The sequence below is a fragment of the Rhopalosiphum padi genome, chromosome 2, assembly GCF_020882245.1.
Source record: "Rhopalosiphum padi isolate XX-2018 chromosome 2, ASM2088224v1, whole genome shotgun sequence".
NCBI lineage: Eukaryota > Metazoa > Arthropoda > Insecta > Hemiptera > Aphididae > Rhopalosiphum > Rhopalosiphum padi.
Window position 1 is genome coordinate 91,792,968 of NC_083598.1, and position 421,806 is coordinate 92,214,773.

A 421,806-nucleotide genomic window follows, 5' to 3' on the forward strand; every position below is an offset into this window, starting at 1 on the left:
TATGATTGTCGATTGATCTGGGTATTGATAATCAATATTCAACATTAGTTAATACCTGTCGACAATAAATATTAACAAAATCAAGTTAGTATCTCAGTTAATTCTATTTGACTACTTGACATTATTTAGCTTTGGTCTATAGGTGATTCCCCAAATATGTTCATAGATCCCAAAATATATTTATTATATTATATAACTAATAATCACAAAAATTATATTTTATTCAATGAGGCATGACAATTGGCTGATAGCGATTATTTATTTATTTATACAACAAAACTGTTACTTAATACCTATTAAAAGAAATTTATTCAATTTATTAAAGTAATAACTAATAAAACAGACATTATAATAATAAATGGCATGAGCTCATAATGATCTATAATCTATATTTTAAAATCATATAAACATTAAATGTTAAATGATGCATTAGTGCTATAATATTTATTTATTGTTGTTACCGATCTGTCATAGATAATCTCATCAGCAATCAATTACATTATAATTATTAAAAATTATACTACCTATTACCTTACATACACTCTGTATACTATATAATCTATATATTATTTTATATTATACAAGTTATAATTTATAATTTATTACAAGAAATATGAAATTTTTGAAAGACTTGCCTCGAATATAAGTATAAAACTGAAAATTGCACTTGATTTCCATTTTTAACTAATTATACTTACCTAGTACCTATTTCTGTGATATCACATCAAACTAATATAGGTGCGAATTATTAGTTATTTTCTTCCTCTGTTTAATTATTTATTTTACAATAATAACAGATTAAGTAGGCATCTACAAACCAGTGTTGTATCCAGGGGGGGGGGTGGCTTTTAGGCTTAAGCCTACCACAAAATCTTTTATTTTAAATAGTATGTGTGTATATATGTTTTTAAATTATTTCCTATTTTCCTATAAAGTTGAGTATGAATGTTTAAGCCCCCTCCCCTCCTGAAAATAAATCCTAGGTACGGCACTGCTACAGAGTACAATATATGTGGAAACTTTTAAATATTGTACATTTCCAATAAGTAATGTTGTAATGAGTAATGACTAATATACTGCAGAACTAACACTAATATATGACTATATAAGCATCATGTGAATTGCTATGTAAATCAAATTTGTTGTATTGTTTATCACTAGGGCTTGGATTACAATGCAAAGTAATTTTTTTGTACTCAATGCATTCTCTGAACATAATTTGTTTTATGTAACAGAAAATATTTTAAAGGGGAAATTTTTATTTTGCTTATTTTAGTTTTAGAGTTTTTTTTAATACTTTTGGGTAATTATATAAATTTTTAATGCAAAAATTAAGATATTATATAAATTAGGATATTCAAAATATTTTACCAAGAAATATACTCCAATATCTACATTGATCACAATATTTACATCTCCAGCGATTATTGAATTCGAATGTGAAGGAACTGTTTAGAGCATTTTTTGATAGTTTTTAGTGCATATTAATCCGTTTTTTATTTATTACAGAATATTACTTAGTATAGATATAATGCCAATTAATACGTTTTTATTATGTTATTGTTTTTTTTTTTTTTTACTTATCTACGTTTTTTGTACGATTTTATTCTTTGTAAATGTTATTAATTATGGTTCTTTATTATTAATTGTAAATCACTTTAAACGAAACTTTAACTGAGTTTTTTATAGTCAATTATCAGACATTATACTTGATTTGTATGCATTGTTCAACTATAATTAAAATTATATTATTAAATATTTGTTTAATATATTAATGATTTAATTATCAAAGTTGGATGTAGGCATTACCTATATGGCAATGGACGATTTACCATACATCATGTACGTAAACAAATAACAATGAAGCTTAAATAAAAATAGTTTCATATGGATCATATGTTAGTCAATGCTGGTCAAAATGTTGTTGATGTTTATTATAATTCTGAATTCATAAATATATTTCATAGTTAATACTAAATCCATTTACATTTGACTATTTATTTAAACAAATATTGAAATATATCAATAATAATTAATATTTAATAGGAAATTAGGAACTAGGTAGGCAGTATTATTTTAATCAAAATTTGATATTAAATCTTATATTAAAATAAATTTTGAGCAGAACAAGTATAAACTTGTTCAGATACTTAATTCTTAAGAAAAAATCAAGAATAAAAAAATTATTGAGTCAAAAATATATAGGCCATTAAAATTTTTAAAATTTATTAAGTTTAGAAAATAAAATATTTATAATATATTATGGGTTAATTATTTTAAAAAAATAATTAAAAACAGTTTCTTAGCTCGCACGCTGTTTTCAAAAATACTATTTTTTTGAAGCAGTACACTACATATTAAGTTAGTAGGTATACTTACTATATACAATCTAGTTTACAAACTATCTAATATACAAATTACCGTTATTAATAGTTCGTAGTTCGTTGTATACAATATTAATAAGCTATCTATATATTATATTTTATTTATTATTATACAAAACCAAAATTTAGAGTATATTAATGTATACCTACGTAATTTAAATTCTATTATTTTATTCATTATAATAATATATAATAATTATATATAACTATATAATAGTCAGTATTTTCAAACAGGACACATTGTGCTCTTCGCAAAAACGTCTCACCTATATAGTTGTAAAAGTAAAACTATTGGTCTAGGTGAGTGCCTATTCCGCGATCAAAGGATGCCCTTAAAGTCGGGGCTCAACGCTTAAAAGCAAAAAATTTAAATACCTTAACCCTTAAGAAATGTTGTTACAATTTACAAACATAGTACATACAAGTTACAACAGTATTACAGGAAAAGAAATCTATGTTTAGCAAACCAATTGTTTGTTACCTAGTTACTTGTAGGTAGCTTAAATATTAGTACTGACCAGTGAGCATATCATATTATGGTCCATATGACTTATTCGCTTATTTATGAAAAATAAATAATTTTTATATTTGGAGATAACAGCAGTATGCCTATTACACGAAAAGTGTTTTGGGGTATATACTAAAGGGTGACACGGTCGTGCGGGTTCACATTACATCGTGCAATTATTATTAATTTATCACGGCATGCTTATCGGTGACAACACATTGTTTGGGCGACACTCGATGCTTATTCGACTCAATTACGAAAATTCTTGTTTTACAACTTATGTTACAATGTAAAATTGAAAGTTTAATTTTGTTTTTATTTTATGTACAGGTTTTTTTAAACTAGGTAGGTATACACATTTTATTATAATTTAGAGATTACGATATTAAAACGAGACAAAAAGTGTCCTGTTCAATTGTTCAAAGTTGGTCGGAATGACATAATATGCTCTTCAAAAATGTTACTAATATTAAAAAAAAAATCTCATAATCTCATAATTAAAATGTCAATAAAAACCTATGAAGTGTCAAGTGTGGATGCTTGCACTAGATAATAATATAATATTCTACCATTTAAATTTGACAAACGTTTGTATTGCGGATACCGGGATACAACACGCGTGACTATACGTGAGAACTGAGTTCTAATATATTCTGTACTAATAGTGATTTTTTAAATCCTTTTTTTTATTGAGAAATGTATTATATTATTAAGACTAAATGTTTGAAAAATAAGTATCAAATCTAGTATGTAATTATTTATTTATTTAGAACCCTTTTACATTATCCGTTGACCGTTTGCAATATATTTGTAAGAATAATGATGTATTGAAAAAATGAAAACAAAGATCATTCTTTTTTATATTGTTTTTGTCTACGTCTGGATACCTGTAAAGCGGAATTCACTAAAAATGAATAATGTGACCGTCACATTAAACAAAACTATGTTGCGATAATGCAATGTAGAAACCGGTGTCCGGTATCTGTTTTCGTTTTTCAACACGTTATGTTTGTGAATTGGGATCTGGTTTAGTGGTTTACAGACAACGGAATTTTGCGCACTGAACAGTATGGTCACCTATTTTATATTTGGCTATTTATATCAATGTGTTTCATTTTTATCAGTCACCGACAGACCGATGAAAACAAATGATGCTGATGCAAAAGGGTATTACCTCACTTCGTTCATTAACGAACCATTTAGTCGAAAAATTCATCAAATAAAATTTTTAAAAATATTATGTCTTATGGCAGAACATAAAGCATAATACTAATCTTATATGTCCTAACCTTAGGATTTATTTATTTATATCGAAAAGTAATTTTAGTAATTGTAAGTAATGGACAATGGTATGATAATAATAGAAAAGTATGAAATTATGAAATACAATTTTGTGTTTGTAAATGTTCAACATGGAAATATTCAATTATGTACTTATTGGGTCTTGAACATGTTACTCCGTTAGTTTTCACCTTGCTAAGTATTTAATACGTATACGTTGATAGCGAAACTAAAAATCATTGCATTTTTTCGTTACATACATTTCTTTTTGATATTTCTTTAAATAAGATATATTAATCTAAAAAAACTAGGTAAATTTGTACCATCGTGGTTAGGTGCATAAAGATAATACATTTACATTTGAAACACAATTTTGACGAAAGTACAATAGTTGGGAGTTATTTTATAATGTTAAGCATTTATTTGTATTTTGTATATTTGTTTTTCTCTAGTACAGTTGTGGACTTACTACTTACTCTAGAGGCCTTAAAAACTTATTATTTCTATCAATGATTGGTATAATTATATTATTTGTATATACTATATTTTATTTTGTATTGTTTATACAATTATACCCGTACAATGTACATATTATGCGACTTGCTGGCTGCTGATAATATAATTTCTTTTCTAATCACCAGACCATATACCATTATTCGAAAAATATATTTCTCTTCGATATATATTTTATTTTAAATTATAGAATTTTTTTGTAATTTTTATGATATTTTTATTTTTTTAGACATTTGGTCATTAATTCTAAGCCGGAGATATGATATTTTCATTATTCACTATTCAAGAGAAATTCAAGGAGATAGGAGAATTAAACTTAAATCGTGGTAATGATGTATTAAGTATTTTGTATCTATAAAAATCCAAAATATTATCATTGCCCATTAAAAATTATTATCGTGCGGTACTGTGGTGTGCTTAAATACCAAATCATGATACAGATTGACTGTATTTCAGTATTTCGTAATGTATGATTCTCGTAATTCGTTAATTGGTATATGTTTGTTGTTTATTTATTTAGTTATTTACAAACATAGAATTAACTAATTTTTAAATTAAAACTAGGTTATTATTTATGAATAATGAGTAATGTCTTGACTTATTATATTTGCTTGAATTGAAAATAAAATACCTACGTCTATAATTTTGTTGTTCCATTATTCACATATTCATAAAATTTATATTAGGTTTATTTATTATAAGCGTGAATATATTTTTACAGATTAATCGTAGGTAGTGTTCATCTTAGTATATTTATTCGTTTCATGTTTTTTAAATGTAATATTATACGTGTACCTCATTCGTTTTATCAGTCATTGTTAAATACATTTAGTACCCTCGGTCTATCAAATAGAAAAAAAATCTATGATCTAATATTTTTGTTCAAATTTTTAAATTGATTTATTTTCTGTCCTAGGTGGGTGAGTTATTAAGCTTTTTTAATTTTTCTGTTTCTCAATTTAGAAGTATGACATCAATCATAACTACATTCTATCTAAACAAACACAAAGTATATTATACATTGTCAACTTCTATAAATATAATGATGTACATCGCTAAATATGAACAAATTGATTTTTTTAATTTTAATTTTAATTTTTTTTATTAAACGTCTTATAATCTTTGATTTTTATATTTTATTTTAATAATAATTTATGTGAGTAGTTATTTTCTTTTTTCAATTGTTATTGTTATCTTATATCTACTATATTATATTTCTATGTACTAAATTATGTACCTATCTTATGTAATTGGGTTCATACCCGTAAATAAATTCAAATAATTAATATATATTTTTTTAATTCCGAATAGGTGGCTCCATCTGCCAGCCGTTTCTTATAACTATCAATTACATTTTTATAGAAGTTAATTTTTTTTAGTGGACACTGTACAGTACTACAAAGTAAACGGGTAAGCGGAAAATGTCCACGGTACACTTTAAATGTGTTCTAACTTGTAATAAAAATACTGTAATTACTAATTACCAATACTAATATGTACCTATGTTTTGAATTTCGTGAATTATAATAATTTATTTATAAACAATTATTAATAATAATATAATACTATTGTTTCATTATATGTTATAAATTGTTTATCATTGTTTTCAAATATTTCAAATTGAATACAAAGAATCGTGATTCAAATAAATAATAATAGTACTTAAGTTTTGAGTATTAAATTACAAAATTATACTTTAATTTTGTAGGGTAATAAATTATTGGCAATTGCTTAATTTCCCAAAAAAAAAAATAATTTGAAAAAAAGATTGTTGTTTATATCGGAAAATTAATCAAAATATTCAAAATAGAACATATTAAGATAAATTTATACTAATTAGTAATTACAATAAATAAATAAATACTTATTATAATTTTATAATATTGGTAGAATTAATATGCACTATGAAAAATATATCATTTTAAAAAAAGCATAACCTCGAGACAACAAAAAATAACTAATCTATTTAGTAGTTTACAAAAATGTATCTTATTTTAATGGTTCTAACTATCTGTCTAGATTCCAGGAATGGGTTATCTAATTTAGATTAGGTATCGCGTGTTTACGAAATTATTGTTGTTTGACATTGGAATAGTTTACTAAGTTTACTATCGATTAAATAATTTCTGACGTTATATTATTTTACTAATGTTCTATCGATTATTATTTTATTAATCACAATTAATTCAGTATCTTGTGTGACCAATAAATTAATATTTTCAATATTTTCATGGTCGGACTTATTGAATATTATTTATTGTTGACGATCGACGGACTATATTATCTAGGGTATAATATTATATGGAGAATCGTTCAATCGTGTAAGCATCGAGTACACACTACTCTGAACGACTGAACGAATTATGTATTTCAATTTTAAGCTTATGTAGTACGTACGCTCGCGTGCGATCTTCGCCGATGTGCACGATAATCACTTCGCACTTGAGTATTGACCGTTATAAAATGTGACGATTATATTACTTTTCCAATTTTTTTTTTTGCAAAAATGTATAAGTTGTGACGATTGACAAACCTTTCGCCTAAGTGAATTTAGGTGACGAGTAAAATATAGTATACATAAATATATTAAATAATTCATTGCTACTATTTGTTTTGCTCATACATTGAAATTTACCTAGAGTGTGGTATTAACCCAAATTAATCCAAACTATTGGCCTTAATATTTTCGTGAAAACCGTCGCGTTCAGAGCACCATCTTTTTTTACTTGATGTAAGTATATCGTGTATTGAGCGACTATAGCCAGTGAACGGGTCTTATTTACATATTTTTTCACACTTGTTTGTTTTACAGTCGACGCACTCGTAATATAATACATTTATTATCTTATCTTTCTGTTGTATATTTTAACGTCTATGCATTATACTCTCTTCATAGAATGTAACGGAATTCTTTGTACAGTTTTTGATTATCAAAACAACTCGTCTGTTTTTGGACAACTAAAGATAACATGTACAAGTAAATTGAAACTGAGCTAAAAAAAAAAATGGATTAGTGGTATGCGTCTGGTGCATCATTTTGAAGCAGCAACTACGTTCACTTATGGCTCACTGTCGAAATAAAATTACAAAACTTTACATTAGGTTTCAGACATTTTGTTATGTACATTAAGCATAATTTCTTATTGTATTGCATCGTGTCGATCTCAAAATATTTTTATGTATGCATTTTTTTTAATCTTTAGTATTCACATTTTACCTATAAACTGGTAAAATTAATTTAGTTATGAATCGAATGTATTATTTTAATATCAAAGATATCGAATTTGTGATGTTATGAATTAACTTTTGATAAAAATATTATTAAAATTTTGGTTTAGAAAGCGGTTACGAATGCGTTAACCATAAAATACGAAATTAACAATTATCTACAACTTATTAGTGCATACCTATTATATTAATTTATTGCAGTCCAGTGAAATTATTTACAATATATTATATATTATCTTGTTAAAATGACAAACACAAAAATTTAAAATAGTGTAAACGTTAATAACTAATAATTAATAAGGCCGGGTGTACGCAACAACAAATATTGTGCGTTACAATTTTTAGTAGTATGGAAAAATGTGTTTTTATTGTGCTTAGGTCTATATACTCCATATTTCTATGTTTTCAACAAGCATATGTCTATAAATAGTAGCATGAGTAATGTGTATCCGTAATATTATATTCGTGTACGATACTACAAACTATTTAAAGTATTAGACGAATTGATCGAACCAAAGATGCTAATTAAACTTAATAATACCCTTAAAATGACCCATGTTATATTTTTGATATACATGCAAGCGAGAGAAAAATGAAAATAAAACATAACATTTTTAACATTTCTGTATCTCAACTAAATTAACAATAATATTATATCTAAATACTAAACTTGGGTACCCACAATATTTTAATGTAACGGTGATCTGCCTGGCTGCTTCACTCATTATTGCCTTAATTTACACGCAATTTCTCAGCATTTTTTTAAAATACAATTAATTTTATTTGTTTCATTTCAAGGGAAATATTTACTAATATTACTGTCAGAACATTTTACAGTGTTTATTAGGATTAATAATTCTACAACTAATTTTCTTTTTGTTTTCAGAGGGGCATGAAAGACTTGAATGGCCCACGACTTACACAGTTATATCAAGCGTTAACCCCCGAATGATAGAAATTATTAAAATCAAAATTTAAAGAGTGGGGCTACGGTGGTGGTATTATGAAAACGTCGGTGATCACAGTGGATGCAAAAATAGAATTCACGCAAACACATTAATCATCCAAGTATGAGACGCGGACATTGAGCGGTGAGCCGTAAACACAACCCGACGGCACCAATATCATTAAAGTCATGACAGAATTGATCTGTTCATTTACGATTTATTAATATTGTATAATATTCTGAGTACGTGTCAAGCGTGCCACTACCGTTATCGGTACTATTGCGGTTCACGATAAAAACTGTTCTCAAAATAAATTCTCCGCGTTGGCGGCGGCGCCGCCGTAAGAACAATTTTTCGTTTCTTTTCCGTCCCGTTGCCAGACGATGATATTCATCGATTTTCGGTGTACCGCCGCCATGGTATATCGTCCACTCCACGACGCGTACACGCACACACCAACACAAACGGACAGACCCGTTGCCCATACAATATTGTACATCAAGAGAAGAGAGGAGAGAAGTAGTGTGCGGCCCACAGCACAGCTCATCGACTCGTTTTCGGCGGTTCGGCCGAACAACATTCGTCAGCCCGCAAACCGTAGTTCCCCTAACTCGTTGCCACCGACGTCGTTCCAGCGAATTCTCTCCGCCACACACACACACACACACACTAAATACGGCGCGTCGGCTATATAGTGCTGTCGTCGCCTCGCTCTCTCTTCTCACCGTCATTCTTGGTCGCCGCCGCCGCCCGTCCATCTATCCACGGCGGTCGGTCGTTACTCGTTCTACACGCGTCCGGTGGGTTTCGGCGGGTGGTGGGTGGTGACGGCGATCCGCACGGGGTTGCCGGGGCAACCGGTACGTCGGCGGCCGGCGAGCGCATCGTACAACACCACGGCGACGACGCGAACGCGGGCGCACAATGGAACGAACGAGGTCGACAACGAAATGTAGGCTTATCATCAGTTCCCGCTTTGTGCCGGCCGTTCAAATTGTCCGTTCCTCCTTGTTTGGAAACTCCGTGTAAGTATGTAAAAATCGCGTCCGCCGCCGTCGCCGCCGTTTGCGTTGTACAAACATTCTTTCCTCTCCATTTTATTTTTATTTCTATTTTTTTTCTCCCCCCCTCCCCTCAAAAAAATGCCGGTTATTTATTTTTCGTTTTATTTTTTTCTCACGTCCGTGCGCATTACTTCTCTGCCACCCACCGTCACCAGCACCCTCTAGTCTCTACCCTTACGCCCACGCCACATTTGCCCACTCACATATCACACTGCCGTCTCGCCTCATGTGTACGCCTTGCTCGACGTAGGCGATTTTCACGCTGTGCGGTCGAGGGGCGGTTGTCGTAATAATAATAATATAATATTATTTTCTAATAATATTACGTATCGCGATGTTCATACCGCTTAATAATATTGATATAATATGATTATTATGCTGTACCGGCAAGTCGTCTGGCTTGTGCTTGCGACACACGAGCGTCCATCGCAAAGGTTTTTTTTATTCGCGCCTCTACGACCTAGTGGGTGGGTAGGGGGTGTGAAATGTATAGAAAGCGTCGAGCAATAAACGCTTTTTCACTGTCGTCACCGCTCTGTTTCTCGCCACTTGTGCTTTTCACTTGCTTTTCTCAGCAGGTCCTAACTATAACCATAACGATAATATGTAATATTATTACTTTCGTTACCTACGAGTTTTCGAAGATTTTGTGGGTCTTTTCCGACCCGGTGACGCATTGTCATCGTTTTCTTTTCTCCAAAACTCGTCGGTCGTGGGTATGATTGGGTGGTGGTCCACGGGTTTTAGGATGTCGCCCCCCCCCCCCGTTCGGTGTTCGTTCGGCTGGCCAGCTTCCGCTAAATCGATCGAGACGTTTCGCCTGGGTTCGTGTGACGTCCCATGGGAAATTTTATTTTTTCGTTTTTCTCGTTTTCCTGAGTTAAGCACTTCAAAACGACATTTTTATTTCAATCGGCATTTTGAATTCCGAGTCCCTCGACGAAACATAACAAAGATTTGAATTGGAAACGGTTTCGAAAAAAAAAATTAAAAATAATACTACATCTTAATGTTGTAGGAACGCGTAATTTTAAGCAACTTTGTACCTGTCTTAGCACTACAATTTTATGACCGCTTTTCTTTTTTTTTTTTGTTATAATGCCACTTCGATGGTTTATCATTGTACATAGTTCGTGAATCCCAGCTACAGTCTTAGCTTAAAACTTTTAACACTTCAATACTTTAAAGTCATTAGAGACTAAAATCCTGGTCATATTATCTATTATAGAAGTTAAGTACTGCTATTCCAACAAACATTCGACCTTGACGACCTTTAAAATGTCGTCGTTCACTCGTCCCATCAGTTGTTTTAGTTATTCAATAAATATTAGAATATGGATTGTTTTACACAATATTATATTCCAACATAGGATTATTCCATGTTAAATTAACGTTTTTAATGTTAAAATCGTTTTTTTACGTTGCTTTTGACATTCACACGTTTTGTTCTTTATTGATTCGAATTTCAATTAAACAAATTTCGAATATTCGAATCTTGATAATGTAATATGGTGTAAAATTTATTTCATTATTTATAGGTGCTGTATTAACAATATATGTGCGTTGGTGCATGCATATACCTAGTACCGACGCAATAACCTATTTTTGGAATTAATTTTATTGTACAAAAATACATTTATAAAAACCTTAACAGTAATTCCTAATTTACTAAAAACGTTTATAGTATTACGATATTCTGGTTTAATTATAATACTTTCAATTAATATAAAATTTTTAAATAATCGATTTTGAAGTATTTTTGAATTAATTTAAAGTAATATGATGAAACATGCCCTACAAAATGTTAAGTGTTTATCCGTTCTTATTTCTTTGAGTTGAATTTTTTGGTAGGAACTTATTATTAATTTTTTTTTTAAATAAAATATCTATCTGTACTTAACAATTCACGAGTGTTTAAATTATGTTTTCTAAATGATAAAAATTTGCGATTTAATTTTCAAACTACAAATATTTCTTTTATTAAGCTTTGTAATAATGAATAATTATTTTTACAACTAATCTATTTATAATTAAAATTACATTTTTTTAAAACTATTTCATTTCATTCATACAATTGTTTCACAATTTTAAAAAAAATATTACAATATGTATAGTTTTGTCTTAAAAAAAATTTGAACAAAACATAGAACTATGTATATTTCTTATTTCATTCTAACTTAAATGATTTAATTTTAAATTAAATAATAAAGTAAATTATTATTTTATTATGGATACGAGAAAATATTTAAACTCGCCCAAAACCACAAAATACTACGGATATAAAGTGTTAATAGGTTATTATTTTTATATTTAATTTTATCTATTCATGTCTGTTATGACTAATGTTATTGTAAATATAAACAATGTAGGCTATAATGTATTGTCAGTTTAAAAATTTAGTTTTAAATATTTCAGAAGTACAATGACAGTTAATGGCCAGCACTACTGTCTGCGATGGAACAATTACCAATCAAATATGACCTCTGTGTTTCACCAGCTTCTTCGAAATGAATCGTTTGTTGATGTTACTCTTGCCTGCAATGAGAGCACACTCAAAGCACATAAAGTAAATGATTAAATAATCAAAATGTTTTTATTTATCTTTGTTTTATGAATTTGTTATAAACATTGACTTTACATAATAGGTGGTCTTATCGGCTTGTTCGTCTTACTTCCAAAAATTATTGATGGATAACCCATGTAAACATCCAACCATTATATTGCCTTATGATGTTTGTTTTAACGATCTCAAGTTTATCATAGAGTTTGTATATAGGGGCGAGATAGATGTGTCTCAAGCTGAATTGCAAGTAAGTATAAAAGCTTTTTGTAAAAGCAGAAAGTTCATCAAACAATTAATTGTATTTTCAGTCTCTTCTGAAGACAGCAGACCAGTTAAAGATTAAAGGACTATGTGAAGTGCCTGAAGATGAACGTGATACATCTATTGTGGCCGAAGTAACTCCTTTGGGGCCTTTAAAAAGTGGTGGAAGAGTGTTCACAAAATTACAGCGCAGAACTTCTCCTTATTCAAAAAAATTGAGTCCGAATCAAATTCAGCAAGATCAGTTTAATCGAAGTTATTATCGAATTGAACAATCAGGTTTTGCACCTATTAATGTTGATCAAGAAAACAAATCTATAAATGTAAATATTAAACGTTGAATAAGAAACGAATAATAATTTATTAATATTATTGTTGAGTCTAACTTAGTTGTTTTCTTTCTAGACTATCCATTGCATGACTGTAGCAACATCAACTGAAGATGATGAGAAAGAAATTAAATCAACACTAACAGATTTACCAGTGGTCATACTAGAACCACATCCTTCATTAAATTTACAAGCCCAACAACAGCCTCAGATAGTACACATACCAATACCACCATCACAGCAGCAGCAACAACAACAATTGAGTCATGTAACACAACATACAAATCAACCACAGTTGCAACAAGCATCAGTTCAAACTCATTCACAAGTAAAATATTAATTTATTTTTTATTTTATAAATTTTATTTATTTTATGATGTTTTCAGATGATTATCACAACAGGTCCAGTTATGACAGTGAATGAAGCTGATATTTCACCTGATATACAGCCTGTTGGGCCAAGGGCAACACCAGTACCAGTTAAAAATAATACAAGTCCCTCATCAACACCTACACATAGAGATATGGCTGGTAATAGGTTTAAAAAATAATTAAGATAATTATGAGTTTTTGAATAAATAAAATATTTATTAAAATGATAAAAATAACTCAATATTTCAGTTAGGATATAAAAAATAGTTCCATTATTGTTTAAATATTTTAGTATTAATTAAAATAATAAATACAAGTTATAATAATACTAAAATATATGAGCTCCAATAAGTGTTGTATTTGGCATTTTTAAATCTGGAAGGATATCACTTTCAACATACTCCAGGTATTCATCGTAAATTAATTAAATCCCAAATGAGTAAAATTGATTTATAGCATTAACTATGGTAGTTAATGTTCAACTGATGAAAATGTTTCTAATTTCTACAGGGATTATAGGAAGGGTAAAAACTGTGCCCTATTGTCTAATTATAATTTAATTTACTAAATATATTTAATTTTTATTCAGATAAAGTAAAAACTAGAAGTGCAACATTAAATACCTTTCCTTGGCTCTATTATGTTAATGTGAATTGTTATTAAGTTTATCATAGTTTCAAAATATAAACTTAGAATGAGTTTGTACAAAACTAAGGTTTTCTCTTTTTACATTTACACTCAATGTTACAATTAAAGTTGTGTATTAAGAGGACGTCACACCCGTGTGTCGTCTTCATCTTACAAGTACATAATATAGCAAATACGCTCAGTAATCGTTAAGCTTTGTGAGTTTAAAAATTAGAGTGAATCAACTCATTATGAAATTTGATGGTAAGAAAATTATTTGTGTTCGTATGTTGGTTTTTACAATGGTTTAATTTTTTAGCATGTTATGCGTATAGGGCTAGCGCTAGTAAATATTGATGGGGGAGAAGGGGTATAAATATATGAATTTGCCGACTACATTCTAAAATCTAAAAAAAATTCGCTGATTATACCACCCACAAGTTACATGAGAAATTTTGCGTTCAGAATAATCCATTTATTTATGTTAATTTAAAACTAGAGTAAATTTATATATTCTAAAATATAAGTGTATCAAAAATTGGTTATGAACCAGTATGCTATAAGACCGTTTCACAAATTTGGCAGTTCTGAATATCGAAAGAGATGTTGTTAACTGTTAAATAATGAAGACGTTTTAGAAGTGTACTGTACTAAAGACAGAAAATTTGTATTAAAATTATAGAGTTGAATTTGTATGTATGTATTATTAATGTAAATTATGGTGGATATGGGGTGTTGATGTAGGTATGCGGGTCTGTGTTGTCTTGGTACTTTTAGCCCCCCCCCCCAAAAAAAAAAAAAAAAAATATAAGCTCTAGTTGCACCTATGAGTCTAACATATTTTATAGTTTAATTTTAGGGTTGAATTTGAAAATTAAATTTAAAAATGTAACCTTATATTATATTTTACTCATTGTTACTATTCTTAATGATAAGTAATATTAATCTGGTATTTAATACATAATTAAATAAATGAATATATTTTATATTATTTCAAATGCCAGTGTTATATTTTTATTTTAGTTGGTACAACATGTTCAAATGATATGATGAGAAATGATGGAAGTGAGAGAAAATTTGAAAGTGCTAAATTTGAAACACTTCGTACTATTGATCAGTCATCAGATGCAATTGGAATAGAAAGACAACATTCTAATGATCGTGTAATAATAATTTATTATATAATAAAATGTTATAGTACATCAATTATTAAATTTATTATATTAACTATATTTGGTCTTGTAGAATATAAATGATGAAGACAATTCAATGCATACAATGATGATAACACCCGAACTTTTGGGATTATTACCAAATTCTTCTAATGCAGGAGGTACTAACATTTATATATAATATTTTATACTGTGTTTTATTTTTTGTTGATCAATAATACTTATATACAATTATTAAATTACAGATGTCAGTGAAGATAGTTCTAGTAACAATATTAACAAACAGTATGGTACAAATGGTGGAAAAGGATGGACAGCTGATGACATGGAAAACGCCTTAGAAGCATTACGTTCACATAATATGTCTTTAACCAAAGCATCTATAACATTTGGAATTCCTTCTACAACATTATGGCAGCGGGCTCATCGAGCTGGTATAGATACTCCTAAAAAAGATGGACCTGCTAAATCTTGGAACGATGAAGCTTTAAACATTGCATTAGATGCTCTGCGGACTGGCACTATTTCAGCAAATAAAGCTAGTAAAGCATATGGTATACCTAGTAGTACATTATATAAGATTGCGCGGCGAGAAGGAATTAGATTAGCTGCTCCATTCAATGCAGCACCAACTTCTTGGGGTCAGGAACAATTAGACCAAGCATTGCATGCCATACGAACTGGGCAAACAACTGTACAACGAGCTGCAGCCGACTATGGTATACCTTCTGGAACACTATATGGCCGGTGTAAACGTGAGAAAATTGAATTGTCCCGCAGCAATCCAACCCCATGGTCTGAGGACGCTATGATGGAAGCTCTGGAGTCTGTACGATTAGGTCATATGAGTATTAATCAGGCAGCTATACATTATAATCTACCATATTCTTCATTATATGGACGTTTCAAAAGGGTGAAATACGGAGCTGGACATCCCGATGATGATTGTGATGATATGATCGATTCAGATACACAAAGTGAACAACAGCACATTCAACAACAACAACAACAACAGCAGCAGGCAAATCAGCAAGTACAGGCTACTCCAGTGTCTCAAATAATGTTGGTTCAATATCCAGCACCACAAATTCAAATGTACCAACAACATCCAACTCATTCAACCACTAGTTGAGATGAAGTAAAATACTTGCAGCCATTGTGATGTGTTAGAACTGCAAGTATTCTCTGTAACAATTTATAAGTCTGACGGTTGTACTTTTTTTTTTTTTATTTATCTGTGATATTTAAACAGCGAAAACATTATTGTTATTCAATGTTTTTATTTGATCTCTTATAATACCTGTTGTAAGTTTTAATGTAAATATTCATATTAAATTGACAAATATGATAATACTATTTCAGTACATTATAGTTTATATATTGTGTGTAATTTGCATTACAATATACTTTATAGTGAACAATGAACATAGTATACAAAATAATAATAAATAATAATCCAAAATGTTAAGACTATGTGAAATGAATTGTTTTTAATACTTTGTTCAGAGAAACAAAAATTCTTTTTAATATTGTCAAACTAGATGAATTAGTTATTAAAGAATACCTACATACTATTCTAATTATAGGTGTGCACATAATTTGATTTTAATAATAAACATATGATAAAAAACAATTCTGTTAACTATTGTTATCAAACAATTATTAATTATTTATTAAATTAACTATTACTAAATATTAATTAAATCTAAATTATTACCAGAAATCTCTGTAATTTGATAATACGATCATTTTTTTTTTTATTAGAAAAAGTGTTCAGATATAATTGTGAAAAATAACTTGTAAAACCAATATTCTCTCCGCACAAAATCTAAAATATTAAACATACAATTTTTGTATAAATTGTAAACTATAAAAAAAATTGAGGAGGAGATTCTTACTGGAATTATTCTGCACATCTGTATTTCTAACAGCTTTCACTAAAACAAGCATTTACAAAGAATTTAATATTTCTAATTCATAATAAAATAAACTGTTATTTTTCATAACATTTTACATATTAAGTACTGTTGTCTATAAAATTGGTTTTTATTTTACTCAGTATTTGTATAGGTCCTAGAAATTGTATAAAAATACCTAATGGAAGAATAATTTTGAATTAAGAATTATTGAATATTAAAATAATGGTAAGTATTAATTAAATATTCTTTTAGTATGTATTTCTATTAGTGTATTGTAATTTACAGATGATATATAAATAAAAAATAGTAATAATGATAAAGATAAATATCAATATTTTCAGTAGGTATTACAATTTTAATATACATAGATGCAACTGAAATCATGAATAATATATTATTATTTATTATAATTTATGAAATTAAATTTCAGTGTTAATTAAAAGCTTAAAATATTGAGAAAAAGACAAATTAGATACTTTAAAATATAAAGTGATTTGTTTTTTTTTATTATGTACCTATACAAGATTTGATAAAATGTAATCCAAAATAATTGATAAGTTATTATTTATTGTTAGAGATTTTAATAGAACAAATTTAATCTTAATTAGTTTTGAGAATATGATATTATTTTATTAATTAATAATTTATAAACTTAACTTACTTTTTTTTTTTTAATGAAAGGTCATAGGATTGAACAGTGATCGTCTTACTTCTCTAATTTTTTTCTTAGAAAACATTTATAAATACCTTTTGAAATATTTTGCAATTTTAATACTGTGTAAAAAGTATTTTAACATTGGTCTTTATTGAAAATTTGAAAATAACAACAATACAAAAATATCTAAATATTCTTCGGAACCTCCTTATAAGTGTTATTATTTTGTATGTACTTTTGTGGAGTTGATACTTGCTTACTAGTCTATTCAAAAATAGAATTGTAGATTCTGATTTATTTATTTTGTATAAAATAATTTATAAATAAATTCATATCAAGTTTGTTAAACTTTGTTACTATAATATGCACTGGACTGCAGAGACCAAGTAAGGTGTATACTTTATTTACTGATGATTAAAGTACATAACTTATTTGGCTTATACTCAAATTATAATTAAATTTGATTTTATAAGTTTACAGTTATGAGGTGTAATACAGGAAAAAAAAAATCAAAATTAATACTTTTTTTAAAAATTATACCTAGCTCTAATTTCTCTAATAGTTCAATGTTAGGTTTAGAATACAAGTTGATAGATCAAAATTACTTGAAAAACATTGATTTATTCGAAAATGATATTTAAAATAGGAGTTGCCAATTGCCATTAAAAAAAATGAAGTTGTGTAGCGCATGCACAAAATGCATGAGTTAAAAAATTGTAAGTTATAGGATTTTATGATCCATTGGTCTAGTTAACGTCCCACAAACAGAATTGAAAAATATTTACAGGGTACTGAGTGAAGTGTACCCTGTTTCCGCTGACATACAGTTCATCGATATTGGCACCATCAACTTTATTGTATTTTGTTTATTATGTACCTTGATTTTAGTTCTTAATTCCTAATTATGTGTCAATATAGAATTGATCAAATATATATATTTGTCAATATAGACAAATATGCTATGTTATACTGTTTGTACCTATATTTATTATTTTGTTAAAATTCATAATATATTCTAAATTCTAATGAATTATGATATTCCAAGAAATGAAGCTTATTATTTATAATGTACTTGAAAATTTGATTAATATCAGTTGTTAAATTTAATTTTTCATTCATCCCCAATAGTTAAAGTTCATTACCCACTTATATTATAACTAATTTATGTAATACATTCAATATGAAAAAACGGGTTTTTTAAATTTTTATTTTAAACTAAAAAAATTAACTTCTAACTTCTATTCTAACTTAACTCTTAAGTTAGTATTTTCACCAAACTAACTTCTAACTAACTAAGTTAGAAATTTTGTAAATCTCTGATGATATATGCTATATTAATATATTATAACAATTGTCTATGTTGAATTAAAACTATTTCATTTGTAAATACTTGTGAAATAGCATCAGTTATCATTTATCTTTTTACTTAAATTCTTAAAAACGTACAAAACCAATATTGTTATATATTAATTCATATTTTTGTTATAATTTTGTTTATGCTTTTCGCATATTATGTATTTGTATACATTATTATTGTAAATCTAATTAGATAATCTAATATTGTTATGAACTCTCACTTCCGCTTTCCGCACAGCCATTGGCTTGGAAGTGACCAATTACTAGCTGTCATTTAAATTTTGTTTTACTCTTATAAATTGTTAAACTATAGTTGGAAAATAAATAAAATTATTATTATTATTAAATAATAATCTGCAGACTACATATTATATAAGAATCAATTTGTTTTGAAAAAATTAAAATTTAATAAAAAAGTATGAGTTTTAAATTTAAATTTGGGCCCTTCTATGATTAGATCCGGTAGGAGGGCTTTAAGTATACTTGGATATTTACTATTTAGTACTTAATTATTCAAGTCATGCGATTGTCTAAAAATTAGTAGGTATCTTAAACCTCATAGGTTCGATTTGAATCGAAGATTTACTTTAGATTAAGCCATTAAGGTCTAGACTCCTAGAGTATAGAAGGTATTAGAACTTTTTTTTTCAGGTTTGAATCGACGACGCCGCGGTAACTGCTTTCACATTGCCTCCGCGACGCCGCCATCCTTTATGGAAAAAATAGTTATACAGAGTTGTTTCAAAGGTGAAGACGGGGACAATCCCCCCCGACTTGCCCCAGTTCCACTACAGTAAAAAAGTATATGTTACATAATAAAGTACAATTACAAAGTACATAATAAGTTGATCGTCGTCTTGGTAGACCGACCGGAGTCTGCGCCTTGGATCTTCGTTCTTAATCTGCCACGATCGTCGTTCTTCCCGTGGTGCCAAGGGAGTGGAATAATATGAATTACGGACGAAAAGTCCGTAGGACTAAAATAATATAGTAGGACAAAAGTCCGAAAATACAAAATATTTATGTACTAATTTATGTTAATATTTTTAAATACATGTATCTACTATCTACGTACCTATTAAAATTAATAATAAATTATGTAATTATAAAAAATAAATGAAAATAAGAATCAATATAGAAAAAAAAATCGAGCTGTCGCGGGACGCCTGGCAGATGTAAAACATCAACAATTTTCATTTTGTAATAATGTTAAAAATAGATGGTGAATAAGATGACTATGAAATAACTTCTAAATTAATGTCATAAGACTATTTTGTTTTTTATTTCCATATGAAGTACTTAAAAGATTTACAAAGACATATAAAAATGTAATAATGCAACAACTCCAATGAATATTATCTATTGCTATTTTGTGTTATTTCCAAATGTCGTGTGGTGCCTTGATGCAGATCGCTGATTAAATTTTGTTGTACATTATCTGAATTCGAATTACTTGCAATGGACTGTACGTCTGTACATATTGCTGACTTCATTCTTTCTGCTTCCTCTAAATCATATTCTCTCTGCTGAACGTTTTTTTGATATTTCTTCTTTCCGCTTCACGTATTGTTTAAGTTGTTCTCTGTGCAATTCCCTATATTTTCGTTGACGCTCTTTTTTACGAGCACTCTTCATGTCTACACTGAAAATTTGATAATTGAAACGAAAAGTTGAATAAAAATCAGTATATTATCAGAGCAATGAAGATAGTTATAAAATATTACTTTTCACTGAAATGTTCGTTATGCGGTGCTTGTTCTGTACTATTAAAATCTGAACAGCTTGTCGTAGGTTGGAAAAGTACATTTTGTTTACTTTTCCTTCTTTCTGCTTCACGTTATTTTAGTTCTTCTCGGTGCTATCCCCTGTATCGTTGTTGCCGATCTTTTTTACTAAGAGCACTGTTATATATATATATTTATAATTTATATATAATATAATATATTTAATATATCGATATAGAATTATTAAACAAAAGTATTTTTTCAACACACAGACGCACATCGCGTTTTATTTTACTTAGATTTTTCTAACAATATATTAATTTATATAATTCCATTTTTTCACAAATTACATTTATAACATTTTAAACTGGCCTTAATAATGTCTACTAATAATTGTTATTATAACTACTTCAGTCTTCAACAATAACAAGCGTCCATTTAGATCATTGAGTTAGGTTACTATCTATAGCACCACCATAATACGCACCATAAGCACCTGTCGAATACCACTTATCACATTTCGTTGACAAACGCCGGTATTTCAGCGTATTTCCAATGACGTCAGAGAAGCACCGCTATACTTCGCCTCTGATTTTGTACTTGTTTACAAAAATTACACACACATGCGCATAATTAACTAACTTAGTTAATCATGCACATGCGTATGTACGCGACTGGTTAATTTAGTAGAGTTACGCATGTGCAATAATCATCGTGAGGCTCGTTTTTCATCGCCTCTACGTACTGAAAATAGATCTACTATTATAGACTATAGTCAGCCCGTAGGCACGTTCAACAAAAAAATAAACAATCAATTGTTATTTTAGTAATACATATGTATATGTTACTACTCACTATAAATATATAATTAAAATTATATTATGAATATTTTTAAATTCCATTCGTACTGTTTGATTTTTGTTACGATAGGGGGAGGGGTATACATAATTCGCCACACTATAAAAAAACTAACCTTTGGCTCGAATCAGTAAATTGCGCATCGGGATATACATCAAAAGCACATGACGGAGACATTTTCACTCTGACCTGCATTTTGGTTATCTTGAAATAGGTACAAAGCACCTATAAAAAACGATTTTGATTGACTCGATTTACAAAAATCAACAGTTATTTTATACAATCATTAATTTTTATGATGATGAAAAATAATTTAACTGCTATCCAAATTTATTATTATTTTTAATTTTACATCACCTGCAATATTCATATATTTTTACTAATTTACCGTGTCATAAAGAATAAAGTACCTATTTTAATAGTTTGTTACCATAATACTAGGTTGAGTCATAGAGTAATTACTCTGAGCCTGGGGTTGAGCAACATTAATCTAGATAGCCTAGGACCTAGGTCATAGGCCCTACGAACCTAATAAAAGATACTTAAGCGACTTACTCAATGCTCATATTATTTATTAATAAGGAAAATAATTACGATAGTAACAAATAATATTAAATAATAAAATTAAAAATAGGTATTCAATAGTTTTACATTTTAATGTTCTAAACATAAGCGGAAATTTAGTGAAATTACTGTAGGGGGGGCTGAGCAATGTATGCTCATTACACCTATATAATGCTAAGACCTGTACTTTAAACTTCTGAGGGGGCTTAGTCCCCGCAAGCTCCCCCTCGATTTCCTCCTATGGTTCTAAAAGTAATTCCATTAAAAAGTATTCTTGTGACAATGTGACTTGTTGAATAATACATAAGTATTTAGTACTCATAAGTCATGTTAATATGTTATGAAAAATATGGGTCTTAGAAAATATCATTCTTGGGTATTAATTTCCCAATTTTTACGACTTCGATTTTCTGTAGATATAAATGTGATAAGTGATAACTAACATTTTTGTGTGATAACATTTCTTGCGGTGTTCGATTTTGTCAATAGATAATATTAGACTTATTAGTAGAATAGAATAGTATACATTCACCCGATAATCAAGTATCAAGATGACGTGTTACGTGCTTAGTGAGAGTTCATATTAGGTAGTCGTTGAATATTTGCAATTTTGTTCATCTTTACGTACACATAATGGATGTGATCCGTCGTGAAGTAGTCATTTGTAAAGACGTATTGCAGGTAATGTTTACTTTTTTAATTTTATACACCAAGTATTAATTTGAAAATTGTGATTTTTAACATTATAATAACATTTTAAATTTTATGTAGGGCCTAGAGAAAAATGGTTTATCAAAAATCAACGCATTTGTTCTACTAGGGGTTAACATTAATGTGGAAAATGTGTTGAAAACCTATATAATTGGTTTTGTGGATTCATCTTTCAATGTAGACGATAATTGTCCTTACAATTTGAATACCTGTGGTTTGGCTGGAAATGCTGATCTAATTGAAAATGTCCAGGAGTATTTGGATAATGTACATACATATATCTTTAATTAATACCTATTATAAGCTATTGTTAATGATTAAGTATTTCATCTCATTTTAGGATCAATTTAATGAAAATTATTCACTTTATTTGAAAATAGTTGGTTCACAAATAAATCTTTGGGAATTGAAAAAAATTGATGATGCTATCCAATCTGAAAAACTTGAGTTTCAAGTTCAAACAAAGGAGGAATTAAGCAATAATTTGTTATATTTTAGAACTTGTATGAAATTGGAACTTGATAGAAAAATTAACGATTGTGACTCTTTATATACTGCAAGTTTATTAGAGAAAAAGGTATGTTTATAAATACTAAGATTACTTTAATAATAAATTAACTGAACAATCAATAATAAAACAAAATATCTAATACCTATCATTTTAATAAGTGATAACATTAAGTGGTAATAGAATGTGTTTTGAGAAATTGATTTAAATTACAATTAATATAACTAATAAAATTAGTTTTTAAATTATTATATTTAGATCAGGAAGAGTAACTATAATAGTCAAAATAGTGTAAGATACAACCGGTGTTTTTTTGATATTTTATTAATTTTGAATTTAAAATTAAATTCTTAGTACCTAACTAATTTTAATGTACATTATAATTATAACTTTATAATTTTAAAATGTTGTATTTGTTTTAGATTGGTTTAAAACCTCTTTTCTATATCAAAGAAAATAAACAGTATTTTGGAAAATTAGAAGAAAACAAAACTATTGATGGAATAAAAGTAAAAACAAATAAATTGGATTATGAAGTTTTAAATATATCTGTGTATCAAAATTTATCAAATGCATCAACCGAAAACACAGATATATCTGATTTCCCTATAATTCATCAAACAAATGGTAAAGTTTAAATTAAACATATTTAAAATCAATGGAAAATTGTGGGTTAAATATGAGTTGTTGTTTTTTAGAACCTTTTGATGAAGAACTTGTTTGTTGCCAGCTAGACGTTTTATGTGTGGTTCCTAAAAAAGCCACATATACACAGGCATACAATTTGATTTATGGTAGTATAGTTAAGAATGTACAATCAATTCAATCATTTTTGGTTTCAAATCCCAAAGATTTGCCTGCTGTTCATCATTTCTTGCCTGATAAATTATGCCATTTTGTAACAATTGTTTGTTCACACAATCAGATAGATTCGTATAGTATGTATCTTAATAATACATTTAAATCACTAAGATCATATGTTATTATGAGTAATTCATTATTATTTTGTTATTAATGATATTTTATACAATAGTTTATTGTACAAAATATAAAGGAATATGAAAAGAGTGCATTTTTGCATTAACCAATTTTTGTCTGACCACAAATTTACTATTATTATGTGCTTTTATTTAAAATTTTAGAATTCGACTACAGTAAACTTAAGTACTGTTAGTCTCAATATATTTTTAAATAAATTAACTTCAGTTTTATTGTGATTTATTATGGTCATTGGTTGCTTAGATAAAATGATTTTAAAATGTACTTGATGTTGTATGAATTTAAGACTTAAAAAAGATTAGTAGATAACACATGATACTAATGCTTTTATGAATTACCTTGTAATATATTATGGTGTAAAGCCATTTTTATGTTCTTAAATTAACTATGGTTAATTGTTTTTGTTTTGATAGGTAATTTAAGAAAAAAATTACATAATGCTTTTCATTTGTCCATGGATAGACCATTGTTTCGTATATCAAATGCTTATCAATTTGATGCTAAGCCAGCTTTAAATGACGATGGACTTTTGACAAATGTACACGAAGGTCTGTCTCCTTCAGGAAGTAAGTAATAGAATAAAAATATATTATTATCAGATGGTTTAAGGTGTTAGGTACCTATCTATTATTTGCAAACTATGTACGTTTAGGCAGCAGCATGGCATTAAGCTTGGGAAGAGAGGAAGAGTTACAAGAACTGCTCAGAAGAATGGATAATGTTTTATTGAGGGAATGTGACATGAATATGAATAGAAATAAATAAAAGGTAAAATAAATATGAAATTGAAGCAACAATAACTGAAGAAATAACAAAAAAAAAAAAAAATTAAAATGTAATCTAATATCATTGATGTTTCATAAAATATAAATGAGTATAATGTGAGAATAGATATTGAAATATGTGTTTGAGATTTTAAGGGCAATTTAAAACAAAAACATAATTTTATTAGTGAAATCTACTAAAAAATTGATTAGTTTTATTAAAAAATATGATTTTAAATATTGTGGTTATCTTGTTAAATTATTATTTTTTTACTAAAGTTAAATAAATCCATTTTATAATATTAAATTGTTTTCTGTCATCTTCACTGTCATTATGTTTATTGGTTAATACATTTTATTTTTTTAGTAAAAAATGGAAAAATATCATTAGTTCAGGGTACATATACATTTTACCACTATGGTCAAGGTGGTTTTAATGATCATCAGTGGGGTTGTGCATACAGATCTTTACAGACATTATATTCTTGGTTTAAGTATGTATTTTAAATCCATATACATTATAGTTAATATCATATAGGTATTAAAATTACCTTATTAAATCTATCAAATAGAATATTTAAAACTAGGTTAAATGTGTGACAGGTATTATTTATCTAATTTTAATGCTATATAAGAATATTATATATTTATATTTATATTTAATATCAGTGATCAAAGTTTTATCTATAATAATACATCATTTTTAAAATGTCTTTCCTATTCTATAAAAGAGTTTTTTAAATGTAATGTTTGCCAAACTAAATTCAACTATTATTATTTCTCATGTTATAATAGGTGGCAAGGATGGACTAATAAACCAGTGCCTTCCATACGTGACATACAGCAAATTTTAGTTGATATGGGTGACAAAAGTAAATCATTTGTTGGTTCTAGTGATTGGATTGGTTCAATGGAAGTTTCTTTTGTATTAAACGCACATTTAGATGTTACATGTCGAATAATGTCTTTGCGACAAGGAGATACATTAAATTCAGTGTGTCTTGAACTGTCTGAACATTTTGATAGACATGGCACTCCTGTGATGATAGGTAATAGAAGCAATAGTGGTATAATTTCAGAATATTATTTTGATTAATGTTTTAGGCGGTGGAGTACTTGCTCACACTATTTTAGGAGTAGACATCAATGAAGAACTGGGTGCAGTTAAATTTTTGGTTTTAGATCCTCACTATACAGGCTCTGACAGTATCAAGAGTATTCAAGGTAAAGGAGTATGTTGGAAGGAAGCATCATTTTGGAAAAAAGATACATTTTATAATCTTTGTTTACCATTGAGTTTTAATGGCATATAATATAAAACCATTTTATAGTTTTTATTTTATTTTGTACTGTTATTAATTATAACTATTCATTATATTATATTATCATTTATAGAATGCACTTATATGTGTCAAACTCAACTAAATCATAATTACTAAAATAAAAAAGTTTATAAAAATAAAAAAATAATATTGGTAATACATTTAATTAAAATATAAATTTCAGTGTTTCTAAAAATTATTCCAATTATTAAACGACTGTGATTTTAGGAATTTTTTTTGTTGTTTTATAGTTAAATATATATTTAAAAAACAAGTCAATTAAATATATAGTTTTGATTTTTGTGTTCTTAATTCAGTAAACCATAGTCCACTAACTAAAGTCTAAAATATATTCTTGAGCAGAACATTTCTAAATTTTTAGATAATTTATTATGGATGGTACAGTTCTATATATATAAGCTGTTAAACTGGTTTTTGATATAATTCATCATGGACTAAACTTTGGGAAATTTTTTTCTCTATAAAAACACACGATGAATCGACAAGTTGGCCATTTAACATACAATTTCTCATATAATTTTTTAATCTTCTCAATCAAAAAAAAAAATGTTTTTTTAATGCTGGTAACAAGCACTAGATAAAAATATCGAGCATTTAACATCACAATATTTTTTTATAATTACTTAGTTAGAACTTTGAAAAAATCTCAAAATTTCATAAATTATTTTGTAGTTAGAAATTCATTTATTGAAGATTATGTTTTTTACATCTGAAATTTGAAAATTTAATTAAAGGTTCTATAAGTTTTTCAACCTAACTATAAAAAAAAAAAAATTACCACAGTCAAATTAATTTTTATAAGCATTTGAAGTTCAGATTGTTACAAAATTCATCAAAATCATGAAGAATTACAGACTATAAGTGTTTTGTGGTAAGAAATGTATAAAATCTTTAATGTGTATGCTAAGGTATGTTCATTTAACACAATGTTCAAAAAATAGTTGATACTGGAACTAAAAAATATACAATCCGTCTTCACTTTGAATTATTTTTGTGTATAATGATCTAGAATTCAAATTAAATTTAGTGACCCACTCAGCACCTAATGTACAGCAGAACGGTATCTATCTACTTGCAAATATTTTTTTTATTTAATCGATGTAAAATTACAGAAACTGTGATATTTTAAACATAAAACATATCAAGTACCTACCTAAGTAGGTATGCGGGTAAAACATTCTATATTAAAAAATATGCTATTTAGTATCTACCTACTTTTATTTAACCTCTCACGATTGTATTTAGGTATACGCCGTATATACATATACCGTATTCATAGGCGCAAATAGAGCGGGGGTGGGTGTGGGGCTTAGCCCCTCTACAATTGCTAGAGCCCCCCAAAAACTAATGATTTAACTACCTACATAATACATTGGAGAGAATAATCATTTTTCGTGCAATTGAACACGAATGATTCGATTAGTCGATAACCACGTAATCAAGCTAATTACGGGTAGTTGGTGGGAAATTTGCAGTACTGACGACAAATGACAATCGATCGGTAAATTTCAGTAGAAATCGTGGAATAGACCACACGTCCAACCGGCATCACAATGTCACATAATACTATTTATGACTCGTAGTTCGTACAATATTCTTCCATGCATTTTGACGTTCAATCCAACTCTGGAGAATATATTTTTATGCTGAGTCAGTTTCAATGCACAAAGCACAATTTGAGTTATATAATATAATTTATATATTTAATATTTATCTAAACCTTGTGTCCGTGTTTAAATGTTATTTTGTTTAATTATAAAGTTCGTTATTTTCTGTGAACTGTGATCGATTTTTATAATAAATTCATTGTAGATTCTCCACATTGACCACATTAATTGTTGTCTGTTGATAATATACAATGAACGATTCAAAAGTGTACTCAATTTTTAATATGAAAAGATCTACTATGGCTCAAAACTGATTTAGGATTTAGTAATTTGGGTATACTTAATATAGAAAAAGATAGGTATATATATTTATCTAAATTCTTTTAGTAAAACTGAGAGAAGAATAAAATTATTATAATTACCTAGGTTTAAAAATAATAGTGTACTAAAATTAAAAATAATATATTATGTGAATTTGATGTTTAACGGTATAAATATATGTACGTATATGTTTATGTATTTTTTTAATGGTTTTTTGATAATTTAAAAGCATCATAAAAGTATCCAGTACGGACCTGAGTTACAGCGCTCCCTCCCAAATTCCAAACACTATTTGCGCCTATGTATGTATTTATTTACTTAATAGAAAATTTTCATGAGAAGTACTGAAGTTTGATAGTTAGATATTAAAACTGTTAGGATAATGATAAAATAGTTGTTTGACGGGAAGAGGGATGTGCATTTTGAAGTTTCTCTAATTTATTATTGTTTTTTAAATCTATCCAGAGCGATTAGCTAGACAATGATAATGTGTATTGTGTATAACCTTAGAGTTAGTGTTTGGCAAGTTCTTTATAAAAAGGAATTCGTTCCATTCCTTGTTCCTTAAAAGGAATTCGTTCCTTTGATAAATGAACGAGTTTCTTTTTTTAGTTCTAAATAAAATAAAAATTCTTATTTAATCATCAATGTTTTTTTGTACATATATACATTTATATATTATAGAAATAGCAATACTGGTTAAATGAAAAAAAAAATGCATGTATAATCATTAATTAATTAGCGACATAAGCGTTGTAAATTATTTATTTTTGAGTTCACTTTTTAATTATACATACCTATATAGGCTATAGGTACATTATTTTATTATTTACTATTTAGTTATTTTAGTTAAAGGATATATAATATTGATTATTGACTATAGTTTTTTTCATTTATTCATTATTTTTAAACAATATAAATTAATATTATATTATAATAGACTATAAAGTAATTTTGTCCTATTTTAGAAGATCTAATTTCTCAAATAGTTTATCACATAGTCGGTAACGTTTAACGGTCATTACATAATTGGAATTATTGGATCCAGTACAAAAAAATCTCTCGACAGGAGCACTTGAGGGCATTAGTGAATTGTATACTAAAATACTTTCATAACTTCTAAATGAACTTTTAAAAATATATTTTAATTTTAGTTATTTAAATATCTCAATATCTGTGTAAATTGAAACTCGAAAGGTACAAAAATGTTCGATCTTTTTCTTAAAAAAAAAAATTCGTTCATTTCCTTGTTCTTTTTTTTATAAAAAGGAATTCGTTCCTTTTAGAACTCGTTCTTCTAAAAACTGCTTAGACTGGTTAGAATATATATTATACTATATTACCATATACTTATGTTAGGTTATAGTTTGAAATATTATATTTACAATTATATTTTTGTGTAACCACTGGGCATTAGTCATTATTTTTGTAAAATATATTTTGTGAGTTATTGCAACAGCAGATATATATTAGATTTATGAGTATTTAATATATTAGATAATGTATAGTCAGTTGATCATAATTACCAAACTACTGAACATAAATTATTCTATTTTACCCATATATTTAAAACATAAACTAATGTATCCAGTGACGCTTCTCAATAGTGGACCACTCCCTATAGTAGACACTTTTAAATTCCCCGGGAAAAACGTATGTATATAATAGGAGTTATAACCTCTTAATGGTGCCATAGTGGATACTCCTAATAGTGGACATGGAGTTATGGACACTAAAAACATGGTACCAAAATTAGATTATGAACCTAAAATTTATTCAATTGTGATGGAACATGTTTATTTTTTCAAGCACTTATTGATAAAATATTGTGTTTAAAAATCGACATTTGTCGTAGAGGGAAAAATAACTAAAGATCGTTCTACTGTTTTATTATGTGTAAATATGATCGGGGAATTTGAAACAACGTTAATAATTGGAAAAATCACTAAAATCACACTGTTTCAAAGGCGTAAATGTATCAACGTTAAGTGTTCATTGGAAAGCTAATTGTAAAGGGTGGATGAATCGAGATTGAATGACAGACTGGTTAATGTCGCTTAACATAAAAATGGAATGGAAAAATAGAAAAAATAATTTTATTTCTAGATAGTGCTAGCTCACATCCTGATACATTAAATTTAAAAAATATAAAACTAATATTCCTACCTACAAATACAACTTCAATTTGCTAACTACTAGAACAAGGAATAATTTAAAATTTTAAAGTTTATTATCGCTAACGATTATTACTTCGTCATATTTTATCCATAGATGATCAAGGTGTAGAGAAAAAATAGCTTAACGTTCTAAATACGACTTTTTGGATAAAATCCGCATTAAAAAATATTAAACTAAAGATGGTCAAAAACTGTTTTAAAAAATGGGATTTTTTTCATCCGATACTACAGAATACGTAACGGAACACGAAAATAATACAAATTTGAACATATTCTTAGAACTTGTACTGTGTACTGTTAAAATTGAAGACTATATTTCTATAGTTGAAAATATCCTTACAGAAGAAAATACATTACCTAATAATATCAGATATAGTCAATTGTACTTTAGACAATTTGAGCAAAGAAAAAACTGAACTCGAAACAGAAGATGAATAATATGAGTTTATAATTTATATACAACCTAACTTTTGAAGAAGTTTGGAAAACAATAAATAGTTTAAAAATAAAGAAGATAAGATCGAATTATAAATGGTAGCCAATTTGCAAGTCCATTGCGAAGAACAGAAACAAATTACAGAAAAAAAAAAAATAACAGTTTTTGTTAATTGTATACATAAATATTTAACATTTATAAACCAATGTTTTAATACATAAATACACACACATATATACACAATAATAAATAATAAATTAAAATTAAAATCAATCATATTTTAATAAACGTCCCTATAATATGGATATTTTGTAATTCTTCATAAAATGTCCACTATATAGAGGTTTCACTGTTTATATAACTGAATTCTGAAAAGTTTATAACATTTATAGTTTCATCAATAAATATAATATTTTTTTAAGAGAATATACATTACATTTAATTTTGTTAGATATACGGATTATAAGATTAATTAACATCCAACTATTTATTTTATAAATAATTTTTAATTAAATTGATTTATTGACATTTACGATTATTATTAATTTTGTATTGTCATTACAAAACTTGTACTATATTTACCACGTTAAACTGACAAAATCTGTTAAGCCAATCATTATAATATTGTCATTGACACGGTTGATGGAGGATCATCTATAGATTGCAACAATACATTGCCCATATAGAGATTATGTACAAAGCAAAAAAAAAAAACATCCTTCGTGATTAAACCTTTATGAAATCGAGTGTCCAAAGAACGGTGAAATTCAATTGTCACTGTTTTGGAAAAATCATCTATGTAACTTGGAACCATAATTTCAGTCCAACAATGAATGACGGGTATTTAGATTGAACACAACAATACAAAATATATAGGTCAAACCCATAAAATTGACACTACTAAAGTAAAATTACTTGAAAATACTGAAAATCATGTTTTCGCATCATCAATGGAACTTCTGGTAAATTGATATTTACTTTCTTACATAAATCGATTTCTAGCTCTCTTTTTTTTTTCTGTAAATAGTTTATATATATAATGTAGAATTAATTATTTATTATCTATTAATATAGATTGATTATCTACTTATCGGTTTATCACGCATTATTAAATAAAAATTATAAAGAATTTTATTTTCTGGTGTACCTATTTCTATTATAACAATAATGTTTATAATGTTTGTTATGTTAGACGCATATTGGATTTTATTTTTTAACTGAAATTGGATTATTATAGTTCAAAAGTCAACAGTATCACTTACTGTTGACTATCGGATATCTAGTCATTTCTCTGTATTTATTCCTTTGCCTTGGTTCTGTTAATTGTTATAAGATATTTGGGGTCTAGTTGATTTTTTTCTTCATTGATTTAATTCTGTCCTGTTTTTATTTTTCAAAATTCCAAAAAAGTATAGGTTTAAACTTTAAACCAATTTAAATGATAATTTTTCAGATGATATATGAGTAGTTCATGATAAAATAATCACTCTGTATATATGTTTTAATTTTATTAAGAACAAACAAGAATATGTCCAATCTGTATTAATTTATACAATAAGTAATATAGATATTTGTAAAGGATGGACCGCTTGATTGAAGGGAGTGCCCCAACAACACTACTTCACAATTCTACTTTTTATTTTTTTTTAATTTAATTAATATTTTGTACCTAAATAATTAATCCTGTTTACCTGTTAAAATATTATTGATTCAACAAAAATATTCATTGTAGATCTTCTAGACCTCAAGTAGATATTCAAATGCCTTGAAAATAAGTTTATACATAAATCTTGAAATAATCTTATTATAATTTATAACATATAGAGTAAAACTTACTACAATATTTTTAATTATCAACAAAAGTTTTTAAAATTAAAAATGATATTACAACCTCCTGTAGATAACCCGACTACATTGTCCTACTTGGTTTGAAAATTTAATCCATTCTTACTATTTAAGATTCCTGCAAGTAAAGCAAAAAATAAGATGTATTTAGGTATGTCTTATGTACAATATATTCTTATTAATTTTATTAATTATATACATTGTAATATAGCTTTTTTGAGCTTACTTTTTAAATTTAATGGCAACTTTTATAATAACTTATTTAAAAAAAATAAGAAAATTTTTATTGGCGTATATAATTTAAAAGCTTTATTTAGTAAAAGTTATATTTTTGAACGAAAAGTAGGATTAATATGTTACAAAATGTATTGTAAAGTTACTTATAGTGTAAATGTGTAATACCGTAATGTGTAGCCGCATTATATTACCTATCTTGTTACAACTAACCGGATAAAACTTATCGATTTTTTGGATTTGTACGTTTCGAGTAGGTACGTATCTAGAACCTCATCTTGGGAGGGGCGATTAATTTTTTTAGGAATAGTCCAAATCCTCCATAATACATTTATTTAATTTGATCTAGTTGGTACTTTTTGTGGTCAAAAACTGTGTATTAGTTCTTTTTTGGAATAATAAAAATAATTAATAAAAATTATAATTTATAAAGTGGGAAAATGGGAATATTTACGTAATACTAGTTTTCAAAAAAATCGATTTTGTTTTTTTGTTGTATTTCAGAAATACATTATATCATGTATTATTTTCATTTCAAATATTTTGTATCTTATAAAAGTATTTGAGTTATTAATTAACATTTGGTATTTCCGAGATTTTATAATTAATATCAATTAACCGATTTTTGAAAATATTAATAATAATATAAGTATAATATCTTACATAAAAATTATTCTTAGATATAGACAATGATCGCCTGTCTCTAGTAGAAAATAATTTTTTATTGGTTCATCTACAATGATTTATCATCGCATTCAAATCTAACATATTTTATTATAGTGCCACAGAAAGTTATAAGTATAAGTTATAACTAATAACGAGTCATAGTCGAAACTTACTGGAATATTATAGTCATAGAGTTGAGATTCCCTGTTTTTAAATTATAACGGTCTATCCTTTCACTGCGGGTGTATCCTACATTGTTCAATTATTATTAACGAAGGGCTTCTATTTACGAAGACAAGAAATATTTGTGTAGTTGCCGATTAGTCAAAAATTTTAAATATCGTTATGGTGGTTGTTAGTTTGTTACCGAGTTGTAATTGTCGTCGGGATCAAAACAAAAAAAAAATTCTATAGTTGTGGTTCATATATTTATGATAATTACTACGGATACATATTTTATGAATATCAGCAAATCAATGTGTTTTTTTAAATATTGTTTTTATTTCATTGTTTATATACATTTCTGACTAAGATTGTCGGATTTTATTTTAGTTTTTAAGTCTACTGAATTTATTTTTGCATGTGTATTAATTTGAATAGGCACTTTTTATACACTTTAAGAATTAATTATGTAAATAATATTATCTAAAGCTAACCAGACTGTGGTTGGAAAAATAATATCATTGTGGATATAATTGATGATTAAATAGTCGCTAAATGCGCACTGCAATTTGGACGGTAATTAAACATTCAATTTTATTCGCGACCGCAAATTGGACCCAATGGTTATAGACTTTATGCATATAGGTATAATATGAACTTACTATACTTTTAAGTTACTATGAAAACTACTATAATATACATATATTGTTTATTTTTTACCTATATAGATAAATAACAATACCTATAATATAATAGATAAAATCTTAAAAATAAATCAAAAATGTCGTTACGTATAGTAAAATTCATAATAATATAATATACGTAAAAGTTTTAAGTCCCTATGAATAATGTTTTGATTTGTAACAAAATAGTTAGCATTGTTATTCATCGTTAAAATGTCTATAACAAATAATTGTGTATATATACATTATCGTGATTATTATTTTCAATATTTTTTAATTTAGAAACTTATTAGAAACCTTATATTAATTTTTCAAGTATTTTACTCATTCATACATTTTTTTTTATCGAAAATTATAAAATAAAACAATAAATTAAATCGAAATTTCTCATGCTTAAAAGTTATAAATAGCTAAAAAATAGTTGAAACATTATGAAAATGTTATCGTACATAGAAAATGATAAAACATTTATTGAAAATGTCAAGTATCAACGTTTATTTTTCCTTGAGTTACACCAAAATAATACAAAATCAAGTTTGTCAAAAACTGTATTAGTGTACAAATTCCAGTTATACCTACTTTAATTTTTTGTTTGTTCTTCCCGATTACTTTGAAAAATGTTGATAATTTAAAAAAATTAATTAATTTTTTATTTTGTCTTGTTCAAAGTACAAACTAGAACCAATTTGCTATCCGAAATCACCCTTAAAGTCGAAAATTAAATCATTTTTTCAATACTTATCGTGTAATACGAATATATGACGTGTATATACTGTATACAGAAATACGAAAAAAACATATATCATTGTAGAATTAATGAATTTATCGCTATGCTCAGAATTTTAAGTGTATAAAGTGAATAAATAATAATGTGATAAATAATATAGAAAATTAATATTTATAGTCCCAGACGCGGATCCGGAAAATATTCGGGGCAGGGGCATCTTGGGTAAAATGTTAGTAAAAGTCTGATAAAATATAAATATATTTACATTATTATAAATATTATTATTCAAATTTCAATTTTTCAGCACAATTAACAGTAATCCTAGAATTCTCCAGTCTATGGGGAGGGGGACTATTGCCTCTTACCCTTCCACCTTGGATTTGCGATTGTATAGTCCTCGAGTATCGAATATATTATTAGATAGTTAGATATTGTTTGTAATATCAAACGATTGTCACATGTTTTTTTTGATAACCACATTATATTTAATTTGATAACTACCTACCTGAAGTAGCTACATTTTATACAAATTTCAGAGAAATTTTATTTTATCAGTGTTTTTTGAAATAAGGATAAAAATAAACTCATTATAAATCCAATAGTTTTTGCTTCTTATATTTCCTCTATTGGAATTTTATAAAAAATAAACATATTTTTGTTAAATCTAATTACAGTAATCAGTGTATATATTATAATATAATTTTAAACGTGTTTGTTTAGTTTATGGTACAGTATATACAATACATACACATTTAATATACATATTCATTGTTATGGAGTATGAATTATTTTTTCTATGTTTATAATGGCTGTATAGTGTATATATTTTAATGAAATTATATCAAATAATCGTAATATGGTTTAACTAAAAAAAAAAAGTATTTTAATTTTTAATTACCCATGATTGTATTTAATTAAAATACATTATCTTATTCGTGTAATACAAACATAAAAAATCATCTATAAACCAAAACAGTTACCTAAGGGTTATAACTTATAATATCCTAATGTTATTATATTTATTTAAAAATGTATAATTTTTTTATATTTGTGCATTGTTGTAACATACTTATTAATTGTTTTTGCAATGTTAAAATATATAATTAAATATAAACATACATACAATAACAACCATGCATAATTATAAATTATACAATTCAAAGTAAACATTTAATATCAAAACTAAAATTGTTATATTTTGTAAAATAAAATGTTAGTTTTACAATCAACGAGTTGTTATTTAACACTGAAATAAATAAAAATAAGACATTTGTTTTATTACTACATTTACAGCACATTAAAATTTTAAAACCTATTTTTTTTTTAAATTGTATTTTGTAATTTTTATGTATAAAATCTTATTTAAAAATTCTTAACAATATATTAAAAAAAATAAAAAAATAATAATAATTAAAACGAAGAGGACTGGAAATGAGGCTAGTTTAGTTTTATTGTTTTATAAATATTCAAATATCTTTTTATAAAGTCAAACGTATCAATTAATTAAAACGGCTGTATGTGGTTATTGAAAATTATTATTCTTGGCGCCGACGCTGAAGATCAGCATCTCTATGGCCCAGCATTGTGGGCCTGACCGCTGTTGCTGTGCAACGGGCGCTCAGTAAATAACATTCCATTTCGTCTAGGGAATAACGTGCGTACTTCGTGCAAATCATTTGATGAGGTAAGTCTAGCGTTTAATAATTTATAAAAAAAAATTGTATTATTTTCTTATTTTATCCAATAAAAAAAAAAAAAAAATAATTTTTATCAGTATAATATTAATTTCTAAATATTGTAGTTTATCTGTAATCCTTATTTAATATTCATTAATATTTAGAAATTAATTTATTCACATAGTAAATTATAGTGTATATTATATATTTATCTCTAATTGTAAACAAACCATAGATATGAAAATATATTCGTAAGATAATTGGTTAGGGTTTAATTTAAACTTATTAATTATTTTCAACTTCATATAAAATTATATTAATAGTAAAAGTATATTTTAGCTTAAATTATATAATACTTTATGATGAGAGAAATATAAAAATAATTATTTTCTTAAAAATATAACTTAAATATATTGAAATTATAAACAATATAAAATAATGGCTATATATTTTAGAAAAATATCAAAATAATAGTTTTATTTTATTTTTGTGTTTATTATTTTTTTACATAATATTATGGCTTATTATCATTTTGCTAAATGACATACAAATATTGATCAAATTAACAAATATTTAAAAAAATTATAAATAAATAAATTAGTTTTAAACATAAATTAAGATTTATTGTTTTATACGATCTCATTAATTATTTGTATTTATGTATTTTTTTAAAAGATAAATTATATATTCCTTTTTTTTTATAGCTATTAATACCAAAATTAAATATTAAATACTTTTTTTTTATAAAATAACGTAGCTACGAATGTTATTAATTCAGATTTAAAAATGTTGATGTAATTTTCGTATTAAATATAAATTAATTAGTAAATTATCGTATCTTAACTTATTTTTATGACAGAAATAATTATAATCAATATGTTGTATCTTAAATTATACATACCTAACTGAATATTTTACAATTATTTTTAAGTGAAACATGTATTATTTGTTTAATTTTTAAATTAAGTAAATTGTTTGATTAGTCAGATAATTATGATATAATATATAAATTTACTAAATGTATTTAATATATATATATCATACATAATACACGCATGTCCTATTTCCTATTTAGAATATACATTTTACATAATGTACATAGTATTATACACATTTTACATAAAATGTAAATTCATTATTCAGATAAATTATAAATTGTTTATTAGGTACCAAAGGTAAATAATATAATATATAATATAATGTGTAATTATTGTATCAATATTTAAAAAAAGACTAAAGTATAAATTAATGATAAAATATTTAAGAAACGAAATAATAATAGTGCAGGTATATAGTTAGTTATTTTATTAGGTGTGATTTTTAATTTTTATTAATGTTGAAAAGCTGTTTATAATTAAAATAAATGTATATATAATTAAACGTAATAATTATAGAAGTCGATAGTTTTACTGATAAAAGTATTTATATTAATTTTTAATAAATATTAAAATAAGTTTATATTTTAAAAAGAAAACATACTATGATTGCTGATTATTGAATATTGATTAGTTACAATATCTGATAAATTAAAAGTTCTGTGTTCTAGATAGGTACTGTGTTATGATATCTATTTTTTATGTTTTTATATTGATGAAATAAAAATAATAAATAAGTAGATTTACTTTTATTTAATAGAAATATAGTGAGTTCTAAATATTCTGTATTGGTTTTGTAATAATGAGTAGCTGCATTTTATTAGTAATATTATTTGGTGGACTGTTTTACGGTATTAAACATTTTTAAAATTTAAGCTGTACCAAAAACATTTATTGCTAAGATGGTTTTTTTTATTTCAGGCATAACACGTTTCCACTTATTGTGCTTAACCATTAAATATATATTTAATCAATGACTTAACTTTGTAAATATAAATATAAATTTTTATACCATTAATACATGTACCATTTTTTTTTTAGTTTTTCTGTAATATTTATCTTAGATTTTTAAAACATTTTTCCCAAAATTTAAAAATCTTTTAACACGTCCCTATGTGCAATAACGCGAGGTTCACATCCATGCGAAGTCACCAAGTGATATAAAATGTCAGTGCACATTTGAACTTCTATGTACCGTTAAATAGACTACAGATGATTATAAATAATTTTTGAAGTCCCAAAGAACTCGCGATAAAAAATCTGAGATAATATTTGTGTGACTTTATATAGAAGTTACATGGTTTAATATTAATTATTATATCTCTCCGAGAAGTCGCATATACGTCACATAAAACCGAAAGGAAAAATGAATTATAAGTATATAAATAGGTAACTAAAGTAAATCAGGTTGTAACTAACGTTTTCGAACAAAATTTAATTATATATTTATTTACCTACCTACCTACCTATTTCTTCTATTTATTATTTTTATAAAATGTATGGTTTCAAAAACTTTATAGATAGTCTGTCTAACTTTAAAAAAATATACAAATATGAAAAATATATTAGAAAAAAGTATTTGAAAACAGAATATATTTAGAACCTACCTATATACCTACTGTGTCAAAATACTTTTTTCAAATGTATTTAGAATGCGTATTACAGTACCTAGGTACTTAAAAAGTATTTGAAAATACTTTACTAGACTGCAGAGAACAACAAAGTCCACAAATTGATTGAGAATAAAGCTACAGTTGTCAATAAAGGTCAATTTAAAAGGTTACCTTTCAACCATTCTACAAAATGCAGTGTGACTTTAAGTGTTTAAAATGAGGGCCTTTCAAACTAAAATGAACGGTAGATCTTTTTGAGGCAGTCCGATACTGATAATATTACACGAGTTTAAACATTCTAAATACTCTACAATACCATCACAAATGTATCTCAGTAGCATATCCCAGTAGGTTAGGCGTAGGTATAACCTGACGTCAGGTTATTTAAAATATAATAAAATGTTTAAAAATAGTTGAGTTGAGTCAATAATAAATAATTAAAACAATATATTATACATTTTACTAAATACAATATAATATACCTAGGTAAATAAATTAAAATTAAAATAGTTTAATATTGTAGTAATAATTTTGTACTGGCATTTTTCAATGGTTTTTAGTGTTTTTACTAAATATATATATAAAATATATTGTGATTAATTCAAATCGTAATATTTTGGGTATAAACTTAACTTAAAAAGGACAACCAACGCACGCTAGTCGTTTCATTAAATATTTAACCAAAACTTTTATAAATTAAGTCCTTAAATTTATTATGAAATAACTTACAGTGTTAATAACAATTGTAATAGATATAGAAATTGTTTTGGTGAAAATTGGAAATGGTAACCTATCATATTTTGTCACCCATTATTACCTACTTACAAATTTATAATGGTATGTGTAAAGTGATATGAGTATTTAGTGTTTTTAGTATTTACCCATCAACTGGTCTTTTTATTCTGTCTGATTATTATTTTTATTTTTAATAATATTAACAATAATAAAAGAAAATTCTATAAATATTAAATATTTTACGACTAATAAAATATAAATTTATTTTCGTTTAATTTGAATCTTATACAAGCTGAATAAATAGATATTTGTCACTAATAGCGAAATTGGTTTTTTTTAAGTTAGTAATGATGATATCATTATGTTATTATGTTCTTATAATTTGTAAATTTATAGCAATTATACTTATGAATCAATAAAGTAAAATTTACATAGTAATAATTTCATCTATTTTTCTTATTTAGATGTAAAACTTCTTTCTATAGACGCTTATTGGTTCGATACATTGGAGAGGACTCTGTGTTGAAAAGGGGATATATGTATTTATCCAAAAATTTCTAATCGCTTCGAGTTACCTTAAAATGTTGATCACTTCATAATAAAATACATTGACAAAATTAAATACTCGTACATAACCCATTTATCCGAGACCGAGAGGTTAAATGTATTTTACCACCTAATATTACACATTGTTATGATATTAAATTTTAACTATTATGATAATAAAATGCTATTTAAAAAAATAATTTAAACATATTCCATTTTTAACAATTGTATTTTATACAAAATTATTAATCAAACATTTCTACGACCGCGACAAAAAATATGTTAAATATTTTTCGTGTGTTAATTTATTAGTTAAATTTCTTTTGATGTTTCTAATTTATGATATTTCAGTTGATGAAATGTTGTCGCACTATACTTTTTCTTAACCAAATTTTTGTTTTGAATCGATGAAAAACTACGCCAAATTATTGCTGAACTCCCAAGGTTTGGTAATGCAGTTTAATACAGTACTATATAATATAATTGATTTCAAGATAAGAACCAAAAATGTGAACTGATAATAAATTCTTAGCTATTAAAATTGCATTTGTTAAACTAGATATTTGAATTTAAAAAGACAAGGAATTTGGTGTACTTAATTTAAAGTTGGGAATGAATCAAAACACCTTAGTACTCCTGTGGTTGTGCCATTGCTAATAGATACACATTCTTGTAGTCTATTCTTACCTGCAGTGTGAAAATGTCCGGATAGATATTAGATAAGCTATAGCGCTATGCCTATTTTAAATAATAATATTATTTATTTAATTAAAACATTTTTCTAGTGTTGAAAAAATTCAAAAATAAATAAATATAGTGACTCATAATAGTACTAGTAGTATAGTTATTTGGCTTGCTGAGTAGCCAACTATATAGAAAATATAAAATACATTTGTTTGGGAGAATGAAGCAGAATATATGCTGTTTTTTCTTTGTCTTCATAAATTTGAATATTACCCACCATCGTCCATCATTGAACAACTAATGTTGTCAAAGATTGCCAATAAAACTTTTAAAAATAATGGTTAGTAGTTATCACATACATATATCGAAGCTCTTTTCAACATTTGCAAATGGAGCGAGATAATTTAGAAAAGTTTACCCCGATGAAAATTCAACACGTGCACGCAAAGAAAATTATACACCACCAAATTGAAAAAAAGAATCATTACGAGTTGTTTAAGGTTTAAAAAAAATTAAAATAAATGAATGTTAATGATTTATATATAAAAAAACAATAATTTGTTGAATATATTTTTAAATTAAAAGAATATTTTACAATTATTTTCATAAATATTTTTGTGGTTCATATTGTATAGCAAATATAGATATTTTTAGATTATTATGTATATTTAATTATTAAAAATTAGTTAATTTAACTGTTTAATTCTACATTATTCTTAAAACTTTACTTAGATAAACTTTTGAAATTTATTTTTCTATAATACAAAATAATATATATTTATTTTTTAAGTTTAACTATTTAAAATATAATTGAAATATTATTATCACATGAGTTAACTTTTATATAAATTATCATAAGTTTTTAAATTAATAAAGTAATTTTACTTAGATTAATATGGAATATATTAGATTATTCCGGGCTTTAGAAGTGCCTAATATAATTTAATAGATTATTAACTATTAAGGGGCCTCGCGGCTATCATGGTTAAAACTTATTACTCTAATTTAAACAGTACGTTATAAATTTGCAACGTCTATCATAATAATTTTCGTTTTGAAGAAGTATTCACTTCCCATAAAATGCATGAGGGAAAGGCTAAGTCACATTTTTTTAATTTCGTTGTTTGTATTGTAATAAATATAGCTTTGAAATTCAAAAATTTCAAAAATCTCAAGCTAAAATGTTCGACGAACCAACGATAATTTTAAAAATAAGCTTTGAAATTCTTTTTATAGTTAAGACGTATTATTGAAATTAGAATCGTCGGTTTAACTGAAAAACAAAACATTTTTTATTATTACAATATTACAGAATGCAATTATATCATATCCGCGCGAATGTATACAACAATCATCTTTGGCTCTGTACGTTTAGGTGCTATATTCATATATTCATTAGTCACTTATGATCATTTACGAGTTACGGCCAACATAATATGTTATAGCTAATGGCCGAATGCACACGAAGTTGCCTATACAATATTCTTTGAGATTTTAATATGATCTATAGTAGTCGTGAGTCGCATTCAATATTGTATGCACACATTTCAATAATATCATAACAAACGTCAGACAACATTGCATACGTAATATTAATAATATAGTTATTATAGTTTAGTTTATGCATAAACTAAAGTTTAGTACTTGCATCTTATATGCTCACTATACTCGTCTGCCGACTGCCGCTCTTATAAAGACATTGTTATCACGCGCGAGCGTTCTCAATTCGAGTGTAAAAATTATTATTATGTGAATTAACAGCATTTGGTAAATATTTACAATAGAATGACGATATTAGAAGATAAGTTAATCGTTTTTATTTTTCCACAAAGTATTATACAGATTTTAAATAACTAAACATACAATTATGTATACAAAAAATAAATTATGTTTAATTTAATATTGTTATAATTATTTGGTTAAAAATTTGTTAAAATTGCATTTAACAACCCTTTACTAATTCGTTTATATAACATCGTATATTTATCAAACATTGTACTTATTCAATATTATTATTCAATTCTTAATCATTTATTGGTCCATTTAATTTGAATAATTCCTCAAATTTAATACATTTCTGTATATTTGATATGGTACATTTCATTTGTTTAAAAGAAACAATAAAATTCGTATTGAATTAAAACAGACAAATGCAAACTCGTGGTAAATTTTTTATGCATACTGTTTTTAGTTTTAGAAATATTTTCAACGGAATGTGTGACATGTGACAGCTATTAGTATGATAGTGGTTTAGGTGTTTTTTTAGATATTGTGTAGCAATAGCAATTTAATTTTTCTTCTTTTTGAGTTGTAATCAACGAAATACTTATATATTTGTAACATAAACCGAAATAACAAATATAAACTGTGAGTTTGAATTTGTTTATGCGAATCGCGGATGGATTAATATAGTTGACTTTGAGACACATAATTTGTGTTCTATGTGTGTTATTATTATTTTGGCGAATTGTATATAAATAATAATATTGCTGTAGTACCTACAGGTAATATTATTTTTTTAATTGCAGTTTTAAGTGTTTTAACAGTTGCATGTTTAAATTTCTAATGATTTCTGTGATCTAACATCTAAATTAACTTAATAGTTCATTAACATTTTTTATTATTAAATATTAACATTCATTTTATTATTATAAATTATTCGTGGCATTTACCCAGCTGGTTGATAAGGATTAGGGACTATTATATGTGTTTCAGTTAGTGAGTTATCTTAAAATTGAATTAGGACTGAGAACATTTTGGAATTTATCGCGATTTGCTCATATTTATATAGGATAGTCGGAGAATTTGTGGAACTCTATAAATAAATGATTATTAGTAGATAAAATAATGATCTATTTAACATAAGACACTTATTATTTCGAAAGTTATTAGAGTTAAAATATTTAAATATTTTTTACATCATTTTATGTTGTTAAAAATACATTTAAAATAAAATATATTTTTCATTATTTTTTAAAATAATTTAATTTTTTACTTTTGCTAATTATGATATGCATTTTTAATTATTTAATCCAAAGCAGAATATTTTTTTAAGTATTTCGATACAAATCGAATTTTGGACGAGTAGTTTATGATATTTAAGTATTTAAGATTTATATGAAGAACGGAGTGGTAGTATTGGAGTATTCAACTAAATGTTGGTCTGTTACTCTGCTCATCTAAACTTTAAATAATTATTGTATTTATAACTAATAAGTATTTAACTATAATTATATAAAATTTGATTTTTATGGAGAGAAATACTTCAAATAATATTCAACTTATGCATATGAAATTAAAAATGCATGGTGTTGTCACCCAAAAAAGTAAATAGCTTAAAAATTATAATGATAAAAAATAGTAAAAACTATAATTTTTTCCTCAAAATCGTTGATTTTTAACAATTTAAAATGTAAAAAAAAAAATGTTATTATGTTTTGAAATAGATGTATACTTAAACGTCTAAATGGCTTATTAAACAGTTTATAGACCTTTATGAAAAATTATAAAAATTACGTGAAAAATAATTTGTAAGTATGGTAACTAGTTTATATGAATATTAAATATTGAACAGTGTTGTTTAGCTCAGAATTATTTTTTAATACTATCGCTAATCAATGTTTTCAATCATGAACGACATGAACCCATTTTTTTAAATTGTATTCCCATATTGATTGAATTGTAATGTAAGTTCGTGTATAACACAAATTTTACTAAACAAAGTATAAAATTATACTATGAAAAAAAAAAATATTTTTATTTTTTATACCTACTGACTAGTGGCTACTATTACCAAAATATTCTCATTGGACACGTTTCTTTCTTTTATCAAATATAGCTGTATTACCTCCAAGTTAAAATTAATCTAATTTTTTTTATGTTTATACATAAATAATATTCGAGAATTAAGAAAGCAAATAATGATTTCATAAAATTAATTATTGTGATTATTGTGTTCATAAGTATTTTATTTTAAGATTTGTGTTTTCAAAAATATATATTTGTAGAAATTTAATATACTACATACTATACTATATATAATATATACTACTATGTTTTTATTTATTTTAATAGTATGTAATATAATCTGTAACTTATAGAAACCATTTAAATAAAAAACAGATATTCGATTTTCATGAGTTAAATTTAAATTTATGTGTAAGCCACTGTAAAGCAACCTATATTAGGCGTTAAAAAATAAGCTATTAAGGTAGGTTATCCTTAGATTCCTCTGAGGTTATATTATTTGGTATAACCTCAGAGTTTCAAGGGATCTATTTATATAATTTTTATTGAAACAGTTCTGTAATTTTTGATTTTATAGAGAACAAACAAAGAAACATTAATTTATATATACATAGATACACATAAGAGATTTCTTACATACCGAAATCAACAAAGGACTAATGAGTACAAAAGTTGCCCTTGGTAACATACAATTATTTTTTTAAAAGTCACTAAAATAACTTTATAAGGTAGGTATTTTGAAGAATGCATCTGTACAAAATATCACAATTTTCAAATAATTTACATTAAATTAATTTTGTTTTAATATTATACCTTAGCAATTTTCTTTCAAACTAGTAAATACATACTTTGTATGTAAAAAACACATGTTTATATACACACGATACCAGTGAGATTCACTAATTATGAGTCAGAGATTGTCGTGAAATATTTTTCACTTTCTCTGTATAATCACTTATATGTCAAAAGGTATCGAAAATTGTCTATTTGATTATCCAAATAGTAAATAATTTTATGTAATTACACTTATTTCATGATTTTTTTGTATAACTAAAACTAAACATTAGAAATCTTATTGTTTTAATTTGACATAAAACAATCGAGCAGTTTAAAAAAATAGTCAAGTTAACTTAAACATATTTATACATATAGCTCAACATTCATTTTCTTAGTAGGTACTTATAATTTATACCAGGGGTTGGCAATTAAATTTTATAGCGGTCCAGATAATTTGAAAAAAAATTTTCGAGGGCTATAAAAATTTTTAATATTAATTAATAATTGTTGTGTTATCGTGTAAACAGCTATAAATGATAGATGCTATCGTGATCTCCAAATACATAATAAAAATAGATCAATTATATATTATGTGAGGAAAACTAGCATTAAAAAAAATAATTTTTGGCGGTTCAGTTATGTCATATCCACGGGTCGCCATGGGGTCCATTGCTGACCCCGGGTTTACTTATACAAAATTAAAATCTAATATTGTAAGAAGGTTGATTCAAATTATTATAGGCACTTACATATTTTTTCATAATATCCGTATAAAATATTGTAAAACTACTAAATTTGGTTAAACAGTTTTATTTATTATTTTTTAATTTCCTATTCCCTTTTTTAACATTAATTTGTTATTTTTAATATCGTAAGGATTGGTGTACACTTTATACGAGTACAAATATATAATATAATGTAACTAAATTATACATTAATTTTGAATACCTACTATGTTTTTTTTCAGAAACTGTATGCAGCTGATAATGAGAACATAAGTAAAAAAGGAAAAACCATGTCATGTTTCAACTTTTCTTTGCTAATATTGCTTTTGTTAATTAAAATTGATGTTGGTGATGCGCAAACTGATATGAAAAATAATTCGATAACAGCACCTACTTTATGTAAGTTTATTTATGATATTAATCTTCCAGTGAGTCCTACCCTAATGCACTTGTCAAAAATCGTAGAATCTCCAAAATTATTTGTAATTCTCCAAGACATATTAAGCATAAATAGGGTTGTGATTTGTTAAGTGCATTAAACTAATACTGATTTAAAATTAAATATTCTCAAAATAATAATAAAAATAAAAGAAACCGTTATGTGTCATTAATGAGCTTTCTCAACGTTCATTCATTTATTTATATATGTTTAATTATGTTTGATGTACCTAACCGATATCCACGTAATTACTGTATAGATTTTTTTTTTAAGAAAAAAATTAAATATATGATATCATATTATTATCGTTGTATTTCAAATTTGTTTAGGTATTATATAATTTAATTACAATATACTTATTTAATACGTGCAAAATGAAATAAAATAATTTTTAGTTCTTACTCTATGGGTAATGGGTATTTTGGATATACACTATACATATGTTCACTGTGCCTGTTCGTCACAAATTATTGATTCTATAAAAATGTCTTATGTTTATTTATATTTTCTATAATAAACTCGGAATTTATCACTATTCTTAAAACATATAGATATTGTTTTATTGATATTAAATTAATTGAAATTTATACTATTTTTGATAAATGTATTACCAATATTTAATATTATAGATATCGTATTATACTAGGTGCCTTTAGCAGTTTATATTTATCTATTGTTTGCTATTTTAGTGGTGTAATTTGATCGTATTAAATAAAGCAGTATTAAAATATTTAGCTGAATACATATGCTTCTAATGTGTTTTTTTTATTAATATTTTTAATATGTTGATCTTTTTATAAGCTTATCAGTTATTTTTAAACTAGCGTTATATTATATAAATGTGGGCTACCATGATTTTTTCTGCTATTGTTTAATATACATTATATATTCAAATATACGAAGAAAGAATACTTAATTATATTCGCATTTAGGTATTTTATAATACAATATAATTACTATATGATACCATTTGAGTAGGTAATATGTATGTAACTCTCTATATGTATGCGTATCAAATACATACAGATAAAATAAAATTGGATTAATAAAATTCAAAATTCAAAAAATGATATACAGAAAAATTAAAAATGTTTAAGAAAGTCTGTCAATAAAAATAAAAAATAAATGACTTATGTTTTTCTAATATAAGTAGGTACCTAAAATTTTTCTACCGTGTAGAACTGTAGACTATGTAGAGTTATTTTATATCCATATTTCTTAAATGCTTGTGAAACGATAATAAGTTTAAAAATATTACGGCATGTCATAGCGCTGTGATGCATATGTATTGTTGAGATCACAGGGAATATGATGAAATGTGAGATGACAGTTGGACGGATTTGAGTGGTAAGGCACCTGAGAGTACAATAGGACTATGCTGATATTGTAATGATATAAAATTTCCATTTTGGCATTTTAGAAAAATGTTTGATAATTTATTAAGGGTACAACATAAATGATTAGACCAATAAAACATTTCACAATGTTATATCATTTTTAGTTTTCATATAGGGATCAATAATGTTCTTTGCTTATATTGTAAAATTATTTTTTTCTAAAATACATTTGATATAATTTTGAAGTAAATATGTACAATACTGGTGAATCATAATCATTTTAAGGATGCAGTAACGTAGTTCTTAAAAACAAATTAACAGAAATTAATTTTATTTTTGAAAACTGAAATTGCTTTAAAAATAAAATAATATTACAATAGAATCTTGTTCCAGGAGGGTAGTTTATGTACGAGTACCAAAATACTGAGCATACTCAAAACTCAGACTCTGTAAGTAAGGTACCCAATCTAAAATTGAAATACTTTTTATTTTAATTCAAAAAAAATAAAAAAATAAAAAGTAGGTAACCGACTGCCGTATAGTTAAAAAACTAAAAACAATAGAAAATGTCATTTGTCTATATATATATATATATATATAATTTACGTATAGTTCAAAAACAGTCAAAATATATAAAAAATTGAATTATGTATCTATAGGAAATGCTATTATTAACTTCAATAGAAATATCAAGTACCTATAGTTATTCGTTCAAGTAACACTAAAAAACAAAATCGATTTTGTTGAAAATGTATTTGACGTAAAAATTATAGTTTTCCTAAAAATTTTTTTGAAAAATACACCGAATTTTTTACTTTTTATCACCACAAAGTACTAGCTAGATCCAATTCGTTATACCAGAAACTATACCTGACGTTGGAAATCTGAGTAATTTTTCTACGAGAAAAACTGTCTCCATACACAAAAATACATACATATTACTTATTATTATTATAAAATCAATATTATATATACATATTAATATATTATACATCGATTCGCTCAGAAGCTAAAACATTTATTAACAGAAAACATTTATATAATTTGTAATAAATTATGTGTAATATACTATTGCAGTTAAAAATTAACTTTTATATCGGGTTCTAGTTCTTACAAGAGAATGTGTCGTAAAAAGATAATTAAAAAAAGGATAAGATACACAGACTAGATATTATAAAAACACAAATGCATATTCGTTGATTTATATCTGTTAACGATATAGTGGAGGATAAGTTATTTTATAGAAATATTTTATTTTGTTAAAAGGCTATGTGTTAAGGTGTTTCATCGAATTCACAGTTGTTTTGAAATTTGTTAGTAGATTTTTCTTGTATTTAGGATTTTTTTTTGTGAATTGTATAAATGATTTACTTAGAAGTAAAGTTAAATAATGAAATTAAGTATTTTCTACTATATATTTAATTGGATTGCATCAGCTATTTTATGTGTTAGTTTAATTTAATGATTTGTCAATTAACTATTAATATTATTAAATGTAGTAAATATTAATCTAAAAAGAAACTGTTAAAAATTACTTAATATTTTTGTATATTTAAATGGAGTTTCTGTCATTTTGTTTTTAGTATGTATTCAGAAAAACACCTTTTTAGATCTAACACTTCTGTATAATGCCTGAGAAGTGAGTTTATGAGACTCTTGAGAATATTCAAGGCATTTGCCATTGATATTGTGTAAAGGTTGTCCAAACGACACAAGGTTTTTCCAAAACGGTTTTTCATCTCATTTCACTGGATTTTGGTGCATTAGCATTGTAGTTGCTTTTATTACTGTACTAGTGAAATCATCCAAATGTTGTGAGTGTATTCTCTACATAGTATGTATATATAGGTAGTGTTCGTGCAAGATAGAGTCTTAAAATTTACGTTTGTCAGTAATGGAGTTGACTATAAAAAAACAAACAAAATGTACAATCATTATGTGACATTAGAATTTACAAACATATTTCGAAACAAATGTATTACACTATTAAATTATATAGGTAACAACATAACATTAAATAATATTATATATAAGTATAAAAATGATTTAATATGTCGAATTGATTTATAGCTTGTAACTTTAACTTAACAATATATACAAATGTATATTAATTTAAGTCACATGTACATATTTTTATACTCCGAGTGAGTCAAGGAGTGTAGTGTATAATGTACATTGGTTGTTAAATTATATGTATGTGTGTTATTTATTTTATAAGTAGGTAAAGGTAATGATTGGTAATTAGTATGTGTTTCCTAAAAATTAGGAAAAACTATTTAGTAATTTTTATTTTGCCGTTATTTTAATATCAAAGCTTTAGGATTCAATGTAAGATTCCATACCTTATAGTTGAATTAAAATTAATCACATGCATTATAATGACCTTGACAATAAGAAGTTCATGCAACGCGCTGACTTCCCTCTTTTTTAAAGAAAATATATTATTATTGTTACTCAATAAACCTTACGTTTAGATTTTAATTGTATAAAAAATATAAAATATAATTTATAAATTATTCTTAATTATAACTCAAATATCTATGTAAAACTAATATATTTTTTGACTAAGTATTATTTAAATGTATGGATGTATACAATATACATGTTATTATAAGCTGTTAATTCTATTAGAAACTAGAATTATATTTTGAGATTAAACCAAGAGTTCCCAATATAAAATTAATAAGTCTAGTACTCTAGTAGTATCTATGATGAACGTTCTTCGAGGAATTTAGAAATTATATTTTTTAGTTGAACTGATGGTGAAGTATTGGCTAAAAATTCAACAAAAAATATTTAACTTAGAAACTTGAAACTTTGAGCAATGTTTTAAACTTTGACAAATTTATTTATAATCAATCGACGTAAAAAGTATTTAAAATAAAGAAGTATTAATATGTTTAATGTTTATGTGAAAACTAATTAACCTATAAAAATACATTATGCTTACGCTTATAGGTAAGTTGTTTTTAGTAAAATTTTATTTTCTAATTATTTTTCACGTAATATAATTAAATATTTACTTTTTTTTTTTACTCGATATAATTACAACTTATAATAAACCATCTATTCAATTTTAAAAAAATTTTGGAATGCCAATTTTTTTTTATCGGCATTTCAAAAAAAAAAACAGAAAAATCGAAAATTTCAATTGTCTATAAATAGCTTAAAAAAGTAAACATATTTTGAAAATATAATCGTAAATAGATAATGCTAATATAAACATTTGGTGAAAATTCCAAGTATTTACAATGATTCGTTTTCGAGGCAAAGCATAATCAAAAAATCAATTTTGTCGAAAACTGATTATGCATAAAATTCTCGTTTTTCAGTTACTTGTTTAGGGTTTTTCCTGACGCTTTTGAAAACTACTGGAAATTTTTGCTTTTGACCCCTAAAATACCAACTAGATTCACTTTTATTTTTTATTTTTGTTTGTTATGTTATCACTTAAGCTTATTGTTCTATATTGTAACAGATGGCTAAATATAACATTTTGTTGAAAAAAGAAATAAAAGATTAATTTTCCTTTTCAAAGAAGGGTTAAAGTCAAAAATCAAAGCACCATTAAACTACTAAAAAACATGATGACAGACACAAAACAAAAAAAAATAAAAAAAGATATACATCATTGTAAAATCAATATATTCATCACTCCGTTCAGAATCTAAAATGTATAATACTTATATAATGACGAAGAGGCTTCTCACGGCAACGGCCCCGGTGGATTTCTCGCACTCTCCACCCGGGCCAGTCCGCCACTGAATGTATGCAGAATTGTTAATACTCATTACTCAATGATGAGGTACATCGCACCTGTTATATAGCTGTATGCTATAGACCAGTGGTCTTCAACCTGTGGGTCGCGTAAGTTTTAGAATTGGGTCGCAATAAGTCTTCTTTTTAGCAATTTTAGCTTTTTTACAAAACTTATGTGGGCCGCGAGTCCAGGAATATTGAAAACCACTGCTATAGACTCCCTCTAAAAATTATTATCATTTATCATAGGTACAAAGGTTATAATGAAGAAATATTTGAAATTATAAATGAAATTCATTTAAATATTGGACACGGAGGCCGTAATCGAATGATATACGACATAAATTTGATGTATAAAAATATTACTAGGAAAACTATAATGTTATATCTAAATTTGTGTATAACATGTCAAAAAAAAGGTTAGGTGTACGACCAATCCTCTCCTCAGAAATGAATTCACGTTGCTAGGTCGACTTGATCGACATGTAAGCTCAGCCCGTTAAAATGTTTAGTTAAAAACCTAACCTTAGCAAAAGCGTCAAACAAAAAAGTATGTAAAGCAGCAGGTAAAATGTGTAACTCTAAGTGCCACAGTAGCAATCCGTGCTCAAATAATACATATATTTAGCTATTTTTTAGTGTTACCTATTAAACTAAAAAAATAAATTACCATTACTATGTATATTAACATGTATCTTGTATCTAATTAATATAATAATAAATAAATAAATATAATATTTATTTTACAATAGGTATAGTTTTATACATGGTATAGCATACATTCACGCATTCGGTCATTGTACACAATGTCCGAGCAATGTGTTTTATTTTCACTTTAACCAGTAAAAGAGGGCATTGTGCACAATGCCCGGATACTGTGCACAATGCCCGAATACCCCACTTTGCCCGTAACATATATATATATAAACTAAAAAATACAAAAATATTTTATGTATTAATACGAGTATAAATTCAAATAAATATGATACAGTATTTCCTGTGTAATTATATTGTAGTTTGCATTTAGTTTTATTATTTATTATTGTCTGCGACGATTACAAGTGTAGGAACCAGAGAAGTGTGATCACGACGCTGTTAGACTATAGAAGTAGGTAAATATCGTAAATACAGCAGTCAACAATAAAAATGTTCATTACTATTTAGTATTCTGTGGGTCTCTAAAATTTGAACATTTTCCAAAATGTGTCATACTTTGGAAAGTTTGGGAACCTTTACTCTGTATAAACATTATGGAATACTATTTCTATTAGAACGAGTTTTAACTGAAAACACACAGAAGAAAAATTCCTGTAATGGTTGTAAAGTTATATAATGTTTTTATGTATGGTTGTTAATAATATCTTAAATATTTTTCATGGAGATTTGTATAAATAATATGATCTGTTTTGTTTTTTTATTACTGTTCAATATACTACTAGTAGTTCACACTAAATCAATTGACTAATGTAAACATTAGTATTAAAGTTTATTAGTTTGTATTTTTTTATGATTAAAATCAATTAAAATCTTTAATTATAATTGTTATTTTGACATTTTGGCATATGCAATATCCATATATTAGTATCGTACTGGCGTACCTATAGAAGCTATGTTTATACATAAATGACGTATATGTATTTATAATATACACTCCGGGTGTTGAAAAGTCATGCAGTGTTTTTCTTTCACTAGCGTTTTGGGATGCCGCTGCTGCGAATATTCGTAAAATAAGATTCGTTGCAAATAAGCATTCAGTGAAGGTAAGGGTAATGTAGGCGTAACTACTGTCATCGTCAACTAACGCAATGGTGCGTATAGAAGATTTATTTTGGCGTGCCCAGACATTTTATATACTTACCCCCTCCACTCTTATGATCAAATCAGTACTTTTTTAGTTAAGTTTATTTTTTTACTTATTCTAACTGAAATAAATATTCAATTATAATATACAAGTAACTGAATATATTTAAATAGGTTCATGGTCCACTTTCTTGTAGTTTAAAACGATAATAACACTAATTATTTTTCATTATTTTTTTTAATACTACATTGCATTCAATTATTACTTTCATTCAGACTGCAGAAATTGTAAAGAACCTAAACATACTCAATAAAAATGTTAACGTTATTATGTTTCCAAAAATGTTAAGTTGTAGAATGCGCAGAATGTGGACTAAATATATTATATGTAATGACTAATGGTAGACACTAAATGCAAGCAGTTAAATCAATAGACGCTAAAACTTAGAAGTATATAATTTAATTCACAGCTTGCTTAATTACATCATTGGCCAAGGATAGAGATATATAACAGTGTCTATTAGTACATTATAATGTACATTTTTATACCAGTAGAATATAGATTATACTTATACAGTAAGGTAAATGTAATATATTGTTATTACTTATTAGTTATTAGCTTAAACTCACTGATCTGTAGTCCTACGACTCCTACGCATCTAACCACTTCGGACCCGCTTACTGATTTTGATTTTTGGTAGATGAACTGACCTCAAAAAAAGCCGTCGCTACGTCACGAATTATATTAGATAACAAATTAGAATGTTTCTTGTTTATGTTAACTCACTATAACATAATATATAATAAGTAAATACATTTATCACTTCGTTTAGAATTTAAAATACATATTATTAGTGAGATAGCACTAATGACTGTAGATATAATTTTATTTATTTTATGTAAGATTCATTATAGGTTATTTAAAGTTCAAAATATTTAAAAAATTTTCGAGTTATTTATTGGCATGAGAAATTTTCAATTTTTTATTAGTTTTAGTTTTATTTAGTTTAGTTTTTTTTTTATTTATTTATAGCTATTAGTATAAACTATAAAATCTAAAAAATATAAAAACAATTATATTTTGTTATAATTTAAAAACTTTATTCGTGGGAACTTAAACTTTTATGTATTTTATATTATTAAGAATTATACTATACGTAAATACGCAATAACATTTTTGATTTATTTCAAGATATTATATATTTATATTATGAACCTATTTTTACTGTTTTACGTTAAAATAAAAGTCTTTATTAGTTACATGAAAAAAAAAATTATGAAATAAACTTAGTGAAATAGGCTGATTCTCTGACAGACTGCTCAAAATCGTTTTTCGTATACACTAAATATTCATTATACCTACAATAATATATTATTAAATTAATTCGACACACCAATCTTTTTTTTATGTATATTATAATTTTGCAAGCAAGTATTCATGATCAATTTTCGGTGGAGAGGGGGGTGTTAAAATATTTTGAATTCATGAACTAAAAATACATAATTAATAATTATAATTTCGGGGAGGGTTTGAATCCCCCCTTCCCCTGTATACAGGTTTGTATTTTTGTAACGTTGTTGTGGTTATTGCTTCTTACCGAATCATAATAACATTTCATGTCAGATGAATCATGTTTTGATATATTATAATAATATTTAACTTTGCTTTATTATTGTCTTTAGGTTATGTTTGTATAATTATATGTAGGGCTCCCACATACAATCTCGGGCTCTTGTACTAAATGTTTGTCCGGGCTCTTTATAAAAGTCTACAAATTAATTTCAACGGGCCCATGTACTCAAAGCCCATCAGCTCCCGCATGTGGGGCCTTGATTATATGCAATAATGTCCTTTTAAACTTTTATTAGAATATATGTAAAACAAAATAATTTATAAAAATTTTATTACAGTAAATTACATAATTTACCTATTCAATAAACAGAACATAAAAATTTTTCATAAAAATTCTAAAATTAGTTAAGTAATTAAATTTTTTGTAGTATCCTATTAAATTAATGTTAATAATTTATTTTTTAAAAATGTATTATTTTCATTATTTGCTTTTTGCTCCATTCAGACGTCTTAGATAAATATTAAATATACAAATAAGAAATAAACTTGAAAACGTTTTATTAATATAAGTCATAATTGTGTATTTATTGTCGTAATTCATAAGTTGTAACCAATAACCATTATTTGAATAAACATTTTTTTAATGAGTTCAACCAAACAACAATTTACAGCAAATATTTATTTATTTTTATAAATGTCAACATGTTATTTTTTATAAAATATTGTAATAATTTTATTCTAATAATTTCTATAGCTTTATATTCAAATGTGTATTATAATTTAGGCCAATATTTTTAAATATAGATTTGAATTTTATAATGAAATTAGGTTATTTTTATTTTTCGAATCAAATACCTATGTAAGATTATATAACCTATTCCTATATAGGTACCAATGAATAATCATATGGTTGAAACTGAAGAATTTGCGAAAACTTATTTGTTGATTAATATAGTACAAGTAACGTTGGAAAAACCATTGGTAGTTTTGAACTAACTATATGAATAATTTGGGAAATTACATAATATAAAAGTTTTATCTGATACAGATTTGATGCAAGTCATAAACTAATCATAAAAATACCTAGTAGATATATATTTGTAGAATTAAATAGAGCTTTTATTAGAATTTTTTTATTTAAAAAATTGATTTTATCATATTTACACTGTTTTAAATTATGAAAATCTATAAAAATGGAAATACAATTATTATCATGGTGTATTATGCATGTTTAATTTAATGTGATGTCGTAGCTGTTGTAGCTGGTTTAATAAATACACATTTTACGAAATATCGTGTTAAAATTGTATTAATAATACAATTTATTTTTATTTTTAAATAATTTGTGTAAGCCATTGTACGTTATAGTTATAATAGTTTATGAATTAGGTGTTAAGAATAAAACAATATTATGTTATTATGATATTGTAAATTAGTATAATATATACCTACTGAGTATTCATTCGAATGGCGTATTATTATGTATTAAATTTTTATTTTTATTATTTTTTTGATATAATAGGTAATCAGTGCTTGGAGTCGGATTCGTGTCAATCCAATTCGACTTTAGACATTTATCATTGTGATGAAACTTACTGTATACCAAAATCATTGGTTTGCAACGGCATACCTGACTGTCTTCGAGCTCAAGATGAAGCTGTATCTGAATGTGGTAATATATTAAATCTTATTTTATTTTTAAAATACACTATTTGTGTTTTTTTATAAGATATAAAGTTTATAAGGATAATTTACTTCAAATAGATCGTTTTAAATTATAAATTATAAACAACTTTATTTTATACATCTTGAAGTATAGAAATACATGATATCTACTTTTAATTTAAATATTAAAAGTTTTCAATTTGATATATACTTTTTAACAGAGATGTACGATTTATACAACATATATAGACATATAATCTAGGTAAGTTGCCATCCGACTATTCCGACTATTTGTCCACCCAATGGTTTTTAGAAACATCGAATAAGCCACTTGTATGTGGACAAATCCCACAAATAATTTAATATTATGGTTATCATATGACTTTAATTAAACTTTTTATTTAATTTTAGTAACATCAAAAAATTTAAAAGGAGTATTTATTAATTTTTTAAACTTAAGTTATTAATATCAAACATTTTATGGATCATGATAAGGTCAAATGATTAACGTCTTAATATGTTTTTTTAGATTTAACAAACAACTTATTCGATATTTTATTTATCAGTAAAAACATAACTAGTTGTTGAATAAACAAAAAAATGATATAACTTGTTTACATTTTTAAAGTTAAATTTTGACAAGTGAATGTTTAAATTTGTTTAAAAGTTGTTGTTAGGATCTAAATAATATAATATAAAACAATGAGGAATTTAAAGTTTTTTTTAAAATCCACATTGTGTAATTCGATCGTTCACTATAATATACTTTTGTATCTAATTGCATTGGAATAAAAATAGTTTTAGAATAAAAAAAAGTCCGGTTCGAATCATTTTTAGCGTGTTACTTAAATTTTAAATGTCCTTTTATGGGGAGTAAAATATCCTATTTCCGGGTAGAAATTTACCTATTATCATGTACGATGTCTTTATCGATAATTTTATAGAAAATCCAATTTAGGAATCTATGTGCAATATGAATTACTATTGACGATTTCGCGTTACCTCGTTGCTCATGATGCGAAATCGCTAATAGTTACATGTCATTTAAAACATTTAAAGGAAATTAATTCGTTTAAATAATTTTAATATAAAATATTTTATGCGCTATTTTTGAGAATTATTTTATCGTATTACATTAATATATTATAGTATTATGGACTCTAATATTTACTAAGTAAAACTATTTAATAATAAATTCTAGTTTTAGTTGATAAACTTAAATTTAACTTAAAGTTTATATGAGCTATGCCTACTGGCTACTTAATAATGATTGAATATAGTATTCTTACGTATGAACTATGGTGAATTGTATTAATAATAACGAAACCTGACTCATCCGTCTTAAAACAGCACACAGTAAGCGGTGATCCATCAATCGACCCTATGGAACTCAATTTAAGTAGTCAAGCGAGACCTTTTATAGACTTCTGTAATCTTCTTAATTTTCTTAGCCCTTATTTTAAATAACTTAGAAAAGGGGTATGTAAAATCAAATATTTCTAAATACCAACATCGAGATAATCAAGTTTTTTCTAAGTTCTATATTTAACTAAATCCTCAGTTATACTACAATGTTATTAATTTGTCTTTGTTAATTACCAACTTGTTTTATACTAAAATGTATTATTATTTTTTTGATTACATTTTTCTTCTCTAAATAATTGTTTTGCTGAATGACTGATTTATAACATTTATAAGAATTACGAAAATTACAGACATTAACATAGCCATTTATTTCACTGTAACGTAAATCTAACGTTGCTCGAATCATTATAATATTTTTAAAATAACATTACATAGATAATATACATAAATACATAATTATTATAAACTATTGCATTGTGGGGTAATTTTCAAAAACTAAGCATATTTGTATTGCTATTATAATTTATGTAACACATTTAAATACAAATGTGTGATATATGCCAATGATTGTCTGATTGTCAATTATTAAAAATGTTTATAAATTATAGGTTAATCGAGAATTAATAATCTCTAAATATTATTAGCAAGATTGGAGCTATTGAATGGGCTCCCAAACTTAAGTAATTGATAATTTTACGTATTGAATTGGTTCCTTCAACATTTATTTTATAAATCAATTGGTTACCAAAGTTGTTTGAAGATAAATTTAACTACATATAAAAATAATATAATAAGTATTTCATTTTATAGTCATTTTCGTTGTTAAAAATTCTCAAATAAGCTTTGCATCCTCGTTTAGTAAATTTTAATCGTTTAAATGCATTTTAGATAAACTTATGATAGTTAAATTTAAACTTATTTACTATTAAAATTAATTTACCCTTTTCACTACTTATTTTTCGACCGCATTAATTTTATATTTAAAATGTATGTACAAATTGCAATAAATTGCGGAAAATTTCGTCAACTGCGAGTAAGTACTGCGTTTAATAATATCATCAGTGAAATCTCTTGTATTGAATATTTAAATTGTATAAATACGACGATGGTTGGAACCGTTTAATGTGTTATCGGATTAACGATTAAATAATTTCAAGCAGTTATTTGGCACTGTGTTGCTAAAAATATTAAAGTTGCATAATTTTTCAACTTTTATATTTTGATAACCACTTGTTGAAAATTATATTGGAAGCCATTTCAATATTGGCGCTCTTGGGAGCCAATTCAATGATCGCCAGGAAGATAACTTAATACCATATATTCGCTATGGGTATAAATGTATAATATAGAACATTTTAATGGAATTTTTAGAAGAATTAAAATATTTTATTTATTTTATATTTAAACACAAAATTACTGAACCTATTTTAAAAGTGATCACATCATGTTTGTAGCAACAATATTAATGTTGTATTATAATGATATTATGTAAAAGTGGTTTCGCTTTTCGCGTAGGACAAACATATGCGAGTATACTATTTATAATCAATTTATTAATTTTCATACTCCGTAGAAGTGAACTGTGTTTTAGCGTTTTTATTTTTTTTTGTTATAAATACTCAATAATTATTAATAGATCAATAAAAAAGATAGGTGGTACCGCTCTGCTGTACATTAGGTTTCGAATAAGTCACTAGCTATTATGAGTGTGTTATTTTGAATTTAATGATATAATAAAATCATTATTAACGAACAACAATTCTAGGCGGAGATGGCCTGTTATTCTACTTGTATATATCATAAAGTATATTTCATGATATGTTATTTGATATAGCTGTTAAAGTTAGTCATTTGTTATTCTTTTAGTATAATAGTAAGCTAGTATAATTTTCCCCTAAAATATTGCATTTATTATGTTATTAGTATTAATTTTATTATAATAATATATATTTATACCATGTTATAACAACTTATGTAACTGAAAATTGTATAACATTTTACTGTAAATACCATCAAACAGTAAAAATATATTCATAGAACCTACAAATAGATAATATTTTAAAATAAATCAAAAATGTTATAGCGTATAATAAAATTCTAAATAATATAAAATACATAAAAATTTAAGTTCCTACCAATAAAGTTCTTAAATCAAAATAAAATATAATTGTCTTTATATATTTTTTAGATTTTATAGTTTTACAATAAATTGCTTATAAAGAATCTTGTATCACATTTTCAAAAATTAGATACAAATCTAAGTTTTTATGAATTTTCAAGTATAAAATAGTTTCAATTTTTTGAAATTTTGTTTTTAAATACATATGAAATACAATCGGATCTATATAGTTTTAATGTTTTACACAGATATAGGAATATCTTTGTGAGATCATGTATTCAATTTTTAAGAATTTCGACCCAGCGAAAATTTTTTATCAACATAAATAAAAAAAAATCTGATAAAAATTTAAAATTTGTTTTGTCTATAATAAATAAATAAAAAAAAAGTAAAATATTTTGAAAATTTTATCGTATAATTAAAAATGATAATTTAAGCATTTGGTGATTATTTTTAGTATTTTTTGTTATTTTTTTTAATACAATGAAATATCGAAAATTGTTGAGGAAAAATAATTATTTTACGAGTGAATATTAAAAAATGTACATTGATAAATTATAGTGAGGTTTATTCTTGATGACGTTTATATGGTGTTGATTCGATGTAATAAATCAATAATTTTTTTTTAATAATAATTTTAAAATCATAAATAGAGCCTAATCAAATAGTAATTATATTCTTTGTATTTCAACAATAATATTGACATTAACCATACCTATGTTATTTATATTACATTTTTTTTGAAATATTATTAATATTACATTTTTTTTTTTAATAAAATTTCAAGTGTACAAAATTTATTTTTAGATTTATATGATTAGATTCGCAATCCATTTAGGCTTTTTTATTCATTTATAATACTATGACAAAATTTGAGCTTAAGCGTCTTAGAAGATTATCTGGAATGGGTAAGGACGATCAATGTTTAATAATTGGAGTGGAATAGTTAAGTAGTATGTTGTGGAATTTCTTAAAAAAGTATTTAGCTTCTTCGCGTACTGAAATTTATTATAGAGGAAATAGGTAGGTGAATACTTTTCAATTTTTAAAAAGGCCTTCGTGGCCCACGACATACTTTTTAAAAGTTTATGTGATGTCCAGAAAACCACAAACATAAAAAGACTTAAAACGTTTTGAAATACACACATTCTTTTTTATCCAGTTTTACTGTCAATAGTTAATAAAAGTACCTATAATTTTATTAATGATTGTACAGAAGAATAATATTTCAATAAATAAGAGATTTAAGAATTATGCCGAATTAATTTTTTCAATTATACTATTATAGTATAAATAGAACCCTAAAATTCAAAATAAAAATTTTAATAAAACAACTTAATGTTCAAACTACACGCCATTGAAAAGAACAATTGATAAATCAAAAAGTTCAAACCATTTATAATTTGTTTTAAACTTAATAAAATAATACCTAATTATTTTAAATTTAAATTTTGGATTTTAAGTTATAAGATATTAGTCTTACTATATATATATATGTAAAATGTAAAATACAATTTGAGACCAACAATACTTAATTTTTTACTTTAAATTTAAAGATACTAATAAATCCAATAAAGTCTTTTTTATGTGGTGACATCATTGAGGCGGAAATCACTAATATTATTTTCAAATATTTATAACTTAACAACTTAACTCGTTAAAGCCTTAAAAAAGGCCATAGTTATAACTTATTGACGAGCGTTACAAATTTGTGAACGCAACAGATAAAATTATGTTATTTAATAAATTTAAAAAACTTATATTTACATATTTTTTTTAGATTATTATGTTTTTATAAAATAGTTATTACATTTTAGCATTTAAGTACTTTCAGATAAAATATTCATGTTTACAAGTCATAATATATTAAGTTACATAAAAAATGTATACATTTAATGGTTCACTAAAATTTAATGGACTAAGGCTGCTAAATCATGTTTAAGAGACCATTAGCTTACTATTGGTTCATTAAATGTTCAGTGATTGTTTCTCTAACCCGGCATTAATATTATAATCTAAATTGATTAATCAGGCGAAAGATTTTGTTGTTAATAATTCCATTATACCTTTTTTCTGCATTGGAACTTTATCTTTCAGGATATGTTTAATTGCTTGATTTTTAATACCACATAAGGAATAATTTTTCCTTTTTAATTTAGATAGGTATTAGCCAATAAGTATATAGATCTTCCATACTCTGCGATTAAGTTGTGATATCATTTCAATACTTTAACTATAAATTTATTAGTACTACAAATTGGACTTAATAATTTAAACTATTAATAATTAATATTAATATATATTTTTAGCTGATTTTGCACGGCATTGTCCGTGACATTATGACTTTTTAAACTTCGTTTAATGTAAATAGTATAGATTTTCAATACAGTTATTTGGGTGTTTAAAAATATTTATATTATATTCATTATCCAATCATAATAATAATTTTATTTTTTGCAATCGATGGAAATCCTATACATACAAAAGGTATTCGTTTTTCACGAGTCAACAAATCCTTGCCTAAGCCTCTTTTTAAAATGCAAATTTTAAAAAAATTGGCTTTTGAGAGGCATATTCTCAGTTATTACCTACTTGTATACCAAATTTTAAAACCATTAGTGAGATAGACTAGCTGTGGATCACTTAAACACGCACATACACACATATAAAGATTAATTATTTAAAAAATAAAGTTGGAAATTAATTAATAAACGTGAGAGTAAACAGTTTAACAGTAACACATTTAAACGCTAAAATAACAAAATAGTTTTTATCTTTAAAATTATTTGTTTTTTTTTTATCGATTTTATAAAAATTATTATAGTATAATAAATATTATTATTATTTTATATTTTGTTGTTTTTTAAAAAAGCGAATATTGAAAATATATAAGCAATATAATGTCAGTTAAAAAATAATCATTATATTATGTAGATTAGATATAACGTCGTATAGGGCATAACGTGATTAGAATTTCATTTTATAAAAGTAATAGTAGAGAATACATAATATATTGATAAAATTTCTATTATTTTTAAAACAAGGAATTCCAATTACTCTGTGTATATATTTTTTTAATATACATCTTAACTGATTAATGTTCTTTGCAATAAAATATATATAGAATAATTATTTTTTTTTTTTAATGTATTTATTAAAAATTTTAAATTAGTTAAAAAAACTCAATGTGTAATGTGTTTTCTCTCATTTATTCGTGAAACTATTAAACCTTATAACTTAATATTTAATCACAACAATATTAACATTTCTATTAAACTTAGCTCTACCTGTTCTTTTAAATAAATTACCGTAGAAATTTGTTTTTTCTTATTAAAAAATAATATTAGTTATATATGAGTGACATATATTTCTGTGACATAAGAATTAAATTGTATTTTTTTTCAAATTTAATTTTTAAAGTGCTTTAATGTATGATATTATAAGTTAAATAATATATAAATTTATAAATTTATTTTATCTAATCTTTTAATACGTAATAAAATAGGTATTTGAATACCACAAAGAAATTTCAACTATAGCCAATAAAATAAAATATCTTTTGTTCATTTTTTTTCTGATAAATATAAAACAGTAAAAATAAATTTTATTAAATATTGACGATTTTGCGTTATGAGCAACGAGGTAACTGTCCGCGGTCGGCAAGAGTAGTCAGCCACTCTGACTACCGTGGACGGTTATTACCTCGTTGCTTATAACGTGAAATCGCCAATAGCTTAGATCCTGTAAGGTATGTCACATATGTCTGTTTTATATTATATTGAATTATTAAAGTTAAATAGGTATGTAATAAATTATTTTAAAATTTAAAAAAGTTCTTTTTTTTTAAAATTGTGTGAATAATTTCTTTTAAAATTATATTTACGGTTTAAGGTGATACGTTTAATAAAGATTTATGCTTATTTAATTCAATAAAGTATTATTTTTTTAAAATCTCTACAAGAAATTAAATTTTTTATTGTTATTGTTGGCTATATCCTGATACTCTGTACTATATTTTAAATATTTAGCCAACTGATATTATATTTTTATTTATGTTCAGATTTTACAGTGTTTTTGTTTTGTTGTTAAATACATTATGTGTATTAAAAAAAGCTCATGGTTTGTTTTATTCAAGTTTATAAATAGCAAAAAAATTTTTTATTATTTCATCATACTTATTTTAAAAGGATCGATAAGTTTCAATAGATAACTGACATCAGCTGTTTAATACTGCTAATTAATTGCGTTTCAATTCATCATTATATTTTGTAATTTGTGTGAAAATAAAATTATAATTTGATAAATAATTAAGGGAAAATATATCAATTCATAACTGCAAGATTATTTTCTGTATTATTGCGAAATGATTCATTATATGTTATTATTACATTTAAATAATGTTGTTGTTTTAAATTTTAATCAAAGTAATTATTCAAAACAATATTTTTATCGATTACATTTTCGAAATATATCTAGGTAGGTAGGTATTTATAAAAAAACCAAATAAGTGTATTTATTTGTACACTACCTATAATTTAAAAACACTATGTATATATATATATACATATAGAGGGAATATTATTCATTGTTATAATTCCAATAGGTCGGATTAGGTTAAAATAATTTTCAATTATACAAAAATAATATTTATTTTAGCTAGTAAATATAGTGTCCGGTCGAAATGTAATGTTTAAAATAAATTTGATAGTATAAGTATTATGTTGTAGCTTGTAGCCTGTAGGGTTAAACATAATGGACACTTTATATGTGGTTTTTGATATTAAATATCAGTAGGGATATGCATTTAATGTTATAAAGTTCTTATTTAATAAGAATAATATACTATATTCAGTATGTTCACTGTTCAGTAATCAGTATATTATGTATTATACATATACAAATTACTTATTATAAGGACATTGAAATACTAATGAATTTTATACATAAATATGGGGGTTAGTTTAAGAATAGTAATTCACATAATATTATATTTAATTAAATGGATTTAATCAATGAATATTGATCTAAACAAAAATAAATAACATGTATGTAGTAGGTACTATAAATTGTATTTGTATTGTAATTATATGCTTGAAAAAAATATGCTTATAGTTCAGTTGAGTAGGCTACTGCTTCGGATGTGTTATATTTGTGTTGTGATATTAAACTTAAAAGTAGGTTTCAATCATTGCATTTTTAAAACTATTCTAAGTGGAATTTAAATTTCTTCTCTGCGTCAAAACGTGTTGGTAGTTTTTTCTCACGCATAGAAAACTAGTAGTTATATTGAAAATCGAAAAACGATTCCATTTAAGTACCATTTGGGTTAGATTTACAATTGATTGATAGGGCTTTTTGAAATTTTTGGAGCACTTCTTCTTTCTAAAATGTATAGTGTCTGCAGATAAATATGGAAAAAATATATTACTGTATAATAAATACGATATTTGTTTCGTTCAGATTTTAAAAGTTGTAACTTAAATTGGATTTGTATTTTATTCACTACATATTAGTTCTCAAGGACATTTTTAATTTTTTTAATGGATTTGTGTAAGAATTGTAAATGAAAAATTATAATTTAATGTTCCAGATAATTACATTTAAATTAATATAAATGTAGCTGGAACGAATTGAATGTAAAGCTGTTATCGTAGTATTTTATAATTTTATATTTAAACGGATAAAAAGCAGCTTTTATATTTTCCTTTCTTTTACATTTTTTTCTGCTCTGGTTCTTATTAATATGTTACTATGGGAATAACTAAAAAAATCTTATTGTAAATAAAAATTTATACACCTGCACAACAATATTATAATTTTAAACTTTTTTTTTTCTACGATTCCTTTGTAATAAACATTTTATATCAAACAATTATTATTCTTTATACATCATTTAAATAATACAAAATAGAGAATATGGTTAGAGTCAGGTATAATTATTGGTAAAAATTAGTATGAGATATAGATAATTGATACACTTAATAAAAACAAATAAATTAAAAAATTGAAAGCCGTGAAAAGAGTCGAGACGTCAATCCAAATTGCAATTCGTTTTTGCAAAAAAATAAAAATAGTTTTTATATTGTAAGATAAAATAAAATTTATTTATAATTTGTTGACATAAAATGTTTCTAGTAGAAAATATTATTTAATTGGATAAAAGTATTCCGGTATATATTTTTTTTTAAATGGGAAAAATTAAAAAAAATAGCGGAAAATCGGGAATATTTAAGAAATTACATAACATTAGTTATTCACCAAATCAATTTTGTTTTTCTATTGTTATTAAACTAAAATATTGAATATAACTACAATTTAAAATTAATGTCAACAATTTAAGTTTTTTTTTTATTAGAATTCGGGTAATGGTAATTCTTACTTACACTTACCTATAGTACCTTATAAGTACCTGAATGCTGTAATCCTTTATAAGTAACAGTATATGCTATAATATAATTTATAGCTTTACTCCTTTACATTATTTACTTTTTATTTAGTTATGTATAAATTATAATCATGAGTCACACGAGTGTTACTTTTGCTGTACCTTCTTTAATAATAACAGGAGCTTTAATAAATGTATTATACTAATCATTACCATAAATAATTAAAAATACCATTTATTAATATTATACAGTCCACATTTAGTTATATTTCCTAACATATTTTTATTACACGATGATAGCTATAGGATTGTTAGGTTAAAAAAGTTTTTTTTAAAGTATTTATATGAACATTAATTATTCACAAAGTGTACCATTGATAGATATAAGATAAAGATATAAGATATAAGATATAAGAGATAAGATATATTATATCTAGATTAGAATAATTTTATTTTATACTAGATGATTTTGTGTGGTGTTGTCCGGGACAAATTAAATAATGCCAGTTGATTATCCTGTCTTAAACTACTTAAAATGGAAACTACACTTATTTTGGTATAGTCAATTCATTAAGGGTGATTTCGACCAAATATAAAATATATTTTATTTTAGTGGCTATCCATTGTGTAATGATAGGTGGCGATTATTAAAAATTAATTTATATTGATACTCCGATATTTAGAGGTTAGATCGTTAGAAGCTTAATAATAGGTATAATTTCTGTATCTTCAATATAACCATAGTAACCATATAATAGTAGTCATTATAAGTTATTTTTTGTGGACGTATGGATTAGATTTATTTATTGCTTTGGAGTCAAAACATAATTTTAATATTATATTCAAATTTAAGTATTATATTATTAAAATTTCTAAATATTGACTAATTTTGGATTTAACTTATACCCAATTTCGATAATTTAAAAAGTTTATTGTTTGTAAATTGACGGCAAATACTTTGAATTTCTTTATTATTTTTTAAATTTTAGTGAATCAAGTTTTATTATTTGTACAATAATATTTTGTTTTATTATTATTTGGAAACTATTTGGTACTAGAACTGTCATATTTGTATGTACCTTATCTATTGAATTAAAATCAAGCTATATTGGAATTTTTTTGTTTTCTTAATTTTTTCCTTAAGTGTATAGAAATTACCAATCATAATTAAACTATTGTTGAAATCTAAGCAATGTATCGGGTTTTAACTTTTATTTGAATTCATTTCTGATTGATTTTGTTAACTATTGATATAATGATATCACAGTTTGTCGTTTTTAAATACCAGATTCAATAAATGTTTAAAATATTATACTTTTAAGCTCTTATAATATTAAATACTTCGTATAAAAGTACCTAAAAGTATAGAATAACGTCTATTTATACTTTATATTTAAGCTCTATTAAAAAATATTTTTTGAATTCGATATCATTGTTTTAAAATGTATAATAATAATACAATATTAGTTTGTCTGTTTTACCAAGGTGAGCGAAGCGTGTCATAACCATAATCATACTTTTATATTTTTTATTTGTGCGAGATCCTTTTTATTATAATTTTTATTGTAAACGCTTTCTTTGTAATATTCATTTTTTTAAAAGAAATTTCAATGTACTTTTTAAATCTTTACGATTTTTTTTTTTTGGTTTTATTTAAAGAAAAAAATAACTTAAATACAATTATTGCAAACCATATTTGATGTGTTTTTTTATGAAATTAATGAAAGATATTTTTGAATAATGAGGGAATTGAATAAATAAATAAATAATGGTTATAAGTTATAATACTATTAGTATAATATAATATATTAGTATTTTATTGAATATCTGAAATGCAACTATGCAAGTTGTTTTACAAAGAATACTATATTATGTCGAATGTCGATAGTCTGTTAAAAAAGAGAGGTTATCAATTATTAATGATTTCATAGTTTTTCTCTCCTAATAACCGGCTATCAGAATATTTTAGTAAGTCTTAAAAGTTGAAGCACTTAGTACGCGTGCTTATAGCAATGACATACTGTTTTTAATTATATGGTGTTAATCAATATAAGTTTTTAAGTACTACATTTAAAGATAAAGTGTAAAATCATGACATTTTAGTTTCGTAAAAGTTAACGAAGTTTACAAGATTAACTTTCTAACTGTTGATCTATCTTTATATAAAACGACTTTTTATAAAGTTACTTAAGTACACAACCAATTAATTATTTTATTTTTTATGTACTAAACTTAAACAATTATGATGAATAATAATAAAAATATTTATTTTGCAACAACAACAACAATAAAAACAACAATACATAAATAGTATCATAAAAATAGATAAGTTGCAAGCTCGACCAATAAGCAAAGAATGCTCGTGGTGGTTAAGCTGAGTTCTTGAAAATGAGATTATAAGAAAAACAAAACTGAAAAAATAATAAAAGACTACAATGTTAAATATAATATTAAGACTTAAATATAAAATAAGTATAAATTAAAAATAAGTAAAAATATTGCTAATATGATATTTGTATTTGTTAAAACTATCAAAATTATTTAATTTAATATTATATTTTCGAAGTAAAGAAATTCTTTAATTACCTATAGGACTAAGCGTCCCGAAATTAAATTTATTAAACGGTACAATTAAATTACAATTATTTTTAATTCTTGTATTATAATAATGAGAAGGCTGAAATTTACTAATATTCTTTTTTATACTTATAAAATAAAACAAGTAGTTCATAAGTTTGAGTAAATGTAGAAACCTTAAACTCAGAACAAATAAAGTTAAAAGAATATAATTAAGGTTTATTAAGAATAATTTTAATTAAAAAATGTAGAGTTTTAGACAGAACATCGATGTGGAAGGAGTATGTAATAATAACTTTGGAATGGTTGAATAAGTAATACATATTTTCAAACAGTTTTGCAAATATAATGCTATTTATGTAAATATTATCTTAAAAATTTAAATTAGCAATAACCCACGTTTATTATTTATAAATATAGACTGTCAATTATAATTCTGAATATGTATCATATGTTTTAGTATATATTTTGCTTTTTGTACTAAAAAAAATTATACCTAATATATTAATGTAGGCAATAATACCTACTTATAAATCGTATGAAAAAATTAAAAACAGGATCATTTTCATGTTTAATTATGTGTTTTTATGTTTTTGTTTTAAATTATTACGTAAATTCATTATTTGCAGGTTGTCTACAAAACGAGTACCGATGTATGAACAAATGTATTGAACTGGTGAAACGATGTGATAAAATTACTGATTGTGACGAGGGAGAAGACGAAATCGATTGTAGTAAGTTAATTTTTATTTAATGTTTATTAAATGTGTGTATACATTTAGTGATAGACGGAACATTTTCTGTAAATAATTGTAAAAATATTTCAAGGTTTATTTTAAGTAAATCTAATTAATTATATATTTTTTTAATAATTGCTTGTAAAGTTCTAAAAATGTACTGTATTAATAATAATAATTATAATTGTGATATGATTAATTAATTCACTGAGTAAAATAAAACTATATACTCGTAGAATCTTATTTTGAAAAAAAAAATGTTTTTCAAATAAATTAATCCTATTATTGAAATATCTTGTACCTATCTCTTTTAATCTGGTTTAGTTTAATTATATGGAATTTTATACCACATTAAATTTAGTGTAAATTCAAAAACTTACAAGAACTTATCCAATCAAACTCGATTTATATAAAATAATTAAAATATGGTCAATTCCTGAAAAAGTATTTGTGCGTCGTTATTTGTATTCCTGTGAATTTGAAAGTCTTACCAGCTTTCATATAAGTTACATTAGAATTGCATGGATTTTTATACTTAAAAAAATAACTACCAATGTAATATAAACTAAGTATCAAGACGATACTATAAAATACTATAAAAGTTGCCTCTATTTTATACCCGTTTCAAGTATATATAGAGTATAGACAATAGACATATAATCATTATAATCTGTAGTTAATTTTACTTTTAAATTTTTGATGTTTTTAAAGATATTATTATTAAATTATTTTTTATTTGAAGTTGATGCACATATTTGGTCATAGATTCTTGTTGAAGATAGGGATTTGTTGTCATTTATATGATTTGTTTGATTTTATTGATAAATGATATTTATGGTCTAATAATTAGACTCTAATTTACTGTTATTACCATGTAATTGGGTTAATTGGTTGATTTTAGATTTTAAAAAATGTTCTTTCAAAAGTTGTTTTTATAGCTTTAATTCATATTTTGTCATTTTATTTATGCTTGTTATAATCTTACATATATATTATACAATACTAGGCTAGGTATCAAATTAAAATCGAAAAATGATAGATATATATTTAAGCTTCATGAATATTATTCGTAAATAGAACACAGAATAATAAAAACAATACATTTTTTTTAATTGCAGTAAGTACATTTTAATATAATTTTACAACATAGTGAAATATATGCTGTATGAACATTTTGTATCACTATTTCTTTTAAATAAGTTAAAAGTATTTTTAAACTTGAAACTATTCACTGAATAAGTTGTGACAAATGTTGTAGTTTTTTTTTATCAAATTACTGGGAATTAAAAAAAAATAACCTATATATTATGTAAAACCATTAGAGATGTGTACGTAACTTTTAAAGTATTTTTACTAACCCAAATAAATGTTTAACGTAATTATCTCAAAAAATATGTTTCTCTCCTGCGAAATAATTTGTGAAAAAAATCTTTTACCTAGAATATAAAATAAGGTGTGTTATCCTTTTGTATTTTTATTATCATAATTTCCATATGGTATAACGGTAAATGAAAAATATTTTAAAAATTGAATTAATTTTAATAATTTTGTAAGATGATTTAATTCAGTATTTCAGTAATCTATCCCGTAGTACACTCACTACAAATCTAGAATTTTTTTTTCAGATAAAAAAGTTCGAAAAATCAATCGAGTATAATATGCGGCTCTTATTTATCCATGCGTACTATGTATCATTATTTTAATTATTATTACGATGTTAAAGTTGGTCTACCGAATTACCCCGTTAATCTCCAAGACAGTGACTTGCACAATGCTATGAATACTAATATTGTTTATGATTATGTTGTCGAAGTATTTATGTACATAATATAAAAATATAAAACAAATTGTTTAGGTTTCATCTACCTATTAACTCATCAAAACTGTAAAACAGGTGAATTTGTGCAATAACTGCAAAAAATAAAAATAATAAACCTAAACTAAGTAGAAATTTACAAAATATTGCTGTTGATAAAATGATAACACATAGGAAGATATAATAGCTATATAGTAGATTTTTAGTAGTTATTAGTTTTGTCAGCTATTGTTATAGCTACAAACAGTTCAAATTTTCATAAAAGTTGTTAGTAACTTGTCACAAAATGTTTGGAAGTCTACGTAAAAATAAAAAGCTATAAAAAGAATATTGCGTAATATTTAAAAGTTGTAATTATTATAAGAACCATAGAAACCTTAAAGTTTGTTTGATCTAATTATTGTTTATAGTTATAATTTATATAAAATCGAACTTTTTAATTGCATGGTATATTGGACCTAATTTTGATGAAAATTTACGTAATGTATTTACGTGTTTTGTTTGATTAGTAGTCGTAGTTTAAATTAGGTTGTGCTATTATAGAGAATTACTGATGAACTGATTTGGTTTTAGGATATACATTTATTCTTGAATTCCCAATATTTTTAAAATTTTACGTTATTATAGAGTGGAATAAAGTGGTTTTACATTAGATATTACACGATTAAATCTAACAATAAAACATATATTATTCACGTGGAGTGGATAATACTGCTAAGCATATTTTAACAGAATGCTAAAAATATGAAGACACGAGAAATTAACACCACATATCATAAATTCACGGTAGATAGGAAAGACATTCGATAATAAATTATGAAAAAATTTGGCCCGAGAAAACTATTTGACCGATTCTCAAATTTGTTTCATCCTGTGTATATTTAGTGTTTGTTTTAAAGTGTAATACATGCTTACTCTAAAGTTGTATAGAACATATAAATAAAATAACTAAAATGACTAATATTTTTTATTTTATAAAAACAGAATATGATATTAAAATAAAATAAAAATATCTACTTAATTGTTTTTAAAAAGTTTTTTATTTAATAAATCGTTTTTATTTTGGAAAATGTCTTTGACGTAAATATTATTCGATATTTTTCTCTATAGCCATTATCAGAAATGCTTCTCTTATTCAGTGGCCAATCAGGGGGGGGGTGAGGAGAATAGATCCCCCATTATTTTTTTCTTTAATATTTATAACAATCAAATTTATGTATATAGTACTATAATGTATCGTATTAAATTTTGTTTTAATTTTTACGCCACATCCCCCCCCCCTTGACTCAAATCATTATCAAATCTGCTCTTATTTGTATGAAAAGTTCGCTATACACTACCAGAGGCGGCGGTGGCGACGGGAAAAGTCCCGATATCCCGGTGGCATTGTCAGCCACGGGTAGCATTACAAATGAACACATCAAATATAAATATTATTAACTTAATTAATATTAACTAAAGTAATCTAAATTATAACAAAACTTACTCATATTATTATTTTAAACTTATTAAGTTTACAAACTATACTATCTCCATAAATCATCTATATTATACTGAAGCCTTCCTTAAGTTTACGTAAACGATATTGGTGTTGCATCTGCAATGATTGACATTCAAATATAACATCCAAATACCTATAAGTTTCCATTGACAAAATAGAAAAGTTAATAATAATTTAACTTATTTAATGTATTGTCAAATTTATTAAAAATATAATTAATATTCAAATGAAAATATAATATAGAATTAGATACTGTATATATTTTTAATTTAAATGATGGATTAATTGGGTTTTGATAAAAATTAAAAATGTACTAAAAAATTTAACTATAAAAATGTATATAATTCAAATAAATATTATTTTTATTTATTTATAGAAACACACGTTTGTCCAACTACTCACTTTAAGTGCGCAAATTATTTTTGTATACCCACTGATAAAACATGTGATTTCAAAGACGATTGTGGTGATGGATCGGATGAACTTCAATGTAGTGAGTTTTAAATAAAACTTATTAATTCTTTAAAAATTGTATTGTTTTTTAAAGAATTAATACTATGATAATATTTTTTTTAGAGCACAGAGAATGCTGGCATGGGGAATTTAAGTGTAAAAATTCGGAATGTATTCGTCCTGGATATTTATGCGACGGTGAAGTTAATTGTGTAGATGGTTCTGATGAAGAAAACTGTGAAACAAGTAAGTTGAAAATTATGGATTAAAAAAATTATGGTTTGTACTATAGATGATTGTATTAGATTAAAATATTTTGTCATTTTATTATCGTATGTTTGATATGAAATCAGTAATAAAGAGTTTATAAAGAGATAGTAATTAACGAATAGTATCATGTGTATGCTTATTACTTATTAATAATATAATTTGAAGTATTATGCGTGTTAAACTAACAAATTATTTTTATTTTTGTGTCTATCATCATAATTTTTTTTAACTTCAAAAATAGTTACCGGTAGTAAGTAACTAGTTGATACTTGAGAAGAAGGAATTAAATAAAAACAATCTTACCACACTTTATTGAATAATCGGAGAAAACGAAAAATTGGAATATTTCAATCTAATTTTTAACAAAATAGATTTTGTTATTGTGTGTACTAAATCGAAAACAATTAACCGGAAATACTTAAAATTTCCAAAAAATTAAACTGTAATGTATGAAATGCTATAATTTTTTTTTTTATTTATTAGCTATTTATAAACATTAGATTTTTCACTTTTTTTATATAAATATTGATATAAGTTATGTTTGGTCAGAAAGCTTAAAAATTTAATATACAAGGCTCCTGTAAGTTGTACTTAGTCTCTAAGTTTTAGAGCAATTTAAATATATATATATATAAAAAAAATAAGCACAATTTTTTTTATAGATATTTGAAGTTTAAATTTTTACATAATTTGATATATGAATAAAAAAATAATAATCTTAGTTATTTTATTTTAATTCATAAAATATTATTTTTTATTAGACATTGAATTTTTTTCAAAATGTATATTATTATTAACTAGGTGGTTATAAACAATGATGTTTAAAAAATATTAGTGTAACTTATACTATATTATCGATTAAAAAAATATGAAACACAAAATATTTTTAGTAATTTTTTCTGTGGTATCTGCTCAAAATCATTTTTTGTATAAAATTATAAATTATTGAATTTAATTTTATACATTCAATATTTTCACTCATTCTTTCCAATTACATTTTTTATGAAAATGTTTTCTAATATACAGTATACACTACACTTATTTAATGTTCTTGATATTTTTTTTTTATTATTATTTATTTGTTTTTACTGAAAACAGAAATAATTTATTTTTTTGAATTATTAATTAATATCCGAAGGTTACATCGTAAAATGTATTTATACGATTTTCCATACTTTATACTCGGAAATCGGAATCGTTATTTATAAGATCATTGTTTCATCGATTATAAATTTAATTATTAAACAACTACGTTAAAATAAATCTATTTGTGGTCAGACAGTGTACTAGTAGACTATCCATTACAGTATTGTTAACAGAAGTACATCCTTGTCCCTTTTACAAAATCATCATCACGCATGAAATGTAGCAGGATTATTTCTTTTGTTTGTATACAATAAATTATGGTTTCCTATTCAATTATTATTTTACGTGATTATCTAAGTATTTAAATAAAATATTAATTTGTATGTAAATAATTATGTATTTAACTATAATAAGTAATAACATTGAATAGTTAAATTTATTTTTATTTTACAATACTTTAGATATTTTTACGAAATTGCTTATTTTTTAAAAATTTTTGTTCCAAATTAAAATAGAACGTTTTTCTTATAAAACAAATAACAAATAATAATTATTGATAACAAGCATGTTTTTAATTATAAATCATTTAAATTAACAGAAGTTTAGCGAAAATTGTTGCTCATAATTTAATATTAACATTAATTGTGAACCAATTTTATGACATTCAGTTATAAATTTGTATGAACATTTTTATGAATATTTATAAGGTACATAAACCATAAGACTTCTAAAACTGTTAATAATGCATTTGTTGAAATCACACTAAAGTATTACAAAAGTAATTGGTACATTTAGTAAATTTAATACATAATTGATGATTTTAATTAGAAAATTATGTATATTTAAGAAAGATACATGTATATTAATTATAACCATAATGTTGCAATACTTAAAATCAACAATTTTTTTTTTTCAAGTATTTTAAGTCATGGTTTTAATGTATCAATATTTGAATTTTTTTTATAAAAGTTAAACATTTTTAACATAAAAAAATAACCAATTCATTTTTAGTCATACAAATAGGGAGTGTTGTTGCTATACCTAAAATGTATTACTTCTGATAAAATATCTATAGTGAATAGTTATCCCTAAGTGAAATTTCACTAGAAAATAATATTTAACCCTAATAAAATTAAAAACAATATATGCAGTAATATTTTATTTTACTATATTTTTTTTCATTTTTGATAAAACTATATTTTTACAAATAATATATTTTACACTACAGTATAGAGTAATTCGTAGTTTCAATAACATGAAAATACTTAATGAATTAATTTCTTCTATTCTACATTTTGTTTAATTATTTTATTACATAGTTATTAATTTTGTTATTATTTATAAAAATACTACATACTTATAATATACAATATTTTAAAATAATAATATTAATAAATTTGTATTACTACATTTTATTACAAAATAAATTATTTAATGTTAATTGGTTTTCTAATAGACTATTTGAGAAAATGCTTCAAATTTTGTAATTTTCGATGGTTTTTTTTATTACCAATCCGTAATTTTGTACAGTCGTGTGACTTGATGGAAAGTGAAATCCACGGAAATAGTTTATTGTACTTCTGTAAATGTTATTCGTAACGCTTTCCGTGTTAGGATTAAACATATTAAATTTACCTTAAAAACGTATTTCTCTGAACTTACTTTTAAACTACGCTTATAGACCTGGTCACGTAAAATCGCCAATTCGAACCAGGGGCGGACTGGCTCCTTCAGAGCGGCCCGGGAATTTTTTTTCAAGCGGCCCATCGCCCATAAACCATTGTCTAAGGTCTTTTCGACGGCGTTGCCGGAACTACTTAATCATTATATTGACATATTGTCTAAGGCCTAATCTAATACACTATTACAGCACTTACGTTTGAAATACCAGACATTTTCTCAGTTGAATATTTAAATTATAATTAATACTAACAGAAGATAAATAAAACATTTTAGAAATACATGGTAATGATTATTTATTAGCTCAAGGAATTAATAATTTATGGAGTGTTTTGCTTTTTTGGGCTAAACGGTCTATAACAATTTGGTATGGTATATCACTTAAAATACTTTTTTCTGTAGCCATTAAAACAAAAGCTTCTAGGTTGTCCTGTGTCATACTGTTCCTATAATATATTCAATATATAATATAACTCAATAGTAATTTATCATGTAAATAAAATTATATTTTATATTATAGTTATAATTAAGATACATAAATTATAATTGAATAACAATATAACATAAATAACAAAAGGTAGAGTTAAATTATTATTTATTAATAATAATCTAAAAATATTACGTTTGGATGCAGAGCCTTGGTTTTTATCAGCATTTTTATTCAAATACTATAGAAAAGTATAAAATATGTGGTCTTAGGGAACCGTAACAATATGAATTAAGAAGAATTCAATTTAAAAACGACAAAACAACAACACTCGTTGGGGTACAAAATTCAAATAGCTAATAGGGGATAGCAGGATAGGCCTCTAAAACTAATAATTCTATTATATTTTAAACCATTTAACCAATTTTTAATAATGATTGAATATAGATTAAAATGTATAGGCCTTATAACAATAACTTTATTTTTTTTACAATAAATTATAATAATATATTATTTAAAAATTGATTTGACTTACCTTTAAAAAGCTGAAGTTATAGTACAAAATACAAATGAACTAGGTAATAAGTAATATTTATATTTTATATAATATCACAGACGACAGTGTTGTTAGTCGCGGACGAAAACAGTATATTTTTAAATTATATAACAACTAAAAACAATAATACATCGAATTAATAATATATCGTTATCGTATATTATAAACAACACGGCGACGGCGGCCGGCAGGCGGCAGCGTAATTTATATTTATATAAATACCTTATGTTTCGTATGTTTCTTAGAAAAGCAAATTTATATTTAAGGTACGATTATTATCGTATTGACGTATTATTTATGTTATATTCTATAGATTTTAAATTTACCAAAAACTGATAAACTCTTATTATAATCTAAAAATTGTAATTAGTTACTTGTACAACCAAATTGTCCGGCCCCATAATTCGATTATTTGACCGGCCCATCGGGAAATTTCCCGATCTCCCGATCTGCCAGTCCGCCACTGATTCGAACAGAGTAAAACAATATTCTAACTCGCACCACTTATAGTATCGGCCCTGGGCTTAGTTTATTATCCTACTGGATGTAACACATTTTAACCGGAAAACTTGTGATGGTTGAATTCTGTGAAATAATTAGATGTTATCAGTGAGATTTGAGAGAAAACCGTCACCTTTAGGCGTTAGCACTGCTGGAAATGATTTCAGCTTCAATTATAATTGAATTAAAATTTTTTTTCTTATCGTTCTTAACAAAATATGGGAGCCAATATTTGGTAGTCAAATAATACGGTAACAATGTTATAATAATATAGTTGTAGTATCAAATAAGTAATAAATAATGATTAATATTTAATAGTAATGTTGAACTAACAGAAAGAAAGGAAAAGTGAGTTGTTTAATAATTCAGTTCGTTGAACGAATAGTTTGTTATGAATCAATAAAACATAAATGGAATATTAAGTTTTTCATGGAAATTAATTTTGTCTCAAATTGTTTCATTCATTTTCAGAATCTTTATTTTTAGAACCTAGTTTATATTATACATATATCTCATACCTTGTCGTGGTACTATAGAATCACAATTTTCACGAAGAAAATTATTTATATCGATCTCTTCACAACCTCCCTTCACTAACGAGTCACATAACATAACATTAAGATACCCTTGCTGGTAGCAACTGGTGTTTTTTACATTAATAAGTTATTGATGTTTTTATAAATTTAAAATCTCTTAAGGAATGAATGTCGAAAAAAATATAAATAATATAACTTATTAGCCAATATGCCAATATTGATATGTAATTTAATATTAAATTTAATTTGTTCTAAATAATTTTTAAGGAGTGTTCCTATATATACCTATATTGATTTCATTACCATATTCTTGGTTTGTTTAAAATCACTTTTAGTTGTTTATTTTCAGTTATAAGATGTTAAAATTTGTACTTGTATTCTATTTTCTAACAACACGTCATTTTTGCTCTGATGTACAGTGTACACATTATAAATATAAAATAATATGACATATTTTATATTACAATGTTTTTGAAGCTTTGAGTAAATAATGTAGTATACGTGATTTATCTATAAAAAAAAATTTTACGAACTTAAACAAACTTAAAAACTCAAAAGAAGAAATGATTTTTTTCTCTTTATTAAATTGGTATTACAAATGCAATTGGTTAATGGTCGGAGTGTGTGATGGGTGAAGCTATGCGTGGGCTTGATGTGTGACAATTAATCTTACAATCCAACTCAGGAAGTCTGGATACGACTATGGATATAGCTCGTTGTTGGAAGCAAGAAATAAATATCTTACCAAATTAGAAACACTAAACATTACGAAGAAAAGCAAGGTAGAATTTTAAACATCTTTATTTTACAAAAGTAAATATTCGATGTTATTTTATCTACTAACAATTAACAATATTATTTTAAATTATTTGTAGTACGATAAATTTAGATTTGACGAACATAACCTAACTTATATATTTTTTTTAATATTTTGATTTTTTGTGCTTTTTATTATTGTAATTTGAAAATACGAACATTAATTTCGATTTATGTTGATAAATTTTGTTTTAAGTTTAAAAAGCTTAATCCACATTCACAAGTTTGGGGAAATTGAATATTTAATTAAAATTAATATTTAAATTAATTGTAAACTATTTATACTATAAACCTATTCACACTGCTCTTTAGCATAGGCGGATAACGGAGGGACTTAGAACCAGAATAATGTAGTCAAACTACACCAGACGTCAAAATACAAAATTGTGTATTTCAATATTTTATATTTGATATTTATAATTTTTATTTTATTTTGTTGGGATACAAGAACGGTTTGGAATATTCACGGTTTATCGTTATTGGAGAAAACCATATTTTGTAGGTATATATTGATAACCGCAAATATTCTAGAACTTGTTTACGGTACCCATAAAGTATAAATAAGCAAGCTGCAGACCGCCGCAGCAGTTTACGTCACTGGAGTGTGTAGCGTGTTTGTCTTTAAGTTTTTTTCTGTATATCTACGTGTTATCCTTTATCTATGCGTGGTTTACCGTATTGGCAAAGAATTGTATATTTCAGTCTACTTATGAAAAGTATATAACTTTAAATGACGTGAAAAAAGGTTTTATCAAAACAGAATTTCCCTAATTTATATAAACTATTTTAAGTTGCTTTAAAAATACCTATAAGTTCCTCCATTTATGAAAGGAGTTTTTCGGCCATAAAAACGTAAAATAAAAACTTGGCTTCGAACTTCTATGATGCAAGAAATGTTCAACAACACCTCAAATTTGTATATTGATAAATAATTATAAAAATCTATTGATATCGATACGATTATTAATATATTAGCTCAAAGCAATAGATTTTTTTTTTTATTATTTTTAAGCTAGAAAATTGTACAATCTGTAAAATAATTATTTACAATAAGCACAAGTGATTAAAGAGTTAACATAGAAAAGACAAAATAACATAATATAAAGTAACAAAGTTACAAATCGTAATAAGTTAAGTTAAATTACGGCTATTTACATCAATTCAGACCGGGGGCTTGAGTGAAGAGGCCAACCATTGATGGTACTTCATGTAAAGCAATAGATTTAAAATAAAAAAAAATTAGTAGCTATTCAATATTTTATTTTTTATGTTCCTATTACCTAATATATATATATAGGTAATATATACTTGTTGCCTCAGCTAGAATAAAGTAGGAGTAACCACTTTAGTTAGTAGGCTGAAGCGTCTAAAAATGACTGTTTACGCTAATGGATAAGACAAAAATATTTAGCCTCTCCCCACGGATGTGAACAAATATCCGCCTATGCAGTCTTTAGTTAAACTTGTAGCTTAATAACCGATTATTAATATTAAATATTTATATAAAACATAATAATTATAATAATCATTATTATTATTATTTTATTATATTGTTTTGTAAATTATTATTACTTGTAATTGTGATATGAATTTCTTTATTTAGTAGGTACTATTAAATTAATACTCTCATATTACTCTTATGATTTATTATTTTGAAATTTTATATTCACTGTAATTTTAACATTGCATAATGAATACAATTCATGATAAAATCAATTTGATTGTTTATTGTTTTTCTTGAATTTTGTGGTTTAAAGGTTCTATCGAAAGCCAACAAATTTATATTTGTGATTGTATGTAATAGAAAATAATGGTTTCTTGTGATTAGATCATATAATAAAAAAATATTTAGTGTATATAAAAATCTTTTATTGATTTAATGCTTTAACTATAATAATGTGGGAGAGTGACTATAAAATGTGACATATATAAATGTATTTTCTAAGATTTTGATATTACTTACGTAACCGTGCGACTTTATGTCTTATAATATTCCACGACGCACGACAACAGTAAAATATTATATTTTTATGAGAAATTGTTGTCTTTTACATTTGACAAATAGTGGGGATTACAAATCGCTGTTGATATTCGTGGTTGTCATTAACGGATTTTTGTGAATTTCAGGTGATTTTATTAAGTGCGGTGGGAGTCATTTGGTACACTCAACATTTTGGTGTGACGGATGGCCAGAATGTATTGATAATCACGCTGACGAATTATTGTGTAATTATTCAAATTCATCTGATATATATTTGGACGTATTGATGTATTGGTCTGTCTAAATAGGTAACATAACGTGTTCAGAGAATAAGTTTCAATGTCCAAACGGAAGATGTATAAACGACGCAAATGTTTGTGATGGACATTGCGATTGCTTACAAAGTATCGATGGAAACTGTGCCGACGAGATAAATTGCACGGCGTTTTATAATAAAACTGACGGTATGTGTATTACTTATTTTTTTAAATGTAATGCTCGTTAATTTCAACTTGAGTATGGTTATTGATTAATCAAATGCTTCATTAAATCTCAGTGTGATGTATAATATAGTACTGACGCGAGTGGGAGACAGTTTAAGTAATATATGATAAATTTAATTTGCAAGGGTTAAATTGGCTAGGTACTATAGGAAAAACATGTTGGAATTTGTGGGTATATTGTAAATTTATTATTCAGGTAGTGTACACAGTTACGAAATTTTGTGTGCAACGGATATTGGTGTTGTTCAGTAAATTCGATCGAAGATTACCTATACTTCATTGTTTGTATTGACTGTGTTTTAATTTTAGATAATTTACACAAGTGGTTGAAAATAAGTACAAAACGTCATTCTAACGCGTATAAATATTATAGAAATGTTTTATCAGTAATCAGTATATTTTGTGTATTTATACTTATACGTATACTATTACTTAGATTTATTTTAAAGATTAAATTCTCAAATCTCAGTAAAAAAAAATGTCGGTTTGAAGGAAAAAAATTAGAGGTAAATTTATTATATGAATTCGAAATAGTGAACACGTGTATGCCATAAGTTCAAAGTTTCGAGCTTAATCTAATAATTTTTCTTTTTCTAAAAAATTATCAAAATATACGTACAGCTTATACTTTATTCCATTTTAATTTAAAAAAAGCTGCAGGCCAGGCGTAATTTCTGATGGTGTTAACAGTTGAATTATGGTTGAGAGTGAGTTCTTCGTAAAGCCATCACTATACTAGTTCTAATTTTAGAATGGTATAACGAAATCTAATTTAACGAAACAGGGTACGTCTACCCAGTAAACTTGTAAAATATAGTGCGTTAGATTGTCTTTATTATTTACTGTAGTTTTGATAATAATTTTTAAAACAAGTTATAAGTTTGAATTATTGTATTTGATTTTCAGATGTGATTGTGTGCATAACAGGATCAACGCTCAGTTGTTGGGTGCCTGAGGGAAATCCTTCCCGTTGCATACGCCAAAAATATATTTGTGACGGTCAAAATGACTGCTTTAATGGACTTTCCATTTCAGATGAATTTGGCTGTGGTGAGTGATGATATTTAGTTTAAAGGAGCTTCTACTGAAATAATTACAGTAATGAATAATTTTTTGGCAATCATTTTCTTGAGTCCGGAAGTGTCATGCAATACATCAATATTTACGATTTTTATCTTGGATTAGTTATTAACATGGTTACTAATTATTGCGAATTGACTTATTTAATTGATGCATAATTTTAAATATATATATACTTTTTGAATAAAAATTTAAAATAATTTAAGTGCACGAAGTAATATAATGAACTAATGATAAATTACATTTTTTTTTTTTAATAAAACACTATATTTCAAGAATTTATATTTGAACTCTTTGAAGTTTTAATTATAATAATATAATATTAAATTTGATATTTTATTATTCTCATGAATCTTATATGATTTTTAATTATTTTATTTAATATACATTTTTATATTTAATGAAATATTGATTGTAGTAGGTATTATGTGTTTGTACTGAATTATAAAATATTATCATAAATGATATTAGTTCTAATGTTGATTAGATGAACTCTAAATACTTTTAATTTTAATTGAAAACGAAAGTTAGTGAAGCAATTAACTTAAAATTCGTTGACAACTTTATCTATGTGTTATTATATTAGAATATTTTTTTTATTTCATTATTTGCTAAAAAGTTTAAGAAATCTCATAAAAATATAGGTACTGTATGACTGTTGTAGTAAGTATAGTATTCTACAAGTGACCGTTTTTTTAAATATATAATTTCGTAATTGCAGTGCAATTTCTAAATACCAATAATGGTAGGTATACCGAAATGAGAGCAATTGTACATTTTTTCGAAAAGAAATTTAAATTATTTTTCATTTTTCATTAAAAATACCTATAAAAAGCATTTTTTTTTAAATGGCCATGTATAACTTCCTTTTAATAATACCACAATAATCATTAAATTATTAATACACTTGTTTCACATTTCAAGTCACAAAGATTATTAAAAATTTGTTAAATAAAAATGTTATTTTTTTAAAACCACTTAAGGAGAAAGTTAAGAATGTTGATTTGAAAAAATCTGTCTCGTTTCAAAGTAAGTATATTTATGCTTTACACAGAATCCGAAATTATGATTATCCCGTAAAAAATGTGTATTTCTAGTTTTAGATGTTTAAAATAATTTTTTATTACGAATATCACCTGATTATCTTTTATTTTTCGAGTAAATTACATTATGTCGAATATTTTAGACGATAACTATTTCGAAAGCAATTTTGATTTTACATTGTATTTTACTGTTCTACATTGTTGTTAGATCAATGAAGTGATTTAAATATTCAGCGTATTATAGCATGATAAATAAAGTCAAGATGTATACACTATACACTAATGTATTATTGTTAGATATAATACATTATATCCAGCGCCACGGTCGTGGCGCGAGCTAAGTAAAAAAAATATAGCGGCGGCACGACATATATTATATAGGTAGATAGGATGATGATAATAATAATAATAAAAAAAGGTATTAAATGAAAATAAAGACCAATTGAATAAAGTGGCTGTAAATGTTTACTCTGAATAATTTTAAATTTCATTATTATCGCGAATTCATTTATAAGTTTCGCGCAAATTTATTTAAAGCGATATTAAGAACAATGTATTTTCAGTTTTAGTATTCATCATTCAGTATGCCGACTTGGTATAAGAAAATATTTTTAAATAAGAATTTTTAATAGAATTTACATTTAAAACTTAAGATGAAATATTTCTATATCTTGTCTGGTATATGATTAATATCATACTTATAGGTATGGCAAATATGTTGATTGAGCCGATTTTTGCCTGGGTCTCTTATCGAAATAGATAAATAAGGTATTTGGTTAGTTTCACAGCGTCAAATTCAGCGAGCGGACGAGTCTGGGGTTGGTTTTTTTTTATTCATTGACCATTAAGTCGGCGGTTACGACATTTTCGTTGGGATGGATTTTAGCAAATCTCAGTTCTATTATTATAGAAACTATAATAGTGATGTATTAGTTATTAGTTATGACCTGTCACTTGTAATGGATATTTCCGGTCATTAGATAGCCATAGTAAATATAGCCCTGATGTGGCTAAACGACGCGTTATAATACCGTTTAGAGCGAGGAGTGGTTCTTATTAGTTGGGAAACAAACAATTGTACAAAAAAATGTATACATAATGTATATTTTAATTCTTTACATTAAGTAAGTAGTAGCACATTTTCCTTCTAAAATATTTAAAATTGTTAACTATTTTATATTAGTCATAGAAATCTATAGGTTCGTGATGAAAATCAAACATACTAATACGTTTATAATAATTTATATGATAAAATGATATAAAACTTATATAATAACATGATATATATCACTAACATACATCAGTTTATTTTATATATTTATTTATCAAAAGTAAAAATTTAAGTTACGTGCTTATATAATATACGTTATTAAAGCTCTGAAATTAAATACGCTATTAAAATAAATATTACTATTGCTGCGGATTACTGATGGATATGATGAATAAATAATGCAAATTAAATATTGTCACCATAATACATCTATTACTTATTTAAGTTACATAATATTCAGGTTAGGTTTAAAATGCAATACCCTTAGGAATTATATATTTTTTTAAAGTAAATACAAACATTTTAAAACACACAACTACATCTAAAAATATATATGTTGAAGTTAAGAAGTCGAGTGACTATTGCCTTGATTAAATTCATACTTTGCTTTTACAAATTTCAATATTGAATTATTTTTCGGGGGATGGAAGAATCAAAAATTTGTATATAAATAAAATGTATTACTATAAAATGGATTAATAATAAACGGTTCGCGTTGAATTTAAATCATTTTCTCGTTGCTATTGCACTATTGAAACTGGCATTAATCGGTGGCATGTTTACTAAACTTCCCGGCTCAATAAAATAGAACACTGAATTTCGTGTATGTCTTTAATACTGTCGTGAATTCAAGATAATCCTTGTTTGGCTTAGTTTTAATGCAAAAATGTTTTTAATTTAACGAAACAGCCTAAATTAATGAATACATTTTCTCATAAAAAAAAAAAAAATAAATAAATAAATAGAATGAAAAAAATATATTTAGTATAGATTAATATTAAATAAAAGTTTGTATTATCAAGCCACCGCACATGACTGATGATCTTTTCGAAGAAAAAACGGTATTGTATAACCCCCAAAAATTGTATCATAATCATAAAGCGCCGACAAAATGATTTATTGTAAATTATAAGTTAGCAAAACATAAAAAAATGTGCCACTATAACCGCATTGTTGTTTCTAACGAGGGTAAATAAATCAATTATTACACGATTTATAGTATTTATGTATAAATTTCATACGACGTTTGTAAGTAGAAAGTAATAATTTCCAATAATTATCCAAGTTTTTATCGTGAATATAAGGAATTTTAATTTTAGAGTAGTAGTTAAAATGAAATACGCCATGCACAAGTAGACTAATAGCTACTTAGTTCTTAATCATTGAGGACTTCAACAAATTTTTATTAGAGCATATTGTGCATTATTTTTATAATTTATAATTATACATATATTACAATAAATAAATTCAGACGACGTAGGTAACGTATATGTACATTGTTTAGTAAGATAGATATATACATTTACTTTTACTGAGTATTATTAATATTAATAATACTCGGTAAATGTACATCCAATGTACAATACTTATTGAAAAATATATATTTATAAATTAAAAACATACTCGGTGAATGTGTTAATATAAATGGCTAATATTATAATCTGATCTATCGATTATTATTATATTTTGATATTGTCGTGACCTATATTAAGCATAATACATAACATATTGAACCGTTGAATACTTGTACATGTTTTTTGTATTTAGGTACCTTTAAGTACTTTGAAAAGAAATCTAGAGAGATTGATTTTATTTTGATTTACCTACTTGCTACCTACTGCTATCGACACAATACATTATTTAACACGATTTATCAATGTGGTTTTGGGGGTTGGTTTGTAAACAATAAATTAAACAGATTGACAATTAATCTATATTAGCGTTATACGTTGAACAAGAGATAGAATAAAAATAAAATATTATTACATATATCGTATGTGGAATTGATAGTTTTTTTCATGCTTTTTTTCCATTTTGATTTACTAAAGATGAGTCGTTTAATCATTTAATCTACACATCAGCTATTTATCACTCCTCTGTTTATTGACCACCGTAATGATTTATCGAAAAAACCTATAGATTGAATGTATTTCGCTTTTTTAATAGTTGTATACCTAGCTACGTTTATTTTTTGGTATGAAAAATTTGTTTATTTTTTAAGGTCTATCGAATTTACATATTTTATGAGCTAATTGTATTATTTAAAGTATTTAAGTCACTATTGAGTGTAGCGTGATCATAATAAAATTGATAAAAAATTAAAATAAGGTATCAATTTTTTACAGATAAGCCAAATTCGCATTTAAATGATGAATTTTTCAAGTGTAAGGATGGCAGATGGTTGCCGCTTAAACATCGCTGTAACTTTAAAGCAGAATGTTTAGATGGTGAAGATGAAACGAATTGCGAAGTTTCGTTGCCGTGTGATGAAGACCAGTTCCGGTGTGCTAGTGGCGAATGTGTGAAATCTGAGAACCGCTGTGACGGCCATACTGACTGTTGGGATAAGAGTGATGAAATTGGATGCGGTAAGTAATGCTGGGTGCAAAATTATAAATTATAAATACATAAAATACTTAGTGTTCACTACCACATTACATAGTTGAATAATGAGTATATATCCTATAGAGGTTTAAATATATTTCTAGGATATATTTTAGATTTTAAAGTTAATAACATATTATTAATTATTGCTTGCAATTCAAAGCTGGGAAAGTTTAAAGTTAGACATTTTTTAACTAGTTTAAGTTAAATTACTTAAACATGAAAACTAATTAAGTTTAAATATAAGTTAGCTACTGAAATTTCCCAAATTTTTTTAGTTAAAAGTTAATTAGTGAAATTAGTTTTTTTTATAGTTTAAAATACAAATTTAAAAACCTATTTGTTCAAATGTAAAATATTTTATTAAATTCATTATTAGGTTCTAAGAATTTATTTCGATACCCGTGGTTTAAACTGTGTAATACGAAATAATACAAGGGATTGATAAGAAATAATTTAATAAGTAGTTAACTTATCTATATTATCATAAAATATTAATTATTTTAGATTACTTTAGTTTTACGTTTTAAATACTTTTACGGGATATTGAGATTTTCGAAGTAAAAGAAAAAAACTACAAAAATAACTAGTTACTTTTTGTTTTTATCTAAATTAATTAGGTTGTTTTACGCATTTAATCAAATTAAATTGAATTAAATTTAACTCTTATAGTTAGAAAGTTTATTTAAAAGTAACTAGTTAGCGCTTAGCTTTGTTGTAATTATATATTAACCGAGTGTCTTTTGTAATAATGCATTGACCATCAGGTAAATAGTAAATGTATACATAGTTTGCGTAATTATCATGTATTAATCATTAATTATTGTAGCGACCGTACCATGTCCTAGCGAAAATTGGCTGAGGTGCGAGATCGGCAAACAGTGTGTGCCAATGGAAAAATGGTGTGATTATAGAGTTGACTGTATGGACGGTTCTGACGAGAAAAACTGCGGTGAGTAAAGATTTCATACGAAAATGTACACAGAAAATATTGAAAAAATTAGTAGACCCAAAATTATGTACCTATACTGTGTAATTACTAATCGAAAAATTCCTAGTTAGTTAAATTATAGTGTTTTATATTTATCAAAGTTTGATTTTCATTAAATTATTAGGAAAAAAAAATATTACAGTGAAAACTTTAGTACAATTTAATTCATATATAATGAATTAGTTGTTTACTTTCGCACTCAAAATTGTATATATTTTTGTTATATTTACTCATTATTATTTATTGTTCTTGGTAGTATGATGTTTTTTAGTCGATTAAAATTGATATTTAATTTTTATGATTAAATTATACACATATTATACAATTTCAACAATTTTATTAAAAATCGAAAAACTGTTTGGGCAGATTCCATTAAAGAGTATTGTTACTTCTTACTTCTTAGTAGATATTTTATAATATATTTATTTTATACAAAAAAATCCTTTTTTAAAACAGATTATAGATTATGCAAAGCTGACGAGTTTCAATGTGATAGCGGTCAATGTATTCCATTAGAGTATAAATGTAAAAAATATCGAGAAGAACTAATGGGTTGTGTAGACAAATCACACCTAAGGAATTGCGGTATGTTAAATGTAAACATTTGTATTTTTTGTCATGTGTATCACGTATGTTTCAAAATTACGGAAACAGTTATTATGTTTTGGACTAGAATTTATATTTTTTTAATAAGTAAATTATACTGTGAGGCAAACATTTATTTGAGTTGAAGTATAAAATTATTTTTGTTATTGTTGGTTTTTTTTTTATTGATCTTATATAAATTCGGTTTTGACTACGAAGCCATTAACAGTTAACACTACATGATGTGTAAATATTTTCCTAAACAATTAGATTTAAGTAGCTTTTTGCCATTAAAAATGTATATGTATGTATGTACTCGTTAATTCTGGTCCCATTAAGTTTTTTTTTTTGTTTAACTGTTATCCGCAGTTTATTTTATTCTTCAATAAAGAATATTGAAAAAAAGACTAGGAGTCTTTATTAAATGTATAACACATATTATAAACTAATCGCATGTTTGGAATATTATTATGAATATTTTACTCAAATTTTTATTTTGTAATTAAGTGAGTTTGATTACCTAAGTATTTCTAATGACAGGAAATATTAATTTATTTTGACAGAATAATCAATAATCTCGATAACTTGAAGTCAGTAAAGACAAATATTCAAATTACACCTAATACATTTTGATTTATTGAGTTTCAAGTTGTTTAAATGTTTAAATAGTATATAGGCATCATTGTTTTGTAAACAAAGGTTAATTTTGGTTTCTACTGTTTCTTAGTCAATTCTAAATGCGATGAAAATGAATTTAAATGTCATCGAGGGCCTTGTATACATCAGTCTATGGTGTGTGATGGGCTATTGGACTGTGATTTGACTTGGGATGATGAAGACAATAATTGTTGTAAGATTTTGATACAATTTTGCAATATGTATTGAATAGTAAATACACTGGATTCCTTATAACAATGCATTTTAGATTTCATGTGTTCGGATATAGCATCTGACTGCCAGTGCCAAGATGTCCATATAAATTGTACTGGTCATGGTCTTGTCCAATTTCCGTACGACGTCGAAAAAGAAATCACCTTTTTGTAAGTACATAATAGATAAAATATTAAAAAGAAACAAGGTAGTGAAAAATAAAACAATATAATCTTGTTCAATATTTATATAGCCATTTGGGTGGTAATAATTTTTCCGAGGGCCTTCATGAAAATACTTTTCAACATTTGGATCGCTTGGTTTATTTGTAAGTGAACATAGATTTGACGTATAGGAATATTCTAACATAACGCAATCATATATTTTAATTTTACAGAGACCTGATGAATAACTCAATAAAACATTTGGAGCCATTTCTGTTTTCTACGCTTTGGCGTTTGAAAACATTAAACTTACAAAATAACAAAATAACGAATTTACGAAATTGTTCGTTTATGGGACTCGGTCAGCTAACAGGATTGTGAGATTAATTAATTATTTATTAGAGAATTTTGATAAAACATTGTTGGATTAGTCCAGCCTTGCTAACCCAGAGAATAAACGAAAACTAATCTTTGCTTTACCCGTTCTATATAGTTATAATAATTACCAAACTTGAAATGAATTATATTACACATAACTTTATATTAAGTTTAATGTTCTAACTATCATTAAAATAATTAAAATTAAGCACTCAAAGTTTATTTTAAACAAAATAAAACTGTTCAAGTTCTATTTATTAATTATTGTTTATGTGTTTAGTGAATTGTGTAATAATCGTATTACACATATTAAGTAATATATTACTTAAAATTATTTTTAAAACACTAAAAGTTGAATAATCTGAAAATAGTAATGACCCAACTTTAATAATACAGAGATACCCAAGGGAAATAAAAGTGTCATTAAGAATGTGATTATCATTAATAATTGAGGGATGTTTTATAAACAGCTAGAGGTTTTACTGGTTTTAATATAAAGTATCTCGGTACCATATGTTTTTAGACATTTACAAGGAAACAATATTTACAAGTTGAGCTCAATGGCATTTCAGGGGTTGTCTTCTTTGATTACACTGTAAGTATCTACTACCTATCGGAAGTCAATTTTAGAGCTAATGCAGTTTTTGATTTAATATAGTGACTTAAGCAATCAGAACATAACAGATATAGAATCGGAAGCTTTTGTGGGTCTTAGATCGTTAAAAAGTTTGTTAGTATCAAAATGCATTGTTTTTATTCAGTAGATTTACCAGCAATTCGTTATTTATAGAGACCTATCAGATAACTCGCTCACTCACATACGGGATGGCACGTTTCGTGGGATGCCCCAAGTTGTATTTCTGTGAGTATAATATGATTTACTGCCAAACTTTATATTTTCAACGTGAAACTTAATTCTTAACAAAAATCTTTTATATTTGTTGTACAGAAACCTTAAGAATAATCAATTGAAAGTCATAGACAAGAACGTTTTTTTCACTATGCCGTTACTCGAAACACTGTGAGTCATTAAAGCTGCAGTCCTGTATAATGTTGATGTTTAATAATTAAAATAAACTGATGAAAATACTAATAATAACAATAGTAATAAAATAACAATTATTTATTTCATATAAAGACCACAAAATGAACAGCTTATTAAATTAAACAAAATAAATAAATAAATAAATAAAAAAAATGTATGATAAAATAGAAAAATCATAATATTAGTATTATTTTACGAAATTAGAAGCGTACGTTACTGACACATTATTACTGCCTATTGGTATTACTCAGTGATTCATTAAAAAAATGTGATAATGTAAAAGTGAAACAATTTTTGGGAAACATTATTCTCTTCAAGTCTTAGTACTTTACAAATATGTAAAATAATGAGCTTATAGGTAAATTAAATTAAAACTCAGGATAAAAAAATGTATATCCTCCTTATTAAAACTTTGAAGATCTCAAAAAATTATATGAGTAATTTCATACGAATTTCATGTATATCGCACTACCGGTGCTAAAGGGTCATAATAATTTAAATTTTAAAGTATAAGTGTCTCTAAATTTCTTTTTTTTCTTTATTTTATAATGATACTATTTAGTGATAACTTTTTTTTTATAATAACCTATAAAAGTATAAAATTAATTTCAAAATTGTATACCAAGACTAAAATTGAAGAGTATTTGCGAGAATATATCAATAACTTGAAATAAAGTCGTTATCGCGTATTATTAATTTAATACGGCCTTGTTATAAATAATAAATGCTGAGTTTTTCTGATTAGGTAAACATGATATCACAATGCGTGCTAAATTATGGTGTTTAATAATGATTAAATGAATAATAATTATAATGAATTTACATGATATAGCATTAAATTGAGTATCGATAAATATACAATATGTATATGCAATATCTTTAAATATTCTTGAAAATGTGAAATATACATTAATTTATAAAAGATACTTTTTTAAGAATTCATTGGAGAGTGAAAAATGGTTTTAGAAGCACAATGATTTTTAAAAAGATTTTCATACACAATATTTTGATTAAAGTATAAATATAGAAGTATAGTATGTATATACATATATATATATGTTTTTAGTTTATTCAGTACATCAGTCAATGGAAATAATACCGAACTTAAAAAAACCACCCTCATGAATAATTTACATATTTTAACTTTTTGAGTTACGCCCCTTTAGTAACACTGGCAGCATATATAAACATACCTATAGCTTATTACGGCACGTGTGTAGGTTTACTGACGAGTTTCGTTTCTGCTGCTTGGCCCGGTACGTGAAGCAATGCGAACCGTTGCCAGACGAATTTAGCTCGTGCGAGGACCTGATGTCCAACATTGTGTTGCGGGTGTGCATTTGGATACTGGCCGTGGTTGCGATCACCGCTAATTTATTAGTGATTGTGTTCCGGGCCAAATACAAGCATACCAATCAGGTGCACTCGTTCCTCATCGTAAACTTGGCGTTAGGTGACTTCCTGATGGGTTCGTATCTACTGGTGATAGCCGTGGTCGACTGGTACTACCGTGGCGTATACTTCATCCATGACTCGGACTGGCGACGGAGTTCAATGTGCAATGTGGCTGGTTTTATAAGCACATTTTCTAGCGAGCTGTCTGTATTCACGCTGACCGGTAAACGCACAATTTTACATGTACTAATTATCTATACTAATATTATAAAGCTGAAAAGTTCGTTTGTTTGAGCGCGCTAATCTTAACTGGTCTGAGCTAACTCGATCGATTTTAATAAAAGTTATATTAATAGATTCCTCGAGACCCGCAGGGTGGTTTAGCTTATTTCCAAACCCTATAGATTGCAAAAGAGTAGCTTAATATAGTCATGAAATCGAGTAATTTTTTTATTGAAATATAGAGTTAAAGAAAATAAATTTGAAAAAGTAAACTTACTATTAGATTTTGTTAAAAATACATAATGAAATAAAAATTAGTTTATTTTTTGTTATTCAAACATAGAAAAAAATACAATGTCCTTATGTTTATAGCTAATAAAACCAAAAATTACTTGACTGATTTTAACTAAAATTCAGAGATTATTTTAAGCTATATATTATCATAAAAGTTTAGATAGTAGTTTAAATTACTTTTTAAAATATACAAAGAGCTATATATATCCAATTCATAATAAGTGGATTATACATCTCAGTCAAATTAGTTAGATACACCGATATCATTTTGGGAAAATCGGATTATACAGGTAGTATATAATATTATAATATATTACATGCACCGCTTTATCGTATAGGCGTAAATTTCAGTATTGTTTTATATAGTCATTCATTGTTTTGAACATGTAGTTGAATCTATGGTTGGGCGCCAATAAAGTATTAGACCTACTCGAGTGGGTCAAGTTAATCTTTAAAAATGGATTTATTGGTAAGTAATTTAGAGATGTAGTGATATATTTTTAAAAAGGTTACAATTTAAATAAAAATTGTATGGATAATAACAACGATCTATAATAGCAACGTAAAAATAAAAATAAATGATTTGTACATTGTGCAACCATCGCATAAAAATTAAATACAACAACCATTATTGCTAAAAATAATCTTATTTATGGTTTTTAATTTCATATTTCATATCTGAATAGTTTTTAAAAGATAGAAAATAATAAATAACTTTTTTATTGGTAGAAGTTTAAACCTACATTTTGTTTAATGTTTAAGCATCCTGAGTATTAACAGAGAATTTGAACCTATGCACTGCAACTCCATTTTTTTTTTCAAACAATAGTGTACATTTTGCACAATAAGAAATACGAAAATACATTGTTCAGTTTTTGTTTTCCTGCATTTAACAATTTAAAAGACAGCTTAGAATTAAAATATGCTCTAATAATCCATTTTTATTTGTATTACAATTTGTATTCTAGTGAACTTAAAAATATTATGCTCAGTTATGGTGTTATTCAGACCTGCTGTACATAAAAGGTTTTGCAAATGTAATATTAAATATAAAAATAATATTCTTGTAAAGCCTTTATAATATTAGGGTAGGGATGTGTTATAATAATTATTTAAGATAAATATTACACTGGTTACCGTAACTGCAATAACTATAACAACTCCTCTACAATTTAATATGGTTAAAAAATTCAATTTACACTTCTTTTGTGTCAGACGGTAGGTACTATTTGTTTTCCAACAAAATAATTAACGTACTTTTCGTACCTAACTATATGTAATTATCTGTATAACTATACCTCACTGTCCTTGTTATTTACCTCTACCGTTAAATTCAATATTAATGTAAACAATTACATTTTATATTTATATTCTTGGTACATTCTAATACATTTTATCTACAACATATTTAAGAAAAAATTATTTATTGATTACATTTTGTTTAAAGTTTAATATAACAATATAGATTTTAGTGATTTTAAGTTAATATTAAACAATAAAAATAATTAAATTAAATTAAATCATAATTATATAGATTTACAGTAAGATCTAAAATCTATAGTGAAATAAATAAACATACATTGTATTGAACTGTTTAAGATAAATGTTATTAATAATTAATATAATTAGTATATTATAATTATTATAGCACAGGCAAAGTATCGGGTTGTATCAAAATATGTATATAATATACTCTTTAATGATGATATAATTTGAACCATTTCACATTGAAATGCTTTAAGCTCGATGTTTAAAGAGTATATATTTGTTAATTTTTAATTAAAAGTGGTTCACGTGTACTTAATTATCTGAAAAATATTAAAATAAGAATTCATTGCACTTAAAATTTTAAAATTACTTGTAAAAGTAGTTAGGTATAATACTCGTAAGCCCATGCATTTTTAATTGCATGAAAATTATAACAAAAACATGATAGTTACAACAAATATTAGTCAAAGTTTAAATAAATAAACACATTTTTAATTGTCTGGAGAAATAAAAAAAAATTAATACATACTTATAAATTATAATATATAACAAATAAAGTTATAAGCTAAATAAAATGAATAAATAATGATTGAATCGGCGAAGAAGTATAAACAATGTTTCATAAAATATTTTCTGATAGATTGAGATGTGAAGAAAAATGACATAATTTTTATCGTGTTTGAACTTCGCAGGTATTTTATTGTTACAGCTTTCGTTATCCGCATGAAATGAAAAATAGGCAAGAAAAACTTTAAACAACTGCATTATATAATATTATTGAAAACATAAAAAAATAATTTATACAATAGATATACATAATTTTATTTGTTTATAATACATTCAAAATATATAGTGATCACTCTGGAAAGGTTATTGGTAATCATATTTCCGTTCAAAGTCCGACGCTTGGAAATGGATTTTACACGTATACTAATGGCCGTGTGTTGGTTACTAGCAATAATAATATCTGCTATTCCACTATTCAACATTCATTACTTCAGGTAAACACACTGAGAAACTCATGGTAATTTTTCTTTCATACCGGAACAAATTACAATGAGTATACTATTATTTGTATGTACAGTAGAATATACCTATATAGTTTATCTATTAATTTTTCAGAAATTTTTACGGACGGTCTGGCGTATGTTTAGCCTTACACATTACTCCAGACAAACCCAACGGTTGGGAGTATTCCGTCTTCATATTTCTATGTAAGCATTACATTTATTTATTTAATTATTTTTTAAACATTTTTACTACTGCAATACGTCTGTACATAATGATTTGTATAACCGTTTTCATTTACGAATTTAATGATTATGTTTAAGTTGTTAATCTGGGTTCGCTGTTATTGATATCTGGAAGCTACCTTTGGATGTTTTTCGTTGCCAAGATGACTCATCGCGCCACAGAAACCCTAATCCGACACCGATCTCTCAGTGAGTCTGCAATGGCCTGGCGGATGAGTCTGTTGGTGGCTACGGACGCCGCGTGCTGGGTGCCCATTATAGGATTAGGATTATGGTCTTTGGCTGGATTTACCGTACACCCACAAGTAAAAATATACAACACGATTAACTTAATTAAATTCAATAATTGTATTAAAATATGACTGTACTATATACATCTTATCTATATATAAGCTTCACAATAATGCAACGTTACGGATTTCGATATATTAGGATTAACTGTTTCCAATCATCCAGATTCTGAATTTATCTTCTAATTCGTCACTTATAATGATTCCAGATCTTTCTTTGCCTAATCTATCCATCATTTGGTTCTCCTCTGGATATTTATCTTGTCAGTTTCCATTCAACTGGTGATTTTACTCAAATAGTTTTTGCCTACAATCTACATCGTGGTAGACTTAACTACTGAAGATATGCAACTTTTAATATATTTTAATATAGTATACCACTACGTATAACATGACTAGTTGACTATTTAAAAATGCAAGAAGACATTTAATATAGAAAATAACAAATTTAAAATTTGCTTACATTTTTTTGGGAAAATTAAAAAAAAACCAATTTGGTAATCTAATTAAAAAAAAAATGGTACAAATGACTATTTAAATCAAGTAGTATATTTTTTTACATTTTTTTAAAGTATTTATATTTTTTCAGAATATATTAATTTGAAACGTATAATAACTATTTTTTAAATATTATTTTTGGACATGAGTAAATCTTTAATTATTTATTATCCATATAATTTTCATAATACGTTTAACTTGTATTCATTTTTAATTTGTCAGGGTTACCTACTGTTATACTTAGTATTTATCAAGTTGAAAGTATCTACACGACGTGACTACATGAACAATCTTTAGTCCAGATTTTGTTGTTATTATGCAGTCAATTATATTGTTTTCGTCTCATCTTGACCACATAAAAGTTAAAACATTAAAATCCCTGGGGTTTATTATACGTGAAACTCAGTAATTCAATAATGCACTTTGTCTAAAAACATTATTATATTATACCTTGGTTAGACCTACTTTAGAATAGGGTTGCCTTCTTTGGAATGCTTCACAGATTGGCTTAGTTAGACCTCTAGAACGATTAGGTATAAAAAAAGGTTCACGCATTATTTATTTTATAAAATAACAACCTCAGAAAATACTACTCAATCGCAGGCCAGCTCTTATTATTTTAATTTTAATTTCGATATCTTAGTGGCAAGAATGCAAGATATCACTTGTTTGATGTATAAATTGATGAACGGGACTTTTTCTTGTCCGGAATTATGTCTCATTTCCAACGTTTTCCATATCTTATTGAACCTCGAATGCTTTGAACCCCATTAAATAGAATTTTCATGGAACGTAATAAATTAATCACTTGATTTTTTGTCAAATCAGATAATCCATTTGTCTTAAGATTAAGCATACTAAGTAATTTATTACTGATAATAGTTTTTTTTAAACACTATAATTAATTTTATATTTTTATATAAGCTTTTTTGTTGTTATTAATTAATGTATACTAATACCAATGTACTTTAGTCTTCTGGTGTTAATAATAAAAATTATAACCACACAGTTTATAATCTAAAAATTAATTTAAATATTAATTTTTATTTTTATCTAAATATTTAAGACGCAAAATCCGCATTAATCCGTATAATCGGTTAAAATAATATATTTTGAATTTTTAGGTGTTTGCTTGGGTAGCTGTTTTTGTGTTGCCTTTGAACGCGGCGGTAAACCCTGTGCTTTACACACTTTCTGCGGTTCCGATAATCCGTCGTACTGTAGTGTCAAACAGAAGGGCGGTGTCGCTCAGACGGTCTGTGACCAACGACCCAAATCGCACAATGTCTACGACCATGGTGCCTCCTTCAGTCCAATGTACGGTAAACTGTTTACACGTAATAAATACTCAATTTATTTTATATTGCGTTATGGATTCAATTGTATTATTATGTTAAAATAGGGTGTATCTGGAGACTGGAGGATTTAACTTTTTTACACTTAAGAATACATGTCTTCCAGATACACTCTGTATTAGTATGGGCAAAGGATGATTTCAGTTGTCAAAGTAGAATAAGGCATGTTTTGGGTTGTGTTATGTTTTTCTGATACGTATTGTTAACTATCACTTATCAAAAATTTCAATAATTTTTTTGAAATAAATTCTCTCGTCAATTTATTAATCAACTTATTTGTATTACTTTTATCAGTATTTGTGTCACTAGTCACAAGTCACAACCACTATTTTATATTAGATACGAAATTATCTACAACCCATTTGATCATTTGGGTTAAATCAATAAAATCTATAGTTTATTAGAAATTTAATTTGAGTAATATTTTAAAACTAATTTGATAAAGTTTTTAGTTTTTTTGGTATATAAAATAATAAAATTATATGACGCTGAAAATGTATTTGGTGATGATACATTTAACTAAGTTACCAAGTAATTTGTTAAATTGTATACTTTAAACTATATGAAAAATATGTTCTGAAATAACAAAAAAAAAAAAATTGAATTTAAAAATATTTAATTTAGATTTTAAACTAGACTCCTTACCACCAAAAAAATTGAATGCTTATAAAATTCGTTTTTATTTTTATTTAAAATAAAGTTAAATTACTTGAAAATAAAATAAAATTAACCAAAGAATATTCAAATCTAGATTCAAAATAATTTTTATGGATATAGAGCTTTTTTAGATTACCCTTTATACTTGAAAGTCAAGGATTATTCGTTTTTATTGTTCATTTCAACGTCACTCGTTTAAAACTGATTCATAAGCTGAGCATTATAATTGTTTACCTAATTATACATACGTACTATACTATTTTGTTTTAAGTTATTCAAAAACGGTCACGGAATTTTACCTATACGTACTATAAGATTTGACTTATCTCATAACCTAAACAGTATTCACATTTAGTAACACATCTATACATTACATAACTCCACTACGTACACAAAATATTAGTTAGTACGGACAAAATTCTGATTTAGATAAAATCCAATAAAAATACAGTTTATAAAGTTTCGGTTAAATAAAACGTAAAACCTAAAATATTTTTTATAAGGTGACGTTTTAATGTATAATATAGCCTATATATTTTGATATGTGATAGAGTATTCGGCAAAATAAAGCGATTAAGTAATTAAAAAGTTTACTGGAAAAAAATGTATTAAATAAATTTAATTTGAATAAAAGTTGAAACAAAAATGTTTTAAATAACTTTATTGAACACTGTAAATAGGTATTATTTATTTGAAATTCAGATTTAAATATTAAATAATCATGAAAATTTCTTTTTAGAAAAAAATTTAAATTTTCGTAAATACAAATATAGGTTAACTTATCAATAAATCTAATAGTTTCTTTTTATATATATTAATATATTACATATTAATTTTATAATTAGTAAATACTTTTCAAAAAATCATTAGGTATATTATATAGTGTAGGTTAATGGGAAAGAAAAATCATATTTTCCTTGTATAAATAAAATAATTCATAAATATTAAGTATTTGTGTTTATAATTATTATAATGATGTTTAAATAGGTACTCGTCTATCTCAAAGCCGAATTAATTGTACTTATGAGTGTGGCTACCAAAACAATAATATTATAATGAATTGTTAAGCACTTGACGCATCTATCTATAATAATGATGTATCACTTGAGTTTATCCTACTTACTGTAAACTTGGAAATCGTTAATAATTATTAAGGTGTACTTAACTCGGTTAACGGTCTTATGAAAATCAATCATCCTACAGATCCACCAGTGATGTAGTATCTATTACGAATAATATACTTATAGAGAATAACGTCTAGCTCAAAGCCAGTTTAGCAGTCTATCATTAGTTACGTGAACAACAACCTTCTAAACTTTTGGTTTGGATTTAGACGAAAACACGCCATTAAATCATAGGCGTGACTAGACCTAAGGGAGAGAGATAAGGGATGTTAAACACTCCCAGTTTATTAGCACTACCAAATGTTCCGTAATGTATTTTAATTGGATTTTCTAACTAGCACAAAGCAAGTTAAAACAATTAGATTAATAATAATAATTTCTAATAAAGTAAATTGTTTATTACTGTTGTATAACATATAACCGTTTAATGCACTACTTATTTTAAAATTGAACAATATTAATTTTTTTGAAAAAATATTTGACTAGTTAATTTATAACATTATATAGATAAATCTACTGGAACTTAATTGTTTAAAGAATGTTTTAAATTACTATAAGTATTGTTTTATATTATTGAATTTATATTAATTTAAGTGTATCATATACTATGAATATCTGAAATACTGTAAACGGCAACTTTACGTATAAATAGTAACTACATAAAAGTAATTACAATAGTTGAAAATCAATTCATACTTTAAAATATATTCTGTATTATGAGCTCTAAATAATATAGATATTATTTACTTGTCATAAAAACCATTTTGCTTCTATTCTTACTTTTCTTATTCATTTTTTAGTACCTACTCACCGATCTAAATTCTCATATTTTTCAAAACCTATTAAAAATTAAATTTTTATTCTCAAAAGAATATTATTTATAGTAGTGGTTATAAAATACTACATGGTTTAATTTTATATTAAAGATTTTTTTCTCTAGAGCAAATGTTTATGAATAAATTAATAGTTTCCAAAACTGGGAATTGCTGATTTCATAAAAATATAATTAAACGTATCAATTCTTAGATGTATTATTATCTTCAATAAATTTAATAATATGTTTTATTACTAAGTATAAACAGTATAAACGATTAATTTAATTAATTAATATTATTTTTCATTATCCGTAGTATATTTTATAACGTGTGTTTAGACGTGTTTACAATTTGATGAATGTTAATTTCAACCTATACTCGATTTGATAATATTAATTACTGTTTACATTTTTAGACTCGTAAATTATGTTTAGAAACCACGATTAAGCCTGTAGAGTGTGCGTTTCCTTATTAATTTATTTTTATGTACTTTAAAGTTTAAAGTACCTACTCGCTTAAGTCACTAATGTATTGTACTTTACATATATGGTTTAGAATTTACCCTTTAATAATTTCTATGTGTACAAACTTCGTCTTACATGATAATAAATTATAGCTAAACCATTTGAAATATCTAAAATACATTTTGTCAATTTGTTTGTTTATAGATAATGGCGATAAAGTGACTTTTTCATTAATAACAAAAATCCCACACAGGTAAAAAAAAAATGTTTATTGTTTTCTAAGATTACATTAAGTGTTATTAATATTTAATTACAGAGGTCCGGAAATTGTCGAGACAGAAATGACTACAAATGGCCGATCGATCACATTTGGAAAAATGATATGAATAATTATAAATTAAGTGGTATCTTTAAAGTAATTTTAGAGGAATCGATGCCCGTGTATCTACGTATAGTTTATCCATATAGGTTCTATATTACATTTACACATAATTATACAGTGTTAAATATTTGAAATAATTATACTCAATACACATCCCTTTGCTCAAATGTTGGTAATACACTAGAGACATTGTTACGCACAAAGTAAACGTATGCACTGCGTAATTGTTATTTAGCTTCTATATGCTCTATTCGAGATAAGTTTACTCATTTTCACGTATATCTCTGACCCTATTACACATATATATAAAAATACCAGAGAGCCAACTCCCTATTCCTTCAATGTAAAAAGCCAAAAATTACGAAGCCTACAAAATGGCAAACATTTTCTTATTTAAGAGATAAATGTTTTAAGATATAAGATGATAATTTTTGAATTAAAAAAAAAATCATTCTTATAGTTTTTTATCAGTGTAATGTAAATTGATAGATATAGATGTATAATATATTTGTAAATAAATGTAAATATTCATCTTTTAGGTGATAGAATTTTGGACATTTTGTCGAATTCATAATTATTTCTAAGTCGGCTGTTTAGTATTTCTATATATTAACCACTATCATGAAAACGATGCTATAATACAGCTCAGTGTTTACTACGCGTACACCTTTTACGGTCCCGACGTCGACACCAGCGCTCGTATAGTCAATAACATTTATGGTGGGGTTGTTTGGCGACCAGTTTTTCGCCAGTCAAGTGGGTATTGAGTATTGACTTGTACAGAATATAATAGTAGAATTATGTACTAAATTCTATAGGTTTAACATTTAACGAATTTTTATTTGCTTTATGTATATTTTTGTTTAATATCTGTGGCTTATTTATTTATATTTGAACCGATTAGTGATTATTTATTAAGATTTTAAATATTTTATTGTTATTTTACATAATACCATATTATTATTGTCCACATACACATTTCCCACCATAGATTACAATTATGAATAAATACGATATTGCGAATTTAATGCATTTTCCTTAAGGTCTTATTGTAATAGATACATTTTTTTAAAAGTATTATAAATCATTAAGAAATGTATTAAATGTTTGTGAAAAATCATAGATTTGAGACAAAAATTATTTTTGTTATTATTATACTTTTATAATTATAAGCGATTACCAGTTATTATATTCATTTGAGTTTCGATACTATTATATTCGCACAATTACTAAAGTATCGGTACTTAAAAATAACAGAAACGAGATTGTAAAAACACGAAAATAATATAAAATACAAAATGATAAAGAAAACAGCAACATGGCAAATTAGCAAAAAATAAGTGAAATGTTAGTAGGTATACGTTTTGTAATATTAATTGAACAAAATAAATGTATATTTTTTAAATTTAGTGACGGAGAATTACTTGTTGGATATTTTTTGAGAAATATATAGATTAAACTTTAAGAACATAAAATAATGATACTATTCAAATTTTATAAACAAAATATATTGAAAACAATTGTCTTAATTTTTTGCAGACTGAATAAATAAAAATCCTATAATATAATATGATGTCATTAGATGGGTAAAATATCTGATTTGATCCAAAACATATAACCTGTTATTTTAATACACAAGAAGAAAATTAAAATCACGTGGTGGTTAGTTTTAATTGTCTTCGTTAGAATATCGTTAAACATAACTCAGCATCTAACTGTAATTTTTCTAATTTATAAAAGTAATTAAAAAATATTTTTATTGTATTAACTTTTTCTTAGCATGTATATATTAAAGTGCATATACTTAAATGTATTGTCAAAATGTTTTAAAATTAAAAAAAAAAATACAATAAAGATACTTACTTTGACGGCTCTGCTGGGACAAAAATCTTGGTGCAGTCAAATATTAAAAAGTAAGTATTTAAATATAAAGTTTAAACCAGGATTAAAGTTATTTTAGTTTGATGATAATGTTTTTAGTTAGTAGAAATATGTTTTTGGATGTTTTAATTTTTAAGAGTATCATTTATAACTTAAAATTACGACGAAATATTATGGAATAGAGTAAATTAAAAATTCCTATATATTTATAATATATAATATGTATTTGTATATATTATACGTAAGTGTAATTTAAATAACATAAAGAATACTTAATAAAAATAAATAAATAGCGAGTCATAAAAAATAGTTGATGTAACAGATACAATAGAAATATAAAATAACGTCGAAAAAACAATCAAAAAGGAACATTATCCTATTCATTAATAATTATTTATACATATATATACATAAGATATGTTTATAGTTTCACAACTCGATAGTTTTCTAATGCATTAACAAAACATAATGTTTAACGAGACATTAGATTATAAGATTATATTAATGTATATACAAATATATATTTGTTTTTATGTATATCATTTATTTTATGATTCGGTTAACCAATTCCATGATTGCGCAGAACAACTGTGTTTAGAACAATAAAATAAATAATACGAGTTATATTTAATAATTTATAATAATATATTAAGTTAAAATATAAATCGTCATATAATTGGTAACGACTGTCGATTTCTATTTGTATTTTTGGTAATACTACTACTACTACTACTACTACTACTGTTACTTCTACTATAATAATAATATTTATGTAGATAATCGTAGAAAGACAACGTCGAATAAGCGCAATGAGCGCGTCGGCGGTCGGGTGACTATGTACAGTTTCTGTTGATCATGATGTTTGCTAGGGCATTTCGTCTTTTCCTCCAGCATCCTAGTGTTTGACAGTGATATTGCAACTGTTTGTACCACATTTTCGTCTGTTCACCATCCTGGCCCTAAAAAAAATTATTATTTTTTGGTTTAATACGAGCTACCTAGTTCAGGTTGGTTTTATTTGCCAAACGATAAAAATATAATCAGCGCGGTTCCGCGTTAATTTCACGCTGAAGTTATTTTGCTATTCAAGGATCGATAATGAAACGCGTCGATTTAATGTTACGAATAGTTTAAACAAACAAAAAAAAAGAAGAGTAATAATAATAATAAATTCATTAAAAATAAATAATGATATTTTTTTAACAGTGTGACACACACACTCTATTTTCTATCGCTTCGAAACTGACCGGATACTTATTGAAAGGAATATATTATCACATTCGAGTTAAGGAAATTTTGATAATTTATTATGCATAGATATTGACACGTAAGAATCCGCGCAGGACGTTTTAGGAAATTATGTGTAATGAAAACTTACTTTCAGTATGTACGTGTCCTTGGTAGTGATTTCGTGCAGTTCAAAGTAATCGTCCCAGTCACTTTCACAGCACAATACGCACCGGTCCAAGTACATGGGTTCCTAAATTAAATATAATAATTATCGTTTGAAATACACAAATATTATATATACTAAATTTATTAATTAAATTATTATTATACGTAGGTATAGAACGTATTAGAAATGTAAATCGGGATTTTCGAGATTTTTTTTTTAAATGCTATCAAAATTCACAAGGAACGCCATGACACTACAATAAACGTGTATAACATTTATACAATATACACACGTGAATTGGGTCTGCAAAACTCTTGAAAGAAACTTCTCCCTCTCTCTATTTCTCCTTCTTGAGGACATATATAGGAGATGCGCGTTACTAGACATGTATATCACCTACATTACTGCATCACCATAATGCCAAACTGAAATCGGAAAGTTTTCCCTTTTTTTCTTAACTTACCCGGAGCAAACTTATCCTGCCGCTTTTCTCCTTTAGCAACACCAGCGAAGCGTCTCTGATGCCGTTCTGTCTGGGAAACGCGATGTCGTCCGCGTCCGGGTTGTAATTGTCGTTAGGCTGAACACAATAAAGAAACGTAACCACATATTATTTATGTATATTGTATAACTCATATTTTATACCAAATGCATGCGTACGTATTATACGAGAAGCGGACAATACGATTATAATTGTTTGTATAATTTATTGTTATTACGGACTCACCTTTCCCAACGTCACGATGATCGCATTTATCGGCATTAGTTTGATAGTCCTGCCGCCTCGCCGCCAATTGTGATCCGACGGTTGCGTGTATAGCAGCCGACCCTCCATGGCGAACCGGATCTCTTCGCCGAGTCCCGACCATTCGAGCACATCCACGGCCACCTGTCCGATCAACAGAAATTTATATTAAACACCTCTATACGCGTGTTCGTTTGGTGTGACAAACTTGACGACTTGGAGGCAACCACTAATTGTTAAATATTTAAGTATACTACCCTTATTAATTACTAGGTACTCCAAACTTGCCACTCTTAGGAAATTGTTTAAAGTTGAATTTTTTTAAACTAAAAACCTGCCTACAAGCCCGCCGAATACTACTCAAACACCGCAACACCGCATAATACTTCGTCATGTTACTGTTTAAAATATACACGTGTACGCAACACTAAATCACTAAAATATCACACTGGAATTAGGGCGATGATACCTCGACTGCGTTTCCCGTAAACGCATTTACATTTCTGAAGGTACCTTCATTCTAAATACTTACCGAAATAAAAATGTCCGAACGCTTATATACGAGTATAATATAATGACAATATAATTATTACGCCGTCGTCAATAAGTGCAATATACTACATAATCAAACCACGTCGTCTCCGTCAATATACATTATACTGTTGGAATATTTATTACTTTTTTTAGTTATATATAATGTAATGTCGTGATAAAAAATAATAATTGAAAACCCAAAATACGACACGTCTATACAACGTTGACCTAACCTAACACTTTTCAGTATTCGATTTGTGCCATCACTCCCTCCACATTTCGCCACTTGGTACAGATGTGTCTCCATTAAGTTTCGTCCTTGGTCTATGTGGGGAGACTCGATTTTACTGGACCTACGTGGCTGTCGCTTTCTTACCTACGGCTTGATAAAAATACTGTTTTGATCTGAAATCTGCTCTTTCCACTAATCACTTAGAGTTACTACACTTTTCAAGACAGCGAAATTAAAAGATAAATTTGCAACGTTACATCCGACGAGAGCATATGACTCTTTCAGTGCTTTCACGCGAATACGCTTTAAATTGTCTTTTTCCTCGCTTCTTTCATTTTCTTCATACTTGAAAATTGGAAAATATTTTCTTATTACTTACCTGACGTGATATTTTTTAACGTAATTTAAAACTAGATTTTCTATTTGATTTCTTATTTTCATAGACAACTAGGATCGAAATAAAAATAATGAAAATATTCATTCGCTTTCGGCATAATTTATATAACAAAATTAATAAAAAAAAAAAGATAGTGATATTTGTTTTCATTTACGATTAACATGCACTATACTGTTAAAGTGTAAATTGCTTTATTACTTTTATATTGAGGGTTTTATTTTATAAAGAATATAAAATTATAATTATAAATTTACCAAGTGATATTAATGATATTAATTAATATCTGCAATGTATTTTTTTTTCTAAACCATTAATACCTACCTATCTATTTATTATACATAATAATAGACAGAAGAGAATATTACCTTGCGAAATTTTATGTCGGCCAAGTCCTCATTATCAGGTCTCTTGCCATTGATCGCGTAAATTTTTCGCCACAGTTTCGTGGAACTGATGTCTTTCGCCAGCTACAAATAAACGGGAATTTTAAACGTATAATGGTTGTGGAAAGAAAAATTAGTAAAAAAATTCGTGTTTAAGACACTCACGGAGTTTATGTGTTCCAGGTGCAATTGTATCTTGTGCCTCGCTTCGTTGAGTGTCTGCCGAGCTTCCAGATGGTGTTCGGGCGTGACTTTGTATAAGCGAGCCAACAGCAGCGGATACTTGGTCACGCGTTGGACGGGCACCTGTTGTGTGACAGACGAAAATCAAAAACTATTACAACCGTATTAAGATTTTACGATAAATAATATATAAGGCGCGACGAAACATCGTTCTCGCTCAGCCCCGTCAACGCACGACTCCCCTTCGTTTGCAAGCGACACGGTCGCTTGAATGCGTGTGCGCGCGCGTATAAATCGTCACTGATGCTCGCAGCCGTATCGAAACAATAATTACAAGCTTACCATCAGGAAACTGTTGAGGTTCATTCGGCGAAGCACGGCGTTTTCCATTTGCGACACTCTCAAAAATATGCGCAGCAACTCTTTTTCCTTCTCCAGGTTGGCGAGTAACAAGGCAGCGTTACCCTGTGAAACGAAAACGCTGTTAGATATACGCATAAACCTTATATCTTATGAATATATGTGAACATAAAACTCGTGACTCTATCATCAATCTGTTACGATAGAACTTTCACACTATATAATATATGGTAGTGGTGGTACACGCATCATTGACCGCAGAGTTGAGGGCTATTGGTAGGTGCTATCACGATGGTAATGTAGTAAACGTACGCGTATAACTTTATCGTACTTTTCAGCTATTACGATACTAGAATTATTTTATTTTATTCACACTGCAAACAAGCTCTTAGTGGAAGCAATGTTTGAAAATTTAGGTTAAATTACTATAATTGTACCTGATTCAAAATTAAAACAAGAAGTTTCTCATTTATAATGATTATAATATAGGGGGAATAGTCAATAGAAGGGTTATACAAAAATATAAATTATGTATAATATCGGATCTAGTATTTTTAATTATACTTGTAACATTTTTACAAACTACAAATTATTGCTAATAGATTAATATTAATTACTAATGTTTTCAAATCATCATAGCCCTAATATAATTTAAGCTCATTATTAAGGATGTATTATCCTTATTATTAGTATATAAAGTTAAATACCTCAAAAACAATTCGTTTGGATTTTGATAAGGATTCTCTACATTATTAAAGATGAAAAAGGGAGTGTGGACGCTTGATTTATCATTTTGTATAACAACAGTTCCCAACCTTTTTAGTTGTTCGAATCATCAATTTCGTAAAAAAATCTTTATGACCCACTAATGACTAATAGCACACCTACATACGTTATTATTTTAAATATATACGTTAGTAATGTCAATATTATATGGTCCACGGCCCAGTTCAACGCTGCCCGCGGCCCATGGATTGGGAACCGCTGTTGTATAATATGCTGACTTGATGACAACGAAGAAGACGACGTCAACAGAGTATAAATTGATTTTCGATACGATACCACACATATGGTAAGTAGGTTATGCTAGGTGTGTTAGGTGTACAAGTAGGTGTATGTAAGGAGGACTTACCTGGCGAGTGCAGTACGACTGGAACGCATGTAGCATGGATGGCGACGCTTCCAAGAACAGTCTGCCGATGTTTACAGTGAGTAAGTCGTCGTCACCCTGTTCGACGGCTATCTCGTACGCGTCACGCAATTTTTGTGACAGAGCGGCGCTGTGTTCTTTCAACTCGGACACGTTGAGGAACACGGTGGTCAGCTGGTCGGCGTTCAGCAGACCGGCCACCATCATGGGCCGGTAAAACTCCTCGGTGATGATGTCCAGGTCTCGGCCGTATTTTTCTTCAGTCTCAACGATTTCGGCTATGATTTCTCGCCGCTCGGCCCTACGCTTATGACACTTGCGGCACACCAGCGGCGCGAACATTATACCACTGTGAACGGTTAAAAACAACAGTCGATATTATAATTTAATTGAATATTTATTCGTTATTGCTTTGATTATCCCCGCTCACTTGTTATGTGTGCTGGATTAACATTTAGATACTATAAATGAGCTATAGGGTGGTGTATTTATTTTGGTATTCAACTATTTAACATTATATATCTTTAATTGAGTAGTATGAGTTAAATTATTGAAAAATTTCGTCTTTTAAAGAAACAAATATCTATTGTCAATAATATACATATTTGTTTATATAAATAAAATTATAAAGCATACTGAAAATTATTAGAATTGACCCACATATATTTTCTCTGCCTTTTATCTTACCTAACCTAACCTGTGGTTATAGAGCATTGGTTACAGTTTATGAAGAATTGTCAATGTTATTTTATAGTTTTGTGTACAGTACATCAGAAGTCAGTACAGTCGGAAAAATTTAAACCTCAATTTTCATACTCTAAGTGATCATTTTTTATTAACTGGAGCTACAAATAGGATACCATATATTTTTATTAAATTATTTCACATATTCTTGAAATATATATGGTTTTAATAACTCCTTGATAAGGTTTACCGAATATATATTGCTCCGGGAGGATCTAATCCTTAATCCGGCTCTATAGGTTAAGTTATATTGAATTTAAAAACATAATTCCACATTAAAAAATATTTCTGTTTACTTTTCTAGATAAATGATAATCAAATACTATAGAATTGAATTTCTAGCATAGCTACAGTATTTACACGACTACAGGTACTTGTTTTTATCAATAAAATCTAATAGGTATGTCAATATTCATAATCAATATCTCTACATTTCTATACTATTTTACATGACGTAGTATACATGTAAATATATGATGTAGTTTATCATCTATTTAAGGAAAAAGTGTAAATAAATCTTATGATACTTGAAATTATATTTTATTATGTTAATCGTGATAGTATATTAGTATGATTTTGGCTTGTCATTATATTACATTTATTTGTAATTTAAAGTTCATACCTATCTTACAAAAATTATTAGCGTATTATAAAATATTGTTGAAAATTAATTTTATTGAGTTATTTCCAGCAATGCATAATAGTGGCAACCAAGTTTTACAATAAATAATATTATTTTATATTATTATTTGAAAGTTTTGTAACGCTATATAAAAAATATCTTAAAATAACGGACGATCACCTGGTGGCAAATGATAGATTTTATATGGGTTGGTGGCGAGGCAATAACAAACAAGTACCGGCCTATATATAAAATATACATGTATATTCTATACATATAAATATATTCTACGTTATTATCATCACTGTAGTTGCTGACGATAGTCCCAAGCGCTATTATAATACATTTTTATAACGAATAAAAACAAACGATACACAGGGGTAAGGTCGAAACACACTTCTTTTGGTTGAATTGCACTAGGGACATAAGGTTAATGTTCATGTTCAAATTACTTTCAGGTTCAAATAAGATAATGTTTGAATTGTAGATAGGTACACGTTCTGACCATTACATACTCGTAAAAGCTACTTATTAACGTCCGTCGACGGTCAGGAAAATTATTTGTATTTTTAATATTTAAAGTTTATTGTTTCGATTATAATAATTAAATACAATATCTACAATTTAAAAATATGTATATACGTTTACATTAAAATTAATAACGGTGTTTTTATACTTAATTGATTGATACACACACGCAATTATCTATTTTAATGAATATTTATTCTAAGTTGTATAGAACTATCGAACCTAACCTAACCGAGTGCAATTTGAACATTAGGGTTTAGATGGTTAGTTAGAGCATCCTCATACATCGCAATACGCCAAATTTTAATAGTTCAAAATCAAAATAGGATAAAAATAAAAATCTCCAAAAACTATCTGCAAATTACACATACATATAATATGGTTTTGTTTAACAATAAGACATGACGTGGAGACTGAAAACGACATGATGCCTAATGCCTATGCCTATTTCTATTCCTATTCCAATGGTTTTCGTGGTGTAATGGGAGGGAGGTCGCGGCGGTTGAAATTAACTATACGTGAGTTGAGCGCATAAATGTTTTCCATCGAAAATAACGATGAAACGTACCTACAATAATCCATTTTCAGCCGGACGGATATTAAACGCGGCACGTGACTGTTCGGTAATATAATAATAATAATAATACAAATCACAATGACGACGTACGGGTAGACCAACAAAGAAACGATACGAAATGTTTATTGCAGGCGCGATACGAAGGCTCACAGCCAAGCTGAGTGTGCGTTTTTAACTTCAAATCAACTACTTAATATACACGTGAATAATAGAAGTAATGACTATATCTATTTAGTTGAGTACTGCACGTGAATTACTTTCTTTTCGGCTATTGCGTATAGACGAAATATAATATTATAACACCAAAAACGTGACTCGGCAAGAAATGTCTTCCCCACATTGCTCTAGTAAGTAAGTACGATCACCGTACCTATAAATTAACCATCGTTAGTGGTATATTAATACGACAAGTATTTTATATAAATTATGCAGTTTTGTTTGGGATATATTTCTGGGCACCAGCTCATTGTTTTTAAGCCACCTTCTCGAGATATTAGACATTTACAACTTATAGATATGTATTATTATTTATTAGTAATTATACATAACAATAAAGATCAATAACTTTAAAATATTCAGAATTAATCGACCTAATATTTTCATACATAAAACCGAACAGACCGCCCATCCAATTAATTGCCTCAACAACACCCAACCCATTATGGAGTGGTTGTAGTTGTATACAATGATCGCGGTTATTTTTTATTAGTTAACTATGGTTCAGTGATAGCTATGAATGTAATGTATCATATACGTATATGTAATTTTTTTGCGGATATTTCTGGGCAGCTATCAACTATCACTTAACTGTCTTAACCCATGGAATATAGCCATTGATCAATATCATTGTATTTTATACGCGCACAGCGCACGACTTATATAAAAATAAATCCGCGTACGTCTCCATTACGATGATTTTTCACCGAAATCCCATCAAAATCGTTTTATGAAAATCAAACTCACCCGTCTGTCGTCTGTATTTCGACGGGCTGGTCACAGTCTTCGCAACTGTGCTGGGTCTCGTGCTGCTGCTGCTGTTGCTGTTGCTGTTGCCACTTGCTCCGCGAGCTTTGACTGGTCTCCGAGCCTACGCCCGAATCGTTGCGCTCGATGTCTACCGCGGTTCTCTTAGCCGCGTCGGCCGACTGCAGCATCGCGGGTACCGCCGGGCCACAGCCGCTGTATGATGACGACTCCTCGCCCGAGTCGTTGAACGCGCCGCCACTGCAGGCATCCGACTCGCCGGCAGCCTGTTCGTCGGTGACCACTACAAACTTTGGGTGACAGGCGGACGTGTCATGCAGTGAGCCGCACCGGCGCTTCGCGTCTACCAGATAGTTGATGATGTCGTACTTGGTGGCGCCCTCGAATATCGACCGACACGGTAAAGCGGTGGCAGGTTCGTGGTCGGCGCGGTCGGGCGGTGGGCACGTAGGCAGTGGCGGCGGCGTAGGCGATTCCGATATCTCTTCGTAGATAGGTTCGGCGTCAGCCGCCATCGCTGCAGCAATAGCCGACGATGATGTGGACGAGAATGACGACGTGGACGCTGACGACGCCGACGAGTAGGACGCGTCCTCTTTGGCCGAGGCGTAACACGATTCGGAACTGGACTCGGTGTCGGACATCGGGTGGACGGCTGTGTGGTGTTTTTCGATTTCTGAGACGCGGTACGGGCTTACCAGTGGCGTGTTGCCACTGCCGCTGGACCTGCGACCACACACGTGCGGCGTTACGTCTAGGCGGGCTGCCTGCACAGGGTCGTAGTTCATTCTGATGAAGTCGGACATCCTGTTTCCCGTCCTGTCCACCACCGTCACGTTGCTCTTATAGTTTCCGCATCTGCTCCCCCGGCCCGTGCTTCCGGTCGGCCCTATGCTGATGGTGACCTTGTTGTCAGATGACGCCGCGTACGCCGCTCCGCCCTCGCCGATGATCACCGACGTCTTCAGTCCCGGGCTCGAGTTGATCAGTATGGACGTTTTCTGTTCCGGTTCGACCGGATATTCCGGGCATATTCTGAGCTCGTCGGACGGTGAAACTTGCACCACCGTCCTGTTGTCGTTATTGTTATCGTCGTTATCCACACCGGAGCCGGGTCTACTTCCGCACAGGAACAGTTCGGTGATTGTTGGAGTAGACGTTGACGGATGCGGCGGAGGTGGTGGTGGAGGTGGAGGTGGAGGTGGTTCAGCTGGCCTGTCGAACATCACCCGACTGTCTGGTCTGCTTTTGTGCCTCACGTGAATTCGCATCGTGTCGTTGAATACTGTCACATCATCCGAACCTGTTGCGTGGCCGGAGTTCTGTCTGTCGCTTAGGCTCCTTTTCAGTTTTCGTTCAACGGCTGCCACAATCGCATCTGGACCTAAAAACCACAATTTTCATTAGTATCGTGTGATGAGTAATTGCGTATAGCTTGTTATCAGTAAATATAGGTCAATTTATGTGGAAGGAGGAAGGTTGCTTATGAAGGGACTTACGCGACCTATAAAGTCTAGTCATTTGCACTTAAATTAGTAAATTAAAACATTCACTAGCTGATGAAAAGACTCGAATCATAAGTTTTCAATTCCGCACAACCATTATATCGTCATCAGACCAAGTTTCCACACTATAGTCGTATAATAATAATTGTTTGCTGGTATTGTGCAATATTTTATTTTTAAGCATATTATATTTTTTATACACATTATATTAAACTCGTGTATAATGATCACAATAACCGTACATGAGCCTAAATCACCGCGCGTTGTTTCTGTTTATTATTATTGTTATTATTTTTTTTTTACTAATTTAAATCTCGTGATTTGCGTGAATTGCCAAAGCATTCACCACGCCTGTGATAATATATATTGTTGAGCTCCCTCCAGCCTACCATCACCATATGACATAATGTATACCATCGTCGAAGGAAAACCAGTTACTCGTATTTTGAAACGTTATCATAATACAACCGTGTCCCAATGACATATTATAAGCGTCTCCTTCTCATTTCCACTCCTACCTATGTACCAGTGTAGATCCTTTTCACCGCAGTCTAAAACTGGCACCGCCGCGGCCGGAAAAGCGCCCACGCGATCCGACTTGTGTGAGACAACAGAAATAATTTTTATCGTTGAAAACCGAGGTAAACTATTTATCCGTCCATTCATGTGAAAACGTGTTTATAAACGATATAATATCTACAGCAGGTATGCAACCAATATTTCGTATTTTTGAATTCGTAATAATAATTTTGAAAATATTCGAAATAATTTAGTAAATGGACTTTCGACAAAAAATATAAAACTTGCACGGCCTTCCTCAACAGGCCGTTTAAAATCTGTAACCTACATTGTAGTTTGTATCAGAGATCTATTAAAAGATTTTAGAATTTGGTACTTATTTAGTATAGTCGAAAATAATTTTTCGATTGGCAACTAATCGTGGTCCGTGTTTAAATTTATGAGAAAAGATAGATGGAACAGATTGGGAAACACTTAGAAAAACTTACCACTGCACAATGGGTTTTGATCTTTCTGCAGACGATGCGCAGTTGACGGCGTTGATGGTGTAGGAGTCGTCGGTGGCGTGTGTTCGACACGATTTTCGTTTACCGTTAAAGCTGCAGTCTCCGAGTGGCGACTGTCGTCTTCACTCGATTTTTCGACGGCTACCGAAACGATATCAAATTGCACTTGTTTTTTCGTCTTCTTTTGCAGTCCATTACACGGGCTGGCACCAACGACGACGACAGTCGACGCGGTGACCGGCGTTCGCGGTCTGACCGGACTTAAGTCATCCGTGGTTAGCGACGCTGGCTTTTTCAGTATGGACTTGATCTCAGCCGATATGGTGGTCATACCGCATGTTGTCAACGAGTGTGACCGCTTAGCTGGACCCGTGGATAAGTGAACACCGGCAGCCTGCTTGCACCGGCGGCGCGGAGGCCTTACCGGTGACTGGTCTGTTTCGACGGCCACTGTGGTGGCCACGTCCGAAGTGGACCCATCATCGTACCACACCGAAGACGCGTTCTCGTGACTGGCAGGAGACTTGTTGCCGTTGAACAGTCGAACCTGCAAAATTGTAAATAAATCTTTATATTATAAAGCCACGAAACTAAATCTCTGATGAACAGGAGCATCTATAAACTATTTATAAGGGGAGAATGGTTAAAACTAAAGACACAAACTCAGTCTTTGCATATTATACTTTTAAACCACTTAGTATAAAATATATATTTATTTTTATTTATGTTTTAAGAAAACACTTTAACTATAGGTACATGTGAGGGACATGAATTGGCTTCATAATCATAATAAATTAATAACAGATAACATGGTAAATTTTACATTTAGAGTTATTCAGTTTCCTCTTTTATTTTTAATATTTTAATTAATTAATTTATCATACAATTTTAAGGTAAGAATACTATTTTGATCCCCAGAGTGGGCTTTTTTATATTTTAACTTTAAAACAAGTTATGAGTATTTTAAAACTTTAAAATGAAAACATCAAAAATATCTTGTGTATTCTGAACGAAAAAATTGCTATTGTGGGTCTTTTTAAGGTGCTATGAATAGACAATTTCAAACACATATCAAAATATACCGCGAATTTATTAAAATATAACCATTTAAATTTTTATTACTAATAAACTATATGCAGTAATTGTTCATTTATAATATCTCATTAGTATTATAATAATTTATAATATAATCAGAAATAGTTCAGTTACAGAAATATTAACTAAAAAAAAACCAAGAAAACTTTCGTAAAAAGTTACATGGTATTGACGGAGGGGGGGGGGGTGGCATTAAAGATGTCTTTGCAGAGGAGAGGCCAATGATTATGATTAAATTTCAATTCAGCAGTTACACTTACCGTGTGTCCGGCGATGTTGACGCCACCGCTTGTGTTCCCGTCCAACACAGTTTTTTTGGACAAACCATTAGACGAAAATGATCCAAAACCACTTATGCTCGATTTGTTCTTGTTGAACACCGTGTCTTGTATGCGGTTCATGAACTTATCTTTTAGTGACATTCTTTTGGGACTGTCTCCGTCGGCATCGTCGTCGTCGTTGTCGGAGGTCTGCTGCAACAGATCGTATGGGTTGACGTTGCACTCGAGTATCGACCGACGCGAGGACGAGACGACGCGACCGCCTGAACCCGTGTCGTCGTAATCGGGAGACGGCGTCCTCGGCGAACCACTGCGATTCCGTTTCCGGTCAAGTTTTCCGACCGTGGTGGCTGTGTTGGCCATGCGGTTCTTGCGGACGCGTTCGTATGGGTCTTCGGACGATGGCGCAACCGCGGTGGCTGCTGCGGCGGCTACGGCCACGGCGGCGGCCGCTACTGTGCCGAAGTGATCGCGGTCCAAGAAAGTGCTGCGCGGCTTGTTCCGGCCACTCGCAGTGGCGTGACGGCCCACCGTTCCCCCGCCGCCGCCGCCGCCGGCATTCCGTTCGTACAGCCAACCATCTGCGTACCGCATGGACTTGGAAAGCGCACTGCCGGCAGACACGCTGTTGTACTTGGCGTGATGTGGCCGGTAACCGTTTTGATAATGACGGCAGTGCTGCGAGCGGTCACCGTTGGTCGCCTTTGCCGTCGCCTGATGATGGGCGGCGGCCGGTACCGTGGCCGTCGGCTGTCGATACCTTTCGGGCAACGCTACGGATGCGGCCATCGCAGCGTTTGATAACTCGTTATCAGCGTTGATTACGCTGTCGCGGAATACCGACCGGCCGCCGTCAGTGTGTAGACGTACGGTGTCGCCGCATCCGATTCCGATTCCGAAATCAGTGCGGCGGCATTGCGACAACAATGTGGTCGTAGCCGTCGCTACTGGTAGTCTGTCCCGCACCGTTGCGATCGAGTGCTGTTCGCGCAGTCGGTTGCTGTTCATCTGCACCTGCTGTCTGTCGGAACGTTGTGGTTATCATCTTATGTGGTACTGACCTAAGACATGGAATACCATAATGGCCACTATTAGTACAATAATAATAATAACATAAGCGCAACGTATTTATAAGATATAATAATAAGCAATGTGGGAATTGGGAAAAACCAATACAGAAACTCTCAATCCAATACGATTTCAAACTGTGTTCCGAGTGAAAAATTATTTAATACTCCCAGATAACATTACATTTTGTAATATTGTTACTACAAACATATAAATTAAAAATTAAATTCATGATAATAAAAATAAATTTATGAATTTATGTTCACTGTTCATAAAGTTAGTTGTCACTTAAAAACGGATAAATTTAAAAACAACGGTCAGTGTTATTTAAAACTCATAACTTAAGCGATATAAATTATGATAGATTCGTTATTTTTTTAGTGATATAACAGTTAGACGTTATATTGGTCGTTAGATCGATAGAGTTCGGTAACCAACGTGATTGTATTGCTATGGCCCATATAAACGGTAAAAGGCGTACCAAGTGGGTTACCAAATAAATTAGTAATAGTCGAAAATATTAAAAGTTATAAAATTCATTGCATTTTTTCGATTAATTTTTCAGCAGTAACAACTAACAATGCAGGGTTCTAAAGCTACGTCTTTGTTATATTCTTATGTTAAGCTCGATCCAACCTTGAGAATTTCCGTCAGATCATGGTTTTTAATGTTTTTATGAATTATAGTATATGTTACCATTGTACGCATACAAATGACAATAAGAATATGATAAAAAGCACACGACTACGTGATAGACGACGTAGATGTGTGCACTGCTTTAAATCTTTTACACAATCAAAACAATTTTTTTATAGTTTTATAATAAGTTAAATGATTTTTAATAGATAATAAGGTGTAATTAATGTTTAAATATGAGGAGATTACATAAAAATATATTCTGCAAACATAAATAAGATAAGTGTCATTCGTGTGTGGAGAAAATCAGTTAAACTACATATTCATGTTGTCATATCCTTTTGGTCTGATGTCATTAAATATATTTGGTCAGCTTGATATTTTGTAGTGCAATAAGTCTGTAACTAGTTTATTAATATAATAATAATTTATTTTCACAACCATTTTTTATATTCAAATCTATTTTACTATTTTACTTTTGTTGTTTTCAACATACAAACAGTATACATAGAATTTCATAAAATTTATCTTTACATATTGTCTACATTACAGAATCGTGATTTTATAGTGTACGAAAAGTATGTACAATCAACTATTGGTATCTTTACACATTTATCACTGATTATTGATTTGTATCTTAAAAAAGTGTCGTAACAAACTTAACGCGTTTACGAGTGACAAGATCGATAGGACCGTTATAATAAATTATAACCATTACTTTTACGTAGTAGTTAATGAGAGTTTGAAAACCCTATAAATTGGCTAAATTTTTGTTCGGGTTTCACACGATATTCGACGACAAAACTCTCGACGATTAAAGACTAATAGAATTAAATTAACGAATATATCTAACCTAACTGTTAATAATACGTGTTATCGATGATCGTAATAATCTTAGTATTAGTTCCGAGTATGGGTACTTGCACTGATGTATATATAATAATAATCATCGTGTATGCCACTAACACGAAAAGTGATTCAAAACTTTCTACAAAACACTGTATCTATACATATGTTATGACGAAAAAAAATTACATTAAATTTCCAGTCGTTTGGAAATAATATATCATAATGCCGTTTGAGATAATTTCTTGTACGGTAATTAAACGGATATGTCGAAGTTTTTTAAACATATGTTCCGCCGGTCGTTTGCAAATTCGATTCTATATGATCGTGATATTTATTGTAGCTACTTATGAGTCCATATGCACATTTTAAATTAACGTATTGGAAATTTTACGAATATTAAAACAATTTAACGAAAACGATCTGCCTTCATAGGTAACCTCTAACCCACGCAAGTATAGATACTTATACATGTAATATTACATTAAGTATAGTTTCTAATCGTGGTTATTTAAAATATGTGATCATTTTTAAAGGAATAAACGAATTTAAAATTTGGCATACCTAAATTTTACGCGTATGTCTACCACGAGTTTAATATTATATTATTATATGCGTCAGAATATGCGATACACATCTCTACGTAACACTCATGATTAATAACTTTTATTTATCGAAACGAATTTATTTGTAGGTGCGCGTGAAAAAAGTAAAGAAAAAATAGAAAGCCAAATGGCATTGTTCCAATCTACATTATTATATTATTATACGTTGCGGCGTTGCGCTGATCGGCTGAAGTGGCCCATCATCATATTGTTATATAGTACGAAATCGAGATTATACATTGACGACAATGTTGTTATAGTCATCTGTTGTTGTATCTAGTAGGTAGACTTGTGTGTAGCGTTTGCGGACGATGATATTCTCGAAAAACGTCTTCAAGGTTGTAATAGATATAGGCAACGTTAGTATTATACAGAATGATTCACAAAGCACACACGCATCTATTTTTTCTTTAAATTTGATTTTTGAAATTTTTAAGTATTCTTAAGGAATATAATTTAAATTTATTTTAGAGTGATACATCTTTTTTATACTTCTAAAGAAGTGTCATGTACTCGTGTGGCTATATAATTTCTTTTTTCGAATGAAAACTGTCCGTAAATGTCAATATTTTATAATTTTTAAAAATTTTCCGAATACTAGATCTAATATATTTGATATTTTTGTTAACCCATTTAAGGAGAATATCCTTAATCCGTACATTTTAATAACTCCGAAACTATTCATTCAAATTTGAATTAGAATCTAAGTATTTAAAAATATAAGTCCTATAAGTCTTAAAGAATATACCTAGTGGAAATTCCAAAAATCAGTATTTAATTAAATTAATTATTAAAGGAAAAGGTGATGCTGAGCGTGCTTGCTGAATCACACTGTATCACACTTACTTTTAATTGACTTGTTATCATAATTAATTATACTCCCAGAGTTTCGACTGCGTACATAATAATTATAATTACAATATTCTCATAATGTCGTAATATCCGTTAACCATCATCGATTTTCGCACACAATGACATTCTTGTACCACAGTAGGTATGCTTATTAGTTATTATAATAATAATATAATAATGTTATTACCCCTATATAGGAATCGTAATACGTATAAAAATAATATAACAATAAAATATATACATTACTCCTGACGGCTGACTTATATGTAGGTATAACAATAAATTGTCGATGGGACGGTTTTTTACGAAAATAAACGGTGTCCGTAAGGTACAACTAGTTATACACAATATTTAGAGAATATAGATATAGATTATAGGTTAAAGTTATTATGTAAATAAACACCTATATAATAATTTGTCAGGTTTCTGTACAATGATGTAGGTTATCCTGTTTGACAATAACTTTAATCAATCTATGCACTTTTAATGTTTTTTTTTTTAGGTACTCAATACATAGATGACAGATGTATATTATTATATTAAAAACAGTAAATTTTAATTGTAGCTTTAATTATATACTAAGACTAAATAGCTTCGGGACTTGACACAGCAAAAATAAATCATTTAAAAAAACAAATGGAAAAATAACAAGTCATAATAAGTCAATATAATTTTAGTTAATATTACTGTACCTCCCCATTTAGAAATATTGAAATTAATTATAAAATCTATTAATTAGTGATACACTACTCTAATTGTCTTAATTTCTAACAGGCGTCGACTAGTCTTTTGAAAATATACATACGTTGTTGTTCTTATAGTTTATTTGATACAAATTTCATACAGTAGCCGTAATATTATAGACGTTCACGCGAACGGTTACAACAATCGATTATTTTAGCTGAGCTCATAATACAATAGTAACAGGTCCTCTCTTCGACACAGGATTTCGAAAACTTCGAGTTATCGATGTATTGTTGGATTCAGATCGCCGAACGTTAGAATATATATGATAATATTATAACAAAGTATATATCGTTACGAACTGTACATGGGTAAATGGGTATAATTTATAACATATGATACGTAATAAGACAACGAGAATATTGAATCCGTCAAATACGTTTCGATTTATGCGTGTTGTCATATTCTCGTATATTATGTGTGCGTGATTTAGTGTTTCTTTTTTCATATAAATATGGCAAAATAAAAAAACAATTTTATCTCCGTCGGTACAGCAACCAACCTCTACACCTCAACCTCAAGGTTTAAGCGCCACCGCCGCCAGCTTTTATTATCGAAAAGGTACGTGTACTTATTATGTAACGTCGTTTATAACGGTTTATCTAATAAATCGCTTATATTGTGCGCCTTAGATTTTACAATCGAAGGCGTGCGACGTTAATACAATATTATTATATTATATATACCATTGAGAAATATCGACATATTTGTTTCCTGAAATTTAAAAACAAAAACGTATTTTTTTTAAATGTTATTAAAAACAACATAACATTGTATACGATGAATGAATATGAGTAGGTAATATGACTGAAACGTGTTATAAGCTATGCTATAATTGCTATACTAATGCGGACGGATTTTGGAAAGCAACAAATTAAGTTTTTAATTTAGATTCTGTTACGAATTTAGTTTATGTATGGAACTCAACATCTTCTATATATGGTAGTAATTTTCTCGGATGATAAGAAATTTTGGCGGGATCGCTGGCTAAAAAAACGCTCGATTTTCAGGTTATTTTCGAATATTGTATTATATTGAGGAGACAAATCGGCAGTGATCCTAATAAATTATTACGACCGCAGTCTAGTTTTGCAATAGTGGTTTAAGATTTCACGATACCTATAACTAGATATTTTCTGTTTTCCGCCGAGTGCTTTACCCGTTTACCGCATATCGTACGATTTATTACACATGTCGGCTAATAGTGCTAATACTATATATTATAACATAGTTACGATATTTAATTTTATTATTGTATACCTACGTTTCGATTAACAAATACCATTTTTTTTCCTGTCGAATTTATTTTTAATATTATTATTATCATTAGGCCAGCGAATCGAAACATGTCATATTATTACACCACTGCGACGTAATCCTGTTTTGTATTGCAATGATTTGCCCACAATATAGATTTACGTGATAATTCATCTGTAAACTTATATTTAAATGTATTATATTGTTACGTTATGAATGTTATGATATAGCTGTTCAAAACCTTCCCGGCGGAATCGAATTCGTATTTTTGGCTAAAATTAGTATACCTACGCGTAAAATCTTCGTGATATATCGTAAATACCGAGTATGTAATACATTTTTATTTCAAAAACGAATTTCGATTTCTAACGCGGTCTTTATAATATTATATTATAGCCGACGGACATTTGCTTTACATAACGCGCAAGCACCGCACATCTGCATAGTAGTTTATAAACGCATAATGTTAATTAACTCGATCAAGAGAGATAGAGAGTAAAATTAAGAGCATTATATTGTAACGGAATATAAAAATGTAGGACTCCCGTAAATGAATAGTTTTTATAGTTTATTTTTGTTTTGATATTTTTTAATCTTAAATCTGTTCGTTATACATTTATACAAACAGTCTGTTAATCAGGTTTATATCTCTCAGTGTGCATTATAACATGCACGTGATAGTGTTTAGAAATTCTGCTAACGTACAATCGTATGCAATAGATATGTATACAGTTAAAATTTATTATATGATGCTTAGTCCGAATACTATATATATTACGGGTACGCTTTTTGTGCAAAACGAATTAAAATATTATAGTTATTGGTCGAAATAAACATGATGATCGGTTCAGGTTAAGTATACACGTGACGACGAAATATTCCAGTTGAAACTCAAAAAAGAAGATTATAATTTATTTATAGACTGTCGCAGAATCGTTTAAGTGCCCGCATAGTATTCACCACAGTAAATATTCTGAATTTGTGTTGTAGTTATATATTATACACATTTTATTTTAAGTAAAATATCACTTCTTACCAGACGTATATGTGAATAAAAATTCTGTTTACATATAATGTATATTTTAGGTATATGCTAAAACCTATATTATTATAACATATTATTTATATCATTTAAAAAACTGATGTTTTATTTTTCAACAATTTTATTATACATGTATTTTAATGAATAATAAATTAAATTTGTGGATGATTTTTATTTGCAACATAAATTTGTTTTGCAAACGTCATTTCCAGTTTCGTCTCGTCGTTAAAACTCGCTTTAATAATACTGTTTTTTGAGTATATTATATCAAACCGATAAATAGAACGCGTGCGCGAATTTATGATGGTGTTGGGTTTTAGGAGAAAAAAAGGAACCACGCAAATTTCGGTGTCATAAACCGGTGTACACAAAAACCTTTATATTATAAGGTTGACACTATCGACTATATATTAGTATTTTATGAACCTAACGAAATCATTTATGAAATACTTCGATTTTTTATTTTTTATAATTATTATTATTTAGGTACAAGAAAATGTATAAATTATTATGCTAATTTTTATTTTCCCGCTTATTAACGATGTCCGTTTATTTTTTCAACGATATAATCTGTTAGTATATTATATTATTGATATTTATAGCTTTATAAGGAAACTCGAAACAGAAAGAGAATAAAAATTTTATCATTATGTTATATAAATATATAATATATACTAAAATTTATGTTTATTTTCAAACTATCTTTAAAAATCAAAAATCAATCAATTTAAAAAAGGTAAATATTTTATTTCATACCTATTAAATCCTGTGTATTATATTTATGCTCGACACCAAAAACCAAATCGGATAACGTCATTTATTTAAATTTTCTCTGACAATATTATGTGAATTTATGGTGTTTGATATTTTACACGCGCCGCTCCCGGCGGGATTTTCGTAGTATTTATTCGTTTACCAATTTTCTGATGAACCGCAGAAACGATATTATTATAATATGTTACGGGAGTTGTTGGTTCGGAAACTTATCGATCTCATTTAGGTTTAATTTCACGGTTGCGTTAAGGGTAATCAATACTTGACTTTTTTTTTTATCTGTAACAAACGACAAAAACTTTATATTACAGGTTCTTAGGGTTCTCATGCCTCATGGTTTTATCTGGATGTGGACAGGGCCGATCTGTTTCCTCCGAGATGACCGGTTAGCTGGAAAACTCTTAAGCTAAGTTTCCACTACACACCTTCACGCGTATGTGTCATGTGTGTATTAAAAGTATACGTTCGTTTTAAATACACTTTTTATACTGATTGGTAGACATTGATAATAAGGATTCGAGATTTAATGTTTTTTAATTATAAATAATAATCTATATCATTCCATATAGGTATAATATCTTTCTTTATCAATATTATATGATCGCGGTGTACACACAATTGGTGAACTAAATCCAACAACATGGTTACGTGGTTTAACGTTTAGTAACTAGTAAGAACGTGTAAACACTCTGGTATACAAAATACATGACTTATTATGGATATCAACCAATCAATGTAAAGGACTTTAATGCATAAATTTTGAACTGTAAAGGCGTGAACGCATATGTTTAGTGGAAAGTGATACATTGGAAACAGTGGAAACCCACTTTAAGTCACGCTGCTATCGGTTTGGAATTTCACGGAAATTACTATAATATATTCGTATTAGTATTACTAATGTTATTAGGCACTCAAGTCATAGGCACTTCGGAGGCGTCGGCTTGCAGCTAAATACTTCGAGATTCGATTAATTCGTAGTTTTTCTCTAAGATTCTTTGTGTTTTTAGATTTTTACTGTAATATTTAACATAGAAACATACTTAGTGGATCAATTATAATTTATTAACGCAAAGTAGTCGGTGGTTAAAACAATGGTAGTTAATCGTTTCTCGATAATCACTCATTAAGCCGACCATACATACATTTTCAAGCTAAACCATAGCCCATTAAATCACCTGTTTATTATTTCGCTATACATTTACAAAATGCCAAACACTAAAATCACATAAAAATGCGAGATAATTATGGAAAAACCGTTTTAATCGTACTAAAAATCTGCAAGCTAATATTGTGTTCATGTGGCAAAACAATTCTGCTGTTATATATGCCGAGAGAAGCATATGAATCAATTCAAAATTTGAACGAAAACAATTTTGCATAATAATATTATTCAATATAACATCATTATAATTTATAAATTATAAATCATAAATTTCAATCGAACTGTATTATATTTTTCGATCAGGTTTCTTAAGTGAATTTCATTTCTACATAATACTATACTTATCGGGAAAATTAGAACGTTATACAAAATGTACTAAAATTCTGCTGCACCTGCGGCAATAATATTTTATCACCGCCAATAATTCATAGAAACCGTTTGAAACAAATAAAATAAATAATAATATGTGATATCGGTGCGTGACCTTATAAACGACGTTCATATTACTTATATATTGTTACCCATTAACCATACATATTAGGTACTATTATTAAAGCAACAATTTATTTGGCTCAAAATTTAAGTGTAATAAAAATCCTACAAATGTAATTTGAAATCCAATTCGTGTAGTATTATTATTTATTATAATATAATATTATTCATTCAATTAAACAGGGCCACATTATATTATGCGTAGCCACGTAGGTAGGTACATTGTGTATACGGATGAAAGATTGATAAAATACAACCGCAACTTTCGAACGAATTTAATGTGACGTGCGGTAAGGCGAACGTGTTAAAGACCGCACGCGTATAATCCATAATGCAAACTGACTTATCTAGCTGCATATATAATATTCGTTTTGAGTTTTTTTTAACGTTTATTGAGCGCGTGTTGTAAAAATAAAACTCATAGTCATAGATACACATGGATACCATAGTATCATACTTAATATATGTATACGGTATACTGCGTCTACTGTTTATAGTATAGAATTCTATACTATAGTTACTATTGGGGACCACGATAATATGCGGTTGAGGGTACGGTTAATATAATAAAGAAAAAATTGTTATCGACCCGCTGTCTACCAAATTTTCAATTCAACTAATTTGTATTCAATTAATTCTTTCAGTAATAATTCAACGATAAAAAAAACTATATTCCGTTAAGAAATAAATTCAATTAGTTCATTCATTTTCGGTCAAGTAAGGTTTTTATAATTTAAATTTTTCTTATGCGACAACGACAATAATACAAATACATACTGTAACATTTCAAATAATTATTAAGAGTTAATAATAATTTAAAATGATAATTTATTATTACATATAATACCGAACAGGGTTTTTAGATAGCTAATTATATCAAAACCAAAGTCTTAAAACCAATGATAATGTATCTTGGTACTTAACTTTCTATGGTTAATAATTCCCAACCGCCTCTCCCTACTAGGACTAAAATATATTCTATTTTAATATTTGTTGGGGACGAATAATTTATAAACTCAGTATTTTTACAGAAACAAACCATTTACTGATGTACATATTATTACAATCATATAATACGTATACATTTAGTAACTATCGAGTATGCGCTTCGATCACAATTGAATACAATGCATGCGTACATATGAGTATAACTAATTTTTTTATCAAGTTATGGTGACACATTTAATACTTTAATACCCACACAAAAAAGATGCATAGGTACATATATAATAAATATTATAGGTGTATTGTTGTGTACTGGGTAAATCTTTAGAAAATAAAATATAATATTACCAAATACAACTAAAGCAATACACAGTTTGTTTATAACGTACACAGAGGATGATCAATGATCATATTATAGCTCGCACATGATGAAACTGTCAAACGGACAAGATAATCCGGCGCAACAGCAAGCGATTTTCACAGGCTTTTCGATAGTATACATTATAATAGTACCTACGTGAATTATAATATCGGTACGGACCTTGTCGGCATTACGACAATCGCGTTTTTCATCCAATTCCCTGTCATTGTAATATAATATTTTTATATTTTGAAACGATAATCGAATATTTTCAATTACTTATTCAATACCTGTTATTCCAACCGATGCCATATATTTCGGCCGAAATTTCGCGCGTATGTCATACAGGTATGTGGCACAGCTGATATTATCAACGGACCGCGGAAATAACGTCAATCGACGCGCGCAGGTCAGGTTTAGGTGTAAACGATATGTGTGGGAACGAAGGAAATAAAAAAACTCGCCGTATTCCAAAATGTGTCCGACCTATATAAATAATATATAGGCGCAGAAACCACCGCATTTAGGTCGGTCGTCATTTTCGCCGACGTCAATTATGATGAAATAATATGCGCGGGGGCGGGATGTAGGTATATACCAAATAGTAACAAATTTATAATTCTCAATGGACAGGTATAATTGAACATAACATGCAATATTTATACAACTTTAATACTTGGAATCTTTTTAGTGCATCCCAAAATAATATCTGAATAATGTTCTGAGGGTGTCCATTAAAAAGGTATGACCTGTATATACGTCCCAAACTAGAAATCATACTATTTTATTGCATATATACGACGTGTATTCTCCAAGGGACATACGAGCCACGAGAAGTGAAATGTATAATCCATTGCACTCCGTTGAATATTTAATTTTACAATTTTATGATATTATTTTCAATAATTTTGTGAACTTAAAATGTTAATATATTTTTTTTTTTATTATTGATAATTATATCATAAATTAATTTTTGGTTGATTTTTATATGCTATTATTTTCACAAAATAAAATCTATCGTCGTGTTTTTAATAATTTAATACTCGTATTGCAGTTCTCAAGTAAATTTTTCTGCTTGACCAATCTAATTTTTTAGATATTAAATAAGAAGATGATTAGAAATGTTTGTATTAGTTTGAATTTGTTTTTAATATTTCTAAAAATGAATTTATGACAAATTAAAATAAACGATACAATTACGGATGCTGTCAGTCTCTACCAGATATATCAACAATGTCATTACGGACGTTTTTGGGCAATTAAAAATGTATAATTTCGAAAACTGTACGCGCTCACGACGCTCTTGGGACTTAGGGTGTTCAACGTACTATATTTTAATATGTAACGAATAATCATTTAAATATATCGTTATTTAGTTTTCAATACTCGTTAGCCGTTTCAATTAATATATGTATATATATACTTAACGAGTGTTTAAATGCCTGAGCACGTAATAATCTAAACTAATGAAATTTTTTCAATCCAAATAAATGACAATTTCACAATATGCTGATAAGTCATCCGTTTCAAACAAATAAAAACAAACTCAAATACCAGATATTAATACATATGATATAACAACATAATGATGGACTATAGGTATAGTGATGAAAGAAATAATTCATGAAATTATAAAAAAAAAACTAAAATTAATTAAAATTATATATTTAATATTTTAGTTTGATTATAAAGTTAATATATATATTTTTTGTTTTAGTGTTGGAGTTTGTGGAAAAACGAAGGAGAGGGGTGGAGGGACAAAGATTGTCTCAATGCTATAAAAATCGTTAATTTTTTTTAAAATTAGAATCAACATAAACACTTTTATCGTTGCATCAATGGTCCGTGTACTAAACACACAAAATATACATTTTAATATTATATTATTATTGTATACAATCTGTCGGTCGGCGCCGCATCAAGACCATCATCGTAGTCCCACAGCACACAATCGGAAATCGATGTATTATTTCCGGTCGCAACAAGAATAATAAGTGACGACGAAATGAAAATGGGTCGCAAAAACAATCGTTGAACAAACAGAACACGACCGTATTTTTTTTTCATTCGTTTAATAAACGGTTAAAATTTATTGTTGACAATAATACGACAATAATAGTCGTCTCTTCTCGTCGTGGGTCGCCGAGGACCGTCACGCACTTCTACTACACGTTACTGGTATATATACACTTCTTTAGGTAAACATTTAATAGGTACAGGTCATAATTGGGGTATATAAATGCCTAGTCAAAGTTATAATAGTTTTGCGCAGTCATTGATGTTAATTATCATCTTGTAAACAATTGTACAGTTATATTTTTCGCAGCAATTCACCCGATTTTTCATCTTAAACACCTGCACTTCTGGCCGCCGTCGCTCTCTTTTTTATCTGTCGAATTTTATTTTCCTATTCGTAAAGGTTATACCTATTTATTATTATATTTACGAATTTATTTTTATTTTTTATTCCATTATTACATCATTGCGTCGCGTCGACCGGGGTCGTTTATTATTATTCTATCATTAAATTGCTCACGCGAACGTCCGAGCTCCCACGGTTCCCATTTACCTAAATAACAACAATTTTCGCGTATATATATATAGTTCGTGTCGTCGTCGTCGTTGTTTTTCGTCCGAAACGGGTATTTCTTTCCGTAATAATTATAATCTTGTGTTTTTTATTTTTATTATTCTACGATGTATACCTAATCCTAGAAAATACATTATTATTGCATTTACCTACCTGCCTGTTTAACCGTTAAAATAACTGAACCACAGTACTCCGACCTACGTGGTCGACAATCGCACAGTTGGTTGGGTCCGCGGTCGTATTATCGCGTTGGTGGTATACAATATTAATTTACATAATCGATCGGTTTTTATCGTAGCGCGTTTTTCCGCAGTTTCGAAACAATACTGCAAAATAAAATGAAAACCGATCGCTTTAAAACGAGCGCTTGTAGACGAGAAATCGTTCGCGATGTCTTATCGTATTCGCTGGATTCGTAATAATATTATGTATATATCTTCGCGCGATCATTACAGAACCTTGCGATGTATGTATATATTATATATACTTCGATGTGCGTGCACTTATTCAAGCCGAACCTACGGCGATTTTGATTTTCGATCGTTGTCGTAATAGTATAGGTATAATATATACAATAATAAAACTGACCGACCGAATAGAAGCACTATAAATAATTGAACCACCCCGCACCGTTTCCCAATCATTCTCGTTTCTGGGAGACTTTAATACTCGAATGGTTTTTATTTTCAATTCTGTGGTAAAGACTGTCATAATATGCTTAGGTGTTACCTTATTACCTATGGAAACAAATCATTTTTCAATTAATATATTGTATCAGACTTTCATACAAAGATATAAACGGTGGTTAGGTTTTAGATGTAGTAATAAAAATATAAGAAATACTTAAACGATTGCATAATCATAATATTTAGTAGAAAACTCAGTGAATTCGTAATAGTTTTTCTACTCTGCGTTTTGTACTAGATAAAAAATATTTTAAATCATAAATATGTTCAACTTTCTAAAGTATCATGATGTATAAAAGAATCAATTAAAATAGATTTTCGTGGTTCCACAGATTTTTTTTTATTCTACGCTTATACATAGTTATACATATCAATACTGAATTAACATAATATATATCTACGTATGATTCACAAATCTATATTTAACACTACCTGCTGTTGAAATATTATAATAATTAAAAATAATTACATTTTAAAAAGAAAAATGTTATTAAGCATATAATATTATAACGTTTTGTTTTAAAATAATTAATACTGTCTATGTAAACATGTTCTCTACTCCAAAATATGTTTTCCTGGTATAATAATATCTCATTATAATTTTTTTTTTCATATACATTTTGTATTGTACTGTACGCCCACGTATGAATTGAACATTTTTAAAGCTTTGAATTAAGTGTTGCATAAATTTATAAATCCGTAACGTAACGTATCAAATTGTATTTTATGAATATTTTAATAATACAACTTTTTATAAAAGTATACACGCAACGATCAAGGTCAAAAAAAATTGTCTTGCACGTGCATAACGATATTATATTACAATATAGTTTACCGATGTATAAACCTAAGTAATATCTACCTATAGGCTTTTAATCGTATATTATGCACTTCAATAAAGGACTGTGAACACACTGAACACTGAATACGCGAATATAATCTCGAAGACGCCTTGTAATATCACAAGTATAATTATGACTTATCAGTATTACATTTAAATTACGATTCACGTCAAGTTTTAACCATATAATACAAAAGGTACACATTCCTAAAGATTTTAAAATTTAATATATTATCATAATATATGTATCAGCCGTAGTAAAATGCGTAATTTGCTGACATGTTGTTTCTTGCATTATATAGTGATAAATACAATTGATACATAGTTATAGTTATTCGTCAAAACTTAAAAATGATTTTAATAATTTGATTTAAATATTTTTTTTAAATTATTGTTTAAATGTTATACTTAAATAAGTAATAACACAATAAATTTTAAATTAAATTAAATGTTTTACTTATTATAAGCATATTATGTATAAAGTATTAATTCAATAATCATAGTTAAAAATAACTAAAATACTGTAATATTTTTTTTTAATTTAAAACTATTAAAAAATAAAACCATTAAAATTCTCTGGTTTGTTTGCAGAATCTTAAGGACTCATCCGAAACACACACAATAGAAAAAAGTGAAAATATAATATAGATTAAGTTATAAAAGCCAAATATAACTGTTAAAAATCAATGTACACGATTGGTATATAATAATTTATCCATAACTTGAAAGTGGGTACTGTAGTCTATAATGTATTGTGTAAGAATTCAATACTAAGAAATATAAAAATAACTAATAGATAAAAATGCGTTTTTCGGAATATTACAAAACTAGTAAAATAATAACGCGCAAATGAGATGATTTTATAATGTTTTTTCAAAAATAAAAATTAGAAATTTAATTTGGAGGACGATTGCTGGATTGGATTAGCAATTCAATTTCGATCGAATCGTATTACGCCTCATCCAGCAATCGGGTCGAACGTTATACATTAGACGTCTGAATAACGATCGTGCAATGTATCAATGCGTATGATTACAACCTTGAAGTACAAAACATTTTTATTTTTATAAAAATATGTAAGAATTTACATCGACCGGGTAAGTTTTTATGGTATACGAGTAGACTAGAATAACGTCGCAAGCAAAATAAACGTGCATCCACCGCATGTATACGCTTTATAATACATAATAATTTATTATTTTATATATTAACTTAACTCAGTTATATTCAATATGCGGTTAACTGTATGATACGCAGTATAGTGAGTTCTATACTCATTATTTATATACGAATTAGTTCACCTCTGTTCGTATAGTAATCATTAATAATAATAATATTTCTCTTTATTGTTCTCTGATGTTTGTCACTCGCGCGCGCGCGCTTTTACAAGTACGGAGATGGGTGTTGTCGCTGTTTCACGACTCGATGGTAAAAAAAAAACATGAAAAAAATCATAGTAATATATTGTTCACGGTATGTAGGTCCGCCTGCACCGCAGCCGCTTAATGTCTGATGATTTAAAAACGCATTATATTCCCAAAGAATGTTAAACGGTTCAGCGCGATAGTAATATATTCGAAAGAAAGGTTTAGGGCATAATCGTATAATAATAATAGAGGTACTTTTTTGTGTTTACGGAATTCTTAATATTCCGTACATATTTATTTACGTTTATTATTCGATAGTACACACGTCAGTATGACCCCGATGTATATATTGTGCGACAATGTGTCGCCATGACTTTGGTCCACATCGAACAACGTGACCTGCGTTGTCGATATATTTACTGTATCTGATTCGAAGGCTAAGTAGTAAGTAAAGTATAGAACGTGTCGTCCCCTCTACTTTTGTCAGGTTTGAGGATTTAAAAATTTTATTTTTTTATAAAATATTTTTAGGCTCTATACAATATTAATAATATACTGCAGGGTAGTGGTGATTTTTATTGTTAAAAGAAAAATCATAAGAACTATAAAAGTTTTTGAAAATATGATTTACATAATTTTAAATAAATATAAAAAACGTTTTTCGATAAATAATCATCCTGTAGATGCAATTTTAGAATTAATATATTTTCACTTGCTTTTTTTATCCTGTTTAAATAAAATTTATAAAATTTATAAAATTATAACTTGTTATAATAATATACTAGTTTCTAGTTGGGTCTTACGCAAATTAAAAAATTAACATCGAGTTAAAGTTAATGTATATTATGCTAATCCAATTAACGTGCCTACACATACATAATACGACACGTATAACTACAAAGTAAAAAAGCGAATTTTACAGAGAAAGTCCTTTCGTAATTCGTATCCCCAAGGGACCTGAAGGTTGACTTTTTAGGGTATTGCCGTATATTTTTACAGTTTTACCCGTAGCAATAATGTTTCAAGCAAGCCAAAACGTTTTTCCCTGTTTTTTCAAAAAGCAAGTTAGTATAACTCTCGTTATTAAATATATACATCAAAATGTTCCGATTTTATTAATAATGTTAGAGCTATAAATTTAATACATTTAAAAACTTTGAACATAACAGGCAAACGTTAAAAATCAGAAATATATGTACACGCAAAACAATTTTTTTTAATAATATAATAATGATTTAAAAATAACATTGTTAATAAGAGTTTGGTAAGATTATATTTGTCGTTATTTGTACTTATTTATACTATTGTATTTTTTTTTAATATTGTTCGGTGTATAAAGGTGAAAATCAATGAATGAGTTGCGTAATATTTTTTTTCGTAGACGAATGTTATTGGCTACAACAATCTAAAATTGTTAAAAATTACTTTCAATTGCAAAAATCAATTTTCCTGACAGCACTGCGCTTATTGCAAAATATCATAAGGCATGAAGGCAGTGTAGAATATAAACTTAACTAATACTTTTCGAAATTAGACTAAATTAAATATGTAGTTATTATTAGAGTGATTTGTAATTTCAACGATTTTAGCTTAAGATTTATAATAGTTATAGCATAAAAATTGTTTAAAAATTTAAAATACACCAATTATAGCTACTTTTAATAAGGCTACCTCCCAACTTTTAACTGTCTTTTTGAAATTTTCTGATTATCTAGACGGCATTATCTAGCCAGCTGATAAATGTCATATCTCAAAACAAATGAAAGCTTTAATTTTAGTTTGTCTTGTTGGATTTCAAGATGAGTTTATTGAAAGAAATATAGTCAAGAACGTGGAAAAGTTGTGCTTTGTTTTAATAACTAAAGTTTTGAAAATAAACGACTTAATACCCGGATTTGTAAGATACGAAAATGATTGAGAAGACTACACAACAACAATTATTATTTTATATCTTTATTATGTCTGATGTCAGTGATTAGGATAACATACAATAGAATACAACAGCTGTCCTTTTTTATTTTTTGAAAAAAAACATCATTTAAGCAACATTTTATACATTTGTGTATTTATTAGTAGTGTCATCTATACTCATTTAATGGATATCGCAAGTTAAAATCAGCTGCATACATGTACAATTGCATATAAAGGTAGTATGCAAAATTAAATCACGAAGACGCAATGTATAATTAGTTTAAAATTACATTATAGAATATCATGCTTTTCGATTACTAATCAATTAAAAGAATCGTATTAAAAAACGATATACTTTACAAATTACATTACGCTATTGTTTAAATGAAACACATTAGGTAATTGCACCATTTCGAGCAGTAATTAATTTTGCCCGTTGTACCGTTTAATAATGTAGGAAAAGGTAAAATGTAGTCAATGTATCTCACGCGGGTCAATAGTAATTATAACTTACCATTGACTAAAATGTCTGAACAATTAATTTTATATTCTCACGATATTCCTATTTCGCAATATGAAAGTAGAGAATTTACTATAAATTATAATATTATAAATATTAATTTTTCAATGTTATAGATATCGAAGTTTTTAAACACATATGGCTTAGTAAGCAAATTTACAATATTGTTGTAAGATTACATTGATTACAGCATAATATAATATACTGAGGTATTAGCTTTGATATACCTTTGAATATCATTTACAAAATGTGTGTTATTTAAGAACTACTATGCAATCTATACTATTTTAATTGGTTATAACTTATCATATTTGTTTTAATAAGTCTTTAAAAACGCCAAAAATAAAATTTAATAACTAAATAATAGATATAACAATAAAAACGAACAATTCTAATATTCTATTGAAATCTAATAACCAATCATCGTTTTTAAGATGCCCTTTCACGAGGTATTATCTATTTCGTAGTTGATGAAATAATTTTTTATGCACACACACATATATGATATTATGTCTATAGCTTTGAGTTTTAAATTACCTATAGGTGATTGTAATATACTGTGAAATTTTTTGATTTTTTTTAATCAATGTTATTTTGTCAATCGAATATTGTTCGTGAGCTATAAAATGATTTCTATGTACGTTTTTATTAAAAAATATTACGTCGTAGCGGTATCAATTATATTAGGTATATATCTAAGTTATTAAAAATGTGATTATTTTATTACCTCGAGTAATATTTAGAAATAAAACGTTATTGTTTTATTATTGTTTTCTCGATATAGTGTCGTATAATAAAATATTAGCTAAGATCACACGCTGAAACGAACAATTATAATATATTATAAGCATATAATATGCATATAAATCAATACACGTAACATCTGTAGTGCCTACAAATTATGCGGATGACTGAGCGTGTAAGCTTAAACTTCTTAACGTCAGATGTTAAAAAAAATAGTTCGGTGAATTACAAACAAATATATTATTACATTATTATGTAAATATATATATATTATTCGGATAAAATCTCACATAGTTTAAACTATGATGTAAGAGTATACTCATATATGTATATATATTTCCTATTAAAAGAAAAAAATCCTATTACTTTATATTTTATAATATATAGTATAGTATTTCTGCAGCGTTTACTGTAATTCAAATTAAATAACGTTCAATTACTTTAATAGTTTTTCTTCTTTAATAAGGTATCGTTTCCGGAAAAAAAACTGTTTCTTTATTATCATTTTTACAGTGCGTCGCATAATAGATTAACCTACCTCCAGTGGTATTTTATTATCGCCATTAAAATATATTATATCGGATATTCATATTCTGTAATACTATTTAATAAGCAATTTTACCTATATGCATTATTATATATTATTATGGTTACGTGTATTGATATAAGAGGATCGGGTTTTAGAATGCTGCGGTGAACTGTCGACATCACGAATATTACAAGAAACAGAGTTCAACGACAGTCTGCATACTTTTTCAGTAATCTAATATTATAGGTATCGTCGGAATGTATGTACGTTTCATTACCTCGACAATATTAATATATTATGTGGGTAGAAGGTAGGTATTTTATGTTGTTTTAGGAATTAAAAATGTAAATTCTTAGTTAAAAATCTAATTAAGCTATTTCACGAAAACTTTATCGACTTTGCGTATTAATTGACAAAAAATAAATGTTCACATTATTTTTTTCAAATTTTAGATAGGTACATAAAACATAATATCATATAGGTACACCAAATTTAAATATTGTATTTTGTGAAAACAATCCATTTTATTATATTGATAACAAATTTAACGTTTGATTTCGTCCCCACTACTTGCCGACTTGTAACTATCGTAATACAGTCATCTACTGACACATACCTAGTAGGTACTTGGTTCATCTCATATATATTTTATCATTGAATACGGTTTGAAAAATCTCATAAGCAAGCGCGCGTGGTCTTATATCGGTCTTGAACCCTTTCTAATTTGAGTATACAGTATTATAAATTACGATTACCTATGTATTTTCTCAGTTCTCGACAACAAATATACTCATTACGCCCATGTATATATTTTAATCCATGGGGGTCAAGGAATCTTCATCTACTTGTGGTTGGAATGTACGTTACCGCGGTTAGTAGGTCCTCTAGCTGAATCGACAAATGTATATGTACATTATATATGTATATTAATATTAAATATGAGTGTGTGTGCATATGGTTGAATTCAATGGCTGAAAATCTGTTTTTATATTTTTAAGTGGTTCGGCACCAACAATGAACCACTCAACAGTTGGAGGACGGCACGCCTGCTGCAAGTAGTCATATACAACAGTTGTTCACCTGCTGCAGGATGATAGACTTTCGCCCAAAATATGTTAACCATAAAATTGAAACAATAAGAATAATGCAATAATGAAAAAAACTAAAAGACACTTCAATAACTATATATGTGTGTGTGTGTGTGTGTGTGTGTGTGTGTGTGTGTGCCACTAACCCACAGTATAAGCCTATCACATTTTATTTTTGATAATTTTATGTAAGTATATCGCGCATATATAGTGTTTATTATAATAATTATGATATACTATATACTCTATTCGAATTTCGATTCATATTTTGTCTTGAACGTTCCCAGGGTAAGTCTTTACCTATTTAAAGTCACGAAATTATTATGCACAAATATTAATCTTTCAACGTTCATTATTTTATAAGCATATTATACATTTTAAATAGTGTTTTAATCGTGGGACTATTTTTTTTATTATTAACGGTAATAATAACACCAACAACTAGATAAAACAAATCAAATCCTCAAGCCTTACTTATCTACTGATGTATAGTACAAAGTAAAATAGGCTGGTCGATTTTCAAAATATATAACGGTGCAGTACCGCGGCGACATACCTATACAGTATATTTAGTACACATGTACACTTAACGTGAGAAACGTCGTCTCCTTTTTTGTAATACACATTTATTTTTATTTTCGTCGCGTTTGCATTTTTTTAGCATATGAAAAAATTCCACTTTATAATGTACCCATGCGGCCATGCTGCCACATTATTTCTGCGTACATTTTATATGCAGTACTTCGAATCGTATACGAGACAAACACGTATGATAATGCGCGCTTTTGTGTCTTACGATTTATGCGTTTTGTTAATTTTGTTTTCCCTCCTTTATACGGAAATACAATAGGTACTATACGACATATTAGATGCGTCATGCTATAATAAATAGACGTTCGTCGCGTGCGGTGTGCTCAATATCGACGGATCATCGTCGGCGGCGTTTACTGCTGCAGCATCTACTGTTTATACGCGTAGTAAATGGGCTGGACACTTGGGCACACATATACACGCGAGAGAAATCCCATTTAAAAATCCAAAACACAATTTCGTAAGACTCTGGTGAGCCGTTTTTTATTGGCTTTCTACGATGTATGTATAATGTACTCGCGGTCGTATATTTTAACCGCCGTTTATACGCTGTACATCGTCTGCAACAGTAAATACAACGCTTTCGTCAGCGACTCGACAATAGTCATTGACGTTTGCAATATTGTACTTGAATAACACACGTATAGGTACTGACAACCTACGCATACTTCAAGTGTAAACCAATGAAACGAACTAGATGAAATTTAAATAAAATCGTCCACTAAAGCACAATAATAATATATGTATTCAATTATCGTAACTGGGCGCTTTAGTCAACATCGCGATGAGCACCTTCGTACATAATAAGTATATTTATATACTTCATACTATAGCATACTACATATATATATATATATATATATATATATATGTATACTAGCTTAACCCCGAGCACTTCGTTGCCCGTACAAAATGTATATCCGTGTTAAATCTGGTTGCTTAATCCTAACATTTGGCGTGAGGATTAATAATATTTTTGGTTTTCTGATTTGGTGTATATAGATGGTATTTCCGACATATCTACTTAACATAACTGTCTCGTCCAGCGTGCATTTTATCTATCGATCAACTGATTATGTATTACTCGTTAAAAATAATCAATTTATTTGACGTCATTAATCGGGATAAAAACTATCCCATCTTATGATGGAGACCAAAATGATTTGGTTAACATTAACATTAATCATTAATCATAATTTCATCAAAATCGGTTAAATAGTTTCGGAGTGCATGACGAACATACCCGTCGTACACCAAATTTTTATGTATAAGGATATATTTTTTCGCTGGATAATAATGTGCGATTGGCTCACATATATATTGTATTTTATTTAAACCTATAATATTATCCTGTCTATCCTACAAAGGTTAAACTTATTTTTTCTCTGTAATATATTATAATATTAATGGTGCAGTGGTCCTCGCGCGGACATCATATTTTCTGCGAACATAATATCATATATGATGTACATTACCTATATGAATTATCGATTACACGTTCGCCATATATACGATATCATTATTCATTATTGTACATCGAATAATATTATATATGGGAGTTCCCCGAGTGCGCCCTGAAATTACATTTTTTTTAATGTTCCTAGTGCGTCCGAAATAACCCGAGTGCGTCCCGAAAAAAGGTTATATTTTTGAGTATATTTAGAGTTACCTAGCATGGGTGCACCACGAAGAGGTGAACTGGCTTACACCCCAAAAATATTTTATGATTCTTATTCATGACCCACCGTTTCCAGTGCTTCACAATCATAGCTGTAAAAAATAATTACCTATAAAGTATTATAGTTGTAGATTTGAACCACAATATTTGATCGTCAAATCTGTATCTGAAATAAATACCTATAGCTGTGGACCGAGGACACACTTGGGCTATAGAAAAGATAAATATTAAAAACGGAGCGCACTCAGGATATAACATAATGTCTACTTCTAAATTATATTTGGTATGAACTATGCCACTGTGGGCATTATTCCAACAGGTAGTTAGTCCTCAATTGGGCAGTATATGGTATATGGTATACTAAAAGTGCAGTTGACTTAATTAATAGTTAGAATAAAATAAACATATATAATTTCAATCACATCATCTCTATATATTATATTATTATACTGTAAAATATATTAAATGGTATTTGTTAATTTTCAAAATAATAACCCTATACACCCCTTTACTAAAGTAAACCTTAATATATAAGATCAGATAATATAGAATTTATTACATACGCCTACGCATAATTTTACTGTTCGATTCTAAGTATTCTTGTATGTTGGCCCATAAGTAAAAATTATTTAAATTTTAAAAAACTTTGTTTTGACCTGGTTAAAATTATTTTTAGTTTACATATTTTCAATTTTGTGCGTATATTTATAGTTTTGTTATCAGGTTTTATACAGTAATCTGTATATTCTACATATTTTAATAAATTCCATCATAAAAAGTGAAATATTTTTATAAACATTTTGGCGTACAAATATTTAATATTGAACAAAAAGTTTTTAATTTTAAATAATAGATGCAAAGTGAAAAAGTCACATTTTTAGTATAAGATTTTTATGAGAATATGTTGCTTCTGTTAAGCTATATCCCATTTTACGAGCAGTCATCACGTGTCAGTCCAAACACATTTATCCAAAGGTCAGAATTAATAATAGACCATTATATATTACTATGTATTATATTCTGTTCTAAACGATGAAAACAATTTTTTTAAATCGATCGCATACATAATATACTTATATGGTGAACCTTGACCCGTCTGAATGGTTTGCTGTATAATCGATTGGTTTTAAAAGTCTGCGCCATTCGATCACTGATTATACAAATTTTGAACAACATACTTATGAACACACTATGCGCACACACCCACACACACATATATATATATATACAATATATGTATCAACTCGCAAGCTAATTTAAATAGCATTACACAGCCAGAGGGTAATATAATAACTAATAATATAGATATGTACCTAATGTAATATGTTCATATTATTGTCGTTTGCACATCGTATATATATATATTTTAATGCACATGCTGCCGTCCACGTACATATTATAATATGTTTATATTTAATGTAATATAATATTATAAAAATATATAATAGGTACTATAGGTAGTAATATATACGTTGTTTATTCCGTGTAGACTTTAGAGCAACCGAAAATTGATGTATTACATATATATGAGAGTCAACAGCCGTACGCTGTGGTTTATTTTATAAGTGCTCATGCCCCGCGTGATTTGGATCGTGGACATGGATACAAACATTCACCACCTCGAGTATTGAATTTTCCGATTTATATACACACTCCTATACCGTACATTTTTCGCAATCGGTTTTCAGTGCCAAATGGTGGTCAGGGGGGTGATCAAGGTGTGTACTTGCATCCTCTTGCAATTTTCATCCATAATTACCTATAATAGAGGTTAAAACCTCCATTAATACTTACCACTTGTAAGTTACCAGTATATATTATTTCCTACCTAATCTTTATAGTATATACTTTTTTTCATTGATCATTACGCTTCAACATCATGTTATAATAATATAATGTATCAAGTTAAAAATTTGTTTTCAATTTATTTTATTTATAATGTCTGTATAAACTTGTATAAACCTTTGTATTTTAAAAATGTTTATATTTTGTTACATTGGCGTAGCGAGGGTGGGGAAAGGGGGCAAATGCCCTCCCCTTGCATTTCAAACTAAATTATATTTCTTACACTTTATAAATTGAGTTTTAATGATTTAAAATTGGCTATGCCACTGCCCCCAACCTGATTGAAATTCTAGCTACGCCCATGTTTTGTTAGTTGCTTCAGAGTTTTGTGAAGATTATCTGATAAATTATTTGCTTATCGTATTTCGATTTCGTGTCGGCGTCTTTCTGTTAAAATTTATTTTATTTTATAGTAAGTTGAATTACACAATATATATTGGAAGATCTTCTTTAGTCATTAAAAGACCTAGAGTTAATTTTGTATTGCCGATTCTTAATCTGTTTAATATACTGACTCGTATTTTCTACAGTTGTTATTTGTGAGTCATTTGTCTGTTGTTTTTCATTTCTCTTAGTTTTTGATTCTGCTTTGTCACTATTTTCATTTTTTTTATTCCTATCGATAGGTATATGTAGGTATTTGTAATTTTTTCTAGTTCATTTATGCAAATTCTTTAGATTCTTTGTCATGTATATTGTAAACAGTAAACATGGTTTGAATTTATTCCAGTTTTACTTGTGTATATATAATATAACTATGTTTAATTTCAAAAATAAAATGCTTTAATAAAAATATGGGAATTTTTTTTTAACAATAATTAAACTGGACGATTGATAGTGGCCTAGTAAGATGTTTGCACCCTCTCGTATTAAACTGAAATGGTGCCCCTCTTAGATTAGTTCTACAAGTAATCTACACGGCCGCGGACCAGCGAGTTTATCGATCATCGTTTGTGTTGCCGCGTCTGAGCAATAATAATTATCGAAATGCTGCCGTCGAAATAAAATAATTCTATATTAGAAATCACATACGCTATCGTTTTGCTTTCCGTTTACGTTATTATAATAATTTACGGCATACGCCTGTACATGCATATAGGTGTTCCTATACATACGTTTATAATAATAATATATTATATTATATAGTGGCGCTCAGTACATTATAATTATTGTATCGAATACGAACCGAACGATTGCGGGTTAATTTTACACACACACACACACACGCGCGAAAATTTTCTTAAACGATGAGTCGAAGACTTTGTAGTATATTACACAGATAAATGCCGATATTAAACGCGCGTAAATTGCGGTTCGTGTGAAATTTCGCGTGATAGAACTAAGCCACGGAAACCATGTGGCTACACGAATATTATTGCTCAATACCACCCATGGTACAAGTTTAAACGCTTTTTCTCTGACCAATCACGGATTTGTGGGTTCTAGGATATAAGTATTATAATATTATACAGAAACTCAATGGTTGTGCAGTGAAACAAGAGATCGATGGTAAACGATATTTTCTGGCGCGAAATATAAGTATAGATATATCTACTCTATAATGTTCACGCACATGCGTTATATGTCACGTAAGAGTGTTTAAGACGTCAAAATAAAGATGTTAAAACAAATTTTACTTCAACATTATAAATAGGTAGTAGACATTTTTAATAAGGTGTTTAATTTTCGTTCCTAAGAACGGTTGAGGAAATCATCGCGCACTGCAGCTATATTAAAAATTAAATTTATGAAATATTATTATAAAATATTATTATAAATGCTGCTAATACGGACCTTTACTACACTTATTACTGGATTATATTTTAACGTAATACGTAAAAAACTCGTTATTTTAAATACTATTAACATTTTTGAAAATGTTTTAATTTTTGTTTTACAAAATGTTAGTCTTTAAATAATTATAATATTAATAAAATACTTGTTCGAAATTTGATTTTTTATAAATCGAAAAACTTTGAATAATATTAATCTTCGAAATATGAAATTAAAAATATATGTTTTGATTTGAAATAGCAACTAACTTAAAAAAAAAATAAATTATTTTCAAAAAATGTTATTTTGTTATAGCTTGAAATTATATGGAGAAAATATTTTTACAAAGCTAATGTTTTCTGAAATAATGAGTGTCTTATTACGTTAAATAGATTATCCCGTTTAGGTAGGCGTACAATTCTGTTGACTTGCATTTTTAATAGCTTAAAGACCTTTGATTTTCACATCATTAAACTCTTATACGATGAATTTTATATTTCTTCACATACACCTTTATGTGTGTGTATTGTGCATTTGTACGGTTGCAAGACTTTGATGGCGCGTATACCATGAACCGCGGTTGTTAATTATATCACGGTACCATTTGTCAGGAAACGCGGACAATATAACCAGTAAGGTTAGAGTGGCTGGCGATGGCGGACACATATACCTAATATAATTATTATTGTATGCGTATTGAGAGAGTGTATCATTAGTCGCCTCGGATGAATCAAAGCATATACGCACGCAATTACGCATATGTAATCGATACACAATAGAATAACGATTCTTTCAATAAAACTTTCTTCGTACATAATATATATGTTGTATGCATTTCCCAGAGATTATTTCATAGTCAAGTTTATTTTATTATATGAATACGCGTACTGTAGTTGTAGTGTATAGGTACAAAACGGTAGTCATTATTAATAAACGAGAGTCGAATCAAACAAACTCTCGACTAATGGACTTTTATCATGATCATTATTTATAATAATAATATTATGTACGTTTTATATAGAGCACACAATGCGTGTTTCATGACTCATGAATAATCGTGCCATAACCAATTGATTTCAAAACACTTTTCCGACGCGATATAATATCGATATGTTTACTACGAACCAGTAAGACGTTTTCCTAATAAGAGGAATAATAATTATAAGCTTTTTCTAGAATGCAACGGTTAATTTATTTTATGTTTCACCTGCATTATACGCGCTTAACACTGCAAATATTATGTATTTTGTCTATCAAATGCAAATCATTAACTATCTATTATGAAAAACCAATGGTATTGTCTATATAGACAAAACAAAATGTTTATTTTATATTTTTATCGTTAAACATTATTGTAGCTTGTACCTTTTATAATACTTTATAGCGTATAAATTAAAGTATACAAAAAAAATGTAACGCGAGCATCCATCTACCACTCACATCCGCTTTTTTTTATTTTAGGACCATTTAGACCATAATGTTGCATGCTGTGCCATTATGAACAATTGTCATTTATATCAATAAACGATTATTGTTGAAAATATTTATTGATCTAATTTCTTTCAAATTTAACATTTTATTATCTGAGGATTAATTTATGTCTATAATCTCATCAGTGCCACTATCAACTAAATTCAATTCAATATATTATATTTATTATCATAAATCGCCATTGTGAATGACGCTCTATAATGTTTACTGGGCGATTTCTAATCGGACGATGCGTGTCATAAACTAATCATTTTTTTTTTTATGTTTGGTCGTATATACACGTGTTTAATTTACTTGTAAATAACAATCTATACCTGTGGTTTGAGAAATAGACGAAATCGATTATGTTATGTTTAAGAATTGGGTACCAGGTGTAGCATTTACAATCATTTAGGTTTTCTGAATAGAAATTTGAGTGTAACAAATGAAAAAATACACCACCTATACATTCATAAGAATTTCATCATTTCGTCAAATGTTAAAAATTGTGTGCATTTATATTATAGATAATAATGTATTATATTTTATGCTTAATCCAACAAAAATTGGTTTCGGTTGGTGGAAATGAAAAATATGTAATTGTATGTGAAACAAACAGCCACAGCTGACAAGGATTTGATTTAAAACAAAGTAATTATATATCTCTTAATAATAAGAAATTCTTCATCAATAAATACCTATATAATTATATTATTTATTGTTGAAGCTCAAGTCTGTATCTAAGTAATAATTCTAAAATAATGACGTTTTTCAAAATTGTTTTATAGAAAATAAACGTGTACCTACTTCACCGGACTTGTGAACAGTTCGAACAATCATGACTTTCTATGTATAACATTCATTTGTTATGAATAATTTCTATTAGTGTTTACACCAGTCTTTGCGTTTTAACTTTGTTAAAACAATTTCGCTTTTGTTTTTAATTGTAACCGTTTTATTTTAATACTGTTTTCACAAAAATAATAATTACAACTTATCATTATATGCATTTTAAATATTTTACGTTGTGTAATATTATTGTTTTGTTGTTAATCGTTTTAAGGTGTGAAAAAGTCCAAGGTTTTGTTTTTTGCTTCATTTTCTATTAAATTCATAGTCAAAAAATTACTTAACTATTTTGTATGTACTCGTATAAAGAATAAGTATTATTTACTTGTATATTTTATAATTTTCAATGATTATAATAATTAATAATTGTTTTAATTGTTTTCACTACAGTACTTGCAATTGTATATCACACAAAAGCGTATTTATATACTATAGTTAATATATTATAGAGGTATCATACTATAAATCAGTATATTATGTATAGTTGAAATTGATGTTACTGAAAAAACAAATCAATCTTCGCAGTCGTGTATTGCTATAACTTATAATACACACTCTATAGCAGTATATTTCAATAAATAATGGAACATTGCGTTATCGAATTTACGTGTGATTAATTGGTCATAATAATTATTGTTCGTTAAAAGTGTAATATAGGTGCATATCACTTCACACAGGTGACTGAATTAAATTATGCTTAGCCGAGTCTGCGCATTTTATTTTTTTTTCATCTTTACGTGCGACGGCGTGTATATATATCGAAAAGATAATCGTTCGAAGTGTATGTTAAGATAAACCGTTAATCTGTCTTAATTTTCGGCCATTAAAATCTTCACATGTATCGGTAAATTCACATAATAGCCCGCTGTAAACAAAGCGACGTGAACGGTTAATATAATTATTATAAATCTCTCTGATTATACGTACGCATGCACCTACGGTGCCAAAACCGATAGAAAGCGAAAGGTCCACAACCGCGGGGCCTACGGGCTACCATACATCAATAAAGTATACCTATATACCATAATGCCCGCGGTTCAGCTCATGCTGTAGATGTGTTAAAACGTTCAAAACCCGTTCTTTCCGTTATATCAAGAAATTTCAAAAACTTTTAATCTGCAGTCGCTCCCGCTATATTATTGTACACACTGCACATATAGGTATAATACCATACATATAATATGTGATGGTCATGAACATTCAAGTGAAATTTTTATTTTATTTAGCTTTTTTTCATTTATTAAATACTACAAAAAATTAAACAATAAATCAACCACACAATATGGAGTAAGTATTCAAAAATAAAGATAATAATAATCAATACTTATTTCAATGGACCATTTTATAAAACTATGTCACTGTGTATTATACTCTAAGCCATCAATATACAATCGTCTGTAAATTAATAAAGTTTTGAGGTTGTAGGCGTTTATTTTTTTTATAAAATATACATTATATATTTTGTATGGTGGTCTAGATTGATTTTATTGTTTGGAAACTAGGAAACATCGAAAAAAATTAATCAATGTATGTATACTGGATATCGCTATTAAAAAAACATTAATTTTACAAAAGTAATTTTGTGTAGAAATATCTAGAGATTTAAATAAAAATATCAACATTATTTTAGTTTGAAATGTATACGATAAGTCATATATAGCTCAAAAAATCAAATCTTAAAATATTTATTTAATTTATTTTTACACTGTGTGTACTTGTTATTACGTATTATATAATTTAAAATCTAATAGTCAGTAGGTAAAATAACTTTAAGTATATTTTCAGTTTTTATAATACGATATCGATATACCTTCAACATCCGAACCGTAATTTATATCTATAATAATAAGTAATAACTAATAAGCATTGCACGCGGATCGTTGGCGGGATCATTATTTATTTACCGTATAGCAAATAGTGAAAATCAGTATACTTGAAATATTATACACAAGTCATATAATTAATGCGTGTGCGATATGCAGTACATACGCGTTTAAAATATTAATGTATAAAAATGTAAGTGCACCACTGTGGTAACGGTAGATACCTACGTGGCGGACAGTCGAACCGAAGTGAAATACCCAAAATGCCTTTGGGCGCCGCGGCAGCAACGCTCACCTCTGGGGCGCGATCTATCTACACGCACTTTCTTTTTCAAGTTCATGATTACCGGGTGAAAGAGAGAGTGGTCTTTTTTGGGTAGTTATACCGGCTGTACAGCGTTCTATCGACTACTGCAATGAATGGATAATTTTTTTTAGTTTCATCTTTATCGACCTCCTCGTCGCGGTCGTCATATTATTATTACCATAATTATCCTGACATTGGCGGCCCCTCAGTGTTATAGTATTACAGATATAAATAGTAAAAGAAAAATGCATAAACGGTTCACGGCGGACGATGGCGATGGCGCAATAACACACACGCCTCTCAAGCGTACACACACGCCTGCTGCTGCTATATATATTATTATATTATCGATTGTTATTCTCACCCGGTCACAAGTTAAATGATAATCAAATTATTATTAATTATTATTACATTGCGATACTATTGAAACGTACAAACACAAATGTAAATCGTAAGAGAATAGTCACCAGTCATCGTGGATATTCTGCAGCAAAAAATACAATATACATCATCTATTAATATTATTATATTTATTAATTAATTTTTTAAAATACGGGATGCTGCCAAAAATTATAAACATTACATTACAAATATAACTTATAATTATATAATATATTATATACAATAATTCAATAACGCATACAAGTAAACAATATAAGTGTAACAAATTAATAATTTATGATCACATACTGCAGTATAAACAGGTAGATTAATTCATACAAAACGATGGATCTTCGATGGAAATCTACATTATTCTAACAAGAGGCAAGAGGGGTCTTAAAAGACCTAATCGGGACTTCTTAGCTTCAACCCTTCTATTAGCCAGAGAAAATCCAAGGGACTGAAGAACTTGAAGATACTGTCGTGAGGCGAATCGTCAATCTTAAGTGCAAAAACCGGGAAAATTTAAGAACTATTGCTGCACACGCTCTATTTGTTTACTCGAAAATTTTTTATTATTGTACTCGGTGAAATTTTCATCGAAACTCAATCCCCCCCTCTAATCGGTTCACAACTTGGCTGTGTAGATTTTACTTTTATTGCATTTGAACACTCGTCGTATATAACATATATGCAAACACGTTCCAATTATATACACAGTTGCATTTATATAATATTATATGTCTATGTCGATAATATGGTATATAATATAATATTATTATATTGTGTGATTCCGGAGAAAAATATACGTTATGTTATTAATGATCCAAAAGTTTCTCTCAGATGTGGCGATGTTATCGTGATATAATATCATAGTGTACCAAACAAAAACTTCTCGTGACTATATCGCGCGTATTATCCATATACAAATCTATATGAATGTAATATGTACAATATATTATGCTGTACGAGTGCGAGTAACAGTGAAAATTATATACAAGGAGCTTGTCGAAGAATCGGTCAAATGAGAGGTGCTTTCGACACAGACTTCCGCGTTTTAAAAAAAAAAAAATATGTTTTGTTAGTTTACCACTATAGTATACAAAAGGCATGTCATTAGGAATACTTATCACACGTAACTTATTAAGTTGTATAGGTCAACTATTCAGGATGTATCAAAAGTCTACATCCGATTACATATTTATATAGCTCGGCAAATGTTAAGATAACTAAGTTTATTTTAAGTTATCTTTCTATTAGTATACCGGTAATTTACCTGCGGCTAACGATTGCCGAGCTATATACATTTGTAATCGGATGAAGACTTTTGAAACACCCTGTACATTATACTTAAACGTAAATATTATATAGGTATAATTATTGAATATTCGAGTTTATTATTTTTCCGTGTACGAATTAACATAAGTTGATTATCTTGTAATTTTTTGCTCGGTTCTAAAATATCACTAACTTTGATATTTAACATCTTAAAAATTGATTTTCCACCTACAGATTAAATGTAATTACTACCTAATTTATAATCGAGGAAAGCAAGTTTTTATACCACGAATTTCTATTTTATTTATTTTTATATTTATACAGTTTTTGACAAAAAGTCTGAGTGATAATATAATTAATAATGTACGTGAAATATATACATATATATTATATATGTAATTAGATAAAAAATATAAAGTTATAAATGCTTAAGTCGGTATAGTAATTAAATATATCTTTACATTTATTATTCCATTAAATAAGTTGATATCGTACTTTCGTACTTCACTTTAATCAACCAATCTTATTTAAGTACTATAAATTAATAATATTTTTAATTTTTTATCATCTATTTTAGAATCTGATAAAAGAAAGTAGCAATACAAATTGAGTAAAACCAGCACCTTATCGCTGGTTAATAATCAACAGTCGTCTAATGAATTTTTAGATAATTTTATTTAAGTTTTTTTTTCAGTGAATTTCCGTAAAAACATGTTCAATAACATAGTTATACACCATTGCCACATACCTATAAATAGTTGGAAATTTTTGCAAAATATAATATATTATTAAGACACTCTCACTCGTGGATTTGTAAAAAATTCTACGTATTTTACAAAAATCAAACGTGATTTGGTTTGATAACAAATGAAAAAAAGTAATCGTGCCAATAACACGACTTGTAATTTTATTATCGTTCTCGAAATCTATTTCTTTTATTTAGTCGTGAATATAATATTATAGCGTACGGCATTAAACCTTTACAATAAGATTTTATAAATCATTTTCTTTTTTACGGATAATATACATATTATTATAGCGGTGTGCTGCATGGTAGGTAAGTACAATATAAAATTACAGCATAACAACAATGGTTACCGATAAGATTAAAAAAAAAAAAACCAATTCTAACAACAACAAATATAATGATAATATATTATAATGTACCGAAAAAACTGTGAAGACCATTGAACAAATATTATAATATGAACATAATGCCGAACACGCGTATTGTATTATACTGCACCGTATTAAAATAATTTACAAATAAGCGCCCATGAGGTAATTTTGTTGTTTTTTTTTTTTTTGCAGCCTCGACAGTAAGGTACGTACGGTAAATTTTTTCTGTATTCATAGCATAGGTAAACGTCAGCTTCTACCTTCCTAATAGGTACGTACCGCGTCTAATATTTGCGACGGAGCCGAGTGGAAATAACGAACCAATTCGTTTTCAGTCATGCTTCTGTGACACGTCAATATTATTTCATCCCGAATACGACAAATCGTACAAATCGCGTAGATTTGTCGATCTGGCGGTGAAACACGTGCGCAGCACTAGAAAAAGTAAATTTCGAAACCGGTCATCCATATTGGGCCTAACTAGTGGTACCTACCTACAATTTTTTTGCGCAATTCGTTTTCTCTGAAAAATAATAATTATCACTAATAGTTATTATAATGAACAGTACTATTATTTATATTATTATATACGTACTACGGTCAACATCAGTTTTTTTAAACACGTCTGTTTTTCCCATAAAAGGGTGCCCTTCAATCATATTATACAGTTGTGTTCTAATTTTTTTTTCTGCTCCTACTCGCGTTCGTAAACGGGTGCACTAGTCCTTCAAGTCGTACGCCAATTTCGCGTTCTATTGTTTAATTTATAGTTTCTTGCATACGCTTAGTGATGGTCTAAACAATGTTACATATCATATACAACATATACTTATATAGGTACATGGGATATGCCGCTCTCTATTTACCATGGTCCGAATGATATATAAGTATGGACTATGAACACAAAATAAGAGTATTTCTCCTTGACATCGGACACGAACAAATAAGAATTTCAACATTTCGTTTGTAATATTTTTTTATTATATTTGGTCGAAAACATAATAAATTCGAACAATATAATATTCGTTGTCAATCAATATGTTATGTATATATGTATATTCAATGGGTAGCATTATTTTGTTCTTATCTCATTATTTAATGCAGCAGCAGTAGTATAGGATAACTATAAAGGAAACCTCCTAATAGTAGTTTAATCATGGTTATTAATCATCTCTTAAATTAAAATAGAGAATGTATTTAATAACTATTGGTATAATTCAGTTTCTTATAACTATGTACTCTTTTTTTTAAACCCCATCTACACGACTAAATACGTTTTAAATTTCAATTACTGCAGCTCTTTATTATACCAACTGCGTGCTTTCAAATTATATGTTTTTAAGTGTCTATTTTAAAATCAGTGCGTATATTATTAATTAATAGTTATATATAATATTATGAATAAAATTTTTGATTTACTGTTATTATTGATTAATAGTATAAAACGAATTTCTTTTAATATACAATTGTCTTTATTGTTTATTTCAGGTATAAGGAATTGTTTTATCAATTATTGTAATATGAATGATATATACATAATACAATATTATAATATACAATAAGTGACCAATGCTTTTACACTTTCGTATATTTTATTATATACACTTAACAGTGTAACACGCCTATGAACAAACAATGAAACCTCTAGCTCCAAATAACGTAAAACTCTTGATAATGGACATTCTTTTTGAGCTGGTCGATGTTCGCCATAATATTACGGAGGTTTCACTATACAAAAATATACACATACGCATTATAAGCACGAAATCGTAATAGAAATATTCGTGACCACTATTTACTGCAGTATAATATATATATATATATATATATATATACGCCTACACCGTGCCTATTTCTTTTTTATTTACCATTAAAGTAAATCTAGTTTTAACAATGCGATGTCATTATAATGTCTGAGTTTTTATTTTTTTATTTTATCTTATATCCAACGGTTTTAAGGTTTTTTTATCTTGTCAAATATGCCGAACGGGACAACGGTATATTTTTCTCGATTCTCACTAATTAAGTATACCTAACCTAATACAGGTTAGTCCTCCTCTATAATATAGTTTAAGAAGATGTGAACGCATTATTTGTTTACTCTCTCTAACCTACGTGCAACATAGCAAATTCTCGTTCTGCGGATCCGACTTTGTGTTGTTAGCTTTATGACCTATTATCAAATTTAAATATGAGACTATTATCTGTGTTTGTATACGTCAGCATATTTATCTACGAATTACGATATTATAATTTTTCTATAATATATAATAAATATTTTAAATTGCAATAATTGTACAGGTATCAACTCATTGCTTACATAAAAATTAGCTAATATATAAACGCGAATCATCTTTTCAGCTTTGAGTTTGACAATTTTAAATACCTAAGATTGGTTCTATTGAATGCGAATTTACTGTGTCGGGCGTCAGAGAAAGAAAACAAATAATGCACTGACATCCTCTTAACACTGCAGAAACTATACGCGTAAATATAAGCTGTAAACATTTTAATACAATAGCTGTTTATTTAATGTAGCCAAATATCACTGTTGCAACAATAAAAAAATTGTCATTATTATATCAAAATATTATATACGTGAACAACACGTATTCAGTAAAACCGCTTACGGATAAAACGTCAATAGGTATAATCTATAATCTTCGTCAAACGATAATTTCACTATTCTTCGTTAAATTGACGTGCGCGGGACTATAATATAATAAAACGTATATGGAGACAATATTTTAGCGAAATAAATTAATTACAAAAAAAAAAAAAATGCTGGCTTAGGAAAAATTGGAGAAATTTAGAAAATAATGAAGATCACATTTTTTTTCCATTCCGATTAGCAATGCGATTTTTTCTATTTTTAATTATCATTTCAAACCGGTTGTCGGCACACAGAGACGTCACATTAAAAACTAGTTCAAATCATTACCTATTCTTTATTATTTATAGAAAAAAAGAGTAATAAAAATATATAGTTGAATCACATTTCCTTAAGGTCAATTGTAATTGCAAATAGCAACATTTCGTCAGTGTATGAGTTTCCTGATGTTTATATTATGAGTATTTTATATGTGTTAGTATGTATTTCGTTGATAATCAAATGACAGACCATACCGCATTGATAAAGTAATAAACAGGAATTAATATAATGAAAATGTTGGCTTGCTTTATTAACAGTTATATGTACAAATTATATTAAATTTATAACGTCACATAATATATATATATATATATATAATATATTATATACGTAATTTAAATATAATACAGTAGTGTAATAAAAAAATATTGACTGACCTCTAAAGTACAATTGTAACCATTGGAAACTAGATAGTTTGAAACTGGATACATAAATACGCACAAGAGAAATTAGACTTCATCACCTGAAACAAATAAAGAAATACTTAATAAAAATATATTACTGTGTCAATGTTTATATCAATCGGTCAAATAAACTAATACATAAACGTTTTATTATTATAATCTGTGTATTATAATAGTTTAAACTGTTTTATTAATCGCGTACATATGCATGTATAATATTATGTTTATTGAACTCGGTAATAAAATTATACCTGTGATGGTTAGAATTTTATCTAAAATATTTGATTTTTTTTCTGTTAAAGTACCAGTTCGTCATTTAACATTTTGAATAAATATTCTGTGGATTTCAGTTGTTGTTAAATACGATAACTTCTACATCAAACAAACCTAATTTTATGACGTGTCAACCTATTGTATAATAGTTGTTTAAATTTGTAAATAATTCCTGATGTTAAAATAACACACAAAACGAATGTCATTTGACCAATGCATAATACCACAGTACATTCTAAGTTTTATAACATAAAATACATTCTACGTTTTTGCTTAATAAATTCATTCGTATACGACGTTCGGACTTTGAAGTAATAGGTTTATCGAGGAATAATAATTTAAATTAAGTGCCACCGTAGTGCTATTCCTGGAACGTCCTTGAATATTAAATCGTGCCGATGGTCGTCCGCCATAATATTCTGACAGAATGTAAAGCTCTTTCTTTTTCTGTCGCAATCACGTATTAAACGCAACTCCCTAGTACATATTATACATAATACACATTGGTACAATAACAATACACTTCTGCATGAGGGAATTAAGATTGATAACGAGTGGTATCATGTGTTGTAATTTAAATGGTTTGTCCAAACGTATAATGTACAAAATATATAGTGATCTACCAAATGTGTATTTACACATACGCGTATTTTAATTTATATGCATTTATTCAAATGCCAAACTTTATAATTCGAACACAATATGAAAACAATAAAATGGAGATTAACATGCTCGGTGAATCACCCTGTAGATACCCACCTGTTTGCCCACCTATTTTACTAGCTATATACTTATACATTATCATAATGGTCAACAGGGAAACATCAAATAAACACATACCTTTATAAGTTCCGTACAAAACCACATATTATCTACACATAGTATGTCAGTGGAGACCCGTCGTGTAGACAAGTTTAATATACTAATTAAGTAGAATTATATATTTTAATATTATGGTTTGGTTTTAGACTTTTAAAATAGATGATTTGTATCAACTGAGAGAACACCCAACATCAAGTTGAGTGAATATTGTAAGTACATTCTGCATATATGCAGTAGACATTTCTGTTAAGAGGACGTTGTACCATGTGTGCTAATCCTGTAATGGGAATTTTAAAATTTATATTTTGTTTGAAATTTTAAAATTATCATTAAATTACTTCAAAATTAATATACCACTTGCAAAAATCCATGGTAATATTATTACCTACTATAATAGGTAAATTCACTCCAACATCAAAATAATAATAGAGTAAAATAATCTCTTCAATATTTAATATGTTATACGTTAAGAGTTTAAGACGGAGACAAAATATGACGAGTACGACTACGCGTCCTCTTAATATCTCATTAATTCTACTATGAATATATTATTTATCAGATTTTATGTAAAGGGAACCGAATAATAATAAATTGTTCTCACAAATAAATTATAAAATTACATTATTACAAGTATAACATGTTTTAAAATGAACACTTATACAAAAATAAATTGATTTAATTTGAAATTATTGTGTAAAATACAAATTACTATTCAATACAAATCAAGTACATATTAAAAACTATTTTAAGTAATATGTAAAATTATGTAAAACGAAAATAAAATTGTTTTATTCAGAAACTCTTAAAAAGTATATAAATTATTATTCACGGGTACGTTTCACATGCTAGTTAAAAGTTTGTGGTAGGTACAAGTATATACAGAAGGTTTATATTGATAACCATTTAATTGTCTAAAAATGTGTGTTGTACCAAACTTAATGTTAGGTATGCGGTTTACGTGCATTTGTGTTATAATATTATAATTCAGTTGAATCACATTTTAATTTAAACTTATATATAATAATATATATTTTATATTAAATAATACATATTTATTATTTTTATAACCATATATGGTTAATAACGTCACTGTATACCATATGGGCTGAAACGTACGTGTTTTAAACTGTTGAACTATGTAACGCGTGAATATAATGTTATGTTGTTGCAGATTTGCCCCCAATGAAGGTGCATCGAAGGACAAAATTTAATATTTTGGCGCTATGTGAAACAAAATGTTATGCCTTCCCAAAAAAAAAGATCAATCATTACACATTTTATTTTTATAATATAATATTTATAACTATTTAAAAAGATGATATCTATGATGAATTATATATATCGTAATTAATTCTACGATGATGTGTGCGTGTTGTTGTTTTTCGTCTATCATAATCTTTTGGAGCACTAAAATTGATTCAATTTTCAACTTTGTGAATGGTTTTAGTTAGAGATGGTCATCTAGTTTTAGAGGGAAGGTCCCAATAAAATCAAGTTAATTGGAAAAACCAAAAATAAAATAGGGATCAACATCAATTTCCAATCAAAGTTTTATTTTTTATCATAATTTGAAAACAAATAACTGTAAAAGCTTAAATTTTTCAACAAATACAAATATGTATTTATATAATAATTTTAAAAATATTTTGACCCTTTTTGTACTATTTTTAGGCATTGAAATTGTTTGCATTTTTAGTTATTTTAAATTTATGAAAAATAAAATTTTTTTTTAAATGTATTATTACTTATAAAACATATCAATTGATAACAGTAGTATTATAATATGTAATTTTTTTTGGAAAAAACCTTAATTATAAGATTATAACTAATAAAAAAATAAATTACCTACTTTAGTAGCAATATACAAATAGGTATATGATTATAATATATTTATATTATAATAAATTACATGCTTAGAAATATAGACTAGCACTTTGCAGACCCAGCTCAGCATCTTTTTTCGTATACAATATTGAATTCAAATTTATTTAGGACACCTTCCATATATTTTTATTCATATGATGGCAACCTTCTATATATCAGAGCAACTTATACATTTTTTTTTTTTTTATATAACATTATTCATAGGATTTATTTTTAAACGGTAAAAACAGCATTATATTTTAAATAAAAAAATAGTTTGCAACCCTCTAAAATCTGCCAATTGTAAATCGTAATTTTTTTTTTCAAAATAATCCACAGTTTTAATTTTTATTGCACGTGCCTACACGTAACATAGCTGAATGGTATTATTTTAGACTATATAGTATAATACAAGCAAAACTTTCACGTTTTGATTTCATATCGTTAATATATAATTATATATTATATAGCAGAAGAAGATTAATAAACAATTGAACTATTTAAAAATAGAATACATAAATCATGCGTCGCATAGTTTCTTCAACAATAATTATTAATATTGACATGGAAATAACTACATTATAGCTGTACTCGGTATCATATAATTATATTATGCGATATTTTGAATAAAACCATATCATTCGTGCGTTACTAAAATCATAATATATTATGTATTATAATTTATAACTTATAAAGTTATTTGTTTTCAGATAGTTGCACACACACATGAATTTGATTTTAGGTTGCCAGGAGTTTAATTTTTTTTCAACTAATATATTATAGATATATATATAACTATATATATATTTGACATTTAAGGTTTATATTTTTTTTATCGTCAACATAAATAATGAACATGTTTTTATGCAAAACATAATGAATACGTTACGTATTAAAATTTAATAACAAGTTATTTTTTTTATGAAATAGACAAAAAACTTATATAAACCTTATTGTAACGCACACTCATATATATATTTTTACATAGTATATATTGTATACGGTAGGTTATATTTTTTGGTAAAAATCGCACTAGTCACGAGCCACTACAAATGACGATAAAAAATAAACAACAAAACAACAGTTACCTATTTTATCAACGGAAGAGTGACATGTTAGCAACAATACTCAATTTAATCGAAATAATTTCAAATACGATTTTTTTCTTCTATGGTTATTTAAACAGTTACATCTGTCAAATGCGTATTTTTTGTATGGTTTTGTTTAGTAAAAAAAATAAAAAAATAGATTAAATTATTTTATTCCTCAAACTATAACTGCGTGTTACCTAAAAATTATAACTCGTTAATCATAATAGAATAAATTTACATTATTAGAATATCATATCACAGATAGTTTAAATTCTGTTATTAAATTATATAGATTATGGAAGTTCACACACGAAGCGACGCTTAAAACGGTTTGAAGACAATTCGGTTTACAGTACATACTACTTCCAAAGGTAATTGTTGCTAAAATATTTATCAACTACATTATATATATTATAATGTGTTTAGTATAAATTATGCTAAACATTGAGGTGAAATTTACAAACAAAGTAACCGGCGTATCAACGAAATTAATGTCGTAAGTCTATCGTAAAATCGAAACAAACGTTTTTAAAACGTACAATTTGTAAATAATAGTTCTGAAATTAATCATATAGGTAATAAGTAGTCCATTTGTAATTGCTTATAGTCTGTTTATTTAATTGTTTTTATAAAAAGGTCATACAATTAGTTCTGGGGATACCTTATACGTAGTATAAAATATAAAATTTATGTCGTATCATATTTGATTAGATCTAACGCCGTATTCCGTAGATTCCTAATTATGTAGGTGACTAAATTTTAGATTATTTGATATTACTATTTCGTCTGTATATAGTATACGAGTACAAATGTATAAATTAATAGAATATAATTAAATTACACTGTATATTATATTATGTATGATTATTGATAATAGTATGTCAACGTGTATAATCTAATATTACCAATAATATATACGGTAAGTGGAGAGGAGGGCTAAACGATGATAAAAAAAAAAATAATTGTACATCTCGCGGACCTAAAGTACGTGAAAAATTCCACGGCCATACGCTTCATACGTAATATATTATAATAATAAGTGCACAAAAGGATTCCGACGTTGCACTAACAGTTTATATCTATAATGTGCGTTGCGTTGACGATGCGATATCCAACGTATAATAAGAACATATAGGCGTGAGCCAAACGAAGAGAAAGTCAAACAATCGACGTTGTACGGACGGAATAAGGTAAACCGTAAACCGAAATAAGTGATTCCTCGTGCCTATTCCATATAGTGTATAATAATATATCATATTATTATACTGTCCGTTAACTGTGTATACTATGTACTATTATAATATCCTAGCATTTTATTCCGCGCGTTTTATGGGTATATAATGTGTTGAATTTTGATCCCGTTTACTTCGGAAGGTGAAAAATAAAAACTAGAGATCGTTCTATAAAATACGTACTACGCCGAAATTCGCACGTTTATGTATTTATTTTATCTACGTATTGAGTATAACCGTGGCAACACGTAATTGCATTACGATCTCTGAGGAGCCTAGTCGGCTCTCGTTAACGTTTAGAAACGTCACGAAATCGACTTTCGTCAACGGGTCAAATTATTATTATTATCGTCATGACACGCGCGTATAGTCAGCAAATAGTTGTTTTAGGAATTTTGAGGCCCGGGGGTTGTGATACGTTCAAAATATCTGTCGCAAACTGCGAAAAACACACTTTTTTATTCATCTATTTTTATCGCTTTTTAAATTAAATATATTTTTTTTCTTGACTATTTAATATCATCATAATTGTATAATATATCGAGTCATTAAGGTTTTACTATCAATCTATCATTGTATAATAATATTAATAAAGCAAACATTTAAAAGTTTGATTTCCCTTTAACGCTTGCTTCAATAAAATTCAGATTTATTCAGTTTAGTTAATATTTTCGCGGGTAATAAAACATTTTAAAGAAGAAATTAAAATTAAAAATCATTTTATTGTATCACTCAAAAATAAAACATTGAAATAACATAAGCATTAATAATAGAATCATACATATGGTGCATTATTATTACAAATTTGAAATGATACAGAAAATGTATTTAAAAACGATAAATACTATCGCAAAAACAAAATGAATAAATACAAATAAAATTAAAATACCACAATTAATAATTGGTTTCATCTTCTCTGCGTTTTTGTATTAACATAGTGTTTACATATACAACAATAAATATCAATTTCTAACGCATCGACCATCACGTTGTATTGGAAAATACGACGTAAAAATGTCAGTTTATTAATTATCACTTTTGTCTAACAGCTTTACGTTATTGCGATAACACTTATGATACGATCACTTATCAATCGTGTACTAAAACTCGTAGACAACCGAATTCACGTAATGGTCGTAGTATACCCTTAAATCATTTATTTAATTACAAATATGAGTGAGTAGGTACCCTTAACCCTGGCCAGTTTTTCGAAAAAATCTGCACTCAGTCTTCCTCGTTCTAACTGGCAAGAACTTAAATTATTATATATTGTAACGAATAAACTATACTTATAACTTATCAACGTTTTCATGATTGTCAGTATAGCAACATCGTGAGGAAACCAGTTAAACCATAGAATGAAAAATAAAAAAGATTAATACATTTATTCTGTGGTTAAACGCGCAAATCCAGTTGAAAATTTTGGCGTCGCCTATACATTTCAATAGGAATAAAACCATTCATAAATAAAAACATATCATTTAAGAGGTACGTTTTTACGGGCGATTGTGAATTGCGCCCATAGTGAGCGAGTAGTAAAAATAGTATAGTAAATTGCACCCGTTATTTTTCAGTTTCTTAAATGGATATAATAAATTGTGCTCGTAGTATCTAAGTGACCTATTAATTATTACATCTATTTTAAATAGGTACTGTTGTTCATTTTTTGGTATAAAAGCCGAACGTCGATTACTGTAATGGTTATAAATTCATGATATTAACGATATCAATGACTTTATACGTAGGTAATATTTTAGTAAGTTGTTTGTAGTGCGCCACAATACAACATGGATATAGGTATTGGATTTAATCAGAAAGAAAATATGGTTATAATCTACGAAAATTATAAATGTTCAAAATTAAAATATGAATTGTATTCAGATGAAACAAAGTGGCGATGTAGTATAAAAACGAGTAAAGCATTTTTGAAAACAATGGGACAAAACAATTATATTACTAAAAAAAATGTAAATCACAATCATTTAACTGATTCTCAAAAATTATAATAAATTATGTCCGTAATATTATAAAATAATAGAGTTACAATCTAAAATTTACATTATTAAGTATGAACATGCCTTAACAATTTTAAAACCCAAAATAAAAATTTCATTCTATTTTTTATTTATTTTATCTAAACCAAAAAATTATTTTTGGAAAACAGAGTGATAATCGCTTTCTTGTGATGTCCTCTAACCACTGAGTAATACTAAATGGCTTCCATAAAAATAATATCTCAGCTGAGTGCAATTTACAACACACAAATTTATAAATAAAATGTATTGGGCGAAATTTACAATTCTTTTCTTCGTTATGCCATTATGCGCAATTTACGTTTGTATGTTTTAGTAAAAGCGAATGTACATTAAGAGTATTGTTAAATAACTGCATCCAAATTGCATGTCAAAACTCAAATTTGAGTAAAATTACGTAAAATTATTTTATTGAATGCCTGTCTGAATTTTGTTTTATTCAATACAATTGTAAAATTTCCCTTTCTACTTTTCCAGATTTAGGATTGTTATTTAACAATATATTTAATGTAATATGTGGTTAAAAATCGGATGCTTCTTTATATCGTATAGATATATAAAAAAAATATTATAAATGTATAATAATAATATTAATACCTATCTATTTTCAAAAATTAATTTTTATTAAAATATTATAGCTAATTTGTCAGCAAATTCAAACCTAATTACTTGGTTATTTTCATATATTTTATCTATTAACGTATTTTTATATGAAATTTTCTTTGTCTATTTTTTTTTACATAATGATACATATGATAATTTATTTGTATTATAATTATTATTTAAGCCACAAACAACTCGAACATCAATAATTCTTACATACATTTCGGTTGTTATGATTTTTAACTTAGCCTAAGCAATTTGTTTCAAATTATAATAATAAAAAGTTGTACCACATACATATATGATATATAATGAAATACGGATGTCTTGATGTCTACTGTAATCCGCATATTATTATCATTATTTTATCATTGTGATGTGAAGACGGTTGCGTTGTCTAAAACTGCACACTTTCAGGTATATTATTATTGTAAAATAATTTTCCTTTTTCTGCTATCACGTGCCCTTTTTTACCCGATTGCCTTTCCTTATAGACGTCACGTTTAAATTTTATTATTGATATTTTTTTCCACTTTTATAATAATACATTAATGCATAGTCGCGTCGACTGAATTTATTGCATAATATTTGTGTATAGTTTTTTTCTTCAGAATAGTTCATAATCGATCGTCTATTATAATAGTTGTTTTTCCTGACGTAATAGAATTTCATCGACAACGCGAGTTCATCAAAACATTAATTATTTACTGCAGTGGTTTGGAATATTTAATGATTCTTTTTATTATTATTATATAAATATACACATTTATATTCATACGCCCTATTAAATATAAAGCATTTGCGATGTTTTTTTTATGTAAATTTATGTTTTATTTACTACTTTAAAAATGTCCGTTTTTTTTATACCAACGGACGAGTACCTATATTATATACATAATATAGTTGTAAACCTATATAAAACGCATAAAATGCATCATCTGTGGCTGATACATAAACAGTAACACATAATAATATACACACACGTATTTATAATGTCGAAACGCGCGTATAAATTGCATAACAAAAAATCATAAATTATTAATAGTGTATACAAACTGAATTAAATATAGACATGTTGTTGGTACCGCCTTACATATTCATTTCGACTCCGCTGCAAACGACTTGGATCGAATTTCGTTTTTTTCCAACAATTGTACTATAATCTGCAGTTAGATCCAGCAGTGTATAGAGTTACGTAATATCGTACATTATACTATGTCGTATTATAATATACAATAATATAATATCTGATGATGCCGCGGTCGTTAATTATTGGATAACCGCGGTGCAATTAACGTGCAGTACAACGTAATACTGTGATGATGGCTGTTTGAGAACAGGACACCCATCATATTATACATAAACGGATAAACGTATACCTATCTACAAATTAAATTTGGTCGAAAACCATATCAACGTTCATTATTCTATATATTTTTTTACATCAAACAGTAATGACCAGACATGTAGTATTACATTATGTACAGAGTTACACAAGATGATTATAAAAAAACTGCAGCACGCGTATAAAACATATTTTATCATATTATACAACACGTGTATTCAGTACTAAACCAACTACCACCAATATACCTTCAGTAATTAACGCCATTGTTCTTCTGGTGCGTTACTCGTCCCGAGTGTACACTATATAATAATAATATAATATATCTATTATTCTACGTATAATATTCCTAAGTATTCATAAGATCCTATACGTTATGGGTACATAACTTTCTTACATTATACAATAATATAATGTATATGCTATTCGATTTTTTGATTTTTACACGGAAAAGCTCATAATATCATAATATTGTTATATTATGTGATTGTACATAACGCGCGTTACATAAATCCTTAATGAATACAATTTATATTACAATAATAATCGTTTGGCCGTAAAACAATTAAGTATAGGTAATATAGGTTGCGGTAACAGGTCACCGTTTCGCTTTGACGAACGCGCGTGTTATAATATAATTTTATACTTAGGCCTTGGCGAATTTTCCATCATAAGTAAAATGTGTATAGTCTATTATATACCGTCCGTCAAAGATTTTAAGCTAATAAGAATTATATAGTTATATATTCGCGTAGACGGTTCGGTTTTTAACAACGCTATAATATATTCATGTCGAAAACAATTTTAAAAATCTTCACTTGAGTCAGTAACTAGTAGAATTTACATATATATAATATAATATTTGATATGGACAAAATCATACAAAAAATAATTCAAATAAAATTACAACATTTTAGGACTTTTACATTTTTATGGTATTTTTGTAATTTTAATAATTTTATTTTACTATTTATTGCTAATCCATGCGTTGTTCACATCTAAGTAAAAATTAAGATAAATATATTGATGGTGAATGTGTATGCATTTATTGAGCCTGATGATGTTAATACTATTTTTAAATGAGAACAGTTAATGTAAAGCTGTGTATTTTACAATAACAAATCGATTATTCAAATGTAATAGAAATTCATTCAAATTTGAACAAACAAAAAAAAAAAAATTCAACAAAAATTCACAAACATATAAGTTAGGTTGGGATTTATATTGACTAATATAATATATAATTATTATCTTGAAAAAAAAATATAACATAGATCATTTGTATTGATTATATTTTACAAAATGAAAAATGTTAAATGACATCGAAATCATCGGATAGCAAAAATATTTTATTAAATTTAAAAATGAAGTTTATTTCAGTTACTTTAGCTTAAAAACTGTTTTTATTTGTAATCCTCATTTTCAAAGCACATTATTGTACAAATGTCATTGTTTTCTAGTTCTACAAGTTTCGAGCTCTGATCGTCACGTTTTGCTGGGCCGAACACACACGTAGTATACTAGTATCTTTTGAGATGCTTTAAAGCAGGGGTTGCCAACCAGTCGATCTCTAAATGAATTTGAGTCGATCGCGAAACCCTTTCGAATTTTTGGTTTTTTTCAGAAAACAATTAAAATATTTTTTTTTTTGTAAATTTGTAAATTTGTATAACTTTGTATATCCCACGAATATAAAAATTATATTTAGAAAAAAGCAATAAATAACTATGAAAAACGAAATTATACACAGATATTAAATAAAAAGTGTAACATGCATACACATATTATATAATATATTTTTTGTTTATTGACAACTTTTTTTTTTTTTTGGTCGATCGCGACAACCTTGAAAATCTCGGAGATCGATCGCAAGTCTATTAAAGTTGGCCACCCTTCCTTAAAGGACTTTAGATTAGTTTACACTGAACTATTAAGCCGGATTCACAGTGACGTCGTCTGTCGTGTTGTGTGACTCTTATCGTATTCTGATTGGTCATTGTGATTATGTTATCAATTGCTAAATAGTTTCTACCAGGAAATTTTAGAATTGAGCTGAGCTCAACTTTTTGACACGAAACAGCTGACGACGTCACCATGAACCCGGCTTTGTATGTACCTATTGTATTAAAGTATAATCTAAGGGCATACTAGTTATACATGAAATTAAGGTCGTGATATCCTCGCCACAGATACAGTAAAAGCTCAGTATCTCAAAGTCCCAAGAGACCAAAAAAAATTCGAAATATCGAAACTTCGAGTTACCGAGATAATTTAAAAGTCTAATGTCAAATAATCAGGACTGAAAAAATAAATACGACGTACAAAAACTTTGAGAGATCGGAGTTTGAGATAACGAGGTTCCACTGTAATAGATACTAAATTACAATAGGTAAAATAGAATAATAACTTTAAAACACAACATGACAAATATTACTATAAATATACTGATAATAATAAAAAAAAAAGAAATATAGGTAGTATTGAAATTAATTTAATTTAAATTTATTGAATTCAAAATTCAAAAAGATAGTGTATCGACAAAATTGTTTTCTTTATCTACGAGTTCTCACTACACCGAGTATCTGAGTCGTAAAGTTAAATAAATTCAACATTTAGATAAAGTTTTACCAATATTTTGTTAAATGCGTATATTAATATACGGAACATGACATTGCACAGTGTAGTGTGAACCTGCAGGCTTTAAACCATACCCACAACTGTATATAACCATTATGATACAACAAGTAGACTCTTCGATCACAGTATATCGCGTATACTCGTATTATTAAAAATTATTACTTTTAGAGTAATGATATCTATGTATACAAGTACATTATCTATTTCTATAACGATAAAATATCATCGTAACTATCATTAATAATTTGTCGGTTGAAGTCGAAAGTTTTCGTGATCACGACGGCTGAGAAGCATACGTTTCCGGCGACCGAGAAAGTTTACAGCAGCTAACGTAGGTATAAACATAACTTCGTATGTCCCTACTGCATATACGTATATAGATTATTCTGTTGACAGTTATTGCTGCATTTTAACCGGTTCGAAACAGCGAAAATCCATCAAATCTTGCCGCAGCAGCTTGACTACTGGGAACGATAAATAATGATGATTTGGTTTTCGCGTCGATTATCGGCCATGCATTTATTATTTATTTTCGTTCGTTTGATCTGTCAGATGCGTGGCATCCGCTGTATAAATTACATAGCAGAATGGTAAAAAAAAAATCAATTATTCTTTCTTTTTCTTCTCCACAAAAACCTCCTATATGTTGTTTGAACCGTAACTGTCTATAGTAACGCTATTATTTTTAATATTCAATGCAAACGCATAAATGATATTAAAATTATATAGTGCCACCACGTCACTCTCACTATTTTTATCAAGTGGACCTAATATACTACTACCACTGTGACCGCTATTTAATCTAATATGTTATTATAAAATTGTTATTATTATCTTATATTATAAACAGTTGTGGTTCCCATACATTTCACCGGGCGTTACAACTTTTTCAAACTGTAACAACTATAACACCAACAACAACAACTACAACAATTATGACGGCGGCGGTGCAGCCGGTAATCGCATCCGTTTATCACATTGGGACCGCGGTTATGTTACGTTTTGTCGTTTTCGTTTTCTATACTATTATCGTTGAAACCATATGTTTATACGGGGTGGTCCAATCATGTAATTTGTTTTAACTATGTATTCTATGTTGTAGGTTTTTTGTTTTTAAAATTTTGAAATTCTTTTAACGACAAACATATTATTTTAAATTTTTTAATCGGAAGCAAAATATTTTTATAGAAAATTTCTAATACTGCAAAATAATCAGTTATTTTTAATTTTTTAAACATCTAAGTTAAAAAAAACACTACGGAAATAGTGACCAATACCATTTGCCAGTTAATCAAACACCCACAGTAGGTAACTTTACACAATATTTCGTTTAATACGCCTGTCTAATCACACATGTAAATCATTATATTAGCTATATTTGTTGACCGTTGTCGTTGATTTTAATATTCGTAAACGACCGCAAAATAAAATCACATATTTACTAAATCTAATTACAGTAAATTTCTAAGATAAAACAAATGTATAGTAGGTAATACCTATATTATGCTATAATACTGTGAAACATAAATATAAAAACATTTTTATCAAGAAAACTTGAGAAATCGACTTAGAAAATGAATGTAGCTGTTCGGATAGAACATTCTGTATATACTTACATTCCAGTTGCTACAGACGGCGAGGCGGCGGTGGCCTCGTGTGAGAAACGAAACGGTACTCATCGAGAACCGTAGTTTCCCCGAAGACAATGGAGACAGTGCCCTACACTATTTTGCCAGCTCATTACATACCGCAGAGCCCATACTTGTATACAATATTATGTATAATACGAACGTTTAATTACGTATGTAGGTATATTGTTATATTATACTAACCATCGTCATCGTCGTCGTTGATTTTAATTCACGAACAGTAAAATCACATAATTATTGTACTAATTATAATAGTATTATGACGAGCGTATATGAATAACGTTTATTTTCTACGTACACGACGGGAAAGAAGACTTTCGCGGGAGAATGCAAAAGCATATTATTATATTACCGTAATATATTATAAACTCTTTTATGATTGTCTACCCCATACATAATATTATAATAAACGAGAGACGCAACAGGTATTAAAATTATCGTAATATTATAACGCACCGCGTAGCGAAAATGATAGTAATAATATTATAATCTTTAAATGAAATACATAATTTTCTGCCCCGGTAAAGCGATTTAGTCGTATTAATGTATTGCTACACATATGTATCTTTGCATTACTCATAATCATAAACAATAACGAGATTAGCCTTTATCAGTGTATTAAATTAATCTCAATATTCAAATCATCAGAACAATACCGGAAAATTGATTAAGTGCCTGATGTGTAGTAAATAGTAACATACATAATTACGAACCTAATTTATAAGTAATGAATTTAAAAATTGACTGATATGTTAACGTGAATAAATGAGAATGATTAAATGAGAATTAAACAAAATACAAATTAATAAAGATGAGTCTTGGAATCAAATTAAAGTATTATATTATTATCCGGTATTCTGTTATACATAGCATTCTATGAATGAGATGATTGTATTCATGGCCAGTAGTATCGGTAAACGTGGTGAATAAATAGCTGGTGATTTGTAACTTTGTATAAAGGAACACGGGAGGAAATCAAGGAAACAAAAATTCGTGTTTTTCAATTAATGTAAATACTAAATTAAAATGATCTAGATAACATCTTTCGTGATTTATACCTACTGTTTTCGTTAGTCTTAAAATTAAAACATTTTAATAATATTAATAAATAATTATAAATTTGTACAATGAATTATAAAATAAGTACCTATCTAACTATATTTGTACAACGTAATACTTTAACGTATAAGTTATAACGAAATTGTACTTGGAAAACTTCAAAAACTAACCAAAATTCGTATAAGACCTGAATATACTTTTTATCTTTTTTTTATTCAAATCAAAACATATAAATAATATTTGTATATTAAGTGGTCATATTATGTATTATTGTAAGTATCTTGCAATAATGTGTTATTTCACAATATTTTTTTGAAAATATTTTTTTAAACCAATAAAAAACTCAGTAAGTTAAATATAACATCTTTTATAATAGATAAATATAGTAGATTAATGAACTAACTCTGCAAATGACACTATTTAAACAATATAAAATAAAAGTATAGTCAAGAAAATAATATATGATAATTTAAATCAAGTACAGTTTTAATTAAATCGTGACATTTGTTTTTTGATAAACGAGCTTAACTCAATATCGTATATTGAATAAAGCAATTTATCATTTCATCAAAATACTAAGACAGACATTAAGTAAAGAGCAACTCATAGTTATATCTATTTTTATAAAAAAAAGTAATCTAGTATAGTACTATAAAAAAAACATAAAAGGTTTCAAAACCAATTACAAAATTCGGAAATTTAACGAGAATATCCATTCATTACACGTTTTGATAGGTTTTTACATCAAGCTGTAGTATTGACCATAACAAATAATAATTAAGATCAAACTTATCAAACAATATATGCTTTAAAGTGGCGTAGACGTGGAAGTAGATATGTAAACAAAGAAATGTTCAGTCTTTAAACACGACTTTTTGGCTCATAAATCGTATAATATATTATATTATTATGCAAAAACAATAATGTTTCTATTTCGCTTTCGAGGGGGCGCTTGAGTAGGTGTCTGGCACATACAGTTATCTGGTGGTGGCGTGAACCTATACGTTCACTTGCCATGTGTGTATTTATATTTTTAGTATTTTTTACCACCTACTATATTATGTTGCTATATTATCCTCGCTTTTTTCGAGCATAAATATACTAGTACATTCAAAACACATGTCAAAAAAAAAAAGAAAAATATGTCCAAATGTCTTCCGATATCTTTATTATTAAGAGGATTTGTCCACATTTTACGTCATAGGCTATATTAAATCGCACATCACCTAAACTTAAAATTAAAAAACTTGAGTTGCCACTATCAATAATAATAAATTATTTAAAATATTATTACTTTTTATTAAATTAAATAATTTTCATTTAGGGAATCTTATTTTTTTATTGCACTTGAACTCAATAATTCTTATAATGGTAAATTAAAAAATAAATAAACCAAAGTCTTAATTAAAATACTATATATATATTCAGTTTAAAAAAAAAAAGTTTAACACATTTTTAATTTTTAATTTTAAGTGTACAAATAAATAGAAGATGATGTAAGTACGATACCCATTTAAGCAGATAATGTAACTTTAACAGAGTTTTCCAAGAAATGTTATGTTATTCCATTCCATTTGGACTGACCCTTTATGAAAGATAGTTTACAATTTGATATTATCTATTTTTTTCTTTTTGGCATGTGAATTGCACGCCAAAATTACATGTTGTATTTATATATACTGTTACTATTTAAGCAAAAATGTAATAGTCGAGTTGGCCATTACGAGCCTGCAATCTCAAAAATATACTTTTCTGGCAGACGCCATTACAGCAGCAGTATAGTTTGTTGTTACGCGTTTCATTTCGACATTCCGCTATAAATGTATTCATAATCCATAAGAGTGCGGCAATACGTGCTAATTTTTTCTTGTCTTAGAAACAATAGAATACGATTTCGCTAGTTCGATACATTTAATAGAATTTCATAGTCGCTTACACCACGTTTTAATGAAAACGCTAAAGCAATTAAAGCATTATTAATACTTACGTTATTGCATTACGGCCACAAACTCACTCTGCGGTCCACCCGAATATATCTGCCTTAATACAGGGTTTGACGGTGTAATAAGATGATTTCGATATTCAATTATTATTATTTAAAGAATAAATTTATTTTTATTCTAAGAAATATAAATATACAAAAGTTATCATTTACTGTTCAATAAAAAATAAGCTATTTTTGAAGTTTCGTACGACCCCCGAAGCATATTAATGTGCATTGTTCAATATCGTCCCAAATGCGTTGTTTCATTACTTGGATATTTCTCGATGAATAATTGTCCTCAAAGCTTGGTTTAAGATACCCCGTAAAAAAAATCGCAAGAATTTATATATTTCAATAAAAATCATTAGGCAAGCATAATTTATATAAAATAGTTTTTTTCTTTATTGAACACCAAATGGTAATTTTGTACTGAATATTGAAATCATCCAGTGTCACTATAGCCGGCCCTGTATTATATCAATGGAGTTGCTTAAATGCGGTTATTACAAATTTACAAACCACATTATTTTTTATTTCATGTTTGTTTTTGAATATTACGATGATGTGCTTGCAGTTTAAACAATGGTCCTACTGGAGTCTCGTATTGTAGCAATACAATATTACAATGGATTTATGCTCTAAATAGCTTTCCATATGGGTATATATTATAAATGGCTAATGTTCTGCAACGTTAAAAATGGTCCGTCAACGGTGCAACGGATAACGATAACACTAAGCGACGCGAAGACGACCGTCCACCATAATAGTGTAATAATACACATAATATACCTACGCAATACACGAGTGCAGTGCAGTTTGTGTGTGAATGTGTTACGGATTATGCACCGTTATAATACAGGTACACTCTGAGCAAACTTGTCTACGCCATATAATAATAATAATAATAATAATAATAGTACGACAACGACGACGATGACGATCATAATACACGCGGCAGACGGATAAGAGCGAGAGAATAACGTAAAAAAAAAATGCTCAACGTTGATAATTTCCGCGCGTTAAATATGATCAAATATTACGAAGAAAAAAAATAATGTCAACCAGTTTGGCCGAAAGCTTTCAATTTCTTCACTGTTAATAATATTAAAACATGAGTGATATGCAGAAATGTATTATCATAATATCTTCGTAACTCGTAAGTGTATATAGAAATATTAATATTACATATTATTATTATGTTATGCACGTACGCGTGTTATACCGACGTTTTTCTTCTTCTTCTTCGCCTTCTTTTCTATACACGCAACGCGTTGTTTGTCGGTTAACCTAGACGGGATAATGCGCATTGAGCGGCCAAAACAATCTTGACCGAATGCGTATAGATATAAATACCGGTTATATGGTCACTCTGACCTTTTGACTTGACCGGCTACACGTCCGACGCAAAACTCGTAAATATACGCTCAGCTACTTTATAATATGGTATAACAACTGTAGCGGTGGGTTTAATTTTTTTTATCGTAAACCGATTATTGCGACATACGATCGCGCGCGCTTGCAAACGCGTGTGGGGACGAAAATCAGATAACCGCAAAAGGTCGTCATTTATTTAGCGATCAACAGCGATCATTTATCAATAATTATCCTATTACCTTGTCGAAATCAAAGTATTTATAAGTATTTATTTTAATATATTATGTATAAAATATGTATAATAAATGCATAATGTATAGAAATACCGCGAGTTCGGCGAGAGATTGCGTAATAGTATTTAACCAGATTTAATTAGTATATACCTAACGATTTCGTGATATCGCGCCCCACGCGCGAACGTCCTTCGAGTTGAATTAATATTTGAATGTTAATAAATGAGTAACTCATGAGTTATCGTAAATTTGAACGATTTCTATAGGACTTAAATGAACGTTAACAACAAAATAATATTTTTTCCAAATTTCTTATACTCTTCTTTTTCGTGTAAAAATAAGCAAATTTTCTAAAAACTAATTAATAATATGCAGTCCCGCACTGATAATGTATATAATAATAAATCTAGTAGTAAAATCCGCGTAAACGAAATTATTTATAAGTATTGCGTTTGACACGTATATCTATCTAAAACGTTCATGTGCGAGTATATAATTATTATAGTTAATAATTTAATGATGCATTTTCGTGGTAAATCATTTTTAATTTCAGCAACGAAAGAAAAACTTTTCATTTAATTTTAATTACGCATCACGTATCTAATTCCACGTGATGGACACTTCTTTGAGTATTAAAAATATTCCATTTACAGTAGATTAGTATCCATCGTCCATGTTATGAATATTTCGTAAAAAATTATTAATACGCGCAACAAATATAAAATATAATATATGATTATATTTTGCTAAATAACTACGTTGACGACTTATCGTTTCTGCGTGCGATACCATACGCCAAGACTATAACATATAAAGCCTTATAATGATGTGATTGCGGGAGAGGAAAATATCACTGCGTCCCGCGACGGTCCCACGATGGCCGCGAAATAGGTATTATTTCAGGTAAATTACACTTTTAGACAGCTGTTAATTAACGAAACACTACTTTAACAACTACCTATATATTAATATATTATCATTATTATTATATATATACCTTAACGCGGTATCCAAGGACCTCTGTCAAAAAAATCCAAACGACCGTCTGCCGTCCGCCCGTACGGTCGGCCGCGTCCGACGCGCATCATCGAGCGAAGACGACGACGTATATAGAATACACGCAAAGGTAATTCTAAACTTCCAAATCACCTATGTACCTATGTATTATATTATCATTATACCGCTCGCCAGGTGGGTCCCATCCGGTAATTCTATACGTACTTGGTGTGCGTGCGAGATTACACACATACACGACGAGACACAAGCACGTCGCGTCGTAAGGAAATACACGTCGTCGTTCGGCATAATTTAATATTATATTATGTACCTTTATGTATTATATACGCATATTATTGTAGTTATCGAAACGTATAATATGATTATGTTTTAAGGATTCGTGTCCTACTGCAGAGAATGGAAGGATTCGCTGTTGTGGTTGTGATAACCCATATGATACTCAATACTATAGTATAATATATTATAGTTTTAAAACTTATTATTATATTATTATTAAAAATATTCTTCTTCCATCAATATGATAAACCTATACCCTGGATATAGCTTATAGCCTATGGATTTAATACCTAAACCCGTTAAAATATTAACCGATTTTTATGAGAAAACAAAGTTTTTTCGCAAATAAAACTTATTTCCAATTCGTTTTTAAACAAACCAGGCGGTACAGACTATAATAATATGTAAGTAAAAAAACTACTTTAAAAATAATTTTTTTATAAGAATCTTTATTATCCACAAATAATTATTAAACACAGAATTGTATTACTAAATACCAGTATATTATGTCCATGTTATAATTCTAAGCTAATATAAATCAAAATCTTTAAAAGAAAACGAATTTTTTTTCGCAAATAAATCGGAGTAATAAATTAAACATTTCACAGTATAGGATAGGTTAATTTTTTTCATGCTGTCAATAATTATAGTGGAATGAATAGAGGTACCTCTATTTTTTTCTTTGTGATAATAAAATATCGCGAATGACTCGGCCACGCCACTACTTTTACGCCGTCAGATATATGTATAGATTTATGACTATAGTACCACGATGAGTACAACGCTAGGTAATAGGTATATAATCATTTCTACGACCGAAAATCGGATGTCGTTTGGACTGCAACGACGGAAGTATACATGTTATTATTGTTGTTATGATGACGACCTCTTCCTCTCTTCCGCTGGTCCACGGTAGTAATGACTGACTGCTGAGCTGCTGCTGCCGCATATATAGGTATAATAACCGTCAGGTGGTATTAACCGTGACCCGGTTGGCGATTTGTTACATCCGTATTTTCTACCTACTATATAATAATATCAGGTACAACATAAAGCGTGCCGTCTACCTAACCATGCGTATATTATTATTAATAATTATAATATCATATATTTAGGTATACTATTAATATTTGTAATAATTATCATTATTCGCGTTTTGCAGGAATTGTCACATCCTGCAATAATGCATATCTTGCTACAAATAATATAACAACAATATCGATATTACTCCAAATACTCACTCGATCAATCCGAGGAACGATAGCTAATTTTTTTTGTGCACGAAAAATAAAATTATATCACACACATACACACACACACACACACACATATAGATCATACATACCACATACCAAATAGACAATAATAATATATGACACGTCTATGTAATGCGACACACACACATCACGTACCTGCGGATATATATGGAAGACAGTGTCCGTTGACCCGGTTCGAGAAATATTGTTATTGACAAACGGCGCCGTCGAGATCGACAATAGACCGAATAACCCTATACCATATGTATGTATATCGTCTATATCTATGAACAGTATGAAGTATATACGCGCGTACTTATACGACCTAATAGTCATCAGCTTCAATAAATAATAATAATAATACGATACAAATGTGTCGATATTCGCTACCTGTTCACTATGAGCAGTTGTCCTCATTCGTTGCACATGCCGCTGCCGTCTAGTGTCTACCTACAGAGAATATTATTATTATCGTCGATGGCACCGTTATTGGCGCGCGTCGGTGAAATTAATCGCGGTAGCCGTTAAGCTAACCTAACCAAGTGGATACGACTGCCATCATCGCCGCATCGATCACTTCATCGTTTTCATTTACACTTACGAAACCCTGTGTCCAAATTTACGAAAAAAACACTGCCGCAGATCATATTATATTATAAAAAAAAATTCAAATTATAATACGAGTTTATTCGGAAATTTGCATGCAAACGCCTTCCATCCTGCTCTACACCATTATTACGTATGTAGTTAACGTATTGTCAAACTCGTTTCCCACTCACGCCTCCACGGAGCCCATAATGTCCACCTCCGGAAAATCTTAAAAATGTTCCTCGATCCCGCAATGTTGTCGATTCAACAACAAATATATTTTATTGGCGCGTCTGTACGGGTTGATATTTTCGGTAGTGTTTGAAAACCCTTATTTGCGATCTCTACACATTCATCGGACCTATCGCAATCAAAATTATGCGTTCGTTATTTATTGATTATTAAATACAGATAAGGCCCAATGTACTATATTCTATAGGTAATTAGAAATGAATACAATGCAAATTGACATAAATACCCTATAATTCAGTTAAGTTGATTCTGGCTTACATGAGCTCCATAATTATTTTTAACTTGAACAGAAGGGTAGAGTGATGATTTGCTTAGCATCATTTGGTCAAAAACTACTTGTTTTAATTTTCAATTAAATCTATAATTTTTCAAAAAAAACCACCCGTTATAAAATTCAACGATTTACTGTAATAGAGGTATTTCTCTTTGAAAAAAAATTAATTCACATCGTTAAAAGATGCATATCTCATAAATGAAATAAAAAAATTAAAATATTTAAAAATTATATAACTTTTTTACAAACCTATAAAAATAAAAATCACAAAATCTAAATTACAATAAGAGTTTTCAATTTTTCATAATTAAACGATAAAAAGGTGGTTGACCCTGCACATATATTTATTTCAATGCAGTAATATTATATTTTAACATTCTATAGCAAAACTATCTACTGTATAACCGCGAATAAAATAACAAATTGCTTACTCATATCAATAATAACCGTTCGGCGCTATTCACACAAACACGTTTTAACCTTCAATTATAAATTAATATATTATATTATTATAATATTTGAAGTGTGTACGATTCGACGACGGCTACTGCACAAAGTAACAGCAACAGCCGGTGGACCGACGACTATATAGGTACCTAATACCTATAGTACCTATTATATTACAGTGGCGTAAGAAAATTCACCAACGCATCTGGCAAACGTAGAAAAAACGCCTTTTTACCAATTAAAAAATTGAAGTGTTGATATTTTTTTTAATCTTTGATTTTACTCATTTTATTAAGAATACAATTTATATTTATTAGTTATTATTTCAGTGTAAAATTCAAACCAAAAAATTTGCTTTTGTTGCTTTAGAGCGGACGATTTCATCAATAATAAATTTCGTTTTGAAGGTAGAATAAAAATACCACTTTTGAATCACAATTTTCATCCCTTTACAATTTGCGCCTCTGGCGTAAGCACAGTTTACCATATCCTTGCTACACTACTGCGTACGTATATATTATTAGATATTATATTACACGACCGTGTATTTAATTTTCTCCTAAATCAATAAATCTAAACGCATATATTAAATGACGGATCAATAATTCACTGACTGGATTACGTTTTATATATCACGATTACTATACTAGCATATTAGATAATATAATATATTTATATATAATATATAATATGGCAAAAATACTAAAAACATGATGAACTTTAAAGTATGGTTTTTAAATATAATATTTAAAAATTTCAAAAATCAGAATTTAAATTAATTAATTATTAAAATAAAGATTGGTGATAAACACGCTTAGTGAATTACGCTGTATATATATTTACTTATTTTTGACGCAGTAATGGAAACGCGTGTTTAGTAGCTCCTATTATGTATATTGTGTATGTGTTATAAATAATGATAATATTATAATAGGCACCTATAAGCGCGCGCTTACCTAAATACATTCTGCAGCAGTTAAGCCGAACGGGCCGGTTTCGATCATATATATTACTACACATTTAGCAGACGAACGATGAGGTAGCCGCGGTAATAACCTACATATTATAATGTATACATGTGTACACGTTAAGTATAAACTACCTACCTATTTGTTTTCACGTATACTTATATATCTTTGTATCTATATATATATATATATATATATATATATATATATATATATATATATACAATACATCATTATTGTTTTTATCTGGTGTTAGAAGGTGTGCAAGTATATAATATATAATACATAGTATAATACGACCACACGTCATTTTGTACTCAACTAATCCACACACGGCTACAATTAAAATAATAACTTGCGCGCGCAAACAGAAATATAATAAAATCGTGAAAGTCAACCGCGACACGCGTATATTATGATATTAATATACAATATACTTATGTATGTGACCATTAACCAACGACGTATGTAATATATTGGGCGCTGAAGTGCGATATAATAAGGAAAATGGTAAACGCATATGACCGTAATATTATATTATATCGTTCACCTACATGCGCAATGTACAGTGTACCTGCGATATATATATATATATATTATACTCGTACTCGAGGGCGCCTCAAACTCATAAATAATAACGACACGCGTCACGACAGATCCGCGAACCTGCAAGGTCGCGTCCTCCAAACGGTCAGAACGGACGTCGGTGATTAGTTTTTGTCCATTTTTCTTTTTTGTTCTTTTGTTCCAATCTCTTTATTGACCTTTCGCTTACCAAACCGAAGTCTCCAAATAATAATAATATATTAGTACGGTAGCCAGAATTTTGCTTAAGCGAGGCGGATTATTTATTATGTAGGGGTGTGTTTTTATTCATAAATTTGGTATGCAATTATGCCGTGGGCACAAATCATTTTGGATCTAAATTTTAATAAACTAAAGTTTCAAAATATAAATATAAATGTATGTGTGCCTCCAGGTTTTTAGAAAATACTTTAAGGTGTCGTAAATCAAAAAAAGGTTGGAACTCTGTACAAAGTAAAATAAAATGTTACATACAAAAACTCAAATAATTGTCTATTCCTGATAAATAAATCTTACTTTTTTAGGACCAGAGGGTGATTTTACACCCTGAACTCCGCGTATATAATAATTATAGACAATGGTATAAGTGTGTCCGTAACGGCACATTATTATTATTTGTTATTCGTCGTCCGCAGAATGAAAACAAAACATTCGAATAACAATCGCCTAATTTCGGGCCGAACGTGTTTACAATAATTACGTCGGTCACGACGACAGTTCTATCAAAATACAGTATTCAAATTTCTCATCTATACGGACGGTCCTGGCATGTATAATGTGTATATTGTATGTGCACACGATATACAGTCCAGCGTAACAATGCACACAACTCTAAATGTATAGTATAAGCCAACTTAGAGAGCCTCTCTAGGTCAGCTGTTGTACCTACGAATCTATTTTGAAATTATATCGAAACGTATTTTATTCACGCGCACTGCTGCCTGCAGTGTTCTGAAATTCCAAAACCTGTGAAAATGTATTCATTCTATACTTCTATAATATTCCATAGAAAAATAATGCGTAATAATAGTAGGTACCTATATAATAACGGTACCGATACGCATGTCTTGACGGTGGAGCTGAATATTGTCAACGGCGCAGAAAACAAAACAAACAGAAGAAAACTCAATAATATATTTTAAAGTTTATTTCTAAATTATTTGCATGCTCCGCGTGATTTCGTTATTAATCGAATCCAAACGATCCGAACATTATCTGTTTTAAACTTAAATGCTATTCTGACATTTTAGTTTAGGTAAGGAGTGCAGTTCGACAATTTATTCCCAGACGGAGGACTTACGTTGAACAAGTACCAATTATTTTTCTACAAACAAATAGAGCTTTACCTACAGCTGATATCGGCTGCTATAGCGAGATACTGCAGGCCGTTACCGGCAATATGTCAACAGCTGAGCGGCACAGTACGTTGAAGAGAATGTTCTCATCTTTGACAAGATTAAAACCGTATAAGTTTTTACCTAACCCAAGGAATTCGACCAGTCAAACCCGCCTCGACGTGGATTATCTTCGACGAGAGGTTTGCGATTGCGAGAAAGTAATAGTGGCAATCCTGGATAGAAAAATCAAATTAAACTTTTGACAGGTATCTGTGGAATTTTCAAGAAAATTTCCACTGTATTAAAATTAAATCAATTTTTGCTAAATAATAAAGAACAAATCTAGTTAAAGTTTAGACTAAATATTATAAAACTGTATTTGAAAACTGATAATAATAATAATTTTATTTCCAATGTTTTCAAACTTTATTAGCACACGTACCTTTGTGTATATTGTACCATTTCATTTTTAAAAACTTTTATACTTTTATGATCATCAAAATTGTCATTCACACAAATGTATTGTCCTCCCTACACTCTACCACCAGAATCGTCAAGAACCCACAACAGTAATATATAAACTGTTAAAACAAACCATCTGAACAACTATATAATAAATTATATTACTCGATAAATAGAGAGACCTATATAAGTATATAACATATTAACTACTTACTACACATTTATATATATCTTATATAGATAAACATTTCTGTGGTAAAATTATTTTAATTTATTTCTTATCATTTTTCAATTTAATCTCGAACGAATTATATTATTTTACATAAAATTCATTTAAACATAAACGTATTTTCATAATACTCCTTATTTTTTAAAAATACCCAAAGTAATTATTAGTTTGTTATTATAATAATTACAGTAATTATTTATATACACAATATTTTTAGTATTCATTGAAATTAACAATTAAATTAATTCTTTTTGTTTAAAAAATGTTTGGGTTAAGGTTGAATTATTATCATATGTGTTCAGGTTGAAAAACCAGGTTAAACCATTGAGCTTACATATGTGTATTTCATGAATTAAAAATTACAAAAATAAAAATTAGATGATAAAATATGGATTTAGTGCACTCGATTTTATTATAAATTAAAATTATCTAAAGAAAATCTCTCAAAATATGCGTATTACATTCACGGCTGAGATTGTTTTTGGAAATATCATAGAACAATAATGTTATTTGTATTAATAAAACAATATCTAAAACGCGAAACCGAAAAAAAATCGTAATGACAGCGCGTATATAATACGAGTAATATATATAGGTAGATAAGTCGTACTAGAAGGCAAGCCCTCCGGTCTAGCAATAATGGATCACACGAATAAAAGCGCTTGTTATATTCTCTCCCACGATTACTTTCATATCTGTCCTTTCCGATCTCAGGGTTTTACTTTCTTCTTCTGTAATTCTTACATTTCGGTTCGTGATTAACTGTGTACATCGGTGTCCACGATCCCCAAGTTGAGATTGATCGATAAGCGATTTACAGGTGCCTTAGTATAATATAATATACCCAACTTCCTAACCTTAAGTATACGCTGTCTTTCTTTTAAGCCATTCGTTATTTTATTTCTTACAGTTTTCTAACAAAAATGTCAACTTCCTATAGTTTCCATCTTGAGAAGCTGTCCAACACGCCGAACTTAACTAAAAATTAAACACTAATATTTGTTTCATCGTTTCAGTAATAAATACAAGGAATAGATATAAATTATAATAATAATAGATTATTTTTTAATTCAATTTTGAAAATTAGTTTTTCATTTTACTCGATACACGAGTGTATTTAAATGATATAAACTGTTGGTAAAGGTACACCATAAAGTTTAAAAAAAAAGTTGTAATCATTTTTAATCTTTTTAATCGATTTTTATAAATATCAATACATTTTGCTTTAATGGGTGTATCTAAGAAAACTAATTGATAGATATGATCTCGAATGTGGGAGGTACAATCATTAGAAACTTCGTTAATATATATTTTATATTCCGTAGATGTAAACTCGATTATTTCTCATTTTAAGCGTCGTGCGAATGACACGTGAAACGATAAATCATTAAAATCGATCGTGCACATTTATGAAAACTGCTGTCGCTCAACGCATGTGCATTGAACATATTTTGAAATCACGCGCGTGTTCAACAATTATTCAAATCAACAATAATAATATATTATATCATTATACATAATTATTATTTTATACTTTGATATAACTTCAATTTTTCACATAACTTGGATTGGCTATAGGTACTATTTTTTCTTTTTCGTTCGATTAACTCGACAAACAAAATTATCACAAAAATGCAATAATTTATGTGCAGTGGACAGTGCATTAGTTTAGTTCATTTTATATTTATATAATATAATAAAGATTAACAGTTACCTTTTCCCACTGCACACTGTAGTATGAAATTAGTCGTGTATTAAACCAGTAAATAAAAAATTTAATAGTATATGTGCTTAATACATTTATATTTGTATTTTATATTAGCAGCAGAACGAATATTGGTCGAATTAACGTTCTGATAGAAATCCAACGGTATTACTTTACCGTCGTTATTCAGACCTTAATTGTATAAACGATTTTTATTGGCATTTGACAATGAGGAAAAAACTATTAAAAATAACAGTGTTCTTTTTGGAAGTAAAGTGTAAAATAATTTAAATTTATACATTTTATTTATGTAGGTACACGCGGTGTATTCGGCAACAAAGAGTAAGACGAAAAATATTTCTTTGACAAATTAACTTGTCATTATTATTTGTTTGATGGACTTGAATTTTCTCACATACAACAATATAATATCAAACAAGCACGTAAGACACGTACCTATATCATAATTCGCGTATTATTATATTACTTTCCGACTATTGTATTTATATATGTGTGTGTGTGTGTGTGTGTGTGTGTGTGTATGTGTAGCGTACTGCACGCAGGACTATTATAGTTCTGTCTTTAATTTTGGCATTTTTTCAACAAAACATAGGAGCGGTGTTTCGAACAACGTTTATTTCCTTTTTCACTGCGGTGGCGTTTTATTCCGTATCAACACGAAAAATACGAATACCTACTATACGTTATACAGCGGTGGCGATAACTCCGCACAGAAGATAACAATGACCTATTTTTTAATAATTGATACTAGATTACGTTAAATACGATCTGAATTTCGCGACACGAATCACTTAACATTTGCTTCATAAGTATATTGTGTATATCTATTTTCTTCCCGGAAGGAAATTCTTACATCGTAACTACACCCGTTGAGATACGCGTGCTCTTGTATTGTATTATTATGTGTGCAAAGGTCCTGCGGGTCATTTAATAACTGAGAACCTGAACATAGTCGTGTGAGTATAATGGCTATGTATGTGCTGTATGTTGTTTAGTTATGCGGTAGGTACGCATACCTATATGGAATGTATGCGTAAAATCTCAACAGACCTTGGAAAGCTGCCTCCGTACTTGGCAGATCAATCTATTTATCTCGACTGAATATCGACGACAAATGTCTGGACGAATAATCGTGTGTTGTTCTCTCCTCTTTCCTCAAATACCATTAATAACCGTGCTGGAACTTGTGTTACACTACACCTATACGCGTAGTTATGTGATTGTTCCGCGGCCAATGTATAGACTATAAAAAAATAGTAAATTATACTGTAAACATTAAATCGAGACGAAAGTGAAAAAAATAAACAGTAATCGTGAACAGATCTCAATTATAAAGTTGAGCTGTTGCGACCTATGTACACGTACAATAAATATGAAAAATATAAAACTTCGAAAATATATATAATATCTATACCATTGGTTTTTTAACTTTTTTTTTTTAATGCATTAATACGATAATAGTAAAATTATTCTAAGGAGAGAAATCGGGCATGTCAATTGAATAAATCTGGCGATTATATATATTATTAATGCACTCACGTTGTGGTTGTAGTATTTATTTGCCAAAAATGTTTATAGTTGGGAACCTACTTTCGTTTTAATTCGGTAAGTGGCATTGTATTATATACAACCGCCGCCACTCCGTCTTTACGTTACATCTATTACAGTTAATAATACATGCGTATATTATAATATAATGATATTTTACTACACAACAATGAAATTAAGTAATGAAATGTATTCGATTGTTTTATGCTGTCGGGTGTGTCAACTGTTTTATAAAACAAATTCATTTTTACGTTTTTATTTGTATATCTATACCTTGTTTATACTCCGCGATTTGAAACTACGTCGGACCTCGGACCTGCATTATTGTACTTGTATATTAAACATTTTAAATTTTTGGCATGACACGATTTGTAAGATATAAATAAGTACGTGGTTGTATACTATATAGACCAAACGGTATTAGTTGGTTGGAATAACAAAATCAAATTTTACAACTTAATTTAATAGTTAATGTATATTTAATGATTTATATCATCGAAAGTTTGGCCCGCTGAAGGAATCGGATTTAAACACAGATGTCAATTACAATTTGAGTAAAAAAAAAATGGAAATAATTACACGCGTACTTGTATTAATTTATGTCAACGCGTGTTGGTTTGAAATCAAATCGACACTACTGCACTTTATCACTTTTAGATTTCGTGCTCGAGATTATAGTTTATACCTGATGTGCAGTGTGTACGTCGATCATAAACACAATCAACCTGAATTTCACGGCAGTTCGCAATCTTTTAAATAAAATCTGCGACAACCGTCTATTAAATACGTTTTCGCGTAAATGTACATATTTGATATTTATATAGTGTACCTACCTGAATATACCTGCCGTCATTATACGTATTGGGTAAAAAAAAATATAATCGGAACAATCATAAAAACGCTCTTTGAATTATAATTCCTAACTTATTATACATTTGTAGTGATGATTGCAATAGTTCACCCACAAACTTCTGACCCACTCCGCGAATCGAAACACAAAAGTTCGATCTAATACAAAGGTTCCCAAGCTTTTTTTCTCCGTAAACCATGTGCCAAGTTTTTCAATATTCGTAGACCCCTAAAATTGAATTTTTACAAATTCATCTAGGCGTTTTTTATAGGTTACACGGAACGGCTAACTTAAATAGGGTTTACTATGGAGTGCAATTTTTTAAAAATAATAACGTGTTAAGTTTGTTTTTATTCATACCTTTATTTCTTTAGTAATGATAATATTTATTAATTTTTTTTAATAACTAAAACGACAAAAAATGCAAATTAAATTAAACTACGATACACGCATTTTTGACTTAATAACTCTCATGGTTCATTATTTAAACCTCAAGCACCCCCGAAATTTTCTTTTTCGTTGACATAGACCCATTGACTGTTAAAATCAACCTCAGGGGGTCAATAAAGACCACTTTGGGAACTTCTGATCTAATATAATGGCCTATAAATAATTATATGATGTTGTACACACGAGTCATTATGGACTGAGAAAGCATATATGACATATTTTGTAGGTGTTGTATATTGACTCACAGAAAAAAATGTATTAAGAATCAAACAGATCATATTATATTCTTTTTACTTCTATCTGTTAAACAATTGTAGAGTACTGCATATACATATATATTATATTTCGTATTCTTTCTCTCATTTCGGGTAACATTATAAAGGTTCTCTCTTAACGAATTATCGCGAGAATCTCAAAAACGCCAACTACTCGCACACATGTACAGTGATTTTTCACACAACCAATCCGCGTCCACGAATACCGCAGTATAGGTATTTAAAGTCCCGTTCCTAAATATAAAATTGAAATCCCACGTAACCTAAAGTCACACGCGCATATTATGCTTCTTATCATATAGTGTTTCTAATACTATATTATACATATATTGTTTTATATTCCGTCAAGATGAATGCTTAAATTTTACGCACAATTTCGTGGTTTTATGATGGTTTTCCGTCTAAATAAAACTGCCAGATTTTTATACCACTACGTCTACACCTCCATACAAAGTTATGAAAAATACCGATATAATATTATATACTATTATCATACCATTTTTTTTTATACATAACACCTCTTTTTTTTATTTCGTTATTCATGTTCGTGATCCGACCGAAGAGGAAACGCCTACAGGTATTACGGCATTATGATAAACACATGGATATACGAATATTAAACATAACTCGCGGACAGATACCAACGGATACTTGGGGACGAAGAGAATGGATCGAGCTTCTTGCAATATAATAGTGGGCGAACGTGCTAAAAACTGGTTCCAGATCGCCTTGTATAGACAACAATTCACTCTGTCTCCGTCCCGCTGAATTCCAAAAAATATTAAGTTTAAAAAACACTAAGCAATTACTTGTTAATAAAAAATAAACAATAATAACGAACAAACAGAGGCTATAGTATATAACAATCCTCCAATGATAGGTTCAGTTTAAATTTCACTAATCATATTCGACGTATGTGTATCTGGTATAATAACGCTGTATACGACTTTTAACACTCGTCGTCGACTGTCGATATGACTTAGGTACTGCAAATTACTCAATTTACTCTAGTTGTAACTTATACAATATACACTTATCATTTATCACTTTATTATTATGACTTACCAACTACATAATCTCTTATTTTAAAACGAGTTTTGTTTTTAACTCGGTCAAATAATCTTATAATATAATATTGTGTACCAATTTTTTTTTCATTATTTTAATTGTCGTGCTGTTTACATGAATATAAAACATTTTTGACAGTTTCAATAAACATTAATAGGTGCCTACTACAGGTATACTTATAGTTTTCATCTTTGTACATCAAATTGGAATGTAATACCTCGTCCTACGTAGTGTATTAATATAATTTATTTATATATACATTCAACATATAAAAACACTTTTATACTATTGACGCTAAATACGTAATCAATATCAAAATTTTAAATATTCCAGCTTTATTTTTCACACATTTGTATGCAAAAATTGTACTAATTTGTAATATACCACTTTTTAAATTTCTCATACATTATCATCATACAATTATTTATAAACGATTATACGTTGTATACACGCTATTTAAAAATATTTAACCTTTTCACTACTATTATTGCTTAAAATATTTAATGTATTACCTTAGTCAGTGTATGCATAATTATGAATTATGATGTACCCAATCATATTTAATACTTTGGATATAATAAGGCAGCGGTTTCCAAACTTTTACGACCACTAAGTACGACACCTTTGAGAAATAATTTATGTTTCGTGGAACCCCCCTTTTTTAAAATAATTTAAGATAATAATTTTTAATAATAATATAAATAATTTAAATATAATATAATCCCGCGTTTAATATCTTGATATTTTTTTTCTTATTTATACTTGATACACGCAGATATACCTAATACAATACTACGTACAGTAATTACTAATTAGTAATCATTTAATAAATATAAACATTTTAAAACAATGCAAAATTATTCGGCCGCTTGTCTCTGTCTTTGTGCCTGTCTTTGTCTCTCCCTCACTCACTCTCTCTCTCTCTCTCTCTCTCTCTCTCTCTCTCTCTCTCTCTCTTTCTCTTCCTCTCTCTAAACGCCTACGTGAAAACCAACTATAGTTTAATAAATAAATTATTCTCGTATGGTGGGTTGACGACAGTATTTTGTCGAAACGATTAAGGTTCCTATTTCCTATATGTATAAATATTTTATGTACATATAAAATATTGAAATGTATAAAGGCGAAACGCGTATTTATAATTTTGAGTGCATTGACTCATCGCGGCGTATATACATAAAATACATATACGGTCATCGATGGCCGTGATTTATGTCACCTTTATTTTTAATCACAAATTTATTGTTTTCGGGATAAAATAATTACCACGGTAGATGTTCGGAAAACCTTTGTCAACATAATATGTAATATTATTCTAAATTAATTGGAGTAAATAATATTTAAACTATTCCGACTCTATACAATTGAGTATTCGAGAGATCTGGATTCTTCGCGCCCGTACACTTGGGCCACAAGTTTTGCGGTGTACAGTTTATGATATTATATAATACATATTTAAATGGTGAATAGGAATTTATTACTTTTATCAATACTTTTTATATACCTGTACTATATAACAGGTGCATACTATAATATGTGGTTCGACCTTGAACTCGATGCGGTTTGCACCTCCTACTTCAAGGCAATTTATACTTGGGGATAAACAGTTCAGGGATCTCCCCGTCTCCGTACAAAATATAAATCAAAATACGGCCACAAACAATAATAATATTATTTAAACATATAGGTATAAATACATCCATAAGATATCATTCAACGTATGGGGGGTATTATTATAATTTCACAGTTTTGTTTATGATTATTACCCTTTGCCTGACAAATAACACACCTTGGGCGGAACCCATTTCTCGCAGTGTTTGAAGATAGTCATAAATACAACAGTCCTGGGTTGACGCTATACGTAGCCGTTATAACGAACAGTAGCTTTGTCCGACATATTTCCAACTCAAACCTCTGCTGTAGGTATCAAAATAAAATATTATGAAGACGAACCAATTTATTTGATTCTACGAAAAGACATTCACACAAAAAACATATCATTACCCGTTATTATACCTATACGTATCTACATATGCATTGTATACCTACATTAGTCAAAAAAAAAAAATACTATTACAATTTGAACCAAACATATCCGTTACAAAATTATTATTTTATCACGTATTTTTAATTACCTTAATTCAAGTGTTTTACGTTTTCGTGTAAATACAATATAATATAATATCTTACCTTGCTTTATTGTGGTCGATTCACCGCGCGTAACCGTCAATAAATAATATCTTTATTTTTCGTTTCTTGATATAAACTATATGTATATTATTTATCCATATCACACGCACGCACAAACACACCGCGTATTGTTATATACTCGCAAAAACGCTTTATATTATTATTATTATACACAGACACCTCCTGGACTCTCTGGCAGGTGGTCGTTAATAAACAAAAAAACGGTCATAGAATAACGAACTTAATGAGAGAGACCTGGAAGGAACGAACAAAAAAACCGGTAAATCGTAAACAGACGTGAACTTTTCTTATCTTCTGTTAGGTGTAAACAATACGGTATACGTGGGTAAATATTAAACAGTTTTTTCGCGACAAGTACTCACTAATAACCACGTATTACAGGTATAGGACGGACGTGTGCGCGCACGCGGACGGACGAACGGACGGACACGAATATGTCTGCGGTACTGACTGCAGTCGGTGACGGAGAGAGCTCGGCGCGCCACTCACCTTACCTCTCCTCTCGTTCTGTGTTCACCTGTCCGGTTTTCTACGCCAATGAACTAGACACGTAATAATATTAAGCAGATACGCGACGGCCGTCGTATACCAGTAATGTTGGCGGTAGAATATAATAATAATAATAATAGTAGTAGTAGTAGTAGTAGTAATAGTAATAGTAGTAGTAAGAAGAAGAAGAAGAAGAAGTAATAATTACCTATACATGTGCCCAGAGTTTGCAGTTGGGGTTCAACGGTTCGTAAATCGTAGGTAATGCCATCGACATAATATATTATATATTTTTTATGTATTAGTTTAATGCAGACGCAGTCATACAATAGGATGAAATATCATTATTAATTGTTATTTTGCTATTATAATTATTATTACTATATACCAAAGCGTTTTACTTATTTGTTTTTAATTATGTTTCATGTGCAAATTTAACTTGGCGAACAAACGCATTCATTGGCGACGCGTCAATGAATTTTCGTACGCACATGGGTTTCAAATGGTTTTCCAGACGACCCGACACGAAATATTGATATAATATTGTCTAAAAAATAAAACCTACTCTGGATCAACCAATAATATAATTAAATATGTATCACACTGCGATATAATGATCGATCAAAAAATAAGTGATATCTATTTTAAATCTGTAAAATATAGTTTTACTAAAGTGTATTTAATATTATAAAATACTTTTAAATCAATGGTATTAGGTAACGAATTAAAGTATAATAGGCGTCGAATTTACCTCATCATTGAGTAGGTCAGTATACTGATTAAATTTGAATGCAAAAAAAAATCATTATAACCAAGGTATACGATGAAAAATGATCCTGAGCGTGAACGGTCGAAACGGTTAGCAAATCTTACCAAGGATATTTTATTTTATATTTTAAGTATATCAACATTAAAAACAAATTGCACATTATATAATAATGATTATAATATTATTTCATACAATATTACTAACTATATATATATATTATAATTTTTACATTAATAGATTTTTATATATTTTATTGGAAATTATGGTTATCAATTCGTAATTGTTATTTTTTTTTTTTTTACTTTTTTCGGTTATTTTAAAAAGTACTATGAAATTTGTACTTTGGCCTCCCCCCCATACTACAAACTAGATCCGATTGGCTACCTGAAATCCCTATATATTAATAATTGAAACATTTTTTCTAATAGAAAAAGTCACAAAAAAAACCACATTCATCATTGTAAAACCAATGCATTCATCGCTTCACTCAGAAGCTAAAATTATACTTTCATATAATTTCATCAAGAGATAATTTTCATTTTTTTTATAACTACGTGTCTACAAATTATGTATACATGCAATTACTAAAACCACAGTAGATTGATTTATATATTATACACTGTTTAATAGCTGTTGTACCAATATGTATCATTAAAATCTTTAATAAATAAAAAACCATTTTTTATAACAGATACACTCTAAAGATCGTTCAAATCGATTCGAACGACATACTTTTTAATATTCCTCAAATTAAATAATTCAAAAATTTAATGGTTGATAAATTAAATAGTTTAATTTTTGAAAATTAAAAAAATACATTAACCTTAATCAACACGATTATAAAAAATACATTTTTCAATAAAAATAATTCAATTATAATAATTAATATGAATAAAATGATAAATACTTGAATTCAATTTTAAGGAACCGTATATAATATATATATATAGGTATATATATATATATATATATATATATATATATATAGGTATATATATATATATATATATATATATATATTTAACTTAAAACATAAAATTTAGTGTATAAGACATATAGAACTCGATTTCGTTAAACACAATAAACTTGATATTTTCTCCGTTACATGGAAAAACATTGAATCCTATACATATACGTTTTTAGCAGTCGCTGTTAATTTCTACCCATTCATATGATCCAATGTTTTTCCGTGCATGTAAGTAAGAGAGGTTTTAATTTGAATAACCAATCATTTAAATCTCCATAGGATACTCTTAAAGTTGTAAAAATACCTCAAGAATTTGAAAATATAGTCTTAAGGTATATTTTAAAATTCCAATAGAAAGATTTCGAATAACTCAATTGGTGTGCTTAATGGATTGCCTTTTATATGTTAAAAAAATAAATAACCCAATCTTAAAAATATAAAGTTGGTAATTATATCTGTATTTTATATTCTTATTAAATATTATATTGGGCAAGTTCAATTGATAATAATTAAAAACTGAAATTTACAAACGTTCGGCTATGTGAAAAATAACTATGGTATGTATACCAGATACCTATAATATACCTATTATATTATACTCAACTATAGGTCTAGTCGACCAGGTTTTAAAATTCTATAATATATAAAAAAAAATAAGTCTCCACAGGGAACAAATTACAACGAACACGACAATAATCATTTTTACGGTCATAATATATAATATATAAGCCATAATATATTTCTACGCATATAAAATATAATTGTTTCGATAATTAACGCAGTCGGGCTTAATTAAATTTATATAATTTATATAATTTTAAATCCACTTCAAAGTCTCGTATGATTGTATATTATATTGTTTAGACATCAAGTTTTCTTCTTTTCCATTAATAGAAAACTAAAATATTATATAAATCATTTGAGTGCGCGTCATTGGTGGCAAACTTTTTCTCTTGTTTAAGTATTAAGAACAAAATACAATAATTTATCAATTAAAATAAAATAATATTATGTATCTACAGAGACTTCATTTATTATAATTACCACTTCTTACACTGCTTTTTAAACATAAATATTATCTACACTTGAGCCTAATAGCGTTAAAATGTATGCAGAAGTAACAAATATTAAATAGTTTAGATAGATTAAACGATATTCTACTATAGTTTTGAAGTTATCGTGAACGCAAATTTAAATAATATAATGTAACCTTTTTGATCAACGATTTACAAACTTTTGTCACACAAGAACCTCTTTAAAAATAATCTTTGGAATCCCCGAGTTTATGAGCGAAAAAATGATATTTATAAACTAATTTATACTCCGAAAAATTCCTTCCATATTTATTCATTTATTTTAATAACTCAATTTTTCGCATGTTCTATAACAGTAGCATATTTTATTTACATAAAAGTTTTTTTATTATATATTGGTATACAAAAATATTTATAATAATACAAATTACATAATTCAGTTATTCAGATAATGAATATCGAGCATATAACGTGTATTTATAGACCCTTATAAAAATAATTTTATAGCTATCGTGGCATCGTAATGATTATGCTTCCATACAAAATGTGTGCGTACACACTGCACAACCCTAGACGAGACCATCGCTAACCCTTGACACAAGTATTATAGACCTCCAGGCTATCACTAGACATTATGGGTCATTAATTATAGACCTGTCATTTTGGATAGTTTTCGAGCAATGGATCACAAATACACATATAGTATATTATATAAATTTAATTTAAACTATACCACGCAATAATTATTAAAATAATAAGTATACATGTTAAGTATAAATTCTAAAATCTACAGTTATTACTATTGTTCTTTGTCTTTTAATAAATGTAAGTATTACATTTTTTCCAACTAAAGTTGTTCGATTTTAAATAATCCTTTGTATTATCAATAACATTTATTTTCATAAATCAATAATATTGATCATATTTAGAAACAAAAAGTCAGAATGGTGTATTAAAATATTATATTTATTTACTATAAATACTTCCTATACTTCCTAACTTGTATGATAGTAAAAATATAAATTCAGTTAAAACAAAGTTTAAGTTGGTCATAACTGTAAAATATTCAATTTAAAACGCTTTCAGTAAGTACAGTAAGTACAACTCTTAGATTTTAAAATATAAAACAGCCTACAGATTATTGTGTGATAAAATATTTTCTCTTATACGTTTAGCCTAAAGCAGTTAAATTGATGACGATCATACAACACATTCGAAAATTGTTTACGCATTCTCTCCCACGATGCTAAACAGGAGTATATCAAGTATGGATATTAACCTATAATATTTATCGAAACATAAAAATTAAAAAGGATTGTTCTTTTTAAGACATTGAATAATTATGTACGCTTAATTAATATTCAAATGCATCCCGAAAAGGACTTTCACTTCACTTGAATGTATATGTATAGTGCTTACGGATAATGGCAGGAAGTTGTTAAAAGTAGAAAACCTTGTTTCCCTATGTCAATATCTTAAAACTATTGTATACAAAACACATCACAGTCGATACAAACAAAAGAATATTTATTTGCAATGGAATGATAAATATTATTAAAAATATGTTCCACAGTGAACCACAGTTACGACTACTATGGTAAAAATTATTTTGTTTCGTTGATTTTATTCTTACGAACATTGATCAATCATCATTATAATATAACAGATCTATAGATCGATAGTTCTTAGAAAATCAAAGTACTGTGAAAAACTGTAATAAATGTGTTCATATAGGGTTTGTTTCTATACGGCATCTGAGCCGTGAAAAGCTTTACTTCCTATATCCTTCTTTATTAGCGAGACGTATTAGTTCCACATGTCTTGTTACAATAAACTTAAGTGTATCAACATTAAATTTATTTATTGTAATAAAAACATTATCGCTTAAAAAGCTTATATTGTGCAATTATAGCTACTATAATCACAATAAATATAAATAATGCTCAACAAAATTTGTTATACTTAATAACATTGAAGTACGAAATTATTGAATGTAAATATTTACCACCTATTATAAATGAACGTAAAATAGAACGTTGTATTCAATTATCTGAGTATTTTAGTAGATGGTGTAGGATTATACCAGTGCATACTAGTTGACTTCCAAAACAAACAAATTGCCTCTCATTCAAATCGTAAATAAAAAAGTTAATATACTAGTTGTGTCCGATTATCACATATATTATAATTTATAATTATATACAAATTTCCTCCCAAAAAATGTTCACACTTGTTGCATTCATATACAATAAAATAAACTACGTATATAAATAAAATATATTATATTTAAGTGTTATGTTATAATTATAAATTTATAAAAAATTAGTTTACAGTATGGTCAGTATGCCAGTGTATATGTTAGCGGCAATGTGTATAATATATTTAATATATAAAATGCCTAGAAATTCTATATAATACCTGGTGATTTTTAAAAAAGTGAGTAATATATTTTTTTACGTACATTTCCTAAATAATTAGTATAATAACTAGGCGTTTCATAGAATGACAAACAAAAAATTGACAATCTGTAGCAAAAGGAATTCGCTAGGAAAAATCCAAAAAAATCAATTTCCTTTTATCATAATAAAGACAATTCACTTTATTACCACACAAACAAAAATAATTTGTAAATTGTATGGAGAGTACACAGTTATTAATTATTATTACTATAATATTATTCTAGAAAATACAAAAATCTATGTAGAACGTATAAGGAAAAATTACAACTCTTCACAACTCGCAATCGACTCTCCACGCACGACATTTTGTCTAAGACTGAAATGTGTCATGTGAAAAAAAAACATATGACTACGTTGACGAAATATTTATCGAAGTATCTTTCGGCAGTCGAAACTATACTTCATCAAACTTGTTGATATTACAGATTACTAATGGATTTATATTAGATGAAGGTGCATTGTCAAATATTAATACTAATAACATGGATTTAATACATTACCTATATGTTGTTTGGCATTTCATATAATGCTTAGGTAATTTAAACAATTTTATACATTGCTGGCTGTAGTCGATATTATTTAGAGCTCCTAGATATTTTATAAAAGACCAATATTATACACATTACCCCTAACATATACATATACAAATATTTAATTTAAATTACTAACTTATCTTTCCAATAATGCATTTTATTTTTCGTTTGATCTTAAAGTATAGCCAAGGTCCAATATTTATAGTATTATATCATAATATTATTCTCGTCCCATGCCACATGCCTTCATAGTTAGTTTAATATTTATATAATTTTTTTTATTAATTACTTAAAACGCCATTACTATACATATGTATAAACAAAAACAAATTCTATAAAATGACTACACTATTAAAAATTAATAATAAAATAAAACTATATGATTTATGTCTTGAAATACGGCGATCAATTTAAATAAAAGCTAGTTATTCACCGTTAATAATAAATGGTAATAAATTTATTTGTTAATTCAAATTATTATAATAATATGTCTACTTATGAAATTTAAAACGCGCTATGTAGGTATTATAAATCGTTGAATAAAAAAAAAACCCTGACCTTATTTAGAAGCAACTTCATCGACGTCAATGTAAGTAAAATCACATACTAGTATTTATTAATGTGCACTTACTTCAACGCCTTCAACCAAATAGTGTACATATTTTCATCGTTACTATATTTAAACTATACAATCCAAAATTATCTATAACAATAATATAAATTTAGTTGTACAGCTAGGCGAAAAAAACTAAGTAGTAAAAATATTACATTTAAAAAAAAACGGAATATTCTTATATTGCGCAAGTATTCATGTAAGTACCTTTCGGTAATCATAATAATTATTGAAGTTTAATAAAGACTTTAATTGTTTATTATGAAATACTTCAAATACTCAAATATATAATATTTTTCTAAATATCCATCAAAAAATAAAAAGAAACTGCAGGTTATCGAATTATGATTAAGCCAACATAAAGGTCACCTGTTCCAAACGTTTGACCATTGGTGTGGTTAAAAAATCAAAGTCTCTTACAAAAATAAGACCATTGGATATTATGGAGTTTCAGCCTCATTTTTCTGCGATTCATTTAGAACACGTGCAAAAACATCTACAGTATCTGTATAGTCGTATAATGTGGCTTGAATAATATAACGGATCATATAATATACTCGTACAATTATATTTATTCTATAGCATTATCATTATCTTATCTGCTATACTAAACCAAGTATACGGCTAACTTATAAACTAACTTATGCTTCGAAGGATAAAAGAAAATTAGAATTTTCTCTTTGCAAATATTGTATTTTATATACTTCTTCTTTTTTGAAGTATTATAGTTTTTTATTAATATTGTTTTATAATTTTATCTAAGTTTCAAAAGTTAATTTGATTTTAATTTTTTTTTTTTTTTTGTTATAAAATAAATAGAAAGTTTATTTAAGTTTAAAATAGAAGGAAAGTAGATAACTGCTATACTATATAATATTTGTTGATTACATCTCATTATTAGGCAAGTCACTGTAATGTATGTGTTAAATCTGAATTAAATAATAAATTATTGCATACAATAAAACGATTCTGAGCTAAGATAGTCTGTCAGCCTATATAGCCCAAGTATATTTTATGATATAATTATAAATATTAAAGTAATTTATTATACTATTAATAAGTACAGTAAGTTAAATTAATTTTCGAAAACCTTATAATTACATTTAAATATGTCACATGTATATGTGTGTATAAAATATCATACTATACCAATATACGTTAAAATTTCAAGTGCTCGCAAAGAATATTTTTAAATTAGATACAACAAAATAACTAAAATAGTCATTTTTATTGTGTATTTAATTTTTTCCAAATCTTTAAAAAATCTATGTTTTTGAATCACAAAAAAATAAGAATAAATGTTATTTTACTTATGAGTAAAAACTTTAAACTTTAAACACTCATAAAAAAATATTTGCTGAATTACGCTCAATTTATTTTTTTAATTTTAATAATAACAATAGAAAAAATTCGCCATTGAATCCTCTTCTCTTACGCATTTAGATAAGTTTCCTAATCATAAATTGTAACAACATATAACTACGTCAGGATTGGGCAAGATGCTAAAAAAAAATATCATGATACATGGTACATGCATTTAGTGTATCTAGATACAAGATACAAGATACATTGTGAATGTAGAAAAGATACAAGATTCATGTATCTTTATGCTTTGATACATGATACTTTTATATTTCCAATTGAATTTTATTAACTATTAAACGTAAAAGGTCTATACAAACATACAGTATACATAATACACTATACAGTCCATACTCTATACTCTATAATAGTTTAGTATTATAGTCTATAGCATATAGATTATAGGTAAAATAAAATCATAAATATTAAATAATACAATAAGTCAATACACATTATAAAATGATTACTAATAAATCATTATATGTATTATGTATATAAATACACCAAAATTAATAAATTACATAAAAATTACAACTTTAATTTTACTTCTATATAATTATTAATTATACATGTGTTTAATTGGTTATGGACTAATCGTTAAAAACGGACATATAAATTTAATTGGTTATAGTCTTATGGTTAGTTTTAAAATTAAATGTTGTTTTTATAAATAAAATCTTGATTTCCTTTTTAAAAAAAATTAATAAATAATAAAAATTATATTATTGTTTCATTTATCTAAGTTTTGAAGGTTCTGCAAATCGAATTCAAATTTCTTGGTACTATTACAATAATAGTATCTTTGATACTGCCCAACCCTGAACTATGAATAATAGTGATGTCGCTAATATTAATAGGGAATATTTTTATAATATAATAGAGATTATAAGGTACTGAAAAGTATATTTTTATAATCTTAAAAGTAAACTAATTGTTTTATTTTGTTTATAGAATATTATAAATATATATTCATAATTTATACATAAATTATACGAAAATATTATATATTAAGTCGGAAATTTATTAAATTACAAGTATAAACCAAACTTTAATAAAAGAAAACTTAAGTCTTATTATGATTTTTAATGTCCAATATTCCCACTTATCCCACATATTATGAAATAAACAATAATATAAGTAAAAAATAAGTTTAATTATTATTTTATAAGTTTATAGAAAACGCACGTGAAATGATGATATAAATGACGAAAAATGTATAATATAATCATGTATAACTTATACATTTGTAATTTCAATACTGACATATTTTTTCTGATTGTTTTTTAAAAATAATTATAATCAAAAATAGAAATATGATTTATGAGTAATAAAAAAACATAGAGATCTCATATTATTGTAAAATCAAAAAAAACAATTTTTACTCTTGATAAATAATATGATTACAGTTTATAATTTCATCAACTTTAAACCTTTTTTTTTTCTTATTATTATAAAACGTATTTTAATGTTGTACGCCAAACTTAGAAGATACTGGAAACATAAAATCATGACAGAGGTATAGCTAAATTGCCTATCCTGAACGCCGTGTAATCATTACATCAATAATTATAGAAATAAAATAAAAATAAATTGAATATTTCTAATGTCTATAAATATTAAATAACTCTAAAAGAGTCAAAATATTTTGTTAATATTATAATATCTAAAAAATTACAATATAAACATTTGATAAAAATTTTAAGTATTTATACTGTTCTTTGTTTTAAAATTACAACAACAACAAAAATAGATTTTTCAAATACTGCAGGTTTTCTATAATAATTCCTGTTTTCTCGTTTATTTTTTATAGGTAATACTATGAATCGTGAACATAAGCGTAATTTGAGGGGGCTCGGTGGGCTATTCCCCTTCAAAATAAATTATAGTCCCCCTAAAATGGTTTGTATATTATATCCCCTTCCACTTTTATATATCTCAGGGAGCATACACATAATAATACAGTACATACATGGTACATGCAAATTAAAATAGCCCCCCTCCCCAAATTTAAAACTCAAATTGCGCCTATGTCGTTAACGTTTCACTTTTGACCCTCCAAGTATCAAGGTTGAAAATAAATGCATTTTTATTGCTCTAAAAGATGAAGACACTTTGACAGACAGCAAAAAAACATTATTGTAAAATTAATACATCCAAAACGTAAAATATAAAATTACAAATAATTTAGATATTATACATCAATTAAGTTTACAGTGTATATAAGATAAAAAACTTTCTAATTTGTTCAATATTTTAATATTAAGCTACATTTGAATAATTTTCTACATAAATAATAATATTCTGCAGTACATAATACATTTTTCATTTATTATCTATATCTAATTCATATTAGTTATTCTTATTATATTAGTTAAGTTTATATTACTATATTTTAAAAAGCTTTTCTAAAAATTAATTTTATATTCTTTAAATAGCGTGACCAATGACCATACGTCACGTATTATATGGAACTGCCCCGTATTTCAACTTTGTATCCCGGTTAAAAAACAAGATAAGGGTCCTACAATTTAAAAATATTATTTTAATGATATTATGTCCAAAGTATAGTTACATTTTTCGCAAATCCAATTAAAAGTTGTCTGTGATAATATAGCAAAAAATAGAAGGAGATAAAATATCAACATGTAAAATTGCAAAGAAATTAGAGATTTTAATTGGAAAAATAAAGTGTACAAAAAACCTACATTTTCTTACATAAAATATTTTATCACATTTAAATGGTATAAAAAAACAAGAATATGTATGATGAAAACTCATTCAAAAAAATTACACCTATTTTATAATACATTTTTTATTTGTATATAAAATCCATTTATTTTATCCCCAGCACATTTATTTTTTTTATATTATATTTTTTTAGGTAGAATTTCATGCATATATTAATATTTAATATGTACATAATTTTAATTAACAAACTACCAGTATAAAATAAAATTGTTTTTATGTGTCTATACCTAGGTTAGGTTAAAAAAAATATTCTATTTTCTATGTCGTTAATAGGTTTTCAAATAATAATAAGTGTTGTTTGATACGTTCAATACAAGAATCACACATAATATAGTGTACTACAAAATTACAAATATGATAATGAATCGTGTTTGATGCATCCTTGCACATTGCATAATAAAATATGCATACAAATAATAAATAATAATATAGGTAATATTCACAGCAAATTATCTACTCATTCGACATAATCTATATTCTAAAATGTAATACTTTTTATCATGCACTATCGATATAATATAATTATTAATTATTATTTATTACGCATCGCCAAGCTTTAAACGGCATGACGTAATCATATGATTTACAAAAAACTAATAATAATATATATTATACTAATCAATGATTGATATTTTGCTATTGTAGTCGTATTAGCAGCAAATAATGCAATACTGAGTAAAATAATTTTCTGTCGACGTGCGTCTTGTTTACAAATAACCATTTTTTAAACTCGTTTAACAATATACAATTATTTCATTATAAGTAATAACTATAAAGCGTTTCTATGTTAATTTAAATCGACCACAGCTAAACTCTAAACATATACGTGGCAGTGTAAGTATCTATAATCATTATGTATATTGTATATGCATTAAACACATACACATCGCCCATACGTTACAATACTCTTTATTAACATTATCTATTATTATCAACATGATTTTAATTATTTGTTTATATTGTAATTAAAGTTAAATATAATAGATATTCGTAATTATTTACCGACGAACAGCCAAGAGTTCTAATTCCGAACTTCACAGCTTACAGTAATATTATATAAACATCGTGGAAGTAGAGTAATTACTAATTAGTCAATAACAGAATACCGTGGATACATTTGTACTTTATTATAATATATTATGTTAAAAATCTGTGTGCAGCTTGTCAATAGCTATAATCTCTCTTTGTGGACATGCTCGAACTGGCTTTATAATTAAAATTGTATGGCCTCTTAATTTCTATTCCTAGGTATACGTAATAGAATTGCGAGACAGTGCGATAACTTCTAAAAACATTTTTCGTTGCATAATAGTTACTGTATCAATTTGAATGATCGACTGATAAAAATGCGAATTACAACAATACATCATGTTGGTAAATATCTATTTAGTGGCTACTTCAAACAAGTCTTAGAACACTGCAGGTACAACATTAGATAATATGTTTTGGCTTTTGTACTGGCTTAGAATTTAGGATTACCTATATTAACAACTGCTGATTAATTTATTACAAACGTTTGATCATGAATCGTGATATATTAATTATGAACGAAGGTACTATATTCTATTTGGCATTTCAAATCAAAACCACTGATGCAATAATTGTAAATCAAACGTTTTCTAAACAATAAATTAATTAATTTTAAATTATAATCTACATAATTAAATATCCATATACTTACTCGTTACACAATACAATTTCATATTAATAATTTAAATCGTAATTAATTATCCCATGTATCATGGCTATTGCCTACTAGTTAAAATTTATATTTTTATATTACCAAAAGTATATAGAATAATTCGTCAGAAACATACTCACTCATTTTTCCATTATTAATAAATATTTAATCCAAATTTAAATTTAGATAAATACTTCCTTAAAGACCGTAATATTTTCAAAAATATTTATACAATATACATCTTGATCTCTAAGTATCTATAAAATATATTAGGTAAGGAAAATGGAAAATGGAAAATATTAAATTTATTAAACACTGAAATAAATGCTAATATATTTTTAGAAAAAAAAACACATAATTCTGTTAAAATAAACTATGGTCTATGAAATATGCATGATACATCATACATGAGTACATGTGCAACATCACTATAATATATGTTTTTTTTATTCTTATGACGTAGTAAAAAAATGATTCAATGAATACAATATATAATAGGCGAGTGTATATATTGCTATATGTTCTATAATCCCTCTCGTCTACAACAACTACAACTGATTTGAGCATATTAAAAATATGCTAGAATACTATAGAATTATAAAATTAACTGCTCCGCTCGTTTGGAAAATAATATAGATACATTGCGTTCTTCCTTAAAGTATACAAAATATTATTTTCCTATTACCGGAATTATTTAACTGTATTTATCATTTGGTAGTACAAAATTAATTTGCCTGCTAATTATATATATTTTTTTAAAAAAAGATAAACTTTGGCGTGTATAACTATGAGGAAAATATGATCCAAAATGTATAAACTCACATTCTTATAATCGGTGACTTGTTATAAAATAAATCCATATTAGCTTTAAAAATATTCTCATTTTCAATTTCCAATTTAAAGGTCATTGTATTTGTATGTTGTACATTTTTTTTTTAACTAGGTTTGGTCGAATACAAATTAGTAGTTTATAATATTATTACATGAGTATAAAAATAGGCTTAAAGCTTAAACACTTTTTTTAATTTGATGTACATTTTTCACCAGAATAAAAAGAGATACTGTATTTTCCAAATTTAATAGCTAAAATTGATGATCCAACTGAAGTAATACATGACTTCTATGATTATGTTTTTTCAACATATATTTTACATTTTCACCTAATTCAAACTTCAACCCATCCCTATGAACTAGAAAAGCAATGATAAACAATCAAATACAGTGAATGGAGCTGAAACTTTTCATAACCATTTTAATATGGAGAATGTATTTTGTGTATAATGTGTACCTAACGAGTAGTTGTTCGAGTTGTGATATAGTTTAATTTTATTAAAATTGAGCAAACTAGCCCCTACCCCCCGAAAAAGAAATTAAATAAATAAAATATACTTATATATAGATACATACGCATCCATGTGGACATGTGAAAATTCTACGATAAATACACATTGTCGCCAATCCAAAAATTTAATAACTATAATCTATAACTATACGCATACAGCCATAATCAAGTTGTATGAAAATGTATTTAAAACACTACATGACTAAAAATAAATAATTTATTACCATTCCATTCATTATTTCATTAATTTTTCCAACGCCAAATATCGGAACATTCGGAACGACGGAACTTCAATAGAACCAAATAAATATATTATAATTTATAATAATAAATAATATGTTACCTACTATTTATACGTAGTATATAATGTAGGTGGTTTTCAGCTCAACCGCTGCCCGCTAACGAAGATTACTTTTGTCTTTATAATGCCATATCCATTTCAACAGAGCAAAATATGTTACAACTGCGAACTGCCCATGTGTAGCCGTGTATTGTGTAGGTATATTTTATACCTAATAATATTACTCCAGATGAGAGGCGTACACACTACAGCTCTCATATACGCTACAAATGTGTGTGTATGTTTAATGATAAATATATGATGGCTGTTATGTATATAGCTATAACATTATAATACGTCATATATTGTGTATAATATTATTCGACTTCAAAGAAAACAGTTAAATTTGTGGCAACGTGTATAATATGGTAAGCTTAGTATATAATATTATGAATGCGTATGAGTTGCAACGCATGTGTTGAGTCCTACACGAATTGTTGTAAACAAGCCAATTACATTGAGTTTACACTCGTGTATGAGTATGATATAATAATAACAATAGAACGCGAAAGTGTTTTCGTGCCAAAAAGTAAAACCATTTTCTCATGGCTTAGCCCGCATAGGTATAATAATAATGTGTGATACAATATCGCGAAATGGCGATTAAAAAAAAAGACGTGTTCCAAAACCGTGGATATAGGTATAATAGTTCTTTTTTACATACAAATAAAGTATATTTTACATACAAATGAAGTATATTTTACAAATTAAAAATACCTATATTAATCAATTAAAAAATATTTTTTAACCATTAACACAATGTGCAAACATCAAATAGACAATTATTGCACATAGACTTTTCTGATATTTGTAGGTAACCATAAATAATTAATTAATACTCTGATAAGATACGTTTTAGATTTTAATAATCAAAACAATGAATGATGAAATATTCAGGTGTTCCAAACAGCACATATTTTTTCTTATGTTAAAAGAGGAAATTTGAAAGGTTCATAATTCAAAACTGGACACGTTTGATCGAGAATTAAAAATTATACATGTATTTTTATTAAAATAATTCAACAAATGAAATCTTAAAATTGTAATATTAATTAAAAATAATTTTATACATAATAGTATAAAATAAAATATCTAAAATAGAGTACACTTAGATTGGAATACATCTACATTCTACATCCTATAGTTGTATTTTCAAATAAGTATTCTATTAAATGGATTTCATTACTTATGACTTTCTAATTTTGTTTAAAGATAGTTAACTAGTGTGCAATTCTAAACGATAATGTGATTTTGAGATAACCGTGCGAAATTGAGTTATAAAAGTGTGCAGTTTTTAATGACGACCATTTTTCTAAATTGTGAGATTACAACGACCGCCGGAATTTACAATAAAATGTTTTATGTTTGTGTATTTGTCTATAGGTACCTACACGATAAATAGTAGAAAAAATACTTCTAACTTCAATTTTGAAGGTAGTTTTTTATAGAAAATTTGATCTAGTTAATAATTTTGAAAGGTCAAAATTTAAAATTAGGTAACAGTATTCAAGGTTAGATTTTAGGTTTGTTGATAAACCTAAAAATAGTAAAAATAATAAATATTAATCATATTATATTTAAATTTTAATATATAGAAGTCAATGCACTACTTAAATGGATAGATCATATAATACGTCGTAATATACAATTTCAATTAGTACCTATGGCTGTATTAATATAAAATCATTTATAGGTACATATTTATATCTACTAAATTTAAAAAGTCCAAATTAATTTTAAGAGACACCACATCGTTTTATTATGTCTGATAATTTCTCTAATCACCCATACAACAATTAAAAACACTCTTACCACCTACCAAGACATATTAAAGAAAATAAATACTTGCACATAACCAAAACATAGCTAAAAACTCGGGAAGCATTGCACATTACAAACAAAGTGAAAAAAGTATTAGTAAATGGTAACTCCCATTTACCTATCCCGCCGAAAAGACATCATAACCACCAGGGCAAGCCATACCTCACCCACGTGCAACGTTTACCTAATCAAATACGAAGAAATACCCATATACAACCAATGCAACAAACAACTTACAATCAAACATATTACATTTTACATTACACTGTCCGAAATTCTCACAGTCAAGATCGATACTAAACCATCCAACCACAATAAAAGCAGCACTCGGAGAACATACCATGTACATGTAGGTAATTACCTAATCTCTTCAGTCTTTTTCGAAACTATCGGAATCGTCTGTAAAATGTAACATTTCAACTAAAATAATCTAAATACCCAGTTTTATTATACAAATTATTTATACTGTTCTAATTTTAGCTATTACACATTTACACGTCACATGTATCACTACTCTAACTACCTACTGGCTACTGCATATATAGGTACCACTAAATTGCAAACACAGGCTAATTACCAAGGAGTTGAAGCCTTTATTCCTTAATAAAAAAAAAAATCCCTAAAAAGTATTGGTACCCATGTTGGCATGTTCGCATACCCGCATAAATTTAGAATCTTCGGAGTGCATCCCAAAATTTACATTTATAATAACCCCAACAAAAATTGTATCTTATTTATTTTGGTTAATATTTTATTATACAATAACGTGTATACGTCTGTTGATTTAGAATTACCTATAGTGCAACACTATATTAACTGCGAATTATACCTCCAAAGTTTATCATTTCGACATTTTCCGGTTCTCCTATATTTTCTCTTTACCAAGTGCCTTATATTAGGTAGTTTTTATATTGATTATTTTTTTTAAATGTCGATATGAAAAAACTTTTCCATTGATTTACCATAGACACTTAATGCTAGACAAGTGACCTATAATCTATATGGTGCAAAATATTATTAAGTTTACTGTCAAGACGAATAATCAGAATCTATAGAAATTCGTCCACTATCTAGTTTTTTAGTTTTTACACCAATACAAAGTAAAATTATGAACTCACTAAAAAAATATCAGCAATACCACTACGAACACTATACTATCATAATTATTTAAAAGATGCAATTTTGTTAACCAAACTCACTCAAGCTATATTCCATGTACACTATACGCAGTAGCATGCTATTTGAAGAAAAAATTTTAGTCCGTAAACCTAATAGTTTTTTAATAAGTATTTTCAATTAAATATTATGTTATTTGTAATTACTATAATTGAACTATACAATATTTAACTAAGAGATAGGAATTAATTAAGCACATGTCTAAAATATACAATATCAAAAATGTATAAGTAGACATCTTATTATTTTTAAGTGAAATATTACTCATACTAATATTGGAAAAAAAACTTATAGAAAACAATATTATGCAAATTAATAAAAACATAAATAAATATCAAAATAGGTACCTACTATTTAATTGTAAACTTCTCATCAACTTCAGTTCTTGCTGTAAATTATCTATCATTTATAATAATATGTATAAAAAAATAAAAACTTATACATGCATATTATAAATTGTCAATATGCGAATGCGAATACGCGTTTGACATGCAATTATTAAACAGGTTAAACAATTGCACTTACGACTTCACAATTTCTAGAATTATTATTTATTAGATCAAATAAAAATCCATCGTTTTTAAGTTAAAACAAATTTCAATGGCAAAATATAGGCTCAGTCCACGAATTTTCACATTTGCTAGGTACATTAAATTTGCCACCAATCTCCCACATAATTTAGCAACACTTTTCAAATCAAATGAATTTTTTTTTTAATACGTGTGGGTAATTGTATTTATTTAGGTAATCCGTTTAAATCATATATAAGGGATAGATATGTTATATGTACACTTGACCTCGACAGTTAAAAAAATCAGTTTACCTAATATAGTAATACGTGTACGTCTTTATAACTGCCGCATGGTCACACATTTAACCCGGAAATAATAGCCTATCATTTATTTTAATAATGATAATAAGACAATAAGTAGATGTTCGATGTTCTAATTTATTAAGTTATTATATTTCTCTACCGCTATTGTTGTATGGTAATTTTTCTTCAATTACACTCCAGATAGCTACTACGGTCGATGTAGAACTCACGTCTCGTGTGGGTAGACTGTACGCAGCAACACACCAACTTCGACTTGAACCTGTATTATTATACCGAGATGCAGTGGCCCAGTGGCGTTTAAATACCGCGGAAAATGGGACAGCGTAACTGTGCCAATTCTAACCACCAAACATAATATAATATGTTATGTGTTAAAATACAATAATTCGAAAGCCACCGAGAAATTCGGAACTGGACGTATGCAACGCAACGTTAAAAAATAAAAAACGCTTTCACTTCTAATCCCCCACCCCCTTGCACAACCGACTCAAAAAACGACGGCCGTCCGAAATCGCCATACTATGAGTCAAAAATTCAAAAACGCAATTTTATAATTTTAAGTATGAATTTAATGTTTATCTAGAATAGAAATAAAGAAAGACCATATTATTATGTACATGGACGCTTACGTACATATACACATAATTACATGCACACACACACACACACACACACATATATTTACAGAATTTAATATATTGACATAATTTGACATAGTTGACATCTCTGCGGAACAAATATAAATTGGTAAATCACATAATAATGATTGGGTTATCGATCAATTAGGTCAAATCATCTTTTAAAGAACGTTTTATTTTACACTTAAGAATAAAAAATATTAGTAAAATATGCAACATAATACAAAATATTTGTAAATAGAAATTTTAAACGAATTGTCACTTAAGCCAAGTAACTATACGAATCTTTCTGTCCCTCGGTTCTTTCTAGGTACTCTTTTTCGATCAGGATGTCTATACACTTTTTGATAACATTGACTCTAGGCTTAAATCTTGATGACAGTTGTGTTAAGACTTCAGCCGTCAGCTGTTGGTGTTTCATGACTTTGCGCATTTTCATAATTCTTACAATAGCAGCTTGTATTAGCATTTTCCTGTCTTCCTCGATATGCTTGTGTGTACTCTCTTGTTCTAATTTTATTTCTTGTTTCATTGGAACATTGATGTTTACGCGCAACTTCTTGTTCTTATACCCGAGAAAAAGCTTTACATGGGAATTACCTTCCACATTCGCCTCGTCTTCATTACATGTTAGGAGTTTTGCTTTCAACAATATCTGTACAACTTGTATCAAATAATCAGTTTTTAACTGTGTTGATTCTGATAGCTGATTAACTGTCCACGACTCTTGTAGGTTGAATTGCAATAAAACGGCCATTTGGAAAGTGGAGGCTTGTAATGTATACCGATTTTTAAAACAGTTAGTAACCAATTCACCTTTGGACATATTATACAGCCAGTTAAGTTTACGCCCTGAATGCTGGGCGCTATAAAATTGGGTAAACCTTTGAACGGAACGTTCCAATTCGGACGGCAGTGAAAATGTAAGAAGATACTGGAAGGGCCATGAACCCGATGATAAAACTTGTATGCTAAAGTCGATATCATGAGGCATGTTTGAGTTCGATACGTGCTTTCTAAAAGCCTCATTAAGATCTTTAGACACACCAATATCTTGAAACATACGTTGAAGTTTTGAAGTGTACTCAAACCCACAGGCTTGTTTCAGCTTAGATATCATTGAGGCTTCAGCATCGTCGCTGGCAGACATGTGTTGAACGAGTCGTTTGGCAAGCATTTTGCTATAGAACTTTTGGAACACATCTTTATCCTCAATGTATTTAAACATAATCATTACCTATATTAACAAATGGATAAATTAAAACAATTTAAATCAACAATTGTTATAATAGTCATCCCCCTTTCATGTGTTGTATCAATACCATACGCAAAATAACAAATCTAACAACAGAATTCTTATTATAGATTATTTACAGTTAATGTTAAAACAAATTTACATATTATCAAAATTGTAGAGAATACAAACTTTGATTGAATGAAGTTTTTCATAAATTTATTTTAAAACAAAATATGAATTAGAAAATTTCAATTTTTTAGGTACAAATAAGTTATATCCAATTAATTTTAAAATAAAAATGTAATAAAAAATCTTTGCTTTAGCACAATTACAAACTGTATAGTAAATTAATTTTCTCTAACATTAACTATAAATATTTTAAAAAAACTGTTGTAACTTGTAAGAATCTCATACTTATGTATGATTAGAAGATACCTAAAGGTATTTGTTATGTCTTGCTATGTAAGTCAGAAACAACACATACCAATCAACATCCTCTAAAAAAACTATTATTACTCACTTGATTTAATGTATCTTCAAGTTCGGCTTCTTCTGGGTTCTTGCTAGATTTTTTCAACAACAGATCACAAAATTTGGCTAACATTTCCGGACTTTTAGAACTTGAGTTGTATTGTCTTGTGACTAAGTTGTTATTGATAAATCCTCCACAAGCTTTATCCAAAGCAGCAACAAATCCCGAATCATTATTAAACGATATGGCAACCAGTGCATTGTATTTTTTGTGTACATTTAGGATAACACTGACATAGGTTTTTGGATCATTAAAAGCCATTTCTCCACATTTTTCGATAGCAGTTTGACCCTGTGCCAATATATGACATTCGAGTATATTTTTCAACTCGCCAAGACCATCTTGTATACGTGAAACTAACTGGTACATTCGACCAAGATCATCGTTCTTTTCGAAATTTAATAAATTTTGAAATTCTGCATGGAAAATTTCCATGTGTTTTCTAATTAACACTCTTTCACAAGTATCTGCAAGACCAACTAATGTGGTTTCATGAAGATAATCTCGCACTCGCTTTTGTTCTTCTTGTAAACGTTGTTCTGCCTTTTTCATGTACTCTGTTACTGTATTATTAGACAAAAATTGATCACTTTCTTTAATATAAAAACATTTAGTTTCTTCTAAAAATGTTTTTTCAAAAGATTCTTTATAAATTGTCAAACTTTGACCTTTTAGAGTTGGCTCTTCTTCATTTAAGCCAAGCTCAACATAACAGTTAATTACACCACTAACCAGACGTGTGTTGATTGATTCACCATTTCGTTCACGTTCAATCAGCTTTAGGACGGCATTAGTAACACGTTTATGTAATTGCTGGAATAGGCAGTCTCGCCATGCCACTAATGCCAATTGATAAATTTCATAAATACCTTTACGGCCTTCCTCGCATTCTCTGCGTACCCAATGTCGATTAAGATACGAACATACACCATTCAACACTTTTGAACTGAAACGATAGTCTTCCCATTCACGAGTATAGAAAGACAGTACATCTTCGTCCATGAAATTAGCACCACGGCTGATCAAGTCCACCAGGTAGTGCCTCAAGAACTCTTTAATCCTACGGTATAACTCTAGACCCACCAACTGAGCACCGCCAACTTGTGCAGTGGACGTTGACGATGCCTTTTTGGAACGACTACTCGTTACGGATGCGTTTTTATTGGGGTTTAAATGCACACTGGTACAGTAATTGTAAACATGAGTATAGAGCTCCATGTAACGGGGCTTAGGCATCGACTGGCGATTGTACACATGCTCAATTCCGTTCTTCAAATCTCCCCATATGGTGTCGAGATCATAGATTTGTTTCGACGACATACCGTCGCGCCGATTTGACATAATCGTTACCACAAATTCTTGTTTTTAACACTACTGTACGTTACTAAAAATAACAAATAAAACTTTTTATAATTTCGTCACTAACGAACACAACATACAAAGATTTTTAATTTACACAAAGAGGAATTAAATATTTAAATAAAAAATATAACAAAATATTACCTAATTTTTAGTTAAGTTACTTCCCGAACAATGGATTCGCGGATAATGTATTAATGTGATAGGAAAAAGTTTTTTTTTGGAGAAACTGATGTAGTCATTTACAAGGAAACTGTAAATCATATATTCCCAAAGAGGTCTGAGAACCAATCCACTTCACCGTGATTGTTGACTGAGAGGACAAGCAATTATTATTTTTTTTTCTCAAAAAAAGACTCTCGTTAGTCATTATGAGATTTTAGAACCAGGAAATCGGTCCAGTACGGTTGTTTTGAGATTTCATAAAAAACAATGTCATCTGAAAAACTGTTCGACTTATTCGAATACTTTTCAACCTGCACCAAAAGTGAACCTGTTCAACTGTACAACTCTAAACTGATAACAAAATTACCAAATACAATCATTTTAATAATGATAAGAAATTTGAATGTTATTATTATTATTTATGTCCAACGAACGATGTCAACAAGAACGACTAGAACGAGCTAAGTTACATGCCTACAAAGTACAAAACTCCATATTAAAATGATTAAGATTATTGTGTCTTCGACTACGACAGACTTTGCTGTGTGAATATAAACTATTGTCTATTATCGTTTACATCGTATCGTTTTTTTCAAACGGTAATGTTGACAGAAGGTTGAGATGAAAGGGCAGATGTATTCTAAGCTGAAAAACGTTTATGTAAAAGATACATGGCATAACGAAAAGGTTCCTCTAGACATCGTCATTACGGTGGAACAAACTTTTCGTGACAATGAAAAAGTAAGGAAGTAAGGCACTTTGTGATCTAGTCACAAATAGTTTCATTTTTTGTAATATTCTCATATCAAGTTTACTTTTAAATGCTTGTACTATGTACTGTTTATAGTTGTATATAAAATATTATTCAACAATAATGAATAATATTACCAGCAATCTGTATAATATATATATATATATATATATATTATTTATAATAAATATAAGTACCTAATTGACAATTAAAATATTATACTTACTATTCCATTAATACTAATTATATATGTTTTAATTTTAAATTTAAATCTAGGAAATGCTGGAAAGGTAAACCTTTTCTTCTAATCCTATGATTAAGATTTTTTTTTTAATTCTGATGAACAGTTTTGAATGATTACATAAATGTTTTAACTATGGTTAAACAAATATAATTATGTTAATCCAATAGTTAAATACTAAACCTATATTTTAAATACTTTTCAGACTATATTTATCTCCGCTTCTGATGAAAATGACCCACTTTTCTACATCACGGCAAATGTTACTGAAGAGAGCTTTAGAACTATCAAAGAGTCTCAAGACTTGGTTGTCTGCTTTGATGGTTTTCCAAATCAAATAATTCAACTTTTAAATAATTCAGACGCAACTGGTGATGATGGACCTAAGTAAGAAGTTTTTAAAATTTTAATTCTTATGTACAATGTTGTTCAGATATTTTATACTATCCTAGACAATATTATCCTCTGAGGTACATATTTGTTTAGTTGTAAAAATAAGCTATCAATATTTTTCTTTCTTTAGATTTAAACTGTTAATTCAAGATGAATATATGGGTAATAAAATATATAAAGGACCAAAATATGTATTAAAAATAATTGAACTAAATGAATTTAAAAACCTTTGTCATTTGGCCATTGAAATGTCTAAAGCATCCGATTCTGATGTAGCAAAAAACATATGCAAAAAAATGACATCAATCAAAGTAAATTTACTTTTTATTTAATAATAGTAAGAAAATAATTTATTTTTATTTTAGAATATAATTGAATTAAAAGATAAAGAAACTGATAGCTTGAAACGAGAACTCTTAAAACTCCATAATGAATTGGCAAACAAAAACGTTGAGTTAGAAAAATGTCAATCATCTATGAACCATGAAAAAATTAACTTAACTACCAAACAAGAACAAATTATAGACCAATGGAAAGAAAAATATGAAAAAGTAATTTCATAATTTATTACTTGTTCAAATATAGTATTTGTAGATTAAGTTTTTTTTAAATATTTTGTATTTATTTAGTTAATTGTATGTTGTTCACTAACTTAGTTAGATGCTGAACGAATGAAACAACTGCGTGAAATGCATGAAGAAATGATTGCACAACAGGAAAGATTAAGTACTTCTCTACAAGCCACTATTAAATCGCAAAATAAAGAAATTCAAAGTTTATTAACTCAATCAGAAAATAGATCTGAACAAATTAGGTAAATATATATTTAAAACTTTATACTATACCTAGTGTTTGCCCTGATAACTTTCCATTTTATAATTAACATCTCTGATATCTGTGCTATCTTGAAAAATTAAAAATTTTAGATCTGCCGATCCTGACAGAATATAAAATGTTAGGGTTCTTAAACGTATATCTTCTACCTAAGACTCTTCTTCTGTTGAAGCTATGTTCTGTTCATTTGTTTGACTCGTGATCGAGTATAGTATCATTCTTTAGAACCCTTTTACTACTACTGATTTTTATTTTATAGAAAGAATTCAAAAACATGTCTTCCTTCAATAGTCATTAGTATTGTACTAAATATTCTTCATCCCATTATTTTTAAGTTCGGTTTGTCAAACCTAGCTAATAGATAAATTTATGCTAACTTATGATTTTTACATAAACTTGTAAGTGATTCATCTAAAGCTGCCTTGCTCCTTATGTGTACCCAAACATAGTAAGGTTTATTACTCAATCATTCAGTTGATTGTGTCTAGCCAATTCATTTTCTAATCAGTATTCTGCCTAATTCACAATCACTGCTACCTAAGTAACCATTCATTATCTCTAAACATTCTATATTGTTGTTCTCTACCTATTATTAATTATCAAATAAATAAATAAATAAATATAATCATTTATTTTAGTGAAATGTCAATACGCATAAAAACATTGGAATCCAAGAACAAAACTTTGATTGAGGAAACTACATCCTTAATTAATACTAATGAAAACTTAATATCAGACAGAGATATTAAGAAAAAAATTATTGAAAGAATGCAAAATCATATCTTATCTTTAGAAAATGTTAGTATTTAGTCTAAATAGCATTATAAATTTAAACTAATTTTGAATTATTTTCCAGGAAATTAAACAAAATACTAAGTTGCTTCAGAAACAAAATAATTATTATGACATATCTAATAAACTTCAAGTATGTAACATATTTATTTTATTTTATATGATACATACATATATATATATATATATATAAATTAATGTATTAAGATAACTTTAAATCAGTGACTGCTCGTGATAAGGGCACATAAACACTTGCTCCACCTAAAACATTGAATAAAAAAAATTATTTATGAAAAACTCAATTTAAATAAAATCATAATATTTTATCAGTCATATAATTGATTAAATAATAATTATATAATGATCTAATGTAGAGCATAAACAAATTATGAAATTATGCCCAAATTCAATTTTTTTGTGTTTTTAATTTTTTATCTTTGTTTTTGTCTGTAATAATCACCAACTAGGATATATCGGGTAATGTACATACAAAAAAAAATTGGAAAACATGAAAACCAATGTATTAACATGGACAATTGTTTGTCTTCAAATTTTGATAATTGGTCAATTCACTCTAATCTTTAATATTGGCAATATAATAGTTGATTTTACTGAAAGTAAATTTGCTATATAATGCATTTGAAGATGTGATGTCCTTTTAATATTCAAAACATGTTAGTAATTTGTTGATTCCATTAAATTACCACAAAAAAATCACAATATTTTTTGTTACCAGTTTTGTGATATAATTAATTTAATTTTTTTCTTTATTACCCTATATTGTTTTTAATTTTATTGATTATTAAGTACAGATTTTTAAAAATATTTATCAAATACATACAAATAAATATCTACCAATTATTACACTGTATTTTTATAATCTTTGACCTAAATATATATTTATATATTTTTGGAAATGTGTTATGATAATTTTGTTTATCTATAATATTATATATTAATAAATATTATGCATCATTTTTTAGGAGCAGTTATCAATTGTTGTAAAAGAAAACGAAGAACTAAAGAAACATAATGAAGACAATTTAAAATCAATGTGTGATGAATTGAAACAAGCAAATAAAATAATTAAAAAATTACATGATTCCAATCAGGAGCAAACACAGAAGGTTTTTAAAATTCCCATCAATGCGATTATTTTATAATTTTGATATTTTATACATACTATATTATGATTTTAGCTTATGTTAAGCAAAGACATTGCGTTGAAACAAAAAGAAGACATTCTTAGATATCAAAGTGAAAACACAAAGTTGTCAAAATATCTCGAAGAAAAAACTTCCAGTATTGAAAATCTAAATATTCAATTGTTGGAAACTAAAAATAGGCTCACAGTTGTAGAACAGAACTTAAAAGAAAAAGAAGAGCGTTTGGCCAGCAACGACAAGGGTAATTTTGCTTTTTATAATATAAATTATTAAGTATTTATTTTTAAGGAAAATAAAATCCATTACAATATTATTATTGTTAGTGATTCATTGGTTAAACAGCAAGTTAAACAACTGTGAGATTGTAGCAAAGTCATCTAGTAATTGTGGTGTGTTATCAGAAACAACTGATGTAACGAAAAATGCTAATGTCAAAAGTGTGGAAAAATTTTCAACATCGACTCCAGCCACTGCCGAAACAGTATGGCTTAAATGGTGTGTTATGTGGAAAAATCCTAATCTATACGTTCATTATTTTTCTAGGACAATATTAACCCTAAATCCTCCAATGGCCGGAAACTGAACTCAAAAACCTTGAGCTCTAACATCAGGTTATTATTCCATTTCAATAATATTCATCGATTGAAATTGCTAATTTATTGATTTTTATTATTTTTAGTGAAACATTGACTAATAACACAAAGAGAAGTGCTCCAATTCGGCGTGTCATGTATGGACCACTCAGTTCTGCTCCTTATTTTGCAGCCTGAATATAATTTTTAAGATTTTAATGTTGAATTATTTTTATAAATGTATACTTTTTTATCACAATTTATGTAACTATATAATTTTATGATACTCTATACCAAACATTCGATCGTAAATATATTTGATACTATTTATTTACTATAATTTTATGTCATTTGTGTATAAGAACTGTTGACTTAAAATTATAATAATTGTCATAGTTGAAATATTATGGTGATCAGTTAACAAGCAAACTCATTTCCTGAACTGAGAAAAAATACAAACATTATTGTGAAAAGATATGTTAAAAAACAAAATGATGCTCATTAAAAAAGCCACATTTCACGACATTTATTAATCCTTTATGGCTTTACAATTGATGTGTGGATAAATTTAAATTTATATCAAATCATCAATCTCTGCAATTTTATAACATTTTTACATAACTGATTGACTAGATAATAAACATGATAACATTTTTATTTTATTTTCTAAAGATTAAAATTTAAAGTAATTAGTATTGAAAAATTTAAGTATGATTTTTTTTATTTGATATTCACAATGTATTTTGTTCTAATAACAAAATATTAAGCTACTGGTGAAAGTTTTTTTAATTTCTATAGTCATGAAAAATTATTACAAAAATGATCTGTGAAAATTACAATACAATAACAGTTTTTGTAATAATGAAGAAACATCTGACACAAAAATTAATTATTTTTCATGGATTTATCATTGCTGTTGATGTATGATGTGGATTTGAAAAATTTGCTAAGTATTGTGTTGATATGGCTATCGTGGAAATTAACTCTATTGAAAATAGCCATGGTAAGGTGTGGGGATATAGAAAATATAAGGAGACATACTCAAATTTTTAGTTTAATTATTTATTTGTTAATTTTTATAGTGAAAAAAGAGTTAAGTTACAATGTCATTCTATCGGGTGCTATGGAAGATATCAAAATGTGCCAAGTCATAACTTGGATATAGGTATCTACTATTGAGATACTCCACACTTCTGGGCTTTAATGGTACGCTGACTGAAAAATTAAAGTTAACTTTGAGGATTGTCTGGTGAAACATTGTGAGATACGCAGTTTTTATCATCAGTGACGCCACTTGAGGATTAGTTTTTAACAATATACCCATATGATATATAAGTATTAAACTCAAAAACCTAGATATGCGCTGATTTAGATTGAGATATTAAATCTTTGTAAAATAAATACAGTCGTTGGCGTATATAGGTTTTATTTCGGAGGGGGTCGATTATATATTTGGATTTATTTCGGGAAAGGAGGGAGGAGACACACTGTTGTGTCTATGGCTCGGCCTCCCCTCCCCCCACCCAATAAATACGCCACTGAATACAATTTAATTGATTATTATTAATTGATGATATTAATCATAGACTTAACAAATTTCTATAAGTCTATGATATTATAATCCATAGAGTAATAGATATTACCTACTAGGTATCTACCTTAAAGTAAACATTTATGATTTATCTGTATGACAATTTAACACAAGATTAAATGATGATTGGTTAAGACGAAAATCCATTAATTAAAAAAAAAAAATGTTTTTTCTGCTAGAAATTATATTAAATACATAAATTAAAGTGAAAATTGCACAGTAGTTAAATTTATAAAAACAATTAAATATTATGTTAATAAATAGAGATGAAAATTTCAAGCCTAAACAATCTTAGAATAATTATTTTCAGTTACAGTAAAAAAACTAAAAACCACGTCCATTCCATTTTCCATTTTTTTTTTTTTTTTTTTGTTGAATTGCAGTAACGCCAGTAACTTGGTCAATTTTGGACTTAGAAAAGTTGATTAAACTACCAAAATTCATTACAAAATATCGGTAAAAATAAGAAGTGGTTAAAATAGGTGGTTGCTATTTGAAAAAAAAAATTGTATTGCGCATAATATGTAATTAAATTTAAAAAAAATGAATAGGCTATACAAACGTGTATGTTTATGTAATAAGAACTAACCAAAAAGCAGAATTCAAATTGCAAGACTATGCAAAGATATTAAGTGTACCTTCAATTAGCGTTTACACATTGTATAACAAAATATTCAATAGGTAAGTATTTGTATTTATGAAAAAAAATTCATTGCTAAATACAAGTATAGATTACACTTGAATTTAAAAATAACAATTTTTTTATGAATCATTATGTATTAGTGTATGTATAGGTGATTTTAACTCCTACGTTCATAAACTTGGAACGGATCTGACGTGAACGGAAATATCACTCTGGTTTCAACAAAACAGTAAATATCTTCTTTAAATAGGATTTTTGTTAATATTCAAATGTTTCACATTTGAACTCTGTTAATAATCAAAAATTAGGTTTCATATTAGAATATATAATTTTTTTTAATATTTGGCCATGGTCTAGACAGTCAAATCAAATTACACTTCTAAGTTTAAACCTCTTATAAAATTTATTTTAGAACATAAACGTCATAAACATATCAAAACATTTTAAAATTAATATATTTTGTCTTGTAGGAACTTAAGCCTAGACTACTCTTATTCTAAGAATGGTTAAGAAACTGCTCTTTCTTTTGATAATAATTTCAAAAATATAAATTATTTAATACTTGTTATTAATAATTTATGATAGTTAACTATTCAGAAAAACATTGAAAAACAACACAAAGATAAGTATTCTGACTAAGCATCAAGCATATTTAATGTAGAACCTCATTCGGTTCTGGTTCTGGGTTTTGTAATAAATTGAATTTTTTAAATTTCACTGTTGAATTATTTTTATAAATTTATATATTTTTTACAGTAACAAATACAAAAAAAGGGGCATATGTAAGTTCTTACACAGGCACACAGCGGAAGACAGGTACATATGTAAAAAAAATATACTTATATACTATAATAATACAAAAAAAATTTATGTTAATTCACTATAGTTATCCACAAAAATTTTAATTTTTAAGCTTAACATAAATTTCTAGGGCTAAGCAATTACATTAGACAAACGTCGTTCACCACGCCACTGAATGACTGAACATATGCTTTCAAAAAATAGGTTTATTTCGAAATAATTAGACTATAAAAATAGACGTTACACAACCAGTGGCGTATCCCGAAGAAGGGTCATGGCCCCCAATCCCCATAGACATAATAGATATTATGTCTATGATGGCCCCCCATCGTTGGCCGTATTTACTATTATTATTTTACATGTCCATTTGATTTTTTATTAGTTTTTAACATTTTAATATTATGTTTATGGTTTTTAACTAAAAAGTAAAATCGATATTTTTAAATTTGTGATTAACATTTATTCTGTGGTTTAAATCTAGTTTAGCGTGATTAGATAACATTATCACTCATCAGTCGTCACTGATTGGTTAAGAGCATGGTCTTAGAATGACAATAACCATTAGATAATATACATACACACTTAACTATATAACTGATAAGATTAAAATTTAAATGGTTTTTTTTAATGATCTTAAACTAAATAATTTAATTGTAATACTATAAGTATTATAAGTGTTAATTCGTCGTTCGTGATTGTATACTGAAGTGTTTCATTCGTGAGTTTATAGATCCTAAGTTCCTAAGAGAAACACATTTTGTTTTTATTACGAAATATTGGGCAATCGTTTTCCAGTTTCTACAGTCATGGACAACCATAACATCAAAGTGGATCTATTGAAACTGTTGGACGAAAACCGTTTGACAGTAGCGCAAGGGACATCTGACCGCAAACAAGTATTATTCGTTGTTAGAAAATCGTCGGCCATTGAGAAATTAGAAGAATTCGCTAGTTGTTATGCAGACAGGAATAACGTGAAAATTGAAATAGTTGAAGACTTGAACCTCGGTAAAGAATTAAACTCGTATTGTTGGTTTGACTATTTATTTTAATATGTTTATTTTAGTAGTGTCCGAAGGGTCATTGTACAATGCCATTGTGTCAGGCTTTGGTGTGGATGACAATATTCCATCTGATCTGAGCTTAATACCGACATACACCTCATTGCTGGTTGCTGGCGGCACGCTGATGGCAAAAACCACAGTTGGCACCGAAGAAACGCTGGTGAAACATATGAAATTATGTGGTTTTCTTAACATTTTCGTGAGCAAATCCATTCCAGGAATGGTCATTGGAAATATGCCCACATACAAAGTAGATGCACATGACTAAATAGATAATAATATTCAATTAAAGTCTAGCAAATGCTTTACCTGACTATATGTGCTCATTCTGTTGTTTCTAGGTTGGTACCAGCGATAAAGTCACTTTGATTCCAGGGACAAAAGAAAATGTAATTTCAGCATGGAAGTTGGACGATAATAATTCGGAAACAATATCTGAAGACGATTTATTAGAAGCTGACGACTTAAAAAAACCAGATACTTCCTCACTCAGAGGTATGCATTTATATGACATAAAAATAACAAATTATCATTATTTTAATTTTTGTTATTTAAACATTCAGTGTGCGCTACTACCAAAAAGGCTAAGGCATGCAAAGACTGTACTTGTGGTTTGGCAGAAGAACTCGAAACAAATCGTCTCAAGGACACACCCAAACCAGACACTTCTAACGCCAAATCATCTTGTGGAAGTGTAAGTGAAATTGTCATGTTCATTATTTTATGTCATTTAAATATTAGCATTGCATGACTCAATTAAAATTCAAATTTGACTGATTGCAATATGTTTTTCAGTGTTATTTAGGCGATGCATTCCGCTGTGCTAGTTGTCCATACCTGGGTATGCCAGCTTTTAGACCGGGTGAGAAAGTTCAACTCTCTGGAAACTTGTTACAGGATGATTTATAATTGGCACATTCTGTTAACAGCACTCATAGAACTAGAATATTTATTTAATGGTATTTTAATTATGTTATGTATAAATATCAAAAAATACGGCGATTGAAATAAATAAACATGATTTTTTTTTTATTATTATTATTCCAATGTATTTTTTCCCCTCAAACCAAAAACATGTTAAGGGCATTACAAATATTATGGTTACAAATGAAAAAAAAAGATTTTAACATTGAAAAATGTATAAACTAAATTAATTAATATAACTCAGCAGTTTAATCCACTAAGCTATTGGCAGTCTGTCAAATGTTTATACAATAAGTAACATAAACACTGAAGCCGTGCGTACAAGATATATTATTATAACATAATATTGTATATACACATGTAGGTATAGTTTTATAAATTATTATTCAGTTCAGTGATTTTTTTAATTATGTTTGTTTTTTAAGCATTACAAATTCTGCATTATCAAAAAAAAAAATCTTCCCTTATATCTAAAAGTAAATGAACTTAATTTGATATTAAACATAAAATTTAATTCATTAACTAAAAATAGACTAAAATCTATTAGCAAATTGATATTACTTTAATCTAAACAGGGAGTATTTTTTTTCCATTTGGAGCAAATAATTTATTTAAAGGATGACTTTTTCAGATGTTTGCTTTTTGTTTATTGAGAGCAAAACTTTCCAGGTACGTGTGTTGAGTGGGTTTGTGTAGACGTAACATATTCAGTGCATCTTCCAATTTAAACCATTTGCGTTTACGACCTAAACAAATTAATAATGTTAATTTTATTTTTATAAACAAATTTTATTTTATTTGCTTATTACTAATACTATAAGAAAATTTTTGTTATGAATTAAGGTACAAATAAATCAATATACAAATAACTAAAATGAGTTATACAACAAAATACAACTCATTGTCATCACATTAATGACACTAAAATTAAAATATAATTAAATAAATGATAATCCACAGCTGTCTCTTGGCATTTAAACTTTTAAATGTATTTATTTTTTTTTGTGTTAATTTTTTTTTCATTATTATTTATTACCAACACAATAAGTATGTTTAATGTTTGTAATAACAATTTGTGTAAAAAAAAATGTTCCCTATAGCATTAGCTGTTTTAAAAGAAGTTTCCATACTGTTATGCTAAACAGCAAAGTATTAAATTTCAGAACATTGTAAACATCATTTTTTTTAAGTCCACAATAACAAAAACAACACAATATCAATGTATACATTTCTCCAGCTTATAGTTCAATAATTTATTAAACTCGCAAGGTCACTTCCCCATGAGATTATAATTCTATTATGGATATCTATAACCTATTACTCACTTGTTATTGTGTTTACAATATGTTCTACCACCATACAAATAAACAGATATCAATAACAAAAATGATAGGAACATATTTTAATGTGCTTGTATGTACATGGTAAACCGGACATACACTACTTTTGTATTGAGATATTTTTTCTCTTGCTATCAACATAATGTATCAAACATAATTAATATTTAATAATAGTAAATATTATTTACAGACAAAGCATATTTTTGTTAACTTGAAGTTTGAACTGTTTATGTGCATAATATAGAGTTTGCCCCATTAATAATTTTTGAATTGTATGAAATTCAAAATAAAAATCTTAGTACACTTGATTTCATGTTACACTGTTACTTAAAAATGTATGATAGTCAATCTAAATAAGCTCACAAGTTAAATTATTAATATTGATTGAATAATAACTGTATAGTATAATATAGTAATGTACGTTTTTTAAGTCGAGGTAAGATACTATAATACATGGACAAACTAGGAAAAATTATATTTTAACATTTTTAAGTAATATTGATAAAATTTATAATCATACAAAAAGATATAGAATAGTTGAATCTAATCAATTTATGTATAAACATAAATAAAAAGCGTTGAAAGAAAAATGCTTCAACAAAATTATCATAAATAATAATTTTTATTAAACAAAAACTTGAGTGGAATACAATACTTCAGATAAAAATGTACTTATGTAAAATTTATCTAATAAGATATGTCATTTACAGTTTTTGGTTTTGTTAATGGAACCTCATATCATAAAAAATGTATATTGAGTACAATTATGCTGCCTACTTTTACAATAATTAATATAATACCTACTTAACTTTGTTTTATAAATGTAGTTTTTTGTAGGAATAGGTAACCTAAATTAGGAACCAATTGACTATGAAAATACTGTTAATAATAATTAAGTTTTAATCTTTAACTGAAATGAAAATAAAATATTGAGCAATTTACTTTGTAAATTATGATTTGTTAATGTTTTATTATTATTATATTTATAACTGCCTTATTTTATATGTATATTATCTTAGTATTATGTCTGCTTACGTTAATTTCATGTTAAAAATTCTAGACTATTTGGTTATAATATTCTATAAGTTCCAAAAATAAAAGCTTATAAATTAACAATTATGTATAGTATAATTTTTATTGAACTCAAAATATTAAACCAAACAGTAAATAATTTATAGTTCAAAAGTACTCAATGGAATTTATATGATGAGCAATATTTACAAATGTTATAATATGATATATATATATATATCTTAATAAATTATTGAATAAGTAAAAATGTCAAAATTGCATGCAGCTCAACTTAATTTAATGTTTTAAGAAAACTCACCTATGCCCAAAGAGTCTTCCCACTCAGCTAATTCTTCTGTTACAATCATAACAAACACATCTGTTCTATGCCGTCTGATATGAGTCTAAAACAATTAATTAAAAATTAGACACAAACCAACAAGCAGTTTATTATAAAAAAAGTAATAATACTAACCCTATCTTCAAATGTACCAAGTCTTCTATGTAATCTGCCCACAACACCAGCTTCTTCAACTACTTCCCTTAAAGCAGTGGCACTTGGTTCTTCTTCAGGTTCAATACCACCTCCCGGTACAATCCATTGTTCAGGTCTACTAGATGAAGTCACCAACAACACCTTCAACAAGTATCATATACCTATATAATGTGCATAATAGTCTGTTATCATTATTCATAATATACATTTGTGGAGATATGAAAAAAGAGCACATTTTAATGTAGCATTACTTAAGTTTACCTTGAACTAGATATTTTTATCGTATAACATACTAGATGTAGTAGCAATGTAAATTTCATACCTAACTAATATACAACATAAGTTTACACAGGTTATTCAATTTTTAGTTCTTTTTTGGCACAATGTCCATGACCTAATAAAAAAAAAAAAAAATAACTACCCACCTGTCATACTGTCATAGTAACAAAGTGTACCCATATTTCAATAAGCTATAGTCTCACAAACAACTAAATTATTAATACCAATATTAAATATTTATTGTTAATTATTGATTATTATGTTCTACTTCATGTTTGGTACTATTTATAAGTATATGATACTTGAAAACCATAATATGAATCTAATGTATTTTAAGGAAATGGATAAAGTTGTAGTAAAACAAGTGTTGTTATAAAATTGTAATATACTCACAAGTCATAATTAATAAAACCAACCAATCAATTATCCCAAGTTACACCACTACAATACAATCACTTATAGTTTAATAGAAAGGCAAAATTTGTATATCACAACAAGTCATAGGTATAAAAATTGTTTCGCTTCTATGTTGATGCATAATAAAAACATTGTATATGTTATTAAGGGTAATAAGTAGTGTTGAGCAATTGTATGATTAACTAATGATTAAAGTTTATAAATATTATACAAATAGTTACTGATAAATTTCTATTAATATATATTGGATATTTTAAAATAAATGCAACTTAACTATAAAATACTAGTTAGTGATAATAGTCATATTAGATTAAAAACACAATCATAGTTCATGATAATTAATATTGTTCTGTTTTTTTTTTATGTATAACAAATGGGCTTTGCCCATTGCTAGATCTGCAAACCAACCAACCTCTACTTTTAATTGTAATTTTAAATAAAAAATAATGCATTATTTTGTTTTTTGTTGTCTTAGCAATTATATTTATTGAAATTTAAATACCACAATACTTTTTAAATAATAAAGAGAAATATATAGATTTTAAATTATATCCAGAAATAATACGTACAAAACTTTAATTATCAGTAAATTATTATGATTTATGAGTATATATTTTTTTTTTTTGCACAACTGGTTTTAAAAATATATATCTTTTATTAATTCTTTTTAAATATACAAATTAAAGTTAATAAAAATTAATATGAACTCTTCAGTCACATTTTTGGTAACTTAAAAAAATAAAAACAAATAATTTAATTTTGTTACTTATAGTTGATATAACAAGTAATGCAGTCATCTGTTTTCGTTACAAATTAATTACCAATGCACTAGGATATAGAAAGAAAATATTTCACTAACATTTAGTAATTAGTAATTTACAAGAATATTAGTATACAGTATAATACTCCATAATAATTACTATTTATATAATGCATTGAGGCTACTAAATATCTGTTTAACATTTATATACCTTATCATTAAAAAAAAAAATTATGAACCTATTATGGATATACCAATATTGTAATTATTATTTTTTTTTTTTTAATTAACAAATTATTTAATAGTTTTATTCACAAATATATATGTATATTGTATAAATATATTATATATTTAAATAAAAGTATAAGTACTTGAATTTAAAAATAACCATTGTTTTCTAAATTATGTTTAAGTTATGTAGGTAATTTTAACTCCTACATTCATAACCTTGGAATAGATCCAACACGAACAAAAATTATCACTCAGGTTTCGACAGAATACCTACTTTAAATATGACTTTTGTCAATAATCAAAGGTTTCATTTTTGAATATGTAATGTATTTTAATATTTGGCTGGGGCCTATTCAAATTACACTTCGAAGTTTAAACATCTTAAATTATTGATTTTATAGCAAGCACATATACTCTATTATAAAATTAATGCTAAATCATTACCAATTTTTTTTTTATATAGGTATATATATAACTTATTAGGTAGATAGTTATTACTTTGAGACTAAGCAAAAATCAAGATAATTTATCCTACTAAATTACTAAAATAAATACATCTGTATAGAATAAACTCTTAAAACAGATAAAAGGTTGAACACTAAAGTTAAAACTGATAAAAGGTTATTTAAGGTCAATAATAAACATCTAATTGAAATATTACATACATAATAATTTGTCACTAGGCAATATTATTTATAGGTTTAATACAATTTCAACTAATTATTTAATAGTGTTATATTTTGGCATATCATAAAACATGAATACAATATTAACATTTTAGTTAGGTAATACCAAAAACACAGTATGTTAAATATGTTACCTACTTATTCTAACTTGGCTTCAGAGTTTACTTTGACCCAAATGAAAATATAGATTACAAAATTCATATTACAAATATCAAGGACATTGTATATTGTACAATTAATAACTTATGTCAGTTATAACTAGTATTTAACATTTAGTTACTTTTTAGTTAAAGGGACAAAATGTTTTTAATTCCTTTTACATTAATATCTGTGCATTTTTAATGCTTATTTTTATGATTTTAGGCGCTTAGTAGCTTAGTTGCCAAATCTTGGTTATAACTGTGGCATAAAAATATATTGTAATAGGACAAAGGTTCAGAATAAATTCTCTATTTGTACTCGATAATATGATTCCTGTAAAATATTTTAGATCAATGGCAGCTCTAGGTTAAAAATATTGAATAACTCTGTGTTTTTACTTATCTTTTTTGTTTTTTGGTATGAAACTTCAAAGATTAGTCTAAATTTTACTTTTTTATACTCATGAATATATAAAAATTCAATATTAATCTACTTACAATATAGATAGAATATGACTATTTGTGTATCTTACAAACCAAAAATTTACTTCATACTATATACTGTGTAAAAGAATAATAATGTATGACATTTTTAATAATTTGATAAAAGATACTTACATAGTTAGAATTAAAAGTGAAATTAAAAAAATATATATTTAATATCAGTTTATCCCAATCAAAATCATTTTACAATGTTATACAATTTTACAGCAATTAAGGCTTAATTACAATAATAATTTAATCCAATTAATCTACATATTAGATAATGTAAATTAATATTAGAACTACATAGTAAGAGCCAAAGTATTTAGAATTATCTTAAATAAAAAGATAATTTATTTATTACACAATATAATACAGGTTCCATTATATATCATATTACTTAATAATAGTATTAGATAAATATAGGTAATGAGGGAAATTTGTGTAAAATTTAAAGCAAGTTTGAGAACTAACAATATATTAATTCTTTCTTTTTAACTTAATGTTTAAAAAAAATGTAATTTGTTACTTTTCAGTTAGTATTTAATATTTTTAAGCATATATTAAGTATATATATTCTGTTTATGTCTATGACTTGTGTGTCAATTTAACACCAAAATTAGAATTTAGTTTGCAACATAAATATTAAATAATTACAAAAACTGCAATCAATTATTGGATTTCATTACCAAAGATAAGCACTTTATAATAGCTAAAATTGTAAACTTTAAGTATGTAATTAAACAAAAACCATTTTCAGAATTAGATACATTAGAGTAATATAATTAATAACTAAAATCAATTCTAAAATATATTTTTTTTCTAATTAAATTTTATTAAGTCTAGTTTCATGTGTATTTATTAAATTAAGACATTCAAAGATTTACCATGTTGAATATGTTAAGAATGATTTTTTATTAGGTAAACTATATATTTATTTTGTTATATAAAATTATTAGTTTGTTAGAATAAATGTTAGGTAGGTAAAAGTAAATAATACATAGGTATAAAATAATTAACTAGATACCTATGTTAGCAATTATAACATACCTAGTAAATATAGCAATTTTAATATCAGTAATTTTACAAAAGCTTTAAAAACAAATATAATTGAGAACTTTAAACTTCAAACAAAACATACAATTAGGAACCATACACAACTCTATAAATTTAATTTTAAATATTTTATCATTTTTTATTAAGAATATATGGATATACTTACATATGAACTATACTACTAAAAATAAACTTCAGATAAAAAGTTACATAAAGGTACTTAAAAATATGTCAAGTCTGTTAGAACTATTTATCTTGGTATTTATAAGAATCATTTTTATGAGAATATTTAAATTTTATGCTAGTATTTAGTTACATTACTTACATTACAACATTTCTATAATAGGTAAACTATAAAGATAATGTATGTATACCTTGATTTAAAGACAATTAGTTTATCTGCCCAACTTATTCAAATACCTTAAAAATATTATTATTAGTTAAAACTTCTAAGAACTAAAAATAACCTGTATGATAATCAAATATGTAATACCCAGAGTAGTACCTATCTAATCTAAAATCTAAATGACCAGTAAGGCTAATCAAATGTTGGGTAAAAATAAAATGAAACTAAATTTACAGAGTAAAAATAAGAATTTCTGTAAGTAAATCTTATGAAATATATATATACCAGTTAAAAAAATAACTCAATAATTATAAATATTGACTGATTTTACAACCCAGCCTAATGTTATGGTTTGTTTTAGCATATATTAACCCTTATGTATAAATCACTTAATCTATCAAAATATTTTAATTTAAACAGTTCTTTTAAAGATAAATTGTAGTGTAGATACAGAATACTATGCATATTATGTAAGTAGGTAAGTATTTCATATACAATTTCCTAAGTACAAATATAATACATCAATACTATTTAGAAAAATTAATAGTGATGATTTAACATCGTAAAAAATACATTAAACTGATAGCTATGCAGTAGTATAGTTTTTATACATCTGTATAAAAAAATATTGAATTCTATGAATCAAATTAACTTTGATTGACTTATTAGAATAAAACAGTGTAAAAACTAGAAACATACGTATTATAATTTTATAAAAACGTGACGTAATATCAGAATGATAGTGCAAGTGGTGTACCAAGCACAGTACATTATTGACAACTCAAAAACCCAAATTATAGTATAAAATATATAACAAAATTATAATTACCTCATCGGAATCATTGCGCACACATATACAAGCAGCTCGCCTGCGAAATCCATCCTCGTCATAAATACGAGTTGAATTCGGTTTATCTTTCATATTTACTAATGAATTGATATCCTCGTAACTAGGAAAAATTCTAACGACGAATTTTTAGTATAGTTAGATTGTTTGGGAAAAAAATTTAGGTACAACTATGAGACGTATCATCGACGATTGACATTTTTCTTCTGAATTTGGAAATTATGTTTTTGGAATACGAACGAGCAATTGTGACTTTTTCTTTTACTTCACGACGAATCGAAATCCACCCGCGTGTATAAGAGACGTATATAATATTATAATAATATATAAACGTAAGACGACAGAGATGGTAGATTTTATGAGTTATATTAAATATACGAGCTAAAGCGGATTTAGAATACTAAGTACGAGTATAAATTTTTTAATAAAAGTAGTTTAATTTAAAATTAAATTAAAATAAAGAAAATTAATATGTAGGTAATGTATATAAAAAAAAAACGTAAAAAAATTATAATAAAACAAAAAAAAAAATAGAAAAAAACGGGGAAAAAACGGGTATTAAGAATTAAACAATAAGAGATACATTAGACAAATGTCAGTTAGAGACATTGTAATCGAAACATCGTACCGCCGTTAGACGATTGCATATCGTTTCGTTCGCTGTTCGTCCGGACAACCATAATCGTGACGACGACGACGGCGGCGACGACGGGAATGGGTGTCAAAGTCCAAAAAAAAATTGATGAGGCCTGAACGCGCACGGGCGGCCAACGACGCGAAAAACTAGCCAATACAAATGTACGATTGTGTTGGTGGTGGTGTTGTAGTGGTAGTGGTGTAGGCCGTGGTGGGGATGGTAGTGGCGATGGTAGTGGCGATGGTGGTGAAGGGTGAACTGTGCTACCTTTATGGCTGTATATTGTGCGCGCGCGCACGCGGGTTTGTATCTAGAATCCGGTGCACACGCGTGCGCGCAGCCCGAATGCACCCGCCGCCACCACCGTACATATCATCATCATCCATCATTATTATTATTATTATTATGTATCGTGGCATCGTGCGCGCCGTGGAGACGACCGCTCGAGCGCATAGATATTGTGTGCTGGCGGGCGGCGATCGAAGCGATTACGGAGCGAGAGACGGTTACTGGCGGGCGATGTTGCCGCGTTCGCGCCTGTACCGCGGTCGCCCCGCAACCTTCGTATTAATATTATGTCTACTATGGCGCGACGGCCGACTGCTCTATGGGCCGCGTGGTGTGTGCAACCGCATGTGAACAACTACCACGCTCGTCGCTCGACGTCATAACAAAAACGCGGTGGGACGAAAGTACGAGAAAACGAGACACGCCACCGGGAGTATGCGAGCATAACGAACGCGTCAACACGATCGGTGTGATGGCCACGTTGCGGGCTGCGGGTCAAAACCTCGCTGTTAAAGAAAAATGTCATTATATTTTTTTTTTGCTACCCCCTCCCCGGTTCTGAATTTCTGATCAACACCGAATGCACCCACGTGGCTATCGAGAAAAAGTGGTTTTTTTCAAGTCTTTTGTTATACAACAATTATCATAAATCATAAACTCATAGCAAAATTTAAAGAAAACATTATACTGATATATGATATTAAAAAATGCTGAATAATTTGTTATTTAAAATATTTAAACTTTCTTGATATTATTTTGAGTGTATAATACACATAACACACAAGAGTTTTATAGTACGTATGCGATGTATCATTTTACATTTCTCTTTCCTAACCTTACCATCGTAGTCCGTAGATCGATTGTAAATATTGTTTTGGGTCAAACGACAAACACACATGCGATATCTATAAATTACTATATTGCACTTATATATTTTCCTGTAATGCAGTAGGTATTTTAAACCTTACATCCACGAATTCAAATTATCATAATAATTTTGATTTTGGATACTTGGTTACAAAAATATGTGCAATTTGAGATGGCGACGACGAACAACAGATGATTAATAAATGCATGCGTGCTGTGCTTGTTAAATTGCCAACGGGCAACGAGTTCGCCGCCTTGGTCCAGTTCTATTACACTTACAGGCTACAGCTAGCCTATACTAGCCTAGTGATATTCATTAGAATAAAATAATATCTAAACATCGTATTTTATTATTGCGTATTTAAGTGGCTGACGATTAATAGGTAGTTTATATAACTATAATTTACAATGAATAAATTTAATTTTTGTATTTGCATTCGCTTTATCAACTGTAATCGATCCACACGATTAATGCCGATAAACACAATCCCTATCTATCTATAAAATATATAATATTAAAAAAAATGTTTTTCAAGGCCTAGATTCTTCATTTACTCCGAATCGAAACTCAACAAAACTTTTGACAAAATTGATCATTATATAATATCGGATATCCTATTATAATCAAATTAATAATTGTATATTATATAATATGGACAATGAAAAATATATATTTTTAACTAAAAAAATTCAACTGCTCTTGCAGTCTTGAGTTATTTAAATGTTAATCGTTTAGTGATCTATTAAATGTCTTCATCTATTCAATCCTCTTGACTTTCACTTATATTAGGACTGGTCGTGTATAATATTATAGATATTATTATAAGCGTTAGTGTGTAAAAAATATTATTACTATATAAAAATAGAAATTATTTATTGCGTTTTGTTGAATTCTAATTACCATTTACCTTTATTAATTATTCTAAAACTAAATACATAAAACGTATCAACTATCAACTTATTAAAAGTTGTAAAATTGTATAAGTTAACTATTTATGCAGATTGTTGCAGTTTATCCAATATTTTCAACATAATAATTATTATTGCCTAAATTTCCTTACAATACAGAATACAGATAAATACCTATATACATTTTTTTCGTGAAATTAATTAAATAATAATTAATAGACAATTTATTGGTATAAATGGTAATTTAAACGATGTAATATGCACTTATTTTGAAGCATTTAAGTTAACATATCTGTAAAACGTAAATAAACAGAGCTCGAAAGGTATAGGTCAAAAATGTTTAGAATAAAATACCGCACAGCAAATTATAGTATATAGATGTCATTATGTTAATTGCACTTCGTCATTCATTAGGTTACGCTGTAAAGGACGTGTAAAATTTGAATTCAATAGTAAATCATTGTACACACAAAATAATTATGAGAAGACGGTGTGTTAGCTGTTAGCCTTTATTTCTAAAGATATTTTAAAAATGTACATTGTACATAATTCAATATTAAAAAATAGTAATAATATAATAAATATAATTAATTCGTTGGTATTTTTCGTGGGCTTTTAAAACTAAAATACTAAATCATTAAGGCCTTTTTGAACCAGACGAATATCGGTTCTTCTAAGCATACTCACACGCAACAGGCTGCTATTATGGAACTTGTCTTGGTGGCAGGGAATAGGTAGGGATATAATGAGTGAGCAGAATACAGAGTATAAAGTAGAAGACGTATCGACAATGTAATATCCACACTTCCACAGTTAGAATACAGACGAAATATTAATAACATATATTATTATATTATACTTATACGTTATGGCGAATAGTTTCAATAACTGCAGTCTGCATGACTGTGTGTAATAAAGCTATTTTTTGAATTACCTATAACATAATAAATAAAATTGTTGAAGAAAAATCGTTATTTTTCATTTTTATCAAAATGTAAACATCAAATGCTTACTTATAACTTAAAAGAACACGCTCTATTTGTGATATTTTTACATTTCTGAAGGAATTACTTTAAAAAGGGATTTTAACTTTGTATTACACTATTACCTATATTAGGTACGTTATCAAGATTTTTGACATATCAAAAAAAGTTACCAAGTAGTACCGCTCTGCTGTATATTGTAAGTACGTGTTGACTGTTGAGTGGATCGTGGATTATTGTTAAAGGTGTGTTAAACTTTATTTCAAGATATAGCATTGTATAAGAATGGAGACGGTCTGCTTGCTGTCATCCTATATCACTATAATACTTATAAGTATATTTTATGGTATGTTTTTTTGATATAGCTATTAAAGTAATTTATTTTACTTGTATAGTATTAGAATAGGTTGATAAACATTTTTCCAAAAACAATAAATCATTTATCATACCTATTGTCTATTGGCATTTGGCTATTATTACTTATTACTTAATTATTATAATAACATATTAATATGTATCTATTTTATACTATATTGTATATCAACTTAATATATAACTTCAAATTTAATATCATATTCCTGTAATTCTTTAAATACCATAAAATTATGAAAATATAATAGGTTCGTATTATAAATAGATAATATCTTAAAATAAATCAAGTGTCATTACGTATAATAAAATGTATAATAATATAATAAACGTCCCCACAAATGTTTTTGATTTATTATAAAATAATAAACATCTTCATTTAAGTACACAACTTTATCATGTATCTTTCAAAAATAACAGTATTTGTATACATTTTTTAGTTCCAGAATCCAGTATTAAATACTTATGATTTTAACATAGTATCAAATTTCCATACCTTAGTAATAAAATTTTTTAAAGATTTTGCACATTTTTCACTATACAAAACACTGTAGTTTATAAAATTTTGTAAATTGTATCAAAATCTATAGAAAATAAACTATGTACCTATATAGTATATACAAACTTATAGTACAGATAAAACAACTATATAATATATTATGTTTTGGCGTGAAAGTCATTAACAGAGGTAGGTACTGACTATTGAAAGCAAATTGTGCTGAAACAACATAAACATTATGTTATTTCTGTGGTACTCGCGCGCGGGTAATCGGGTTAAATTTTAACGCCGCCACTGCCATGCGTGACAACTCATTGGTCATAATAAAGTTCGTCAAAAATGTGTGTGTGCGCGCGCGTGTGTGTGTGTGTGTGTGACAGTCGTACGTCGACCTTAGTAAAGTATTTTATGTTTGCTTTAATGTAACAAGGGTGTTCCCGAGTTTCCGATATAATGACCATAACGATAACACTACTGTATTATATATTTCTATGCAATCGTTTTACCTTCAACCTTAAACACTGATCCAGGCTAGGCAGAACCGTATTAACCTTTAGGCACCGAGAGTCTAAGCCGTCTAGGGCCTACGAAAAGATGGCTAAAAATATACAAAAAATAGTATTCAAATGTGCCTATATGCTACATAGGCGCAAATAAGGTGGGGCTTGAGGGGATTAGCCCCCCTATAATTGCTATAACCCCCCTCCAAAAAAACCTAATGATTTAATTAAATAATATACATTCTAAATCCAATACAGAACTGAGATACAGCCAACCCCCCCCCCAAATTTCAAACACTATTTGCACCTATGCTATGTTATGAAATTAAATTTTCCCAGTGCCTAGAGCATACGGATGGCTTAATCCGGCCCCCTGAGGCTAGGGTATAAAATTATATTCGTTATAATGACGTATTTTCTAAAAAAACTAAATTAAATCTTAAGGTATACAAATTACATTATAAGTAGGTAATTGAAGTCTTTAAAGGAATGACTTAAGGAAATAAATATGTATATGCCATCGTACTACACATTTCAAGTTAACAGTATCGGCCTAATTGATTTTTGGATATTGTTCGTATTAACTTGGAGTGTACGAGGACAAGATATTATAGAATTTAGAGTGACACATCATATTATAAAATAATGCACAGTTTAAAACGTATTTATCACAGAATAAGTTAATATTAATATATTATTTTTGTATTCACAGGTTCGAAAATAAAAAAAAACACCCGTTTCATAGTGAAATGCGTCATTAATAGGATTGGGCGAGAGGATAAAAATACCTATTGTTAATACTTAATTCAATGTAGATAAACACATTCATCGTTCCGCTCAGGATAATCTACGCACTAAGCAGGCATCATTTTTGTCAAATTTTTAATTTAAAAACAAAGTATAGGAAGCAGTACTGTATTACTGATGCATACAACATTTTGAGCCCATGACTGATTTATTTACTGCAACGAAAAGGGAAAAAGCGTTTTGAAAAAATAAAATTTAAAATGAAAATAAAAATAAAAACTTTAAAATTGTATTGCTCTATTTTAAATGCTTAAAAAAATGTTATTAATTTATTAGCAAACAATAAATATATGAGAAACAAATTACTTGCAAAAGCTAAATAGATAAAACCCTATAGGTATATATATGTATATTGTATGGTCGTATACGGTATACTCGTATGGAAATATTAGATATTATGTAACAAGTTTACTATGTTTTGATAGTAATAATTGTCATAATCGATAGACGGTAATCATAATTTGAATTACATTAGTATGTTGGTAATGCATATTATATGCCTTATAGGTAATATGTACTAACTTGAATCTAGGTAAAAATATCCGAGGAAAAAATGTAAACGGTAAAAATTTCCGTTGTAAAATTGTCCAAAATCAAAAATGTCCATGGTAAAATTTTCAAAATAAACTAAGTCAAACAACTTGTTAAAAAATATTTATAACAATATTTAAAAAAAAAAATAAACAATTCTTTCGTTATTGCTGTAGTCAGATATGAAAAGTGTATTTACAACATTGATTATAAATTATAATATTAAAAAAAAATAATTAATAATTCTTTTGTTATTGCTGTATATTTAAAAATGTCACATATATGTGTGTAAATTAACTGGTTTTTTTTTTTGGACATTTTTAAATATCAATTATATACATTTTAAAAAGTTTTCAATACTTCTTTTGTTATTGTTATACTCCTCACATATTTTTTTTAAATTTTCCTTGCATATTAACATACCTACATTTTTTTCCTGAGGTTGTCCGATATCTCTGCCCAATTTTAGTAATTTTACAGAGTATTTTTTTGATGTGGATAACTAATGTGTTACAGAGTGTTCCCATTTTATTATATTACGATCATTCAATTTTTCGATTTTGGAGAATTATACCATGGACATTCTTGGTTTCGGAAATTTTTATATAATATCACCTAACTTACTTAATAGAAAATATAGTAATTTTTTCATATTTATACTAATATACTTAATAGTATATAATATTATATATTTAAAAAAAATTTAAAACATTAAATAAAAATATTAAGTATAATACTATTTATTTATTTTTATTAACTATTACTGTTATATATATATACATATATACCTATAGAATATAGATAGGTATGTACCACTTGTTATATACATGCAAATCGATATAGAGCTATAGAGCGGAAAATGGCTATATAGTATATATGCATATGTATAATTATATAAAGATTATATAATATAATATACCTACTGCGTATACTGTATACAACAAGGGTAATAATGTTGATATATTTGCTGCGTAAAAACTTAAAACAATTGAGACTGTAGTTAATGATGGTGAGTACCTTCAACCGTAGGTACTACGTTTTAAAATTACGCATTTAAGAATATGGCGTCAAGAGTAGGTTATATAGTATACCATTAATCATCTCCCCAGGACGTATAAACATAGTTGTTTTTTTTATATTTCGTGTTTCGTTCCTATTAGATTAGGTACTTACTATTATAATAATAATAACTACCTACCTACCAAGTACCTATGATTCGTCAATATTTATAACTATTATAACTGCAATTATTCAAATTTATATTATATAGTTGCCAGTAGGTACAGAACCGGTCAACCGGATACGTTTATCATGTTTAAATTTGGCTAACAGAACTGTCAGGATTTGTAAACACTGGTATTAAAGGTATATTAAAAAATAATATAAGTAGGTAGAATATGAATATATACATGACATCATATTGACCATTTATTCTACCATATATAAAATAATAATAAGTCATAAGATTATTATTTTCGTAGGTACTATTCCTAGGTATCTACTATTTTTATTTATTAACGTTGTATCTTGTATGTATAATTTAAAATATTGATTTATATATCAATAATAATACGTAGTAAATATTAAAGCTATTTTATATTTTATTATCTCGTTTTGTTTTTATCGCCAAAGCCATCAAAAGATTAACTAATATGATGAAAATTAGGGTCAATAAATAATATTACAAACGGAAACCTTTGTTTTTTGTGGAAATTGTGAAATACTGAACTGGTCTCTATGTATTGTCAATAATATACTGGTATTATTATTTATTACTAAACAAAATGTATTTTTAGAATGTATTTATTTAATAAAAAATGGTTGTGCAATTCTTAGTAACCATGAATAAAAATGATTAGATATATTTAAATTAAATATAAACAACAAAATAACATGCTAGGTAAGAAATTCGAACAAGTTAAATAAGTACTTATAGGTAACTATTATTTATCTAATATATTGCAATTCGCAGTAGATACTAGATACTTTATAGGCATAAATGAATAATCTGGAATAGTACTGTTGTAATAGAAAACAACATAATATGAAATATATAAAAATATACTTTGTTGGATCTTAATTGCATATTTAAATTGCAACTGGATTATTAATTATATTTAATTTTTATATGTTACAAGTAACATAAAATATTCACAGGTAGACCTTGGTATTTCAAATTACAAATTATTGACATTTAGTTTTAAAATTAAGTATGACCTTTTCATTAGCAGGTAGTAGAAACACAGTTTTATTTTAAAAGAATTATATAATATATATAGCCGTAAAAGTATAATAATTAAAGTGTTAGATATGCATAATACATGTACATTTTATTCTATTAATATACTATAGCCATCAGTTCTTATTATATTGCTATCATAAATAATTGAATATATTATCAGCATGTTATTATAGGTATATGTATATACTTAGGGCAGCCAGATTAAATTAAAAGAAATCCGGGACAATAAATTCTAACTTGACCTAATCGTCAATTTAGGATTTGTGTCTTGAGAAAGAAAGTATGACTTTGAACCACTATAAACATTAAAATAATTCAAGCGATATAGCAGGTGATAATGTTAGCCATCTTGTCTTAGTATGTGCTAAAATATCCCGATACTGAACATCTATATTATGCGTATTTGTGTGTGATTATTTATTATTATCAACAATTATTTTAAAAAAATTCGTTAAAGAAGAAGTTAAATTCCGGGACATTATTATATTGACAACTAATTCTGGGGCAACGACCGGGGTTTAACAACACCCTATCCAGGACATGAATTCCTAAACCAGTATAACGTATTAAATATATTTCAATATTTGCTTTTGATTGGAAATGCATCCCTATTATACTTTGTTTTAAATATTTTTTTTTTTTTAAAAACTAAAATATTCTACAATTATGCCAATTAAGGTATCCAGTGCTAATGTAATTTTGTTCACAAAAATACACTACAACAATAGTGATCCTGTCCTGAAGAATTAACCAAGTTTGATTAACTATTTTTTTTTTATTAATACAAGTTAATACTCTATATTTACCATTAGAATTGAATTTTGTTTTTTATATTTTAATCTCAAACTTTACAATATATCTAAAAAAAAGACAATTCTGAATTTTAACCTTTTTTAGAGTTTATTTTAAAACAAATTTAAATAAAATTAAACATCGAAATTTAATAAAAGTTATAGTAAATTCTTCTTTCAAAAAAATAGTTAACAATATTCGTCCCACGGGAAATGAAATTTTTCCAGAGAATTCATTTTCGTTATTTTGTTAATATATTACATCATATCGTGAACCCGCTTCCCACAATATCAAGAAGTAGATTATAGAAAAATTATTATAATATTGAAATGACTACTAAAATACAAAATATAATTTTCAAAATTGATAAGTAAAATATTAGAATCTCAGAATAGATTACATCAAGAGCGACTCCAAGGGGAGGGGCTTAGGGCCTTGCTCTCCAAGACCGTATTTCTAAAAAAATGTATATTGTTAAAATCATATTACAAACAAAAAAACATATTATACTATTAACTATCATAGAAACGTACAAGTATATAGATAAATCATATATAGACACATTTCTGTATGGATTACAAAAATATGCCAAGAGCCCAAGAGCCCCAAGAATAATAAGAAAAATTAAACAAGGGCCTCCCCGACCAAGTTTCTGGAGCCACCCTGGATTACATTTTATCCAGTCTGTGTTAAAATTATTTATAGCAGATAGAAATAAATAATAATATTGGTTAATGGTTATTACTTATTAGTGTTATTACTCACATAAAATTTTACACAAAACTGTATCCCGTGGTAAACTTAATCCAAAATTAATTGACATTTTATCACCGAAATTTGAAATATTTATAGACTATAGTTAATAATAATAGTTATCGATGGAACAATTAAATTTTATTAGAATGAATGAGTAGGATACAAAATATAAAAAATACAATTGTTCATTTAGCAAACTTTTATACAATTATAAGTATATATAGTACTTAGTGTTGTATCCATCGGTCACACCATGTGGGATTCTGTTTTGGATATTAAGCTTTTCAACTAGGTCAAGTGTCAAAATTTAAACATTCACAATTAAATACCTACTCACTGCGTTATAATAAAAATAATGATATGATACCTACAAGAAGCCCTTAAGTGGAAATAATTGATGTTTCTTCATTTAAAATATTCAAATGTTATTGCAATTAAGTGGATTTCTGGACTTAAACAATATCAAATTTTAATTGACATACTCGACATAAATCCTTAAATACATTGTATAGATAAAGATAACTGATATAAATATTATGTATCTGTATATTGTATAACTATATAATAAGGAAAGGTAAAATAATAACAAAAGATAACACAAGATTATAATAATATATACATTATACATAAACGTATTATATATATTTGTATGTTTAATTATTATTTATTAAAGCTATAGCTCGATGGTTTAGTTATCAAAATCTAAAAATCACTGATAATAGTGATAACTATATGTCTATGCTATTAACTATGTTCTCATTAATTTAAACATAAATTTTATTGTGTTACTATAAAAGTATAAAGTTCCAGGATAATTATCTATGTGACTATGAGTGCAAGTTTAAATAATAATAAAATCATTAATAATTCATGAACTTAAAACTGCCACAAGAGTTAAATTTAAACCTTAGTTATTTGTAAATGTATCAGTATAATACAATTTTATTGTAAACCTAATGTGGCGTATTTATTATGATATGTTATAAGGAGAAAATATTAAAATACCTATTACAATTATTATTAAAAATCTACAAGTTAATACAAAAGTATAATACAGTTATTAATAGGTATCAGTGGCATCATTGTGAAGCAAAATCTAAAATTTTTGTCCAGCCCATCTAATTTATATGTCAAAGTCAAACCCATTTGAGAAGTGAAGTGATGACTTCAAATGACAAATCAGTTTGGTGTCACTGTTAAACAAAACAGTATAACACATACAAAAAAGTACCACTGAAGTAGACATACCTGTGTCATCTGCCTCTAAATCTTAGATCATATAGTATATGAGTCAGAGACGGCCTTAGGGTGGAGCAAGGCCTGGAGAAAATCGTATTTATTTTTTTTTGCCATTATAGTATAATATAATAATGTCTAATTTCATTAATGCGAGGCCTAAAATATCATTCCAAAGCACGAGACCCTGGGCATGGGCCCCTCTGCCCCTATCTAAAACTGGCACTGATATGAGTATATGGTCTAAACTCTAAATATACCAGTATGCCACTGGCAATTCTATAACTCAATATCTGAAGGGATCTGGGATAAAACAATAAAAGCAAAATAAACAATATTATAATAAAATAAAAAATAAAAATAACCACGATCATTAAATATCAATTTGTGTCTATAAGTTATAATTCATTATATTAGTTTAACATTTTTTATTAAGTACAAAAAATGTATTTACTTATCCCCGATAACTGAAGCAATGCGAGTATAATAATAGGGATTTAATAAAACAAATTCATTAGCTGATAAATTATTTACCAAGATAAACCATTAAAAAATTAACATTTATTTATTATGCTTAGTTTTACTTTTGATAGATTTTACAAGATTAGATAGTTCTGGATTAATAATTGATTGTTTGGATTTCTTTTTTGGAGGAACATCAACCTATAAATAAATAAAATGATTATAATAATAATATATTAATATATTTTATTCCATTTAGTTCCAATATTTTACTTTTAGTGCTTGTATACTTTTATTTTGTACATTAAGTAAATTATATTGTTTGTAAAATTATATATATATATATTATATATTATATATCAATAATATTTTACAATACCATCTTGCCCCAATGACACTGGTCACTGAGAACACTGAAGTAAAATAATACTCAATACTCATTCTCAGTGTCATATTTATATTTTTATATTAATTGTTAACAAAATTGTAAATAATATTTAAAATCTTACTAACTTTTTCCGTATCATACTGTTGTCTCCTTGATGCCTTTTCAGAAATAAATTCTTCCATGCCTTTAGTTCTTTTGAATTTTGGATCAGCAGGGTCAATATTAAATAAATGCGATGTGTATAATGCCGAAAATCGATCATCTTTTACATCCACCTAAACAGCATGAAGATTTATGAAAAACAAGAAATCAAATTTTGTTTAATAATTTGATAACTTACAGAGAAACCATCACTAACAGATTTCTCATTTGAAATCTTCTTTTTATTCTTTTTTTTTAGGCTTTTAATTTCTTCTTCTTGTATTTTTTTCATATTAAAATGTTGTTTTTCACTAGGTTCTTCATCCATCAATAACAATTCTAGTTCTGCTTGTTGTTTGATTTGTGTATTTTCATTCTCTGAATCATTTTCATTATCTTTAGTTTTATTTGTTTCTTTTCTAAGTTTTTGCTTTTCTCTCATTCTTTCTTTCTTTTTTTCCATCATTTTCTGGAATGGTGTCAAATTTTTCTTTGATTTTTCATCAACTGATTTTTGTACCTTTTCTTGCAAACCAATACCCCACGAAATTTCTAATTCTGAATCTTTACTCGCCTTTTTATCTTCTTCATCTTGTATGTTTTGTAATAGTTCTTTATATTTATCTAACGGAGTTTTTTTAGGACCACCATCTTCATTATTTTCCTCAACAGATTTATTACTTTCGTCATCACTATTTTCATCTTCTGAACTAAAAGCTACATACTTCTGTAAATCGCTATCATTAATTTCACTTTTAGGATTTGTCTTCAGTTTATTTACTAATTCACTACGTCTTGGATCTGTTTCATCCCATGTAAGATTCACTTTCGCTTGTTGTAAAGCAGTAGTAGTGAATAAATGAGGTTTGTACTTAGTTAAATCTGGTAATTTATCACAAATTTCTTTTGGTTCCTATAAAATGATATAAATATATTTACATAATAATTTTATTATGCATATTCATTATATCTAGACATAATACATATGCTGGGTTGCATGAAAAATGTATTAATTAAATCATTTAATACAATTTAATGGACCAACTAAATCATGTTTAATGAACCATTAGCTCACTATTAATTAATTTAATGTTTAATAATTGTTCACAAAAACCCAGCAATAATCTTTAAAATGAAATACATCTAGACTAAAATATATACATATATTGGTATTTTAACAATTGTTAGTACAATTAAGAGGACGTTTCACTCTCATGTGTTGTATTCATCTTACATATGTACAATATAGTAAAAACCGTTTCACATGGATAAGAACCACTATGGTTTTAGTCTAAGTTAAACAACTCAATTTTCATACTTTAAAAAGGAAAACATTTGGTTATGCAACATCATTTTTAATTTTTGATGTCATCAATATAAAAAAAGTTCTAATCATTTCAAAATCTATTATTTTGTTGTTTTTCAAACTTAAATAAGTTTTTTTTTTAGTTCTAATATCGAAAAAATAAAAACAATATTGCAAAGTCCAAAATGTCCTCTTTCTAGTATGTAAATTTTGTTGCTTAACTTGGGTTACAGCCCGAGTGATCCTTGCCAGCATGAAACTATTTTTACTATGTTGTACATTTGTAAGATGGAGACAACACATAAGGGTGAAGCGTCTTCTTAAGATTATGTAATAATATAATATTATGTTTAAATTATTTATTAATTTAATAACTATTAGATAAATAAAAAAATTTGAATAAAAATGCAATTGAAATAATTGAATACTATCAATTAAGTCAAAAATTTAAAATACATTAATTTAAGTTAAATTAAAAAATTATAAATTATATTTAATTTAATCATTAATTGTTGTAGATGAAATACAATTCATGAGTTATTTCAATTTTAAATAAATATTTATAAATATTTAAACTTATAATCCATCTATAGTTTAAACAGTAATTTATTAGTGTTTCAACATTCTCCTGAATAAGTTCTGACATTAATGATAACAATTTCACTTCTTTTAATTTTAATTAAATTACTTTCTATACTAGTTTAGACTCCTTTCTCCATTTAATATTATTTATTTATTCTACTTTTATTATTCATAGTTATTTAAAAACAATTAAATAATACTAAAAATGTTAAAGATCAAGCATGGATTTTTTAATATGTAACATCAAATGCTATCAGCTTTAGATACATAGTAAAAAATAAATACTTATTGGACCTATATTATACTTGTCAATTAAAATAATTAGATAGTTACTTGATCAAATTCTGTATCATCTGGTACAAATCGTAAATCTAAACGTGTGGCACTACTTTCATATTCTATACCATCACAATCGGTATATATTTTACCAGCAGTTCCAGGAGAGTCGCATACAATAATAGCATAATAATATTTAAGTCTTGCTAGTTGATATTTACGTAGTTTTTCCATGTGAAATTTACTTCCATCTTCTTCTTCCTAATAAAAAATAAAAAATATAACTTTTAATATGTATATTTTAGAAATTTTCAACAGTACTTGATCACTATCATCAGATGAACCAATTTCCTTGGGGTTACTAGAAATTAGTTCAGGAGGCCCTTTAACTTCCTCTTCTTGCATTCGTTTCATACCAAACTCAGATGGATAAATCTAAATAGACATAATATATTTATGTAATTTTAGTAAAAATATTTGTTTATAAACTTACAGTTACAGATTTTATGTAACCATCACTAGGTAAAAATGAATTAAAAAGAATCATCAAATCAGCAGCTTGAATTCTATCCCAATCCATATTACACAAGGCTAACCTAGACGTGGCCTCTTCAACATTATCAGCATCCTTGTCTAATTCTCCCCAACAATGTTCCACGTTTTCTGCATATAAGTAATATTAATAAAGTATATTTTTTAAATATAAAATTACAAAACAATATTAAAAACTTTTATAGATAATATATTTACCTTCATTTTCTTCATCAGAAGATGTATCATCATCTGATGAGCTGTCAGATAATAATTCACCATCTCCTCTAGCATAATCTACTGTTTTATCTTTTAAGCGGTCTTTGATACTTTTACTGGTTATGCTACTGTCTACATTATCATCATCATCTTCAATTAATGTTTGTTCTTCTGACTCGGATTCTTGAGTAACATCATCAGTAGAATTTTGCTCAGAATCTGTGTCATCTTTTTCATCATCAGACATATGGTAAAACTTTTTGAAGTCATCAGTAGTAGAACCCCTTAGGGGTTTTCCTCTTTTATCAATAGTATATTTAACTTTAAATCGTTTGTCATTAAATATTGACTGAAACCGTTTATCAATTTTAACTTTGCGATCAGCTTTAGGTATACGCCTAAACTTTGGATCATCACCAATTTTTGAAAATCGTTTATCCATGATGAATATAAAATCTAAAATCAATAAAATTATGAGAAACAATGTTCTCAAAAGCTAATATTTTTTACCTAATTAACTGAATAATAAATAATTAATGAAATTTTGCGGTAATCATCATATTGGTTAAAGCACTTACCAATTAATATATATATATATATATTTCTTTAAGCACAATTTTTGTATTTTGTGTGAACTTTTGTTTTTAGATTAATACATATATTATTACTTAATTTTTAAGCAGTAACCACATAATTGTTATCATTTTTTTTTATATATAATCAGACATGCACGTGTTATTTATCAACAATTCGATTTTATTCCACGGTTTAAGATACTGTCTAGATCATACTATTCTATGGTTTAAGATATATCTTATCATGATCTATTCTATGGTATAATCAATAATTATTGAATAATTAATATTTAATTGCAAAGTAAACATAAATTATTATTATGTTTACAATTAATATTTATTGGTTAGGTATTAGGTTTGCAACATAATATTAATTAATAAAATCATGGATTGTAGATTAAAAAATTGTTCTAGGTAAAACACAGTTTTGTTGAAACATGAAATATTTATTAAAATATATGATTATAATGAGATACAAATACATAAAATAAATAAATCATAATAAATATCTTGGCTATCTAGTGAAATACCAAGTCATTATTAATTATTATATTACCAACTGAATTTAAGTAATTTAGTTGTATAATGTAGGTAATCATACTTATATTATGTTGTTTGACATCAAAAAGTATTAAACATTCAATTGTGTTTTTAATTGTTCAAGATTTTTTGTAACTTGAATAATATTGTAGAATGTAGATTAAAAATACATTTTTTATCATAACATTTTAAATCATGCCAAATAAACCCAAAGTAATTTATTAATTAGTCTGAAATATTTTATGTACTTATCTGATACAATTAATAGAATGGATAATAATTGATTCAAAATAAATTAAAAATATTTCTAGGCTTCCTTAGAAAATTTATAAAATATTGGTTTATTACTTTAAAAAATGTATACATTTGTAACAATTTACAAGTTATGGACATTATGTTGTGTTCAGAAAATTTTTTCAGGTGAACACAACATAGAATTTACAATACCGATCTTGGAGTATATTATATTATAAATATAAGACGCCATATTTGTTCCCAGTCTCCCAGAAAGGTATAGACAAGCAACAGCAAACTCTATATTTTACTAGTTGATTTAATATTGGTAAAAGAATCCACCAAAGATTTATTTACATCATAATTAGATCTTAAACTTTTAGTATGCTACATCTTTTATCTTCAAACACTACCTCACTACTTTAAGAAGTGTACCCGATAAATAATGTAAATACTGAATTATTTTATTACTATTTCATACAAAGTAAATGTGTATTTATACATTTTACTAATTTGTGTTAAGATTTGAATAAATGTCATAAGTTTATAAAACTTATGGAATACAACTTAAAAACATTTATTTTAATTAATTCAATAATTCGGTTTGGTTGTTTTCAAGACCAGTTAGTGTAGTAAGAATTGGCTAATAGCCTATCGATAATATTAGTGACGTAATACATTTGAATAAATATTATATATTTTTGAACTTATGAAATAATAATAGTGAACAACTTTTATAGTATAAAATAAAATTGTAATTATTATTAAGTAAATAACACAAAATTGCTTTTTAATTTGAAATCATTATACAGCAGGATTGGTTTTTTACATAGGATGTTTTAATGTTTTTTTCTTAATTACATAGTTCATACATTATTTTTTGCCAGATTTCTTTATACCGCCACTGACCATTGGTCCTTTTTGGGCAGCTTTTGTTTTAAGATCATTCAATGCTTTTTGTTGTTCTTTTAATTTTTGTTTCATTTTTAAATCATCTTCATCTATTTCTTTAGATTCTTTCTTAGGGTTTTTTAAAGGCTTCTTTTTTCCTCCTTCGCGTCCAGACATATTGCTGTTAGAAAATAAAAATAAGAAATCAGATAAAAATTATCTATATATCATGAGATACAATGAACAACTACTTGTATTTGATGTTCTTTTAAAGTGTCCATATTAAGATGAGTATTATTTTATTAAACAAAAAACAAAAACAAATTCAATATTGAAAAATGAAAACGAAAACTACATTCAAGTGCAATGAGTTGTTATTATAAATACAATTTGAAAAAAAAAATCCCTGTGATCTACAATGGTTTAATGGTAAATTATATACAAATTAATAAATTTATATCAATACTTACAGATAGTTTTAAAGTTGTGGTTACTAAATTAAATTGTAATGAGTTATTTAAAAAATTGTAAGGACACAAACTAACAAATTAATATTTAAGATTTAAAAGGACCTATACGGTCTATGTCCTATGAGTGTAATGAGTGTATCACAAAATAAATATATTATAGTGTGCTGTGTGCGCTATGTGCAGATATTTTAACCCAATGCTCAATGCAGTATTCATTATACAATACCAAAATTGGTAACCAGATAGTAAAAATCAGTTACCACCAGTTTGTGGTTAGAACCATTTTTCAATTCAAAGATAACAATTCAAGGATGTTAAATACTTTGAAAGCCCGGAAATAACGGATTTAAAATTATTTATCTACATTATTATCAACACAGAACGATAGCTATTATAACTTTGTTTTTATTGAAATATATAAAATATAATATTGCTATTTGTTAATCACTTTATTCCAATGCAATAAATGAGTGAGTTGCAAAAGAGTTTTTTTCGAATATGTATGATGTATTTACAATCAGTTCAATAGATTTAATAAGTATTAAGTACAACACTTAAATGTGATAGATGTTATGTTGAAATAATCAAGATCAGGAGAGAATTTACCATATTGGCACCCTCAAGTGAATACTACTGAAGAATATTTTTGTCACTGTACTCGTAGTCAGTGGTGCAATTATCGGGAGTGTACAATTCACAGGGGCCCCAGGTCTTGAGGGGCCTCTAGATTAAAAAACTCAATCTGTACGATATTCTTTTACTATAATCTGTAATATGCACATATTATAATATTTGTCTTAATATAATAAATAATGATGTCTTTACTCTTTTGAATTAGAGAATAATTCAAATTACGAGTACCTATGTGAGAAAACAGTTAAGTGTATCGTAATGCAGTATATAGGTCCGAAATGGGGATAAAGAGTTAGAGTATACTCTATAATTGAAAATTTGAAACTTCTTTTATTATTATACATAATTATGTTGGTGTGTGTACTGTGTAGGTAGTGTGTAAGTTATGACTTGTGACAATATTACCTGTATGTCTAACGATAATAAGACAAAAAAAGTGGGCAAGTGGGTATCGCTCTGCTGTATAGTAGTGATGGAGAGTAGGTCACTATAATGGATGTGTTAAACTTGAATACAACGACTGTATCATTGTATACGAAAAACGATTCTGAACGGAGATGATTTTTCAGTAAATGGTAATTATCAGGATATATCATATTATTACCTATATTTAAATTGTAATATATCGTTATATTACGCGATTTCGTAAAAAATTAAATTTCTTAAGCTCATAAAATTTTTTCTTTATCGACGCTAGAATTTTTTTTTACAATTACCTAAAGGATTAAAGGAAAACTTATGGATAACCTTGTATTGGATTTTTGAACCTTAAGTATAAATCACAAAAATTTTATGAATTTTCAACTTCAAAATTCCTTGCAAATTTTCGCGATTTTGATATATTTCGTAAATATTTGAACTTTAAATGCTTATAAACAAAAATTGTGTTCAACGATTTTTGATTTTTTTTTACTACGATAAGTTCAACTTATAATAAACCTTGTATTAAATTTTAAAGATTTTTGGATAGCCAAAAATATAAACATTTGGTGAAAATTTCAAGTATTTACAATGATTCGTTTTCGAGTTAGAGCAAAATCAAAAAATCGATTTTGTCAAAAAGTGGTTATACGTAAAAATTTCCGTTTTTCCGTAATTTTTTCAGGGTTTTTCTCGACGCTTTTGAACATTTTTTACTTTTGACCCCCCAAAGTACCAACTAGATGAATTTTCCTTTTCAAACAGGGGCTGAAGTCAAAAATCGAAGCATTATTACTACTCCAAAAAGTGATGACAGACACAAAAATAAAAAAAAATAAAAAACACACATCATTGTAAAATCAATACATTCATCACTCCGTTCAGAATCTAATATTATCTATCTATAGAATTTTTGTATTACTAGGTATCTAATAATAATGAATTGGATATAAACAAAATCATTAATGATTTTGCTGCCGTAAAAACAAGAGTTAATTTTTATGTTTAATTTTAAATAAAAAAAAAATTTAACTAATAAAAATTATAATTATATTAATTAATACTATGACATATGAGAAAACAATATTTTTAAAAGTTATTATAAGGTATGACTGTTTTATATTTTTATTATTCGGTAAGGGCTCCGGTCTAGAAATTTTCACATAGGCCCCTTATTATCAAGTTGCTCCACTGCTCGTAGTAAGCCGTTTTTCTGTTTTCAGACGCTTTATGACACATATTAATTATAATTAAGGCTTGTACAGTTGTGCTGCAAATTGATGTAATAATTTAATTTAAAAAATCTTATCGAATGAATAAATATCTACGTCAAAAATTATTTCAATGATGTCATAAGATTGTCATTTTTTATTTTTTCAACGTCCCAGTCTCTTTTCAATAAAATAACATATTGGTTATCCTTAATTCTATTATTTGTAAGTTATAAACTTGTAACTCGAAAGTATGTTTTTTTAATTATTTTTTGATTTTAATGAACACCTTTGATTTTTGAGTAGTGAAAAAGTATTAAACGATTTGAGTAACACATAAATAAATGTTACAAAGTATCTTTTAACAATTTACTGCTAGCTGCTATATAGAGTATAGTGTATACGATGTCAAATAAGCATTCATTTTTTCTTTAGTACAGCGGTTATATTCATATTTCAGTCTTATGGACATGACTATGTTTGCTGTGTCTTGTGTGTTGTGTGTGTTTCCAAGTAGGTACATAAGTATATGCTGTATATTTACCATATTATGTCCATACATCTTAGAACGTTATGTAAATATTGTAAATGTAAAGATGAAAAACGATGATAAGCTCAAAATATGATCAAAAATTAAAGATTATGAAAAACAAAATAAAATAAATTATATAAGATTTAATAAATAATAATCATAAATAGGTACCGAAGAAAATCCCAAGAATCGAAAATGAGAGTAATTCTAGCTAATAATTATCTATCTACATCTACGGATATATACATTTTTAACTAATTAAACATGATAATAATATTGGAGATTAGTATAATAGTATGAAGAAATGTTACATATATTTTAATAATATATTATAACATATAGTATACATAACAATATGTTAAGGTTGGTTTGAGAATTATTAATAACATAATCTACAACGAGGGTGTTTGTAAATTCCACCAATTTACAGCCTTACAGGTAATCAATTTTGAATTTTATGGTTGAATTTAAAACATGTAAATTCCACCGATATTTTTATTTTGACCTGTAAAAAACATAAACTCTACCGATGGTAAAATCCACAGATTACAACTATTTTTTTTGTTAAATCTGCATCAAATCATTATCAATCCAAATTTTATTTAAGTTATTTAATTTTTTTACTATTAACTAATTGTTTGTTATTGATAATTAATAATTATTTATATATATATATATATTAATTGTATTTTTATCTTTTTTTTTCAACTAACTAATAATTATAGTGATCATTATTGATTATTATATATATTTTTTTATTTTTGTATAAAAATGTAGAATTACAATTTTCCGGTGGAATTTACACGAAAAAAGTTTAAAAAGGTTCTAATTAGTGGAATTTACATGCACCCTACAACGATGTAGTCATAATAGAAAAATATTCATAGTTATAACTTATAAATTATAATAATAATATAGGTTTTATGAATGTTGAAGCACTTGAAGTTGAAGCTTAAAATAATTAATTCATGAAGACATCTTCATTTTAGATGGCGTTGGAATGGTTGCTTTATATTTCATGAAATCAATATGGCATTGTATTGATTATTGTATATTGAACCTGTTGACTTTTAAATGGACTTATAGAAACTTATTTCAGTGCATTTTTTATGTGGTTTTGAAATGTTGAGATGTTATTACTAAAACATGATAATTACCGTAAATATAGGTACTTGAAATTTGCATCAAATATTTATAATATAATTTCATAAAATAATAATATTTTTTAATTATTTTGCATTTTTTGACCTATATATTTATGGTCGATTCAGACCACAGTTCCACTCGGTTTGGCGTTCTTCTGTCTATGTATTTTCCATGAGCAAATCAAAGCTGCCTTAAAATCTGCCCTAATGCCTTATGTATATACGTATTAAGAGAACTCTATTAAGTAAACACGGAAATGAAACCGATAGAACGAGCTATTAAGTATTTTAAATATACACAATCTTAGACAAATTTTAGCCTTTTTTTAAATTTGTTTTTTAAAGTTTTCTTGACAATTTTTATACAACTATTTATCATTAGAAACAATATATGTCAAATTATGTATGGTAATAGATACAATATTACTACGAAATATACAAGAGTATCCGTGGATAACCTGTCACGACAGGTTTAATGCTATAACTTTGGACTGTACGTATATTATATCAAATAACATACAGTGATCTAAGTGATCTAACAGATATAAAATATTAATAGTATACTTTATAATCAGATGTTATAATTAATAATTATTAAATTAAATTAGAAGGTCGTGTACACATGTAGTTCCGAATAGTTTATAATGACTCTTATACATTGATTTTGTTACATTTTCGTACTACTGGTTTTCTACACTAAAATGTTTAGATTATTTTGTCTAATATCTATGTGTAAAATTATTGTAATTTGGCGTAATGTCATTTATTAATTCTTATATTATTCACTCCAACTCGCTAGATGACATTTTTGAAAAATAAAAATGTCAGATGTTATAGCGGTAATGTGGAAAATAAACATTTTATCATACAAAATCTGATTTATAATGATTAAAAAAAATTATCATACTAATATTGAATCTCTATTAATTTCTAACGTTTCTGTAATCCTGAATCATGTTTGTTGTATTTTAAACACTAATTACTTTTATACCTAATGCATAATTATATTAACGACATTTTTTTTACAACGTGATCTGCAATGTTTTGTTTTTTTTCAATGTGTAAATGTGTTTGTGCACTTTGAGCTGAGGAACTATAATAATTCTGATGGGTATTTTTTAATTTTCGAAGATATAACATATTGTTACCCGGCGTATTAAGTATGCAATATTACTACACATGCACATGTAAAAAGTATGTATAGTAATGTAGCTAATAAGCCATAGAAGATAGAACTCTGAACAATGTAGCCGGTATTCTGTTCTTCGGTTTTTATTAATATGTGTATAATTTTTTTTATAAAACATTTAAACAAAATATTTTGGGTCAATAAGTAAAAATCTTTATCAGTCTTTAAATAGGTATTTTTCTAATGTACATTTCCTATTAAAAATAAGATCCCTCCTAAAAATTAAAATTATCACCGATGATTATTATTAAATTACAGTTTAATGTTTATTATAGTATATTTTCAATTACTCAAAATATCCAGTTCAATGATATCAAATATGAACACACACATCACGCTCACACACATGGGCGCGCTCGTATAAATGAGAACGTTTATAATTAACGGATAAAATAAAAATAATGAGTATAAAAAAAATAAAATATAAAAATGTAACATACAGATTGTAACTTAAATTATAATTGCAATATTAACGAATACTTATTAAATAGTTATAAAGGTTATATAATATTAGTTTTTACTTGTTATCTATGTAATGCGTAGTACGTTTTACAAAGAAAAATAATACATTTTACATAAATCAAACATATAGAACGTAAGGAGTTTTCAGCCCTAAAATGAAAGGAATCAACTTTGTAAGAAACGTATACAGTGCAGTATAATACAAGAGTAAATTTAATACGTGATTGTCAATTTTCTAAGGAAATTGAATTCTCTGCATGTTGTTCCGTCTTTCCACAGTCAGTGTGATTTTGTCTCCGGCAGACGCCACCAATGGTACGGTCAGACAGCAATCGGAATCGTCTGTCCTGGTATTATTGACCTGTAGACAATTACAGATAAATTAATATTCATATGTATCAATGTATCATATTATCATGTTCCTGAAAATGTCGATAAATCGTTTATGAATAATAACGTGTATTGTTTAGTAATAATATATTACATGTATAAGTGTATAGTATTTATATTGACATTGTAGGTACTTAAATAGAACACAGCGCGCTTTCACATTTTTATGTATAAATAATTAATTATAAGTTTTTTTTTTATAAAACAATTTTTTAAATCATACTTTAAATATAAAAAAATAATCATTTTACGTTTTCTTTAAAAAATGTTATATTTATTTATTAATGTGTTTAAAAAAAATTATCGTATTAAAGCGTTTTTTAAAATTTTAAAGCATAAAATATCGCATATTTTGAAAATTGTATGCCTAACATGAGTTGCATGTGTAATATTTAAGTCTTTTTTATTGAATTGAAAAATATCAATTCAATGATATGTTATTGTGTATAAAAATGATTCTGAGCGGAAACGGCCCATCAGCATATATTATCAAGTAATATATTTATTAAATAAAGCTATCAAAGTAATTTATTCTACTTTTAGTATTAAAATAGGTTAGGTGGTACTATTGACTACCTTTCCACCCTGTATTTTTTTGCTATTTAGTTTAATATAAAAATTACTTATTGCACAAATAAATGTATAATTTTGCTTTTTAATAAAAGAAAAAATGTATTTTAATATAATTTTATTCGAAGATATTGCATTTATTTTATTACATTAGTTTTTAATTATCATAATAATATATATTTATATAAACTTATAACTCATAGTATCTATAAATAGATAATATTTTAAAATAAATCAAAAGTTTTATTGCGTATAGTAAAATTTACAATAATATAAAATACATAAAACTTGAAGTTCTCCCGAATGATGTTTTTAAATTATAACAAAATAATTAATATATTGTTATTTATCGTTTAAGTAAGTAATTTCGCCAAAATTGAAACTTAAAATGTTTGTGAAAAATAATTGTTTTTATACATTTTTTAGATTTTATCGTTTCAGAATGAACTAAATACATATGAAGAATTCCGTATTAAATTTTCAAAACTGATAAAAAAAAAAATTTTGTGCATTTTTAACTATACCTACAATAGTTTTTAATTTTAGCAATTTTGAAGAATTTCGATAAAATTCTAACTTCAGATGCATATAAAATCAAATTATACAGATTTGTACAGATTTAAGAATAACTATTAAGTAGGATCTTGTATTATATTTTCAAGAATTTTGGTCCAGTAAATATATTTTTAACAACATTTATAGAAAAAAAAAACAAAAAATTGTTTTTCTTATATGTATATAGGTTGAAAAACAGGTCCGTCTTTCCAGCACCCCTTTATTGGCCGTATTTACTATTTTTTGTTTTAAATATTTATATTTACAAAATAGCATAGTGAATAAACCTCAAACCGCTATTGAGACTTTACCTTATTGTACAGATGTTGTGCCTAATATTAAATTTCTTTTACAAATATTCACAACTCTTCCTGTTACAACAATTACGTCAAAACGTAATTTTTCTACCTTAAAATGACTGAAAACATACTTAGGGTCAACAATGACTGAAAATAGACTAAATGGATTAGGTTTAGTAAACATAAATAAAAAAGAGATCATTTCAGAAACTGAAATCATTGAGGATTTTGCAAAAAAAGCACCAAGAAAATTGGATTTCGCAGATTGGTCAAAATAATTTTATACAATTTTTACTGTTGTTTTTATACACCTATAATTTTGTTTGGACTAAAACACCCGTTTTTATTATTAAATTACTATTTATTATTATGTACATATATATTAACTTAATGACTGACTGAAAATATAAATAAACTATTGCATTAAAAACATTAAATATTTGGTTTATTTTCATTTTTCTTTTTGGTAGTAGGTAATGTATATGGTAAAATTTTAGACAGCGGGTGCCCCTCCCCCTAAAAAATTCTGGATACGTCACTGATAAAAGATTGGAGAAGACAATTTTTTCAATTTTATTATTAATTTAATATGATCTGTATTGTCGAAAATTTTTTCAAAGTCTATAAAAATTATATCGGTAAAGTACAAGTAAAATTGTATTGGTGGTATCACTTAGCGTGAACACATTTTATGTAACATTGTATAGTAAATAAGTGTATTAAAAAAATATTGAATGAACACCTACTTGAATTATACGGTCGTATCGTTTCAGCATGCCACTCAAGTCAGCCGGACCGCCTTTTCTGATATTATTAACAAATACTCCTCGCTCGTACAAACCATCTGATATACTAAATCCGAAATCTTCGTACACTGCGTCTTTGAACAAAGTAACCTTTACAAAAGAAGGTGGTGTTATTTTATACCCGTAGTTCAATTTATATATATATATATACATATAGGCTAAAACTCCATCTCCATTTATGTTACATTTAAGTCTAACAACAAATGTCTTTTGCGATTTCGATACAATTTTAAAATAAAACGAATTCCTAAAGTTATATAGATTCACTAAAATGAGTAAATTAAAAAAATACTGTATGTAAATACTATTGAATTGTAGAACATATTTTACTGACAATTTAAAAAAAAAATGTTCAACAAATAATATTGGTAGAGTTAATTGTATAGGTCAATAATTAGACCAGTGGAATTGACCTACAAAATTATATTACAAATATAATAATTATAATCAGTGGAATTTATAACCGCCTAGTGAAACAGGGTGAAATCCTAAATCTGTGGAACTTAATATCGAGATTGTTTATACACAGTGATTTAATAAACATGTTAAGGTTAACTCCAATTATTTTCTTCAATAATGCAGTTATTCAAAATCTGATACTTGGAATTTTTAAAATATTAAAATATTTTAAAATTCTTGAGACATCGAAAAATTCGAATTTTTATACACTAAATAATTTACAATAAAAATAAGAAATTCTCAGTATTTACTTTGTATCACTACTAGACATTCCTAAAGTAGTAGGAAATGTCTCAAGAATTTGAAAATCGGTCTTTAAACTATATTTAAAAATGTCAAAATCAGAATTTGAATTTATTAAATGAAAAGATGGGATTATTATGTTTGGTGAATAACCTTGCAGTATAATATCAAACGATTAGTAAAATATTAATATAATATACGATTCTAATTCTAAATCATAATGGCCGTCGACTTACCTGGAACAGGTCGAAATCGAGCAACCCGTCCCGGTCCTGGTTCTCGGCAATCTTGAATATGCTGTCAATGTCGTAGTCGGCGTGCTCGCGTATGTAGTATGGGCGGAGTGTGCCGCCAAAATAGTCACTGTCGAACTCCGGCACCTTCCTCTGGGCGCTCTTGGACCTGTGCCTGAACACGATGCGGTCGGGTGTTGGCTCATGCAAGTTGGGCGCCGACCGGGTACAGGTGTCCGACTCGATGGCCGAGTCCTCCGCGGCGGCGGCGGAACTGGACAGCATACCAGCGCTGGTGTACAACGATCGTTGTTGCGGCCGTGAAACGGTGATCACTACCCTGTCATCGGTGTTCTGCAGCTGCGCTATGGCAGTGGACAATGGCGCCTCAGATAGGTCTGCGCCGTTAATCGCCAGCAAACGGTCACCCACATGTATGGCGCCCGTTCGGTCGGCCAATCCACCTGCATAACAGCACGTTACAGTGATCATATTACGACCAACTATTGATGCGCGCAAATTTTAACACGATGCGAAATGACTGACGCGAATATATTTAAAAATTCCGAAAAATCAGATTTTGAATTACTGCATTATGTATTATGAAGAATAAAATAAGATGAGCGCACTTTGTGAACCACCTTGTATATTTAAATAAAAATAAAATATAATATTTTCTATACTATCTATGATTCCATGTTAGGTATTATTTTGTTTAAAAAACGGAAATCATATACTTGCGATAAAATCAAAAAATAATACTATTATTTAGGTACTGTGATATTTATGTTGCTATTATAATTAGATTTTATAGTTTGCGTGTATAGCGTATTTATGTATAATGTAATAACCGTAACTTACATTAACGATTCCCGTTATTATAGTGATTTTTATCTGTTGAATTGTACGCCATTATTTTTCTACGCAATAACACGCAAGCTATAGATATACGTCATACATATTTTATTTGATCCAACGAAATAACGTAGGTACTACAATGTTGTGTACTTGTGTATTTTCAAGTTTATACGACATTTTAAAATTAAACAGCTCAATTAATTAAAACTATAAGGAATACTTTATGAACGTAACTAAATTAATAGTCAATCAAACATTAGACCTAAACATTAGATTTTATATTTTAAAACCTGCAAAATTGTAATTTAACTTTAATTTGATTATTTTTTGGAAATTCGGAAAAATTAAAAATTAAATTAAGTATATAATTTAAAAAATATCTAATCATAATGTTTATTACAATTATTTTCAATACCTGGTGATAATTCTTGTATAGAAATTGGTAATCGAGAATCTTCCGAACCTGTAATGGTAATACCCAAAGGTTCACCTTTTTTGTATAGTTCTACTGTGTATTGAACCAAATCATCTTCATTTTCATAATCATCTATAATAAACCAAATCAAATAATCATATTTAATCCATGCAATTATAATTTATTATTCTACATTTATAATGAATCATAATTATTAAATACCCACTAATTATGAATATACCGTAGGTACTATTTATTAATAAATAATTTGATATTTTAATACAAATAAATTGGGCATTATAACCTATCTACCTACCACATAAAGAATCTAATAAATTGTTAAATAAAATGAAATAAGTAAATCATGTTTTTTAATTTGAAAAGTCATTACTCATCACCTACCTTAAGATTATATTAAAAGATTGTTAAGAGTAAAAATAATTTAAACCTATATAGTTTATACGTACAATTTTGCTAGGTACCTGTACAAAACGACTCTCAAATAGTTACATAGTTTTAAAACATTCTGCATCATTGGTTCAACACACGTATCACTTATTCACTTAGTATAATAATAAAATTAATCAAATATATATTCGAATAAAACAATAATTATTAGTTATTGTTTAAAGAATAATTTTAAAATATGTACTACTAAAAGTTAATACACAATATTATTTTGACTATTTTTAATATTAAGTATATTTTTCCTATATCTGAAGGTATAAAAATTTATTTTATTTATGGTGTTTGGTATTTATGTATTCTATCCATAGTAAATGTCTTTTAATTTTAGTCAAATAAATAAAATAATAGCAAAACAATGATTTAGAAACATAATAAATACAAAATAAATTTGTTTTCTCAAATACAACTTTTAATTTTTTCAGTAATAAAATATAATTAGTGTAGATTAAAAATGTTAATTGAAAACGTATTAGAATTATGAAAAGTCGTAATTGTTAAATTAAGAGAAATACTTTTATGTTATAAATATATAATATACATTGTTTAAAAAACATCAATTAAATGATAAACATCAAACTCCAGATAATCAATATAAAATAACGCGCTTAATTTAGAGTAATATGTTCTTAGTCTAGCAGTGCCAAAACGTATTATACATATTATCCTGTACAATTAATAAAATAAAAAATAAATACTAAACGGTTACTTTAATTATTTTTTATTTTTATTAGAGTTTAAGTACAACTGTTCAACATTAAGTAATTTGGTGATTTGGTCTTTATTATAGTTACCCGTAATAACATAAATGTATATAATTGTTTAAAAAAATAAAATATTCATTCTATTAAGGGGATATTTAAATGTTTTACTAAAATTAGGTAAAAGTAAATAAAAAATAAATAAATCCAAACAATTTTAAATAAGAAGACAGTAATTTTATAATAACTTTTTTAGCTAAAACCTGATGTATATGCAAAAATTAAATTTTTTTTAAAGTTTTTTTTCATATAACTTAATTTTGTTTGAAAATATTTATATAATTATTATGATATATAATATTTTTTTCTAAACATAATATTTTACAATCAAAATCAAATTGGTCCTATTTAAAACAATGATTATGTATTATTGCATATATTATTGGTGTGTTAAGGCTATAAGTATATTACCTATAGCCGTATTGGAAGTCCGTACTCGCAGCGTCACTACGTCTCCAGCCTCTTGGAGTATACTACTTGCTTCTTGTCTAGTGCAATCACTTAACGATTTATTATTCACAGCCAACAATGTGTCACCAACTTTTAATGTACCCGACCGATGAGCTATAGAACCAGGTACGATTTCCGAAATGCTCACTTGTCCATTGCCATCGTCTATACATATAAGCACCGATCAATGTGATATAATTACTAATTAGTTATAATTTATATAAATATTCTTTATCCACGTATAACAAAGGTTAAAACAAAATATTTATTAAATAATATATACATTATATTAATGTACTCGTACATATTATTATTTATTATTCATAATAGACGATTACGATTTACCTGTTATCGTAATTCCGAGACTTCTGTAGTCATTTTTCAGTAGTTTTACCGTAAATTCTCCTGATGTAGGTACCACAAAATCTGTTATATCAAACTCCACCTTGATGCAGGCATTTTTTACTTCGGGTCCTAAAAAGTCGTGCAGTGGTTGTTGGAATAAAGGCACAAAACTGGTGCTCTTGCACCCATTCACAGATAATATGCGATCACCTACTTGCACGCAACCGGTTCTAACAAAAAATAAAAATGTGTATCATATTATTATATATAATTAAACGGGAAAGTCGCTAGAAAAAAAGGAAATTTCATATGAAAGCTACCTGTCAGTGGGTCCTCCTGGTTCAATATAACAAACGACAAGTGCTAAGTTATTGGATCGGATATCCATTCCAAACCGACCATTTTCGTCGGCCACCAAAGTCAATATAGTGTAATCTACTCTTACTACGTTATCTATGAACAAACCAATATTGTTAAAATTTAAAATATTTTATAATCATCAGATGATAAAATCCTCGTAAATATTGTATTATAATGAATCTTACGTGTTTCCGTTGGTTCCCAAACTATCGGATCTATTGGATCTTCGTATACGGAGTACAAATGTTGACGCGAATCGTACGACGAACAGTCTATACATTTGGAGGCAATACAAATTTATAATATTATATAAATATAGCCTATAGGTAAATACCTATAGTCAATTGTATATTTTAAGAGCATTTTTAGGGCAATCCCACCTCTTGATATTTTTATCGTACTTATTTTCGTTGATAATTTTTATATAACTTAATTTCTAATTCGAAAATAAATGAATTGTGCAATTTTTATTTGGCGAGCATGATTTCATAATCTACAATCATAATTCATGGTTACAAGCCTCAATAGATTATTTGATGATGGTTATACAAAAAAAAGGAGTATAAATATTATCTTGTAAACATGGATTTTTTCCATCGTATTTTACATATTATATCATTTGTATCTTTATTTTGTTGCTTTTTTGTTTGATAAATGAACATTCAAATACGCATATTGTTGTCACCCAAATTGTAAATTAGAATAGATCTATGTGAAAAAAATATCGTTTTAGAACAAGTTAGTACTACTATAGACAGTGTCCCGTGAGGATTTACCCATTGCAATATCTCCTACAATAATGAAGATATCATAATTATGATTTTTTTAAAAGACTCAAAGGGACAAGGACTACAAGTATTCATATTTTTATTTAATTAAATGTTTTGATAAAAAAGTTAAAAAAATAATTTTTGATTTAATTATTTAAAAAAAAATCGAAGATAATCATTTAGTTTATTTAGACATTATATAGACTTTTCAACATTTTATTTTCATTAGCATCATGATTTTTAATATTTTTTTAGTTTTGAGAATATTTTTGTATTATTAAACGGGTACGAGCCCACGGGACACATATTTTTTGACACTGGCACTTATATGATATTAAATAATTCACAATTTTTCTCGAACTGGAAAAAATATTATAAATCATGAGATTAATGAAAATAAAATGTTGAAACGTAAACATTTTCAGAAAAATAAACTACAACATTTATTTTTTTTCCTTTTTTACCAAAACATTAAATTAAGTTAAAATATGAAATATTTGTAGCTCTTGTCCCTGTGAGTCTCATATAAAAAACTATAATATCTCCATTATTTCAAGAGATATAGCAATGAATAAATCCTAACGGGACACCTTATTGTACAGCGTGTTTGGTACTATACTCAATTGTGAAATATAACCATACATTCGCACTTACATTCGGCGTGTATTAAGTCTGCGGTAAATGCCGGTATTATTTCTAATCTGAGAGTGGACTGAGCACCTCCACATGTTCGTAGAAGTTTGTACACGTCACTAGCAGCTGTCCTTAGCCCGGCCACCCTCGTATCATTGACTGCCACTATCTGGTCACCCGGATATATAGCACCGCACCTTTAGTAAAATATTATTTCATATTCTCATTTGGTAATATGCATTGTTAAAAGTATATGTTAATACGAATAACGGAATACAAATGTAATTAGGGTATAAGAGTGTCTGAGTGTACTTAGTATTCCATTTGTAGTTAATTAGTTCATATTTTGTTTGTAATACTATTTTCTATTTATCTATTAAAACCATTTTTAACGCAAGAACTAAGATAATATTCCTGATAATGAAATATCGCTCTTCAACACAAATTTGCTGTTGTTTGTGTGTGGATTAGTAAGAGAAGACACTTATCATCTTAACAATATTTATTTATAGACAGACAATAATTTTAGTAAAATAAAGAAATATATTTAAATTGTATATGTATTTAAAAGTGAAATGTTTCACCTACAAATTACTAAATTTCGTAAGCTTATATTCGAAATTTGTTTCAATTGATATTAACATTGTAATATAACGAATAACGATATTTGGGTTATAAGACTTACCGTTCGGCAATGCTACCAGGTTTTACATGATCGACTACAACCGCGCTATTATTGATTGTGTTTGTCAAACTTAGACCTAATTGATGGGGTCTCGGACTTTCGACTTCAACCAGCAGTGGACAAGTGGCGTTACCAACTCTTTCCGCCGCCGATACTTGGTATCGCACGGTCAATCGGCATGCTCCGTCCGACTGCCTAAGTACTGCATCAGCGTCAGCCAATATCAAGCCATTCAATGAAACACCATCGACGGCTAATAAATGATCACCGACCTTAATTGTGCCTTCTCTAAAAATAAATCAATTTATAATTAATTTATATCAATCAATGTTCGCATATTTAATAACCTAATTTGTTATCATAAAACCCGTTTATAACTATATAAATAGTTTTAAGTAAAAACATTTTAGTCCAGCAAGGTTAGGTATATAGGTATGTATAGAAATTTATAATATATTTGTACATATACTTATTACTTATTAAGTTATTATTATACCAATTAAATATATTAGCATTTAAATTGCATCGCACGGGGTGATTTATATACAATACGTAGTATATATAAAGATACTTCGGGTTGATAGGTCGCAGACTAATCGCAGGAGACCTATTAACAATTTCCCGAACAGAGTCTCTCATTAATTTATAGGCTCCATGGCTAATTGAAAAAAAATTATTATTAAGCTGGTTGACGTCTGACGGTTTGTTTTCGTCTAATAAGATTTTAACAGAAATGATTGAATCTCAATTATTATTTGAAATTAAATGCTAAAAAGACGAACAGATCACGTGTAATATGTGTAAAACTCATACAGTTAATTTTTTAAACCAATTTGAAAAATAAAATTAAGAATGGCTTTTATTACCATGACATCATTGGAGGAAAGAGCTTTAACATAGGAAAAGTTGAAATCAAAAGAGGGAGAAAGTAATTTAAATATATTCTAGAACAGTGATGCTCGACCTTTTTTTTTTTTGGCGGCCCACTTTAGTAAATAATTATCTTCGAGCAAACTACTAAATATAAAAGTACGAATAATCGCAATCTTAATCTTTTGTTGTACATAGTAGATTATACAAAATACAATATATACATGTAGGTAAAATTATAAGTAGATATTGGATTATGAGGATTGGAACAAAGATTTTTTACTATTATATAGTAAACGAAACATGCACTCAAAATTTATATTAAAACTAAGTGTAAAACATTTTTAGTTTTATTATTATTACTATTATTATTGCATTTTTAGAATACTTAAAAGAATAAATTAATTTATGAAAAATCGTATTTTACAATAATTGTATTAAATATTTTGTTTTATTTAAAAAAAATTGTTACGCGGGCCACATAGAATACCTTCACAGGATGGACACCACTGTTCTAGACTTCTAGAGTATAAGAGAAAAAGAAAAATAGTAAATAGATATTAAAACATGAGTCACAGGTGACTCCATCATAGTTAAATAGGGAGTAGTATGGATTATTATTAAGACTAACTAATTTGTTTATTAAACATTTTGGAGTTAATTATTAGTACCTAATTAATTTGTGTGTTATTATTTTTTTTTAGGAGATTTAAACAAAACATATAAATTTAAAAATGTTCTTTACTAAATGTGTCAATGAATCTAATTAAATGATAATACATCTAAAAACAGATTTTGTAAATTTTTAACTACAAAATATTTTTCTAATTTTTTCGATTTTAACGAATTTCAAATGCATATACCCAAATATGCGTCTTGCTATGATATCTGTTTTTTAATATTTTTATATAGACATAAGAATAACTTTTATAGGATCTTGTATTATATTTTCAAGAATTTTTCCACCAAATAATTTTTATTCGGCGTTAATAGAAAAAAAAACAAAAAAAAAATTAAAAATTTCTCTTGCCTATAAATAACTCAAAAAGAAATAAATAATTTTGAAATTTTTATATAATGAAAATGATAATATACACATTTGGCGTAGAGTATCTATTGTTATATTTTATTTTTGCAATATAATAATATATTAAAAATTGTTTAAGAAGAAACAATTATTTTACGAGTGAATATCGAACATTTGAACTTGAAATGCTCATAAAAAATTAATTTGGCTTTCTGCTAGAATTTTTTTCATATGTATGTTGAAAAACTAATAAATAACCATGCATTCAATTAAAATTTATATGAATTTTATCAAAATTCTAACTTTTAAACGTTTATAAATAAATATTGTGACTATATAGATTTTCAATATTTTTATTTGAGAAATTAACTAATTATGAGGATGTTTATATTAAATTTTCAAGCATTTCTACTCAGCAAATAATTTTTAATCAACATTCATAAAAAAAAATATTTTAAAGAAAATGTCATATACCTATAAATAGCTCAAAAATCGTTTAAATATTTTGAACATTTTATCGTAAATGGATAATGATAATATAATTGTCTGGTAAAGAATTTAAGTACCTATTTATCCGTTTTTGAGTTATATCAAAAAAATAAAATAAATTATATTTAAAATTGGATTTGTGTAAAATTTCCAGTTTTACTTAAATTATTTGTTTGTTTTTCTTGATATTAAAAATAAGTGCTGGGTTTGATCTATCTAAAGTACAAACTAAATCCGACTTTATATCCAAAATCACCCTCATTTTTAAAATAATATGATACTCATCCAAAAAAACAAAATAAGTACACCATTGTAAGATTAATACTTTCATTATTAAGTTCAAAATCTAAAATTGTCATTTTTCAATTTTTAAAGAAGTTATACCCTTATAAGTTATCAAAAAATAAAAAAATGTGAAAAAATCTATCTCAAATGTCGTGTAGACTTAACAACAAATTAAAATCTGTTTTCAAATTTCTTATCGCTTCACTAGATCAATTGGTATTATAATATTATAATCCGGCTGAACATTGTTATACTTATTATTATTATTATTATTATTATATGGATTATTTTATTTTTATTTTTATTCCACGTTACAACTTTTCATGTATATTATGTGTCAAAATGTGCCAAACAATAAATAAATAAATTGGTATGTTTGGCAAAAACACGTCTAAATTTATATGTTTTACGTCTATTAGACAAAGATAGAAATGGTCGGTATATCGAATCCCTTTATAATTACAATATTAATTTCGTTATACAAAAACAAAATGTATATTGGTTAATAATTGGTAATAGAACAAATCGTTGTCATATATTCAATCTGTCATCCAGATGCAATGATAAAATCAAAGTGTCATTAAAGCCTCAAAGCCTAAATAACATGTCACAAGAATAGGACTACCAAAAACATTTTGCATATAGCCACGATATTCTCCAAGCCAGTCCTAATTATACAATACAATTATTTAATCATAATTATTATGATCTATTAAACTTATCATCAATTTAAAAAAATTTAAATTTTTGAACAAAAATCTGAACTTGATTTAAGTATTACTAACCTATCTGCAGGCCCGTCAGGTCTAACATGCGTCACGGTCAACGGCTTGCACATGTCAGGATCCGGATGTGCACCACCACGCAGCACTATCCCGAGACTACCGTCTTCTCGTTCAATGAACACGTCGATGATTTTGTGCTTCACATACTGATCTGAAAATAAAGAATAAAGGCATATACACTATAATACCAATTTGAGTACCTTCAAAAATATATGTTTTGAAATTATAAGAAACTTGAGTTTTATAAAAATTAAGTTGTAGATATTTTCTTTGCCTGTTTAAATATTCAGTATACTAAATTGGTTAAATACTATTAGTTTTTAATATGATTATACGCATTCCTCAATTACAAATTACCTTTTCATTGAGATCTATTTCACTTTTCATTTATTGTTGATTATGTTTAATCTTTATGTTTGCCATAATTAAGTATCTATCTGACCATATATGCCTAAAACTACTATTTTTCTATAATCGTAAAATTTTCATATTTATGTATATATAATATATATAAAAGCATCTAATATTTGTTCTATATAGCTATATCATTTTCCTAAAGCTCCATTAATAACTAAATTGTTACTGATTATAATAACAGCTACATTATACTAAATAATTTGAACAATGGGCTTATACAATGATAATGCAGAGTGCTGAGTGAATATATTACTATATTATATACTTTCTAGTTAATTTTCTGTTGCAAGTATATTATATATTATCTATATTTAGTTCTACTTTACAGCCATATCAATATTATTATATAAATATACCCGTACATTGATCCGTGTAGTTACTGGACTCATAAATTGTGTGCTTGGACACCATTCGCTTGTCTTCACTCTTCTGGGTCGAACACACCTTCTCCAGCAGCCCTAAAACAAATTATGACAACACGATTGTGATTTGGCTGTCGACTGTTTATAATACTTGAACATACAATGTTGCTCACGTGTAGGCTCCTTACATTTGCTCGTAGACTTCCGGTTCTGCACGTTTTGTTTCGGAGACGTGTGTTTCTTCGACCGTAGCGTAGAAAACTTTAACGATGAAAACATTGCGCCACCGTCATGCTGATTTGCGGTATAGCGCAGTTAAAAGAGCGACGCGACGAGATGACGGCGCGGTGTACACTAAACTTGTACACTAGACACAACCGTGTCGGTGATCCATTTGGCTGAAGTTTAATTTTGGAACACACGACTCATTACTGTATACTACACCCGTGTCCCTTCCACCGATACCGAAAACGATGAAAAGAAATACAATTTGGAAAAAATATCTTCGTATTTATTATGCAGTACTCACTTACGCCTCCGTCGTTAAAGTCGCCTTTTGCCAAACTACACACAAAATAATAAATATCAGCCTTTACGTGTAAAAACAATTACAAAAAAAGGACGGAAAAATAAACAAATTAAAACAAATTCTATATTTGTTTTTATACGTCCAAGGACTGGCGTTGACGCGTTTTGCAGTGGGGGAGTGAGTCTAATTATAGAGTGAAGGGATTGGAGACAGGCATAACGAATGAACGTGAAGGCTCAAATATACAGTGACGTATGTTAATAATATTCAACTGTGTAATACTAAAATTTTTAAAGAAAAAAAATGCAGTTAAATTAATTAGCAAAATAAACTATTTTTGCCATTGAATTAATAAAAAAATATTATTTTTATAAATTATAAAAACTGTTTAACATACATTTTATTAATTTTAATCAAATATTAAACTTTATTATAATTTTATTTAAAAAAAAAACAATAATTATTTAGTTTTAAAATGTTAAACGTATATATAATATTACGTCTATATATAAAAATCAATAAATCCTTTATACAGCTAAGTCAATTGTAACCATACTAACATTGATACTCTTCTAGAACTCGACAAAAAAAACTCCCAAAAACAATGAATGCAAATATCTAATTCCAAAAAATATATAAATATGTCTTTAAAACAATCAAATTTGGCATTATAAAATTGTTAAAAATTTATATCGCTCATTATTTTAATTTTATATTTCATTCGAAATTTATTATTTTTTACAAAACATAGTTATAAATTATAATATATTATTAGAAACTAAATACCTACGTAGTTCATATTCTCGCATTCGTGGGAGTTGTTAGTTTATGACACCAACAATAATACCTTATTATGTGTGTAAAAGCATGAATGAAACGCACTTGTGTTAACTTCTAACAGTTATTACAAACTGCCTTTGATTATTTTTATTTAAATCATAATATAGTTTTGCTATCTAATATAATAGACCCTTAAATATAACATAGTTTCTTTTTTTATTACGAAATATTTTTAATGCCATTATAGGTACTTAACTTTTTAAGGTAAACTAGGAGGTACGTACTACATAGTCTATAATATAGCCCAGTGGCGCAACAAGCGAGGGTGTTGGTTGGTACTTAAACTGGGACACCAGAGTACACACCATTTTGGGAGCACCATCTGATGCATTTACATTTTTTGTATATCATTATAATATATAAAATCAATACAAAAATAATATATAATATTATGACGCATAGATATGTTATAATAATATGACATATTAAAATTTTAATAAACATTAAAAAGTGGTATTACCATAGAGCATTATGTTCAATGTTATTATTAACAATCAAATAAATCTATAATAAATAATAATCATACAAATATTTCATGTTTTAATTTATTGTATCTAATGTTTTAGTAAAAAAGTTAAAAAATATATTTTTTATTTAATTATTTTCAAAAAAAATTGAAAATAGCCATTTTGTAGAGTTCATTTTTCTGAAAATATTGACGTTTTACCATTTTAATTTCATTAATCTCTTGATTTTTAATATTTTAGTTTTGTGAAAAACTGTGGCAGTTGAAAGCGTTTGCCGGCCATACGAGCACGTGGGCCACATTATGTTTGATACAATGAATTTTTTGAAATTAAAAAAAAAATAATAAAAATTAGGAGATTAATGCAATTAAAATGTTGAAACTTCAATATTTTCAGAAAAATTAACTCTACAAAATTGCTATTTTCAATTTTTTTTTTAAAACAGGTAATTAAATAAAAAAATATATTTTTAACTTTTTTACCAAAACATTACAATAAATAAAATCATGAAATATTTGTAGTTCTTGTCCCTGTGAATATTATTAAAAAACCAGAATTATGATATCTCACGAGATATCGCAATGGGTAAATCCTGACGGGACATCCTGTATAAATGAGGTTTGTTAAATTAAAAAAGTAAAAATATTTTTTTTACATAACATAGAAAAGAGGCTTATAAATTCATATATATATTCAAAATAATTATCAAACATTTGCCTCAAGGCTATTGAAATTTAATCAAAATGTTGGTTAAAACTTTAAATAAAAATACACGATGATATACCTAACTACAGATTATCATCACTGATGGGGCACCATGTAATTTTTTACACTAGGGTACCATAAGTTGTAGTTGCGGTACTGCTATAGCCATAATAATTGTTATCCGTGTCAATATCATTGTATACCTACCCAAATAAATCAATAACAAAGTATATAGATACCTTTGTCGAACACCAATATATATTTCATACACGCCAGATTGTCAGAGATAATTTGTTCGCGTTTTCAAAGCCATTATTATACCTAATACGTCCTTTGTATAAATACAGTCAATATGCTTAATCATTTCAATATAAAGCAAACTGTTGGAGAAACAATATTCAAAATGTTTGACGGCCTGAATAACATAGAAAAAGTTGACACGTCGAAAACAAAGCTATTGAAGACTAGCATGCGTCTCCAGTTCAATGAATTTTTTAACCACAGTACATTACACGGAGTTAGATATATAGCACAAAGCGATCGGCCACTTCACGAACGGTATTTAAATTAATTTAATTAATTGTAAACTGGTCTTAGAACTTAAAGTCAAGAAAAATTATCCAATATCAAAATGTAAATAAATTCATTATATACCTATGGGTTATTGATATACACAGTGGTGTTCCCTTTAATTTTTTTGAGAGTATACTATATCATCAAATACGCATGTATTATGGGTATACTGGGTATACTGCGTATACCCATAATGTAGTATACCCTATGGGAACACCCCTGGATATACACCCCAAACAGATACGATTAGTAAAATATTCTCAAGTACCTACAAGGCTACAGCTAACTTACTACATAATTTACAAAATTTCTATTCGTCGTTAAGTATATGTAAAACCATAAGCAACATTTGAAAAATATACTAGAGAGTGTAAAAATTGAATATTTTTAAATAGGAATGCAAATTTAAGAAACTGACATCGATAAAGCAAAATTATATTATAATATATAGGTATACTTCTTATAAATTATATATTTCCTCTTGACGCCTCTACCCTGTTTTCTTGTGTTAGGGAAGAAAAGAGTCCTCTAAATAATACAAGGGAATCTATTTCATTCTTCTGATTTCCATTCCCAAATTTCTGACTCCATAAATTTACATGACACGTATTCTACCCCTATAAATCATAATACATTTTATATCACTGATATTAGTAACTTTAATTTATTTTTCATTTATGATCCAATCTACAACATAAACAACTTTGACCATATTTTATATTATAAACTCTATAAAAATATAAAATAATGCTTAAAAATAGTAAAATAATTATATTTAAAAAAAAATATACGTATTTAAGATACATTATACATATTTTAAAGGTTCATGTGGTTTAGTTTCTTATCCGTGGGAATCGTTGTCACTTCTATCATTATAATATCGCTCTGGGAAAAGTTCCAAACAAGTCCGACCATTACTGGTTTAGATACAGACTTCCACAGTTGGGATGTACAATTTCCAGCCATAACGATTTGTCCTAAACGACCAACTTCCGATGAAAAAGTATGGGAGTACGTTACGAGGTAAGCAAAATTTTATAGTTTAACGCAAGTAATTTATAATTAATAATTTTTTATTTAGTGCACAGACATTTTATGTTTCTATTGGCTATGGCCTATGGTTGTATATTATTGTATTTATATATGTATAGTATATTTTACCTGATTAATTGAAATAACACATCATCGATTTATTTACCACCGATAAATATATGATAATTACAAATTACATTTTATAAATCATTGAACTTGATAATTTTACTGTTATTTAATACTTTAAGATAAACAACTAACAAGTCAATCATAATTATTAAATTTTAAATGCACTATGCAACACTATCTAATCTTAATACTTTAGCATGTATGTAAAATACTTATATATGTGATGAAATTAAATTACATTTTAAATAAAAAAAACACAATAATATTGACGACTATATTATGACGTAATTAAAATATTAATACATATTTGAATTGATCTACACTATAAAAAGAATAAATATTATAAAAAAATATAAAGAAACACTTCATCACTTGACACTGCAAATAAACAATTATGCGAATTTTGATAAATTGTCCCGTAATTATTTAAAATACGGAATATTAACTATGATTATTTTTAAATATCAATAAGTCACATTACCTTTTGCTATCTATGATAACATTAACTGTTGTTAATGTATAATATAATTTTAATCATATTATAATTTAGTGTGTACGACAACAACACAGATAATGAACGCGCAGAAACATTTTTCAAATTTGTTAACGAAGTTGCTTCGTTCTCGTACGAAAATGTTCAAACGTTTAAACAATTTTCTGATTACGATTGGTTACCTAAGAATAATTTTAAAGATTTAGCTTACCAAGTAATATTTTTTATTTATTATTACTAGTTACTATAGATATATTTAAAAACTACTTGAATGCTTGACATATAGGTAGTATATCATTGCGAAGACTTACTATACGATTGCACATTCAAAGGCGAACTATATAATTGTTGTTTGGGATTTGAGCCAGTGTTTACAGAATATGGATTTTGTTATAGTTTCAATGCTAAACACGTAGTACCTGATTGGCCATGGTAATTCAAATAATGCGATCCATTGAAATTAATATTTTACACAATACTTACATTTTATAAAAGTTGAATACCAGTTGTAAACACCATTGAATTGATTTTATTTATCGTTCGACAGGATGCCCGAAAATTATTCAAAAGCCAATATAGAATACGTCTACGAAACAGACAATAAATTGACCATTACGTTTAATATGGACAATGTAACTAAAAACCCATTAAAAGTAAGAAGCATATGCACGATAACACGAAAAACATAACCAATTAAAGTAGCAATATAACGTTATAGCCTATAAGTAGGTGTTTCGATGGGCAAATGTAAACTCCTCTAAAATATTGTAAATTTTCCAAAAAACATACTGAGAGTATTACACTTATGTTAATTCTTCTAAAAGATAGAGATAATTTAAATTGAATTTATATTTTATAAATGTTTTCACTTTTATTTAATCGTCAATTAATAATAATCAAATAGTTGTAACAATTGTGTATGCACAACAATAAAAAATTACTACACTTTATTATATAAAAACAATTTCACATTATAACAACAACAAATATAATTTTAATTAAATTAGAATAATGGTGAATATGATTTTTTTTAAATATAATATATAAATGCAATTAATAATATAAAATTTTAGAGGATAACTAGAATTGTCTGGTATCCTCCTCGGCGGATAATGCTATCTCGATTTTTTTAAGATAGCAAAATGTTTTTTTTTATTTTTTTAAAGCCTCTAGTTAAAACTATGATAGCTTAACAGAGAGAAAAATGTTATTAGGGGAATTTACTATTGTGAGTATACATTTGCGGCCTGTTTCTGTATAATTTACGACATATTTTCACGTAAACTTGTAGGGTGTATATGAGATACAACTATTAATGGGAATAGCTCTAGTGGGTCTGAGATTTTTTTTTTTTAAATTGTATATTTATAATTTCTATTTTAATTTTATTTAATGCTAATTTGATAATATTATATTATTATAAATACAAAAAAAAAAATGTCCTAATAACAAGGAAAGGAGACGATTCATATATATCCATAATACCCATAGACCATAGTACCTATCCTTCAAGTACACAGTCTACTATTGTGTCCTTAATACTTCCATACATAGCTAGGTACTAAGTATTTAAGTATACCTTTATTCCATAATCCCTCTGTAATTTTATTGTCCATGATGATGCAACAGGTATTTATACACAGCAAAGACGACATGTTAATCGTAGACTCGCTACCGCAACATCTGTGGACCAGGAGAATAGCGAAAATATTTTTTAATAGCAAACAAACGTACACCACCGAAGGCGCTCGACAGTTAACAATAAAGCAAAGGAAATGCGTTTTTCCAGACGAAATATCATTATTAACGGATTCCAACTACACGTTTAGCGCTTGTATGATTCAATGTCGAATGGATACCAGCAGGAAACTATGTGGATGTGTCTCTTGGTTTTATAAATCTATAGGTAAATGAAATTTAACTTTTTTTTTTAAATAGGTAGTATCATAGTATATTTTAATTCTTTTATCACCTTAGGTATATTTCCGAGTTTTATGTTTATTACCATGTTATTGTTTAAATTACCTCTAGTAATATTATAACGATTTAACGAAGATTTCGAATATTTCGTTTCATATTGTAAACTTTTAAGTGGTCTTTTTGATTTTATTTTTCAATATAATATTATATATACTTCATTCGATTTAACTCTTTGCGCATATTTTTTCAATACAAAAAATTGATGATGTCGAGCAAGTGCTCATATTATTATCATTATTATGATATGTAATTTTGCTATAATTTAATTAATACTGCTAGTGTATGATGTATATCATATTACCTTTATAACACAGTTCATCATATATTTATATCTATTGGAAAATTATCAATTTTTATTGGACTTTCATTTAATTAATTTGAAAAGTGTGGCAAAATATAAAACAACATTTAAAAAACCAAGTAATATAGGTAATAAAATATTATGTATATTTTGAACTTTTTTTTAATTAAAAATTACCTAAAAAATATTTTTAATCATTCAAAATGCGGTATAAATCTAGTTTAGCGCCCACACAGTTTCCTAAATGTTTTTCTACCACATTGATGGGGTTTTTTACGCTGAGAACGAGATTCAATCAGAATTTAGCGGTCAAATTTAGTTTTTGTGTTATAACACTGATATTGTAAATATGTTAAATAACTCAATAGCCAATAGCGCACTGTTATCAGTACATTACCGTATATTGATATTTATTCTTTTTTTTTTTAATATTATATTCCGGGTACACAGGCACGTACACAGGGGGGTGCTTTGTGTGTTCAAACACCCCCCCCCCAAATACTTGAGTTTTTGTATGGTTATTTACTTATTCAATTGTAATGTTAATTTTGTTATATCAATGTTTGTATTTTAAGTACACCTAATTTTTATAAAAATTTTTTGTATATTTATTAAAAAAAGTTCTACTTTTTAATAACTGATTTTCAAAAACACCCCCCAAAACTTTTTTCTGCGTACGTCCCTGCGTGTATAATAGGTAAATAAAGCATTGTGCGAACACTTATAATCGCGAACTTCATGAGGTAGTAATTTAAAAACAAATGATTTTCGCCAATTTGCTTTTGGACCATCATTCTTAAAAAGTTGCTTAAGTTAACTAGGCTTACTTGGGGCGGTATTGCATAGCAAATCGAAGGATATTTTCGTTTTTAAATATACGAGCGAGCATTTACTGCCATGCTGAACTGGGGAGATGGTATTTTGCATCAATTTTATTACCTGTAATTTGTGCATTATAATCTTAATAATTTTAAATTTAGATCTGACACGTTTTAAATTTTTTAGTTTTTCCATCAAATAATCAGCATATTATTATTTAAAATTTCACCAATTTATTGAACAATACAATTACCTATATATTTTAATACTATTGTTTCAGATGGGTATAAATATTGCGATTTGGACGGACTAAAGTGTATTGGTAAAAATCTCAGTACGTTACAGTTATTATGTAGATTTTATTGATGATCAAAACATAAGCCCAATAATTTTTTCACAAAAATCTAAAAAATTTTATCTCCAATTAATCTGCAGAATTGTTATTTAAGAGGACGTCGTACCTGCATTTGTTGTATTACCATACCAAAATATAGATACGTTCAGAAGTTCGAATTTTGTGTGTTTAGCAGGTTTAATTTAAATATTAGAGTGAAATGACCGATTATCAAACTTAAAGATAAAAAGATTATTTGTGTTCTCTAGACGGGTTTTTACGGTATTTAATTTTTAAATATGTTATGAATACCTATGTAAAATATTAAAAAAATGTATAGTGCACTAAGCACTTAAAAATTAAAATATCGTAAAAAACTATTGAGAGAACATGTATTAAGTATTTATCTTTAAGGTTGTTAGTAGGTAATTTCACTTTTAATATTTAAGATAAGCCTACAAAATTGTAACTATATACTGAACGTATATTTTGGTATAGTATGCCTTAAAAAGATGGAGATAACACATGCGGGTACGATATCCTCATAATAAAATGTATTAATTTACTCAACATGTCTAGAACAAATATTAAATGGACTTGCCTGTCCATGTGAATTGGGGTGTATGAACACAGTTTATGAAGTAGAAAAACTTCAAGATGCTCAGTATGTTAATACATGATATATTAAAATAAAAAAATCTAAAGAAATGTAAATTGTAACTAATGAAAATGCTGGACTAATACAATTATTATTAGGTCTGATCAGATTGATGAACCACTAGAAATCAGTTTTGTATCATGGCCAATGGTGAGGTACAGAAGAGAAGTATTATTTGGCTGGGTAGATTTACTAGGTTAGTCATAAACTTATAATAATTGTTGAATAAATATTTATTAACTATTATTTTACATTTCTTATAGTGGCTTTTGGTGGCATAGCAGGTCTATTTTTAGGTTTCAGTTTGCTGAGTGGAGTAGAAATTATATATTACTTCACATTAAGAGCATGTTGCATGGTGACAAATAACCCCACAGTATTAGAAGAATTAAGTCAAGAATATGATCAGAAAGACAAACCTATTATAAATTTAGGGTTAAAACCATTATGGACTGTTGAAAATAAGAAAACTCCTGTAATAACTAAAACTCACGGAAAAAAAAAGACATTTGCTTTACCTTTTTTGCCTTAAATATTAGTACAATAATTAATAAGTGATACAAGTATAATAGTATTATTTTATTTTAGAATTATATATAATACATTAATGTATTATGTATATATATTTATCAATAACTATAACAAAAGCGAACACAAATAATTGCACAACAAAAATATTTTAACTAAATTTTAAACAAAGTATAAATTTTCTAATTTCGACTAGATTATTTCAATTGAAACATTTGTTAACACTAAATTAAAATACATAGTAAAATTGTAATAAATAATGATGTTAAAATTATTAACTTAACTAATCTCTTTGAATAACACTATTTATTTGTTCATATACACAATTTGGACAAGCCGAGTTACTAATATCTTGTAGAACTGATTGAACAGCTGTAGCAGTATTGGGTAAATTATCTAAACAAGCAACAACCTGTTGAGAATCTTTATTAAATTGTTCATTTGAAAAATAGCGATGGCCACAAGAATATGCCAATAATGTGTTCCCCAAAATTTCTGTGTCCTACAAAATAAATTTAAATTTATTAAACATACAATTCAGGAAATAAATTTATCATTTATACTTGAAATTCTAAGTGCATAAATGGTTGCAGTTGATCGGTATTAAGTATTTGTACTGAACGGTTTAGTAAATCTTCAGTTTTAGTTTCTGATACTGGTTCAATCCATGCAGAACCTGGTGAATTTGTAACAGTAGCTAATAACTGTATAAAGTCTTTTTGATCTTCAGCTATAAAAATAAATATATTTTGTAATACTTGTAACAAATAACAATGATATACAAACATTTGGTTTGTATGTTTTTAGAAACAGATGAGCATAGTTCCATGCAAAAATTCACAGAAAAACATCTTAGAATTTTTTTTGGATCCATCATTTTTATATTCAATTCATCGAGGTCACAGGCTTTTGATACGTCATTGTTACTGAAATAAATAAAAATGTGATTAAAAATAATATATTTATGTATAATTCATACAATAAACCAACTACCACAACATACCATAATAACAAAATTCCTAATGAATGATTCAGTTGATCCCATCGATCCATTAACAACTGTTCTAATGCATCAACTGGGAAAGACTTAGTCAACCAGTATGTAAGATACTAAAAAATAACAATTTTTATAATAATATAGATACAATATACATATATTTATTATAAAATATACTGAATTTAAATTAAATATTTTTTTTTTTTATATAAAACATACTTCATGTAAAAATGAAACCAAATTATCTTTTAGTAGGAATTTGAAATAATAATCAAACATCTGAGAAAGCTTAGTAATTCCAGGCCATTCTTTTACAATGGTTTCTTCAGTAGCCATACGTAATGCAAATGATTCTGGTAGAGAAGTTAATAGCTCCCCTTCTTCAAGATTAATAGTGAAGCCCTCAGATGGTGTAAGAGGAGTTGAAGCCCGCTCTTCGTGACCACCTTCAATATTAAACCCAAACATTTCTCCATAGTCTCTTGATTCTACAAATGCTTCAAATTGATGAAACAATGCTGTAGAAGGTTCATTATTAATCAATCGAATTTTGCTAATTGCTTGATGGTTTTTCATGTTAAGACACTAAAAAAAAGTTTGATAAGTAGTTATACTATATTATTTTAATTTGACAAATTTACCATTGATACAACAGAAGAAATATTATAATAAGGATAAAACCATTCTATTGCATACTGTAATAAATAATCTATACCATATAAACTGCTTAAACTATTCAGATTTTCAAGAAAACATTCAAATGAAGTTAATCCAGGAAAATTAATACACCGTTTAACCTAGAAAACCAATCACAAAAGAAATTAATGATTGTTTTTAATATCAAATAAATGATCTAAGTATAAAATAAATATAACTTACCTGAATCGAAAGTATATCTTTGATGTTGGAAAATGAAAATCTTAATTGTGGCAATACTATTTCAATTGGAGAGTCCAACTTATTTACAGTACCATGCTGAATTTTAATTACTTTATTAGTTGATTTTATCATAACCATTTTACCATCTAATAATGTCTTGGCTAAGTCTTCTTCTGGAATTTTACCTAACTAAAAAATAAATATGCAGTAACTTTATAAGTTATAATCATTACTTAAAAGTTGATTTAAAGAATAAATACTTACTTGTCCTTCGTGATTACTTCCCCATCCCCAAAGTTTATTAGCTGCATCTAAAGCTAATGTAAAATCAGCTCCACACCTAACTTCTTTTATTAGTGAGTCGCTAGTTGATGATGAGTCTACTATAACTGAAGGTGGACCAACTAATGTTAAAGTTGGAACAAGTCTCTCACGTATACCTGACACTCCTAATTGTCCATCTAAATTAAGTCCCCAAGTATATAATTGCCCCGCTGTACTAATAACAGCTGAATGGTGACAGCCACAACACATCTAAACGTGGAATCATTATATTATTAAAATAATAAAATTATATATTTTAAAAATGTTTAATATACTTGAAGAATGTCTCCAGCAATATGAGATGTATCCACAAGTGTTGGACTTAAATGTAATAAGCCATCATCCGCAGTCAAGGCATCAATTTCTGTATCATCTGCCTTAAAGCCAATTATTTATATATAATTAATAATAAAAACAATAAAAAATAATAATAATTTACAAACTTACTTGATCATTTTCATTTAATACAAGTTGATTTCTAGCTCGTTTTTGTGATTGTGCATGAAACCGAAGTACTTGTGGACTACTACCCCAAGTATATAAACGACCAACATCACTCAATGCTAACTAGATGATTAAAATAATAGATAATAATTAAAAATATTACTTGTTTATAATGATATAGTATCTTATTATTTATAAAAAATATAACTAAACATACCATTACATTCAACATTTATATACTTGTTTATATATAAATAATTGAATTTTTTTAAATATTTTATGTCACTTTAGAATAAATTAATAATATATTTAGCTTAAGATAAAAATTATTTTTTTAATTTTAATACTAATATTATTGTTACTATATCTACTGTAAAGTTTTTAGTTACTTACATTATGAAAATAAGCTGTATAAATACACTTAATTGGTTCAGGGAGTCCATATACTGGAACTGGGCTAGTAATTTTTGTTGTGCTACCATTACCTAACTGACCAAATGAACCAGAACCAAAAGTGAACACTTTTCCATTGTTTGTAAGAATAATGCTATGTGAATAACCTCCATATGCACTAATTATATTCTAAAAATATTTAAATTTTTATTAATTCAATCTATTTTTTATAAGTGATTAAAATTACTTCATTTTCTAAGGTCTTCAACAGTTTTGGTTTTTCACAATCATCAATAGCTCCATGACCTAGTTGACCATAAACACCCCAACCCCAAGTCCACAATTTTCCACTTGCAGAAATGGCTAATGAATGATATTGGCCAGCAGAAACACTTACTATCAACTCGTTTGATAAACTATCCACTAACATTGGATATGGAGCTTGACCACGCCGGCCAGTACCCAATTGCCCATAATGATTTGATCCCCAAGAATAGACCTATGCCGTTTATAATTTAGTTAAAATATTTAAATATTCAAAATTACACTTACTCCATTTGTAGTTAGAGCTAATGAATGATTTCGACCACATGCTACTTGAATAACTTCAACACGTATGTAAACAAACCAAGAAACTGGATTTGGAGTAGAAGTTTTAGTCATATGTGGTCCAACACCCAAACAACCGTATGATGAATGTCCCCACGTATAAAGCTTATGGTTACGTATATGAGCTGCATGAGCCCATCCAGCTCCAAGACTAGACTTGTGTTCTATCTCATTTTCAGAATCAGAGACATTAGAAATAGGTTGATGAGAATATAATATTGATTCTACAAAATTATCTGAATATTGATTTGAAGATAGTCTGGATATAATCATTAGGTAAGTGGTTAACCATTCTTTAATAGAATAATTCAACTGAAAAATATTTGGCCATATAAATTGTCAAGTAAAAATTGTTAAAAATAATTAAATTATTTTATTAAAATAAAATTATTTATACTCAATTTTCAAACTATAGAAAAATTTAAATATGAACATTTGATTGTTCTTATAAGTTTTATTAACATATTTTAAGTGCAGTGTCCTAAAAAGATCGCTTTTTTAAAATTAGCTAAAAAACATTTTATTTTTCAAAAAATTACAAAAAAAGGATAGGTACAATATCAGTATAACATTTAGTTTATGTATGAAAAATAATATTATTCAATGTCCTCCACTAGCTTGTTGACAGGCCGAAGTGCGGTCGAGAAAATTAACAATAACTGCCTCAGTTCTTTCTGATAACTCCACAAGGACACTTTAACCTAACTGGGGTTTTGAGATCAACAGTTGAACCAGTTTTTCGAATTTCTCATTAACAAATGTATCTATGACACATTCGGAGCAACATCCCGTCTGAATAAAGTACAAAAAAGTCGTTTCGCAGTTTACGCACCACTTTCATTAGATTGGTAAAACCAATACATGTGTTTCAATTGACATTCGGTCCGTGGTGACACTTAGAAAAAACTGATTACACAACCGAAATTATAGTAGATTAAAAAAATGATGAGAGCAATGTTGTGAACATAAAAATAAAAATAGCAACCGATTTAAAAAAAGCGTTTTTTTTGGAATACCCTGTACTTAAGCAGCTTATAAATAGTAAACTTATACAAAATTGATTCAAATTAGTAAAATTTACTTACGTTATTATCTTGTTCAGATATAGACTCTGTTTCATTTTTAAATTGAAATACCTTACGTAAAATTGGTCGCAATGCTGGGTTGGTTGGGTCATAGAGTATTTTAAGTTTCTAAAGAAGAAACAACAATGTAAAAAAAAAAATTATGTCATGAAATGTACCATTGTAAAAACTTACTAAAAGAACATCTTGAGAAACATTATGCAAATTTGCCTGTACAAACTTAGAATGAAGTGTTGTAAATTTATTACAGGCAACTAATACTTCTGTAAAAATTGATTCAGACACCAAATCCCAAAATCCTTCAGTTACTAAATCAAAAATTTATTTTTAAAAATATATACCAAAATTATTTAGGTTAAATTACTAAATATTAGTTATTAATCTTTATTTATTAAAATCTCTGTAGTACACACTAACGTAATTTCTTGATTTTAATATTAAGTATAAATTGCTCGGAATGAAAAAATTTCTGAACCGGAACACTATACATTATTATTAAATATACATAAAAAATATGTATAGATTTATATTCATATTAAAATTACAATTTCCATCAATAAATAAATATTTAGTTACACAATTAAGACTCAAAAACATAATTTTCGTATCAAAATTAACCTAAGTATTAATTATTAATTTATAAAAATATAATCCACAATGATTTATACTTATTTTCTATTTTTTTTTCTCTTTTACGGCTATCAGTGTCATCAGCGGAATGTCGACCTTTTAATAAACAAGACTTTACGTACTTTTGTGGCTTAGACTTTTATAGAGGTGGTCCTACGCAGTCAATAAATAACAATGCAGCAGCACAGCAACAGTTTGTATGGATAATGAAGTTCTTAACGGTGAAATTATTTTATTCAAAGAGCTAAAATTTTGTTCGCATTCACTTATTGAAATAGGAATCGCAGCCATTGCTTGGAAAAGTGGTTTTAATTTTTTTGGAATATCCTCTTGTCCTAAATCCATTTTGAAAACTCTAAAGTTTTCAACTATATCATGTTCATTTAAACGAAACTGTTGACATAAATATCAAATATTTGAGTCACTATATTTTTATTTTTAATTTCATCATCATTTGATCTAGGCCAACATTTTAGATTTAAGTTCTCTATACAGTCTATCAGATTTATAAAAAAACTCACATTTTCCTGGCGACATTTTTCTTTTGCGACTGATATATGATGAACTAGAAGTCATCATTAAACCCAATTTAGTAAAAAATGTACTCTTATTTTTAACAGATTTAGATTAATGAAAACACAGATATCGATTGAACATCGATTGATATCTATTGTTGTGATCTACAGTTGATAGTATTTTATAGCATGAAGATAAAATGTATAGTATAAACTATTACTATACTACTACTACGACTAGTAGATGTGGCTACAGAGGTATTATCAATTAATAATATTTATTAGTTTATTATTTTGGCAATAGGTAATAACTAATAAGCACAATTTTCCATTTTTATAAATGCATACAATTTCCAAATATTATTTTTAAAACATTAAATTTTCAATGAAGTGGAAGGCTAAAATTGATTTTTTTTGGGACCAGACGTGACATACTCGAAATGCATTCCGGTCCATTCCAAGCACTGATTTTAATGTCGATGAAAAATATTCAAAACCAAAATGGAGTTCAAATTATAATTAATTAAGTGATTATGGTCGAACTGATTTTGTTTGCCAAATAATTTTCAAAGATTGTAAATGTATAAAAACATACGCAAAAAAATGAAAAATTTTGATTCAAATATGTGTTAAATCTCGATAAAATATTTTTAAAAATGTAGTATGTTAGTCTATTAGTAATTTTTAGTATGTTAATCATGTCAGTGAACCCAATTTATAAAAAGTAAATTTAAAACATTAGAGTAAGTCATTTAATATTTTGTGCAAATTTACTTACAGTGTAAGTATTGACTATCAGTAGATTGTTGACTCATTAAACTGACTAAAACTGTAATAACTTCATTGTGTAATCCTCTTTCAACTGCTAAAAATCTTAACACGTTGCATAAACGACTTTGACCAACTATATTGACACATAAAACTTCATCATAATGATTGTTCTCCGATAATAAACGCCTATATCATAAAAATAATGTATTAAAAATAAGTTTCAAGATAATTAAATCTGTATGTCTATTTACAAAAATTTAGCTTCAAGTCTTGTTTTTTCGCGGCTGGTAGCACGTAATAATTGCTCTGTATAGCTCATTACAGCTAAATTTGAAATATGTAACCTTTCTAAAGCAGTGAGATCTCTTGGATGTGCTTGTTCTAAAAGTGTACTGACAAAAAGAACAACTTTGTCTGTATTTCCAGAAGAAGCTAATCTAAGAACACGTTTTAATGGATTTGTCTGTAATATAAATGAATAGATTATATATACATTTTTCAAACAGAAAAAAAATTGAATCATAATTATGTATAACTAGTCTAGTTTATCAGTACTCAACAGTCGCTAAAATATATAAAAAAAAAAAGTGATCAGAAAATTATATTTTTTTTAATATAATAAAGTTTATAGACCACTGAATTGTTCAAGTCTTAATGGCTTCCGAGTATCAAGATGAACTAGACAAGTTATAAACAAGTATAAAATAATAACTATACTCTATTCAAAATAATAGTTCACCTAGTAGCAAATAAAACTAGTAGTTAGCATGTACTCATCCCACCATGAATAATAATTGTTACTATGTGCTGCTGACAACTCTTACAATGTTGACAACTTTAACACCATCAATGAGTAACTAATCATAAAGTAGCTTGCCAACGCCAAGGAATTAATAATTTATTTACCTTTGATAATCGATAAAGTAAAGTAGCTTCTTCAAATTTCCTAGCACTAAGCTGTTGATCAGCAGCTCTTTCCAATATAGGTCGGATATCAACATCAAATGCTTCTGACAAATTATTTGCATGATCTAATGCACCAGCCATAATATTTTTAAATATTATCTCTTCTGGTTTAATACTAAAACAAAATTGAATATAAATACACAAATTATTATTAAGAATTATAATATTATATTCAATTATAAAAAGATTATTTGCCATTTTTACCTTAAATTCAAAATATATAATGTACAATTAGTAACAATTGCACATAATTCAGATACAGTATTATCTTTTCGAGTATGTTGTCGATCACACCTTTTTTTTTTATTAGTTGTGGAACGATTTTTATTTTTAGGAGATATACTTTGAGAAACATCTAAACTTTCTTTTGTCTAAAAACACAAATAAATATTAATTCTAAAAACAATATAATAATTTATGTAATTATTACTTTTCGTCCTGATACTCTAAACATATCCAAAATTATTTCTCCATTGTTAAAATTAAAAGTACCTAACTGGCTTTTTTCTTTGTCATCTTCCTACAAAATAATTTCAATGATACAATTTGTACAAAATTATTAATGCAAAATGTTTAAAAACAAATTACCATATCACTTTTAAGTTGGCAAAGATTAGAAGAGAAAACACTCAACTTAGTACCACCATTTTCAGAAGTAAATATAAACTGATCAGTATATAAAAACTTCTCAATATCTCCTCCTTTAAATAACTTATACACCAAAGGTTGATTAGAATTAAATCCAGAAGCATGTACCTATAAATATGAAAATTTATGGGAGTAACAAAAAAATAACATATTTAATTGAATTGTTAAAGAAAACTACATTTTACTTAATTATTATAATTGTTTTTAATATAGATTATTATCTTTTATAAAACATTACATTTATTAGCTTACCAAAATATGATTAGAACAAAGGCTCACAATAGTTTGTTTACCACAATGACTTTGCACATTAGATTTCATGTCAACCACACTAGTAATAGGTTCAGGTGATGGGCCAGTACTAGGACAAGAACACCCAGAAGTAATTGTATCAGATGAAAAACTTCGTTTTGGATGTTTTACTTCATTTGGCACTAAAAAAATTACAAAATATATTATAACTACACTTAGTGATAAAAATGTTAACTAAGAATAAATATACAATAAATACCACTTTGAACACAATTAATCACGGATTTTTGTTTTTTTGGTGCGGATAATTTTTCTATAAATAGTTGTCGTAATCCCAATAATCTAGCTCTTGTAGAAGGAAAATTTGATATAACAGGTACAATGGTATCAATATTCAGTGCATTAGTTGGCCTTTATTGTATTATAAATGTATTACAACAAATTAATTAAATCAAACTATAATTAACTAATAAGTCATACTTGGTTGTTTTATCATGTACACTATGTGGTTTGGGATTTAGCCAACAGTATCCAACGTCTAAACTTTCAAGCAATAATTTCCAACGATCTCCATTACTACAGATTATCTAAGAACAACATTACAATAACAATAAAAATGATGCGAGTAAAATTTAAAATGTAATAAGTAATATACTAAACTTACAATCAACCAAACTGTATTAGAACATGATTCATTTAATATTTCTAAAGTTTTTATAGAACATTTTACACAAGTAGATCCAAGGCAAGCTCCAGTACGGAGATTAACAAAAACAATTTCCCCTATATTTCCTCCAATAATACCAATATCACTAGAAATTATAATTAAACAATAATTATTAATTAATACCAAACATTATTTGAATACAGGTGAATATATGTCAAATAAATAAATTTACCTTGAATATGTAGGAACTATAGGGGTCCACCAAGTAATTGCGGTTGGATTTAATGAACTAGTAGGTTCCCCAGGAGCGGGTCTAATAATTTTTACCTTATTTCTTCGATCACCATCTTTTGGTTCAAAAATTTCACGAACAAACACCAAATATAAAGTGCAATCAAACCCTAAAAAATTATAAACATAAAGTATGCAATATTAAATATATTTATCAATTATCCAACAGCAGTTTTAATAATTTTATCATTTAGCGTTTAAATATAAATGTGACAAGATATAAATTGAAGTTTACTAGTTTACAAATGAATATATCTAGAATAGCATGAAAGCACTTACCACATACAAGAAGCTTTTCACTAGTAGATTTGAACGCCAAGGAAACAATTTTTTTTCCGTCATCTTTGGGCCAAGGCAACCATTTGAGAGATGGAGGAATGTGGTCACAATAAAGTATGAGATCATTGCTACTGTTAACATAAAAACAAAACTATATGCTAGAAAGTTTTTATTCATTGAATCATATTTTTATCATTTTATAGCATAATGAAAAATGAAAATATTGAAACATTTACCTGAGTACCAGTGCAAAAATATTACTGTTATTCGTTTGAAAACTGACAGCATTCACAATATTGTCAACTCTCAACAGCTGCTTTAAGCTCAATACGTCTCCGTACAAGCAAGTCATTTCAACAAATTCTAGTATAGTTTATTCTTTCATCATTGATTACGCAAACAACTACCAAACGTATGACTGAAAAGGTTTGGATTTATATTTTAAAATGTATTCTATATACAGGTACTCTTATGTTAGTCTGAGTTTGAAACATTTAAAAAAAAGTATGTGTTATCACTTATCATATATCGGAATTGTAAATACACAGAATAAATCTATTATTCTATGGAATACGGTGTTATCATATTGGTGGGTGGCACATAGAGTAAATCATAAATAGACATATAAAATTATCAATTATAATGGATTATGTGCCAATTGTAGAGTGGCAGTAGCATACTCTCATATTCATAGTCTCATAGTCTCATAAGCGCATAGGCTATAGACACAGGTATGTGCAATTAATATATTGTCGTGGTCATGATCGTGGACTAAGATATTATATCTTAGTCACAACTCACAATGCAGAGCAGATAATTTCTACCAGCATTTCTACATTATGTAGTAGCCAGTACGTAGGTTACCTATTAATTATTATAATAGGGACATTACTCTATAGCATTGAATTATATAGTTCAATGCTCTTTAACCTATAGGCGGGCATCAAGCACTTTTTCCTAAACCAAAAAAAATTATACAACTATCCACAACAGTTAATTTTGATCAGGTTTTTTATCATAGTTCATGATAACGTTTTCATTAATGGTCATAAACCATAGTTCGATAGTTCATTGTTCATCGTAGTTGGACTCTACATTTAGAATGTAGATATAATATAGATACCTAATTATATAAATTATACATTATATTCTTTATGTCTGTGGACTAGAGTACTTACTAGATGACTTTATAGTTCGGTTGCAAATTGCAATTAGTAATTTCCAATCAATTACTGAAACACAGTTACGTTCCTTTCCTGCTGTTACATGATGTAAAAATATATATTTATTAATGTAATATCAGAGACATTATTGGATATTCAATGACATTGTAATTTGTAGATATTTTAGCTAGTTACTGCTAATACTTATGCAATAGTCAATTATCGTTTATGGGCATTATAAATTATAATATGTGATTTGTATATTTAAAATTTTTTACACATATGTCTTATCTCATGTGTTTATCCTTTTTAATCTCGTTTAATTAAGTGGTGAATATTACAAATACATACTACATACACCACTATTAACAATTGAAGTCTTAGTTGTTTGCCCACTTAGTCCATTTAACAGTTTCTAGATTTATTATAACATGTTACATGTATAGTGTATACTCAATATTAATATAATGATATGGAAGAAACTTTCATGATTTATGAATTTTATGAGAAGATAATATTATTAAGAATATAATATTCTTATGCTCTAATTATTAATTTATTTTATAAACTATTATGGCACAATTATATGACCAATATTTAAGGTAATAGGTATTACATTTGCACTATTGAATGTAAAATGTATTAAATAATTTAATCAAATTATAATATTTTTACATTTATAAAAAATAATAGTACCTACAACATTTTAAGCTATCATTAGATTAGATAAATCATAAACTATTAAGTACAATTTATGTTTATAAAAATAACTATTTTATTTAACAAAAATAATCTTAATAAAATATAACATAATCTCAATTGGAGATAACAACATACTTTATAATCCCCTGTCAGAGCTAAACATTATTAGTTACATGTTTTATAGAAAATTAAAAACTATTCAATAAAGATTAAAAAGTAAATATGTCTGTGTATAAAAGTAACAATTCAATTTAATTGGTCTTAATTTCGAAAATATTTCTATAATTAATATAAGCTATGATGAATTAAAAAGAATAATTAATATTATGATATTGTGCAACATAAACAAAATAAACAGTCTTTACAAAATATAATGTCTAAATATAATACTTTTAAAAGATCATAATATACAATGGAATTTATTTTTATATGGATGTATTTAGTCTGTGTTGACTGTTAATAGTAGAACTAAAAAAAACTAGAAAGTTTAAATTAAAATACATACATGACAAGTTTTATAAAAAAAAAAATTATAAAATAGAATTTAAATCACTTTTTATAACATAAAATAATAATTATGTACATAACATTTATATTGCAATATTATCCATTTAAAAATTTTAAAGAACTGCTTACTTTAACATTATTTTAATAGAAAACTCAACAAGTAATACAATCCAAAAATAATAATACAATAAGTTTATAGATTAAAACATTAACAAAATAAAAACATATATATTAACAACCTTATGGTTAAATTAAAAAAAAATTATAACTGTATGGAAGCTGTCACATTTAAAAATTATACAAATAATGATTTATTCCCGTTAATATAACTGGAATTTATGTTACCATTTTGCCAAAGTGTAGAATTGTTTGTGTGTTGGTATGTCATTGGCAATATTACGCGTTTCTGATCTGTTCGTCTGGCATCATATTTTGCCTAAAATAATTAATTTAAATACATTTTTTTTTACAAATAGTTATTTTAGAATACATACCTTATTGTACGCAATAACACCAAACAGAGCCAATGCCATACCACAAACATTATTAATAGTTACTGGATTTCCAATTACAAATAAAGATGCAGCCACAACAAAAATTCTTTTTGATGAACTGGCTACAGCATATGTTAAAGATGTAACCATTGACATAACACTAAATGCTAATATATTTTGCAACCAACTAAGTATACCATCAGTAAACAGCAAACCTATTACTTTGTATGATTCATTATTCATCTGAAATTATTTTTAACAAAATTTATAAATATGGTAATCATTTATTGTTTATTAGTAAATAATAATTTATTATATTAAATTACTTTAAAGTTTGAAACTGTTACTAGGTGCCAAAAATCAAAATAAAGCCATACGGGTAAGAACATCATCAATGCTAGACGACCAAGTATATGTAAGAGTCGTAAGTGGTGAATACCAGTATCGTGAAGTACTTTTTTAGAAAATATATTTTGTAATGTGTGTTGTAATGTAGCTGCCAAGGCACTCATCAAACCTATTACATCAAAAGATATCTCTGTGAAAGATGCGATAGCAACTCCAGCAATTATGGGTACTAATGATAAATAGACCTATAACAAAAGTTGTAAATAGTAGATTAAATATATCATATATTATTTTCAATAACTCACTTTTAAACATTGTTTTTCTCCTAGTATTATTCTTGATAAAACAACACTAAACAGTGGCATAGTAGCTTTTACTGAAATGATAAAAATAAACATTATTAAAAACTTAATTCATATTTCCATTGCATGTATTATATTACCTGTGTGTGTATAGGAGACAGGTACTTTCCATAGACTGACATGTGTGAAAACTGATCCAACAAACTTTCCAAGAGCAAGTGGAACTATTAACTTGAAATAATAGGGCCAACTTATGTCTACAAACCGTCTCACACCCCACAAATTGAAAAATGGACCTGAATAAACAGCTATGGATAGGAGCTGTACCATGGTCACAGTCATTGGATATGGGAATTGGTTTAAAAGTGTCTTGCCGACTACATTGCTACCGGAACTTACTATGTACCATATACAGCACAACAAAGCCACTGTAATGACTTCCTTGGATGCTAAGACCATAATTACTAAATCCTTTAAATTTAAGTATATCTCATAACATTCATATTTTCAATTGTTTAAAACTATAAACTTAAACATTCCCATATAAATTATTGAAAAAGACATAAATTATTTATTTTTGAACAAGAAATATTTAGATTCATAATTTTATCAACTATGTTAAAAATTGAACTTAGGATATATTATATAATTTTTTATGATAAATTGCATTATAACTAACTTTAATACTAAATTTCTACATTTCGTGTTCGTGTTCACATTCATGAATTGGTATGGAATTATTTTAGATAAGATGATAGGTGACTGGACATGAAGTGATAAGCCATGATTGACCATGTGGCAAGAAAACTTGGAAAAAAAAATCAAATAGACGATCGACTAGACGTCCCCGTGGCCTAATCTTTTCAATAATAAAAAAATTGACAACGTAATCCCGAATCTACTCTAATTAGTAATTAGTGTAATTGCCACTTGCCAGTAGATACTAGATTTAAATTTCAAGATAAATCTTAGTCCGTGATTTCATGTTATACACTTCAATACTTGTCACATATTCTATATAATTAAAGAAATGCTGAATATGTCTAAGCGAACATTAAAAATATAAGCCCGGCATAAAGCATTGAACAAAATCATAATATTATTTTTACATTTGATAATAATACAATATTAGTGTTATAATAGTCATTATGTTTTTAAAAAAAAAAATATATATTAAACTAATTTTATAATGGATAACAAATTGGTTTATTGCAAGATTGAAAAAATAAAATACGATCATAAAACAATTATGCCAATGCCCAATGAGAATCAAATTCGATGAATTAGAAAAATATTAATTAAGTACATCTTATTCAAATAAGTCAGTGAATAAAAAGCGCTACATTATCATATTTAATTATTCATTATTTGTTAGAAATCAGTTCTTTGTTTTTAAATAACTACTGTTTAGAGATAATTTATAAACAATACAAAAATTAAGAATAACTAATTACATAACGAAATTATTTAACGTACAATTACCACTGCACACTGTATCCACAGACATTGACGTGACTAAAGTGGCAGCCTAGGGTACCTGGCCGCCCCTGCAATTTTCGGAAAGCACCAATCAACCGAATTTTAAATTTAGTAGCTTACAACTTTATTCAGAAAAAAACCCACAGCAATTTAAGGGGGAATGGGACATTTTTTGATTCAGGTGGCGCCATTTATTAGCTAGGCTGCCACTGCGGATGAAGTCTAGTCACGCCTATGTCCACAGATTATAAATTATAGGTAAAATAAAATAATATTATAGACACAATTAATAATTCAAGTTTAATATAATTTTTGAATGCTATAGATTGGGAGGAAAGTATGAGAATAAGATATTTTAATCAGGCATGACAGAATTAATTTTAATACTATGTTACAATAATAGACTTAATATCTAAACAACTAAATATTTACAAAAAAAAATAAACCCATGTAACAATAGTCAGCTTCAGGTATAAAATAGTTAAATAAATTATTAATATTCTTAGAAGCAATATACTTCTGATTAATAGAATAATACATATATATAAATATATATAAATAAAATAGTTTAAATAATAATATAAATGTATAAATTTTGAATGATAAAATTATAACTTACATAAAAATGTTTAAATTTGTCGTCTCACAACAAAACCATACAATATGTTATAAATACAGAAAAAAAGGTAATAAACCCCATATCAATTAATGCAAATAGTATAATACATATACATATACTGAGGTTTGATCCAAAAAAAATGATTTCCTATATAAATGTTAAAATGTAGAACTTCTATATTTAATTGCTGTATTATAAATTTATAACCAGGAGTGCATTGATAAAAATGGCATTAATTATCTATTATGGATAAAAGAAAATTAAAGGTGGATCAGCCTTAAACAAAAAATTAAATCTAGAAAAGATTCAATATTTTTAGCACAAACTCAGTGCTAGATATGAAATTTTCCAATGATAGTTTTACGTTGATGACTGACGATTAGATTTTGAATGGCTAATCAACCATTGCAAAGTAATATCAATGTTTTCTTGTTCTTTGCAAGATATTGAATAGCAACAAATTTCTCGATCTTGAATTGCATTTAAATTCCTGAATAAAAAATATTATTAAAATTTCTTAATAATACTAATAAAATTTCAAATATTTTACTAACATCCTGTCAATCAGTTCAACTTCATCTAGAGCATTTGGCAAATCTCTTTTGTTACCCAAAACTAAGACAGGTATACCAGCTAATTGTGGTTTATCTATTAAATTATGAAGCTCATTTCTTGAAGCTTCTAATTTATCGGTGTCGGCAGCATCTACCATATAACTGTAAATATTTACAAATTAAGAATAAAATAAATAATTATATATTTTAATTTTATGTATACATACACAATAGCATTTACTCCTCGGCAATACCTCTCCCACATTGATCTGAAACGTGGCTGACCACCTATATCCCATATTTTAATAGTAACATTATTTTTTGTCACTTTTCGCATATTGAAGCCAACTGTTGGTATCATGTCTTGATTAAATTGTCCAGACTAAAAATGTAATTATATTTAATTATTACTGAATAAAATTTTATAATTAACAAATAACAACAAACCATAATAATATAAACGATAAATGTTGATTGGGAACTTCAGTTGTTAATTTTGCATATTATTATATATATGCCTAAGGTTAACTATGTTATTCAAATTTAAATTTTTTAAATTTTTCATAAGCGACATAGTTTATATATATTAGGTATGTTCCTAAATAGATAGATAATTTATAACCCTAATCATTATTTGAAAGAATTTTTAATTTTGCTATTATCATATCAATAATAACTATACTATAATATTTTATCCAATAAATTTATAAAAATCAACCTTGATCCAACTTTTATACAATATTTATTATTATTTAGGTAGACAAAATTAGATTACTCAATAGTCTTAATAAATATTAATAATAAAACAAAAACACAGAACAATGTTTATAGACCCCTCCCTTATTATGATGAATCACTCTATAAGACACTCAATATGTACTTGTATGATTAACATAAAAAAAAATATCTCGATTACACTCATAAAATTTGCCCCGTCATTATTTATAAATCATTAAAAATCTATTTAATTAATATTTTTAGATTTAAATGTATTCAAACAGCTGTACATACAACTTAATATTACCCACATAAACTGGGGTAATTAATAAAAATGTTGAGGAAAAAAAATTGTAGTTTAAGGAAATCAAAGTTACTTACTGCAATTACATGAACAAATGTAGTTTTGCCTGAACATTGTAGTCCAACGAGGGTGAGTTCCATTTCTTCAGTCCAAAACTTACTCTTAATCCAATCAAGGATCCGATTTATTAGGGTCATCATTTTTTATCGGTTTTTATTAAACTTTTATTCTGTAAATATTTACGACTAAGTTAAATGTAAAGATCACACTTATAATAAAAACCAAGTACTAAAAGTAACGAATAGTTTAAGAATATAGTAGATACTAAATCGTAATAATAACCAATAGGTACAAAGGCATTAAGTAATCAAATATTGTTATATTATTTAATAGTCAGCCCCTCGCTTATCAATGTTCAACAAACAGCTGTCAGATAACAGATAATTATGATGAACATTATCTTTGGAATTTACTCAATGTATAATCACAAGTCAACAATCAACATCAGCTATAAACTATCATGACAAATTATAATTTTAATTTGTCATGTAACCATATTAATTGTAGTTTGTTCTGTATTCTGTATTTCTGTACACTGTACGACTGTCTAGTAAGTCACTTAGTCAGTATTACTACTGTCTACTGGTACTGATGCCAGATACTGAACCGTCTAAACGCAGACAAGCCCAGCTGTAGTAATTCAGCACTGGGCAGGTAAATTGTAATATAACTAATAAATCAACAATAATTTATAATCTATTAAGTAATATACTTAAAAATACGTTAATGACTGTAAAACATTTAATACACTCAATATAGATAATTTTTCAGAGTTTATCATTCTGTCATACACAAAAATTAATAAATCAAACAAATAAAATTACAACAATTATAACAAATTTTCACTTAAAGACAATTACAGAAGTATAAAAAAATAACACATAATAATGTGTTATTTTTGTACCTACCTATACCTATATCTACAGAGTACAGATTATAAATTTAGATTGGTACAACTATGAAAATATTTCCTATTAATAGTGTATCACACAAAAATAGATTTAAACGTCTTTACTGTTTGTCTCTTTAATATTGATTATTAAACAATTTAACATATTAGCAGACATTGCTCCAGTCATCCCTTTAAAAATAATTTAATATTGGTTATTGACTGTATTATAATTTTTATCAGATTTTTTTTATAAATTAATCAAATTTTACATATTAAACATATAACCCCGCTTCCACACACATACACATGAGTACATTGTACATTTGTACATGACTATGGAAATAATATTGTGTAGCCGTGTAAGTACCTATTACTATTGATTATAAAATGTAAATACTAATACTTATAATCAATGTTATTTTATTAAGTAGAAAATTTTTAATAATAAATAATATTTAGTTATCTAAATAACTATACAACTTCAATGTATATTAAAATCACAATATATATGTATATCTTAAATCGTGATTATAATAATATAGTCCTTACGCGTAACCAAGTAAATTGTATATTTGCTATTTTTATAAATAGTCTATTATTATCACAGTTTAATTAGTAAGAATATATTTTGGTTACCAAGTTTTATTTTTATTGTTTACAAATAATAGGTAATCTAATGATTTGAACATAGCTGATATTACACAAAGTTTTGTTACATTTTTTTTTTATTAACTAACTACTTCAATATTACTAAAAATTTATAATGGTATTACAAAAAAATAAATATAAACTTATTTACAATTATTTTTTAATTTTATAATATTCTAGGATTCAAAACATAGTGACATTGAATGCCCTACATGTAAAGGTCTAGGAAAAGTTCCTTCAAATGGTGATGTAATCGAATTCATAATTTCTTACAAAATAATATTCATTAAAGATATAAACATTTTAAACACAGGGTGATTATTTTAAAAGCAAACAGTTATTTTCATTTTAATTCATTACAAAGCAATTTTTTTTAAATTATTTTGATTGACAGTATTTTACGTTTTTGAACAGTAACAGTATTCCTCTTAATTTCTAATTCCAAAGTGGAACATTTTCTTAGAATTATTTTAATATTTAAAATTTCTAATAATTTTAAACTAATAAATATTTTAAGTTATGATGAGTGGATTAACATTTAATGGGTTTCCCCTGTGCCACTCTAATAATTAGAACTTAAAATACTTACACTATCAAAATTCGATTTCTAAAATATAATAATATATATATGCATTATGCATATAAATATTGGAATTCTTAACAAAATATTTTACGTCGATAAAATATAATAAATGTATGCTATCATTCAAAATGTAAGAACTTAAAAAATGATTTCCACATAAAAATAGAATAAATTATTTATTTTTCAAAAATACTGTTCTATAATAACTTCATTTTCAAATGAATAAAAATATATCTCCGAATATTTTAAGATATTGAGTGTTTACTAATAAAATATCACCTTGTATATAATTGTTTACGCACATGCATTATATACAAAATTAATTCTATGGTAAAATTTCTAACTATAGTCTCATTTAATCACGATAAATTTGTAAATCATATAGTTGTATAATTACCATTTTGTGGATAAATGTATAGGTACATTCCTAAAATATTAACTCGTGACTTACAATTTAATACTATGATCGATGTTTGTTATGTATTATATTTTAATATAACTGAAATTTTTTTAAATTAAATAATTTTTAAAAAGTCATTTGTGAACAAACGGCTTCATCTCAAGATGTTCTAGATTTACTTTGTAAGGGTACCTTTACCATTTTTTTTTTTAAATTAGTGACATTTACTAAAAAATTACAATCTACACATTATAATATGAGACATGTAGTTGCCACTAGTTTCAAAACCAGCCAAAAGCACATTTTTTGAAAACTGTTTTTTTGCATTTTTTAAATAATATACCACAAGTATAAATATGGTGAATGAATAAATTATCTGTGAATGATTCGCAGTCGAATAACCTTTTACAATGATTTAATATGAATCGTATACAGTATAGTCAGTATAGATAAAGTATGTCTTATAAGCTAAGTAGACCTATATGCAGCAATATTATGTTTGAGACGTCTTATTATGACTTATGAGGTTATCTGGGAATGTATTTAAAATATTTAAATTATTTGTGAGTAGAGGTAGCTTGAGTTTATAAAGAATTTCCCGTGAAACCGTTTGTAGAAGATGGTAGAGGATGGTTTTAATTTAGAGTAGTTTAGTTTGTTCATTACATACGATGGAGCTTTTGCGATGATACGCAGACAAATATATTGAAAAGATCAAATCGCTTGAATACCTATTTGATTTTCTGGCTTGGATCTAGAGTATGATATCATAGATCCATATGCTTTTGTAAATAAGAAGTTTTTTAGAAAAGAAATGTTGGACCTAAGGAGGAGTCCAAGTAGATAAAGTCTACTGTTTAATTTTTTATATTTGTCTTTGAGATGAGGACCCCGAGTAAGTTTTCTATATGTAGTGTGAATCCGAGATAATTGACTTGTGAGAAACGGGGTATGGGTATTGGGAACCCCATTACCCTACCTATAAATTATGAATAACATATTATTTTAGTTACTATTAGTTACATCTGTTACAAGTAGGTACCTACTTAAGTAGCATATATCATAATATGATACAATATTTAATATATTATAGTATATAGATTTACCTACCCTTGTATATTATATGGAGATATAGAATTTACAAGTAACTAAGAAATTTAACACCATGTAGTGTAATAAAAAAATAGTAATAAATAATAATAGTAATCAATCATTATACTAATATACTATGGTACATTGGTACCTACCTATTGACTATATTGAGTATTGACCATATAATAATTATGGAAATATGACCAATAGAGGTGAATTGTGTCATTGTAATATTTAATATTACGTCAACTATACTTATTCTAGTAAACTACCTTCATGTATAATAGTAAAACGTGTAAAACTTTTTTTATAATTTTAATATTTACCAGCATTGTAATTAATTTACGGTGAAGACTTATTATAGTCAATTAACTATTATCAAGTATTTAAATCAACATTTTTTTTAAACTATGTAAAAACCAACCTAATAATAATATTTAGAAATTTGTTATTTAGATCCAATTCTGAATCAAAATGAACATCATGAAAACTATACGTTTGTAGTAGGTATACAATTATATAATATTTTACACAATACGATTTATATAAGACATGTCACATGTCTATTGTTCGGAATAGGGACTATAGTGCATTAGTATTAGTATAATCATAATCGAAGATATTGGGCCACTTTTTAAGAAGCATTAGAAATACTTGAGTATGCTGAGCCTTCTTCTCAGATCTTAGAGCTTATGGTAGTCATAACTTAGACTTTTTAATTTTAAATATTTTAAGTCCATAAGTTCAGAATGTACATTGTTACAGTTTAAAATATTATTTATTATTATTTATTGAAAAATAAATTATAGACTATAGTTCATATTTTTAAAATTAATTTAATGTGTTTTTTAAAACTTTTAAACTTTAAAATTAAGAATTTCATTTTTTTTACAGTAAAAAAATTTAATATATAATTGTTGTTTAGGAATCTAAGGCATTTATACACGTCGGAAACCAAACAAATACAAAAATGGCATCTGATTTCAATAACTTGTATAAAACATGTATATTTTAAATACATTTAAGCATGAATAAAAATACCAGTCTATTTTTAGGAAATTATTAACAGAAATGGATACTATTATTGGTTGTGTAACAGACTTATTGCCAGAAAAATCACCACTTGATAATCCAAAAGAAGTTATCAAATCAGTACAAACTCGTTTGAAAAATACTAATTCGTAATATTTTAAAAATTACTTTGCAAACTTTCATAATTAAAACGTATTTAAATCAATAATTTTAGAGAAGAACACATTAGAGCAATTTCTGATGCGGTGCAGGTAGCACGAAATCACCAGAAATTATTAAAACCACATATAAACTTGATTAACCAAAAAATTGTCCAATTTCTTAACAGTCAACGAATTTTATATGTCCGATTAGCGTGTCAGTCAGCTGGCGAACTTTTTAGGACAATGCGGTGTACAGATCGACCAGTAAACTTATTACACCTATTATACCTATTCAGTTTTTAACTAAATTACTTTCAAAGCCGTAATTGAACATTTTTTTAGCGAGTCCCGACATTTTTTTTAAATACATATAGATATTGAAAATTTATAGTCAATAAACTATATTCACCACTAAAATGTTTCTACTTTCAAAATTTTCAGGGGGGTCCAGGGGTCCGGTTACGGCCTTGAGCTTGACTACTTTAATATAATAACTTAATTAAAATTGAATACTATTAAATGTGTTACGATTATGTACTTAGTTATTTGATAGCATTGTTACTGGACTTATGAACCGTACAGCGGATAAAAATCAAAACATCCGTATTGATGCGAATTGGGCACTTGATAAAATGGTGATCAGTATCCCACCATTATATTCCATAAGTTCAATAGCTAACTGTAGTCAACACAAAAATCCGGCTGTTAAAATAGCACAGTTGCGACTGATGCATTGTGTTACTGTAATTGCAGATCCAATTAAAATATTAAGTGGAATAACCGGACTAAAAAAAGCTAGACAATTAATTCTTAAAAATTGTGTAGCTACAATAGAAGATGCAAATGCAGAAATCAGGTAATATTACCTTCTTTGTAAACATTTCTGATTTCCGGAGTTAAAAATTAGAATTATAATACTATTTATTTATTATTTATAAAGCGAAAATTTAAACTATTACAATGCAAAAATTCGGTACTTTTTAGTTATAGAATATAGACTATATACTAAATATATATACAATATTATAAATTTTAAGAATACCTGATTTTTTTCAGTGATCACAATTCACAATTCACAATTATAGTATATAGCTGGGGTGGCCAACTTGGGGATTTCGTCATAGTCATTTACTCATATAAGGCTCGCGCCTTTTTTATTTATAAAATCAAAGTTTACTTATTATTATTATGGATTTTATTTTTTTGGTATACATGTATGATGTATTACATTATATAAAATGTATTTATAAATAATATTTTGGTTCCTGGTATCATTGTATTTATCTATGTGGCTTGCAATCGTATTCATTTTGACCACCCGTGGTTTACAGTCAGTGACGGATGCAGGGGGGGGCATTCGCCTCCCCCGTTCTCTCTCAAAAAAAATAGTTAGAAGTTCCTGATTTTAGCTTTTTACGTAATTATACTTCAAGGGCATAACAAAATAATAGTAATATATTTTTTTATTACAATTACTTTAAAAAATATTTATTTTGTTCTGTACGAGACTGTGGAAAAATAACATATGTATGTACCTAAATAAATACTTTATCAAAATTAATGTGTGCCCTTTAAAAATCTTCCCCCCCCCCTTGTTATCTTGGTCTGGATCCGTCCCTGTTTACAGTAACAGTTTATACAATAAACTAAAAACTATAAATCGACTACCAAAATATCAAATAAGTATACAATATCTACCTTTTATACTGGACGAAAATAATCAAGGAAAAATAATGCTTTTAGCTATAAGTATATTTAGAATTTAAAGAAGAAGGACAATTAGAAATATTGCAATTAATGAATTAAGAAATGAAATGTGAAAAAGTATCAGAGAACATAAATATATTTTGTGTAAGAAATGTGTTAATTGGTTGTTATAGTAGCTTCTGCATACGATTTGGTTCTGGATTTGTTACAAGAATCAATCAAGGACCATGGCTGGCTTTGGAACCATTGGAATGAATATTTTAAAAGCTGACTTAAATACTGGGAATCCTTTGAAGTTGGCCATATGGTTCTTTGAGTAGAGGACACATTTGATGAAACTGTTATAGTCTTAGAGCACTCATTCCTATACCGTATAGTGAATTCACTACATGTTTGCCGTGTTAATATTGACAAGATACAAGCTAAACAGCGTGTTAGTGTTAGTCGTTAGACACACCCGTTGTTACCGCGCGTTGCCATCAGAGGTTTATCTCATTTGAGACAGAATATAGTAGCTAAAACCCGAAAAAGTATCAAAAATGCATAGCTTAATATTATCTATTTGAAAAAATCAAACGATAGTTAGCTAACAGACATTAAAAATTAATACTATATAATGTCAAATACCTACCTATTTACATAATAAATAACTACGCGCAATCATGGTTAAAACCCACGGCAATTATAATTATATAATACCGCATAATGAAAATACCTAATAAAAAAATATTTGTTTGCTTAATACTCAATCTTCAAACTTCAATTATAACTTATGTTTATAATTATAAATATTCAAAAAATGTTAAAGGTTTCTGTCAAAAAAGCTCATGCAACTTTTAAAAAGTACTTGTTATGAAAGTTTCTGCTCTTCATTAGTTCAAGATATTAGTTGGGATGAATTGAAAATTGCTGAAAAGGTATTTATTTAAATAATTTATTAAAAATATATTTAATTATAAATAATAAGTATTGACTATATAAATGCTATAAAATTATAATTATTAATTATCTTTATGTATATATAAAATTAAGTGCCTTTTTATGTTTGGGATAATTTTGTAAACTACCGAACGGATTCGAACGGATATTTTTCGAGTACTCTACTATAATAAATTATAATCATAATTTTGTGGGATTACCTCCTGTTTATGAAATATACAGTGATAAAATAAGAATACACCAGTAAAATAAAATTTAAAAATGTTCCTGCAGACAGTCGAATTATGCAGCTAGATGAATTTTCAATATTGTATTAACTTAAAAAATTGTATTTAATTTTAAAATAACAGTTATGAAAATCTACGAAAAATTAAAGATTTACTGGTGAATTGTGTAATAACCCGAGATATATTACAAAGATACAACTAAGCCTACCTAACCTTATTAATTAAAGAATATAGTTTTAAATTATTTATGTAATATTAATGTAACAAACCATAACGTTTTTTGTATAGAATTTAAATATGGAAGATTTAGCTGATATTTTGAAGAAAAATATTAAATGATCCAATTTTGCAGTGGTAATAATGTATGAAACTATTTGATTATTTGAATTCGGTATCTATTAAAATGTTTATTAAAATACATACATATTTTCTGTTGTTATTAGTAGATAAATTATTGTAATAATTAATAATATTTTTAATTTTTAACAAGTGTCGAAAAACTTAAAATTGTTTTTAACTATTTAATAAGTATCTGGGTAATAAGATAAATAGTGATCAACTGTTAAAAAAGTTACAATTTACAATTATGGTTTATGGTAAATGTTAGGTTCGACAGCAAAACAAATATCTGTCTAATAAATGCTCAATAAATTATAATGACATGACTTAAGTAGATAACCTGAATCTGAGTTCTCGCTGTAAGGATTAAGCTTAAGCAGTTACTAGTTAGCATATAACAGTTATTATTTTAACCGTTGATTATTAACAAAATTACTAATATATTTATTAAACCAGATCAAATATGATAAAACCCAGACTACATTTCCACGATATTTAAAAATACATTTTACAATTTTAATTAAAAAGCGTATCTAGTGCACAGAAAAAAAAAATATGAAATAAAGTTAGTTACCTATATTGTTAAAACACTCATACATAATTCATTTTTAACATTTGTTAAAATATTCGTCCAGAATCTAAAATAATTGATTAAAGAAAATAACAAATTAAAGACGGAATTTTAATTGAATAGTTTTTATTACAATTTACAAATAAGAAATAATTAATAAATTATGGTAAGTAATTATAATGGCATTATGAGAAAAGAACTAGAGTTAAAATAGTTAAATAGAAATTGATTGCTGAAAAAAAAAAACCATGAATAGAAAAGGAACGTGAGTAAATCTTGAAAATAATATTATATTATCTTTGTAATAATAAAAATTTATTTTAATAAATTAAATTCAACTAATTTAATTTTACGTATTTCATGAGCACAGCACACGAAAACCACCGAAGAAAAGAATTTTGTGTACTTACTAAAATTCAAATAAAATATTTTTGGCGGTGCATCATACATAAAAATAAGATTTTTATCCGTGATAGTAGTTATCTGGAAACTGATATGAACACTGTTTTATGGGTAGGTCGGTCTATGTATAATCTAAGACCGTGGTCTATGTCTTACTGTAATATAAACGATAGTCTGTAATCTGTATTCCGGTTGCCATAAAAAATATTGAAGATTACTAACTATAGTTACTACCGAATGACTAGAATCAATAATCATCATTTATTATAAAATATTTAAATAATTTTAATTTATAATCTTCTGACTACTAATGTTTATACAATATTAATTGTGTAGTGTGTTTTTTTATGTATATCAGAATATGTATAATATAATTTAAGCTTTAAATAAAAAACATGGTTTCCAAACTTATATTTATTGTCTTATTATTTTTATTTGTATTTACTGTCAACGGGTTGTACGAAGACCAAGCTGGAAAATTTGACTGGTAAGTACTATCCATAGTGTACTGCTATACAAATTCATATGCCCAAACCAGTGTGATAAAAGCACACAAGAATGCATATGTAGTTCGTTTTACCAGTGCTTGTTTATTTTACACTAGTTTATACTAATACATTTTTATGTAACTACAAAAACCACAGTATTAAAATTCTCTTCAAAAATTGAGTTTTTATCAAACATTAAATTTATCGTTCGAAGTGCCAAATTTATTTTTTCTACCAGTTCAACATACCAAACAACAATCATAAACTAATCAAATCAAATTATAAAACGAATACTAGCTATTAATATACTCAATCAATATTCTTCTTAAACTATTGAATAGTTTTCTATTATTTAATGCTTCTTAATATAATTAAACAAAATCACTATTATGATCTTCAGGAAACAAAATTATGTTGGCGAAGTTAAATTTTCATCAATTGATGTTGACGTAACAACAAAAAGGTTATATGTTGCAACTAAGAAAAATGTTGTTGCTTCATTAGCTATAGACACTGGTAAGTAATAAATAAATTACTTGTATATTATGTTTCTCAATATGGTTAATTGCATTTAGGTGATATTATTTGGAGACAAATTTTGGAAAAAGGCCCCGAAGGTAGTGTTGAACTAATACATCCAACCAAATCTAAAATCATTACAGTTAGCGGAGTTGATATAGTCAAAGTGAGAGGATGGGATGTCAAAGATGGATATTTACATTTTGAATGGAGTACAGAGACTAGTAATGTCCTGTATTTGTTTGTTTTTAACGGACTTCTCCATAATGTGTATTCATCAAACAATTTAATAGCTGTTGATACATACCATTTAGAAACAGGTGTTAAAGGAAAAGCTACTTATACTTTCCCAGCACATTGGTTTAGTGGTTCTGATCGGTACTGTAATATATTTATGTGTATGTGTTTTATATTTACAATTATATTTTAAATATTTTTAGATGTGCATTATCCTCTGGGAGTCTAGCTTGTCTTGATGTAGCTGGAAAATTAAATATTGGATCATTAATAAAATCTAATAATGATCGTCTAAGTCTTGATATAATCGGAGATAAAATTGAGGCTATCCCTGGAAGCCCAATACCTGCATTTATTATTATAAACAAAAATGTAGAAAAATTAATTTATATCAAAGAGAATACAATTCAAATACGATCTTTAACAAAAAGATCATCATCATTTATATATACATATATGGCTGACAGACATATTTTATTACAAATTTCTTCACCTATGCAAGTATGTACTACTTAAATTATAGAATTTGTTATAGATATATAACATTATATATTTATATAATTAACAACCAAGTTATGTATATTTTTTAGTATTCAATATAAATTGATTAATAATAATTTTATTTATTTATATTAATTATACTTTTACCTAAATAAGATGACAAAAGAATGTATTTGTTGTGTTATTTTTATCAGTGTCTGATTAGTGCTGGACTGAAATTATCACAATGTGTTAAAAAATAAGGATTATATTTTACAACCTGTTCCAATATTAGTTTTAAAGACTAATCACAATATAACTATTTTGTTTTATTATTTTAAGTTTTATATTTATTAATTATTGTGTAATTAATAGAAGTTTAAAATACATGTGAAGTTAAATATTTATTTCTAAGTTTCTTTGTACATAATAGTCAAATATATTTAAAAAAAAAATGTAATACTATTGTTAATATTTTTTTAGGATACCATTATAACAGAAGGATCAATATTGGAGGATTCTACTGTTATTGAAAGTTTGTCATCAAAAGAGTCTAAGAGTACTTTAAAAATTTCTAATCCAAGAATATCTTCTGCATTTTGTGGTCGTAGTAAAGCAAATACTGTTAACTGTGTTGCTTTAGTTTCAACACAAGATCAATCATTGATGCTTCTTAAAATGCCAGGTAATTCAATAGTCTTATAATTATTATGTAATACCTATAACATAATTATGTTTCATGTACATTTATATATTATAATTTATCAAACTACTAATCTAAAACCAGGTATTAATTTTTATGTTAACTTTGATAAATATAAGTAAATAATAATGAGTTGGTCAAGGACACTAAAGACAATAGTTAATTTTTTTAGTTAAAATTAAATTCTTCTTTGTCTTGAAAACAAGACTGTTGTATATTTACCATTTTTTTTCAATTTTTTGCAGGTTGAAAAAAAAAATAAAATCAGTTTAATTTTAACCAAAAATAAATTATTGGCTAATAATTTTCTAGACTGGTTATCTGCTTGTGGGACTGGGATACCAGCATATCTCCCGGTAGGCCGCAATGAAAATGAGCTTATGGGGGCTGTAGTAGGCTGCTATTTGGGGATTGTAAAATGTTAATAATGAGAGGAGCCGGTTAAAATTTATTTCCTGGTTTGTTTGTATGAGCTATTCCAACCCTATTATCTACTAAATTATATTTATTTTTAAGGTACATTTATAAATATTTTTTTCATCTTTTTATGTATAATTTAATTAAAACCCCCATATTTCATTCATAATGATAACTGTTGAAATAAGAGGTATTATAAAGAATAATTACACCATCTGTAATTAACATTTTTATTTTTAAGAAAGTTTACAAATAACTAAAAATCGAAAAGAATTAAATACAACAATATTTATAACTTTCTTAAAAGTCTAAAGAAATACAACTTATTATTCTTTATAATTGTTATGTTATAATAGGTAATTATATCTTAATTTTAATATTGTTATCACAATAAATAAAATATGGAGGAGAGGTTTTTATTATATTCTACATATGTCTTAATTTAAACTATGTAGACATAAATTTCTGACTTAAACATTGATGAAATTAATTACCAATGAATAAGTGGGTACTACTCTGTTTTGCCTTGTGTATTAGATATCAAGTTTAGCAGATTATTAGGTTAATCACTATAATGGATTTTGTTAAATTTAAGTTCAATAATAACCTATTGTAAATGAATAAAAATCATTCTGAGCAAATATTGTCTACATTTTGGTAACCATGAAGCATGGTTACAAAACAATTATTAATAATAATATTAGATTTGTGTAAAAATAACCGTTTTTCCTTAATTTTTGATTGATTTTCCATATTATAAAAAAAGTACTAGAAATTTTTAATTTTGACTTCTTTAAAGTATAAACTAGATCCAATTTGCTATTCAAAACCATCCTCAAAGTGAAAGTGTAACATTTTATGGACTGTTAATTGTGTTTACAGATATAAAAAGAACCACACATAATTGTAAAACTAATACATTCATCGCTTCGTCAGAATCTAAAATACATTTTATTTAATTATAAAATAATTTAAACAAAATATATAATAATACAAAACATTTGCATTAATTAGGTTCAATAAAATGGCATAGAGAAGAATCTTTGACTAATATTATAAATGTAGAGCTGGTGGATTTACCAGTTTCTGATATTGAAGCAGCAATTGAAAAGGAATTTGGAAACAAAGAATGTAAGTATTTTATACTCTTTATATAATACAAAGTCATGATGAAAATTAATATACAAGTTATGTTTAAATATTTATAAATGTTTGTGCTCAAGCATTTTTGGATCACAGTGTATCAAGTGAGTGATGATGAGTGATATAAAGGTTTATTTGTAGTGTTGTAAAAGTTTGAATTTTTGTGTTCAAATATAATTGTTTTTTTTTCTTTTAGTTTTTGATATTTTTTTTATATTTTTTTGTATAAATACATTTATTTTTTGGGGAAAAAAATGTTAATTATTATATATTTTTATGTAGCTGGCGCTTTCAGTATGTTTGTTCGTCGCTTGTTCAGTCAGTTACAACAATTACGCACTCTATTTGAAACTGTTCTTGGAATCATAGAATCGCCATCTGAAACAACTGGAACCAAAAGTAATCTAGTCCGGGATCAGTTTGGCTTACATAAAATTATTGTGGCTGTTACTAGTGCAGGAAAGGTAATTAAACTATGAAATAGTTAAGTATATAATTATAAATTATAATTACTGAACGATTATTTTTTTTCTAATGCATTAGATATTTGGTATTGATAATTTAAATGGTGAAATACTTTGGTCTGTCCTGTTGTGTGGCGTTGGAACATTTTATGAAAACAAGGTTAATGGATTGCCATCAGCTCCTATGCATTTACAAAGAAATTCAAAGCATTTATCATATTCACCAATGTGTACATTATTGTTGAAAAACGAAGTAATCGTTTGTTATTATATTCTTATTATACATAAAATAATTTTAAATTTTGTTATTATTTTAGGACTCGGAGAATACTGTTTTGTTTACATTTAACCCCATTAATGGTGAATCCAAAAGTATGTAATTTAAATATCCCATTCGGTTTTCACTAAAATTATAATTATATTAATTGTTATTACTTATTTTTGATTAATTTAGATGGTGTTACACTACTTCCATATAAAGTTATACAAGCTGTTCCTCTTCCAGTTTTGAATATTGAATCTGTCCGTACTCTTATATTGTTTGACAGCTCCAATTCTCCACATCTTTATCCTGCTGATATACCATTATCTTCAAAACCCCCTCCTATTTACATATATATTGCTAATCCTACAAATGGCTTATTGCAAGGATTTACTGTTGATGTACCAATTTCAGGAAAGGTTAGATATTTTAGTAATACTTTTAGAAAATTAAAATTATTTGTATACATTTATTTTTAGGAATTTTCTGCTAAAGAAGTTTGGAAAACACAATTTAACAAACCTACTCAAATTATAGCGATTGGCTCACGAGATGCTATGGAACATGTACATTCTCAGGGTAGAGTTTTGAGTGATAGAAGTGTTTTATACAAATATATTAATCCCAACATGGTGGCTATTTTGACATTGGCTCCTGATACAACACACAAAAGTATGTTAAATTAGTACTTTCCTGTTATACGAGACTACGGCTATTTTTGAGACTACCACCCAAGACTACCTCCGTTATTGCGACTACCACAATTAGTTGAACGATATCCACGCGCTGCATTCTAGTGTAGCAATTCACAATTGTTATATTATCTATTATATTATTATTATATATATACAGGGTGATTCCAAATGTATGTTACAGCCATTTTAACACATCGATATTCAAAATAGTGAACAATTTATGATACAAAAGTTTTTTGATTTAGAAACATCTAAAATGATTTGTACATTTTATAATTTTTTTAAATATTTTATAGGGGTTTTGAGGGGTTAACTTTAGAAATTTAAATTGAACCTCTTATTTTTTAATAGACACTATATAATGGCTGTAGCTTAAATTTTTAATCGCCCAGTATACAAGGTGATTTTTTAAGCATGCTTACCCCATTTTTATTCTTAAATTATGCATATATTCAAATTCTGATTTTTACACAGTTTCAAGTTGTTAAAAAACAACGTTTTTATTAAAAAATTATATTTTTTTATCCTTATAGTTTTTTAAGTTTTTATTTTTTTGAATGACAACCTAGTTTTAATTTCTTATTCCAAAGCAGAATATTTTTCGAGTATTTTGATACATAAAAATTGAATTTTGTGCGAGTAGTTTATGAGTTATACGTATTTAAAGTTCAGATAAGCGGAGTGGAGTGTTACGGGGTTACCCCGCAAAATGTTTGTCCACTAATCCGTTTGTGAGTATGCTAAAAAATCACCTTGTATATATATATTATATTTATACCTATATTATTAATTTTTGTAATCTGATTTTTCTCGGGTGACTGAAAGTAGACTGTTTTGCAGTCATTTTGCATTAGTTTAGTCTAGTGAAAGTTGTGGTTAGGTTTGTGTTTGCCGTTTAATTAATTTTAATATGAATATGTGGTCTTTACCTCAAAGTGTAGAGGAAGCAATAAAGCTTCTTCAGGAACATGGAATTTCACACACCCAAAAAACCTTTAAAAATGGTCATGGCGCAAAATTATACTTTGGAAAACTGATATTTTGGAAGTGTAACATTAAAAGTTGCCAAAAAAATGTAAGTTTCCGAAATAACACTTGGTTTGGACATAGTCGTCTTCTATTTGTTACTGTTATTTGATTTATTTTTGCTTGGACTGAAGAGTCAACTTCTATAAAATGGTACAAATGAAATTTTAAAATAAACAAAAATACTGTAATAAACTGGAATGACTATTTGCGGGAAGTTTGTGTTCTTAGTATTAAGGCCAGAAACCAAGGAAATATTGGAGGACGCGGTAAAATTGTTGAAATAGACGAAAGCTTATTTTCCAAGCGCAAAAATAATGCAGGCAGAACACTTCCTCAACAATGGATTTTTGGAGGACTATATCGGGAATCTAAGGAATGTTTTTTGGTCCAGGTTCCTGATCGTACTATGTCTACTCACTTAAATGCAATATTATTAAATATTAAATAGGGAATAACAGTTTATTCAGTAACAGTTAATTTGAAAATAGCCATTCCAACAATACCTACTGATTAAAAAAATATCAAAGAATTAAATATGCGGGTGTATTATACATATATAAATATTAAATAAAAATAAGGTAGTCTTAACACGTTGACTGCCACATGGCTGCCGGCAGTCATTCAATTAGTATTTGTTTTACGCCAAGAATATTTTTCAATGTATTCTAAATTTGTATACCCAAATATTTGAAAAAATAGAAAAAAAATTGAAAAAAAACGTATTATATCAAAAAAAAATTTTAATAATTCCCGCTACACCACGGTCCTTATTTTAGTGCATTATTGTAGCGCCATAGAAAAGTTAATAATATAAAACCAAATGCATTTATGGTCGCCGGCGGTCATATGGCGTAGTAGTAATGATGAACTATGGGCGCCGGCGGTCACAAAATGCATAAAATTTGAGAATTACAGATGACCGCCGGCGGCCATGTGGCAGTCAACGTGTTAAATAACAGGATTGTGATGTTTCACAAACAACTGCGGTAGTTTTATATAACAAAAGTAGTCGCGATAATAGCCATAGTCTCTTATAACAGGAAAGTACCGTTAAATTTGTAAAATGTATATTGTCTTTAACTTAGTTGCTTTTAGGTGTTTTAACGTTGCATTTGTTGGATGCAGTCAGTGGTATAATTATTTACTCAGTTGTTCATAAACGAGCTTCTCATCCTATACATTTAGTTCATTCTGAAAACTGGTTGTTATGTTCTTATTACAATGACAAAACTAGACGAACTGAAATAGCATCTTATGAGCTTTATGATGGAAATCAACTTTCAAATTCTACAGGTATCATTCATAAAATACTTTTTGATTTTATAATTAAACTATAGTTTGTTAAACTGTTATATTCAATATTATGTGTATATTTTAGATTTTTCTTCTGTCGGAGGTAGTTTAATCCCTCCAATTGTAGAAAAGCAAGCTTACATACTTCCTGGATTTTTACAATCCATGAAACCAACCATCACTGAGAAAGGAATTACAAGCAAACATATATTAAGTGAGTTATAATATTGCTTTCATTTTTGCTATTAAATATAGATTTTAGTATCTATAGTTTAGCTTTAGCCTATACTGTAATCAATAACAATAATTACATTTTCAGTGGCTACTACTACTGGTCATTTATTAGAAGTTCCGTGGGCATTTTTAGACCCTCGTAGACCATTAGGTGAACCTAAAGAAGAAGGAGCAATACCATATATCCCCGAACTTCCAATGCCATCTGAATCTATGATCAATTATAACAAAAGTCTTATGAGAGTTGATGGCATTTACACTACACCTAGCAGTCTAGAGTCTACATGCTTAGTTTTTGTTTATGGATTAGGTAATTATATTGTTATTGTTTTTAGATAATTTATGCATATTGTTTTAATATTTACAATTTATTTTTTAGATCTCTTTTATACAAGAGTTGCACCTTCAAAAACGTTTGATGTACTGAAAGAAGATTTTGATTATTTAGTAATAATTATTGTTACCACAATTCTTTTAGTAAGTGCGTATGTGACAAAAAACCTTGCTTCACAAAAAGCATTAAAACAAGCATGGAAATGAATCAATACAAAAATATAATCACTTAATGTTTTAATGGTTAATTAAATCATAAATCTTGATAACATCATAAAGATAAATTAAATTTTTTTGTAATATTAAGGGTTTTTGTTTTTATATTTGTTTTTTTTTTCTGTAAGAACTTAATTTATTGTATAACATTAATGTTCAATTATAATAAATCAAATCGTGGATTTCAAAAAAATTATTGATGTGTATATTGATTGTGTGACTTATATTCTCCAAAAAATATTTTTCTATGGATATTCTTTCTTATTTTATTGAATGTGTTTATGATGTTTCAAAAAACCATACTTTATTTGTTTAATTAATTAATACTTATAAGATTCAACGGCTTATTATATAGCTTTTCTTATGACATTTTATTTAATTATACAAACAATTTTAGTATAATAATAAAAAAGAAACTTATAACTATTTATTTCTCTATTTTGGTATTCTAGAAAAATGAAATGACATTTTTTGGTTCTCCAGTACATTATTCTATTTTCTACCTTGTTCATTGGAATTGCATTCCATAATTTTATGTTTTACCATCAGTACCACTCATCATAAAGTGCATTATATAAGTATTAAGTAGTTTGTTTTGTATGAGATGTCTGTATTATGTATTATGGTTTGGTTATTGTCGGCTCTTAGTTGATTTATCATGAATCTATCTTTAGATGTTTTAAACTATTGCCAGGGATTTATATTTTGTATTTTGGTTTGACCACTGATTTTATAAAATTTGTGTAGATAATATTTTTTTTCTTAGTAATAATAATAATTCTTTATTAATAAAATAAATTCCAATTGCAAATATTCTGTAAAGTATAGTGATTGTAGAATAATACAAATGTACATGTTAATCATGTTATTTTTTTAAATGATATTAAGTAAAGTAAAATGAGATTAGTAAATAAAAATAATAAGTAAATAAATAAAATGTATGAGGAATTTAAAGTTGTTAATGCCACATTATCATAAAAATCTATGCACATACATTTTAAAAGACCTAATTTCATAAATAATTTATTTCGAATACAATCACGGACTGTCGGACTAAGATATCTTAGTCCGTAAATACAATCTACATGCTTATTAAATGTCAATTTTGAATCAAATATTATCACTCCTAAGTCTTTGATGGTGTTGTTATGATTTAAATATAAATTAAGTTAATTTATAGAATAATTAAAATATGAGGTTGATTTTTTTAATGAAAAAGATACAGTAGAGCATTTGTAATTTTGTTTTATGTCTCATTGTATTTTAATTTGGGAATATTAGATAAATACTACTGTATTAGTGTATTTTTAGTGTATTGATTAACTAAATCGTTACCAGATTTGTTAATATAAGAATGTACCGGTTTCCCAGATAAAGTGGACATTCTTGTTTTGTGCTTTTAAGTATTGAACTTTATTATATTGCTTGTTATGTTGTTGATATGGAAATTATTTTGTATACTTTGGCAGTGCTGAGTGCTCAGTGAATATGTTATACATACTTTTCAAGTTTATTTTTAAGAAAACATCTTACCCACCTGTGACGGTATAGTCTTATGAACATAAAACAGAATATTTGCGTTCAGTGGGATCAATTTTATGCTGTTAGCTTTAATATTATAATGAATTTACCTATTATCAAACTTAAAGGTAATAGTATTATCTAGGGCATCGGGCATCTGTGGCTATTATTGATATTTTAATTGTAAATCGAGTCATTAGCATTTTTAAAGTTTTAATATTTTACATAACCATAACTCACTTAAAACTCCACTTACAGAAAGTTTTGTATTTATATTTATTTTGATCAGCCACGGAGGAGTTTGAAAAAATGATAAATAGTATATTTTATTGTTCAAAAAATTTAATTTTAATTTTTTAGTTATCTATTTGAGGTGGTCTGTTATTAATATTAATAATACAAAAATGTATATGGAAAATATAATATTGCATGTTTGTGTATATTATGAAGTCAGGGGTGACTTCAGGGGGGAGGGCAAAGGGTGCAGTCACCCCTCCCATGAAATTTCTTCAAATTTTTGTAATTTATATTTTATTATTTTATATCATAGCAAATTGGTAAGTTACCTAGTAATTTGTGTGTTTAAATATATATATATATATATATATAATGTATGGAGTTGCTCCCCCCCCTATAAAGAGTTTAGCGACGCCACTGTGTGTAGGATATTAGTATATAGTATAGCCACTAACCAGTATAGACCTTGTCTGTTCATTAGTATGGAAAATGGCATTACAATATAATGTCGTGATGTAATAAATAGAAATAGTTAAATGGAATGTTTTGAAAACTACAGGGATAACTAAACAGTTGTATACTAAATTAGTATTAAAGCCATAAATAAAATAAACATTAAATCTTACAGCTCATATTGCTCATAAGTCATAATCATTCATATATAATAATGATTAATGACGGCCAACGGGGGTAACTAAAAATTAAATTTATTCATATGTTTACTTATGCAAACAATAGCACTAGCTTTTAATAGAACATGTAGGTATCTACCCTTTTTTGCTTTATTCTTTGTTGAATAGGTACTTGAGTCAGTTAGCGTTTTGTCACGAGTTTATATTACGCAAATTATACTCTGGCTATATCTAGTAACCGAACATGTCCTTGACACAACAAAGAATCAGTGGTGCGTCTAAGGGAATAGATTCTCTATCAGAAATTTTCCTCCAGAAATGTGTCAAATGATAAATTTAATAAAAAATCAAAATTCTGATTTTTCAATCACACTATTTTATTGATAGGAAATAGTTGTGTAAGTATATTTAGTTTTGTAATTTCTATATAACAAAGGTTAATAGATAACTAAATAGCATTTTATTTTATTTTGGATCTTATAATTGGTTGTCAATACATTTTTTTATATAAAACAATCATAACCAATTTAAAATTTTTCAAACAGCTTGAAAAATATTAGTTGGGAATGTTGGGATAATTCAACATATAGTTCAAAAGTCTTTAGATTTTAGAACAATTATTATCCACAATTGTATTAAAATATTCATAAAAGTATTTCTTATCTTATTGACATCAATTATCCTACATACCTTTAGACTAGTGTGTCGAGGGCTCGTGGCAGAGTTGAAATGTGTCACAAATATACAAACATTTTTGACATGATTTACGAACCTACAGTGTAAACTCGCCGCCATAATACAAAGGTTGAGAAACACTGCTTTAAACTATAGTTCCTATTCCTAACATCTTGACTAGAAAATAAAAAATTCACAGCCTAAATAAAACGATAAATATAAATTTATTATAAATTATAGCTAGTCAATGTACTCAATATAGGTAGGTATTAGGTAGTAGCCAGTAGGTACCATATTATGTCAAGGAGACGACGGATCAAGGCGCCTGCGGAAAGATTGAGGCTGGCGTTCGGCAGAATGGTGCCGATGGTGGAGACGATATTCGGGCAGAAGGAGGTTGCAGAGCGCGTCAGGCAGACAAGAGGAAGACGGGTAGATTAATTATGGTTAATTCTGTGGGCTGAAAGCCAGCTATTCAGGTTGGTTGAGGCCCCCATGGCCCCATCTATATGTATAACGTTTTTATAAGTTGGTGAGTAAGTGATACAGGACCGGGTGACAAACAGTTCCCATCTGTTCCTTGTTTTTAGTAAGAAAAAAAGCCAAAAGGTACTAGGTAAAGGTAATAAGTACAATTATATTATGACCAAGGCTGTGAATTTTATGCATTTGCATGTTATTTTTGCTATACCGTATAATAAAATGGATTCAGCCAAATTTTGTTTCGACTAATTTATAGTTCAAATACAAAATCTTATTTTGCATATTTCATGGTTTAGGGCTTATAAATGCATGTTTTAACGATTTTTTTACAAAAATGCTTTTTTTTCGTGCTATTCTATTTTTAATCGGGTATTAAACGTGTATTATTGACTAGGTATTGCACTCTTGAAGATTAAATTAATTTATTGATTTCAACAAGTACATAACAGATGAAAAAAATCGTTGAATGCAATAACTATTTTAAAGGTATAAAATATATAATTTTAAGTAGAAACATAATATTCTATTTTAAGCATATATTTTTTATAGATTTTGTATACAACGAGGATCAAGACTAGTCAAGCCCAATAAGTCATATACTCATGCAAGCATACCAATTTGTAATATTACTAATATTTAAACTGAAATTAATAAAAAATAAGAATAAAAGTTAAATTTTAATAGTTTTTTTGCATATTTTTGAAGAATAAGATCATATTTTAAGAATTTTTAGAACATATTTAAATATTTTGTCAATTTTTCGTGCATAAATACATGCATATTTAATAGTTTTTAAGTGCATTAAATTCATAGCCTTGATTATGACGTTTTGAAAAAAGTAAAAACCTAACCTTATTTGGATGCACTTACCATAGTTATAATTTATAAACTTATATATTATATACTATCTTTAATAAGACTTTACAAACTCCTGGAGTCTGCAATTGACATTTTGAACAAAACATACACACGTCTGACACCTACAGGTTTATAGCGGATAATAGATGAAACATTGAAACACTAAGGAAAAGAATCTATATACTTACACATCAGTCATCAATTAACGTCAGTTATATACCTATATAATACATACAACATAGGTAATAATATTATCCAAAACTAAAAAGGGCAGTTTGAGTTTGGTCGTTACTCGTTACTCGTTTGAAAATTTATCATAGTACGTTTGAATCGTTTGATAAAGTGGTTTTAAAATATTTTTTTTTTATTTTATATTTTTTATTATATTATACGGGATGGACCCATTTGGCATTTTTACAAGACATATTGTACAGTTTACATTTTAATTTACATTTAAGATAGTTAGTAGTTATATTATAACAAAGAAGAAATATAAAATATTATACAGAGAGAACTTAAAGTAGAAAAGAGGGATCAGCATTGGCGTTCCTCATTAACCTGCGTAATGGCTCGTTAGTAAATCGTTTGTTAATATTGTGTTATTTTGGGCAATATTTTTTAACATTCATCGATTCGTCACATGGGGTATACAGTCATACAGAGTAGGTAGCTCTGCTACCCTATTGACTGGGAGCAAACACATGTTTTGGTGGCATATAACTACTTTATACTTGCAATTTACTGCATTTATTAATTTTTCCGTATAAAAATTTTAAAAATAAAGTTAATATATGCAAAAGTACACGTCTAGTTCAAAAATATAAGAATAAATATAAAAAAATCTAAACAAAAGAATTAACTTGGTAGGTACCTACGTCATATATTTTTTCATATTATTTCATTTAATGCTACTTTTGCAATTCATCGTAATACTTGAATTTTATAGCTTCTAAATTGCTAGGTGGTTATATCCGATTTAATGTGCAAACATTTGAAACATAAACAATAAACATTATGCTCTAGCCTTCACAAACGTTATTTGTAGAGTGTTTCATCGGAGTGTTTGAATACCTACACTAGCTACCTAAATAGGTACTTAATATTATTTTCCTTTTTTTGTCTAATTTGAACTTGTTATTTAAATTTAAACTGTTTGCCCTGATTTATAGAATTGAAATTACAGAGAATGCAAAATTGAACTTAATTATAATAATCCGTCTCCATTGACTCCATTCCACTTTAATTATACTGATATGAGCACCATCCTGTCCATCCAATATCAACCTATGTTGGTTGAAATAATAAGCTAATTATCTAGTTGTACTACTGAATTTATTACCATAGCTAAATATAATATATTAGGTCGTATTATTACTTTAGATGGGCCGTATACGGTATACATTTCAACATTTGATGTCCGATCACCATACGTCGTGTTGTGCAACTGAACAAGCACGACAAATCGACAAAATAGATCAAAATCATCTATTTTATCATGTGACATGTGGTACAGCAAGCAACGAATAGCAATAACTAATATTGTACTAAACAACTAAACTACTAATGTATTTTAATGTGGTCGTTTACGGCAGATGACTGTCGATGTGGCACGTATAATATGATTATATGGTCGACACACGTGTGTCGTGTACAAGAAATCGGAAACTCGTTTTCCGGGTAGGTACCTATTTTAAGAACACAGGGTCACTGCGGCGTAGTCATATTCATATTCGTGTCAATAATACGAATCCGACGATACACAAGGTCGCGAGGGCGTAGATTTAATGTGTATAAGATACTTGCACCGTCCTGGTGTAACCTGCAGTGCACACCCTTCACAACATAATATTATTATGTAAAAACGTATATTTTACGGTTTTATTTTATTAATAAGTAAATGACCTAACACGGTCAGTAAATTAAATGAATATAATAAATAAATAAATTATTTATTATCAAGTGTGCCGATTACCGAATACCGAGTGTGCAATTTCGCTGCAGACTAAATAATAGAACCAAAATATTATGATAGGTTGTAGCCGTTGTAGGTACCTTAATTTATAAATCCAACTCGCAGGAATGCAGGATGTTAAGATATTACTTTAAATGTATAATTCAACAATTTATTGTCTGTTTTATATATGAACATTTTATCCTACATGCGTTGTGTTTACTTTGTTTAATTATTAAAATTTGTTATTATAATAATAAATATTAGATCGAAATCCACGTCCAGTATAATATAGAATATAGTATGGTTTGTAGCCACGTCTTTGCATTAAATAATAATATACTAATATGGAATCTAGGTCAAAATATTCAAGGAAAAAATATCCAAATTTAAAAATTTAGAAAAATGCTTTTATAAATAAACACTAATATTTTAAAATCAAAATAATATAACTATATTTTTAAATAAAATTAACTCAATGCTCAAATATAAAATTATAAAATTGCAAGAGAATAGAATATTTTAAAAAGACAAATTTTGTGAGTAGATTTTGTATATATATAATATGTGCGTGTTCGATATTTTTGTATTCTTCTAAGTTCTAGGATATTTCATCCCCGACGTAAATCGATTATAATAATTTTTAATGATTTTTAAAACATTATTTACTATTTAGTATTTTAGTTACATTTTAATAGAAAGAAAATACTATTAAGTTTGAAAATTAATTTAATATTAGTTCATTACCTATTCAATATACCAGATTTTCAATTCCAAGCAAATAGATGAGTTATTGCGAACTAGCTATAGAGACATAGAGTGGTTGTTTCTGTGTAATCTTATTCTTAGGTCATCATCTTAATCATGTTAGTTTTAGAACACATTATTGCTATTCCTGATACATTATTCTTTCTAGTTTCTTCATTGAGCAGTGAGCACTGCACCATAAACGATTTCTGTAACCGACCAATCTGTTATGAATTATGATGCGTCCTACAAATAATGACTTGTAATTTCTATTTTTTATTTAATTAATATAATAAATAATAATATACATAATTTGTATACATCTGTTTAAACTTGTATTTTATAATGTAATAATGTATATATTTGATTTGTAAGTTATCTATTTTGGGATGTAAATAAATAAATAATTTCTTGGCCGTTCTAATTTAATTTTTTTATTATATATACATACAATTCCATAGTTAAAACTATTATGTGACAAACCATCCATATACCTCTAACACAAATAGTCTGGATAGAAATTAACAACTTAATTACTTAACAGTTAACATAGGCTTAAAGTATCTAAGAAGGTAGGACGTTAACGGCGTCTGCATACATGATGTCATGCGACATGTCAGTGGCTTACAGATTACGCTGCATGCGTCGTTTGTGCTTATAATATTGTATAATATACAATACGATTATATAATTTTGAGAATTCTCAACTGTTTTGAATAAACTTTATTAAATCATTTGTATTTCGTTTAACCGTCTGAAACGACCTTCCTTAGTTCTATGATCTTTCCCAACCTTGAGTTTTTCGTTATTCGAGTAGGTATTCAGATTATAATAGGTACGCTTAATCATTTAGTTTATAGTATATTCCCATCTGAATTATGTGCTAGGGAATAAAAATTGTCAACACGGCCACAGTGCCACATTATCCACAAGTCGATAGGTACATATAAATATAAATATACAATAGTAGTTTGTCAATGTCAGTATAGCTGGAAATACAATTAATACTATTGAACTATAATGCATTTTATTACCGAACCAATATAAACAATTTCAAAACACAAAGCAACAATATTAATATTATCTTTGAACATAGGTATATAGTAAAATTAAAAAACTGCAGAATAAAATTCAGTATACGGTAGGTATTGTTGTAAACATCTGTATATTTGTGTTTAGTTAAGTAAATTATGTAATTGTTGAATAATATTGTCTGTAATTGTGTAACTATAGTATTGTACTGAAAACTAAAAAAAAAAAAAATCAGATTTGAGTTCGGTCAGTTCGGATGTTTAGGAATTTTCTAGTACTATTGTTTATAATATGTGTCCATAAATGGCTGTATAGTGTAATTAGTGTATATGGTATATTATACTATATATTATCATTAAAGTCATATGCCTGAAACTTGAAAGTTTAGAACACCAGTACACCACCGTAGTGTAGTTGCTCCATATACGCAGTATTGAATAATATTTTGATCAGATTCGCGTAGTGTACTTACACAATTATTTAGACCGAATTATTTCGCTTCAAAAATAAAATATTAATTGATAAAAATTTAATACTGCCACGAGTAGCATTGAGCAACGAAAATTAATTGTAAACGATGCGGTTTGTGAGTGTGTGGATACGAAGGGTGGGGAATGAGAAAAAGGTCGCACGTGTGTGTTTACTGTTTACGCGCACACAATGTGTACTGTATGACGTTATAAATTTATAATATATTCTAATATTATTGTTATTAATATATTTATATGCGCTCTGTCGTCGCGTTTAACATTATATTGTACTGTTCCATCGAACACCTGCAGGGGTTCGCAACGGCAGACGTGACTCCATAATAATATAGCAAACTACCAAGGGCGTGGTGGTGGCGGCGAGTGTCGATGCGCGTTTGCCGACCACTGGAAACAATGGTGGTATGGGCAGTATTCTTTTATCATCTACGACCACTGCAGCTGCCGCTCACCGGTGCTCGGAACGACTCGAACGTGAGTGTACAACTGCCTGCTAAGCGGTAAGCGGCGAACGGTGTGCTGGAAAAATCGTCATTACGGCTTTCTGGTGGTGCCGACTGCCGACCGCGGGCCGCAGCTGCTGCTGGTGCCGCCGTACAGCCCCGGCGTGGCCGCGTCGGATAGAGTGAGCGACCGTGCCTCCGAGTGGGTGCGTGTGGGTGTGCGACGGAGAGAGAGCAACGTGTGCGCGCGCGTGCAGCGTGTGCATTATACGTCGCGACGTTACCGGTGGGTGGGGAGTAGGCGGGGAATAGAGTATAAAAAAAAAAAGAGAGAAAAAAGAAGAAAAAACACACTCAACCCACCTCTCCCCGTTCATTGATTAAGATTGACATTCCGATTCCGTTGAACGTCAAAATACTTGTGCGAACCATCACCGTCGTCGTCGTCGTCGAATTTGTTTGTTTGTTTGTTCGTTCGTACGTTTGTCGTGTCCGGTACACCCGCGCTCCTTTGTTTTAGTCGTTTGTCGTCGCATGCACCCGCGTATTGGAACGACACCACCCCGTACGCGCGCACAGTGCAGTGCACACACGGTGCGGCCAAACATCAGTCGCGTCCATGATAATAACAACGCGATCCGCGCGCATCAACATTGCCGCTGCCTCATCACCATTTCCGTCGTTTCCCGTCGTACCGTAGGGAAACCGTTCTCGGTCATATACGCCCGCTGTCGACCAGCACAGAACCATCACCACTGAACTGCCGCCACTGATTACCATCGACACAGCCGCCGTACTCTGCCGCCATGGGACCGAAAATCATTTGCCTGGCGGTCGTCTGCGTTTTTCTCGTGCACAATGTAAGTACAAGTTCCTATTGCCGGCGTGTCCGTGGATAGTTCCAGTGGTAGCAGTCGTGGACCGACCTGGTAGGTTTTCATATCAGTCGGTTGTCGTTCTCGTTGCCACTCTTCGAAGAGTACTGTCAGTTTAATGTACAGTCCATAATTATGCCTACCAAACTGGGGTTTGTTGTTGGATTGCGTTGTCTGCAGGTGTACAATAATACCTTCCTGGTGAATGTTATTGCATCAATCTTGTTGTTCTTGTTACTCATAGGACATTGTTGCTTTCTTAAAAAATAAGTAGTTATTAGTATAGGTAGTCATAGTATAGGTATGTACAGTTTAGTTATGTTTGGCGATTTACTGTTGCCGAAGGTCAACGATTGAGCGTTAATCGAATAAGTAATAATTGATGTCTGGTTCATTTTAAGTGCCCACGTATATGTCTACAGTAGTCCTATCCAATACTATTACATAAATATTTTCAATTAATATTAATATGCATACTATGCTTCTCATTATTTTCATTATACAATAACCATCTGTTTGACCTTTTATCCTCATAAAAAGTTATATTCTTCCTATTTGTAGAATACATTTTTATGTACCTAATCATCAATAATTTCAATTATATACCTACGTATAATTTGTTATTGGCAAAAATATGTTAATTAATCAAAGGTACCACTATCAAAAAGAAATAACTAGGTTCTATCTTTGATCTATCAATTTAGTTACGTATTTAAACATGTTACTAATGACATTTATTAATTTATTAAATAACATTTGTTGTTGATAGTTGAAGCATAAGTCATTATAGTTGCAGAACATATTCTTTACATTTAATAGTTAAATCTCTTGTTTTCAAACTTTTGCGTTCATATGTAGAATGTACATTTATCTAAAGTAGGTAATCTGGTAATATTACCTACACATTTTTCTGAAACTTGATAAAGTAATTAAACGTACTTATGTCTGGTATTGTAAACTGTTATAGTTAAGTAGGTAAGCAGTCACAAAGAGAATAATTGTGTGTATTAATGGCTTAACTGGTTAAATTATTTAATGTAATACGTATTCTGGTATTTGTGAAATAAAAGTTGTTTTGAATTCTTGATAAATACCTACCAACTTTGTAACTTATTTTATATTTTTTGTTATCAATATTTGTTATTCATATTATTATTCATTTAAAATAATTGGATCTTAAATTCCATAATTTTTCCGATAATAGACAGATACTGTACCTATTATAATTGTTGGAAATAACTTTAATTAATCAATGTACAATTATATGATTAGTTTAGTTAAAGCTTTAAAACAAATTATACTTATTTAAAATATTAAACTACAAATTCATTATATTTACTTTATTTTTAGCAAGAGTACTTTCCTATTATGAATATTTTACTGTGTTTATGTACCTACATATTATACTGTATCAAAGTTCTTAAAAATTTACATTTATTAGTTCTATTATTTTTTAATTATCATTTTAATAAGCCAACCTCTTTGATAATATAATTTGTGATTTTTAAATAAATCTCAATTGTTTAATATGACTTTTTATTTGTGAAATATTTACATAATTAACAGTTCAATTTTTGTTTCTTTTTTAAAAATATTTTTATTAAGCTGAAAGTTGTATTATAGATACAATACTCTATTTTATATTCCAAACTTTAAGAAAAATTATTTTGAAACTTAACCATTACCTTACTGGTGTTAAATTCTCGATTGTTGCAATATTTAAATAAATGTGTTAATAATAACAAGTAGATTTGTTATACTTTTTGATTTTTTTGAATTTCTATAAATGTAATACAGTGGTGGGTATTTTTCTTGATAACATTTTACTTTTTACTTTTAACCCGCTCATGCCCTTAAGGTACATAACAATGCATTATGACTTATGATACCAAAACGTCTAGGGGGCATGGCCACTATGTCCTCCATCCCCATCCCCTTAGGCCAACACTAATTTAATATGTGCTTAGTTAAAGTATATGTAATTTTAATAATTACTGTAATTGTATTAAATAGACTGTTAGTTTATTGCTTATTGTTATATTACTAAAAGTAAATTAAAAAAATACATAAATAAAATAAAAAAAATTCTATAGATTATTTATAGGTACTTAGAATTCAAATAAATGTACTTAATAAAATATAAAATGTATCAAGTAGAAATCACTTGTAATGTGATAAGTAAATAATGTTAGTTTTGGATGCATAAATTCTCCTATATAGGGTGTCCTGTGAAGATTTACCTATTGCGATATCTCCTGATATAATGAAGAAATCATAATTCTGGGCTTTTAATAAGAACTACAAATATTTCGTTTTAATTTATGTATCCAATTTAAATTTATTTTTTATTTATTTATTAATGTTTTGGTAAAAAAGTTTAAAAAAATATTTTTTATTTTATTATTTAAAATAATTTTTCAGTCATTTTTTGGAGTTCTTTTTCTGAAAATAATGACGTTTTAACATAATAATTTCATTAATCTCCTGATTTTTAATATTTTTTTCTAGTTTCGAGAAAAAGCGTTTGCCGGCCGTTCGTGCACGCAAGCTACATGTTTGATACAATGACACCACTATCATACTAAATAACTCGCAGTTTTTTTTTCGTAACTAGAAAAATATTAAAAATCGGGATAAATTAAATTAAATTGTTGAAACATCAATATTTTCAGAAGAATGAACTCTACAAAATGGCTATCTTAAATTTTTTTGAAAATAAATAAAAAAATATATTTTTTAACTTTTTTAACAAAACATAAAAATAAATTAAAACATACTATATTTATAGTTCTTCAGATCCTCACGAAATACCCTGTACCTACATATATCTATATCTTTTATAATTAACTCAAATGGCTATTAGCTAATAAAAACTGAAAAGCTCTTATGTTATTATGAATAGTAGAAAATAAATGTGATATAAAATAATATAATATATTATAGTTCATGAATTCATGATGTATTAAACCAACAGTTCTCAACCTTTTTATATCCGTAAACCACCTAAACAGTATCAACATTTTCACGTACCACTACCATAGACAAATAACCTTTTCTTCTTATCTTAATTTATCCAAATAATATTTAATGTTTTCATTGATTGACATGTTTCAATGATTCATTCTAATTTTTATTATAAATGGAGATTTTCTTTGTGTATCACTTATGTGCTTTTCGCATATATTACTATGTAATAAGAAAAACTTAACAACCATACCTTAAAGTTTTATTTGTCAAATTATATAAAATATCATTAAAAAAAAATCGTTAAGGTAACAATCTTGATAAATTTTGATTTTGCTATACTTTTATACATTTATATAACCCTGGTGATATGCAACAGTAGTATCAAACAATAAAAGTTGCTTGGTAGGGAAATAAATTGTGAGTAATTGATTTTGACTGGTGGCGGGGTCATAATGCATAACCCATTTACCATATTTATTTTCAAAATGATTTATAATCATTATTAATTAAGAAAGTAACAAAAATATATTATTATTTTTTAGGTGCTTGCAGAATCTAATAAAAATATTTCATCTACTCTTAAACCTTCAAAACCATTGAAGGAGGAATTATTTATCGATGATGAATCTGATGATGGTGATACCGATAAATTAGATCCTGATGATATGATGCTAGGTGAAGAAGGTAGTGGTATGGGTCCACCATCAAAGGGAACAGGGGCCGAAGATATGGAATCTAGTGGGTCTGGCTATGGACCTGATGATGAAGACGCTCAAGTTGGTGGTAAGAGCAAAGGTAAAGCAGGAGTTGATTCTGAAGAAGATGATGAAGATATGGATGATGGTGATGATGAAGATGATGATGATAACGAAGATTTTGATACAGAAAATCCACATAAGATGTTTACTCCTGTATCTACTATATCAACTACGACTACCACAGTTAAGAGCCACGATGAAGAATCTATTTTCCCTGAACAGGTACATTTGTATAACTTAATGTTTTATTTATCTTCAGTCTTCGTAATCATGTACTTTCATTGTTCCTATAAAATCTGTCCATAGACATCTTGGGACTTCTATCTGTTACATTTGTACCATTTAAGTAACATATAAGAAGTATATATATGTTTTATAAAAATTGGTTTCAATTTTCTAAATTTGCCGAAATTGTGTTGTTTTGATGGTAGAAACATTTTTCATTTTTCTGTACTAATGTTATTTTTTCTACTTTTCACTAAATAATATTTTATTAATTATATTTAAAAAAATACTGTTTATGTATTTATTAAAATATATACACCATATACAAATTATTTAGGTTGATTCTTATCTTTATAAATTAATGGATCAATTATAGGTTATTAAATAATATGAAGGTGCTCTGTTAAATATATACAAATTAATATATCTAATAGATGCTAGTTCAAATTATATTTTAATTAATTATAAATTAAAAAATATTTTAATACCCAAAATAATCGATAAATGATAAAAATTGAAATTTATATTTTTATATGGTTTGAACCTATTTTTAAATGATACCTTTTCTGCCCTTCTGCTTTTAATTTTTTATAAACCATTCTAGGAACTATTTTAAACTTATGATAAGTCAATTTCCTTGTTTATCTACTAATATGATCTATAATATGATTACATCTCTTTTCCATAGCTTTTCATGATTTTCTTTAGTTGTTCCTTAGTAATAACATAAAAATAATTGTATTAAAGTATGTTTAAATTGGAATATGCACTAACTAGCAATTAATAAATAAAGACTGAGTATCCTTCAATTTATTCCAGTAATTTAATTTATAAATGCATAAATGTATTATAGTTTGTTATAGTTACTATAATACTATGTAATTCATATTGTATTAATCTAAAAAAAGATACTATTAAAATGATAAAATTATCCATTTTATTTATGTTCATTACGAGGTACAGTAGTATTAAGATAATGTTATACTCACATTTATAAGTTTATTAATATATTTATTTAGTTAGTAGACTATTGTTTGATTAGGATATAGAGTGAAAACTTGCCATTTAGATGACATTTCTTTGATGGATATTAGAAATGTTATAGGTATAATGTTATAGAAAAATGATTTAACTATTGTTTATTTATACATTATGATAAAATATATAAAAAAAAAATTTACAAAAATCCATGTTCATATTTATTATAGTCAATTATTAAATCAAGAAGATGTCAAACAGTTTTAAATGTTTTGGAAGCAGTTGCATTTTGTTTAAAAATGCTTCATAAAATATTTTGAAAGGCATTTATGATTTAGTTGTTTAATTAAACAGTGAATATTATGTTCTATGAATGTGAATCATATATATTTGTTATTGTTATAACTTATTGTTGTATGTAGCATTTTGGTTGATATGAATTTCTGGGAAGTTTTATTACCACATGTACGAGTAGTTATATTATTTTTACCTCTACAATGCTTAGCTCTATAAAACCATTGGGAACTTTTAGTATTAATATATTGCATGTTAAACTCACCTGATGAATTGCATATTTCTTCTAATTTTGCATCGCTAATCTGAAATCTTTTTTTTTTTTTTGAGGGCAGCAAAATACTATTACTATGTTAGCAAGTTTTTCTTTATTTCAACTGACACTGCAATTTATTGTTCTTTATATCTTGGTGACTACACTTCTTACAAGTGATATATTAAAACAATATGACAAATATGCACAAATTTGCATTTATTATACCTTTGAAAACTTCTACAAACCTTTTGCAACATTATAAGTATTAATATCAGTAGTAACTATTAGGTGTATATGAACATGGTAAAAATAATTTGTAACATAGGCAACATTTTTAGGTAGAAATAGTTACTCATTTTGATGAACTATTTTTTTTTTTTTTTTTTTTTTTTTTTTTTTATTGAGATTTGAAGAAGAATATTATAATATCTTGACAATGAATTATTTTAAACCTTTTATATTAATATGTATCATATTTGTTCAGTTGTTAGTGATTACAAACAACTGTATTCACTGTGTATAAATATAATTTATTTTTATATATGTTTTTTTAATAGAAACTGAGGGTTGATGACTCATTTAATTCCATATGTAGCTTACAAATTATTTTTGCTTTTAATAATGATCAACATTATATCAATACTATTTAATATAACATTGACATGGTCTATAATAGTACTATTAAATAGATATAAAAATATGTGTTAATTACCATACAAATTATATATTTATGTGACATGCAAAATTTTGTTTGTATGATTCACTATTATTAGTTAATTTCTCTTCTACAGTATTTATTTAAAAATATTTTTTTTTAAATTTATATCACACATGCAATTTACAATATATTTATCATTTGTATGACTAAAAATAGGTTCAAACAGTAATTATGGATTTGTGTAGTTAAAATTATATAAGTTTTTATTTAAAATATGTATTTAAGAAAGGTCTATAGAAATAAAACAATTAAGATAACAATTAAGAAAACGTTAATATTTGATTCATATTCATATCTTTATTTTAGCCTAAACAAAACATTAATGATGTCAATTTGGCACCTAGTGTACCTAGTATGCCTGTAGTACCTCAGACTACATCTACGTCTACTCTTCCACCCCCTCCTTCCAATGCTATTGATGAACATTCTAGCAGTAATGGAGTCTATATAAGTCCAAACAGCCATCCTGAGCGAACATCTTCATTTTTCGCACAACCTGGCATACTTGCAGGTAATAATAAAAAAACAACATTGGTTGTGATAATGATCATAACATATCTCTTAATTGTAATCATCTAACATTATGCATGTTTCAGCTGTTATTGGAGGTGCCGTCGTGGGATTGTTATGTGCGATTCTAGTGGTTATGTTCATTGTATACCGGATGCGTAAAAAGGACGAGGGTTCTTATCCTTTAGAAGAAACCAAACGTTCACCAGCCACAAACCCATACTTAAAATCTTCACATCGTGAATTTTATGCATGAGTACATTCATAAATTGGTTTTTACTTGAGCCTATGAACATAGTATACGTTATAATAATATTGTTTTATCACCTCCTTCTCCGTAAGACAATTCAACTATTCCAAAGGCAGCTATATGACTTCTAGTCAAACATAAATTTATATATATATATATATATATATATATATATAAATGATAAATAGAGTTTCATTATAAATTATGGACCTTTTAAAACACAAAAATTTTATTTTAATCTACCATTACTTTCCTTAAAAAATTGTACATCATTTTTTTTTCTTATATTTTGAATTAGTCAGATTATTATTGTCATATATAGTGCAACTAAATTAAGATGACCAACCACACATAAAAGAGGAGATTATTTAAACTCGTCAACCACCCTAACCAGTCAGATATCTCATGTTAATGAGTCTGACCAAAACGGATATAACCAGGCGATCGATAAGTGGAGCCGCCAGGTCATCTTAACTTGGTTGCACTATTCCTATTTGTCTTCCGTAATCCCCTTTTAATGTTAAATATATATAAAATGTTAATATTAATTAGCTGGATCTATACCAAACTGGTGACTTTGAAGTTCTTTTGAATCATATCATGTTCATAATGATTGTATGGACAACCTCTTAAGGTGGCTTCCGTTTTTAATTTTTATAGATTCTTAAATATAGAGAACGAAATTAAGATCATAAAATGCCAATTGATTTAAAATCATAATAACCGGTTTGGTCTGGCCTGCTTTATATTATTAATTAAAATGTACTGATAATTGCAAATCAATTTAAATTAAATTATACTATTATTTGTTGAAATTAATTTTTGTTAAGTATAAATATTAGGCAGTATTAAGTGGAATTATAATGGTTCATTAAACTAAAAGACCAATATAAAGAAGAATAAATTGAAGATAATAAAAATTGTATAGTTTTTAATTTAAAGACTAAAACAATGTAGAACCTTAGCCAACTTAATTATGTGCCATTTTTTTGTTGGGCCTCCCCCTTCTATTCATATATTTTAAAGTGTTTTTCAATTTGAACACTTTGTACATAATATTTAGGCATAACAAATTTTTATTATTATTTTTATTATTATTATCATTAGTTTTTATTTATAGTTTTCCAATATTTTTTATTTTATAATAATTATATTTATTTAGTCTAAAATGGAACTAATTGATAATGAATATACTTTTCCTTATTGCGTTTTTTGTACATATATAATTGTACTGGTAAAACAATATAAACTTATGCTGCCTAGAGATAATATAAAAAAAAAAGATAGCAAAACATCTTCTTTTAACTCGGTTAATTAATATGTATTACTATCGTTTATTATTGAAAAAACTAAGTATAATATTACTGTGAATTTTTTATTTATTTAACCTACTCATAACAATTTTATTATTTATGTATTTGATTAAGTTTTATAACATCATTTGTTTTAAGTATTGAGCGTTTTGCAATAATGTTCAACATCGTCAAGCTCTGTACAAGAGTATTATTTTTACTTGTTTATACCATTTTATGTAAACATAATATACACTATATATTATTATACTCGATGATTATTCGTAAGAAGTTTTTATTTGATTTTTTTTATGTTTACATTTTTACTTACAAGACTTGGGTCTTTGTAAACCTAAATGTTTTTTTAAATGTATATACCCCACTCCCTCCACCAAGAAAAAAATACTTGTATCTTCCTTATTCACATCTAATAATAATGTAATATTATTTTTTTATCTTGGCTCCTTTGAAAATAATTCCAATAGTATAATTTATGTAGTATGTACCTTTATTTATGTCAAATATGCAAAATTAGTTTGAATAATCTTCTCTCGGCAACTCAAATGTAGATAAATTAAAACAACTGTTATCATAAAAAAAAAATTGTATTATTTTTAGGCATTACACTATTTAACTGTTTTTAATGCTTTCATTTACTTCGAAATCTTTCATAATTTTAACTTGAAGTTACTTAAGGTCTATTATACTCATAAAATCCTTAAATTGGCAATAAACAAAACTATTTTATTTGTGAAATTGATAGTATCCATAAATGTACCAATATTTTTATTTATTTTTTCCAATTGTAACAATAGATAAATCCTTACATTTTATCTTGTTAAATTGTATAACTTTTTTGTTTTCATTTATTTTGTTAAAGAAATACCACTGATTGTCCGTTGAAATTTTTCAGTATTAATTAGTTATGAATAATATTTTTTAATCATCTCTTTTTTTGTATTATTTTTCTCGAGTTTTCCCCTTCGTCATATAAAAACATGAACTTTAAATAAAATGAAAAGTTAATTTTTTTATTGTATCATCATACATGTGAAATTATTTTAAGTACTTGTCAATTTAACTAAATGTCTAGGCGGATAATGAAATTGCATTATAATTAAATTCTTTGACTATATGCCTATGACATACACATATTTAAATTGACTAGGTATATACTATTGGTTTTAATTCAATACTTAGTTATAATTATTAGAAACCCGAAACATATACAGTTACTTATATACATATTATTATTACAATTTTTTTTTAACATAAACCTGATTATTTTAAATTCTTAACAGTTATATTTGTTTGAAAATATTACTATTGTTATTAATACTGAACACAAAGTAATATGCGTAAGCTAAGGGGTGGGAATTTCCCCCCTAGAATAAATTTGGAGTAGGTAAGTAATATTATAATAATCAATAATATATTGATATGTAACTATATATTTGCCCCCTCTCCCTAATAAATTTCCAAGTTACGCTCATGAGTACCTACATGTTAGCAATGTTACCCTCATTAGTGATTTTCTTACCCAATCGGTAATCGTTTATCACCATTTTCCATATTTATGTTTATATTATGTATCTTTAATGTTTTTAAATAGCTTTCATGTTGAAACCTTTTTAAACAACACCTCACCATTTCTATTTCTATTTCACCATTGTACTAGACTGACAAATCATCTCCGTTCAGAATCGTTTTTCGTATACAATGATACCTGTCATTGCATTCAAATTTAACACATCTATTATAGTAACCTCCTCCCTATCGGCTATCTCTACTATACAGCAGAGCGATACCCACTTGCACACCTTTAATTAGTTTTGATTTTAAAGTTATCATTTTATCAAACATATATTTGAAGCTCCCTTATAAAGGCACTGAAAATCAATATCAACCTGTAATAGCAAGATATAAATTATAATATGATACCATTTGTAAAATATAATTTTAAATTAAAATAGTGAGGATGACTAAAATATTATAGTCATTACAGAGATTTGTGAATAATCAAATAAAAAAAAGATACATTTTATTATACATTAAAAACTTACAACAGAATCATTAGTATAACTATATTAATTATTAATTAGTGTTATATTTTTATCAATAATATTGTATACAATGCATACTTAAATATTATAGGTATTAGGTAGCTTGTTAAAAACAAAAAAAAGTTATTAGTAACTTAATACAGTATCTATTTATTATTACTGAGGATGAATATGTTATATTATTTTATTTATACTACTATACTAGTATAGTATGTAGTATATATATTCATTTAAAATCCAAAAATGTACAATTTACGTATTTTAAACCTAATATATTTGTGTAGTCTTACACGTAAATCGATTTAAGTTCGACCAACTATACTAATACCCCAATAATACACGTATTATTGACTTATATTATACGAATATTAATTACATATATATATATATATACACACAATACATCAACATTAGTCTTATTTTAAACATAGATTATACGTGCTATGTTGAATGGAAATCAGATCTCTCCGTCAAGTATACAGAATAATAAACAATATTGCCTCATCACTTGAACAATAAAATTGTTGGTTATATCTTAGGAGTATTTCTTGACATTGCTCAGGAACTTGATACTGTCTTGCACGAAGGGCCTTTATAAACTCCTCTTTTATACCTATTCCATTAACAAGATACCTCACCTTAAAGGCTTAAAATCCTTTCTCAAAAATCGCTCATTTGTAGTGCGGCGTGATTGGTGTGAAGTAGAATATTCTAATATTTATCCCATTAAAGCAGGCATCTCACAACTCACGAGTCACGAGATAGTATTTTTACACCGACATTTATTATTTATATAATGTATTTACTGCTGATGTACCTACTGTAATTAAATATCACCAACTTAACCACTTTTGCTGACAATAGGTACCGTGCATAACCTCATCTAGTCCTAACGGCTGACTTAGACTCGGCCATAAAAAAATCTCCAAGACCACCTACTTAAGGTCAGGTTAAACTAGGTAAAAACAAAATAAATGAAAGTAAATTCACGCATATCGTCTTTACCATCAACCCAAAAAATATTCCCCTTGTGTTTCTCAATGAAAAATATAAATAATTCCCTTGGAGACCCTTTTTATCGAAAAAAAAACCTAAAAAAATTTTTAAATGTCTATTATAAAGACCTTTAAAGGTCAAAATATTTAGAAAAAATGAACTATGTGGTATATGAAATGATTTTAGGTATTTTAATGAAAATTGTTAGCAGCTACCCACTAACTACTATTATTCTTTTTTGAGTTGTACTATAAATTATAATTTACAGTATACGGTTACAGTAAGATGTGTAACCAGTTACAAGTTACAAAAATAATCGAGTTTCATGTAACTAATAACTATGGTCTAGCTATGAGTATGACTATGGTACGCCCAACTCTGTTTACAAAAATAGTATACAATTTTAATAAGCAAAATAAATTTTATGGAATACTTAAGATACTGCTTATCATTTTCTTTTCATAATAATATTTTTAAAAATTTCGACTATTTTTAGTTATTATTAAAAATATCAAATATGTACATATTATTATTATACATATACGATATACCTATATTTGAAAATTTTCCTTTTTTTTTATTGTTGATAAAATTGCCTGATATTAAAACTTGAAAATGTAATATAAGATTTCACAAATATTCTTCATATAGCTATGTGTAACAATATACATTTTCACAAATCAACAATTAAACGCTGTGTCTAGATACCCGGGTGCTCGTGTAGATAAAGTGTACACGGAACCATCCGTGTAGGTATATATTCGATACCCGAATTATTAATACGCATGCGTCTTAGACATAATATTATTTCATATTTATAATTTATATGCTATTTACAGGCAAGACAAACTATCGAAAAATAACTAGTCACGTTACTTGCAAATTTTTTTATTACATATAGTTTATTTTTTTTTTTAATTTTGAAGTTTGCACTCAATATGAAATTAGGTGACGAATTTAACGATTTTCTAGATTTTATTTACTTTATAAAGATTCTAATTTTATAAATTTTTCTGTTCATGATTGCAAAACTTTAGAATCAATTAAAGCAAAGCATCCAACCGGAAAAGGCGCTAATGCCCCAGTACAACTAAAATATTATTATATAAAGTATATTAATGTGTTCACGGTGGTGTATATAGAAAGCGAAAGAGATTCCTTGATAAACGTATAACCTCGTGAGTACCTATTTTATTTTCAGGCGTTTTAGGGCTCTAGTACTAGAGTCCTAGTAATAATTATATTATATATTATTATTTATTATTGTTTAATTTCAGAACATTACAACAGGGCTGTGAAGCAAATATATATGTACGAATAAATGAAAAGAGAAATGCACTAGTCTAGAATATTTGGATCGATCGATGGACAACGTTCGCAGACATTTATTTTCGTCCATATTTTCCTCTTTAATAACCACGATTAAAGATATATATATATATATATCTTTAATCGTGCTAATAACTAATTGTGTTATTATATCCATTGTTTCATTAGATAAATTCATATTTTCATTACAAATCATATGCAGCACCTAAAATAACGCATAATGTATTACGTAATTATTAATATTTATGAACAAGACAACTATAATGTTGTTTACTTTCAACAAAATACTTATTAAACCATCATAATTATTGTCAATTTTAGATAAAACTTGAATTATTTGTTGTATTTTGCGTTCATCAGGTACATTTTGTCATTTTCGTAAAACTGCGATTAGTTTGTCAATCTTGATTGATTTACTAAGAGATAGATAAATTCAATTAGGTTATGAAAATGACATATAATATGCTATATCTACATAAGAAAACTGTTCTTATAGATTTTCTATTATTTTACAAATATCTATTATAGTTTCAAGTATTTTTTTTTCAGTTACACATTAAATGACTCCTGAATTGAATAACTAGTTTGAAAATGAAGAAAAAACTAATTAAATTGAATTCAAATTCTGTTAAATAGGTATTAATAGAGAAAACTTAATTTTGTCTGAGTATCATTTAAATTCATACTAGTGTATGTTGGTAATAATTATTAATTGTTTTATAAAATTCCCAATAATATTATAGAATGTATTATCTGTAAATCGGCTAATGATATTTAAAATATATGTATAATTTTTTTTACTAATTACTCAGCAATATATTGATGGATATAAACTTTTTAATTTATGATAATTAAATATTGAAGGAAATAAATTAGACAGAATTATATTTTCCATACCTGAAGTCAAGCAAAATTAGTATACTGATGTAAAATGAAAGTAGTGTAAATCCTAAATGGTATTAGTAAACTGATTCTAAAATATAAATGTTATGATACAACTAGTTCATGCCATAATATAAAACAGACACAAATACACAATAAAAGAAAAACATCTAACGAATACATGGCTCTGCTCAGAATCTGAAAGTACACAAATTATGATTAAATTTTTCAAAACGCTTTTTTTATTAATATTAAAATTTGCACAAAAATATTAAACTTTACAATCTAAACAATTTATTTTACAGTAATAATATATAACTATCATCATATTTATAATTTTTACTTATATATTTTTATTCAAAAAATATCTGTATTTTTACATAATAATTATAATAAATTTTTTGAAATAACATTTGTCATTAAATAACTAAATATACAAACATAAAAAAGAAATAAATATATATATTATAAATTTCTTTAGACTTATCAATAATTTGAATTAATAGTATTCAAAATGTAAAAACAGCGTTCTAATAATTAAAATATATTACATTTTTTAAAGCATCTGATCATTTAAATATTAATATGTAACAAAATTTTTATAATTTTTAATTTTTTTTTATAAAATTATAAATAATTATTATAAAAGTAATTAACTTAATTGTACTGAATCATTTCATTCAATTGAAAGCAATGAAATTTCAACAAAAAGACAATGGAAGGAAAAAAATAAATCTTATTTACACAAAAACACTACTTTGGTGTTTTTATATTTTTACATTTATTTAAAAGAAAAAAAAATATATAAATTTTAGTTGAGTTGATTTAAAAAATAATCTATTCATTATTTTTTTTAATCAATTAATACTATAATTATTTATTGGTGTGTAATGTGTATTGCATTTGTTGTGAAATACAACAGTAAATCATACAGGGGGTGGCGGTGGAGGTGGCGGGGGCGGCGGCTGTCTAAAAAACATAGTTGAAAAGTACGCTTGTGACGGAGGACTAAAAAGCTTTGGAGGACCATTGTCATGGACAGCAGCCGATGGTAACAATAAATCCTCTTTCGCGCAAGAATAAAGTTGCTCATCTGAGTGATGGTAATATGAATCTGAAACAAGCAATTTTATTAAATATTATATTTATCCTGTATTTTTTATTATTTGTATTTCTATAGTTATAAAATTATAATTACATAGATAATGAAAAAAAATGTGGTACATAAATACAGTTGGATGAATAATTGATGGAAATTGTATTGAATAAAAATAGATGGTCAGAAAAAGTTTTAATAAATATAATAATAAACTGGCAATTGGTCATTTGTTATATTTTATCTTTTGTTTTCGGAAAATAGAATTCTAAAAATTTGAATCTCTTGGATGTTTTTTATTTTACAATTATTTTTCATTATATAGTAGTATAATCATAATTTTTATTCTTTATATTGAACATAAGATTTATAAGAAGGGGGGGAATTATTACACAAATAACTTATTTACTCTGCTTAAAATTTTAATGATTGATTTTCTAAATTGAAATTTAGTGAATAAATTAAATATAAATGTATTATTTCATAAAAATCATTCTGTTTCATTAATCTAAATATCCTTTTAATTATTTTCTTTGAAATATTAAAATTCAAGGGTATAGTTCATTTCAAAATTCTTACATCGTGAAGTCTCAATAGGCGTGGGTATGAATTCAGGCGGAGGTGACAATCTTGGATGTCTTTTTGGTAAGTCTTCAGTGATGTTGACTCCAAATTGTCTCCTTAACCTATCATTAAGGTTTTCCCATTGTTTTGGTTCTTCTTTAGATATAGTTGTTTCAAATAGAGATGGGCTGGATTGTAGTGCCAATTTAGACTCCAATTCAAGTGATTTGGCTATAACTTGTTGAGTAATCTCTTCATAAGCTGCAAGAGTTGTATTAGGAGATACAGATGGTGATGGTCGAGTATCACTAGCTCCAGTTTCAACATCTTTCTCTTTAGTGACAGTTGCCTGTGATTCTTTACGTCTTCTGTACTCAGATAATGAAAGCTGGAATACACAATTTTAAATGTTTAACTATAAAGGTTATATTACATAATCACAAGACAAGCTTACCTTTCGCTTAACTGGAGGTGGTGGTGGAGGAGGTGGTGGAGGAGAAGAAGGTGGTTGTTCTATAACAGGCATCACACATTCTTCAATAGTTTCTTTTGAAGTATCATTAGGTTTATTATCTGGTGAATGGACATCGGAATTATCAGGTTGATCAGTGACTTCATTTGAAACTTTGTTTTCATGTTTTATAGATATTGTTTTATTGACTAAAGTTTCTTGGGTTGGCTGAGGATCATCAACTGCTTCATTTTTTATGTCAACCTCTATTTTAACATGAGACTTGTCTTGTGTAACAAGTTCTGTTGCACCTTCATCGTCAGGTTTAAATTCTCCCAAAAATGATTCAACTAAGGCTACTGTGTTAGATGATTTTTGTAAATCAATTAATGGTATATTCTTATTCTGAATACAAAAATATATTAATATAAGTAAATGTTTAATTTTGAAAGTAAAAGAATGTTTTATTTACCTCAAATATGGCTAATTTGGAGTCAATAGAAGCAATATTACGAGATGCTTGCTCTACTTCTTCATCTTCAATAACATCATCATCAGCAAAATTCATATGTCCTGAACCAGGAACTGTTGGGGATGGACAATCAGACATAGATTCTCGTGCCATTCGTCGTTTTTTCAATGGACCTACTTGTTGATCTCCATTACTAATTCCGACTGAATCTAAATAGAATATCAATGATTAAAATTCACAATTAATATTATGTATTTAAATATTAATTTCTCTTAAACACAAATTTAAAATTAATATTGTTAATACCTTGTTCACTAATAGCTTGCTGTAGCCACCTTTTTTTTGCACAACCTGACTCGCCTAGTTTGAAATCTTCACTTCCAGTCGGAGAGTTACCTTCAGACTTTACCCATGAGTTAACAAAATCCTAAACAAAATATAATCAATATATAAATAAAGTATTTTTTTTTTTTGTTTATAGAAAAATGAATTATAAATTAGTAATGAAAAGTTACTTTTTTTGTATTGGGAAATTTGAAGCCTGGTGCAAGGGGTCCAACTGCAGCAGCTACTAACATACATGTATTGGATAACGGGGCTGGGGGAGTTCCTTCACTACCACTAGCTTCTTCACTATCCATCTTACTGGGAGTGTTGAGTAGACTACTGTGTGGTGATCGCCGTAACATAGACCGAGGAATAGAGGAAAGAGCTGATGGTCTGTGTTGGAAGCGTACTGAAAATTTACAACGGTTCTGAACACGTTTTTTGGACAATAAACGACCTTTTCTATCCTCTTCTTCATCATCGTCATCATTATTGTTATCGTCTTCATCTGATGAACTGTTATAGGTACGAGATGAAATTGTGGCCGCTCTACGTTGAGGTCTATTAGTTCTTGTTGACTTAGAGCGACTGTTTTTATTAGATGGCCGCTGTTTCCTTCTATCAAAAATAAATAAAAACATGACACATTTTTAATAACAGATTTCATTGATTCAATAATGATTTTTAAACTCAAAATATAATTAGCCATAGACAAAAATTTTAACGACCCACATTTAAATGATGATCAAATAAAAAGAAAATGAAATGCATCTTACTACCAAAGTGTTTACATACTATTATACATTATCTATTCAGAATCTAAATTATACTTACTTCACAACACTTTTTCGAACTCTGTTTCTATTTAGATTATGAGGTGAAGAATTATTGAAGGTATCTGAATCTTTATGTGACCTCGATTCTTGTTTTCGAGCTTCTTTTTTTTCCATTCTTTCAAAAGCTTTCATAATAGCTACCATTTTTCTCTCTTCTCTTGACTACAGAATAAAATAATAGTTAAAAATATTTAATTATTTAGGTATTATAAAAGTTATTACCATTTCATTCATTCTTTTTGCCAGTTTATTATCATTGTTATTAGATTTAAGGTCAGGCTCAGGACTTGTTTCGACCTTTTTGATAGGACTTTTTGGCCGACCTGGTCCATTGGGTTCTTTACTTTTAACTGGTGTAAGAGGATGTGGTAGTAGAGATGGTAGTGGAGGAGGTGGAGGTGGAGGAGGTGTTTCAACCTTAGGCAATGTTCTTTTAACTATTTTTTTATTTGGTTTCTTCATATTTCTTTGTTGTCTAGTTCTTTTGTTTCTTTGAGGTTTATTTTCATCATCCGAAGAATTACTAACAGTAGGATCTATTAATGGTGACGAAGAAGAACTTTTTGGTACAATAGGAAGAGGTGGTGTTGTTATATTAGGTATTGGGCTTATAGAAGCTGTACATGTTGATGGATCACCACAATTACATCGTTTAAATGGAACTGCAGCCTGATGATTTATGGTAATTTCTGTATTTTTTTCAATATATCGATTTGCCACTATGTACAAATGAATGGAACCTTTTTCAATATAATGTTTTAGCTAAAGCAAAAAAAAAAAAAAAAAAATCAAAAAAATGTTTTAATAAATAAATAAATAAATTTTACCTCTGCATTTGGTTTACATGAGCGTCGAACAAAACGTGCATCATTACCATACGTACGACAATCAACACAAACTTCTATATCACAATCCGTAGAAAATCGAACCACATAAAAAAATACATAAGGGTCTGTTCGATTGGGAATTGGATCTTTGTATGCCAATGAACCAGTCCAAGTAAATTTTCCCCTAACTTCGACTATAGGCTGATTGTTAGTCAATACTGAACTACTGACTAACATCTGTTGAATATAATTTAAAAATTAATATAAATATATAAAATATTAGAAAATAAAACTAATACAATATACATACTTTTATCCCACTAGGAAGCAAGGACATTTTTGTTCTACTAATGGGAATTTTGACTGGGGTACGGAGTTCTCCAGTTGTTACACTACCATTTGGTTTAATTGCAGATAAACGAGCACGTAATTCTTGTGAATAATGATTAGTAACAGCTTCTTCATATTTATCAATCCAATTTCGTAACTGATCAACAGGTTGCTCAGAATTAGATTTAGTGTGCGGTTTATTCTGTTTGTCAGCTTTAAATAATTTTGGCTCATCATCAGAAGAGTAATCAATTGTCTATAATTAATTTAAATTTACAAATTATCTTAACATATTAATTTATTAAAAATTAATTAAATAATTTACCTTCTTTTTTTGTATTATTTTCTTTTCTTGATTTACTTTCTTTTTTTTATCCATCGCTGCTAATCGTTTTTTTTCCAATAACATTTCTTTACGTTTAATTAACATTTTTTTGCGTTCTTCAGCTAATGCCTTTTTTTCAGGAGTCATTGAACCCTTTTTTCTTGGACCAGGTGAAGGACCACTTTTTCGACGTTGTTTAATTTGAGATGAGGACAAACCATTTGGCTTTCGTTTGGGAGTATTTTTCTGTCTGCTCTTATATTTTTTTCTTTTATTTTGAATATTGGTACGCTCTATAGGCATATCTGTGAAATAATAATATAAATAAATGTAAGTAGAGAAATAACAAAATTTAAGAAAAAAACAAAACTAAAACATAAAAATTGAAATTTAGACGAGTATTTTGTGGGGTATCTTAAATCTTTGTACAGCTGTATCACTCTACTTAGATAGCGGAATACTTTAAATACTTGTAAATCACAAAATACTCAATTTTCTGTATTGAAATATTCTAAAAAAATTCTTTAATTTGTGATGTAAAAAAATTTTGATCCCACTTGAATTTCATAAGTTGACCCTCAAACTGTGTCTAAAATATTGTTAAATATATAAAAATAACTCATGATTTAAAATATTTCTAAATTAAAAAACTTTTTATTTATCATTTTTCTTTATTATAAATATTTATAAGATTAAAATGGCTTTAATATAATTACTCAATATAATATTCTTTGTCACGCTTCTGATGCTTCAAAAAATGCCCTTATAGACAATATGGTAATCCATAATGAACTATTATTGCCATTCTTGGTATCTAGATTTGCCAAATTATCATTTAACAGCTCAGGAGTAACCTATTTACCAGTCTAGTAGATGATATATTAGACAAAACGTAATGAGAACTTTATATATAAATCAGATTTGGACAGTAAGGTTGCAAAGCATGACATTTTAATTTTTCTTCTCACTAAAAACCAGCTGTCTGCTAGACAGAAAAAAAGGTTTTTTTTTTGCTTAGTTTAAGGTATTAAAAATTGAACTTTAGTGCATAACAAAAAAATATTTTTTATAGTTTATTTTTATAATAATTAAAATGATAATAATAATTTATTAATTTATGTTTTTTTAAACAATTACTTCCAAACATTATTAAGGAAGATTAAGGTTAAATCCTTGATAGAAAACTACTTATCATTGGAAAACTGCTTATAACTGTTAAACAAGTAAGATTTTTCAATCTAAAAAGTGCTTTTAGTCTTATGTCTGGACAAATACATTTATTTGTAACTTATATATGTTCATTATATATTCTTATAAATAATGGATTATTAACTTTTATATAACATGACAAATATCTTACTTAGTAAATAAATTTAAAATATTTAAAATTAATTTACCTAGTTCTGAAGAGAGATCAGAGTCACTAGAATGTGGTAAGTGTGATGCTGAAGCCATTGCTATTCTTTTAGCTAATTTCATATGTTGTAGAGCTGCTGCTGCTTCTTTATTAAAGGGCCTTGGTGAACAACGTTCACACAAATATTCTTCAGGGAGATTATTTCTACTCTCCAATACACAATCAACATGTTGCCAAACTCTTAAATTATCACATACAATTTAAATTAATTAAAATAACAAGTATATATGCGATTAAAATTACTTACAAGCATTTGTCACAGCTTATCATAAATCCATCATCATGTTCCATTTCACTGAAAAATAAATTTTAAATATAATAAAAATAACAAGATATTGAAAAAATTAAACAGCAATATAAATAAGATGATATTTTCCTTATTGTTTATTGCCAGTCTTATAAATAGCTACATAACAAATTTATCTTTAGTAAATTTATTTAATTATGTTAGTTTTATTTGTAATTTATTTATTTGTTATTAAACTTAGAAGTAAGTAACATTTTCAATGGTTTATTGAAAGTGCTTTTTTTATAATAAATTGTATTATAAATATATCAAAATTTAAAAAGGTAACACAACACTCTTCTTTATAGCAAATGTCGATTCATTGAGTCATAGTAGTAGATTTGTTAAAACTGAATTCAATAATATATCAATGCATTAGAACAGTAGTTCCTAAACTTTTTTCCCGTGGTGTCTTTTTTAGACCAAATTTAGCCACTGTGCTCTGCTGTAAATTCCATGAAAGATAGAACATAATAATACTCATTGATAATGATAAATTATTCATTATGAGCCATAGATAGCAGTGCCCTTAGAAAGTGCTCGCGGTACTCCTAGTGCATAGTTTAAGAACTGCTGCATTAGAAAAACATTTCTGAGTGGCAGTGACATATTTGGTGGTTGGAGAGGGGAGGGGCAATTACCCTGGGCAGCATCAGATTTTTACATGACCCATCTTCTGTTAATGAACAATAATATAAATTGGTTAGTATTTTTTTTTTATCAATAATATTCTAAGATTGTAACACCTGGCACTACAGCTATAGAGTATAGACAAAATTTATAGATAATAGAGCTATATCTAGTTTGTATTATTATCACTGCCTATTATTATGTAATATCTGTTTTATCTTGTTTAAGGGCTTATGCCCGTTGATTATAAATAAATATATATGTATTATCATCTTTAGCTGTGTCTGAAGAACTTTGGAACCGTGCTCTTACCAATTACCATACAAGGAGCATGCTTTACAGGAAAAAACAGATCGGTTAAGAAAACACTATTCAATGGATCTGGATTTATCATTTTTAAACGAATGTATATACTTTCGTAGCCATTTATTTACTCAACCTAAGGACCAATTACCCAAATCAATTATAGATATGAGTCTAACACTTAAAAATGAAGGATTTGAAGACATATACTTTTATGTAAATATTTCTAGGATGTATCTAGGTTGTCCCGTATTTAACTGTTTTTCAGAGCCATCATTTGGTGCACTAAAACAAACTTAAAGTTATTTGTGATCGAGGATGAATAACTAAAAAATATTGCTATATTAAATATTGAATCAGAAATAACAAAAAGTTTAGAGTATGATGACATAATCAATGATTATAATTCCTCTAAGGCACACACGCAAAAAAAAAAATTGTAAATACTTATTGTTTTGTAATTAGTAGATAATAGCTTAACCTACTTTATACTAATTGTGATTAATTTATAAGGGTAACAAAATGCTTTAAGTTTAAAATTGGCTTTCTTTATTACTAACTTTTGTTCAACTCTTTGTGGAAGCAAGTCTTTATATGTCTAAAGCCCTAAGTATAATTGTAATTTAAATGTATTGCAGTATGTTAAGTATAAAATCAGTGAATGTAGACGAGATAATTTACTTTTTAGTTGATATGTAACCATTTACTTCTTTAATCTCTTTTATATTATAGATTCCGATATAATAGAGTAAATTATGTAACGACTAAATTTTTGATTAAATAGTCATTTTCTACCAGCGATTACAAAAGGTCAATACATTAAAAACAAATATGATAGAAAGTACCATAAAGGATTTCGATATTGGGTGGTGACTGAAAAGTAAGCTCTAACTTGTTTAGCACTAAATTCCTGATTACACCTTTGCCGAATGAAGAAAATCTGTTAGCCTACATCACTAAGTATATTTAATGATAAGTTTTTCATAAATGTTAAAGAAATTTATATACATTTAATCAAAAAAAAATTAATTTTGAATGCTTATATTACCAGAAAACCAAATCGATTTTTTAAAAATATTGAACCTGTGTTAAATTGGTTTCATGTTTTGTTTTTGCCTGTTATTTTGAAAAAAGTACTAAAACTAATGACATAAAACCAATATAATGTGTAGGAGAGATATTTTTAATAGGTGAATATTGCTAAATACATAAGAATGTTATCTGTAGTTATATTTATAATGGTACAACACAGAACCTACTATAATAAATTAATAATATTCATAAGTTTATGGTTAGAATAGTTAATTTCATTTTTTTTTTAATCACCAAAATGGACTATACTTAAAATATTATTAAATTAAAAATAAAATTATTCCATTAATTTTTGTTACAAAATCCAAACCTAATAATAAGTGTTATTTTTAATAAAATAGTAACATATTATGATAGATAAATACAATAATGATAAATGGTGTAACATGTTATTTAAAATAAGAAATTAACACAGTAAACATGTCTTATATTTAGGTAAAATACATTAATAATAAATTATGAGCTATAATAGGTATTTTTACTGTTTTTTTTTTTTATATTCATAGTATTCATAAAATTCACCTTGTAAAAATTTAAAACTATTCTAAGACTATGAAATCTTGTTCTTTAATAAATATACTCACCAGATGCATCTTGTTATAGCAGGTTCTTCTGACTTAATATTATTATCTTTGCATTCGGCAACAGCCTCTGGTGCAGTATCAGTTTCTTCACCTTGACCATCGAGATCGTGATCACTAGCGCTTAATTCACTTTCCACTTGAACTTGTGGTTCATGCTTTACCAATGATTGCAATGACTGTAAGGATTCAGATGTTGATATTGGCACATTATTTGGAATACTTACTGACTTTTGGATAACTAAATTAAAATAATACAAAATTTTAAATGAGAATTGATTAAATAAGGTTAAGTTTATTATTGATAAAGCTTCTTTAAAATTTTTACTTACCTTTATTATTATTATTATTATTATTATTTACAACATTATATTGAGTTTGTGGCTGTATTTGTGAAACTGTAGGTGATACTATACAAGATTGACCAGAAGTAACATTTATTGTTGATGTCAAACCATTGATTTGGTTTGCTCGTTGAGGTGACACTCTTGGAACAAAGCAATAGTTGTGTTCCACTTTAATTAACTGAAAATTATAATAAAATTATGTTCATATTTTTAAAATATTGAATTTAGTATAATACAACGGTTCTCAATCTGTGATACAGGGGATCATGTGTAGTAAGCAAAAAAAAAAAAAAATTGGGAAATGACAAAAAATATAGAATTTGTTTTAGAAATATACAATACATGTTGTTAAAAATGAAAACTTGTATCACATAAATAAAAACTTGACTAACCTATAGAATTTTTTTTATTTGTTTAAAATATCAAATAATTAATTTCTTTTTTTATGTGTCTTTTAAAAAAATATAACAATATATACATTAATACATAGCATTATATCTAAACATTTTATGAGAAGTTATTATGTAAAAAATTTTTTAAAGATATAATGAGGGTACATCTAGCAAAAAGCAAAATTAACCTTAAGGAAACAAAAGAAAAAAAAAAGTTGGGAACCACTTGTATAATATATCAATTAAAAGATAAATCACAAACCTCTGCAGGTTTTTTTGCATCATATACAGGTCTATGTTCAGTCACTTCCAATAATTCATCATCACTAGGACAATGATCTCGTCTTAACATAGGGCTAACAAGAAAATTAATAATATTAAAATAAATTTTATAATTATTTAAAATAATTTATAAAGCAGTTTGCATATAAAAACATACTTAGGCCGATTTACTGGAACAACACGGGATCGTTGGTTATTTGATTGACGATTACGAGGTGGCATATATGTCATTAACATATGAGGTGTTAAGCCTACACGGCTGTAAGGTAGTTGTGGTGAGGCAACTTGAGTTGAAACAAAAACGTTTTTTCGAACCGATTCCATTTGAATGGAACTGGCATTTCTCTGTTAATAATAAATAAATAAGTAAAGTGAAATAATACATGTGTGTAAAAGAGATTAAAAGTTTTAATTGTTACTTGATAAACTGGTATTTGTTTGAAGTGTTGGTTTGGTGATAGTATATGATTGGCGCTGGCATGATTGAGCTGCAAAGGGAAACGATGCATGGTGACTGGTTGATTTGCGGTGCGCACCACAGTGGCACGTGCATGGTGATCTTGTGTTTGACTGCGGGATGGTGTCATCTGAACGATGAGACTGGGTCCTGATACATCCTGATTGGACACTGGACGTCCAACAGGAATGGTCAACTGGCCAGAGACAGCTGGACCACATGGTACGCGACTCGAACCTACAAGAAAGTAAGCGGCGCTTCCCGGTGTCCTGACGTTACCATCCGATTCCATTACCAACTCACTTTAGCTCTATCCTAAAAATTAAAATCTACATTGAACATATTTCTTAAAAAATACAAAATAACATAAAACTTTTAATTTTGAGGTAACTAGATTGTCTTTGGGAAGCTATTAACTTAAGGTAGAAAATAGTTATTATAATATTACATTATTATGTTACTTATTATCATTATTCTCAAAAAGTTATTAATTTGTGGTATAATAATGATAAAAATCAATATTTATAAAAGTAATTTTTAGTGAAATACATTTATGTAAATTTATTATTTTGTATATTTTGATAAAAAAAAAAATCATCAAACTCAAGTATTTTATACATAACACTTTGATTTTTCTAATTTAGAACCCAAATTTTATCAATACAAAGGAAATAAAATTTAAAAATAAAAATATATTAAAATTTAAAAAAAAAGATTATTACTGAGAACAGTTTTGAATTAAAGACTGCATTAATTTTGTTTAACGTCTAATATTAGTCATGACATATAATTTAATTAATCAAAAATCAAAATAAATGCAGTAGAAATTCTTGAATATTTTGAATGTCATAAAAAATAATTTAATTTAAAGAGTGGACTAAATAATAATATTACATTAAATTGGTTCAAAAGATAACACTATTTTCAAATATTAAAAAACATAGGCTATACACGTTACTTATGCTTAAAAAAATAAGTTTGTTTAACAGAAATAGATTTTGGCGGGAAATTAAAATCCGTTTATAGGGCTAACATTGATGTTATTAACTATATAACTTTAAATAAATATTTACATTTTTTCTTAAATAGAAAGAGTAAGTGTTAAGTAATGGTTGAGTCGTATTTGAAAAAAATAAACAAACTAATAAGAATTACAAGTTACAAAAGGGACAAACGCTCTTCTGAAACTCGATTATTAGTGCATAATAATAATATAACTCAAATAAAAATATGGCTACTATAATAATAATAATAGTCGTGTTTCTAATGGCATTAAGAATCACAGACAAATAAAATCAGATATATTATATTTGTTGTGGGTGCATCAATAATTATTTCTGTAAAAACTCGTCGTTGGGGGGAGGGGTATCGGCAAGCGCTCAAAATAATAATATTATTATTATTATCGACTACATAGCGCAGTGATAGAATGATACGAACTTGGATGGAAGAGAGGTGGTATGTGAGAGAGTAAGAACGCACTCTGCGGCGTACAGTTGCACTGCTTTATTGTGGCAAGGCCGCCGCCGCAGCGGTTCACTCATAGGGGCCCATGATGGGGTATTTGGGGGGAACGGAGGCCGGCCGGCTGAGGCACGCGTGCGCATCCGCGACAACGAAACGGCGGCATAGCAGGAACATTATAATATTATATTACAATAATATTATACGATTTATATTTTATACGGCAGTCGGCAGTAAGAAACCACAACCAGAGCATTCTGTATCTACTAACCACCGTTGAACTAAAAATACTATGATTAAGGATGATATTATCTCATTGAATTTAACAACACCTAAATGGGTCAATGTGTAATATAATACAAAATTTTGAAATTTCAGTCTTAATGGATTACTAGTTTTTTAAATCTAATACTCGAATAAAATTGTATTTAAATTTAAAAATCAAATAATAATAATAATCTTTCAAATACTTTAAGAATATACAGATAAATTCAAAACATATTTATTGTAATTTCATCAATTTTGAATAATCGGTTAAGCATGAGTTTTTACACTGAATTTGTACGATTACAAAGAGTAATTTTGGTATCAGGAACACACGTTAGTACTACAGTCTGCAATTCCTAACATCGTCGTGCGAGCGTGTTTTTACTCGGGGAGCCTGCTGCAGACGTGAATCACACTCGTCAGTCGTCATTCACGAAATTATTATTATTATCAGTCATTTATGTATAAAAATCGCGCGCACCCGCATGCACCATACAGTATTTTTACACACGCCAGTGGGCAGGACGGCGTTACCGCCTAGTTGCAGTCACCCCCCACCCACAAAGGCAACGGAATCCGCAGACTTTAATGCATACCGTTGATTATCGCCTATCAGGGGAACGACAGTGGGACGCACCGACGAACACCACACGCGCCTGTGGTGTGCGCGCGCTCCCAAGTTCCGCGCGACTCGCGTGATACGGCACCGTACTACCGCCACCACCGCCGCATCCTCCACGATTATAAAACTTATTGCAAGTTATCATGGCCGATTGTTATTTGTTATTATTTTCGTTTATGGAACAAGTTTGCGACGATCAAAAATTCGTTTCTCTGACGCGCGAGATATATTATATTATACACCACTGGCTATGTGCAACATATTTCCACCATTTAAAATTCCGTGTCGACAGGACGGTTGGAAAAATTCTTCGATCCCAAGAGCTAAATTGGTTTTTATTGAAACTTTGCGCGTTAACATGTCTGCGGTTTTCCTTAGTTATAAGATGGCTTATATCTATACCCGTTTTACTCCGCTAATTCTTGAGTTGATCAATTGTTAGGCAAGAAACATTTAGCAGGCATGGTGCAGAGAGTACAGACTACCGACATAAATAAATTAAACGTATAATATTGTAAAAGATAAATTATATGGAAAAAGTTCCATACCGAGACGATCAGTTGTGGTAAAAGGACGTTAAAAGAAAATTATAGAATTACAATTTATTTTTGGCGGGAAAACGAAATAGTTAATTTACATTCGTCATTTAATGACGTCTGTATACCTGTCTAGTATTTACATTCTTATTATCGGAGATTGTTCAGAAAGCACTATCAAATAATAAAAGTAACCTCAAAAATATAAAAAAATGTATGTAATAATTCAGTATTTCAGTAACATATGCTCAAACAACATATACTTGTCTAGTATTTGACTACTGACTAGACTTAACTGATAACTAAATTATATAAAAAAAATATTAATGTGACCTGTGGATAAGGTTTCTTGAACCTAATTAATAATTTATAAACTGCTTGAACATTATTTAATTCCTTTGAATATAAATGCCTTAACATAATTTTATAAATATGTAACTAAAAATGTATTAAATTAGTCTAATCAGTTGGATACAGGATTAAAATGTGAAAATAATTTAATGAAAAATAAAGTAGGTAATCCTTATGTTATCAATAAAAATGACATACATAGTAATTTTTTTTATCACTTGTCAATTAAACTGTTATCTAAATAATATTATTTTTATTATAGATTCAGGAAATATAAGTGTATGTATATTTGATATTAAATATATCATAATATGTAAATTGAGAAAAAAATTATGTCAGTTTTTGTACAAAAAAAAGCAATAAAAACCTAAAAGATGTTTAATATTAATTCACTACTTCAATTTAAAGGTAAGAGTAAATATTAATCAAGACACCTACATGCATTTTAATATTAACAATCAATAAGGTAACATTTTTTAATAATTGGATCTTGTTTAAAATTGAAAAAGACTAACATAAATAATAAAAATATTTCAATGTTTTTTTATAATGGATTGAATTATAAGTAAAGTTTACATGCTAAACACATTTCTAAGCCACTCAATAACAAAACTTTAATCTTTTCACGAGCCCATAGTATAGTGATTTAAATAGACAGGAATGTAGTTATAATAGTAGTAGCCATATTTGACAATAATCTTTATTTTAATCAGTTAAAGTAACTGAGAAATCACTATCGATAACCAAATTATTTTTATGTATACAACTAACAAAACTTACTTGAATAAGAAAAAAAAATATGGATCACTTAAGTTAAACCATTAATTGCTAGAAGAATAACTCATTGTAATAAATTATACACTTATAAAATGTAAATAAATATTAAAAAAATGATAAAACAAATCTAAACAATGAAATAGGTAAAATGCACATGTGATGAATAAAAACTTTTTTATTTTAATTATAGAACACAATATAAAATAAAAGTTCTAATTCAGTAATCCAAAAACAGTAAATGCTTATACAAAATCGTAAAAAATAAGTGAAAAGTTTTATAATGTCTAGTTGTTATGTTTTTTTATGTGAAATAATGCATAATAAAAATTACTTGAAAAAAGTATTAATTGAAATGTTATTAAGAAATGAGTTCTAAAATAATTGTCATCACACAAAAACCCTACTGTATTGTGTTCGCAACATTTACTAATTGGTGGTGGTAGGACCAAAACAGTGAGACTATAGGAGTATAGGTTGAATATTATTTGTGGCTAGTAGCCTATATAACACGAAAGGATTAATAAACGCGAGTGGACAACTTCAAATGGACAGATAAACAATGTTTAGAAAACGGCGTAAACCGGCAAACAAGTGATAAGCAAAAGTGAACTTAGTGTTAAAATGAAAATACCGCCATTTCAGTGTTCGTCAGATGAAAAATTGCATCGTAAACACCGGTGCCGGGGGACCACCGAGTTCCAAGCAAATACTGACGGACGTGTCTTGACGTTGGATAGTTTTTTCAAACCAACTACATACTGGAAACCCACGAACATTCGAGTAAATGTCAAGTAAATAACTCTATTTGTACATGTACCTGGAACGTAAACATTACGAACGTGTCGGTTTATTGAGCACAGGAAAACTGATTGCGGCAGCCTCGGCCTTTGTCGAACGTAACACTTGATCGCCGGCGATGTACACTCGGATATTTTGTATAACATTTAATTTAAAACGCGCACAGCGACGAGTAATCGACATGAAAACGTTAAAAAACACTCGTTTAACCTAATCGGCCATCTTGTCCGTGTTCTCGAAGAATAACAAAACATCATCGATTCCGGGGGAACAAGCGTTTGAGTGGGGATGCGCCAGTCCACCGGCGCGCAGCATGGAATGTACGAATGGCGCAGCATTAAATCGCTTCCTCCATGATTTCACTGATTAAATGATCCAAGCACGAGTTGTTTATCGTCTTTGCTATGTGCAATAAACGTGGGAATTTCGAAAACTATTGACTAAACCTAAAAACTTTTCCCTTAAACTGTAATCATATTAATCATTTTACTTTCTTGATTTTTAATCAAGAAGGTAATTATGGTAATTGAAATGAAAAAAGTCTGAATTTATAAAACTTCAAGAATTTGTGTTAAATAGGAAAAAAATAAAAATTTAACTCAGTTGTAATGAGTAGGTGGATAAATAAGCTAGCTTTAACATAAAATATTAATGAGAGAGATCCAATATCACACCCAAGCGGTTTAACAATTTAAATCCACAAAAACGTCAGCGTAAACAGTCCCAAAATGTCTATTTTTTAACTTTTCTCCAAAACTATTATAGCTAAAAAGTTGATTGATAGCTTATTAAAAAGGAATTATCAAGTAGATACAAAATGTGAGATAAAAAATTTTCAAAAAAAATCATTTATTTTTTCACAGTTAAAAAATAGTTATATTTTGCTAGACTTTCATTTAGCGTGGTAGATTACCAAAACTGGAGAACTGATTTTTTCATTTGGGGTCTTGTTATATTCATATTGGCTAGGAGAAGTGCTGTGAAGATTTTCAGTACTTTATCTTCAATTAACAATTAACAACTCACTACAAAGCTGTAAAAAACGCCAAATAAAATGTGTTTAAATTTTTTTTTTTTTTTTTGAAGCTCTGTAATGAATTAACTAAGTATAATAGATAAAGTTTTGAAAATCTTCACTGCACTTCTCCTAGCCAATGTGAATCTAACAAGATCCCAAACAACAAAATCCACTCTCCGGTTTCGGAGATCAATCTCACTAAATGAAAATGAAAATAAAATACATAATACATACATATTACATACATTTAATAAATTTCTAAAAATTGAAAATCAAGAAAGTTACATGACAATCTCTGACTTGGCAAGCGTTTTTTTATTGTTTTAGTTTTGAAGTCTTTCTAAAAACATAATAACCAAGTGATAAGGATTAGTTCAACTTTATTGATAGTTCCGATTTTAATTTATTTTACCTATACCTATGTCAAATTATTGCAATAATCTTTATCTTTTTCGAATAATATTAAACTTATATATCATGGTTATAATACTTTTTTATTTTTCTCACACTGAAATATTGAAATGTTTGATTTAGAACTTAAAAGTGAATAACTATGGATATTAAATATATAGCCTTATATTTATTTTGATCCAATTCTGAGTAGAGCAATGAATGTATATTGACTTCATAATAATTATATGATTATAATTCTATATTTCTATGATGTGTCATCACCTTTAGAGGTAGTGAAAATGATTTGTTTTTCAACTTTTGGAGATAATTTTTAGCAATAAATTGGATTTAATTGGTATTCAGGGAGAGTCAAAAGTAAAAAATTTCCAGTACTTTTCAATATAACCAGAAAAAAAAACAAAAAAACTTAACAAAAACCGTGAATTTTCATGTCAAATCAGTATTCGACAAAATTATGATTTTATTTCATACATTTTATTTAATAGGTAGATAATAAATTTTATTCTATTGAATGTCTTACATTATTTGTTTAACAGATATAACTATTTTAACAGTATTATTTTTAATATAATTGAATTTGTTTATGGGTACAAGGGTTGTAAAATGTGGAATTTTAAAATCTACCCCTAGGCAGCATAATTTGTTAACCTAGCATTGGTAATCATAGGCAGACATTTAGTTGAATTAACATATTACATTCAATTTTTGAAGTCCCCCCGATGTTCGCCAATTCATAGACTATGGTATAACCATGGTTATAATCAATTCTTGATATTTATTATTTTATTTCTAATTGATTTTAATGCATTAAAAACTTAAAACTATATTAAAACTTGTACGGTTAGTGAAGTAAAACTACACATAATGTCTATAACAATATGAAACTGTACCTTACACTAACCTTTTTTTTTTAATAGTTAATATTTAAACACGCGTCTTAAATCAAATTGATAAAAATAAATTTTGTTATTCATACCATAAAATACTTTTATAATCAGTGGCGGGCTGGCGTTCTATGTGAGGAGTCTGAGCTATAGCATATTGGTAGAAACTGTTTTATGGGGACCTTAGCTTCTTAAAACATGTATTATTTCAATTTCTTATGTTATTTTTCTATACCTACCTACTTTTATGAATGCACAATTATTTTTCAAAATGTATATATGGAACCCGGGATGTAATCGTATTCTGGCATTCCTTGCCAGTTCACCACTGTTTATATTAGCTTATATTTTATAAACTTACTATTACCATTAACATAAGTTGATAGTTATATTTTTTACAATCAATATCATCTTATAAATTAAAAATATTTTTAATAATTGGTAATAAAAAGTCAAGATAATAATAACATTAATAAAATAATAACTAATAGTAACTATACAATGTTCCAGTTGATAATTTGGTAAAATTGTATATGCAGAGTGCAGACTGATAATTCATAATGAAATAGTATATTTTTCCTTCAATTTAAGTCATACAGTTTAAATATATCTACATTTTAGAGTAAAAGTTCTGTAATACAACTAAAACATGATTATATAGAAAAAATATAATCTAAAATGTTACTTAACCAAAAATAATTTATTATATGATATTTCTAATCATATTTTTTTCGGTCATTTGAGTATGTGACTGATAACTTACCATCACAATGATACAATGTAGACAACATATCTTCTCTAAATTGTGTTCACCAGTATAATATATTATAAACATAATATTTAATATATTCAATAAAGAATTTTAATAAAATTATAAAACTAATTTCAAAAGTTTATAGAATGGTTTTTTTTTTTTAATTAAATGTATATGTTATAGAGGTTGTATAAATAAACAATACAAAGGTAATTATATAATATTAGTAAAATATATAAATGGGATTTTAAGTTTGCTTAAATAAAAAAAATCTACAAGTAATGTATTATTATAATGAATAATTAAACTTAAAAAAGGAACAATATTACAAGTATAATTCATTTTTATTCATCGTCTTTTCTTCTTGTCTTGTTTTCTTGATCTATGATGAGAATATGGGCGTCTAGGTGATGCAAATGTACTACCATCAGAGTCATATTCACTGCCATCACCATTATCCTAAAAATTCAATAAATTAATTTAATACTTTTATTTTATGTTTAAAGGACTATCCTAGGAAAAAATAGATAAAAGCTAAATCGTTAGTATTTGGTATAATTAAAAATTGGGTACTGTTAAAAATATTATCCGTCACTCAATTTTATCGTTATCTTCGTTTTAAAATGACGCGTGACGCCACAGGTTATAGTATATATTATTACAGTAGTCATTATAATCTACAATAGTCATACTTTGGAACATTATAATATTTCATGTAATTATGGTAGAATTATAACTAAAACAATAAATGATTGTAAATATAGAAGTTATTATGTCAATAAATAAAGAAGATAACGGTAAAAACATAAATAATTATTTTACAACTAAATTAGATAGTTGATAATGATGTATAATATATTATTTTTCAACTAAAATAATAAAAAATTATTTTATTAAAGTTCTGTTTACAGGAGTAATCTATTAGTAAAATTTCTTATAATTATAATGAAAGATTTCATTACTATATTTTTATATTGAGTTAAGTTTTATATATAGTATACAGGTTTATTTTTTTTATTAGTATTTATTTCACCATCTTATTTATATAAAACTTAATAATTGGAATAGCTAAGGTTCTATCGGAATTTATTCTACACATAATTTATTATTAAAACTGTATTTGTTTTATTTATTTTGTTAATTTTAAAATAATTTATATAAATAATTTTAGTCTTTTTAATAATTACTTTTGAGTCATTAGATTGGTCAGTTAATAAAAACACCGTTGTTATGCATACTAATTGGAAAATAGCAACTAAGTATAAACCATAACGGATCACAGCATCAAATACTTCATCTGATTCTTCCATCGGAAACATCTTGAAAACTATGAAAAAGAAACAAAACAATGATTATTATTCGTGTATGAAATTACATCAATTTCATTTATTTCAATCTCCTTAAATAAAATTGTAAAAAATGTATTTATATTTATGAAATTAAACATACCAAATACCAATAATTAGATTAAATGTCCTTAACAATAGAATAGTTTCTATTCTATAAATTCTATGTCAATGATACATCTATGATTCACTTTTCAGACTTATATAGTCTATGTTAATGTAACTTATAACTAACCCACAATGATATTGACTCAGTTACTGTATATTTAACTGTACAGATCATTGGGAAATAAATGTTTAGTAGGTATCAACAGAATATAGAATAGTATAAAAAGTACTAATATAAAATAATGAAAATAAATTCACTATTCATAGCACTCATAGCCAATTGGTCATTGAGAATTCCACGATTAGACTCCGAAATAATAGTTGTCCACTTAAATAATAACTAATGACAAAAATATAATATTAATATTTAATATTCTTAATTCTTATTGATTTTTGTGAATGTGTTATCACTTATATTATACTTGTAATCACGACTGCGACGATAGATAATAGACAATGTTAAACACATGTTATTGATAAATAAAACCATTAAAAAACTGTTGCTATCAAGTAAATTCAATTTTTTAAAGTTTTATCTTTTTTTAGTTATATAATTATATTAACATTTTTAACTACAGAGTACAGACTACAGAGGCAAGAATAAATGAATTCAGAATTACTGATATTTCTGTATCATATCTATCATTTTAGCATTTTTCATAAATTTCATAAACATTCTTTAGTTTGAACTTATATTTTGTTTAATAATATAAGTTATTAATGCCTTAAAGTTAATTTATATTATTATTTTTAATTTTTCATAATATTCAATTTTGTTCTACAAATTATTTTACAAATTCTTAGTAATTTATTAATGTACTTGACAATTTAAATTATTTTTTTATATTGATCAGTTATCACTAATTAATACACATTTATTATAGTTGTCTAATTTGTTTCTAATAATGTCCATAATATATTAATCACGCTACCTATTAATTATTGGCAGGTATGTATTTCACGAATATTTATAATTAAAAAGCAATATTTAAATTTATACATTTATTCCTAAATTGTGTTTATGTAATATATAATATATACTTTAATAAAATTATTAATTATGATTTAATCATATAATTAATAACTAATTAATTTATTAATGTAGGTACATAAATTGATTGTTAATTTTTGATGATTTGATTTTTAAGACTTTTATTTATTTATAGAATTTTACAAATTTATTTGATTTTGATATAAAATTCATACAATATTTAGCTATTTATATAGAATTTATTTTTTAAACTTCTTAGTATCACAAATTACTAATATTGACCTTACTATTTTTTAATACCTACTCATACATAATTAATTTAATAAATCATACAATCTAAAATTTTAAGAAAACAAGATAATACAATTTTTTTTAACTATACGTCTATATCTAGAAATTGTGATCAACATATTTTATGATTTTTTCTGGTTTTGTGATTTATGAAAAATGATTTTTGGTCAGAAATTTATGAAAAATTGTCCAATTTCCTAATTATTTTTAATTTTTTACAATTCATTTTGTAGTTTTGACTTACATATAAGTGGTCAATTATAACATTCATTATTGGACTAATTGGTTATTTATATATATATATTTATACTTATAATATATAAAGTTATTAAAAGGTTACAAATTATATAATATATAACCTAAAACCAAAAATGTTAGCGTCAACATTATATGTTTGTTTATTTTTTTTAAAGTATAGAATAGGTAGGTAAATGTTTAACTACTTTATGACCTTATAATTAATTAATTTTTCATGAATATATTTTGTTCTAATGAGTTATTTAAATTTATTCTTCATTAGTGTCTAAATGTTACTACAAATATATAGGGAACAATAGTCTTATGAAACACTTTTAAATAGTGAATAGTGAATATTTATTGAGAGTAAATTTTTTTTAATTTACTTTGTTAATTATAACTGAAATACAAAGAAAGAATCATTTTGCAAATGAATAACTTTATATAGCAATTATGATTATGCAGTAAGATAATAATAATGCTATATTATATATTATTTGGAAAAATGTATTATTGATCTACTAGTAGTTCAGAGTATGTACTTATTGATTAATCTTTATTATTGCTATACTATGTAGAATTGATTTTAATAATGTATACTTGCAAATTATTTTGAACGTTATTGTGAATATTGTTAAGAATATTTAGGCGGTTAATATTTTATTCGATTAAATTATATTATTTGTTTGAATATATTTAAGATATAAGTATATAACCCTTTTATACAAATTAACATATTAGTTTTTTAAATGTATCAATGCCTACTATTGGTGACTACTTTTGTATCTGTAGAATTTGATAAATTAAATAGTTGAAAATATTAATATATTATATAATAGGTAATTTGTATAAAAAATCTATTATTATTTTAAACTAATATTAAGAAACTAATCTACCTTTTTTTATTCAATTTTTCAAAGAATAGATTACATCAATATTTAAAAAATATTCATTATAGTTATGTAAATTTAAGTTGGCATAATAAACTACTTGTATTTATTATTACTTACTGAAAAAAAAAAATTATTACATAAAATTCTGTTTATTATATAAGAGCATGAAAAAATGATTAATCTTTGACATGACAATTTATATAAAATTATCAAATAATATATAATTATTAATAATTTAATGTAATAAGTTGGTTATTTATTTTATTATTATTAAATAACCATTTAGCATTTCTTATTTTATTGGAACAACTAGTAGTTAGATTAAATTTGTTGTCATAACTATCTAGTGATATAGGTTTTTTCAACTTTATTGGTAATATAATTTATTTAATGGTTTAGTTTTTTTTAGTTTTTAACTTACACATAATAAATTAGTATAGTTAAGAATAATATTATCAAAGTGTAAATATAATAATTTTATTTTAGATTAACAATGGAATTATCTGTTAGTGGACCATCATTTGAAGAAATTCAAATTCCTGTACCATTCGGTTTTGTAAGTGGTTAGTAATGAAGTTTTATTATTAATTATATTTATATTTATAAATTAGTATCACTGAACACTATCTTAAATCTTACTTGTAAAACTTTACTTAATTTATAAGTAATAATTAAAAGTTAATTTTCTATTTTAATAAAAAAAAAAGTTAGGTATATAAATCTCCTTGCATTATTTTTTAGTAATTACTCATACATAATATTAATATTGCAGTCATAGGCGCCGCCAGGAATTTTATCAGGGGGGGTGCATCATGCAAGTAGGTATACGCTAATTTCTAAATAATGTTTTTATATGTAATAATAATAACAATAATAATAGTTAAATACGTAATATAATATAATGTAGATAATTATGCAAAATAAAATAGTTTCAATACCATTCAATTTTTTTAATTTAATTAAATTTTTTGTAGTCAGGTGGGTGCAAGTGCACCCCCTTGCGGCACCCATGATTTGCAGTGTTTGTTTTGTTTTTTTTATTTTATTATTTTTTTCATTATAATTCTAACATATATACCTGTTAATTTTACAATAGGGTTTGGGAGATTTGGCTTGTATATTCATAATAAATAAATATTAAATATATGAGGTACTATAGGTACTGGTATCTTATCAACAAAATAAAAATAAAAATAAATACATTTTTTATGTTTAAATTGTTTAGGTAAATGGTGGGGATCAAAAGATAAGCAGCCTATAATTGCAATTCATGGATGGCAAGATAATGCTGGAACTTTTGATCCTTTAATCGAATTACTACCTAAAGATTTATCTATCTTATGTATAGATCTACCAGGGCATGGGCGATCTTCGCATATCCCTTCGGTAAAATATTTTTTCAATAATAAAATTTTATCTGATTTTTAATACATTGAGGATTTATAATAACCTCTTTAATATAATTTTGCTTAATCGTAATCTAGTAATAAGTAATTTTATTCCTTATAATTCATAAAATATATTTCATACATTTGATATAATGTACTTTATATATGAAAAAACTAGCTAATACATTTTCTAGTTGAGGATCTGAATTCTAATCTATGTGGTATTTTAAATTGTTCATGAAACAACTGTTTTAATTTTGATAAATATTTTATGTTAAGACTAGATTAATATAATCAATAATAATATTATGTTTCATAGGGTTTACCTTATTATATATTTTGGGATGGCCTAGCTATTTTAAGGAGAATAATCAGACATTATAATTGGAAAAAAGTTTCTATTATGGGTCATTCTTTGGGTGCAGCTATTGGATTTTTATATGCTGCATCATACCCTGATGATACGGAAATGTTGATATCTATTGACACAGTAGCACCTGTCATTTTTGATCCGAGTGAAATTGTTAAAAATACAGGACCAAATATTGATAAGTTAGTTTTATTTTATACATACTTAGTTCATATCAATTATCAAGTATGACAATGTATGACTAATAATTCATAAATAAATATCTAAAATATGTTATAGACTCATATATTATGATGCATTAGGACTTGATAAAATGCCTTCTTATAAATATTCAGAGATGATTGATTTAGTCGTTGATGGACATCATGGAACATTGACTCGCAAATCTTGTGAAATACTTATGAGACGTGGAATGTATCGAGTTAAAGATAACAAATATTTGTTTTCAAGAGATATACGTCTTAAGGTAAATATATTATGTATAAGATGCGTTGTGTATACACGTAAAATATTATAAGGGAAATCAATAATAATAATAATTAATAATAAATTAATTATATGAACAACAGAACTAATAAACTTTCTATGATCAGTATTAAGGTGCAATTGTAAACAAAAATATTAAATTTGTCAAGAAATAGTATTAGACATATTATAAACAATAAATAATGTTGTACTTTAAATATAACTGTAAAAGGTCTATTTAAGTTGTTATTCAATTATGACTTAATGTAGTAATAAAATATTAATAATTAAAAATCTAATTATTATTAATATATGCAAATATTTATTAAAATATATATTTTACTGGATCTCATAAATGCTATTTTTAAAATGCTATTATAGTTCACAACTAAAATAATTTTTATCTATGTATTGTATCTATATATTTAATTAAAAATTGAACAGCACAAATCTATGTTATCTTGTAGGTTTTATCTATATTTAATTTAAATTTTAAAATGAAATATGATTATAATTTATAATAATATGTTTTAAATGTTTAATATATTACAATTATTATAATTTTAAACCTTTAAATTATTGGTTACATATAATATGCTATGTTCTTTGGTTATAAGTAGGCTATAGAAGGCAATTGAAGAAATATTTTTTTAATCATTTTTAAGTTTGTGTTTTTTAATAAAAATATACACTAAACAGTGGTTTTCAACCTTTTTGGGTCCACGGCTCCTTTTGATTTTAAAATTAAATGTATTTAAATGTAATTAAATGGTTCCCATACGAACATTTAAAATAATCAAATTTTCATTATTTAATCTAACTTTATTTAATGATGAAATAAACATGTAATTATTAATAATAGGAAACATTTTTAAACTATAATAATAATTTTAATATTTAATGGGACGGCTATGTTTGTTTTTGTTGTATAATATTATCAAATCATGGCTTACATTTTTAAAGCGCGATTCTCATTTCCTCATTTCCAGAATTTTGGAATTGAACAATAAGTTGTGATAAGTGTTCCATGAATAACAATTTGACAGATTCTATCAAGTTTTTATATTTTTAAATTTTTAGCGTGGCTCTATTGATAATAACTGACAACGCCCCTAGGAGCCGCAACGCACAGGTTGAAAACCACTGCACTATAAAATTATGAATATGCATTAAAAGGACGCCATACACGCATGTGTTGTCTCTGTCTTACTAACGTACATCATAACAAATTTTCGTTCAAAAGAATACATTTTGTGATATTGGCTTTAATTTTAGAGTAAATTTACCTATTATCAAATTTAAAGGTAAGAATATTATCTAAACAATGACATATGCTTTTATTGATATTATTATTTTAAAGTGAGTTATAGCTATGTAAAATTTTACAACTCTAAAATGTTCATAACTCACTTTAAAATGATAATATCAAGAAAAGCATATGTCATTGTCTAGATAATATTCTTACCTTTAAATTTGATTATAGGTAAATTTACTCTAATATTAAAGCTAACATCACAAAATGTATTGTTCTGAATGAAAATGTGTTATGATGTACGTTAGAAAGACAGAGACAACACATGCGGGTATGGCGTCCTCTTAAAAATGTAGTACATTGAAAAAACATTGAGATATTCATAATATGCAAAATACAGTTGTTATAATTTGAATGAGAATGATCTAAATTGTAGAAAATTCTCACAAATTTTAAATAGTTTATACCAATAAGGCAATAAATATATATATTTGCATATTAATTCGTTCCCTAGTTATAAATTATAATTTATAGTTCATTTTAAAATAAAATATTAATAAAAGTATACGAGATTCCTTGAAGAAATGTTTACTATAAATTTGATAATAGGACAATTTACTAAATTCAGTATTTAAATCAACAATACAAAATGGTTATTTTTGAGCGCAAATTTAGTATGTTATAGATCTGCAAATACATATAAGACGGCTAAAATACATATGGATGTAATATTCTTTTAAGGGAATTTAAATTATTTTATACAGTAAATTCAACTTATCAAAATATGTACTTTAAGGTATATTTTATAATATTATAAAATATTTTTAAAATATATAATTCAATATTAGGTTATATTTATTACAACTAAGCGGTTGAGTTATTAATTACACTAAAATGTTTAAAACGCTAATGGGATTGCTACCTAATATAGTAATATTACATTTTGCATGTACAGGTTGCGTGGATGGGTTTACCATCTCTAGATGTAGTTATAGCATTTGCTGGTCAGATAACATGTCGCTATATGAATATCAAAGCTAAACCATACAGATCATTAGATAACTGGCCAGTTTATTCACAAGTCTTGGAAATAATAAAAATGAATGCAAAAGACTTTGTTTTTAAAGAATATGACGGTACTCATCATTTACATCTCAATAATCCAGAATGTTTAGCTTCAGATGTTGCAACTTTCATTCAACAGTCTATAAGCTGATCATTATGATATCATATTATATCATATATCTAACATGTAATTATGAAATAGTATTAGTCTGGCTATATTATACATACTATGCATATCATATTTAGTGATAATATTATTTATATTTACTATATATTATTTCATATTTTATTTATTATAATTATAATAATATACCTAGTTGATATACAATTTATCTATTAATAGATATATACTTACAATATATCTACTTTTAATTGACCTTACTACCAAACTATGTGTTAAAGTTGGTGTTCAATCCTTAGATCCTTATTGCCTCATGTACTATCTACAACTGTGATAATTCTTATGAGTTATGTCACTTGTTATTTGTTCAGTATCCTTTTTCAATACTCAATTTAAATAAAATCTATTTTATACTAGTACGTAGATAACAGCAATACCACCTTTTTAAAGATTCATTGTGATATGTAAAGACATGAATTGTTATTAGGTGGATTTTAATGTTTTAGAGACTTCTATGAGTTTTGATTATATCATAGACCATTGTGATCCAGAAAAATTGTTATAGAGAGTGTTGATCGACACATAGGATATGAATTTTGTCAAGTAAGGAGGGTTTTATGTAGAAAAAGTTGGATTCAGTTGTTTTTTGTGGAAAATGTTTGTTTACGACTATAGCTAAATCTCATAAATAGCGTTCTACTATCCAGACATTTGGGCTTTTAAAAGTTTCTCCCATCATCCCGAAAAACTTTATTGAGACTTCAATATGTCCTAGATTAATGCATTAATATGAATTCATATTACATTATGTCAAAATTTATATAATTTGTATGGTACCTAACTTGTAAAATAAAATTCCAAATATGATTAACAATAAATTTAAAAATATTATGTATCCTAAAATTACATAATGCATGTTTTAAATTAAAATACCTATCTAAATTATACATTTGTTTTATTCAAAATAAATTTTCTCTTTATGAAACATATTATATTTGTCTTGGTTTTTCTTTTTAATAAACTGATCACCGTCCCTACTCATAAATCAAAATGAGTTAGTTTAAATGTTATTATAATTTAATTTATTATGATTGGAGATAGATAGTGATTAATGAGTCATAAATCGTGACAAAAAGTAAAAAGAAGCTATCATCAGGGCTGTGAGGATTCTCGGATCAATTTTTATATCTAAGTAAAAATTAGGTAAAGTATAGGATTTGGTTGCTTTGGCTGGGCCCAAACCCTCTTTGAGGTCCAGGCCCTAGGGCTACAGCCCTGGTTGCCCCCTCTCGTTGGGCCTGGCTATCATTAAGCTAGAGATTCCCAACCAGAATACCATGAAATAATTTTATTTATTAAGCAATCATAAATATTTTTTAATATACAAAGAAAATTATTTTATGAAAGATATAACATAGATATGTGTGTAATACATAAACATTAATTAATTCGTTTTTTTCTATAAAATATAATATGTTTGGTTATACTTATACCTAGTTAAAGAGAACCAAAGTTGTAAAATATAAATATAAACAGACAATCTACTAGTACCTATACTTCTATAGGGTGCCTCAAAGTTTTTAAAAATAGTGTGTTGTGAGTCAAAAAAGATTGGGAACCTCTGTTCTAAAGTTAATTGAATAACTAAGTAACGGAAATAAATATTATTGTCTATTTTTTTTTTTTTTTTTGAAATAAAAATTATTTCCCAATTTTTCTAAACAATTGTACTGGAAAAATGTATTTTAATTGCAAAAGAACGTCCATAATGTGTGGATATTTATTTAAATAATTGTAAACTATGTTTATCCTTTTTTGACATTTCTTAAATAAATTACAAAAAAAAAAAATTGCTTTAAAAATCAAAAACACCATTAAATTTACTTTGGGTGTGCTGCTTAAGACGCATATTTTTTATAGCTTTTATATCAAATAACGTATCAGAAAAAATGGAACTGTAACAGATTCCAAATTCTTATTATGACTTGTGGACAAAATATTAATATAATTTTATACTATGGCGTTATTTATTACTAACATAATATTAGGTATATACTACATACATTATAAAATATTTTATCGCTAATGGCCTCAATACCTGACCTAACCCTTAACCTTGATCTTTGACCATGCAGTTGTTCAGTGTTCTAGAAAATTGATTTATCATATTTTATTTATCGTGCACAATCTAGAATTAAACTATTATTTATTATTTTATTAATCACATTGTTTATTGCTTATGAAAGTTACCTACCGTGAATTTGAATGTACTTGTATGTATTTAAATATTTTTTTGCATAAGTAATTAGATTATTTTTGTTAATATTTTTTTTTTCAGGTCAACAGGTTCGCTTTACCATCATTTGATGTAACTAACGAATTTGCAAAACAGATTCGTTGTCGTTATTTAATGATCAAAGCAGTTCCAGGTAGGGTGCGTGATAATTGGTCACTTTTTCAAAGTATTTTAGAAACGATAAAACAATCTACAAGCGATTTTAATTACGTAGAAGTCGAAGGGTCTCATCATGTACATTTAAATGATGCTTCGAAAGTTGCTCCACATATCTTAAATTTTATTTTAAATATTGCTTGATTGTAATTTTTAATTTTGATTATATTATATTATAAGTAAAAATAGATAAATGCATACTTACCATATCATACTCGCAGTATAATTTATAGTAGGTATATATATATATATTATACAATATACATTAAATTGAATAAATAAACCTGGATGAATGCTGAAATGTTTATTCAATTATTTATTCTATAGTGGACAACCTCGATAATTATTATCCGTTATCTCCTATAATGGCTCTATATATACAATTTTGTTTAACACTACAGCTCTAGCCCTCTAGGTATATAATACCAATTTGATATATTATTATTTTGTATCAAACCGTAGATACCTTCTATACATATTTACGGTTAAAAGTAGCTTTATGTCTAATTTATTATTTGTAATTTATGTGAAAATATTTGTTGGTAATGTTGAATATGTTTATGAGTTCTTAAGTACATACACGTACATAAAACAAGCTAAAATATCAAAAACATCTATTATTATATTAAGGTAATGTGAAATATATTAGTTTGTCGACTACGGTGAACATTTTTCTATAGTAATTATTAGGGTCACATTGCATACCTAGGTACTTCTATATTATAATAATTTATAAGTCGCGACGTATATTTAAAGTACGTTATTTTCATAAGAAAAAATAAAATATCCCTTCTACATTCTTTTACCACCATCAACATTAATATAAGGTATTTGAGTTGAGACCATGGAAGGGGGCGAAATTAATTTTTCTTGTATACAAACATAACAAACTAAAAATAATTTACAGTTGATTACCTATAAATAGGCATAAAATTCTTATTATGTTTAGTATGTTATCATTACGATTTACGATATTTATCAAACAGAAAATTTTTTAAATAAATTATTAGAACTATTATATAGAAAAAATACGAGCGATGGGGGGCGTATGTCGTTTCGTCCCCCTCAAATAGGTACGCTCTTGCATGATACCTAATGAATATTGGTTAATAATAGATGCTTAATTTGGTCCACTAGTTTTTACTTTATTTAAATATAGTTTTCAATTTAGGTCAATATCATCTAAATAATAGATATTTTTTTCTGAGGTAAATACCTTATTGTATTAAACATAAAATTCAGAACAAAGGAGCTGCATGTAAGTATTTAATGACGTTACCTTCTATAGAGCAGATTTATAATGGAAATCCATTGATGAATGATTGTATACCTACAATAGGTATATTATTATATAAATATATTTTTATTTATACTTTATAGCTAACGTTTTTGATAGTCATTCTATCACTTTCACCGATAACATTTTTAAAATTAATTAAATTAATTTCAGGTACCAACACCATACCTACATATAGTATCTACTATAAGCATTTTTATAATATTTGTAGGTATTAAATTCAATTTTACGGTTTTTTATTTCTTAAATAATATTTTAAAATTCATTATTTATGGTAAGGGTAACGGCATTATTATGGTATTAAATATTAATTGCGCTATTACCTATTATTATATAGAACCACGGTTATAGATTTATTCATCCACGTCTATAAAACTACTGTCTATATATACTGATTTTGTCAAAATATACTACCTAACCTAACCTAATGTGATTATGACGATTATGTGCTGTGTAATACACAGTGTGTAGGTATTATAATGATTTTCGAACATCGTTAAACTTTAAAAATCTTTTCTTTTTATCAGTAGAATGCTTATTGCGTCCATATTAGCACTTGCAGTAAAAAATGTTTAAATTTTTAATATTAAATCAACAATAGTATGGTATTAAACATTTTCAAAATTTGATTTTTTTGTAAGAAATATTTTTTTATCATTATATTATTTTATAGGAGTCAAGAGGACGCAACATCCGCGTGTGTTGTCTCCGTCTCACAAAGTGCGCAACATAACAAATTTTTCGCTCAATAGATTACGTTTAGCTCCGTTAGTTTAAAAACTAGAGTGAATTGACCTATTATAAAACTTGATGGTAAGAATATTGTATGTGTTTATGTGTTGGTTTTTTTTACGATTATTCAGTTTTTAAGTGAGTTATAAGTATTTTTAATTTACGCTATATTATAGACGAATGTTGTTGACGTATATTATAGACTTGCTAAAAAAATTAAACTATCGTAAAAAACCCACATACAAACACATAATATGGTGTAAATTTGCCATGTTACGTACGTACCTAACCTAACGGAGACAACACATTCGGGTGTGACGCCCTTTTAACACTATGTCTATGTAGGACTGTGTCACTGTGGGAGATTATCTAAATTTGCAAGAGTTTAAAATTCCCCAAAAATAATGTATTAATATTTAATTGACCTGTTTTATTTGATTTTCGAGTCTAGTCGTGGACTGTTTAAATATTAATTAACTTTATTTTGTTATTTATAATGTTTCATACTTTCATACATAATAATACTATAGCTTATATGGTTACCTATATAGGAATATGTTATGATAAAATACGACTATTAAGTTCAAATTATTCTGATTTTTAAAATTTTTAGAATACTTAGGGACAATATTTTCAAATACTTGAATTTTTTATGTAATTTATAAGAAGTATAATATCCTATTTAGATTGTAGCGAAACAAATATCTTTTTTTCCAAATGTGAACTCCTTTTTTTTGTTATAAATTGTTAAGGAGAAGATCTTTTAAAAAAATTTCGATGCAGATATAAATCGAAATTTGAACCATTTTTTTCTGAGTTATTAAGTTAAATTAAAAAAGTTACTAAAACAAGTATATTAAAAACTTAAAGTTATAATCTACAGATCTATAGCGATACAATTATATTTTTGTTTATTGACAATTATCTTGGTTAAATTATACATTTTGTAGAAATACCTACTTTTTAAAATGTATGAAATATAAGTAAGTATCCCTTTAATAATATTATGTTTATGTATTGTTAAATGTTAGAAGTTTTAAATAAGGATTTAGAAATTATTATTATTATTTATTTAATCAAACTTACATACTACAATAATTTAAACATAAAACACGTAAAACGGTTTATTAAACTAAGGTTATTAAACTCAGTTTTTTCATTATTTAAATAGTAATTTCTCATCATTACTCTATTTGGAATTTTACGAGTTATCAGTGATGGTTTTAATGTATTTTTATATGTCAAACCCCTTGTAGTAATAACATACATATGTTAGGAAGTATAAATTGACCCCCACGAAGCAGTTAATGATGAAGGTCGAGGGAAGGTCACGATCACGAAGTGGAACAGCAGGTGGACGCGCTCCGAGAAAGTGCCGTGGACTCACCTGCACATTCCGAACCTCGCCAGGCGGGTGAACCGGATCGTGTCTAAGGTGCCCTGGACATATCAGATGACCTAGGCCCTTACCGACCACGGCTGCTTTCAGCAGTACCTCCACTGCATGGGCAGGGCTTCCAGCCCGAGGTGCATGCACTGCCCGTGCATATCGGACTTTGCGAAGCATACCCTATTCCGCTGCCTGAACTGGGACGGTTTGCGAGACGACCTTCGTGCAAGACTGGGCCGTTATCCCGCTGCCGATTATATCCCAGACATCTTCTGCGGGCCTACCTTTGAGAACCTTCCTGCGGAACAATAGGAGAGGTGCCTCGCACTCCGGGAGGCGGAAGAGACGTTTAGGATTTACAAGATGCCTGTGGAGATCCTGACGCTCAAAGAGGTAGAGGAGAGGGCGAGGCAAGCCGCCGAGGCCAACTAATGGCGAATATCAACACAGGTGTCGAGGGTGGTGGGTTCAGGCCGACTTGTGAAGAGGAGCTCCGTACGAGAAGTCTAGGACGGCTGGCTCAGGCCGGTCCGAGAAAACATCGTCACGCAGCTACTAGGAAGAGGAAAGGGTGCGGCAAGCCACCGAGGCCAACTGATGGCAAAGATCAATAAGGGCGTCTAGGGCGGTGGTCTCAGGCCGGTCCGAAAAGAGGCTTTCTTGGCACGTGATGTCTAGGTCAGCCCGAAAAGACATCGTCCCGCAACCGCTGTACTTATTTATGTTATCTATGACTGTATATCTGTAAGGTGCACGTTTCACGTATCCCCATTTAAATTGTATTTTTCCTGTTCGCCCTATCGGGCCGTGTTCTACATAAACATACCAGCTTACTGAGGAAAGTAGTTCCCGGACCATAGAGGGCTCAACTAATTGTATATATTGTATGCTATCCAGTAATTCAATAAACGATACTGCATAGGGGCTAAACAATGTGAAAACAGTTCGTCTCCCATGTAATGATTTGCAAAGGAAAAAAAAAATGTAGTATAAATTGAAGATTGAACTAATGCCAAAGTATATCATTCTTAAATTGTAATTATCTAGAATAGTTCTAAGCTCTTTAAAAATATAAAAACATTTCCTCAATCGTACTATATATATAACATATTATGTATGTGCTGATGTGCTTAGTTTATTTTTCATATTCATTGAATACTACTGATAGGAATATAATTATTAATAAATAAACAAATAACGCTTTTGATTTACAGGATATAACTTAACGTTTATTCATTAACAAAAACTAAAATATAACAAAACACTAGCACTACGGCAACACGTCGTCAGCCAAAATTGTTGGTAAACGGCTAACGGCGCCGTTTATACCAAAGTTAATTAAGGCTGGCGATAAACACTACGTCGAGAGTCCTGATCGGGACGTCGATCGCGCGGAAACTGGTCCGTCTTCCGCCGCCGTAACAGTGGAGACGTACCCCTCAGTGTGACCCCAACAGTGACTAAAATAGTTGCTAACAATACTTCTAAATATTTCGCATCAGATAATCTAATAATATCAATAAAATTTGAATGATATACTGTTATACGTCTTTTCTTACATTTAGACGTATCACGTATATATTTTAATTTAGATATGTTTTGGTTTAATGATTTTTGATATACAGAAAGAAATAAAATAAATAAAAAATAATTTACTTTTATTTAACAATAAACTATTGTTAGAAAACTATTTGTTAACTAATGATAGACCTGTATTATCTTTTGTCTCTATCTCGTTCCAATTTTTATCTTCAAAAAAACAAAACAATGTGCAGATATATATATATATATATATATATTGTTTTTATATTTAGTAATAGTAATAAATCGTTAAATCGTTTATATAAATTGAAACAAAATGGGTCTTAGTACATTTTCTTGAAGTTTACTATGTTGTATACTGTATGGGCGTCGCCGTTTTCGGCCAAAATGTACCCTTCTCTTTTCGGCCAACACTTACAGTTTTCTTTTAACAACTTATGAGTTATGATTAGGTATATCCAAAAATGTGATTTTTTTTTTAAATTATTACCTACCTAATACTTTATGAAAACATGATAAAATAAAATAATATAAAATAACAAAATGTTATAATATAATACATTATTCGAATAAAAATTAATAAAGTATTAATTATAATTGTTAATTAATTGATATAACTATTAACTATTTATATATTAATCTAAAATCAACGAAATGAAGCTTACATTGAAGACTATAAAAATAATAAAATATGTCGTTACAAAATTGTCAAACAAATATCATATAATTATAAAAAATAAAACTTCTAAATGCATATATTTGCATATATATCTTTATTTGACTAATGTATTATATTATATCATTTTATTGTATTGCCAATTATTTTATTTTATTATTATAATTATTTTTGTATAGGTATTATAATACTATATTAATTTTTATTCAAATAATGTATTATATTATAACATTTTGTTATTTTATTTTATTATTTTTTCATAAAGTATTAGGTAGGTAATAATTTTTTTTTAAAAAATCATAGTTTCGGATACAATCATAACTCATAAGTTGTTAAAACTGTGCTTGCCGAAAAGGAACAGTGGCCGAAAAGTAAACGGTAAGTTTTGGCCGAAAAGGGAACTGTAAGTGTTGGCCGAAAAGGGAAGGGTACATTTTGGCCGAATAAGGGGCCACCCTACTGTATGTACCTATACATTATTAATTACTTTCAAAGCCATTAATTTTAACTGCCTGAGTACCGATTAGAGAGATAAGATTTAAACCAATGCTAAAATGTATCATATCCTTTTATCGATTTTAATTTTAACCTAATCAAAAGCTTTAGTAATATCTAAAAATATGTATACCTAAACATTTCTTATTTGCATCTAATGAACTATACATTAAATTAGAGAGATAATTGATAACTGATTGAAATGATTTGCCCTTTCTAATTATACAAAGTTATAAATTACAATATTTGAAGAGCGCACGTATAAAACACCTTCATGCGTAATACAGTATTAGTATTCAGTACATTGTGTTTATAACGTAAAATAGTATATAATTTTAAATCGTAATAATCGTATTATATATTACCACAACTCTTTGGTTTTACGCGTCGTGGTCCAGATCGCTTGATATTGACGATTATTTAGATACCCTATTTTGATTATTATTATAAATATATTGTCAATGCAATATATTATGTGTATAGGCGTCATTGTTATAATACATTATATTGTGGCATTGATAGTTCAATATCTGACCTTGTTAAATTATAAGTTTCCACTTACCGCAACACGTAGCGTCTTTTTAAACTACCTGTGGAACCTATACCTATTATATATAATCTATTGTCTAAACTCTAAAGTAATTTCGTTTTTTTCTTTTAAACATATTGTCATATCATTTACACATAATATACACTTCAGATCACTTCACAGTTACCATGAGCGTGTTCATTAGTTGTTCTACTCGTATCTTAATCATACTTGTATGTTCACTGTTATCTGACTGCAGAGTGTTACGAGAACCTAATAAAAAGCAACCGCATATCATTCTCATTGTTGCTGATGATTTGGTGAGTTCTCCTTGCAATATTGGAATACTATTATTATTTATTATAATGTATAATATAAATACAGATATTCAGTGGCGCATTTAAGGGGGGGCAACTGGGGCAAGTGCCCCGGGCGCCAAATTCTAGGGGGCGGGAAAATTTTTATAGTTTACCACTACATATAATTGAAATCTTTCTATTTAATTTGATATAATATTATTATACAAAATTCAAATAAAGATTATAAATTAAAAATAGACATTTTACTTATAACTCATAAGGTCTATGATTATAAACGGTTTTCATACAGGTCTATGAGCGGCACGGGATTGTGACAATCATAGATATAAATATCTATGATTTATTTATATATTATAATATATATCATCTGTGGCGGAAATAACATGTTATTAGCTAATACGAGTTAAAAATAACATAATATCCACATCAAAATATTATTTTCCTTATCGCCGACCGCCGAACGTTATTTTTGTCAATATTAGCTATAGTGACTCGCGTGTTTAATTGTCTTCTGACAGCGTCTTGTGTAACAAGTTAACCATACGGTCATTAGACGCTTAATGTTAATATTTGATTTAATCTTTATTGTTTATTGTTTATAATTCGTTCTACTTTCAAAATTAGTATTCAGTATTCCAGTATACCTTCTATAAATTACTGGAATTTGGTAAGTACAATGTTATAAATTTATAGTTTATATATGGTTCTATGCACTGTACTCGATTGAGTATTATAAATTATATTTATATTACTATATTCTGTAATAGATTATACGCGGATTTTCAATATGGAAGCTAAAAAAAAAGCTTAGTGGTTCAGGATATAGAAAGCAAGCAAAAATTAAAAAATTAAAACACGATGCATTAATTAAGAATTGTAGAAAATTAGATAGTATATTCAAGCCATCGAATAATTCAAGTAAGTTGTTTTTGTTTTTGTTTTTATTGAAGTATAAAAACAAAAAACAATTCAGTGTTTCAATTTTCAAATTTCTTATTTTGTATTTAATTATTTAAAGTACCTACCTGTTTTAAAAAAATACCAAACTCGCTTTTTATATTAATATAGGACCATTATATTATACCTAGTATAGACTACCTATCTGATAATTGTCTCTTATAAGTTATAACTATTGACATTTTTAGTGATCAAATTTTTGTATTTATTAACTAGTTGAAGTTATAATTAGTTAATAAAAGCTGGTTTACTTTGAAACTTATATTTTGAATTTTATAATAAATTTGAATAATAATTGAAACTTGATGAATTAGATATGTTAAAGTTAAACCTACCTACAAAAATAAATATAAACCTGAATTATTCAAATGTAAGCAGTTCTGTACAGCATGACTACAAAAAATGATGGAAATATTGAGACAGAAATTAAATTAAAATTATATTTATTTTATGTTTGAAATTAAATAATTCTTTTTTATGTTTAATAGATACAGATGATAAACTGGAGATGTTAAACCAAGGTACACAAATACAAATGAACCCAGATTATTCAAATTTAAACAGTTCTGAACAATACAAACCTACAAAAAGTAGTGGTTATATTGAGACAGAAAGTAAAATTAAAAATGTAACTATCTTATATTTGCAATTAAATAATTGTATTTTATTATTTAATAGATACAGATGATGAACTAGATATGTTAAACCAAGATACACAAATACAAATGAACCCAGATTATTCAAATATAAACAGTTCTGAACAGCACAATCCTATGAAAAGTAGTGGAAATATTGTGACAGAAAGTAAATAAAAAATGTAATTATTTTATTTTTGCAATTAAATAGTGGTATTTTATTATTTAATAGATACAGATGATAAACTAGAGATGTTAAATCAAGATACACAAATACAAATATACCCAGATTATTCAAATGTAAACAGTTCTGAACAACACAAACTTACAAAAAGTAGTGGTTATATTAAGACAGAAAGTAAATTAAAAATGTAACTATTTTATATTTGCAATTAAATAATTGTATTTTATTATTTAATAGATAGTATTTCTGAGATAAATACTGATATATTGTCATCTAAGAATAATGAAACTGCTGATGTTTTGTTTGAGCCTACTGATATTCCTCGGTAAATTATTTTATGTTAATATTTTAATAATTATTACTTGTAAGATACCTAAATTATTTACTAATATTTTAATATAAATAAACACTATTCAATACAAATACTATTCTAATATTTATGTGTTTTAATTTGGTAGGTGTATTAAAATAGTTAAAAAGGAATTAAGTGATTAAATGAAAATTACATAATTATTAGTTTTGTTTTAAAATAACCATGTTCAGTGTTTGTAGTGTTTTCATAATTTTTTACATACCAGTCACTTAATTTTAGTATTTATAGATTAAAATAAATCAATTACAATATAATATATAATAGTTGTTATTTTTCATAGATGTGATCCTGCTTTATGGAAAATAAACGAGTTCACTATAGAATATATTTGTATTAATGGATTTTCTCAAGATTTAAATGATTTAAATTTTACCAAGTCTAAACGAGCATATACAAAACTTCACAATAAAACTACCAAAACCTACTATAGGTACAAATTTAAGTTTTAGTAACTAATGATAAGATAATTTTAATAACTTAACCTTATTTTAATTTAATTTTAAGATTTTGCAATAAAAACTATTGGAATACAAGACTAACTAATGGTGATTCAATTAAACGTAATTTCATTGCATACTCAGAAAGTAAGGGTGTAATTTACTGTATCCCATGCTTGTTGTTTGGCAACATAAATTCATCTTCATTTGCTTCAAAAGGATTTTCAAACTGGAAAAGAGCTGAAGAGCTCATATCACAACATGAAAATTCTTTAAAACATCGTTCAAATATTCTAGCAATGAAAAATCGAGGACAAACACATCAAAGAATTGATCAACAAATAATACAACAAATTGAAAATGAACGTATGTATTGGATCAATGTTTTAAAAAGAGTTGTGGCAATTGTTAAAACATTGGCATCAAGAGGTTTAGCATTCAGAGGACATACTTCAAAAATTGGATGTCCACGTAATGGAAATTTTATGATGGCACTTGAGTTATTAGCTGAATTTGACCCTTTTATATCAAACCATATTTCCAAAAATGGTAATCCCGGTAAAGGTCATACTTCATATTTATCATATTATATTTATGAGCAATTTATTTTATTAATGTCTAAAAAAGTAGAAAATACTATTATTCAAGATGTCAATACTTCACGATATTTTTCAATTAGTGTTGATTCAACGCCAGATATTACCCACACTGATCAACTTTCTTTAGTTGTACGATTTGTTGATGAGAGTGGTAATGTATTTGAGCGTTTTTTATGTTTTATGAATAATGTTGGACATAAATCAGAAGATATGGCTGAAGCAGTGATAACAATTCTGAATAAGTACAATTTGAATCTTAACTATTTAAGAGGGCAGTCATATGACAATGCGAGTAACATGTCGGGTAGTTACTCTGGATTACAAGCTAGAATAAAACTGATAAATCCATTGGCCAAGTTTGTTCCCTGCTCGGCTCATTCATTAAATTTAGTGGGACAAAATGCTGCCAGCTGTTGTAATGAAGCTATTCATTTTTTTAACTTTCTTCAAAACTTGTACACATTCTTTTCAGCATCAACTTACCGATGGCAGATTTTAAATTCTTCAATCAAGAGATTATCAGATACAAGGTGGTCTACAAGAGATGATGCATGTTATTCATTAAATAAAAATTGGTCATCTATTGAAAATGCTTTAATTAAGATTGGAGAAAATGAAAAAGAAAAACCAGCTATTCGATGTGAAGCAAATGGTATACTCAAAAATACTTAAATCATTAGAAACATCTTTCTTGTCAATTTTTTGGGGAGACATATTACATAGGTTTAATACAGTTAGCAAAAAAACTTCAAAGTGTAAATATTGATTTAAGTGTTGTTGTTGAGCTTTATCAATCATTAATTAATTATGTTGGTGATATTCGTACAGATAAAGATTATGAAAATTTTAAAAGAAATGCTATTGAAAAATGTGGAATTATGAACTTTAGAAATACTGAAAAGCGACAAAAAAAAATTAAAAAATTTAGTGATGACAGTTCAATGGAAAGTATTGTAACTAATTTTAAAATCAATACCTATTTTGTTATTTTAGACCAATTGAAGTCAGAATTGTTGAGAAGAAAAATTGCATATGACAACCTTTTAAAAAATTATTATTTTTTTTTTAAAATTACTAAAATGACAGCTGCAGACATAAGGGTATCTGCTGAGCTGTTAAGAAATGAATATAATACAGATTTGGGAACTTCATTTCCTAATGAATGTATTCATTTTAGCAGCTATTTGAAAACTATTTCTAATCCTCCTCAAAGTATTCAAGATATGTTAGTGTTTATAAGAAAAAATAATTTGAAGGATATTTTCCCTTATATAGATATTGCTTTAAGAATGTTACTATGCACTCCAGTTAGTAACTGCTCAACTGAGAGGTCATTTTCAGCCTTAAAACGTATAAAATCATATTTAAGGTCAAACATAGGCGAAGAAAGGCTCACTGCATTAGCAATCATGAATATAGAATCTGATGTTACTACAGCAATAAGCTACGACGATATTATTCAAGAATTTGCTCAAGACCATGCACGACGAAAAGTATAAGTACATTTTTAAATATTGTTTGTTCTAGTATATTAATAATTATTTTAAATATATTTATATTTATTATCTACAAAAATATTAAATGTGTATTTCTTGAGGAGGGGGGGGCGCTAGTAAAATGTTGCCCCAGGGCGCTAAATGTTTAAATGCGCCACTGCAGATATTACCTATAAAGGCTAATGTTGGTAGTTAACTTGGGAGTTATCCCATTGGTTTGTGTTAAAATAAAAAAGGTATGTTTAATCTGACAGCCCATTTACGCCAAATTTAGTATATATTGTACATTAACGACTTGGTTAATTCATATATTTAAAAAATGTAGTGTCTGTAACGTATAATAAAGTTATTTTTATAAGTCTATAGATTTTAAAACTTTGTATATGATCAACTATTATTACCTATTGTCTATTTATTCTAAATACCAATCTTGATTATTGTTTCAAAAAAATATGTGTTATTGGTTATTATTTTAAAAAAATCCTACGATTGACTATGATTTAAATAAAACTGTATTGATTGTTATTTGAGAAAAAATTATTTTACTTTATTATAATTATATCATGTACATTTGGCGCAAATGGGCTGTACTCAAAACGAATTAATTTATTTTGGCACAAATGGGCGATACCTGTTCACGTATAACCAAATAACAAAAAGTTCATTTCTTTGAATAATAAAATCAATTTTAGGTTCCTATAGGCCATAGGGTGTGGTCTTCAACCTTTTTGGACTCGTGACTCACCTTTTTAGTCCTAAATTTTTCGCGACCCACGCGTAAGCTTTGTAAAAATACTAATATTGCTTAAAATTACTAAAAAGAAGACTTATCATGACCTAATTTTAAAGCTTATTTGACCCATTGGGTGAAGACCATTGCTATAGGGTATAGGCTATTACACCTTTTCTAAAAGTCGATATGTAAACTGCGACAAAATTGACAAGATATATTATACAACTGCGACAATTTATTATATATAGATACTATGTACACAACTGATATGATAACACATATACGTTAATTATTTAATTATATATATATAGATTATGTACCAGCAATGATTTTACTTGTAAGTTGTTGAGTAATATTTTCGTTATTTAAAACCAATTTGGCTCTGGCGCTCTGCATGTTTTCTTTGAGAAAATCAATGTTAAATAATCGCTTATTTTGGAATTATATTTAAATTAAAAACTTTTTAGCATTATCACCAATAATTGTTTGCCATTTTGGCTAAACATGTTTATAAGTTCCATTTTAAATACAATATTTCACGACACAGCACGTACTTGTGATAATCTTGTACTTGTGAAAGAGCCGATATTTAGTATATTGCATTAAAACTTAAAAATAAATTTGAATTTTCCTTACAAATTTGTCTCCAACATAACATATTAATTAAATTATATTTGTATATATGATGCATGTATTTAACTATATAATATATATGTCATCGTATCGGTATGATGTACATAGTACATAGTATCTATATATATTATATATTTATATATATAAAGTAAACTATCGCAGTTTATATAATTTCAATTTTTTTTTGTCGTAATTTACATATCGACTTTTAGAAAAGGTGTAATTTTGTCGCAGTTTACATACAGCTAGGCTATAAGCTAGTAGTTTCTAGGTAGTGAAATATTCAGGATTACATTTGGGAGTAAATAGGAATAAAATCAGAATATTTAATAAACATAAAATAGATATAATATTAATTTTTTTTTATCATGATTTATGGCAATATAGATAAGTATATTATATAGATACTATGGTATTATAGCATTTTAATACTTAGTTTACTGTACACAATGCAAACGTAAAGTGTACATAACTTAAGAAATAAGTATCTATTATCTAGGTACCTAAGTACAGTAGTGAATTGTAAATACGTACCTAAATATGTACATTTTGTGTATATTTTTTTTTTACATATGAATAGGGATGGAACGACGTTGGTTTTCATGGATCAATTCAAATTCCCACACCAAATATTGATGCGTTAGCGTATAATGGTGTAATATTAAATCGCCATTATGTTCAACCAACTTGTACTCCATCAAGAGCTGCTTTGCTTACTGGAAAATATCCGATTCGATATGGTAATATGAAATATATTGCATAATACATATACCTACCTATATAATATATATACATAGTATATATTATACAGTGCTCCATTAGTCCATTACTATATTTCTATAAGAATAGTTTATTTTATTAATAAGGTGCTTTATTAAAGTAAAATATAATTATAACATGATGTAAAATATATGTATCTTAATTTATTGTTATTTATTAATAACCTATGTCCTATGATAAATAATATTAAACAATTATTATTTTCATTTTCGTTAATTAATGAAATACAAATAATTAATAGTTTTAATCAAAGATGAATCGAAATTAAGTTTTTACGAACTCGAATTCAAACGCTAACATATTTTTTTCAAATTGAAAATAGAATCTTTTTTAAATTTTTTAGAAAGGATGCCACAATCCCATGTATTGTCTTCGTCTTACAAACGTACAGCAAGGCAAATTTTAGTTCAACAGAATCAATTTTGTGTGTTTAGTTTAAAATTTGAAATATTATAAAGTGAAATAAATCTATTATCAAACTTAAAGGTAAGAATATTATCATCTGTGTACTATCGTCGTTATTTTAATTTTCAAGTAAATTATGAGCATTTTTTAACATTAATGTCATCATACTCATAACTTGCTCAAAAATTAAAATACCACAAAAAATCGACGATAGAACACAGATAGTGTTCTTACCTATAAGTTAGATAATAGGCCATTCACTCAATATTTCAGCTTAACGTACAAATTGGAACTGCTGAACGAAAATGTACCATGTTGTACGTTTAAGCCGGAAACAACACATATAGGCAAGTTTGTGGTGTCCTTTTAATAATTTTACCATAACAAATTAATATATTTTAAAATTGAAATATAGTAGAAAATAGTAGTAGAAAAGTTTTCACACTTAATAAAAATGAATAATAAATTAATCAGGTATTATATAATCAAACATTTTGTACTTATTGATTATGAAGATTATATTCAAATTATTCGAACTGTTCAAAATGTTCTATTTTATACTTAGATAGTTCTCAAATTTCTTTCAGTTTGAGTTTTTGAAGAGATCGGAACCCCATCAGTATTTTGTAGTTTTAACAGAAATTGTATTGTCTTCCTTTGTGTTTTACATTTTAAGGCCTTCAAGGATTACCTATTATTGCTGGCGAAGACAAAGCACTTCCGTCAACAGAAAAAATTTTACCACAAGTAAATATAATATGATGAATAATATTATTACTACATAAGATATTTTTTATGTAATTACAGTTGGCTAATTATAAAAAATTTAGTATTTGAAAGATTTAGGTTATTCAACTCATTTGGTGGGTAAATGGCACTTGGGCGCTAATAAAATAAATCACACCCCTTTAAAAAGGGGATTCGATAGTCATTTCGGCTATTGGAACGGATTCATAAGTTATAGAAACAGTACGCATTCTACGGTGAATAAAAGTTTAAAAATGTTGATTATTAATAAATAGTGATTTGTTTTTGAACTACTATATAATCATACAGGGATTAATGATTGGAAAAGATGCCAGACGCGGGTTCCAAAGAGCAGGGGATGAGATGGTCGATCAATATGCAACAGACATTTTTACCAACGAAGCTAATAAAGTTATAAAGTTATGTAAAAATCAGGAAAAACCAATGTTTTTAATGGTAAGTCATTTAGCAGTTCATACTGGAGTACCCGGGCCAAATATCTTGGAAGTTCTAAATAAAACACATAACGATATCAAATTTAATTATATTGAAAATAAAGAAAGACGACTTTTTGCAGGTAAGAAAAAATATTTAAGTTCTTTGAAAACTTAATATTATAAAATTTATTAATTGTCTTGGGTAACAACTATAATTTACAATTCTACAATATACAATTGTCAATTGATATTGTTATTATCAAAGAATAGATTAAATTACATATGACTTGGTAAAACTTTTAAGAGGACGCTACACAGAAATGTATTTAATTTACCTATAATCAAACTTGATGTTAAGAACATTATGTTTGTACGTAGGTATTTTTTGTAATATTTTAAATTTTAAGTGAGTTATGAACATTTTAAAATTGTTATATTTTACATAATCATAACTCGATTAAAATTTAAAATATCGTTAAAACCTGAAGAGAGAACATAGATAATATTCTTACCTTTAAGCTTGAAAACAGATCATTTCACTCTAATATTTAAGCTAAACACACAAAATTGGTTCTACTGAACGAAAATTTACCATGTTGTACGTTTGAAAGACGAAGACACACAATACATGGGTGTGGTTTCCTCTGAATAAAAAGGTAAAAACGTATCGTAATGCAAAATTGCAAATTGTAATAGGTACATAGTTAATGAATAAAACTGGTTATATGACGTATAAAATATATAACAATAGGTATACACATTACAAGATACATATTTTATATTTTGATAGTTTTCAAGGTTAATGTTTAAAAATTTAAAATTAAAAACATGTTGTGTATACAAGTTTCTAATATTTCAAGTTATTATATTTTATAAAATATGGTATTTATATCCGTGTATAGATATAAATACTAACTACCATACAACTATGTATACGTTATACCTATAATATAGTTCATATTGTTCATAATCATAAACGTAAATTATATGCTTGATTTAAATTTTTTATTTGACCTAGGAAGTAGGAATTATTATAAATATCAAATAATTATTATTGAAATTGTAGGTAATATTGACGTCTTATATTTGACGTCTTATAGTATTATATTAATGAAATATATTTAAATTTGTATGGCAAAGTTCCAAAAAAGCTCAAAATGTATACTAATTTGATTACTAGATCAAGGCCGCCAGTACTTAAAAATAATATACATCATCATAAAATTGTATAATTTTAACGGTTTATGAGTACCAAAGTTAAGAAATATTTTTTTCACAAAAATGTTTCTGCTAGCATTAACTACTAGTGACGTATTTTGGGAGAGTCCTCCATGCCTGGACATGGAATTAAAAAAAGCCTAGTATTTTACTTATGGCTATCAAATTACTTATATCCAAACTGCAAAGTGAAATCAAATTTGTTAAATTCGACATGTTTCGAATTATTTTGAACACCCTCATCTCCTCCAAAATAAAAAAAATCAGCCTTATACGCCTCTAAAGAGCCCTGCAGGAGGTAAATTTTTCTAAGGGCCACTTAAAAATACTCCTTTAACTTTTTTTTTTACATCTTTCATTGTAGTAAAAAAATTCGAATGTTAAGGTTAACAATATCTATATTTATACAATATTATGTAATTACAAAAAGTAATAACAATTGTATTATTTAATACATACAAATAAATTATTCATCATATCTTTTTCTACAGCCATAATCCAATTTTTCTTGTTTAATATGGTTGATCGTAATTTTGTTTTTTTATCTTTAATTTAGAAAAAACTCACTCGCATGAAACTTGCGTAGACGGTAAAACAGTGGTGGTCAAATGATTTTGTCATAAGGGGGGGGGGGTGGTTAATTTTTTGCTCTACTTAATCATTAAAATATAAGTTATGGTTATGCATTCAACAATTATGCCTAACATAATTTTTTTAAATTAAGGTAAAATAGTAGGTTGTAAGTACATTATTTATAATAAGTGAGGAGTTGTTAGTTATTGAATATTCACGATCATCGAGCAGGGTAATTCCCGTATATTTTGTATAAGCAACTAAATATTAATAATATACACTTATAGGCGTTGTTTTGATAAAAAATGAAATAAAAAAAAGTGTTAAGTGATTATAATTTAAATGTACGTAAAAAAAGTGGGCAAGTGGGTATCGCTCTGCTGTATAGTAAAGATGGAGAGTAGGTCACTATAATGGATGTGTTAAATTTGAATGCAATGACAGTTATCATTCCATACGAAAAACGATTCTGAACAGAGATGATTTTTTAGTCTAGAATAATTAGTAGGATATAATTATATTATAAGCTAGCTATATTTAAATCTTATTTATATCTTTATTTTACGCGATTTCGTAAAAAATTAAATCTCATACGTTCATAAATTTTTTTTCTATATTGACGTTAGAATTTTTTTTTACAATTATTTGAAGAAAAAGTTATGGAGAACCTTGTGCTGGATTTTCTAACCTTAGATAGTTAGATCACAAAAATGTTATTAATTTTCAACTTCAAAATCCCTTGCAAATTTTCGCGATTTTTACATATTTCGTAAACATTTGAACTTTAAATGTTTATAAACAAAAATTGTGACTAACGATTTATATTTAGTAATATATATATTTTTACAATGATAAGTACGATAAACCTTGTGTTAAATTTTAAAGTTTTTTTTAGGATTGCCAAATTTTTTTATATGTATTTAAAAAAAAAACTTAGAAAAAATGAAAAGTTCAATTGGCTATAAATAGCTTTAAAATAGCCAAAATATTTTGAAAATTTAATGGTAAATAGATAACGCTAATATAAACATTTTGTGAAAATTTCAAGTATTTACAATGATTCGTTTTTGAGTTACAGCAAAACAAAAAAATCGATTTTGTCAAAAACTGGTTTTGCGTAAAAATTATCATTTTTCCGTTACTTTTTTAGGGTTTTTCCTGACGCTTTTAAAAACTACTGACATTTTTTTACTTTTGACCCCTCCCCCAAAGAACCAACTAGATTCATTTTCCTTCTCAAAGTGGGGCTGAAGTAAAAAATTAAAGCACCATTTAGTACTCTAAAACGTGATGACAAACACAAAAAATAAATAAAAAAACACACATCACTGTAAAATCAATACATTCATCACTTCGTTCAGAATCTAAAATTTAACACATTAACATTATAGCACAATATACAATACATAAACGTAAATTTAATGATTATATAAATATTAAAGAAAAAAATCACGGGGGGATCTATCTCCCCCCTTCCGTTTGACCACCACTGTGGTGAAATTAATATAAATTTGTAGACTTTATGAATATATTACAAAACAGATTTGATCGAAAAGATAATTCTTGAATTATTACAATAGCACAATAAATACAATTTCTGCATTTATTACAATCGAGTATTTTTGTTACTTCATCTTTTTACTCTCGGTATTATATTTATATTAGATGATTCAGTTTGATAATTTGTATTATTTTTGTAATTAAAATCACTAAAAGATAAATTTGGTAGGACATTTTTAAATTGAGAAGCAAATTGTTTTAGCTTTAAGCATATTATTTGTCAATTGTCTGTCTGATCTTGCCAATTCATAGATGGTTTTTAATGCATCACTCACTATATGTTTCATTGACTCAATGTTGGAAAATGATTTTGGATCTAACCAGTTACAATCTTTAAAAAAATTTTCATTTGGAACAAATCTTTTTTTCACTACTAAGTATTAATAGTATGGTAGGTATCCAAAATGTGAAAAGAATTTAGTTTGAACGATTTTCATATCATTAAAATAATAAAATGTATATTATAAAAAGAAATAATGGATCTAAACGCATACCATTGGGCACAGAATAAAAATTTTAGTAAATAATTTAACTTATTTCTTGAAAAATATGGGTCGAGGCCTCGGAGGCGATCGCCTCCTAGCCACCTGGGCCAGGCCAACACTAGCCACTGATAAAGCGATAACTACGATAGACTTATAATTAGCTAATCAATACTTTATTAATTTATCCAATACAGAAATAAATGTTTATTTAATAATAATTCCAGGAATGTTAACTTCATTGGATGAATCTGTTGGTAGTATCATTGAATCATTGGATAATAACGGAATGTTAGAAGATTCAATTGTGTTGTTTATATCTGATAACGGTGCACCGGCTGACGATCCGATATGGGGTTATGGAAATTCAGGATCTAATTGGCCATTACGAGGGGTATGTTTAGTTATATTCTATTATAAACATAAGTAATTTTTTCATTTAGGTGGTATTGTTGTAACAATAACGTCATAATTTAAAACAAAATTTAGTTGGTATTTTTACCAAACAGTTTGGTTAATTTACATGGTTAATTTTTTTTTGGCATTCTCAATACATCTGATCTGTAAATTTAAGATAGTGGGTTATATTTTGCTATACAATTGATAAAATATGTTGTTTTTGCAAATTGATATTTTTGGAATCGAAATCAAAAGTTTGTAGTTTTTGTTTTTGAATGCAACCAAAAATCGACGCGTATAATTATTTTATTCGAAAAATTGTGTACCTACATAATGAACATTATCTGACTTAATCTACAAACAACAATTATTAATAATATACCATAATATTTTATTATCATGTACTATGTCAAAAAATTACAATTATTACGTACCTAATCTAAATGCATGAGCATTTACGACTTTTGTATAAAATAAACTACATAGCTTATCTATACTATTTAACAATAAATTATTTTATAATGGCATAATACTCATAGGCGATATAGACACTTCATATACCTTATTGAAAATCTATATAAATTACTTTATGAAATTTAAATTTAAAAAATATATATCGTTTTGAAAAATAAAGTATACCTCATCAGTCATCGTTATAATTATTATCTCTTTATTATCGTTTCTTTTCCATAAAACCGAATGATTTTCTAAAGTAACAGTGTCTACATATAGGTACAACCCGTACAGTATACGTAACATTAATACATTATACTACACAACATTAAAGCCTAGACGGCTAGACCTATCATAATTCAAATTTTTATAACTTCGTATTGATATATTTAATTTATTCATTGGAATTATTTTTGATCACTGTATTTAATCCTGTTAACGTTAAGAGTATAAAATATTTGAGAATAATTTATACCATTCATAAATAATATAATAATAATATAATACCTAGGACCTAGGATTTTATAGTTATCATCGAATCCACGACTAGTATTTAGTGCGAAAAAATCTTTTATAATAATATAAATTACCAATAACCCAATAACGGATTTAGGAAAAAGGAGCAGTACTTGACGGCGGAGTGCGAGGAGTGGCTGCAATATGGAGTCCGTGGTTGAAAAAGAAACACAGAATTTCTGAAAATTTGTTTCATATAACTGATTGGTTGCCTACCCTATATACTGCTGCAGGTAAATATAATATGGTATGTTGCTTTAATATATCATGAAACATTTGAATCGAGAGATCAGTAAATTATTCGATATTTTCAATCTTTCTAAATCATTATAAAATTATACATTTATAAGCCAACACATAACACTAAAAATAAAGGTTTTTAAAATAATATTATTATTAATAATAATTACAATAGTTGACATAACGCTACGTACGTTTTATCATTTCTCTGTAATACAGACAATACATGTTGAGCGCGAAAGTGAGAAAAAGTACATTGGGCCATATTAAGATTTAAGATACTAATTAGTAGACCAGTAGTCATTATAATATAGGTATCTAAGGTATCTGGGCATCTGGTATAATAGAATATTATAATAACAACAATCATAAAATATAGTGACGGAATTAAAATTAAACAATAAATACTATTATTTATTTTTACTAGGTATTAATTTGTGAATTATTTTAAATTTATTAATATTGTTGGCACACATTACAAAAATTAACCTATAATGCTATAACCTATCACTGTTAGTCTGTAACTGGTATGCAATAAATTATGTTTAACACTTTGCTATATATTTACATTTGGAAGTCATTCTTACATTGTTTATGAACTAAATTATTCTACTATTATTAACATGAATGCCTTAGAAATAAACTCTTGTGACAGTTAATTCGTCGCTGGGAAGTTTTAAACGTAAAAAACTAAAATCGTATTATTGTATTTGAATCGATCAAGTACACCGTTAAATCTGAATATTATATAGTTAATAATCAAATAAAGAAATCACACTTCCGAATTTATTTAGATATTGATTAATTGTTGTGGTTTTTTTTTTTTAATAAAATAATTTACTTCTACCAGTTATACCATTTGTTATTTTTTTATAATAATTTTATAAAATAATTTACTTTTCAAAATGTTTATGTTTATTAAAATGTACACGATTTACTTACATATACAAATATAATAACTAATAAGATACAAATGTAAACACTTTAAATTATACATACTAATATACTAAATCAACCATTCATATACCGTTGCTTAATTATGTTAATTTTATTGTCCTTGATTCAAACGATTTTTCTTATAATCATGAACTGTGAAATGTTGTATTAAAGAGAGATTTTTCTAAAACGATCTAAAATATTATGCATCATAGTTAAAAATCTATAACTGTATATTATATTTTAAAATGTATTGATTTTATAATCATAATGATGTGTGTTTTGTTTTTGTTTAATTGTATATAATATGCGGTATGTGTACACAATAAATAGGCGGGAAAATGTTTTGGTTTTCAACATTGAAGGGGGTATCAGATAGCAAATTGGATCTACTTTTTTAGAGAGGTCAAAGTTCTCATAGTATTTTTCAAAATAGCCGGGAAATAAGGTAAGACAAGCGGGTAACTGCTCTATTGTAAATTATAAGTGTCGAGTGGGTTACTGCTATGGGCATGTTAAATTTTAATTCAATGATTTATTATTATCATTTTATATGAAAAATTATTCTGAATGGAGACAAGTCATCTGTCATCCAATATTACTATATATTATTTAAGTATGAAATAGTATGAAGTATTAAATAGTTCATGGTATATTTACTATATTTTTGATATAGCTATTAAAGTAATTTTTTTATGGTAGGTTTATATATACATTTTTCTGAAATATATTGCATTTATTATATTATTATTAGTATTTAATTATTATAATAATTTATATGTGTACCATATTTTCTATATTATGTAGATAGTTAAATTATACATTACTATAAATACAGTAAAATAGTAAGTATGTTCATATTATAATTAGGTATATAATTTCTTAAAATTAATTAATATATTTTCTAAACGTCATTGCGTATAGTAAAATTTATAATGTACGTTAAAGTTTTAAGTTTTCGTGTATAGTGATTTCGAATAAACATATATAAAGCAATGTTAAAATATGTAGTTTTGTCTAAATCTGCAAATATTAATAAAAAATAATTGTGTTTATATATTAATATATTATTTAAATTTTTAGTTACAGTATGAACTATTAAGTAAAACCCTGTATTCACGTTTTTTCTTAATTTTTTTTGTTTTTTTCTTAATTATTAAAAAAATAATAGGAATTTTTAATTTCGGCCTCTTTTAAAGTATAAACTAGATTCAATTTGCTATTAAAAAACCACCATAAAAGTTGAAAATCAAAACTTTGACTACTTATCGTGTAGGTAATCTGTGTAGTGTGTACTAATAAACATTAAACACATATTATTGAAAACTTAATACATTCATTGCTCCATTCAAAAATGTTAAAAACATATCATTAAAATTGTTTAATATTTGAGGTGGTAATTTTGATGACTTGGGTCAAATTGATGGTGTTGATCAGTGGGAGAGTTTGACGGAAACTTCAAAACGTATGAGGTCAATGGCTTTAATCAATATAGATGAAACGCGTGGAGAAGAAGCGTTGATTTTCAACCATTGGAAAGTCGTAAAAAGTAAGTGTTTTTAATTTTACAGGTAACCTATAATACCTACAAAGCTACAACCAATCTAAATGGTCTAATAAGCTAAATACATAGATTATTGGCAGGGTCTCGTAAAGGAGGGAGGTAATTGGACCCAGGGCCGTAGATAGAAAAGTTCAGGCTTGGGCCTCGGGAGGAAAATGCTTAAGGGCCCCTATTAGTGGTGGTTCCAGGAGCCACCACAGAGATTTGATATTATTTTATCATTCGGTTAACATAACGTCAGCTAAAATTTGTAAATAAGCAAAAAAAAATTGTTCGAAAATATAATTAATTACGGTGCCTCTTTTTTCGGGCCCCTTAAAACGTTTGAGCCCGGGAGGAATCCTACCTCCCCTCTCCCCTATCGACAGGCCTTATCGGACCTGAAGTTAAGAGATCATTTATTTTAAATGACACTTTGAAATGAATTTGTAATTTTTTTTGTAATCTGTAAACATATTTTCATTATTTTGTCATTTAAATATTTTAATCCGTTGATTAACCATTGATTTTTTTTAAATTATATAAGTGAATACATATTGCTTGTAATGGGTGGTAACTGGTAACTATTTTCAATTAAAATGATTATATTTGCATACCTACTAGGCTACTGGAAGTAACTCTAAGTTAGATTTAATTAGTATTAGGTAGGTATTGTACTATTGTGCTATACGCCGAATTAACCGAATCCTTAAAAAAAAATACATTAAGTATATTCTCAAAATTCTTATTTTACTTAACTTTTAATTATTTATAGAAAATTGTATTAATAGATATTTTTTAAAGGGACCCACAAAAATATTTAGTACAAAAATCCAAAATGTGGTACCACCTATGGTTATAAGCATACTTCCTTGACGCCTTATATATACTAATTATATTATATAATTATAACTTGGTAACCTAACCAGGATACCGGCAAGAAAAATGATAAAATCTCTGAATAATGTACGAAAGATATTAATGTAATAATAATAAACTATAACTATATTATCCATTTCTGTCAATTTGTTACTTCTAATGCTTTTAGAAACATTATAAATTTATTTTAAAAAAAATATCTTTTTACATCTATATTATAAAAATATTAACCATTACTATCAAAATTAAAATGTACAATAGTTTTTGAAAAAAATGATGTGTGTGAGTACCTACTTTTTATACGAAATTTGATGATATCTCTATTTTGATAAATTTGATAATTTATATTATTATCATGCAATATGCTATACTCTTATGCAATAAGGTCTAAGGACCTTATCCTTCCCAACGTCTTGACCGCAATATAGTCTTTATTGTCCCTACAAATGTATAGATACACGACACGTAATTTTATAATCCAATTAAAATTTTTAAGGTAATCGCACAAGTGACATTGTCTATTTCCTGAAATACAGTGGTGAACCCGGGAACATAGGACCGGACTATAATATGAATGCCGTTGCAGAAAGTCCGGCTGGTTCGCGTTTATCCAAAATTAACTGTTTAATATCCAAAACAGACTGTATGGATATGTTGACTACGTACGATTTGTTTTATAACATTCGTTCCCAGGCCAAAATCGACGGCAAATGTACCGAGCGAATCACTGACCCAGACCCCAACGGGCATTATGAATGTTTTGATAGTCCTTGCTTGTTCGATATACAGAGAGATCCTTGCGAATATCAAAACATAGCCAGCCGATATCCGGAAGCTCTCAACATGACGATAGACATGTTGCTACAATTCAAAAAAGAATTGATGATGCAAAACTATCAGGAAATCGATCCTGAGGCAGATCCTCGATTTTTCGACGGTTATTGGGATACGTGGATGGAAAAGTCTGATGGTTCGATTTCATTCCGTGGAAGACTACATTCGCGCGTTATTTTAATTTCGATGATGTGTTTTTATTATTATTTTATAATTTGACGGCATTTTGTATATACCTACTAATTTATTCAATATGATATTGCTTTAAAACTATAGTATAAACATTAGACATACAATAATATACTATATGTATAATCGTATATATACTACAAATTATAAATTAAAATATACATGTTCGAGGCTTGGTTATTTATAATTTGGTGATATTAATATTATATTTAGCATATATACACCGGTACACCTACTTAAAAATTTTAATACAGCTATATTATATATTTCATAAATAATTATTTGAAATCTTTTCTTTTCTTTAAGGAGGGCACTATTTTTTTATATATACCTACCAACCTATACCCAATATACATTACAGTCTATATGTATAATTTATTAAATTTATTCTTATGCATACTTGAAATTTCGAGATGTGTAAGAAAATTAAATTAGAATTACTCAAATATATGTGATGAATCTTGCGTTAAAAGTATAATAACTGATTATAACTACATATAAGATATAATGATTATCTATGATTTATAATCTATATATTATATCAAATATATCATAATTTATTCTTACATGAAAACCATGAACTATAAGAAGATCTTCTTAGTTCATGATGAAAACTTACAGAATGAATCGCGGACGAAAAGTCCGGGGACAAAAAGTCCACTTTAAAAAAAGTTCGGATTCAATTTTTATAGTCGGACAAAAAGTCCAAGTACATTTTAATTTCGGACAAAATGTTCGAAAATATAAAATATTTTATATACCTACGGTTAATATTTATTTAAAAAATTTAAAAATGTACACATATTATTATATTTTTAACTATTAAAAATATAACCGTAAATCTATTATATTATGATATACTATTTTTTTTTTTAGTTTTAGTTTAGATTGACCATTGACGTGTTTATAAATAAAATGAAATACATTGTTTGTTAAAATGTATTTAGTTACAAATAAATGATGATATTGTTGTTCTAATAAATTAGGTATATAATTATTAATGAAAATAAGAAATTAAGAAAATAAAAATAAAATATAATAATATAATGTGTATAATATATAATGATTACAAACATGTTTAAATTTTTACTTCTTTTGAACTTTTTGACCAATTATACCCTACAGCAGTGATTTTCAACCTTTTTGGGTCCACGGCTCCTTTTGATTTTGGAATCAAAATACGGCTCCCATACGAATAATGATAATAATAAAAACATATTGTTTACAATTTTATTATTAGTTTATACTACGGACGCGGCTCCTTTAATAATAACGCCCCTGGGAGCCGCGACGCACAGGTTGAAAACTACTGCCCTACAGAATAAATACCGATATAGACAATAGACTATATAAATGTAGTTATGTTTTTTTTTTTATTACCTACAAATCTAACTAAAATACTAAAACATTTATTATGATTACACTCATACATTTTTTTCTTAACCATCCAAATTATAAATATTTTATAAGGTACCTCGTACCAATACTTATAAATAAATAAAATGGCTTTTAAGATAGATATGCCTTAAATAATATTTTTTGAATGATTATAATTATTTTGCTCATGACAAGACGATTTATGTTTTGCCCCAGGGAATTTAAGAAAAAACAAAAAAATGATTCTCAAAAATAAAAATAATTTGGACAACATTTATATGTAAAATAGGTTTAATCTACAGATATGTATAATAAACATTTATTTTATATAGGTATCTGTGTTTTAATCTTAATTCGTGGTCCGTGCTCGGCAAAATCTATAAATCTTCTTTATAGACCTTGAGATGCACACATTATAAATCTATAGTATGTGTTAGTATTATTTTTGTTTATTAATATTGATTTATTCAAATTATTATTTAAACAACATATTTATAAATATACACATAACCACGAATTAAGATATACTTATCTGTTATCTAAATTCGTGCACATAACTAAACTAGTTCAGACCACGATTAAAGATATATCTTTAATCGTGGTTCAGACTAGATCTTGCGTGTTTGGAGATGCAGTTATCAGTATTATTTATAAAGTTGTGATAGGTCAGCAACACTCATGGCTTAAGATATTTTAATAACCTTTTTGATGCATTGAACAGAAAATTTCCTGGAGAAAGAATTCGAAAAAATAGTCATGATTTAGAGGTTTATTTTATGTTGTGTGTTGTGTGTTAAGTGTTTGCATGTATGTAAAATCGTGGTTGTGTAATATAAAATATAAAATATAAAATATTGACATACAATTGAAGGGGAGTACTTAAACATTAAAATTAAAATAATATTGCCTACTTAAAACTATCATTATATTTTTTTAATTTAAGGTATTAAAAGACACTTTAGTGTGGCTTAATGATTGGGAGCAAAATTTAAGAAATAAACTTATCACAGATGATATGTTTCTTACCAAACAAACCGTAGAGGGTCTAAAAATCACGATTAAATCAACAATAGACTTGATAGAATATTTGGTTAATGAATGTGGATTTGCATATGTCTTAACATCTAAATTAAACCAAGACTGTTTAGAAGTAATTTTGTATCCATCATTAATCTAAAGAAAAAAATATTAATTAATAAATATTAGATAAAATGTATACAATACCCAAGTAATTACTAATTACCATTGTTTTTTTTAGAAATTTTTTGGTATTATAAGGCAAGTGGCAGGACCTAATGACCATCCGTCCACACCAACATATTTACAGTTATACCGAATACTGTCAGTTTATTCTTTAATAAAACCACCTAAAACAGGGAATTGCACAATTTTGGACGGTACAAAAAAAAAATTAATTATTTGAATATGTATCATCATAAATATAATATAATAATATATAATTGGCTTCAACTTATTTTTAAAGAGAACGTTCCTGTTATAACGATCAGTGATATGAAAGAAATAATGAATAAATAAGACCAATCTATAAGAGACTTAAAAATTAGCAAATTAAAAGAGAAAATTGATAACATAGTTGAAGAAGGTATTTGGGATTTTGATGATGTTTTTGAAGACCATAATTATTTTGATAATTCCTCCACAGTTTTTGAATGTGTTGTATATTTTTTAGCTGGGTAAACAGTATTAATTTATATACATTTTATTTAATTTTTTAATTTTTGTGTTATAATTGTTATTAGGTATATAAACAAAAATATAGTTAAACACATTAAATGTGAAAAGTGCTTAAAGAGCTTAAAACCTGAGTATGGTCAAGTTGTTGCCCCAGAAGCAGATCTTGTAAATTTGAAGACAAGAGGATTTTTGACACACCCAAATAAAAATTTATACATAATAATTAAATTAATTGAAATATGCTTTGAAAAACATGCTGAGTCACCAAATGTATTTGAAGATACATATGAACAATTTTTTAGCAAAAACATAAAACTTACATTTCCGTGTAATGAACACAAGAGCAATGTGCTTTACCAATATATTTAATATGTACATAGTCACGAGAATGAGATAGTTCACATACTCAACAAATCAACAAAATAAAAAAAAAAGAAATTTAAAAAGAAAATATCTAAACTAATGACTACATAGTTATATTAATAATAACAAAATATGATTTAATTATTTGTATTATAAAAATTAAAGTCATATTATAACTCATACTTATTTGATATTTAGTTTTTTAGTTTTTTCACAATCGTATATATTGTATAAATCAATTTTTAACTGTTCATTTAACTGTAGGTATCTATTTTCTATGATCCAACCGTTCAACGTTCAACCATTCAAGGTAGGAATTTAAAAGAATATTTTTGAACTACAAAACTAGATTGCGCTAGGTGGTATTAGAAAGACACAAGAACTTTTCATGGACGTCTAATCACGAATCGTCTCGCAACCATAGTATCTATAGCCGTGGGCAACACTTTCGCCTCACTTTATCATCTGATAGTATTATTGTGATACCAAAGATTATGATATGATTCATACTATTCATAGACAGAATATATTATATAATAATAATAATATATAATTTGTATTAGTGATATTATGTCAAGTAATAGACCTTAGAATCTAGAATATTTAGATAATAATAATAAAATATAATATTATTCATAATAAGTAATAACAAACTAACTAATTTTCAATCTTCTTATAGTTTTTAAAATAGTGAATACTGAATAGGGACGTAATAATATATGATAATAATCCTAATATAAAATATTTATATAATAGTATTATTAGGTTGGGTTAATATTACTCATTGTAAATTATAATAATGTAACATTAAATTTATAATCAATTAAAATAAACATAATCACATTTACTATAGTCCAACACTATGGTAAGTTGAATAACACATATATTAATATTGTTGCCTTATTGATCTTAGTTTTAATATACTTATTGTATTTTGTTATTTAACAGGTGTACAGTGCAGGAGAAATAGAAAATGTCCGTGTAGCGGTACGTTTGCGACCTTTAAGCAAAAAAGAGAAATCTACAGGTTGTGTACCTGTGGTTGTGGCCGATTCTGAAAATGCAGCTGTTTTTGTGAAAAATCCAAACCCATCGCATGTTGGTCCTCCAAAGACTTTCATGTTTGATTTGGTATTTGATTCGGATTCTAAACAAGTGAGATAATGTCTGGTTAGTAATTTTAATTGGATATCATTTAACAAGTGAAATTCAATAGTTGGATGTGTATAATGAAGTGGCACGACCAATTGTTGACAAAGTTTTCGATGGCTTCAATGGAACAATATTTGCTTATGGACAGACTGGTACAGGCAAAACATTTACAATGGAAGGATCTCTTTTATCCCCAGAACTTAATGGAATAATTCCTAATTCGTTTGCCCATATATTTGGCCACATTGCTAAAGCAAAGGAAGATATAAAGTAAGTAGGTCTTATTCATTAATCATTATATATATACTATATACTTAAATAATTTTCATGAGTAGACAGAGTAACTTATATAATTCTAAAAAAAAAAAAAATGTAATGATTAAAATAACTAATAAATTATATATTTATAGCTAATATAGACATTTACCTGCTAATTATATTTTTAATTAAATCATATATCTATATGTTATTTATTTTGGTTTTTATTAGGTTTTTGGTTAGTGTTTCATACTTTGAAATTTATAACGAAGGTGTTTACGATTTGTTGAGTAAACACGTGTCTACTGAATTGGAAGTAAAAGAGAGACCAGATGTTGGTGTGTATGTGAAAGATTTATCGACATATGTGGTAAATAATGCAGATGATATGCACCAATTGTTGATGACTGGAAACAAAAATCGCAAGTAATTAAAACAATGAATAAAGGACAATTTATTTTATGTTTGAATTTTTAGGTGCCACTGCCGCGACAGCTATGAATTCCGAAAGTTCTCGGTCACATGCAATATTTTCAATTACCATAGAAACTAGTCGACCTGATGTTACTGGCGAGTACCATGTCAAAGTTGGCCGACTTCGATTAGTTGACTTGGCAGTATGTCTTAATTTTAACTGTTGTGGTAATTAACATAACATTAAATTACTTACATTTATCATTTATCCATAAAGGGTTCAGAACGACAATCAAAAACAGGTGCTCTTGGTATAAGATTTAAAGAGGCAACTAAAATTAATTTATCTTTATCAACTCTTGGAAATGTAATTTCTGCGTTGGTTGATGGAAAGTCTACTCATATTCCATATCGGAATTCAAAACTGACACGAATATTACAAGATTCTTTGGGAGGAAATTCAAAAACTGTTATGGTAAATTAACAATTTATTTTAATTATTATTTTTATTAATGCACTTTTTATACATTTATAAATTTATTATTATGTTATATATTTAATTTATTCAGTGTGCCACTGTAGGGCCAGCTGGTTTTAACTATGATGAAACTATTAGCACTTTACGATATGCTAACCGGGCCAAGAATATTCAAAATACGTCCAAGGCTAATGAAGACCCTAAGGAAGCATTGCTTAGACAATTTCAAATGGAAATCGAAGCTTTGAAAAAACAAATAGATGATAGTAGTAAGGGTCTTAGTGAAGCAGATGATGATGGTGAGGAGGAAGGAGAAGAAGAAGGGCTGGTTATCGGAGCTTCTGAAGAAGTAGCTAATGCAGTGCAGAGCAAACGTGAAGAATTGGATGCAGCACGCCAAGAAATGATTAGGTTAAAGGAGAAATTAGAGAACATGGAGAAAAAAATAATTGTAGGTGGTGAGAATCTATTAGAAAAATCTGTAGCACAAGAGAAGTTGTTAGAAGATTCAGCAAAAGAACTATTAGACAGAAAATCTAGACAGATGAATTTAAATATGCGTTTACAAGAAGTGCAAGCTGAAAAATTGGACACCGAAGATAAATACAGTGGTTTGCAAGAGAGATCAGGAGCATTAAGTAAGAAATTAAAAAAATTATCTGCAGCCATTTTAGCTGTTAAAGAAGATCTTAAAGATACTGAAGATGAGAGCAAAAGAGAAATAGTGGAATTAAAACAGATTCTAAAACAGACTTCTAAAGAATTAAAGATGCAAGAAGTCATTATTGAGCATTTTGTCCCTGATGATTACTTAGTAAGCTATTAAGATTTTATTGAATATATTAGTTTTTGTTAAACATGATGAGTTGATATTGTTTGTTATTGTAATTAACAATGATTTTTGATTAGTCAAATCATTTTAAGAACTTCTGTAACTAAAATTACATTTTGTTTTTTAGAGGACGTCATACTCACAAGTGTTGTTCCATCTTACTTATAACACACTTACGTTTACAAATTACTTTAGGCAGATCCAATTTTATGTAATTAACTTATATATTTATTTATTTATTTTATTTTATTAATTAAAACGGGCAAAGCCCAGTAACAGTTTTAAATCAAAACTTAACAAAATAATTTAATTTATAGAAAGAAAAGGTGAACAGAGTGAGATTAATAATAACTGTAATTAGCAAACTGAATTATCATACTTAAAGGTAAAACAATTATCAGTGTACTATTGTTGAAGTTTAGAATATTTTAATTTGTCAATATGGTATAAGAAAATTATTAATAATTAAAAATGCTCACTAAGTTACAACATACTTAATAATTAATATTGTTAATAACTAACGAGATAATACAGATATTTGTTAATAGGTCAACTCATACTTGATATTAAAGCTAATCAAAATTGGAACTCCTGAATGTACTTTTTTGTATGTTGTTCATAAGTAAGATGAATACAATACAATATCTTCTTAAATTAGAGTATTTAATTAATTTTTTTTTATAATTATAACTTTATAACCTGTGCTGCTATAAATATTTTTACTACATAAAAGTATTTTATTTAATAAAAAATACAAATTTAGTTTAAAGCATTTTTGAGGGGATTTAAATAATTTTTTGGTTTATGGGTTTTATTTTATCTCATCTACTCATCTAGATAAGATTTTTGATGCCATTAAGGTAATTCTTGTACCAAAAATGTTATTTTTATTTCAGGAACTTATCAAAAAGAACTCATTCTGGAACGAAGAGATTGGAGAATGGGAACTAAGATGTGTAGCATATACTGGTAACAACATGGCAAAAGAGTTGCCAAATGACGAAGAAATTACATTTGAGGTATGTTATGACTATATTTATTTATTATTATTTTTAGATTATACTATTATTATTAGGGCCCAGATTTAAATACCTTTAAGTAAAAAAAAAAAAAAAAAAAAAAATGCCTTTTCAATTCAATACAATATTTAAAAATGAAAACATTTTTTTTTGTTTTTTAAACATGTTAGCAATTAAAAGACGAAAGTTAGAATTTATATGTTTTTAATATTTCTTTATCTTAACCAAACTACTAATTGTAATAAAAAAAATATAGGTACCAAATGTACACTAAAAACTCTGGTAATGTATTTATGAATGCAATTTGAATCAATTAAATTACCCTAAAATGCAAAATAAAAGTTTCACCTTTGAAGTAATAGACACTCATTTATTATATGAAACAGATTATGTACTTGAAAATTCAATATCCTAAACTCACAGAGCATTCAAAACATAATGCACTTTGTATTGAAATCCAGACCCAAATTATAATTATTGTAATAATGGATTATAAATGTCAAAAACATTAAATTCAATTTCCAATAACTAATTGATTGTTATTTTTGTACTGAGTGATTCTTTATTGTTATCAATTTTTATTTATAAAAATAAAAATTTGGACAAATGAATAATTTACAAGTTATTAGTATTTAAAATTTAGGTAATTGGATTAGTGACCAATATTTTGCTATGTTTCACTCAACTCTTTAAAATTTTATGTACTTATAATTTATTAACTACTTATCCAAATTTCGATTTTTATATAAAAATACTCCAAAAAATATTCTACTTCAGTTTCAGTATATTAAATCGAAAAATAAATATAATAATATATTTTGAAATAATAAGTTTACTATAAAAAATTGTTCTAAATAAATATTTTTGGGAGATATTCTGAAGCTGAATATTTGAGCTATTTTTGTTTTTTGTTGTTTAGATGGTGTTATTGCACTATTGCATTATTAAAAATTAATAACTGTTGTAAGGGGCAATATTTAGGTAATTTATAATTTAGTTTTAGCCGCATAGGGATCTATATGTGTTATAGTTGTAAAGTTGTAAATGATTATTAGTGCGAGTGAAATTCAATGCGGGTAACGGCTGAAGCCGCTGACAGATGCTACTCTCATATGCGCATGCAAATGTCAATAACTCGTAATAATAAAAATTCACTATACGAATTTTACGACAACTTATTATATTGATTTGAAAATAAAAATGAGTTAATGTTGTTTGATCTTGATTCTGAAAAAATCTTTAAATTCAGCAGAAAAATGTCTGTATACTGTACGAAACACTCCATTTTTAATTTTAACTTGAAAAAATTAATATTTTAAAGTTTTTATTAACACTTCATTATAATACAAGATTTAATTTTTACAAAATATTCCGTACGATCTGGATCTATAGGTAGTTTTCTGCCTAATTCAAATTTTTCTTCAGAATCAAAATTGGATATCTTATAGGTACTAACTTTAATTTTGTCAAAACCGAAGATCTTTTGAGCTAAAATTGACAGCAGTAGCGAGGCCCCTTGATATAAACATTTATTAAAATATAATTATTGTTCTAGACTCGCAGACCAGATTTTTCACACGTTTATTTAACTTACAAAGACAGAGCACAGACAAGATCAAAGTCAAGAACTGGAAAACGGACTTGATTGTTTTTCTTGTTTAAGTATTTATTTTCAGTATTAACAAGAACCTAGTCATTGTTTTTTTTTTTTATAAGAATATATTAACATTTACAACATGCTTACTTATTCATTTTTGTTATTAAAGCAATTAATTTATGTAGTACTCCCTAGTAAATATTCACATTATATAAGTATTTACAGCAGAACCTAGTTTATTCAAGTTTCTGCATCTAGTCCGGATAGTTTGTTTGGATGCTGAGAATTTTTAAATTTTTTTTATTTTTTGTGTAATATCATTTAGATTATAAATTACTACAATATAGTAATATAAGTATTAAATTTATTTTCATCACATACTACAGTAGACGTATAAAGATGTGTACATATAGAGAACAAAACATGACTGAAAAGTTGTGTATGGTAAAATACTATCATTAGGTAGAGTGAAAAATAAATAAACTACTGCCTGGTTGCATAAAAGATCTTTAAATGTTTAACAGACCGTTAGCCGTTTTAAGGACTCGCTAAATATTTAACCGCCTGTTAAATATTAGTTTGTTTATTGGTCCATTAGTTTAACACTCAATTTCGGATTGCTAAATTTTAAAGATATAATAATTATCACATAATTTATATTCATATATCTTCTCCTAACACCAAACTATTAATCTATAAAGCTTTACTCAAACCAATCTGAACTTACAGACTACAACTATGGGATGCGGCAAAAAAATCTAACACTAATAAAATTCAAACATTTCAAAACATATCACTTCGACGACTATCCAATGCTCTGCCCTATATCTCTAATCTAACTCTTCACAATGTCTTTCATATAGGAATAATTTAAGAGGAAGCATAAACACATCCTAACCCCCTCATAAAATTTCTTTCCATCCCTACACTTCCAGGAAATCATAACCATATGTTAAAAAAGAAGTGGTTGTAATCTTTTACAAAACTTTAATATCCAAGCTGTCCTATAGTATGCGGTCTACCACAAATAAATAAATTAAAAATTATATCATGATATTAAAGTATAATTATTGTAGCAGTAATAGTAAAAAATTAATAATTAAAAATTAGTTTGTCAAAAAAATTGTTGACAATGAGTATAAATAAATATAATGTAATATTTTATACAAAAACTTCCGCCATATCTCTCAAAAATGTATTAAATAAATCTGATTTATTTATGCCACGCCACCATGTTTCCATGAGATATCTGCAATAATATATATCATTGTATTATACGTATTACGTTAAATTTATTTATACTCATTGACAACAATTGTTTTGACAAACTAATTTTTAATAAAAAAATAAAAAATAGTAATAAGTATAAAATTTTTTATAAAAATCTTTAGCCAACATATTGAATGTGTAAAATATAAATTGTGTCGCGCAATAAATGATGTACTGAGCTATTGAGACCATACTTTTACAAAATGTCGAAGTATTGTTATCTGTGTATAAGGCAATAAAGATAAAGTATTGACCGAAGAAAAAGATTAAAGTTTATCTATTAAAAATAAACTTAAGCCTATGCAAAAACCGCATCCTACAGTGGCTGGTAGACCGCATACTATATGACAGCCAATATCCACACCTCTAAAAATATTTTTGTAAAGATTGTTTATCTCAAATATTAAGATTCTAAGCAGATATATAAATTTTTAGAATTTGTTATTTTGTATGTATACACAATAAAAGGTTTCTAGGTCCCTAGTAATAAGGAGTTGATATCAAAACTAAAAAATGAATACCTGTATATTTTTTAAAACATTTTAAGTACAAATTTAGACATTATATTTAAATAAAAAAAGCTTATCAAGTCAGAGATCGGTATGTTAACTTTCTTGATTTTCAATTTCTAGAAATTTATTAATTGTATACAATATGTAAGTATAATGTATTTTAGTGAGATAGATCTCTGAAACCGGAGAGCGGATTTTGTTAGATTCACATTGGTTAGGAGAAGTGCAGTATAGATTTTCAGAATTTTATTTTTTATAGTTAATTCATTACAGAGTTTCAACAAAAATTTAAACACATTTTATTGTTTTTCAGCTTTATAGCGAGTTAACGATTGAAGATAGAGTTCTGAAAATCTTCATAGCACTTCTCCTTCACAATGTGAATCTAACAAGACCCCCCCAAAAAATGAGTTTTGGTATGAGCTATCAACCAACTTTTTAGCTATAATAGTTTTAAAAAAGTTAAAAAATAAAAATTTTGGGACTCTGTTCACGATGACGTTTTTGTGGATTCAAATCGTTATACCGCTTGGGTGTGATCGGATCTCATATTAATATTTTTATGTTAAATCTAGCTTAATTATCCACCTACTCATTACAACTGAGTTACATTTTTATCATTTTCCTATTTAACAAAAATTCAGACTTTATTTCAATTACCATCATACTTAGTTGATTAAAAATCAAGAAACTTAATTTTCTGCAATTCAACATTTTTTTTTTTTTTGCAGGGATTTGAAACTTTTTAAGTATATTATTATATTATGTTTTACAGCTACAATAAAATATTTATAACATTTCAATTAATTTTATAGTATGCATATTGGCTATTAATAGTAACTTATTACTAATAGTAAAATAAACAACTATAATAATTCATAAAAAAATAATATGATAAGCTAACAGATAAGTCACCACTTAGAATCAGTTTTGTATGCAATGATTTATTATTGAAATTAAATTTAACACACCCATTACAATAACCTGTTGTATGACAAAAGACCCATTTGATAGTAGAGCATGCGGTTACTTACTTACCACTTTTTTTTTTTATAAAATGTTTCAAAATTGTGTTAGGTACAATATTTATAGTTTAGTGAAAATACAAATTATTATTTTAGCTATCATTTATTTTTTTAGAAGTGGGATCTTAATAAATATAAATAATAAGAAAATAATTGATTTAAACAAATTAATTGGGGTAATAAATAATAAAGAAAACTCACTGTTAATTTAATTGAATCATTTCTTGGTTGGGATAAAACATGTGAAATTCTCATGAATAGAAATTTATTAGAAACTACTAACAATATTTTCAATTATTAGAATACAATAGGCTTATCATTTTAAAACTTATTTAATTTATTAACAGTGTTCATAAGATTATAAATGTTCTATACTTTTTTTTATGTATAAAACTTTTATAATTTTTCTAGGTTACCTGTATACACATATAATTATGAATATAGAATTTTGAATACATTGAGAACACATTAAAAATATTTCTATTCGTGGGAGGGAAAAATATCTTATGTTAAACTTCATAAATCTACTAACACTTAATGCGAATGATTACAAAAGTAACTATATACAAATTATGTATATATCGTTTTCATTATCTTATCCTAGTTAAGGTAACTTAACTAGGGCAGTTAAAAATAAAAAACAACAATTAGTATCTCAATAATAAGAGACACTTTAGCCAGAGGAGCATGTTTAGCGACCACGGCTATTACGACATTTTCATCTTGACAGTGAATGTGATCTTTCTTCTTTGTCATGAAGTCTTTGATGAGCAGGTAGTTTATAAAAAAATTGGTGGTCTAAAGCTTCCTCCATGGTCATGCGTTGAGTTGGCTCATATTTGAGTAATTGAGAGATCAAATCGAACAATAACTTGTGGTCTTCCTCTTCAGAGCTCATGTATCTCTAAAAAGAAAATTAATTTATTAAGTTATCTATAAGTAATAAATTATACTAACCTTTAAGGGTTTGCAATTTTCTCTAACATATCTTCCAGCAGAGCTGGATTGGTCCCAATCTAATTTGCTGTGATAGAAATATTTTGTTTTACTTCTTCTGGCCATCCTACACAAATTTATAAATCATAATTATTATTTCTAAATAATCAATAAGCAAATGTTTACTTGTAAGGTATTGAGCCAAGAATTCGCTCCATCATTGCAAGGTGTTCACGGTTGTCGTGTGTTTGGAACAATGTAATACCCAAATAAAGTTCAAAAATAATGCATCCAATAGACCATACATCACACGGTTGAGCCCACCCAAGTTCTAAAAAAAAAATAACATGAAAATATATGTTAAAGTGAGGCGAAAGAAAAATATTTTACCTAAAATAACTTCAGGTGCTCTATAATGTCTTGTTGATACAACTGTACTATGGTGTTCATCATCAAAAGTGGCACTACCGAAATCAATTAATCGTACTTCGGTATCTTTTATCATTTTATACGCACGCTTCTGTGCAACATCAATTTAAATAAATATATTTATAATTAATAAGAAAAAGTTGACAATATTACACATTACCTTTTTTTGATTATATTGTGTATCATATTCGGATTTAACAAAAAGTATATTTTCTGGTTTCAGATCAGTATGTGTCAATTTATTGCGATGTAAAAATCTGACAGCATAACATAGCTGGTAAGATATATGTCGCACTTGGTCAACTGTGTATGGTTGATAGTTATTTTCTTTCTGAAATTATTCAAATAATTGTATTAATTTATAATTTAGTCCAATAACGACTAAAAAGCTTACCAAAAAGTCAAAAACACTTAATCCCAACAATTCAAATCCAATGCAGACATGTCCTCCAAATTCAAAATTATCAATCATTCTAACACAAAGACTAAAAACCAAAATACAATATTCAAACAATGTGGTTTAAATAATTGCAGTCTAAATCATACTTTTTACTTTCTGGATCCTTGGTGTTTAGTTTTTCTAATGCATTAATTTCTAAACGAGCGGCTTCTCGATATTTTTCAACATTTTTTATTATTTTAACTGCAGCAATTTCATCACGGCTATAAAATTTTCAATTTTAATATATTGTTAACATAAAATATTTTAATTTTTTTTATTTGGCCTATATTAACACCAAGATTTAAAGGTAATTAAACATTTGTCAAAATGCCAAATGGGCCACACATCAGTCCAACCCAATCCCCACCTACATTAATACATAGTTTTACAATTATTAAACTGTAATATTTGAATAAAATTATAGTTAATAATAACAAAAATTAGGTTAATTTTCCATATATTTAAAAATAATTTATAGACAATTTCATATTTAAAATATAGGTAGGCGGCATTTCAACACATTGATGAAGATTAATTAAAATGTTTACTTTTATTAGTATTGTACAATATATGCTAACAAAAATAAGGATTTATTACTTACTTTTTCAGACATTTGGCACTCACTACCTTTCCAAAAGTACCTTCACCAAGGGTTTGGATGATTTGATCTGAAATTTGTCAAAGTATAATAGATTAATACAAATATAAATGAAAGATTGCATCCTTTGCTGGGAAACCACGGACCTTGATAATATTATAACAATTAAACAATAATTCAAAAAATAAAAGCAAATCTCATATTTGCAAATACCAGGTGAAATTTTTTAAGAAAATTAAACATGGGAATTTGGAGAAAAATGTTCTCTTATTAATATTGAAATCCAAAAAAGAAAATTAATCGAAATTATAGGATATTTTTTCATTAATTTCTCATTAGTCAAAACAGTAATAGTATTGATAACGTGATGTATATATAAAAAAAAAATGACAACCAAATATTAAGTTGATGAGAAAAAGGTATTTAGTTGTCCCCATTCAGCCAAAAACCACAAATGCACGCGCTTATGTTTCATCCACATATCATTTTTGTACATTACTGTTTTTTTTTGTATTTTTTTTTTTTTTTAGAAAGAGTAAGTAATCATTTGTAAAATGTAACTGGTTCACGAACATCTATCGGCCAGATTGTCTCCATTTTTGTATATCAGATGTCCCTCTTCGTCATCCACAATGACCGGACTTCTTGCTCGCTGCTGTTGAGGGTGATCAAACAGTTGCCGTAATTGTGGTCCCAATATTCATCATGTATTTGGTAGGAATTGATTAATAGACGACCGGCACACACACACACGCGAATTGTTGACGGCCGATTGGTATTCGTACGGGATTTGTACATTCAGGTGGCGCACCCATTTTCAGCAGTTGCGTGTTTTATCGCCGCAATCATAAAGACAGAAGGACACAAGGCAAAGGAAAGCCTCGTTAACAACTTTTTTCATATACATATACATATTCTTACAAATATAAGTGTTATTTTATATATATTTTTATTTAAATATATATAAATTAACTATAATATAGTGTGTGAATGTGTATGTTTGGGTTTTAACAGAAAAAAAAAATCAATAATAATAAAAAAAATATTCTACCTTTTATATATTATATAATATATTACTACCAAACAAATGTCACATTAATATAAATCATGGATATACATGGTTATTAATTTTTACCAAAATTCAATTAGTATCAATAATGTAATTAATTTATTAAGAATGAATCATGAAGATTACCTTTTTTATTTTAGAAAACTGCCAAAGCCCCATTTTGCTTTTAATTGTAAATTAACAGAGAAATTATATTATTTTAAAAACTAAATGTAGTCAATAGTAGAATGTAAGTCATTAAAGAATTTAGTCTTATCATATTATACATTAAAAATAATTGTTACTACTTATTATTTATGGCTTAGGTATAATATATAAGCATGAAGCAATAATGATTTGTCTACATGGAATATTATTAAATTACATTTAATATTAATTGATTTTAATTATTTTTAACCTTCAGATATTATTTATTATTAATACAATTAATTTTTTGTTTGTTTTAATATTTATAGATTTGTTACTATAAAAGTGGCTACAAAAATGTTCACATAAAAAAACGGTTAATACAGTTAAATTAACAATAAATAAATTCCCGCGCTTTTCAATTTATCTATTTATTTGTAAGTAATGAAGTATTTTTAAACGTATAAAAACACACAGAGTATATAAGTGTAAATGGTATAAGGGCGGCGGTGGCGGAGGAGGAAAAATACATTAAATTAACGTTGAACAAGCGCGAAAATAGATATCTCAACATGGCCTATATATTTTGAGAACTCTTGGCGAGCAATGGTTAAGGATAGACCCTTACTAAAATGATATCTAATGCAACAATTACAACATTTTTACGATTTTGATAACCAAAATTCTAAATAAATAGTTTTGATTAATACATGACATAAAAACGGCTTTACAGTAGATTTCAGAATTTGTTAAAAATTAGAAAGAGTTTGAAATTATCGTGAAAAGAGTTATTCCCAGAAAGCAAAACTGGGGTTTTATTATTATTATTAAGGGGATCGAAAACAATTAATTTATATAATTTTCATTCAGACAGAAGATACTTTTTACAATAATTAATTCGAAATTAGTGAAGATAATTATTCTATCAACTGTATAACTGCATTTATTCGATGTTACGATTAATAATTTAAAACTGTCGTCTTTAATTAAAATAGATCTATGTATGAAAATCATACACATACAACACATGTGATAAACTTACGCCGCTGCTCACAGAAGAGGTAAGAATGGAAGAATACTTTTGTTGGCACTTAGTCAAAACACTAGGAGTATCATCATTTTCCTCGTCATTGTCCAAGGCTGAATATTTCATAATCAATGTCTGTATCTCTTTACGCCTGGCTTCACGCTCCGTTATCACAGGGTCTACTGTTTGTACTACAGGTTCAGGTGTATGTACTGTAGCAGTTATGGTTGTAGGAGACCGTTTTAATGGTCGTATGGATAAAAGTACGTTAGGTTTATGGCGACGATACGGGGTTTTTTCGCGTGGTGTTTGATGAACAAACGGATAAGCTTTTTCTGATAACAAAACTGTAGTAGCACTTTTGGTGAGAGGCCTCTGTTGTCTTCGGAAACGATGCGCATCTAAGGCGGATAAATAACGATCTTCATTACGTACAGAATATCCAGATGAATGAAATGGGCTTGGAAGATAGGAAGATGATGACGACGACGAAGGAATATTATGATTTCGTGACGTTTCTACAGGTTTGAGTTCAGGTTTACGGATACACTCGGATGGACCACGAGATCGTCCAGTTATACGGTTAATAAGACTAGAACAAGAATCTGATAACATTTGGGTGACACTGACTGTTGACGATCGAGCGTACCTAGTGCGGCGCTTTTCGGACGGAGCGTGGCCATTCATATCCGGAGGAAACATTAACCGAACTTATGAATTTATATAAAAACGTAATAAAATAAATTGAAAAAATATAAATTAAGTATCTAACGTGATCTAATGTATCTACATGGCCCTGGTTCGGAAAACTGTTGGTCAACTGTATTGTGGACCTGGCATACATGAAGCGGCCCTCGCACATTGAGGCAATCTTCCAAAAAATCTATTTCTGTGTCAACCGGACAGTGTAGAAAAAAAATCCCGACCTCTTCTGTACAAGTGAAACGTGGGCCACACGTCACAAGCTTTGTTGACAAAATTTTATTTTTTTCTTCCCCCACAAATGAAAATATTTAAGTATTAATGACTAGTGGCCTTAAAAACATACTTTTTTTTGTTATTGAATAAACAGCGTCTTAAATTAAAGCATACTGTCATTTTTAAAAAAAATTCCAATAGATGAGTTTATAATAATAATTTTAATTAAACTGTTAATTCATTGTTGAAAATTGTAATTTATGGATTAATACTTTCTTACTTACAATAATTAATTTTAGTAGCTAATGAATCATTTCTTACATTATACAGATTACATGGTTGTATTTTTCAATCAAAGAAATGTTTATTTAACATGCAATTAAGTTAACATTTAAATAATAAGATCTATACTCTATTGATTTATAGTAAATTAATATTATGTTTATATTAGAAAGGTGATTTAACAAGGTAATTTTCTAAGAAATATGGTTTTATAAATAAAAAACAAACTAAAACTATAAATGTTCTTAGTACTTATTAGTAATAAATATTTTTTTTAATAATACTGACTGGGTGTACGGGCCACCAAAGAGCATCTACTATTACGGCAGCAGGCGGTTGGGGTGGTCTGACCCTGTGTGTAGTTCTGGATGAACGATTACGACTGTGTTGTCTAACCACAGCACCATCCGTATGATGCCATGGTGGTACAGGTCGTCGCCTGAGGGTATGCTCCTCAACAAACATAAGTGCAAACGCGACATCCAACAGCCTACTGGAGGAGTGATGTTATTCTCGAAACTGAGCCAGAAGTTTAGAGAGCGCGTTTCGATAATATAAATTATGGAGAGACGTATACAGTTTATATTTAGATGGCATGTGATTGCAAATGAGGAAAATAAACTGTAGAGAATTTAGCATTAAAATCCCTCTCCCAGTGATTCTACTAGTTTAGATAAATATATATTACTAATTATAGAATCAGTTTTCAACATAGTATACACCAGTTTAATTGGACCCTAATGTCTGGTACACACATGTTTTAGTAGGTATCTAGTAGTAGCTAAGTTTCTGTTTAAACTATCTAATTTTTATTTACTATAAATTTTATTAATAGAAAGCAAGTTATGGCACAATACCAAAAATTTAAAATTTGCAAAAATTGTATCTACGTTTTAAATTTATTAATTAATGTGACATTTGTTATTGATTTCCAAATACCAGACAGATATTATACATAAAATTTTTTTTAAAACTACTGACCTTAGAGTGTGACCGTTCTTTATGTCTATGATGTCTATGATGCATTTTTTCATCTCCACTTCCTGGTGAAGGATGACGCCTAAGTCTACGACGCTGATGATTGGTTGAACCTGGAGATCTGCGATGACTGCGCTTATATCTACGTTCTGCACTTGTTCCTTGATCATGCAATCGTGAACGATTACAACGTTCATTACTGAAACAAGAGATATTTCATTTATTTTAGTGCATTGATCAATAACTATTGTCGATATTATATAATAAACAAAATACTAATAATGGTATTTTATGATTACACAGATCTATCAACTAGGATTAAAATTAAATGTCTCTGAAATGCACATAGAAACAATGACATAATAAATTAAAAATTTGAACAAAACTGAAAGTATTAAATTTGTAAAGGTAAATTGTATGATTAATAATAATTAATATTCAAAAATTTTGATTTATTTTTTTATAAAAATTAAAAAAAAAAATAAAGTATTAAATTAAGTGTAGTTATATTTCAGACAATAAAATATCAACCGTTGTTTAATATATTATATTCTTCTAACTGAGATAAGTTTCAGGATATTGTGTTGTCAGTTTTGATAAAATATGCCCTCTGATCACAATATGAAATTAATGACTAATACCTATTATGATATATAGGTTATCTAGAATTTTGTATTTTTATGAAGTATGAACAAAAACAGTTTAAAAGTTATTACTAACAAAATTGAAAATTATTAACCAAGATTAGGTAAATATTAATTTAAAAAACTTTAATTATTAAAAAGGTATTTCAAAAGAGCTAAAAATTGTTAAAGTTTATTTTATATGTAATATTAAAATACCTGTATAGTAAAATAAGTTCTGCAACAGTAGGCATAGTTTATAAGTTACCAATTCACTTAAAATTACGAGAATTAAACATTTTTTTTCTTTATTTTGACTATATATTTTTTTAATTTATTATGTTAGAGCACAACCAAACAGCCTTGTTGATTGAAATATAGTGATAGAATAATGCAAGGTTATGCGTAGAAGATAACCCATTATACGTTTATAAACTGCAAGCTGTACAATATAACCATTCATACCAAATATGGAAACCTACTTGTCACAGAAAAAAAAATCTTACATAATATTTACAAAATACTAGAACACTGATTTATAAATTGAAAACACCATATAAAACTACCAAAATAATGTTTGTTTTATGCTTTAAATTATACACAATAATATTAAGGATGTAAATTTTTTTTGTATATTAATGACTTGAAATCAAATCTGTTTAACTAATTCATACTGTTTGCTGTTAATAATTGTATAAGTACTTAAATTAATTTGTCTACTACTTTTAATATCCCATATTCATCATACTATTAGTCTAAGGGCCATTAAACAATTCCTGCGGGGAAATTGAGTTATGAGTGCAGCATAATCACAAATTCTTAATTTGAATTAATTATAAAATATAATTTTTTTTCAGATATGACGATTAACTGAAGTAAAAAATAAGGAATCTAAAAGTTTATAATACTTAACAAATTATTGAGACAAAATATTTAGTAAATATATATGATTCTGAAAATGGTTTTAGATTTATGGATACTATTTTTACTGGCAAATAAAACAATTCAAACAATAAATAAGAAAGTGAAGAATTTTGAATTCGAACAGCTTTATATTTATCATACAGACATAGTCATTATTTATTAAACAATGTATGTATGTAAATTTAAAAAATATTGTTTTATTTGAGAATATTTGCAACATGTTCTTTACAAAAGTAAATTTTATTAAAAGATAATACCAATTATTTATTTTATTTAAAAGATTACAAATATCAACTATATTTGTTTTGATCTCACTTATTACTTATTACAAACAAAATTGGCTATTGTTATTTTTTAAATATTAAGTCAATTTTATGTAGAAAGATTATATATTTATTTAGTAAACAAATTTATCACAAAGAGAAAAATGGGATACATAATTTAGATTACAATTATGTGCAAATGGATAAAAAAATCAATAAGCTACACAATAATAGATTGTTAACATATAATGATATTTTCTTCAATTATTGAAAAAAAGGATAAATAAAAGAATTTTTTAATATTTAATTTATACATTTTAAACTGCCATCATGAGTTATTATTACTTATTTCTATATTTATATTAATATAATAATGAAGAGATATTTACAAACAATACTTTCTAATAGGTAATACTATTAAATTATATAAACTAATTCACTTTTAATATCTTCCATAATATTTAACACACAAAAAGATTTAATTTTTAATTGTCTACCAGATGCAAATAATAGTTAGGCTGCAATTCTATTAATGTATTTTATTGAGACCAGGGAAATGATGATTTAATTTAATCTCCATTATAGGAATTTTTTAATACAAATATAATAACTGTTAATACATAATGTTAATAATTTTTTGATTGGTTTATGTAAAAGATAGTTTCATTGTTATTATATTTGTAGATTATTTGGGTTATTCATAATTTTGTCAACTTTAATTCATTTCATTTTAAAATTATAAAACATTAGTTACCTAGGGGTTAGGTTAAAAACAAATTAAAAAAAGTTTATATAAAATGATACTATATTCTACCCAAGACTTTTTGCACATACCAACTAACTGTTCTGTCAGTAGCGAGGTAAAATTTCTGTCACCTTGCTAGCCGTTTCCAGAATACAACATACGAATATTTACAACCAATATTCCTAATTAGTATGGCTCGGAAGTTGATGCATTTTGTATTTTTTTTGGAACTTTAAAGACGATGCTTTTTTCTGGCATTTTTTGGTTTTTAATACTTTATAGGTCATTTCCCCACATTTTTACTGATTTCACTTCTTATCGTTTCTTGTCGACCATTATGCCGATAACTTACTTAAAACTTTAAAAATTACCACAAACTAAGATTAATACCTATCTGATTTTATCTCACCAATTACAGACGCTATTTTCGTGTTGAAGTGAATATTATTGTACCTAAATTTTATTTTTTGTAGTATTTTCAAAATGCCTAAAAATTAAAATGTCGGCGGTTAGTGCTCTCTACGTCTACTATATTTTGTATTTTTTTTGTTTAATTTTTAAGGACATTTTTTGTTATTTTTATGTCATATTTTGAGTAATTTGTAAGCTTTGATAAATGCATACAGAATTTTATAGTAAAACAGAGTATAAATAAAAAAATAAAAATATTTTTATTAATTTAAAACAAATATTTATAACTTTTTATGTCATATTTGCATTTTTTTAAATGTTTTTAAGGTCATCAACTTCCGAGCCCTACTAATTAGTAATATTATTATATTTAATTTGGAGACTGTAGGTCGTTGGTGGGAGATACATGTAAGTGGATACTAAAAAAAATTAGTTGGCTGACTAACTAACTAGAGTGGGTTCTCTCTTTTAAGACAGAGTATAGTAAATTTTTTTTTATATATTTAAATTTGTTTTACTTTCATCTTTTTAATCAACTACTATTAATTTTAAACTTTAAATAAATTTGGTAAAAATCACAGATCAAGAATAGAGGAGAAATAAACAGAGGATCAGGTGATGGGAAGTTGGGTCACATGTTTTGGGAGTCTTATATGAGTAATGATGAATATATTTTTTTTTACTTAGCGTTTTTACACGGAGTTGACGGAGTATTTTTGTTGGGATATAGTTAGTACTTAGGGCAAGCTTGCATTATATTTTCTCTATACCAAACCATAAACCAATAATAAGACTATTTTATCTTAGTTTTTGTTGAAAATAAATAAAATAAGAAAAAAACTCTAATAATGTAACATTTTAAATTCTCTACTATAAGAAGTTGAACAAAAATAATAATTTCAATGATTTGTTTAGGTTGTTACATTCAAGTCATAAAATTGAATCAATGAATACATTTTAATATAGGTAGGTAGTCTAAATTCATATAATAATTAACAAATCATTAAAAATAAATTTATGAATTAATTGTCTTAACTTTTTAAGAAATTAAAATTTATTTCCTTGTTATTGCCCTCAGATCTCATAATCAAGGCACATTCGATTTCCTGTTACTTGATTGAATTGAAAAAAAAAATTAATATTGAAAAGTTATTAAAATTAAAATTCAATTAAGTAAAGAACAATCGTTAGCATAATAAATTGTCTTCATTGGGCATGACTGTTATGTTATTATGCTATTAAAATATAGCTAGGATAAAAACCCAAATGGGTAGGTAGGTATCTAGACATGTTTTAAAGGTAAATAATATATAGTTAAGTACATATAGTTTAGTTATCTATATAAAATATAAATATACCTGTAAGACGAGTTATATTCATCTCCTTCTTCATGACGACGTTTACGTCTAGTTGATCGACTACGAGATCTAGAAATTGACTTTGGTGGTTCATATGAACTCGAATTAGCTCTTCTAGATATTCTAGGCATCTGAAATATTAAATTGTTCAATTAAAATACGTTTATTTTAAAAAGGTCTTTTAGATATATTATTTATTTTAGAAAAAGGATAACAGAATGTTAGCAATTCATATTTATTTTACATCTGTATGACATGGGTAAGTAAATAAAACAAAATTATGCATTTTTAATTCTATTCAAAAATTATTCATAATTTATTAAACCCTCAGATCTCATAATCAATGCACATTAGAAACTACCATAATTTCATTGAATTTTATATAAATGCAAGTGTCTATAAATATAAATAATTAATTAATTAATGAAAATTAAATTTGAAAAAAATAAAATGTAAATTATATCAAATTGAAATATAATTCAATAAAATTATGGTTGAGTATCATTAGCTTATACATTTGTCTTCATAGGGTAATATTTTCCAAAAAATGACAAACATTTAAAAAGTTGAACTTAGTTATTTATACAATTTTTCTGAATCCCTACAGAAAAAGTTTATATACCTATATATTTACCAAGGCTGGGCAAGTTAATGATATTTTTTAACTCAAGTTAAGTTAGTTAAAAAAAAAGTATCTTGTTTCCACATAGGTAAAATTAAAATAATCAGTACCTAAAATTGTTCACGTTATTAGACAAAAGTACTATTATTATTGTATATGTTCCAAAGGATACAAATTTTGTTAGCACACTTATAACTTATAAAATGTGTACCAGCAATTTGTATACCTAAAATAGTTCTCACAATTTTATTGAAATTAACTTAACTTGTTTAATTGAAAATTAACTCAAGTTAATTCGAAAACTCCTAAAGTTAATAATCATAAAAAAAAAAACTAATTAAGTTAAATTAACTAAACTTTAACTTATTAACGCATTAATGCCCATCCCAGATATTTACAATAAAGTGCCAAGGCAAAAATTAGGTTGAATAAGAGTGACCAGTTTCGTGTACATAGAATTAACTCAAATGTAGATAATGGGGCTAAATTTTCAGTTTTGTCAGATGGAATAGAGATTCTTAAACTGTATAGAATATAATTAAGTTATTCCACTGTCAAGTAAATAATATATACAATAATGATTGGATTATTTAAAATGATAATTGGAATCTAATAATTTGACAAAAAAAAAAATTAAAAAATATAGAAAATTGGAACACATATTTTGTTAAAAAATTATGGCTAATTGCCAATAGGTCCTATCAATTAAAACTACGTAAGACCCTTCACCAGCAATGTGTTCAGAAAATGTCCAACATTGGAATTGTAGATTCACAATAAATTTGATTTTGCCGTTTTTAAAAATAAGAATGATTATTTTCCCTATGGTAATTTGAAGGTTTATATTGAAATACTCTAAATCAGTGTTTCTCAACTGTGGATCGCAAGCATCAATTTTTGGTGGGTTACAAACATTTTTTTAAATTATATTGTATTATATATTTTTAGAACTATTTATTGATCGTATAACAGTGAAACTATGTGGGTTACAATAGATTTCCCAGGAAAAATTTAGGTCGAGTTCCTATAAAGATTGAGAACCACTGCTCAAATGATCTTACTTTTAAATTTTATAATAAATCATTTCACAATTCTAAAAATGGATTATAAATGTAAAAATTGCTATGTATATTATGGATTGAGGCAACATCTGTAGATTTAATGTCTTCTAAATAGATCCTGGTCATGGGAATTTTTATACTAACTTTTAAGAACTGTAGAATTATGTCTATAAATTACAATATTTAAAAACCTACCTTTTTACTTCTTATAAATATTTCATGTTAGTATATTTGAAAATATTTTTCGATAACTAAGTATGAATAAAAAAGTAATTAGTAATAAAATAACTTATAGGTTATTAAGTAACTTTTAGTTGGGTTTATTATTAATTGAAACAAATATTTTTTTAAACACATTACTAGATGTATGCAATACATTAAGCAGAACAAATATGAACACAATATATCGTATTTATATTTCTAAATGCTTTAATTAGTTAAAATTATAGCTACCTATATTAAATACTTAACCTAAATAACACACAAGAATGTAATTTTATACCGCATCATAAATACAAAAGCAAAACAAAAAGTTATAGATTGTGCGCATAGAATATAAGTTAATATTATAAAACGTAGTCTAGCTATATTATTAGGAATGTTTATAGTTTGAAACGGAACTATTAAATTGCTGTTCCGTCATCAGAAAAAACTGAATAGGTATCATTTTCGTCGGACTAATATTATCCCACCATATAAAACCATACATTAACCATGAAAAAATATGAATGAGAGGATGGCGATGATCGGTTGTTGTTTAGAACATGCGTCGAATCGATCGCACGGTAAGATAAGACCTGAAGAAAGGAAAATTTGTTAGTTGAGGTATATTTTTTGATATTCATTTAAAAATGCGCGTTGAAGTTAATCGCCATGTTGGAATAATGAGGCAGGACAAAGTAAGGGGGTAGGGCGAGGGGATTCGGGTAAACTGCCAGTTATAATATTAAATAACGTGTAAATAAATGTGCGTCTGCGCGTTTACTTACGATAAATTGCCACAAGTAACCGGACGTGAATTTGATTAAGTCAATAATGTCAAAAGCTTGGGATTCGACGTGTGCAGAAAGCGACGGTAGCTCGGCTACTAGCGGTGGCGGGAATTACTGATTTCAGACGAAACACTAACATCAAACGGCAATTGACCGTGAACTTAACGAAAAAACACCAACACGTCGATAATTCAAGACGTAGGAAAGACAAATAGACAACGATACGAGACAACTGGTAACGAGTTATGATTAACGAGTAACGACTACAAGTCTATAACGTATAATTCAGAATATGAACGCAAAACGGCTACGGGATGAACCGTGGTAAACACGTACAGTTTTTATGAATTATGAAACTGGATGATGAAATACGGAAACAACGTGAATAAAAAAATGGACACTGAAGGGGCCAATGAAATAAGCGATCAGTAGTATGGGTCAGCAGTGTGACCAACGCACGGGCGTATCGCATAAGGCATAACCTCAATGTTTTAATAATATTATGATATTAATTTTTATCTCCTCCAATAGTTTCAACAATAACAAGCTGTTATCTTATCGTCATCACATTTCTAATAGTATTTAACACGAGCTGCCTAAAACTATTAACTTTAAAGTTTAGGCATAAGCCAAGGTACTAAATAGTAAATACTATTAATTACATTTTAAATAATTTAATAGATACTTATTAATAATATAACTTAATTTTGTTCCCTTGATCTCTTCACAGAAAATTAGATCTTTACTTTTTTGAAATGTCATCTTTTAATGAAGAAATAAGTTCTAACGACGAAGTTGGTTCCGACGAAGAAATGGTTTCCAATGATGAAATAGATAGTGAAGAATATGGTTCGGACATTGAAATTGAATCCAATGAAGAATTTATTGGTTCTGATGATGAAGAAAACTATTCTGAAGATGGATCAAGGTATGAGAGTAGCGTTGTTGAATCTCTGTACAATAGATCAATTATTTGTCACACTATAACAGATATTACCTGTTTGACTCTGGAATAACTCCTGTATTCCAGTGATGTTTCTAGTAGTGAAAACTTAATGTATATAAATGTATGCTTTAGTTCACAGGATATTGCCAAACCTTCAGCTGACATGGAAAAGGCACAGATTGTTATTGCACATAAGGGTAATTACTCATGGTTATTTATTATATAACTATATTAATATTATTAATCTTTTTTTAGAATTTTATGACAATTTATTACTCCTTCGCATAAAGCTTCAAAAATGCCTTGCACTTGCCAATACTCTTCCACAAGACTTTGATAAAATCACCGAGGAAGACAAGGAAGTATGCACCTATGACACTGTAAAAGATTTAGAACAGTATTTGACAATGGTAGTAAAATATCAAACAGAATTACTTGCAAAGAATCAAAATATTAAAATGATGTAAGGTTTTGAATTTAAAATACTAACTAAATCTAGTTTAGCTTACTCATATTTTTTCTAAAGTAAATAATGTTCATGATAAAAAAAATATCTTAGTTTTTATTGTATAATAAATATGTTTATGGTCTTACTGTCATATTACAAGTATATCAGTGGTTCTCAAACTGTGGTACGCGGAGGGCCGTTTTTGGATAATAAACCCATTAAATTATTTAATTCATATCTTATTTTAACAAACTAATGAATAAAAAATAATTATACTGTAATTGTAGTATTTTACTGCATTGTTATTTAAAAAAAATGTATTTAACTGTACAATTTGGATTTTAGAACATTCTATTTTTAGTCATTAGTGGTATGCGACTGATTGATAATACACCTAAGTGGTACATAAAAAAAAAAAAAAGTTAGAGAACCGCTAAAGTATAGTATTTAGTCTTTCTTTAAATTAATAGTCTACTAAAAATTAAAATAACAAGTGTGTGTACTTGTATGTAAAGTATATTTTCTAGTCAACAAAGTTAAATATAAAAGAAAAGTGGGTACTTTTCTGCTGTATATTATGTCGAGTGGGTTACTATTACAGAAGTTTTTGATAATGTAAGCATTTGGTGAAAATTTTAAGTTTTAACAGTTACCTATTTGTTTTTCCTGATTATAAAAAATAAGTACTGGAAATTTTTAAATTTAATCTCTTTAAAGTATAAACTAGATTCAATTTTGTACCCAAAATCACTCCCATTTCTGAAAATTAAAGTATTTTATCAACAACTTATCGTTAATTCATCCACAAAAAAAAAACATGATATAATCAATACATTTATAACCCGGCTCAGAATCTAAAATTATAAAATTAACATTGATTTACAAGTATAATTTATGATTTTTTTTTAAATTATCTGATACCACAAAAATGTCCACCATAATTTTCAAAAATGGAATAAATAAATCAGGTTTATTTCTTATTCCTGTTGAAAATTTTAACCTAACTAATAAAAATTAACAAAATGTACTCACAGTAACCTGTATGTGTATAAATCAATGCACAAACTTTTGGAAAGCCTGTGTATTTTCCTCTAAAAAACTATTTACCATAGCTACTCATTAGAATATAAACTATAAGACAGCTTATAATTTAAAAATGTTGAAGTTACATAGTATGTTTTAAATTCTTTTTAATTTCATATTTTGAAGAATAATTTTCTGAAAACGTAATTGTATAAATTTGTGATATTTGGATTTATTCTACATTGTATTATTCATTAATGATTTAGTTCAGATGAGCAGAGTTGTGCTAAAAATTGTTATTATATAAACTAAATGTATACCAAAATACTAGTAGTACATACTTATAAAGTATTATCTGAATTATTTTAATAGTGATAAAGACAAAGCTAATGTGTTGACAAATAAGCTGAATCATAAAGACTTTGAAAATGTCTTGCAAGCACACCATGAAATATTCAAACCTTATAGAAACGAGACCATACAGTTTTGGAATGAACGAACAAAGCTCGCATCAGGAAAAGCTGCAAAATCAGATTTCTCTGCTTTTGACCAACCTACATTGTTACAAATTGATCAAATAATGGCTGATAAGACTAGGTTAATTGAACGTACTCAAATCAAACGGTCCAAATATTGCATTGTTGGTAATCCAGAATCAATAAACAATGATGTTGATCAGGAAATATTTGATGATGATGATTTCTATCACAAATTACTTAGGGACTATATTGAAAATAAAACCGCTGATGTTACAGATTCAACTCAACTTGGAAAGTAAGTTATTAATAAGTTAATTGTGAATCTTATACTTTTTGAATATTAAAAAATTTTTTAGACAATGGTTACAATTACAAAAACTGAGGAGTAAAATGAAACGTAAAATTGATACCAGATCAACTAAAGGAAGAAAGCTCAGATATACAGTTCATACAAAATTGATGAATTTCATGGCACCCAATGATCAATCCTCGTGGTCAGATGAAGCTAAACAGGATTTATATAATTCTTTATTTGGTAAAAAAAGTACTGGATGACATTCGATGTAATAAAATAAATTTATTATCATACATTATCTGTTATTAGTTTTTACATATCCATATAATTCTGTAAGACTGGTATATTGTTGTATACTGTAAATTTATTAGTTAAATTTGTACTGTGTTCAATATTTGTTTAGGTTTGTTTTAGGTTATCTGTTAATTCTTAGAGTTCATTTAAGACATTTTAGAAAATATTTTAATTTTTAAACATATGTTTGTAATTTATTTTTGTGTCTCTTTTATAATTGGTAGTAAGGTAACATATTAAAACACAATTTTATAGAAAGAAAATAATGTCCTTGATATATTATTGGTGGATGGTTTCTTGTTCAATTTACTTTTGTTATAAACCTCCAATATCTTTTATGCTTATAACTGTATATATTGTGTCAGGGATGAATTAAATTTTAAATTCTTGCCTGATAAATAAATGTTAGGTCATCTAAGTTTATATACTTCATACATTTTCTGTGGTATTTAAGTATAGATTATTATTTATTACATATTCTTGAAATAATAACATCTAAGTAACTACAATACATAATATTATATTTGCTTATGATTTGTCTACTTTAATAAGCATGATCTATTTTAGTATTACGTTCATATCTATCATACGGGACGTGTTAGTCTGTTTCTATAAATAAATTGTATTATTATTAGTTATTAACACTAATTATAGTCACACCAATGTGTGGTTTTGTATGTTTGGGGGTGGTTATTAGTACGGACACATATGCACTTATTATCTTGCAACGATGATTAGATATCTATGAAAAAATGTCTGTGAAATATTTAAAAATTTAATTCAGAAATCAAAACAAATAAAAGGGCAGTGAATAGCAATAAATATTGATGGCAAATTGTCGAGAATTATCTATCTAGGTCATTATTGGTATTTAAGTTGTTGAGTATTATGTAAATATATAGAAATTTAAGTACCCAAAACAAATTTGTCACTAGAACATAATTTGTATTATATTTTAAATTTGTAAGCTAAACTCTGACTTTAAAACTCTTAAAAATATATATATTCCATTTTAGAATACAGCACTATTACATAAATTGAAACTCAAAAAATGATAATTGAATCAATTTTTTTGATAATCTAAATTATTATAGATCTAAAATAATGATATGTGTTTTAACAGTTTGGTAACAATTAATATCAGTGTGCAACGGTATACACATGTTTAGGAGTTTCCTAGTATATTTTTTGTTCAGAATATTCATCAATAGACAATTACATGCACTAAACAAGTTGACTCTATTGTAGCTTGAACCATAATTATCAGTTTTATAATAAGTTTTTATAAAAGTAGAACAAATCCTTAAATGTAAAATTGTATTTTATATTTAAATTAATTACAAATTATAGTAATTAAATTAAAATTATTATTAATACACAGATATTAATTAATATTTAAAACTTAATCTCAGGAAGAGCTGGTAAAATACTTTTATTTAAATCCTTGAAATAACTATGTTGAAGTGAATCTCTTGCATTGATTCGTTTGCTTGGATCATATACCAACATTTGCTAATAAAAAAATTATTTATAAATATATATATATATATATACCAAGTACGATAAATAATAAGATGGTTATTTAAAGTTACCCGCATTAAGTCCACTCCATTAGAACTGAGGTTTTTAACTGAATCTGCTAACATATTATCACTCCATTTTGGAAATGTCGGCTTATAATCTTTAAGATCAGAAACACCTGGCCAAGTGTCTTCAGTTGGAGTAGTTAAAATCCTATAAAATTTAATCAATTACATATACTAAATATGGACAATGATTGAAATGAACAGTAATACAATTTGTGACTTTATAAATGATACTAGCTTTGATGCATTTTAAATCTTATATATAATTTGTCTCGCAAAAGAAAGGTACTGTATCTTAAATATCAGAAACAGGATATTCTTGCATATCTTTACATCGCACCGCACCTGCCACATTTAGCTTGGCGGAGGTTTGTAGCTCCGTCAACATGCACAAAATGGTACTTTTCTTATGCGAAATAGACTATAGTTGGAAGTATCTTTGGTTGGAATTAAACCTAGGTACATAATCAAATACTTTAAGTTGTATGTCATCTAAGGAGTAAATCGGTTTTGTAATGTTATAATCAATAACTGGTGATTTTTTTTAATGTATAAGAGTTGTTGAAATTGTTTTGAATGTCTAGTTGAATAGTGCGTTGGTCTTTTGTTCATTAGTAGATAAAATAGTAAATATATATATAAAATCATACATAGTACTTAATAATATATAATTATTACTAATATAATTTCAGTAATAAAATTTAATAAGTTAGAAGAATAAAATAGTAATATATAGGGTGATACTTTTATCACTAAACACTCATTATTTCATCAAGTATTGATTTTTTTTCTTCAAAATATTTTGTTTCATGCTTTTCTCAAACTGTATGAAATTTTTATTATTTCTACCCTTTCTTTTATTTAATAGTGAAACCACTATTAGCTTTTGATTTTCAAATGGCAACCTATATTTAAAATTTAATAAATTAATAAGGCTATATTTTTCATGAATTTTAACGTTCAAATTATTATTTTTCATTAATTTTTTAGAAAGAAATATCTTTTCAAAGTTGGGCGGATTTTGGTATTTATAATACTTCTTGTTTCATATAATCATAATATGTAATAAACTTGTTATCGACTACCCAGTGATGAACTTTGTACATGTAATTACCAATGGCTCACAACCGTAATAACCTGTAGAATAAACACCTAAAAACCTAAAACCACGCAACTTTGAACCAGCTATCTCACTAACAAGTAACGATTAAATGAAAAATAATAATTGTAACGTTAAAATTCATAAAAAATTAGCCTTACTATTTCATGACATTTTAAATATAGGTTGCCATTTTGAAAATCAAAAATTGATAGTGATTTCACTATTAAATATAAGGGTGAAAAAACAAAAATTTAAAAAAATTAACACTAAAATGATGAGTGTTAAATGATAAAAGAATTACTGTATATGTAAAAAAAGAACTCTGTCCAGCGAGATAACATCCCAATTCTGTGCAACCCCTCGCGTCACTCTGCTATCAAAACTAGTTCCTCTATGGCTGGGTGTCACTTGGGAATGCGCAGAAAAACTGATTTTAAATAGTCAGTCTGCGTCGCATTCTTTTGCTGGACATAGTACAGGTATCACACATTATTAAAGAAAACACTTATTATTACTAATAAAAACTATTAAGAAAACTTGGAAAAGTTGAGAAGGGGTGAACAGGAGGATAATGGTAATTTTCCAACATTCTTGTGGGGGACAAAAAAAGATACAATCACTGCATTTATTATTTCTATATTTTTTTCTCAATAATTATATAAGATACTAATTACCTGAAAATACGAAATAATTGATCAATTTCTGAATCTCCTTGAAATAATGGCTTTCCTTGTGCCATTTCTGCAAATATACATCCTATGGACCAAACATCAATAGGACAGCCATAACGTTGTGTGTTTAATAATACTTCAGGAGCTCTGTACCATAGTGTTACTACCTAAAATTATTGATTCTTAATGTTGCTTACAATATTTAATTATTAATTATTAAGGCTTGTAAGTTCAGTCACTAAAAAACAATTTTGAATTTAATATTAATGCAACTATGTTCCTAAAAAGTATTGAATATGTAGTATAAAACCTTTAATTATGCATGTGCATGTTCAATTAAGTAGTACTTATTAATATGGAAAACAAAAAATTATCAATTCATTTTTATAAATAATTAATGAATAAAATGAATAGCATCTCAATATTCTTTATTTCACATTTGTATGAATACATTCTTTTATTTATGGTTAATTTTGTTAAACTGTATTCAAAACGTCTTATTTTGATGAATTTTACCTTATACGTTATATTTATTATATTTTTAGTTTTCAAAACAATTTTATTTTGATTGTCATAAAATAAAAATATTGGTACCTATACTCTACTACTTGGAAGAAGAGCAGTACCGGGCGGCCAACTTTAGCGCATGG

At 27.2% G+C, this 421,806-nt stretch overlaps 27 protein-coding genes, 1 long non-coding RNA gene and 1 pseudogene across 55 annotated transcripts in view; 15 read left to right on the forward strand and 14 right to left on the reverse strand.

Annotated features, from left to right (window-relative positions):
- Positions 1 to 9,273: 9,273 nt before the first annotated feature.
- LOC132920411 (uncharacterized) lies at positions 9,274 to 16,729 on the forward strand. Of its 3 annotated transcripts, none has more exons than XM_060982795.1 (9): positions 9,274 to 9,886; positions 12,344 to 12,491; positions 12,571 to 12,735; positions 12,797 to 13,072; positions 13,155 to 13,406; positions 13,465 to 13,609; positions 15,101 to 15,240; positions 15,323 to 15,410; positions 15,495 to 16,729. In XM_060982795.1, the coding sequence occupies exons 1-9, from the start codon at positions 9,786 to 9,788 to the stop codon at positions 16,379 to 16,381; spliced, it is 2,202 nt and encodes a 733-aa protein (XP_060838778.1). In that variant the 5' UTR covers positions 9,274 to 9,785; the 3' UTR covers positions 16,382 to 16,729. The 3 variants fall into 3 exon arrangements, with proteins under 3 accessions (XP_060838778.1, XP_060838776.1, XP_060838779.1); XM_060982793.1 differs by having other exon boundaries at positions 9,281 to 9,886; positions 12,341 to 12,491; XM_060982796.1 differs by lacking the exon at positions 9,274 to 9,886 and adding an exon at positions 11,934 to 12,219 and having other exon boundaries at positions 12,341 to 12,491.
- Positions 16,730 to 20,442: 3,713 nt separating this feature from the next.
- Positions 20,443 to 21,688, reverse strand: LOC132921253 (uncharacterized). 2 transcript variants are annotated; one of them, XR_009660845.1, is made up of 3 exons: positions 21,400 to 21,688; positions 20,904 to 21,080; positions 20,443 to 20,821 (listed from the first exon to the last, which is right to left on the reverse strand). It is a non-coding gene; the product is annotated as an uncharacterized LOC132921253 (long non-coding RNA). The 2 variants fall into 2 exon arrangements; XR_009660844.1 differs by lacking the exon at positions 21,400 to 21,688 and having other exon boundaries at positions 20,904 to 21,377.
- A 1,089-nt stretch (positions 21,689 to 22,777) lies between these two features.
- Positions 22,778 to 26,644, forward strand: LOC132922023 (ufm1-specific protease 2-like). Its single transcript, XM_060985323.1, has 9 exons — positions 22,778 to 23,006; positions 23,097 to 23,303; positions 23,377 to 23,613; positions 23,967 to 24,171; positions 24,243 to 24,482; positions 24,957 to 25,109; positions 25,675 to 25,801; positions 26,103 to 26,356; positions 26,412 to 26,644. The coding sequence occupies exons 1-9, from the start codon at positions 22,959 to 22,961 to the stop codon at positions 26,618 to 26,620; spliced, it is 1,680 nt and encodes a 559-aa protein (XP_060841306.1). The 5' UTR covers positions 22,778 to 22,958; the 3' UTR covers positions 26,621 to 26,644.
- Positions 26,645 to 30,480: 3,836 nt separating this feature from the next.
- Positions 30,481 to 31,337, forward strand: LOC132919146 (uncharacterized; annotated as a pseudogene).
- Positions 31,338 to 37,083: 5,746 nt separating this feature from the next.
- LOC132922635 (G-protein coupled receptor GRL101-like) lies at positions 37,084 to 103,839 on the forward strand. 2 transcript variants are annotated; one of them, XM_060986253.1, is made up of 27 exons: positions 37,084 to 37,192; positions 47,129 to 47,285; positions 57,317 to 57,466; positions 70,535 to 70,639; positions 74,336 to 74,452; positions 74,536 to 74,658; positions 82,412 to 82,510; positions 82,574 to 82,729; positions 83,675 to 83,818; positions 88,288 to 88,530; positions 89,376 to 89,498; positions 89,994 to 90,122; positions 90,850 to 90,972; positions 91,048 to 91,162; positions 91,246 to 91,320; positions 91,390 to 91,533; positions 92,058 to 92,129; positions 92,193 to 92,264; positions 92,325 to 92,396; positions 92,484 to 92,555; positions 93,800 to 94,197; positions 96,832 to 96,979; positions 97,101 to 97,192; positions 97,310 to 97,536; positions 99,144 to 99,341; positions 102,639 to 102,687; positions 102,751 to 103,839. In XM_060986253.1, exons 2-26 carry the CDS (start codon positions 47,177 to 47,179, stop codon positions 102,654 to 102,656), a joined length of 3,324 nt encoding a protein of 1,107 aa, XP_060842236.1. In that variant the 5' UTR covers positions 37,084 to 37,192; positions 47,129 to 47,176; the 3' UTR covers positions 102,657 to 102,687; positions 102,751 to 103,839. The 2 variants fall into 2 exon arrangements, with proteins under 2 accessions (XP_060842236.1, XP_060842235.1); XM_060986252.1 differs by having other exon boundaries at positions 99,144 to 99,336.
- A 1,379-nt stretch (positions 103,840 to 105,218) lies between these two features.
- On the reverse strand, positions 105,219 to 189,446 carry LOC132919788 (uncharacterized). Its single transcript, XM_060981635.1, has 13 exons — positions 188,945 to 189,446; positions 154,922 to 155,007; positions 117,418 to 118,499; positions 116,045 to 116,609; positions 113,512 to 114,916; positions 110,060 to 110,426; positions 108,910 to 109,032; positions 108,550 to 108,690; positions 108,367 to 108,468; positions 106,821 to 106,982; positions 106,557 to 106,673; positions 106,076 to 106,177; positions 105,219 to 105,656 (listed from the first exon to the last, which is right to left on the reverse strand). The coding sequence occupies exons 3-13, from the start codon at positions 118,444 to 118,446 to the stop codon at positions 105,531 to 105,533; spliced, it is 4,239 nt and encodes a 1,412-aa protein (XP_060837618.1). The 5' UTR covers positions 118,447 to 118,499; positions 154,922 to 155,007; positions 188,945 to 189,446; the 3' UTR covers positions 105,219 to 105,530.
- An 18,364-nt stretch (positions 189,447 to 207,810) lies between these two features.
- LOC132919819 (cullin-1) lies at positions 207,811 to 211,147 on the reverse strand. Of its 2 annotated transcripts, XM_060981694.1 has the most exons (3): positions 211,045 to 211,147; positions 209,530 to 210,925; positions 207,811 to 209,009 (listed from the first exon to the last, which is right to left on the reverse strand). In XM_060981694.1, the coding sequence occupies exons 2-3, from the start codon at positions 210,880 to 210,882 to the stop codon at positions 208,035 to 208,037; spliced, it is 2,328 nt and encodes a 775-aa protein (XP_060837677.1). In that variant the 5' UTR covers positions 210,883 to 210,925; positions 211,045 to 211,147; the 3' UTR covers positions 207,811 to 208,034. The 2 variants fall into 2 exon arrangements, with proteins under 2 accessions (XP_060837677.1, XP_060837676.1); XM_060981693.1 differs by having other exon boundaries at positions 209,530 to 211,099.
- A 152-nt stretch (positions 211,148 to 211,299) lies between these two features.
- Positions 211,300 to 216,154, forward strand: LOC132919820 (spindle assembly abnormal protein 6 homolog). 2 transcript variants are annotated; one of them, XM_060981695.1, is made up of 13 exons: positions 211,300 to 211,610; positions 211,678 to 211,806; positions 212,263 to 212,444; positions 212,581 to 212,761; positions 212,816 to 213,001; positions 213,107 to 213,264; positions 213,923 to 214,082; positions 214,141 to 214,209; positions 215,060 to 215,203; positions 215,276 to 215,483; positions 215,566 to 215,723; positions 215,786 to 215,853; positions 215,922 to 216,154. In XM_060981695.1, exons 2-13 carry the CDS (start codon positions 211,687 to 211,689, stop codon positions 216,010 to 216,012), a joined length of 1,725 nt encoding a protein of 574 aa, XP_060837678.1. In that variant the 5' UTR covers positions 211,300 to 211,610; positions 211,678 to 211,686; the 3' UTR covers positions 216,013 to 216,154. The 2 variants fall into 2 exon arrangements, with proteins under 2 accessions (XP_060837678.1, XP_060837679.1); XM_060981696.1 differs by lacking the exon at positions 211,300 to 211,610 and having other exon boundaries at positions 211,676 to 211,814.
- A 3,282-nt stretch (positions 216,155 to 219,436) lies between these two features.
- On the forward strand, positions 219,437 to 220,948 carry LOC132919812 (anamorsin homolog). 3 transcript variants are annotated; one of them, XM_060981684.1, is made up of 6 exons: positions 219,437 to 219,567; positions 219,645 to 219,857; positions 219,916 to 220,163; positions 220,255 to 220,408; positions 220,477 to 220,607; positions 220,709 to 220,948. In XM_060981684.1, exons 2-6 carry the CDS (start codon positions 219,656 to 219,658, stop codon positions 220,820 to 220,822), a joined length of 849 nt encoding a protein of 282 aa, XP_060837667.1. In that variant the 5' UTR covers positions 219,437 to 219,567; positions 219,645 to 219,655; the 3' UTR covers positions 220,823 to 220,948. The 3 variants fall into 3 exon arrangements, with proteins under 3 accessions (XP_060837667.1, XP_060837668.1, XP_060837666.1); XM_060981685.1 differs by having other exon boundaries at positions 219,446 to 219,857; positions 219,919 to 220,163; XM_060981683.1 differs by having other exon boundaries at positions 219,447 to 219,857.
- LOC132919813 (diphosphoinositol polyphosphate phosphohydrolase 2) lies at positions 220,916 to 229,723 on the reverse strand. The gene is made up of 4 exons (XM_060981686.1): positions 228,912 to 229,723; positions 223,664 to 223,825; positions 223,508 to 223,592; positions 220,916 to 221,583 (listed from the first exon to the last, which is right to left on the reverse strand). Exons 1-4 carry the CDS (start codon positions 229,002 to 229,004, stop codon positions 221,465 to 221,467), a joined length of 459 nt encoding a protein of 152 aa, XP_060837669.1. The 5' UTR covers positions 229,005 to 229,723; the 3' UTR covers positions 220,916 to 221,464.
- An 11,163-nt stretch (positions 229,724 to 240,886) lies between these two features.
- LOC132921968 (ESF1 homolog) lies at positions 240,887 to 244,954 on the reverse strand. The gene is made up of 8 exons (XM_060985242.1): positions 244,829 to 244,954; positions 244,251 to 244,706; positions 243,994 to 244,163; positions 243,822 to 243,935; positions 243,558 to 243,761; positions 241,536 to 242,249; positions 241,321 to 241,470; positions 240,887 to 241,008 (listed from the first exon to the last, which is right to left on the reverse strand). The coding sequence occupies exons 2-8, from the start codon at positions 244,690 to 244,692 to the stop codon at positions 240,907 to 240,909; spliced, it is 1,896 nt and encodes a 631-aa protein (XP_060841225.1). The 5' UTR covers positions 244,693 to 244,706; positions 244,829 to 244,954; the 3' UTR covers positions 240,887 to 240,906.
- A 1,320-nt stretch (positions 244,955 to 246,274) lies between these two features.
- LOC132922457 (translation machinery-associated protein 7 homolog) lies at positions 246,275 to 247,152 on the reverse strand. Its single transcript, XM_060985992.1, has 2 exons — positions 246,961 to 247,152; positions 246,275 to 246,671 (listed from the first exon to the last, which is right to left on the reverse strand). The coding sequence occupies exon 2, from the start codon at positions 246,665 to 246,667 to the stop codon at positions 246,473 to 246,475; it is 195 nt and encodes a 64-aa protein (XP_060841975.1). The 5' UTR covers positions 246,668 to 246,671; positions 246,961 to 247,152; the 3' UTR covers positions 246,275 to 246,472.
- Positions 247,153 to 252,348: 5,196 nt separating this feature from the next.
- Positions 252,349 to 266,567, reverse strand: LOC132919323 (glutamate receptor-interacting protein 1). 3 transcript variants are annotated; one of them, XM_060980841.1, is made up of 13 exons: positions 266,273 to 266,567; positions 266,085 to 266,180; positions 265,306 to 265,456; positions 261,850 to 262,137; positions 261,186 to 261,361; positions 259,947 to 260,033; positions 259,722 to 259,854; positions 259,402 to 259,631; positions 259,018 to 259,221; positions 257,381 to 257,512; positions 256,111 to 256,571; positions 255,113 to 255,262; positions 252,349 to 252,913 (listed from the first exon to the last, which is right to left on the reverse strand). In XM_060980841.1, exons 1-13 carry the CDS (start codon positions 266,361 to 266,363, stop codon positions 252,788 to 252,790), a joined length of 2,325 nt encoding a protein of 774 aa, XP_060836824.1. In that variant the 5' UTR covers positions 266,364 to 266,567; the 3' UTR covers positions 252,349 to 252,787. The 3 variants fall into 3 exon arrangements, with proteins under 3 accessions (XP_060836824.1, XP_060836823.1, XP_060836822.1); XM_060980840.1 differs by having other exon boundaries at positions 266,258 to 266,567; XM_060980839.1 differs by having other exon boundaries at positions 266,246 to 266,563.
- Positions 266,568 to 268,942: 2,375 nt separating this feature from the next.
- LOC132919325 (sodium channel protein Nach) lies at positions 268,943 to 275,719 on the forward strand. Of its 2 annotated transcripts, none has more exons than XM_060980843.1 (10): positions 268,943 to 269,183; positions 270,021 to 270,221; positions 270,910 to 271,066; positions 271,139 to 271,284; positions 271,400 to 271,505; positions 272,482 to 272,758; positions 274,233 to 274,274; positions 274,866 to 274,950; positions 275,043 to 275,140; positions 275,208 to 275,719. In XM_060980843.1, the coding sequence occupies exons 1-10, from the start codon at positions 268,978 to 268,980 to the stop codon at positions 275,474 to 275,476; spliced, it is 1,587 nt and encodes a 528-aa protein (XP_060836826.1). In that variant the 5' UTR covers positions 268,943 to 268,977; the 3' UTR covers positions 275,477 to 275,719. The 2 variants fall into 2 exon arrangements, with proteins under 2 accessions (XP_060836826.1, XP_060836825.1); XM_060980842.1 differs by having other exon boundaries at positions 268,944 to 269,183; positions 274,233 to 274,286.
- Positions 275,503 to 285,730, reverse strand: LOC132919322 (uncharacterized). Of its 3 annotated transcripts, none has more exons than XM_060980838.1 (28): positions 285,459 to 285,730; positions 285,223 to 285,350; positions 284,885 to 285,053; positions 284,650 to 284,797; positions 284,466 to 284,572; positions 284,245 to 284,396; positions 283,986 to 284,167; positions 283,674 to 283,841; positions 283,516 to 283,605; positions 283,290 to 283,456; positions 283,026 to 283,200; positions 282,371 to 282,582; positions 282,127 to 282,305; positions 280,378 to 280,511; positions 280,204 to 280,311; positions 279,062 to 279,430; positions 278,757 to 279,008; positions 278,510 to 278,698; positions 278,116 to 278,239; positions 277,948 to 278,045; positions 277,613 to 277,882; positions 277,349 to 277,537; positions 277,111 to 277,266; positions 276,689 to 277,054; positions 276,476 to 276,582; positions 276,259 to 276,398; positions 276,036 to 276,202; positions 275,503 to 275,974 (listed from the first exon to the last, which is right to left on the reverse strand). In XM_060980838.1, exons 1-28 carry the CDS (start codon positions 285,572 to 285,574, stop codon positions 275,756 to 275,758), a joined length of 4,881 nt encoding a protein of 1,626 aa, XP_060836821.1. In that variant the 5' UTR covers positions 285,575 to 285,730; the 3' UTR covers positions 275,503 to 275,755. The 3 variants fall into 3 exon arrangements, with proteins under 3 accessions (XP_060836821.1, XP_060836819.1, XP_060836820.1); XM_060980836.1 differs by having other exon boundaries at positions 277,948 to 278,049; positions 278,120 to 278,239; positions 285,223 to 285,353; XM_060980837.1 differs by having other exon boundaries at positions 285,223 to 285,353.
- Positions 285,731 to 287,018: 1,288 nt separating this feature from the next.
- LOC132921233 (solute carrier family 35 member E1 homolog) lies at positions 287,019 to 289,627 on the reverse strand. Its single transcript, XM_060984133.1, has 5 exons — positions 288,879 to 289,627; positions 288,742 to 288,812; positions 288,415 to 288,681; positions 288,089 to 288,331; positions 287,019 to 288,030 (listed from the first exon to the last, which is right to left on the reverse strand). Exons 1-5 carry the CDS (start codon positions 289,195 to 289,197, stop codon positions 287,890 to 287,892), a joined length of 1,041 nt encoding a protein of 346 aa, XP_060840116.1. The 5' UTR covers positions 289,198 to 289,627; the 3' UTR covers positions 287,019 to 287,889.
- Positions 289,628 to 290,503: 876 nt separating this feature from the next.
- Positions 290,504 to 292,783, reverse strand: LOC132921234 (ADP-ribosylation factor-like protein 8B-A). The gene is made up of 4 exons (XM_060984134.1): positions 292,489 to 292,783; positions 291,618 to 291,772; positions 291,391 to 291,552; positions 290,504 to 291,326 (listed from the first exon to the last, which is right to left on the reverse strand). The coding sequence occupies exons 1-4, from the start codon at positions 292,609 to 292,611 to the stop codon at positions 291,197 to 291,199; spliced, it is 570 nt and encodes a 189-aa protein (XP_060840117.1). The 5' UTR covers positions 292,612 to 292,783; the 3' UTR covers positions 290,504 to 291,196.
- Positions 292,784 to 297,157: 4,374 nt separating this feature from the next.
- On the forward strand, positions 297,158 to 300,473 carry LOC132923450 (uncharacterized). The gene is made up of 5 exons (XM_060987447.1): positions 297,158 to 297,267; positions 297,333 to 297,525; positions 297,804 to 298,117; positions 299,777 to 299,885; positions 300,423 to 300,473. The coding sequence occupies exons 1-5, from the start codon at positions 297,158 to 297,160 to the stop codon at positions 300,471 to 300,473; spliced, it is 777 nt and encodes a 258-aa protein (XP_060843430.1).
- Positions 300,474 to 301,625: 1,152 nt separating this feature from the next.
- Positions 301,626 to 310,155, forward strand: LOC132920752 (ER membrane protein complex subunit 1). Of its 2 annotated transcripts, XM_060983398.1 has the most exons (16): positions 301,626 to 301,933; positions 302,335 to 302,450; positions 302,510 to 302,831; positions 302,894 to 303,191; positions 303,654 to 303,855; positions 305,305 to 305,421; positions 305,514 to 305,537; positions 305,716 to 305,897; positions 305,977 to 306,150; positions 306,215 to 306,269; positions 306,352 to 306,578; positions 306,639 to 306,831; positions 308,979 to 309,176; positions 309,262 to 309,390; positions 309,496 to 309,720; positions 309,790 to 310,155. In XM_060983398.1, the coding sequence occupies exons 1-16, from the start codon at positions 301,842 to 301,844 to the stop codon at positions 309,948 to 309,950; spliced, it is 2,715 nt and encodes a 904-aa protein (XP_060839381.1). In that variant the 5' UTR covers positions 301,626 to 301,841; the 3' UTR covers positions 309,951 to 310,155. The 2 variants fall into 2 exon arrangements, with proteins under 2 accessions (XP_060839381.1, XP_060839382.1); XM_060983399.1 differs by lacking the exon at positions 305,514 to 305,537 and having other exon boundaries at positions 301,627 to 301,933.
- Positions 310,156 to 319,080: 8,925 nt separating this feature from the next.
- LOC132919885 (syndecan) lies at positions 319,081 to 328,440 on the forward strand. The gene is made up of 4 exons (XM_060981794.1): positions 319,081 to 319,886; positions 323,411 to 323,848; positions 326,404 to 326,608; positions 326,694 to 328,440. Exons 1-4 carry the CDS (start codon positions 319,833 to 319,835, stop codon positions 326,861 to 326,863), a joined length of 867 nt encoding a protein of 288 aa, XP_060837777.1. The 5' UTR covers positions 319,081 to 319,832; the 3' UTR covers positions 326,864 to 328,440.
- A 5,192-nt stretch (positions 328,441 to 333,632) lies between these two features.
- LOC132922268 (histone-lysine N-methyltransferase set-26) lies at positions 333,633 to 349,513 on the reverse strand. Of its 3 annotated transcripts, none has more exons than XM_060985688.1 (19): positions 349,269 to 349,513; positions 344,397 to 344,749; positions 344,135 to 344,322; positions 343,958 to 344,051; positions 343,294 to 343,481; positions 342,960 to 343,199; positions 340,312 to 340,359; positions 340,045 to 340,244; positions 338,648 to 338,952; positions 338,303 to 338,578; positions 337,993 to 338,229; positions 337,388 to 337,927; positions 337,164 to 337,327; positions 336,518 to 336,947; positions 336,309 to 336,429; positions 336,003 to 336,211; positions 335,534 to 335,935; positions 335,095 to 335,467; positions 333,633 to 334,533 (listed from the first exon to the last, which is right to left on the reverse strand). In XM_060985688.1, exons 2-19 carry the CDS (start codon positions 344,724 to 344,726, stop codon positions 334,346 to 334,348), a joined length of 4,533 nt encoding a protein of 1,510 aa, XP_060841671.1. In that variant the 5' UTR covers positions 344,727 to 344,749; positions 349,269 to 349,513; the 3' UTR covers positions 333,633 to 334,345. The 3 variants fall into 3 exon arrangements, with proteins under 3 accessions (XP_060841671.1, XP_060841669.1, XP_060841670.1); XM_060985686.1 differs by having other exon boundaries at positions 342,960 to 343,197; positions 343,289 to 343,481; XM_060985687.1 differs by lacking the exon at positions 349,269 to 349,513 and adding an exon at positions 349,083 to 349,209 and having other exon boundaries at positions 342,960 to 343,197; positions 343,289 to 343,481.
- LOC132922270 (probable serine hydrolase) lies at positions 348,061 to 363,599 on the forward strand. 8 transcript variants are annotated; one of them, XM_060985692.1, is made up of 7 exons: positions 356,406 to 356,558; positions 356,672 to 356,748; positions 357,411 to 357,571; positions 357,893 to 358,125; positions 358,223 to 358,409; positions 360,616 to 360,912; positions 363,185 to 363,325. In XM_060985692.1, exons 2-6 carry the CDS (start codon positions 356,679 to 356,681, stop codon positions 360,874 to 360,876), a joined length of 912 nt encoding a protein of 303 aa, XP_060841675.1. In that variant the 5' UTR covers positions 356,406 to 356,558; positions 356,672 to 356,678; the 3' UTR covers positions 360,877 to 360,912; positions 363,185 to 363,325. The 8 variants fall into 8 exon arrangements, with proteins under 8 accessions (XP_060841678.1, XP_060841680.1, XP_060841677.1 ...); XM_060985695.1 differs by lacking the exons at positions 356,406 to 356,558; positions 363,185 to 363,325 and adding an exon at positions 348,061 to 348,082 and having other exon boundaries at positions 360,616 to 361,084; XM_060985697.1 differs by lacking the exons at positions 356,406 to 356,558; positions 363,185 to 363,325 and adding an exon at positions 348,681 to 349,242 and having other exon boundaries at positions 360,616 to 361,084.
- Positions 352,449 to 359,501, reverse strand: LOC132922271 (protein anon-73B1). Of its 3 annotated transcripts, none has more exons than XM_060985700.1 (3): positions 359,362 to 359,501; positions 353,507 to 353,646; positions 352,449 to 352,778 (listed from the first exon to the last, which is right to left on the reverse strand). In XM_060985700.1, the coding sequence occupies exons 2-3, from the start codon at positions 353,636 to 353,638 to the stop codon at positions 352,668 to 352,670; spliced, it is 243 nt and encodes an 80-aa protein (XP_060841683.1). In that variant the 5' UTR covers positions 353,639 to 353,646; positions 359,362 to 359,501; the 3' UTR covers positions 352,449 to 352,667. The 3 variants fall into 3 exon arrangements, with proteins under 3 accessions (XP_060841683.1, XP_060841682.1, XP_060841681.1); XM_060985699.1 differs by lacking the exon at positions 359,362 to 359,501 and adding an exon at positions 354,004 to 354,177; XM_060985698.1 differs by lacking the exon at positions 359,362 to 359,501 and adding an exon at positions 353,769 to 354,175.
- Positions 363,600 to 369,736: 6,137 nt separating the features above from the next.
- On the forward strand, positions 369,737 to 388,798 carry LOC132920563 (arylsulfatase B-like). The gene is made up of 10 exons (XM_060983046.1): positions 369,737 to 370,068; positions 370,131 to 370,279; positions 376,907 to 377,066; positions 378,188 to 378,258; positions 378,342 to 378,494; positions 378,568 to 378,835; positions 382,756 to 382,922; positions 383,994 to 384,129; positions 386,466 to 386,621; positions 387,991 to 388,798. Exons 2-10 carry the CDS (start codon positions 370,148 to 370,150, stop codon positions 388,545 to 388,547), a joined length of 1,800 nt encoding a protein of 599 aa, XP_060839029.1. The 5' UTR covers positions 369,737 to 370,068; positions 370,131 to 370,147; the 3' UTR covers positions 388,548 to 388,798.
- On the forward strand, positions 371,056 to 374,136 carry LOC132920564 (zinc finger MYM-type protein 1-like). 2 transcript variants are annotated; one of them, XM_060983048.1, is made up of 8 exons: positions 371,056 to 371,197; positions 371,725 to 371,850; positions 371,915 to 372,040; positions 372,104 to 372,229; positions 372,293 to 372,380; positions 372,709 to 372,858; positions 372,933 to 373,012; positions 373,085 to 374,136. In XM_060983048.1, exons 2-8 carry the CDS (start codon positions 371,745 to 371,747, stop codon positions 374,134 to 374,136), a joined length of 1,728 nt encoding a protein of 575 aa, XP_060839031.1. In that variant the 5' UTR covers positions 371,056 to 371,197; positions 371,725 to 371,744. The 2 variants fall into 2 exon arrangements, with proteins under 2 accessions (XP_060839031.1, XP_060839030.1); XM_060983047.1 differs by having other exon boundaries at positions 371,059 to 371,197; positions 372,933 to 374,136.
- Positions 388,799 to 392,531: 3,733 nt separating the features above from the next.
- Positions 392,532 to 397,848, forward strand: LOC132920580 (kinesin-like protein KIF3A). The gene is made up of 9 exons (XM_060983076.1): positions 392,532 to 392,817; positions 392,901 to 393,107; positions 393,169 to 393,374; positions 393,594 to 393,784; positions 393,840 to 393,979; positions 394,054 to 394,251; positions 394,346 to 395,068; positions 395,983 to 396,105; positions 397,661 to 397,848. Exons 1-9 carry the CDS (start codon positions 392,815 to 392,817, stop codon positions 397,748 to 397,750), a joined length of 1,881 nt encoding a protein of 626 aa, XP_060839059.1. The 5' UTR covers positions 392,532 to 392,814; the 3' UTR covers positions 397,751 to 397,848.
- Positions 397,849 to 400,756: 2,908 nt separating this feature from the next.
- Positions 400,757 to 406,414, reverse strand: LOC132920581 (dual specificity protein kinase CLK2). Of its 2 annotated transcripts, none has more exons than XM_060983079.1 (10): positions 405,151 to 406,414; positions 403,487 to 403,568; positions 402,917 to 402,983; positions 402,420 to 402,536; positions 402,268 to 402,358; positions 402,034 to 402,204; positions 401,835 to 401,961; positions 401,631 to 401,775; positions 401,466 to 401,571; positions 400,757 to 401,412 (listed from the first exon to the last, which is right to left on the reverse strand). In XM_060983079.1, the coding sequence occupies exons 1-10, from the start codon at positions 405,835 to 405,837 to the stop codon at positions 401,227 to 401,229; spliced, it is 1,779 nt and encodes a 592-aa protein (XP_060839062.1). In that variant the 5' UTR covers positions 405,838 to 406,414; the 3' UTR covers positions 400,757 to 401,226. The 2 variants fall into 2 exon arrangements, with proteins under 2 accessions (XP_060839062.1, XP_060839061.1); XM_060983078.1 differs by having other exon boundaries at positions 401,835 to 401,964; positions 405,151 to 406,402.
- Positions 406,415 to 414,291: 7,877 nt separating this feature from the next.
- LOC132920582 (protein AATF-like) lies at positions 414,292 to 417,796 on the forward strand. The gene is made up of 6 exons (XM_060983080.1): positions 414,292 to 414,946; positions 415,043 to 415,240; positions 415,391 to 415,455; positions 415,514 to 415,721; positions 417,102 to 417,503; positions 417,565 to 417,796. Exons 2-6 carry the CDS (start codon positions 415,068 to 415,070, stop codon positions 417,761 to 417,763), a joined length of 1,047 nt encoding a protein of 348 aa, XP_060839063.1. The 5' UTR covers positions 414,292 to 414,946; positions 415,043 to 415,067; the 3' UTR covers positions 417,764 to 417,796.
- Positions 417,797 to 419,100: 1,304 nt separating this feature from the next.
- The window catches only part of LOC132920583 (cyclin-dependent kinase 1-like), a 5,522-nt gene continuing 2,816 nt past the window's right edge, over positions 419,101 to 421,806 (reverse strand). Inside the window, exons 5-7 of the mRNA XM_060983081.1 lie at positions 421,160 to 421,323; positions 419,390 to 419,531; positions 419,101 to 419,309 (exon numbers count right to left, since the gene is read on the reverse strand). Coding sequence (XP_060839064.1) covers positions 419,193 to 419,309; positions 419,390 to 419,531; positions 421,160 to 421,323 — 423 coding nt within the window. The 3' untranslated portion in view covers positions 419,101 to 419,192. The remainder of the gene's footprint in view (positions 419,310 to 419,389; positions 419,532 to 421,159; positions 421,324 to 421,806) is intronic.

What these genes read in the sequence shown, in the direction of transcription:
- LOC132919323 (XM_060980839.1), bottom strand. Translation starts at nt 266,363, where the DNA reads ATGTTTTCATCGTTAAAGTTTTCTACGCTACGGTCGAAGAAACACACG. An exon ending in TTGGGAACCAACGGAAACAC is followed by an intron (nt 259,855 to 259,946) that starts GTAAGATTCATT and finishes GTTTGTTCATAG; the next exon opens with ATAACGTAGTAAGAGTAGAT. An exon ending in GATACGACCGTATAATTCAA is followed by an intron (nt 252,914 to 255,112) that starts GTAGGTGTTCAT and finishes AATTGTCTACAG; the next exon opens with GTCAATAATACCAGGACAGA.
- LOC132919819 (XM_060981694.1), bottom strand. Translation starts at nt 210,882, where the DNA reads ATGTCAAATCGGCGCGACGGTATGTCGTCGAAACAAATCTATGATCTC. An exon ending in TTGAAGATACATTAAATCAA is followed by an intron (nt 209,010 to 209,529) that starts GTGAGTAATAAT and finishes TTGTTAATATAG; the next exon opens with GTAATGATTATGTTTAAATA.
- LOC132922457 (XM_060985992.1), bottom strand. Translation starts at nt 246,667, where the DNA reads ATGTCTGGACGCGAAGGAGGAAAAAAGAAGCCTTTAAAAAACCCTAAG.
- LOC132920582 (XM_060983080.1), top strand. Translation starts at nt 415,068, where the DNA reads ATGTCATCTTTTAATGAAGAAATAAGTTCTAACGACGAAGTTGGTTCC. An exon ending in TATTCTGAAGATGGATCAAG is followed by an intron (nt 415,241 to 415,390) that starts GTATGAGAGTAG and finishes TGTATGCTTTAG; the next exon opens with TTCACAGGATATTGCCAAAC. An exon ending in GATTGTTATTGCACATAAGG is followed by an intron (nt 415,456 to 415,513) that starts GTAATTACTCAT and finishes ATCTTTTTTTAG; the next exon opens with AATTTTATGACAATTTATTA.
- LOC132921968 (XM_060985242.1), bottom strand. Translation starts at nt 244,692, where the DNA reads ATGGATAAACGATTTTCAAAAATTGGTGATGATCCAAAGTTTAGGCGT. An exon ending in ATGATACAGAATTTGATCAA is followed by an intron (nt 242,250 to 243,557) that starts GTAACTATCTAA and finishes ATCATTTTATAG; the next exon opens with GAACCAAAAGAAATTTGTGA. An exon ending in CTGTTAGTGATGGTTTCTCT is followed by an intron (nt 241,471 to 241,535) that starts GTAAGTTATCAA and finishes CATGCTGTTTAG; the next exon opens with GTGGATGTAAAAGATGATCG.
- LOC132919322 (XM_060980836.1), bottom strand. Translation starts at nt 285,574, where the DNA reads ATGACTTGCTTGTACGGAGACGTATTGAGCTTAAAGCAGCTGTTGAGA. An exon ending in GCCAACTTAAAAGTGATATG is followed by an intron (nt 283,606 to 283,673) that starts GTAATTTGTTTT and finishes ATTATTTTGTAG; the next exon opens with GAAGATGACAAAGAAAAAAG. An exon ending in AAGATATACTTTCGATTCAG is followed by an intron (nt 277,267 to 277,348) that starts GTAAGTTATATT and finishes TTGGTTTTCTAG; the next exon opens with GTTAAACGGTGTATTAATTT.
- LOC132920752 (XM_060983398.1), top strand. Translation starts at nt 301,842, where the DNA reads ATGGTTTCCAAACTTATATTTATTGTCTTATTATTTTTATTTGTATTT. An exon ending in GGAATTTGGAAACAAAGAAT is followed by an intron (nt 305,422 to 305,513) that starts GTAAGTATTTTA and finishes TTTGTGCTCAAG; the next exon opens with CATTTTTGGATCACAGTGTA. An exon ending in CATTAATGGTGAATCCAAAA is followed by an intron (nt 306,270 to 306,351) that starts GTATGTAATTTA and finishes TGATTAATTTAG; the next exon opens with ATGGTGTTACACTACTTCCA.
- LOC132919788 (XM_060981635.1), bottom strand. Translation starts at nt 118,446, where the DNA reads ATGAACAGCAACCGACTGCGCGAACAGCACTCGATCGCAACGGTGCGG. An exon ending in TCAACATCGCCGGACACACG is followed by an intron (nt 116,610 to 117,417) that starts GTAAGTGTAACT and finishes ACAATTTTGCAG; the next exon opens with GTTCGACTGTTCAACGGCAA. An exon ending in GCAGGATAAGTTTGCTCCGG is followed by an intron (nt 106,178 to 106,556) that starts GTAAGTTAAGAA and finishes TATTTAATTTAG; the next exon opens with GAACCCATGTACTTGGACCG.
- LOC132921233 (XM_060984133.1), bottom strand. Translation starts at nt 289,197, where the DNA reads ATGGTCTTAGCATCCAAGGAAGTCATTACAGTGGCTTTGTTGTGCTGT. An exon ending in TGTCTCCTATACACACACAG is followed by an intron (nt 288,813 to 288,878) that starts GTAATATAATAC and finishes TTATCATTTCAG; the next exon opens with TAAAAGCTACTATGCCACTG. An exon ending in GAGAAAAACAATGTTTAAAA is followed by an intron (nt 288,682 to 288,741) that starts GTGAGTTATTGA and finishes CTTTTGTTATAG; the next exon opens with GTCTATTTATCATTAGTACC.
- LOC132920564 (XM_060983047.1), top strand. Translation starts at nt 371,745, where the DNA reads ATGTTAAACCAAGGTACACAAATACAAATGAACCCAGATTATTCAAAT. An exon ending in TGGAAATATTGTGACAGAAA is followed by an intron (nt 372,041 to 372,103) that starts GTAAATAAAAAA and finishes ATTATTTAATAG; the next exon opens with ATACAGATGATAAACTAGAG. An exon ending in ACTACCAAAACCTACTATAG is followed by an intron (nt 372,859 to 372,932) that starts GTACAAATTTAA and finishes TTTAATTTTAAG; the next exon opens with ATTTTGCAATAAAAACTATT.
- LOC132920411 (XM_060982793.1), top strand. Translation starts at nt 9,786, where the DNA reads ATGGAACGAACGAGGTCGACAACGAAATGTAGGCTTATCATCAGTTCC. An exon ending in TCCTTGTTTGGAAACTCCGT is followed by an intron (nt 9,887 to 12,340) that starts GTAAGTATGTAA and finishes TAAATATTTCAG; the next exon opens with AAGTACAATGACAGTTAATG. An exon ending in GCACACTCAAAGCACATAAA is followed by an intron (nt 12,492 to 12,570) that starts GTAAATGATTAA and finishes TTTACATAATAG; the next exon opens with GTGGTCTTATCGGCTTGTTC.
- LOC132920581 (XM_060983078.1), bottom strand. Translation starts at nt 405,837, where the DNA reads ATGTTTCCTCCGGATATGAATGGCCACGCTCCGTCCGAAAAGCGCCGC. An exon ending in AGACAATCTGGCCGATAGAT is followed by an intron (nt 402,984 to 403,486) that starts GTTCGTGAACCA and finishes GACAAATTTCAG; the next exon opens with ATCAAATCATCCAAACCCTT. An exon ending in CACAATATAATCAAAAAAAG is followed by an intron (nt 401,965 to 402,033) that starts GTAATGTGTAAT and finishes GATGTTGCACAG; the next exon opens with AAGCGTGCGTATAAAATGAT.
- LOC132919325 (XM_060980842.1), top strand. Translation starts at nt 268,978, where the DNA reads ATGCTTAATCATTTCAATATAAAGCAAACTGTTGGAGAAACAATATTC. An exon ending in GTATGGGAGTACGTTACGAG is followed by an intron (nt 270,222 to 270,909) that starts GTAAGCAAAATT and finishes ATTATAATTTAG; the next exon opens with TGTGTACGACAACAACACAG. An exon ending in TTAAAGATTTAGCTTACCAA is followed by an intron (nt 271,067 to 271,138) that starts GTAATATTTTTT and finishes CTTGACATATAG; the next exon opens with GTAGTATATCATTGCGAAGA.
- LOC132923450 (XM_060987447.1), top strand. Translation starts at nt 297,158, where the DNA reads ATGGATACTATTATTGGTTGTGTAACAGACTTATTGCCAGAAAAATCA. An exon ending in TGCGGTGTACAGATCGACCA is followed by an intron (nt 297,526 to 297,803) that starts GTAAACTTATTA and finishes TTATGTACTTAG; the next exon opens with TTATTTGATAGCATTGTTAC. An exon ending in AATTGAAAATTGCTGAAAAG is followed by an intron (nt 299,886 to 300,422) that starts GTATTTATTTAA and finishes TTTTTTGTATAG; the next exon opens with AATTTAAATATGGAAGATTT.
- LOC132922270 (XM_060985697.1), top strand. Translation starts at nt 349,073, where the DNA reads ATGAAAATACCGCCATTTCAGTGTTCGTCAGATGAAAAATTGCATCGT. An exon ending in AACATTCGAGTAAATGTCAA is followed by an intron (nt 349,243 to 356,671) that starts GTAAATAACTCT and finishes ATTTTATTTTAG; the next exon opens with ATTAACAATGGAATTATCTG. An exon ending in GATCTTCGCATATCCCTTCG is followed by an intron (nt 357,572 to 357,892) that starts GTAAAATATTTT and finishes TATGTTTCATAG; the next exon opens with GGTTTACCTTATTATATATT.
- LOC132920580 (XM_060983076.1), top strand. An exon ending in AAAGCAAAGGAAGATATAAA is followed by an intron (nt 393,375 to 393,593) that starts GTAAGTAGGTCT and finishes GGTTTTTATTAG; the next exon opens with GTTTTTGGTTAGTGTTTCAT. An exon ending in TTGTCCCTGATGATTACTTA is followed by an intron (nt 395,069 to 395,982) that starts GTAAGCTATTAA and finishes TTTTTATTTCAG; the next exon opens with GAACTTATCAAAAAGAACTC.
- LOC132922271 (XM_060985700.1), bottom strand. Translation starts at nt 353,638, where the DNA reads ATGTTTCCGATGGAAGAATCAGATGAAGTATTTGATGCTGTGATCCGT. An exon ending in ACCAATCTAATGACTCAAAA is followed by an intron (nt 352,779 to 353,506) that starts GTAATTATTAAA and finishes TTGAATTTTTAG; the next exon opens with GATAATGGTGATGGCAGTGA.
- LOC132919813 (XM_060981686.1), bottom strand. Translation starts at nt 229,004, where the DNA reads ATGAAAGATAAACCGAATTCAACTCGTATTTATGACGAGGATGGATTT. An exon ending in TTGGTACATTTGAAGATAGG is followed by an intron (nt 223,593 to 223,663) that starts GTTAGTATTATT and finishes TAATTGTTTTAG; the next exon opens with ACTCATATCAGACGGCATAG. An exon ending in GGAAGACTCTTTGGGCATAG is followed by an intron (nt 221,584 to 223,507) that starts GTGAGTTTTCTT and finishes TAATTTGTTTAG; the next exon opens with GTCGTAAACGCAAATGGTTT.
- LOC132922023 (XM_060985323.1), top strand. Translation starts at nt 22,959, where the DNA reads ATGGATGTGATCCGTCGTGAAGTAGTCATTTGTAAAGACGTATTGCAG. An exon ending in TCCAGGAGTATTTGGATAAT is followed by an intron (nt 23,304 to 23,376) that starts GTACATACATAT and finishes ATCTCATTTTAG; the next exon opens with GATCAATTTAATGAAAATTA. An exon ending in CAATCAGATAGATTCGTATA is followed by an intron (nt 24,483 to 24,956) that starts GTATGTATCTTA and finishes TTGTTTTGATAG; the next exon opens with GTAATTTAAGAAAAAAATTA.
- LOC132922268 (XM_060985686.1), bottom strand. Translation starts at nt 344,726, where the DNA reads ATGGAATCGGATGGTAACGTCAGGACACCGGGAAGCGCCGCTTACTTT. An exon ending in ATAAGCTGTGACAAATGCTT is followed by an intron (nt 340,245 to 340,311) that starts GTAAGTAATTTT and finishes TGATAATTTAAG; the next exon opens with AGTTTGGCAACATGTTGATT. An exon ending in GTTCGAAAAAGTGTTGTGAA is followed by an intron (nt 336,948 to 337,163) that starts GTAAGTATAATT and finishes TATTTTTGATAG; the next exon opens with AAGGAAACAGCGGCCATCTA.
- LOC132919820 (XM_060981695.1), top strand. Translation starts at nt 211,687, where the DNA reads ATGAAAGGGCAGATGTATTCTAAGCTGAAAAACGTTTATGTAAAAGAT. An exon ending in AATAGATCTGAACAAATTAG is followed by an intron (nt 213,265 to 213,922) that starts GTAAATATATAT and finishes CATTTATTTTAG; the next exon opens with TGAAATGTCAATACGCATAA. An exon ending in ATATCTTATCTTTAGAAAAT is followed by an intron (nt 214,083 to 214,140) that starts GTTAGTATTTAG and finishes ATTATTTTCCAG; the next exon opens with GAAATTAAACAAAATACTAA.
- LOC132921234 (XM_060984134.1), bottom strand. Translation starts at nt 292,611, where the DNA reads ATGATGACCCTAATAAATCGGATCCTTGATTGGATTAAGAGTAAGTTT. An exon ending in CATTTGTTCATGTAATTGCA is followed by an intron (nt 291,773 to 292,488) that starts GTAAGTAACTTT and finishes TTACATTTTTAG; the next exon opens with TCTGGACAATTTAATCAAGA. An exon ending in CGAGGAGTAAATGCTATTGT is followed by an intron (nt 291,553 to 291,617) that starts GTATGTATACAT and finishes AAATATTTACAG; the next exon opens with TTATATGGTAGATGCTGCCG.
- LOC132922635 (XM_060986252.1), top strand. Translation starts at nt 47,177, where the DNA reads ATGTCATGTTTCAACTTTTCTTTGCTAATATTGCTTTTGTTAATTAAA. An exon ending in GAAAAAGAAATCACCTTTTT is followed by an intron (nt 91,163 to 91,245) that starts GTAAGTACATAA and finishes ATATTTATATAG; the next exon opens with CCATTTGGGTGGTAATAATT. An exon ending in TTGGATCGCTTGGTTTATTT is followed by an intron (nt 91,321 to 91,389) that starts GTAAGTGAACAT and finishes TTAATTTTACAG; the next exon opens with AGACCTGATGAATAACTCAA.
- LOC132919812 (XM_060981684.1), top strand. Translation starts at nt 219,656, where the DNA reads ATGGACAACCATAACATCAAAGTGGATCTATTGAAACTGTTGGACGAA. An exon ending in AGTTGAAGACTTGAACCTCG is followed by an intron (nt 219,858 to 219,915) that starts GTAAAGAATTAA and finishes TGTTTATTTTAG; the next exon opens with TAGTGTCCGAAGGGTCATTG. An exon ending in GAAATATGCCCACATACAAA is followed by an intron (nt 220,164 to 220,254) that starts GTAGATGCACAT and finishes TGTTGTTTCTAG; the next exon opens with GTTGGTACCAGCGATAAAGT.
- LOC132920563 (XM_060983046.1), top strand. Translation starts at nt 370,148, where the DNA reads ATGAGCGTGTTCATTAGTTGTTCTACTCGTATCTTAATCATACTTGTA. An exon ending in CAGAAAAAATTTTACCACAA is followed by an intron (nt 378,259 to 378,341) that starts GTAAATATAATA and finishes TAAAAAATTTAG; the next exon opens with TATTTGAAAGATTTAGGTTA. An exon ending in TACCCTATATACTGCTGCAG is followed by an intron (nt 384,130 to 386,465) that starts GTAAATATAATA and finishes TTAATATTTGAG; the next exon opens with GTGGTAATTTTGATGACTTG.
- LOC132919885 (XM_060981794.1), top strand. Translation starts at nt 319,833, where the DNA reads ATGGGACCGAAAATCATTTGCCTGGCGGTCGTCTGCGTTTTTCTCGTG. An exon ending in GCGTTTTTCTCGTGCACAAT is followed by an intron (nt 319,887 to 323,410) that starts GTAAGTACAAGT and finishes ATTATTTTTTAG; the next exon opens with GTGCTTGCAGAATCTAATAA. An exon ending in ACAACCTGGCATACTTGCAG is followed by an intron (nt 326,609 to 326,693) that starts GTAATAATAAAA and finishes TGCATGTTTCAG; the next exon opens with CTGTTATTGGAGGTGCCGTC.